At 35.2% G+C, this 534,911-nt stretch overlaps 53 protein-coding genes, 4 long non-coding RNA genes, 4 other non-coding genes and 1 pseudogene across 110 annotated transcripts; 32 read left to right on the forward strand and 30 right to left on the reverse strand.

Moving 5' to 3' along the window:
• Positions 1-5,012: 5,012 nt before the first annotated feature.
• LOC100263646 (actin-depolymerizing factor 1) lies at positions 5,013-7,602 on the forward strand. The gene is made up of 3 exons (XM_002273922.4): positions 5,013-5,261; positions 6,617-6,882; positions 7,022-7,602. The coding sequence occupies exons 1-3, from the start codon at positions 5,109-5,111 to the stop codon at positions 7,170-7,172; spliced, it is 570 nt and encodes a 189-aa protein (XP_002273958.2). The 5' UTR covers positions 5,013-5,108; the 3' UTR covers positions 7,173-7,602.
• A 1,038-nt stretch (positions 7,603-8,640) lies between these two features.
• On the forward strand, positions 8,641-11,745 carry LOC100256760 (pentatricopeptide repeat-containing protein At3g53700, chloroplastic). The gene has a single exon (XM_002272907.5). It carries the CDS (start codon positions 8,873-8,875, stop codon positions 11,189-11,191), a length of 2,319 nt encoding a protein of 772 aa, XP_002272943.1. The 5' UTR covers positions 8,641-8,872; the 3' UTR covers positions 11,192-11,745.
• Positions 11,746-16,194: 4,449 nt separating this feature from the next.
• Positions 16,195-16,926, forward strand: LOC104880080 (putative RING-H2 finger protein ATL53). Its single transcript, XM_010655406.2, has one exon. The coding sequence runs from the start codon at positions 16,222-16,224 to the stop codon at positions 16,924-16,926; it is 705 nt and encodes a 234-aa protein (XP_010653708.1). The 5' UTR covers positions 16,195-16,221.
• A 3,629-nt stretch (positions 16,927-20,555) lies between these two features.
• LOC100251654 (UNC93-like protein 3) lies at positions 20,556-26,904 on the forward strand. Its single transcript, XM_002273726.5, has 10 exons — positions 20,556-21,140; positions 21,616-21,779; positions 22,505-22,568; positions 22,672-22,785; positions 22,944-22,988; positions 24,679-24,929; positions 25,063-25,153; positions 25,704-25,816; positions 25,937-26,060; positions 26,629-26,904. The coding sequence occupies exons 1-10, from the start codon at positions 20,973-20,975 to the stop codon at positions 26,827-26,829; spliced, it is 1,335 nt and encodes a 444-aa protein (XP_002273762.2). The 5' UTR covers positions 20,556-20,972; the 3' UTR covers positions 26,830-26,904.
• A 1,937-nt stretch (positions 26,905-28,841) lies between these two features.
• LOC100241385 (uncharacterized) lies at positions 28,842-29,756 on the forward strand. Its single transcript, XM_002273783.4, has one exon. The coding sequence runs from the start codon at positions 29,102-29,104 to the stop codon at positions 29,462-29,464; it is 363 nt and encodes a 120-aa protein (XP_002273819.1). The 5' UTR covers positions 28,842-29,101; the 3' UTR covers positions 29,465-29,756.
• Positions 29,757-29,917: 161 nt separating this feature from the next.
• Positions 29,918-33,471, reverse strand: LOC100246509 (short-chain dehydrogenase TIC 32 B, chloroplastic). The gene is made up of 8 exons (XM_002273514.4): positions 33,077-33,471; positions 31,360-31,591; positions 31,170-31,249; positions 30,919-31,072; positions 30,736-30,814; positions 30,524-30,608; positions 30,380-30,426; positions 29,918-30,269 (listed from the first exon to the last, which is right to left on the reverse strand). Exons 1-8 carry the CDS (start codon positions 33,192-33,194, stop codon positions 30,090-30,092), a joined length of 975 nt encoding a protein of 324 aa, XP_002273550.1. The 5' UTR covers positions 33,195-33,471; the 3' UTR covers positions 29,918-30,089.
• A 50,994-nt stretch (positions 33,472-84,465) lies between these two features.
• LOC100251169 (ADP-ribosylation factor GTPase-activating protein AGD7) lies at positions 84,466-94,676 on the forward strand. Its single transcript, XM_002262570.5, has 3 exons — positions 84,466-85,694; positions 85,791-85,880; positions 93,927-94,676. Exons 1-3 carry the CDS (start codon positions 84,888-84,890, stop codon positions 94,425-94,427), a joined length of 1,398 nt encoding a protein of 465 aa, XP_002262606.1. The 5' UTR covers positions 84,466-84,887; the 3' UTR covers positions 94,428-94,676.
• Positions 94,677-95,092: 416 nt separating this feature from the next.
• On the reverse strand, positions 95,093-101,848 carry LOC100246026 (cation/H(+) antiporter 20). Of its 3 annotated transcripts, none has more exons than XM_019221698.2 (4): positions 101,543-101,848; positions 100,297-101,348; positions 95,720-96,616; positions 95,093-95,608 (listed from the first exon to the last, which is right to left on the reverse strand). In XM_019221698.2, the coding sequence occupies exons 1-4, from the start codon at positions 101,664-101,666 to the stop codon at positions 95,225-95,227; spliced, it is 2,457 nt and encodes an 818-aa protein (XP_019077243.1). In that variant the 5' UTR covers positions 101,667-101,848; the 3' UTR covers positions 95,093-95,224. The 3 variants fall into 3 exon arrangements, with proteins under 3 accessions (XP_019077243.1, XP_019077244.1, XP_002262680.2); XM_019221699.2 differs by having other exon boundaries at positions 100,297-101,353; positions 101,543-101,845; XM_002262644.5 differs by having other exon boundaries at positions 100,297-101,316; positions 101,415-101,842.
• A 10,897-nt stretch (positions 101,849-112,745) lies between these two features.
• On the reverse strand, positions 112,746-116,924 carry LOC100264818 (cation/H(+) antiporter 20). Its single transcript, XM_002269555.4, has 4 exons — positions 116,593-116,924; positions 115,466-116,488; positions 113,325-114,245; positions 112,746-113,228 (listed from the first exon to the last, which is right to left on the reverse strand). The coding sequence occupies exons 1-4, from the start codon at positions 116,770-116,772 to the stop codon at positions 112,833-112,835; spliced, it is 2,520 nt and encodes an 839-aa protein (XP_002269591.1). The 5' UTR covers positions 116,773-116,924; the 3' UTR covers positions 112,746-112,832.
• Positions 116,925-122,859: 5,935 nt separating this feature from the next.
• LOC100263191 (histone H4) lies at positions 122,860-123,439 on the reverse strand. Its single transcript, XM_002262809.4, has one exon. It carries the CDS (start codon positions 123,342-123,344, stop codon positions 123,033-123,035), a length of 312 nt encoding a protein of 103 aa, XP_002262845.1. The 5' UTR covers positions 123,345-123,439; the 3' UTR covers positions 122,860-123,032.
• A 12,283-nt stretch (positions 123,440-135,722) lies between these two features.
• On the reverse strand, positions 135,723-143,862 carry LOC100854566 (kinetochore-associated protein KNL-2 homolog). 11 transcript variants are annotated; one of them, XR_786522.3, is made up of 11 exons: positions 143,615-143,832; positions 143,374-143,459; positions 142,070-142,150; positions 141,815-141,959; positions 141,008-141,167; positions 140,128-140,828; positions 139,373-139,454; positions 138,494-138,552; positions 137,139-137,193; positions 136,449-136,542; positions 135,723-135,874 (listed from the first exon to the last, which is right to left on the reverse strand). XR_786522.3 is itself a non-coding variant. In XM_010656008.3 (10 exons), exons 1-9 carry the CDS (start codon positions 143,675-143,677, stop codon positions 137,151-137,153), a joined length of 1,449 nt encoding a protein of 482 aa, XP_010654310.1. In that variant the 5' UTR covers positions 143,678-143,834; the 3' UTR covers positions 135,723-136,542; positions 137,139-137,150. The 11 variants fall into 11 exon arrangements, 7 of the variants coding, with proteins under 7 accessions (XP_010654310.1, XP_010654311.1, XP_010654309.1 ...); XR_009466418.1 differs by lacking the exon at positions 142,070-142,150 and having other exon boundaries at positions 140,128-140,825; positions 143,615-143,862; XR_009466419.1 differs by lacking the exon at positions 142,070-142,150 and having other exon boundaries at positions 136,449-136,570; positions 140,128-140,825; positions 143,615-143,862.
• Positions 143,863-144,416: 554 nt separating this feature from the next.
• On the reverse strand, positions 144,417-149,520 carry LOC100252923 (5-oxoprolinase 1). 3 transcript variants are annotated; one of them, XM_010656004.3, is made up of 2 exons: positions 149,419-149,520; positions 144,417-148,579 (listed from the first exon to the last, which is right to left on the reverse strand). In XM_010656004.3, the coding sequence occupies exon 2, from the start codon at positions 148,481-148,483 to the stop codon at positions 144,674-144,676; it is 3,810 nt and encodes a 1,269-aa protein (XP_010654306.1). In that variant the 5' UTR covers positions 148,484-148,579; positions 149,419-149,520; the 3' UTR covers positions 144,417-144,673. The 3 variants fall into 3 exon arrangements, with proteins under 3 accessions (XP_010654306.1, XP_002262987.1, XP_010654305.1); XM_002262951.4 differs by having other exon boundaries at positions 149,275-149,508; XM_010656003.3 differs by having other exon boundaries at positions 149,237-149,507.
• Positions 149,521-151,402: 1,882 nt separating this feature from the next.
• LOC100254516 (organelle RRM domain-containing protein 2, mitochondrial) lies at positions 151,403-154,669 on the forward strand. The gene is made up of 4 exons (XM_002262985.4): positions 151,403-151,641; positions 151,988-152,056; positions 153,806-153,912; positions 154,124-154,669. The coding sequence occupies exons 1-4, from the start codon at positions 151,521-151,523 to the stop codon at positions 154,226-154,228; spliced, it is 402 nt and encodes a 133-aa protein (XP_002263021.1). The 5' UTR covers positions 151,403-151,520; the 3' UTR covers positions 154,229-154,669.
• Positions 152,909-153,001, forward strand: LOC132254228 (small nucleolar RNA snoR27). The gene has a single exon (XR_009466504.1). It is a non-coding gene; the product is annotated as a small nucleolar RNA snoR27 (small nucleolar RNA).
• A 2,027-nt stretch (positions 154,670-156,696) lies between the features above and the next one.
• LOC100247807 (uncharacterized) lies at positions 156,697-169,169 on the reverse strand. 2 transcript variants are annotated; one of them, XM_002263063.5, is made up of 5 exons: positions 168,473-169,169; positions 159,742-159,907; positions 159,392-159,603; positions 159,095-159,271; positions 156,697-156,995 (listed from the first exon to the last, which is right to left on the reverse strand). In XM_002263063.5, exons 1-5 carry the CDS (start codon positions 168,653-168,655, stop codon positions 156,909-156,911), a joined length of 825 nt encoding a protein of 274 aa, XP_002263099.2. In that variant the 5' UTR covers positions 168,656-169,169; the 3' UTR covers positions 156,697-156,908. The 2 variants fall into 2 exon arrangements, with proteins under 2 accessions (XP_002263099.2, XP_010654304.1); XM_010656002.3 differs by having other exon boundaries at positions 159,754-159,907; positions 168,473-169,124.
• Positions 169,170-175,300: 6,131 nt separating this feature from the next.
• LOC132254210 (secreted RxLR effector protein 161-like) lies at positions 175,301-175,999 on the forward strand. The gene is made up of 2 exons (XM_059739365.1): positions 175,301-175,733; positions 175,851-175,999. Exons 1-2 carry the CDS (start codon positions 175,301-175,303, stop codon positions 175,997-175,999), a joined length of 582 nt encoding a protein of 193 aa, XP_059595348.1.
• Positions 176,000-178,146: 2,147 nt separating this feature from the next.
• On the forward strand, positions 178,147-178,218 carry TRNAH-GUG (transfer RNA histidin (anticodon GUG)). Its single transcript has one exon. It is a non-coding gene; the product is annotated as a tRNA-His (tRNA).
• Positions 178,219-179,464: 1,246 nt separating this feature from the next.
• LOC132254175 (uncharacterized) lies at positions 179,465-180,164 on the forward strand. The gene is made up of 2 exons (XR_009466420.1): positions 179,465-179,764; positions 180,033-180,164. It is a non-coding gene; the product is annotated as an uncharacterized LOC132254175 (long non-coding RNA).
• A 3,396-nt stretch (positions 180,165-183,560) lies between these two features.
• On the reverse strand, positions 183,561-186,959 carry LOC100266589 (uncharacterized). Its single transcript, XM_002269775.4, has 3 exons — positions 186,392-186,959; positions 185,475-185,642; positions 183,561-185,365 (listed from the first exon to the last, which is right to left on the reverse strand). Exons 1-3 carry the CDS (start codon positions 186,941-186,943, stop codon positions 183,614-183,616), a joined length of 2,472 nt encoding a protein of 823 aa, XP_002269811.1. The 5' UTR covers positions 186,944-186,959; the 3' UTR covers positions 183,561-183,613.
• A 3,162-nt stretch (positions 186,960-190,121) lies between these two features.
• LOC100261386 (uncharacterized) lies at positions 190,122-198,006 on the reverse strand. Of its 2 annotated transcripts, none has more exons than XM_010656000.3 (5): positions 197,655-198,006; positions 196,827-197,008; positions 195,150-195,489; positions 191,734-192,678; positions 190,122-190,550 (listed from the first exon to the last, which is right to left on the reverse strand). In XM_010656000.3, the coding sequence occupies exons 1-5, from the start codon at positions 197,722-197,724 to the stop codon at positions 190,420-190,422; spliced, it is 1,668 nt and encodes a 555-aa protein (XP_010654302.1). In that variant the 5' UTR covers positions 197,725-198,006; the 3' UTR covers positions 190,122-190,419. The 2 variants fall into 2 exon arrangements, with proteins under 2 accessions (XP_010654302.1, XP_010654303.1); XM_010656001.3 differs by having other exon boundaries at positions 196,827-197,034; positions 197,655-197,951.
• An 8,739-nt stretch (positions 198,007-206,745) lies between these two features.
• LOC100264959 (ubiquitin-conjugating enzyme E2 13) lies at positions 206,746-214,217 on the reverse strand. 3 transcript variants are annotated; one of them, XR_786520.3, is made up of 7 exons: positions 213,673-214,217; positions 213,480-213,582; positions 212,542-212,639; positions 212,347-212,447; positions 208,389-208,466; positions 207,104-207,271; positions 206,746-206,945 (listed from the first exon to the last, which is right to left on the reverse strand). XR_786520.3 is itself a non-coding variant. In XM_002263467.4 (6 exons), exons 1-6 carry the CDS (start codon positions 213,719-213,721, stop codon positions 207,194-207,196), a joined length of 507 nt encoding a protein of 168 aa, XP_002263503.1. In that variant the 5' UTR covers positions 213,722-214,217; the 3' UTR covers positions 206,746-207,193. The 3 variants fall into 3 exon arrangements, 1 of the variants encoding a protein (XP_002263503.1); XR_786521.3 differs by having other exon boundaries at positions 207,078-207,271; XM_002263467.4 differs by having other exon boundaries at positions 206,746-207,271.
• A 309-nt stretch (positions 214,218-214,526) lies between these two features.
• Positions 214,527-217,883, forward strand: LOC100259551 (heat shock cognate 70 kDa protein 1-like). Its single transcript, XM_002263563.4, has 2 exons — positions 214,527-215,173; positions 215,962-217,883. The coding sequence occupies exons 1-2, from the start codon at positions 214,960-214,962 to the stop codon at positions 217,695-217,697; spliced, it is 1,950 nt and encodes a 649-aa protein (XP_002263599.1). The 5' UTR covers positions 214,527-214,959; the 3' UTR covers positions 217,698-217,883.
• A 1,087-nt stretch (positions 217,884-218,970) lies between these two features.
• Positions 218,971-222,359, reverse strand: LOC132254176 (uncharacterized). Its single transcript, XR_009466421.1, has 2 exons — positions 221,976-222,359; positions 218,971-219,317 (listed from the first exon to the last, which is right to left on the reverse strand). It is a non-coding gene; the product is annotated as an uncharacterized LOC132254176 (long non-coding RNA).
• Positions 219,683-221,977, reverse strand: LOC100254432 (uncharacterized). Its single transcript, XM_059739108.1, has one exon. The coding sequence runs from the start codon at positions 221,312-221,314 to the stop codon at positions 219,806-219,808; it is 1,509 nt and encodes a 502-aa protein (XP_059595091.1). The 5' UTR covers positions 221,315-221,977; the 3' UTR covers positions 219,683-219,805.
• Positions 222,360-226,058: 3,699 nt separating the features above from the next.
• LOC109123007 (uncharacterized) lies at positions 226,059-227,527 on the reverse strand. The gene is made up of 2 exons (XR_002030618.2): positions 226,685-227,527; positions 226,059-226,387 (listed from the first exon to the last, which is right to left on the reverse strand). It is a non-coding gene; the product is annotated as an uncharacterized LOC109123007 (long non-coding RNA).
• A 4,786-nt stretch (positions 227,528-232,313) lies between these two features.
• On the forward strand, positions 232,314-233,292 carry LOC100256289 (RING-H2 finger protein ATL33). Its single transcript, XM_010655997.3, has 2 exons — positions 232,314-232,537; positions 232,624-233,292. Exons 1-2 carry the CDS (start codon positions 232,535-232,537, stop codon positions 232,996-232,998), a joined length of 378 nt encoding a protein of 125 aa, XP_010654299.1. The 5' UTR covers positions 232,314-232,534; the 3' UTR covers positions 232,999-233,292.
• On the forward strand, positions 233,275-237,528 carry LOC100251133 (beta-glucuronosyltransferase GlcAT14C). Its single transcript, XM_010655998.3, has 5 exons — positions 233,275-233,385; positions 233,819-234,466; positions 235,250-235,325; positions 235,451-235,566; positions 236,891-237,528. Exons 1-5 carry the CDS (start codon positions 233,298-233,300, stop codon positions 237,403-237,405), a joined length of 1,443 nt encoding a protein of 480 aa, XP_010654300.2. The 5' UTR covers positions 233,275-233,297; the 3' UTR covers positions 237,406-237,528.
• A 247-nt stretch (positions 237,529-237,775) lies between these two features.
• Positions 237,776-244,786, forward strand: LOC100240899 (transcription factor-like protein DPA). 3 transcript variants are annotated; one of them, XM_059739111.1, is made up of 10 exons: positions 237,776-238,525; positions 240,355-240,613; positions 240,744-240,808; positions 241,003-241,046; positions 241,674-241,739; positions 241,828-241,968; positions 242,156-242,224; positions 243,502-243,600; positions 244,157-244,227; positions 244,353-244,439. In XM_059739111.1, exons 2-10 carry the CDS (start codon positions 240,432-240,434, stop codon positions 244,396-244,398), a joined length of 783 nt encoding a protein of 260 aa, XP_059595094.1. In that variant the 5' UTR covers positions 237,776-238,525; positions 240,355-240,431; the 3' UTR covers positions 244,399-244,439. The 3 variants fall into 3 exon arrangements, with proteins under 3 accessions (XP_059595094.1, XP_059595093.1, XP_059595092.1); XM_059739110.1 differs by having other exon boundaries at positions 237,777-238,525; positions 240,422-240,613; positions 244,427-244,786; XM_059739109.1 differs by having other exon boundaries at positions 237,778-238,525; positions 244,427-244,786.
• A 2,198-nt stretch (positions 244,787-246,984) lies between these two features.
• LOC100263156 (dof zinc finger protein DOF5.1) lies at positions 246,985-248,649 on the forward strand. The gene is made up of 2 exons (XM_002269995.4): positions 246,985-247,237; positions 247,395-248,649. The coding sequence occupies exons 1-2, from the start codon at positions 247,187-247,189 to the stop codon at positions 248,343-248,345; spliced, it is 1,002 nt and encodes a 333-aa protein (XP_002270031.1). The 5' UTR covers positions 246,985-247,186; the 3' UTR covers positions 248,346-248,649.
• Positions 248,650-257,120: 8,471 nt separating this feature from the next.
• Positions 257,121-260,311, reverse strand: LOC100258019 (H/ACA ribonucleoprotein complex subunit 4). Its single transcript, XM_002270037.5, has 2 exons — positions 258,346-260,311; positions 257,121-257,486 (listed from the first exon to the last, which is right to left on the reverse strand). The coding sequence occupies exon 1, from the start codon at positions 260,148-260,150 to the stop codon at positions 258,390-258,392; it is 1,761 nt and encodes a 586-aa protein (XP_002270073.1). The 5' UTR covers positions 260,151-260,311; the 3' UTR covers positions 257,121-257,486; positions 258,346-258,389.
• A 6,055-nt stretch (positions 260,312-266,366) lies between these two features.
• On the forward strand, positions 266,367-270,338 carry LOC100249322 (putative E3 ubiquitin-protein ligase XBAT31). The gene is made up of 8 exons (XM_002264398.5): positions 266,367-267,013; positions 267,118-267,177; positions 267,341-267,412; positions 267,512-267,633; positions 267,725-267,865; positions 267,948-268,055; positions 268,779-269,037; positions 269,688-270,338. The coding sequence occupies exons 1-8, from the start codon at positions 266,834-266,836 to the stop codon at positions 270,078-270,080; spliced, it is 1,335 nt and encodes a 444-aa protein (XP_002264434.1). The 5' UTR covers positions 266,367-266,833; the 3' UTR covers positions 270,081-270,338.
• Positions 270,339-270,752: 414 nt separating this feature from the next.
• LOC100247771 (uncharacterized) lies at positions 270,753-277,741 on the reverse strand. Of its 3 annotated transcripts, XM_059739113.1 has the most exons (8): positions 276,971-277,741; positions 275,686-275,743; positions 275,488-275,605; positions 275,250-275,367; positions 272,744-273,830; positions 272,418-272,563; positions 272,130-272,276; positions 270,753-271,385 (listed from the first exon to the last, which is right to left on the reverse strand). In XM_059739113.1, the coding sequence occupies exons 1-5, from the start codon at positions 277,499-277,501 to the stop codon at positions 273,777-273,779; spliced, it is 879 nt and encodes a 292-aa protein (XP_059595096.1). In that variant the 5' UTR covers positions 277,502-277,741; the 3' UTR covers positions 270,753-271,385; positions 272,130-272,276; positions 272,418-272,563; positions 272,744-273,776. The 3 variants fall into 3 exon arrangements, with proteins under 3 accessions (XP_059595096.1, XP_019077341.1, XP_059595095.1); XM_019221796.2 differs by having other exon boundaries at positions 272,418-273,830; XM_059739112.1 differs by having other exon boundaries at positions 272,359-273,830.
• Positions 277,742-279,030: 1,289 nt separating this feature from the next.
• On the reverse strand, positions 279,031-279,864 carry LOC104880171 (uncharacterized). Its single transcript, XM_010655990.3, has 2 exons — positions 279,755-279,864; positions 279,031-279,668 (listed from the first exon to the last, which is right to left on the reverse strand). Exons 1-2 carry the CDS (start codon positions 279,862-279,864, stop codon positions 279,374-279,376), a joined length of 405 nt encoding a protein of 134 aa, XP_010654292.1. The 3' UTR covers positions 279,031-279,373.
• LOC104880172 (uncharacterized) lies at positions 279,474-286,518 on the forward strand. 2 transcript variants are annotated; one of them, XR_786517.3, is made up of 7 exons: positions 279,474-279,583; positions 279,685-280,195; positions 280,365-280,464; positions 284,317-284,438; positions 284,547-284,703; positions 284,773-285,106; positions 285,429-286,518. It is a non-coding gene; the product is annotated as an uncharacterized LOC104880172 (long non-coding RNA). The 2 variants fall into 2 exon arrangements; XR_786518.3 differs by lacking the exon at positions 279,474-279,583 and having other exon boundaries at positions 280,089-280,195; positions 280,320-280,464.
• Positions 281,898-285,960, reverse strand: LOC100264924 (uncharacterized). The gene is made up of 7 exons (XM_002270170.4): positions 284,377-285,960; positions 283,925-284,015; positions 283,664-283,821; positions 283,204-283,255; positions 282,999-283,078; positions 282,795-282,888; positions 281,898-282,730 (listed from the first exon to the last, which is right to left on the reverse strand). Exons 1-7 carry the CDS (start codon positions 285,958-285,960, stop codon positions 282,051-282,053), a joined length of 2,739 nt encoding a protein of 912 aa, XP_002270206.1. The 3' UTR covers positions 281,898-282,050.
• A 2,926-nt stretch (positions 286,519-289,444) lies between the features above and the next one.
• On the reverse strand, positions 289,445-290,122 carry LOC132254178 (uncharacterized). The gene has a single exon (XM_059739114.1). It carries the CDS (start codon positions 289,993-289,995, stop codon positions 289,561-289,563), a length of 435 nt encoding a protein of 144 aa, XP_059595097.1. The 5' UTR covers positions 289,996-290,122; the 3' UTR covers positions 289,445-289,560.
• A 3,754-nt stretch (positions 290,123-293,876) lies between these two features.
• On the forward strand, positions 293,877-298,501 carry LOC100249516 (dol-P-Glc:Glc(2)Man(9)GlcNAc(2)-PP-Dol alpha-1,2-glucosyltransferase). 2 transcript variants are annotated; one of them, XM_002270286.4, is made up of 8 exons: positions 293,877-294,197; positions 294,294-294,382; positions 294,878-295,211; positions 295,963-296,236; positions 297,110-297,247; positions 297,350-297,554; positions 297,676-297,818; positions 297,900-298,501. In XM_002270286.4, the coding sequence occupies exons 1-8, from the start codon at positions 294,108-294,110 to the stop codon at positions 298,157-298,159; spliced, it is 1,533 nt and encodes a 510-aa protein (XP_002270322.1). In that variant the 5' UTR covers positions 293,877-294,107; the 3' UTR covers positions 298,160-298,501. The 2 variants fall into 2 exon arrangements, with proteins under 2 accessions (XP_002270322.1, XP_010654290.1); XM_010655988.3 differs by lacking the exon at positions 293,877-294,197 and having other exon boundaries at positions 294,293-294,382; positions 294,919-295,211.
• Positions 298,502-299,294: 793 nt separating this feature from the next.
• LOC100244164 (pectin acetylesterase 5) lies at positions 299,295-306,419 on the forward strand. Its single transcript, XM_010655987.3, has 12 exons — positions 299,295-299,646; positions 299,772-299,854; positions 300,964-301,093; positions 302,280-302,350; positions 302,469-302,558; positions 303,145-303,269; positions 303,529-303,589; positions 304,820-304,873; positions 304,969-305,046; positions 305,143-305,248; positions 305,410-305,555; positions 305,831-306,419. Exons 1-12 carry the CDS (start codon positions 299,463-299,465, stop codon positions 305,945-305,947), a joined length of 1,245 nt encoding a protein of 414 aa, XP_010654289.1. The 5' UTR covers positions 299,295-299,462; the 3' UTR covers positions 305,948-306,419.
• Positions 306,420-311,762: 5,343 nt separating this feature from the next.
• LOC100244361 (probable protein phosphatase 2C 23) lies at positions 311,763-314,627 on the reverse strand. The gene is made up of 4 exons (XM_010655986.3): positions 312,841-314,627; positions 312,629-312,742; positions 312,276-312,540; positions 311,763-312,180 (listed from the first exon to the last, which is right to left on the reverse strand). The coding sequence occupies exons 1-4, from the start codon at positions 314,434-314,436 to the stop codon at positions 312,065-312,067; spliced, it is 2,091 nt and encodes a 696-aa protein (XP_010654288.1). The 5' UTR covers positions 314,437-314,627; the 3' UTR covers positions 311,763-312,064.
• A 3,132-nt stretch (positions 314,628-317,759) lies between these two features.
• On the forward strand, positions 317,760-323,849 carry LOC104880169 (uncharacterized). Its single transcript, XM_010655985.3, has 5 exons — positions 317,760-317,911; positions 319,074-319,300; positions 320,167-320,252; positions 320,611-322,366; positions 322,929-323,849. Exons 2-5 carry the CDS (start codon positions 319,141-319,143, stop codon positions 323,609-323,611), a joined length of 2,685 nt encoding a protein of 894 aa, XP_010654287.1. The 5' UTR covers positions 317,760-317,911; positions 319,074-319,140; the 3' UTR covers positions 323,612-323,849.
• Positions 323,850-329,336: 5,487 nt separating this feature from the next.
• LOC100233051 (metallothionein-like protein type 2) lies at positions 329,337-330,561 on the forward strand. Its single transcript, XM_010655984.3, has 3 exons — positions 329,337-329,549; positions 329,942-330,025; positions 330,121-330,561. The coding sequence occupies exons 1-3, from the start codon at positions 329,485-329,487 to the stop codon at positions 330,209-330,211; spliced, it is 240 nt and encodes a 79-aa protein (XP_010654286.1). The 5' UTR covers positions 329,337-329,484; the 3' UTR covers positions 330,212-330,561.
• A 1,111-nt stretch (positions 330,562-331,672) lies between these two features.
• On the reverse strand, positions 331,673-336,261 carry LOC100261269 (kinesin-like protein KIN-10B). 2 transcript variants are annotated; one of them, XM_010655983.3, is made up of 13 exons: positions 335,942-336,261; positions 335,676-335,844; positions 334,293-334,686; positions 334,011-334,216; positions 333,606-333,916; positions 333,464-333,527; positions 333,085-333,202; positions 332,546-332,847; positions 332,413-332,459; positions 332,293-332,314; positions 332,139-332,201; positions 332,012-332,050; positions 331,673-331,913 (listed from the first exon to the last, which is right to left on the reverse strand). In XM_010655983.3, exons 1-13 carry the CDS (start codon positions 336,157-336,159, stop codon positions 331,869-331,871), a joined length of 1,998 nt encoding a protein of 665 aa, XP_010654285.1. In that variant the 5' UTR covers positions 336,160-336,261; the 3' UTR covers positions 331,673-331,868. The 2 variants fall into 2 exon arrangements, with proteins under 2 accessions (XP_010654285.1, XP_002270444.1); XM_002270408.4 differs by having other exon boundaries at positions 333,085-333,184; positions 335,942-336,259.
• Positions 336,262-336,450: 189 nt separating this feature from the next.
• Positions 336,451-342,371, forward strand: LOC100261305 (mitochondrial import inner membrane translocase subunit Tim9). Its single transcript, XM_002265526.5, has 2 exons — positions 336,451-336,737; positions 341,981-342,371. The coding sequence occupies exons 1-2, from the start codon at positions 336,643-336,645 to the stop codon at positions 342,165-342,167; spliced, it is 282 nt and encodes a 93-aa protein (XP_002265562.1). The 5' UTR covers positions 336,451-336,642; the 3' UTR covers positions 342,168-342,371.
• On the forward strand, positions 341,046-341,194 carry LOC132254232 (small nucleolar RNA snoR135). Its single transcript, XR_009466508.1, has one exon. It is a non-coding gene; the product is annotated as a small nucleolar RNA snoR135 (small nucleolar RNA).
• A 1,346-nt stretch (positions 342,372-343,717) lies between the features above and the next one.
• LOC100256181 (transcription factor MYB3R-3) lies at positions 343,718-360,751 on the forward strand. Its single transcript, XM_010655982.3, has 9 exons — positions 343,718-343,954; positions 344,307-344,474; positions 347,560-347,611; positions 347,806-347,863; positions 352,453-352,547; positions 352,639-352,742; positions 354,156-354,284; positions 355,293-356,389; positions 360,205-360,751. The coding sequence occupies exons 2-8, from the start codon at positions 344,323-344,325 to the stop codon at positions 356,377-356,379; spliced, it is 1,677 nt and encodes a 558-aa protein (XP_010654284.1). The 5' UTR covers positions 343,718-343,954; positions 344,307-344,322; the 3' UTR covers positions 356,380-356,389; positions 360,205-360,751.
• A 2,356-nt stretch (positions 360,752-363,107) lies between these two features.
• Positions 363,108-399,773, reverse strand: LOC100245881 (E3 ubiquitin-protein ligase PRT6). Of its 4 annotated transcripts, XM_059739118.1 has the most exons (19): positions 399,481-399,773; positions 397,684-398,796; positions 387,482-388,142; positions 386,974-387,376; positions 386,727-386,867; positions 383,167-383,410; positions 382,359-383,081; positions 381,793-381,993; positions 380,972-381,660; positions 380,423-380,474; positions 379,701-380,343; positions 378,731-378,939; positions 378,085-378,623; positions 377,888-377,992; positions 377,653-377,719; positions 377,425-377,502; positions 371,596-371,664; positions 371,172-371,275; positions 363,641-371,073 (listed from the first exon to the last, which is right to left on the reverse strand). In XM_059739118.1, the coding sequence occupies exons 1-18, from the start codon at positions 399,544-399,546 to the stop codon at positions 371,201-371,203; spliced, it is 6,078 nt and encodes a 2,025-aa protein (XP_059595101.1). In that variant the 5' UTR covers positions 399,547-399,773; the 3' UTR covers positions 363,641-371,073; positions 371,172-371,200. The 4 variants fall into 4 exon arrangements, with proteins under 4 accessions (XP_059595100.1, XP_059595101.1, XP_059595099.1 ...); XM_059739116.1 differs by having other exon boundaries at positions 363,641-363,692; positions 386,974-388,142; positions 399,481-399,768; XM_059739115.1 differs by having other exon boundaries at positions 386,974-388,142; positions 399,481-399,768.
• Positions 399,774-408,443: 8,670 nt separating this feature from the next.
• Positions 408,444-412,103, reverse strand: LOC100256209 (transcription factor AS1). Its single transcript, XM_002266391.4, has 2 exons — positions 411,545-412,103; positions 408,444-409,833 (listed from the first exon to the last, which is right to left on the reverse strand). Exon 2 carries the CDS (start codon positions 409,775-409,777, stop codon positions 408,701-408,703), a length of 1,077 nt encoding a protein of 358 aa, XP_002266427.1. The 5' UTR covers positions 409,778-409,833; positions 411,545-412,103; the 3' UTR covers positions 408,444-408,700.
• A 4,543-nt stretch (positions 412,104-416,646) lies between these two features.
• LOC100251053 (receptor-like cytoplasmic kinase 176) lies at positions 416,647-420,719 on the forward strand. 3 transcript variants are annotated; one of them, XM_002265996.5, is made up of 7 exons: positions 416,647-417,193; positions 417,306-417,495; positions 418,108-418,433; positions 418,798-418,933; positions 419,058-419,200; positions 419,316-419,439; positions 420,100-420,719. In XM_002265996.5, exons 2-7 carry the CDS (start codon positions 417,444-417,446, stop codon positions 420,534-420,536), a joined length of 1,218 nt encoding a protein of 405 aa, XP_002266032.1. In that variant the 5' UTR covers positions 416,647-417,193; positions 417,306-417,443; the 3' UTR covers positions 420,537-420,719. The 3 variants fall into 3 exon arrangements, with proteins under 3 accessions (XP_002266032.1, XP_010654281.1, XP_010654282.1); XM_010655979.3 differs by having other exon boundaries at positions 416,809-417,193; positions 417,311-417,495; XM_010655980.3 differs by having other exon boundaries at positions 416,809-417,193; positions 417,315-417,495.
• A 1,665-nt stretch (positions 420,720-422,384) lies between these two features.
• On the forward strand, positions 422,385-423,322 carry LOC100263049 (16 kDa phloem protein 1). The gene is made up of 4 exons (XM_002270572.4): positions 422,385-422,544; positions 422,641-422,706; positions 422,798-422,936; positions 423,030-423,322. The coding sequence occupies exons 1-4, from the start codon at positions 422,466-422,468 to the stop codon at positions 423,169-423,171; spliced, it is 426 nt and encodes a 141-aa protein (XP_002270608.2). The 5' UTR covers positions 422,385-422,465; the 3' UTR covers positions 423,172-423,322.
• A 596-nt stretch (positions 423,323-423,918) lies between these two features.
• TRNAK-UUU (transfer RNA lysine (anticodon UUU)) lies at positions 423,919-423,991 on the forward strand. Its single transcript has one exon. It is a non-coding gene; the product is annotated as a tRNA-Lys (tRNA).
• A 1,365-nt stretch (positions 423,992-425,356) lies between these two features.
• LOC100245911 (expansin-A6) lies at positions 425,357-427,500 on the reverse strand. Its single transcript, XM_002266589.5, has 3 exons — positions 427,265-427,500; positions 426,713-427,031; positions 425,357-426,103 (listed from the first exon to the last, which is right to left on the reverse strand). Exons 1-3 carry the CDS (start codon positions 427,410-427,412, stop codon positions 425,794-425,796), a joined length of 777 nt encoding a protein of 258 aa, XP_002266625.1. The 5' UTR covers positions 427,413-427,500; the 3' UTR covers positions 425,357-425,793.
• Positions 427,501-437,680: 10,180 nt separating this feature from the next.
• LOC100240818 (ribonuclease II, chloroplastic/mitochondrial) lies at positions 437,681-452,777 on the reverse strand. 3 transcript variants are annotated; one of them, XR_009466423.1, is made up of 15 exons: positions 451,871-452,777; positions 449,194-449,353; positions 448,840-448,953; positions 448,667-448,744; positions 448,466-448,597; positions 446,977-447,198; positions 446,550-446,732; positions 443,851-443,913; positions 443,604-443,710; positions 443,108-443,257; positions 442,252-442,411; positions 441,118-441,513; positions 440,238-440,462; positions 437,887-438,407; positions 437,681-437,829 (listed from the first exon to the last, which is right to left on the reverse strand). XR_009466423.1 is itself a non-coding variant. In XM_010655977.3 (15 exons), the coding sequence occupies exons 3-15, from the start codon at positions 449,350-449,352 to the stop codon at positions 438,288-438,290; spliced, it is 2,109 nt and encodes a 702-aa protein (XP_010654279.1). In that variant the 5' UTR covers position 449,353; positions 450,920-451,021; positions 451,871-452,777; the 3' UTR covers positions 437,681-438,287. The 3 variants fall into 3 exon arrangements, 2 of the variants coding, with proteins under 2 accessions (XP_010654279.1, XP_002266667.2); XM_010655977.3 differs by adding an exon at positions 450,920-451,021 and having other exon boundaries at positions 437,681-438,407; XM_002266631.4 differs by having other exon boundaries at positions 437,681-438,407.
• A 170-nt stretch (positions 452,778-452,947) lies between these two features.
• LOC100257915 (RHOMBOID-like protein 1) lies at positions 452,948-457,366 on the reverse strand. Its single transcript, XM_002270606.5, has 6 exons — positions 456,397-457,366; positions 455,869-456,032; positions 454,915-455,078; positions 454,563-454,819; positions 453,716-453,842; positions 452,948-453,264 (listed from the first exon to the last, which is right to left on the reverse strand). Exons 1-6 carry the CDS (start codon positions 456,726-456,728, stop codon positions 453,142-453,144), a joined length of 1,167 nt encoding a protein of 388 aa, XP_002270642.1. The 5' UTR covers positions 456,729-457,366; the 3' UTR covers positions 452,948-453,141.
• A 6,787-nt stretch (positions 457,367-464,153) lies between these two features.
• Positions 464,154-471,527, forward strand: LOC100263081 (oxysterol-binding protein-related protein 3A). The gene is made up of 10 exons (XM_010655976.3): positions 464,154-465,263; positions 465,442-465,535; positions 465,923-466,039; positions 466,141-466,213; positions 466,280-466,398; positions 466,677-466,798; positions 467,300-467,476; positions 467,835-467,979; positions 469,826-470,004; positions 471,131-471,527. The coding sequence occupies exons 1-10, from the start codon at positions 465,175-465,177 to the stop codon at positions 471,354-471,356; spliced, it is 1,341 nt and encodes a 446-aa protein (XP_010654278.1). The 5' UTR covers positions 464,154-465,174; the 3' UTR covers positions 471,357-471,527.
• An 802-nt stretch (positions 471,528-472,329) lies between these two features.
• Positions 472,330-475,599, forward strand: LOC100257947 (uncharacterized). The gene is made up of 3 exons (XM_002267208.5): positions 472,330-473,259; positions 474,202-474,499; positions 475,297-475,599. The coding sequence occupies exons 1-3, from the start codon at positions 472,612-472,614 to the stop codon at positions 475,365-475,367; spliced, it is 1,017 nt and encodes a 338-aa protein (XP_002267244.1). The 5' UTR covers positions 472,330-472,611; the 3' UTR covers positions 475,368-475,599.
• Positions 475,600-476,619: 1,020 nt separating this feature from the next.
• Positions 476,620-483,596, forward strand: LOC100247654 (telomere repeat-binding protein 5). 10 transcript variants are annotated; one of them, XM_010655965.3, is made up of 11 exons: positions 476,620-476,916; positions 477,155-477,251; positions 478,070-478,219; positions 478,318-479,101; positions 479,251-479,544; positions 479,662-479,724; positions 479,837-479,916; positions 481,418-481,659; positions 481,804-482,118; positions 482,206-482,269; positions 483,010-483,596. In XM_010655965.3, the coding sequence occupies exons 3-11, from the start codon at positions 478,139-478,141 to the stop codon at positions 483,166-483,168; spliced, it is 2,082 nt and encodes a 693-aa protein (XP_010654267.1). In that variant the 5' UTR covers positions 476,620-476,916; positions 477,155-477,251; positions 478,070-478,138; the 3' UTR covers positions 483,169-483,596. The 10 variants fall into 10 exon arrangements, with proteins under 10 accessions (XP_010654267.1, XP_010654276.1, XP_010654272.1 ...); XM_010655974.3 differs by having other exon boundaries at positions 483,017-483,596; XM_010655970.3 differs by having other exon boundaries at positions 483,028-483,596.
• Positions 483,597-484,760: 1,164 nt separating this feature from the next.
• LOC100252795 (scarecrow-like protein 9) lies at positions 484,761-488,001 on the forward strand. 3 transcript variants are annotated; one of them, XR_002030690.2, is made up of 3 exons: positions 484,761-484,916; positions 485,310-487,681; positions 487,816-488,001. XR_002030690.2 is itself a non-coding variant. In XM_059739121.1 (2 exons), exon 2 carries the CDS (start codon positions 485,368-485,370, stop codon positions 487,597-487,599), a length of 2,232 nt encoding a protein of 743 aa, XP_059595104.1. In that variant the 5' UTR covers positions 484,761-484,916; positions 485,310-485,367; the 3' UTR covers positions 487,600-488,001. The 3 variants fall into 3 exon arrangements, 1 of the variants encoding a protein (XP_059595104.1); XR_002030689.2 differs by having other exon boundaries at positions 484,763-484,998; XM_059739121.1 differs by having other exon boundaries at positions 485,310-488,001.
• Positions 488,002-489,750: 1,749 nt separating this feature from the next.
• LOC100264811 (UPF0161 protein At3g09310) lies at positions 489,751-493,439 on the reverse strand. Of its 7 annotated transcripts, none has more exons than XM_010655960.3 (5): positions 493,176-493,439; positions 493,037-493,096; positions 492,753-492,893; positions 492,514-492,605; positions 489,751-490,216 (listed from the first exon to the last, which is right to left on the reverse strand). In XM_010655960.3, exons 1-4 carry the CDS (start codon positions 493,345-493,347, stop codon positions 492,547-492,549), a joined length of 432 nt encoding a protein of 143 aa, XP_010654262.1. In that variant the 5' UTR covers positions 493,348-493,439; the 3' UTR covers positions 489,751-490,216; positions 492,514-492,546. The 7 variants fall into 7 exon arrangements, with proteins under 7 accessions (XP_010654262.1, XP_019076931.1, XP_059595103.1 ...); XM_019221386.2 differs by lacking the exon at positions 489,751-490,216 and adding an exon at positions 490,359-490,712; XM_059739120.1 differs by lacking the exon at positions 489,751-490,216 and adding an exon at positions 490,359-490,999.
• An 878-nt stretch (positions 493,440-494,317) lies between these two features.
• LOC100247687 (uncharacterized protein At5g02240) lies at positions 494,318-499,536 on the reverse strand. The gene is made up of 7 exons (XM_010655958.3): positions 498,624-499,536; positions 496,956-497,227; positions 496,827-496,863; positions 496,629-496,726; positions 495,694-495,755; positions 494,952-495,075; positions 494,318-494,791 (listed from the first exon to the last, which is right to left on the reverse strand). Exons 1-7 carry the CDS (start codon positions 498,898-498,900, stop codon positions 494,672-494,674), a joined length of 990 nt encoding a protein of 329 aa, XP_010654260.1. The 5' UTR covers positions 498,901-499,536; the 3' UTR covers positions 494,318-494,671.
• A 123-nt stretch (positions 499,537-499,659) lies between these two features.
• GRIP21 (ripening-related protein-like) lies at positions 499,660-502,656 on the reverse strand. The gene is made up of 9 exons (NM_001281217.1): positions 502,557-502,656; positions 501,387-501,453; positions 501,234-501,299; positions 501,039-501,136; positions 500,909-500,946; positions 500,692-500,779; positions 500,260-500,595; positions 500,087-500,152; positions 499,660-499,990 (listed from the first exon to the last, which is right to left on the reverse strand). Exons 2-9 carry the CDS (start codon positions 501,445-501,447, stop codon positions 499,838-499,840), a joined length of 906 nt encoding a protein of 301 aa, NP_001268146.1. The 5' UTR covers positions 501,448-501,453; positions 502,557-502,656; the 3' UTR covers positions 499,660-499,837.
• A 4,284-nt stretch (positions 502,657-506,940) lies between these two features.
• Positions 506,941-520,235, reverse strand: LOC100259629 (ATP-dependent zinc metalloprotease FTSH 3, mitochondrial-like; annotated as a pseudogene).
• Positions 520,236-520,295: 60 nt separating this feature from the next.
• On the reverse strand, positions 520,296-522,760 carry LOC100254510 (probable WRKY transcription factor 49). The gene is made up of 3 exons (XM_002270823.3): positions 522,323-522,760; positions 522,080-522,223; positions 520,296-521,176 (listed from the first exon to the last, which is right to left on the reverse strand). The coding sequence occupies exons 1-3, from the start codon at positions 522,571-522,573 to the stop codon at positions 520,672-520,674; spliced, it is 900 nt and encodes a 299-aa protein (XP_002270859.1). The 5' UTR covers positions 522,574-522,760; the 3' UTR covers positions 520,296-520,671.
• Positions 522,761-534,911: the final 12,151 nt, after the last annotated feature.

Consider the following 534,911-nt stretch of genomic DNA (forward strand, 5'->3'; position numbering starts at 1 on the left):
TCACCATTGCTTTATTATCTTTATCTCACGGTTGACGATCCATTATTTTTCTCTTATATTTTATTATCCCTTTCTATTCACCCTTCTTATTTTATGTTTTGATCAGATGAAAAATCTATAAAATAAGAAATTCAACTTAAGATCCAATTAAGATTTGAGCTTTTCTTTTATATATATATATATATATATCTTTTATATCCAATAGGTATAAAATCCTACAATACATATATCATATCTTATTTTATCTAGTTAGTTAAATGTATCTTAAGAGTGTAAACTAATAGGATCTGAAAATACACCCATGGTACCACCTAATTAATGGGTCTTTTGATACCTATTAAAAATATATATATATATATATTTTAGTTTATTTTAATAAGAGTTTTTACAAAATATTCCAAACTAAATAATAACACTCCAAATGAATTTCAAATTACTATGATTTTTAATTTTTAGAAATTTATGTTCTTAGATTCAATCATTCAATGTTTTAATCTAATTACTTGATATAAATTTAGAAAATATAATAAAAACAAAAATAAAATGCCTAATTAATTATTTTTAGAACTTCTAAAAATTAAATACGATTTACTCAAAATTCAAACTCGAAAATGACAAAAATATATATATATTAGATACTAACAAATCCTTACCATGAAAAGACAAAATGACTAATAAGAAAAAGTTTATTTTTATTTTTATGGTTAATACTCATCTAAAATCAAGAATCTGCCCTTTTTTTTTTTTACTTTTCACCCTTTGTCATATTTATTGCAAATCAAAATCAAATATTTTTCATGATTGATGTTATGGATTCTTCTGACCCATGATTCCTCACCCTTTGTTTCAAAAAATTCCATAATATTTTTATTTAGGAAGAAAAACATTTTAAATAATTTTAGAAACGAAATTTTGTTTCACAACTCAAATATGAAAAATAAAAATAAAAACAATTTTCCAACTTATAAGTCATGAACTTTTGGAATAATTTTAAAAAATAATTAAAAATATTTAATTTAATTTTTTTTAAAAAATACATTAAACATATTTTTAAATTTAAAATTATTTTTTGTTTTCCAGTTCCAAAAATTATTTTAAAATATGGTTACCAAACTTGCCATAGGTCTGTTGCAAATTTGCAATGGTCTGATTTTTTCGGTGCCAAACAAACACCCCTTTCAAAAAAAAAAAAAAAAGAAGTTTTTACAGATTCCATTTATTAGTAAAAGCTAACCGTACTGCTCCGTTCAGATTGACAGGGTACCGAATCTATACGCTGGGTTCAGAGGAACCCAGCACCTACCCACCATACCCAACAATACGGAACCCGGATAGGTGCACTGCACCAAACCGACCCAAACTTTAAAGCTCCACCTCCCACTCTCCACTGTCCAGAAAAGTTACACGCGCTCTCTTTAAGGGAATGCTCTGAGTTCCACGCGTCGTCAATGAAAACTGAAGCAGGACGACTAAAGATTGTCGACCCCGCGATTCAGAATCTCATTAATGCGATGATTTAAAATTCATGGGCTTTCACGCCTTTTTTTATTTTATTTTATTTATGTATATGTTGAAAATGAAAAAAATATGAGGGGGGAATCAAGGATGCGTGATCGCTCTCCTCGTTGCTTGGATGTGTTTGTTGTCCAAACAGCCCTTTCGAAGATTTCACCTTTGTCATTCAGTAAACGGTGAATGAACGAGGAAAACGGAATTAAAAGGCTGAAAATAGTTTAGAATTAGCATTCTTGGAGTACTTTTTTTTTTTTTTTTTTAAAGAATTTAAATAAATTCTTAATGAGGGACTTTCATATCTCTTCTTCAACTTCCTGTCATTTTGGGGATGTAAGTCCCACATGCTGTGAACGGATACAATGTATGAAGATCAATCTTAAAATAAAAGTGTTCAAACATTAACTAATAATACAAAATATTATATTTTGACTTGCACATGACTTCACACACAAGTTGACAGGCTATGGTTGCTTTAGGGTTTGGACTTCTATATGATTTGTGTTATTCAAATGTGATTTCTTTTTAAAATAAGTGGACCAGGGACATTTTTACGTTTAATTTGTTTCGCTGCCAAACACAGCCTTGGACTCCAAGGGCTATCCCGTAATTAGAAGATGGACGGGGTTTACTCCACCACTTCCAGATAAATATGTTATTTTATATATATCAATTGCATTGAATACTAGTTATGGCCTTACGGGATAGACCTCTCCCACTCACCTTTCAGTATAAAATGGGGTCAACCGTTCTCCTTTGTCGTCCCATACACACTCATACATTTTCCCTCTTATCGCTTCCTCCCCGTCTCAAGAAAGATGTCTCAGAAAGCAAGTCGCCACCAACGCAAGCCATCACAAAGCGTCTTCGTCTTTCCGGATAACCTCGACAATGTCGTCGACAAGATTGCTCCTTCAACCAACCAGGTTCTTCCACCTCCGGAGATCGCTGTCCCTCTTTCGCCGCTGGTGGCTCCGCCGCCGGCGTTGTCTCCGGAGAAAGTCGTCAGAGATGCAGGCATCGAGAAAGACAACGATGTGGCATCCAAGGAGTAGAGGCGTGCCTTTTCTTTTTATTTCGTTTCTGTTAGTTTAAGCTTTTTTCTTCTTTGGTTCATGAATGTCTCAAGAATTGAGCATTTAAGCTTCTTCGTATCAAAAAGGCAAAAATTAAAAAACGAAAACTTCAGTGAGAAGAAAATCGCCTCTCTTCAAATTTCATTGATCATTTTTTTGGCTTTTTTTTTAATAATTAATTTTTTTTGTGTGACGCATCCATTTAATTGAGCCTTTTGGTTTGAAATTGCTCAGACCAGGGATATTTTGGTAATTGCCCCAGTTCCCTCAAACAAGCCTTCAGAGATTGCACCTAAAGTATACTTACTCAAAGTGATCGCCGTGTCTTAATAGTAATTTAAGCCTTTTTTTTTAAATTTAATTGGCCTTCTGATAATAGCGATGAGAAAAGCAATTTGGACCGGGCCTACATCCATATCGGGCAACTATCACAGACACATAAAAAAAGTGAGCCCATTATGATATAAGTGGGCCCAATTATGGATAAGAAAAGTGGAACGTGTAAGCTGATGAAGATGTTTTGAGTCCAATCCAACTTGGATTGAATTGACGTCTTGGCCCATCTCGCTGGCCCAAAACCCGTGTGGATTGAATAATCCTCCTGCTCCTCCAAAATCCAGGCTGTGGAGTAATGATGATTACAGAGCAGTCTGCACCCTGTAGACGCATTCCATCTCTATCAATATCATCACTTACCATAATAATTAACGGGGAAGGGGAACTCAGTAAAGCATGTGGAAAACGAAGTGGGCCTTTGCATTCCCATTTCCCATAGCCCATCTGCCACCACCATGAGATAAAAAAAGAGAAAAGTAAAAAGTCGACTATACCCTCATCATTTTTAGATATTTACTTGATCGAAAGAACCAGTCAATAAATACAACATTGGATCACCATTGACGTTTTCACATTTGTGAATATTCTAATCTAAATTCGACCGTTTACTCTTTTTCATGTGCATAACATGTGGCGCACCCTTTGATTTTGACCAAAAGAAAAAAAGAAAAAAAAAGAAAAAAAAAGAAAAAAAAAAAAAAGGAACTTTGCACAAGGAATAGGTCTGGCCCCCAATTTTTCTGGGGGGAGAAATGTGCCTTTTATTGGTTGTACTGTTTTCAAACTTTAATGTAATGGAATTATTGGATACACTCGCGCCTCAAAGAAATAAAAAAAGAAGGGGGTACAGGGCATTAAAGGGAATAGATTCTATGTTATCCAGTTAATTTATTGAAAAAAAAAAATGAAAAATGTGAGAAAGGGATGGTAGCGTGGGATTGACGCAGAGAGAGTATCCTAGATGGACCCATCCCAAGTGTCATGACATTCCCATCTCTTTATAAAAGTAGTAACAAAAGAGAAAATATTAGAATTAGAAAATTTTTGAAGGGGAAACATCCAAATTTGCCACTATTGCCCTCGGGGACTCAACCACCAACAAATATCTCTACCACTCAACCCTCAACCCTCAACCCGACTTGTCAAAGCCAAGCCAAGCCAAGCCACCGACGTACCATGTGGCTTAATCGCTGCTTAATTCAAAACCATCCTGTCGCATTCTTTTACTATCAACATCCCCACGCAAGCAATTGAAATTAATGATTATAAATAATTTTGAATGATCCAAAAATCAAATATAAATATAAAATATTAAAAAGTGTAAAATTCAAATAATTTTAAAATTAATAATAATAATAAATAGTTTTTGTGTTTCCATTTTTTAAAAAAAATCCAAAATTCCATTAATTTGATCTATTTGAAAATTATTTTAAAAACTATAAAATAAAAATTATTTGGAATTCTAGGTATGTTAAAAAAAAATTATTTATACTAAAAATTTTATGAAATTTTATTAATTTAGTATTTTTATATTATTTTGCCTCACTTTTTATTTTTTATTTTTTTATTTGACATGATTCAAACTGAGCATAAAGACCGTTGAGACTTCTGTTATAAGTTTGTATTTATGCTTACTTAACAATTTTATTTTCTAAAAAAAAAAAATATCTTAGACAAATTTAGTTAGGTGGCATTAGAGAGTCATTCCAATATTAAATCAAGGTATAAATTTATTTTATCATCTCAAATTTACAAATATTTTGGAATGATTTTTAAAATATAAAATAAATTTATACTTTATTTACAAAAAAGAAAAAGAAAAAAGAATATTTATTTTATTTTATTTTCATTTATTTTCTGATTATCCAGCAAAATACAAAAAACCTTAACATGTTTTATATGAAATTAGAAGTTATTAGAGCATTTTCCAATTTGATCCGATAATAAACAAATATTTGTAATTTAGTTTAGGGAACAAACAAATTTCTATTTTAACAAAGCGCTGTCGTTTCAACATCACAATCTTGTTCAAATCATACTGGACCACCAAAGCTGACTCCAGTGAAGCCGACTCGTTAAAGAAATACTATTTCGACAGCCCCTCCCTTGCATCGTCAAAATCCATAAACGACGTGTCGTCATTTCATTGGTTGAGTACCGTCTCGGACGCTTCGTTTAAGTGCGATGAGTATCACCGTAACAATCCTCCCCCGTGTGGCACCGAATAAAAAGGCTTCCTCAGCTGAGTCCTCGTCATCGGAGGGGCTCTCTATATTGTCTACAAACGCTAGATCCTCTCAAGTCTCGGTCCTCGTCGTCGATCGTACAGCGAAAATGGTGAGGGGTTCACTTTATTTTGCTCCATTTCTGGATTTCTAGGGTTTTGATTTCACTCTCCATTTTTTGAACTTTGTTTGAATTCGTTTTTGATCTGCCACCGATCTATTATCTGATGCTAATTTTGACTGAAATTCTAGTGATGTTTTGTGGATTTCTACTGAATCAGTTGTTTGTCTATGCTTGATTGGCTAGCAGATCTGGTTCGGTTTTGATTTGATATCCATATCCTTGTGTGTCGGTTAAACTGATATGTGCGATGATCAAAGAAGATTGTCCTATCAATATTTTGAGAACATAGAGATACGATCGATTATGGATAAGAAAATTACAGATATCAGTATCCGAAAAATTGCAGAAATCAGTTTTGCAGACGTGAAAAACTTGGATTAAGATCTAAGGAAATATATATATAGCGTTGTGGATATCATGTATGTTGAAATATCCCATGATGATGATTTGTTCATTGATTCGCACTATTGTTGTCCATTGAATTTTCCTTAAGTTGGTTAGCATTTTCTTAATGGCAGTGTTGTGGATCTGTTGTCTCTAACCAGCCAACTGGCTGTAATCAGATATCCTCCAATCGTGATTTATTTATTCATTTATTCTTGAAATGTGCATTTGGATCTGATATTTGTAGTAGATGCTTTTCATAGGCAGGCGGATCTAGTTTCTTTGAGCTGTAAATATTTAGGATTCGTTTGTTTCTCTTGTAGAATGAGCTATGAAAAATTAAATGCCTAATAATAATTTCAGAAAAATAAAATGTGTATTACTATTTGTAAGTGTTTTTCTTTTCATTTCCTTTAGAAAAAGTTGGTTTTATTGGTTTTTCTGTGCCAAACTTTAGCATGCATTTTAAGTTTTTGTTTTTGCCCTTTCTTTGGGGGCTTAGGGGAGGACCGCTTGCATTCCTCTTTAAGCATTCCGGGTTGCAAATCTAATAGAATTTCAAGGATCTATCCTTTTTGGTTGTCTTTGTTTTGCATTAAAGTGCAATGGGAATAGTTTTGTCTTTTTGGATACCTTTGGATACCTTATTGTAAAGACAGGTGGGAACAGAAGAAACTTTGGAATCACTCGATTGATACTCCAATACAAGATAGAGCAATGATTTTCTACACCAAAACTTGTGATGATATTATCATCAATTTGCTCTCTGTCCTTTCTTTTTAAATTTCAAACCATGTGACCGTTCCTTTTTTCATGATCAAAATGCTTTGGCCACATTAATTGAAGGTTCCATTAAGTTTTCATTAGAGATTGGGTGGTTACTGTTTCACCTTAAATTTAGAGCATGCTTTTTTCTGCTTCATTTGGTTACAAATGTTCTCAATGTCATGATATAACAGGCCAATGCAGCATCAGGTATGGCTGTGCATGATGATTGCAAGTTAAAGTTCTTAGAACTGAAGGCAAAAAGAACTTACCGCTTCATAGTTTTCAAGATCGAGGAGAAGCAAAAGCAAGTTGTTGTTGAAAAGGTTGGTGAGCCAGCTCAAAGCTACGAAGATTTCACTGCAAGTCTTCCTGCTGATGAGTGTCGATATGCTGTCTATGATTTTGATTTTGTGACCGAAGAGAATTGCCAGAAAAGCAGGATTTTCTTCATTGCATGGTAACGTTAATTTTCCAGCCATATGTATAATCATCTGTGCCCTATTGATCAACTGCTTTTAGTGTAGTTATGCCTATGCACTTTTATGAAAATCTCTTGATTATTTATGTAGTTATACCTCATTTGTTTTTTTTATAAGGTGCCCTGATTCATCAAGGGTCAGAAGCAAGATGATTTATGCAAGCTCCAAAGACAGATTTAAGAGAGAGCTTGATGGGATTCAGGTGGAGTTGCAAGCAACCGATCCAACTGAGATGGGCCTTGATGTTATTAGAAGCCGTGCCTGCTGAATATGAACTGTAGTCATTGCGATGAAGCATCTCTCCAGGCAGTCTTCTTTTGAGTGAGAAATGTTTATAGTTTGTGGGATGGTGAACTTGGATAGACATGATATTGGTTTCCAAGTTCTACAGAATAGTCTCTTTTATTCATCTTGAACAACATCTGTGTTTTTCGGTATATCATGTGATTTCTTATTTGTAGAACCTATGCATCGAGTGTCTCCTTGTAGTCTGATGTCTACAAGCTAATATGTAACAGTTTGTGGGGGGTTAGACGACACCTTTAGTTTGTTTTCAAATTTTAAATTCATATTTGACCCTCTTTTATCTTTCTTGAGTGCTAAAAAATGGCATGCTGTTATGCCTTGCCAGTGGCTGGTTTGTTGCTGTGTTTGATGATCAGATAAATATATTGAGAGGACTAATATCCGTTCTTCCATTTCTTCCTGTTCTTTGTTAAGTGTTAATTTTCTCTTCCGAGTGTGGCGAAGGATGATTTGTTAAAAACTCTTCTTGTGTGCATTGTTTGGGTGAGAATGATGAGCAAAAGGACAGCAACAACCGTACTGAACTTGGGTGCTTTATTTTAGGGATAAAACGTGAACTGATGAATGAATTCTTGTGTTCTAATAAGAGCTTGCTCTGTGGACTTGATTCACCCAAATTTGTTGCAGGTGCATATTTTGAAGAGACAACCATCCCCAACAATCTTTAAAGCCAGGAACGGTTACATAACTCTTTGTTCTTGGCTGTCTCTTAGGCAGTCGGTCCTACTTGTTTGTGTTGCAATTATTCTGTGTTTCATAAAACTCATGGAGTGAAACCAAGTAGCTGAAAGTGGAGCCCTGTTGCGTCATTTAGTTTTAATTGACTTTATGTTGAGGTTTAAGGAGTGATTTTCCCTTTTTGATGGGTGAGGTTTAAGGATTGATCATCCGCTGTTTCAATGAGGGTCAAGAATATTTGACATGAGTTGCTTTGTTGTTTTTGGGGGTTTTGTCACTAGTTGGGCTCTCTTGTTGTCCTTGATGTTCATGGTGTAAATCTTCACCATGTGAACGAGATTCATTGTTTGAATTTTCTCAAAGTTATGCAAATTTTGCATTCATTGTTTGGTGTTAAGAGAGGAAGAGGAATTTTGCTTTTGGAGTAGAGCCAAGTTTGCCGATAAGACAATTTACTATAATTGTATATATAGGACTAATCAATTATTCAACGTTTGCATAGATTTTATTTATTTATTAAAGAATAAAAATTAAATTTGATTAGCTGTGATTTATAATTTGTTTTTAAGCACAAATTCTTAAAAGCTTAAAAATTTTATTTCATTCGTTTGTAAATTATTTCTTATAATTTTTATTAGATAATTAAAAAGGAATTTACATATTATTAGATCTATCATCTTACCGTCCACGCGCCTTTCACGTGTACCAAACCTAGTTTTGTTTAAATTTGGTTATAACTTCCAAATTTATTCATTTGACACATTTTAGGCAGAGGATTAAAAACCGGTGCGTTTTGATGGGAAGGACAAAACAGCGCAGAATCCAGAATCCTGCTTAAAACGGCGTCGTTGTGTTTTCCAGCGCCCTGTAAAAATATCCCAATCCATCCCTCACTTCCTCCTCCTCGAATTAGTCAGTTCCCACTTCCTGGTTGAGTAGCTCATGAAATTTTGTTGCATATCACATGTTTGATAAATTACCTCAATGGCTTTCTCCTCTTGTCTGAAATGGTACCCTTGGACTCCCCCACACACTCTAACCCAGCCACCGCCAACTCTATCCTCCGCCCACAACTGCAAGCCCTTTTCCAAGCTTATCTCTTTCACATCCACACACCACCATGACCAACAAGCTGTCTCACCTTCTTTCTCTACTCTCTCCCCTTCTCCAACTACACAGCTCCCCCAAAATTTCACCCCTAAACAACTTCGCGATGCTCTCCGCCGCCAATCTGACGAAGATTCCATCCTTGACCTGTTAGATTGGGCATCCAAGCAGCCCAATTTTGTGCCCAGTTCAGTGATATACGAGGAGGTTCTTCGTAAGCTTGGAAAAGACGGGAGTTTTGGCTCGATGAGGCGGGTCTTACAGGAGATGAAGCACACGGGTTGCGAGATTCGTAGAGGTACTTTCTTGATTTTGATTGAAAGTTACGCCAAGTTTGAGTTGTTTGATGAAGCTGTTGCTGTTGTTGATATTATGGAAGAAGAATTTGGATTGAAACTGGATGCATTTACTTATAATTTCTTGTTGAATGTACTTGTTGATGGAAACAAGCTAAAATTAGTTGAAATTGTCAATTCGAGAATGGTGAGTAGAGGGATTAAACCAGATGTGACGACCTTTAATATTTTGATAAAGGCCCTTTGTAGGGCACATCAAATTAGACCAGCAATTTTGATGATGGAGGAGATGGGTAGTTATGGTTTGTCACCAGATGAGAAAACCTTCACGACCTTAATGCAAGGGTTTATTGAGGAGGGTAACATGAATGGTGCATTGAGAATTAGAGAACAAATGGTGGCGGCAGGATGCCCGTCTAGCAATGTGACAGTTAATGTTTTGGTTCATGGGTATTGCAAAGAAGGGAGAATTGAGGAAGTGTTGTCATTCATAGATGAAATGTCGAACGAGGGATTCCGTCCTGATCGATTTACATTCAATTCTTTGGTGAATGGTTTGTGCAGGATTGGACATGTTAAGCATGCACTTGAAATTTTGGATGTAATGCTTCAGGAGGGATTTGATCCCGATATATTTACATATAATAGTTTGATCTTTGGACTGTGTAAATTAGGTGAAGTTGAAGAGGCCGTGGAAATTCTTAATCAGATGATTTTACGGGATTTTTCACCTAATACAGTCACTTATAACACTCTGATTAGCACCTTGTGTAAGGAGAATCAAGTTGAAGAAGCCACTGAACTTGCTCGTGTTCTTACAAGCAAGGGAATTTTACCTGATGTCTGTACTTTCAATTCTTTGATACAAGGTCTATGCTTGACTAATAACCATAGATTGGCAATGGAACTGTTTGAGGAGATGAAGACCAAAGGTTGCCATCCTGATGAATTTACTTACAATATGTTGATTGACAGCCTTTGTTCTAGAGGGAGACTAGAGGAAGCTTTGAGCCTACTGAAAGAAATGGAATCTAGTGGTTGTTCACGAAATGTGGTGACTTATAATACTTTGATTGATGGGTTCTGCAAAAACAAGAGAATTGAAGAAGCAGAAGAGATTTTTGATGAGATGGAACTCCAAGGTATTTCAAGAAATGTGGTGACTTATAATACCCTCATTGATGGTCTTTGTAAGAACAGGAGAGTGGAGGAGGCTGCTCAGCTCATGGACCAGATGCTAATGGAAGGATTAAAACCTGACAAGTTCACCTACAATTCTCTGCTCACATACTTCTGCAGGGCAGGAGATATAAAAAAGGCAGCAGATATTGTCCAAACCATGACTTCAAATGGTTGTGAACCGGACTCAGTCACCTATGGTACACTAATTTTGGGGCTGAGTAAGGCAGGCAGAGTGGAGCTTGCCAGTAGGCTTCTCAGAACTGTCCAGTTAAAAGGAATGGTTCTAGCGCCGCAGACTTATAATCCTGTAATTAAAGCATTATTTAGAGAAAAGAGGACAAGTGAAGCTGTGCGCCTTTTTAGGGAAATGATGGAGAAGGGTGATCCTCCTGATGCTGTCACATATAAAGTTGTCTTCCGTGGGCTTTGTTCTGGAGGAGGACCGATTGGAGAAGCTGTTGATTTTCTAGTTGAGATGACTGACAAAGGATTCCTTCCAGATTTCTCTTCCTTCTTAATGCTTGCTGAAGGGCTTTGTGCTTTATCCATGGAAGACACTCTGATTAAGCTTGTCAATAGGGTTATGAAGCAAGCGAATTTTTCAGACAGTGAGGTCTCCATGATAATGGGTTTCCTTAAAATCCGTAAGTTTCAAGATGCATTGGCCACCCTGGGCCGTATCTTGAGCAGCCGAGAGCCCAAAAAGGCTTTCTGGTGAAGATGAAATTTAAGGACTGATACCTGGTGAACTGCTGGAGAAGATAAAATCATACATGTTCTGCCTGCTTAAATGAGATAAAATTTAAAAACAAGAAGTGTCTGCTTTCCCCTATGATCCGGTTGTTGATGCAGTGTGGAAGGAATAAAGATTTTGAGGAATTAGCATATGTTCAACTGTTCTATGAGGTGGTTCAATACCTTGTAGCACTGTTGGTTTTTGGCTGGCCTTGCAGGGAAGATTCATTTTCCTGAATTTCATCCTTTTATCTGAAAAGAAAACTCAGGTACTTCTCTTGTACTATGCCAACATTTGTTTTATTTCTGTATGCATAGAACAAGCAAAATGGAATATGGCCATATGTTCTAGTTCTTATTCTTGATGCTTACGGAAAAAATCTTTCCTGGTGTGTAATTAGCATAGATCATTTGGCAAAACTGGTCAGGCGAGCACCTGGGTCAAGTTTAGATAAAATGTTGGTAGTTTTTTGCATCCTTCATGTGGTATAACATTGCAAGATCATTGCTGTTATAAGAAAAGCATTTTCTGGCACATTATTCTATGCTCATCCCAACCAGGTGCTGGACTTTGTATGTTTAACTGAAGCTGAGGCTTCACTAGTGATATATAATTATATATCTCGTGTGAAGGAGGGTTAACTTAGGGTTTCCCTTTAAGGACTTTTCAAGAATGAACTAATTGGAAACACAACAGCCTCTTTCATACCTTTGTTATTCTTATATTTAATTTATTTATTTTCAAATTTCATTGGTTTCTTTAATTTAAATATTAAAACTTTACGTTAAGATACTGATAAAAATATGAGAATTTCATTTTTTACTTAGGTTTAGATAGCTTTTCATTTTTCAAAAAAATCAAATTCTTTGATATTTTGTAGTTTAAAAATGTATTTACACAAACCTAACCTTTTAATTTAAAATTATTAAGAAATTAAATAGTTAATCTTCCGTTTGGATCAACCAATGTATGAGGATAAGGAGAAAGGAAAGAAGATAAGAGGGGCAAGAAAAAGGAAAAAAAAAAAGTTTTAAACAAAATAATTTTTTTTACCCTTTTTACATATTCATTTATATGTATTTTTCTCTTTAATTTGAAAACATTTTTTATATTTGATTTTTCTTTCTAATTCCAATTGCAAACCAAACAACATATTTTTAATTATAAGGGGAAAAAAAATGATGAATCCAATTTTTTAAGTAGGTTTGATAATATAAAATTTTAATTAACTAAAACATAGCAATTAAATTTTTGATTTCATATTTATCTTTTAGAAAAATAAAGATTTTTATTATTAAGTAATCTTATTAAAAATATTTCTTCTTTTATAAATAAAACTTGTTATTATTAGCTCCTTCTTGTAAAGAAATTTAAATTCTAAAAAAAAATATGTTTTAGATGATGAGTAGGAATTATATTAAATCAAATACTATTTCTAATTAATTTATGTTAAAATAAACTTTATTTTAAAATAAAATTTTTGTTTTTAGTTATTTAATGTAATAAAATTAGAATTCAAAATTATAAGAAATAATTTTTTATTAAAAGACTAAAACGTGAAATAGAAAATCATGATTATATTACTTTGAATGATTTTGAATTTTTTTTTTAAAAAAAGTAATACAGTATATTATGTAAAATTTTGTTCTCTTTTGTTGTAATTTTTATTCTATAATTTATTTTTATTGATTTTCTTATTATCTATTAATTAAAAGCACCGTATTTAATTATGAAAATTTGGAGCAAAATAAAAATAAAAAATATAACGAAAATGACGAATAAAAAATATTTATTTTTTACTTTTAAAAAATAAATAAAATAAGCTGCCAAAAATAATAAGATATGATATTTGATTTTAAAAATTATTTGATTTTATTCTATTAATATCCTAAAATATCATTCTTTATTATTTGATATAATATATTAGTTAATATAATATTTATGAATTATGATATTCATGTTGATTGTGAGGTACGTGGGTGGTTGTGACTTTGATCCAATTGCCTATGGGGTAGCATGCTTACAAATTAAGTTTTTTGAATTTATTTTTGTGCTTATTTATTAATTGGACTTCTTAGTTTTCAAGTCAAGGGTATAAAATCTTTTCTACTAATAAGATAGAGTTCTACTAGAAAACAACCTATATTTTCCTACTCCATCTCTAACTCTGACTTTCCTTTTACAACTACACAATCAAAAAAGTCAAACCAATATAAATATATACAACTCAAGACTCAAGTTCATTATTGTTTTTTCATTCCTTAGTGTCTTAATTTTTTTAATTTTTTATTTTTGCGTAGTCTTCATTACTTAGGAATTGTATGTATAAAGCTTTTCTAGGGAATGAAAGGGTAGTACATTCACATATGATCGCAGTTCATGTTTGGAGCATTAAGACATCGAAATACAGGGTTCAAGCGCAAGACAACAAAACAACACTTGTTGAGCAAACACGATCAATGTGCATCATGAGGAGTTAATTTTAGATAATTATCATGATTCAAAATCCTTTATCGAATACTTACATCACAAGGAGTCCCTTGTGAATACTCCCGCTTAATGATATACAAAGTTGCTAGATTGATTCGATCTATGATCATGCCTAATGTGAGGCCAATCTTCGTGGTCGTTAGGGATGTTATCACCTATATGAATAGACAAATCATAGAACCTGTAATTGAAGAGACTGATAATGAGATACTTGCCACCGCTATTAGAACATTAATGGAAGATGAAGTCGTTAAGATTGTGTCTGCAACTAAATCATCAATTGATATGTTGGAGAAGGTGAAGATTAAACTCAATGATCGTTGTTTGATATATTTGGAAGAGTTTATAGGTGAGGTGGACGAAGTTGCACGGATGTCATGCTGACATGTTTACCACACTCATTGCATAGTGGAGTAGTTAAAGTATAATTACTTGTATCCATTATGCCAATTTGAAATGCCAAAGTCGATTGATTGATTCATAGATAGTTTTCTTTTTCTTTTTGTTTCTAAACTACTTATTTTTAATCATTGTAACAACTTTTTTATAATTGTAATTGTTTGATATGAATGAGTATACTAAAAGAAGGGTGAGAATGCCTTATTAGTGAATTTGGATGATTGTAATAAAAGAAATTGAGTATATATTAAGATAAGATAACAAATCCAATTTATTGCTCGATTATATCTACAAATTTTTGTCATTTAAGTAATGTTAAGCATGATTATTAAAATAACTCCTCTACAATCTTTAAATCAAAATTTTTATTAGTAGCCCCTTCATGTAAACAAATTAAAATTTTGAAAAAAAGGAAAAAAAAAAAAACCATTTTAGTCCATGTCTAGGATTAAATGAAATCAAACACTAATTTTTAATTATTTTATGTTACAAATATTTTTTTGGTTATTTAATATAATAAAATTAGAATTCAAAATAAACTTTATTTAATTTATTTATAAGAACTAATCTTTCATTAAAAAGTAAATTAAAAAACTAAAAATTAGAATTATATTTCTTTAAGATCATGTTTATAACATGTAATAGGATAAGAGAGAGGATATTATATCATAGTTCATATTTGATTGATGATGTGATAAGTTATCTCATTACTTATCCTATCTTATATTCAATCAAACATGAGATATGATAAGTGATGAAATATATTATCCACTTTTCTTTAATTCCTCTTACATGGGATATATTAATCTTATGGTAATATATGAGATATACATATTTTATATATCAAAAATTTATTTCTTATGAATTTTTTATTTTTTTATATATACAATTTACAAAATAATTTTTTTATTATAAATTAAATTTATGATTAAAAAAAACTTAAAAAAATTTATAAAACATTTTTTATTTATAAAGTTTAAATATTTTAATCATGAATATTATTAAACATAACAAAATTTTCATCTTTTAAATAAAAAATATTTGAATGTGATATAATCTTTATTTTAAACTATGAAAATAATATATGTTTTTTATTTCATAAATTAAATATAAATATAATACAACATAGTATATTATATTGAATATACTACCTTAAAATTTTATGTATATCTAAAGATATCATATCCCATTAGAAAACATATTCTATTTAATGAGATATGATATATTTGGATATACATATCTTATCATATCATATCCTAGTGCTAATTTTTACTCTATAATTTATTTTTATTGATCTTTTTTATTATATATTGCCTAATTAATTATAAAAATTTAAAAATAAAAAAAAAAGAAGAAAAAATATGAGGAAAATTGTGAATAAAACTTCATTTATTTTTTTTACTTTTTGGGAGTCACACATTTTTTTTTCTTATTTTATTTTTCTTTTAAAAAAAAATCAAATAAGTAACTACTTCAGAAACAATAAAAAAATCTTTTTTCAAAATAGTAACTATTCCAAATAAGCAATTTTTTTTTCAAAATAGTAACTATTCCAAATAAACAAATCTTTTTCAAAATAGTAACTATCCCAAATAAGCAAATCCTTTTCAAAATAGTAACTATTCCAAATAAACAAATCTTTTTCAAAATAGTAACTATTCCAAATAAATAAATCTTTTTCAAAATAGTAAGTACTCCCAATAAACAAGTCTCTCCGGTGAAGGGGACACCTAGAAGATACGGGTCCATATTTCAATAATATTTTTTTTTAAAAAAATTATACCTAAATACTAAGTAATTCTCTTTAAAAAAAAAAAAAAATTTATACGGGTCCATAAATTTGATATAATATTTTAAAATGCTATATTGGAGTATGATGTGATTAGTTTATTTATTAATTGGATTTCTTAGTTAATGAACCAAGGGTATAGATTCTTTTTAACTAAGAAGTAGAGTACTATTAGGAAACAAAGTCTATTTCCTATTCCACGTCTAACTCCTACTTTCCTTCTATGACTACCCAAGAGTTAAACTACTATAAATATATACAACTCACAACTCAAGGTCATTATTGTTGTTTACATTCCATAGTGTCTTCCAATTTTTCTTCTACTTGATTGAAGATGTCGTGGTCCAGAGTTGGGTATCGGGTATGTAAAATTTTTCTGGGTGACAATGAAGAGGTTGTGCGTTGGAATGTGATTCCAGTTCATGTTTGGGGCACGGAGACATCGAGGCAGATGGATCGAGCACAAGACAATGATGGTGAGTTGACTGCAATTTTTAATAAAGAGCAGTACTTGTTGGGGAAACACACTGTAATTGTGCGTCATCAGGAGTTAATTTTAGATGATCCTCGTTATTCAATCATTTATCAGATGCTTAGATTAGAAAGGATCCCCCATGCATACTCCCAACTTCTGATATGCAAAGTCGCAAGTTTGGCTCGATCCATGATCATGCCCAATGTGAGGCCAATCTTTATAGTCATTATGAATGTTACCACCTACGTGAGTAGACCACTCGTGGAACTTATAATTGAGGAAATCGATAATGAGAGACTTGCCACCGTTGTTACAACATCAATGCAAGATGAAGCCATCAAGATAGTACCTGCAACCAAATCATCAATTGATAAGTTGGAAAAGGTAAAAATGAAACTCGATGATCGGTGTTCGATATGTTTGGAAGAGTTTATAAGTGAAATGGAAGAAGTTGTACGAATGCCATGCTCACATGTTTATCACACTCCTTGTATAGTGAAGTGGTTAGAGTATAATCACTTGTGTCCATTGTGTCGATTTGAAATGCCAAAGTCAGTTGCTTGATTCACGTGTAATTTTTTTCTAATTACTTGAATTTTAATCATTGTAACAATTCTCATTCGATTGTAATTATTTTATATGAATGTCTATAATAAAAGAAGGGTATATTAAGATAGGATATTGCTCCATTATATCTACAATTTTTTTATGGATGCTTAAAATACTCCTCCACAATCTAGCCTTCATTGAGTATTAAATATCTTAACAATATTGTTTCTTTGCAGTAATATTTTTCAAAAAATGTACAAGAATATTTTTTTTCCTCCATAAATTGGAGAAGAAAAATTATGTGAGTTTTCTTTATTCTCTGGCTCTATCACCACGCGCCGCCACTGCCCATCTCCATTACGCCTCCACAGTCCATGCACCGCCACCTTCCAAGCTGCTGCTCTCTCTCTCTTCCAGTTCACTGCATTCCACATTCACCCTCCACCATACCCATCTCATATCTTCCCCTCCATCGCCAGCCATGGCCCCATAGCCTACCGTAAAGACAATATCTTCTCACATGCAGCCGTCGGAGTTTAGGAAATATTTAAATTTCTTGCTTTTATCATATACAATTTTAAATATTTTATAAGAAATTTAAATATTTATGTGGAATTTCAAAATAAACCATATTTAAAAAATAATTATTACATTTTTTTTAAAATAAAAAATGATAATATTTTTAACCTTATATTACGTACAATGCTTATATTATTCAAATATATCATATGATCATCATAAAATTAAATAAAAATGAATCATTTTCACATTCAAATTACAATATCAACCTAAGTATTGGAATAGATAAATTTCTTTAATAATTGCAAAAAAAAAAAACAAAAATTGAATTGATCATAAGAATAAATATAAAGATAAGTTAGAAAAAGTAAATTTAATTTTATATATAGTAAAGATTTTTTATTCATCAAAATTTAGGTTTTAATTTTTTATTCTTGAGAAATCCATGGGATCTACTTTTCAACCCCTTAGAGCTATGTTACATGCATCATTCTAAATAAAAGAATCCATTTATTGGTTGATTTTTTAGGGTACGCATGATTCTTGGAAAATCTGATGAAAAATGTGAAGAAAAGTAAAAGGAAAGAAAATTAAAAAAGAAATTCAAAGTCAATAAATTATTTTTATATGTTTTTTCAAGTTTATTCACTTAATTTCCACTATTATATAAATATTAAATAATTTTAAAATGTATAAAATTTTAACTGATTTTAATTATATTTTATTTTCTTTTATATTTTTTTATCATAAAACCAAATATAAGAAAATCATTTTTTTTAATATTTTTTTTTCTTTCCTTACAACTTTCTAAAAACCAAACATAAATGTTTTGGATTTTTAATAATAGACATTTCGGTCTTAGAGATTTCAACAAATTAAAATTGAACTAGATTCACCAATTTGTTTTTTTTTTTCTTTTAATTTTTAAGAGAATAAGCATCTTTTTAAAAATAAAAAAAAAGAAATGAAAAATAACTTTTAAAAAAACTATAAAAAAAATTAAGTATGATATAGTATATTTTATTCTTTTGTTCTCATTTCATGGAAAAATATAAAAAAAAATTAAATATGTTTTCTTCTGTTTTTTTAAATGTTATTTAACTTCTGTAATTTTTTATTCCCATAATTTATTAAATTTTAAAAATAATTTAAAATTAAAAAACACATCTAATTAGCATTTGATCGTGGCATAACTCAAAATCAAATCAATTGACACTAAAAATTCACAAGACAAAATTGATTATGAGTGATTTTATTAATTCTTTCTTTATATACAATTATATATTTTTGAAAAATTTTCACTAAAAAATTAAACTCAAAAGCAACTAAAATTTCGTATATTTGATTCATTAATAAGTTTAATAATTTTTAAAAATATTTTAAAATTTAAATAATGAATTATAATATAAATTTATTGACAAAAATTGGTTAGAATAACTCTAAAGTTTATCTTCTTTAGGGATCATATTTTTCTAAATTTTTTTAAATAGACTCCAAATTAACAAGGTTAGATGCATTGGATTTGTTAAAAATCTATTGATTTTAAAACACATTAAATTTATTGATGAGTTTAATAATTTTTAAAATTAATTTCAAACTCACAAAATATTTTTAATCATTACCAAAAATAATAGACCACAATTAGTATATAATAAATAATGACTTTATTGTTTTTCTTGTCCACATACTATATTTTCAAAAAAATAAAAAATAAAAGATACTAGTTAAATAGACATTAAATCAAGTGAATTTTTAAATTTTAAAAAATTATTTAAAATGCAAAAAGCTAACTTAATTAATTGCAAACTAAATCAAAACTAGTTCAAAATAAAAATAATTTTTTTGTTTTTAAATTTAATATAAATAAGATATAATTAATTATTATTATTTATATAACAAAAATATCATTTTAAAGATATTAATATCCATATTTTTATAATATATAGTAAAATAATATTTTTAATAAAAAATATAAATTATAATTTTATCATAATATTAAGATTTCATATTTTATTAAAATTTATTTATTTATAATTGTAGGACGTAAGACACTACTAACTATCCTAAAAGTAATTATTGTTAGGAAAGGCGCATACCCTAACCTTATAATGTATTCATTCAAACGCCTACGACGAATACAAGAGGAGTTGATGGATACACTTAACCGTCCCATCTACCAACAATCTCCCCTCAACGATTAAAGTTACAATTTCATTAAAACACGAGTTTTATCAAAGATGTATGAAATGATATGTAAAACCTAAGTGCACACATCCATTCATCTTACATTTGTTTTCTATGATTAAAGATCTTCCAAACGATGAATTTTCAAATTAATACTTGAGATTATTTACAATTTAAACTAATTAGTAACTTAATCATTATTTGTTATCATCAAAACCTGATTAGAAGAACCCTTAGGCTAACAATAATTATAAAACTTCTTTTATTTTTAATAAGACCAACATTAAATATAAGTAATATTATATAAATTAAATTTATAATTTTTTTATAAAATTAAAATAAGAAAAATATTGAAAAAAAACTTTATTGAAACAAGTATTTTATTTTATGATTTTTAAAAATAATTTATAAAATACTTTTTATTTTTTTAAATGTCATATGTATCTAACTAATTGATGTGTTTAATATCTCCTTTTAAAAATAATAAAAACTTATTTTTTATTTTTAACTTAAGCAATAGCATGCTTGCTAACTGATTTTTAAAATAATTTTGAAAAATAATGTGTAACAATAAAAGTCTCTTTAAAAACCTAAATAATTTTAATATTTTAAAATATATTTTTAAAATAATTTTTATATTTATAGTTTTATTTTTAATCATAGTATATATTTGTATAATTATTTTTTAAAATAAATTTAAAAAATAATTGAAAATAATCGAAAACAATTAAAAAATGTTATATAAAAACGCTATTTTTTGTTATTGAAAAAAACAAAAAAACAAAAACGGTTTCTGGTTTGAAAAATAGAAAATTGTTGTCCAAAAGTGTTGCCAAATTGGCCCGACAACTTTCTTTTTAAATATTATAATAATTTTAAATAAAATTATTAGAAAAAAGCACTTTAAAAAGAAGGAAAAACATGGACCAGCGGCCCAAATGCACCCAACAACAACAATTATAATATGAGAGCCTCGCGGCCCAAATGCACCCAACAACAACAATTATGATATGAGAGCCTCGCCTTTCTCCTCCCCGATGCTTTCCATTGCCGTTGTCTTATTCTCAGATTCTTCCTAACTTGTGTTTGGTCACCGAGAAACCGTCGGAAGAAAAAAAAAGAAAAATCACAATCCTTGGACCTTCATTTCGTTTTCCCATTTTTTTCTCAACAACTAAATGGGCCTTAGGTTTTCATCGCCTAAATTATTCCAAGTTCTAACTCTTTCACACGTCTTCTAGCTCTCAAAGTTCTTGCCGGCGATACACTTTGTTTTGGTCATATGCTTTTGGACTTTACCCCAGAGGTCTAGGGTTTTATAGCGAGTCTGTGGTCAATTGAATTGATAACTCGAAGCTATGGATTCTGTGGATTCTCGCGACGAAGAATCACCACTCGTTGTTTCCGACTCGCAGAGTAAAACCCTACAGAACCATACTAGAGACGTTCATATTTTGAGTTGTTCCTTCTTATTGATCTTTCTTGCTTATGGAGCTACTCAGAATCTGGAGAGTTCCGTCAACACTGTGAGTTTCAATTATTTGAATTTAATTGTTTGGTTGTCAACGATCTGGTGGATAATATAATTAAAACCTTAGGTGCCACTTGGTTGTGGAAGAAAAAGGAGGAAAATTATGTAATTCAAATCTTAGTTTTCTTTTTCTTTTTGTTTTGTTTTGTTTTTTGTTTTTTGTTTTTTCTTTAAAGAAACGAAGAGAAGTTCAAATGAATGAATCAGTGGAGTTTTTTCAGTATTTGGGAACAAAAACAACAGAAAAATATAAGGATCAAAATTTTGTTTTCTTTTACTTTCCTCTTCTTTCTCAGTAACCAAATAAATGCTTATGTTCCCGGTTGTTTTAGTTCCTCCTCTTTTTTCTCTCATTTCCTTATGGATCAGGAAACTAAATTGATTCTCAGTAATTAAACAGAGTTTTCAATTACTTCATGTTTGCTTTATTTGGCCCATTTTGACTGTTTAGGATTTGATTTTCATTTCAGGACGAAGATTTGGGAACTATTGCGCTGGGGATATTGTATCTATCCTTCACCATTTTCTCTTTAATTGCTTCTTTGGTGGTACGGATGATGGGGTCAAAGAATGCTCTGATTCTTGGGACTACTGGTTACTGGTTATTCATGGCTGCAAATTTGAAACCAAGATGGTATTATTTTCTCAGCATTGATAGAATTAGATTATTGAGTTGAGTTTGTGTCTATCCTATCTTTGATTGCTGAGGAAAGGAATAGAATTAAAAATTTTCAGTCTCATGTTTCATGTAGTTTTGATTTCTATGAAGTGAAGATTTTACCTCAAGTAAACCAAAAGGATTTTGGGCCCAAGTACTGTAAGATTCCATATTTTCTCATTGACCAAACCGAGCCTTTTGATTTTTTTACTCCTGTCTTTACCTGTAATCTTTGTTTTCTGAGTTAGTCAATCAATCACTCAGTGGAACAGAATTTTTTGGGGTAAAGAAACATTCTAGAAGTGGGGCTTCTTTCATCTATTAGGGTTATTCTAGGGGTCTGTTTCATGCTGATCACATATTCACCCTTTTTCCCCTTTAAAAAAGTTGAATGTGAATATGTTGCTTATTCTTCTTTTCATTTCTTGTATGGGCTTCATTTCTGAGGTAGCTAGTTGTACATGCTATCATTGAGGATTTGAATCATGTATGTCAAATGGAATTTAAATCTATATAAAATGAATTTCATTCAAACCTTACTATTTATATTTTGAATCTTATGTAGCCTAGCAGATCCTGCAATTATTAGGAAACCTGGTCTTTTTTAGGGATTTTTGATATGATCTGGAGTCATTGTGTTGAAGTTCATGTTAATTTCTAACCAAAGACACTAAAAGAATATTGGATGATTCTTCTTGTAGGTCCACGATGGTTCCGGCTTCTGTATACCTTGGTTTTGCTGCTTCAGTGATATGGGTCGGACAGGTACAAGCCATATATTTTAAGTTTCCTTCAACTATTTGTTTTTTTAATGAAGTGACAGTAATTAATCTTTAAATTCTTTCTTCACCTTATTTTGTACTATCAGGGGACATATCTCACTGCCACTGCTCGTAGTCATGCAAATGACAATAACTTACATGAAGGAACAGTAATTGGTAACTTCAATGGGGAGTTTTGGGGAATGTTTGCCAGCCACCAGGTAAAGGGTCTGAACTTTTTCTGGACAGTTTGAACTGTATGCTAGTTCCATAAGACTGCATTCATTCTTGGTCAATTTGGACTTGATATGTGTATGCTTCAATTTGTAACACTTCTTTCCTTTTTTTTTTGTAATTTTTATTATTTTAAATTTTGCAGTTTGCTGGAAATCTTATCACACTTGCTCTATTGAAAGATGGAACGGTATGTGTTGTAATCACAATTCCAACTATTTGTTTGCATGGTCAAGATTTCTGGTTGTATTATTATTTTTTTTTGATAGGAAACCACACATGAATATATTGATAGAAAAAGAAGTACAATAGGAGGATGAGGAATCCTCCCGCCAAAGGTGAAACTAAACAACCCAAAAAGATAGCAAGACACTACACTATGTCAACCATGCACAAGCACCCTTGACTATACCGTCCCATTGGAACTACACACTGCTAGCCAATCTAGTTGTAATACATTAAGGGGAATGCCCTTAAAAACCGCGGAACAAAAAGCCCAAAGAGAAGCAAGGAAATGAATGGAGTCCCAAAGATTCTCTGAATTCCTATCTTTGTCCTCAAATATTCTAGCATTTCTTTCCCGCCACACAACCCAAATTAAAGCTATGCACGCGTTTTGCCAAAATTAATCATTACCTTTATTTTGCTTCCATCTGGCAGTCAGTGCACACAATGCATCTCTTATCCGATCTTAGTTATTAGGTAGTTTTGGATAGGGATTGCACTTGATTTATGTTCCTAATTGAAGAAAAATATTATTTTCCATCTCTTATGTATAGTTATTTAGTAGTTTTCAAAAATATAATAGTTTGAATTATTTGGATTAACATAGTCTAAGGACAAATGGTCTTTATGGCAAATTTTGTTGCATTGACATGCTTTGTTGAGTTTGATTAAAACATAGATCTTCTTGTGATTTAAGTCCAGTAGTATGACTATGAAGGTTCTACTTCTGGAAGGATAGAATTTCTCATTTTAGAACTGTAAGTTAGCATTTGATTATTGAAGAAAAATAATTATTTTCCACTTGATTTGGATTAACATAGTGTAAGGACAAATGGTCTTTATGACAAATTTTGTTGCACTGACATACTTTGTTGAGTTCAATTAAAACATAGATCTTCTTGTGATTTAAGTCCAGTAGTATGACTGTGAAGGTTCTACTTCTGGAAGGATAGAATTTCTCATTTTAGAACTGTAAGTTAGAATAGAATTTCTAAATTCAGTTCTAAGTTTGACAATCAGGAAAATAATCCACTATCGATCTTCTTATTTGTTATAACCTAGTTGCTTTTGGCAATGAAAATTTAGCCTATAAAAACTTTTTTTTTTTTTTTTACCAAAAGAATGAAATAAGGAAAATAAAGATAATCACTGTTGACTGAGGATGGATTTTGGTGGTGTTTATCATTAATTATGTTCTTGGGGCAGTAGGTTTTAGAGTCCATTCTTAGCAATGAGCCTCTGAGGCATGCATGCATTGATACATATGAACCAGTTCTATTAGGAGTTACAAAGTCTATGTGATAATAGGTTCTTTAATTCTGCATTGAGCTGATAGAGGTTGTCTGTTGGAATTTTCTTTTGAAGTGGTGCTTTTAGGGTAGACTTTCTGGGAGTCTTTTACCCACCTTAGAACCTTTTGGTCGAGAAGCAATTCTTTGCTCATACAAAATCATGATCAACTTCTTGCGCTTGAATACTATTTATTTGACAACTCAAAACCAAACAGTAGCTAGATTGACACCATCATATAGTTATGGTGTTTTTAAACCTCGACGTTTTTCCTATCACATGCATCACTTTGTTAGTTCAAAGTTTACAATTTGAAATTCTTTTGGAGCAATTCTTATGGTTTGGTTTCTTTTACATCACTGCAGAAGGGAAGTGCTGGAGGGACAACTTTATTATTCATTGTGTTCCTTTGTAGCATGACCTTAGGCACCATACTCATGTGGTTCTTACGCAGAAGGGATAATAAAGGAGAGGAGGGATCACTGGAACCTGCTGTTGGTTTCTACTCTTATGCAGTGTCTCTGTCGAAGTCAGTTATCACTCCATTGTTTGATGTCCGGATGCTGTTGATCATCCCCCTCTTTGTCTATTCGGGTTTACAACAAGCATTTGTATGGTAAATACTCATTCAAAGCATGATGAGCTGTACTAGCTTGTAGCCACTATATTTCACTTTGCATGGTTTTTTGCTCCTGTTTTCCCTTTTTCCATCTCTCTATTAAACATGGAACTTCTTTTCTTCCCTTTAGGGCTGAATTCACCAAATATATAGTAACTCCCGCACTTGGAGTGTCTGGTGTGGGTGGATCAATGGCAGTATTTGGCGCTTTTGATGCAATTGTAAGTATAGTAATGCAGATTGCTTGCCTTTGTTTTATTAACTGAAATAGCTGGCAAAACCAGTGAATGGGTTTGATTTGATAGGCATCAATTTTGGAAGAGGATCTTTTTCCTTATCCTAAATCTTATCAAAGTGTAAAAATAGGGGGGGTGAATGTTTAAACAAATTTCAGCTTTTGATGAAAGAGGAGGGAATACAAAGAAGAAACCTTTGATATTGCGGGGGCATCCTTTTCTATTTTTCTTCCTTGAGCAGTTATATTTGTGATGGGACATCTATCAACTTGATGGTATTAGTTGATGAATCTGGCAATAGGTAATTTAGCTCCTGTGTAATCCCATGCTTTCTTGGAGTGCAGAATAGTGAAAAAAGACCAATTTGGAATAATTTATTATTTACTTGAACAATTTCATATTTTTTAGGCTAAGCTTGTGGTTGGAACTTGTAGAAGTGCAGCAACCTGGAAATAACATTTTGGTACATTATTTTGTTGTTTGTCTCAATCTTTTTGGCTGTTCAGTCTCAACTTGTGTGTTTAACTTGTATCAGTGTTCACTGGCTGCTGGTCGACTCACGTCTGGTCTATTGTCAATCACTTGGATAGTTTCAGGCGGAGCTTTTGCTCAGGTTATTGTGCTGCTCTGGATTCTACTGAAATACAGGTGAGTTCTCTTGTGATATAATTGTACCAGTTTTATAGAACCTGAAGTTTTGATTCAAGGATCCAATCTGAAATTACCTTTGTACTTACAACTCCTTGTTTATACTGTGTGGTTTTACAGGGTAACTAGTGGAGTGCTTGGCACAATATACCCACTTCTCATGGCGGCCATATGGGGCATTGGTGATGGAGTCTTCAATACACAGATTAATGCTTTGATTGGGATTCTCTTCAAGAATGATACGGTAATAATATATTCTATTTATTGAAGCCTTTTTTGGTGTGACTTCCTTTGACGTCCTAACAACATTAATTGGTGTAATTGTAAAAACTTCAACTTGTGTGATATCAACCATGCTTCTCATAGTCTGAATGAAGGGACAATATTCTTGTATGAATCTTAACTGCCAATGAAGTTGATGGTGGGTGTATTTCCCAACTCTTTCTCTCTCCCTCTCTCAGGGAAAGAGCTCTTGTATTCTAATTACCAGTCCCAAATGTCGAGTTCCTGTCAGCTTCATAAATGGCATAAGCTGGGACCCCTTTTTGCATTAGATAGAAAATAATAGTGTTGGAGATATAGAGACAAACGGCCCAGAGTTTCCCCCTAGAGGTGATTGTTCTTTCTAGAGGAAGTGAAAGAATCGGTAGAAGTAGATGCTAACATGGATTAATTTAGGAGCATGAAGCCTATCATTTGGGGTTTGCGGAAGGTTTCACCCAGTGAAATGATCATAACCAATAATTTTATACTTCTTACCTTTTACATGATTGACAACTGGCATTTACTCTTTGTTATTCCATCTGAGACAGGAAGGAGCATTTGCACAATACAAGGTGTGGCAGAGTGCTTCAATTTCAGTTGTCTTTTTCCTCAGCCCATACATCTCACTGCAAGCCATGTTGGTGGTGATGCTTGCTTCACTCTTCACTGCATTCTCTGCCTTTCTCTTTTTAACTCATAAGGTAGAGAGAGCATTCTCCTCTTCTACTTCTCCACAGGTAGCAAGCTAATATGTAATGAATGTTACTTCCAAAGTGATGTATGCGCTTTTGTGTTATGCAAGGAGTGTGGCCTATTATTCTGTATCTCGTCTGGAAAATCCACCCCAAAGCAGTTTTGTGAGGCCTTTCAAGGTAAATTTAAAATTGAAAATTGAAAATTCACAAAATGCAAGTGGGAGATTGGTCTACCTACCCATGCCATCTCTGCACCTTTTTAGCTTGTAATAATTGTTATTGAGGGTGTTTCTGTGGGAAGAATTTATAACCCAAAAAATATAATAATAATAATAATAATGGAAACGCGTATGGGCTCTTTTAATAATTGAGGGGTACCATCCACTCTCAACATGCCTCAAGTTGACTACATTGGGGTGGAGTTGTCATCTCCATCTTTTGGGGCGGATTGTTATTCTCCTAGATGTTTAGATGTCTAGGAAACGGTGGGGTGCGAGATTAAGTCTAGTTGAGAAAAAACAAGGTGCATAATAAATGTTGGAATTTCCCGTAGGGCTACGGCTGCACACCATGGTATGCGTTATTGTGCAAGTTGCAACCACTTGAGAGCGGCTGTAAATAAGAAATAGGACAGATGGCAAGGAACCCCTTTGGACTCTATACATACTTCTTCATACCTTTGTTGCAGTTACTTTGTCTCGTAATACATGCATACATATGTGTATATATATATATATATATATTTCACAAGGGTCTACAAGTATGCTAGCCTAATAGAAGTTGAAGCCAATGCCTGAAAAGTGAGGAATTGGACCAAATCCTTTTGAAATGTGATGTTGGATGCCTGTTATCAATGGGGGAAGTTAGGAGGCTCGGATGACTAACATTGAAGTGGTCAACCAAGTTAAAGTCTAGCTAGTTGAAAGCCGACAACGTGCATGTTGAGACTTGATATTTTTCCAAACTTGGGATGACAAAGTTGGACACCTTGTAGTAACCTTATTGGTGGCTAATTAAAGTCAAGGAATCTTAATTGAATCGGCGACTAATTGGAGTCCAGAAAAATCTTAATTGATGACGAAAGTTCGATACATTCTATTTTTCTCGACCAGCCGACGAATAGGGCTTAACCTTTTGCAAGTTATCCCAAGTAATAGCTCTTTGGTTAGGTCCAGTGGGGATTCCATCTTGGCGAATGGGAGATCACTCTATACAAGACAAAACCTAGATTCACAAAATGCAAAGGGTGCCTTCAACTAACCGTTAGAAGGTGCTTTTTACGACGTATCAAGGGATGATGGAAATTATTGGTGACCAACCTTCGACCCGAAAATGTTATTGTGCAGCAATAAAAGGGACATATATTCGTGTAATGGAAGGTATGCTTAATTGTATAACCATTTAGTGACAAGGTGCAGCTTTAACTCCTATGCACATGATCGAGTTTATTTTTTTATTTTTTCATAATTTCTAAAATAAAAATTGCAAAAAATGGACTTGATTTCTTTTAAAATTATTCTTTATGAAAATTTAAATGTCTATTTTATAACATTTTTCCAAAACAATTATAAAAAATTAATTTTTTAGAATAGTTTTTGAATATATTATTGAATCTTTGTAAAATAAAAATCTGTTTGAAAACTTAAATTTTTTTAATATATTTTAAATATATTTCAAAAATAATTTTTATATATAATATTTTAATTTTAATTATCTTACATGAATAAAAAAAGAAAGTTAAATGATGTTATTTTAAAATATTTTATTTTATATTTTTAAGAAAAAAAAGAATAAAAAATAGTTTTTAGTTGTAAAATGTGTTTTTTTGTATTTTTTTTTGTTTTGAATAATAAAAAAATTATTTAAAAAAACAGTTGTTAAATAAACCTAAATCTATGTTGGAATCCAACCGAAACAAAAAAAAAAAAGACTGGAAATAAATTTAGGAAAAGAGAGAATGAAAATGGATTTTTTTATTTTTTCTGAATGAGAAAAATTATGAAGGAATTGGGAATTTTATGTTTTACATGTAAGTTATAACTGAAAAATGAGACCAAAAAAATGAAGAAAATTTGGACACACTCGTTAAAACTGCCTCTGAATAGACCGAACAACTTTGGTCTGGATACAGACACGTGTAACGCTTTCAACGCGTCCGTTCTCCAGTTGGTGAGTTGGCCAAGAGGAGTTGTTTTTTTCCTCCTACCCTTTCGTCTTTCTCCCCTCACTCAACTAAACTCAATTCATCACAGAAAAGTGGTTGAGATTAGGCTCATCTCCCTTCTTATAAACCCTAACCCTTTCAACTATTTTAACATTCTCAACGATGTCTCTCTCCTTCTTCGACTCCATACTCCGCCCTCTCACCTCTCGCTGGCCCTTGCTACTCTACGCTGCGGCATGGACCGCGCTCCTATCCGCCACGGTTGCAGTTGCTTCCTTCTTGCCGGAGGCTGCCTTTGTATGGGCGATATCTCCGTCTTCTTCCTTCTCCAGAGCATGCGACGCAGAAGGGTTCATTAGGGTTCCGATGGACCTTCCGGGGGAGGTTCTGTGTTTGCCGGCTCATTTGTTTGCCAAGTTTAGCATGGATTTATTGGTGCCTCCAGTTTTTGCGGCTGTTGTTGTGGCTGGTTCTGCATGTTTGGTTCGAGCCATGGGCTTGTGGGAGGACGACTTGCCTCGTTGAGTCCGCCCCAGATTCAGATGCGAAAATCCTTTGCATGTGTCTGGTTAAAACCAGGTGTAGTGCTCTGCGTTGGAACCGACGGTGTATTTGAGTCTATCACCGTTCTGATTTGTAAGCAGAGTTTATTCTAAAATGATTTTTTTTTCAAAGAAAAAAAAAAGGAAGGTGGGAGTCGGGAGGGCTTTCAATTTTGTGGACAACGGCTTCGTCTGGAAAAGAACCATAAAAGATAATGATTTGGTAGAGGCCCGTTTGGCTTCAATTATAACCGTTTTTGTTTGCCTTTGACAAAGTGATCGATTAGTTTGCTGATTTCTTTCTGATTTGTAATTTGGTTGAAAGATGTCAACCCAGATCAAACTCAAACACATTCATGACAATTCATTAAAAAAAAAAAGAGGAGAAGAAAATTGAATGCAAGTCAGAGGTCTTAGAAGGTGTGAAGACACAACGAAAGAAAATTCAAATGATATTAATATTACTATGAACAAGATGCAGGTTCTTTTGTCCAAAGAAACTAAACCCACAAACACGTAGTTACTCGCATATCACAAGTTAATATACCTGCTAGTGTTGTAAGTTGTAACAATTGCAATCTAGACACACAACCAAGAGGACACAACATCTAATTTGAAGTGGTTGGAGGTGAGTTAACCAACTTGTTGCTGAAGTCCCACAGTTTTTTCGCCAAGGTTTCGTCACTAGCATATGCGCTCGGGGCCATCTCATTGCAGTCCAGATAGTACTTCCCACTCACACCTTTCATACTTGGGTGTAGCGCAACGTAACATGTGGTGGCTGCTCCCTGAAAAGAAATTTAATTTTTTTCCTAAGTCATTCCCACTGAAATTCGACTGCCTGCTGTGATTTTTGGGCAAATGACTCTGGCTTTCATTGAGAGATGGGATGATTTACCTGCGGTACGTTCTTCCATAGGATGTACGAGAGCAATTGCAAAATTTCTGCAAGAAGAAGAAAATGAGAATTTGGGGAAAAAAAAATCCCTTTGTGCACAAACATTGTGTGTATAAATAAAAATTGGAGTCTTTTAAGGCATACTCATTAGAACGGCAGAATGTCGAAAGAGATTGGTCATTATCAACCCTGGGTGGACAGCATTGACGGAGATATTTGCACCCTCTTCCTGCATTCCAAGTTAGAAAATATGTGTGGTAAATTAGTCAGAAACCCAGAATATCTTAAAATAAGTGAACCGAAACATAAACGCAGTGGATCTTTTTGAAGAAGAATTAATTAAGCACTAGAATCACCTGCAAACGCCGCGAGAGCTCTTTGGCATGTAATATGTTTGCAAGCTTGGATTGGCCGTACGCCCTCTTGTCCGAGTAACTGATCTCAGAAAATGCAGTAGAAACACGCTATCATAAGAATGGATTTCTATGAAATCATAGACTAAATCAGAAAGAAAGAGGAGTTCTTTAAAAATAGCATACCTCTTCTCATCATTGATGCCATCAAATTTTATCCCATTTTCGTAAGTGTGTAGGTGGGCTATTGAAGACAGATTCACAATCCTGCCTTCAATACCTGTCGTCCTAGCCGTGCTCTTCATTTTGTCAAGCAGGAGGTTTGTTAAGAGGAAATGGCCTGATCATAAAGGTGAGAAAACCATTTGAATTGAGAATCAACAAAGTACTAGGCTATCCCTATACTTGATGAGAGACTCCTGCTCTTTTCTACTTACCAATATGATTTGTTGCAAATTGGGACTCTATCCCATCTTGTGAAAGTTGGAAGGGGCAAAACATAATACCCGCATTGTTTCTGAAAATTAAGGTGAATGGTTAGGGTTGGTGGAATTGAAGATCAAAAGTATCATGCTTGTACTAAGAATCAGAGAGAGAGAGAGAGAGAGAGAGAGAGAGAGAGATCACATCAAAAGGTTTAGGGGAAGATTGAGGGCATTAAAGTTATCCACAAATGCCCTAATGGACTTCATTGAGCAAAGGTCGAGTTTTAGAACATCAACATGAGCGGCTTCATTGTCTTTAAGAATTAGCTGTTTGGCTTCATTTGCAGCATCCATGTTCCTAGCTGCTATGACCACATGAGCTTTCCGCAGAGCCAAGACCCTTGCTGTCTCAAAACCGATCCCACTTGCTCCTCCTACAACAACATTTGCCTCTTCATTTTAAGTCAAGTATGAACAGAGAGAATACAAGGAAGACCAAGATCAAATATGAAATACGAATGAACAGCTCAAAAATCATATCCATATGCCACAATGAATCCTCCATTAAAAAAAAAAGAAAAAAAAAAAGAAGTCAATCCAAATCAAAGGACTAAATAAGTTTAGCAACAAGAGCATTGACAGAAAGCAACGGGAGATCGAGTACCATCCCCATCACCATCATCCTCCAAGCCAAATCCACAGCTGTCATGGGTCACCATGCACATAACTTTTTAAAAATACTTTGCTATATGGCACATGGCCATTCCATCACCAATTAATTTCTGCCTCATTTTATGACTTCATGGGACTGGTTCTTAAGGTTCAAGCAGATTACCTGTTAATTAATTGAGGTGAATTAAGATAAAACACTAAATTAGCTATTTTCTTTTCTCTCATTTTCGGGACCAAAGAAAGATAACCTAAAAAAGGTGGAAACAAGGTCCAAATTATTTCTAAGAGAAAGGACACTGAGGGGATAGATAGGAGGGGCCTCCTGACACAAGTTCAGAAAATAATGGCAGGCGGTGGGGGGGTTTGCTATTGAAACAGCTTATTGAAGAAGATTCAAAGCATTTGTTGAACAGTACGCTCTTCGCACGCCAGTAGGCTATGTTCGTTTTGAAAGTATTAAAAAAGGGGAAAATTAATAATAATTAAAATAATTTTTATATTGGAAGAGAAAATCAAATTTATAATGGGTTTCTAAAAATTCAAAAAATAAATAAATAATAAAAAAAGAGGGGAAGATCATTTTTTTTTTTTTTTGAAAAATTATAATATTTTTCTACTATATTAAACTTTTTTCTTTAATCATAAGTTTGATGAACAAATTGTCTAAGAAGTAGGCATAAAAAGTTTGATTGAGGTTTTAACATGGCAGAGATTAATTCAAACAGGGTCAAAGAGTCTTAAGGGATCAATACAGTGTTAGAAGAGGACATATGTTTCCGAATAAAAGAAGAGCAAATAAATTACAGAATCAATTTTCATTTTCAATGTCTTTTTGAATCAGGAAAAAATTCGAGAATTGCGGAATTTCTGTTTGGGTAGTTAGAAAAGAGAGGAAGAAAATGAAGGCAAAAGAAGAAAGGAAGGCGCTTTTGTTTTGACTGCTTCCACGGTGTTTCAGAGGAAGTTGTGGTCACCTTCTTTAGTAGCATCGCACTGTCACTGCACGCTAACAGCCCATGAAACCCTGCACAGAATGAGGAACAAAAACCAAGAAACAGGAAAAGGCGGAAAAGAAACCAAAACAACACAGAAAGACAGTGAATGCTGAGCCATGAAAAACAGGTACGAAGAAAATCCCAACTCAGAGATCATATAATTACACGCACAACATTGACCAAACAGTCCAAGAGATCGTGCACTTTGTGAGAAGAAAACAAAGCCCATGGAAAAGGAAAGGCAGAGCTGACCAGTGACGATCGCAGTGAGGTTGCTGGCATCAACTCCTTCTGTAACTTGTTCAGCAGTGGAAGCGGATCCAAAGCCACTGGGGCCTGGCCTCCCAGTAATCAATGAAAAGATTCCCATGAGAAGTTGTGTGTGTGTGTGTGAGAGAGAGAGAGAGAGATGGAGAAAGAGTTTCTTTTCTCAGAAAACAGGCGATAGTGAAGAATGCAGGGGGGAGAGACAGATAAAGGCAGAGAGATGTGGTTGGAAGCGGGATGAAGACATGGGAATTTATGAGTTGGGGCGGTGTAGGTAAGAGTCATTTGTGGGACTCGTTTTACATGTATCAGAATTCAATGCCCCGTCGGTGACCACAGACCACTGACCACCTCTAAGCGACTTCCCAACCATCCCCATCTTTCTCTTCTTCAATCTGGACAGCGCGGACAAAATCCTCTTTCAAAAACATACTGTCATATCCATTACTGGCTAATTAATGTTGCAAATTGCAATAGCCTCTCTGCAACCCCCCATAACTCTCTATTTAATATGCCGTACGCCTCTCATCTTTCCAATATGAGTTTTCTTTTTTAAAAAATAAAAAATCATATGAATTACCATTTTGATCATCAACCAAAAAGTCATCCATAACCATCCAACTTAATCCTTATCTAATAAGGGACAGAGTCATATGGTAGGTTAATAGGTTTGTACTATTATAAAAAATCAATTTGAACTTCATAGAATTTAAATCTTAGACTTGTATAAATCCACGTGTTGTCATGAGTTCTTCAAATTCATAAGAAAAAAACAAACCCCACGCCTAATTTCGTGAACAAATTGATGAAACGTTTGAAATCTTATTTTACTTTTGAAACCTCAACTGGGTCCTACGTTAGAATTTTTCAGAGTGAAAATTCGAGACCACGATCCCCATGCACCCGATGGGGATGTTAGGAATGGGGATGACGGTCTGTTCAAGTTGTCTATCATTTATATTGACTTTTGCCCACACGAGTCTGCTCCTCGGGGATTTTCTGTCTTCCTGTTTCACAATTTCAGGAAGGAAGAAAAATTTCCCGGAAATTTGCTGTTTTCCTGGAGAACTATAAACTCCTGTAGAAACAACTACCCGGTTAGTATTCAAAGTAATCATGAATTGGATGTGTTCAACGATTTTTCGCTGGTCTCTTTGAAGTTTGAACTCATAACAGTAAGTATCATTTTTCCATAGGGTACACTTCTTTTGTCCTCTTCGGTTAGGCGTGCGCCATGTCTCCTATAATTGTTTCACAGACGGATTTATTTTTGTTTTTATTTTTTAATTTAAATTTTGTTATAATTCTTCTCAAGCATACATGCAGTGATTAAAGTCGAAGTATGGACCGGCCTTCAACTGAAATAACAAAATGAAGAAGAAGAAAATTATGAGCATGTTATTTATAACATTTTCATAATGAGTCGGTTTCAAGAGTAATTATAGAATTAAAGAGGAAGCATATGCCAACTTCTTCGGTTCCATAATGATTTATTTCCTCAATAAATGCCCGTTTAAATTCATCACCTAATCTTAGGACTAGTGAGTTGTGATTCGTACTCTTTAGCCGTCAAAGAAGGTGTTCCAATGGAAAATTATGCAACCCATGATGCCATAATTGGTGGAATAATCGCATGTCGCCTCTCCTTTCTGACTTGTCTTCACTAGATGTCTTCCACTGAAGGAATGGAGATGGTAATAGAACCCTTTTCTAGGAAATGAGCCTGCTCTAAAGCTGAATTGTCAAGGGCTGGGTTAGGCAGATTTGGAGTATTTTGGGGCTAAAACTTATCTGAGAGACTGGGACAAGGCGTCCCAGAGAGCCCATTAGAGTACACACCCTAGAACAGAAATTCGCTGGCTGAATACAGGAGAAGACATCAACGATATTGGCACCTACAGAGTGGGATGTCTAAACGCAAATTCCTGAGGAGCCATGAATTGGGAAATGACAGCAAACGCCGTGGAACTGCTATTTAATTCTCAACGCATGGCACTTTAATAATTCATATGGGCCAGGCTCCACCACGGGATAAAACTACATAAACGTGAATACTTAACATCATGACATAGGAACAGACTGAACAGTAGCGGGACCAGAGGCCATTGGATTTTTCATTAAGTCAAGCTTTGCTTTCAATGAATGGAGCGTTCAGTTTTACAACCAACTTCATTAGTTGTGCATGAATGGCGAGCCACTTGCCCATCCCAACAGCAGTAGCGTCAGCGCTTACCGATGATATTCAATGTAGTCAACAGCTCTGCGCTCTGCTCCACGAGCAACTTCACATGAAGAAGGATGGTAGCTCAGTCTCTCTTACAACTGTACGAAGATTATCTTTTGTAGGGTGGAGGTTTTGATAACTGTTGCTCTTTCTAATATAGTCCCCCGCTACGGATTGTTTGCTTCACCACCTGCTCAATACATAAAGAATATATTTGATTAATTAGATATAGCATGCAATAAAATAAAATTTGATACCTAATTTGTTGAATATAATATATGATCATTTATTTATTTTATATTCTATAAAACACGAGATCGGACAAGTGATAGGATATATCATATACCATCCTTTTTTATATCAATTCCATGTAGGATATGTTAATTTTAAATTAAAATGTAAGATATTTATATATTTTATGTGTCATAAATTTTTTTTATCAATTTTTTATTTTGTTATATTACTTACTATACAAAATAAATTTTTTATTATAAAATTAAATTTGTTGTTAAAAAAGAAAAACTAAAAAATATTTATAAAATATATAGTAAAATAATATTAATATGCATTATTATATATAAGAAATTTAAAGAGAAGGAACCAAAAACTTGTTAGTTCATAAAACCGACCATGTAGGCGGTATAAAATGAAAACATAAACTTAAAAACAAAGCTTAATTAAAACCGACCATGTAGGCGGTACAAGAACATAAAATAAAATGAAAAACAAAACATAATTAAAAACCATCCATATAGGAGGTAATCAAAACATACTTATATATTACATAAGGAGAAATATCTTACAATGGATAAGGGAAGAAAGCTTGAAGAAAGCTTGAAGAGGTTACATGATGAGAGAGAGAGAAGAGAGAAGGAAGAGAGAGAAAGAAGAGAGAAGGGAGAGCTTCAGCTTAGGAGAGAAAAATGAAACGTGCTTACAAATGAGGCCCGAGCCTCCTTAAATAGGCAAAAAAAGGAATCTTGAACAGTAACCATGAATAGTAGACCCGTGCTTGAATAGTGAATAGTGAACAGTGAATAGTAAGATTCACTTTAATACCGAAATCCTCCGAAACAACCTTCTTCGGCTGAGAAGACATCTGGCAAGCTGCTTTAAACTGTGTAGACACATGCTTGCTGCTTTTGGAACAGAAACTGTAAAGCTTGTAAAATACTCTTGAAGGAAGACAAAAGGCTGATAATTACTTAGATCTTCTTATGGGAGGAAGGATTCCTTCACAGTCATCACCATTGTCTGGAAGGTAGCTTGTTGAATCGTCAGACTCTGCATAAGAATTTTCTTGGGAAAAGCTTGAGCTTCCTTCATCAAGGATTTTCTGAAACTCTTGAGGGGTCTTAGCTGCTGCGAGCATGGCTTGTAACTGCTGCTTTTTGAGGAGAAACTGAGACATATCATCACTGGCTGAGACTTGTGAGGGGTTCTTGAGGAAATACTGCTTGACTGCATCAGTAGATGCATCATTTTTCAATGCATCCCACCATTTAGTTTTAAAAGTCCTTCCCAGGGATGGAAAGGCTGCTGATTCGTCTGTAATAATAATATAGTCCCACTGGACTATCCAAGCCAGGCCAAAATTGCTGAAAAAGAATAGTAAAGGGGGAAAAGCTGAAAGTTCTCTGGGAATATTAAAAGAACTTCTGAATAGCTCAAAGCCATCCAGAATGGGCTTAGGAAGAATCTTAATATTTGGACCGTAATAAATCCACCAACTGTAGAACCAAAATGGGAAAGAGGAAAGCTGATTCTTAGATGGAAAATAGAACATCCATGAATGATGGAAGTCCCTATTCTGGATCAGAAAAGCATTAAACCATGCTCTCTGATAATCCCAATAATTAAAAAACCTTGGCTTAGATGGTTCAGAAAATTCCCTTGAAAGATTAGGATTTCCACCCCATTGCTTGACTGTAAGGATCTTATAGATATGGCAGGTGGAGAATGCCAAGCCTATATTGCTGAATTTATCAGCGTGATGCTTAATCTTAACAGAACCAGTTTCCATAAGGACTGCTTCATAAAACTCTCTTGTTTTTAAAATATCACCAGAGGGATAATGAAAATTTTCTTGAAATGCTTTTGCAGCAATCTCTCTGGGGTTTTCAGAGAAAAATTCTCTTTCAATAACTAAAAGAGATTGATTTAAATCATTTTGCCAATATCTTGATTTTGTTGAAAGAGGTGTGGGGTTGGCAGCCACCACAATTTGTTTGCTTGAAAAAGAAGAGCTTGTTGCTAATTCCTTTTGGGAGGGATTAGCCATAGTAACCTGCTTAAAGGTCTGAGACCCTGAGGTAGCTGGATATTGTGTTGCCTTAATAGGTTTAGAATGATCAGAATGATCATAGTATAAGGTTAACATTTTGTTAGGCATATGGCTGGATTCATGCATAGGTTTAGAAGAATGAAGCTTTGCCAAAAGTTGTGCTTCTTCCTCTTCAACTTGTTGACTCCAAAGCATTTTATGGGTAGAAGGAGATTGGTTAGTTTGACCGGATTGGGATTTTTGAGAGCTAGAAGCTTGGGTATTCTTTTTAGGGGCCATGATCTCATGAACCCTGCAAAATTCACGAGATAGTTGATTAGGGTTGAAATAATCTCCTTTAATAAAGTAACTTTGAAACTTAGATTTTAAAATAATATACCAGTGAATTAAATCATACATAAAAGTCATATTTTTAATTTTTTCAAAATCTTTGAAAATAATTCTTAATAAAAATTCTTGATTCAAAATCCCAATTTGAAATTTTGAAATGCATAAAAAAATGTCATTATGCATGAATTGGTTGCCTATTAGCTTACTTGGGACATCTAACCCAACAAGGTTAATTTCTTGGTTAAGAGGGGTGATGCATCCAATTGGATTAGTAAATTCAAAAAGAATTTCTTTATCAGAAAGCTTAGTTCTTATACCTTGGTTATCTACCCACAAGGGATAAATAGAGCTTAAGAAGGGTATTCCTAGAAGGGCTTTTTCCTTAAGGTTCTTAACAAGGATAAAGGTTTGCTTAATACAGATGTCATGGTTACGGATATGAACATCTGTTAACTTATACTTAATGGCAAGTCTTTGGCCATTGGCTCCAAATAGAGACTCACTAGTCTCTTCGCATAAAGGAATAGGAACCAAACTTTCTTGAAGGCAATTTTCAGCTGCTCCTGAATCAATCAAGGCAATAATATCAAAGACAAATTTATCTTTGACTACTATAGTAAGGGAGATTTCCCACCTCTGGAAGATAACCCTACTTACAGTATTCAAAAAAGTATTTGTCTCATTATCATTAACGTGAGAAGATTCTGGAATATCCGTATGGATTTCTTGGTTGCCAATTCTATTGATTTGATCTTGGAGATCAGAGAGACCTAGACTTATGAATTGTCTTAACTCCTTAATCTCCTTTTTATGCTGCTTAACTTCTTCATGAAGTTCCTTAATACTGACATCCTTGGGAGACTGCTGGTCGAACCTGTTTAAGATATCGTTAAGGTTATAAGGATTAACAGTCTTCTTGGCTTCTACCTTAACAACAGATTTCTTAAAAACTTCGTAAAGGTTTTGCTTAGTTTTTTCATCTTCAACTTTTCTTAAAGTATCTAGGATGAATTCCTGATCTTGGCTTATGACATTTATGGTTTTAGGACGACAATTACAATTACCCTTAATACAAACATCTTGGTCACTAGAAGATTGGCTAGAAACATCGCCACTGCTATCTAGTTGATTAATATCATCTTCATTATCTGAATCATTCCTTGATTCAGAGTCTGAGTTTAACATTACTTTACAAAGCATATTTTTTAGGTCATCTGAGACACTTAAGTTATTAATCTTTTGCTTAACTCTACAATCTTTCTTAAAATGGCCAACTTTGCCACACTTAAAACAGATAATTGGCTTGACGTCTAAAGGAGTTTCTACCCTTTTCTGGGTATCTTTGTTGACCCTTCTTTGGACGTGCCTTGAATGCTTAGTATCATTCATCCTATAGTTGTCATGGGTACCTCTCTTACTGTGGTAAAACTTATCTTTGCTAGGCTTCCTGCTTGGCTTTTGCTTAGAGGGAGGCATAGTTTCTTTTTGGCTGAAACCAAACTGGCTACAGAATGATCCAAATTCATTCTTGTAGATTTTTTGTTCATTTTTCATTTGTTGCTTAAGCTTGAAGTCATTGCACAACTTAATCCCTTCACCTGTGACAATGCTTATAATCTCACCATAGGTTAGCTTATCATAAGGGATTTGACCGTTATACTGTTCCCTTATCTTGATCCTAATTCTCTCAGAGAAAAGCTTGGGTAATCCTGAGATGAATTTTTCTTTCCAAAAAGACTGGTTACAGTCTGACCTTAGCATGACTTTGGTTAGGAAGACTTCCTTATACCATCTAAAATCATGAAGCTTGGGACACTTAAGGTTGGTTAAGAGATCTGCAGTTTTATCCTTAATTTTTGCAGGATCTCCAATGAAATGCTTGGATATTGAGTAGATTAGAGTAGCCACTGCATCCTCAATATCTTGGCCATCTTCGTCTTTAACAACTTCATTACTCTCATTGATCCTATAGGCTTTAAGGATACTATTCTTATCATCAGAGGTGAGATAATTATCCCACCAACCCTTAAGCTGACCTGTAAACCCAGCAACAATGGTCTGAGCTACAGCATGATCTGGCAGTCTATTGTTTAATTTATAGGCTGTACTAACCATGGTCATTTCTTGAAGCTTAGTGAGTATGTTATACTCGGTCATACCGTCTATGTTCCATTCATAGATAGTACCACTGGTGTATGAGGCTTGAGTATACTGATTTCTTTCCTCAAACTGCATGTCAGGAAAAGTAGGCCTAGGATAGTAATTCCTAGTCTTAAAGGTTTCCAAGTTGTTAATAATTTGATTATGGGGTTCCTCAAACATCTTAATTAGTTCATCAGCTTCTTCTTCTGAACTAATATCACCTTTAATCATGTTGATTCTCTTATCAGGCTGATCAGTCAAAGGAGTAATAAGATTATTCTTAATCTTCTGATTAATCCTATCGACAAAAGCTTGGTTGACTTGGGGATTTTCTTGGAAATCCTTAGAGAATACATATGGCTTATTTTCATTATTACTACTGATAACCTTTATACGCTTAAAGGGATAATCTGGATATTCCTCTTGTTTGAAGAGTTCAAACCAGATCCAAAACTTAATGTTTTTCTTTTCTTGTCTTAAGTAGGCATAGAATTCTTCTTGGTAAATGGTTCTAATGACCTTAGGGATAGTGCTAAAGAACCAATCATTTCTTTGCTTATTGACTTCAGAATAGAAGTCCTTTCTTAAGAGATCCTTGTTGATCTCAAAGTCCTCATCACTTAGACTTATTGTGTTAATCATCTGAGAATAGGTAGGAGACATAACAGGGGACTCATCCTGTTGGGATTCCTGAGTAGACTCATTTTCCTCAGAGTAAAATGGTCTAGCCACATTGGTGTAACTTCTAACACCTGTTAGCTTAACGTTCTTAGGATTTCCTGAGCTGGATCCTTCTTCTTCCCTAGTGGTTCTAACTGGGATGGAAGAGCTTGAAGCTCTAGAGGGTTCATAAACAGAAACTCTAGGGCTGCTGGAATGTCTGAAAGATTTGGAGAAGACCAGTTCTCCTCCTCCATCTGGATATTGAACAATTTGTTCAATACTTTCAGAACGCTGTGCTATGGCTGGAACAGCATTAGCAAAATGCCAATTTTCAGGGAAATCAACATCTTTCCACAAGATCTTCTTGGGGATGATGAAATCCGACTTATCAAGCATATCAGAGTGAAAGTAGGTGGTCTCACCTTTAGGACTGGTGCAAAGAGCCCCGGATCCTACACTTGTGTTCATGCTCTTATAAGCAAACCTGGTTATGATAGAAACAGGACTGTTTCCTGGTTTGATCTTAAAGCCATGAGTCTTAATATGCAGGACAACTGAATCTAAGATGTCTGCATCTCTTAATCTAACTGTGAAGTTAGGATAACACTGGAAATAAACTGGGCCATCATTCAGTCCAGCTTGGACTGCGCCTATAATAGAATCTCTATATTCGAGATGCCTATTATCCCTTAAACACATGACAATAGCGGTGTTTAAACCTAATCTTGTCAAAGGCTTAGCAGCTACTTGAATCATACCAAAGTGTATGAAATTATAGCCATCTTTCTTATGCTTTTCAACGGATCTGTTATCTAGAAGTCTTATGACTTGGTCGTCTTGTTCTAAACTGACTGTCATTTCAGAGGTCTTAATGGTATAATCTGTGAAGAACTTAAAGGTTCCTTTCTTATAAATTTCTTGATTAGACACCTTGGGTAATTTCCAATCATCTAAATCATTTTGAATCTTAGGATAATTGATCTCTTCACTGTTTACAACAGTATCTTGAGAATCACTGGATCTCCTAGACATGGTTCGGAAAATTGAACTCATTTTAGGGTTTTTGATCTAGAGCCTAATAGCAGATTGACAAACCTTATGAGACGTCACCCCAACCCTCTTACAGCCTAACAAACGCCTATCCACGGCTAACAACGGCTCAACCGGCAGGGCTCGCGCTCCCAGGCACACTGCTACCTATCCTAGGATAGTCCAAGAACACCCAAAACAAGGACCCAACTTCCCTCCCACATGGCTCTGATACCATAGACACCCAGGACAAGGTCATATGCAAATGAACAAATGAATTACGCCAGGGATTCAAAACAAAGAAGAGGGTTAGAAAATACAAAAGATATCCAACAAAGAAATTTAAAGAGAAGGAACCAAAAACTTGTTAGTTCATAAAACCGACCATGTAGGCGGTATAAAATGAAAACATAAACTTAAAAACAAAGCTTAATTAAAACCGACCATGTAGGCGGTACAAGAACATAAAATAAAATGAAAAACAAAACATAATTAAAAACCATCCATATAGGAGGTAATCAAAACATACTTATATATTACATAAGGAGAAATATCTTACAATGGATAAGGGAAGAAAGCTTGAAGAAAGCTTGAAGAGGTTACATGATGAGAGAGAGAGAAGAGAGAAGGAAGAGAGAGAAAGAAGAGAGAAGGGAGAGCTTCAGCTTAGGAGAGAAAAATGAAACGTGCTTACAACTGAGGACCGAGCCTCCTTAAATAGGCAAAAAAGGAATTTTGAACAGTAACCATGAACAGTAGACCCGTGCTTGAATAGTGAATAGTGAACAGTAAAGGGAACTGTAGCAATATTGACTTTTGACTCGGAAGCTTGCTTTCGGCTGGAATGACTGCTGATCAGTTTAATCAGGGAGGAATATATTCCGAGCGGTGATCCATTAGGAGTTGAGTATCTTGAATAGTGGATTTGAACGGTAAAGGATCAATCTTTTTGCTGCAAAATATCTGATGTAGGGAATCTGCAGCAATGAGATGCCCCATGTTATTTGGGTAGGCTTCAAAGTCTCTGCTGATGACTCTGGCTCTCCAATGCTTGATTTGCTTAATAATTGGTTCTCCGCAAATGTCGGATTGAACTAAGGGACTGGACAGAAGAGTAGGTCTTCTATTCTGGTAGTGAATATTAACATAGTGTTGTGCTGGAATAACATTGCCTCTAGAAATCCATTCAGGTGCTTTGCTAATAAAAATGGCATCAGTAAACTTCTTGTTTAGCTTAAAACCTTGGGTTAAGCTTAGATTAACCTTTCTGCCAAAATTGCTAGCTTGACTTGGATCAGAACAGATAAGTTGGTAAACTAAACCATAATCAAGAAGTTTTTCAGGAGTTAGGATTAAAACTTCCCCATTAAAGGCAAGGTTAATTGGCTGGTAGTACTGTAGATCAATGCAAGCTCTGCTGATAGTAAAATTCCTATTGCAGTTGCAAATTGGCTTGTTGTCTTGTTGGTGAAGAAGCGGTTCAGTACAACTTCTGCAAAGCTTTGAGCCATCAAATTCCATTTCCTTGGTTAAATTTAATCCTGGAACACTGAGACCAGGAATGGCTGAGAAATAAATGTGCAGATCCTGAAGATAAGCCGAAATAAAAATTTGTTTTTCTTCTGCACTGGACTTGGCCTTTTCACAAATTAGCTGATAAAGATCAGCTGGCTTAAGAGTAGACAAGAGCTCACTCCTTCGGTGAAACATTCTAAAGATAATGCACTCCTGCTCATCCTTACTTAATTTCTCATCCACCAGTGGGGTGAATGGTTTTTTCTCACCAATTTCCAGTGGGGAAAAAGGGGCTTGGCTTATATCTTTTTTGTGAAAATTAGCTATTTCTAGCTTTTTCTCAAGGGTCCTGCACCTATCCTGCAAATCACAAATACTTTTATGAACAGATAAGGGGTTAGTATCAAAAGTAGATAAGTTTAAGGGGATGGGTTCTTCCACCAAAGGTAGAGAACCAGAAATATTTCCTTCTTCCACAACAGGGGAGGAAGGATGCTTAAGAATAGGAGGATTAGGATCAGAAGTAGATCCCTGAGATCTCGAAGCAAAATCATAATACAAAGGCTTGAATTTTTCTGATAAGACTGAGTGAGGTTTCATGTAAGATGATGGTTTCTTAAAGGATTGCTTTTCTGTTTTGGGAGCCATGGTCTTGTGAATCCTGCAAAAATTCACGAGTTAGGAAATCAGGGATTGAGTTATTTTCTCCTTTAATATACTCAATTTGAAAATCAAAATTGCTTAAAATAGCTTGCCATCTAGCAAAAATATGTTTAGAAGCTATATTTTTAACATCTTTTTGTAAAACTGATTTTGCAGATTTGCAATCCACTCTTAATAAAAATTCCTGATTTAAAAGATCGTCTTGAAATTTTGAAATGCATAAAACAATGCTTAAAATTTCCTTTTTGATGGTGCTGTAGTTGAGTTGGACATGGTTCCAGGTTCCAGAAGTGAATCTAACCAACAATTCTTGGTTATTACTTCTTTGCTTAAGAATTCCACCAAAACCTATATCAGAAGCATCAGTCTCAACAATCTTAAAGGCTTTATGATCAGCTAAGGCGAGACATGGTAGAGTTTTGACTCTAGACTTTACTATTTTAACAATCTTGGTATGATCCTCATTCCAAGGAACTGGATTTTTCTTAAGTCTTTGTCTTAAAGGGGCACATAATTGGCTTAAATCTTGTATGAAATCTGACACATAATTAAGGCTTCCTAAGAAGGATATTGGCTTGAATCATACCACATAATTGGTGGATTCATTTGTTCATTTGCATATGACCTTGTCCTGGGTGTCTATGGTATCAGAGCCATGTGGGAGGGAAGTTGGGTCCTTGTTTTGGGTGTTCTTGGACTATCCTAGGATAGGTAGCAGTGTGCCTGGGAGCGCGAGCCCTGCCGGTTGAGCCGTTGTTAGCCGTGGATAGGCGTTTGTTAGGCTGTAAGTGGGTTGGGGTGACGTCTCATAAGGTTTGTCAATCTGCTATTAGGCTCTAGATCAAAAACCCTAAAATGAGTTCAATTTTCCGAACCATGTCTAGGAGATCCAGTGATTCTCAAGATACTGTTGTAAACAGTGAAGAGATCAATTATCCTAAGATTCAAAATGATTTAGATGATTGGAAATTACCCAAGGTGTCTAATCAAGAAATTTATAAGAAAGGAACCTTTAAGTTCTTCACAGATTATACCATTAAGACCTCTGAAATGACAGTCAGTTTAGAACAAGACGACCAAGTCATAAGACTTCTAGATAACAGATCCGTTGAAAAGCATAAGAAAGATGGCTATAATTTCATACACTTTGGTATGATTCAAGTAGCTGCTAAGCCTTTGACAAGATTAGGTTTAAACACCGCTATTGTCATGTGTTTAAGGGATAATAGGCATCTCGAATATAGAGATTCTATTATAGGCGCAGTCCAAGCTGGACTGAATGATGGCCCAGTTTATTTCCAGTGTTATCCTAACTTCACAGTTAGATTAAGAGATGCAGACATCTTAGATTCAGTTGTCCTGCATATTAAGACTCATGGCTTTAAGATCAAACCAGGAAACAGTCCTGTTTCTATCATAACCAGGTTTGCTTATAAGAGCATGAACACAAGCGTAGGATCCGGGGCTCTTTGCACCAGTCCTAAAGGTGAGACCACCTACTTTCACTCTGATATGCTTGATAAGTCGGATTTCATCATCCCCAAGAAGATCTTGTGGAAAGATGTTGATTTCCCTGAAAATTGGCATTTTGCTAATGCTGTTCCAGCCATTGCACAGCGTTCTGAAAGTATTGAACAAATTGTTCAATATCCAGATGGAGGAGGAGAACTGGTCTTCTCCAAATCTTTCAGACATTCCAGCAGCCCTAGAGTTTCTGTTTATGAACCCTCTAGAGCTTCAAGCTCTTCCATCCCAGTTAGAACCACTAGGGAAGAAGGAGGATCCAGCTCAGGAAACCCTAAGAACGTTAAGCTTACAGGTGTCAGAAGTTACACCAATGTGGCTAGACCATTTTACAGTGAAGAAAATGAGTCTACTCAGGAATCCCAACAGGATGAGTCCCCTGTTATGTCTCCTACCTATTCCCAGATGATTAACACTATAAGCCTAAGTGATGAGGACTTTGAGATCAACAAGGATCTCTTAAGAAAGGACTTCTATTCTGAAGTCAATAAGCAAAGAAATGATTGGTTCTTTAGCACTATCCCTAAGGTCATTAGAACCATTTACCAAGAAGAATTCTATGCTTACTTAAGACAAGAAAAGAAAAATATTAAGTTTTGGATTTGGTTTGAACTCTTCAAACAAGAGGAATATCCAGAATATCCTTGTAAGTATATCAACAACACCTCTACAAAAGCCAAGATATGGAAAACCAGTGACAACATTGTTATAGAATCCATTCATCCTCCTGAAGCTAAGATAGAAAAGAATATTAATGGAACCATAGTCACAGCTTCACCTTTTAAGACTAAGCCAGAGGATAAAGGAACTGCTAGTGCATCCGATATTAGAAGGATTATGGAACAAATCAATTATACTAATATGTTTCTCATAACCCTTGGAAATCAAGTTAATAGAGTTGAGGAGATTATTGAAATTCAGGATCACCTTAAGAAGCCTTTTGTTAAGAATGATAATAAGCCTTTGTTTAAGCCTTTTGAATTATCTAAGAAATTCCAGGAAAATCCTCAAATTGATCAAGCTTTCATTGATAAAATAAGCCAAAAAGTTAAAGATAATCTTGTTATCCCTGAAACACCTCAACCTTCCCATAGGAGAATCCTTTTGGTTAAAAGGAATATTAGTCCAAAAGCAAAGGATAATGGACTAATTAGGCTAACCAGAGAACCTTCTATCCAAAACCCTTTTAAGGATCATGAGGATAAACAAGAAAAAAGGATTATCCTTAATGCCCTGACTATTAAAGATCTTCAAGAAGAAATAGGGCAGTATAAGAAGGATATTGAGAATCTAAGACAACCTACAAGCTCAGAAATCCCTGTCCCTCAGGATTATATCAACAGGGTAGGTTTTTACCACAGTAGTACTAGAAAGGAAGACTTTGAAGAAGTTCTTGAATCTTCACAAGACAATAGTGATAAGATAAATGCATACTTAAATACTATTAGTAAAGTTATCTTCCAAAGGTGGGAAGTCTCCCTTACTATAGTAATTAAGAATAAATTTATCCTTGATATTATTGCTTTAATTGATTCAGGTGCAGCTTTGAATTGCCTACAAGAAGGTCTTGTACCGACCCAATTTTATGAGAAAACCAGGCAAGCCCTCTTTGGTGCTAATGGTAAAAAGCTTATTATCAAGTACAAGCTATCTAATGCCCATATTTGTAACCAAGGCATTTGCATTAAGCAAACCTTCATTCTTGTTAAAGATCTCAAGGAGAAAGTCCTCCTTGGTGTCCCTTTCTTAAGCTCCATCTTTCCTATGTGGGTAGATGATCAAGGTATAAAGACTAAACTTTTAGATAAGGAAATTCTGTTTGAATTTGCCAATCCACCTGGAGAAAGAAGTATAAACACCATAAAAGATCAGGTGATTAAGGCTAAGAAAAATCATATTAATCTCTTAAAACAAGAGATTGCTTTGGTTAGAATAGAAGATCAACTGAAGATTAAGAAAACCCAAGATGCTATAGAAAGCCTTAAGAATAAGATTATTAAGGAAGTCTGTTCTAACATTCCTAATGCTTTTTGGCACAGGAAGCAGCATGAGGTAGAATTACCCTATGAGCCTGATTTTAGTGAGAAAAATATTCCCACTAAAGCAAGACCAATCCAAATGAACAAGGATTTGTTAAGCTATTGTGAAAAAGAAATCCAGGATCTCATGGATAAGAAGTTGATAAGGAAGTCTAAATCCCCTTGGAGTTGTTCAGCTTTTTATGTTCAGAAACAAGCAGAACTTGAAAGAGGAACACCTAGACTAGTCATCAACTATAAGCCCCTCAATGATGTTTTAAGATGGATCAGGTATCCTATCCCAAATAAAAAAGACCTCCTTCAAAGATTAGGGAAGTCCAAAGTTTTCTCTAAGTTTGACATGAAATCAGGATTTTGGCAAATCCAGATTGAAGAAAAAGATAGGTACAAAACAGCCTTTGTGGTCCCATTTGGTCATTACGAGTGGAATGTAATGCCCTTTGGCCTTAAGAATGCACCTTCTGAGTTTCAAAACATAATGAATGAAATCTTTAACCAGTTTTCTGATTTCATTATTGTTTACATTGATGATGTTTTGATTTACTCAGATTCTGTTGAGCAGCATTGGAAACATCTCAATAGGTTTATTGAGACTGTTAAGAGCAATGGTTTAAGCTTGTCAGCCACTAAGATTAACCTCTTTCAAACTAAAGTAAGATTCCTAGGCCATCATATTCACCAAGGAACATTCACCCCCATTCAAAGGTCAATTGAGTTTGCTGATAAGTTCCCTGATGAAATTAAGGATAAGAAACAATTGCAACGTTTCTTAGGAAGCCTTAATTATGTGTCAGATTTCATACAAGATTTAAGCCAATTATGTGCCCCTTTAAGACAAAGACTTAAGAAAAATCCAGTTCCTTGGAATGAGGATCATACCAAGATTGTTAAAATAGTAAAGTCTAGAGTCAAAACTCTACCATGTCTCGCCTTAGCTGATCATAAAGCCTTTAAGATTGTTGAGACTGATGCTTCTGATATAGGTTTTGGTGGAATTCTTAAGCAAAGAAGTAATAACCAAGAATTGTTGGTTAGATTCACTTCTGGAACCTGGAACCATGCCCAACTCAACTACAGCACCATCAAAAAGGAAATTTTAAGCATTGTTTTATGCATTTCAAAATTTCAAGACGATCTTTTAAATCAGGAATTTTTATTAAGAGTGGATTGCAAATCTGCAAAATCAGTTTTACAAAAAGATGTTAAAAATATAGCTTCTAAACATATTTTTGCTAGATGGCAAGCTATTTTAAGCAATTTTGATTTTCAAATTGAGTATATTAAAGGAGAAAATAACTCAATCCCTGATTTCCTAACTCGTGAATTTTTGCAGGATTCACAAGACCATGGCTCCCAAAACAGAAAAGCAATCCTTTAAGAAACCATCATCTTACATGAAACCTCACTCAGTCTTATCAGAAAAATTCAAGCCTTTGTATTATGATTTTGCTTCGAGATCTCAGGGATCTACTTCTGATCCTAATCCTCCTATTCTTAAGCATCCTTCCTCCCCTGTTGTGGAAGAAGGAAATATTTCTGGTTCTCTACCTTTGGTGGAAGAACCCATCCCCTTAAACTTATCTACTTTTGATACTAACCCCTTATCTGTTCATAAAAGTATTTGTGATTTGCAGGATAGGTGCAGGACCCTTGAGAAAAAGCTAGAAATAGCTAATTTTCACAAAAAAGATATAAGCCAAGCCCCTTTTTCCCCACTGGAAATTGGTGAGAAAAAACCATTCACCCCACTGGTGGATGAGAAATTAAGTAAGGATGAGCAGGAGTGCATTATCTTTAGAATGTTTCACCGAAGGAGTGAGCTCTTGTCTACTCTTAAGCCAGCTGATCTTTATCAGCTAATTTGTGAAAAGGCCAAGTCCAGTGCAGAAGAAAAACAAATTTTTATTTCGGCTTATCTTCAGGATCTGCACATTTATTTCTCAGCCATTCCTGGTCTCAGTGTTCCAGGATTAAATTTAACCAAGGAAATGGAATTTGATGGCTCAAAGCTTTGCAGAAGTTGTACTGAACCGCTTCTTCACCAACAAGACAACAAGCCAATTTGCAACTGCAATAGGAATTTTACTATCAGCAGAGCTTGCATTGATCTACAGTACTACCAGCCAATTAACCTTGCCTTTAATGGGGAAGTTTTAATCCTAACTCCTGAAAAACTTCTTGATTATGGTTTGGTTTACCAACTTATCTGTTCTGATCCAAGTCAAGCTAGCAATTTTGGCAGAAAGGTTAATCTAAGCTTAACCCAAGGTTTTAAGCTAAACAAGAAGTTTACTGATGCCATTTTTATTAGCAAAGCACCTGAATGGATTTCTAGAGGCAATGTTATTCCAGCACAACACTATGTTAATATTCACTACCAGAATAGAAGACCTACTCTTCTGTCCAGTCCCTTAGTTCAATCCGACATTTGCGGAGAACCAATTATTAAGCAAATCAAGCATTGGAGAGCCAGAGTCATCAGCAGAGACTTTGAAGCCTACCCAAATAACATGGGGCATCTCATTGCTGCAGATTCCCTACATCAGATATTTTGCAGCAAAAAGATTGATCCTTTACCGTTCAAATCCACTATTCAAGATACTCAACTCCTAATGGATCACCGCTCGGAATATATTCCTCCCTGATTAAACTGATCAGCAGTCATTCCAGCCGAAAGCAAGCTTCCGAGTCAAAAGTCAATATTGCTACAGTTCCCTTTACTGTTCACTATTCACTATTCAAGCACGGGTCTACTGTTCATGGTTACTGTTCAAAATTCCTTTTTTGCCTATTTAAGGAGGCTCGGTCCTCAGTTGTAAGCACGTTTCATTTTTCTCTCCTAAGCTGAAGCTCTCCCTTCTCTCTTCTTTCTCTCTCTTCCTTCTCTCTTCTCTCTCTCTCATCATGTAACCTCTTCAAGCCTTCAAGCTTTCTTCAAGCTTTCTTCCCTTATCCATTGTAAGATATTTCTCCTTATGTAATATATAAGTATGTTTTGATTACCTCCTATATGGATGGTTTTTAATTATGTTTTGTTTTTCATTTTATTTTATGTTCTTGTACCGCCTACATGGTCGGTTTTAATTAAGCTTTGTTTTTAAGTTTATGTTTTCATTTTATACCGCCTACATGGTCGGTTTTATGAACTAACAAGTTTTTGGTTCCTTCTCTTTAAATTTCTTTGTTGGATATCTTTTGTATTTTCTAACCCTCTTCTTTGTTTTGAATCCCTGGCGTAATTCATTTGTTCATTTGCATATGACCTTGTCCTGGGTGTCTATGGTATCAGAGCCATGTGGGAGGGAAGTTGGGTCCTTGTTTTGGGTGTTCTTGGACTATCCTAGGATAGGTAGCAGTGTGCCTGGGAGCGCGAGCCCTGCCGGTTGAGCCGTTGTTAGCCGTGGATAGGCGTTTGTTAGGCTGTAAGTGGGTTGGGGTGACGTCTCATAAGGTTTGTCAATCTGCTATTAGGCTCTAGATCAAAAACCCTAAAATGAGTTCAATTTTCCGAACCATGTCTAGGAGATCCAGTGATTCTCAAGATACTGTTGTAAACAGTGAAGAGATCAATTATCCTAAGATTCAAAATGATTTAGATGATTGGAAATTACCCAAGGTGTCTAATCAAGAAATTTATAAGAAAGGAACCTTTAAGTTCTTCACAGATTATACCATTAAGACCTCTGAAATGACAGTCAGTTTAGAACAAGACGACCAAGTCATAAGACTTCTAGATAACAGATCCGTTGAAAAGCATAAGAAAGATGGCTATAATTTCATACACTTTGGTATGATTCAAGTAGCTGCTAAGCCTTTGACAAGATTAGGTTTAAACACCGCTATTGTCATGTGTTTAAGGGATAATAGGCATCTCGAATATAGAGATTCTATTATAGGCGCAGTCCAAGCTAGACTGAATGATGGCCCAGTTTATTTCCAGTGTTATCCTAACTTCACAGTTAGATTAAGAGATGCAGACATCTTAGATTCAGTTGTCCTGCATATTAAGACTCATGGCTTTAAGATCAAACCAGGAAACAGTCCTGTTTCTATCATAACCAGGTTTGCTTATAAGAGCATGAACACAAGTGTAGGATCCGGGGCTCTTTGCACCAGTCCTAAAGGTGAGACCACCTACTTTCACTCTGATATGCTTGATAAGTCGGATTTCATCATCCCCAAGAAGATCTTGTGGAAAGATGTTGATTTCCCTGAAAATTGGCATTTTGCTAATGCTGTTCCAGCCATAGCACAGCGTTCTGAAAGTATTGAACAAATTGTTCAATATCCAGATGGAGGAGGAGAACTGGTCTTCTCCAAATCTTTCAGACATTCCAGCAGCCCTAGAGTTTCTGTTTATGAACCCTCTAGAGCTTCAAGCTCTTCCATCCCAGTTAGAACCACTAGGGAAGAAGAAGGATCCAGCTCAGGAAATCCTAAGAACGTTAAGCTAACAGGTGTTAGAAGTTACACCAATGTGGCTAGACCATTTTACTCTGAGGAAAATGAGTCTACTCAGGAATCCCAACAGGATGAGTCCCCTGTTATGTCTCCTACCTATTCTCAGATGATTAACACAATAAGTCTAAGTGATGAGGACTTTGAGATCAACAAGGATCTCTTAAGAAAGGACTTCTATTCTGAAGTCAATAAGCAAAGAAATGATTGGTTCTTTAGCACTATCCCTAAGGTCATTAGAACCATTTACCAAGAAGAATTCTATGCCTACTTAAGACAAGAAAAGAAAAACATTAAGTTTTGGATCTGGTTTGAACTCTTCAAACAAGAGGAATATCCAGATTATCCCTTTAAGCGTATAAAGGTTATCAGTAGTAATAATGAAAATAAGCCATATGTATTCTCTAAGGATTTCCAAGAAAATCCCCAAGTCAACCAAGCTTTTGTCGATAGGATTAATCAGAAGATTAAGGATAATCTTATTACTCCTTTGACTGATCAGCCTGATAAGAGAATCAACATGATTAAAGGTGATATTAGTTCAGAAGAAGAAGCTGATGAACTAATTAAGATGTTTGAGGAACCCCATAATCAAATTATTAACAACTTGGAAACCTTTAAGACTAGGAATTACTATCCTAGGCCTACTTTTCCTGACATGCAGTTTGAGGAAAGAAATCAGTATACTCAAGCCTCATACACCAGTGGTACTATCTATGAATGGAACATAGACGGTATGACCGAGTATAACATACTCACTAAGCTTCAAGAAATGACCATGGTTAGTACAGCCTATAAATTAAACAATAGACTGCCAGATCATGCTGTAGCTCAGACCATTGTTGCTGGGTTTACAGGTCAGCTTAAGGGTTGGTGGGATAATTATCTCACCTCTGATGATAAGAATAGTATCCTTAAAGCCTATAGGATCAATGAGAGTAATGAAGTTGTTAAAGACGAAGATGGCCAAGATATTGAGGATGCAGTGGCTACTCTAATCTACTCAATATCCAAGCATTTCATTGGAGATCCTGCAAAAATTAAGGATAAAACTGCAGATCTCTTAACCAACCTTAAGTGTCCCAAGCTTCATGATTTTAGATGGTATAAGGAAGTCTTCCTAACCAAAGTCATGCTAAGGTCAGACTGTAACCAGTCTTTTTGGAAAGAAAAATTCATCTCAGGATTACCCAAGCTTTTCTCTGAGAGAATTAGGATCAAGATAAGGGAACAGTATAACGGTCAAATCCCTTATGATAAGCTAACCTATGGTGAGATTATAAGCATTGTCACAGGTGAAGGGATTAAGTTGTGCAATGACTTCAAGCTTAAGCAACAAATGAAAAATGAACAAAAAATCTACAAGAATGAATTTGGATCATTCTGTAGCCAGTTTGGTTTCAGCCAAAAAGAAACTATGCCTCCCTCTAAGCAAAAGCCAAGCAGGAAGCCTAGCAAAGATAAGTTTTACCACAGTAAGAGAGGTACCCATGACAACTATAGGATGAATGATACTAAGCATTCAAGGCACGTCCAAAGAAGGGTCAACAAAGATACCCAGAAAAGGGTAGAAACTCCTTTAGACATCAAGCCAATTATCTGTTTTAAGTGTGGCAAAGTTGGCCATTTTAAGAAAGATTGTAGAGTTAAGCAAAAGATTAATAACTTAAGTGTCTCAGATGACCTAAAAAATATGCTTTGTAAAGTAATGTTAAACTCAGACTCTGAATCAAGGAATGATTCAGATAATGAAGATGATATTAATCAACTAGATAGCAGTGGCGATGTTTCTAGCCAATCTTCTAGTGACCAAGATGTTTGTATTAAGGGTAATTGTAATTGTCGTCCTAAAACCATAAATGTCATAAGCCAAGATCAGGAATTCATCCTAGATACTTTAAGAAAAGTTGAAGATGAAAAAACTAAGCAAAACCTTTACGAAGTTTTTAAGAAATCTGTTGTTAAGGTAGAAGCCAAGAAGACTGTTAATCCTTATAACCTTAACGATATCTTAAACAGGTTCGACCAGCAGTCTCCCAAGGATGTCAGTATTAAGGAACTTCATGAAGAAGTTAAGCAGCATAAAAAGGAGATTAAGGAGTTAAGACAATTCATAAGTCTAGGTCTCTCTGATCTCCAAGATCAAATCAATAGAATTGGCAACCAAGAAATCCATACGGATATTCCAGAATCATCTCACGTTAATGATAATGAGACAAATACTTTTTTGAATACTGTAAGTAGGGTTATCTTCCAGAGGTGGGAAATCTCCCTTACTATAGTAGTCAAAGATAAATTTGTCTTTGATATTATTGCCTTGATTGATTCAGGAGCAGCTGAAAATTGCCTTCAAGAAAGTTTGGTTCCTATTCCTTTATGCGAAGAGACTAGTGAGTCTCTATTTGGAGCCAATGGCCAAAGACTTGCCATTAAGTATAAGTTAACAGATGTTCATATCCGTAACCATGACATCTGTATTAAGCAAACCTTTATCCTTGTTAAGAACCTTAAGGAAAAAGCCCTTCTAGGAATACCCTTCTTAAGCTCTATTTATCCCTTGTGGGTAGATAACCAAGGTATAAGAACTAAGCTTTTAGATAAGGAAATTCTTTTTGAATTTGCTAATCCAATTGGATGCATCACCCCTCTTAACCAAGAAATTAACCTTGTTGGGTTAGATGTCCCAAGTAAGATAATAAGCAACCAGTTCATGCATAATAACATTTTAAGCATTCCTTTATGCATTTCAAAATTTCAAACTGATATTTTGAATCAAGGAATTTTAAAAGTTGTTTTCACATCTGAGAAAACTATTAAGTATATAGCTTTCAAGTATAATTTAACTGATTGGATTATTTTAAAACCTAGTTTTCAAATTAAGTTTATTAAAGGAGAAAGTTTCATTCCTAATCACTCAATTCATGGAACTTGCAGGATTCACAAGAACATGGCCCCCAAGAAAGACAAACAACCTCTTAGGTCCATTAATTCTAAGGATTCCCATTCAGCTCTCTCTGAGAAATTCGCGCCTTTTTATGACCATTTTGAAATAGCAGATTCTTCCAGCCACTTCAATCATCACATTACTTCACCATCCACTAGTATGGATATAGACTCAAGCTCGGAATCTCTACCTTTTGTGGAAGATTCCTTACCCACAAATTCATCTTTTGATAATGCTAACACTTTGTCTGATTATGTCAATTGCATTTTTGAATGGCAGGGAAGGTATGAGACTCTTGAAAGAAAACTTGAGTCAGTCGACTTTCATAAGCTCATGTTAAACGCTCAAGCCTCATTTTCCCCACTGGAAAATGGTGAGAAAAACCCATTCACCCCACTGGTGAATGAGAAATTAAGTAAGGATGAGCAGGAGTGCATTATTTTTAGAATGTTTCACCAAAGGAATGAGATCCTGTCCACTCTTAAGCCAGATATTTATCATCTGATTTGTGAAAAAGCCAGGTCCAGTGCCGAAGAAAAACAAGTTTTCATTTCAGCATATCTTCAGGATCTGCATGTCCATCTCTCAGCTATTCCTGGTCTCTGTGTCCCAGGACTAAATTTAATCAAGGAAATGGAATTTGATGGTTCAAAGATTTGCAGAAATATTAACGAGCCGCTTCTGCATCAACATAATAACAAGCAATTGTGCAACTGCAATAGAAATTTCACCATCAGCAGAGTCTGCATTGATCTTCAGCATTATCAGCCTATTGACCTCGCTTTCAAAGAAGAAGTTATAACCCTAACTCCTGAAATGCTTCTTGAGTACGGGTTAGTCTACCAGCTTATTTGTTCAGATCCTAGTCAAGTAAGCAATTTTGGCAGAAAGATTAACTTAAGCTTAACCCAAGGCTTTAAGTTAAAAAAGAAATTTGCAGAAGCCATTTTCTTCAGCAAAGCTCCTGAATGGACTTCTAATGGCAATGTTCTTCCAGCCCAGCATTATGTTAATCTTCATTTTCAAAATAGAAGACCTACACTTTTGTTCACTCCCTTATTGCAAAATGAGATTTGCGCTGAACCAATTATTAAACAAATTAAGCATTGGAGGGCTAGAGTTATCAGTAGAGACTTTGAAGCCTACCCTAAAAATATGAGGCATCTCATTGCTGCGGATTCCCGTCATCAGATATTCTGCAGCAAAAAGATTGATTCTATATCATTCAAATCTACTATTCAAATTACTCAGCTCTTAATGGATTATCGTTCAGATTATATTCCCCCATGATCAGCATGCTCTTCCCAGTCTACAAGTCTACAGCAAGCCTTTCCAGCACAATTATCTACAGTTCAGCTTCCAAGCAACCTATCTTCTGTCCTCTCAGCCGAAAGCAAGCTTCCGGGTCAAAAGTCAATATTGCTACAGTTCCCTTTACTGTTCACTATTCACTATTCAAGCACGGGTATACTATTCATGGTTACTGTTCATGGTCGGTTACTATTCCTTTTTTGCCTATTTAAGGAGGCTCGGTCCTCATTTGTAAGCACGTTTCATTTTTCTCTCCTAAGCTGAAGTTCTCCCTTCTCTCTTCTTTCTCTCTCTTCCTTCTCTCTTCTCTCTCTCTCATCATGTAACCTCTTCAAGCCTTCAAGCTTTCTTCAAGCTTTCTTCCCTTATCCATTGTAAGATATTTCTCCTTATGTAATATATAAGTATGTTTTGATTACCTCCTATATGGATGGTTTTTAATTATGTTTTGTTTTTCATTTTATTTTATGTTCTTGTACCGCCTACATGGTCGGTTTTAATTAAGCTTTGTTTTTAAGTTTATGTTTTCATTTTATACCGCCTACATGGTCGGTTTTATGAACTAACAAGTTTTTGGTTCCTTCTCTTTAAATTTCTTTGTTGGATATCTTTTGTATTTTCTAACCCTCTTCTTTGTTTTGAATCCCTGGCGTAATTCATTTGTTCATTTGCATATGACCTTGTCCTGGGTGTCTATGGTATTAGAGCCATGTGGGAGGGAAGTTGGGTCCTTGTTTTGGGTGTTCTTGGACTATCCTAGGATAGGTAGCAGTGTGCCTGGGAGCGCGAGCCCTGCCGGTTGAGCCGTTGTTAGCCGTGGATAGGCGTTTGTTAGGCTGTAAGTGGGTTGGGGTGACGTCTCATAAGGTTTGTCAATCTGCTATTAGGCTCTAGATCAAAAACCCTAAAATGAGTTCAATTTTCCGAACCATGTCTAGGAGATCCAGTGATTCTCAAGATACTGTTGTAAACAGTGAAGAGATCAATTATCCTAAGATTCAAAATGATTTAGATGATTGGAAATTACCCAAGGTGTCTAATCAAGAAATTTATAAGAAAGGAACCTTTAAGTTCTTCACATATTATACCATTAAGACCTCTGAAATGACAGTCAGTTTAGAACAAGACGACCAAGTCATAAGACTTCTAGATAACAGATCCGTTGAAAAGCATAAGAAAGATGGCTATAATTTCATACACTTTGGTATGATTCAAGTAGCTGCTAAGCCTTTGACAAGATTAGGTTTAAACACCGCTATTGTCATGTGTTTAAGGGATAATAGGCATCTCGAATATAGAGATTCTATTATAGGCGCAGTCCAAGCTGGACTGAATGATGGCCCAGTTTATTTCCAGTGTTATCCTAACTTCACAGTTAGATTAAGAGATGCAGACATCTTAGATTCAGTTGTCCTGCATATTAAGACTCATGGCTTTAAGATCAAACCAGGAAACAGTCCTGTTTCTATCATAACCAGGTTTGCTTATAAGAGCATGAACACAAGTGTAGGATCCGGGGCTCTTTGCACCAGTCCTAAAGGTGAGACCACCTACTTTCACTCTGATATGCTTGATAAGTCGGATTTCATCATCCCCAAGAAGATCTTGTGGAAAGATGTTGATTTCCCTGAAAATTGGCATTTTGCTAATGCTGTTCCAGCCATAGCACAGCGTTCTGAAAGTATTGAACAAATTGTTCAATATCCAGATGGAGGAGGAGAACTGGTCTTCTCCAAATCTTTCAGACATTCCAGCAGCCCTAGAGTTTCTGTTTATGAACCCTCTAGAGCTTCAAGCTCTTCCATCCCAGTTAGAACCACTAGGGAAGAAGAAGGATCCAGCTCAGGAAATCCTAAGAACGTTAAGCTAACAGGTGTTAGAAGTTACACCAATGTGGCTAGACCATTTTACTCTGAGGAAAATGAGTCTACTCAGGAATCCCAACAGGATGAGTCCCCTGTTATGTCTCCTACCTATTCTCAGATGATTAACACAATAAGTCTAAGTGATGAGGACTTTGAGATCAACAAGGATCTCTTAAGAAAGGACTTCTATTCTGAAGTCAATAAGCAAAGAAATGATTGGTTCTTTAGCACTATCCCTAAGGTCATTAGAACCATTTACCAAGAAGAATTCTATGCCTACTTAAGACAAGAAAAGAAAAACATTAAGTTTTGGATCTGGTTTGAACTCTTCAAACAAGAGGAATATCCAGATTATCCCTTTAAGCGTATAAAGGTTATCAGTAGTAATAATGAAAATAAGCCATATGTATTCTCTAAGGATTTCCAAGAAAATCCCCAAGTCAACCAAGCTTTTGTCGATAGGATTAATCAGAAGATTAAGGATAATCTTATTACTCCTTTGACTGATCAGCCTGATAAGAGAATCAACATGATTAAAGGTGATATTAGTTCAGAAGAAGAAGCTGATGAACTAATTAAGATGTTTGAGGAACCCCATAATCAAATTATTAACAACTTGGAAACCTTTAAGACTAGGAATTACTATCCTAGGCCTACTTTTCCTGACATGCAGTTTGAGGAAAGAAATCAGTATACTCAAGCCTCATACACCAGTGGTACTATCTATGAATGGAACATAGACGGTATGACCGAGTATAACATACTCACTAAGCTTCAAGAAATGACCATGGTTAGTACAGCCTATAAATTAAACAATAGACTGCCAGATCATGCTGTAGCTCAGACCATTGTTGCTGGGTTTACAGGTCAGCTTAAGGGTTGGTGGGATAATTATCTCACCTCTGATGATAAGAATAGTATCCTTAAAGCCTATAGGATCAATGAGAGTAATGAAGTTGTTAAAGACGAAGATGGCCAAGATATTGAGGATGCAGTGGCTACTCTAATCTACTCAATATCCAAGCATTTCATTGGAGATCCTGCAAAAATTAAGGATAAAACTGCAGATCTCTTAACCAACCTTAAGTGTCCCAAGCTTCATGATTTTAGATGGTATAAGGAAGTCTTCCTAACCAAAGTCATGCTAAGGTCAGACTGTAACCAGTCTTTTTGGAAAGAAAAATTCATCTCAGGATTACCCAAGCTTTTCTCTGAGAGAATTAGGATCAAGATAAGGGAACAGTATAACGGTCAAATCCCTTATGATAAGCTAACCTATGGTGAGATTATAAGCATTGTCACAGGTGAAGGGATTAAGTTGTGCAATGACTTCAAGCTTAAGCAACAAATGAAAAATGAACAAAAAATCTACAAGAATGAATTTGGATCATTCTGTAGCCAGTTTGGTTTCAGCCAAAAAGAAACTATGCCTCCCTCTAAGCAAAAGCCAAGCAGGAAGCCTAGCAAAGATAAGTTTTACCACGGTAAGAGAGGTACCCATGACAACTATAGGATGAATGATACTAAGCATTCAAGGCACGTCCAAAGAAGGGTCAACAAAGATACCCAGAAAAGGGTAGAAACTCCTTTAGACGTCAAGCCAATTATCTGTTTTAAGTGTGGCAAAGTTGGCCATTTTAAGAAAGATTGTAGAGTTAAGCAAAAGATTAATAACTTAAGTGTCTCAGATGACCTAAAAAATATGCTTTGTAAAGTAATGTTAAACTCAGACTCTGAATCAAGGAATGATTCAGATAATGAAGATGATATTAATCAACTAGATAGCAGTGGCGATGTTTCTAGCCAATCTTCTAGTGACCAAGATGTTTGTATTAAGGGTAATTGTAATTGTCGTCCTAAAACCATAAATGTCATAAGCCAAGATCAGGAATTCATCCTAGATACTTTAAGAAAAGTTGAAGATGAAAAAACTAAGCAAAACCTTTACGAAGTTTTTAAGAAATCTGTTGTTAAGGTAGAAGCCAAGAAGACTGTTAATCCTTATAACCTTAACGATATCTTAAACAGGTTCGACCAGCAGTCTCCCAAGGATGTCAGTATTAAGGAACTTCATGAAGAAGTTAAGCAGCATAAAAAGGAGATTAAGGAGTTAAGACAATTCATAAGTCTAGGTCTCTCTGATCTCCAAGATCAAATCAATAGAATTGGCAACCAAGAAATCCATACGGATATTCCAGAATCATCTCACGTTAATGATAATGAGACAAATACTTTTTTGAATACTGTAAGTAGGGTTATCTTCCAGAGGTGGGAAATCTCCCTTACTATAGTAGTCAAAGATAAATTTGTCTTTGATATTATTGCCTTGATTGATTCAGGAGCAGCTGAAAATTGCCTTCAAGAAAGTTTGGTTCCTATTCCTTTATGCGAAGAGACTAGTGAGTCTCTATTTGGAGCCAATGGCCAAAGACTTGCCATTAAGTATAAGTTAACAGATGTTCATATCCGTAACCATGACATCTGTATTGAGCAAACCTTTATCCTTGTTAAGAACCTTAAGGAAAAAGCCCTTCTAGGAATACCCTTCTTAAGCTCTATTTATCCCTTGTGGGTAGATAACCAAGGTATAAGAACTAAGCTTTCTGATAAAGAAATTCTTTTTGAATTTACTAATCCAATTGGATGCATCACCCCTCTTAACCAAGAAATTAACCTTGTTGGGTTAGATGTCCCAAGTAAGCTAATAGGCAACCAATTCATGCATAATGACATTTTTTTATGCATTTCAAAATTTCAAATTGGGATTTTGAATCAAGAATTTTTATTAAGAATTATTTTCAAAGATTTTGAAAAAATTAAAAATATGACTTTTATGTATGATTTAATTCACTGGTATATTATTTTAAAATCTAAGTTTCAAAGTTACTTTATTAAAGGAGATTATTTCAACCCTAATCAACTATCTCGTGAATTTTGCAGGGTTCATGAGATCATGGCCCCTAAAAAGAATACCCAAGCTTCTAGCTCTCAAAAATCCCAATCCGGTCAAACTAACCAATCTCCTTCTACCCATAAAATGCTTTGGAGTCAACAAGTTGAAGAGGAAGAAGCACAACTTTTGGCAAAGCTTCATTCTTCTAAACCTATGCATGAATCCAGCCATATGCCTAACAAAATGTTAACCTTATACTATGATCATTCTGATCATTCTAAACCTATTAAGGCAACACAATATCCAGCTACCTCAGGGTCTCAGACCTTTAAGCAGGTTACTATGGCTAATCCCTCCCAAAAGGAATTAGCAACAAGCTCTTCTTTTTCAAGCAAACAAATTGTGGTGGCTGCCAACCCCACACCTCTTTCAACAAAATCAAGATATTGGCAAAATGATTTAAATCAATCTCTTTTAGTTATTGAAAGAGAATTTTTCTCTGAAAACCCCAGAGAGATTGCTGCAAAAGCATTTCAAGAAAATTTTCATTATCCCTCTGGTGATATTTTAAAAACAAGAGAGTTTTATGAAGCAGTCCTTATGGAAACTGGTTCTGTTAAGATTAAGCATCACGCTGATAAATTCAGCAATATAGGCTTGGCATTCTCCACCTGCCATATCTATAAGATCCTTACAGTCAAGCAATGGGGTGGAAATCCTAATCTTTCAAGGGAATTTTCTGAACCATCTAAGCCAAGGTTTTTTAATTATTGGGATTATCAGAGAGCATGGTTTAATGCTTTTCTGATCCAGAATAGAGACTTCCATCATTCATGGATGTTCTATTTTCCATCTAAGAATCAGCTTTCCTCTTTCCCATTTTGGTTCTACAGTTGGTGGATTTATTACGGTCCAAATATTAAGATTCTTCCTAAGCCCATTCTGGATGGCTTTGAGCTATTCAGAAGTTCTTTTAATATTCCCAGAGAACTTTCAGCTTTTCCCCCTTTACTATTCTTTTTCAGCAATTTTGGCCTGGCTTGGATAGTCCAGTGGGACTATATTATTATTACAGACGAATCAGCAGCCTTTCCATCCCTGGGAAGGACTTTTAAAACTAAATGGTGGGATGCATTGAAAAATGATGCATCTACTGATGCAGTCAAGCAGTATTTCCTCAAGAACCCCTCACAAGTCTCAGCCAGTGATGATATGTCTCAGTTTCTCCTCAAAAAGCAGCAGTTACAAGCCATGCTCGCAGCAGCTAAGACCCCTCAAGAGTTTCAGAAAATCCTTGATGAAGGAAGCTCAAGCTTTTCCCAAGAAAATTCTTATGCAGAGTCTGACGATTCAACAAGCTACCTTCCAGACAATGGTGATGACTGTGAAGGAATCCTTCCTCCCATAAGAAGATCTAAGTAATTATCAGCCTTTTGTCTTCCTTCAAGAGTATTTTACAAGCTTTACAGTTTCTGTTCCAAAAGCAGCAAGCATGTGTCTACACAGTTTATAGCAGCTTGCCAGATGTCTTCTCAGCCGAAGAAGGTTGTTTCGGAGGATTTCGGTATTAAAGTGAATCTTACTATTCACTGTTCACTATTCACTATTCAAGCACGGGTCTACTATTCATGGTTACTGTTCAAGATTCCTTTTTTTGCCTATTTAAGGAGGCTCGGGCCTCATTTGTAAGCACGTTTCATTTTTCTCTCCTAAGCTGAAGCTCTCCCTTCTCTCTTCTTTCTCTCTCTTCCTTCTCTCTTCTCTCTCTCTCATCATGTAACCTCTTCAAGCCTTCAAGCTTTCTTCAAGCTTTCTTCCCTTATCCATTGTAAGATATTTCTCCTTATGTAATATATAAGTATGTTTTGATTACCTCCTATATGGATGGTTTTTAATTATGTTTTGTTTTTCATTTTATTTTATGTTCTTGTACCGCCTACATGGTCGGTTTTAATTAAGCTTTGTTTTTAAGTTTATGTTTTCATTTTATACCGCCTACATGGTCGGTTTTATGAACTAACAAGTTTTTGGTTCCTTCTCTTTAAATTTCTTTGTTGGATATCTTTTGTATTTTCTAACCCTCTTCTTTGTTTTGAATCCCTGGCGTAATTCATTTGTTCATTTGCATATGACCTTGTCCTGGGTGTCTATGGTATCAGAGCCATGTGGGAGGGAAGTTGGGTCCTTGTTTTGGGTGTTCTTGGACTATCCTAGGATAGGTAGCAGTGTGCCTGGGAGCGCGAGCCCTGCCGGTTGAGCCGTTGTTAGCCGTGGATAGGCGTTTGTTAGGCTGTAAGAGGGTTGGGGTGACGTCTCATAAAGTTTGTCAATCTGCTATTAGGCTCTAGATCAAAAACCCTAAAATGAGTTCAATTTTCCGAACCATGTCTAGGAGATCGAGTGATTCTCAAGATACTGTTGTAAACAGTGAAGAGATCAATTATCCTAAGATTCAAAATGATTTAGATGATTGGAAATTACCCAAGGTGTCTAATCAAGAAATTTATAAGAAAGGAACCTTTAAGTTCTTCACAGATTATACCATTAAGACCTCTGAAATGACAGTCAGTTTAGAACAAGACGACCAAGTCATAAGACTTCTAGATAACAGATCCGTTGAAAAGCATAAGAAAGATGGCTATAATTTCATACACTTTGGTATGATTCAAGTAGCTGCTAAGCCTTTGACAAGATTAGGTTTAAACACCGCTATTGTCATGTGTTTAAGGGATAATAGGCATCTCGAATATAGAGATTCTATTATAGGCGCAGTCCAAGCTGGACTGAATGATGGCCCAGTTTATTTCCAGTGTTATCCTAACTTCACAGTTAGATTAAGAGATGCAGACATCTTAGATTCAGTTGTCCTGCATATTAAGACTCATGGCTTTAAGATCAAACCAGGAAACAGTCCTGTTTCTATCATAACCAGGTTTGCTTATAAGAGCATGAACACAAGTGTAGGATCCGGGGCTCTTTGCACCAGTCCTAAAGGTGAGACCACCTACTTTCACTCTGATATGCTTGATAAGTCGGATTTCATCATCCCCAAGAAGATCTTGTGGAAAGATGTTGATTTCCCTGAAAATTGGCATTTTGCTAATGCTGTTCCAGCCATAGCACAGCGTTCTGAAAGTATTGAACAAATTGTTCAATATCCAGATGGAGGAGGAGAACTGGTCTTCTCCAAATCTTTCAGACATTCCAGCAGCCCTAGAGTTTCTGTTTATGAACCCTCTAGAGCTTCAAGCTCTTCCATCCCAGTTAGAACCACTAGGGAAGAAGAAGGATCCAGCTCAGGAAATCCTAAGAACGTTAAGCTAACAGGTGTTAGAAGTTACACCAATGTGGCTAGACCATTTTACTCTGAGGAAAATGAGTCTACTCAGGAATCCCAACAGGATGAGTCCCCTGTTATGTCTCCTACCTATTCTCAGATGATTAACACAATAAGTCTAAGTGATGAGGACTTTGAGATCAACAAGGATCTCTTAAGAAAGGACTTCTATTCTGAAGTCAATAAGCAAAGAAATGATTGGTTCTTTAGCACTATCCCTAAGGTCATTAGAACCATTTACCAAGAAGAATTCTATGCCTACTTAAGACAAGAAAAGAAAAACATTAAGTTTTGGATCTGGTTTGAACTCTTCAAACAAGAGGAATATCCAGATTATCCCTTTAAGCGTATAAAGGTTATCAGTAGTAATAATGAAAATAAGCCATATGTATTCTCTAAGGATTTCCAAGAAAATCCCCAAGTCAACCAAGCTTTTGTCGATAGGATTAATCAGAAGATTAAGGATAATCTTATTACTCCTTTGACTGATCAGCCTGATAAGAGAATCAACATGATTAAAGGTGATATTAGTTCAGAAGAAGAAGCTGATGAACTAATTAAGATGTTTGAGGAACCCCATAATCAAATTATTAACAACTTGGAAACCTTTAAGACTAGGAATTACTATCCTAGGCCTACTTTTCCTGACATGCAGTTTGAGGAAAGAAATCAGTATACTCAAGCCTCATACACCAGTGGTACTATCTATGAATGGAACATAGACGGTATGACCGAGTATAACATACTCACTAAGCTTCAAGAAATGACCATGGTTAGTACAGCCTATAAATTAAACAATAGACTGCCAGATCATGCTGTAGCTCAGACCATTGTTGCTGGGTTTACAGGTCAGCTTAAGGGTTGGTGGGATAATTATCTCACCTCTGATGATAAGAATAGTATCCTTAAAGCCTATAGGATCAATGAGAGTAATGAAGTTGTTAAAGACGAAGATGGCCAAGATATTGAGGATGCAGTGGCTACTCTAATCTACTCAATATCCAAGCATTTCATTGGAGATCCTGCAAAAATTAAGGATAAAACTGCAGATCTCTTAACCAACCTTAAGTGTCCCAAGCTTCATGATTTTAGATGGTATAAGGAAGTCTTCCTAACCAAAGTCATGCTAAGGTCAGACTGTAACCAGTCTTTTTGGAAAGAAAAATTCATCTCAGGATTACCCAAGCTTTTCTCTGAGAGAATTAGGATCAAGATAAGGGAACAGTATAACGGTCAAATCCCTTATGATAAGCTAACCTATGGTGAGATTATAAGCATTGTCACAGGTGAAGGGATTAAGTTGTGCAATGACTTCAAGCTTAAGCAACAAATGAAAAATGAACAAAAAATCTACAAGAATGAATTTGGATCATTCTGTAGCCAGTTTGGTTTCAGCCAAAAAGAAACTATGCCTCCCTCTAAGCAAAAGCCAAGCAGGAAGCCTAGCAAAGATAAGTTTTACCACGGTAAGAGAGGTACCCATGACAACTATAGGATGAATGATACTAAGCATTCAAGGCACGTCCAAAGAAGGGTCAACAAAGATACCCAGAAAAGGGTAGAAACTCCTTTAGACGTCAAGCCAATTATCTGTTTTAAGTGTGGCAAAGTTGGCCATTTTAAGAAAGATTGTAGAGTTAAGCAAAAGATTAATAACTTAAGTGTCTCAGATGACCTAAAAAATATGCTTTGTAAAGTAATGTTAAACTCAGACTCTGAATCAAGGAATGATTCAGATAATGAAGATGATATTAATCAACTAGATAGCAGTGGCGATGTTTCTAGCCAATCTTCTAGTGACCAAGATGTTTGTATTAAGGGTAATTGTAATTGTCGTCCTAAAACCATAAATGTCATAAGCCAAGATCAGGAATTCATCCTAGATACTTTAAGAAAAGTTGAAGATGAAAAAACTAAGCAAAACCTTTACGAAGTTTTTAAGAAATCTGTTGTTAAGGTAGAAGCCAAGAAGACTGTTAATCCTTATAACCTTAACAATATCTTAAACAGGTTCGACCAGCAGTCTCCCAAGGATGTCAGTATTAAGGAACTTCATGAAGAAGTTAAGCAGCATAAAAAGGAGATTAAGGAGTTAAGACAATTCATAAGTCTAGGTCTCTCTGATCTCCAAGATCAAATCAATAGAATTGGCAACCAAGAAATCCATACGGATATTCCAGAATCATCTCACGTTAATGATAATGAGACAAATACTTTTTTGAATACTGTAAGTAGGGTTATCTTCCAGAGGTGGGAAATCTCCCTTACTATAGTAGTCAAAGATAAATTTGTCTTTGATATTATTGCCTTGATTGATTCAGGAGCAGCTGAAAATTGCCTTCAAGAAAGTTTGGTTCCTATTCCTTTATGCGAAGAGACTAGTGAGTCTCTATTTGGAGCCAATGGCCAAAGACTTGCCATTAAGTATAAGTTAACAGATGTTCATATCCGTAACCATGACATCTGTATTGAGCAAACCTTTATCCTTGTTAAGAACCTTAAGGAAAAAGCCCTTCTAGGAATACCCTTCTTAAGCTCTATTTATCCCTTGTGGGTAGATAACCAAGGTATAAGAACTAAGCTTTCTGATAAAGAAATTCTTTTTGAATTTACTAATCCAATTGGATGCATCACCCCTCTTAACCAAGAAATTAACCTTGTTGGGTTAGATGTCCCAAGTAAGCTAATAGGCAACCAATTCATGCATAATGACATTTTTTTATGCATTTCAAAATTTCAAATTGGGATTTTGAATCAAGAATTTTTATTAAGAATTATTTTCAAAGATTTTGAAAAAATTAAAAATATGACTTTTATGTATGATTTAATTCACTGGTATATTATTTTAAAATCTAAGTTTCAAAGTTACTTTATTAAAGGAGATTATTTCAACCCTAATCAACTATCTCGTGAATTTTGCAGGGTTCATGAGATCATGGCCCCTAAAAAGAATACCCAAGCTTCTAGCTCTCAAAAATCCCAATCCGGTCAAACTAACCAATCTCCTTCTACCCATAAAATGCTTTGGAGTCAACAAGTTGAAGAGGAAGAAGCACAACTTTTGGCAAAGCTTCATTCTTCTAAACCTATGCATGAATCCAGCCATATGCCTAACAAAATGTTAACCTTATACTATGATCATTCTGATCATTCTAAACCTATTAAGGCAACACAATATCCAGCTACCTCAGGGTCTCAGACCTTTAAGCAGGATACTATGGCTAATCCCTCCCAAAAGGAATTAGCAACAAGCTCTTCTTTTTCAAGCAAACAAATTGTGGTGGCTGCCAACCCCACACCTCTTTCAACAAAATCAAGATATTGGCAAAATGATTTAAATCAATCTCTTTTAGTTATTGAAAGAGAATTTTTCTCTGAAAACCCCAGAGAGATTGCTGCAAAAGCATTTCAAGAAAATTTTCATTATCCCTCTGGTGATATTTTAAAAACAAGAGAGTTTTATGAAGCAGTCCTTATGGAAACTGGTTCTGTTAAGATTAAGCATCACGCTGATAAATTCAGCAATATAGGCTTGGCATTCTCCACCTGCCATATCTATAAGATCCTTACAGTCAAGCAATGGGGTGGAAATCCTAATCTTTCAAGGGAATTTTCTGAACCATCTAAGCCAAGGTTTTTTAATTATTGGGATTATCAGAGAGCATGGTTTAATGCTTTTCTGATCCAGAATAGGGACTTCCATCATTCATGGATGTTCTATTTTCCATCTAAGAATCAGCTTTCCTCTTTCCCATTTTGGTTCTACAGTTGGTGGATTTATTACGGTCCAAATATTAAGATTCTTCCTAAGCCCATTCTGGATGGCTTTGAGCTATTCAGAAGTTCTTTTAATATTCCCAGAGAACTTTCAGCTTTTCCCCCTTTACTATTCTTTTTCAGCAATTTTGGCCTGGCTTGGATAGTCCAGTGGGACTATATTATTATTACAGACGAATCAGCAGCCTTTCCATCCCTGGGAAGGACTTTTAAAACTAAATGGTGGGATGCATTGAAAAATGATGCATCTACTGATGCAGTCAAGCAGTATTTCCTCAAGAACCCCTCACAAGTCTCAGCCAGTGATGATATGTCTCAGTTTCTCCTCAAAAAGCAGCAGTTACAAGCCATGCTCGCAGCAGCTAAGACCCCTCAAGAGTTTCAGAAAATCCTTGATGAAGGAAGCTCAAGCTTTTCCCAAGAAAATTCTTATGCAGAGTCTGACGATTCAACAAGCTACCTTCCAGACAATGGTGATGACTGTGAAGGAATCCTTCCTCCCATAAGAAGATCTAAGTAATTATCAGCCTTTTGTCTTCCTTCAAGAGTATTTTACAAGCTTTACAGTTTCTGTTCCAAAAGCAGCAAGCATGTGTCTACACAGTTTAAAGCAGCTTGCCAGATGTCTTCTCAGCCGAAGAAGGTTGTTTCGGAGGATTTCGGTATTAAAGTGAATCTTACTATTCACTGTTCACTATTCACTATTCAAGCACGGGTCTACTATTCATGGTTACTGTTCAAGATTCCTTTTTTTGCCTATTTAAGGAGGCTCGGGCCTCATTTGTAAGCACGTTTCATTTTTCTCTCCTAAGCTGAAGCTCTCCCTTCTCTCTTCTTTCTCTCTCTTCCTTCTCTCTTCTCTCTCTCTCATCATGTAACCTCTTCAAGCCTTCAAGCTTTCTTCAAGCTTTCTTCCCTTATCCATTGTAAGATATTTCTCCTTATGTAATATATAAGTATGTTTTGATTACCTCCTATATGGATGGTTTTTAATTATGTTTTGTTTTTCATTTTATTTTATGTTCTTGTACCGCCTACATGGTCGGTTTTAATTAAGCTTTGTTTTTAAGTTTATGTTTTCATTTTATACCGCCTACATGGTCGGTTTTATGAACTAACAAGTTTTTGGTTCCTTCTCTTTAAATTTCTTTGTTGGATATCTTTTGTATTTTCTAACCCTCTTCTTTGTTTTGAATCCCTGGCGTAATTCATTTGTATATATATATATATATATATATATATATATATATATATATATATATTATTTTTATAAATTGAATAATATAATATAAAAAAAATTCATTTATAAAATTTAAATATTTTAATCATGAATATAGTTAAATATAGGAGAAATTTCATTTTTTTAAACTAGAAAATATTAAGATGCAATATAATTTTTATTTTAAACATTAAAAAATAATATATATATATATATATATATATATATATATATATATTCATTTCACAAATTAAATATAAACATGATGATATGATATATTTTATTGCATATAATGCCTACATTAGACATAATATTTAAAAATATTATATCTCATTCAAAATGATATCTTATGATATACGTATCATATTCTATCATATCCCTAATAAAATATAATCTTAAGGTTATCCATTATTTAGAAAGAGAATGTGTATATGTAATGCAATTATAATGTAGTGCATAAATTGTAAAAATGTAGTCTTGATTGAAGTGGTTTGTTTAAATAAATTTATTATATTTTTTATAAGGTAAAAATATTTATAATATAATGGAAGGATAAAAGACCTTTGTACTTCTTTGGAAATAGTTTGTTGTTCTCCTGAACAAAAAAATATGAGAAATTTGTTTGACAATTAAAAACTATTTTATATTTTATATTATTAAAAACAAAAAACATGATGTTTTTTAGTTGTTTTCAATTGTATTCTGAAGACTATTTTAAAAAATAATTATACAAACATATAGAATGAGTAATAATAAAACATTATATATATAAAATTATTTTTATAACTTATTTAAAAAATATTAAAAACAGGTTAAAAATATTTTAGAATTCCCAACAGATTTTTGTTTTACAAAAATCATAAAACAATTATCAAAAATTATTTTTCAGAATTGTTTTTAAAAACAATTACTAAATAGACCTTTAATATAAAAGTAAAAAGAAAATGATAATATTAATATTTTCTTTAAAGTGCCAAATACTTGAATAAAATTAAAAATATTAAAATATATAATAAAACAAAAACTATATTAATTTCCCTTGTATAAAATGATAATAACTTCTTTAGCCCTTTACCTTTTTGTTTCCAACTACAATAACGTGAAATATGAAATAGGAATGCAAATATTAATTTTATTTATTAATGAGTTCAAATTATTTTTTAAAATGAGAATCCCAATGAAAAATCATTAATATAAAAACTAAACATCAGTCCCCCCTCTTTGTAAGATTTTGATTCCTCGTTTTTTTACATGTATGATAATTTACCTTTATTCTCATTTTATTTCCATTCTTATTTTCATGAATTAAAAGCAAGTTGATGTCATTAATATATGCTTAGATCAAAATTAAGCCAAACTTTTTGTAAATTTGTAATTTGTGGGTTGGTCCTATCCAACCTGATGTTTTAGAAAGTTTTAATAAGTGTATTTAATATTTTAGTTGAATTTAGGTTAAGTTTCTCTCGGATTGAGCTTGTATTAAGGGTTTGGCCAACCCAATCTTACATCAATCCCAATTTTATATCTATAATTTATATCATAATATATATCAATATTTCGGTTAATATTGTTTTAAATAGCTTTAAAAGAAAGAAATATTAAATTTAATTATATTATGTATTAATTTATTTTCTAGAAAGATCATCATAGTCTCAAAATTAGTTAATTTTAGTTGGATTAAATTACATCTATTGATTTTTTTTTTTTTTGCACTTCTCCTTTTTATAAATGTGGGACAATTCTCAACAGTACATAAAAAAGTAAAACAATTTGTTGGGTGTGATGTGTTGTATCAACTATCAATTCAAGTGGGCATGGACAAAAGTTAGTTATACTTAAGGCAATCTTTTTTTAATTTGCCTCTCAAAGTTTGGTTGAGAATTTAAATGGCAGTTATATTTGATAGATCATTTCGTCAATAACATTTGGACAATTCCTTAATAATGAAGATGAATTGTACCCATTTTTCAATGTCAACCATGTTTTGAACATTCAATAGAATTTATAAAATAAAAAAGGAAAAAAAAAAACATGTTTGACAATAATTTTAGAAAAGGTTTTTAGTCTAAAAAAATATTTTTGAAAAAAAAAATGAGGTATTTGGTAATTTTAAGAAATATTTTTAAAATTTTGAAAAATTACTTATAATGGTTTTTAGATAAATGCTTGATTGGTAATCCTCTTAAAAATGTTTTTTTTTAAAAAAAAAATATTTCTATTAAAAACATTTTAAATAAAAATACTATCATTTAAGGCTCCAAGATTGAGTACAACCACGACCATCGTTTATTATAATTTATACTAAGTAGCATTTTGCTCCTATATGGGAGCCATGTTTTGGACATTTCGATTAATTATTAAGCAAAACTTTTATTTCTTATATAATTTCTTAATTATGTAGATTTGATATCACAACAACCTAAAGCCATATTATAATTAAATTGGTTTGGTTTATCAGAAATTAGAATATCATTAATCAAGCATCACTTTTCCTTTTGAGAAAAATGATTTATTATTGGGGTTGTTTGTCTAAATATATTAAGTGATACCTATTTTTTTTTCATAAAATAAAAATATTTTATAATATAATGAAAGGCTATTTTTTTCTCATAAGTAAAAGTAAAAAAGATAATAATAAAAAAAATTCTCTTTTGAATGTCTAATACTTTTATTGAAATTTAAAAAGTTAAAATATATAATTAAAGAAAAACTATACTAATTTCCCAAAGGATAATCATAATTGCAAGAATTGCCCTCTATTTTATATATTACACTAACCTCCAAGATTATTCTAGTGTTTTTAATATTTACTCTACCCAATTATTTCCATTTTTTTGTCTCAACCTTCTATTTATTTGTTTCTTATTTGTTAATCAAACCACACACAAGCAAATATATATGTAAATTTTAACGTGGTTCAACGATTAATGTAATTATCCTTTGGGCAGTTTGACCCCAACATTCCGAGCAAAGTACAATAAAACTCATTCAGACTTTACAATTCAACATTCTTTACCTTCTCCTTTCTAAACTTAAGTTGTAAAAATATCCAAAGTCATCCATTTTTTAAGGTGAATCTCAATGATAGACAACACCGAGAGGATATTATTTAACCTTAGAATTTTTCACAATTTTTTTTCTTTAAATACTTTTCAATAGAGTAAAAATTACATGCAAATATAAATGCAACAACACTCTCCAAATAATTTGTTAAATGCAGGTTATATGCTAATATTTAAACACTCCCCAACACGATTCATAAGAATAATTTTTCATTAGAATCATTACCATAATTTTCAATTTTTATTGAATATCTATATCAAAATGAAAACTTATATCCAAAGAAGATCATATCTATTATTAGCTTATTGTTCTTCCATTCAACTTATATCTACAATAAATAAATGAAAACTAAATTTAAAATAAATCAAGGAGTAGAATAACAGAAAAAGAGACAGTGACACTAGAATTTACCTAAAAAACCTTTGAAGAAATAAAAAAAAAAACCACGAACATACCACTGATAAAAAAAAATTCCACTATGAAGAATAAATAATGTGTACAAAGATTTAACTAACTCAAGTCTTCTAATCCTTCATAGACTACTTGACTAGTACCTTTTTACTTCAACAATATGTCTTTATTTTCCTAAATATGCTTGGCATCCTCAACAAGTTTGACCTTAGCCTCTTCTTGAAGCTTACTTAAGAAGAAAATGGGTTTTCACCTAAACCCAATATAAATAAAAAATTAAGAGATGAATGAATAAAGAAATCAACCAATTTTTTCTCAAGAAAATCTATTAGTAAACCACTTGAATGAGATTTTCTTAGCAACCAAACACCTCAATTTGGCAAGACAAAAGAGTACTAGGAACAATCGTAAGTTTTTCTCTCTATTTTTGGAAGCTGTTTTTTTTTTCTTTTTTGGTAAGTTGAAAAAAACCCCTTCATCCAATGGATGAGATAACATCAAGAAAGTATAACCAGTATCGATTTTACCCAAAGCTAGATTGATCTTAGAATAGGCTAGTTAAACATTTAGTAAAAAAAAAAATGTTTCCCAAGTCTTCCTAACTCTTTAAAAATATATATATATATATACATTTAACAAAAAAAAAAAAAAAACAACAACATTTTAAAAGATATGGTTGATTCAATATCTTCTCGTTCCAACCTTAACTACATAAATTAGTCTTTTAGCAAATTTAACAACTTGATTTTCATTAAGCAAATAGGATGAAAAAGAATTTGGAAAAATCGAATTATAAGACACTTATGTATTTTGTCCATAGTTATTAACTTAACTAAACACTCACAATTTTAAAAGAAAAATTGGTTTAATTGACATTTTCAATTTATATTTAAATCAATATTAAATTGAGGTTCTTGTAATTAAAATAAATAAATCACATAGAATTTATTTTAAGCTATTTTGATTTTATTTAAATAGTTAGTTAGAAGTAAGTAAATTTAGGGCTTAAATGTAATTGATTTTTAAAATTTATATTAAACTTTAAATTTAAAGTTTAAAAAATTATTTTGACCATAACTCAACAACAATAAATTACACATCTACAACACATACATGCTAATAAATATAAAAAAGTGTATTATAAATTATAAGAAATACAAGTTCTAATAAGCTCAATTCGCCAGTCATCATATCAAATTCATTCACATCTCAATTCATTTGTTTATTACTCCATCAATGGTGGGATGAGTGCAAATAATGAATGTAAATGAGGGATAATTCTCTATAGTTGATAAAAAGATAAAACGGATACCCTTTTTGGGTGTATATGTTGTACCAATTCAAAGTGTGCATGGGCTGAGGTTGTCTAAACCATTCAATCTTTATTTTAATTACCTTGTCAAAGTTGTTTGGTTGAGAATTGAAATCAAGTCTATGAGCGTTTAATGGAAACTACATTTGATGTATGATTTTGTGGAACCATTCAATCTTTATTTAATTGCCTTACCAAAGTTGTTTGGTTGAGAATTGAAATCAAGTCTATGAGCATTTAATGGAAATTATAATTTTGTTTGACAATTCTGGAACACCAAAGAGCTATTGAGTTGGATTTTTGATAAGTGGATTTAATATTCAATATAAATCATAAAAAAAAAAAAAAAATCAATTAGTAGAAGAGTTGACCTTTTTTAAGGTTGTAACTTGGGCAATTGGAAGGTGTATAAGGTTAACTCACGCCGAATTTACATATCAATGTATCAAACTCATGTCAAACCTAATTTGAAGTTAGTTTAGAATTTCTAATTCATGTGAAACATGTGGGCAACTAGGATTCATTTGGGTCACTCCAAGTTATCAAATAAAAATAATTATTTTAGAACCTAAATGTAAATCATATTATGAAATATGAGATTAAAAGTTAGGGTCTTAAAGTCATATTATAAATCATTGAATTAGTTTATATAAATGACTACTTAGAAACTCAAGCTTTAACAATGAAGGATACTTCGATAATTAAAGAGAAAAGGAAATAGTTAGAATTCCTTTTTACCATTTTTGTATTTATTTTATATTTGAATAAAAAATTATAATACAATTCAAATAAATAAATAGTGTGCGGGTTAGGTTTTGGTATTGGTGGGGAATTCATAACTTCAACCTACACCAACACTAATATTTTCAAGTTAATATTTTTTGACCTAAACCTAACCCTAACCCCTTTAAACCACACCCATGTCAACTAAAACAATGAGTTGGACAATTGTTTGGACTTGTCCAAGTTGCAACTCTACTCTTTCTTGAGCTCGTTCTCCTTTCCCTGTTATCCTTTTTGTCTTAAAAATTCCAAATGTTCCTCTACAATCTAATCTTAGCCTCTTCTCTCTTTTGATCCCAGTCAAAAATTTCATTATACATTCCTAGTACGCATACTTAGAATCAATCCTCTCTTGGGCTCTTGTGATTTTAAAGATATTTGTAATTGAAAATATGTAGAAGAAATGGTAAGTGATTGAAGGTTATGAATAAGTGAAAAAAAAAAGACCTACTAAGTTTTAAATTATTATATTTTTATTTTAAAATAGTGTTGGAAGGTTAGGGGTGTCAATACCTTTGTTTTAATCTAATTGGCATGAATTTTGCTTTATCCCAATGAAGGTGTGATAAATCAATTGTTATCTAGAAAGCTTCAAATTGATATCAGATCAGTTGAGTATTGATTATAACATACAAATTTTTACCTTTTTAAAAATAGATTTAAGCCATTAAATTAGATTTGAGTCCTTACTATTTAAACTTATTTCCAAAATTAGAGATTTATTGGTGAAGAGAATTGGTTGTGCCTCCATTAACTTCAAATTTTTTGATGAATTAGAGAGTATTTGTTCTTAATGAAAATTTGCCGTTATTAGAACTAAAAATTTCATGAAAATCGCATTATTCAGTGTTGTTTAGCATCTACACTCATTTTCTTTATCTTGTTAAGTAAAAATTAAATTTCTTCCTATATATATTAAGAAAGGTCAAAATCATGTTTAAAGATGATATTTTAAAGGTGTTCTACATGAAGATTAAATATGATAATGCGATAGGTTTTTTCAAGTATCCGTCTCACCCCACCCCTAATTAGACTAGTTTAGAATTAAAGTAAACAAATTATGGATGGGTTTAAGTTTTTAATTTTTTTTTTTAATTCAAGACGGATTTGAGGAGGATTTGGTTTTAAACCAAGACATGTTAAGAGCAGGTTTAGGTATTATAATCAATTTTATTTTCCCCTGGCCAACTTATATATACAAATAATTTTTAAAATAATTTAATTTAATATTTTTTATTTTTCCATTTTTAACACATAAAAATAATTTTAAAAATTAATCTTTAATAAAATAAGTTATAAAAAATATAATATTTTCTTTATTTACAAAGCATATTTATTTTTAATGTAATTAAACTTTTTTAAATTATTTTTAAAATTTTTAAATTAAAAATAAATAAATAAACAAAGTAGAAATTATCATACTCATCCCATCATGTTTAATTATTTTATTAAGATGCGGATAAAAACTACTTTGTGTAAATGAGATGAGAACAACCTATCTTGAATCCATCCTATTGTCATCCGTAATAAAGATGATGGGTACTAAAGTTTTCTAAGGTATCACACAACCAGTCCCAAGATTAATGGCGGAGTTAGGAATGTGCCCCACAAAAGGCGCAAATAAAGGAATTATTTCAGGGGGCAAATAGAGGAATTTTTTCCTTTAAGTATAAGGTCAAGAGTTCATAACTCCTATTGCCATTTTATTTTTTAGGGGGGTGGGGGCCATGTGCCATTTCTTGGCCTTTGCGCTCAGCTAGAAACAAGATAATTAAAGGTTTTGAGGTAGGTAAAATCTTGTACATAATAATTTTTTCGATTGTAATTGACCTACACTTTACAAAAAAAATAAAAATAAAAATCCTCCCCAGAGATTTTCCCCCATTATATACTTGCATCAATTTGTCCAATTTCTCTAGACTCTTATTTCAAATTTTTGTTTTGATTCATCTTATAACTTAAATTTTATAGTAGTGGATAAAACTAATTTACCATATTGAGTCTTAATATCATTTTTTGCACGTATTTGTTTGTTTCTTTGAAAATTTGAGAAGTGAAACAAAGGGGAAGATTACATTTGGGTCACCCATGGAAACCTTGACCCATTGACTCTCCTTTTGACCCTCTTTAAAGAAAAAAATTGATTGAAATGACATGTTAACTTACATCAAAGTCAAATCATGTCGAAACTAAATCAAATCAAATTTGTTCAAAATTATGCTAGTTTGATTTAAATGCTAAATTAGAAGTCAACAAATTTAAGCGTTAAATCTAATTGATTTTTAAAAATCACTTAAAACATTAAGTTTAACGTTTAAAATACATTTTAAAATTCTAATTCAAAATATAATGAAATACTTAAAAATTAATTTCGCCATAACCTAAGAACAATGAATTACACTAGTAAAATCCACTCAATATACATGATAATGAATATAAATAAACTTATCCTAACATTAAATAATTATAATTTATAGAAAACCCAACCAATTAAAAATTGAATTAATTTAGTTGACTTTATTTAGATTAAATCAGCTATATGGACTTTTTATTTTTACTACTATCGTAATGATTATCGATAAATTTTACTTACCTTCTCTAAATTTTGAATAAAATACATTTAATCACCATTACTTTAAAATTTTGTCAAATATTTCATTTATTCGAGTCAAATGAAAAGTGAGTGAAAATAATAAATAAAAATTATAGAAAAAATATTTAACGAAATTTCAAATTGACAGTAATTAATTCAATTCTAAAAGAAGACGGGTGAAATTAATTTTAATAATCATTGTATCTTGATTCTTTTTTTTTTTTTCTTTTTTTTTTGTTTCTCCTTGTGGAAAGCTCAATTCACGGATCATCAAATCAACTTCATTCACAACTAAATTAGTGTGTTTCCACGTGATCTTGGATTTAAAATAAAATTAAATAAATAAACAAAACAAAACAAAATAGAGGTGATTTTTTTGGGTAGGAAGAACTCATAAAGTTTCATATTGGTGGTGGTAGCAAAGTGGTAAATAATAAATACAAAGGTGGGACAGTTCTCTACGGTTGGTAAAAATGCAAATGAGTTTGCTAGGTGTGATGTGTTGTATAGATTCAAAGTGGGCATGGGCAAAAGTTATCAACACTTGTCACTCTTTATTTAAGGGATTAAATGGCCGTTATATTTGGTGGATAATTTTAACAATAACAATATGGACAATTCTATAAGAATAAAGACGAATTGTAATGTCAACAGTTGGATTTTAACATGTAATATAAGTTATCAATAAAAGAACCTATTGATGAAAGAGTCAATTCTCTTCTTTGCAAAGTACCATTTAAAATATTTTAGTACAACAAGAACTTTTAAGAATGTTATAATGTAAGAATAAAAAAACATATAGAATGCAGAATGAGAAGAATTATAAGTAAAAACAACAAATATTTTTCATTTAAGTCTTGTTATTGAAATAAAGTAGGGTGTTTTGAATGATAAATCCTTTGTATTTACAGAAAAAGTTAAACAAAAAAAATTATAAACTAAAATTCTTAACAAATAGGCTATATTTGAAGAAACAATTATTTGAATTGAAGATGAATTAAGGAAATGGTATTCAAGATCATATAACTAAATTTAATAAGTGTGTCACCTAGTGCATTATATACTTATGTTACTTCTTCAATTTCTCTTAACTCTCTTTGCAAATTCATGTTTTGATTTTATAGATTGAATTTCACCTCGACGGAGAAGGCTTAATTTTCTATGGTGAGAGAAGGATGATATCATTTTCTTATGGCTTGCATCTATTGAATTGTTTGAAAGAGTGGTGTTGCATCATTTTTGTATGTGCTTTATTTGTTTCTTGAAGATTTGAGATGGGAAAAACAAGGCACCCATTGAAAATTTTGTAAGGCCCTATTCACTTTTCCTTTAGGTGCTAGCTCATATTAAGATTCACCTATATTCGGTATCATAACAAGTTTTACCACAAAATCATTTTTGGTTTTTGAATCTCAAGTATGGATCCTCATCAAGAGGTTTTTAATTGAAAGACCTTTTTGTTTAACTAACAAAGTGAAATAGTTTGGAATACCGTTGAATTTGGTTAGTTTGTACCTAAGTTGTAACATTTTTATGACCATTCTAAATCTTACTTAACTTGTATAAGATGAAGACATCATCATCTTAAAAATATATAACATTGAAATAAAGATTATTTTAAAAAATAACATTAATATTAATTTTTTTATTTTATCTTTTTGTATAAAAATATTGTGGTAATTAGTTTTATTTTAATTCCATTTTACATGCTTTAATAAAATTTCTAATTCTTATTTTCATTTTTTTCTTTTCCTTTTTTTTTTTTCAAATCAGTTGCTTTTCTGTTTTATTCTATTTTTCCAAAAGTTTAATATACATGTCAAAAAAGAAATAAACTTCGTTTTCATTCTCTTTCTTATTACATGTAAACACTTCAATCAATTTTTAATTTAGATTGAGCCTTTTTTTTTTTTTTTTTTAAGAATCAAATTCATTTTCATTCCATTTTCTAGTTATAAGTAAACGCTTCAATCAATTTTTTGATTTTGGCACCCTCCCCTTTACTTCTATTCTATCTCCTTTCATCCCAAATATCACTTTCTTTCTATTCCATCTCCTTTCAATGACACATTGAGTAAGTTGATTAGGTGAGCATAGAAATTATTATAGTTAAAGTTCTATACTTTAAAACTAGTTCAATAAATTAAGCAAATTTAAACATTAATTATAAAAGAGAATAAAATATATAATCTATCCAATTAAACCAAAAAAAAAAAAATTGGATTATATCAAAAGTTATTAACAAGTGGTAGGCTCTCCTTGCTTAGTTTGTATTCCGTTTTTATTTACAAAGAAAGAAAGATGAGAAAAAAAAAATGATGAAGAAAAGTTTGGACAGTTAGACTATGATAGGTAACTACTTTTGAAAATAATTTTTTATTCTCTAAAACTAAAAACAAGAAGCATATTTAGTATTAAAAGATAGAATACATTTAAAAAAAATAGAAAATAAAGTGTTCTCTTAGAAAATATTTAAATTGAATTAAGTTATTTTCAATTTTTTTTATGATCATTTTAAAAACAATTACAAATATGAAGAATGATTGAAAGTAAAATATTACATATAAAAGTCATTTAAAATAATATATTTAAAACATTTCAAATTTTCAAACAAAATTTTATTTTACAAAACATTATAGAACATTTTTCAAAGTGAATTATTTTTAAAAATATTTCCCAAATAGATCCCTATTTTTTGTTTCCATTTTGTAGAAAATCGAGTTCAGGAAATAGAAAAAGTGAAAACACTAATTTGGTGTTTTTAAAATTTTCTTAAGAAAAATGAAACAATTTTTAAAAAAGTAAAACACAAAAGAGGAAAAAATAATTTAAAACATAAAAGAAATAAGAATTTTTACCAATAATATCATAGTTTTCTTCAATATTTTTTTTACCAATAATATTATATTTTTATATTAAAATGTAATTCATTTTAATATATCAAAATATACACTATTGTTAAGTTCATTTTTTAATTATGGATATATTAAAAAAAATTATTACACTATTAAAATAAAAATTTCTACTACATTATTAAAATAACCAATAAAGCAAATAAAATTTAAAAAAAATAATAAACAAGTATAATTTATTTATTTATTTATTTTTATGTTAAAAATCAGTACTAAAAAATATAATAAAATTGGTCAGTTCTTTTGTTAATTATAGACATTTTATATTTTTATTATACTATTAAAATAATTAATATAAAAAATAAAAATAAAAGGGAATAATCAACCAATACAATTTGATCATCTTTCATGTAATTTTTTTTATACCAAAGAAGGTTTCCAAATTTCATTTTTTTAAAACAATATTAACTTTTTTTAATTGAATTTATTTTCAAGAAAAAAAAAACATAGAAAAATAAAATATTTTTAGAAAATTAAAATATAAAAAAAAATTCTAAATCAAGCATAGCCTAAGGCTCTATTTGGGAACTATTTTTTTAGAACAATTTCTTATTCTTCAAAATAAAAAATTATAGAAAACACACTTTAACAATAAAAAATTATTTTAATTTTTTTTGTTTTCATTTGTTTTTTTAATATTGTTTTAAAAAATAATTATATAAATATGTAAAATGATTAAAAATAAAATATTATACAAAAAAATATTTTTAAAACATATTAAAAATAGGTTAAAAACATTTTGAAATTCTCAAACAAACTTTTGTTTTATAAAATATCAAATAACAATTTTAAAAAACAGTTATAAAAAAAAGGCATACGTGTTTAGTTTTGAAATTTGAGAAAATGCCCGGCTAGCTCTTAATGACTCCATCATTGGTAGTGTTTGTTTTTTTGGCTTTCTGTTGAAAACAATTTGTTTTCAAAGTTTAGGTTGTTTATTTTTCTATTTTTTTATAACTTATTATAAATTTTTTACTAAATAAAAAAAGTCAAAATATGTAACTTTTTCTAAATAGAAAAAATAACATATTAATTTTTATTTATTTTTTAATATTTAATAGAAATAAAATACTATAAAAATAAATAACCTAATATTTAACACTATTAAATTTTAAGGTTCTATTTACAATTAAGTAAAAATACAAACATTACATAGTAACGAAAAAAAAACCCGCTTACATGGTTACACCTCGTGCTCCAACCGTGATAACAGTATTTGGACTAGATTCAGTTGGGCTAAAGCAGATTCAGACCGCCTGGCCCAAATAAGACAGCTCTGCCCATGTTTTTTTTTTACTTTAGATTTGAAGTTGAGACATGTCGGGTTAGGCCCAAAGGTATTCGTTTGAGCCCAACTTGAGGCTCCTGGCTTTATAAGGTATATTTTTTATGTTAATTTGAGCAAAATGCGTAGTTTACCGGATAATAGTAACTACACAATAATTTGTGATGTTATTGAATTTTAAGTCCGTAAAATAAATTTTAAAAATATTTTTATTGAAGAGTATGATAACTTTGATATTTTTGAATATTTTAATGAAACATTTTCTTTTTCAAAACAAAATATCTCACCCTAATTTTTAAAAGACAATTATTCATCTAGTTTATAAATTTTATTCAAATAATTTTAGAAATTATATTTGATTGAACTTTAAAATGGGAAAACTAAATAAATAAATAAATAAAAAAAGACATTTTGAAAGAAAGAGAACAAAAAGTACTTTAGGGCTTATTTGGTTACTAATTCTAAAAATAGTTTTTGAAAACAATTTTTAAAAATTATTCTTTAATATTTTGTAAAATAAAAGTTTGTTGAGAAATTTAAAATGTTTTTAACCTACTTTTTATATTTTTAAATATGCTTTAAAAATAATTTTTGTATTTAGTATTTTATTTTTAATTATAATTATTTTTTAAAACAATTCTTAGAAAAACAAGTAAAAACAATAAAAAACAACTAAAAGATGTTTTTTATAAACACCATATTTTCTATATTTGATAATGTAAAATAAAAAATAGTTTTCTAATTGTCAAACATGGTTTTCATGATTTTTAATTTCTAAACAAGGTCTTAAAATTTTTATATAAAATATTTTAGCCATTTAGCACCTTTTGCAAATTTGACTCTAAGTAAAAACGAAGAAGACATTTTCTTTACATTTTTTTTTGTCTTCTTCATAAACTATAAAAAAAATGAAAAATAATTTAAAATTTTGTAAGCAATGACTTCTAAGGGACATTGGCTTAATAACATGATAATAAAAATTGTTGAGAAGATTAACAAGGTCTTAAATGTTTTATAAAATTTTTCTTTTTTTTTGAAACTATAATGAATGTTTATACAATAGAAATTCAATTAAAAACTAAAATTTGTACTGTGATTTTAGTATAAGTTTTTTTTCAAGTACTTTTTTGAAAAATTACTTTTTTTTTTCTTTCAAAAAACATTACAAATTATTTTTCAAATTTTAAAAAATGTTTCCTAAATTTTGTTAAACATTTATATATATATTTTTAAATTAATTTTTAGATTAAAAATTGTTCCTTAAAATCTCTATCAAATATATCCTTATTTGACTATAATTCAAAATTAAAATTTCATATAAGTTAAAATGAATCTTTAGCAATAACTAGTATCTTTGACTGTTTTTATTATACCATTAAATGAAGCTATAGCAATAACTAACATCTTTGACTTGTTTTATTAGACTATAAACTATTTAAACAATAAAGTTCTTATTAAACTAAAAAAGGGCTTTAGGCCCTATTTGACCAAAAAAAGAAAAAAAAAAAACATAGAAAATATTTTTTTTTTAAGTAAAAAAATATATTTTTATTTTATTTATTTTATGAGTGTTGTTTTAAAAATAATTAAATAAAAAAAAATTATATATATATATATATATATATATATATATATATATATATATATATATATATATATATAATTTTTTAACAAAACACACAAGTTAAAAACATTTCAAATTTATAAATAAACTTTTGTTTTACAAAACATGATAAAATAAATTTTTAAAATTTCTTTTAAAAATACCTTAAAAATAGACTCTTAGTGCAATTGATAGTGATTTTAAGAAGTATTCCCATTAGAAATACTTCTTAAAATCATTGTCAAATGTTTTTAAAAAATTAATTCAAAGTTTGCATCACCAAAAAAAAAAAAATTTACATATGAGATAAAAAAAAAAAGGTTTATGAAAATTAAGACAGAAAAGGTAAAAAAAAATGAAGTTATTACTTATTACTATGTGTCAAACATTGGAACAACTTCAATCTTTATTCTCATAGTTTTCAAGGAAGATGGTAGAAAGAGTAAATAATTTTTTTCTGATTACCGGAGAGAATTTCATATAAAGCAATAATTATATTATTATTAATTTTAGATAATAATAGGAAAGTCCTTAAAAAAAAAATCACAATATAAAAATATAAAGAAAATAACACATATTATTTATAATAGTAAGCAAGTCTTTATAAGAATGTATAATAAAGAAAAAATAGAAAGAATAGATATGATATAAGATATTATTTCCTTTGTAATAAAAAATCCTTCAAAATAATATATCATAATAGAAAAATATAAATAAATTATTTGGTATATTGATTTAGGGTATTTTATTATAGAAAAAGTATATAATATGAATGTATTTTTTATATTTGGTATTTTGACTCAACTTACTTTTTAAAGCATGTTGTTAAATATATTGTAATCTATATATCTATGTGATTTAATATAAATATTTTTGTAGAAAAAATAACCTTATACCAAATATAAATATAAATATCTTCATCAATATATAAAAACGATTTGTGTAAGAAATTCCATGCTGTTGAAGATACTCGGATACCGGTGCGCGTACAGTCAGATCAGATAGACCGCACCTCGCATTCACCCAAAATAATAATAATAATAAAGCTTGGTGGGCACTCGGTAGTGGACTCCTCCTTTGAGTTGAACTTGAAAATAGGAATTAAATATTTAAAAAAGGCAAATATGCTAGAAAAAGAAAAAGGGCAAAAAAAAAAAGGAAAATTCCTGTCACAGACGATTCTCAACCGTGGGATCTGCATAACGCAGGTTACCATGATGGACGGTGAGTCTGATCTGGCGGACTGTGGTGGGCGTGGTGATGGCTGGACAAATAAGTAAATAGAAGGGAAAATAAGAAACGCGCAAAGAGAACACGCAAGGAGTTGAGGAGTGACGACAAAGCGCTTGCACAGAATTCGTAATCGAGGAAAGGCCCAAGCCCCAAATATTATCGGCGGTGTCGGTGATCCGTAGGAAGTCTTATGAGAAGAGAAAGGGTGTTCTCTGAGCCCCTCTTTCTCTCTCTCTAGAATTCCGACATACAATTCCTTTCCCATTTCCCAAATTTTCAACTCTATTCCACACCTCTTGTTTGGTAGATTTCTTGGGCTCCTCTGATTTCACCGATCCGTTATCAGATCCTCCGATCCACATTACTTGAATCGGAGTGGATCCAATGGCGGCATCGCGGCGGCTCCGGGACCTCCAATCGCAACCGGCGAACAAGATCTGCGTTGATTGCTCACAGAAAAATCCTCAGTGGGCATCGGTTTCGTATGGCATCTTCATGTGCTTGGAGTGCTCCGGCAAGCACCGCGGACTCGGTGTTCATATCAGCTTCGTCCGATCTGTGACCATGGACTCGTGGTCAGAGATCCAGGTCAAGAAGATGGAATCCGGCGGCAACGAACGGCTTAATTCGTTTCTCGCGCAGTACGGGATTAAAAAAGAGACGGATATCGTCACCAAGTATAACACCAAAGCTGCCAGCATTTATCGGGATCGAATCCAAGCCCTAGCGGAAGGGCGGCCATGGAGGGATCCTCCGGTTGTGAAGGAGACCATTGGCGCTGGCAAAAGCAAGCCTCCACTAGGGCAAAGTGCTGGTAATGGCGGTAGGGATGGTGGTTTTGGTGACAATGGGGGTTGGGATAGTTGGGACAATGACGATGGATTTAGATCCACGGACATGAGGCGAAATCAATCGACTGGTGATGTTAGGGGAGGAAGCGGAAGCGGCGGACGAGGCTTCCCGGCGAGGTCTCGGTCGACGGAGGATATGTATACGAGGACAGAATTGGAGGCTTCTGCGGCCAATAAAGGGGACTTTTTTGCGCGGAAGTTGGCCGAGAATGAATCTAGGCCAGAAGGAATACCCCCTTCGCAAGGAGGGAAATATGTAGGGTTCGGATCCACTCCGCCTCCGCCACAGATGAATGCGCAAGGGGACGTTCTCAAGGACACTGTGTCTGTTGTCTCTCAGGTGATTGTCGTGCTGTTTAAATGTCGTTGCTTTGATCTCATTTTTCTGTGTTTATCTAGGCATTTCATTGTTGGGCTGTGTACTCCTCTCATATAGGGGCTGGGTAGGTTAACTTTGGTTGCTACCTCTGCGGCACAGTCTGCTGCCAATGCTGTCCAAGCGGGCACAAAAGAGCTCAGTTCCAAGGTATGTGGCTTTTAATTTTAGTCGGACATATAATTATTTTTTAATTTTGTTTTGATGATCATTACTTTGCAATTTAATTTGAGTTTCTGAATAGATAAAATATTTAATCGATTAGCTACTCTTGAATTTTTATGATAAGTTTGATGTGTGAGAATATGGTAATTAAGTGTTGCAAAGGATAGCTATGAAGTTTATTGTAGGTTAGCAATGTGCGGTATTCTTGATTTGAGGTTCTCTAGGCATATATACTAAAGATCACTATGCACACCTGGATTTGTGAGGAGAAAACAAGGAAGAAATGGAGAAACTTTCACAACCCTTGTTGGGCCATACTGATCAAAAAAAAAAACCCTTGTTGGTCCATGCGGAAATTTTTTTCTCCATCTATGCGAGTTCAAATTTTTGGCATCTGCTATCTTAAATTAGTTTGCACATTTGATTGTCCTATGTAGGCATACTTTAAAGATGATGAATGATCACCAGGTGGTTTTTTGACCTCTAATTTATTGTTTTTCCCTACACTTTATTGCAATAATAAAAGGGAAAACCTATGCATATGTCAAATGTGATGCTTAGCAAGGTAGCCTAAAAGAGAAGGATTTTCAACACAAGTTCCTCAAACTTTAAAGTAGTAAGTTGAGGAGCTCCCCATCCTTGAAAATCTTTCTATTTTTTTGCCTTCTTTTGGTCAAAGCAATTTAGATCTTATAGCTTTCTCTGGAGTTACCTTCATGCATTGTATGTGGTTGAAGTTAAATGCTTGAACGTGGATCATTTGGTCAGTGGAAACTTTGTCATTCTTACTATGTATTATGGGTAAAATTGATGTTGATTTGTGGATTAATGTTTGATTTATATATTATATAAAATAAAAAATTATTATAAAAAATTAAAAATATATAAAATTACAAATTTGAATAATGTTTGATTTTTATATTTGGTATATTAAATTAAATGATAAAGTTTAATATTTTAAATTTTATTAAATAGAAATGTGTAATATTTAAGAATGAAGATGTATTTAAGATGAAAAAAATTTATATTTATTAATCTTATCTTTTTGTCTTTGTATTTTTACTATTTTATTTTTTTAAATTATTTTATTAATTAATTTATGTTATATTTTATAATTATTATTATAAAAATAAACAGGAATTTAAATAAAAACATTAATCTTAGATTCTTATTATATATATTTTTTAACAACATCATTTAATAAATATGGTGCAATGCTCAATGGTTCAAAGACTTTAAACTTTAATATTTAAGAGATCCGTGTGTCCAGCCCTCCAAGAAGCAATGTTTTGCTTTTAATCAGTCCCAGTCCCACATAAGAAGCATATGAATTTTATGTGCTCTAAGTGCTCTATAAATACCTTGCAACATCCCTTATAAGCTAAACTTGCCAACAAATTGGGCTAGAGGCATGGCTCAAATATAAGTTTTATAAGTATTTCTTGTCATTGGATTAGGCCTAGTGGCTTGGACCAAATATGGACTTATAATTAGTTAGTTTTAGTTTTAAAAGTATTGGGTGTGGAATGGGCCTGATGGATAATGGGCCTCTTAATAGTAAACAAATATTTGTACCAATTAAGGTTTGGCCGGTTTGTAAAAAATCGGATGGTTTGTTTGGTTTGGCGGTTCAACCGTCAGTTTGAACTGTTCAATGCCAGTTTGACCACAAAACGGTTCATTGAGATGGACCGAACTGGAAAGTTCACCTGTCGATGGTTCGACCAGTTGGACCGGTTGGTCCAGTTTTTAAAATAATGATGCTTTCTTTGGTCGGAGGTTAAGTTGTTTATAAATGATTGTCCTCAAAACACTAGTTAGTTTCTTTGATTGGTTGGGCTTTTGTTGAGGTTGTTGGAGCCTCTCTTGTTTTGTAGATCTTTCTCTTGTTTGAGCCTTTTATGTGGTGGGTGTATAGGTTTTGTATGTCTTGAGTCACTTTTTTGGTGCCTTTTTTAATATTTTTTTGTTTTACCTATAAAAAAATAAAAATAATGATACAATAATACATACACCTTTAGCTATCTTTCATAATTCTTAAGAAAAATCAAATTATTATTTTTTTTTTAAAAATTATTATATTAATTGTTTAAAATGTAAAATAAAGTTAGAAATTAATCATAAAAGTAAAGAAGAAAAAATAATCCCATATTAAAAGCTACATTCTTGTTATCAAAGGTCATGCTAGAAGTTAAGTAAGTTTATTCCTATTGTAAATATTGGGGAATTTTCATTTGAATGATTTGAATTTTAATGTTGAAAATGATAGTAATTGCTGAATAAAAACTTTAACTTAATATGTCAATTTTGCGAATATAAAAAGTTGAAACTTTGGAGATGACATATAAAGACATATATTAACAATAGATACAAGTACATATGTATAATAAAATTCAGAATTTAAAATTATATAAAAAAATTAAAAGTTTATTGATGTGAATTTTGTTATGAACTTGTACATGAATCTCATGTTATGTTAAATTGAAAGCTTTAAAACTCTAATATTTAATGTTTTCATATGGTATGATATGATTTAAAATCTTTTAATCCTTCTATTTTTCATGAAATTGGTTATATATTGTTTTATATTTCATGCTTTCAATATATATATGTTCATTTATGCATATTTTTTTAATTTAATTTTTTATTTGTATCGATACAAGATACAAAAAAATTGAAAAATGATGCAAGAAACGTTTTACAAGCTAACAACTATGGTTTCCACTTGAGGGTTGGTGAGTGTATGCTTCCTTGTGCTTTTTGTTTATGGGGCTTCTCGTGTATACTTCATGTATGCTTCGGTTTGCCTTCTTGCTCCCTTCTTTTAATATAATTATTCTGTGTTTATCTATAAAAAAAAAACAACTATGGTTTCCACAAATGGACAAAAATGCTCTTCACAATTTTTCCTTTTTAACAACCCTGAGGGATAGCTCAGTTGGTCTAGCCTTGGGTTTGCTCCCCAATGGTCACCAGTTCGAGTCCCCTCAGGGCCACTGGAGGTTTACCCGGTCATTAACTTCAGGGCCCCGTGGGATTAGTCGAGGTGTGCGTAAGCTGACCCGGACATCCACGGTTATAAAAAATAAAAAAATAAAAAAAATTCATTTTTAACATTCAATTTTTTTCTTTTTCTTTTTCTTTTTTTCTATTCTCCTTTCTATTTTTTTTTTCTCATATGTTGTTTATCTAGATTTAACTTCATCTATGAATGTAGATGCATCAACTTTCCTTCTCTTATTATTCGTGTTGCTTGTTCTCCTTTCTTATCTTTGTTTTGAAAAGGGTATAAAAACTTAATAGAAGGTTTTTTTTTTTTGTCCTAATGGGGTCATGCACATTCGGATTATGTGGTCAACATTAAGATAACCAGGTTCTTCACCATATCATTTATTTGATAGGCTTAAAGTCTCTCACCATACTGTAGCATGTGATTTTAATGAACTTTTGATGTTAATCTGTGATTCCTTTTCATCAAAGGAAATTGAACTTGTTTGTGTGTTATTACATATTTAGTCTCGTTGTGATGATATTGGAACCTTTAGAATAAAGTTGGTGTCTGTTGATTAGTAATGGAACTTTGTTGCTATGCTTGCATTTTGAATGCGTCTTAGCAACTTGAGAAATTCCTTGTAACTAATATGGCCATTATGATTAGAAAGAGCAATTTTTAATTTGAAAATCATATAGTTATTCCTGCTAGTAGTTTCTTGTGTGCCTTATCATCTTTATTGTTCATATCTATGTTTGGTGCAAAGGCTTCCCCTTGAGCCTTACCGCAAGGTGCAAACTAAGGTATTCACTTGGTTGAAGGAGTGCCTTAAAGCACATGTGCACATTTATAAAATTTGCTAAATTTAGACCTACTACTACATCTATGCTTTGTGGTATGCACTTGATTGAACTGAGGATCCGACATGAAGATTTTTGCCCATTTGGGCATTCAGGAAAAGAAAGATGTGAATTCCTTGACATGTATATTTATATGAAGTAATTAAGGGAGGCATATATAGGCATATACAACATTCTTGTTGGTTAGAAAAATGGTCAAAAAATGCTAAAACATGTTAGAGAAGATGTTTGAAAAGAGCAGTAGAGGATGATGTGTTTCAAATTGAAGAAAATGAAAATTTTTAGGGGATTGATATGAGGAGTGGCTCTGAATTTGCAATATTTTATATTTTACATGTGCCCTGGGTTGTGTCTTACACAGATCAGGAATGTGCATGTGCACCCGTGCTCCAGGAGACCTTTGCTCTTTTAGAACACAAGGGAGACTGCTGGGACTAATGTCTTGACTCTTGGGGTTCTTTGAATGAGTTTCAAGCATTTGGATGCTAATGATAAACTTTTGTTTTACCTCTCCAGTTTTGCTGTTTTGGTCCCTAAAAGGAGTAGTGAATAAAATAGTTGCACCAATCACTTTGTGCTCGTTCATACAAATTTTGAGGCTTGGTTCAAGTAGTAAGGTTTGGAGAAGGTTCCAGGTTTAATTTTGTGTAAAATAAAGTGTACCTATCTAAAAGAGTATTCTTGCCAATGCACTTACAAGTGTGATTGGAAAAGTGGTTTGGAAAATCTTGATTGCCTTTCTAGGGGACAGGACAACATTAGGTATTGGCTTTAGGTTGGATTGGTGAGTGGAGCTCTCATCAGCTATTTCCAATGGCTTCAGGCATGGGGATTAGATGTCCCCTTTCTTTTTGTTTGGCGGTGTTGATTTTCAGTTCTTGTATCTTAGGGTCATTTGGTTATGTTTGTCAAGTTTAAAGTTTGGCCTGTATAACAGCAAAATTATCGTGTTCAGAAACATAAATTTGGGATGTTTTGGCTTCTCCCTTTGGTTGTAAAGAGGGTGAGTTTCTGTTCCTTATTTTTTTATCTTTGGATGATTCATTCAAATCTACAGCAGTCTAGGATGTCTAGGATCTGGTGGTGGGACTCTTTTGCTTCATGTTAGAAACAAAATATATCCAAGTGAAGTGCGATTATCCCTATTAAAAGCATATTCTTTACCTTGCCTTTTTACTAATGTCCTCTTTGGCTACTCATTTCCTAGTCTGCAACAGATGAACTCCAGAGAGACTTCTTATGGCTGGGTAGGGCAGAGGATGAGAAGTTCAATTTGTTTCACAGATCAATAGCGTGTTTCTCTGAGGTGGTTTTTCTGTTTCAAAACTTGCTTGCTCTTAATAGGGCTTTGCTTGGTAAGAGTGACTTGAAGGTTCAATAAGTAAAATGATACATTTTGGTGGAAAGTGGTGTTACTCAAGTTTTGGATTCTACAGTAGGGAGTGGTGTGTTTAGAAGGCTTGGGATTGGGTCCCTATAAGAAAGGGGGTGCAGAGGGCTACTAAGATGGAGTGACATAGGATGGTTTTGTGTCTAACTTGCACCATTGTTGGGAACAACTAAAGAAACTAGATTCTGGCATAATGGAATGAGGAGGTGGCTTGGCTTTCAAGGATCAAAATTCTGGGTTTCTTCACCTTGGAATTCTGATAGGTAAGCCAAGGCTGTTGGCTATTGGTGTTTAGAAGGGGCATAAAGCACTGGGGTTTGTGTATAAATAGAAGCTTTTGTGTTGGGGAACTGGTAGTGGTGGTTTCTTTGTGGCACTTTATCAATAACTTTTGGATTTGGAAATATAAGGATCTTTTGTATTGGTTGTTGTCTAAAGAATTTGGTTAGATCTCTCTTCAAGGAGCTTTCTTGTAGGAAATCTCCTCCTTTTACAGTTTTGATCGGCCGGGTTCCTTGCATCAGGTCTTTGTTGTGTTTTTTCTGTGGGAGGCAGATTGGGGCAAGATTGTCACTATTGCTCAGTTTATGGTGATCAGCTGATAAGAAAGTTACGGAGTCTGCCAGCCCTATCCTGATCCATTATATAAGTGGCTAATACTCATAAGATATTATTTCTGAATTTCATTATTTGAATTCTTCTAAAATGCATAATCCCTGTTCATTTATAAGTTTAATCCTAAATAGGATCTTAAACTCTTGAAATTTTCAAGATAGCTAAAGTCTTGTGAGAGCTAAATTTTTATTCCAAGTGATCTTGAAATATCTTTTGAGTTACAAGTAAATTAATGAACTTTTTAAAAACTTCCTTTTTATTTTTTATTTACTTTGATGACCGAGGAACCTTTCATGGCCAAACCCTTAGAATCTCCATGGGGACCATATCCTCAGGGTATTGACCGTGCTTGCCACCAGGTAATTTTTTAAAAACTCCTAATTCAACCCAAGCTAATACTCCTAAAACATTGAGAACCTTTTCATCATAAGGACACAAATCCTTCCCAACCCTTTTACCACTTGAGCCAAGCCTCAAGCGTGAAATATTAAGAACTTGAAAAGGTATCTCATGTATTTTTAAGTATGATCTTCATATGGCTTCTGATGCATGACTGCATTTCTTTTAGGGGGAGAAGAACAAGAGTTTTACCTAGGTGCTCCATTCTTTTCAGGCAAAAAAGCTTTTACTTTTCCATGTAGGTTGTATGTGCTTATGTAAAACTGAAGTTGCTTATAAATGATGCATCTCATGTTTGGGGTAGAAATTTGTTAAAGTTTTTTGTATTAATATATTTAAACAACTTCATTAACCCTTTGTTTTATTCTTGAAAATATTGAGGAAAAATGCTAAGGAAAGAAACTAGAAAGGAAAAAAAGTGAAGGAAGAGAAAAAATAGATTTAAAGTTGATAATTTATATTTATGTGCTTCTTTAAACCCATTTCACATATTTTTCATCTTCTATATACAGACTAAATAATGTATAAATGCACGAGTTTCTAACTAATTTTAATCATATTTGATTTTCTTTCATATTTTCCATGGTAAATCAAACATGAGAAAATCAATTTACTTAGCTTTTTTGTTTCCTTTCTTTAGTACTTTCCTAGAACCAAACATGGGCTAAGGCTTTATTTCTTGAATGATTATTTTGTTACAAATGTATATTATTTATGATGGTTGTGTATCACTTTATTCAACCTAAGGTCAATAACCATCTTCTAATAATATACTATTGTTGCGTGAAGAATCATCATTCAATTATTAAGCTTAAACTAATATGTTCAAATAGATAAACTGTCAAAATTTTGTTTTATTAAAAATCTCTAAAGGCAAAGTTGTTCAAAAAGGGATAACACAAGACTCATGAAATGTATACGCAGATATGGCAAGGTATATAGGGTCAATTTTTGGGTTTAATAGCAGGGTGGTTTAGCTCTTCCTTGCATGCACATTTGGGTGAAGATCCTACCAATTGATCATTTACATGATTAGAATCAAACTATTTGGGACCTATATGCTTTTTTCGAACACAATTTTGAATTATCCCCTTACCCACTAATTCAATGCTTTCTCTTCCTTCATATTTGGTTGAGATTTATTTGCAGATTCAATATTTCAATGCCATGCCTCTTGAAGCTGTAAACGTGATATTGTTCTGTTACATCAAAAGTTAGGGTGCTTGAATTTAGTTGATGCAGTAGCATCTATCTGGAGTGTTGCCTCATTTGGATATTATAAAAAAAATTTGATCTTATGGTGAAAAGTTAAGCTAGTATGAGATAAGAGTACAAAACCGTTTACCATTGAAAAAATAATATTTGTTGGATCTGCATTTCATTCCAATGTGTTTCTAGATTTTTTTATTTATTTTTAATTAAGCTTGTTGCTTCAAATACATGTATATTTGTTTGGTCTTTCAATTAATTATTTAGTATTTTTTATTTTTGTATCTATTATATTATTTGAATTCTCTATTAAATTTTGGGTACATCCCAGTATGCAACATTATCTTGTGCTTTCATTATTGTTCAAATGTCTTGAGCTTCACTATTTAAGGAACTTTTCTCTAGCTTAAAGTCCATGAGCTTTATTAAAATTGAAACAGTGTTTCTCACAATCTTGAAGCCTATAAAAAAAACAAGAGTTCTCTGCAATCCCGTCCCCTTCTGTGATATTACCATATGAGCACTATGTCAAATTGTTAAATTTTAATTTGTAACCATTTTTACAGGTGAGGGATGGTGGTTATGATTATAAAGTGAACGAGACTGTCAATGTTGTTACCACAAAAACAACAGAGATTGGTCATAAAACATGGGGTATCATGAAGGGGGTCATGGCAATGGCTTCACAGAAGGTTGAGGAGTATGCTAAAGATGGAATGAAATGGAACAGTGATGGCTGGCAGCGGAATGATAATGAGAAAAATGGTTTCTATCAGGAGTTTGGTCAGCAATCCAAAGGATGGAACTCATCTTCTGAGGGAGGGCAGCCGTCATCCGGTGGGCACGTCAATTCTGTTAGCTCAAGCTCATGGGATGATTGGGACCAAAAAGACAATAAGAAGGAAGACTCCACAAAGGGGGCATCTCATAATGGAGACAACTGGGCTGGCTGGGACGACGCCAAAGATGATGGATATGAAAATTTCTACCAGAGTGCATCTGATAAGAAAGCTGTTGGTCGCAATGGGAAATCTGATACCATGTGGACAGAGGGAGGTTTTCTCTAAAGGTTAGTGTATTTTCTCTTTCCATTTCTTTCTTCTTATTTTATGTTTTCATTGCCTGGAGTTTTAATGTAACTTCTGGAAAGGGCTTGTGTTTCTTCGAAGTAGTTTATAAATGTACAACCGTCAACAATGAGGGCTAATTGCCCAATTAAAAGAGGAAACTTTGCTGCTTGTGTGAGGGATATTATTTGTGGTTTGAAATTTTTATAATTGCTTTGTAATTTTAATGACTGGGTCATTTTTCATTCATCCTTGATCTTACAGTTGTCATTTTGAGTTCTCAATAGGTCATGACGGTTTCTCAGTTTAGTCACTGTGATGGAAATTTTTTGCAAGGTTCTGTGGAACTGTCATATTTTTCACCAAAATGCTGTCCTTAAATGGCGGATAAGAATTTGTAACTCTTACCAAATGATGAGATAATGGGTTGCTGTAGGCTGCCTTTGTTGGCAGGTGGTTGTTGAACTTTCTCTCCATGCAGTTGGAGAATAACCCAACTTAAAAGGTAAAGGGTTAATCTCACTGCATAGGGATTTATGCCTATCCTTTTTGTCAATCAATTTTAATATTTACACCTGAGAATGGTTAAATTTTGAGCTCGGCCCTTGGATGGTGAGAGTGATGGGATGGTGGTACCTGAAGTTGGTATCTTCGGTTTCACGAAATTCCAAAATTATCAAGAATCCTTGATTCTTTGTTCTTTTAATTTTTTTGGCAAGCAGCAAAACCTGTTATCACGGTATTAAGACAAATGGATTGGATACACGAAGTTTCAGCTGCACACATGTTAAATAAGATCAGACTGTGGGTTCCTCAGCCGTGATGGTATCATCCATGTGATCATGGATTGGCATCAACAGTGGTTGGTGGTGTTCATGTGGTAAGGAGTGGTGCTGAATGACGAGCACAGAAGCCGTGATGCCTCGTCCTGAAGATGCCAACACGTCTCCAATGGGACCCAACTCAGCATGCTCTGGTTGGTGATCCGACAGTTGTGCTATTGCTACCATATTTGGTGGAAATCCACCCTTACCCACTACGATCAGCTCATACTCCCTGCACCGGCCTATTGCCAACAACACCTCTTCCAACACGTTGGTGGCCTCAACCTCCTTCTCCACGTGCTTTGCTGACCCTTCCCACCTACTCCTAAATTCTGCAACTGTTGCCTCATCCAGCTCCTGATTATACCACAATAGCATTAGTGAATTTATTTTCGCGTCAACGTTTTAGTTTCCCGTGGCGACGGAAAGTTGGAGGTTACAGGGAAGAACAATAAACTCAAAACTCACCTTCTCCTTCCCACAGTAGATAGGAGTAGTTGAGGAGGCACAACATACGTCTATACATCCATCCTGTGCCAGTCCCTGGGAACTGATGCTGTTAGAGTCAATCTTACCCTTTTCAACCAACCTCACTAGTGTCACTCTAACTGCCGAATGCTCAGCCATACTCCCGCCCAGTTTCAAAGCGTAGCGGTCATCTGGCCCGCCCAAGAACAATATGCACACCCTCCTTTCAACTCCACCAAATCCACGGTCCACAAGCACCCCCACCGGGCAGGGTGCATTTTTTAGTACCCTTTGATTCACTCCTCTCCATTCATGTCCCACATTCTCCACCGCCTCCTCTCCCTCTCCTCTCCACTGCTTGTGGAAGGACAAGACGATCATTCCAACCCGTTTCTTTTTGGCCGCATGGCAAATGTCCTCATGCATCGTGGACAAAGCCGAGATGGCCTTGGTTGGCCGAACAGTGACTCTCCCGAAATGAGCGTAGGGCTCAAATGCAGCACCCACTTGGTCCTTCAACTCCCCTCTCCGAAAGCCTTTGATGAATGGAAATCCATTCTTCCTGCCACGTTGAACCATAAGGATGGAGGAGGTGCGATCAGTGAGCTCCATCAGATGCATCACGTAAAGCTTGAGTGGGGATTTGTTAGCGTTACAAGTGGAGTCAATGAGGCTGATAAGTGAGGGTACATTTGCAGGACCATGCACACAAGCCAGGATCCGAAGCTTGTCCTGTGATGAGTTTTCAGCCACATTCGATTCCCGCTGTATTTGAGGCTGAGCCTGTGTGGCTATTCGTCGGATGGGTTTGTAAATGGCCATCACTGCTGGAGTTGTCATGAAGGTGGTGAAGAGTGCCATGAGCACCAAAATTGCAAACACCTCATCGTTAAGTACCTGTTCAACAATTTCAACCATACCCTATCTTTCTTAGATCATCAACATTAAAAAATTTTCATCATGAAATTACTTAATTATTTTCTCTCAAAAATTAATTTTGTTGCAATCAATGATTAATATAAAAATCTTCTGACACAAACAGCTTAAAAAACTTGAACAGGTCTTCGTAAATGGTTCAATTGTGATTTGTGATTTTACTTAAAAGGCCAAATTTCAGACGCAGACATACATTTAATCATGAATGCTGGTAACGAAGATGATGGTATGCCAAATTAAATTAGTGAACATTCAACAACTTAGAAGATAGTGACAAACAAGTTTCGATCAAATGCCTAGGAACAATTTGGCTAACATGACAACTAAGCGGATAAGCCTGATAAAAAACAAGTCAGATCTTGGATCTTGAGATAACTAATTTTATAGTAACGTGTTAATAAAGCTGAACTTTGCACCTGTACTAAGTGAATTGTTTAACAAATCCATTACTCTCCAGAATCTTCTTTGGGGAGAAGACACGATCTTGAGATAACCCTTGTTTTGACTTCCTCCAATGCCAGAGTGTGACGCCCTTATACCCCAAGGAGCCAATGCCTTTAGTATCCCATAGCCCTTGCTTGATCACTCATGAATGCAAAGTGTTGTATTATGCAACCCACTAATATGTGTATCGGTGGTCCCATATATGTCAAGCCCCTATTACCCCACATGTTTGTTGCAATGTAGCCTTTGAATGCTAAGCCCTTTTCTTAGCCTATATCCTACACTCGTGGTATTGTTAGCTCATGTGTACCAACTTTTTTTTTTTATGCCTTCCACCTAAGGTATGCATCACTTATGTTGTGTCCACAATCATGCCCCATGGTATTACTCATTTCGAGGAATATAAGAAACATGAAAGTATTGCTCTATATCTCACAAGTTCTCCAACTCCTTTGCATTTATACCCCGATGAGGGACTTGGACTTTGGAACTTGCATCTTTGTTGATGTTGTTTCTACAACACCCATTAAGCCTTGGAGTAGCCTTTTCTAACAAATGTGACTTCCCCTTCAAGGCATAGTATCTTGGCTTGGAACTCGTCTATCATAGTCTTGACATTATCCATGAGCCTAAGAACTATTTCCTTAATGAATTTGTTGTGCCTCTTCAGCATACTCCTCTAAACTTCAAGTCCATTGGTTGATTCCTCCACTCTAGCAAAGAGAGTGGTGTCAAAGTCACTAAGGTCCTCACCAACATACATCTTCATTTGAGTAACCCACTCTTACAATGCCTCTTCAGCACTACAACTAACCATATTTCCTCAATAATGAGGCTCCGATATCAACCGCACAAGTATGAAATTAACCCTCACATATTTCCCATTATGTGGTGCTTAAAAGCCCTCTAAGTGATTCTTTTCCAACTCTAATGAGATGATCAATATAAAAGTTCATAAGCGTACAATTTACAGGGAAAACCCCTCATATTAACTCTCAAGTAATTATAAGAAACAACCAAGGTTCTTTCTAAACAAGAAACAACCAAGACCCTTTCTAATTAACACTGAGAACTTTTCTTGTATAGTTCATGCAAAGAAGGTTTGACAAGAAACACTATATATAGGCACTAAGTACTACCCATCTTTTAAAAGTCATCCCACTAGCCTTACCCCTATCTATGTAGTGGTTCTTCTCATGGCTTCAATTATTGTCATCTGTCTAGTAGTTGTATTGCTTGTCTAAGCTTATACCACTTGTCACAATAGCTAAATTTTTTGCTTTTGTTCATGCTACCTATACCATGCTCAACAATCTACTTTCTTAGTCATGCCGCCTTTCTAGGTCTTAATTAGTGCACTATTACATGTTATCTACTCCATCCTTAAAAAGATTTGCTTAGCTAATGATATGTGTCTAGCAAGCGTCAACGTACCATTTATCACATGTTAGATGTCTTACAATATCTAAATATTAGGCGTCCTCTCCTTAATGTGCCAATAATCCCTTATTTGGGTTTTTCCCAATGTTAAGGGGTTGTGTACTCTTATACTTCTAGGTGTCATATTCTTAGTGTTCCATAACCCTTACTTGGTCTTTGATCAATGTCAAGTATTGTGTTATGCTGTGCTCACATGTGCCACCCAACCTATATATATATAGGTCCCATGTATGTCAAGCCTTCTCTTGGCCCACATGTCTATTATAATGTAGTCTTTGTATGTTAAGCACCCTTTTTTAGCCTATAGCCTACGTCTATATGTCAACCTTGTTGATTGCTTTCATTCCGAACAAGCATCACTCATGTGATGTGTCATAATCACGTGTCATGATATTGCACCTATGCATGTATGCTAGCAAAACTCACCATCACACCATGTTCATGTTTGAGGCTCCATGTTGTACCCTTGATATGACATAGTTGTTGTCACTCATGTTCCATCACTATCTTTGGAGAGTGTCCCTCTCCCCCATTGGAATCTCTTTCTCAAGGTATCCCTTTTGAAGAGAAATTCTCAATGCAAGGAAATTCTATACTTGAGTTTTTGTTGAATCAAGCCACCCATGTGGTGCCTTGGTTATGAACACCCCATGCTACCACCCTCAAGTCACCACCAAGTCATCGCCTAACACTCATCCCCTTGCACCAACATGCTACTCAACCTCGCAAACTTCCCCTTTTGTCATTTTTCTTAAACATGACCTGTATTGACACTTAAAGATATACGGTATCACCACATGCAACCTTGGTCCCGCATCAACATAGTTAAGGTCCTAACAGTTGCCTAGAAAAATAATCTCATTTGGTATCCAAATTTGCAAACCCTAAATGTTCTTTGAATTATTCTACAATGAAAACAGTAGTATATATTTTAAAATGCGAACCGGTTAAAGATTGTGTGAGGAAAAAAAACTAAGGAGAAAAACTAACATTCATGAAAGTGCTAAATCGAATAGCACAAGGTAGGAACACCTTAGATCATACCACTTCTGTAATGCAATTATGCTTTTGATTTATTATATCAAGGCTTATTTGGAATTGGTTTCTAAATTATTACAAAATATCCTTTTAAGTTCAATACAGTATCCTTTTGATAGTCTTTTGTTTTTTGTTTTTGCTTCAATTAAAATATAAATCTAAAATTAAACTCTTAAGTGTGATATTATTTCTCTAAAAGTTATTCTTTTTAAATGGAAAAAAGAAAAAGAAAAGAAGTCTTAAAGGAGTCAGAATTCGTGTCCTCTAAGTTAAGCATAACATGCAAGACGGGTCCCTCTATGGATCACAAAGGGTCGATCCTATCCTTGTTTCCATTTTGCTGGATGCCCATCTCGATGGGCGATTGAGACCTATTCTTTGTGACCTCCTTCTATCCTCTATCTGTCCTCACATAGTTTAGACAAGTGTTCAATTACCTTATGTCTCATTTCTTAAGGGTGTGAAGAAGTTATCTTGTGGGGACCATAAGTAGACACATCTACAAATGCTTTTCATCTCCCAAAGAGAATGAATTCACGTGTCAACACTCATTGGTTAACTATTGGTGATTAGCTTTAAACTAACACAATAAAGAAATCTGTTGGGTTGAAGAAGTGAAAAAGTTACCAAACAATGATTTAGAGAATGGCAGACAAAAGGAGAAGGTTAAAGGAAAGTAGAGGAGCAAAGATAAAGCTTAAATAGGGAGGAGAAGTCACCTTCTTCTCTTTGCCAATATTGAGAACTATAAGCTCCACCAGGCCTTTAGTATTCATCAGAACGCCCAACACCAAAGATTCCCTCACCGGCGTCATACACAGCATTGCCACTACAAACGTCCCCAGTACCTTCCCCGCGCACGCCGTCGATATCACCAACACCAACAGCCCCCACGCCTTCACTCCCTGTATTTTCGCCACGTCCGTCTTCAATCCGCTTGAAGCGAAGTAGAGCGGCAGAAGCAAGCCTGTAACGAAATCTTCTATCCTTTTTATTAATCTCTGTGCAAATTCTCCGCCTTTGGGAATGGTTAATCCGAACACGAACCCTCCAAATATGGCGTGTATTCCTATAAGGTCTGTCGTAAACCCGGATAGCATCACTCCCGCTAAGGTCAGACAGATATACGCTTCGTCCATGGAATCGTGCTTCCGCGAGCACTGGCGACCAACCCAATTCATTGCTGGGCGAATGATGGTTAGCATGAAGGCCACAAAAGCAACGCCTGAAATAAGGATCCATATGGAAGCTAATGGGCTGCTATGTGATCCCCCATTACCTGCTAGGGCTACGGCCGGGGCCAGCAAGATCCAGGCGGCCACGTCGTTGAAGGCGGCGGCGGCCATGGCGGTCTGGCCCACGTCGGTTGTTAGTAGCTTGAGTTCTGCTAAAATGCGCGCGAGAACGGGAAAGGCAGTGATGGAGAGGGAGACCCCAATGAACAAGATGCATTGACTGAAGCCCACTTTGTCCTCTCCATCAACAGCTTTCCGAAGGAGGAAGGTGATTCCAACTCCGAAGATAAAGGGGAGGGAGATTCCAGCAAGTGCTATTCCGAAAGCTCTTTTTCCGCTGCGGCGAATGGAACTTAAATCGAGTTCAAGACCAACAAGAAATAAAAAGAAGAGAAGACCAACACTTGCCACCGACTCCAGTATCGGAGTGCTCCACGGCGGAAAAACAAGGTGCAAGAAATCTTTGTTTCGGCCCAGAGCTGAAGGTCCGAGCAGAATTCCACCCTGAAACTCAAACAAAAACTCCATCATCATTTCTGGGCTACAGAAAGAAAAAAACGGAGCATATATAAGTAATTTGAAAGGACAGATTGTAAACGTACAATAATCTCGGCAATGACTCTGGGTTGATGGAAGGGTTTGAGGAGGAAGGCGAGAAAACGGCTGATGCTGAGGACTAAGGTGGTTTGAACAATGAGAAGTGGGAAGGCAAACCTCAGCGGATTATCACCTTGCCAAGCTCCATCAGATGATGTCTTAATGGACGTCATGTTGAACGCCATTGTTGTCTTATGATCAGCAAGACTGCCGGTCTTGGCCAAACCGCTGCTTAGAAAAATATGCAGACACTCCATGGATTTATAGAGGAGCTGGAGCCTGCAGGTGGTCCTCGCACGTGTTAATGTCGACTAAGGGCACATAGACTCCTCGATGCATCGAACAATTCTGGCCACACTACCTGTCGAACAATTCCGGCCACTACCTCACTTACGCACGTGTGATTCTTGGAAACCAGGCTAAATATTAAAATAAAATAAAAAAATCTGCATATGTGTCATGCTCCTGATTACTGGGAAGTAACCTATCGGTGAAGATCCTTACAGAATGAGGGACTTGGGAGATTGAGTTAAAGCTTCGGTGAGATAAGATTCGAATAATAATGGAAGTGCGTGGCATACCATCAATCAACTTCAGGCATGCCCTCAAGCATCTCGTGTCGGTAAATAGATCATTTCAGTACTTGAGACGTCACTGCACAAATATTAAGAAAGATTACGAATTCCCTCCGTCCGTCGTCAACGAAATATGCCAAAAACCGACGGGAAAATTATATAACCTCGAAGTGATAATGACCCGAAGGATCACTTGTTTTTGTGAATTCCAATAAAGGACAATATTTATAATTATTAGACAATTTTAACCTTTGAATGTGTTTTTTTCATCGTACATCAATATCTTTGTCTTAATGACATGGATCCTCGATTACTATGCATACATTATATTTTAATGTCAAAGATAAAAGACAATTTTTTTTTTATTTTACCCTGAATAATTTAATAAATTACGTATTATTAATTTAGTGTATTATTTTATATTTATATCATAAATTATTTAGTACTAATACGTCAATTTAGTATATTAATAAAGAATGATTTAATAAATTTTTCATTTTTCATTATTCTTTTGCTTATGAGGGGTTGAATAAAATAAAATAAAAATAAATAAAATACATGTATATAATGTTAGATTAATTTTTGTAATTAATCTATAATTTGGGCCACACATGTAAATAATTAAAATGTGTGTGCTATCATTTAATTAAGCCTAAATATAGTGATCTAATTAATAATTGATTAATTGGCTTAAGGGTATAATTGTCATAAGATTATTGTGTAGATACCATTAGACAATTATTATTTCTATGAGGGGCAGAAATATAATTGTGATAAAATTAAAACTGCCCTAGCAGTTTATAAATAGGGTTATGGTCCCCATTCTACCACAACGCATTCCAATTTCTGAAAATCCTCTCAGAGAGAAATTGACATAGAATCTAGTGGTTAGAATTGGAAGACCATCTCAAAGGGTTTTCTTCCTATAAGGTTTCTCCTTCAATGGATTCAGGTATGTTTCCGCTATTATTTTTCTACTCATTGTTTTTAATCAGGAGATTCCAGTATATATGAAATTAGGGTATTCACCTTGTTAAATATTCCAGTATATATGAAGTTAGGGTATTCACCTTGTTAAATATTCCAGTATATATGAAATTAGGGTATTCATCTTGGTTGATTTTAACAAGTTAAGTATAACATATAATCAAGAAAAATAGGTACAGGAAAAGATAATAATAAATTAAATTAAATAATTATATTTTTTATTTTATTATAAGAATCAAGTTATTTGTAGTATACCTATTTTCAATTTTTATTTTTTTTTTAAGTTTGAGATTTTTGTAGAGAACCCAGTAAGATAAAAAATATAATTTTTAATATTTTTTTATTAAATATCAAACTCAAAGGTTATTATGTCATTTTGTGCATGTAACAAATAAATTTTAACAATTATTCATGATCAAGTAAAAACTTCGTTACCCTAATAAAACATATAATTATTTTTTAGCTGCAATTCAATTGAATAACACTTAACTATTCACATGCATGCTAGTATAGTATGTAAAAAAATAAAAAAATAAAAAAATTAAATTATGTCATGATGTATCGTAATATTAATATATTTGTATCATAAATATAATATATTTACGTTATAACACATGATGGCAATATATTAATATTATTCATTCAATGGATCAAAATTGTTTAATCATTTTTATATATGTAGAAAAAAAAAAAAACCTGTAGTACATTGAAATTAGTGTTTTATTTGGTTTCAATGATGATTTGTAATATAAATATATCAGGGAATATAATATGATCATACAAAACTATCAATTTCATAAAAAAAATTCAAAATTTTTTCAATTAAGTTTTATTGTAATATATTAATTATAATATTGCACTGTATTTGTCTTTTATAACAAAAATAAATATATTCGAGATTTTTTTTGTATCCAATTGACTTCCAATACACCATACATAGATAACATTTTCCACTCAATGTATTAAAATATGTATATAAATTAAGAAAAAAAATAGTATGCAAAGGAATATATATATAAGAATCATGTAATTTTTTAAAATGATTTTATTATAAAAAAATAAAAATGATTCTTCATTATTTTCTAATTCTTTTAAATGACTAAAATAAAAAATTAAACATTATACATTCGTCATGCTCGATATAAAAACATGATTTATCAATTTAAAACTAAAAATATATATCATGAAAAAATCATCATTGTTATTACATAATTATGAAACCTATCTTTTTTTTAATAAAAATAAAAAATTATAGAAAAAATAGGAATGTGTTAAAAAAAAAAAGAAAAAAAAAAACACATTAGATATTATAATATTTCTTAGAAATATTTTAGTCCTAGATGCTATAATTATACATAACAATTTGTAATGGTTAAAAGCCCAAAATTTTGATTAAAAAATTTGAGTGTTAGTGATTACAGCTAATATGGCCACCTGCTTTAACTGTCTTTAAAAAATTAAAAAAAAAACATTAATTGCCTTGTATGGAATTTTAATTTATTATTTTACTAAATGACTTTTGAAAGGATTTTTTTCTCTTTAGCCCTACCCTGATTAGGAATGATAAAAATTAATAACCTTGTTGGGTAATTATCACCCATCTAATTTGCCCTTCTAATCCTCCTCCCCTCCTCCCTAATCATACTTTCATAACGACCAAGGATTATTGGTGAGCCCACCACCCTCTGGATTCTCTCAGCAAAACTACCATATATTGGACTCATTGGGCAGGGTTAAGAGGGATTAATTCTATGGTATGTGCCGAACCCTGATTTATTACCGTTGCATTTGTAGATTTAATCAATACTCTCGACATGGATACCAAAGAACAACAACCCATGAAAAATGTTACTTTGCAAGAAGATCGATAGTGTTCTGTCACAATATATCCTACCAGAATGTGGAGGATTTGGTCCGCGAATATTTGTCGAAAAAGTGGGAAAAATATTCTTCAATCAAAATGATTGCTAAGCACCACTTGAGTCTGATTAGACAGAATAATCTCCCTTCTCTCCTACCATGCCACGTGTCCTTCTTTAGAATCACAAACGACAGGTCGTGTCCACTTGTTCTTACCAAGTGCACGATTGCCTTCTCCACTTCAAACTTCAATAAAAAGAAATTCAATAAATGCTCAGACCACTTCAGAGTTCAAACACCACCTGCCTTATCCTAATTAAATAAATAAATAAAAAATAAAAAGAAATTCAATAAATGCTCCGAATCTTATCTACCGACAAATTTTCATGGGCTAAAATTCCCTCCGTGCATACAAGTTTTAATGCGTTTATTTTTTATCTTATCCTTCTATTTTATATATATATATATATAAACAATATAAAAGGGAATAACAAAAAAATACAAGGGTTTGTTTAGATGTTTAATCTTCAACTGAAAGCAATTGAGAATTGATTTATGAAGAACTTGGAGTAATTTTTGAAGAATTTCTTTGAATTTTCAAACTTTTTCTTGAAACTGTATTTTAATAGAATTTTTAAGTATTTTTATTGATTTTGAAGAATTTTCAAATTTGAAGTTCGAAGAGTTCTTGAAACTCACACGATCAAAACAAATACACTTGAATAGTTATTTGAAAAAATGATATTTAGGTAGATTTTTGAAATACATATGGAATAGTCTTGATTCTTCAAATATTATTATTTAATTAAATTTAATATTTAAAATATATGAAAAAGTATATTTAAATACTTTTTTTTTAATAAAAGTTGATACTTTTCTATAATTGTGTAGGCACTTTCCATTTTTTTTTTTTTTTTAAATACATTTCATCACCAACCTCTTCTCAATTCACATGAGTTATACATCTTGAAGATTACTCTCAAGTACTTACGTTGGATTAATACCATACAAGATAAACTTCAAACCCTTCATGATAGTAATACATGGGAGCTTATTCCTTAACCATATGGAATTAATGTTGTCTGCTTCAAATGGGTATATCATTTTAAGCAAAAAGAAGATGGTTCTATTTATCGTTTTAAGGCTCGTTTGGTTGCAAAAGGTTTCACATAAGTATAAAGAGTGGATTAGGATGAATCTTCAATCTTATGGTTAATTAAACCAACCACCATTCAACTTATTGTTGAGATATTATGAATATTGAGATATTAGGATATTAATTGTTATTTCCTTATGTCATTCTTTTCTTGTATCATTCTTTCCCATTCTTAGAATGACGATACCCTCTATATATACTCTGTACATGAACGAATGAAAAGATGAATGAAAAAACTATCATTTATCAATTTGAACATGGTATCAGAGCCATGAAACTGAAATCCTGGATATTTTGTCGCTATGGTAGTCCGACAGCGATCAACCATCCTCAGACAAGCCCTAATATTGATAAGTCAACCTTCAAATGCACTCACTGCAATGAGACTGATCCCACCAGTCTGGATATCCCACAATTTCAAAGCAATGACTCTTGATTTGATCAAGAAAAAAATGAGGAACCGAGGGTTTGAACCATGGACCTTTAAATCATGTTTAGGTTATCAACACTTTGTTGTTAATGATAATAATCGTGATCAACGGAAGAAGGATTCCAAGAAAACCTCGACTGCAACTATTGCCGAAATAAAAACAGAGGCTAATGTTGCTGAGAAAGCCTTTGCATTGGTAGCCGCTACAGATCATGGTGGTAAGTTTTTAAATACTTTTACACCTGTTATTAATAGTGCATGGATAATTAATTCTAGTGCTATAGAACATATGACTTTTGATTCTAGACAGGTTTCAACCTTTAGACCTTCTTCACAAAAAATTGTTTCCACAGCCAATGGTAACACAACCCCAGTCATTGGGGAAAGATCCTTAACTCTTACTGATACTTTGAATTTAGATTATATTTTAGTTGTTCCATCTTTAGATTACAATCTTTTGTCAGTTTCTCAAATCACTGCAGCCTTATCTTGTATTGTCATTTTTTGGCCTGAATTTTGTGTGATTAAGGACATCCAAACAAGACAGACGATTGGTTGTGGTATTAAGCGGGGAAAACTTTATTACTTGGACTTGTAGTCAAATGATTCAAATAAGTTGCAACAAACCTTGATGGCAGATGAATCTGAGGGAGAGAAGAAAAAATCTAAAATTTGGTTGTGGCATCGACGTTTGGGACATGCTTCCTTTGGTTATTTAAAAAAATTGTTTCCTAATTTTTTTGCAAAAAGTGATATTTTTGGTTTCCGTTGTGATATTTGTGAATTGGCTAAAAGTCATCGTGCTTCGTTTCCGTTAATTTTAAATAAAAGTTTGTTTCCTTTTATGGTTATACATTTTGATGTTTAGGGCCCATCCAAAGTCCCAACTTTGAGTGGCTCACGTTGGTTTGTTACTTTTATTGGTGATTGTATCAGAATGACATGGTTATGCTTGATGAAGACCAAAGATGAAGTGAACTTATTGTTTCAAAAATTTCATAAAGTGATTGAAACTCAGTACAATGCAAAGGTTCGGGTTCTACGTAGTGATAATGGTGAAGAATATCAAAGTTCTGATCTTTAAAAGTATTTGGAAGGACATGACATCATTCATCAAACTACTTGTTCCAATACACCCTAGCAAAATGGAGTCGCTGAACGAAAAAATCGGCACTTGTTAGAGGTTGTTCGTGCTTCCTTGATAACAGCAAAAACACCAATATCTTATTGGGGAGAAGCAATCACATCTGCCGCATACTTGATCAATCGAGTACCTTCTAGCTCAATTAACTTTCAAACACCACTCCAAGCTCTTACTAATGTCGTAGTTGCCCCAACCGTCCCAAATCTACCTCCTCGTGTTTTTGGTTGCGTGGCATTTGTGCATCTACACAAGCACCAACGCACCAAGTTAACTTCTCATGCATTACAATGTGTGTTTGTTGGATATGCATTGCACAAAAAGGGATATCGATGTTACCATCCTCCAACTCAACAAATGTATATTACAATGGATGTGGTGTTTCATGAAGATTCGATGTATTTTTCATCTGAGTCTGAACTTAAGGGGGAGTACCATAAGGAAATTCAGACTCTCGATTATGATTATCATATATCTGAGGAAGATGAATCTGGATAATTTGAACTAATGAATCAGGAAGTGGGTGAGTTGGATATGAGTGGTCAACAATTTGGGTCCGAAGATGTCTTCATTGAAATACCAAACCAATTGTCGTCTGTTGAGGGTGTTCTTAATTTGGAACCTGGTTCATTCATGAAACGGTTACCACACCGTCATAATAGAGGTATTCCTAAACCCACATATGAACCTGAATTGTCTACCAAAGTCAAATATCTCATGAGCAACTATGTGTCTAACCATCGTTTGTCTTAATCAAACAAGTCATTTGTAAATCAATTATCTATTGTAGCTATTCCTAACAGTGTGCAGGAAGCCTTAGCTAATCCAAGGTGGAAAGCAGTCATGAATGAAGAGATGAAATCATTGTAGAAGAATGGAACATGGGAACTCGTAGAATGTCCACCAGGAAAAAAGTCAGTTGGGTGTCGTTGGATCTATACTGTGAAGTACAAGACAAATGGTAGTATTGAACGATTTAAAGCAAGACTGGTAGCAAAAGGGTACACTCAAACTTATGGAATTAACTACACAGAGACATTTGCACTTGTAGCTAAGATCAACACAGTTCGAGTATTACTGTCTTTAACTGCAAGCCTAGATTGACCATTACAACAAATTGATGTGAAAAATGTCTTTCTGCATGGCGAGTTATCTAAAGAAGTATATATGGATCTTCCACCAGGATGCATGGTGTCAGAAAAACAATGTCAGAAGGTGTGCAAATTGAAGAAGTCATTGTATGGGGTTGAAGCAATCCCCGAGAGCATAGTTTGAAAGGTTCACAAAGTCAATGAGAGCTTTTGGCTATCGTCAAAGTAATTCAGATCACACTTTGTTCCTGAAAAAGCAACATGGTAAGATTACGGCACTCATCGTATATGTGGATGACATGGTAGTTATAGGAAATGATCCTGAAGAAAGAAAAGCTCTGCAAAATTATCTATCTAGAGAATTCGAAATGAAAGATCTAAGTCCTCTAAAATACTTTCTTGAGATTGAAGTTTCTCGATCAAGTGAAGGAATTTTTCTGTCTCAAAGAAAATATGCCTTAGATCTTTTATAGGAGACTGGAATGTCGGGATGTCAACCTGTTAATACACTAATAGAAGAAGGTCTGAAATTGTGTGTTGAGCCTAATCAAGTATCAACCGATAAGGGAAGATACCAGAGACTTGTGGGGATATTAATGTACTTAGCTCATACAAGACCAGATCTTGCTTATGCATTGAGTGTAGTGAGTTAATACATGCATAATCCTGGAGAGCAACATATGAATGCAGTCATGCGTATTTTGAAGTATTTGAAGAATGCTCTTGGGAAGGGAATTTTGTTCGCTAAAAATGTTGATCATCAAAATATAGAAGTATATATTGATGCTGATTGGGCCGATGCAGTGGATGATAGGCGATCTACATCTGGTTACTTTACCTTTGTAGGTGGTAATCTTGTAACATGGAAAAGTAAGAAGCAGAATGTCGTCGCTCGTTCAAGTGCAAAAGCGGAATTTAGAGGTATGACTCTAGGACTTTGTGAGGCATTATGGCTAAGACTCCTCTTACAGGATTTAGGTTACCTATCTAGGCAACCAATCCGATTGTTTTGTGACAATAAAGCCGCGTGTGACATTGCTCATAATCCAATACAACATGATTGTACAAAGCATGTCGAGGTGGATAGATTCTTCATTAAGGAAAAGTTGGATGATAAGATTGTGGAATTGCCTAAGATTCGATCAGAAGATCAATTGGCCGATATCCTTACCAAAGCTGTCTCAAGTCAAGTGTTCTCAAAATTTTTAGACAAGTTGGGCATGTGTGACATCTATGCACCAACTTGAGGGGGAGTGTTGAGATATTATGAATGCTTTCCTTATATCATTATTTCCTTATATCATTTAGTGTTGAGATATTAGGAAAGTTGAGATATTATGAATATTGAGATATTAGGAATATTGAAATATTAGGAAAGTTGAGATATTAGGATATTAATTGTTATTTCCTTATGTCATTCTTTCTTTGTATCATTCTTTCCCATTCTTAGAATGATGATACCCTCTATATATACTCGTACATGAACGAATGAAAAGATGAATGAAAAAACTATCATTTATCAATTTGAACATTTATCATAACTTTATCTTTCTCTTTAAATTAGAGCATGCATCAATTCAATGTAAAGGATGTGTTCTTGCATGAGCATCTAGAAGAAACATGGGCATCTAAAAGAGACTATCTACATGGAGCAGCCTCCAGGATTTATTGATTTTCTTTTTCTTGATTATGTGTGTTTATTAAATAAATCATTATATGGTTTAAAACAAACGTCTCATGCTTGGTTCGATTACCTCTCACAATTTTTGCTTCAACTTGATTTTTATTGCAGCAAAGCAAACTCATCATTCTTTATTTATCACACTTACAACATGACAACGATTCTCCTTATTTATGTAGATGATGTTCTTGTTGTAGGCAATGATAACCAATTTATTACAAATCTCCTTGCACAACTCATCCATGAATTTGTCATTATAGATCTTGGCCCCTTACATTATTTTCTTGATGTAGAGATTAAATATTTTGATGTAGGAGCCTAATCTCATTGCCATACTTCAAGTTCTTGCTAACAAGTCATCTTTTTCGGAAAATGTCTTAAGTGATGCTACTACTTTTTGAAATATTGTCAGAGTTTTCCAATACTTAACTTTCATGCAACTAGATATTACTCATGCAATATTGTGACTCACTTGATAGGTATAAAGCATATCTTAAGATACCTTAAGGGAACCTAACACTTTGGTTTAGGTTATCTATCAACCAATCCAATATCTCTTTATAGGTTTAATGATGCCAATTGGGCAGGTTCTCCCACTACAAGGAGGAGTACCATGAGTTATTGTGTTTTTCTTGAAACAAATTATATATCTTGGTGTTCAAAGAAATAACCATTGTTGCTTACTTGAGCATCGATGCCAAGTATCGCTATTTGGCCTTCTCCACAACCAAGGTTGGATTACTTATCTTTTATGAGATATTGGTGTGTCCCTCTCTAAACCACCATAATTATTTTGTAACAATGCTAGCGCTCTTTACATGTCCATTAATCCTATGTTTTGTGTTTGTTTTAAACATATTGAGTTTGATTATTATTTTATACGAGATAAGATAATTATGGGCACTCTTATCACTTGCTATGTTTCTACACATTCTCAACTTTGCTAATATTTTTACCAATTTGTCATATGATGTCTTTACCATGTTTTGAGACAAGCTAAGTATTCATATTCATTCCCACTAGCTTGCGGGAGCATGTTAAAGGAAATATTCAAAATCAAATGCATAAAAGGCAGCAAGTCACTCTCATAAATATTTTCATAAATTTGGAGAAATCAAAGAAATCAAACATTAACAATATTTTATTCTCACAAAATATAAAAATATTTTATTCTCATAATATTTGCAAATCTAATATTAACAATATTTGATCCTCTTCATTTTAGGATATTTTTCAATATGTTAGGAATATTATTTATTTCTTTCCTTCTATAATTCATCTATATTTTTATATAAAGTTCCAAAGGAAAAAATAAAAAATAAAAAATGTAGCTTGCATTGCCAAATTATCAAATTTTATGGTTTGAATCCATAAAAGTGGATAAATTTTGATTTTTCATTTTTTGGAAACTAATAAACAAAAGAAATTTATCAAAGTCTCTGAAAATTCAAAATACTTTTTTTTTTTCTTATAAAAATATATTTTTATTTATACAAATTTCCAATTAAAAACAATTCCTTTTGTATTTGAAAGAAAATGATTTTTTTTTTTTTCTAACTTGCTTTGCAATTAAATGTTTAAATGGCCAAAAAGTTTGAAGCCTCAACCTGAGGGGATTTCATAAGACTGGCAAACATGATTTGATTCTTATATACTCTCGATTTTGTTAGTAGGAAGAGCTATTTGGACATCTTTTTCTTGTATTATAATCTTTGTGAAAGTTCAATTGTTTGGGATATGCTGGTGAGTGCTTGTTCTAAAGTTATCTAACTCTATTCTTTCGTTATATCTTGCAAGCTTTGAGGATTCCTAATTATAAGGTTTAAGAATATTTTTTTCTTAATTAAAGACAATATTTAGTGAGAGCTTTAAGACATATTTGAATAATCTTAATCATTAAAATTTTATCCTTCAATTAAAATTAATATTTGGAACATTTGAAAAAAAATACTATTTATTAATTTTAATGAGAATTAATACTTTACTTTTTTAATTATCAATTTCACTATATATTTTTATTTTAATAATTATATCTAAATAACCAGAATTTTTTATTTCTTCATTTAATTTGAAGATACTCATCCTTGTCTTTTGTGAGACCCATCGCACAACTTCATTTGATAAAATTATTGGCACATGAAAAGTTTTATTTAGGGATCGGGTACCCGAAAAAATCCCTAGCCAAGCCCAAAAGACCATGGTTAGATAAACTTTAAGCTCCAGCCTACCTCGAGTTTCAACGTTGCACATGGCCCATGTTGAAGGTAAGCCCAAATGAAATTACCTAATATATTGTGGCCCATTTGGTAAGTCAGAATAGTTTTTGGGTTCGGCAATGCTAACATAGCCCAACCCACCCTTCCCAACCTGGGCTCATGAGATGAAGTAGGGAATGAAGTAGAAGTAAAGCCATGATTAATGATGAAATCATATTTATTACAGAAACAAAAATTTCTATTTCAAATATTACATTATTTTTACAAATAAGGGGCTGATCTTGGGTCACACACAGTCATTTGTGACTTCTCTCCTTTTAGAGGGTCCATCATCACCGTTGCTTGTAGCATCCTTACTGTTGACTACCTTAGACACCGGAACTTCCTCTGCATGAGCTATATCGTGTTGCTGAATCACAAGCACGGAGGACACAATCCCCTGTCCCGACGACGCCAATATGTCTCCAATCGGCCCTAACTCTGCGTGCTCCGCTTGCCGTTCCGCCAGTTCCGCTACCATTGTCGACGGGAATCGACCCTTGCCCACCACCACCAGATCGTAATCCCCACTCTTCCCTATTGCCAACACTCCCTCCACGACGTTGCTCGCCACCTTCTCTACGTACTCCACCAACCCTCCCCACCTGCTCTTGAACTCCGCCGTCGCAATCTCGTCCAACTCCTGGATTTGTTTCACCATGAAATTAACTACATCAGACACACAGGCAATTACTCTATTACTTAGGAAAGTCAATGAATATTGAGAGAGCTACCCCACCTTCTCCTTCTGGCGGTCCATGGCGGCGGTTGAGAAGCTATAGCTCTGCTCATCGCATTTTTCTGGAGAAGGCCGTAAAATAATGTCTTTACTGTCTGAACCGTCTTTTTCAACGAACCTTATTACGGTCACCTTAACCGCTGGGTGCTCAGCCATTCTTGCACCCAACTCCAAAGCCTCGCGGTCATCCGGCCCACCAAAGAACAATATACAAATCCGTTGAGTGACAGTAGAGGTGGGCCCACGTGTCTGCTGTGGCCCACTCCCAAATCCACGGTCCACAAGGACAGCCACCGAACAAGGCGAGTTCTTGAGGACCCTCTGATTAACCCCTCTCCAACCGTTACCCATGTTCTCCATCGACTCGTAGCCCTCTCCTTTCCACTGCTTGTGGAAGGGCAAGATAACCATGGTCGCCCTCTTTTCTTCAGCCACATGGCAAATGTCCTCGTGCATAGTGGATAATGATGAGATGGCCGTGGTTGGTCGCACTGAGACTCGACCCAATTGACCGTACGCTTCAAATGCAACCTCAACTCGGTCGTCTGACTGGCCCCGGCGGAAGCGGTTGATGAAGGGGAACCCATTCTTTCGGGCGCGTTGGACCATAATGATGGAGGAGGATCTCTCAGTGAGCTCAACCAGACGCATTACATATAGTTTGAGTTGAGATTTCTTAGCGCTCCGAGTAGCCTCTATGAGGCTGATGAGTGAAGGCACGTTTCCGGGCCCGTGGACGCAGGCCAGGATTCGGAGGTCGTATTTGGAGCTGTCAACGCTGGAGAAGTCGCGTAATCTCCGGTGAGTGCGAGCGGGGCCTCCACGTACCGGTTTGTAAATGGTCATCACTATCGGAGTTGTCATGAAGGTGGTGAATAATGCCATAAGGACTAGAATTGCAAAGATCTCGTCGTTGAGGACCTGTCCATCAATTTTGCACATTTAATCAGTCAAAGCCAAAAAAAAAAAACTGAAAAACACACAAAAGTCTTGGTCATAAGGTCATGAGGTCACATGCTCCACCTGGTCCCATTCAATTTGCAGATGAAGCCTAATCCCTCTTTTCTATCCATGTTATATACATAATAAAAAATTTGAATTTTTTGAAAAATCAAAAAGAAAAAAAGGTCATTGTCGGAAAACTATTGTCCGATAAAAGAAGACAAATTCAAAGCTATGATTGGGGCATTGGATTCAAATGAATTGGCATGTATGTATCCAAGGATCCAGCAAATCAGAAGCTATACTAAAAGTATTATTTTGGTCAAGATTTTTACCAAATCTCAATATAAAAATGGTTTTTATAGAGTGGGCCTAATACTTTATAAGATGCGTGATGTGGTAGAAAATCAAACTTTCTAGACGAAGATGACGAAAACAGTTTGCGGAATACGTTTATTTTTTTCATCTTAATTCATTTTAAAACCCAAAAGGAGAATGTGAAATATTTTGCTTTCTTGCTAAGCAATGACTTATTTATGTGGAATAATGTGTTTAGACTTTATTCAAATTTAAGAATGGGGAAGAAAAATAAATAGTTTATACCATGAAAGCTAAGAAGTGAAGAAATATGCGGTATTTCTATATTGAGATAAGTTTTTGTTACCTTAATTCAAGCCTAACCTTAAATTGCAAATTTAAATTATTTTTTCCTTCTAAGCTCTAAATATACTAAAACAGTAATAAAAAAAAAGGAAGAGCTTAAATATCTCTAAAATGGAATGAACGTCTCCTAAACAAAATAGATGAACCTAGAAATCTAGATTGTTCTTGTCATGAGTTGTAGTAAACCCTATGGCCCTAAGGAGTTTCATGGGAATCTATCAATCAACTCACCAAATATTTGAAAGCTTTCGAAGTCTTAGGCAAAAACACGGGCGCCATGCTCTCACCTAAGACCATATTTCTCCAAAAAAATAGTGCTAGTTCCGTGTCTTTCTTTTGCTAGTCTTGTTTACAATTGATATGAGGAATGGAAAAATAGAAAGACAGAAGAAAATTCTCCAATCCCCTGGTCCCACTCAGTGAAAAACAGATGACGTGAATGAGAATGGGAGAAAAAAGGGGGTAAAGCCAACAAAAAGGTACGTAGGAAAACAAAAGCGTAAAAGAAAGAATAGTAAAATGGGAAGAGAACTTGCCTTCTTCTCCTTTCCGATGTTGAGAACAATAAGCTCAACTAAGCCTTTGGTATTCATCAACACACCCAGCGTGAGGGATTCCCTTGCGGGAATCATACACATCATGGCCACCACGAAGGTTCCGACAATCTTGCCTGCACATGCCGTTGTGATCACCAGCACCAATAGTCCCCACGCCTCCAAACCCCGTATTTTAGCAACGTTCGTCTTTAACCCGCTCGACGCAAAGTATAGTGGAAGAAGTAACCCTGTTACAAAGTCTTCTATCCTCTCTATCAGTCTTTCTGAAAATCCTCCTCCTTTCGGAATGGTTAGTCCGAACACAAACGCGCCAAATATGGAGTGGATTCCTATCAGATCCGTCACAAATCCCGACACCATTACTCCCGCAAGGGTCAAGCATATATAGGCTTCGTCTACTGAGTGGCTGTCCGGCGAGCGCCGAGCTACCCAACTCATCGCCGGCTTTATCACTACCATCATGAAAATAACAAAAGCAACACCAGAGAGGAGGACCCACACTGATATTAATGGGCTCTTGTGTTCTCCACCTTCTCCGTCGCCGGCGAGAGCCACTGCCAGAGCCAGCAAAATCCACGCAACCACGTCGTTGAACGCAGCGGCGGCCATGGCGGTCTCACCCACCCGGGTGGTGAGTAGTTTGAGTTCAGCCAATATACGAGCGAGGACGGGGAAGGCGGTAATAGAAAGGGCCACTCCCATGAACACGAGGAAGGTACCATAACCGGCTTTGTCGGCTCCGTCAACACTTTTCCGAAGTACAAAGGCGACCCCTACGCCGCAGACAAAAGGAAGAGTAATTCCGACCGTCGCTATACTGAGGGCTTTTCTGCCGCTCCGACGAATGGAGCTGAGATCCAATTCGAGACCCACAAGGAAGAGAAAAAACAGAAGCCCTATACTTGCCACAGATTCCAGTATCGGAGTGCTCCAACTCGGAAAAATTCGGTGCAAGTAATTCTGGTTTCGCCCCAAAGCAGAGGGTCCAAGTAAAATCCCACCCTAGACATCAAAAGCACAAAATCATCAATTCTCATTCATAAAACAAAAAACCATGAGAAAAAAATCAAGTCATCCAAAGAAAATGAAACGATCAAACCGCGTACAATAATCTCTGCAATGACTTTGGGTTGACGGAGGGGTTTAAGAAGAAATGCAAGGAAGCGACTGAGGGCGAGGATCAAGGTAGTTTGAACTATTAACAACGGGAAGGCGAAATCCAAGGGATTATCACCTTGCCAGACTCCGTTGGACGATGTGCTAATCGAGGTTATGTTGACTGTCATGTCTGGTCACTGCTGCTGTTTCCTTCCTTTAGTCACAATAATACATGCCAAGTACCGTACACTTTATAGAGGAGTGAAGGCGGGCCCGTGCCTCTTTACACGCTATTCATGTACTGTGACTCCAACAATAAAGGCCATTTTTTGGGATGGTGCTACACTCAAATTTATATTGGTTCATTCTTAAAAGTGGAGTTATATTGGGCAAAAAAAATCTACCAAAAAGGTCGTAAACATACGATGGTTTTTTTGGGTTCAAAAAATGAGATTTTTAAAATCCATTGAATTATTTCATTTTGCGGTTCAACACGTCGCAGGTCAGAAGAACTACAGCTGTACCCAAAGTCGCCTGTGAGCTCCGAAATGTTGCCTTTCTAGCCAAACCCAAAACCATCCACACCCCGCACGCATTTATATTTTATACCACCATTCGGTCCATTCCTTATCTTATAGCAAAGCAACTCGTTTTCTCTCCTTTTATTTTAATCAGTAAGTAACACATTTGACATTTCTGCAGATAAATTTAAAATAATGAAAGTTTTTGTGGGAATTGATTTATGAGGAGAAGTTTGAGAATGGAACAAGAGTTGATAGGCGCATGAAATTTAAATTCCAATCACGTACGTAAGGCTGCTATTATTCCAAGACGTCTCTTGGCAGTCCGCGAAATTGAATGAACAAACTGACGAAAGAGCCCATCACAGAGACCGAGGAACATAGTCCCAATGTAACTATTTATTGCCTCTGAGCCGATTCGGAGGCCGTGTCAAAGTTTGCAGAGGACACGTTTCCACTTTCCCCCTCTTGCTTCATCAATCAACCGGTGGCTATTTTCACGGTTGACCGGTGGTGGTCGAAGGCATCACGTGACCTCACCAGACGGTAAGGCTTTTTCAAACGAAAAAGGATCACGGCGCTTCGGCTAAATATTGACTTTTAACTTCTTTTTTTTAGCCTTACTCGCACGAAGAGGTATGTCAAAATTTTATTGGAAAAAATGTCATTAGTATAATTAAAAAAATTCAAATGTCCACAGATTGAAAGTTGCTAATGCATTGGGATTAAGATTATAATAAATTAAATGAAATCTACAAATCCATAAGACTCATGAATTAAATTTGGTATGAATTCTTAATTAATTTCCAAACACAAACAGTGTTGAACCTGTGTGTTACACGAGGGGTCATAATGAGAAATGGATTTCCGCAGGCGCCCAAAATTGAAAATTCAAGAATGCGCCAATGTTGAACTGAGTTTGGCAAGTAGGCACTCCACATTCTACTTGCATTCAATGTTGAACTGAGTTTTAATAAGATTTTATGAAAATTTAATGCGGGCAAGGGATAAAATGGTCAAATTTACTATTTTGTGGATAGGATAAGAAATTAGAACCACAAACAATATCACAAATTCGGAAAGATATGGTTAATTTCATTTTACCTTTATCCAGAAAGCCAAGGGACCATTTAACATCCACGAGATCCCTGCAAAAGGGTCCGTGAGGGGCTAGACTTGTGAGCCATACAGACCCATTTTGAGCCTGCACCTCATAGCCATACTTTTGGGGGTATGTGCCACTTTAAATCATGAGAGGAAGAACAAATGACGAAAAAAGTTAGAGAAATAATGGGGATTTATGGTTAAATGAGGATAATAAAGGTGCTATAAAACAGCCACCACCACATACCATCACAATCCTACTAGGCCCCAGCTACCACCATGCCACTAACATCCAACAGCATCATTCATTCTTCGTCATCACCATGGCCACGACAACTACAGACCATGTGCTTCAACCCTAATGTTATTACAACACATTGCTGTCAAAAATGTTTGTTTTTGGTAATTTTCAAACTATAATGGAAGTTGAGGTAATTCCCCCTTGGACATACCGAAGAATTTCATGTGTGAAAACCAGCTTTTGATTCAAGGGCGTGCGGAGAAAAAGTTGGTGAAGCAGGGTGCGCGTGAGACGACTGGAAAAGGCTCATTCACGTGTTCCCATTGTCCCACTAGCGGCCGGGGATCAATTTTACACCATACATTAATGTTTCAAATTAAAGGCAGTAAATTTGTGATTTTAGCTTCGCTCCAATAAAAACAGCCAACACACGGGCCGCAATCATTAATTAAGATTCTTTTCCTGAGTACTGAGTTGGAGAAAAACGGTTAGTCCCGAATCATGGATTCCGCACCGAAAGAAGCCCAGGCCGCGTAGCCAAAGTGGGTGATTTGGCTTTTGAGGGCTCGGTTTGTTTTCCTACTTCTGTGGTGCAAGATGTTTGTGAGGACAAAGATTGAATCACAATCATCCGAGACCGAGTGCACACTTTTTCTTCATTTTTCTGCCGACTGACCTTTTGGCTCTTGTGGCGGTGGCCCGGGGTGCAGACACGAAGAGGCAACTGACTTTATTTTTTCTTTTCCAATTATGTATGATATTTACTAAAGTAAATACTTTATTATAAAACTTATGTTATTGCAGTCTAAAATTGAAATTTGGAGAATGAATATGACATTAGACAAACATAAAGAACATTTTAGGACATTCAATAATAGAGGATCAACTCCCTTTGATCCTCTATCTTGAACTTCCCATGGTCATAGACGCTTCGATTCACATCCATTCAACTCCCTTCGGTCAATTCTCATCATCGTAGTTTTGGTTTGTAATACCCTAAGCCCACAAGATTTTAATATTTAATTATGGGTTTGGGTTTAAAATAAGAAAATAAATAATTAATAATTAAAATAAAAATAAAGTAAATAATTAATTAAAATTTAAAATATAAATACTAGAGTCAAATTTTGAACAATTATTTTTAGACTCTCATGCAAAAAAATCTAGGGTTCTGGATTTAAGTGAAGAAAATGAGAATTTTGATCTTTTTGTTCTTCCACGAGAATTTCAGGGTAAGTGATACTTCTTAAAGATTTTTTTTAATTTTTTATTTTTTCTTAAAAATTTTAGTTTCTTGGTAAGATTCGGAAAGAATTAATGGAAAATAAGAAATTAAGATAATAAATTAAAAGTAATTAAATCTAGAATGAAAGAAAAATAATAATAACAATAGAAAGTTTGATACGTTATTAATGAAACCTAGAAGAAAATTCTGTACGAAACAACCGAGTTTATGTTTTTTTATGAATAAAAAAAATATAGGATTTTTGGGAGAAATATGTATGCATGTAAATAGAAATTCTTATGTGTAGAAGATAAGAATTGTATTTTAAAAAAAAATTAAGGCTAAAACCTAGAATTTTGTATCCTAAGATTCCAAGTATATAGGAAGTAGAATTATATGAAAGATTCTTTATTTAAAACAAATGGAATTTAGTGCACAGGAGGATTCCTTATTTGAAGGAAATAGAATTTGTTGGGAGATATATGGATTGGTGTAGCTGCATAGGGTGTAAATGCACAGTGACAGTGTATGAGAGAGAAACTTTTGATGAAGTGTTTGTACTGAAAATAGAGTTTAAAAAAAATAATAATAATCGGGATAAAAATTTAAGTAATATAATTGGAGACCTAAAATCTAATAATGTTAGGATTCCATAATGAAATAAATTTGTATAACTTAAATAAATTATATTAAATTAATGTAATTTAGATTAGATTAATTATAAGTTAAGGAATTTGAAAAGTTTAGGACAATAAATTCAAGACAGTTAAGAAATGGAAATATGATATTTTTTACGGATGAATGAATAATTTATATATGTGTTAAATATATATATATATATATATATTTAAAATATAATTATTATTATTAGAACATTAGTGTAAAGAACTCTTCTAATTTCTTAAGTGATTCGTAGATAATTCCATCACTTTGATCTTTAGAGTTTGAGTCTAGGTAAGAGGATTGACTAAAAATATTTCTTTTATGAATTATCAAGTATAATTTTGTTTTAAAAGTTTCAAAAAAAATTGAGAAACAATTTTGTTATATTGTATATGTTTGTTTACATGTGTGATGAATTTTTTTGTTTTAAAAGAAAAAAAATTAGGATTGGTAATTTGATCCTTGATAACAAGGAAAGTGTTTTAACTTTTTGATAGAAGTAACAATAATCTATAAACCTAATCAATGGGGGTAGTTACTAACCTATGGTGGTATACAATTAGATTGGTTCTAGTTTCACCCACTAAAGATCACATGAGGCTAGCCACTTCTATGAGTCCCATTACAATAGACATCTTTGTCAGTTTCAATTTGATGGACATTTTCTATAAAAAGCCAAAGTTGTACATTTAATATATATGTTTGTAAAATAATGTCACGCTTAAAGTATTCTAAAAATGACACATGAAATATTAGTTGTTTTGTTGTATTTAAAAGCTTAATACGAAGATTCTCTATTTCATTTTTGAAAACATGTATACTTTTGACATTTAAACCCCTTATTGGGTTTTAAACTCAATCCTTGAACTAAAATGTTTTCAAGTACATCTAATTTTGGCAAGGAGTGATTCGGGTAGGAGAGGTTCTTCAAATGTCCATTTAATTCTTAGTTTTAAGTTTAATATCATAGTGACACTTTGTTATTAGTAATTTAATTTACCACTACTATTTTAGATAATTTGTTATATTTGGATTATGGATGTTGTGCAAAAGAATAATTTCTTATTATTTCTTTTAAGATATATCATTATTTTTGGAGGTTTACTTGTAAAATGATCTTGGTGCTTAGGTTACGATCAGGGTCATTACATGGTTCCTTCTAAATCTCGCTCTCACTCACAATTTGATTTGGCATGGCTTCGAATCTATATTCGCTTTCCGGATTCGGGTCATCAGACTCTAAATTTGGGTGCTTTTTGTTTTCGATTTTTGGCTGAAAACAAAAATATTGTTAAGAGGGTGATCATTGTACTTATCCATGTGATAAAATTGTTACTTTTCAACCACAGTAATGTGGGCAAGGAATTGCCGCTCCGTGAACAGGTTCCTACTCTGGAGTCACTGAATGGTCGGTAAAATTCGAACATTGCTATCTTTAACTGCTTTCCATAAATGTGGGTAATGATCTTCCCTTGAACGTTCATCATTCAATTTCCCTGTCCTCTGTACAGACATATCTTAAATACTTGTCATCAACAGCCTTGTTTGTTAAATGCCCCCTTCTGTTGTGAAGGATTTCTTTTCGACACTATAGCATTTTTGGTTCCAGCATCTTATGTTATGGTCCATTGTTTTCAAAATAAGAGAAATCCTCATTCAAAACAATATTTTGTTTTGAATACGGAGAAGACAATTTCTTTTAATGCACGTGAAGATGAAAACAGGAACAGTAGAGCAGGAATCGTGTTTCCAAACAAAGAGAATTCCAATGGTCCACTTCCTCACAAGAGTGTGCTTTGATCACATTTTTACACTAATGCTAATGTTTAAAAATTTTCAAAGGCATCGCATATCGTTAACGTGGTTGAAAAGTTCAACCCTTCAACTGGTTTCGGAGAAATCTATCTTTCTACCGCCCCTTTCCTCTTCTACATAGCCACCTATGAACCTCTAAACATCATGACCGATTCTTAAAACTGCTTTGCTTCTGAATCATAATCTCTTCCATTTTTAATAATATGAAACTTACACTTCGCCAATAATGCTTGGTAACATAAATAGAAATGAATATAGTGATATAGAAGATAGTAAACAAAGATGTTGTATGACATAAGTGAAAACACGACAGTTGACAGCAATGGACATTTGGATAGCAGTCCTAACGGCCTCGATCCCACTTAATTTTGTCAGTAATTTAAGTTTCATTTACGCTAGGGCCAAGATTGCCAATCACATAAGGGCCTTTATTGCTTGAATTGCAAATCCATATCCGCCGGACCTACCCAATCCTTCATAAATTGAAAAGGTCGAAAAACCAAAGTGAAATCTTTTGAAAGAAAAGAAAATTCTTCGGAAATAAAATTATGAACCGCGTATATACCGAATTCAGATAGTAGCATTTGCCCCAATCATAATTCCCAAAATCTTATAATCTATTTGTTAAGCTCATCAACCAACGGAAAGATCGAATGTAATTAAAAATATACAGAACGAAATTAAATTGGAAGGAACACAAAAGAAATTCTAATCGAAAATGGCGATCTTTGCATCACAATTTCAAGGAAAATCAAACAGAAATCAGTAAACTAACACTAAAACCAACAACATCATTAGCCCTAAATTTGAACCCACTCTTTACAACTGCCTACATCTACCGCCCCAAACCCTAAAACACCAACCAATAGAACCAAGAAATCAACCACCGAAACCGTAGAGAGTCCTTCCCTGCCTTTTGAGGGCATAAACAACATCCATAGCGGTCACAGTCTTCCTTCTGGCGTGCTCAGTGTAGGTCACAGCATCGCGAATCACGTTCTCGAGGAAAATCTTGAGAACGCCTCTGGTCTCCTCATAAATGAGACCGCTGATCCTCTTCACGCCTCCTCTCCTCGCCAAACGACGAATAGCAGGCTTGGTGATACCCTGAATGTTATCCCGGAGCACCTTCCTGTGCCTCTTAGCTCCTCCTTTGCCCAACCCCTTTCCTCCCTTTCCACGACCCGACATTTTCACAGCTTTTGAATTTTCTAGGGTTTCAGAAAGGAAATCCCAGACGTGAGGTTGCAAAAAGGGCTCTTGAGTTTATAAAGAGTTTGAAATGAGAAAATAGAAGTGTGAGCCGTCGGATTGGGTTGTTAATCGACGTTCAAAGGTGGCGATCCGTGTGCTCTGGTTTCGTTGCTTTTGAAGCGTCCATTGTGCTCCAATGGACGGTGGAGAATCGTTGTTTTATGTTTGTGGATTCGGGTGTTTTTCTTGTGAGGTGCGGATTGCTGATGTGGCGTGTTTTTCCTTTTGAATGAGCCCGCGGCCTAACCAAGTGTATCCATGCTTCATGAGCATCTGAGAGTAGCTGAGAATATGTTTGAAGATAAACATTTAAATTCAAATGATGCAACATTATAACATATGAACTATGTACGGGGAGAACTTGGATCATAAATCTTATGATTGCTCATGTCATGATATAGCTCGTGTAACATATATTAGACACATGATACGTGCACATAAATCTTACAAATTAGGACATGAATGACCCATAATAAAATTAATAACAATAATGAAAAATAAAATATGCTAGTAATAAATATGATTTTGAAATGTTGAATATTGTTATCATGATAAAAATTATGTTTCATTAAATTTAATTACTAAAAATAGACATAAAAGATTTTTGGTGAATCAATGTAATGATTTCATAACTTAATTGAAGTCATTAAATAAATTGAACATATCCAATAAATAAATTAACATCATAATTTTAAATATTTAAATTAAAATAATTTATTTATTATGAATCTTAAATCTCTTTTGCCCTATTTATCCACGTCTAATTAATTCTTTTTGCAATACAGCTTGTTGAAAAAAAAAAAAAAACCGCAACACCTAAACTCAACAAGAAAAATAAAATAAAATGAAAAATAAAAAATATTTATATGGTTCAGGATAATCACACAAAATATTTATGTTGTTAAGTGACTATGAAAATCAAAGTTATTATAAACTTCCAAAAGGTATATTTCAAACTCTCTCAAACATTGTCCACCGAAAACTTCATACACTTTTCCTACACCTCTTCGCTATTTGCTCACTTTCTTTTCTCTCCCCCTCTATGTAAATCTATTATAGAAGCATGTATTCATAGTATTATAGATTGACTTTAAATCAATAATATTCTTATTTTAGAGTGTGTTTGATAGTGATTATAAAAAATGTTTTTAATATTTTTTTTAATACTTGAATAATAAAACTTTTCAAATGTTAAAAGAATTAAAAGTATTTCCTAAAATCACTGCTAAATGGGTTATTCGTTAAACTTAAAAAGGCAAGTTGTTAAAACACAAACTTTATAAATATTGATAGTCAAATCTCAACAATTTTATGTATGTGATACTTTTAATTTGTATGTTTAGCAAATTAAAATTTTTAATTAAGGTTAATAAAGATAGATATTAGTTAAATTTAATAATGGTAAATATTAGTTAAAATTGACGAAGATAAATATGTCAAAAAATAATTAATTTAATTTGATCAAATTACCTAATACCTGAAATAAAAATCATGTATTAATTTTTAAATAAACAATTCAAGAATAATTTAATTGAAATACAATAATTTAAAGCAATAAATATTAAAATATGTCAAACATCCTCAAGATTGTTATAATGATTTTTATGTCTATAATATACAAGTTGATGAAATTCGATATAAGATATAATATTATATTATTTGATATATAAAGTAACATTAATCAATATTAATCTTCTTATCATTTATTAAATGGTCTGTTTTTTCATTGGGACCTCCAAATAAATCAATGTCATATTATGTTAGGTTCAATCTATCACTATTGGTAAAGTTCATCTCTATCTCTTTTTGTTTTTGTTTTTATTGATGCTTAGTAAAGATCGACCAACTGTTTGGGCATATGACAAGTACGCGACCAATGCTCTTTCATACCACATCTATAATAATTATTCTCATGGTTCTTAGGAGGTTTATCTTGTAAACACTTCCCATTTTCTTGTTTTGTCTCGGTATTATTCCATTTCTGGTGGTGCAATGAGGTTTTTCTTTTCTAATATTTTGATGAATTATTACTATAAGAACCATGGTATCGAGGATTTCTTCTACAACCATGTCCTTGTCCTCGTCCTCATCCACATCCACAAGTTTGGGCCGATATTACATTCACTTCAGGGAATAGTTCAAATCCAGTTGGACGAGACTAGTGATTTCTCATCAAAAACTCATTATTTTGTTCAACAACAAGAAGACAAGATATTAATTCAAAATATTTTATAAATTTGCGCTCTCGATATTGCTGCAGCAGAAGCGCATTCGAGACATGTAACATCGTAAAAGTTTTCTCTAACATGTATTCTTCTGTGATTTTTCTCCGCACAGCTTTAATTGAGAGCTAATTTTGAAAAATGTGGAGTTATATTCACTAACAGTTTTAAAAGTCTGCAATCTATGGTGCATCCAATCATATCGAGCTTTTGGGAGAATCACAGTTTTCTGGTGGTCATATCTTTTCTTCAAATTACTTCATAGAGTAAAAAGGTCTTTTACCGTAAGATACTCATTTTTTAAACCTTCATGGAGGTGATGGTGAAGGAAAATTAGTGCTTTTGTGCGATCCTATAGGGATGCTTGATTTTCTTCTTTGATTGTAGCTTCACAATTCATTGCATCAAGATGTATTTCAGCATCAAGGATCCAAGATAAATAGTTCTTTCCCAAAATGTCAAGTGCCACAAATTCGAGTTTTGTGATATTTGACATTGTCAAATAACTTCATATATATGACAAAACAATATTATTAGAATCAGATATAATAAATTGATAGCATTGATATAACTTTTGATTATAAAAAAAACTAAATAATTTGCTTATAACTTTTAACAATGTGAAACCAAGGTTTAGTTAATCTTGATTTTGATTATAATAAAACAAGGTTTAGAACTAATGATCATATTTTAAGTGTGATTAGGTAAGACGACCTCCAAAGTGGCAATCCAAAGACAAATCAAGCCAAGGAGAAATCATGAAGAAGAAGACCACCTCAAAGAGAAGAGTTTTTCAAGACCAAAGCTTCTTAAGATCTCTTTGTAAGGTTGTTGGTGCACTAGGACTTTCATGCATTTCATTCTTTATTTATGCATCAAAATCATCCAAGAGTAATATTGTTTTAAATATCTTAAGAATTGAATGATTTCATGTTTTCAACTAAAACCTTGTGTTAAATGATTTTCAAACTTGTGTTAAAAGGTTTTAAGTTGAAAAAGGTTGAGTGTTGAGCCAAAAAAAATGGTTCAACCGGTTCAACCGGTCGAGGACTGGTTGAGGGAGGCCAAAAAGTTTCTCTCTCCCAGTGGCATTTTTTTCCCCGATCAAGGTTGAACCTCAATCGGTTGAGGTTCGGTTGAGGCCCAACGGTCACTTTTCCTAACAGCTAGTCAACTGGTCGAACCCTAACTCGACCAGTCGAACCCTAACTCGACCGGTCGAACCCTAACTCGACCGGTCGAACCCCCAACGGCTAGTATGACTTTTTTCTTATATAAAAAGGCTCTTAACTTCATTGGTTTCACAAGCAAAACCTTCCCAAATCTTTCTTAATTATATTTGAGCCTTGGAAGAGTATTTTTTAGTGCACCATTATTCCAAAACTTGCATATCTTTAGTGCACCATTCAATCATAGTTTTTCTTGTATCTTTGAACCTAAAGTTCTATTACTAGGATTTTGAGAGATCATTATTTGTATATCTTTGTGAGGAATTTTCTCAAGTGAGGGGTATCACTTGAAAGGTTGTTCAAGACAGTGATATCTCTTGAAGAAGTGTAAAGGGTGCTTGGAGCCAAAAGTCCAAGAGGGTGAATTGGAACCATAATCCAATTGTAAAGAGATTGGAAATTTTGTTGAAGCTTCAAGATAGTGGAACCCTCACTCAGTTAGGAGGTTGAGGAGAGTGGATGTAGGTAAGGAAGTGCCGAACCACTATAAACTCTCGTGTTTGCACTCTCTCTTCCCTAACTCTTTTAAATTATATGCAATTGCGTTTATTTTGATTATTATATATTTGCATATAATTGTCTCTTATTTTTGCATAGTTTAAATTTGTGACAAAGAGACCATCACCCTATTTACCCCCCCTCTAAGGTGATTACCATAGTTTGGATTAGTCTCAAATTCCTAACAAACAATATATGACAAAACAAAATCAACAATAACATAAATATGTAAAGTTTTATTCTATATAAACAACTTCAAGTTCAAGATACGAGAATTACCTTTAGAGCAATTCTTGCTAATAATATGTTGTAAAATAAGGATAAATGGAACATAAATAAAGTAGTAGAGATAAATTATATATTATTTTGATAATAATATATAATAGGGAAGAATAAATCACAAAAGAGAATTGAGAAAGTTGAAAGAATGAAAGACAAAGAGAATGAGAGAAAGTAAAAAATTTATTTATTGGTTAGAGAATGCATATTACAGAGGATGAGAAACATTTTTATCGGCTTTCTAAATTGTTTCCATTAATATTTATATTAATGAATATTAATAGAAGTCATAAATAATATTTAATTAATATTTATTATAATTAATGTGGTGGCATTCATTATTTGTTATAACAAAATTTGGTTAATTTGTTAATTTTGAAAATCTTCATAGTGGAGTTAATGGTGGGAAAACTACAGGTCTCTTGAGAACCTAGTTGTCACGTATGGGAAAGCTAAAGGTCTTTTGGAATGTTTTCGGAAATTGTTCTCAAAATATAATTGTAGACCCTCATTTAAGGCTCATTTTCATGCAGGTTATTTTACCAGGTGTCACAATCCTGGAAGGCCACATGTCGATTCCCAATTGATCTTTATGGAATCACAATAGTGGTTAGAGAGTGCAATAAGGAGGAAACACATGTGAGGAAAATCAGGAGGAACATGTTTTCGGTTATAAATAGCAGGTTTTATTGCTTGAGGAGGAGGGGATTCTGTTGCTGACGGAGATTTTTGAGGAAAGGCCTTTCTTGGAGGGCAAGTTTTTATAAAGTGGAAAACATACTAGTTTTCTTGGGGGTCTTTTGGAAAGCAAGCAAGGGTTAGAGAGAGATAAAAAAAACCAGAGAGGAAGTAGCTTGAGAGAAGACAAGAGAGGTTTGAAAAGATCAGTTGAGGAGTGAAACGATTTTGCTAAGAGAAATAGAGAAACCGAATTCTTGCTTGAAGAAGGGGAACATCAACTTTGGGCAAATCAACCAAGCATAACAAGAGCTTCAAGTGCACTAGTTGGGATTCAGGGGGGGCAACGGTTTCTCTCACCAACCAAAGTCTGTACAGGAAACAACACTCATTGCATGGCCACCTTTGGGCCACGTGTCATCTCTCACTCAAACATCCTTGATTTTTTAAAATAATTTCCCAAATTCTTTTCTCCAAACATTTTTCCAGATTTTATTTTTGTTTTTATTTTTCTAAATAAATCCACTCTTCAACTTTTTCATCCTTAGTAAAAATCCCATTTTAAATAAAATTTGCGGCCATTTTCTTCGGCAAGCAATCTTCACATCATCCATGATTTTTAAAATATTTTAAAATAAGCATAAATTTAATTTCGTAATTCCAAGTGATGGAATTTACGGAATTGATTCATGCAAAAATAAAATGGGCTTTGGTGGGGGCCCAACATCGGTGATTGTTTCCTCATAAAATGAACTTGATTGAACTGTGATATCTGATGATTTATTACTCGGTTTAGTGACATGTGTGCTATATTTTATGTTCATTATTATGCACTAACCTCATCTCCTAATTAGCGCATTGTCGTTTGTTGCCAAGGTACGCACCTGCTCTCATTCTGACTATTCCACATGCATGTTTTAGCTTTCAGTGTGTGATTATGTTTATATCCATTGATTTCCTTACCAATTGTCATGATTGCTTCATTTCATCAGTAAAGACCAGTTTTTAGGGACTTAGAGAGATGTTACGGTCTTTACGTACCTTCTTGATAAGTAACCTAACCCTCGAGCCCACATTTGATTTTTCACATATCACCTTTTCCAAAATAAAGAGTCACACTTAGAGTTTTATTTTTTATTTTGTTTGCCCTTTCAAAATAAAACAAAAATAAGTGACGACTCCAAGTCATTTTCAAATAAATAAATCATTTTTTCAAATAAAAAACAAGTTTGCCATCGAGTGGGAGCGTATGAGCAGAAATACGGGTCCACAATAATTTTTGAAAAGGGTTTTGATGTTGGTTGAGTTGTAAATTTTAAAATTTTCCACGGTAGAAATGGAATTAATGGCATGTCACCTAGTTATGAAAAAACTAAAGGTCAATTGGGAATGTAGTTCTGAGAAAGCTAGAAGTCTATGGGGGAAACATAATTATGGGAAAGTTAAAGGTCTATTGGGAACGTAGTTATGGAAAAGCTAAACGTATGTTGGAACATTTTCAAAAATTGTCATAACGCATAATTATTGAAAATAATTTTCAAAAATAGCTTTACATGTTTCCTAAAAACAAAAGTTAAAAAAAAAATATATATTTCACAAAATATAAATATTTACTCCCTTTTAAAAAAATTTAAAATTAAAGCACTAAAAAATACCTTAATTTTTTTAAAATAATATATTTTTTAATTTAAGTTTCTAAATTTTATTATATTTTATATAAAAATTATTGAATTAATGTTAAATTCCATTTCATCCTTGTGTTTTAAAAGAAAATGATTTTGATCATACTCAAAATGGAAAATACGATTTTGACCATTCATTTGATCATGTGTTCATGCACCAATTGGGAGAATCCATATCCAAAAGGGGTATATTAGTATCCCTCTCATGGTTTATCCAAGCAAGGTATTCTGATAATACGAGACAAATAAGACCCTGCAGCCAAACACTCCACATTTTGAGTTACGCGATGTGGACATTGGAAAAAACCTTATTTAAGGGTAAAGCGTGGCCTCGGCAGTCAGCGAGAGAGAGCAAGAGGGAAGAGATTTAGAGAGCATCGTCGAATCAGAGAAATGGCGAAATTCGATCCCTGGCCGGTGTTTTTCAGGAGAGAATGGAACCGTAACTGGCCATTCTTGGTTGGATTCGCCATAACTGGCACCATCATCACCAAGTTCTCTCTTGGCCTCACTGGTAATCTCTTTCTTCATTCATTTCTTTTCCTTTGATACCTGATAAGACTCATTCGCTGATTCGATTTCAACTATTTGTCAGAGGAGGATGCCAAGAACTCTCCCTTCGTGCAGAGGCACAAGAGGTGCGTCTCCGATTTTTGCCCTATTTTTCAGATCTGTATATAATTAGGGTTTTTTTTTCTCTATTTTGAAATCGATTGTTGGTTTAAGAAATTGATTACTTAAAATTGATATGATCAGGCTGTTTAGGGGGTTGAAATATTACGACAGGGAAAATATTCTACGATGCAAAACGTTTTTAGTGAAAATAAACGAACCCAAGTCTTTGGTTATAATTCAGCTTGTAGCTAAATTTGTGGAAAACGAAGCATGTGCCTTTGGGATTTTACCTTCCATGTTGTGGATTCCCCATCTCGATGGGGTATTTGGTTGCCTAAACACACATTGTAGTGTACTGAGGCTTTTATTTCAATCTTAGAAACTGCCAGAGAATGGGGGGAAAGAAGAGAAAAAGGAAATAAAGAAAAAAGAGAACATTAACAGTTTATTTTGTTAATTGCGATGATAAAAATGAAGCAATGAATATAATGATATATTGAATTTTTTACTCTTTTAAGGTCTTCATTTTTTTTTTAAAAAAGTCTGAATAAAGTTAGGGAAAGAGTGGGATGAAACAATACACTAAGAGTACGTTTGATAGTGATTCTAGAAAACATTTTTAGTATTTTTTATACTTAAAAGATAAAAATTTTCAAGTGTTAGAAATGTTAAAAACATTTTTTAAAATCATTGCCAAACACACTAAGTATCTTCCCCTATTATTTCCTATACATGGTTTTTAGATCCATACAGTGCCTTAAGAAGTAGAAAAGCATGCATGACAGGGGTGTTCTTGTGCTGCCCCTTTTTTCCTTCTGATTTGTTACCTTGGCTGACAACACCAATACTACAGTTTCCATAATAATAACAATTGCTTCATCCATCTCCACAATCAATTCTTTGATATCAAAACAGTGTATTTCCAAACGAATGGATGTTGAATTCCTCTAGTTTCGTATTCCTTGTGCGATTCCAAGAGTACCCTCTAAATACACTCTCCGTTTATTGGCTAGGAATGGTGTTTGATATTTATCTTTATTTTTCACTGGAAGGAATCCTTTGTACTATGAGTCTGTCCATATCCCTCTTTTTTCTGGAAGAATCCATATACTGCGTTGTTATGCTAGTATTCCTAGAATATTTAAACAATTTGTTGGCATCTGGTCTTGTTTTCTTTTCTTCTTTTTTTCTTTTCTTTCTCTTCATAATTAGCAGTTTACTTGAATGTTTTTCCTATAGCTTTTAAATTGGCAGCTTACAGCCATAATTGTTTAGTTGATAACTATCTATTTGACATGTTATAGTTTATATTAATATATTGTTGTCAATCTTCCTAGATTGCCATATGTTTATTGATTCTTCACTTGTTGCCTATATTTTATGCATTAAATTTGTCAATGTGACAGTTAACTTGGTTTTGCTTATGTAAAAAAGACATTACCCTATTGATTATAGGGTATGCAAAATTTCTAGATTTTGAAGCGTTGGGTTCCTTGCAGGTGAATTCCCAAATGCCTATGCAGCATTGAATCAGCAATATGCCTCTTCCCATGGAGAGGACAGTTAATATGTTTCTGCAGTCATGTTATCCAATAATAACAGAATGCCTTCAAGACTAGTTCTGAATTAATTTTGTAATTCATCACTTCTCCCATTCCTCTCCCTTTTTCTTTCATGGATTTATTAGTCTTGAAGTTTATGATCATTGATCAACTGGGCAGCCTTGGTGGGCAAGTAATGGGATATTTGACAGTGAGCTTTCTTTTATGTGCATGATGCAATTACATAGATTGCGTTAGAATTTGAATCTGCTGAAATCAATTTGGGAGGTTGCTTTTTCCCCTAAAAAATGTTAATTGGTTGTTGGTGTGAATGCTATGTGTTTTCAATAACCTAATGTTGAAGGGCCATCGGGACTTTATTCTTTTTTTTTTTTTTTGTCTGTTACTTAAAAGTTTAGGAGGCAGTCCATGTAAATTTGTTTTTTGTAGATGCATTCCCATATCTCTAGTTGGTTTAGAAAGTAAATGGGCATAATGATAAAGAAAAACAAGATAAAAAAACAAAAAAAACAAAAAAACAAAATTAGTACGAGATGATTCAAAAGTTATAATAAATTGCAAACAAACACATGATATAAATCAGTTTAAATAGTTTAGTCATAAGGTAAGATGAGATACTCATAATTTAAAACCTATGACTTATATTTTCATTAGTACAAGTGAACATGAAAATAAAAAAATCATGGTTTATGTTATAACTTGTTGATGAAATGATTTTAATGTTTTTTGTCTTAATCTTTCTATGTTGATTTTCAGTTGAACAAATCGGAAGAATAGCTATAATTCTTTAATTTATAACTTTTTGTCACATGTTCAATAACTTTATCCTCTCAGACTCCATTTCTTCCTTCATATTACACTCAACATTACTTTCTACACTTAGAGGGCCTTATTGGGTATCGTCTTTTCTAATCTCTTTCATTTTATTCTTATTTTCAATTGCATTAGCATCTTTCTTCATCTGTTTTAACTCCTTGCCCTTTATTTTGCTATATTTTGGACATGCTTTGGGTATTGTGGCGATTGACCTCGTAGTACGATTTGCACCCTTAAAGTAGGATGATTTTGATTTCGACTTTTATTTGAATTGAGATCATGATTTGGGGTTGACTTCAAAATCTTGTAATATGAAGAAATCATAAGTCAACCCCAAATCACTACCTCAATCCAAGTCATAGTTGAATTAAAATCGTCTTATTCTAAGGATATTCTACTATGAAGTCAATCACTTAAATGCCCAAAAAATACCCTAAACAGAGCAAAGTAGAAGGTAAGGAGTTAAAGCGGGTGAAAAAGGAGATTGAAGCAAATGGAAATAAGAATGGGAAGGCGAGTGGAAAGTATGAGATGCCTAAAAAGGCTTTTTAAATGAAAAAAAGTAATGTTGAGTGTGATGTGAAGGAAAAAATGGGGTGTGAGAGAGTAAAGTTGTTGAAGATGTGAAAGAAGTTAAAAATTGAGGAATTATAGTTATTCTTGTGGTTTGTTAAGTTGGAAATTAAGATGGGAAGATTGAGACAAAAAACATTAAAATCATCTCATTGACAGGTTATAGCGTAAATCATGATTTTTTTGGTTTTTATGTTCACTTAATTTAATAGATTTTAAATTATAAGGAATATGTCATCTTATCTCATGAATATAATCTGTGTAAATTGATTTATTTTATGTCTGTAGTGATTTTTTATATTTTTGCATAAGCTTTATTTTTTAGATCATGTCTATTACGTTCTAATTGTGGAAATGCTTCGACAGGAAATGAACTCCTTAAACTTGATTTTGATTCACTCACATGGGTGCCAAGCTTTGCACATATATCTAACATTTTTGAGATCGTGAAATGGGTTCTTTCAATTTAAAGTTGTTATTAGTCATGGTTTTATTTTCTTTAGCTTTCATTTGGTTAAGAGAAAAATAAATAAAACAATTTCCTTTGGTTGAACATTTTTCGAACCGGTTAATAAGTTTTGTGGGTTATTTATTTTGAATTTACTACTCCTGCCATTCTAGAATATTCATGGTGGAGTCTATTTCTGATCAAACAATATTACTCTTTTACTATTATGATAGGTAAAGATCATATTAAAAGCACTAAGGGATAAAGAGAAAATTTCCCCACCGCACTAGTGCGCAATCGATCAATGAAGCCCAACATGGAAAAAGAGCTATCACCTGTACACTCTTGTCCGACTCCCAACATATGGATAAATGATTGTTTGGTACTTGATATGGATAGCTTGGTATCTTTTTTAAATATTCGCAAAAGTTGTCGAGTGTTTTTCTTTCCAATTGGTTTAAAATGAGCACAAATGAGCTATCTTTCATGTTTTCATTATTTTCTTCTTGACAAGAGATCCCATTATTTTTCTTCTAGACAAAAGGTACATGTTATAATCAATTGTTTTTCTTCTCTCTTGTACAAATAGCATCAATTTGAGATTCCATTCTCCTCTCCTTATCTTGTCTAAATCTTAATCATGTATGTGTCCTCAATAATTTGGGGTTCCAACACCCTTAAGCCCATTATTCTTCCACATTTTCAAGCATCTTTAATGATGACTATTGAGAATAAGATAGAGAAGACTACATCCACACCACCTAATTCGAGACTTCACCCTCAACCCATTTCTCACCCTAAAATGTCATAAAGTTTTCTCGCCTCCTTTTAAATAACATAATATAAAAGTTTTCTATTTAAAAAATTTAAATATTTTAACCATAAATATTATTAAAAATAAAATAAAAAATTATGATTTTAAATAAAAAATATTGATATATGATATAATTTTTATTTTAAACATTAAATTAATATATATTTTATATTATTTTTTAATCATTTCATAAATTAAATATAAGCATAATATAACACAACATATTACATTAGATATGCTCCTTTAGAACATCATGTCTATAAGATATATCCATTCATATTATAGCTACCAACTAACCAAACGTAGCTATAATATGTTTTTAATAATAATAATAATTATTATTATTATTAAAAACATATTATTGCAAAATAGTTAGGGAAAAGCAACTACCCGTACAGCATAAATTGGTATGTTTTGCTGGAATTAGGACATTCAAATTTCGCTAAGAACTTTGGAGGTCCAGCGCAAGGAAAATGTACAATATGGATTAAGGAATATTGACGGATTTGGCTGAGGCTTGAGGAATTTATCATGAAAACAGAGGCATCCCTCCTCCCCTTTCCTACCTCAATCTGATGGCAACCGTCAAGAAATGACCTGTTTCCAAGTCCAGGTATTGCACGAATATTCGTTAGGTGCTGATTGGTTACCATTTTTTAAGGGCTTCACGCTTTCAGCCACCTTCAAAAATCCCGTAAAACCAACGTACATCAAATCAAAACACACAGCTTACTCACCGCACAAGGACGACTTCAGAAATAAACCAACACGCAATTCTCACAGCTATACAAGGGCAACATAAAATAGAAGCGTTGTTCATGCCACAATTTGTCAAAAGGCATTGGGACTGAAAGCTGTAGCAAAGATTGAAGAGCATCCATTTGACAAGGGCCAAGGCATTAGCTAATTTTACCCTCTTTTTTCTACTACCACTTTAAACAAAATTCGGATAAAGAGTTGACATATACATTACAAATACACAGAAGCAAACCCAGACTTTGAATCCGTTGCTTTTACATTTTGGCGGCACATGCCGACACAATGATGTAACCTGTGGAGAATAGATGGAAAAGAGTTAAGAAAGAAATGATGAGGAAGCACAAATACAGTCCCTATTGCATGTTGGTCATTATTAAGAACACATAAATTACAAGCCAATGGACATAAACAAAATCATTCCAACAGATTCTAAATAGCCTATAGTCTTCCCTTTCTGTTCATAATTTCCCATTTACAGATCATACAGATGCATCTCCTTGTGCCTTGTTGAGAAACTTGTCCAATTCAGCCAGTAGAATATTGCTCCAAATAGGAAAATTCTATAGTATCTTCGAAGCTACAATACCTCCAAAATCTCAACTGTCTGGAGGCATCATACGTCAATTGTAGTGTTGAATGACCCTCCAGCAGAAAGCCATGAATAAGTGTCTAGCAGAAATGCCTTACAACTGGAGGTTCACTCATTTCCTTGAAAGAACAGGGAAAATGAATTCCAGAATACATTGCATGTTGAGGTAGCTTTTCTTAAACAGGACTTTTAATACCCAAGCAGACCACATTTTCTGGATCTTCAGCCATCTTATTAACAATTTGATCCAGACATTGCTTTAAATTTGTGAATTTACCTTTATGAGATTACTCTATTTCAACAGCGGATTGGGAGAAGCCCCAGAGTTCATTTGAGTGGCCTCTGCTTTCCCTGAGGCTCAGATCTACTCCCTACCAACAAGGTGAAGAGGCCTATTAGCTGCAGGTATATTCAAGATTTTTAGATGAGTTGAACACAAGAAGACCTGGCTAACTTAAAATGCAAACCACCCGTTACCACCTGAGCCATGCCCCAGGGGCAGGTTAATCCACTTAAACAGCTTAAAATAACAATTGTCAATCAAAGAGGTAAACCAGCTGTAGAAGGAGAGCTAGAATCTCATGCTTTTAACAAAAATATGACTTCAAGGGCAAAATAGTGGAGCAAGGGAGGCAGTGCCTCCAAATAATAGGATAAATTATTACATGGACAAGTGGTGATTCAATACATAATTCATGCACAGCAGAATAGGTATTTTGTTGTTTGCTTTTCTTTATTGAGCCTTGTAACTTCTAAGGATGTAAAAACATTCATGAGTTGGGACCCATCATCACTGCAATTAAAATCCAGGTGTACCTACTTAACATCTCATTTTTTTTTTCTTTACAGTTTTCAGCATTGTGTTCATTTCTACATTACTACCATTGTAAGACATTCACCTTAGTTTTCTTTCTAAGTGGCAACAGAAGTACCAGATTTCAGTCATAAGTGTGTTAACTACACAAACCTCTAGATGGTTCTACCACATGCAGGACTTCCTGAATTCCAGTAATTCTCCGATCCTGAAAATGAACAAAATCATAATGTTTTCATTCTTGCATAAAAAAAAACAGAAACATAACTGAAACATGCATTTTCTAATGCTGGATAACTAATAGAGTTGAAGTATAAGTACAAGTAAATTTGGAGGGCTCATATTCCAAATGATTACATACGGAAACACTAAAGGGATGTTTGATAAGAATATTAAGTAATTCAGAGACCAAACACATCAAGCAAAATTACATGTGTTTCAAAATGTAAATGATGTAGCACTTAAAAGGTAGATTCTACTAAAAGATTACCTAAAATATTAAGTCAAAGAGACCTAACTGAACCCTTAAAGCATAACACCTTAAGGGTTTTTAAAAATTTATGACTTTTGACCAGATCTTTTACCCTCTCTTTTTTATGCCAAATTCCTATTTAGTTTAGAATTCTTTTGCAATGAATTTTAATCACAAAGAAATTATGTCAATCCTGATTTCTTTCTACTTTTCCATTTTGTTTATGAAAATATTTTAATTTATTGAAAATGAGTTCTTATTTAAAGAACCAAAGACACAAAAGTGTTAGGTCGAATGAAAAATAAATAAATTATATCATGAGCTTTTTAGAATCTGTAAACAATAAAAAGGCATGTCACATTAATATGTCAAATGTTAGACCAAAAGGAAAGCTCATATCGACAGATTTGCATTTCCAATTTTTTAACTATAGGGAAACATTTGAGTTTGTATACAATATTCTTCAATAGCCTACAAAAGACCAATGTTCCTATATGTTGTATAATCCAACATGTGGTTAGCCACAAACACTTTAGTAATGGCATGTTGACAAATCTGTAATGAATCTAATTATATTCAACATCTAAATTTAAATTGAAACCAATAATTCACTTCTACAATACACTACCTAATCTTTTAGCACTTTGATTCAGCACTACAGTTTTCAAAACTTTATTTTTAGTTGGATGAAACACGCTCCCTTACATAGTCAAGCAAAAAAAGGGAAAGTACTAAAGGAAGATAATGTGCATTTGGCACTATGCTAAAATAGAAAGACGAGGAAAATGGAAGGAAATTATCTAGTAGCTTTCAATAAGGGAAAATTAAAACAATTAGGGTCATCAGGCAGAAAATTTTATGGACAAAACCAACAAACACTACACCACACCCAAACCAAACCCACAACTCACCATGCACCCACCCCAAACATGTGTGTGTGTGTGTAAACAGTTTAAGATATGCATTCATGTGTCTGCTGAACAGATACAAAAGTCAAGATAAGAAACCATGTATGAGGCAGGAAGATATCACGAACCGCATCATAAACTGCCTTTTGGTTGCGCCAGAAATCTAGGGAAGGTAAAAGTAGTCTTCCTGCAAAAAATTAAACTTGATAAACAGAAAAGCTAACACAAATGTGGAAAGCAACAGATGAGTATACATAGAAGAGGAAAGAACATTTTTTGGTTTATAAAGGGTGTATCCAAACATCCCATGGAGATAAAATCATTCATTACCAAATTTCATAGCATAGCAAGGCAAAAGGTTCATGCTTAAAAGATTTCAAGAAATTATATCATTTAGATTTTCTACTACCTTTTTTGGCAGAAGTTCAAAATTGATCCTACATGAAATATCAGACTTTTGGCTATGGGAATAGCTTCTTATTTAAACCCCTTTGTGGGGGATTTTTTTCACTTGAGTTTGTTACTTTTGCTTTGGTTATCCTTATCCATGTCTTGGTTTGTTGTTATTTTTTTCTCAATAATAATTAATCCTTCTTGTCGTGTTATACTCATTTTCTGTTAAATGAATTGGTTTGTTTTCAATTAACAACTAATAATTTGTAATATATTAGACTCAGTACAAGCAATATAATAAACAAAATGAAAACATCCAAATGTGATGCAAAATGTAATACAATGACTTCTTCCCTTCAGAACTACCATCTTCTTCCACCACCCCAGCCCCCACAGGGGACATTAATTTAACCAATAACGAGTATAATTTGTAGCAACAAATTTATTGTGAAGTAAAATAATAACACTATTGAGGAGTTCGCCAAAGATAGGTTACAATTAAAAAACATACAGAAAATAAATGCATGAGAGGATGAAAAACAAGTAGGTCAATGCTCTTTTATTTTAGCTATTACATAAACAGGACACCAGGGGAGGGATTGCTACAAATTTACCTGATCTGGATCGTTTCAAACTCAATAATTCTGGAGAAACAATTGACACTTCTGTTCTCTCTTTGATGCTAGGATGCGTTACCTAAATAAAACACATTAAGAAGGAAAGAAAAAGAGATATAGAATAAAGTTAAGAAACAATAAAACAGATAAATAAAAACAAACCCAGATAAATTAAAACAAATAGGCAACAAAACTGCAGATAGAAACATGCTGAGAACATCAGAAAGTTACATCAACCAACCAACAATAATAGCTGCGTCCTATCCCATCTCATGAACCCCCAATTTCCAAGTTACAGTAATCATGAGTAAGAACTAACTCAGGGTTAAATGCTATTTCAAGCACCAAGGTTGTTAAGGTACCTAGATGATAACATTTCATCTGCTATCTACGTAAATGTTACAGGAAACCCAAATGCTAACATATCTCAGTTAGCAGCACCATTATATACAAGACTTATCATATTGCATCAGATTGTTATATTAGAATAAGAATTGTCCCATCAATTCCTTCACTTAGAAAATAATTCCTAACTAGAGATTTTAATCACCTTCAATCTCATAATCACTATATAAATTGAGAAACTGTTGAGAATATATCTGGTTGATCATAATGGAAATGTCAGTCAGTAAATAGCCATCAAATTGTAAATCAATATGTTTGATGAACAGCCAGGTTCTTATAATTAATGCACATAAGTTAAAGGAAAAGTAAAATAGACTTTATACAGAGAAGTCCTGAGAACAACTGACCTGTATATTGTAATCTAATTTCCTCTTAGTCTTCTTTCCAGAACTGCTTGCTCTCTCCCCAACTGGGGTTTTCAGGTCGATTTTTTGGTTTGCCTGACCGGGCCTAGTGGAAGGTCTGACTGATTCATTTGTGTTCTTACTCTGTATTTTGGCTTGAATCATAATGTTTTCATGGTTTTGTTTGCATTTTGCATTAGTATAAGCAGGAGGGAACTCAGAATTCTTCTGAGAACCATCTTTTAAACACTCATCATCTAGTTTTTCTACTGTTATATTATGATGCTCTTGAGGTCCAACATCAGACAAATTCGAGATACTTTCTCCTCCTATTTCACGGCTAATATTTCCTACAGTGTTGTTTACATGATCAAAACCCACTGGAACGGAAATGAAGCTTTTTCTTTTAGTTTTCAACCCAATTTCAGCCTTTTGTCCTTCCTGCCATTTTCTGTTTGACTTCCTTGACTGACATTTTGATACTTGGCCCTCTGATTGACAGGGAATATCCTCCGAGATGTCCATTTTTTTCCCAGATTGAGCACTTGCAGTCAATGAACTTCTGTTCAAATTCCCTACATCTTGGTTCTCACAGGCTTCAAATGGAGAACTCCGCTCATTATTTTTACGCTTCATTTCCACAACATCTTCACTGTTTTCATGTCTTGCTTCATTAATGGCCTTCTTGCACTGGTTTGTTTCTTCTTGCAAAAAAAGAAAGAACATTAGTTGGACAATGATTTTCTTGCCACCTACCACTCCCAATTCACATAAGAAAAAGAAAAAATGGAAAACTTAACATAGTTTAAGCAGAATTCTTGAGATTGGACAAGAAAATTCATAATGGAATATGACTCGAATGAAATGATGCTACATATATTACTTTCTGAGTCCATCATTAACTTGTCTAGGTCATGGGTACTTATTGAAACAACGCCAGGGTTACTTCTTGAAACAAACCCACTGGTAGAGCCTCCCTCAAAGCACTTTTCAGCATATTCCTCCCAGTGAGGAGGAAAACCAAACAAGAAATGATTGAACACCTGTCTACAGGAAAAGGAAAACATAAACTTCAATTTGGAATGGAAACAGCTATACAAACTTGAGCTATTTTCCATGAACATGGCAAAGCTATCACCTGACATCAATACAAGTAAACATAGTTTGGCAATGACAGAATTAGTTGCATATCATGTCTCCAAATTAAACTTTTCCTTAATGCTTGTAAAATTAGAAATTTATATTATATATGGTTTTACGTTTGATTTGTTCCTTTTGCTATTGCTCATACCATTGATATGTCTAGATCAACATATCATCAGTATGTCAAAGTAAAGGGAAAATCATATAATGAGTATGTGTGTTTAAATCCTATGTTAGGGGTCTTTCAAATGCCCATATCCAATAAGCTGTGAATATGTCTAATGCAGATCCTTGTTGTCCTACATCAATGTTAGACTGAAACATTTTACCAGTACAAAACAGGACTCTGAATCGAGACTTGATACAAAAGTAAATAGATAATTCTCCATAGATATCAACTAGATCTTGAATTAAGTTTTATTGCCTTTTTTTTTTTCCCTGATAGGCACTGTTGCAAAAATTAATTAAGAAAATGACCTTTAATTAAATTTTGTTAATAGAAATCATTCTTTCTAAAAGAGATTGGGAGAAGCAAAAATCTACCTACCTCAGAGGGAAACCCATTTTCATTTGTACGTAACTTGTTTATGAAGCCCTTGATAATGACAGTTATTCCATCAGCAGTCTCAAGAGTGAATACATCATATCTCTTGATAATTGGTGCAGATGAAAACACTCGCACAGCTCGTTGCCTGCAGCATAAAAAGGAATATCCTTAAATGGCTAAAGTACCAGTACCTCCAGGTCCCCTGGAATTATTACGGATCAAAAAATGAAAACATGCAGGAATATGAAATTAAACCTAACTAGTGACTCGGCTGCATGTGATGTGCATGTTTGAGTCTTTGAGATGATCCAATTCAGCAAATCAACTACACAGGCCCTGTACAATTTGATGATATGAACATCTATCTAATTCCATGGACCAGCACAAAACTCTAGGAATGTTGACTAGTTTGTCAAATTAATATGATTAAAATTTAAAGTCCAACAGCTCAAGGCATTTCTTGTACTATATTTCCATAAAATTGGAGCCCTCAGTCTGTTTGTTTTTCTACATCATTCTATCTTCCCCCCATCCCCCATTCCCCCTCTCTCTCTCATTTTTCTATTTTGATATAGCATGCTGGAAGTGGTTCATGTCTTGTAAGCATCTCTAACATCAAGTTCCACAACAACTATTTCAACACCATTACAAGGACATGGGAAAGTGAGGGAGAGAATTGTCTTGGAGGTAATACTCCAACCACCATTTTGAACACTGTTAGATTACTAAATTAATATTGATGTACTCCTTAACTTCTAATATTTAGCCTAATTCCTTCTTTTTTACTTTTGGGTTGGGCAAAGGTGGTCAAAATTGATGTTTGAGGAAATGGTTATGATGGTTTTTAGTTCCTAGTATAGATGAAAATCGAAGAAGTAAAAAGGACAGCATAACAAGATAAGTCCACTGCAGAAAGGAGCAAAGTGAATAGCATTATATTAGAAAACAAGAAATGATAGCCTTTCTTCCAGTAAAAATGTACCAAGTACATCACCCATGGAGCAAAACTGCAAAACATCAACCAAACGACCAAATAGTAAAATTAAGTTTTTAACAACTGAATTAACCAACAAATAAGCCATAGTATAGCTTTTTTTATGACTCTACACTCAAGATCAACTTAGATACTTTACAATGACTATTGTAACACCCACGTCTACACAGTCAAGAGCTTCTCTCCTCACAATTACCCCATGCAACTATGACATCCTAGTCTGTGTCACATGAGATTGCAAGGCCAGATGGACAGACACTCTTTGAGGGCCAGACAAAAGACTCCCATACCATCTGTAATGCCCCACTCTGTCCCATTCAGATTTTGTCCACTCCTAGCTAGGTCCTCAGTTTTGAACGCGTTTTCAAGGGTCCAATAGAAGGAAAATCCAAAAATTCTTCAACACAAACAATAATTTAGAAAGAAAAGAAAAGAAAAATAGAGGTTGACGACTTCTTCTGAGATTACAATTTCAACTACATATTTATATTTGATTTCATTATTTTATACTACTCAAATGGACATGTAATAAAAAAGAAATCCTTAACAACGAAAAGGATCTTACTCCTTTGAGGACAACCCCGCAACCGCTAGTCGTTTCCCTTCGAAGCCCTTCTTGGACTTGATCAGCCACCAATCTTGCAAACAAACCTTGGAAAAGAAGAAATGCATTGTTTATTTGCCGAGCAATGAGAGGAAAATAAAGTTTCTATTCCTTACTGATGATTTCCCGCCATACAGAATCAAAACCGAAAAATTGAAATGCAAGAAAGGTTTTGTGAGGAGGAAGTGAAGAAAGCACTTACTGTTTGTTGAAAATAAGATGATGAATCGTTGCTGTTGATGCTTGGATCAGAGTCCGAAGCCATGGAAGTAACCGATTGAAGGAGACGATTTCAGACTCGAGGCGATCCTAGGGTTTTGAGGTTTTGAAAGGGCTTACTAAGAGGCCCATGGGCCCAAAACGCGGGCAAACCGAAACCTCTCTCACTCTACCATCTTCGCCGAAAATCCTAGGTACCAAATATCGATGACTATTTTATGGAGGAAAATTCTAGATACCGATTATGAATATGGTTGTAAGTATATAATAAAATTTAGAAATATTTGGTTAAAAATGATGAAATAATCTCTAAATCGGAAATTTAACTCAACTTATTTTTTTTTTTAAAGTAACTCATTTTTTATATAAATACCATTTTCTATTTAAAGTATTTACATGTTAGTTTTAAAAGAAATAGTTATTTTTATAAGAATATAATAAGGATATTTTTGTCCAAATGATGTCAAAAAATGGTGAAAGGTTAAATTTCAAAAATTGAGTTTTGAGTGGCCCTTTTAATCAAACAACCCTAAAATTTAAATCAGGTAAGTATTAAGTATATAAAAGCAAGTTATAGGAAGAATGATATGAAAAAATAATGCTCAACTTAGGCACATAGTATATATATATATATATATAATATTTTTGTTTTATAATTAAATAAATTTAAAAACATTTTCTATTATGTTTCTGAATAGGGGAGGTAACTTACATACAAAAAGAAGTGAATTGAACCTACTAACCAATCTCTATATATATACACTCAGTTTTGATGCTCACTAATCTATCAAAAGTCATTTGATATTAACAGATGCAATATGTCCAACCAAATAAAACAACTGCATTTTGCCTTTTATTTTGTTTAATATAATGAAAACATTCTACATGTAAGAATTTATTAGTCATTCTCATGGAAGTTGGAACCATGTGCTTCACACATCGTAGAATTCGGTTTCCTGTCAACACTCGAGGCGTTCCAGAAAATATGATAATATTTCCAATGTGATGACCAAGCCTAACAGTGCGAAAGTGGGGAGGAGAATCAAAAGAGAGAACCCCATCCTCCACCTCCCGGAGTTAAAATCCGAAGAATTTCCCCTGCCTGTACCGCCACAGTGTTTTTACCTCCGAGATACACTTCTCGTTTATCTTTTGTAATGAGGTAATTAGCTCCACGAGCCCCATCTTTTCCTCCCTTCAACCCTCTTGGTGCATGAACACGCCTCTCTGAAAGAATGCTCACCACAACTGGTCGCCTAAACTCAATCTCCCTCACAAGCCCATCACCACCTCGGTGAAGCCCTGCTCCTCCGCTGTTCTCTCTCAATCCAAACGTATGCAAAATGACTGGATATCTCTGCTCAAAGATTTCTGGGTCAGTCATTCGGGTATTGGTCATATGGCATTGGACCCCACTGGTGCCATCCCAGCTGGGACCAGCGCCACAACCACCTCCTATTGTTTCATAATAACCAAAAGTATCATCCCCAAAAGTGAGATTATTCATGCAACCCTGTGAACAGGCACAGGCCTGAAATGCAGTCAGTACAACATCAGTAACTCTCTGGGATGTGAGAACATTACCTCCCACCACAGCAGCCTTATCACTTGGAGAGAGGAATGAACCTAGGGGAATATGGATTTTAACTGGAGCCAAACAACCTTGATTGAGAGGGATATCAACATCAACCAAACATCGGATGCAGTATATGACTGCAGCAGCTGTGACTGCTTCTGGTGCATTCCAGTTCCCGTAAACTTCTGGACTGGTCCCAGAAAAATCAAAATTTGCTTCCCCTTTATGAGGATCGATGGTAAGTTTCAGATGAATAACAGAACCATCATCCATGTAATCCTCTTCTTCAATGGTTACAGAATCTCCTGCTCCAAATTTAGGTGACTGAGATGTAACCCTAGCAGCAACTGACTTGAGCATTTCTCTCACTGCTCCTTCTGCATTGATTTGCACGTAGGTCATGTAGGCCTGAACAGTGTCCAAACCATACTGCTCAATAAGCTCTTTGATAAGGGTAATTCCTCTCCGGTTTGCAGCCACCTGTGCTTGAAGATCTGATAAATTATCTTGAAGCCTGCGAGTTCCTGGGATGTTATGAGCTGATTCATCAGAATTAGGGAACTGGAGAAGTTTGATGATTCCTTCTTCTTGAAAAATTCCCTTGTCCACAAGCTTGAATGCTTTTATGGCAGCACCTTCTTCCCATATGGACTTCGAGAAGGGAGGCATACTTCCAGGAGTGATACCCCCAATCTCTGCATGATGACCTCTACTTGCCACAAAAAATACCAGTTTCCCATTATTGAAAACAGGTGTGACAACAGTTATATCTGGAAGATGACTACCTCCAGCACAAGGATGATTTGTGACCAAAACATCACCTTCATTCAAATTGTTACCCCAGTACTTCAGCTGCCATCGAACTGTACTGGACATAGCTCCTAGATGCACAGGTACATGGGGGGCATTGGCAACCAGCCCACCATCTGGTCCAAAGAGAGCACAAGAGAAATCAAGCCGCTCCTTGATATTGGTTGATATAGAAGTTCTCTGAAGAGTCCGTCCCATCTGCTCAGCTATTCCCATAAATCTGTGATTGAAGATTGAGAGCTGCACCACGTCTGCAACTTTTTCTGCTACCTTCACAGTGCCTAAATTCGACTGAATTTCAATTTTAATGTTGCCATATTTGGTTATTACTGCTTTACAATTGGGTTCTACTATCACAGTACTATTTCCATTCATGATGATGGCAGGACCAGGCATGACATGCCCGTACCCTAAATTTTCAAGCTTGAATAGGGGTGTATGGTGCCATCCATTCACAAAGTAAACCTTGTAGTGGCCTTCAACTTTAGGTGTACCTGAAGCAGGTTCTAGGGCCCTCGGCTTCAAAATATTAGTGACTCCTATACCACGAACTCTTACATCACAAATTAGGATATTCCTGTTCTGCAGTTTGAATCCATACTCTTGCTGGAATAGCTTGACAAATTCAATAGCGTAGTCACATCCTACCCCATCTTCATTTAATTGTCTCTTTACCATGATGGCAGTATCTGTACCCTCATACCTCAAATTTAAATATGTTTCAGTTGTAATGTTTTCCTCTCTAAACCCTTGCATTTGCAGTTTTTGTCTCACCAGCTTTACTAAAATCACTTCTCTTCGAGTAGCCTCCAGGAGAGATTCAGGACCATAAACAGCAGAGTACGGTTCCTGAGCTTCTTCGATGACATCTGCCAATCCCATCCCATATGCACTTAAGATCCCACAGAACCTGTGAATTAGAACCTCTTTCATACCCAGAGACCTTGCAATGGCACAGGCATGCTGTGGCCCAGCACCACCAAAACAAGCAAGGGCATGGTTCCTTGTCTCATGGCCCTTCATCTCCGTTAACTGTCGTATTGGACGGCACATTGTTTCATTAGCAACATTCACAAACCCCAGAGCAATTTCCTCCACCATCATGTCCTTTGCTGAAGGATCCTGGCTCTTCCTATAGGAGTTTATTTGTTTTGCAAGCTTCTCGAATTCTTCCCTTGTTGCCTTGACATCTAAAGGCTGGTCCTCGTTGGGTCCAAATATTGATGGGAAATAATCAGGAATAACAAATCCTAGAATCAGATTCGCATCCGTAACTGCCAACTCCCCTCCTTTTCGGTAACACACAGGACCTGGGTGTGCACCAACTGATTCTGGTCCCACCCGGAAAGCTCCAAATTGGAACTTTAATTTTGATCCACCGCCAGCAGCAACGGTGTTTATGTCAAGCTGAGGTGCCTGAATTATGGCACCAGCAATCTGGGTTTCTAGAACTTGTTCATAACTTCCTGCATAACGGCTTACATCTGTAGATGTACCACCCATGTCAAACCCAATGAGAGGCTTTTCTGTTTCAAGCCCAAAAAGAGTCTGTGAATAACCAACAACCCCACCTGCAGGACCAGACAAAACTGCTTTGTGGCCTGAAAATCTACTTTCTGGTGCAAGTCCTCCATCTGACTGCATGAACAAAACATTCACCTTTCCCAGCCCTTCATCAAATCTGGATATGAACCCTGACAAATACTCTTTAATAACAGGGGTCAGGTATGCATCCACACTAGCTGTTAAACCCCGAGGAACAGCTCGAACCATAGGAGACAAAGCTGAAGATAAGGAAACATGCTTAAAACCCAAACTCACAGCTAACTTTTCTACTGATATTTCGTGCTCTGGGTAAGTGTAGGAATGCATTAATACAACTGCTAGACAGTTAATCCCTTTCTCCAATAGACCTTTCAGTAAAGGCTTTAGAGCTTCTTCATTGAGTGGCTTCACAACCCTGAGAAGCTCACCTGAAACCCCTTTAACTAATGATGCAGAAGAATCCTGGTTTTCTTCCTCCGTATTAGGAACAAGCTCAATTCTCTCTTCAACCTCGATAACCTCCTCATAGAGATTAGATGGTTTTGATACAGTGAGGTCAAAGATGCGAGGGCGAGCCTGGTTACCAATTTGCAGCAGATCCTTGAAACCCTGAGTCACACACAGTGCAATCCTCTCCCCTTTTCTCTCTAAAAGTGCATTTGTTGCCACCGTGGTACCCATCCTTATCCATTCTATCCTGTCTGTTGGGATTTTTGAAGTCCGGGGAATGCTCTCCCCTGTAAATTCTTCAAGAATCCTTCGAATTCCTTCAATTGGAGCATCATCATAGTTTGAGGGGTCAACAGACAAAAGTTTCATAACACGGCCATCAGACTGCCCTGGTATTTCAGCATAAACATCAGTGAAGGTGCCCCCTCTGTCAATACAAAATCTGAGTTTCTCTTGGTTCACACCATCCATATCTATCCTCGGATCCTTAGATCAAAATCTTATGCCAGTCCTTAATTTCAAGAAGCAGCTACTGCTTTTGTTAAGAAGTGATCCAGATCTAGAGGCCTGGACAAAGAAACAAAAAATCAATTTCCATAATCTAAGGGCATAATGACCCAATATCGTGTATTTAGTATAGATAGGGCATGCAATCCATGGTAGAAAGTGGGTCAGCATTTGGTTGTACAGAATTGAATTTTATTTGGAATTTCCATTTTTACGGACTTGGAAAATATTGAATTCCTTTTGTGGATTTGGGCTGTATGGGATTTGACACAATTTCAAATCCGTTGGTTTACAGATAAACCAAATAGTGGAATTAAAATGGAGGCCTTCAATTCCAGATCCTAAATCCCATCAAAACAAGTGCAACCTCAGTGCCCATAAATACTATTCATTCTTAAAAAAAAAAAAAAAATACATATCAAAAGATGGTCCTGGAGTCAGCCTAAGTAAATCAATATCCACAAGAATGACGAAATGGGAACCGAAACGTTTGTCCAAGAATCAACTCTTCCCCTACAACAAATGAAGAACACCCTAAAATAAACTTCAACAAATTATTAGGGCTTATGGCCATTTCAATGCAAATCCAAACTGATAGCTCAACAATAAGATCACACAGAAACAAACACTCAAAATAATTAATTAAACTACAAAAACAGCATAAGCACACAGTTGCTAAACTTCATATGCTCGAATTCAGTAAATTTACATACGAACCGTACAAACCACCGATCATAAAACGTTGAAGAGCATACCCTGGATTGAACAATCTATATTTTTCCAGTAGAGAGATGCATGTGAATAAAGCTGGAAACCTGATAGGATTTGAGTTTTGACTAAACAAGAGTGATTTTCAGTAATTGTGGGCACCGATGGAAATGATAAGGAACTCAGTGAACCTGGACGAGATGTGCGATGGTGTGGGAGTTTATGTGAGGCAAAAGCGTTGAGGCAGAGTCTACGGGGGCGCCGCCGATTCGCTGGTGTTTGCTTTATCGTCTAACTTATATATTTACAAATAATTTAATATTTATATAAAAGAGAAAAAATAATTGAAATAAGTTTTTAAAATATAAATAAAAATTATTTACTAATTATTTTAATTTTTTTTTATATTTCCTTTTGTTTTTTCTCACTATTTTCCATTCTTCGATAACTATGATTGAGATACTAATTATTTTCCATCACAATTTGAGGAACCCATTCTCAAATTTAACGAATCAAAATTTGAAAATAAATTGCCTCAAATATAATAGAATATTTATTATGTGACTAATATTTTTTATTAATAAAAAATAAATTAAATAAATATCAATTTTATAAATAAAAGGATATTTTATCTAAAAAATTTGTAATAAATTCAAGAAATAAGTTTCATTGTATGCTCAATAGTCTAACATTTTCCTCTTAACAATCATATGTATCCAATAAAATAGATCAAATTTATATGTATAATAAAATAAATAGAAAATTTGTTCTTAAAATAAATTTAATTAAATAACATCATAAAAGAAAAATACCACAAATTTTAATAAATGAATTTTATCTCTATAATGATAAATAAATATAAAAGTTCATTTCCTACAACTAACCACTTCAAAGTAGGAGTGTAACTCGGATAGGTTGAATCAATCCAACTCGACATTTGGACAGGTTTAAACAATTATTTTTAATACTCTGAATGGGTTCGGATTAGGGCTTTTCAACCCAAATTCGATATGGGTTAAGCTCGGACCAAGTTTCAAATAATTAGAATTAAATCTAAACTTAATCTAGTGTTTTCATAATATTTATGATGTAGATTATCATATATGTTAGTATTCTTATTTTTATATATTTTGAAGAAAAAAAATCAAATTATACTATATTATATATTTTTTCAAAATTTAAAAAATATATATAAATTTATGTTTTTTTTTAGCTATTTTGATGTCTTATTTACCATTTAAAATTTGCATATATATATATATATAGAAAAAAAGTTATTTTAAAGATATTATAAATGAATTTTGAATTATGTAATCCTATCAACCTGATTAATTTAAATTCAACCTAAGTCTAACTTTAACAACTTGAATTAAACCTGAGTTTAAAAAAATAAAGTTGTGTTGGGCTTAGGTTGAATATATCAAGTTAGAAATCGAATTAGGTTGAACTCAAATTGATTGTTTCTTGTTTCAGGTTGGTCTTGGGTTTACCATCAACCTAATCAATTTGCTCATGTTACTTCAAATAATCAATTTTATGAATTAAATTTACTTTCAATATATTTTTTAATGGTTTTATAAATCATTTTTTGTCATGATTTTTTTTCTTTTTCTAAATTTTGTTTATAGATGATGCATAAGAGAATTTTCGAGTAAATATTAAGGTGATAAGTTTATCATTTTTAAAAAATCTATGACCCTATCTAGCAACTATTTTTGAAAATAGGTTTTTTTTTATTTATAAAAATACATTTCATAATAAAAAAACATAAAATGACTTTTTACTTTTTAAAACACAAAATATTACATATTTTATAACAAAGAAACCAAAAAAATAACTTTTTGCTTTAAAAAAAATATATATATAGTATTTTCATAAAACATATTTTAGTTATTTTTTAATTATTTTTTACTTGTTTTTAGAAGATTATTTTAAAAAATAATTATATAAATATGAATAATAACTAAATATAAAGCACTACATATAAAAATATATTTAAAAATATAAAAAATATATTAAAAACATTTCAAATCTTAAACATGTTTTTATTATACAAAAACATTATTTTAAAAAACAGTGTAGATAGTTTCAAAAATATTAAAAAATGCAAATTAAATGTTCTATATAAAGTAATATATGAAATAAATTACAATTATGACACTTTGGTTACCACATGCAGTAATAGAATGAATCATTTAACATTTAACGTCATTTAGGGGTTTAGGGTTAGGGTTAGGGTTTTTCATCTTGCACAGTTGCACTCCGCTGTCTGCGTGGAAACAGAGGACGGAGAATGGCGACGAGAGCAGGGCTTTTGAAGCGATTTTTTTCAACGTCAATGTTCTCTTCGCAAACCACGGCTGCTGCTAATGCTAAACCTGCACCTATTCCTTCAACCACCCTCTTCATCTCTGGTAATCACTGCTCCATCAAATCCATCTTCATAATCATCCATTTATGTTCACTCATAGGATCAAGACGTTCATTTTTCTTAGCATTTTTTGTTATTTTCTTAGCACTTTCTAGGAGCCAAACATAAGCACTTGAGAAATGGCATGTTCAATTGAAATCTGAGATGGTTTTAAAAGTTTGCAAATCTTGCCTGTAACCAACCAAGCCTTAGCTTTTGATCCGAGCCACAAGTGTTCAACTGCTTGTGGTGATTATTTTCCTATTGCTTTTTCGCCAATTTTTTGGAGAAGGATCAATGCAATACTCAACTTTACAGCATAATTCTGATTTCTGAATATGTGGTTTCAGGGCTCAACAAGAGAACTACATCTGAGAAACTGAATGAAGAGGCCTCCAAATTTGGTGAAGTCGTTCATGGTAATTGTGTTTTCCTTCCTAGAATACTTCTTGTTGGTTTGTGTTTGTTGGCAACTGCCTTTATGCGTGTGCAACTACACACTACAGACTCTTGTCTTCTAGATTTCCAGGTGCTTTGCTTTGCAGCTTTCAGCTAGATTAATCTGTCTGGTAATCACGGACTGAATGATGCTAACTTTCTCTGTTATTCCCTCTCCCATGATAACATCTTAGACCCATAGAATACAACCTTATCTGTCCATCAATTGGTTGAAAATGCAGACGAGGGGGTGGTTTGCTCTCCACAAAATTTGCTTTATAAAATCACCTATAAAAATTATTTTTAAGTATTTAAAAATAATTTAGTTGATTTTATTTTTAATGAAACAAAATTTCAATAACCATTATAGTAAGAGTAAAATTTATTAATCTTGTTGATCATCCCCTTTTTCTTATTTTCTTAATGTGTTTTGTAAAGTATTAGATTGAGATTACCCGGGGTGCCACTGTGGACTGGGATCCAACTGCCCAGGTGAATGGGGTTATGATCCATACGGATGAACTGGGTGAGTGGGTACCCAACTACTCTTAATGGTTTCTGTCAGTGGGCATCAGGGCAAATCCACCCAACTCAACCATGCATCATATAAATGGAAGAAATGCAAAGCAATTATTCAGAAAGCACGGCCTGTTTAAATCATTTTGGTCCTACTGTTACTGCTCAAATACCTTGTTTACTCCTCTGTTAGTTTTCTTGTATATGGATTGCCATTGAAGAGAAATTTACGAATGGACTTTTTTCTCTGATGAATTTTCAAAAGTTAATTGTATTTTTTCTTAGATTTTTTATTTTTTAATGTGTTGAGATGTATCTATGGATCAATGATGTTACTATGAAACTGCGCTATCTATCTGAAACATCTTAATAGAATTTGAAGATAACGGAATAACATCGTGAAATCCAATTTTGTTCTTGTTTTTGGTTGCCTTTTGTGTTTCTTTTTCTAATGTTAAAGACGAGCCATAGTCATAGCACTGAGGAACTCTATAATTGTTTGTGTTATGAACAGTTAATGTTGCTGAAGTGCAATTTTCTTCCTTTCATTTTAAATCATATCTTTTGGTTTACCAAACTTTGTCTGGCAAACAATTTTATTTTATTTTTAAATATAATTGAACAATTCTCAGAAGCAACATTGTCAAGATGGATGTTTTCTGTCCCTCTCATCTATGTTAATGTTTTGCACAATTTATTTTGTTGTAGCTCTTACATTCTTTCGTTTCTTATGGCTGTGTGAATTCTTTCTTTATGTGGAAGATTAGACCAAGCTATATTGGGCTTCGTTTGCTCTGTCAGTATAAATAAGAAGCGCTTTTTTTTTTTTTGTGAAAAAATAAAATGTTGTGGATGATGCATATGGCATTTGTATGCTTAACAAAAATGTAATCCTTGGTACAACAGAATTGTTGATCATGATTACTAAAGGCAAATTCAAATAGTTAGGATGAGACTTTGGTTTGGCCAACTTGAAGATAAGTGTGGGCAACCCCAATTTCATTTTTCAGCTCACTGTGTCATTCTTTGATTTTCCAAATGCCCTTGGTGAAGGAAAATATTAATGAAGGTCCTTGATCTGATGTTTAAGATCTTGCTTGCTTCAAATCTTAATCTTTGCAATGTCAGGACTCAATTCAACTTTGTTAGCATCAGTCTTAGTAATAAATGAGTAAAATGTTTATGAAATTGATAACTTTTTGCTTATGTCTCAGCCAGGGTTGTGACAGACCGTTCCTCTGGATATTCAAAAGGTTTTGGATTTGTGAAATATGCCACTATAGCTCAAGCAGAGCAAGGAATAAAGGGATTGGATGCTCAGGTTAGATCATCTTCCAACCTGGTTAAATGATAGAAAGCTTGCCTAGAATATTGCAATTTGTATGTATTTTTCATAAGTTTATTCATTGACCAAACCTTGGTGGCAACAGGTAAAGTTACCACTATGTGATATGAATTAATCTGGTCAAATATCATTTGAATCTCTTCAAAGTAGTGTACTTGTGAGTAACTGTATTTGTGATGGTGTGCAGTTTCTTGATGGATGGGTAATTTTTGCTGAATTCGCGCGTTCAAGAACTCCCCCAGGATACTTGGCATCCACAGAAAAGAACACCCATCAGGCTGAAATGGATTGAACCAATGGATTTACCTAGCAAATTGGTGGGAGCTACAAAAAGGAGAAATTGTTATTGTTATCACGAGATATATTTGGCTTTACACAGGTGATAGATGCAAGTAGTATTGCGGAAGCGGGGTGCTTGAGCTGTTCGTCATTTGCAAGTTCGATAATCCAGTGCCTGAATTTTGGTGTCTTGAGTCCTTTGTATCAGCATATTCCCATAATTATGAACCAGTATACAATCCTCTACTGACAACCATTAAGACCTAAGTAAATATACTCACCGTCTGCTTACTGTCATAATTACGACCATAAACCCAGTTGAGAAATCAATATGTCGGTTTCTCTGTTTATATTCCTTCAATCTTTTCTGCTTTTATTTTGCTTCCTCTGATTAGTGTAGGAAGAAGACAGGCCAACTTTGTATTCAGTCTTGCATTACACATTTGTTTTGTCATTTTATCTTGGGGATGGAGTGGGTTTGGCTTGTAACTACACAAAACGAAAAAGCAAAATAATTTGAGACCTTTTATTTGCACTAAGCATGGCAGCAGTCTTCATAAATGAGTAAAGGATGTATAAGATTTGGTAGGTGTTTGGTAAACAACCGTAATAATTTAATAGTGATTTAATAGTTTAATTTAAGTTATTAAGTAAATAATTTAATAATATGATTTAAAATAAAAATTAATTGTATGTAATAAGTAAAAATAATTAATTTATTATTAAGTTTATATTTTTATTTTATCTTTTTATCCTAATTTATTTTAATTATCTGATGATTTTTGTTTTTTTGTTCTACCATTTTCACCATTATTTAGTATTATTTGTTCTAATATAATTTATGAGGATAAATATATTTATTTAATAATTTAAAATATATTTTAAATTAAAAATTAAATAATCTTAATGCCTAAAGTAAAAAAATTAAATAATAAGTTTTAAATTAATAATTTAAATATAATTTAATTTAAAGTCAATTTAAATCATTAAATTTTATTAAACAACTTCTTAGATAGTAACTTGTCTGGTTAGTGGGGAAGGCAGAATTCACATTTTTGATCGATTGTATTCGTCAGCCAATATGGTTTCCTTTGATCTTCAGTCGATGTTTTATACGGTAAGTACCTTGTGCCCTGCGTTTCCAGCACATGGACCTGATAAATAGATCCCGTAGCCACAGGGGAACGTCTTCAATAGCTTTCAAGAGGAAAGTATCGGTACTGAAGCAACTTAATTACCCTTCACTGTCAACAAGCTAGCTACTCAATTGACTAAATTTTTTTGAAAAAATTAATTTTCGAAATGCAGCTTTTAATTAATTTTATTTAAAAATTTAATTATGAAAAATACATTTTTTTCTAACTTATTAATGGTGGAGGCAGTGTATTTCAGTTCGAAATATGTTTCATATTTTAAATTGTTTATTAAAACATTATATAAAAAATATCTGAAAACCTCTTATGTTTAAATTAGATTTCACTGGAGCCTCCAAATCTCCGACTTCATTGTTTTATCAAAGTTGCAGTTGCAGTTGCAATTCGTTTTACTTATTTTTGGAATCCCATAGAAATTGAAACAAGTTGATATAATGCCAAAAACAGCCTTGATGAGCACCGACATCTGAATTGAATCTCAAACAGTCGGTATTCTTATTCAAGGACATCTCAACATCTTGCCTGTCAAATTACAATTTTGAGGATGTCATTTCCACGGTTAATTTTGCAACTTATACAAAGTTTCCATTATTTCATATGCTTGTGGCTGTTGCCGCATTGGCAACCACGACAAAGTTTTCTTCACTCTACTTTTGATCATGAGCTTAGTGTCACAAAATGCTTTCTAACCAAGCAAGTGAGCTTCCAAGCACTTGAGAGCTTCCTTGAGTTAATAAGAGCTTCTATTCTTTAAAGAGTTGTCCACTAAGCTTCTCAAGCTTCAAAGTCGTGAGTATCTTAACCTAGCAAGCTAAGCATTGGAGGAAGGCTGACTTAGCAAGATCAAGCGTCTTGACTTGCCTAAGTGCCGCACGAGCTTAGCGAACGACTAAGTCCGTGACATCAGGCTGCAACATCAATTTCTGTGATCCCAAAAATGGGGGCAATGGAAAGACGATGCCAGACGAGCATCTTTATTTGGGTTAAGGACTTGAAGAGTATAGCCATTGGCTACTAGCCTACAAGTCCTGAATCTCAGGCTTCTGAGCCAAGTTTTTCTTTCAGGAATTGTATACATACCAATTCAAAAAATCCTCTTAACAGATGAAAGTGCTGACAACTAATTAAATCAACATATCCAGTTTTACATCAGAGATCAAATCAACATATCCAATTTTACATCATAAATTATATTTAAGAAGCTGAAATTAAGCCCAATTGTGCACTTGAAATAAAATTTTTAAAAAATAAAAAATAGAATAAAAAGAGAGAGAACATCTACTAACTAAAAATGTACAACATGCTACCTATAATTCAATCATGGAACTTTCACACAAGCTGCCAATATGTATTTGTCTCAACTTATATGGGTATCCAGCAAATTTAGTACAACAACTTTGTATTAACTATTTTTTTTTTTTTTTAACAGGCAACAACTTTGTACTAACCTTGATTCAGGTTGTTACCTCTTTGTGATGTAAATAAGTAAATAGTAAATATTGGGAAACAACAAATGAAGCAAGAAACACAAATCAACCTTTAGAATATATCTGGGTGAAATTGGCCAGGAATTGAGCTACTTCCTTGGGCCCTCTGCAGATGAAGCTTTAATGTATAGTTGTTAAGCTGCACCAAAACAAAAAAGTAATGTAACTATTTGCACAAGTACCCAGCTTTGGTCTTTCATCATTTAGTTATATTTCAATGTTAGTATTTTTGGGATCATGGAACTTTGGCAATGTGCTAGCTTTGGCCACTAAAGACCAAACCAGTATTCACCTCCAATAGAAGGAATTATGCAGTTGAACGGGTGCATCCATGCCCCCCATGCAAAATACATCAGGTGACAATTTACAATGAGGTCTTAATCATGTATCACCGACATTTTATCAATTTCTGTTACATGGTGCTTAATTATGTATCTGACTACTTTCCTTCCATGGTGGACAAAGAAAGACAGCCTAATTTACAATGAGGTCTTTCCAGCTCTCCAGTTAAATGTCAATTCATGCAGTTCTAGAATATGTAGTTACATGGTTGGCAAATATTTTATAAACCCATCCATAAGTTCTCTAACACCCAGTAACTATATACCGAACTTGTATTAGATATTTTACTTTACTATGCAGGTAAAGTTCACTTACGCATGAAGCTGCCTCCTTATTCTAATATCCTTCAGGATCCTGATTTTCCCCACAACATAACAGCTCCTATCAAACCCAAAACAGAAGACAACAGGAATAGCTCCAGAGGGGAAACTGTTCTTTTCAATTCCAATGCATCAAAGTTTGTGCAAAGGCCAATCATAAAGAATTAGAGATGACAAAGTTTGATACAATTCACCAACATGACTTGAACTCAACCTTCTTTTCGCACTTTTGATTGAGTGTAATCATGTTTGGATTAAATTTGTGTTGACCTACATAGCTTGTTAAATAAATAGGTAATTTTTAAGTCAACTTGCATAACATGAATTTGACCTTAATTGATTCATTTAATAATCATAATGATTAACCTAATAATAACTCTAAACTATTTAACATATATTTAACTCAATTTAAATGTGTTGAATAAATAGGTTAATTGAATCGTAAACATATCTAGTAGGGATATTAATCATATAGACTTATAAAAACCTAACTTGATTATTAAATATACTTTGTCTTTGATAGATTTTGTAGATTGGCTAGCCACCAAGTAAGGGTCATGTTTGTTTTGTCCCTTTGTTTTTTGCTTCTTTGTCTTTGGTATACTCCGTGTATACCTTTTCTCTAGCCTTTGGCTCTTAATGAAATCTATTTACTTATCAAAAAAAAAAAAAAAATTAAACCTAATAATAACTCTAAACTATTTAACATATATTTAACTCAATTTAAATGTGCTTTTGAATAAATAGGTTAATTGAATTGTAAACATATCTAGTAGGGATATTAATCATATATAGACTTATAAAAACCTAACTTGATTATTAAATATACTTTGTCTTTGATAGATTTTGTAGACTGGCTAGCCACTAAGTAAGGGTCATGTTTGTTTTGTCCCTTTATTTTTTGCTTCTTTGTCTTTGGTATACTCCATGTATACCTTTTCTCTAGCCTTTGGCTCTTAATGAAATCTATTTACCTATCAAAAAAAAAAAAAATTAAATATGATGATTTGATCATAAAATGGGTTAATGGGTTACATGACATGTTACTTGTTTAATAATTATGTCGCATGTGGGCTTATGTTTTTAACCTGATTATAATTCGTGTCACTTTTGGGTTGACCTATTTAATAGAATGTCTAAACTTTTATACGACACAAGCATGATCCACCAACACAAATTGTTACCCCTATTAAGTATGATCTAACCTTTTCTTTTGGCCTCTATAATAAAGATTAACCTTCACCCTCAGTCTTACAGGATCTTTTTCAAATCTGATCAATCAATTTCTATCTGAAAAATGAACCACTGATCACTCAAAAGAATGGAACATCTCAACAAATGACACAGCACAAAAGCCTGTTTCAACTGAAAATGCAAGTGAACAGCACAACACAAAAAGGTTATCTTGGTAAAGTTACCAGAAAAATACCTACTCAGACATGACTGACAAGAAAAATACAGAGAAAATAGATCAAGACAAACCAATGTGCCATATCTAGATCAAATTAGTGTTGGAAGAAGGACAAGGAATATAAATACCATATCAAATGTAGAATAACTAAGTAAAGGTAGATACCTCTAAAGCTCGAACTTGTTCTTGGTACTGTCTTATCACATCCTTTAATTGTTGCACTTCCCTAGCCCTCTCTTCTTGCTCTAAGTTGCGATCATGCTGGATGGCAACCGCTCTCTTTAAAATTTGGTTATCTCTTAAGAAGTTCTGAAGATGTTCCTTCAGAGATGCATGCTCCAGCTGCACCATGGAGACAGAAAAACACATTAACAGAACCATAGCAATGAAAATCAAATTCAGGTTCCATCTTGGTAACTATTCAGCCAAAGAATATGAAGTGAAAATTTAAATTTTAACTACCTCCTTTAATTCCATTGAGTGGGAAACAACATTTTTTTCAAAAGCCTCTAAAATCCTGGCTGCTCGTGCCCTAGCATCACTAAGATCAGTTGCGTTCATCATCTCATGGACAAAAAGATCCACCCATTTGGACCCATCCATTGCATTTCCAAATTCAAACATCGATTTGAGGTCCTGCACATCTTCAACCTTCTGCTCCGTCGTCTGACCATCTGGTTTTTACAGATTAAAACAAAAACAAAAACAAAAAAGAGCTGTCTAAGCCAAAGACATAAATTTTGAATGCTAAAGAAAAAGAGCTATTTTTGTTAAAAGTAATCAAGGAAATGAAAGAATAAAAAACAGCATACATTCATGCTCACTCTGAGCAGGACCAGTGTCATTGTTTCCCATCATCGCAGAATCGAGTCCTTGTGATTCATTTCTTGCAATAGTATCACCAAGGGAAAGTGCATGAAGACTCTCAATTGCATCTTCAATTTTATTATTATGAGTTCTAAGAACAGTTTCCACCATCTATATGGAAAAAGAAAACGAGATAATTAGAAGGTAGAAGCACAAGGGGTGAAAATGAATTAACTAATGATACAATATTATTTTTGGTTTTTCACCCCAACTTTCCTGCCTTTTGCACAATGAGCATCATTATTCATTACTGCATGCTCTTAATAGTTGTTGGTTTTTTTTTTATACACAAAAGTATAAAAGATGAATCAATAGGCATCTAACAAAAATGGGGGTGCTACTCTGGTACCCTACGACACAGGAAGAAGTGTACTTCTTTTAGACAACTATTAATATACTCTTTAACAGTTGTCTTAAAGAAGCACAATTGACCCTGAACATGATTTGTGTCTCCCTGTATTTTGCCAAAGCCCACTCCAAGGTCAGTGACCCAGATTGCCTGTTGGGAAACCAACAGGGTCATTAGCTATCTTATCACTAGATAAGAATGGCTCATTCTTAAGAAACTTACCCTCATGTTATAGTCACAAGGACTGAAAATAGAAGGCATTCCGGTTTCAACACCAACAAAAAAATAGAAGGCACTCTAATTTCAACACCAACAAAACAAAGCATCATCAAGTTTCTTTATTGACCTATATATTTAAATTGGATATTGGAAAGCTTATATCAAAATCCAATTTAATTTCCAAATAACATCATATTATATTCATTAGGCACTGGTTTTGAACCAAACTGTCATGTATAAAATCTATAAACCATAAGAGAGTGCACAAGAATTGCTAAATTATGGTTTACAGAACATTTAAATTAAAACATCAAACGTCCACCATGGAAGTTAGGACTATAGTATTAAAATGAAAAATGTCATGGCCTAAGTGAGGTATCCATTGTTGATATCTGGTAACTCTGTAACCATTCAGTTAACTACAATACATTCTAGCTTGGCAGATGGAAGTCAACCTGGTACAGCAGAGAAGCCAACAACTTTCCTTACTATTCCTCCAGGTGCCCCCCTCCCCCCCATGTCACAATCCAATAGGAATGTCAAGTGTGAAAGATTGAAACTACTAGATAAAGATGACATGTCCCCCATATAGAGAACATTTATGAACAACCCCTACATTCTTGTAACAGCTTGTATTGTGATGTATATAAAGGAAATTTAAAAGCAAAAGATAATTGACAGTATTTTTTTAATTTTGGAATTATTGTCTTCTACAATTTAGCAACAATTATGGGAAAATGAATGTCACACCAAGCAGATCTAGCAGGAGGAGCTGGAAGTACTGAACTAAACAGAGGGAAAAATATTTTAAGGGATTCTTGTGCGCAACTGGAACAACAGGAAGACCAGTTTAACCAAAAGTTGCAGTCTTTAATCCAGCAGAAAGAAATCCTGGCTTGAGACAATGAGGAACTAAGACAACAGTCACATGCTCAACGATCTCCATCTCTACCATTAACTATGATGACTTATCTTTCAGCACTGTGATCTTTGTGTGGGGATTCTTTTCCTTCCCCGGAAGAGGGGAAATTGGTTTGAAATGGGAAGGCTAGGTCTCACAAAGAACGAGGTATCCTGGAGATCCAACTTACTGAGTTGAAAGGTGGAGTAGATTCTATGAGAGGAAGGACTTCCTACCACCTGATCAATAAAACAGTCCAAATGTTGTCAAGCTCCCCGTTTTCTCCCATAATCATAGATGTTGAGGTACCCATCAGATTTATTTTCCCTAAATTTCAAGCTTATGATGGGTTAGGGTACTCAATGGATCACCTTATGCATTATTGTCGATTGACCCACATTAATGTGCAAGGTTTTCCCCACAAATTTTCAAGGACCCACATTAATTTAGTTTCACAATCTCCCCAGTAGGCCCATTTCAACTTTTTAAAAACTCAGCATTGTATTTGTTTCTCAGTACATGTGTTCCTCAGGCCAACAACGTGATGTGGACTCGCTCTTCAATATTAAGATGAATGAGGGAGAAACTTTGAGTGAATATGTGCAGCACTTCTCAGCCACATTAGTACAAGCAAATGCCTATGATGACGTGATGACTGAAATTGCCTTTCAGTGTGGTTTGCTTCCTAACTCCAATTTGCACATGCCACTGCACAAGAAGAAACCTGAAAGTATGGAAGAGTCCTCAACCCTTGAGGAGGCTTGGATTAAGTAGTAAAGGGTTGGTGAGGGTTTGTGGGAGGTTCCAAGTTCAATTCCTAATGAGGGCAAAAATTTACCTATCAAAGAGGAAAAAAAAAGAAGGATGCCAAGAAAACATCGCAGCCTCTCACCCTAAGGTCATAATAGCTGCCAACTCTAAAGAAAAAGGTAGTCAACGGAGTTGGTAACACCATAATGAGGCAAACGGCACATACAAAGAGAGCAGCTGGAGGGAGGTGCATATTTAGATCAACAAAGAGAAATGCAGACTTCATGTTCACCAAGTTAAATGCTCCCTATACCAAGTATGCTAGGAATAGTGCAAACTTTAGGACTTTCAATTTTCATCTTAGCCTAAAGGAGATCTTTTGAAGTGAGACAGGAATCAATATATTGCTATCACAGGGTGCATAGAAATATCACTAAAGAGTGTAGAAGTTTGAAGTAAGTGATAAAGATGTAGCTGAAAAGGGGTGTGTCGGGTCAGTTCCTTTCCACCTCTTGTGAAGGAGTTCAAGAAGCCTGCCAACTTGACAATCCCCCTAATGAAATGGTGATGGAGGGTTGCGGTGAATCATTTCAGTCATCCATGGCAGATATCCACCAACTCAGACAGGAAACTTGTAGCAAGTTAACCAAGTTGGTGTCAACATCTAACCCATCAGAATTGATTTAGATTGTAGCAATGATTTGGTTTTTGTGCAAGTGAGTTGTGACGAGATGTCACGACAACATGATGATACTTTGTTGATGAATTTGTTGGTAGCAAATTGAGAATTATAGCATATTTAAGTGGACACAAACAGTTCAACCAATATTTTATTCAAGACCACCAATACAAAAATGGGGTTGCCTTTCAACCAGTTGACATCTACAAGTTCCCTTGTCAAGTTTAATAGAGATTTTGTCAGTCTAATAGGCGAAGTGATGCTGCCAATCAGCCGTTGGGCCAATGACTATTACAGTTAAGTTCCTAACACTGGAATGATGACTATTATGGTGAAGTTCCTTGTGGTAGATGTTATCTCTCCTTATAATGTTATTTTGAGGTAGAGTTGGATTTATCATATGAAGCTTGTTCCATTGACTTTGCACCAAAAATATCATTTCTGACTAGCTAGGGAGTGATGGAGATAGCAGGTGATCAAGCTTCACTAGGAAATGTAATTGTGTAGCTTTGAAGGGAGCTTTTAAGATGTTACACATTGGTTACAGGGAATTATAACAACAACAGGTGGCAAGAAGGAAAGGGCACCACTTCTCTAACATTGAAGTAGGAAAAGTTAACTTGGCCAAATACTCTTTTGTCTGAGAAGTATGACTAGGCTAGAGCCTTTTGAGAGGATGGAGTTGATTAAATTGTTGAAAGATTATGTGGAAGTTTTTGCCTAGGATATCTGGTGTGTGCCAGGAATAGACTCCTTGGTGGCAATCCATCATCCCAATGTAGATCCAAAAGATGCTAGATGAGGGAGGTTGGGTTTATAAAGGAAGTGCAGTATCCCAGATGGTCAGTCGATGCAGTCGATGTCTTGAAGAAGAATGGAACACGCCGATCTTGTGTCTATTGCACTGACCAGTACAAGGCCTGCCTAAAGGACTGAGTTCCATTGCCTTGAATTGATCAATTGGTGGATGCTACAACAAATTGTAACAAGTTGTCATTTATAGGTGCCTATTTTGGATACAAACAAATCAAAAAAGATCCCACCAACATAGTTGTTAACTCGTAAAATGTATTGTGTATCGTTTTTCTATTTTTCTATATCATGATAGTATCATGTATCATAAGTTTTTTTATACAGTGAAAAATAAATAGGAAAAAAATATGCATATGTGTGCATATCCATTGAAAGCATGAAGTATAGAGTAATATATAATCAATTTTATGGAAGATAGTAGGATCTATATAGTTAAACTATATCGTATCATATGAAAACACTGAATATTAAAGTTTTGACAAGTTCAAATTAACAAAATATGACTTTAATATATAAATTCATCACATAATCCACAAAAACAAACTTCTTCAATTTTTAGCTATGATTTTTTGTTGGACATCCTAACTAGGCATATGTACTTATTGTGTTGTTGATTGATATATATATATATATATATATATACCTTTATATGTCTCTTCAAAGTTCCATATTAAGTAAAAGTTTTTATTCACTAATCACCATCATTTTCATTGTCAACATTCAAATCATTCAAATGAAAATTCTCCAATATTCATTGTAAAAATAAATTTACTTGACTTCTAATACAACATTTGACAACAACAATGTAGTTTTTCTTATAAGATTATTTTACCTATTTCTCATTTTTATGATCAATTTTTAATCTTTTAGTATATTTTAAACATTTGATATAGTAAATTTTTTTAACAAAAAAAATGATAATAATAATTTGATTTTTTTTTAATTATAGAAAATAGTTGAAGATGTATGGATCGTTGTATCATTATATCATGTATTGTATTGTGTATTGTATATGTATTGTAAGCTACGTTTTAAAATAAGATACGGATTGTGATACATATCAATTTCCATAAAAAAATGTATCATATCGTGTATTGTAAGTTTTTAACAACTATGCCCACCGATGCAAAGAAAATTACTTTCATTAAGAAGAAGGGCAACTTCTCTTATCAAGTAATACCCTTTGGGCTTAAAGAACATGAGTGTCAAATTTACTTATCAAAAAAAAAAAAAAAAACATGAGTGTAATATATTAATGACTTGTTTTGAAGATGTTTTTTCTGTTTGTTTTTTTTTTTTATATATAGGTTATTTTGAAGATGTTTTTTTATTTGATCAACAAGACCATGAAGACTTTATATAGGTGACATATTAATCAAGACTAAAGACTCGCCTATTAAAAAAAATTAATCAAGACTAGAGACTCAATGCACTAACTTGCAAGAGAGCTTTAAATATAAGGTTAAAGTTTGGGATGCGATTGAACTCTAACAAGTGTGTTGTATACCCCAAAATTGGTCCTAGGGTCTTTTATCCAAAGTTTTAGGCCCATTTTTATTCATAGATTTTAAGTCTATTGGATTATAAATTTTAGGCCCTCTTAATCTTAGCCCATACACTTTTATTTGTATTATTATATCTTGTTTTATTTTATATTATTTATTTTGGAGGAAAAAAATAGAATTAGAAAAGGGAAAAATAAGAACTATTTTTAAGGGAAAATAAGAATTTTTAGGATGAAATAGGAATTTTTTAAGGAAATAAGTAAGGATATTGTTTAGGAAACATAAAAAAAATCTTTTTAAAAAGTTCTCTCTTTTTCTTCAGCGAGGCTTCTCTTTGCCTCTTCTTCTTTATTTCTTCTCAATCATCCCCTTTTCCCCACGCACAACTGCCACCCACTTTAACTTCCCAATTCTTCCTTTTCCTCCCTCTTCTTCTTCTGCCTTCTTTCTTTTCTTTTCTTTCCTCTCTCTCATCTCTGCCATCTACCATGGCCATCAACATCCAAGCACTGCTACCGCCAACCTTCATGGGCACCATCAATCCACCAAACCCACAATTGTGGCCCACTTTAGCTCTCTCTACCATCTTATTCTTCTTCTTCTACTTTATGTTTCACTCACTTTTGACATCATGCTAGCAAATATAGCAATGATCTACAAGTATTAGCCATCTAATTACCATGTTATGCACATATTAAAACTAAAAAGAAAAATTTTTGCAACGAATCTCAAGTCAATGACAATTACCATGTTGGTTGCTCTCTGAAAGTTTGTGATCACGGTTGACAAGGCAACATTTTTCAATCTTTCTCGGTCTTCTACTAAGAAAATGGGTCTTGAAACTTACTTTGGAAAGGATGATCCAAGGATAGCTTTGAGCAAATCCACCAAACTTGAATTGCAAATTGGGGGAGCTATCTTCAATCCTAGCTCTCTATAAGGAAGGTGGCATAGTTGACAAAAATTTATCAACAATTTCTATTAGGTTGGCAACAAAAGATATAGGAATGACTTTATTTGAGATTCCAACTAATTCCATCTCTCGAGGCCATTTTTCACCAAGCACATGATTGCTCAGTTGCCCATTTGAACTCCCCACAAGCCTTTTCTAGCTTCTAGGCATGTTCTTGGCCTTTTTTCTGTCATAAGTGGTAGAAAAAAAATTCCATTCCAAGTCAATCTCTTCTAGTGGAGCTATGTGATCTAATGATTCAAGAACTTTAAACTTTGGTAAGCGTTGTTTTCTATGACGTGGAGGCTCTTAGATTTCAAATTTTGCAAAGTTGGAGGAAGGAAAGTGATCAAGAGCTCTATTAGCATTGATCAACTTCCTTTAAAGAAATAAGCCTTCTTTTCTTCCTGGCTTCTACAAGTACTTTTACATGCTCATTATTAATCCAATAGCAAAAGCACCCATGCTACCTTGCATATTCACCAAGTTTGTTGGCATAGAAAATTTAAAAGGATAAATGGAAGAAAGCTAAGTACTTGATGGACAAGAAACACCTAACTAGTCGGTCAAATGTTCTTAGAACATCCCACAACTTCTCTTCCCTTGAGTCAAATTCCTAGTCCTCGGATGCTTCAACTTAACCATTCTCCCAAACTTTGTTATGGCCAAGGAGATTGAAAACGAAAGAGTGTGACCTCTTTACAGGAGAGAGCAAGTAGGCGCTTTCCTTTTCCATCTTCTTCAAAACATATATAAACAATATCTCCCCCAACCCAACATCTAGGTTATGCTGATGATTTGAGTATTAGGCACCCAACCAACAGCCTCATAACATTGGGGTGGATTTGGCAAATATGAAGTTAGAAGAAGTGAAGGAAGTGACCAATAAGAGCCTGAAATGGTAACCTTGCCTAGAAGTGGGAGTAGTACAGGGCTATTTTGCTATGATTTTCTGTTTGAAAGTTGGGATCTTCTGAATGGGGAAGTAGACGAATATGGACTCTCTTGTTGATATTGTAAAGAAAACAGAACATGGCCTCTAGGGTATCTAGATTGCAGGGAGTTGCCATCTCACAAGACAAAGTTAACAAAAAGATAAAAGGAGGATGAAAAAGGTGGAAGGGAACATAGATGTTGCATGGTGAAGTGCTAAGAGATATATAGACAACAATAAAGAGAACCAGGAACCACCTAGGAGCTAAATAGAATGACCGATCAACAGATGCAAAAACAAAAAGGAACCATATATATATATATAAGGAGAAGACGAGAAAAAAAAAAAGGATAAAATCAGTAGCATAACTAATAAAGACAGGCAGTGGTGGAAGGTTAGAAGGATAATGAAGGTACATTGGAGCTAAAAATATAAGTAACATGAGAAAAGGGGAGTTTCAAAAGAAGAGAAAAAGAAAGGATAAAGATTATATGTTATGCCAATAACCCTAGATCAATGATGAAGAATGTGAACAGGGTTAGCAATAGAAACAAAGGTAGTGGGGAAAAAAGTCTGTGCTACCAATGGAGCCCCCTTTTATAGCCTTCTTGGTGACAGTTCACCATCAGCACACCAGTTCATTAGCCTCTAATGATGCAAAATATAAGGGAGAGATTTTGGAAATTGTTTAAAATTTTAAAAGGAGGCCACCTTGAAAAGGGCATAGCCCCAGAAGTTGTGGCAGCCTAATGATGGGTGTGGGACACATGTGCTCACCAGGAGAGTGCGAAAATGCTAGACTTGCCTCTATGCAATTGACATCATCCAACTGCAAGGGGGAATGGTATGGCATCCACCGATGATATCTGACAACTCCATATCCATTCCATTAACTGCAATTTATTTGAGTTTGATAAATGGAAGTCAACCCAGCACAACAAAGAAACCAACAACTAGCCCCACTATTCCCTTCAGGTGAGCCTCATGTCACCACCAAATAGGAATGTCAAGTGTGTAACTACTAGAAAAAGGATGGCATGTACCCCATTAAGAGAACATTTAGTAACAAACCCTAGCTCTCTTGTAATGGGCTAATGGCTTGTCTTGTGATCGATAACAAGGAAATTCAAATAGAGATTGACATTATTTTTTGTGCTCTTGGGATTATTGTCTCCTACAATATGATTTGCAAAATTTTAGATTACCTGTTCATGAAATTAAATCAACAAACTGCACTTTTCTACAATGTTCATCAAATTGAATACACCAAAAATTACAAATAAATACTAAGTGAAAACAATAATGTGATTAATTAACCCAGTACATAGAGAAATTCATATTAAAATGAATATAAAACATGAAATAAATACAGATTAAAAAGTAGATAAAACATGAAATAAATAGAGAAATTCAGATTAAAATGTAAATAAGACATGAAATTCCTATTTTAACGATCTGAATTTTTTATCATCAAAAAATACATAATAAACAAGAAGCAGTTCTTCAGATCAAACCTTCATGAAACTAAAATTCAAGAATCGAATAGAAGGTAATGACAAAACATGGAAGCACACCTCACGGTCCAAGTTAGGGAACATTTGGAGCAAGACAGAAACCGAATCGTCAGATCCGGATCCGAAATCGGACGATCGGACCGGAGATCCGAAAGTGGAGCACCTGGACCTCTTCGACGAAGTCGAAGAAGATCCGAAGATTTCTTCGAAACCCACCCGCTTCCCACAGACTCCTGCAGACATCGCCTCGTAAACCCTAGGGTTTTTTTTCTTTCCCGGTTCTCACTTCTCAGACAACCCTTACCAAAAATTGGGGGGAAACCCTAAAATAGAAATCTATTTTAAAAGAAAAACAACAGTGTGGATCTGAAACTACAGCATCGAAACAATGGCTTCCATTTCGCCTTTATATTTATAACTTGTTTCCTAAAAAAATATATAATAATTATTATTATTATAATTATTATGACGTATCATTGGAGTTATGCTCTGAGGGTAGGGTTTGGTGAGAAGGAGCTTGAGAAGATGTTTATGCGTGGGGTTTTGGAATCTTGAGAGTCTTCTACCATTCAAAGTTTACAGTCTCGGTAGAAGCAAGAAAGGTACCATCGTAAACAGAGGCAACCTCTCCTCCTTTCGCCTTGATTCCCTACATCTCAGCCTACTCATCTGAACTGCAGATGGTGGGACCGTTTATCGGCCGTTGTCAGTTGCTTTGATTCTATTTTCCTTATTTGCTTATTTATTATATGTCTTCTTGGATTTTTTCGATGAAGATAATCTAATTTTATTATTATTTAAATGAAAAATAATGCTGACGCGATCCGAAAATTGTAAGAACACCTTTGTTAAATTTTGGTTTGTGATGTACAAATATTATAATTGTTTTGAAACTTATGCCTCACGTTTTAGGTTTATTAGAAGAGCAATAAGTTTTCATGAGGATGTCTTAAAAATTTTGGGATTTAACATTTTTATATTTTAATTATTTTTTTATTTTTTATATTTAATTTTTTGGAATTTTTTTATAAATAATTATATAAATATAAGGAATGGTTGAAAATAAAATATTATACATAAAAATAAATTTTTAAATATTTGAAAGTATAAAAAATATATTAAAAATATACCAAATTCTTAAAAATATTAAAAATTGTTATCAAAACGCATTTCTTTAAAAAATATTTTCAAAATCATTCCCCAGCACTAACATTTATTTTCCATTCTAAAGAGTTCCTTGAGTGTTTATAAGTATGTTTGGGTGACTTGGTCATCTGGTTGCAAATATTGTTATCGCATAATAAAAGATGTTGTCATTTTTCATCTACAAACTTTATACAAAATATATTATGTATGTATGAGGAAAAAAAAAATTATGATATAATTAAATGTACGTATACATTTATTTGACTTTATGATATTGTGTTTTAATAATTTAAATCATGTCAAATCTACGTCTATTTTAGATTTAAAATGATATTTTAATATTTTTAAATTATTAAATTATAACACACTATTTAATTAAAAAATAATTATCACCATTAGTTTAAAGATGATCATGTTACAAAAGAATACATTAAAACAATATTTATGTATTATCCATAAAATAGATAAAATATTCAAATAATTGTCTATAACTTTAAAAATATTTATATAAAAAATAGCTTTTATATATACATATATAGTAGATAAAAAAGAATAATAATATTTTTTAAGGAGTTTACAAAATATTTATTATATATTTTGTAAGTTTGAAAAAAAAAATTATATAAGGTGTTTAAAAAATATTTACTTAAAAAATGTAATAATAATCATTTTTAACCATTCATTTATAATATTCAATTTATCAAACATTGTTTTTGAGAGAAAAATAATTGGTGGAAATAGTGAGCTCCCTAACTATGAATTAATTTACATGATCTTGCCAATTAACATGTGAGAATAAGGTAAGATGAATGAAAAGAGAGATAGTGAGAAAGAGAAAAATGAGAAAGAAGTGGGAAATTGGTTGTTTTTTTTATTTCTTTTTTACTGTCAAAAGCATTTCATAAATTTTTAAAAGTTAATGTCTTTCAATTCAATTTTCACTCGTTTATTAAGTTTTAGACTCGATTATAATGGATGTGAAGATTTTGGGCCAATTTTCAAACCCAATATAAATTACAATTCTCCCATAAATTAAAGATTAACTTCAAAACAAGATCTAAAAGATTAGCAGAGAATACCTCCAAAGCCACGACAACTTTGCATCATCTTAAACAAGGTATTGGCTAAGTTGGAGTTGTTAGATTAATTTTTGTAATTAATCTATAATTTGGGCCACACATGTAAATAATTAAAATGTGTGTGCTATCATTTAATTAAGCCTAAATATAGTAATCTAATTAATAATTGATTAATTGGCTTAAGGGTATAATTGTCATGAGATTATTGTGTAGATACCATTAGACAATTATTATTTCTATGAGGGGCAGAAATATAATTGTGATAAAATTAAAACTGCTCTAGCGGTTTATAAATAGGGTTATGGTCCCCATTCTACGACTACGCATTCCAATTTCTGAAAATCCTCTCAGAGAGAAATTGACACAGAATCTAGTGGTTAGAATTGGAAGACCATCTCAAAGGGTTTTCTTCCTATAAGGTTTCTCCTTCAATGGATTCAGGTATGCTTCCGCTATTATTTTTTTTACTCATTGTTTTTAATCAAGAGATTCCAGTATATATGAAATTAGGGTATTCTCCTTGTTAAATATTCCAGTATATATGAAGTTAGGGTATTCACCTTATTAAATATTCCAGTATATATGAAGTTAGGGTATTCACCTTGCTAAATATTCCAGTATATATAAATTAGGGTATTTATCTTGGTTGAGTTATAACAATGATCTTGGTTGGATTCTAACAAGTGGTATCAGAGCCTACTCCTTGATTAATTCTTTGAGTTATTATTTTTAATATATGTCAATGGATTAAGATTTATGAAATATTGAGTTGATAAATTTTTTATTTATTTATTACTATTATTATTATTATTATTTAATAGCATTTTATGATATTAATATTTAAGTTATTGATCTAGCATTTTAAATAGGTTAATTAAAGCGGAAAATCACCAAAGTGACATCTTCCGTGTAGATTAGTCTGTTCGGGGTGTTAGATATTTGTGTGTATGTGATTCATGCGGGTATTGACTGGCCCAAAAGAAAGTTAATATTTGGTCAAATTGCATACATACTTGTGGTGATAAATATGTGATGATTATAAATGTAACTTAATGTGAATAATAAATCAATCCAAAGATAGATTTATTATTTGACATAACTTATCATCAATGTTTGATCACTACAACAAGAGTACCACTTACAGTTAATATTACTGTCCAAAGACTTGATATTAATGTTGTGCTAGGTATCTTGAAATGTCATAATTTGCTTTTAAATTTAAAGATTATGTGTTTAATTGCTTATTTTATGTGAGCATGATGGTTTATTTGATTCATTTTATTTTGTTCTCGATTCAGCTTTTATATCAACTACTTCTATATCTGCCAACATCAATAATGTCCCTATGTTAAATGGGACTAATTTTAAGGACTGGAAAGAGAATATGATGATTCTCTTAGGCTGCATGGATATAGACTTGGCCTTGAGAATGCCCAAACCTGATGAACTCAATGAGCAAAGTACTCAAGAGGATGAGGTTTATTGGGGTAAGTGGGAACGTTCAAATAGGCTAAGTCTTATGATCATGAAGCGCGGCATTCCAGAAGCTTTCAGGGGTGCGGTAACCGATGAGGTTACTAATGCCAGTGACTTCCTTGCGGAAATTCAGAAACGTTTTGCCAAAAACGATAAGGCTGAAACGAGCACGCTTTTAGCAAGCTTGATTTCAATGAAGTATAAAGGCAAAGGTAATGTTCGGGAGTACATCATGGAGATGTCTCATCTTGCTTCAAAACTTAAGGCTTTGAAACTCGAGTTATCTGATGATTTACTCGTGCATTTGGTTCTCATCTCTCTTCCTACACAATTTAATCAATTCAAGGTCAGTTATAACTGTCAAAAGGATAAATGGACTCTTAATGAACTCATTTCATTTTGTGTGCAAAAGGAAGAGAGATTGAAGCAAGACAAGACCGAAAGTGCTCATCTGGCTAGCACTTCTAAGGATAAGGGCAAACGAAAGAATAAGGATAATAAGGTTACTGCTTCTAATGGTTCAGAACAAAAGAAACAGAAAGTTGAGGTAACATGTTTCTTCTGTAATAAGCCTAGACATACTAAGAAGGAATGTACCAAGTATGCTGCTTGGCGTGTTAAGAAAGGTATGTTTCTTACTTTGGTCTGTTCTGATGTTAATTTAGCTTCAGTATCTAGAAACACATGGTGGTTAGATTCTGGTGCTACTACTCACATTTGTGTTTCTATGCAGGGTTGCCTGAGTTACCGAAAACCAAGTGATGCTAAAAGATGCATCTATGTCAGAGACGGTCAGTCGGTAGAAGTAGAGGCAATACGGCACTTTAGATTATTATTGAAATCTGGTTATTTTTTGGATTTAATAGATACTTTTATTGTACCGTCTTTCAGACGGAATTTAATTTTAGTTTCTGTTTTGGACAAATCAGGTTATTGTTGTTCATTTGGAAACAATAAATTTACATTATCTATTAATTCAAATGTTGTAGGAACCGGTTTACTTAATGTTTATGATAATCTATATTTGTTGGAAACTGTTCCGTCCTATAATGAAACCTTGCATGTGGAAACACGAGGTACAAAATGTAAATTGAATAAAGATAATTTGGCCTCATTGTGGCACAAACGCCTAGGTCATATCTCTAAATCTAGAGTTGAGCGACTTGTGTCCGATGGGATTTTGGATTCACTTAACTTTTCAGATTTTGATATTTGTGTTGAGTGTATTAAAGGAAAACAGACCAAAACAAAGAAATTAGGTGCCAATAGAGCTACAGACGTCTTAGAATTAATTCATACAGATATCTGTGGACCATACCCTACGGCATCTTGGAATGGTCAACAGTACTTTATAACATTCATAGATGACTACTCAAGATATGGCTACCTATTTCTTATACATGAGAAATCACAATCATTGGACGTGTTCAAAACATTTAAAGCAGAAGTTGAGTTACAACTCAACAAAAGAATAAAGAGCGTCAGATCTGACCGTGGTGGTGAATACTATGGTAGATATGACGGATCAGGTGAACAACATCCAGGACCATTTGCTAAATACCTAGAGGAATGTGGGATCGTCCCTCAATACACCATGCCAGGATCACCTAGCATGAATGGTGTAGCAGAAAGACGAAACCTAACCCTTAAGGACATGGTAAGGAGTATGATTAGTCATTCTACTTTACCCGAAAAACTCTGGGGTGAAGCACTCAAAACGGCAGTTTATATCCTCAATCGGGTGCCAACTAAAGCGGCTGCTAAAACGCCTTATGAGCTTTGGACGGGTCGAAAGCCCAGTTTAAAGCATTTTCATATTTGGGGATGTCCAGCTGAAGCGAGACCTTATAAGCCTCATGAAAAGAAATTGGACTCTAAAACAGTTAGCAGCTACTTTATTGGCTATGCAGAGCGATCAAGGGGTTTTAAATTTTATGATCCTGCTATTAGGTCAATTTTTGAGACGGGAACTGCAACATTTTTTGAGGATGTTGAGTTTGGGGGGAGAAATCAGGCTAGGAATATTGTCTTTGAGGAGGAAGAGGGATCTACTATTGCTTTTGATAATGTACAGGTTTCACTACCTATCATTGATCAAGAAGTAAATTTGGATCCTCAACCAACAGACAATATTGTTCAACCCTTAATTGCAAATGAGGACATTGCTCCTGAAGAACAAACTCAACAACCTCAAGAAAATATGCCATTAAGGAGATCCACTAGAGAGAGGAGAAATGCAATTTCGGACGATTATATCGTATATCTCCAGGAACGTGAGGTAGAAAGTGGAATGATGGAAGATGATCCAATCAACTTCCAGCAAGCCATGAAAAGTTCCAACTCTCAGAAATGGATTGAAGCCATGAATGAAGAGTATAAATCTATGCAAGACAATAAAGTTTGGGAACTTGTCCCATTACCAGTTGGTACGAAACCCATTGGTTGTAAATGGATATTTAAAACCAAACGGGATTCAAATGGTAATGTAGAAAGATATAAAGCACGTCTTGTAGCTAAAGGCTTTACTCAAAAAGAAGGAATTGACTTCAAAGAGACCTTCTCTCCAGTTTCTACGAAGGACTCTTTCAGGATAATCATGGCACTAGTTGCACATTATGATCTTGAGTTACATCAAATGGATGTTAAAACAGCGTTTCTCAATGGTGACATTGATGAAACAATTTATATGGTACAACTAGAAAATTTTGTGTCCGAAGACTCAAAGAATATGGTTTGTAAATTGACTAAATCCATTTATGGGCTCAAGCAAGCTTCTCGTCAGTGGTACTTCAAGTTTCATCAAATTATTGTCTCATATGGTTTTGAGGCAAATCTTATGGATGAATGTGTGTATCACAAATTCAGTGGGAGTAAGTATATTTTCCTGGTTTTATATGTCGATGACATATTGCTAGCCACAAATGATATTAGCATATTGCACGACACCAAGAGATTTTTATCAAAACATTTTGAGATGAAAGATCTTGGTGATGCCTCCTTTGTCTTAGGAATCCAGATACACCGAGATCGTTCTAGGTGTATTTTAGGATTGTCACAAATGACCTATATTGATAAAGTCCTCCAAAGGTATGACATGCAAAATAGCAAACCAGGTGATACCCCTGTCGCTAAAGGAGACAAATTCAGTCTTAATCAATGCCCTAAAAATAGTTTAGAAAGTCAAGAAATGCAGAAGATTCCTTACGCTTCGGCTGTGGGGAGTCTAATGTATGCTCAGGTATGTACACGTCCGGATATTGCGTACATTGTTGGCATGTTAGGCAGATATCTAAGTAACCCTGGAATGGATCATTGGAGAGCAGCCAAGAGGGTTATGAGATATTTACAGAGAACAAAAGAGTACATGCTTACATATAGGAGATTGGATCAGTTAGAGTTGATTGGGTATTCCGACTCCGACTTTGCTGGATGCCAAGACAGCAGAAGATCCACATCAGGCTATATTTATTTGTTGGCTGGTGGAGCAATTTCATGGAGGTCTGCCAAACAGACACTCGTAACTTCATCCACCATGGAAGCAGAGTTTGTAGCATGTTATGAGGCATCCAATCAAGGAATATGGCTACGAAATTTTGTCACTGGGCTGCGTGTTCTGGATGGTATTGAAAGACCACTGAAGATATTTTGTGACAATAAATCAGCAGTTTTATATTCCAATAACAACAGGAGTTCTACAAAATCAAAATACATTGATATCAAGTTCCTTGTTGTAAAAGAAAAGGTACAGAGTGGACAGATATCCATAGAGCATATTGGAACAAACTCCATGATAGCGGATCCGCTTACAAAGGGATTACCACCCAAGGTCTTTCATGAGCACACTGCTCATATGGGTGTTGTCTCATTTGAGGATATCCAAATTTAGTGGGAGTTTGTATTATTCATTGTATATTGCTCTATGTTATGTTTAGACTTTATCTATACATTTGGATTGTGTTCTGCAGAAATAAAGTATTCATTTTATTGCACTCTGTTAAATTATGCTAAAGATTTGATCTCAATAAAGTTAAGTTGGACCAGTTGGAAATAGGCATGAATAGATCACATTGCATGTAATTTCCATGCTATGCACTCATGATTGATCTATGTCATTTAGCTGTGCAGATATATGTGACCATTGATTGGTCTAGTAACGATTGATGTAACAAAGGCCACCTTGATCCTATGTCAGTATAGTTAATGGACGAGATTGTTCGGATATACCCTAAGGACATGATAGCAAATTTTGAGCTCATAAGGTTAAGCACATTTATTTGATTACATATGCATGTGGGCCAGTGGGAGATTGTTAGATTAATTTTTGTAATTAATCTATAATTTGGGCCACACATGTAAATAATTAAAATGTGTATGCTATCATTTAATTAAGCCTAAATATAGTGATCTAATTAATAATTGATTAATTGGCTTAAGGGTATAATTGTCATGAGATTATTGTGTAGATACCATTAGACAATTATTATTTCTATGAGGGGCAGAAATATAATTGTGATAAAATTAAAACTGCCCTAGCGGTTTATAAATAGGGTTATGGTCCCCATTCTACGACTACGCATTCCAATTTCTGAAAATCCTCTCAGAGAGAAATTGACACAGAATCTAGTGGCTAGAATTGGAAGACCATCTCAAAGGGTTTTCTTCCTATAAGGTTTCTCCTTCAATGGATTCAGGTATGCTTCCGCTATTATTTTTTTTACTCATTGTTTTTAATCAGGAGATTCCAGTATATATGAAATTAGGGTATTCTCCTTATTAAATATTCCAGTATATATGAAGTTAGGGTATTCACCTTATTAAATATTCCAGTATATATGAAGTTAGGGTATTCACCTTGCTAAATATTCCAGTATATATAAATTAGGGTATTTATCTTGGTTGAGTTATAACAAGGATCTTGGTTGGATTCTAACAGGAGTAGCACCTATACAAAATTTCGCAATAAGACTACATGGTAGAAGGCATCTCTAGAGCCCATCTATAAAAGAGAGCCTACGCATAAAAGATGTTTTACCAATTGTAGAATCATAATAACGAAAGGTTTCTTCTATTATTTTATTTTAATCTCACTACAAATCCTATCACATCACATTTATTTTAATTATAACAAATGTCCAAAATTGTTTTTTTAATATATATATATATATATATATATGTATAAGTGTTGTATAAAAAATAATATTGATTCGTTTAATCATTATAAAATTAGAATGTCATGCCGCGTTAATTAATTTTGATTATTTAAATTTGTGGAGGATCTTATTATGTGATTTATAATGTGTAAAGGACTAGTAACTGATGTTGAGGACATAAAAGCTCCGTTATCACTTATTTTGTTATTTATAATATTTTTTATTATATAGTAAAAAAATTATTACACATTCATGGATGTACATATAATTGATCATTAAAACCTCATATATTATTATATAAATTATTTTATTTTTGTATTATTGAAATATTCTTACACATTCGTAGATGTGCGTATAATTGATTAAACCATATTAAAAACTCGTATATCATCGTGTTGATTATTATTGAATTAACATTGTTCATATTAAAGTTTTCGTTGACTCAATAAATTAGTATTACAACTTCTGATACATAATAACGAAAAATAAAATAAAATAAAACATAGAAAACAAATTATGTATGCAATTCAGAACCTTCAAAACTGCACAAACTCTCCCAACTCAAGTTAAATCTCAACAAATTTTATGTTAATTAAGAGAAAATATATTTTAACATTTTGAACTAAGATTTTCATTCACTTTTAAATAATTTTAAGTCATTTAAAAAAAATCGTTTTGCAAAAAAAAAATTGTATATTTTTTGCTATTATTTAATTTATATGTATCAACAGTGCATTTAATTTTTAATTATGTCAATTAATGAATTTTCAATGCCCAAATAACAATTCTGTATGTCGATATACCTGATTATTGATATATATTAATTATGATGTCTTCGAAGATCTCTGTTAATATTTATCTTTTTCTCGATTTAAGCTCAAATGTGGCTGTAGTTTAGTGGTAAGAATTCCACGTTGTGGCCGTGGAGACCTGGGCTCGAATCCCAGCAGCCACAGTTTTCAAATTCTTTTGATTTTTACTAGTTCTAATACAACGAAACTATCTATATACGTTAAATAATTTACCTGTACTCACTTTCCATGTCCTCATACAAAACTTCTTGTGCTTCTTAGCGGATTTCTCAAAGCCTTGTCAAAGTTACATAATAAAATTTCCGAACTTTGTCTAGTCGAAAGTTACTCTAAAAAAAGTTTTTTAAAGTTTTAAAGTTTGATAATCAAACTTTTTAAAAATAACTATGCTTTCTTAAGGTTTTTAAAACTCCACCATCTTTTAAATAAAATATTTATATTTATAAAACCTATTTTAGAATTATAGAGAGTTTCTTAATTATAAAATATTTATAAAAAAAAATACCAATTTAGAGATAAACACGATTTTAAAACTTACTAAAAAATATTTTAAAAATTATTTTTTAGAATTAAACACAAATCTAGGGGTAAACATAATTTTAAAACTTACAATTTGTTGAATTAAAAATATAGTAAAAATCAAATTATGAAATATATAAAATATTTTATTTCTAATTTTTTGTATTATTAATATTTTTTGAATCCGAATTTGATGAAATCTAAAATTATTTTAAGATAAAATAAGACATAAGAAAGTAAGTTGCATTTAATTAGTAAAAAATTAACAAAATTATCAACTAGATAAAATATACCAATAAATAATATTATAATACCATTTTTAAAAATTCTAATTTTTAAAATTAAGAGAGAAAACATTAAACATTAATGTTTATTTTTTAATTAAATGAGACCATTCTTCTCAAATTTTGATTTTTTAAAAATAAGAAGGCGAGAATGTTAAACATTGATCTTTAATTTTGAATAGATAAGAAAAAGGATTTTGAATGCTACTTAGTTTATAATATTTTTTGGTGATTTGATTTTTTTAATTCTCATTTTTATTTTGCATTAATGAAATATTATGATCACATTTATTATTAAATTTTGTTTTTTAAAGATAAGAAGAGTATTATAAATGCATTCAATATGACACCGGATGACCAACATCTTCTTCGTCCGATGACTAACCAGGTGGACGGATGAGGGAACGACTTTATAGTTTGGGACCCACAATAATGATATTTTGTTCGACGAGATTATGTTTCAACTTCTTGGCTAAAATCCTTATCATGCCCCATAACATAGATTGATGATTTCTTCACGTAATTAGGTTTGTCCTTTGATGTAACAAAATCGATCCAAAGCCAACACCATTGTTAGCACCTCAGCTACATGTTCCATGGATGCAACAAAACAAAGGACTCGTATTCATATTCTAATTTGTTAAATGGAGCGGGATCTTTGTGCTTCAATGCGTGAAGTATAAATTAAATGTAAATAGAAGGAATTAAATTTTTATTCAGTATTACACTTATTTTTCAACAAAACGACGTCGTTATACTGAAAATTTGCCAACATATGTACGCTCACTGGGAAGGTCCAGATTATTCTAGGAAAGCGATTCTTGACGTCCCCAGTAGTTACGAGTCCGTCCTCCGTTTGGCGGCTGAGAAAACAAGCCCGAGGAAGGTACGAGAATTTCCGTTATTTGTATTATATTATTGTTGGATTGGCTCAAGTAGAAAAAAAAAAAAAAAAAAAAAAAAAACAAAAAGCCCTTAGCTAAATAATCTCACTAGGTACTGTTAGGTTTTTGTTTTCTTGATTTCTGTCTTTTTCTTCTCTCTGCCAAAAAATGGAGCACTAAACTCAATTTATGCGAATTTTTTTTCTTGTAAATTTTCTTGTTCTGGAGTAGTAGCTCATTGGCGCTTCACTGGTTTGAGAATAACTGCAGGTTTTGGTGAGGTTCGAAATGGCAACGGAACCTAAGGCAGCGGCTGAGAATGTGAAAATTGACCTACTCGAAGATGATGATGAGTTTGAAATCAATGAAGGTGTGCAACACATTTATTCAATTTCAGTTTTGATTTGCGAAATTGCGATTTATGATTGATTCACGGTTAATTTTTTAATACCTTATTAATCTTTATCATGTTTGGTTAGTTGAATATAGTATAAAATATGATAAAAAAAAATTATATATATAACATGTTTGATTGATGGTGAAATAAGATAAGTTATTTTATCACTTATTTTATTTAATTATATGTTCAACTAAATATAAAATATGATAAGTGGTGAGATATATTATATCATCCATAATTTTTTATTTTTTATTTTATCATATAGAATTTATAAGATATAAGATATGAATATCTCATGTATTTATTTTAATTTTTTATATATTTATATTTCAAAATATTTTTTTTATAAATTAAATTTATGATTAAAAAAAAAATTAAAAAATTATATTTATAAAATCACTACCAAACTCACTCTTAATATTTAAAAAAAAGAATAACAAATTAATATATTTTTTAATTTCCTAAAGTATCAGAATTTATCATAATAATATAAATTTTTATACCGATTAAATGTATAATTTGTAGAAATTTGGTAATTGAATAATAATTATAATTTTAATTGTGAAAAAAACATTAGAAATTTCTAAGTTAATACTTGTTTTTAAAAAAAATCTTTAATTTAGAAAAAAAAAAAAAAATCTTAACTTTTTATTTTTTAAAATTATTTTAAATCGTGATTCTCACGGATAAATAAGACGAATGTGAAGTTTATACTTTATGATCGTTAGAACCGACAATTGGTATTTTATTTTGGTTTTGTTGGTGCCAATATGTTGAATAATGGCATTATAGTAATTCTAGTAAAATCAAGGTCTAATTACTAAGTCCCGATTGATTTCTGACGTTTTGGTTTTCCGGGTTCCGAGTAGAATAAAGCCCAAATTCCTCTAGGGTGGGTGAGAGTGAGAGAGAAGATATCGTGATTGTTCACCGGGTTGAAGCACCGAATTGAATAATCTACTGCGCAGCACTGTAAGATTCACTATCCTCTTGGTTCTTTAAGTCGTGTTTGTGCTCCTTTTGTTTTCTGAATGATGCGATCGCATATTCTACAATTGCTAGTGTTCGTTCTAGGGTTTCTAGATCTTTGAATCATTTCCATCCTTTTTGTTGTAAGATTTTGATATTTCCTTCGATTTCTTAGAAAAGGTTGGAAAATTAAAATTAATTAAGATATTGAATCTTGGATTTGTTTTTATTTCCTTAAGCGACCTCAGCAAGAGGGTTAAAGTTTTTGTTTATAGATCAAATCTTATATTTTGATGATCGAGGGCAGTTGAAGATTTGTGTTGAAACTGTCGTTTGGAAGATTCAATTGCATCTTTGGTTACATTCGATGCACTTTGCACCATGTGTAATTTTACCTAGTAATTCTTTCATTTGCATTGTGCTACCTCTTCTTTCATAATTGATTATATCTAGACTTCGGATATTCAGTGTCCAAAACTACCCTGGTTTGCGCCTTTCAATTAAGTCAACATCAGAGCTTTAGCACTGTTTAGTTTTACCGCCTATGGCATCAGGAAGTTTCTTGGCGCCTTTTCACTTGAGGATTGGAACTAGTGAAAATCAATAAAGCACACTTTCCTGCATCTTTCTACTGTCAAGGAGCTGCTGAACTTCCGGTTTGAACATTGTACTTTCTTATCAAGATGGAACTTCTATCAGGTTTTTGAAATGCAAATAGGCTTGGCAGCACATCCTATTTGTTTGACCAGCCATGGAAAAGCTGTTTAATACTCATGCCTGTTATTGTTTGACCCAACAAATCTGACCAACACACTTGTCTAACTTAGTTTTACTCAGGAATCTGGACTGGTGGTGCTGAAATCCTTGTCTGGTTTTGGATTTCAAACATGAAAAATGGATTTTTTGCTCGACATGAACTCTATTAATCTGAAACCAACTTGGGTTGCAGGGTTTTATGGTTTCAACAATTTAGATGATTGTACTCGTTTGTTTTTTTTATTTGTTCCAGTGTTGTTTGGATTGACTTTTTGGAAGCCAAAAACAGTTTTTTTTTAAGCTAAATAAGAACTTCTAATTGTGTTTAGTAATTTTAATAAAAATGCTCTTATCTTCAGAAAGAACTTAATGCACAAGTAAGGACCCGGTTGGTTTTTGTGGAAGCTTTGTTTATCTATTTAGCTTACGCAAGAAGCTGTGTATGTTCAATGAAACTTTCATTACATTAAAATTGCTCTTTGAAGTAATAACTTAAAGTTTGGCTTCTGGCTAAAAGCAGTTGCAAAAAGCTATAACAAACGATGGTTTAGTATTTTTCCCCCTTTTCTCTTCCTCCCCAAAACAATCCCTTATTATATAGTTAGATTATCTTTTTAATAGAAACAAATGATGTGATAATCTGAACTTTGGTGCTAATATATTTTGCTATTCTTGCATTTGATATTTCAGATGTTTGACGATCAGGACCTGGGCTTTTTTGCCAATTTTCTTGGTATCTTTATATTTGTGCTGGTAATTGCTTACCATTACGTGATGGCCGACCCCAAATATGAAGGCAATTGAGGATTTCATTTTTGTTTGTGTGCATAGAGATTGCATGTCACTTTTATTGGCATGGGCCTTTTTTCACAAATGGAAGTAATATGCAGTTAGGGATGTACGTGGGATCATGAATATCATCTGACTGCTCTTATTTATGCAGACTCATTTAAGACCCTTTAACCAATTTATTTTATTTTATTTTCTTTTTATAATTATGTTTTCTGTAACAGCGCTCCTATCACTTTATTTATTTTATTTTTTGATAAGTAAACAAGATATGCATTAGAAAAGGCTAAAAACCACAAAGCATATAGGGAGTATACAAGGCGGCTACAGCCTCAAAAAAGAAACAGGACCAAAAAAAGACTACCTCCCCTTAAAATGCTCCTATCACTTTATATGACACAACTGCCTCAATTGGATTAAGATTTAGTGGTGGCAGTCTGCTGTGATGATGGTGTCCATGTTGTGGTCTAGGCAAATCCTAATGCCTCTCCAGCATAGAGATGATGTTGTCATATGGAGTTCAAGCTTATTTTCTCAGTTCCCCAATAGAGTTATTATCTAATTCCTTCTCCAGCACTGTGATTCTGCTTAGAGAGTATGTTAAAGTCCTCTTTAGAACTTTCTCTGCCAAGTTCCTTAATCCTAACACCAACGGCACTTCCCAACCTTGGTAGTTGACTAGTTGGATGTATCGACAACTGGTCCATTCTTATTTTGTGGTTGATAATTAGGTTAAGTGCTTTGTTTGACCTCTAGTGACATGTATGTCTTGCTATTGCTTGTGGAGCACAGTCTCACCTTAAATTGAAAGAGGAAATCCTTTTGCTGTTGGTCATGGAAATTTCTAAGTGTCTCAGTTAATGCATAAAGTTGTACATGATTATTATGAACAAGTTCACCACTCTGTTGTCAATCAGAGGGACATGGTGCTAGGTTACTATACATACAGGGCATTGATCTTACAGGAAATTTCAGAAAAATCTATGTAGCTTGAGGGATTCTCCCATTGAACTAGTTCTTGTATCCCTTTCTCAATCTTTCTTGTTTCCCTCATCAAACTACCCATGCAAAACCCTAGGGCACCCAAAGAAAGAACCATCTGGCTCTTGAGCTCCTCCTTATCTTTGTTAGTGTGGATTTCATTGATTATCTCCTCTGAATGCTGAAGAAAAGAAGCGAGAATTTTTTCTATCTCCTCATCATCTGTACTCCAAACCCAGTGTGCATTTGGTGGTCTCCCCAGTTCAAGGTCATGGGCAATTATCTTCTTCTGCAGTTCCTTCTCAAGTAATGTAAGTGACTCAATGGAAGTGATCTTTACAAGATATTTGAGTGAAGAAGCCACTGTTTCCTTGAAAAGTTCTAGATCACTGTGGATATTTTTTTGGATCTCTTTCCAAGACACTTCAAATTTCTGTGATGCTTGTAAGAGGAAATCAATATTGTGGGCCACAAAAAGCAAGAGATCCTCCACCTTTGATAAAGATTCCCAAAGCTTCGAATAACAAGCACCTTGGAAAGGCAAGAACCAGAAATTGGGCTCCAACTTGGCCTCTCCAATGAACTTGTTCAATTCATTGACATTCATTTTCAGCTTGTTTTGCTTTTCTCTCATTGCTGGAAGAACAAAATGTGGACTGTCTGTCTGACCTACACACACGACCATTTCTTTGATGCACTCTTGAAGGGTGGCCAAGCTTTGTGAGAGTTGAATTTTTGCCAGAGTAGCTGCTCTCCTGGGTCGTAAGAGAATCTCTACCATGATGAAACAAGATAATCCAATGAAAGCCTCTGTGATTCTAGCAATTGCAAATTCACTTGGGCTGCCATAGTTCTTCCTACCCAATATTAACAGTGCACCTATAACTGCTGAAATCCCACCAGCTTGGCCATACATCCGACTATGCATTAGAAAACTAGCGAAAATTATCCAAGGGAGAAGAAGTAGAAACCTAATTACCATGGAACTTTGAAAAACAAAGCAACCCAAGATTCCAAAGACTGATCCCATTGCTGTACCCTGTGCTCGAGCATTTGCAACTGTGAACATCGCTTGCCTCCCTGTTGCAAAGCTGATGGCAATGGTGAGTCCAGACCAATATGCATTTTCTTTGTTATACATTAAACCGAACAGCACAGCCAGCCCTAGGGAAAGTGAACATTTGAATGCAAAAACCAGTCTTCCACTGGCTAGGCTCATGTTCCAACTGCTCCACATCATTTTGAAGCTGTATGTAACTGGTTTCTTTGAATTCCTTGATTCTTCGGTGTTTGACTTGTGACCTATGTTCGATATGGGCTCAGGATTTTGAGGGGAGGGCAAGCCATCTTGGAGGAGTTGCATACAGGACAAGAAAAAGAAAGCTGAAGGAGCAGCGTGGGCTGGGGAAATGGTTTTAAGGGCCTGAAGGGGTTTGTCTAAAAACTTTCCCGTCGAGTTAGGAACTGTTGTTGAAGCAAGAGGTTGGGAGCATTTAGCTTGCTCAAGTCTTAGGCTGGTATTCAGAGTCACTCGTTGTAAAGCATCTCCGAGCTCGTCATCAGCAATGGCAGTGGGCAAGGAAGTGAAAGAAGATAAAGCAATCTCCATCCCTCGTAATGGTATTTCGATGGCTTGCAATCTATCACCTGGGTCGAAGCAATGGGGTTTGAAGAATCTTGTCCAAGGTCTCTCCCACAGAATGCCATCCTATTCAGAATGAAATATGACTTATCTTAATAAAAGGAATTAAAAGTAACATATGTATTTAGCAATATGCATCTGCACAGAAATGAATAAAGAGTGTATGCCAGCTTACCTCCACGAGTCTAATGGTTTGAAGAAGCTTGTCTCCCCTTTCAGAAAAGAACTTGGCCTGAGAAATTGAGTCTAATGCTGCGGAATTGTCTGGGGCGGAGAATGCCTCCAAAAACAGATTCAACCTCTCTGAAGCATTTTCTGCGTAGGACTTCCATATTTCATTTACCTGAGTTAGGGTACGAGCGTTAACAAATCTTACCAATCCCGGAAAAACCGTACAAGATGGTAACTGTTTTAACATCATTTTCCTGTTACCCTTCATCGTAGCTAGTGCTGGACAACAACTGTACTCGGATAATTCCATGAAGGAAAAAGAAGTGCTTAGAATCATCAGAGACCAGACTTGCAGAGAGGCATTAAATGGAATTTATTTGACACATATTCACTGCATGATCTAGATTTTCATTGTTTTTTGAGGATGTGTGATTAGACTAGTGCAGTGAACTCCGAATCTGTTATACATGGTGACAACAAGAATAGGGCATAGCCAACTTGCCCTGGATATTCGGTGGCCAATAGTACATCGTACAGACCTCTTCCTGAATGGTTCGTCAAACGGAATAAGCAAAGTTAATCATGGGTAGCCCTGAATTGGATGCTATTCGTCGGAAAGTTGAAATTAAGCAGATTAATGCCAAAGATGCCATGTTTTTATCACCTAATTACGCAAATTAAAAAAAAAAAAGGAGAAATTTATTCTCTGCAAAAAACATGATCTAACATAAAAATATTAAAAATGAATTTAATAAAAATAATTAGCTGCATATAATCAGAAATTTAATTGATTTTAATGAAGATTAATTAAGCATTCAAATAATGAGTTTTGTTATTGTTTTTTTTCATGGAACTAACGAGGTAGAGGGCTGTGTTTTAAACTTTGTATGCGTGTATGTGGGTGAGGAGAGTAGGAGTTACCTCGCTGGACGCTAGGCGAGGGTAGGGCAACAAGAGAGCGAGGACAGAAGCCAAGGCTCCAAGTGCCGTACTAGATGCCACGTGGAGGAGGTGCATGAAGGCTCCTGCTCCCTCCTCGTGAATGATAGAAGCACCCACGTACACGATCACAATCTGCCCAAACGCAATCCTCTTCGCCATCAGATGTGTCCACTCCGGCAACCCTACCACAAACACGCTCAGCGCCACCACCGCCGCCGCCAATCCGGTGCTCAACTGCCCCGCTCCGATCAGCCACAGGCTCAACATGGCAGGAACCACCACCTGCACTGTGGCGCACAGCACGTGCCAGCATCCCCTTAACGTGTCCCCGAGCCTCGCGTCGGACACGATCAGCACGGCCGTCACGTAAGAGAATGCCGGGAAGGCTAACAGGCGCTGGAGTGGAGGTGGGCCGAAGAGGGTGGTGCAGCCCACTATGGAGCATGCGAGGACTGTCCGTAGCGCAGAGCCTAGCCGGCAAAGCCACACCGCATGGGTCGGGCCCCTTGCTACAGCGGCGAGCGACAGCATTATAAAGAAACGGGGAGTAGCCCAAGGCGGGAGAGTTAGGACCTTGGCTTACAGAGGCAAGCAGCATGAAAGCTTGGTGAGAAGGGATGGGAGGAGCATTTTCAGGTGAGGAAAATGACAGTGGACCCACAGGATGATAGTCAAAGCAATATGGAATCCTCACTCCTCTCGGAAAGGTGGCCGTCCGTATCCTACGTCCAGGGTTCTTCTACTCAATTACTAAAAAGAGAAAGGTGTCCTATTATATTCCAGCGTAGCCCGTAAGACTCAAGCCAACGGAGTTTTCTACACTGCTTTTAATGGGCGTCTTTTTTTTTTTCCATCATCATTATTTTCCGCAATAAATACAGTGGCATGGTATCTGTTCTTTTACCAGCACACACAATTGTTCCAGAATCTATGTAAAGAATAGGAACCTTCGGAAGCAGAACATGTTGGAGGAAAAAAAAAGGTGATTAAACGGATTAATTATTCTGTTTCCAATTGATTAAGTTTGAACCATGAAAAAGTTTCTGACCATTGTAATTTACATATGTACTTCTAAAATTTTTCATCAGGACATTTCTTACTTTCAATTTAGTTCTCTATCTTTCCATTGTCTTTTACTTTTATCTCCAATTAGTATTCAAATAAATTTATATCGCTTGCATTCATCAACTTTGATCTCCAAAATTCGATTCCAATGTTGTAGCATTGATGCCAATTAAGTTTTATCTTTTGGTCCAAACATGTGTTAAAAATATTTGTTAAGTCAAGTTCACTTTATTCTATAGTAATGGGGAGAAAAGAGTCATTTACTTTCCTTGAATTCTCAATACTTATGTCTCGTTTGAAACCTGAATTTACATCCCATTTATTTTTTAGGAAATTCATTCTTTCAAAATAAAAAATAGATGAAATAACTTGAATATGTAATAATAATTTTTTTTTAAAAAAATCCACTCCTCACTCTCTTTCGGGAATTAATATTTGACGGGATGTCATTTTTTTGTCCTTTCTGGTTTTATCCATTTCAAGGCAATTGGAAAAATTGTGTATTCAAAAACTCGAATAAAAAAACCATAAAATAGAAACTCAAATTTATAAAATACAAAATTTAAAAAATATGTAAAAATAATTAATATTTTATTCACTTTTTGATAAAATGTATTATCTTTGACCCTTCAGAAATACTATTTTTGACTGACGAAAATATGAAATTTGAATTATTTTTAAAGAAATTTTATTTTATAATTATTGTTATATGAACATATGAAAACACACTTTTCATACAAGAGGGTCATTTTTTACCTACATTGATAAATGTGAAAAAAAAATTATATAAAAATCTTATAATAAAATTATATATTTCATTCTTATTTCTTCTTATTGAACATTTCGAGAAAAACGTTTTATTCTTATTCCTTTTCCTAATAACTTTATAAATGTTTTAATATAATTTTTTTATTTTATATTCTTTTTCTTTAAAATCTGATTTTCCTTCCTTCGATTCCTTTTCTTGAAAAGCTTAATAAGCATATTATCAAAGTCATGTTTGCTATACTAGAATAAAAAAATGAGAATGAAAAATCAGTTCTCTTATGTTTCATTAATGGCATGGATTGTTTTCAGAACGAGAATAGAAATAAAAAATTTATTACCATGAAAACCAAATCTTACCTTTGCTAGTATCTTAATTCCTCTCTGTAAGTTATCATGATTCATCTCCATTCTCATCCTTAGATTTCTAAATTGGAATGGGAAACCAGAGTGGGGTTTGGAATCACAGCTGATTCAAATTTCAATCAAAATTATTGGGTCAGTTGGGGGAGAATGAAGGAGCAGTTGCCTCCGGAATCAATTCCAATTCTTCCAAATCGCTATCTGGTGCCCTGGCAAAGCTTGGGGAGTAGAGAAACCGAATAGAGGTGGCAGGAACCCAAAGTCACCTCCCCCATCTCTTAGGTCCCCTTTCAGTGGTCTACTCTGAATCATGTCTTTCTCTTATTATTACACCAAAACAAATCCTGAAAAGGGTGACACATTTGAATGGGATATCCACTGTAAGTGTACTTATTCTCTATTACATGATGGTGGTGTAGACTGTAGAGCACTTGGATAACACCAGAATAATTTTAGTTAGTTCATCATTTTGATGCTCTTTTCCTTGCTACCTGAAGTTGGGAGAAGTTCAAATTATTGGACAAGCTGACATTTATCTGGTGAGTTCTGATAATAAGTCCAAAAAAGAAAGAAAATAAAATAAAAAAAATTCCCACCATCATACGTTAGCTAGAAGGTATCAAATTGGAACTCCACTAATATTAGTGGCCTAAATTTGAAAATTACTAAGAAATCCTAACTTTGAATGTCCAGTGGTGCTTATCCCTCCCTGCCCAACTTGCTCTACCCCAAACAAGATGGACCCAAATAAAGAAACAAAAATGCTACAAGGAAAAGAAAAAGAAGGATGAATTCATGCTTATGGTCAGGCTTCACCATTGGTTTTAAGTCCTGACTCCTAAGCCAAAATTGCATTTCATGTACGCTATTGGGCTCACATGCCATATTGCATTAGTGGTTACTGGTACATTTTTCAGTCACCAAACAGGCAGTGTACCACTAATTGAATTCTACACTCTATTAGCGGCTTTTCAAATTAGGCTGCAATAAGTCCAGGTTTTCCTTAATAGCCTGCTTGCTCTGCTGATTTTTCAATTTTAAGTAGAAGATAATCTCTTAATGGTCATGGGATCAACTCTAGGTGGATTTTCCCAGGAGTGTCGAAGTTTATAACCTGTAAAATCCCAGTAAAATTTAACCATTCCAATGAGTAAACCAAGGAATGCTTTCATCATCAATTCCATCTTTTTTGAATCCTAAAATGACCTCAGTTTAATTCTAGACCAGGTTCATATACCATCAAAGAAAAATACACTAATTTTGAACTGTGAATAAATGGAATGATTCCCAGAAAAGTCTCGGTCTTCCAGTTGGTTTCTGAAGTGTGACAGGCACAAACCCATTCTTTCAGGCTGAGTCCTGGAATCCTTACTAAGAAGGAAAGGAATGAAATGAAATAAAAAATGGGCCATCTGCACAACCCATGCTTTTACTTCTTCCTACAAACATTTTCCATTCCCTCGGAAGACCTCCATCTTTCAATACACACTAGAACAGACAGTAGAAGAAAACAATGGAAGATTGCAAGGCTAAGGAGAGCCCTCTTAGTCTTTCTATTCAATATTCACAGCATACCCGCTAAAAGAGATATTGTTGCAAGGCCAAAGAGGTCCCATTAATCTTTCTATTAAGTATTCTTATAATGTACCTCCAAATAGAGATACTGTCATGATCCCATATGCATGCATATAACACCTTGTTTGAGGAGTTTAATCTATAGTCTTGATTTTCTTTCTCACCTCAGATCAAAGAAAGCAAGGTATTATCAAAAGTGAAGAGACCATGAATTTACCAGTTTATACCTCCCTAACATGCTAACACTTGTTTGCTGAACGAGTTCGAGGGAGAAATCTAAGTCGAGGAGAGAATCGCAGCTCTTGCTTCTTTGAGGAAGTTGATTTGCTCTTCTGGCTTTCACTATTTCCACCATTTCTTGAAACTTTGCCTGAAACATGATATTGCATTTTAAATCTTGGTAAAACTTAAAAGCCAAATTGCTTTAAAATAAACAACAACAATAATAACGATAAACAATTAATTTGGCTGTCGAAAAATTGCACAGAAATAGCCAACAAGATACACCACCTATCACCCATGGTTGGATGTCATTCCTTAACCTTTATGATTGGGATTATTAGATGATTGATACAACCCAAGACATATTGAACTATGAAATTTGATGGGAGCAGCTAAGTACATTGCAATCAGCTGAACTTTGCTTAAATCCATTGGGAGGAACCAAAAACTAGTGGGGCCTAGGCCCCTACATGTTTTAATGCTTATGGCCATATCAGTTGTAGAACCAAACATTACACACACTTTGATTGATTAAAGAGATTTGGCATATACTGTCTGCCAGCTTGATGCAACCCTATTGCAGTATATTAAAACAACAAACTAGTAGGATGTGTAGCAAAAACTAAGATCAAGAAAAATAAAAATCAGGGTGAGGGAATTTTCAGCATGAGTCAAAATTTGTGATTACTGAATTGACTGGGACCATATCATGAAAAAACTAGGAAAGCTAGTGGTGACAGCACAACTCAAACAAACAATATGCAATAAGTAGGAAAAATAAAGCCAAGAACAGAATTCAGTGGGAGGAAACACAAATTTGAAAATTTTTATTCAGGAAAATTCAGAATCAAACAAGAGATTTTGCAGATAATTCTGGAATAACTGGCCAACTTTAGAGACTTCCTCAATACACATGAAAAAAATGGTAGAAGTTTCAAGCATCACAATATTCTGTCAAAGTGGATAGGGATCATGATAAGAAAATCCAAAATCAGAAACGAGAACCTCAAGAGAAACTTAAGAATAAAAGCTTAGTCTGTGGAACAAGATATAGATCTACTAAGGTATAAATATGAGTATGGAAAACCAGAAATAGCACCAAAGGAGGCCTTTGGCAGAGGTCGGGGGCGATAATATGGGCTTTTCTTTCTCTTTATTGAGGTTAACCAAACTGAAGAAAATATATTTGAAATATGAAGCAATGTAGAACAGGACTTGCAGAGGATGCCATAAAACTGGGTTGGAGGTTGGATGATATAAATTATCACACTCAAATATGATTCTAGGGGATGAGTCTAATAATGAAGAAGATTTTTGAGTTTGTTTTAAACCTTCAGTCTTTGAGGCAGTCTCAACAGCACTGGGCATCTTTCGCTTCTTGTTTCTCTCCTCAGTGACTGGTGAACTCTGAGCAGCAGGTGGTAAAGATACTGGTTTCTTCTTTTTTGGTGCCTTTCTATCAGGGATTGTGACATTTCCTTCAGAAGAATTTGATTCTATATCTTGAGCTGAATTATTTACTTCTGACCTTTGCTTAACCTCCATGGCTAGATTTTCTTCTTGTTTATGAACTGCTGATCGAGTCAACCTTTTGTTAGTTAAAGCCACTGATTTTATTTCTTCAGCATGGGTTTTCATCTCAGCATTGCTAGTTGAACTTACAGCATGTTTTTGAATTGCCGAGCTTGTAAATCTAGACTCTTTAGCAGGCTGTCTTAACTCCCTCTCTTCTATCAAGCCTGATAAACTTGGGCTGGCATCATTTTGGCTCTTTGGGTTTGCTATTTCAGAAGAAGCTTCCACAAGCAGAGGCCTTCTGGAAGCACCCTTTTCTGTTGTGATGAGTGATTTAAAGATTTCAGCAGGTATGAAAGCAGCTTCTATTTCTGAGGAAAGCTTATCCTTCACTGGTTTAGTACCATTTAATAAATCCATAGTGACATGCTTATTAGTAATATTGTCTGGTGCACAGGCAAAGCCATTTTCTTCCTCATGGTAGATTGAGAATTCAAGCTTTTGTGGCAGGTTTGACATTATTGAGGCAAGAGCTGCACGAGAGGCTAGAGGACTGAGATAAGCCCTGTTTTCTGAAAGCTCCTTTTGAATAGATGAATCAGGGGGTAGTGGATCCTTGACTTCCATGTTCACTCGTAATTTGCTTGAAGAACGAGTAGATCTCTTGAAGTGATTCTCCTGCTCATGAGGAACTTGAAAATGTGAACTGGTTATTTTCGATTCAGCAACTGGGCTGCAATCCATCTGTTCCTTTATATCAGCTGCATTCAGAAATCAGAGGCAGAATAAATATGTGGAGCAATACAACATATGTTAAGATTTTTTTGTCATGTTAACCTTGGATTTCAGTACCTAAACCTCTTTAAGTTTGCTATGAAGTGACAAAAATTATGGATGGATTAGCTAGCAGTTACTCATTTTTAAGTTATTGATAGGACAAGAAGTTTCCAGTAATGGCCTAACAGGATTTATTTATTTATTTTTTGATAAATAACAAGAAATTTTATAGATTAAAAAAAAGAAAAATTATACACCAAGGTACACAAGACATATACAATGGAAACAAAAAGCTTTGCCACGGAGAGATAACACAAAAAACCACTTTCCCTTGGTCAGATTCACCCAATCTACAAAATCAATTAAAGGAATTTGACCTTCTTCTATAAACATACTAACCCATAACAATAGACTTCTAAGGAAAGAGCACTTAAGCGATTGAATCGGATGCTCCTCACTTTTGAATGTTCTTCGATTACTTTTCTTCCAAATTGTCCAAAAAAAATACACACAATGCCACAAAAGAGCAAAGCCAGCCTAACAGAGTCCCCTTAACCATGGAAGGAAGTATCTATACAATGCCAAATAAAGAGAACTACATATGCCATTGTACCCTTACTTTGAAACAGTGTGGAAGGATGTGATTAATAGGTTCTTCTTTGCTTTGGCAAGGGAGACATCAATCCACCAACAGCCACCCTATTTTCTTAAGCAGATCTAAAATTAACAACTTTCCCCAGTAAGTTACATGGGACCCTCATAGATTCCAAATAATGCCCTCTGGGAAAAGAAAAGGTTGTCCAGTTCCAAGGTGGAATATAAAGATTTGATAGAGAAAACATTTTTCCTTGAGGTCTTACAAACCACCTTATCATTCTCTTCCCTCTTCATAGACCTTCCTTGCAACCTAGATAAAAAAGCTTTTGCATTGTCGAGCTCCCAATTATTAAAATGTCTAAAGAAATACAGATTCTAGTGGCTCCCCTAGCCTAGGTCGCCCCAAACATCTGCCATGTAATCCTCTTTTGACACTGCTAAAGCATATAAAGAGGGAAAAGATGCATAGAAAGGTTCATCGCACAACACCTATCTTTACAAAACTTCACCTTTCTCCCATTACCCACCTCAAAGGATGTTCTACTACTAAACATGTCCCATCCCTTTTAGATATTTTCCCATAACTACATGCCCTTCTCTCACTTTGCAAGAACCACAACCCCTTCTTCCTCATTGTACTTCACTTGAATAAACTATTTCCAAAACACTTCTCCTTCAATAACAAATCTCCAACACCACTATTCTAGGAGAGCCTTGTTAAACAAAAGAAGGCATCTATGCCTGAAACTCCCTTCCTCTTTTTCTACAAACAATCAATTATTTCACTAAATGCATCTTTTTCTCCAAAGCCTTGCTTCCCCATAGAAATTCTCTTTGAAACTTCTCAAGCCTCAATCGGGCATGCTAAACAAGGAGGTCAAATACATAAGCAAATTGGATCAGGTGCTTCTAATTAGAGTAAGTCTCCCCTTTTTTGGAATATATTGCCTTTTCCACATCACCAATCTTTGTCAAAATCTCTCCTCTTGGCTATCTCACATTGACTTTACTTTGAAGAGAGCTCTTAGGGGTAACACCAAATGGGTACACAAAAGCTCCCCTACCAAGTATCCCAATTCTAAGGCCAATGCCTCCACATTATCCACCCTCCCTATTGGGATCAACTCACTTTTCTTTATATTTATCTTTAGTTCCAAAATGGCTTCAAACTACATAAACAACTAGTTTATATGAACCATTTCACTTTGTGAAGCCTCACAAAAAACAAGGGTGCCATCAACAAACAACAAATGGGACATGTCCTGTGCTTGCCCCCACCCCCCTCCTCTCCCCTTATCATAAATCCCCATAAAAAGCCACTCTTCCTGGCCCTCTCCAATAGACAATTGAGTGCTTCTATCACCAGTACAAAAAAATAGGAGGAAGAGGGTCCATTGTCTAACATAAATATATCTAAAATAAATAGAGGTGTAGGGAAAAAAAAACCTATTGTATTTCTGGTCATTAAGAATGAAACCAAATTCTTTGTAGACAGATCCAAGTGCATAATCACAAGGTATTCAGTAAATAAATCAGTAAGGAAAATACTGAAAGCCTTTTTGAATCATTATAGAAGTGAAGGACATCTATTGGAAGGTTCTAAACTATTATATAAGTGCCACATTCCTATCACTATGCTTGAGAACTTTTTTTGAGTGTAGATGCAAGACATTCTCCTTTTACAAATAACTGCTCCAACAGTCTTTTTTTCCCTTTTCTTTCTATGGGTTACCAACACTTTCTGCACTGAACACACTCACAGCTAATACAAAAGAACTAACACATCACATAAATAGAAAAAAAGGAACCAATAAAGTAGTACTCATGAAACTGATAAAGTTGTGGTCTTGTTACCTACCTTTAATCCCAAAAAGGATGTCTTCCGAAATTTCCTTCTTGGATGCATCAGCTAAATTGCTGATTTCTTCTATTTGCTTTTCTAGCAATTTATGAAGGTCAACTTCACAATCCACATCTTCAAAAACAGTTGAAAAAGAAGGGGCAGCAGAGCAATTCAAGGTTTTTATTGGTTTCAAGAATGCGGCAACCATTGGATGGACAGTGATGCTTTGTGTTGCCAGTTTCATTATTGAACTAGATGGAACAATTGATGTTGCTCCTTTGAGGTCTTGGTGAAGCCACTTGATCACAAAAGTACATCTACAGCTAATCCTCGTCGAGTGTCTTACTCTTAGTGCCTGCTAAGTATGAATACTGGGAAGTGACTGAACAATCAGGAGTACACCTTTTACATAACAAAATAAGAATCACAATACATAATTCTTGCCATCTTAAAAACATCTCATATAACATGAATGTCAAGCAACTAGAGGACTGGAGTATGATATGATACTGTGAGACAAAATAGCTGGGTTTTTCTCATCAGTAATCATAAGAAACCTTGATAATATCTATGCCCTTGAAGACTTGGATAGGATCCTCAAAGAAAATCTCGGTAAAACCTTTTTTTCTGAGGAAGTTAGGAGCCAAAAAAGTGTTTTCAGGAAAGTTAAATAAGAGTGAGTATGAATAATGCATATAATCACATACAAAATACTGTACAGCTAAAAACCTCCCTGCATCTCCAATGAGATAGGACAACGCAATCAGATCCAACAGCGCATTCAGCTATACTAATCTACTCCCCAGGTTTCCAAAACGATCCATTGAATTGTAGAGTTCTAAGTATTAGGAAAGTTGATTATAAGTTTACCAACAAAGTATTCATGATGCATATACCATGTCAAGCTTGTAGCCTTGTACCATCAGTAACTCTTTAGACTTCCAACTATAATAGCATATTACACATTCATTTTTCATATGAAACTCTTACAATGAATGTTGATGTAATTTTCAACATTTTATGGTCCAATTAAAAGACATGCAAATTGCAATACCTAAAGCTTAGATACATTTAGATATGTCTAGCAACTTATCTTAAAAGATGTGATTGGTTAAATGATATGCACAAAATTTGTATAGCGAGTTTAAGAAACATATTGTATTAAGCTACAAGGTCTCCAAACGTACAGGTTCTCATCAACAGTTAGTCCTTGTTTTGAATTAGGCCTATTAGCAGTTATGTAGTGAAGTTTAAAAACATGAAGAAGCAAACAAACAAAAAAAACACTGATGAGAGTGTGTCCTAAAGTTTCTGAAACTGATTTTGAGGATTCCAGACATGTCCAAATGCTGAAAATGGAATCAAAGTTGCAGAACAAGTATGTCCTGGTAATGTGCTATTGATTCCCAGCTTTCATTCCCATTTACAAAATGTTATTATTTCACATTAATAATATCATTTCTTCTCGTGACATACTACCACATTCACCATGATGCCCCAATCTATAAGATCACATTCAATGTGAAATTCATGGGACATTTCCTGCACATACCATGGCACTATTAATACAACTAACCATATCCATTTTTAGCAATTCCGCGCATCAATGATGTCACTTTGTGGGAATCATTAAGATTCCTTAGATTAATCAGTATGCCTTCCAATTAAAAAATTCAGGGAGAGAGACAATACCTTTTCCACCATAGCATCAAAGGAGAGGGTCTTAAAATGTGACTTATGGGTCGCAAGAACACGCTCACCTTCTTCTATGAGCGAGCAGTCCTCACCTTGAAGAGGAACTGAGCGAATGCGAAGACGAGCAAGTGCTTCTTCCTCATTTGATATTATGTCTTCTAAGTCTTGGCTCCCAAAGTCTACAATAAGGCCAAATCCAGTGGAGCTGTACACAATCAGAAGCCAGACTCAATCATTTTAACTGGTTTTCTTACTATCAATAAACCTCATCAAAGCTAACAAATGCTTTGTTTGGCTGCTGAGAAACCACAGGAAAAAAAAAAGAAGGGAAAATTGAAAGCTCAGAAAGAGGGGAAAAAAAAAACCAAAAATCGATTTCGTACAGTTTTGTTAATTGATTTAAGCTCATCGTTTTACCTGAAAACCAAACAGACAACTTCAAATTTTCCTTCCCTTCTTACTCCTCAGCTTACTCCATAACCAAACAGTAGGAAAGTGAAAAATAAATAAACAAGGACCTACGATACCATGAATGCTATTCATTTTGAGCCAACCAAGGAAAGAAATGCAATGCTAGTATAATTAATTTTAAATTAACTCATATGTGTTCATTAATTTAAAGCATAAGGACCAAAAAAAGGAAAAAACGGTCCTGTAGCTGACATGGAAATCATCTCATCACCTGCTATCTCAAATACATTTTGATTGAAAACCCCTAATTATTTCTTGGAGTAAACATAGAAAAATCGAAATTTCCAACAGAATGGTGTGAGATGAGAAACCCCATTAGTCGTTCAGGTAAGAAGATGGAAAGAGAGGATTCACCTGAGGGAGACTCGACATGGGTGCCAGGAGGAGTCGTCTTTGCGCATGGCTTCCAGCTCCACGGTAGCATCACCAGTGCCCGTGCCCATTGAACATACGAGCTTGTATGGGAAAGTAGAAGCGATCAATAGCAAGGACCAAAGCTTTGATTGAAACTTTTCTATGAGGAAAGAGACTCTTGGATGGTGGAGTGGTAAAACTGATGCAGGAATAATGTTAATAGAGGGGGAGCTGTAGAGCACTTTTTGGATTTTACTTTTTCCTTTGTGATTTCTCACTTCTCTTAATTTATGTCCCTTAAGCTTCTTCGTTAAATATAGGATAATTTTTCTGTAACGCAAGGGTTTGATTCGTACCAAAACCAAAATCAAAAGGATTTTTCCATAAAGGTGATCTTTAATATACCCACTTTTTATCTTTTCATATCCGCCTTTTCCTTAATAAAGTTTTGGTTATTTGATTAAAAAAAAAAATCCAAATTTGTGAATCTAAATCTTCACATATTTTACCTTAAAAAATAACGATTTTTACAAAAATACACTTCACCTTTTCTTGTAAAAATAACTTTTTCCTTCATATGAAAATATACAAATATTAAAAATTCAACTCTATTATTTAGATTGAGAGAAATATATGAATCTAGTAAAACTCAAAACCAAAATAATTTGGTAATTAGTTATTAGATGATTCACAAATCATCTATTTAAATTCGATCTATGAATTGGATAAATTATTTACTGATAAAAAAAATGAAATATCTAACTAATAGGAGAAACCATATCTAATGCTAGTAAATGATGGAAGGTATAAGTTTGTAATGTGCATTTTAATCTCCCTCTCAACATGCTCATTGAACTTAGGGATATCTATAAATTGTCATCTAGTACGTCACCCTTTAAAATATCAAGCATAGGGGTGTGCTCATTCTCTTGCTATCTTTGATATCCTCTAAGGGTTGATGTGTGTTAACTTTGTTGAAATGTGTGCAAACAACTAGGCTACAACTTGAAAACTTAGTAGATTGATAAACGCTTGAGTTTTTTCCCTTGAAAAATCAATTAGCAATTCCTTTAATTACTTTTTCATGAGTATATTGTATGTTTTGAGCTAGTGTGTCAATCAAGCATACCTCTTCATATTCAAACTCTTCATGATTAATTGGTTGCTTGCATAGGTGAAACACATTCAACTCCAAGGTCATGTTTCCAAATGATAGTTGCATAACCTCATTTAGACAATTGATGAGTACATTGACAATGGCTAAGAATGGTCATCTCAATTTTGTTATTAGTTAAGCTATTCAAAGGTCTGTGACCTTCTTATTAACATGATGATTACAAAGCCCCATGCTTATGTCCTTATTGTGATTAGTCAAGTCTTGCACCATATGATTAGCTACATTTTCATTCCTTAAGGTGGAAATTAGGATGAGGTTTCCCACTATGAGACATTTTTTATTGACTCCATCTTGACTCGTAGGAGGATCAATCTTGGTTTAGTCATCCTACAACATATGATGCGGTGTTGTGAGAGAAAATCTAAGGTCCTTTCATATGGATGTTTTTTAACAAGGATTTTTTGTTAGGATAAAACCCTTAAAATCATGACATGATGCAATAAACTTTTAAATTTTATTATTTATTAATAAATTTTCAATTCACTTTTATCTATTCTAATTCCATGCATTATACTTTATAAGCATTCTGATTTGCATCTTTTATATCATACATGACTTGAGTGCATTAAAAGTTGTACGAAAGATCCAAGTCATAGGTTCTTTACTAATAAATAACTAGTTCACAACTAGTTCATGGGCTTAGGCAAATCCATTAGAGGTTGTAGTGCATTACCTCCTAATTGGAAAGATGACTGGTCTTAGCCATTGGAATGGTTTCCCATGATATTTGTACTAGTGTATATGGTTACACATTGGACAAGACCGTAAGTTATGACTTAAGGTTGTCAAGTAGTCGTGACATTACTAAGCTGTTTCATTGTGTTGTTTCTCAACCTTAAGAGAATATCAAACTTATGTTAAAGTTAATAGTGATTTTGACTTATGGGTCAGATCGTAAGTTGATTATATATTCCATATGAGTTGGGTCATTATTGATGGAAGCATATAACAATAGTTATTCTTAATAGAGACACCATGACATCTCATAAGATTGCGATAAAGACGACTCACTTAAAAATCATGTCGGGTTGGGCTAGCCCATGCAAACTAAATAGGTGCCCGACACGACCCATAAGTCCATGGGCTAATTGTGCTATATCGTGTCATGCTAATGGGTTGTGCCAATGGGCTGTACTAGGTTTAATTTAATTTTTTAGGTTATTTTGCCTTAATTGTTTTCATTATTAAATGAAAATTATTTTTGTTACTTTAAATATTTTTAATAATTATATTTGTTATTTTTTATATTTATATTTATCAAGTTTGTAATTTTAAAATTTATAAAAATGTTAATTTTTTGTTTTTAAAATTAGTAAAAAAAATCATATTTGAATTTTTTTTATATATATCAAAATAACAATAAATTTAAAATATTGGAATATAAAAGGAAATAAGGAGAAAAATAATATAGTTATTTAACATGAAAAATAAAAAATGGCTATTGATTCACTTTTTTCTGTTATATATTGTTGAAAATAGTATTATAGACATTTAACATATAATAAAAAAAAAGTAAAAAAAATAAAAGTAATATTTGAACAGGGGTCGACACAATGGCACAAAGGGACATCTCTTTAGTCCTAACATGATGACCGAAATTTCTCTATTGTACCAAAATACTTAGCCTTTTTACGTAGTAACTGTGGTCAAGAAAAACTAGAGAAAGAGTCACTACGGCTTTTGTAGTATTCCGGGTATCGTTCTCAATGACTGACTTATGAAAATTGTCAATACTAGAATAAATGAATTGTTTTTGTTTAAATCCTTCAGTGAAAAACAATATGTGAATAATGTGAAACTAAGTAAAAGAAATTAAATTAATAAGAGAAGATGAATATTGATTTTAAATTCAATTGATTCAAGTTTGGGGTTTTCCACAATCCAACCTAGGGTATAGAAATTATAGAAAACAAGGGTATTTTAAGTAATATGATCTTAGGGTTTTGGGATCCTTGGCCACTCGCGATCAAGTTGAGTTCTATAACTCAAAATTGCATCCGAAACCTAATTTTTCATTTTTAAAATAGATTCCTAAAACCATCAAATGAATGAGATTGATTATCAATTTAAGATTTGGCTTTTTAACTATTCCTACTCCTTATAGCTTTGTTTAGGGGCAAATAACGGTAGGTAAGATGAGGATAACTAATGATCAAGAATTACCAAGAATCACTAGTATCAAGTAATAACCTACCGTATCATTCCCTAAACGAACTCACAAGGATAGGATAAAAAAAATTGATAAATTGTCACTCAACCAATAATTAATCTCATTGTTATAATAATTCACCCATTGTTCCTATAGGTTTCCTAACCCTTAGGTTTTCATGCTTCAAGCCCCAAGTTGGATCTTAGCCTCTCACGGGGGTGATGTCACATTCACAATCCATAGTAGGGTAAAAATCCATAATTTGAGTCAAAAGAAACTAAAAACGATATATTCAATAAAGAAGAAAAAGAAAACAAATCAAAGTTCTCGTCTTCTTCCTCCTTCAATGTCAAAAACTCTAGAAAAAAAATCCAAGATCCCTAAAACCTAGAATTGAGAGAGTTTATATAATATCCTCAATTACCTAACATGTGGCACAATCTCATTGGCCACTTATTACAAAAAAAATTTCCTAAAAATGATTAAAAAATAATAAAATGGTGATTTCCAGTCGTGTGGGGTCCACCTAGGGCGGATGGAGTGCTTTAGATGCAATTCCCGAGGTAGAGGAAGTGGAACATCAAAGTGGCAGTGGGTGAATTCGAAATTGGTGTCATTTCGAAGTGGATTTCGAATTCATAAGTTGAATTTCGAAATCATTTCGAAATGACCCTCCAGCTTGGTACAGTTGTCTTAAAATGGCCATAACTTCTTCATTTCAGCTCCGATTTGCAAACTGTTTGAAGTTTTGGACTCCTGACTTCCCGAGCTTCGAAACAATATATAGTATGTATATAATGGACTCCAAAAAGTGCTCCAAATTTGTCCTCAAAGTCAGAGTATATAATGCCATCAGATTTTTGAGTTCTAAATTTCCATGCAGCTAAATCTTGCTTCATGCCTCATTTCCCATGCTTTCTTGCCTTCTTTCTTACTCCATAATGGTCATTAATCATCCTCCAACCTCATGATATCCTTGTTTTGCCTTTCCTTACGTTCAATGAGTCTTGACTCACTTATTTCCTCATTTAGCCCTTTCTTGATCTTTCAAAATCGAAAGTCATTCAATTTGCACAATTTTCTTCTCTTGAACCTGAGATAAATCTCCAAAGTATAGATTAAACTCATGGCTAGGGCCTTAGCATTGATTTAGGTCAAGTTGGGTGATTTGAATGTCCGTTGGTGCACAAATCATATCGAATATGTGCCATTAGAGCACATGTTTTGGCTCCAATCACCTGACTTGCTCATTTGGGGCATGCCAGCCTTGCTCACTATAGTAATTGGGTTGTGTCGATCCAGCTTGGCCTTTTGGCATGTCGGACTACTGGCCAAAATAGGCGGCCTAGTCCATTGGACACCTCTAGATTGAGATAGAATGTTCCATTAGGTCATGATCCTAAGGAGTTATGTTCATGTAAACTATGGTCATAGTAGTTCTTTAAATGAAACTTGATATAGACTCGTTAAGAATTAAAACATATCAGTTGAATGCACAATAAGAGGATCTGTAACTCAATGATAGCAGTGGTAGTATTGAAATGTTGATAGTTTCTACCTTATTATATTATAAACATCAGTTCATAAGGAGACTAAACACAATGGATAACATGTCATGAACTCGAGCACATAGTGTTCTGTTATTATTTACATATAGTATTGGAGTGTAGTTGATTATTTGTAGTGGAGTATTAAATCAACTTCATAATTGGATTTTGAGAAAGTCAATACTATCATATAGGTCAAGTGGTCCCCGCTCTGAGCTCATATGCCTTGTTTTGTTAATACAATCTATGAGGGTCAGATTGACTCTACGTTCACTTTTATGTATAAGGGAGTTTTGGTAATTATGTAAGATTGCACAAGGGTAAGTGAACAAGGTCTCTGGATTAGGCAAATTGATTCATTAATAAGCCTTATTGTGTTAATTAATTAATTAGGACTCATTTTTGGATAGAGTAAATGACTCAAGCCCTTAGTGGGACCTAACAAGGAAGCCTATAAATACCCACTTAGGAGTTAGGGTTTCCATAGAGTTGTCTTCCACCTCCAGAGAGTAAGAGAGTCACAACCTTCACCCTCTTTTCCCCCCATCATAAGTGTGTTAGGATGAAGAGAGAGCCATGAGGTGAGAGATCATGGGTTTACGAGACTTTTTATGACTCTACATATACTCTTCATCAAAATGAATCAATTTAGGAATATCTAAATCGAATGTAATGTTTTCTAACACTGATATCTAAATCTATTTTGTTTAAAATTATATTTGTTTTCCTTGTGTATAAGATTTAGAAAGTTTAGGAAAGTTTTTATAGGCACCTTACCTAATCTGGGTATAGGGTATGGAAAGATTCAGGTATCCCTACATTTTCAACGTGTTCAATATAGACCTAAAGACTAAAAAGAATGTTTGACTTCCTACCATGTATGACACCTATAATGCAAAGTCTATGGATCAAATGCATTTCAAGAAACTTCTTGATGGGTCTTACATTCACAAGTGGGATGGATAGGAGGTTTCTAAGAAGAGGGTTAAGGAAAAGGATGAGATTAAAGGTATGAACGGTGGAGAGTTCCCTTAAGGTCATGTGATAGAGGAAATGCAGATCGAGGAGCCCTTTTGTATTGAGCATCCATATGAGGTAGTTTAGATCTCCCACCATGAATGAAACATGCCTACTGAGGAAACCTTCTCCACTAAGTCAAATTTTTCTAAGATGTCTCTATCTCTTGCTATTGAGCTCATCGCTCCATACTCATCTCCATAGGTTGATTAGTATTAGATAGATCTCACATCTCAAATTAGCTCTTGGTACATAGATGGAGAAGCAAGCTATGATCAGCGATTGCTACTTCTACTTTATTGAGGATCACATGGATCAGTATTAGCTAGCTTTCACAACTCAACTTGATCAATACCAAGCAGCTTTCATTGCTTAGCTTTAGATTCAACAAGAGGAGATGATGACATACCTTTATTCCATTTTTCCACTTTCACCTCCCCCAATCTTGAGTTTGATCTATAGTATTTTCCCCCATGATTTTAATGTTGCCAAATGGGAAAGATATAAACTCTTCATAGGCTTGTCTACGGGGTTTAAGAGTTATTTTAAAGTTATTTTGGATATATATTTGGTTTGGAAATGTTTTAATACTCCACTTATGTTGGTTACTTTGTTGTGGATATGCTTTTAGACATGTTTTATTCCACTATGGATAGCTCCTTTACCAGTCTATTTAGATTTTCTGGATATTATGGATATAACTTTAGACTTCATGGTTATTTATTTCCAATACACTTCATGTTATTCATATCATTTGTTACATATCCTTCGGGACATTGATCTTTTTGGTTTGATGATTGTTAGATGGATGATTGTACATTTATGCATATTTTTTTTAATCTTCTATTTACTTGTATCTTTGAGCTTTATTTTCTTGATTTGTTTTATACATTTGTCGAATGAGAGTCTTTTCTCTGGATAGCATAGTTTTGTCATCATTAAAAAAAGGAAGATTGTTAGCTTAAGGGTTTCCCTAATCGGATTTTGATGATAATAAAATGAGGTTAATAATGCTAATGGTTCAAATTAAGTTAAGTTTTTCTAGTTTGTTTGTTAAAATTCATAGAAAGCTCAAGCAATTATAGAAGAAGATTAATTTTTTTGAAGATTTGTGATATTTGAAGAAGTAACATGGGATTGTAAGATGGTATTTGTTGGTGCACTTAAGTCTAAATTATTTCTCATACACTTCAAGTTTATTTTCATCTTTACCTAAGCTTAAATCAATTATTTTTATAAAAGATTTGGATGAATGCTTGTTTTCGAATAAAACCGTTTTTTAAAACACTTCCCAATCAAAACCTAAGGCCTCGATTGGTAACTTCTTTTGAAAGCAATTTTTGTTCTCAATAACAAAAAAACAGGAAACCATGTTTGACAAACTAAAAATATGACGTTTTTAGAGAATATTTTTTAGTTATTTTCATTTAGGTTTTAGGTGCTATTTTAAAAAATAAGTATACTAATGGATAATGATTAAAAATAAAGCATTACTTACAAAAGTTATTTCTAAAACATGTTTAAAAAATATAAAAAATGGGTTAAAAACATTTCGAGTCTCTAACAGATTTTCGTTTTACAAAACATCAATGAACAATTTTCAGAAACCGCTCAAATTATTTTTCAAAACTGGTTTTGAAAACTTCTGAAATATTGACTAAGGAAGACTACTCATGAGAATATGCATTTCCAGCAAAGTTTCCACAACAACTACAAAACTACATTCGTAATTTCATTTCATGAGATGAAAGAACCCGTTTTGACAATATCCTTGCAAAACACTTCCAACATATAAAGTGTTTTTGAAGTAAAAATCAAGTGTTCAATAAAATCTAGAAAGCATTTTTAAAAAATTGAAAAACTACCTATAATGCATCTTGCAGAAATGTTTGGTAACAATTTTTTTGAACACTTTTTTTGTTCCCCATAAAAAGAAAGAGAAAAACAAAAATAATTTTTATTTTAAAAAAATAATTATTCCAAAAATATAGAATATGATTGAAAATAAAATATTAAATATAAAAATTACTTTTAAAACATATTTAAAAACTTATAAAATAGATTAAATATATTTTAGGTTTCCAATAAATGTTCATTTTACAAAACATTAAAAAACAATTTAAAAAATGATTGTTTCAAATCATCTTCGAAAGCACTTTCCAAACAAAGTCCATATGTTTTTAACCTATTTTCTATATTTTAAATATTTTTTTAAAAATAATTTGTATTTATAATGTTCTATTTTCAACCATTCTCCATCTTCATACAATATTTTAAAAACAATCATAAAATAAAAAAAGAAAAAAAGAAAAGGAGAAAAAAGAGAACAGGTAAAAATAATTAAAAAATAATTTTTAAAAAACATCCCATTTTCTATAATCAGATCATCAAACACATTTTCCTTAGCTTTTGTCCCGGAGAACCGCTGTAAATAACAATTTTTAAACAAGACCTTGGCCCCTGTGTTCCGATATCGTGGCTATCCACAAGCCGAGGCGGTCCTAACTAATTAATCTCACCCATCCCAACCGATCCCCACCCTAGCTACTACAACCCCTACTCATATTACATTCGCGGCCTACACCAACTATGGGGAAAAACAATCCAATAAACAAGGGTCTATGATCATGCGTGATAATAATCAGCAACCAGAAACGGCATTCTGAAAGTTCTCTCCTAGATGGAACCAGATGATCAGTCCATAATCCAACTACGAACCATGTTTTTCATCACAGGTTTCAACAAGAGAAACCAGCGTTCCAATCAACTCATGCAATCACACACCCTGTGCTGCCACAAGACTAATTCATCCTTATCAACAATTGCCCAATTATAGACAGTAGCCACATCTTTCACTATTGCAGAAATTTGTGTCGGTAAGAGTCTCAGGGCAATATGATGAAACCATAAAAGGGTCATTGCAGATCATTTCCCGTGCCAATGGACCCCTGGTTGGACTCATCAGCCTATATTTGAGGAAAAGCATAAGTGAATGGGGGCAGTTTCCATGACCGATCTATGCATCTTTGTAGACTAATAATCTGGTTTTCATTTTTTCATTTTTGTTCTGCAATGCAATGGTTGTCATCACTCCTCAGTGATTAAGCAACAGAGGTGATTTGGATGTCAACAGAGGATGGCGAAACAAAAAAAAAAAAAAAAAAAGACAAATCAGATGCTTAGAACGATGAAGAGTCCATAGAAAGAAAAAACAAAGGCGTATTCATTGATACCAAACATGCAGTGTAAATATGTAAATCAGCTCGGCATAGCATTTCTTAAATAGAAAAGCGGGTGAAATCCCAAACTTGACCCAAGCAACAAAAAAGAGAAATCACAAGTTTCAGAAACCAGATTGTGAACCCAAGAAGTCAGCCAGTTTGCCCAAATGCTAATGAAACCTGTTTCAATACAGCCAGCACAAGTTATGACTAATAGATAACTCTGCTGATAAAAAAAAGGATATAATAGTTGCTACAACTTGATGTATCCATTGACAAGCAAAAGAGGAGGGTGAGAGATGGGTATATAACCTCAAACTCTGAACATTGTGCATCACCTGATGACTAGGCAGACCTCCCTTGCTACAACTATGAAAATTCCCACGAACAAGGAGGTTACCGGCACTAGCAGAGACAGTAGTGATGAATCATAACATCTCTTGTGACTTCCTCACACAACGGCTGACTTTCTTCTTGAATTCGTCTCTCTTCTCTCTCCATTCTTTCTGCAATTGTACAAATAGAAGCACGCCATTATCATTTAGAATATTAGTCAAGGTTCTGTGTTATAATCCAAAGAGATGCTCTACAGAGCCACACAAAGATTCTGAGTATATAATTTAAATTGCCTTCAGTTTAAGATGGCCTGCTATGCTCATTTTTGTTGCCAGTTTACATATTTGAGTATTAAAACCATGGCCATTTTTATCACTTGAAATTCATCTCATGGCAGAAACCATCAGAGATCAGAGTTTAAATGGTATATATCCCTGTCGAGACTGAATAAACCTCCCCTTGGTCCTGACTTGCAACTTTAAATTCACATTCAAATATTGGCATTTGGCAACGTGAAAGATATGAAGAATGACATTTGACAAATTGCTACAGTTGTCATATTCCACCGACTAATAAGCAAGGGGTAATCCAAACTGACCACAGATACACACACAGTAATTTCAAAAGTATAGCTCTTTGCAGCAGAAAAATGTGCATGGCAAGTTATTGACAAATTACAACTACTGTCTATTCTACATACAAATAAATGCACACAGAAAACTAAAGATTAATACAAAAAATAGAGCCAATTGCAATGATTTTCCATTATATAAACTAACAGATGGGAGACATGTAAACTAATGAAAGAGAAATAAATTTAAAAGAAAATACATTTTTTCACAGGAAAAAATTTAGGACATTTACTTCAGAAAATGCAAACAATATTGTCACTAATTGGTCTCTGTTTATCAAAACTAACCATTAATTACACATTGCTTGCTTGGTTGGTTATACCATGGAGAGATTTAAAGAAAAATTTTTCTACCCAAATAGAAGTTTCCATAAATTTGAGTAATCTCCCTGCACACCATGTTAATTACCACATGAAATTTACCGATATATTGGAAAAATAAAATGTATTCTTCTGAGTTGTCTAAACATTGTCTAGCTCAGCTAAGGAGATTCAATCACTCAACTAAGAATCCAGGCAAAAATATATACTGTATTCCAATTTGTAGTTGTGTGTGTACATGTGGAGAGCAAAATTAATGTTAGATTAATGTTAATAAGAAGAATGGAATCCCCAAACTAATACTAGATGAGGTAACGAGTCAGAATTTAACTTACAGCAGCTTCAATATTTGCAGGAGATTCATCATTTGGACTTGAAAGCATTGATATGATACTCAAAACTATGCTTTCAACCTGCATGTGAAACCATCCCAGTAATAAAAGTCAAAAAGCAAATACCAAAAGGGAATCAAAAGTGATGTCAGTATGCCAAATAATATACAGTATCTTTTTCTGATATGCCAACTATCTATATTTTATTGGAAGATATTTTATTCTTTCTCTTATATGGTGTTAATCTCATACTCTGAACCTTTAATCACCACAGAACTATGACCTCCATGCTAACTACTACCTCCATCTTGGTATGACATGAACATACATACTATTAGAAACAATAATTGACTGAGCAGCATGCATCAAAACTATAACTCCTACCTCCAAGGTCTCTTTCTTTCTCTCTACCTTTTACATTTTTTATATTTTATTTTTTGTCTTCTAAACAAAGACATTTTATTCTCTTAGATGGTGTTAATTTCACATTCTCAACTTTTACTCACTCTTACCACCAAAATTATTAACCCCACGCCCCAACCCCAAACCAGAAACCAACCTGCCCCCTGCTCCCCTCCCCTTCTTCCTGCGTTCTCTTCTTTTGGCTTTTGATTTTTATTATGTTTTTTAAGGAAGACATTTTCTTCTATTAAATGGAGTTAATCTCCCATTCTCAACTTTAATTCACCACCAAAATTATGACCTCTGTGCTAATTCCTGCTTCCCATCTTGGTGTGAAATGAACATACTATTAGAAACAATGATTGACTTGGCAGCTTCCCCTAATGCTAAATATGTGTTGCATGCAAGTTGGACAAGTTGACATTCCTATGCCTTTTGTAGTTTAATTTTGTCAAATTTGATTAAAAAGGAAAAAGAATTCTTTTTCAGAAAAGGGATAAAGGTTACCTAGAGGGAACCTTCTTTCAATAAAACTAAATGGAGTAAACTTCTTTGATTTCAGGAACACTTAATTATCAAACTTAATGGGTGTTTGATAAACCAACTTAAAAACTTAAAATAACTTAATAACTTAATTTAAGTCATTAAATAAATTAAGTATGCTTGGTAAAATAATTTAATGATATGACTTAAAGTAAAAACCAACTTTAAGTAATAAGTAAAATTAACTTATTCTTAAGTCCATATTTTCATTTTATTTTTTTACCCTTTTACCTTAGTTACATCCACAATCTCTTTTGCTACTCCATGACCTTTATTGTTACTTAACCTCCCTTGCTCTAGTAATAATTTATGAGGATAAATATGTCAATTTGATGATTTAGAATAAATTTTAAGTTAATTTTATCAAACAACCTCAACACTTAAAGTAACAATTAAGTACCAAATTTTAATTCAACAACTTAAGTATATTTTAATTAAAAGTCAACTTTAGTCATTAAGTAATAAGTATTAAGATTTACCAAACACCCCCTTAGAGAGTGTTCGGTAAACTGACTTAATGACTTCATATGATTGGATAACTCAATTTAAGTTATTAAGTAAATTAAGTATATTTGGTAAAATAACTTAATGTCATACCTTAAACTTAAAAATAACTTTAAACATTAAGAGGATTAAGCATGTTTTGTGTCATCAAGTAGCTTTGTTTGACCTTTTGACACCTTTGTATACAATATGCACACTTTTGCATGCCTTTTTGTTAAGCGCTATAAATATACTCTATCTTTGTCTATAACAATGAATAAATAAATATTAAGTAAAATAATTTACTTATTCTAAATCGTAAATCCTTTTTGCCCTATTTGCATACATCTAGTGAAAGTCTCTTTCACATCTATGATTCCACTTTTTATAGTGAATATTTTATAATTATTTTGTGTGTATAATACTTTTAATATGAATGTTTAACAAACAAATTTATTACTTAATATTAATGAAGGTAAATATTAATTAAAATTAATGAAAGTAAATATTAGTTAAAATTAATGAGGGTAAATATGTCAATTTGATAATTTAGAAAAAAAAAAAAAAGAGTAAATTTTACCAAATAACCTAAATATTTAAAATACAAATTAATTAATGAATTTTAAGTCAAAAGCTTATGAATAATTTAACTCAAAGTCGACTTAACTCATTAAGTAATAAGTATTAAATTTTACCAAATTCCACCTTATGCTAATAAATTTTAAAATAATGTCACTCCTAAAAGATAGCAAACTAACCAACCAAAACTAATCAACCGACCACTCTTAAAACATATGATCTAGATAATTTGAAAATTATCATCGACAGTATCCATAACAATTCTCCACTCTAAAATTTGTCTACTTTAAAATTAAAAAAAAAACTTGATGGCAATAGGCAAATCTTCCAAAACCACTCCTTTTTGCACCACATCAACATTCTTTCACACTGCAATAAAGTATCTTACCTCTTCTCTCCCTTGATTCATCTAGTCAACTTATTACTATTTGGTATAGGGCTTTGATTTTTCATGTAGAGGCTCTCTATTAGGTAAGATAGTTATCTCCTCCATGTTTGTTGTGTTTGATTGAGGAACTGATATGGCCATACTTCTCTTCAATATCTTGTCCTACTCGGACGCTTGAGATCTTCTTTTTGTCTCAACCCAAAAAATGCATGGGTCTTTCATGTCTAGCCCTAATACCAAGTTGTTATGTGCAACTTAGATAAGTTGATCATCTTATGCCCTTTGTGAGCCAATTCTGTCAAATTTACCAAAATAGGAAATTATAGAAAAAAAATAATAACCGTTACTTTGAGGGAACCTTCCTCCAATAGAATTAAAAGGAATAAGCTTCTATGATCATTCATTTTATTAAAATTTAAGTTAAGAATAACTTATTTCTAAATGAATTAATAGATATAACTTATTTTTAAGTTTGTGATAATACATCCTAAATGATAACAACTGACCAACCAACACTAATCATTTTATCACTCCTAAAATGTACCAATTAAATAATTTGAAAAACTGAAACGGTCTTACATTATTAATAACAATATAGCATACTCTATACCACCGCATGATGATACCTCATCTTTAATACTTTTTTTGGGAGAAACATGAGCAACATTTTGAAAACCCAATATTTTCAACTGTTGGACATTCACCAACAAAGTGGGCTAAACGGAAGGATTTTGAGAAACCAACCTTTTCGGCTGTTGGAAATTCACCAACACAGTTAGCCAAACCTTATCCATCCAAACCTTTTCGGCTGTTGGAAGTTCAGCTACAATTGAAAAGCACTTTCCTTTTGCAGCTTTCTCAAAAACAATATGATTAACTAAAAAAATACACAAAAATAACTCTTAAATTTTCACTCCAAGACTGCTTTAAAAATAAAGTCTAATCAACCCAAGGAAATTAAAGACATGCAATGATATTCCCAAGTACTTGTGGTATTATGTGACACTAACTTAAATAAGGGATCATGCAAATGAACTAAAATTGGGAGAGACTTTTACAATTGAAACAAAAGATAAACCTTTGCAAGTAACTTCGCTACCTCATGAGTATGTTGTTATTGAATGACAATAATCTCACAACTTATCACAAAATCTCCCTAATTCTTTACTTTGATGTGTTTGGGTAATTCTAGGAAGATTTATCACATTTTTTTCATGTAAAGACACCTCATCCAAATAGCAACTCATCATGGCTGTTGAAGCTTTCATAACATCAAGACAAACATATTAGAATTAGAATGTATTGTTCTCTCACCCATCATGAATGGCTTATCATGTTATAACATGGTAACCAAATAAATGGTTATCTCATAAAATAGGGCAACCGTCATTGTGACAGAAGCAATAAGTTATCCCCTGCAGTCAATGCTATAGCAATGGAGTGCAAGAAAGAGGAAGAGTAAATTAAGAAGCATGTACAACAGATTGATCGACCCCAAGGCAGTGAATATAAATGCTCACAGAGGAGCAAGAAATAGTCATTGAAGGAAGTTCAGATTGTATGTACCGTGTGGACAGGTGTCCAACGCTCACTTGCAAGCTCATAGCCATTTGGGTCCTCACCAGGAGGATGTAAAATTGATATGCAAACTCGTCCATCAGGATAAACTGCAGTTTAAGAAGTAGGTACAATTAGCATCAGAGAGTGCTCCAATGAGAAATTCATATATATATATGTATATGAGAGGCATAAGAAGTTAACCATTAGGATGCCACATATCCGAGGTAAACCTCACTGATGGAGGACTGTTGGGATAATTGGGTGGAAAACTCATAATAGCATTGAAAAAGCCCCCATCGCTGCAAGTAGACAATTTGTCAGTACAAAAGAGAGCAACAATGGCACATTTGGCATTAATAGGAGCATCAATTTTGTGAAAACAGCAATCTCATGTAAAATGTAAATCACCCCAGTATCTACAAATCAGATACAGCTTCTTATCCAACACTGCTGAAGAATTTAACAGATAAATCATGGAATTGAGGAAAACATAGATTCAGAAATCATCCCTGCATTAAGCAAATGAAAGGAAAAGGCAGTGACTGTGACAGAAAATGAACAAAATAAACACACCAAAGACACATGCACGCACTCGGCTTTGACAAAACAATAGTCTCGTAATTGTGGATGCCCACTGCCTCCTTACCACCTTGGCAGCAAGAAATGATCACAGCCCATCATATAATGATTTTCATCTAGAATATCAAGTTGAAATGAGCCCGGTTAGTGTGCAATTATTTCAAAGATTTGAGCAAAATCAAATGATTAAAATCATCCAAATCTAGATTATTGAAGGTCACATGGGACTATTGTTATTCATCTCTTCTTAGAGCAGACATGGAAAGATTAGAGGGGTACTGGTCAGGCCAGACAGCAATATCACTTGAGAGGAACCAACCTACGACCCAACAAAAAGAAACGCACAAGCACACATATGAATCATGATAAAAGCTACAAAACCCCAAGCCAACAACAAACACAGACCCAGTAAATCAAAACCAAAGAGAAGGAACAGCAATCGGGACCAACGCAATCTCAAAGACAGAAAAGAGTAAATGAATCCCAACGCAGAATCATCATGCATACAAGATGTTAGAAAAAGATCCAAACTTTAAAACCAAATCGGAAAGCAGACTCACTAAAGGGTATCAGGAGGTCCAATAATGGAGACGCTCCATTCAAACACATTGCTCTCATCAACCAGCCCTGCCGAGAAGCCGTCCACCGGTCTTTTGCAAAGATCTGAATCACATAAACAACCAAACATCAGACAAACCAAACCCGACAAAAAAACGAAAAAGAAAGAAGTAAGAAAATCAATTAAGATCAAACCTCTGAGCTGCTTTTGAAGGAGAAGGCATGCTTGGGTGGTTGAGGCCATAGCAGAGGAGAGAGAGCACTCGCCTCAGATAGGAGGCCGAGAGACGAGGTTAGGGTGCAGAATGCTTAGCGAGCGCAGAGAGACAGAGAAAGGGTGGAGGGTGAGGTGGGTCGCGCCTTTTGTAGCCGACTGCGGTTCGCATCTGGACTCCAGGTGGCAGCATCGAGACCCGCGCGTTTGGATACTGTATCCACTCCCACAAGATTGACCCGATCCGAAACATCATACACAGACGAAAAAAACTAAAAAGAAAGAAAAAATCATAATTGGGTGGAGAGGTGGATTCGGGGCGGGTAGACTCGGTGAGAGCAGCGAGGGCCCAGTGGGCACATGCGATGATGGTGGTCAGGAGCGACTTTATCGTCAATCGCCATGTATGAATATGAGGGAGGGCGATGGGCCCACTAACATGGATGCCATTGACTGTCTTCTTCGATTGGATGAGGCGCTGGTCACACCCGCATCCACATTGGGTAGGGGTCGGCCCTTTAAGTCGGCTGCAATCCTCAACTTTTCAACGCACACCTTCAAATATTTTCCCATCTTTACTACTAATTTTCAAATATTTGAAAAATCATAAGCTACATTTTGAAAATATAGAATAGGAAGGTATACCAAACGTTACAAAATGAGCTTTCACTGCATTAAAATTGGGAAAATAATTGTAGATGTGGTCAAAGATAATGCTAATTCTAGTAAAATCTTTAGATGATATGATTCTAAGAAGTAATTGGGAAGAAATTTATTATTAGAATCTTCTGCAACGACTATAAAGTTTGTATCGACGACAGAATCCTTGTAGGGTGTATCATGTGTGAAGAAACGAATAAAAACTCCGCCTGCTTTTAGAATATTCTCGGCGTTGGTTTTTCAGATGGCTGATGGACGGTCTAGATTAATCGATCACTGTAAAGAAAGTATAGGAAGCATACACAGTATTTTTTCTACAACCGTATGGAAATTTCTCGAAACGACGAGAAGCGGGAAAAGAACCGCAAAAGCAAGGTCTTGTGTGAAAATATAGAAACAATTCTGCGCCGTCCATTTTCCAAAATCGGACGGCTGCGAATCTTTGAATTCGAACATTCTCGAACGCCACAACCAATGATATATACTCTCTCTCTCTTTTCCTTCATCCATGAACAATTTTCTAAACCCTAGCGCTGCAGAGTCTGTGTTTTTGAGATCTTAGAATTTCTATTTGGCGTTTATTCTGACACCATTGTATAAAGGCAGTAATGGCTGGAAAAGGTGAGGGTCCGGCGATCGGAATCGATCTCGGCACGACCTACTCGTGCGTGGGAGTGTGGCAACATGATCGTGTTGAGATCATTGCGAACGATCAAGGAAACAGGACGACGCCGTCTTATGTTGCGTTCACTGATACCGAGAGGTTGGTCGGTGATGCAGCTAAGAACCAGGTCGCCATGAACCCCATTAACACCGTCTTTGGTAAGATCCTACTTCTCTCATTCGGAATTATGGTTTTCACTTTTGAATCTGTAATGCAGCTCTAAATTTGTTTCTGATTGTGATCATGTTTTTATAGTTTAGATCCACGATTATGTTTTTGGAATTGGATTTTTTTTTTTTTAATTTGAGTTCTTATTTAAGTCGGTTTCATTGAAATGCGTATTTTGCTTGATAATCGTGTTGCTGTGGATGTCTACATGTGATTTGTTAGGTTTCAATTGAATTTCAGATGGATCTGTTTGTTTTAATGAAAAATAGTTTGTTGGGAAAAGTTTCCTTTTCTTTCCTTCCACTACCATTTCTAGACGAGCGATTTGGGTTTAAAAAAATATGATGCATTTTGCTTAAAAAATTCGAACGTGGTTGATTAGAGTGGACATAAATTGAATTTTGACCTCTGGTTCGGAGGTAAACTTCGGGCCAAAATCTGTATAAATCCTCTCTGTTTCTGGTGAAAATACCCTATATGAAAAGGTTCCACGAGCTTCCTGATGGGCCTTAATGATTTTTGCATGAGTTATTAGTAAACCCTTTGTAATATGCTTGGAGAGTGAAATATGTTATTGCTGTTGAAATTTATTTGCTAATGTTTTTGAGAGAACTCACCGGAGACTATTCATTTGTTATATAATTTTTTGTTATACGACCCATCAGCGTGAACAACTCTTGATTGAATTGGAATTGTTAGTGAGTTTACATGTTTGGATCTTAGCATGCTGTATTTATTAATTGGGCTTTGTTTTTATTCTTGTATTGCTCTTATGCAGACGCAAAGAGGTTGATTGGTAGAAGATTCAGTGATGCGACTGTCCAGAGTGACATCAAGTTGTGGCCATTCAAGGTTGTTGCTGGACCGGGTGACAAGCCCATGATTGTAGTTAACTACAAGGGCGAGGAGAAGCAGTTTGCTGCAGAGGAAATTTCTTCCATGGTTCTAATGAAGATGCGTGAGATTGCTGAGGCCTACTTGGGTTCTGCTGTGAAAAATGCTGTGGTCACTGTCCCTGCCTATTTCAATGATTCTCAGCGTCAAGCTACCAAGGATGCTGGTGTCATTGCTGGTCTCAATGTGATGCGTATCATCAATGAGCCCACTGCTGCTGCCATTGCCTATGGTCTTGACAAGAAGGCCACCAGTGTTGGTGAGAAGAATGTCTTGATCTTTGATCTTGGCGGGGGTACTTTTGATGTCTCTCTTCTCACCATTGAGGAGGGTATCTTTGAAGTGAAAGCTACAGCAGGAGACACCCACCTTGGAGGTGAAGATTTTGATAACAGAATGGTCAACCACTTTGTTCAGGAGTTCAAGAGGAAGCACAAGAAGGACATTAGTGGCAACCCCAGGGCTCTCAGGAGATTGAGAACTGCATGCGAGAGAGCTAAGAGGACCCTCTCATCCACTGCCCAGACCACCATTGAAATTGATTCTTTGTATGAAGGCGTTGATTTCTACACCACCATTACCCGTGCCAGATTCGAGGAGCTTAACATGGACCTCTTCAGGAAATGTATGGAGCCCGTTGAGAAGTGTCTAAGGGATGCAAAAATGGACAAGAGCAGTGTTCATGACGTTGTCCTAGTCGGTGGGTCTACCAGAATTCCCAAAGTCCAGCAGCTTTTACAGGACTTCTTCAATGGGAAGGAACTTTGCAAGAGCATCAACCCTGATGAGGCTGTTGCCTATGGTGCTGCCGTCCAAGCTGCCATTTTAAGTGGTGAGGGCAATGATAAGGTTCAGGACCTTCTGCTGCTGGATGTTACCCCTCTCTCCCTTGGGTTGGAAACTGCTGGCGGTGTCATGACTGTGCTGATTCCCAGGAACACTACCATTCCCACAAAGAAAGAGCAAGTCTTCTCCACTTTCTCTGACAACCAGCCTGGTGTATTGATCCAAGTGTATGAAGGAGAGAGAACGAGGACCAGAGACAACAACTTGCTTGGTAAGTTTGAGCTCTCTGGCATTCCTCCAGCTCCCAGGGGTGTTCCTCAGATCACAGTCTGCTTTGATATTGATGCCAATGGTATCCTGAATGTATCTGCTGAGGACAAAACCACTGGTCAGAAGAACAAGATCACTATTACCAATGACAAGGGAAGACTGTCGAAGGAGGAGATTGAGAAGATGGTACAAGAGGCTGAGAAGTATAAGTCAGAGGATGAAGAGCACAAGAAGAAGGTGGATGCTAAAAATGCTTTGGAAAATTATGCTTACAACATGAGGAACACAGTGAAGGATGAGAAGATTGGAGCCAAGCTCCCCCCAGCTGATAAGAAGAAGATTGAGGATGCCATTGAGCAAGCCATCCAGTGGCTGGATAACAACCAGCTGGCGGAGGCGGATGAATTTGAGGACAAGATGAAGGAGCTGGAAAGCATCTGCAACCCCATCATAGCAAAGATGTACCAGGGTGCTGGAGGACCTGACATGGGCGGGGGAATGGATGAAGATGGTCCCTCAGCTGGCGGAAGTGGTGCTGGTCCCAAGATTGAGGAAGTGGATTAAACTTTTGGATTGTGGCCCCCTTTTTTTTCTCTTTTGATTTATTTTTAAATTTCAAGCTTATATTGTCATTTTTGGCTATGAAGTTATTACAAATTTCTTTAATAGCCAGACCAAAGTGTGTCATGTTCTCAGTAGTGTCCTCTCCAACACATTGTAATGTAATATGGATTTGCAGCTCTTTTTTAAGCCTTCTTCTGACCCTATCTCTTGAATGAAGCGGGAATATGGATTTTAAGAAGATTACAGGGAAGGACATTCCATGAAATAAGCCCCTTGGATGCAATGCATCGTTTTATGACAATGCAATTAGGCTTTATTAGCAGGAAATCATGATGCAGTCCCCCAATTAGCTAGGAAAACACGTAGATACCAGGTGTGCATGTTTAGTCATAATTTTTCTGTTGCTAAGAAAGATACGCTGTAGTCCATTTGCTAAGCAAGCAAGCCCCAGCTCGTTGCCAGAAAGCTGTACTCAGCGGCTTTGGTCAGATCTTTGAATTGTTAACTGGTAGAGACTGGAGAAAGTGCTCACTTGGGCTTCCAAATGCAAAACCAGTAAGGCCATGGAGGCTGAATAACCAATAATGTTCACCAGTTTTGGGGGTTTTATGCAAACGCTGATATAATGAACAAGTAGGAAAATTGACCATTTTTCATCCTCTTGAGCGGTTGCCTTCCTGGGATCTTACCTCAACCTCACCCACTGTCTTTGACGAAAATTACATCTCTTGTTCCCTCAGACATTCATCTCTCAAACCCTTCTGCCCTTGAAATTTACGTTGATTTTCTTCGTAGCAGTTGAATTGAACTGCACAAATCTAATCTGTAAGGGCAGGGATATCCTACAGGCATTTTCAGAGCCAACAAAAAGCATCTAAGAATAGGGAACATACTTGAAGATTTCCAAGTTTGCCAGTGTATTACTAATACCAATCTTTTTCGCTAGACCTACAACAAAACCAGAAGGGCCCCATAATTTTCCGTCTCCGCAAGTGATGATAGATACTCTTAGCTTCTCTCATCTCTCCGTGTGCACTGCAGTGGTTAGTTAGGCGTCAAACATTTTAAAAATAATAATAATAAAAGGTGAGATCAGTTCCACACAAAAGAAAGGGAAAACCAGTCAACCAGACGCCATCCTTGACACATTATCATAAAAGTTGCCGACCTAGAATGGGGGCCTCTCAAGTCTCAAGTCTCACCGCACCCACTTGCACTCCACAAAAGACAAACCTTGACTCAGCCTCCAGTTCCACGCTAGAAAAATAGGAAATGAAAAAGCGAAATGCTTATATAGCTCTTTTCAGTCTAAATATCATCCAACAGTCCCTTCAGATAACGTTTCAAAGCGGCTAATGCCGTTGGCTCAAATAGGTTGTGGGCACGCCTGCTGAGAGACATATCATGGTTCAGGAATAAAATAAGATAACGCATACATATGTCGGATGGTGCTTTGTCTCAACATGTCAAATCACTTTTCACCCAACTTTTTCTCTTCAGGATCATGTGATGGAGCTGCTCACTACTTGTTCCCTCCTGCAACCACAACATTTTGATCACCTATGGATCCACTCTTGGCAGCTTTCCCTCTCATAGCATAGGAGAACCAACACTGTACGGCTTAAAAATGAATAACCTGTTCTCAGTTAAGAATTAAGATATTCCCATTGAGAATTGAAGAAGCTGGTAGCTTCTATACACGCATGAAACCCAAGGCCAGATACTGGGAAATAGGAACAATTTCGATATACAGTATCAACAAATATAAGAGAAAAACAGTTGCACATACTCCCATAAAACATGAGACCCCACATCCATAAGAGGCTCAATTCAAAATATAAACTACAGCCCTGAACTCAAAACAGCTAAACATAAGCCAGTAGAATAAATAATAAGTTCAAAAAAAAAAAAAAATTCATTACAGGAAAAACCTAAGTGTATGCATGGGAGCAAAAACCATAGCAATTGCTGAGCAAAAATTACAGTAAGATAAAAATGTGAGACACACATTTCATTTCATAGATTACATAGTACGATACAAGGTTAGTAAACAAAAGCACCAACCTTGGCACCACCACCCGTACAATTTCCTAATTAATGCCCCTTCCTCAAGTCAGCATCAGCTCATTGGCAGCAAGGTGAGGACGAAGGCAAACACGAACCTCATGTTCTTCTGGCCCCACACGGAGTTTTGGCACCAAAATCTCAAGCGTTGTTCCAGGCCCATCATAATATGCTTCAATGTTAGCATCTTCGGGAATTCGGGTTGAGAGTGGGATTTCTCTGATGAACTCCCCTGGAGGGCAATGCTCGGATGATGGATCTGTAAGCTTGAAAGTTCTGTCATGTCTCTTGATAAATGGCCTGCGAGATGTGCTCACACAAGACACTTTTATGATACCATGGGTGAGAGTATTCCTCCAAGATACTTTCACCCTCTGAAGATCCACAAAGGGCAAGCTGATAATGATCAAATAACCCTCTACATCCTCATAAATTGTTTTTGCAGCTGTGACAGGCCCATAAACATTCCTCATAACCCCACTAAAATCATTCAACCAGGGTGGCTCATTCGGGTGAATCTCCATATCTTGAACTCGATCAGAAGGAGGATTAACAGCCAAATAACAATCATCATCGTTCCCGTGCGGGAAGAAGTCCTTCCTCCTCTTGCTGCTAACAGGTGATAAGTCCATTCCATCACCATTGCTGTGGTTGGATGGCTGTGTTGACAAATTCAGCCCAGACCCATTCAACAATTTCTTTGAATGGGAATTCGAGTTACTCTTCACCGGAGGAGGTGGCCTTTCAAGCTCAAAGTCTGTGTTGGGAAGGTTCCTCCATGAACTGAAATCACTAGCCTCAGGTGGGATTGAAAAGTTCATATCCCTGCCTGTGAGTTCCATCCACCTTTTCCTCTCTTCTTCATCAACACCAATGAGATTTGGAGATGGAACAACTTCGATCCCATGAACACACTGAGGATTAGATAATCCCCTATAATGCTTGCGTTGCATCCTATGAGACCGAACAAACCCCTTATCAACACTAAAAGGAAACAACCGCTCTCCTTGGCGAGAATGCCCATTCATGTAACTCCTCAGCTGCATCTTACCCAATGCATTCTCAGGCCTTTCCTTGAAAACCCACATGTACATGTTCTCCATATCATGCTGAACCATAAAAACTTCAAGCTTGAGATCGGATTTATCAAACCCAGACACTCCATTGCTGTCCCTAATAATCTTTGCCTTGGACTTCTCATTCAAAGCAGGCTTAAAGTAGAAACTGAAGAAAAACCAAGCACCCCATATGCAATCTACCCGTTTGGCACATTTCCTACCGGCCTTAGGGATAGTAAGGAAGCTCTCAGTCTCATAAATTTGAGGCGCAAGCCCCACTTCTAAAATGTCACACTGGTCAGAATTCCACGGCGGTGGGGGCGGGCTGCGCTCTGCCGACAGAGGTAAATTAATATCGGGTGGGCGAGTAAGTATGATTTGTCGATTCATCTCTAAATCCAGGTCTTCGTGCGATGAAGCACTTGAATCCATGGATAAGAGTGTGGATGGATGATGATTCTCCATTGAAAGGGCAGTGAGAAGTGAATCTCCCATTTCACCTCATCTCCTTTGTGATTGGGGTTACTATTTCTGGGGGGTTTGGAATTTTCATCCAAAAGAATTCAACAAAACAACCTATATAACCAACTTCTTCAAATCAATCCCCACAATAACCCCACTCCATCAAAACCCTAGCTTTCTATATCAAATTTGAATATGCCCCCACACCCACATTAAGATCAAATAAACAAGTCAAGATTCAAGACCCACAAAATCACCAGACCAATATAACCTAAAACTTTGATGAGAGATATTTGTAAGTCAAATCATTAAATATCTTTGATTTTTACCTATATATAGAGAAAATTAAAATCAACAAAAATCCAACCCTATCTTAATTAGAAAAAGGAAAAAAAATAAATTTGTGGATAAAACCCTAAACAAAAAAATAAAAATAAAATAAGGGGAAAAAAATCTCTTCAATCTCTACCTACGGAGAGAGAGAAAGAGACGTAAGAAAACGCTAAAGGAAGACTATATCCAACCCCAGGCCCTGGAATCCTCCAAACACAGGTGGAAAACACAGAATCAGAACCATCAAATCCATCAAAATTACAAATTTCTCGAGAAAACAAAAAGGAAAAAAAAAAAACCAATCCTCAAAACCCCGACCCTAGAAGAAGAACCAAATCAAAGGGATCTTCAAAGGGAGTACCTTTTGGGAGAAGCTAGTTGGAATCCCCAAGAGGAGGGATGTGCAGAGGGCGTAATAATCCTCATCTTCACCATCGCCTTTTTTCCTCTCTGTGTGGTTTCCGTCAAACCAAACAAACAGAGCAGTGGAGTTGGGTGTTTTGTGTGTGGGAGAAAAACAGAGAGGTAGGGGAGTGCCGTTTAAAACCAGACCACCATAGAAGAGCCCTGCACCAGATAAAAACGTCCCTCCCACCACCAAAGTGGGGTTGCCGTCACTTAACGGTAACGGTGCAGTCAATGAAAGTGCCGCCACTGTATTGTCCTATCCTCTCCCCACTTCTTAATTCTAATAATCTGATCACACCTTTATCAGCTGATCTATCACTCTCCCTATTACTCCTTCTCCTCCAATCATATCACTCCCTTTTTAGTTTTTATTACCAAATATCCATAATTTTTTATTTTATTGGGTATTATTTTTCTTAATTATTCAACGTTCAACAAGTCTCTCTTTCAATAAATATGAATATTCAATATAGAGAAAGAAAAAATAAATTCAAATGGATTTGGTAGTATTCTCAATCACTCACAAAAGATTGATTTGGAGAAATATTGGGTTGGTGGGGCATGTTTTTCTAAGGATAGTTTTAAAAATAAGTTTCACTTTTCTTTTGCTTTTAAAAATCAATAAAAAAAAAAAAACAAATCTTACTTAATTTTAAACATTTTTGTTTATTTTGTTTTATTTTTAAAATTTATTTTCAGATAATAAAAATCAAATAATATTAAACCATATTTTAAATAATTTTTTATTTTTTAAATAAAAATTATTTTTAAATCATACTATGAAACAAGTTCATAAAGTATCAAAAACAAAATATTTTAAAAAAAATTATTGAAAATAAAATATTATAAGTAAAAGTTTTTTTTAATTTATATAAATATGAAAAATAATTAAAAATAAAATATTATAGATGAAAAATATTTAAAAATATAGAAAATTATTTTAAAACATTCTAATTTTCAAATAGACTTTTATTATAAAAAAAATATCATAAGTTTTGAAAACCATTCATCTTTTTATTATTTACTATTTGAAACAACTTGAATAACTTGTTATTACTTTGAAACAACGTGAATAACTTGTGGGAGAGGTTAGGCACATCTTTATTCAATGTGTCACTTTCTTCACTAACAAAATCCAGAGTGTCAAATGCTAAAAAAGTCTGCCAAAAAAATAAGGAAAAAAAAACTAGAGGGTAGTTATTGATGGTGCAATGAATCTCGAAAAGATAACAAGATATTTTATTATTTTAATTTTATATTTTTGTATTTTATTATTATTAATTTTATTTTTCATTTTTGTTTAAACAGAATTAATTATTGCGTGCATGAACTGTTGTATGTCTTTGGTGCACAAACCTCCTGAATGGTCGAATGATGGAGGAGTTTACCCTGCTCAACATCTCATTTTACTCAAAACCAATCAGTTGTTTGGTACAGAGGACCCTTGGCCCTGTACTAAATCCAGTCTCAAAAAACAAATCAGATATTGGAGATCAAGAATGATTGCAAGAGACCTTGATTTATTATTAAATATTAAATTTAATGATATGATATTATAAGGTAATATATTTGATAAGATATTATTATATTTTGTTTATATTTAATTTTTAAAATAAATAAAAAATAAATTAAAATATTTAATATGCTTCAATATTTAAAATAAAAATTATATTGAATTCTAATATTTTTTATATATATTAATATTATTTGGCAATATTTTTTTAAAAAAATTAATCATAATTTAATTTTATAATAAAAAATTTATTTTGAAGAATAAGTAACATAAATAAATAAATAAATTTATGATATACAGTGTTTCATCTTATTTAGAAATGATATATTTTATAAAAAAAAAAAGATAAAAATAAAAATAAAAATCCAATAATATATCTCGTATCCTATCTTAGGAATCACAATTCATCATTAGGACATGTTATTTTCTTTTTTATCGTATTTCATACCATATCTGATAAATCATAAATTATGAGTTTATTTAATGTTATATTTATGAAATTGGGAGTACTTGCATAAAGTATATCGATTTGGTCGAAACATTTGTATAAGTGGACTGTTTGGGGAAATCTTATTCTTTCTTTTCGAATAAAATATCATTTATTGTTCTTTTTCCTCCACACCAATTTTAAAATAATTAAAAATCGTGGGAAAGAGCTCCCTCACAACTCCAAAAGAGGAAAAAAAAAAAGGAAAAGTGCTACCCCCAGTTGACGTCCCATGGGTGGTGGGTGGTGGGTGTGGAAACTATTACTCCTATCATCAAAGGGGCCTTACCAACACTGAACACACCCTAAAAATCCCTAATATAATGAAAAGTGGGCTTACTTTTTATAGTGTGGTGATGGGTAATCGATTCTTGAACCTGTGTTTTGGATACATGTAAGCAAAGATCTCGATTTTCCCCTACTAAAATATTGCTGCATCTAGATCAAGGCCAGCATGCCAAGGAATAAGGTTGCTTCAATTATCAGCATATTAAATGAGATAATTCTTACTTTTTGCTAGTACACTTAACCTTACTGCTTACTCATAATGGGGTCTTATTTTATTGACCTAATTCAGTCATGGCTTCCTTGGTTTTGCTGATGTAATCATGGCTTCATAGTTGATCATGATCGGAATAGATAATACTCACGTGATGTATAAGATGAATTCTCTATATTTAAAAGTCATACAACATTAAAAAAAAAAAAACAATTTTTTAATAAATATAAGATTTATATATATAATGGAAATATGGTATTCTATGATACGAAATCAAATAGATAAGCACTCCTTATAAGATCAGAATAAATTATGATATTATTTATAACAATCCACTGTCTTTCATGTAAACATTATCTATTCTCAACCAATGAATTCTCATGGTTTAGATCCACTTGACCAAGATGAATACATTACATATATACTAAAAGTTTATTAAGAATTAATTAGACAGAAGGGTAAAAAACCGAACAAGGGTAAGGCTCAATGCAGGATCTATCTTTTAGTAAAGTGCATGATAGGCTTTGCTTTAACTTTATAAAAAAGAAACAAGTTTAGCTACAAATCCCCATCTCTCAGCAATCAGCAAGGTAAAAGTGCAGTCTTACTAGGATAAACACTTACCCGACACTTGCTACATTATGTATGAGTAGAAAACTTGAAGGCAAAAGTTGGGCTATTGAAATTTTCTTTAATGGTTAGAAACACTCATTTGTATCTCAAATCAGATCATTTTTGGCTTTCCCTTAATGGGCTACGTCACTCAGGAATCACCTCCAGGCGTTTCTGTGACTGAAGATTATTAGTTTCTTCAAAGACATTTTCCAAGTAGTTTCTTTCTTAGGTGGACATTGGTGGGAGGCGGGCGGTGGGAAGGGGACCGCGTTAAGTAGTCCTTTTTATCATTATTGAGAATTGAATATTGGCTTGGCCTTGGATTCATGTGTCTCCTCAGTCCGCACATATATGTGTATACATATATATATACCTATGATGGATTGGGTAATATATTTTTTAATTGTTGAGTCCAGTGGGACAATACCTGATACCTCCCTGGTTTGCGTCCAAAAATCCAACAGAAGCTACCTCCCTTGCTAACTTACATGGACGGGAAGCTTCCTTGCTGCTCCCTCATCGGTCAAGACTGGTGGAGGTTGCCTCTGGTTTTTGTACGATCAGAGAAATACAGGATCAGGATAAGCATAGAGGAGAAAATAGAAATAGAATTTTTTTTTTTTTAAGACAGATTCATTTATCTTGAAAACAAAAGTAGAAATGAAAAAGCGCTTATACTTTTTTTTATAGGAGTTTGAATGAGATTCATAATTAAAAAGTCAATAAAAGCAGGGAAGAGGGGAGAATTTTCTGGGTTTCAACTCAATAATTCAACCAACCCACATACAGCCTTGATTGAGATCGCTGCCATTTGCGAATACAGCCTTGATTGAGATCGCTGCCATTTGCGATCCTACTCGTATCACAGAGTAAATAAAAAAAAGATTAAAAGAAAGGGGGAGGGGGGAAAAAGGAGGAAAAGTGAAAGCAACATCTCATGTTGAAAGCTAAGTCCGAGTAGGAATCAAATCTCACATAACAAAGATTTTTGGAAGCATAGTCGAGATTAATTAGTGCGGGCTTCTGTGCTTAACAAGTCAATATTTGGAGATAAAAATGGGAAATTTATACACATGACCATTGCGGTACTCGACAACGTAAGAAGGCATATGATCTGATCAAAAGTGGTGTTGGTCTGGGTGCAGAATGCCGCCGGTTCTTTTTCTGCCACGTTGCCATAGAAAGTTGAAAACTAGTGGTGGCTGCTATTGTTTTCTGGATCTGCCGGGATTGTCGGATGGTGTTGTTTGCCTTTAAGGAAAAAAGAAAAACAGTATTATTAAGTGAAAGTAAATAAAACATGTGTATACCGTATACGCAAGTGATATGATATTGATGAGGCGAATATGCGGGAAAAAGAGGAATTAAGTAAAGGGGTGGTGACTGGTGAGGTGAGTGCGGGCGTCGGGTCCGAGCCACCTGGATGTGGGTGACACTATGATTATTGAAGATTCATAATTCATCCTGGTCGCACCGCATGCTCCCTCCAATTAAAAATGAAATGAGATTCGACACCGGGGAAGAAAGTGGTCAGTGGTCGCCACTCACCACACCCAACATTAACAATAAAGCTACTACTCCTACGGCCCTAGCCTCGTCTTGGGTGGAAGCTCGTGGCTCATGCTTTTCAATTTTCACTCACTTTCGTCGGTGCTTGTCACATCACCCCTGCCCTCCAATTTCAGATTCCTTGCTTCATACCCTACATACATAAATCGTTCCCTTATTTCTTATTTTGTGGAATTGGATCAAATCAACCCACTTAGAGCGGAAATCCAACTCCAATTTTGCATTTTTTTCAATTCCGCACCGGCTCTACATACATTTAATAATGTGGGTATGATTGGCCACTTAACTCCATCGTGCCTACTCTATTGAGTGGAGAAGATGGATTGTAATTCCTAAGCACGAAAACAAGTGGAACAAGTAACAGGTGGAGACTTTGTCGTGGGTAATAGGCAACGTGGCCGACCACCGACAGGGTCTAAAGTTTAGTAGTCCATTATTTAAGGAAATCAGGGCCTTTGGATCCTCTAACAGAACAGAAGGGAAGATCAGCTGTTGCAGCCGATACTGTTAATTGCCGATGCAGAGTTTGTTTGTGTGCATATGTCACTGCTCTGAATAAATAAATCTGTAGCTTGACCTCCGATTTAGCAGGATTTTGTGCCCCCGTGCTAAACCTGGCCAATATATTACAAGGATTGAATATTTTCGTGGGGGCGTTCACTTTATGACTACGTATGCACTTGTATTTGTTCTTGGCATCCTTTGGAAGATCGTGGAGCCAAGGAAGAACATTTTTTTTTATACAATGTTTGAATAATTAATTTTCCCAAAAAGCCAAATTTATAGGATTTGATGTCATGCTTTTCAACAAAAAGTAATATTAAACATCCTTTAATAATATTAAAATAAAAAATTAATCATAACCAATATAAAATCTTTAATTTTAATCTATAGTATTATGTGTAATAAATTTATCATGTATGGGATGAGTTATTGCCATTTGTCAATTTATTTAGAGGGGTTAAAACTCATCTTCCTTTACTTAGTGATGTGCCATAGTTATTTCTTAGGCTAAAATCATTTAATGATTAAAAACCTAATTAACCGGTGTGTGGATCTCCAATTTTTCATTATGCGTTTCCATGGTAAACTCGCTTTTTATTTGATGAAAAATGTGATTTTTTTTTATTATAAAATACTTGGAGTTCGTCACTTACTTTTATTTTATTTTTAAAGGTAAAACAAAATAATAAAAAAAAAAATCTAAATGTGATTCCTTATTTGGAAAAAAAAACATGTTTACAAAAATCGAGTTTGATTTCAAGGGTCAGATTAGCTATTGGGAAGATATGATAAAATATTGTAATACCCCTATAAGTCCCTAAAAATAGGTCTTTACTAAATAAAGCGAGGCAAATGTGACGATTAACAAATAAATCAATTAATACCAATAAATAATCATACACGCAAGTCAATTATACATGGAAAATAAATAAACAAAGTACAAGCGAGAGCGTACCTTAGCAGCGAATAATAACGTGCAAGCAATGCTCTCCTTAAGTAGGAGTTTGTTTGACTTCAAGCTAACTTCCTCTACTCAACTCAACCTCTTTGAATCTTCTTCTTTGAAACGCGCCTCACTCAGCTCACCACCTTCTTTTCTCTCACTGTTCTCTTTGTTTTACTCTTCGTCTCTCCCTCTACCTTGTTCCTCACCACCCCGTCACTCTCTCGAATCACTCTCTTATATCATCCAATTCACCCCTTTGTTCTTGCTTCCCGTCCAAGCCTCCACCAACTCTACTCCTCCCCGTTCAAAGACGTCTCCATCCTAACCACCACCATGCCAAGGTGGCAACGTCCTTTGCTACGCGTCCCATGCAACTTGCTCACTTGTAGAGGTCGTCCCCCAGTCCCCCAAATGAAAATATCTAGCTTACCCCCATAGTCATCAAGCGGTGGCAAAAAAGTCAAGATAATGCCCCATAAAATGCAATAAATAATAGTAAGTAGAAAACAAATGTCCTTGGTAAAAAAAAAAGAGTCTACTCAGTGTTTGGTGTTTTTTTTTTTTACTAAATAGAAGTAGTTAAAATATTTGACCTTTTTTATTAACTTAAAAGTAATTTGTTAATATCAATTAATATAATTAAAATAAATTGATTATCAATAAGTTCTATTTAATTATATTGATTAGTATCAAAAAGTTATTTTTAACTAAATTAATAAAGTAAAATATATTAACTTTTTTTATATTTAACAAAAAAAAAACAAACAAACACCGTTATTATTTAGTGACTTAAGTGAAATTGTTTTTAAATTATTGCTTAAAACTTATTACTTATTTTTTTTTTAAGTGTTAATATTGTTTAGTAACATTAACTTAAAATTTATTTTAAATCATTAAATTATTATATTTACCCTTTTTAAATTTTAACTAATATAATGTCATTGATTTTAACTCAAATTTTTATATTAATTTTAAATAATAAATTTATTCATAAAATATCTACATTTAAAGTATTTTAGCTATATAGGACAAATTTAAAATATTTCTTATAAAAAATGAATAATATATATGGGGTCATGATTGTTAAATATATTTCATTATACGTAGATAAATAAAATAAAAAAATAGAATTAAGAATAAATGAATTATTTTGACTTAATACTTATAGTCATTTTTAATTTTAAGTTATCATATTAAATTATTTTACTAAACATACTTAATTTACTTAATAAGTTCAGTTTTATTAAGTCACTTTAATTATTGAGTTGATTTACTAAACACCCTAAGGATCAAAACCCAATGATATAAATGATAATCTCTAAACCCAATTTTTTTCCTAAACTTTTTGTGGGGGCATGACACTTGGGCTTAGGTCCTGGGCTTGGGCTAACAGGCTGAGCGGCCCAACTCATCCAACCAGTATGTACCGATCCCAAGTTTGGATTTCGATAATCCATGAAACTCGAATTCATATTAATCATTTATTTATTAACGTTGTTTTTAAATTTTGAATTTAAAAAGTAGGCGTTATAGGAAGGCTTCGAAATAATATTTTCCAGCTGAAAAATCATTTCTCACCCACTTAGGTAGTATGAATTATTACCTTAGAATATATCATTTTCACCTTTTAAGGAATCTATTTGTATCTTAAGAATAAGATTAGTCCCCATTTTTAGTATATCAATCATTTCTAAATACATTTTTTTTTAATTATTAAAATATTTCAACCAACAAAAGTATGAATTATCACTTCCAAAATTTGATCATCAAATCATGAAAATATTTTTCTCTTCCGGGAAGAAAATTATAAATGCATTTCCATAATTCTACATACTCATTTTATTTTTATTTGTGTTTAATAGTCTTTGAAAAAAATGTATTTCCACACACATGTAAAAATAATTATAAAATACAAACTCTCTAAAAATAATTCAAATTTTATACATTAACTTATCAAATATTAAAAGATAATACGTGAATTATTAAAGATAATACTTTTGACAAAAAATATATGAAATGCTAATTGTTTTTACATAATGGTTTGAAATTTGCATTTTATAAACTTGAGTTTCTATTTTATGATTTTTTTTCCTATAAATTTAAAGAAACTAAAACCCCATTTTAATGTCAATTCATCGAATATAACCGATATAGGATTTTCGTTGTTTATTATTGGTAAATTTGAAAAGTAGTGAATGATATCATTTGATATATTTGTTTAAGTTTTGGTTAAATATATTTAATTTTTATTAAATATATGTATTCAACTCAAAATAAGAGAAGTATTTGATAAAATTTCAAACTATTAAGAAAACTTAGAAGAGATAAGTAAAATTAACCAATTTGATAAAATAAATAAGTTTTATACATTAATTATTTTACACGAGAAATAATGACAAAAAAACCCTAATATTTTACAATAAAAAATAAAAAATAAAAGGACATGTAAAAAAAAAAAAAGTTGACAATAAAAATTTCAATAAATTTGACAATTTTCTTAAGAATATTATTTTTATAAGAATTATCAAAATTTCAAATTTGGAAAACCTTAGGGAAGATAAGTAAAATTAATCATTTGACAAAATAAATAAGTTTTAGAACTTAATTATAAAAATACCAAAAATATTGACAAAAAACCCTAAGATTTTACAAAAAAGAAGAAGAAGAAGTAAAAATATAAAAAATATAGAAAAAAAACTTCACCTTTTATAAATTAGTTTTATCTCCACTTATTTAAAAATATTTTAAATTATATACACATTTTCACAACTCAAAATAATCATTTATTGAAATGATCCTTTTAAGGACACCCATTGACAATTTCTTTTTACTATGAGAACTAATTTAAGATTAATAAAATATAACAATTAAATATTAACTTTTATTTAATTAAGACAATAATGGAAAATATAGATATAGATGGAAATATAGTGGGAGAAAGTGTATATATTTTTTAATTTTAAAGTTTTTTTTGTTTTTTATTGTAATTAATATTTATGTATTTTATTTTAAATTATATTTTTTATTTTTAAAATTTATTTATTTTATTATTGATATCAACTAACAAAAATTTTATTCAATTTTATTAAAAAAATATGAGAAGATAAAGAGAATTTATATAATGTCAGATCTAAAATCATTATTAATAAGACGATTAAAAAGATTTTATTTATTTGAGAATCTTAAAAAAAAATTTCATAATAATTTGTATATCATATTATATAATAAAATTTTATAATATATTTATATGTAAAACATTTTTATCAAATTAAAATGATAAATTAATTATGAATAATTTTATTTAGTATTATATGGTAAAATGATATTTTAGGAAATAATTATTTGACTTATGAAAAAATATATGCATTTTAAAATATTTTTAAATAAATTAAAATAAAATTAATTTATAAAAGTTGATTTTTTTCTATATTTTTTTAAATTAGCGAATTAAAACCCATTTTTCTTTTATATAATTTAATTACAAATCAATTATTATTTGACTAAATCTACAAAGGAAAAAAAAAAAAAGAATTTCGAAGAGAATATGCCTTTAAAATATTATTTAGTAAAATATTAAATACAAAATTTCCATAACTAAACGTAGTAAAAAAATGGGCACTGGATTTTCTACCTTCCAAAGAAGCTCTGGATTAGAAAACCCCAGATTTGGGCAGGTCAGACACGTCGATTTTGACTCTATTAAATATTTTTACTTCCTTCGATCAAAAACTATTTTAATATTAATTTGTTGGATTAGACTATTTAATCCTCGTCTTATTTACACGTGTCTTTTTATTTGAAAGCCAAAGTGGAAATGAGTAGATTCACTGTTCACGTCATCCCTCTATGCACGAAACCACGGTCAAAACGTTGAAACGCAGCTGAAGACGGAAGTATTCCTCGCCTCGATTTATTCTTCTCTTTATGAACTATGAGATGGCCATCCTAACAACCGTGACACAACATGGCCATATTATGAGATGAATATAAGACTTGGTATATAAATAATCTGTCAGGAGTGGAAAATTGAAGGCCCACATGGGACCATGTGATCCATGCAGGCCACTATTTTGCAGAGGACCACAAGTGTCCATGTAACGTGCCCAAGACCGAAAAAACTATGGCATTCGAAGTCTTAGAGTAAGTGACAAACTTGTAGCTTTCATGACACTGTGTGGTGTTTTGTTTTGCAATTTCACAGTTTCCTTCAATTATTATTCAGACCAAGGCTTCTTACTTCTTCCTCTAAAACCAGTCTTTCCTTTCCTGGTTCTTGGAGGCTTACTATCCAAACGCATCCTTTGATATGGATAATAGCCCCGCACTCCTCAGCCCAAGTCCTCCCTTCCCGCCTCCTCCCAGCCGGAGCTCCGAATCCGATGGTTGGTCCGCACTTGAATATATAGTGTCGTTTCTGGCTCTAGTCACCATACCCACCTTGATTTACACGTTCTTTTTTTTCTTGAAGTGCCCTCCGATCCCGTCCCGGCGACACCACCGGCGATCAGAGGCATTCCTCGAGGAATTGAGCAGCGGCGGCGGTGGGAATACCGATAATGCGGAGGTGATTTCTGATATCAAGTACCGAAAGGATACCCACGTGATAGACATCGGAAGCGAGTGTCCGGTGTGTCTGTCGGAGTTCAACGACGGCGAAGAAGTCCGGCAGCTGATGTCGTGCAAGCACTTTTTCCACGCTCCTTGTATCGATTTATGGCTGCACTCCCACTCCAATTGTCCGATTTGCCGCGCTTCGGTTCCTCTCAAGCCCTCTAAAGTCTCGATACCTTCCCGCGAGGAAGATCGCCGGGAGGCTTCGCCGGATTCAGCCAGATTGCCGTAACGGAAAACTGGTTCCGGCTTCTTCCCCCTCCTCTTCTTTTTCTTTTTGCTCCTTGTTTGGGAGTTGGGTCTGGGGCTGTTGAAGAGTGAGGAAATCAGGCCCAAGTTGCCTGATGCTTTGGCCCAAAGTGAGTTACAATTGAAATGGGCCCCATCTATAGTTTGGAGCTTTTACTTTAACACACATATATGTACACGGTCTGTTTCATGCGGTGTGAGTTGAGTGGTACTTTTAATTTCTATTTGCCTTGTACTGTCAATTTGCTAATAATTTTGGCGCATTAGATCTACTGCATATTGATGAGTATAACGCCACCGGCGGAGGTTGCGGAGATGGAAAAAGGTTTTCCAGGAGCATTTTATTTTGATATTTGGAAAAACCAAAATAGTAAGCCATTTTGAATCTTTAGAATGTTTTTTATTTTATTTTAATATTAAAATCATAAATAATCTGCTTTACAGAAAATGTTTTTTAAAATTATTACTAAAAGTACTTTTTATAATATGTTTTTCAAAATTAAAATATAGCTTTCATCCAGGGTGGGCAGTATGGTACTACTGGCCATTTAGAAAAGTACTTTTGTACTTTTGGGGATATCAATTCCCACCTAAAAATATATGAAATTCCAGTTTATAGCATTTCAGTTTACTGATTTACTAAACAGTCCCCACATGTCATGATGTGGCGTATGGTGATTGGAATATCAACGAATTAGGTTGAAGGCCAACGTCAACGGGTGCACCAGATAATAACCGACAATTTTTGAATTAAAAGATTTCCATCTTTCATTTCATTTTTCTCTCTGCAACCACTTCTACAGGACAGGGCATTCAGCTTCACATTCCAGGTTTTCCAGCTAGGGTTTTGTCGTTGCATCCCAAGGCATTGATCCAAAACCCTAGTCCTAGTTTACCAATGAAACGAACTCAACCTCGCATTTGTTTTGATCGGAAATGGTTCCCGCCTTTGATCTTCGGCTCCGTACTCTCTCTGATTCTACTCCTCTCAGTCTCTCTAGGCCGCGTCAAATCTTCCTCAAGCACTGATTTTTCAAGATTCGATCCGAAATCAACAGTTTATGAGTCGAATTTCGGTTCTGAGAGTCGGTCGGGGCTTCCCAAGCTGCCGAGGTTCGCTTACATGATATCGGGCACGAAAGGTGATGGTGCGCGTCTCCGGCGAGTTCTTCAGGCGGTGTATCACCCGAGGAATTACTATTTGTTGCATTTGGACCTCGAAGCTTCCGATGCTGAGCGGCTTGAACTTGCTAAGTATGCGAAGTCGGAGGCTGTGATTAAGGAATTCAAGAACGTGATGGTGGTTGGTAAGGCGAATTTGGTCACGTATAAAGGTCCGACGATGATTGCATCTACGCTTCACGCCATATCCATTTTCTTGAAGCAGGCAAAGGATTGGGACTGGTTTATAAATCTCAGCGCTTCAGATTATCCTCTCATGTCCCAGGATGGTTCGTTTTTTCTTCATATATATGTAGCTAGAATTATATTGTTCTTTGGGTTATTCTCTTTTGCTATCAATTTTGCTGGGGCTTCCACATTGTGGTGATTCAGTATTATATAGGATTTAATTATTGTACTGTTTGTATGAAAAATAATGTGGTTTTGATTGTGGGGTTTTCATAGTCCAATCCTATAGGGGTTAAGAAAAATGCTTCTCTTTCTGAGAACTTGTACAGAGAACTCATACTAACTGATGCAGATTTTTCATGTGGCTGCTCAAGAAAGTGGAAGGTTTTATTTACGCTATTCTGATATATCAAGTTTAACATGATATGAATAGTGGAAGTTCTATTACAGTAGGCAAAACATTTTAGTTTCTTATAGCTTGGATGGCACCATGCCAGGTCGAGGTTCTGTCATAATAAAATTTCTATTTGTGACACAAGTCTTTCAATCTTTAATGCATGAAGAGCAGAATGGTTTTGGAGTGAAGAAATCATTTAATATAGTAAATTGCTGCAACTTATGTCAGAACCTGAATAGATGCTCAAAACTTATTAGTTTTCTTTTTAGATCCTTTGAAAATGGTATAACAGTTTTTCTTTTGCTTGGAGAGATTCTAGGAAGCTATATTTCCCAATTACAGATGAACTTATAGATTTCCCATATGCATGTCCATGTATATGGCTTGGCTAGCTCTACAATTTTTAAAATTGCTGTATTTCACCACATAAAGCATATTGGTTTGGCTAACCTTTCTATGTATCTTCTTCTTTTTCTCTTTATTCCAGATCTCCTGCACATTTTCTCATACTTGCCTAGGGATCTGAACTTCCTTGAGCACACAAGTAATATTGGTTGGAAAGAGTGAGGATGCAATTCATGCCATTGAACCTGTCTTCATACTGTTACCTCTTGTGTTTCTGGTTTCTTTATCTGCCTATACATCTGTAAACTTGTTATCAAATTTTCTTCTTACTGTATGTTTGCAGGTATCAAAGAGCAAGGCCTATCATTATAGATCCAGGTTTGTACCATTCAAAGAAATCTGGTGTATTTTGGGCTAAAGAGAAAAGGGTTATGCCTGCTTCTTTCAAGTTATTCATGGGTAATGTCTTCTCATTTGTTTTAGATTGCCAATTTGCTTTCTGTTAATTTTTTTTTGTTTTCATTTGGTGGATTATTTCAGTGTTTTTATGCATCGTTTCATTACCCTTTCATATATGCTTTCCAATTGAATTTGTGAACTCTTGAACCAAATATAGTGATTGATAATTGAATAATTGTTGGAATTTGCTCATCATTATGGGAAGTTGAACAAGGGAAGTGATTGCAGAGTTATTCTGCTTTAGTTTTGGGGCAGAAGGTTGACAACATGATAACAGATTCCATTTTTATCCACAATGAAGGAAAACAATTAAAAAATGGTTTCAGAAAATACCATGTATTCAGAACAATTTTCAAAAACCTATTTTGGGAACAAATGACAACCAAATGTGTTTTTATGTTTTTTTATCTCCAAAATAGTTATTGAGAACAGTCCCCAAACATAGTCTTTGCTTTCCAATATTTTACGATAACTTCAATCATTTGTGGCTGTTCTAATTATGACTTAAGACCCTTGATAACCAAGTAAGTTGGAAGACTATAATGGCTGTAAGTTTATGGTACTGATCTTGAAAAGTGGAAATGCAAAGTGATCATTAGCAAGTTATGGTGCAGGAGTTTTTTCTTGCCTTGGCATAATACAACATAACTTGTTTGTCTCTCTTCAGTAGACAATGCAAGTTCAAGATATCCTTCAATAGCTGAATAAATACTGAAGGATGGGCAAATGAATTTTTTATTGTGAAGCTTAGTTTATGAAGACCAGTCAGGATTTTCTGTTGTAGATATTCGGGGTCATAAAGTAACATATGGTGCTACAGATTGTTTCTAAAAGAGAGATAAAGATATTAGGTTCTTCAAGCTTGTAGCCTCTTTCTTTGAGTTCACTTACATGTCAATCTAGCTTTTTAAATTTGATGCTTGGTGTTATTCAATGTCATCTGGTGTAAAAAGCTGCTGGTTTACAAATTGGTCAAGCTGCTTCTTGTTGGGTCCATCCCTTGATCATAAGTGATGGCCCTTCTAGTCCTCCCAGAAAACCTGATGCTTGTGGCGTGTCAGTCACTGCACCCAATAACATAGAAATTCAACCTTATCTAAAGTATGTTCTGTGGTTCTGTTCGCTTATTACCACAAAAATTTACCTTTGGTTTAGAGCAGGAAGGGCCATTTGGAGATGATGGACATGGAGTAGGTTGAATTACTTGGCTATCACTTTATAATGAAACTGTGTTGCCTAAGCTTTTGCTTATTATTATTATACTGATGCTTTAAGTCCTTTCTGATACTGGATTTAATTTGAACTGTAAATTATTCATCTCCAGGTTCTGCTTGGGTGGTGCTGACAAAATCATTCCTTGAATTCTGTGTTTGGGGCTGGGATAATCTCCCCCGTACTCTCCTCATGTACTACACGAATGTCCTGTCATCACCTGAGGGCTACTTTCACACTGTTATCTGCAACCATAAAGATTACCAGAACACCACAGTCAACCATGACTTGCATTATATAAGGTGGGATAACCCTCCAAAGCAACACCCTATTACTCTAACAGTGGAGCATTTCAACGATATGGTCAATAGTGGTGCCCCTTTTGCTCGTAAGTTTGCCAAGGATGACCCTGTTCTCAATAAGATTGATAAGGAGCTCTTGAAGAGATTGGATGGGCAATTTACTCCTGGGGGTTGGTGTGTTGGAAATTCTGCTAGTGTAAAAGATCCTTGTGTGGTTTATGGAAGTCCAAATTCCATTAAACCAACTATAAATTCAAGGAGGCTTGAGAAACTGATAGTTAAGCTCCTTGATTTTGAAAATTTTAGGTCTAAACAGTGTAAATAGTTCTGTAATGCCCCAAATTGTGCCAAAAAATTTCGTGCAATCATCCCTGGAACATGGTCCAGGCACCAACTCATGTAAAATCCACGGTTTCAAGAACATTCATGGTATAGCTGCATTTGTAAAGCCTTCAGTTATGGGTTGAGATGATGTAGGAGTTAAACAACAGGGTGATCTACCATCATGTCACTGATAAACCTTCAATCAGAAATTTAAAAACAGGAATGCTAGTCTCTCCATCGGTTTTATTTTGGCATGTTTACATGAGAAATACTGATTGTCACTTGTCATGTAAGCTGCTAGTAAGTTAGATAGCAAGCTGATGAAGCTAGTAGTGAAAACATTGTGATAAAAGAGGTGGGAAGAATGATAATAGTCCTTTAAAAATGCCGAGCTCTTGCCAGGGATGAACACCCTGCCGCAAGAAAGTAGCTCATGGGCTTGTGCGCAAGCGAACTCTGCAAGGGAGGGCAACCATGGGAAAGAGAATAAGAATCCGATTAAAGGGCCTTAAACTTATCCCAGGCGGCATCCACCGAGCTTTCAGCTTTATTAGCATCTGACAGGCAAAGCAAAGACACAGAGTGAGGGTCTGAAAGAAGAAGACAAGGCAAACCGAAGAAAGAGACGGAGCCAGTGAGAGTGTGGATCAGAAAGAAGCAGCATGAGAAAGTTCGCAGTAACTGCACCCACACCATGGATACTTATGTCCCTAAGCTCCAATGGTAATGCATGCTATGAAAGGCCACTTCATCCATTTTCCATTCACTAAAAAACAGCCTCAAATTGCTCCTGACCCTGACTCCAGTCTTTTTGAGTGCTCAAGAACTGCATTGTACATAACAGGAGAAAGCTTGTGGTTAGCTGATGGCCAATGGGCTTGGGCTGGACTTAGACATCAGTTTCTTCCAGAAAGTTTAACACGTGGTCCAAACATGAAACTCAAGAGGAAATAAACAATAAAGGTAGGGGCGATTTCGTCTTTTAATCATAAGACCTCGGCTAGATCCGTTCGTATTTGGTAGATAGCGGGAACATCAAAATTGGTTGTTGTTCATTCGAAAACTCGCTCTTTCCCATTTTGAAGTTTCTTACAAATTATCAGCAACTTATTGTTCTTCAGGTTTGTAACTCATCTCGTCTTCTTCCTCTTTCTTGTCCTCTTCATCATGATTGATTTTAAAATTGTGTCTAATTTTTATATATAATCCTCTGTCTCTGCCATTTTATTTTCTTTCTTCCTTTTGTATTGATCTAGAGTGTCAGGGTTCCTCTTTCGACGTCCTAGAGTCTCCATTTGGAGTCTCTAAGGTCTAGAATTTTTGTGACATGCTGTAATTTCTGTTCACTGAATGGAAAAATTAACCCTTTTTCTTTAGCATTTATCCGTTTGTGGGCTTTTTGGTCAGGATTTGTTTATATCTTTATTTATTTGTGTTTTACTTTTAATCGTTTCGTTTCTCGAGCAATTTTGATTAGGTTAATTTGTTGGGCTACTAATTGAGGTCTGGAAAATTAGAACGAATGCAGAGGTACTTAAGCTTGAGACTGCAAGCTAGGATGAATCACCTCTTCCATTAAATTGGGGTTTAAGATGTAGAAGCCTTTTGTGTTGTGTAGCAGATGGGTCAAAATGGGTTAGTAATCACAAGAAATATATATTGGTTGACTAAATTGCTTTTAGCGGTAATGAGTTAATTGATATTGACCATTTTGCTACAAATTAATGGTGTTGCTTGATTGGACCTTTATACATAAAGTTTATGGCAATGAAGAGTGTTGATTCACATGGGGAAACAAGCTTGGGTTGTGAACATGTCTGGTTTCAGGCATCTTAGGTGCATAAATGATTAGATGCTTCTATATTGGGAGTTAACGTAACTATTCTGCAATTCAAGTTCAGAAGACTTCTTTACAGTTCTGTTAGGTCACAAAGAAATATGCAAGTTGCTCCGGTTGAGCTGATGCTGTCTTTTCTTACTGTAGACATTTAAAATTCGACTTTAGAAGACCAGTTACAGGTATCTTTTCTTTTGTTAATGAGTGGATCTCTCACATGTTTCCTCTGGTTTCCTTTCTGTGCAAGGATACTCTTCATTTTTTTGGGTGCTGTGAGTGATTGTGTCTTTGTTGGTCTTATGCTTCTCCTTTCTTTGCAAGGGTACTTTCCATTTGTTCGGATGCTGTGAGAGATTGTATCTGTGTTGGTTTTATGCTTCTACTTTCTTTGAAAGGGTGCTCTCCATTTGTTCTAGTGCTTTGTATGTTTGTGCTTTTGTTCGTTTTATGTTTCTATTACTTTTTATTGTTATTGTGATCTGTCCATGTGAGATTTTTCTATGGTTAACAGAGAGAGGCCCATTCGTTCCCACTAAAGGGGTACCAAAGTGCCGGGTTGATATACTAAAAGTTTAACTAAAAGAAGAAATAATTGCAAACAGTTTTAGGGATGTTGGTGGGCCGAACAGCTATTTTATTATTTAGGAGGTCGTACTGGTTGACTACATTAAGTTAAGGATCACTAAACCAGCAAAGAGGGCATGTGGAAATATGCAGGAAGTAAAATCAACACATCTGCCCTATAAAAGGGGGGAAAACTTAGACTAAGATCCCTTTCTAAGAAGGGAAGGACCAGTACTTGGAAGGAATATGCTAATCAACAAAAAACTGATGCAATTATCCCTCTCAACCCAAATTTAGCTGGAGAATAAGTGCTGTTGATGTGTTATGGTCAATACTTTTGTTCACTTTTGGAACATAAGCCTCACTTTATATTATGAAGTTTTGCAGTTTAACTGAATTCTCATTGCTTGAGTCCTTGTTCTGTAACTTTGTCCACTCTGTCTCAGCCTCTAAATTAAGAATAAAAAGGAAGGAATTTTCTTTTTACTGGTGTATGTTTCCCTTTTAGCTAATATAAATATTAGTTGATTTAAGTAATACTTGATTTAGGAATACTCAGCTGTTGGGAAAATCAAAGTTTAAAGTTTACTTCTCCTTTTTGGCGTGCGGAAAGTAGCTACTGGAACATGATGAGTGATAGACACCTGGGAGATATTCTTGGGGGCTTTGATCATAACCATACAGGCAAACAGAGCCCTTTCTCAGTTTCATCAAGCTACGACCATACTGCAACTGCTAGTGAGAATACACCAGGAGTGAACCATTTGGCTACTGATCATGAGAATAACAGCACTCCTCTATATGACAGGTGAACACAACTTGCTAATATGTTCTCTTTTCCATTTCTGATTAGAAGTGGCCAATCTGTAATGGTTAAGTCTATTATTAATTTTATTTTTTCCCTAAGCTAAATACTTTTTTCTTTTCCCAAAAAATAGTGCAGCAAAGAAAAAGAGAGTATCAAGAATCATCGGTGGGGGGCTGCGGCAGTTCAGTATCATAGGTTGAATATCCTTTTATATAAATTAGATTTATTGGTAGTGCTATCCGCATATGTGATATTGATGACATTAAGGCATTAGTATTACTATCTTTTTTCAGTTTCTCATGTGCTTCTATTGTACTTTTCCAATAGTACCATCACTAGGTCTTCCTTGCTTGGTAAACATCTAATTTTAGTCTAATTTTCTTTGTCAGTTTGTAAGAAGGTGGAGAACAAGAGGACAACCACATATAGTGAGGTATTTGTTTTATTATTAGTAACTATGAGGCTTGTTTTGCTGAAGGAAAAAAAAAGAATGTTAGGTGAAAGACCCAATAGATTTATTGTGTTCTAAATGTTTCCTCTAGAGATATTATTTCTACTTGAATGTCATTTCTGGATATTTGATTTGAAGAACGGTGTAAAAGAGTTGTTGAGTCAAGGTGATAAATGTATTTCAAATGCTATATGTGAAAGTACAGATTCATGGTGTTATATTATCTAATTAGTGAGACTGTAACTGAAGGCATGCCTTTGAGCAGTCTAGAATGATTCGACATGCTTTTTGTTTTGACCTCGAGTTGTTGGGTGGAGGAATTGTGAATGATAATCACTTTGTGTTTCTTTTTTACCCCCTCTTTTTAGTGTTTCCTTTTTTTTTAATTTTTTGTGCAAGGGTTTCAACATTGGTTCCTCTGTAGATCATGTGATTCCATTTCTTCAGAGGAAATGTGTTTTTCTCTGTTCCAACTCTCCCCAAAATACAGCTAGATGATATTGGTCATTTATTATCATTAAGTTTATATTGATAGTATAACTAGGATCTTAATCATGCTTTTTTGGTTTTCATGTGCCTGAGATTCATAATCTGGTTCACTTGGTCCAGGTTGCAGATGAAATTATAGCAGAGTTTGCTGCAGCACACAGTAAAACAGCAGTATCTCTGGATGAGGTTTTGATCCAAATTTAAATTTTTAACTATTTATATTGTAATTAAATAGTGAAAGCTTCTTGAATATGTTTAAGAATGAATATGTCAGTTTGATGAGAAGAATATCCGGCGACGGGTTTATGATGCATTGAATGTCCTTATGGCACTGGATATCATCACTAGAGACAAAAAGGAAATCAGGTGGAAGGGACTTCCAACTGCAGATTGGAAGGATATAGAAGAGGTCAAGGTGTGTACCCTTGCTTAGTATTTACATTTTAATTAAAAACCATATTTTATTGTTTGACCTCTCTCTCTCTCTCTCTCCACACATCAGCACACACATTATGTGTCTATCCATGTATAAATTCTCACGCTGATGAAGCTAAGAAAATGGCTCTAACCTGATTATGGTTTCTTGTTTATTATGCTTGCAGGCACTACGTGTGAAGCTTATGACTAGGATGGAAAAGAAAACTGCCTACTTGAAAGATTTAGAAGATCAAGTAATATCATTTATCTTATTTCATATAGAATTGTTTATATAAAATATCATAAGGTGATCATGTGGGTAATTCTTGGAGTCCAATTGTGCAGTAGTGTAGGAAATCAAAAGTTTTTCCACTTAAGAGTTATACTTGAAGGTTTTTTCCTTTACAGACTTAGTATAAGTTTTTTACTAAAGTAACTTGCATGATATTTTTTTTATAAGAATTAGTTGCATGGAACGTTGAATCAACAAATCCAAAAAGCTATCAAAACAGATGGTTTTCAGTGTTATGTTTTATGGTATTGGATATAGGTATTGGGTATGGAACCTGTAGATATGTCCAATTTATTTACTTATTCTTTAATGTTGGCAAACATTTATCCCAACTATTGGCAAAGCAAATCCTGGGTGACATGGGTTTGCCCCTTTACCCTACTCCACTTAAATATTGGGAAGGCTCGAACTCAAGACTTTTGGTTTATTGCCAGATGACACTACCACTGAGTTACACTGCAAGGGCAAAATCCATAAAAACTGGGATATATGAATGTAGACAAGTATTCTTTTCACAAGATAATCTATCAGTTTAAAAAAATTAAGACATTTAACTATAAATTGATGATATTGTTGTAATAAGGTTGAAATATGACATGAAGGAAGTCCACATACTTCACAGTAAATATGTACATGCCAAAGTGTCATATATTGTGTTTTCATAAATTTAAATGGCAAATGCACCATAGAATATGTTGTGTTAAGACAGGAGCATTGCACCTTATTATCTTTGAGTCTGCTGTCAGTTAACTTTATATATACTTAGCATTTGACTTTGTCAGGGTTCATCTGTGTTGTATGGATTCAAATATCTGGGTTCTGATGTGGGTATGTCCTAATAGTTGGTTTATTTCACCTCTTTGTCTTAAGGAATAGACCATGCATGGATATTTTCACATTTATGATTCACTAAAAATAAAAATATAATCTTCATAAAATGCTAGCCATATTCAGATTCCATTTTCCCTTGCAAATAATGACAGATTTAGATATGAGAAAAAAATTATTAAGACCCAAACCAATAATACAAAAGTCCATGCACCTCATGGTTACAATAACATGCATACCATGGCTCAGTCCATCAGAAAGAAAAAAAAAAATCAGGGAAAAAAAAAATTAGTTAGCATGACATGCATCCATTGTTAGTCATTGATAATTTGACATTTATCTATTTTCTTTTTAAAGAAGTGATTTTAATTGGTTTGTTTTTATTTTTCTAACTTTTTACTTTGAAAACAGATTGTAGGTCTCCAGAATCTGATGCTACGAAACCAGCAGTTGCTTAAGTCTGGAAATGTTCCTTCAGAAGGATTTCCTTTGCCATTTATATTGGTTCAAGTATTTATATCTTTTTCTCATCTGAAATGCATTTTATATGCTTTGCTTTGTTTTCTATTAGTTGGAAACAATTACAGTTTCATTTTTGTGTTCTCTTCATATTCTATTTTATAATGCATATGAAGACCCAACCAATCTGTTTGATAATTTTATAATGCAACTCATTCAATTTTATTTTTACCAAATTTAATTTACATTCTATCTTGGATAATCATTTTTTCTTCTAGCTCATAAACCAGTTTTAGGGTCCTAATATGTACTTTTTCATCACAAGTTCTTTTCTGATTCTCTTACACTTTTTTTTCCCTCCCTTTTTGGTGTAATCTTATCATCAATATATAGTCATATTCTTAGTACCAAGTTGTATTGGGCTGACTTGCGGATTGCCAAAACTAATATCCATGTTTCAAACATGTATACTAAAAAAATAATTCTGTGGTGATATGACATGGAATTGTACTGGTGTTTTACAATTACAAATTTTGTACAGATTCTGTCATTTGGGCTGTAGTGTACTTGTATAGTATTAACATTTTTTCGCTCTCTCTGTCTTTAGACAAGTCCTCATGCTACAGTTGAGATTGAGATTTCTGAGGACATGCAGCTGGTGCACTTTGACTTCAACAGGTAAGGCATAAGGATACTCATTTGGTTGTTATAAAAAAACATTTATAGGGTACACTTTGAGTTAGGTTATTGATATATATATATACACATATGTCGCTGCAATTGAGGAGATCTTTATATTGCAGTAAAAGTTATGACCACTTCATACTTAGTGCTGTGGAGATTCCCTAATACAATATGGCTATCATCTTATTGGCAGTACACCCTTTTCCTTGCATGATGATGCTTACATTCTTAAGTTAATGCGGTGCTACCAACTGCCAGCTGAGAGTAGACATGTTTCTCAGAGTTCTTCAGTTCACTCAACTTCAAGCTCCGACATTGCATCTGGAAGCACCAAGCCCTTCTACTGGAACTCTGAGATGGACACACTGAAATGAGCATATTTTAGAATGTATAATTGGAACTGTGGTATAGGCTTATAGCTAGCTACAAAATTAATACATAGAAAATACATGTATCTATGGTAACTTGTATATCAGTATATGATTATACATCCTTCTATTGTTTAAATGGATCGGCTTTTCAGCAATAATTGATAACTTAATCACTTTGTAACTTCGCTGATTCTGCCCTTTTAATCAATTGGTGGTCCAATTCAAGGTTGTCTAACTAGAAGTTAGAATACAGGTGTGGACTGAGTAAATTAATGGGCAGTTCTGATTCTTTCGAAGATACCAGTGGAATTGAAGACTAGATTATAAATAATACAGATAAAAACCATCAATAGCCGGAGTTTTTATAAGGGTTCTAATTATAATAATGTTGATCGTTTAATCAGTGTAAGGGATGATTTGGGTTATAGAGATTCTAATGATGAGGTGATAAGTGGTTTTTCAGATTACTTTGTGGTTCTAGCACTTCTGTTTATATTATCAAAAAGTAATAAATAACAAAAAAAATCAAAAAGTAATAAATAACAGAAAAAAAAAAATTATGTTTGATTATTAAAAATTATAGAAAAAAATATATATTAAAATTATCTTGGGTTCTTGGAAGTACAAAAGAAAAAGAAAATGTAAAGAATTATGGATTTCTTATGTTTGGTTTTAAGAATATAAAAAGGAAATAAAATATAATTAAAATTTATTAAAAATCAATATACTTTTAAATTATTTTATCTTTATATAATAGAAGAAAATAATTAAAACGAGTATGAAAAAGGATATAAAATAATTTATTAAGTTTAAACTTATTTTTCATTTTCTTTATTTTTTTTCTTCATATTTTTTCTTAAATTTTTTAGGAACCAAACATTGTCTAAAGGAAAATGATTTTCTAATATTTGATTTTATTATAAAAAAAAATATGAAAAAAAATTAAAAATAATTAAAACTAGTTAAAAGTTTATATATTTTAAAACTAATAATGGGAACGCATCGAAAAATAAACGAGTTTCGTCATTGAATGGAAACGCATCGAACGAAGATCCACACTAATCTTTATATAAAAGAAACAAAGGAAATAAAATGAGTTATAACATGTAAAAATAAATTATCAATTTTAAGTAGATTTTTTATTTTCTCTCAATTTTATTTTTCTGTCGTAAGATTAACGTTAGTTTCAAATCCTTTGTAAATTCCAATGATTTCTACCCCTGTAACATATTTTCTTTCCATACGTGGAGATGGTTTGTGATGTAGGAAAAACTGGAATGGTACAACTAAAGCAAGTAATTTCAAAAGGATTCTCTCTAACTTCATTGTGGTAGTTATAAAGTCTAGGTGAATAGGAATATTGTGGAAGTAAGGTCCAATAGGTGCACACAATACTGATGTAGCAAGTTAAAAAAGCAAATTGACTAAAAATAATTAAAGCCATGGATATGAGACATGAGCTGCCTTTTCCTCTATTTCTTTTGGAAAAGTTGAAAAAATAAATAAATAATAAAAACAGTGAATTTATTTTCCATATCGACTTTGGTATTCAAATATTTGGAAGAGTGTTATGATTGATTGTTTTTCAAGAGTGTAAGCAAGTAAAGTCAAAAAAATTTTGGGGTGGCGTCATTGACCAACCAAACTAGCCCATTATTAGCAGCAAATAAGCCAAGGAGGACAGAGAAGGTTCACTTTTATCAGCACTAGGTTGTCACATATCAAATTAATTAGTGGCGGCAATTCCTTTTGTTAAGTGAATTATTTTATAAAAATTAATCAAGGAGTGAATGGGGTTTGGGTCCCATATCAAGATAGGGAGTGTTAACATCACGCGCTTGATGGGAGGAGCAAGATAATTTGAAATATATATATATATATATATATATTATACATACATATATATATTCCCATGCATGCAAAATATATATAAAAAAAATAGAAAAGGAAAGAGAGTGAGGGTGTGGGGGGATGATAAGAGATGAAGCTAGCCATGGAGGAGGAAAAAGGTTCATTCGGTCGGGACACTTACGACTATTGTACACCACTAAAGCACCCACAACAGTCTTTTACTTTTAAAAATCAGGCTTTGTTTAATGATCATGTTTTAATTAGCAATTAAGAAACTGGGGAGTCCTCTCTTTCTCTCTCTCTCTCTCTCTCTCTCTCTCTCCATAAAATGCACATAAAAACTTTAATTCATGCAAGAGGAGAGCCACTCATGTGCTTGTTTGCGGGGCAGTGCACACAGCGTCATAAAGAAGCTTACAGGCTAAGAAACATCGCCTTCACAAAACCCTAAAAAGCAATAAAACAAAAATAGATGGAGAGTGAGAGCCAACACCACCACCCCTTAATATATATAAATAAATAAAGCACCCCCCTACCTCCTTTATTTTTGCTCCACATTTCTCTTCTTTCTTTCTCTCCTTTCTCCTCCCCCATCTCTATCTCTCTCTCTATCTTTCTCTCTCTCTCTCTCTCTGCAACAAGCTAGCACTCTCTCTTGTACATGTGATTCTCCACCATATCTCCAAAAACAAACCCCATCAACCTTTACAAAAGAGAAAGGATCCATTATCATGGTTTTTTCTTCCATGCCATCCTATCTTGATCCAGCCAACTGGCAACAGGTTAGGGTTTCTTCAGTTTTGTGTCCATGGCTTCTTTGTCAATAAAGCTAAATATTTCAAAAGATAAATATTCCTATTACTTTTCCTATCTCTTGTTGAATATACCAGATATTTGATTTCTTTCTTTAATTTTTTTTGGCTTTTTAATGTTTTACAGCCACACAATCATGAAGCTGGAAGTAGCGGTCTTCCAAACCAGCCGCCCCCTCCTCCACCTCCGCCTCCACAACCTCATGGAGGTGGCGGCACTGGCTCCATCAGGCCAGGTTCTATGGCTGACCGAGCCCGTCTCGCCAATATACCGTTGCCCGAAGCTGCTTTGAAGTGCCCAAGATGTGAATCAACAAACACAAAATTTTGCTACTTCAACAACTACAGTCTCTCCCAGCCTCGACACTTCTGCAAGACCTGTAGAAGGTACTGGACTAGAGGTGGTGCTCTGAGAAATGTTCCAGTGGGAGGAGGTTGCCGGAGAAACAAAAGAAGCAAAGGAAGTAGCTCAAAATCTCCTGTCAGCGGAGATCGCCAGGCGGGTTCTAGTTCAACAGGTGCAATCCACTCCAATTGTAGCACTGCTGAAATCCTAGGCCTCGCACCCCAGATTCCACCCATGCGTTTCATGGCCCCTTTACACCATCTCGCTGACTATGGCGCCGGCGATATAGGCTTAAACTACAGTGGAATTCCTACAGCAGTCGGGGGCACAGGTGACATGAATTTTCAGATAGGAAGTCATCTAGGTGGTGGCAGTAGCGGCGGAGCTGGAGGTGTTGGTGGTTCATTTTTATCGGTTGGAGGTTTAGAGCAGTGGCGATTGCAGCAAACACAGCAATTCCCCTTCTTAGGTGGGTTGGATCCGCCACCAGGGTTATACCCATTAGAGGGTGGTGTTGAGCCATCCAATTATGTTGGGGGAAGCAGTCAGGTTCGGCCGAAGCTAACTGGGTCTGGGTTAAGTCAGGTGGCTTCCGTGAAGATGGAAGATAATCATGAGATGAATGTGGCAAGGCAGTTCTTGGGAATTCCAGGAAATGATCAGTATTGGGGTGGTAATGCATGGACAGATCTAGCTAGTTTTAGCTCTTCTTCCACTAGTCACCCCTTATAAAACGGATCACTGGCCAAAACCTCATCATGAAGCTTTAATTTTTTTTTCCTTGAGTAGAGCTTCAACTAAAGAAAACCCAATCCAAAAATGAAGTTTCAGTCAAACTCCATATCACAAAAGTTGGCCTTTGTCTCTTCAAGAGTGACTAAAAACCCTAGAAATTGTAGGCTTCTTGTTTTTCATTTTCTTTCTTTCTTTCTTTTTAATTTAGTTTTATAATGTAATGTGTGAACTGTTTACTGAAGTGCGTGTACGAGTTCATGGAGTTTTATATCAGACATGTTGATCAAAAGTGTTAGGCTGATGACTGGTTTCTTTGTTATGGACTGACAAAGTCCCACATATCATCTTCTTTCCATGCTTTGCTACTGTTGCATTTCAGTGGGATTACCTAATCTCAGAAATCAAGTAGTATCTTTCGAACAACACGTCCACCATTTGTAGTAGACCTCGTCTAGATAACGGAATGAAAAAAAAACAACACTGTACACATATATTTACTGATTGATTGATTCAATGTTGTGGGGCTTTACAATCAAAATCAGGGTTTATTTCATTGAAAATTGAAATGTCTTCTTCCTTGAAATGACATTCTTCTGATGCTGTGATTCTTAGAATTTTCTTTTTGTTCTTATGTTTTTTATGTCATACGTACTAAGTTGGGATTCATAGTGTGTTCAAGAAATCATAGTGACTGCTAACTTCATTAGCTAGCTAGTCCTAGGTCTGAGCATGCAGTACAAATGTGATTGTTTTGTCTTCAAGAATTAGAGTTTCAGTTAATTTTCTGCCGCAGAATTAAGCATCTAAGGCTCTTTGTTCATTTGGATAATATCCTTTTTCTGCTTACGTTTCAGACTTTTGGGTACTTAGCTTGCAACATGGAAGCCATTTTACTGGAAAAAATTTCCAGGAATGTCGAATGTACAACATTTCTTAGGAAATTTTGAATGACAAGATCGATCAGTTTCCAGCATTGAGAGAAGCAAATATATTAATTCTCTTACAACATATTTTTGTGTGTAGATCGACTCCATCATGACAACTTCAACTCAGGCCATCGCCTCACAATGGTCATGTGTGAAAATCCTGGTCCTTTTTCCTATGAAACGAACAAAGCCTTGAAGATTGTTAATTTCTTGAAGCCACTTAACCAAAGAATGAGCTCTAGTGGATTAGAAGACTTGTTTCTAATTGCATATTCACAATCTTTGAGAAGGGAAATGAAGTTGAAACAGCCCATTTTTACCTCCTGAAAATAGCCAATTATTCTAAACTTTTCTCCCACGAAGATGGTTTCAAGTTCCAATGGAAGTCCATTGAAAATATGGTATACACCACCGCTTTTTTGATCCATCATGTGGCCTTCCCCTCTGTGTCTAGCTGTCTAGCAAGTTCATTCAAGTCACTGAATCTCAGCTGAGTACAAAAGGGCATATGGTCATTCATTTGCAAAATCATCATCAAAAGAGTTCAAATTTAAAAATGTTTGATGAAATACATCTTTGGCTGACACCTGGTTTTGCCCCACCCGATGAGAAAGAGAGGAGAGGGTTTCTACCAGTTGTCTTGAGGACAGAGAGGGATCTAATATCCAGTCTAAACACAAAAAGTCATTTTATATCCTTGGCATCATCATATCAAGCTTGTATCCTTTCTATGCTGGCCTTGCATTGAAAATATTTCCCGCCCCCTCCCACTCCCTTTCCACATGGAAAATTCCAAACCCATATTTTATTTTTCGTCCATCATTTTCTCGAGAAGAAGACAAGAAAATCCACTTAGAGATTAGTAACTTTCAACTGCCCAAGAAATCTATGGTTCAACAATGCAAAATTGTTTTTCTTTTCTTTATTTTTGCATGAGAAAGGATAGAATGTACATGTGATCTTCTGCATTGATGTTGTAATAAATGATTGATGGTAATGATAGGCAAGGTACATGTTTGTTGGGCAAGGGTTTGAAAGAGGGGGGGAAGAGTAGGGTTTCTAGGATAAGACAAGTGTCTCAAAAGACTCCAAAAAAAAAAAAAAAAATTCCCATAAAAAATGTAAATAAATAAATTAAAGCTTCAATAGGTAAAGTGAGTGAGCTAAGACTAAGAGAAGTTGAATTGGGTCGAGGAAGAAGCATAACGTAAAGACTGCAGCAGAGAGTCAAAGACAAGTCTGAGAATGCTGAAGCCTTCCGCATTTGACGCGCGTGAAGTACGTGCTTCTGCCACCACACAGCAAGCAGACAAACGTACTTCTGTCAGTATTCATCCCTGACTCTTTAACACTCTCCCCAAGTGATTCGATCTTACATTGCACGCGCCTCCATGCGGCGTCATTTTTCTCTTTCCTTCTTTCTTTTCTAAATATACCACGCTGTTTTTCTTTCAACACGTACAGAAAATCATGACTTCCCATTCTTTTTCTTTCCACACGTACAGAAAAAACCATGACCTCCATTCATCCTCTTACCCAATTATTAATATTATTCATTTTCCAGATAGCTATAACCATCTTCGCCCCATCATTCAGAGTCGAGAGCGATTCCTTGTGTGCAAGAATGAAGCTTTTAAAACTCTTTGTTCTCTTGGGTAAAGAGGAAATAGTTGGATATAGTCCTGAAGTTGGGCCATACTTCACCATGATTTGTTGAAGAAGTTAGCAGAAACTAGTGGGGTGGGAAGGAATAGAAAGCTGCAACTGACCATGTAAGCAAGAGGAATGTCTTGTCATTTGCCGTCTCATAAGGCGGCAATCCATTATAGTTGGTTATGGAGTACATGTCTCTTTCAATTATAACATCTACCAAAAAGAAAAGTAGCACGTTTCCAGGTTGTTCCTCCCCAATTTAGAATGTAACGTTCTCTATTTGAATTCTTCCTAGATAAAAAATGTGACATATATATAGTTGATCATCCGTTCTAACTAAAGGGTTTTGGATTGAGAGTCACGATGTAATCCCACTAGGATTCTTTGGTTAATTACCACTTAAATGATCCCATGATCATGTGCCAGAAGTTCTACTTATGTATGAGAAAGATCGATCATAGAGGCAAAATAAAAATAAAATTCATTTGGGTTTATTAAAAAAAAAAAGAATGAAAAAAAGGAAAGTTGGCCCACAAAATTGGAAATTAGAACCAAGTATGAAGGATCCACAAGATGGGGTGGATGGGGTGGACGGGGGGTGGACGGGGTGGACTAACCCTTGAAATAATAAAAGAAAAACGGCTACTGAGAGCCCGCAAGGAAATCTTGTGTACAGAGTAGCGAAGAAAAGGATTAAAATAATGGAGGATTCAAAATGGGATTGGTCATGTTGAAAGAAAAGAATCTGGGTGTTCGGATTTGCTTTTGCAAGGACCAAGGCTGCATACCAAGAAGGAATAAAGCAAAAAAAAAAAAAAAAATTGAAAACCAGTAAAACGCACCGTCAAAAAGGTCAGTCGCCTCACACAGTCAGTCTGCAACAGTGGGATGCAGATGATGTATGGTGGGTGGGTCATCTTCGTCTTGGGTATCCAGTAATCAGCGGTGTTATAGTGATCCCGAAATTGTCGATAATGAGATGGGGTATCCCAAAAAGAAGCCCACCTCCCCAACATTTGTTACTACTTGTACGTACGAAGTGGAGCTATCCAAGGATGGAAGGGCTCGGAAATCCAAGCTATAAAAATCTATGTCTCTTCGTCTCTTCCATCATCACCCATCATCATCATCATATGTTAGATGCCCCCACATGGATAAGCGTGAGAGATGCCTTCTCTCTCTCTCTCTCTTTCTCTCTCTCACTCTCATATATATGTTTCTACCCACTGCAGCTTTCGCTTTTGAAATGTCCTTGTAATAACAACTCACTCTCACTCTCACTCTCTCTCTTTCTCTTTCTCTTTCTCTCTCAACATATCCATTAACAGGTGGAGAAGGAAAGTGGGAGACTGAGATTCCAAACTCGCCTCAGTCCTCACGTTCTCCCACATGTACTCAATCATACACATGTCTCAGATTCCTGAGTCAGTTCTCTCACAAAATTCCCCTAACCCACTTCTCCAAATCACCTCATTTGCTGCTAATTGCTTTTACTAGTCTTCTCCAGACTCCACCCTCCAAGGGCCCCCCACCACTTGTGCTGAATTGGAGCCATCAAATCGGTTGACACATTTCTTTTTATGTGAGAAGCATCCTATGTTTTCACGCTTTTCATTGTTGGAAGAGCCTTGGAAGTCTCCATTTCTCCACGACGTCTCCTGCTGCTCTACGTGGCTTCCTATTGGACGTCGGATTAGAATTAAAACATCCCCACTGATTGACTGCCAATTCAAAGGCCGTCTTCTTTAGAGAAATGCCCATGCATTTCCACATCTTATAATGTGATGCTTTGATAATTCTAGAATATAATACTTTTGGGTTTAATTTAAAAGATGGTGTTGGTGTCCTTCCTACCAATATTCAATCATCAAGCCATTTTTTGACATAAAATTTCCCTAAGTATGAGATATGATCAGCTCACGTGATGAATTTATGTACTGCCTTATCCCATTCTATCAAGCACTAGCTTGGGTTGAAACCCACGATTACATGTTTATAATCATCAAGTTTGTTTGAAAGTGATTTTAAGAGGATTAAAATAGAAAATAGAATTAAGTTCTTATATAAAAAATAAATATTTATTTTATATCTTTAAAAATTATTTTTAAAATTTGAGATAATACAAAAAAAAATTACTATTTCAATTTTTTTAAATTATTAAAAAATTAATAAATAAAATCTCAAATAAAGATGACAATAGGATGAGGTTTTAGAGTATCCAAGTTTGTCTCACCTTGCCGTACATATAATATTAAATAAAAATATTTTCATAAAAATGAATTATAAAAATATGGGAACACCGCTTTTAAAGATGGGGTGAACCCTTCCATCCGACCTTAAAGAATTTTTATATTTTATATATAAGGTAATATGATTTTTTAAAACATATAAAAATATTAATAAAAAATAGAAATTTATATACCCACAAGGAGAAAATTACCAATTTCATTGTTTCACTCCCTTCATCCCATTAATTGGTTCATCATATATATATTGGGAAATGATGTAGATGGCCTAAGGCTTTGCAAGTGGGGTGTCTTGGTTTTTTATGGAAAGCAAATATTTGTAGATTGAATTTTGTCATTTTGCAAATAATGAAATCCATGATTGATTTACCGGACACGAACATGTGTGTGTTTTGATTGATGGGTATGAGTTTTCCACTTTCCCTGCTTTATTTTTGCAAGGATGTTGGGCAGCCCACGTAGCTGATTAACCCATCCACTAATAATAATGAGCGTGGGCCTACTAGCCCATAGGCCCAATTTGGAGAAATTTGTTTTGGGTTTTTTTGGTGAAGGCCCAGTGCTTTTAGAAAGCATCAATCCAGCATTTGATAAATTGATCTAATAATTATCTTCTATGAGCAACCAAAAAAGCATCGAAGGAAATGACAAATAATTATATAAATTTTACTATACTAGGCCTTCAATTATTTTTTGACACGTGTAGGAACAATTATAAAAACCTAATTATAATCAAAATTAAACTCCTAATATAATTAGGAAATGATAAAAAAAAAAATTAAATTCAAATATTAATAATTTTAATATACTAAGAAACGTGATCTTAGTTTAGTTAGGGCTCTCCATCTTCGACTGAATTTCGATCATTTCTAAAGCATTCATCATTTTAGTGCACGTCTCAAATTCATAAGCTTTACCTTGGACACACGATTTCTATTCTCTTCTCTTATACTTTTGAGGCTATCTTTATTTCCTACACTTTTTCAGGCCATCAACCGTCCACCGTCGATAACGATACTTGAACCACCGCAGACGGTAGCCAACTCACTGGTTTGATTGGGGTGAGCACTATAATGACTTACCTCAAATTATTTTTGTGAGAAGCATTAGAAGCATTTGTTGGGAGAGTGAGTGTTTTACTTTTTTTTTATCTATAATTTTGTTTTCTTTTATTATGTCTTTTTTAGATAGTATCTTACTCTTTATTTTTAGATAATAACTTACTCTTCGTTAAAGATTTAATGTTATTTTTTATTCAATCGGATTGTTACGGCTAAGTTTGAAAAAGTTTGTTAGTGGCAAGTTAGTTTTTTTTAATAAGGTAGGTTGGATTGAAAGTTTTAAAACTGAGATAAAATGTTTTAATTAATTTTGACAACTTTGATATTTTATTTTTTAAGACAATTATTTTTTTAATTAATTTTTGGAAAGTTGATATCTTATTTTAAGAAAATTATATTCTTAATTAACTTTTAGAAAGTTGATATTTTATTTTTTAAGAAAAGCATTTTCTTAATTAATTTTTGGAAATTTGATATTTTGTTTTTTTAAGAAATTTATTTTCTTAATTTATTTTTAGAAAGTTGGTATTTTATTCTATTTCTAACTCTCTAGATTGTTTAGCCTATATATATATATCTTACCTAACTATGTGTTTTAGAAGGTTCAACGAAATCAAACCTTAACTTGTCCTAACTACCTCCTCACAAAGGTCGGAGGTACTATGTCGCGAATGTGCTAGAGAGTAAAGCGATCACGTAAGTCCATATATTTTGATCTTAAATAGTGAATTGTAAATTAGTGGTCTTAGATCTCATGATTTTTTATCTCTACAATTAGTATGAGAGTTTTCTACATAAAAATTTCATGTGTCGGAATTTTTATTTGAATATTCTTAATATTTCCAGATTTTGATTTGGGTTAATTTATTCTACATTTATATTATAATCTTTAAAAACATCCATTCACCCATCTTTGGGTGTTACTCTATCAGACTACGATTTTTTCAGTATTGATCATACTTCAGGCAGAGCTGTAGAGTTGAAGTGTCCTAGTGCATTTTCTATAGAGTTAAAGTGTCCCTGTGCATTTTCTTAAATAGGCTTAACTTTTCTTGGGATTCGTAACTTTAGAGAATAAATTTGTGATATTTTACATTGGCTAGGAAAAAAAATTACTAACAAAAAAAATTACTAGTACTATATATATATATATATATATATGTATATGGACACACACTAACACACCACTTTCTTCTCTTGTGGGGATATTGTCCTTTCTAAGTTTAATGGACTCACAACTTCAAAATTGTGCTTATAAGAGAAGCCTACTATAAATATAATATCATAAATTTCTTCTCTTAATGAATGTGTACTATTATAATCGCACCTCAAATGTAAACACAATGTCATCATTGTGTTTCATGGAATTACATAACCATACAAGAAGACACCCATTATGAAACCAAAGAATTTCACACTAAGGTCAAAGTTGAATTTGTACATTATAAAAAGATAGCGTCAAAAAACTATTTCCCTTAATTAATGTGTGATATCATAATCACTCTCATAGAAATACAATATTTTTATTATATCTTATGGGATTGTAGAACCCGACAAACAAATACCTCTTATAATTAGATGAAAAAACTCCTAATACTATATATGTAGTGAACTCCTCTTACCTGTAAAATTCATTTTAAAGCTATGAAGATTCAATAAGCCTAGAACCAACAATATTTATGTAAAACAAAGTCATTACAATATGCGAAGTGAACTTCTCTAAACCATGTAGATATTTTTTAAATTGTGAGGAGTCATTAGACATATAAAACAAATAATATCTATGCAAGAGACAATAAGTTATTAGAAGTGGAATCAGAGTTGATCGCCAACATTAACGTAAAATTTTATTTGTCAAGAAGAGGGTTGAGTGTAATGAGGGAGAGAAGCTCCAACAATGAAGAGGACTAGCCCTTTGAACTCGACGAAATCACTACCAATGAATCATAAAGGGTGTCTATCTGACTCTACAATCTTATGGAACATTATAATGATGCCACCTATGTATGAGAGTGATTAAGAATATCTTATACCCTTTAAAAGAAGTTTTCAACATTAAACATAATGAGCTACACCTAAAGCAAATTCTTAATAATAGTATCAAGCCAATATCTAATTCACACCGATTCTAACCTAAAGGAAATTTCTAGCCTCCTCGAGAGGGAACCCCCGAGGATTGAATCGAGTAATCATAGGTTTATTTATCAAGGTAAGCCTTATGATTGATTCCTGCAACCTCCGAGTTATTAAAAAGGTGCGCCATGCCCTCAATTTGATCAAATGCATCTATGGTGATTAGAAATCATTTTAACTTTGAATCTGCAAAGTTAAACAAAGGGCTGCTTGTAATCATCAAATAGAAGATTAAACAGCCCAACTTCAGGGATTTAATTGTCATCGAGCCCATTCACCACGTTCAGGGAGCCATAGATCCACCACATATGACATACCTCCTCAAGGACGGACCAGGTTACTTGAAAAGGTCCAACACCTTCTTCACACTTCCAGAATCAAAATATCAGGACCCTAGTAAAAAGCTAGCACAACTAAAACAATAAATCATATCCTGTGCAAGTTTGAAGCACATTATTACTACTTTGCAAGTCCCCTGTAAACCATCAATTATGGTAATATATGTCTCTGCTAAGACATGCACACCATCCAGAAAGAATGATTCAGGTGGACTATCAAAATATACAAGATAAAATCCTGATCACAGACTAAGTATCTTCCACAGCTTGCCTTAGGTTTATACGAGTTACCATTACAATTGCTCTTCTTTGCACTTCCCTGCTTAGCTCCCTTCTCCTATCTTATTTTTCCCACCAAAAAGTAAAATTTATACTACAATAGAATAATAGCCAGCACAGAATCGCTATTCAAGGATCACTCAAAAAAGAACAAGTTATTTAATTTGAGTTACAATGTGGCATAACATGAAAACCCAAGTAAACATGCTGAACAACTGAAGTGTTAAAGACATCTCAAACTAAGCTTTTTAATTTGCTAAAAATCTAATAACAGGGCAACATTCCACAATGTCAAATGTTGATCCTTTGAATGCCTTAAGTCATTTCTCGAACCATAGTCCAAATAGATATTGCAGGAGCCAGATCACATCTTACCAGAAACTATGCAACAGAAACAGCAATAGTCTATGATTTCTTAAGTGCCAAAATTACCCAGTAAGGTATTACTTAAATCCATAATCCAATGCAGTGTTCCACCATTGCTTCTCGCACTCCAGCAGATCTGCACATGAATAAACACCAACACCAAACATTGTTCCTTAGTAAACATTATAAACACGTCCATCAACACCCATCTAAATTAGTCAGTAGAAACAGTGACAGTAAATTGATAACAGTTTAAAATTCAAGCTGAATTGGCTTTAATACACGAGGGAATGGTTGCGCAGGGATGAACTACAGTTGAAGACCAATTTCTCCACTGGCCAAGTTCTCCCAGGGTTGAATTGGGCAGGTTAATCAGGCAAATCATAAAGGAACTATTTTGTCGGGTTTTGATAGGTAACTTTGAGCCCAAATGAGCTTGGAATTTGTTCATGTTCAATTCTTTTTCAACTAGGCATTTAAGTACCTACATAGGTGAACATGCCTAACAAGGAAGTCATATACAAAGTGAGAGACTGCTTTATATGGATTTAAACAAGAGAAAATATGAACGAATATATAGAATATGAGGAGCACTATAAATTACCCAGCACAGCATAACATTAAAGCCTAACTGAGAGCACTTATTTGGGCTTCTTTTACCTAAGGTCTTGGATGAAATAGATGCCCAATTAAGAGGAATTCATCATACAATAAACTCACAGAAAAACCACCAAATTACTTTATAATCATTAATCACTTTAGTATTACATAAAAAAATACAACATCCAGAAAGTTAAAATTGCAACAGACATTATGCACACACTGAAAGTTCAGGCGTGAATAACACTAATTCAAAACCTAAACAAATTATTAAAAAAAAAAATTAAAAATTGATGATGTAGCTGAAGAAAGTAGATCTATTGTGAAAATGTGCAGCAAATAAATGCAAATATTAAAAATTGTTGCAGATTGAGATGAGAAATAGATGAGCATACATTCAAGAGTTTGGTGAAGTGAAGAAAGAGAATCTCATTTTCATTTAGTCCTCTTCTTCTGCATCTTTATTCTTTTTCTTCTTCTTCTTTTTCTTCTCACTCTTATCAGCCTCAGCATCACCCCCACTAATGCCCATAGGTGATCCAGAGGCGGTGCCATCCTCAGCCTCCTTGTTCTTCTTCTTCTTTTTCTTCTTCTCAGACTTCTCCTTATCAACTGTGACAGCTTCATCCTTATCTTCATCCTCCTCTATCTTCACCTTCACAGCTTTCTCTTCATCAGATAAGGCAGCATCACCATTCTCCTTCTCCTTCTTCTTCTTTTTCTTCTTCTCTTTCTTTTCAGTTTCGACGAACTCTGACACCTCTTCAATCTCCTTCTTAATCTTCTTAGCAGGAACTGTAACAGGATCATCAGTACTTTCATTCAATTTTCGTTTGCGTTGCTCCCCATCAATCTCTTCCTTCACATCAGTCTCTGCCTTCACAGTGGGTTCCACAGCAGCTGCAAGACTTGCAACCATAGAATCCCCTCCTGTAGGCAGAACCACATTCCTTAACCATTCTGAAGGAGTATTCTCATTTGGCTTCCCATGTTTATTTAATTTTCCCTCAGTAATCAGTTTCTTCTTCATGGCTGCCCTTGGTCCCAAGCCCCATTTCCTTGGGTAAGTATCCCGATCCATGACCACCCTCTTAATTCTTGCCACAACACCATGATCACAAGTTGCCATTACAGCAGTTGTCATCTCTGCAATGCCCAATGCAATTGCCTCTCCTTTGGTAGTCATAAGGACAACTTCCTCACCATTCTCAATTTCATTTTCAAATCTCAACAACCCTGGAATCATCAATTTTGCACCATAACAAATCGCATTCACAGCAGAATCCTTCACAACCAATCTCTTATAACTAGTTAAGACCACTTCAAGTGGCATAATAACCCGTCTCAAATAACTCTCATCCCTGTAATTATCATAAACCCATTGAGCATCCATAACATCGTGCATTGTAACCATGTTATCTTTCTCACCCAAAATCCCAGACCGCACCCTACGAAGCTCCTGCATATGCCCTCCCACGCCAAGAATCAGGCCCAAATGCACACATAATGTCCTTACATAAGTTCCCGCCTCGCAAGAAATCCAAAAAACAACTAAATGCCTATCTGGGTCGTACTCAAGAAGCTTACTCTCATAAATCGTCCTAATCCTAAGTTGCCTTTTTACAGCAGAAATCAAAGGTGGCCTCTGGAACACCGCTCCAGTTAGGGTTTCAAGCGCCCGAGCCACCTTGGCAACATCGGGCACTGAAGAGTGTAAACGGGCAACACAGACATATTCTTTTCCAGCGCCTTGCTGGGATTTCACAAGGCGGGTGGCTCGATCGATACACACTATGAGATTTCCAGTCACTTTAGGATCGAGGGTACCGCTGTGACCGGTTTTTTCAACTCGGAGAATGCGCTTAATCCAAGCGACAACCTCGTGAGAAGATGGGTTAGCGGGTTTATCAAGATTGAGAATGCCGTACCTGATGTACTCAGCCAGAGGACGCTTGAGGGGGGAATAACCGGAGGGAAGAGGAGTGTAGTGCCCTGTGCGTACATTGAGACGGTCGTAGTTCTTGAGAAGGATTGGCCACTGAGAGGTGTCTAACGAAGGAGTGAAGCTCTGGGGTTTGATTAGGAACTCACCGTCCTTCTGAGTAGGATCGGAACCGAATTCGACAACATCAAGGGCTTCTGTACGGCTCTTATTCTTCTTCTTTTTCTTCTCGGAACGCGAAAGCTCGAGCTCAGACATGGCTCACTGTGTTGTGATTGTCGTTGTTATTAGGGTTTTGGAGGTGGCTAGAGGAGGGAAGAGGGTTTTAGAGGAAATGAAGATTTTATAGGGTTTTTTGGGTTTAGGGCATCAGAAGTTCAGAACCATCTACAATCACGGGCAGAGTCTCGGGTCGAGCCACTATAAACTAGAAGGCGGTGCTATTTGCTGGGTTTGGACTTGGGCCCAATTTTGGGCTGGGCTAGGTGGCAACAAGTTTCCAAAGAATGAACCGTGGACGAATTTTGAGCCCCTTGAGCATTTGGCCCATTAAGCATTTCAATCCAACAATGGATCCACTTTTGAACTGAGGGAGCCATAATGATTAATGACCTTGCATTGCCAATACTTCCACCTCAAATTGAAAAATGTTTTCTTACCAAATTATTTCATCCAAATATTAAGTGGTGGCTTGCATATATTTCTTATTTTTTTTGTTTTTAAAACAAAATTGGGTAATAACTTCAACATAAAATATATAAATTCTTATGACAACAATTTTTAATGGCGATTTCTAAGAATAACCTATATTTATATACAATTTTAAAAATAATCACTCACATGAAGTGATGACATCCTCATCGTGTCTCACATGATTATACTCCTAACATACACCCCTTACAACCCCATGCAAATATGATGCCCCTTACCATAATTGGGATGACAACAAGATGAGTTTTGGACAAGTAACATCCTTCAAGATTAAAATAAGGATGATAACAAGATGAGTTTTGGACGGAGTTTCCCATGTTCACCTTGCACTACGCCTTCCCTTATCTTTCTCTTTACTTTATCATATATCTCTTGTTCTTCCTCACATTCCTGTCTATCTCTTATTGTATGTATAAACTTATTTTCCCATCATCACCTAAAATATTTATAAATAAATATTTCTAATAATTTTTTTATTATACAAGAAAATCTAATATTATAATAATATATCAACTTAAAAATTATTTTATATAATATTTTTTTATAAAAAAAGAATCTATTTTATACAATATTATTTTATAAAAAAGAATCTTTGTTGGTTAGGAAGTCGAGACACTTTTCAATCATACCAAATTTCATTAAGTCAATTTTCCATCCTCCATGATACATTCTTTTTGTATCACATTATGAGGATATAGAACAATTGACCAAAAAAAATTAAAATTAAAAAAAAAAAAAAAAAACTCTTGAAATAAAATTTTAAAAATTTAATTATGTTAAAATAGATATATTTTATAAATAATTAAAATATTATGATTCTTATGAATTATTTTTAGAAAATTAATTTTTTTAAATATTTTATTTGCATTAAAAATTAGTAAATAAAAAAATTAATTAAACTTTCTTTAAAATTTATATAAGGCAATATTTGAATCTACCTTGAATCATCAAAGGTTTTAAAAAAGTCTCAAACTCATTTAGTTTAATATTAAACCTATCTTATTAGGGGTAAGATGAATATCTAGAAAAACTCATCTCATTGTTATTCTTGATTAAACAAACAAATTCCGACATCTAGAAGGTTCTCGTGACTTTTATAACTTACAAAATTTGTATAACGTATAGCAAAAAAAATTTATTTTTTTTAGCATAAAGCAACTGAAGTTTGATTTATGTAAACATATGCCATCTTTGTGAATAACCTTTTACACTATGACTGAAACAAAGGAATTTGGACGAAAAGAAGCAAAAAATAGCTCAGGCGAGAAAAGGAAAGAAATGATTTTATAAAACATAATTGAATGCTTCTTAGAATAAATAGCATGAACGTTTGACAAAGTCTTATACGGTATTTGTTTTTATATCGCTTTCTTTTGAAACAAAAACACGGTCAATTTAATACGTTTTGATACGAAAACTGGGGAGACCGTTTTTGTTTTTGTAAAATATTTTTTTTAATTGGAAAACGCTTTCATTTTCATATTCTCTATAGCAATGGCGTTCGGATTCAATGTCAAATCAAGCCGCGTACGCCTGCACTTCGGAAAAAATAAACAAAATTGAAAAGAATGGTCACGTGGGGGATTGCTGAGTTAATTTATTTGGTCATGGAGGTCAGGAGTTGGTTGGAGATGAGTTGAAGCTTCCTCGTTCCTTGTTGAGCCATCTAACCGCGGGTCCACCGGGCAGACAATCAAACAGTCTCCTCCAATGACTAGGACTGAACCCCGATTTTGTACTCTACATATACCCCAAAATTCCTCCCACATCCCCATTTTATCTTATTCTGTATTCACGGGATAAGATAGATAGGAAAATATATTATCTACTGTTTTTTTTATATTTATTCTATATGAAATATGTTAATTCTAAACTAAGATATATGGAACCAAAAATTAATTTTTTTCAATAATTATTTTTATTTTTTTTATATTACTTATTTTTTAGAACAAAAAATTTTGATTAAAAAAAATTAAATTCATGATTAAAAAATAATTAAAAATTTTATACAATATATTATAAAATAATACTAATATATATATATATATATATATATATATATATATATATATATTGAGTAATATCATATAAATTTTTTATGCGTAAATTGTAAATATTTTAATCAATAATATTGTTAATAAGTCAAAAAATATATTTCCTAAATTTTAAGTTATTGAACAATTTCTAAATAATACTAAATGTAAGAATTTTTTTGATTTTTTAATGTAAAATATTAAAATTTGATATAATTTTAACTTTGAACAAATATATAACTTTGAAAAATAATATATATTTCATTTTAGTTTTTTTTATTCATTTTGAAAACTAAATGTAAATATGACATAACATATTAAATTCCATTTGATATATATACAAAGACATCATATCGCATTGAAAATGATATCGTAAAATATATATTATCTAATGAGATATGATATGTCAATTTCATTTTATCTTGTCCCATCAACCAAATGTAGCGACATATTCGATGGACTTGACATAGTATGAAATAAAACAAGAAAATATAACATATCATACATATTTCATGTTTGATAGATAACATATCATATCTCATATTTGATAGGTAATGGAATAAGATCACTTATCTTGTCCTCTATTTAACTAAACATGAAATAAGAGAAGTTCTCTAATCACTTATTTTATCAAATGTTTAACTGAATATAAGTAATAAAATCTATTATCCAATATCTTTTTTATATCTCTTCTATATATGATACAATTAATTTCAAGTTGAGATATAAGATATAATATTCCATATATCATTAATTAATTTATTTTTAATCATTTATAATTTTTTTAATTAACTATTTTTTTTAAATTATTCTTTTTAATTAAAAACTTAAATTCGTGGTTAAAAAAAAGAGCTACAAATATATTTATAAAACATATTAAAAAAATAATATTAATATATGTATTATTTAATACACATAAATTATATTTTTATATTTTGAATAATATTTATATATATTTTACAAACTAAAATATAAGCATAACTATTTATTCGTTAACTTAAATAACATATCCTAAATATCGTGCATTACATATACTACCTTACCGTATCATGTCGATAAATATTCAAGGAAATTATATCTTATATAATCTTACAAAATACATTTCAAATCCAATGAGATGTGATAATATACGTATTATATCATATGTTATCTTTGTCAACCAAATATAGGTTTAGTGATTAAATATCATTACACATCATAACTAGGTTTTCATAGGAGTAATATTTACATATATGATTGAAAATAGAACATTCATGAATGAGGAAAGTTCTTATTCTGAATGAGATAATATTAAATCATTGTTAACTTACGTTTTTATCATGTATCCTCACTCAAACGATGAGGTTAAAAAAGGAAAAAATAGGACATTCTTAGAGATATACAACCATGTTATTTAATAATCCCAATAGTAAAAAAAAAAAAAAAATGTTTGAAAAATTCATCGGATGGTTAAGATTAAACCGTGACAATATTAAGGATATAATAAGTGGATTATTCAAGTACCAAATTATTGAATTTATTTAAATAATGTTTAATTTTAATAAAATTATAAGAAATAGTTGAAAAAGATAATGGAGTGGAATTCAAGTAAGGTAGAAAAAGTCGTCATTTTCAACTTAAATATACAAAAGTCGAAAAAGGAAGTTAATTTTATTTAGGAGATGTAGTTTCAATTTGTATTTAGAAACCATATTTAGAATATGTAACAAAAATAAATTTACTATTTTTAAAATACGGTTGAACAAAAAAACCCCAATATCACATCTTCATGCTCGTAAGATAGCTAAAATGAACAAATATGTGAAATAATTCTCAAATTTGAAACTATTTGAACAAAAAAACTATCATTTTGATCAAAATTTCAAATATTTTTATTTGCATTTCTATCTGATCAAGTATCATAGGATCCAGCTGTGTGAACACCTATTAGCCAGAGTCATTATCAGCTGCAACCCTAAGTCAATCATAATGGGGTTAAACTTTATACATCACTAATCATAGGCCAGCCGTACGAGTGGAGGCATCATCCCAAACTCTACCATCTAAAACAATTTCTCTAAGCTTTATTAAAAGTCACTAGGAGCCTTAATTAGAATTTCGAGGAACTTTATTACAAATCAGGAACAGTGAAATTTTGTGCTAATTAAAAAAATTGACCCACTGACTCGAGAAAATCAACCATGCACGCCTTCCGTATGAATTTGAGAATTGACAATCGTACAAGGCAAGCCACCTTCAAATCTTTCTCCACTGGTAAAAATTGCTCTAAGATTGCTTTGCAGAATCCCAAAAGGATGGTTTACGCATCCCCAAATGACTCCATTCAAGGCACCCCGACTAAAAGCATTTTACTCAAAAGGATTTTTAGGACAAGCATTTGATAATTTATTTTTAATATTTTAAAAAATATTTTTTCATATATAATATTTTATTTTTAATGATTTTATACATTTATATAATTATTTTTTAAAATAATCCTTAAAAAATAATTAAAAATAGTAAAAGACAATATCCCCTTAAAACATCTCATTCTTTGTTTTCTAAAACAAAAAATATAAAATAATTTTTTATTATCAAATTTACTTTTATGATTTTTATTTAAAAAAATAAAAAATTGTTCTCGAAAATAATTATTACATAGGTCTCATATTTAGTATAAATATGTTTTTTTTACTCATGATGTTTTTATAAAATATTTTTAATTATTTTCTACCATTTTTTTAGAATTATTTTTAAAAATGATTACATGTCTATATATTAAAAATAAAACCCTAAATATTAAAATTATTTTAAAATTACATTTAAAAACATTAAAAAAAAAATATCTTAAGTTTTTAAATAGATTTTTATTTTATAAAAATTAAACAACAAATTAAAAAAATTATTATCCAAAACTGTTTTTGAAAACGAAATAAACCCGATTTTCTAACACGTAACATTTTCAATTTAATGGCACGTTTCTCGGGGGAGAAATTGGAGGGTGACTAGAAGGCATTTGAATCATATGATGCGTAGATGTGACTTTTTAAATATGAATTTTTATCTTGTAGCTGTATGTTATTGACCAGTATAGGAAAAAGAATAGAAAAAGCGAAGCCAGGTGGAAGGCTTACATGAGGAGGAAGTCAAAAAGAGGAAACGTCGGCAATTAAAGGATATTTGTCATGAGAAAGCTGTAGTTTTCACGTTTGTTCTTTTCTCCCCTTTTTATTTTTGGCTTAAATAATTGTTGTAATTTTAATTTTAAATAATTTAGAAAAGAGAATTCTACCGTGCCTTCCGGAGGTATTATGTCTTGATTTTTTTCACTTATTTATAAAATATTAAAAAGCATATTAAGTTTGATTTTGCTTACTAATATGTGATAATGCTTAATTATTCGACTTTTGAAAAGAAGAAAAAGTTAGGAAACATAATGAAAACTCTTTGAATATTATTTATTCCTCGGATGAAATTAAAAGTTATTCCAAAATAGTTCATTATCAATTTAAGAATTTTAAGAAAAAAATGGAAAATTTTATATTTTTTGTTATGATTTTCTTTATAATTTTTGGAAATCAAGAAATCAAATTAGTAAAATTACTAGACAGCAATTTTTTCTTAAATTGAAAAAATGAAATCAATTTTTAAAATTTTTTATTTATAAAAATTTAATTTTCATTATTTAAAATGTAAAATATAAGATAAAGATTAAAGACAAACAAGTGGAACGAAAAGTCCAAATTGACATAAAATAAAAAATTTGGAAATTGAAAACCAGGGAGCAGGGATGCAGAGTCCGACACTGTAACCGGCAGAGATGCCATCGGACGGCTGAGAGGGAGAGCGGCGGGAATGGAAGGCTGAGATGAACCCGGGAAAAGCGCGTCAAAAAATCCGTGTGATTTATTGAAAGAGACGTGGAGGAGAAAAGAGCAGATGTGTGTATAAGTGAAAAATGAATCTGAAAAAAAATTGATCGAAAAAATATCTGACAACATTAAACAGTGGCTCAAACACACGCGGTCAGTTGCCCGAAATCTCGGCGGGCAGGTCCAGACTCCGAGGCCACTCTCATTACTTAGATTGCATTGGCCTTCAACTCAGCCGCGCCACCAGCATCAGCCCCACCCGCCCATGACCTCCGTGGACGGTGGCGCGTGACGACGGGCGCGGGCGGCCTGGGGACTTATATGCTGAAGGGGAAGATAGGAGGAGATGGGTCAGGGATTGAGTTGTGGTGAAGGCGCTGATTACAGGTTTTTGGGTGCCGTTGAGGATGGGGACGTGGATTTGGTGGAAGCTATGCTGGAGGAGGAACCTAGTCTTTTGGAACAGAGGGGTGGCAATGGGAGGCTCCCTGCGCTTCATTTGGCAGCTGCCAAAGGTCGGATCGAGGTGGGTTTGTGTTTTTCTTGATTGATTTCTTGATGGGTTTTGGTTTTCTTTGGAAAATTTTTTGATGGGTGTTTATCTGTGGTGCATGGTGTGGTGATGGATAGGTGCTTTCTTTGATTTTGGCTCGGTCTGTCAATCCGGATGTCTTGAATGGGCAGAAACAGGTGATATTTTGTTCTTGATCAGTGTTTGTTTCGACATGGAACTCTCATTTTTCCTTTTTTGCTTCTGATCGGGAATGCTTTCACTTCTGTTTTGGTTTTTTGTTTTTTCCTCTCTTCTCCACCTCTTCTGTGGATTGATTTCTTCTGTTTGGAATTGATTTAGACGCCTCTTATGTTGGCTGCAATGCATGGAAAGATATATTGCGTGCAAAAGCTTCTTGAAGCAGGAGCGAATGTATGTTTCTTCATATGAGCTCTGATGGTCTTTTTTGAATTTGGCATTTGAACTGTAATAGAGAAATTGATGTTGGGTTATAATTGAAACTTCTTTCAGATTTTGATGTTTGATTCTCGTCATGGAAGAACCTGCTTGCATTATGCTGCTTACTATGGCCATTCTGATTGCCTCCAAGCTATTCTTTCTGCTGCCCATTCCACCCCTATTGCAGTTTCTTGGTAAGGTTTTATTTTTCCCCTTCCTTCCCTGTTTCTCTCTTTCAATTATCAATCATCTGATTTATATTGTCTGGTATGGATTGGAGAGCAGGGGATTTTCAAGATTTGTGAATATAAGAGATGGAAAGGGAGCAACTCCGTTACATTTAGCAGCCCGCCAAAGGAGGTCTGATTGTGTTCATATCCTCCTAAGCCGTGGCGCATTAGTCTGTGCTTCAACCAGTGGATACTGGTAATTTATTTTAGTCTCTGCATTCTGCTCAATTGTTAGGTGTCATATTTGCCCTTCTAATTCATGGAGGTTATAACTGCAGCTACCCGGGAAGTACACCCCTTCATTTGGCAGCTCGTGGAGGGTCCTTAGATACTGTTCGGGAATTGCTTGCATGGGGAGCAGATCGACTTCACCGAGATTCATCTGGGTAAACCTCAATAATCATATCTTGACAGGCATTTTTTTTTGGTTCATTTACTCTGTTTCTGAAGTATATAATGCAGTCTCCCAGCAACTAAGGTAACTAAATTTAGCTTGCACTTGGTGGACTCTTTTTTTGATGCTCAACCCCTTTAGACAATCTGAAAATTGCCTTCTCCATTAAAGAGCTACTTGGAAATAATTGAAGATGGGAATTTAAACTTTAATTATAAAACAGAAGGAGAAAGTCGTCTTCACAAATCTGCATTTGATATCACAGGAAAGATCCAAGAACTCATTTTAGAAAACTTCAACTCCCATGTGCATGCATTAACTGTTGCACAAAGGAATGCATTCGTGCTTACCTACTTATATTTGAATTTGTGGGTATGAACTCTTGAAACTGCATTAGAATGCTAAAAAAGTACTAAAAAAGAATGTAGGGAAATGACTTTTTGGGCAACATCATTTTCATTTTATGGAAAATAGCTGCCTTTTTATGCCTCTTTGTGTTCATACTATGCCATTTGCAGTAAGAAATCTTTAGTATGTTCACATGCCTCAGGCAAAAGAATTCCTACTCCACTTCTCCTGAGAGCATTGCTGCATCCCTATCCCCATAGTCCTAATATTGTACGAGTTCTGCTTCATTATTTGATGGCTAGAGTCTAGTTAAAAGTTTCTGAAGGTCTGCTTTTGGAACTTACCATTAAGGGATGCGTTTCTACAGGAGAATACCATATACAGTTGCCATGAAACACAAGCATGGAGCATGTGCAGCCTTGCTGAACCCTTCAGCAGCAGGGCCCCTTGTCTGGCCATCACCTTTGAAGTTCATCAGCACACTTAACCCAGAGGCAAAAGCCCTGTTAGAGAGGGCCCTAATAGAGGCAAACAAGGAGAGGGAGAAGGCCATATTGAAGGGAACAATCTACTATCTTCCATCCCCTTTGCATTCTGATGGTGGGCTTGATGATGATGCCTCTGAGGTAACACACTTCCTCTTCATTGAGATGCATACTTTTCATTTCATACCCTTACATTTATATCATGCCCCAGTTGAATTTTAAAATCCGTCAGCAAAAGAAGTTGTGTGCTTAAAGATCTATCTAATGATCCTGGAAACAAATTGGAATTGTTTTCTTTCTATGTCCTGTCCAACAACCTCCTGCAGATATTCTTATTTCCGTATTTTATTTTATTTACCCAATCAGTGAGATCAATTTTAGGTTTATATACAAAGCCCAGCTATGTCTTTACAATTTGGAGATGATCAACAAAATGGCCGGGAATTCTCTTCTAGGAAATCCAACTTCTGGCTTGAATTTCAAATATGTTGCATATCCAAACAGTTCAATCTTATAAGATCTGGAACTCAAAAATTTTTTAGCAAAGAAGACAATGCTGTGAGTGTTCAGATGCAGCAAAAACAAGTTTTTACTTGAGTGAGCTCCCTTTATATTTTTTGTTTCATGTTTATTAAGGTAGGCATGAATCAAACATCCATCATCCAGAGAAGCATTAGTATATAATATCACCATATTTGCTTCGCTATTTGGAATCATCATTCGGTTGTGCCCATTACTAAAAATCGATGACAATTGCTTTTCTTATTTTCTGGGAAATTCTTCTCAAACAGGCCAGCGAAGCCGAGCTATGCTGCATATGCTTTGACCAAGTCTGTACGATTGAAGTCCAAGAATGTGGTCACCAGATGTGTGCCCATTGCACCCTGGCGCTATGTTGCCACAACAAGCCCAATCCTACAACGGCCTGTCATACAGTTCCAGTTTGTTGCCCCTTCTGCCGAAGTGTCATTACCAGATTAGTTGTGGCCCAGATCAAGACCAACGATGACACAGAATTGGAAATTAGTCCCACAAAGCCAAGAAAATCGAGAGAAGGTCGAAATTTCAGCGAAGGAAGCAGCAGCTTCAAGAGTTTATCTGCAATGGGCTCATTTGGGAAGATGGGTGGGCGCAATCCAAGAAAGGTTGCCACCGAATGCAGCGAGGAAGTTGATAAGCCTTGATCAGTTCACTTCCAAGCCTGGACCTCATTAGGTGTGTAGCTCGAGCTCCAGTTTCTTCTATACAAATTTTGATAATAATTAAGGTCATTGAGAAGTATAAGAGCTCAAGCAAGATGTATTTTTTGTAATGGGTTTGGTTTTGTTGGATCTTCTTGTAATACCCTGCTCCACTCTAGTTTACAGATGCAGCAATGCCTTCAATGTTTGGTTGTGTAATACCACATGTTTTGATTATAAGAAAAGGCCAAGATTCTTAAACTGCTGCTCAACCATTGTGGATATTTTCAATTTCGTTTCCAAGCCAGTGTTAATCCACTCTTTTTCAGTCTCTTGTGGAAGAATGGAAAATTTTGTTTATTACCTTAGATTTTTGCTTGGGCCACCTCTCTCTTTCTTCACTGTAAAACAAAGCTGCTCCTAGAAATGATCACATGGATAACATCGAATTTTCTGATGAAATGATGACAGCGCCGATCGCTGTTGAGAAACCCAATCAATATAGTAAGGGATAAGGGTAAAAGCACTGTAAGAATATTTTGAAAGGCACGGCTTTAAATGAAAGAGAGAGTCCTAATATTGTATTAGGCCTTAAAAGACTACACTAATCAATAAAATGAAATTGGAGTAGTCTTAACAAGGCTGGTTCCTGAGTCCTGACAGACACCCTGCAAATCAATAAAAAAGACCCTCCTCAGGTGAGTTGGGAATTTACTATTCAAGGAGGAGAGAGCCATCTCTTGAAATAATGCAATTTGAAATTGAATTCATGATCATGAACATGAGATCCAAACCCCAAGAAGAAAAGAAACATAAAAAATAGTTCAGCCAAGCTAATCATTTAAGTAGTTGTCCGCACAGACATGGAAACAATACTCCATACCCATTATCATGCTCCAACAAGTCTCTGTTGGATTGTCCTCCATCCTCCGAACCCAGGGGGGTACTAGACCGAGGAGCAACTTGGTCACCAATGAACAGAGAGTTTGTATCAGGAACAGGCAGTGCATTTGAGAAATCATCAGGCCCTGGAATTGTTGGGCTCTGATTTCTCCTGTAGCCCGTGGCAGCTCTCCTCTCTGCCTCAAGAAAATGACCGAGGGATGGTGTATCTTTCATGCAAACTGCGTCGGTGTTTAGCCTTGAGCACAGAGAAAATAACCAAGTTTTGGACTTGTAGTTCTTTTTGTCTTTGAGGGTTTCTGACATTCTTCCCCTTGTTGATCTTCTTGAGAGGTCTAGAATGCTCGACAGACCTATGAGGCTCCCGAGAGTGATGCTCTTGTCATGGAAGAATGAACCAGTGGACTGAAATCCATCATAATTAAAATTCAGAGACAACAAAAATCGAAACAAAATCATGGACTCTTTAATCATGTTGAAATTGATTCACGTATGCAGTTCTCTATTCTTGATAATGAAAAAGCACATCCTCCAGAGGTTGATCCGGTGTCATATTCCTATAGAATCTAGCTTACCCTGCCTCTGAACTCAATTGCCCATGCCAGTTCTCTTCTGGTATTGAGCATTAAAAGCAGCATATGATATCAAGTCTAGAAAAAGATGAATTTATTAAAGGCTCCATGGAAACAAATAAAAGAGACGACACTTCCTGAAATGCCATCATATCATACAAAATCATGTGGAGAAAGTAAAGTGATTTGGGCTTATAATCAGCCGGACCCAGAAAATAAAATGACATTAAAAACTGCTGGTACAGAGGGTAGATGTGAAGCTTGAGAGAAATGATGTTCTGTTAGCTGGTATTTAAATGTAAGAATCAATAGACCTAAAAGATTAAATGGGTATGACTCTGTTAGGTGCTCTGTGTATCTACATTGAAAACCTGAACAATTTCACAGGCTTTGTCATATTTCAATACTTTCCCTGTTCTCCGGAGCACGAATGAAAAAAGGAAACACGGGTATAGTCAAACAGATATTCCTATAATGTCTATCAAAGAACTATTCACTGTAGTCTAGACTCTAGAATCAAACAGAGCCCTAAAACTAAATAAATAAAAATAAAAATAATAATAAATATACTGCTGACCTCTGTGTCAAGATCTGAAGAAGAGTCAGTGTTGGTGGGAGAAGCAGTGAGCAGAGTGCTGAAGGAGACTGATCCAGAAAGATTACGATTTCTCACCAAGCCAACTCTCAAATTTACTGGCTGCAATCCAAGCGGCCATCCATCCTCCTGCCGTCAAAAAATGAATCAAATTAACCAAATGGGATCAGGTCAAATACCCATAAAACCTCCAGTGAATCTAGAGCGGCACCTATGATAACACCAAAACACCATTAGAGAGAGAGAGGGAGAGACAGGACAAATGGGTACCTGTTGAGCCATATCCCCTATTTCAGCAGGTACCGGGAAGAAATGGGACTGATTGATGATAATGTAAAATACTAACAGAAGCCCGGTGAGGTGACCTCAGAGAAAGAAAAGGACTGTCATTTCCGCCACTATTGACTATAGTAATGCTACAAATAAAACAAAAGCAGGAAAAAAAAATGCCAAGGAGACAGTAATGATGTATAAGTGTTGACAGGAAAGGGTGAATAAGAATAGAGAAATCCTAAAGCAACATAGGAGGTGGAGTGGTGTGTGAGAAGAATGAGTGATAGAGAAGAGGGGCTGAGAGAGAGTGAATGACGTCTTACCATTCCTCTGAACACCGCCTTGGAGGCAGTATTTGATGGTGGAAGTTGAGAGAGAGTGGCTGAATCAATAATTTTGTACACGACTCTCTAGCCTGAGTAGCCTCTTACCAGGCTGCCACTGTGAAAAAGGAAACTCACTCTGCCACCCACGCACTGCACCTCCCCACTCACTACTGCGATGAGGGGCATTTCTGGAATTTAACGTTACAGGTCGAATCACCCAATTTTTGGATTCATATGTAGAAGAGATATTAAAAATCATAATATGAGAGAATTTTAATTTACATAATAATAAATTACTTTTATTCCTGTATCTCTCAATCCTGCAGTGTTGCCATGAATTTCATGCAAAGATTAGGATTGAAAAGCTTTTAAGAAAATACATTCAGAAGCAAATCATCCTCAGATGCTATTTTTCTTTGGACATAGGAGATTCCCATTAAAGGACTGAAATGTTGAAAAGGGCAGGATTGTGCTTTTGGTGTACATCAACTCTTTCGTCCTGTCTGCTGTCACTGAGCTCGACCTTTTTCTTTTTGGTCCACAAGTTGTTCTTGTAATCCAGTCATGGACAAGCTAATGATCGAGTGATGCACAGCAGCACCAAACATTTGGTGTCTTTTCCCACATCCACCATTGGATCGATGTTCTACATTGATCATACAATATTACCAATGACACACACACACCCTCCTCATACATTTTAATCTCTCCTCAAAGAAAATGTGCCACATTTGGGGCCTTGAAAAAAATCTATGGTTGATAAGCAATCACAGCTTTAAGGTGTGGCTGCACAAAAGGCCTCCTTGAGACAATAGGTAAAACCAGGAGGAGCTGCGCTGTATCACTTATTCTGGTCTTTGTTCCTGGAATGGATTTCTCTCTTTCTATTTTCAAAGTCAAATTGAATCAAATGGTACAAGTTACAGAGTGCTTTCAAATAGTACAGGGTTACTGTGGGGTCTCAAGAGAATTTCCTTCTCTTCATTTTTCATTCCTCATTTCTCAGTATCCTACAATTGTGATAATTTCTTTATCTTTGGCCATGGTTCCCTCCAGGTCGATACTCTCCTATTCCTAGCAGGTCCTGCGAATTCACAGTTATAGATAGATTAGCGGAAATTGGGACTTACAGTGTGTCATATAAAACATGGAACAACAGTTAGTTGATAACATTATACTGTAAGAGGTAAACTTCTTGCAGGCATTGGGACTAGCAATCAGAGAGAATAAATCAATGGAATTCAAAGAAAAGAAAAATTGGAAATGAGCATTGGCATAAATGGGAATTGGGAAATGGAACAATGCGCTCAAGTTTATCTCCAAACTTTAATTAATGTAATGGTGGTGATACATTACAACCTAGCCTATTGAGACATTCAGTCGATAACCAAGGAGCCTCTGAAGCATGAAAGCATGTTAACAGATAAGGCATGGTTGCAGCACTTCCAAACTAATCTAATTCAGCTATTGTCTCTGGGTTCTCAAATGTAGTTCAAATCCTATACTTGTATTTTGTTTATGTAGTCTATAGAATGGAAGGTCTCATATTCTCTTTTTCATTGCATTAAAGATGCCCACCAACTAATGAAGCGCATTCAAAATTTGGATTCCAAATTTTGTATTCAATGTTTTCTTGTTTCTTCCATTAATTTTTCCCTCGGTTTCACAATGCTATCAATCATCACTATTTTGCATGACAAAAAGTAAGCTTCAAGAAACTATGAGAAAATAGTTGATACAAATAGTGCAGTCCGAGATGGAATGCTAGCTCAGTGAAGTTTGAACCTCAGACCAGATATAATGTATTGGCACATTGTTTCACTATTCTTTCCACATTCTTTGTGCTTCTTTCAAATGTTCATTATCCAATTGGTTTGTTGAAGTTATAAGTAAAACAATTGTTTTACTTGGGCAAATAATAATAATAAATGACTTCATGGAGGTTCAAAGAAAAGGAAGAAGAATTTTCAAATCAATGTAATGGGGTTAAAGACCAGTATGGCAGATTGAAAATTTGTCATGACAAACTACAGAGTTATATTTGCAGATCTTTAAGGTTTCATTGTTCCCAAATCCAGCTAGTCATTCACTATTAGATGTTACAATGCCTTGTGGCACAAAGTTGAGCAACTGTAAAACCAACATGCCATAAAGTGACCACTTAGAATGAGGGAAATAAAATGAATCCTTTATAAGGTAAGAAATGAGGATAGATTCACAAATGAATGCTCTTGTGGGACATCAGAGGCCTAACCTATTGAGAACAAGATTAATTCAGCCAAGATGGTTGGTAATGTTCAACAAAAAATGAGGCATAATCTATATTGAGAACAAGGTTAATTTGGCTAAGATGGCTGGTCACATTCAAAAAAACCGTTTTTACATTTCACCATCCTTATCTTGGGAAGTGGTTAGGGAACCAGCTTGAATGAGATAGTGAAAGGAACAAGTCATATATAACAAATAGTACATTTCTGTGAGCCTGCAGGGAAAAATGAACTACCTGGCATGCTTTATTTTTGGCTCGGGTTTCTGCTGTGCTAGGAATATCATGATTTGGCTTTAAAAACCTCTTCTCACGCCGTTCACATGAGCCCCATCCATCTGAGAATCTCCCACCCCTAGAAACAAAGATAAAGTATAGAACAGTGATAAAGATGCGACAAAAATATTCATGACACTGGATTTCAATTTTATGACTTTGTTCACAAAATCCAATAAAAAAAAGGGGAAAAACATACTGCATGTATGCCCGAACAACAAATTCAGCACGCTGAACATTACGATTTTCATCAAATTCAATGGTCTTATCCTTGATTTCATAAGAGAGATTAAAGTAACATGACATCTTCCTCCAACCTATAAAACAAATAAGCTCCATGACAAATCCATCAATAATTTTGAGAAAAAAAAGGGCACAGTACTACCTTTATCTTTACCTGATTTTTTAATAAAAGGGTTTCCAGAAATCATAGTGTAATCAGTTTTCTCCAGAATCTGTCCATTGAAATAATACAAACACATTATTTGTTTAAAACCAGACAGATCGAGCAAGCAAATTTGAGGATGGTGGAGGGACAGAAACCTCCAGACGGTTATCAAAGAAACTACATAGTGATGTCCTTAGAAGGCAGGTGCTTGCACAGAGGTGTTTGCGCATGAGCATTAAAGACTATCGGTATAAAGCATCTACACAACTTTGTGCATGAACAGCCATGTCGTTCAGTGTGTTGAACTTTCAAAACCTTGAATTAAATAAGTATGCAAACATGCCTGTGGGTGAAGTAACCATGGATAGAAGTGCAATCAGATTTCAGAAGCTGCCATCTCAATGCCTCCATTAGTATAAGTTGACAGAGAAACATTCTCAGTTCAATTAAACCTGAATCTTAGACTAAATATTGCCCTTGTCTGAGAATCGATATTAGAAACTTGTGAGCTCTATGTATACAGTATACTAACAAGCTAATCATGGGGCCAAGTCTGCAAAACTCATATGATGAGCAGATGAAAGACAAAACAGATGGACAAAGTCCAACACCAAACAGAAACATGATATCCTGCATGCCGAGCAAAATAATAGAGATGAGATGAATAAGACAGATGTTTTGTGTAAGAGCACTCACCCCAAACAATGCTTAAAAACACCTAATAGCATCCAGGGAAAGGAACACAAAAGACTTATGCTGCTTTGAATCCAACTTCTAACTATAATCCTAGCTCAAGTCAAATGAAATGAAAACAATAAAATGATAAAAGAGGAAAATGAAAAACTAAGATTTACCATCTAATCTAATTAGAAATTTAAGACTATTGATCGTGGGTTAAAGCTTAATTGTTAGTGTCACTGCTTGACTTAACACCAAATTTCTGAAGAATGGCTGGTAAGGTTCCTGCTCACAAGGAATTTTCCCACTCTTTTCTCAGGGTAAGCAATGCAAATTTTAACGGATAACCTGCAATAATAATGCTAAAAGGCGACTTGTACAAGCCCAATAGCCCAACAGACTGAACAATTTCTTACAATTAATTCTCTAGCTTTAACAGTTTATAATCTCACATCAGTAGTAGTAAATTTGGGTTTCATCATACAAACACAATCGGAAGCTCATAAACACAGCGTTTAACAGAAAGAAAAAAAAAAAAGGAAACAAGAAAAAGGGGGCCAAGTAAAATCGCAATTGAAATGAAGACAAGAGGAAAAGGGATGACGTAATTAATTACCGCCATAGCTGCATTCTGGTATTCTTTGAACAATGACACAGTAGGAAACTTGCCAAGCAAGCTATGTCCCACATTCTCCTTATCCTCGACCTGCCAACGATTCATCTCCGAACCAAGACTGAACTCCGTCACAGAAAACATTCCGGTCTCCGGGGACGACGACGACGAATACGCGGGCGTCTTCGGCGTGCGCTGCACGTGCTTGACCACAGACAGAGGACTAGTCTCGCTCAATTCCGAAATGCAAGTCCTCGCAATTTTCTGAGGGCGGTGGTGAATCCACGGTTCATGTAAGACCTCGCCCTGGGGCGAAAACCTAATATCTTTTTCTCCGGAGTGATGGTTTCTAGGGTTTTTGGAGAATCTTGGCGGTGGTGATGGATTTGGAGTTTGGTGATTGGCGCATTTGATTGTCAGTGTTTTTCGAGATTTGGAAGTGGAGTGCGAGGCTGCAGCGGAGTCGATTACAGCCCACAATGCGGCGTCATCAAGATCTTTGTCGTCGACGGGGTAGGGGATCGGCGACGCCATTTTTTTCCGGGCGGAGTCTGAATTGGAGTATTGAGGAGCTGGGAACTAGGGTTTTAAGGAGAGGGTTAGCTACAGAGAAGTGACATGGGGTTCCATTGCAGATGTACTGCAGCATCCAGATACACCGTCTCGCTCAAGGGACTGTCCGCGCCCGAAGTCCTTCTTGAATTCAAATTCAAGGACATGGCTTCCTCGAACGGCGTCGTTTTGAGTGGTTTCACATTTTTGTAGCTTTCCCTACCATTCAGGAATCAAGATTTTAAGAGAGTTGAAAATGGAAAAAGAAGTGTTTTTTTTATTAGTTTATACCAATGTTTTCATAGTCGGCTCGAAAAAGTTACCCACTAGTTGGACCGTAGTGACTAATTTATATATTATTTAAAATTAAAAATAATTATAAAAAATTTAAATATATATGAATAAAATAAAAATCAATAATATTATATTTATATATTTGATATTATCAATTTAAATTATATTAATATTTTAAATTTTATTAAATGAAATATGTATAATATTTAAATGTAAATATATTAAAAATGAAAGAAAATTCAATTATTTAATTTTAACTAATTTAATTTTATTTATTTAATATTATAATTTTTTTTAAATCCAATATATATTGCTTTGTTTGGCATATTAGATATCAAAAGGCTTGTAGCCTATTGGTGTCATAGGTTGGTTAAAACTCTCTTGGGTGGATTTTTTAATTGTCTTGTGGGCTCGGAACTCAGCCCACAAAATGGTTAGGGTGGGTGTGGGCTTTGTCATAAAATAACAAGCCTAGTGATGAGATTTTGCCAAAAATTTATATACAGTGGAGCCTTCTATGCTTACAAAAAGAGGGGGTGACTTGAACCGTTTTAGAATTGTTTGACTCCACCGAGTCACTGGTCCGACCGCTGGTTTATGCGGTTCGTGACCGATCCAATGCTTAAACGGTTTAATAGAGTAAATTGGAGCGAAAATACGACCAGTTGATGATTGGACCGATTGGTTCGATCCGATTTTCAAAATAGTGGTTTATACAACTAGAGTCACCGTTCTACGTACAAAAGTTGATTTTATAAAAGAAAGAGGTGTTTGGAGAGTCAAAAACCAGGATTTTAATAAAAATACACCACTTTAAAAAAAAAATGTTTTTACTAATATAATAATTTTTAAAAACATTTTCAAAACTGTAATAGTTAGTGAATCCAAAAAATTACAGAGACAAATTTAAAAAAATTATAGGAACAATTTTAGGGAAGTTGCAAGAATATATCTTTTAAAATTTATATTCAATATGGTCTATTTTCCATAAAACCACAATTATTAATTGAAGTTCCGATTCAAAAATAAAGTCTCAACTAAAGTTTCAGTTTTTAGGTAAAACCTCAATTGACAATTGAAGTTTTGAATAAAAAAATAAAATGATCCAACTTTTACGTGACAATAAAATGAATGTTTTGAATATAAATTTGGTAAAATGATTAAATTTAAATTTTTTCCATAAAAGGATATTTTGACCCAAAACTCAGCTAACTTGCTAAAGTAAATGCAGGTATCGAAGATTTTCACTCCATATGGACAAGGCCATGAGCCACTTGGTCACAAAAATCGTGCCCAAATTGTCTCGATTCATTTGTCTAAACCTTTGCTTATACTGGAGTCCACTATTTCATTCTACCTGCTGCTGCCATTCAATCTTACGTACTTCCTACGCATACCGCGCAACCTATAATTCTTCAATCCTAAACGAAATGCTGAATGTGCTTCCCTATACTCGGCGTACGTTATCACGATGATTCTTTCAAATCTGATCCTTCACCCACTCGTCTTATGACTCTTATCCTAGGCCCTCCCAAGTCCTAGCAGGTTCAACACCCGTCTTCAATCAATCCCATTATCGTCCTTGAGATCTACGACTTCGTCACTGCTCCAATCCATCGTCTTCTCCATCCTCGAATCGTTCACGAAAACTTTCAATTCATCAACTGGCCACTGGAACTTCTGAATCTCTCTCTTCAGCTTCTTCATCTCCCCGTCCTTCTTTTGCCGACCTATTTTTGAAGAAACCGCAGAGAGAAGAGCCGGATCCAAGTAATCTTCGAGCTTCTTGTTCTCCATTTCTCTCACTTTGGCTTCTTTCTTCGTCTGCAAATCCTCACGGCTTCTTACATCGTTCCTGTGAGAAACCGCAGGATTAAACAACGGCAACTGCGAATTGAAAATTGCAGCTGAATTGGATGAGATGTAAATAGAGTAGAGGACCGAAATGAGGTAAGTGGCGGAGAGAGAAGATACGAAGGTCGGATGAGGCGCCGTTGGATCTCTTCTACGGTTGCCAGAGGACTCCAAGCTTCTCCTCTGCTTCGTTCCATTCAAGAGAGTCCCTCTCACAAGTCACAACAGCTCCCCAGTTCCCCAGATTTGTGTGGTTCCCTGGGCGGATGAGTTTACCAACCCAAGTAGATTTGGATTGGGCTTGGTTTTTATTACCACCAAACTGGGCCGATCGAAATACCTCCAGGGGAATGGGCTGGGCTCACCCAACTTCAAAGGAGCCCAAATCCCTCTGCTGCATCCCAACTGAAACTCCCTGATCGTTGAAGGAAAATGAATTTGAGAATCGCTCACATGAAGCCAGACAGTCGCAGTATTTTCTCGAAGCCGTGGAGAAACATCAACTGTGTCCTTGAGCTCAGTGATTAGGTAAATTCCTTTCTTAATTTTACTCTCTATTTGGTTGCTCAGAAAAAAGAGGAAGAGAAGGGAAAAAAATAAGTTTTGAGTTTCCTTCAGATGGTTTGGGTTGATGTCAAATTGAATTACCCAGATGGAGCGTACCAAATCTCATCTAGGTTCTTGTTCGATATTGCAGCTGAAATCTATCTGCGGTCATGTTTTTATAACGCAAACGATTGTTGGGGTCTGTTTTCCTGGTGGCGGTTCTTATAATGACTAATTGGGTCTTCGCGAGGGTAACTATTAATTGTTGTTTTGCTTACATGCATGAACTCCACTTTTAACTGATAAGATGTTGTTGCTATTGTGATCTCAATATTGTTGAAGGTCATCATCGTACTAGTCTAACTCAAGAGAAAATTAGGTATTCTTGCCCTTCTTTTTTTCATTAATCTGCTAAGTCTGCAGTCTTATAATGCATTTAAAGAGTGATAGGGATGCTTTTGTATGATCAGTCCTCGATTTTCTTGTTTGATGAGTGCTTTTAAATGTTCAATAGTTCCTAGGAATATTTTTAGGGTATTTTAGATATCTTAGTTATCTTTTGCATTCACTTCCCTGACAACTCATATAGAAAATACCAAGTATTTTCTGTTTTAAAAATAGAAAGAGTTCGTTTGGTAGTAATTCTAGAAAACGTTTTTAACCTTTCTAACTTGAAATTTTTTATTTTTCAAGTATTAGAAATATTAGAAACACTTCCGATAATCACTACCAAATGCACTCAAAGTAGTAGTAAATGTAATACATCATATATAAAATTCGGGAAGTCTTAGGGGATTACTTTAAAATTTTAAAACATAATAGGTTTTAAAAACTATTTAAAAAATTGAGGTGTTAAAATTTTTTTACTATTTAAAAATTTAAAAATTTTGAAAGTATTTTCAAAGAATGTATGATAAGTTGATATTTTTTATCCTATATTTTATGTGAGTTATTACTACTTCCTGTTTTTTGGAAACAAAAAAAGGAAGTGTATCCAAACTGATACTGTGGTTATTGCCACTTCGGAGATTGATTCTCATTTCTTCTTCTTCTTTTTATATATTTAAATCTGAGTCATAAGCTTTACCCATTGGGGTTGCAAGTGCCCAAACTTGAGTAGGTTTGACAAAAAATATTGAAAAACTCTTTCTTATTTGTGTCATTTTAATCATTCTATTACCGTAGAGGTGCATCTGAGAAATTATAAGTCCTTTTCTTTATTTAGATTTCACTGGCCAAGTGAAATTACTAATAAATATGACTTTGGAGTTAGGAGTTGTTTGAATGGTTGCTAGAAAAAGCAAGATTTGCATGCATGGCACTGTGTGCAAATACACAAATATTAAGAAAAAGCTCCAACAATGATCCTTTTCACTGTTCAAATGCAGTATGGCCCATTTTATTAGCCCATTATCTGAATGCTCTTACATTAGATTAAGGTGTGGAATCGTGTATATGTAAATGGCCTAAACTAATCCTCAGCTCTAATTCTGTGTGTTTTACAGTGAAATTGGGTAGATCATACTGAATTTTCTTGGTGATCTGATATTCAGTTGAAATACCCAACCACCTATGCTTTTGAAGAAAAAATGAATCAGCATTAATCATGTGATAATAAAATAGTTATTATAATTTATAGTATACAAAGAATATGATGAGAAAATTGGGCTTTTAAAATATGAGATTACGCTAAAAGAAACTCCTGGTTTTCCATTTTATAGTTCCAAGGTTCAACCCTCACTCGTGAGAACTAAACTTTTTACAGAATTAATGTTCTAGGCAGAACCTTTGTTGAGAAAAACAAATTATGTTCCCATCTTTACTAATGTGGCAGCATTTAGGTGAGATCCCTGAAGAGGGTGGTCTGGCGACCGATCCTAAGTGGCACCCCAAAATTTTGATAAGCCCTAATTTCACCTCCCACCCCTGCGGTCACAACTACCAAGCCCCATGCTGTTGCTTGGACAGTATGGCTCCCATGGCTACTACCATCAAACCAAGACCATGAGGGAGACCAAGATGGCAATGAATTGCCTGAACTGGAAATAGAAGGTGAGTCACCATAGCTAATTGAAGCTGAGGATGATGAGAATGATTCACTGCTTCCAATTCCAGGGTCCAAACAGGATGTCATCTCCTCTTCTGGGCAAGTTGGCATTCTGTCTAATGAACTATTTTTCTTGGGAAGAGGTGGCAACTGTGCCTTATTGCTTCCATCGGTAGAGCTATCTTCTTGGCTTGTAGATCCAGAGCGTTTAGAGTGCCTTTTGGAGTGCACTGGTACAACCGGTGGTTCACCTTTTACGCTACCAGGCCATGGGATTGCAACTGAAACATCTCTACTCTGGAAGTGTTCATGAGATCGGGTAGTGACCAGACTTTTACCTTTTCCTGCACCAATATGCCTGACCTCATCACGCCTCCAAACATATACTTGAGAATCTTCACTTGCAGATATCACATATTTCCCATCCTGACTAAACGAAGCTGAAATTTGACTGCTTGTATTTCGGAAACCTGTTACCCAACAACATAGCCATTATTTAGTGAACAAGTAGATGGTGGCGTTTTGGGAAGATACCTCTGAACTTATGAATTATGTCTGAACCATCAAAAATTCGAATTCGGGAGTCAGCAGAAGTAATAAGCACTTCAGATGGATTTCCTGGGGCAAACTGTTCAAATACATATGTAATTAGATTGGCTTTGGTCCAGCAAATTAGTAATGTGACTAACTGGTGAAACGTAAGTTTGAGAAGGAACTGGACATGAAAAATAGGATTACCTGGAAACCAGTAATCTTTTTTGTTTGAGACTTCTTTTTGTTCTGGATATCAATCTGACCTGTTTGATTTAGTTTTCCATCTGAATCAACAGATAAGATAACAGTAAAATACATGTATGAGTAGAGTAAAATGTAAGTTTTAACAGTACAGGCAATGAAAATTTATTGATATCCATAAAGTAGAATCTAGCAGAGTAGCTCATACCATCTATGCTGTACATGCGACAACTTCCCTGATGCAAACCAATTAATGCACCCTACAAGAGTAAAACATAAACCCTCACTAAATATATAAAAACATTTGTTTTATTCAGAATAATTAATGATCATGAAATTTGGTGAGATGATTCAACTTTATTGAAAATTTGGTTGAGCAACTTAAGCTTTCTCCTAGAAGCCAATGGCTTGATTCAGTAGTATGGAAAACAATTGCATTTGATTTCAACATATCATGTGCTTCAAAGAAGTTGTGGTCATAGACCAAGATACATTTAGAACTTGTTTCACTACTTCACCTGGTACTTTTTTTATAATCAGATTGATGTCAAACCTCAGGTATGCTTAAGCAAGAAGCACCCAAGCCTTTGGTAAATTCAGTCTCTATGCAAAGTACTTAACCAAGCTTTCATAGCAAAAACTAGACAGAAAAATCAACACAACTAGACCTGGCCATCAGGTGTGTAAGATGCAGCTGTAACCATTTCATGAAGATCTGTCCAGTCCACAACTTGGCGATCAGGGATGCTCCATATTCGAACCTTTGCATCGAGTGAGCCACTGATGAAATATTTGTCATCCATTGGATTGAACTGTATACAAGTTACTACAAGAACAAAATCACATCAAAATAGAACCATATTAGGAAACATCACACTTAGTTCTTAGTTCTGAATCGAATGCACTAGCGACATGGTAAGGCATCTGACCATAATCATTGTGTGCAAATAACTTTAAACAGCTCTTGGTTTCCATGTCCCATAGCCTGACTGTCTTGTCCATTGATGATGAAAGCAGTAGCTGCAAATTCACAGAAATTGGTTGATATTATCAAATCTGTATGCAAAGAATTACAGTGAGATTTCTTCATTATCAATATGTGTAGCTGCTTCTTCCTTTTTATTTTCCTTCAGAAATTCCAGTTGCAAGGTAGATATGCCCAAACAGCTCATTGTATATACAGGGCTGGGGCGACTTATGGAATATGAATGGCAGCTTCTGATTACAAAGAAACAATAGAATTCTCCTGACTGCTAGGATTAAAAAAAAGTTTACTTTTTGCTTCAAGAAATAACAGCTTGTCTTTGTATGTTTCCCACAGACTACCTACAGTTCTTCATCTGTACCTACTTGCAGTAACAAGGATTAGTGAGAAGCTGACCTGAGATCCAGACCAAGAAAGGTCCAAGACATCATCCAGATGGCCTTTGAAAGAACAAACTGGTATCTCCAACAGTGAGAAAACAGTTTCTGGCATGTGGATGTAGTCGGGAATTGAATGGCCTTTTCTACTGCTAGATGACATCTTCCCCTTTTTCTTCCTCTCTGCAGATATTGGAGTCTCTGGTAGAGGAGGCCGATCTGAGGACCCCAACGCCATTGGGTGAAGTGGGGTGGAATTCAATTCATCTGGTGGTTTCCATGGTGTGGCTTCACATTCTTGTACTTCCCACACATGAATTATCCTATCTTCCCCTGCACTTGCAAGGTAACGTCCATCTGAACTGAATCTAATAGTCCAAATTGAGCCCTCATGGGCCTGAATTTCTTGACACAGATGCAAAGCTGTGAGCTCTTTATATGATTTGCCATGCTGCCGAACTTTTATCCACTCAGAGGAAGAATTCTTGCTTGATTTGGCCTCCTGCAAAGATGGAATCTCTCTTTCTCTCTCACTGATAAAGCTATTCGCGACACCCTTTATGTTCTTCAACAAAGCAACTCCCCTTCTCTTGCTGAATCTAAAACTCTTGGTAATATATGAGTTCATGCTGGGTTTCCTCTCACTACCACCAATGCCAATGCCATCAGTAATGCGAACAACATTCTGCCGACGCATAAGCTCCTTGACAACAGGGGAATAGCCAACACTTTTCTCAAATTCTTCCATGGTGAGTTGCTTTCCTGTCTGGAGATCGCTGAGCCTATTCCACATTCCATCTTCATCAAACTCTTTAACAATAAACTCCTTGCCTGTGTCCAAATTCTTTATCAAAAAGAAAGCACCAAATCGGCTTTTGGACACCATAGTGGACAATGGATCCCCACTACGAACTGAACATCCACCTTCAGCTTCTTTTTCAGATACGGTAATAGAATTGTCGTATTGACCTATTCGAGGACATGGGGTGGACAATGAGGAAGATGTTCTAGTGAGACACAGTTTTTTGATCTCACCTAGTAACTGCTTTTTCCTGTGTTTGGTGTTTGCAGAAAATGCTTCCATGTCTCCATCTGACCGAGAACGTACATGCACAACCGGTACCAATTGTGGCTTTGCTTCCTCTTCAGTAGAACATGTATCGACTGCTATGGGGGTTACCTCACAATTTCCAACTTTTGTGGAGGCTGCTCTCTTGAAGCCAACACTGGCGAGCCTGATAAACTCCTTCTCAGATGTTAAACCCATGCCTTGTAGGAGACGCTTGCGACGTTCCTGAATCGATCCCGGTTCTGCCATCCACATCCCATAGTCGTCTGAAGATGATGTTTCTGAGGCGGGAGGAGCGGCAGTAGCAGCAGCTGCAGCTGCAGCTGCAAAGGCCCGGAACTCCTGGGTGGGAACAGAAGATATAGCGGAGGCAAAGGACATGCGGGTATCGTCAAATTCATCGTCATCATCATCAGATGATGCCAAGTCAAGAGGGACAGCAGAGGAAATTCTATCAAAAGATTCGAAGAAGTGGTCATCGTCCTCATCCTCTTCTAAACCATACCAGTTGACGGTGAGGGTCCTGTCTGCCATTCTGGCACATTTCAATTAGATGAAAGCAGAGAAACCATGAAAACGCGGGAAGTGAAGATGTGTGATTGTTTCAGGAGAAAAGGGAATGGAACAGTGGAAGAGAGAAAAACAAGGGGGGGTTTGGGGCTTATGTTAGCGTTTTAGTTTCCTTTGGTTGGTTAGGACTCAGGAGAATAGAAACGGTCAACGGTGCCTCTCCCCACGTCTCACGTCTGTACACGCATCACCCCCAATTGGACAGCTTTCATATACGAAGATGTGCGTCCCTCGTCTTACTTTCCAGTGGAAGTTTTGTCAACTCAGTTTGACCCCTCGCTTCTTGTTTTTTCCTCCTCTTTACTCCCAATCCACAGCAGGAAGCTGACAATTTCTAGGTTCTGAATTTCAGCAGTAGAAGTTTTGCAATCTCTAGTCCTGAATTGAATTAAGATTAACATCTGTTCATAAATCCCTTGCAACAGATCAAACAGTGAACTGGCAGTTTTACAATTGCATGGATTTAAATCTAATTCAGAGCATTTAAACCTGTAGGAGATTTGAATCTCCCTTGCTGCCTCACCATCTTCTTCGCTGAATTCTATCAAGTTTGAGGCCTGCAAACCATAAGTTCCCTTCCATTTACAACTTCCAAAGAACAAGAAATTCTTCAAATGGTTCAATATGGTTGACTGGAAAGAACTTATATTCCAAGGAAGGATGGATCAGGGAGAGAAAAATCAAGTACACTTCTAAAAACCAACCTTTTTTTCCTCAACTTAAAACTGGTTGACTTAACAAATTTAATCACATGCCTTAAGAAAAATCTTGACATCTCATCATTGACAAGCAACCCTCGTGCAAATTATAAATCTACGTTACTGTTCTAATTCAAACATCATGATTTTATTTTAAGTAAACCACTTCAATCCATTCAAATAACTCGATAGTTGAAGAGTCGAGGCAATTAAGAAGAGATGAGGACAGAAGATTTTTATGTGGAAAATTTCTGTATGAATTTAAAATCGGATTTACAGAGTCCAGGCACCTTAGTTCACTCCAAGAAGGCTTGTCTGACACACTTCAATCCTCAGCTTCACACCATCTTCTTGTGGAGAACACCTGGGGCCAGCACTAAGCAAGATCAAAGCTAGCCCTTGATACCAAACGAAGGAGAAACAATTAGGCTTTTCTCATTGAATAGTTGTAGAATTTGAACCAACTCATTTTTTTTATGAGAAAATCAAGCACTGAACACAATTTTCTGCTCAAGAATTCAAGGATTTTCTGATCCAACAAACACTCCTAATCTGATGGGAAAATAGAAGGTCAATTGGAGGCTCTTGTCACCCATCCCTAACTTGGAAAGCTTGCTTTTATGTAAAGGGTCCTTAGGCAATCATAACAACTTAGCAGTCAGCACCCAGGAGTAACCATCGATCGGTCATTCAATTATATATTTCCAAATTGATCGATTAATTGATGGGCCCCTCCAGTGTCACAGGTGTCAATTGTGTAACGGGTGGATGGATCCTACAGATCAGCAAGGCTGAGCAAATAATATATATGCCAAAGTCTGAAGTTTGAACAAAACATATTGCTTGCAACTTAAACCCCCCTCGGTTGTTCAAAATTTAAGCATCCACACTCCATAGACCATTTTCACCTTTTAAGCCACTTTGTAGACCCACATTGAACCTCCTAAAGATAACCAGTCCGTGAGTGGTATAGGAATAGGAGTTTAGGGGAACTACCGGCAACCATGGGATAAAACCTAAATTCGGTTCAAAAATTTTGCTCCTAAAAAAATATATATTTATATATACATATCATGTAGTATAAATTTATTACTTTCATCAATTTCTTGTTTTTTATATTACTTATTTTGCAAAACAAAAAAAAATTGATTAAGAAAATAAAATTGTAATTATAAAAAAAAGAAATAAAAAATATGTATAAAATATATTATAAAACAACACTATTATACGTATTATTTAATATATACAAATTATTTTTATATGTTGAACTAATACATTTTTTTTATAAATTTGAAATATTTTAATTATGAATATTATTAATAAATAAATTTTAATTTTAAGTTATTGAACAAGTTCTAAATAATACTAACATGAGAGAGAGTTTATATTTATTTAATAACAAATATTAATATATTTTTCATTTCATTTATTTTACAAAACAAATATAAATATAACATATTTTAATATAGATACTTAAGATATCATGTCAACGAGATATAATATCCAAAGATATCATATTATATTACAATGATATTTTAAAATATGCATATCTTATTAAGTTTTAGTATAAATTTAGAAATCATATTTTGAAACTGTAATATTATTATATGTTTTAAAATTATGATTTCTAATTTCTATAAAAGTTATATTTTCAAAATATAAATTAATAAAAAAAAATTAAATTAGTTTGAACATTCAAAATCTATAAACTCAAAAGAACAATCACATCCCATAGTGATCTCACCCATCCTCATAGTGATCTCACCCATCCTCATACAGGGTTGACATTAAGACTCACCAAAATCAGCCTAATACACGTTGATACAACCTCTGCAATCATGTCTCAACAAAAACATGGTTAGTAACACCTGCACCCCAGAGAGTATGAAGGAAGAGTAGATTGAAACGTCACCATGGAAAATGAGTTTTAAATTTTTAACAACCACAACAACTAGCCAGGAAAACAACACATTAAAGCAAAACCTAGAGACTTTGGCATAGGAGGGAGGCATACACATGTATTACCTTTCATGGGCAGCAAAGAACCAGCAGTTGCCATAAATATTCATTTATTATTAATATATTTGGCCGTTTAAAGGGGTTCATGCATCATGGGGCATGTTTGCCTCTCTTGGAAAACTAAGATTCAGATTTAATCCAAATCTAAGAGAAATTCTATGGAGGACAAAAGGGGGGACAGTACATTTGGGAATGCCCCCCATCTTCACAGATGAAGAAGGCCTTCTGCCCTAATAATTAAAGGCACTGATGAAAAGTTAATACTGCCCCTTCATTCCCCAAAACCAAATGCTTTTCTAGCATGGATGGTTGGTTGTCTTTCACACCCGGCCAAGAGCCACCTTCCAAAGAATAATAACAAGACCGTAGATCTTCTGCTAGAAATTAAGAAGAGAAGAACACATATACTGATAAAGGAATCCAAATGTAAAATGTAAAAGACAAAAAAGAGAGAATAAAACTTGAAGATTGATGTTTATTGAATCTCTGAGATCGAATCAATTCCATTCTTGAAGATGGCATAACACCTTGATCACAAAAGAACCTAGGTGCAGCAAAGTTGGAATTGTACAACCGCCTCTTTTTTCTCGGTCTGTACTTGGTTGATTATCTTTCTTTCATCGCTTGCAACTTTAACTTTACAGCATCATCAAGGTCTCTTGGACCATTTTCCCTACAAACAAACATCTCAACCACAAAAGAAACAAAGAATGTAACAGCAGCCAAACCTAAATTAACTTATAACAAATCTGCAGTACTCCAGGCTTCAGCTAGCTAGCATCACCATTACCGGCTTCATGGTTTGAAGCCTCACCATTCTGGATATAGTATAGATGATCAAGAAGATTCACTTTCTTTCGTCCCTGGAAGGTTTCACGAGCCTTGAAAGCAAACTAGCAAGAATTTTAGGAGGAATCAGCACCTCAAACTCTTCAAATTGGAGTCTTCTGGGGACCTTCGATATCCTCCGCTTCATTGGGATTGCTCGTGTGGCTGTTGGCTTTCTTGGTGCAGGTGGGCATTCTGTGATGGCTGGGATTTTATGTTCCATGGATGTCGGGGTTCTGAAGCCTTCGTTTTCCTCGTCCACTGCACTCAATTCTCCTAATGATGGCCTCCCCGGTTCCTGAGAAGGAACCGGGTCGTCGACGTGATTGTCTCCTCCTTTTTCTTGTATCAGCTCTGGATCATGGATATTGCCTTGTGCTTCTTGTTCTTGTTCTTGTTCTTGAAGATGATGATCAGTACTGGGCTGATCTTGAAACTGTGACATTTTTGTCATCAACAATTCAGCTACCTCGATCTTTTCTTTTAGCTTCTGATCAGCATATGCTGGAAGGAGAGAAAAAGAGAGAGAGCAATGAGGAAGCTTGGAAGAGAGAAAGCAGGTACGTTACAAGACCCCAGATGAATTCTCCCCTCGCATATACAATCATGAAAATGAAAACACCGTGATCTTTTCTGTTGCTTGAGCGATCTTCTTTGGTTGGTTTCTCTGCGCCTTTTCTAGAGAGAGAAACAGACTGAGGGACAGAGTGAGAGCAGGTGGTGAAGGTGGAACCTTTCAAACCCACCCTCGGCGAAGGATCCAATGCACATCCACACACAGACACTGATCGGTGATCTCTCCCCTCTCAATCACTCCCTTTATACGCCGAGTTGAAAGGGGTTTCCTCCGTTTCCTCCTCTCGCTCTCTCCCTCGGTCCCTTTCTCTCCAGAATTTAGGAAGATAAAATGTAGCTATCAGGGAGAGAGTTGGCTTTTCTTTTCCTTTCTTTTCCTTTTCTTTTTTCCTCCTCTGATCTCACTACGAACTTTGATGCATTCATCCACGTGGTTTGCTAAGTCGGGGACCATCTCTTTTCACACATACATATCTGATATATATACACCTTCCACCCTCAAACTACTCTACTACTCCATCTCCTTCACTCCCCATTTCTCATCATTCGCTCTCTCAGATGCCTTGTTTATCTTGCAAGTCAGCATTTCTCAAGTATACTTCACCTTTTTCTTTTTTCTCTCCTCTTTCCTTCCCCTTTTTCCATCTCATTAATTAATTTATTTGTTTCTTGATTACTATTAATTACATTAATTTCTCATTATGGAATTTTAATTAAAGCATAGTTCTAAATTTTTTATACATGCTCTCAGCCATTAGGAAATATTATTGCAATTTGTGTTGAAGTGGAGGAGGGGTAAAGAATGTTTTAAATGCTTCTTCAAGGTTTGGTTTTGAATGATAATGCCTAGGAAATAGGTTAAAACAAAAACAAAAAAAACAAATTAACTTTTGCGTAATTAATTTTTAGACTCGAAATTAGTTTTGGTAATTTTTTTTACTTTTTTTTAAAAAATAATTATGTGAACGGAATGATTGAAAATAAAATATCATAATTAAAAATTATTTTTTAAAAGCACAAAAAATGGAACGAGAACATTCTTCAAATAGTTTTTGCAAAATCTCAAAAAAAAAAAAATTGGGAAAAATGTTTTCAAAACTACCCTTATTTTTGTTTTAAAAAATAAAAATATATTTTTAAAAATATTTTTTAGATAGACCGGATATCTCACAAAAAGAAAAAAAAAAATGCTTATTGAGGTAAGGTGTCACATAATTCCATTCATCAAGATCGTGATACAATCGCGACATGATAAATTGACGACACACATAAAAATCATGGTTGAGTATAAAGAGGGGAACCGGCGTTGGAGTGCATGGTTTTCATCATCAATTAGACGTTAGAACTACGCCATGAACGCCACCCCCAAGCACTTACAATGCGCGTGCATGCACCCCACCAACCACCCCACGCCCCCTCTAACTCATTAACCCGCCCAGACATCCGTTCCGCGGCGCGTGAAAATCAACCCATTTTCTAAACTTCGGGAAGTGATAATTAATTAATTAAGCAATAGATTAACGAAGGATTAGTAATAAAATAGCGAGGAAAACAGAGAAATTAAGTTATAAAAAAAGAAAAAAAGAAAGAAATGAAGGAAGTTAAGCACGCACTCTGATGCGGCATCCATGATTGCATGCGATGCTCATGCCTCATGATTCTGCTCCCATCGCCAACCATCATGTCCCATGCCTCTCCCGATTTCAACCCTCCCCCAGTCCCACAAATCTCCACTTTCCGACTTCTCCCTTTTCCCATAAGGCTGCTGATCTTATGCCCATTTTCGACCCGATTGCCCACATCCCGGGGCACCGACAAACCCGAGGAAACCCAAAGGGAGATAGAAAATTTCGTGGGTCCATGCCCCATGGCTTGTTCCAGGGGAGGGGAAATTATTGGAGTCGCCGTCCCAACAGTCCCCAATACACACATAGCAAAGTAAGGTCCATAGTCGATTGATTGAGTTGCACATCGTTCATAATCTTTCTTTCACAAAAAGTAAGTAAATAAAGAAATGAAATATGGGTTCGGGGGTCTAGCGAGAGTGTGAAGAAGGATGATTCCCCAACTTTTGAGTTCTGAGGATGTAAAGGGGTGGAAAACTTTTCTTGGAGTCGAAGGTCATGTTCTCCACCATGTTGTGTCTCTAGTTAGTGACTTGGTACGTCAGGATCCCACATCCTCTTTTATTCATTATCATATATGCATTCCGCAACTTCTGAAAGTTTGAAACCATCATTACACTGCCCCCATCCCCCAGATGAGGTGGGTTCGCTTCCTTTTCAATTCGCCTACCCGAGTAAATTGGGCAGTGGGTCGAAGAATATAAGCCCAGCAACTCTCAGTCGGTGGCCCAGGCCCAATTTCAATCCCTAAGGAGTACTGGATAGAGGCGTAGAGCATTGCCAAAAGGAAAGTGATTTTTAAATTAAAAATTCCTTTTATTTTGGTCAATTGTAGTAGCCTGGTAGGGACGTGAATTGGATTGTGTTTGAAATTTGCAACAGACTGTCAGCAAAAGAATCATTTCAGCATTTATTGCAGTTGTTTCCAAGAAACCCAATGTCAAATTTGGTGCCACGCTTTTTTTTAGACTGTTGGCAAGGTGCTTTCTAGTTTCTAACTTTCTACTAATTCTGTTTAGTGGAATCATGATGGACGAACTGAACTATCGCGATTAATGGTAAAGATGCGATCCCTGATCAAAACAAAATGAGGTGCAGTCTATTCTAAAAGACGAAATTATCATTAATATGTAATTTATATTTTATTAAAATAAATTTTTTTAATGTATAAACAAATTTAAAATTAATAATATTTATTTTTCAAGTTTATATTCTTAAATTAAATAGTATATATTAAAAATAAAAAGAAAAATATATTATTTAATTTTATTTAACTATTGCACATCAAATTTTTTTATAATAGGTTATTTTACTTGTATTATTTTCATATTTATTATGACGTGATAAATTTAGCTAATGGTGCAATTGGCCTAGTGGTTGCATCATCCCTTCAGCCTTCGGACAAAGGTTTCTAAGAGTCCATGTTGAAGCCCAAAAGCATTGACCATGCCCGTTTGTGCCCAAATCCAAAGTTTGAAATAGAACGGGAGTCGATTGAAACGGTTCATCGGTTTGGCCACTGAACCGCCTGTTATTTTGGCTGAACCTCGGTTAAAAGGATTTCCAATTCAATGTGTGAATTGAGTCGGGCGACAGATCCATTTTTTAAATATTGTTTTTAAGTTAGAATTAATCGGTTAAAAGAGATGAAATAATTATCATATTTATGATTAATATCTTTCGTATTTTTACTTTAATAATAATTCATTTTTAATATAAATGCTTCGACTATTTAAACATAGCTTAAAAAAAAGTTATTTTTATAAGAAAAAACTAAAGATATTTTCCTCAAAATGTGATAGAAAATAATAAAGGATTAAATTTTTAAAATTGAATTTTTAATGATTCTTTTAATCAAATAACTCTTTTAACAATAAGATTTTATTTATAAATTTAAATATGATATTATTATTTTTTATTTGTGAAGGTAACTATTTCTTATTTATAATGTTAAAAAAAAATTTATTTTTGGTTTTCTTTATAAAAGGTTCTTCACTAATTTTTTTAAAAAGGGCTTAAATTTTTTTTAGGTGGGTTCTCGAAAAATTTGAGAGAAAACGCGAAGGAAAAAAAATTGAAAAGGGAAAGTAAAAAAAATAAAAAAATGAAAAAGTGGGCCCTTTAGTATTTTGAATGAGAAATTGGTGTGTGCTTCCATCTCCAAGATTTCACCCTAGGTTGGGAACTCCGCATGCCACCTTAATCTGGCTTGCAATTTCAACCCCACGACGTCGTTTCAGTGTCACAGTCCCACCTTCAATTGCCGCGGAGGAAAAGAAGTGGGTCGCCGACGGTGGTCTCCCCATGGGCGACGTCGTTTTCTCTGCTATTCCCTAATCGCCCACCAATCTCATGCCCTAGCACCATGGGTAGAATAACTGTTGCAGTACTGGTGGGCTTATGGGTCATTCCCATCTCTATCATTGTCAACCGCATTGTTCCTCATCCTTACATGGTATGCAACTATTGACTCCGACGTCTGAGCGCTCTCTGTGTCCTTTTTTGTGTATGAATTGATGATAATATAAGAAAACCCTTGGCGATTTTGCAGGATGAGATTTTCCACATTCCACAGGCTCAAGAGTACTGCAGAGCAAATTTCAGAAGTTGGGATCCCATGATCACCACTCCCCCTGGCCTGTCAGTTTTTATCAATCTCCGCAATTCTTTTTGTTTCTATGAATTTTGATCTGACTTGAAATAGTGTTTGTTAAAACTAGGGACTTGACTATGCTTTTGTTTCAAGAGTATCTTCTGCTGTACTTGAGGCTTAGGAAAAAGAAACAAAGAAAAAATCAAAGGGAAGTCTCTAATGTGTGAGACCTCTTTCTATGAGGCTGTGAAATTTGTTTGATAAAATTGATCTCATATTTCCTATTTAACAAACATTTTTAAATGGGGTCTGTTTTGTATGCATATGGAATACAAGCACATGCTGTTTCCGGTTTTTATGTAGTGAAAAAATTGTTTGAATCTTAGCAGGTTGAGCAATTGAGCGAATTAATCATTTGAATGATAGAAATATATGACATTCTTGTTTGTTGTAAAAAGAAAGAATGTAAATCTTCAAACTGCATGAATCTAGAAAAAATGTTAAAAGTTTGAAGTTGATTTATGCATTTAAAACTTTTGCAGGTACTATCTTTCACTTGCCCATGTTGCTTCTTTGTTTCCAGGCATGTACTGTGTACAGGCAGCTTCATCGTTTTCTCATGTTTGTTCAACTGCAATTCTCCGCTCTGTCAATGGTGTGTTGGCAGTAATTTGCAGTGTACTTGTGTATGAGATAATCACCCACTTGAGACCCACTCTTGATGAACGAAAAGCAACTCTTTATGCAGTTGTTCTAGCATTGTACCCCCTCCATTGGTTTTTCACTTTTCTTTACTACACGGATGTGGCATCTCTTACCGTAGTGCTTGCCATGTATCTTGCTTGTCTGAAGAAGAAATACCTGTTCAGTGCTTTGGTAAAGCATTTGGTTCAAGCTTTTCTCATATGTCATTAGTACATTATAAAATTGCAAAGATGATTATCATATTATATGGCAGATATTTAAATTTCATGATCTCACTTTTTGATTTGTGCTATTGTGCTCTCTTGTGGCATGGTTATTTTCTTTGTACATACATTCTCAACCTCAAGTTACGGAATCCTATCCAGAAAGAAAACATAAAACCAGTAAATGGAGGTGCCTCTTTTAAGTTCTTGTCCTGTGCAAACAACTGTTTAGTGACATTCAGCATAGATTCCATTGAAGGTCATCCATATGGAGGTGGAAGTTTTAAGTTTTTTTCTTGATAAGTAGCTTGTACATGGAGATTTTCTTGTTATTGGTCCTTTCTTTCCAAGAACCTTAAGAAGGCAAATAGTCTTTTACATGGTGTACCTTGGGTGCTAGGTCTCTACAATTTGTTGTGCACAGGCTCCACTGTAGATTGACAACTTCAAGAAAACCATTTTGGACCACTATTGAGAAAATCATGAAATGAAGACCTGTAAGGTGGAAAATATATTTTCTGCGATACAATTAAAATAATGTGTTTTTTGGCTGCAAGTGTTTTGAAAAGCAAGCATTTCCACATATGGATAAGAGTTTTCTATGCAACAAGTTCCTACAAATTAGATCAAATTTATCTCAATTTTCCATGATAACATTGATGGAACATTATTATTTTTCTCATGCAAGTGGTAACTTATTTTGATTTTCTTTATTGCAGTTTGGGGCTTTGTCAGTAGTTGTTCGACAAACAAATATTATATGGATGCTTTTTGTTGCGTGCACTGGGGTTATAGATATTACTCTGGCCCATCAAAGAGATAACAAGAAAGCAGATGATTTTGATGAATCAATTAGGAAAAGTGGTCAGCCAAGTCCCAACATAAGCATCACAGGTGAATCAAAATTGAGAAAGCGAAAGTTTGGCACTGGTGTGGAAACTGACAACGATTCTACACCCAGTAGAAGTGTCTCTTCAACAGCCCACATGTCAGGTCTTATTTGTCATCTGAATTGAATCTTGATTATCTTTTATTCAGTGAAAACATTTAAATTCCTGTTGTCTTTACCTAGACCGACTTCCTATTTTAGCATTTGTTCTGTCAGTTCCATCAATACTTGGTTGAATAAAGAATTTATCAAATCTGTGTTATCAGATTCCCTTTCATTAGAAAGAAAGAGTTTCAATTACTATTACTCTTAAAAAATGAGTATTTTTTTAATCATAATGTCCTAATATTTGTTTTTCTGGTAAAAGAAATCATTATTCATAGAATTTATTTCTCTCTGTCTATTACTATTACTCTTGAAAAATGAGTATTTTTTAGAATCAAAATGTACTAATATTTGGTTTTTTTTTTTGTTTTTTTTGTTTTTTTTAATAACAGAAATCATTATCAATAGTATCTCTCTCTCTAACATTTGGATGCATTGCTAGTGATTCTCTGTTTCCTTTGACTTTCAGTCCTTTCCTAAGAGTTACTTTTCTGAAGAGGTTTTTTTATTCCAATTTGTTAGTAGACACTATACATTCAATATCCAGTTGGATGAAAATTTTGGTTGTGCAGTCTAAATATTATAAGTGAATGATATCATGGTGAAGTTTTGGTCAGACAAATAATTTGCTTTTAGTTGGTTAACTTTTTATCTTGTTTATCAATGTTTTGGAATTTACCATATTCAATCCAGGAAGATGATCTTAACATTTGTTATATCAAACATTCACAACTTTGCCACATTTTGGTGGAATACATTTGTTCTATGTTGGATTTTGGGATTGTCAATTGTCAAATGATTGGTCCTGTCTCATCATGTATAACTTTGGTTCCAAAAGGCTGATAGTTCATCTTGTTTTCATTACATTGCAGGTTTACTTGATGAGTTTCAGACTCTCCTGTTGACATCTTGGCATTTGAAGTGGGAGCTTTTGTCTTCATTTTGCCCTTTCTTTATAGTGTTGGTGGCCTTTGCTGCTTTTGTCCGTTGGAATGGGAGTGTGGTTCTTGGTACCTCAGCTATTCTCCTCTCTCTGATAGGCAATCGTCTTCCTTTTTTTAATTTAGTAGTTATGAAATGTCTGCCTCTCACCCCATCTCTTGATATTTCAGGTGCAAAGGAAGCTCATGCAGTTTCTCCACATTTTGCACAAATAATGTATTTTAGTCTGGTTGCTGCTCTAGCTATGGCTCCTTGGCACTTCAGTTCAGGTCAGGCTGCAGACATGTTCTGGTCATTCTGGAAGAACCAGCCCCTTAGTTTTTTTCAAGGCTTTATGGCTCTTACTGGTGGCTTTCTTTCCGTGCACTTTTTCAGGTAACATCAAACAACCAATTTGGCATACTGAGCAAATTGTGATAGAGATTTCATAGTCTGCCTACAACTAATTTCTACTTCAATTGGACCAATTCATCACATGGTTAATTGTCTTTTACAGCATAGCTCATCCTTATCTTCTTGCTGACAATCGGCACTATCCCTTTTATCTCTGGAGAAAGGTCATCAACGCTCATTGGTCAATGAAGTACCTTCTGGTCCCACTTTATGTTTATTCATGGTTTTCCATCTTCAGTATTTTGGGTCAGTACTAAGCTCAAGTTATTGTATAATTTTTTGTTTATTTCAACTCCACTGAGGGCTTGTTTGTGTTTTCATTGCCAGGAAAGGTTCAAAGGAAGATCTGGGTGCTGGCATATTTTTTGGCTTCTGCTGTAGCTCTCATTCCTGCACCATTGATTGAGTTTAGATACTACACCATACCATTTTTTTTGTTGATGCTTCATTCTCACACTAACAATGCTAGAAGTTGGCTCCTCATTGGGATTGTGTATATAGCCATCAATGCCTTCACTATGATGATGTTCTTGTATCGGCCATTCCATTGGGAACACGAGCCTGGGATCCAGAGGTTTATATGGTAAATAAATTCCTAAGAAATGCCAAATACTTCTTGAGATCATGACACCTCTGCTTCTCAGCAAACAACTTGAGTTTTGAAATTTTGCGCCTCACAAATCTCATTTCCGGGCCAATAATGTTAGAACAAGAATCGTATCCTGCCCTTAGGTATTGGTGGATCACAGGATGCTGACTTCCAGATTTTTGGATTGCTATTCAATTGTAATTGCTGAACATTATATGTATTTATGTCCAGTACAACTGTGCAAGTAAAGAAATGTGTTATTTGTTCTGCACTTACTGAACTCTTCAAGAATCAAGAATTAAAAAGCCCAGTACCATGTGACTTGCGAGTTTGTCTTCTACTCTTCTTTTGGATGTTGGAACCTTGCTGCATCGGCCATGTGGTTCTTGGTCATCTTTGTGTTCATCTCTATTGGATCTTTGTCAATTTACAGGGTCATTTTTCTTTCTTGATCATCCCAAATATTGTTTGAAGCTCATCTTGCTTTTGTAATCTTATGCAAAATAAATGTGGGTATGCATGTAGCATTATATTCCTCTAAGAATTTGTTTGATAGTGTTTGTTCTTGAAGTGTTTTCTCTAAAAATTGTTTTTAGAATAATCACGTTTTTAAAAAAAATACTTTAAGTGATTTTATAGATTTTTAAAAGTGTTTTCTAAAATTATTAACAAAACGCATTCTAAAGTTTAAGATGGATTTAGGGATTTAGTGTAGTTTGGATCAATATTTAGGTATTGTAGACTTTTCCTATTTATTATCATTGAATTGAAAATGTCAATGGATTGGATGACAATTGAATTTGTGGTGTTAAAATGACTTCTTAAATATATAAGAAATTAAATAAATGGATTCATATTTTTTAAAATTTTATTAAATAAAAAAATTATAAAACAGAATTATTATTTAATTTTGTCCATATTTATAATTTTATAATTTTAAAAATTTCTTAAAAATAAATGTGAGAGCGGGAATTATAAATAGTGTATGGTTAAATATTTATATTTATTTAGAGGTTTTAAAAGATGAAATATGGTTAAAATAATAAAATGTTGTTTAATGAAGAGTGGAGCCGTCCAGTACCCCCTTGAATGTATTGTATTTTATATGGATGTAGTCTCTGTCTTTGTATTTGAGATGCTACAAACTACCAAGTACCAACTACGTCTGAGCCACTTACGAAACGACGTCGTTTCTACCTCCATGGCCGGGTCAAAGCAGAGTGTAGCTGAAGAGTTGCTGCGTCTCTGTCGTCCCGTGCTGTGATTAGGCTCAGTCTAGTTGATGCCTTTGTCCATCCCAAATGGCGAACCCTAGGCTTCGACTTCTCCTTCCTTGGAGGAAATTCTCCAAAAGAGACTGGGCAATCGCAGCCTTCGGATTCACCATCTTCTTCTTCGCTCTCTCTTTCACCTCCACCAAAACCATCGCACCCCTGGATTTGGTTGACTTGACGTTGGTGCGCCATGCCAAGGATAAAGGCGCCGGTATAGTTTCCGATCTCTCTGACTTTACTCAATTCAGTAGTACGTTTTGTGGATGACATTAAGTCTATGATTTGATGTGTAATTTGTGTATCTCTGGTCTTTGTCTTTTCGTTTTTACTCCACAGTTTGTTTAGATGGTAGTGCCCCTGGATATCATTTTCGAAGTGGTTTTGGATCTGGCTCTAACAATTGGGTTCTTCATATAGAGGTTTAGCTCTTTTCTCAATTCGCATTTTGGTTTCTATCTATTTTTGGCTCATTGAAAATTGGATTGCTTTAGGCTTCGAGGGCTAATAAAACTAGTCAGTTAGAGCCATGAATCTGAATTTGGAATAGTTGTAACGGTACCTGGAAAAACAGAATGATACGGTAACACGGGCCATTAGAAATGCCAAATTGAACACCATGATTAAGATGCCAGCAACAAATTCATGGTCTTTTAATCTGTGTTAATGCTATAACCTTCTGTTATTCCAAGTCTTGTGCCCTCCTGGTCGAACTAATTCCTCATTATCTTGGAATTCAAAATCTTGTTCTACAACATCATAGTCAGTTAAATCTGATTCTTGTTACAAACCTGAATATCTCTCCCGGTATGCACCATGGAACTTGTCACAAGTTATTGCTAGGCTGCTTTGATGCTTTCATGGTCATTTAAAGCATTTGATTGAACAATGCCGCTTGAAACATTATGGGGGCAACAAAGAAAGCTTTGGCAATAAGCAATTGACATAGCTTAGCACATCAAGCTTGCTATAATTTTCAGACTTATCTCATGAAACCGCAGAGCTGTCCAGCTTCAGCAGAAGAAAATTTGTGAATCTTGCCCGTATAAAGGCTTCCTCAGGGATTAGATTGGACAAATATTTCTCAAGTCCTGAATGTATTGCTATCTCTATGCGTCCATGCTTGTCTTGCTTACTACAAGGTCATAGGGCATCGAGCAGTGTAAAATGTAAATCATAATATTCTCGATTATCTCATGTTTGTTATCTGATTTCTTGCTTAGCCATGTTATAAAGGAATTTCTTTGCCAGGCTTGCGGTGGAACCGTCAGGAAACAACGTTTCCACCTCTTCCCCCCATCTTTCAGTGGTGCCTGTAATTAGACTGGTTGAGCCATATAGTCAACCCTTAATTAAAATTACTAAGCTTCCTCTTAATGGTTTTTTTTTTTCCTTTTTTGGTTTGTTCTTAGGAGTGCATATTCTACTCTGTTCTTAGCATTTATCTGTAGGATGGGCACATTTATGCGATCTTGTTGGATGTTTTGCTGTAATTACCCATTACCAGTTGTTTTTTACTGTTACATTTTAGGGTGGAGGCTGGTGTAATACTGTAGCATCTTGTTTAATTCGTAAAACAACTGCACTAGGTTCTTCAAACTACATGGAACGTCAAGTTCGCTTTTCCGGAATTTTAAGCCATGACTCATCACAGAATCCTGGTAAATTTTATCCAGCTACTATGCATGGCTTATTCTTCAGTTCTATTTCTCATGTATTATTCTGTAATTTCCACATTAATAAACTTTTCTATATTTTTTTTAGAGACTGAGGAATTCTTCATATGAATACATAGACATGTGTAATTATCCATCTTTTTGGTGCATAGGGCTAGCAAATAAGCACATTGAAATGCAATAAAAATAGATCCCATCTTAAATAAAATATATTAATAAAATATTTGTGATCATTGTTTGATGGTTCATTGATTTTTACCATGTTAATTTGGATGATTTTCTCCTTTCTTTGTTTTTTTATATCTTTTATTTCCTTTTCCTGCAAGGGAAAGCATTGAAAAGGTATTGTAATCAAATGCCCTAAATCTCTGTTCATATTGTTTTTTAGTGGCTTGGTATAGAATTAAGCAGTTCCTGTTTCTCTGGTAAACTTATTAACCATGTATCATATTCTTAAAAAACTATTTTTGGGCCATGAGGCTAGTGTTCCAGACTTCTTTTTGCTCTTTCCTATCTGCAAACTCTCATCTGGACCCTTCTCCCCAGTCCTGCTTGGTTCTAATGAGTATGAATGGGACCATCGATTTTAAGAACCTGATTACAACCCAGTTATCAATTTTAATTCCATTTGAGAATTTATAATTTTTTTGATGATATAAATATTTTTAACTCCTTTTTAAACTTGTTCATGTCATGGATTTTCTAGTTAAAGAAGCAAAGCAAAAATAAAACAGCTGTGCTAAAGGCCAAGTATGGTCACATCAAAGCCAGCAGTAAATTAGTGGAAATGATTCAGTGAGAAAAGCAATTACAAAAGTGCATTTAAATGTGGAACAGATACAGGCAATAATGATTATGTCAAATAAGATGAATTAATGTCAGCTAAGCATGGGGCTTGGAAACCCAATACCGTTCATTCCACAATATGAATGCTTTGAAACACATACATGTGCTTTAGTCAGAAATGTGCTGTCAACTCATTTTATTCCTTATAATCTTCATTTCTGATGTATGTTAATATTTCATCCTTTGTTGTGATACCATACTAACACTGGTGCTGTGAATATTTATTCAGGTATCAAGGGTTCTTGCGTTGGTTTAGTCCAACGAATTTAATTTTCATATTTAATCAGTGGAGGCCTTATGATTTAACATTTTGGACATTCTGCAGATTTCTTTGACTGGAATAAAGTCAAGCTGCGGTATTGTGATGGTGCTTCTTTTGCTGGAAACTCTCAAAAGGTTTCTGTCTTGTTTGATGTTTAAGTAACTCTTTTTATAAACAATTGTGCATGCCTCTACATCACACCTAATTAAATAAATAATAAATAATTATGTTGTCTGTTAATTTCTGTGATAGAATGAAACACAACTCTTCTTCAGAGGTCAGCGCATCTGGGAAGCAGTTATGGATGAACTCTTATCAATAGGACTGTCTAATGCTAAACAGGTATCTTTCTTGATGTAACAAATTTTCTTGTAGTTTCCTTCAAAGATTAAAAGTTGAAGATATTTTGTATGCAAGAACTCTGGGACACCTAGATAATTTTATGCATATTACTGTCCACCCTTCAAAAATAGAAGTAGGATGGAAGTTAATCATCCTTCTTCTCCTTTCACTATCATTATGAGTTGATTTCATCTTGACTAATCAATTTTTCTATTTCAATGATATGGTGACATAAAATACTTCTAGGTAGGGTAGGAACTGAATTTGTGGCCACCCAAAAATGTCCTGAAAGCTCCAAAGGCTTTTGGTTCATCCAGACTCTGAAAAATGAATCTAATTTTCAACATTCCAATCAATGAAACTCTGTTGTGCTTTTCCCCTCAATTTTTTCCAGCAATATATGGAATGGAGATTGAGTGGTGGCATGCCACCTCAGCTCTGAGGATATGCCTTAGCTGTAATATCTCTTTTGAACATTCCATGAAGCATTTGGCTTTCTAAGGCAATCTTCTCTCAACAAATTTTTTCTTTTTATGGTTCATGGAAAGTGTTTTTAGTCTTACTGATCTATTTGATAACTTCACAGGTTCTTCTTTCAGGGTGCTCTGCTGGAGGATTGGCAACTCTCATACACTGTGATGACTTCCGGGGGATTTTGCCAAAGGATGCCACTGTCAAATGCCTTGCTGATGCAGGTTTTTTCCTTGATGAGTATGTTTTTGTACACATTTTACTGCCTTCTGTATAATATTTTTTATTTGAATTGTATATCTATTTTGTCTAGTTACCCTAGGTTTATCCTGTAGAAGTGCATATATAACTGGAGGATGTATAGTGGTGCAGTAAATTGCTGCCAGGATGTCAAAACTCTTTTGTACTTGAGTTCAGCTTCTGATTTTTTTGTGACTTGTACAATGCTTGACTTTTGAAGCTTGAAATATAATTTGCCTTATGTTTTCCTTCATTTCAGGAAAGATGTTACTGGAAATCGCAGAATAAGGTCTTTCTATAGTGATGTTGTCCACCTTCAGGTAGTGCCTTTTGTCTTTAATTTGCTATATATTACATACGTCATGTTTTTTATTTTCCTTCTATACTAGCTTTGTTTATTTATTTATTTTAACATAAGTTCTTGTTACTCGTCTAATTTTATTTTTCAACCATTGATCATTGTACCAGATGGCCCCAGCACTGCTTTCTTTCTGCCAATGCTTGTGATGTGCAAAGATAATTTAAAAAAACAAAAGTAAAAAAAAAGGTTAATTATTTGGTAACATTAACTGGAACAAATTATTAATGTGTTACAAGTTGGTCTACCATGCTAAGTATTGGATGATATCAATTACCATTGGTGACATATTTGTAGCTTATGAAACCTTATCTGTGAATATCAATTTTTACTGAGTTTGTTTATTGGACAATGATGGAAACTGTTTAGATCGGTTAATGTAGGCTACATGCTCCATTATCAGTCTATACTTACGATTCTCGAACGACCTTTTAAAGATAAAAGTAAAAAACAAAATAAAATAAATCCCATTTCTCTGTGTACTTTATATCACAAACCATCTGGTCTGCCCAAGCAACCAGATCAGTGTCCAACTAGTCCAATTGGAAGACCAAAATGGATTCTAAAATGTTGCTAAAAACAATAATGTATGTCTAAACTAGAATGAGCGCAGCAAAGAGGACTACACCCAGTACCCCAAGCATGCTTTGATGGCAAGACAGAACCTGAAGAGTTGAGAATTTGAGAATTGGAATCCAATGCAATCTATCTAGCATATTTCATCTTCTTCTGTTACCCTTCTTTCATGCATACCCCACTGTCTTTTCATTTGCTTTTTTACAAATGGTTCAATGGTAATTTTGAAATAATATAATACGCTTGAACTTTTATGCACTACATTCAGGCTGGGTCTAATATAGCGTTGGGTTCTTACAGCTTCAAATCTAACAGACTAATGAAAGGTCCTGATGTGCCTCAATAGGATCAGGCCCAGGACCAATCCATAAGTCATAGAAGGGTAGAGGAAAAAACTCGGCAAATGAGTGGGATGTTTGTTTCTTTAGGTACTGGTTGTCTAACTATGACTGATTTTTTTCCTTTTCTCCTGCCAATTTTGTTTTAGCCTTAAGTTTTATTGTTACTCTGTTGACTCTATTTACAAATTTATATCTGGTTAGAATACTTTTCCTTGGTTTGTGCTTCCTGAAATTTGTTCCTAGGAACTGTTGTTCATTACCCTTCATTCTGTCAGGGTGTAGCAAACAGTTTGGATAAGGATTGTGTTGGAAGAATGGAACCATCCCAGGCAGGTTTTCTTCTCATTGCTGATGTCTGAAGTGTTTCCTCTTTTGCTGCTCAGCCATTGTCTAATGTAGAATCACTTATTCATTTGAATGTCAGTGTTTCTTTCCTCAAGAATTTATCAAGAACATAAAAACCCCAGTTTTCCTTGTCAACCCAGCTTATGATTTTTGGCAGGTAAGTAATCTTTAAATACATGCTTCATGTGTTCTTTACAGGATAGGAATTATCCAAGCATCATATATGTTCCCCTACTGATTATATGATTTTCAGATTCAATATGTTTTGATACCAGCTGAATCAGATCCTTCTGGCAAATGGGCAAAATGCAGACTGAGCATTCAGAAGTGTAGTCCTGCCCAGATTGAAATTCTACATGGTAATGGACTTTTTGATATGAATCTACAGCGTATAATTTTTTAACAGTCCTAGCATAACACGTGCTAATGAGCATTATCCCTCAAACTCATTCCTTCCAACATGATTGCGATATGAGCAGTATTTAATTTTTTTTTCTTCTGCTTTAAATTTTTTGTGCAGGTTTCCGAAATTCTATGCTAAAGACACTGAGTGAGTTCCAACAAAACAAGGATGGAGGCATGTTTATAAACTCTTGCTTTAGTCACTGCCAAACATTGATGACTGAGACATGGCATTCTCCTTATTCTCCCAGGATCAACAATAAGGTAAGTATCATTTATATAAATCTATTATAAAAATACATGAATCATGTTATTCAACTAAAGAGGATTGGTGGGCTGTGATTTTATGGATAATCACACAAATTTGGCTGTCTTATCTTTATGAATCCTTGCTTCTGTTAAATGCTGAAACTCAGACATCCTAAAATTTTGCAGCATCATATGGCACTGAAACATGTTCCCTTAATTGGGGATTTATTTTATGTATAATTAATGTATACGGTGGAGTGACTATTGGTTTTTTACTGGTCTTTGAACAGACCATTGCAGAATCTGTAGGTGACTGGTACTTCAACCGAAAATTAGTGAAGCAAATTGATTGCCCTTATCCATGTAATCCTACTTGTTCTAACATGGACTTTACTTGGCATCGATGAAGCTCAATGTGTCATCAATTTTGTTGCTGATATCCTAAAGATGGACTTTACCGAGGTTGATGAACCTCCAGATGTCTTGAGGCTGCTTCTCTATCCCCACTCGTTAGCCTGGAGGAAATTCTTCCCCCGTATCCAGGGCAAGATCCAGCCATTGAATATGGTGTGATTTTATCATTGACATCATCCCTTTCCAGCCATGAAAAACACATTATTGTATAATTTGCTGTTTTTTTACAGATTGAAATCTTTGTCTACCCTTCTTGATGAAGTCATTAGTGCTTTCATGGGAGAAGTTATGATATTTAAACCCACATTGATTTTTTCTTTTTTTTCCTGTCCTGCATCTTATTGTACTCTGGAGTTTATCAGTCACTTATATATGGTGTTTTGTTCCTAGTTAACTTTGCAGAACTGTGTTCTTTTTGAATCAAGAAGCTTGTTTGTTAATACAAATGTGTATTTGTTGTATTGATATACTTGATCTGCCTTTGGTTTATTGTTGTCCATCTGTGATCGAGAAGATATGAATCATATATCTCATACATGAAGCCTGTGAACTGGACATGGCTCTAAGTTGAATTTCAGGAACGAAGCCCAAGCCCGTCTCTAACCTGAAGCTACTTCAAACCGTGACTGGGGCTTCAAGACAGACGCTAAAAATCTTTCGGAAAATTTTTGTCATGATAACTGAATAGGGTTAAAATCGTCCAATCCCGTATACCGCCTCATTTAAAAAACTGTTAATACCCGCCATTTGTGAATGGCTGTCTTATGCCAGTATCTGTCCTAAAATGGTGGCCCTAGCTCATGCAACATATGCTCTAATTTCCCGTCATTCTTGAACTTTCAATCTGTCCAATTGACAAAGGTTGATGCAATTCGTTAAGATCACTCAAGGCAAACACACTTCTTGTGGGTTTGGATTGAGGTAAATAACTTGTTTAATAAATAGGTAGTTTTTGGGTTAACCCGTATAATATGAATTTGATTTGAATTAGCCCTTCTAATAATCATGTTTATTAATCTAAATATAATTTAAAATTATTCAATCACTTATTTTAATTTAAAAAATAAAATAAACATATCAATTAAACAATAAACATATTTTATTGAGACATTAATCATATAAATATATAAAAATTAACTAAATCTAATTACTAAATAAGATAGTCTGATTATTAAATGGATACGCAACATGTTATTTGTTTAATAATTAAGTAGTATTTTTTAACATGATTATTATTCGTATCGGGTTTGAGTTGCCCTATGTAAAATGCCTAACTTTTAACACAACACAAACACAATCTACCAACATAAATTGCTACCCCTAATTCTCCCTGCTTTATTCAAAAGTTCAATCTAATTGTAGAATACAACATCAAATGAATTGGAATTAAATTCATTAATCACTATAATAGGCAAGGAAGGAAATAAACCAAGCATTCAATGAAAAATCGGTATACTTGTGAAGGTGTACACTAATCATTCGAATGGTGAAGTTAAGATGATCATTCTACCGTGGAGCCCATCTCTATAAAGAAGCACTTAAGAGGATAATAAAATTGAATAATTTCTTATTGCAATACAAGAGTGTCACACACCATAGCTTGCTTCTAAATTACAAAAAATTAAAGTTAAGATTTAAGTCAACATCAATTTTAAAAAGAAACAAACAACACTCAACACATACGCATTTTATAGAGACCTCACAGAAGATTATATGGATGTAGTTGCATGTTGGGAAATTATTAATTTATATAGTAAGTAGGTTTACATGAAACTCCACAGATTTTTCTATAGTGTATTATATTGTAAATTTATTGAATTATTAAGCTAGCAAGTTGGTCCCAAGTTGAGATTGACAAAAACATTATTTAATCGTGGTTATGAATTTATCAAGGTCTTATTGCATCTTGATCATATTTGTTTGTACCTTTATTTAACGATCTAGATTTTATCATATATGCCAAACAACCTAGATGAAAAGTTCAATAGATATTGGAAGTTAGTATTTTCCAAAAAAAACCACAATAATTTATTTTTAGTTATTTTGATTTTTAAGCATTAGAAAACATTATTAACACTATCAAATAAGTTTTTTTAAGTTCATTTTAGTTATTTTTTTAATTAAATGAAGAGTATGGGTTTGAAGTTTGAAAGATAATGGCTGTGAGTTTTTTCAAATACTTTAATAAGACAAATTTGAAAAAATGTTAAGTGAGTTGGGATGGAGTAGAGATTTTTCTTTTTATCTTTTAAACTTGAGTCGAGTTTTAATATTGTCTTGTCCCACCTTATCTTGTCTCGTCCTCTTTAAATATATAATTAATAAAAAAAAATTGCTCTAATTTATTTATTGTCATTCTTCCCTTTTCTTAACACATACAAAAGAATATTTCTCATTAAAATAAATTTAAAAAAATTAAAATATTTATTTATAAATTATATTTACTTTTTATATAATTAAATTTCTTTTTATAAAAAAATTTTAAAAATATAAACAGGTTATGTTGTTTATTTATTTATTCTTGGTTACCCCAACTCAAACTCATCTTGTTGTGTGGTTTTGAATCTATTATCCTCATTTTTTGTAAATATAATTAATTTTGTTATGAGAAAGACATATATACTATGTTTGGTTCTGGGAAAAATTTTGGGAAAAATTTAAGAATAAATACAAGGGAAAGAAAATAAAGTAAAAAAGTAGAAAGAAAGGTAAAAAAATATAAAACAAAAAATATATATATAAAAAAAATTTATATATTATATTAAACTTATTTCAATTTTTTTTTCTTTTATATAAAAATTTAATAATTTAAAAATATATAAATTTCTAATTAATTTTAATTATATTTTATTTTTTTTTATAGAAAAATCAAATAAAAAATTTATTATTTTTTAATATATTTCATTTAATACTTTCGAGAAACAAACATAACCTTCAATTGTTAACCTGGAATAAACATAATTATCCGTCACCCTCCATTTATTTAGAAAAGGTGAGATAGAATTAGACAAGTCTTTTGAATGCCCCAACCACGGCTCCTTCGCCCTGGAATATGAATGGTGTCATGAGTCATGACTCATCATCACTCAAATGGGTCTGGGTGGACGCAGTTTGACATTCAGTATACACCCATAATCTGAAGCAAATTAGTATTAATTAGTAAGAAGATATGGTGTCTTCCACCACTGAAAAGACTTGTCGGCAATACAGTTGGGACCCTCTTGAGTCTCAACTTGCTAGGATCTTGGATTTGTCCTTCTTTTCATTATGAACTTATTTTCGGATTGTGAGGCTTCTGGTTTGCCCAAGAGTCAAGTTGGAGCTCAGAATGCCCTCATTTCCCATGCATAGTGAATCATTGCTGGTGTTTATGAACAGTAACTCATAAATAGCCTTTATGAAGGAAAAATACCAAGGTATTGATTATGTGCCCATTGAACTTACACTCAAGGCTCATTCAAAGAGTAAAATAATAAAATTTAGACTATTAAATGAGATTATAATAAATAAGGAAGATTAAATATAAATAAATGAGATTAAAATAAATAAAAAATAAGACCATAGAATAAAGGAATCTGACATAGATGAGCGATAAGGCAAAAAAACTATACGTATACGACACGTTACGATTAATCTTATTTTAATCATAAATCATAGTTATGAATTACGGTTAGCAATAAAAAGTAGTAGTTTTTTTTATATAAAAAAAGGTCAAGATCCATATAAAAGGAATTATGTAGACATGCATCATGTATAAAATATGGATGAATTTGTAACCCAAGAAAACCACTTTTATGGGGAATGTATTTTAGGAAAAATAATTCTCATTTCATACCCCATTCTACTTGCCCTTTGGTGTAAAACCATTTTTCCATTTTGATTTTTTTTTTCAAAAATAATTTTATCTTTTTTACCCTATTTTTTAAAATCTATTTAATTAAAAAGGCAAAATTTATTTTTTAAAAGTATAATTCATTTATTCATTAAATTTTTATTTTGACATCATGTGTAATTAATGCATTGAAACAAATTAGTTTTTAATATAAAAATATATTCACCTATAATAATTAATAATTTAATAAATAAATAATATCATTTTGAATAATATTGATTTCAAATATATATATATATATATATATATATATATATATATATATATATATATATATATATATATATATAATATTTTATTTTATTTTGTATTCATAATATTTTTATATTTATAATATTTGTGATCTTCATATTATAGATTTCATTTTTTATATTTTTTATGTTTAAAATTTTTATAGAATATTAAACCTATATTTGAAAAAATAAAAATATAAAAACACTATTGTTTGAAACTAAATTTTTTGTTTCTTCAAAATAAAAATAGAAAAGTAATATAAAAAAAATTAACTTATCTTTAATTTTATTAAACAAAAAAATTAGTAATGATCATCCTTTAACACTATTTAATTTTAAAAGTAATATTCGTAGGTAAAATTAAAATTTTATTTTGAAAGTAAATTCACAATTCCCATCATAAAACATTGATATTTAAAAAGGAAAAAATATATTTTTTTATTAAATATGTTTTTAAAAAAAGTACATTTTTGTTTGTTTAAACTATTAAAATTGTTTTTATTTTTAATAAATATTTAAAAAAAAACAGTAGTTGTGTATTTTTATTTTGGTATGTTATTCAAGAATCATTACCAATCTCATAATAACTAAATAGGTCAATAGATAATGCTATCTACAATGTTCTTTTAGTTACTAATATTATTATTTTTAAATAAAAATAATATTATTATCTAATATTTGAGAATTATTTTCTCGAAAAGACAGTGCACCTTTACATGATTTTTTTATTATTATTATTATTTTAAAATTGTTATGATAAAATCATAATGGGTGATTGTTTTTATAACAGGAGACAAAAAATAATAAAATAGTTTCTTGAATATTTAAAATATATATATATATTATAGATTTTGAATTTTTTTTGAGAAAATATTACTATTAGTTAGTGTTGTAGCAAACCCAACCTTGTAAGTTGTAAGTGGTCCGGGTGCAAAGCGTGTTTTCAACGTATGAGTTCTATGTAATCGATGGGGACGTGACAGCCCAAATTCAAAACCAACTTACTCGATGCTAATTAATCGATGGTGACTCGCAAAATGTCAAAGAGACCAAACACCACAAGTAACTCCCAAAAAACAAAGGGAAAAAATAAGGAAAATGTGCAGATAAATGATATTGTTCCCCCCTAACAAGCTCATTTGAGCCTCAACCCACGCAGCCCACGCCTGACTTTTTGTCTCTTACTCCTTGGTCAACTATTTGATGCTTGCACATTTTGAAGAAGCTGGCCTTAGCTCAGCAGTAGGCAGTAAATGATACTCGGCTGCTGGTTTCAAATTTGAATTTTCTAGATGTGCCCAAAGTCATAATTGGCCGACTTTTATATTTGTCCAAAAAGCTTGAGCCCGAAATCTTTCATATAGAAAACGGAATGGTTGGGTGGGGGTTGTGTAGATTTGTAACTGTAGACGCGTAGAGGATCAATGCCAATTGATGGGTTTGATTGACTATCTCCATCTTCTTCCCCATGTATTTTCTATCCATTTTCATGAATGGGATTTGAACTTTTCCCCATCAGATATGGAGACTTGACCCAAGTGGATAGCCTTCACACTCTTTCCCAACTGCACTCCAATTTTTATGCATTTCATAACATGTACGCATGCAAACCCCAATCCCTTCAACATTTGGACTATCCCTTAATCTCCTGTAAATTCATAATGTTGATTTGCATAGGAAAAATGAAAGAATATAGACCAATTGGTCATTGTTTCATTAATCTGTATAATATACATATTACCCTATAGTTGCAGATACAATGTTCTATCATAGGTAATAAGGGGGAAAAGGACGAGTTCCCCCCATCTTTACAGTCCCAAAACCTAATTTAACAGAAGTATGTGTCTCTTCCTTGAGAATAATTTGTATATGCAAAAAAAGAAGAAGAAAAAAACTAAGGGTGAAGTCTGAGGATGGCCATGGCCGTGCACAAAAATGTGGGATAGTCTCTGTGAATGTCTTCAGTGGAAAACTCTACTTAGTATTTACACAGATGAACGCCATATCCTTCCTTCCAGAGAAATAACGATGATGGACAAGTCATCGTGGTACCGACGTCGATCTCCCTGTGGGATGTCTAGCAACTCATGAAAGTCCATACCTGCAATATTCCAAACCATGGACATTAGATTTGTTTTGTGGAACCCTTTTTTTTTTTTGAACTCATTTAATTTGTTGCTTGGATAGAGGTCTTACTAGCTTTCTTTGCTGCTCGGAACAGCACTTCTTCAATGAGATGTTGCGCAGGATCTCCTTCAGGAGATGAAGCAAGGAACATCTCAACTTGGGAAACAGCTTCTTGATTGGTGAAGTACTGGTAGAGTCCATCGGAAGACAATATCAAGAACCTATCCTTTAGGCCGAGTCTGTGGTGGTAGAGTGATGGAGAACATGAGAGGTAAGGGGAGGTTCCCACATACTCTATTTTGAACATTTCCAGTAGTGCATTATTCCATTTTGGCTGTAAGAAGAGCACAAAAACTTAGCCCAAGAGATCGGGATGTGTAATCAACACATGAAAACCCCTGGTTGAGGTGAATTGAAATTACCTGTTTGAGAAAGCCAGCCCCAAAAGCACGAGTGACCTTCAAGGAACCTTTGACCCGGTCATTTATCACTGCAGAATCATCATCTGGATGTTCATTCTTAATTCTTTCGAATTCCTGAAATTGGGAAAACCAAAAACCACATCTCTATAAAACTTAAAATCCTTAAATGGCAGAAACCCAAAGAAATATGAGAAGAAGAATTAGGGCTTTACCTCTTTCACATTTGTGCTGTGATCCATGGTGAGCTGAAGGGAAGCTAAACTGGGTAATCCGTAAGATTGGTCACCATCGAATGATTCAAGATCATGCAAGGTTTCTTCATTGATTCGTTCCAAGTCCTGGTGAGCCTTCCTGAGCCAAAGGTGAGGTTCAGATTTGTGAGCTAGAACTGCTCGACTGTCACCCACATTCATCAAGTAAACATCTTCTCCTTTCATCAACATCACCAAAACACATGAACCCATTAGACATAACTCAGGATTCTCCATTACCATCTTGTCCGCAATGTCCAAATAAGACTCCTCCGTCTTTTTCAATGCCCGGGACAGTGCTTTCAACACCTCTGAATGGTTAATAGCAGCTGCCCCATCTGGGTCGGAAGGGTTGGACTGTTGCTTTAATCTCCTATCAAGCTCTGATCTTTCCCTGTCCCATTCACACTTCCATCTCCTCTGGTTCTCCTCCCATTTTTTAGCTGTCCCTCTAATTCTATTCTTCTTGTTCTTACCCTGCTTTTTGATTGAGTTAGAGTCCACCTCCAAGTTCATGTTCCTATTTCCACATGGGTGATTCTCCTTACCGAAATACTGTAAACGAGCATCAAACATCTGAGCGTTTGCCCAGGATGGATCAATGTCCTCATCTAAATTCAGATGAGCGGAGACTGGCTCTGCAGATTCGAACTTATCGTTCCATAGTAACCCCTTGAGTTCCTTATGCACAGCAGAGTAAAGATTAGATAACAAGAAATCAGTAGCATCAGGACCATTGAATCCATCATAAATCCCCACAAAAACCCAACCATGTTCCTCCGATATCAACACTTGTACTCGATCCTCCCCTGCTTTTCCTTGTGCCCATTGAAGATTCTGACTGTCGAAAGACTCATTATCTTCATCAACATCATCGCTATTCAGCAGAGGACCACTCACCGTCACCTTAAATTTCTCATTATTCTTCTCAACCCAATCAGATTCTTTCCCTTTAATCGGCGCAACAGCAGCCGTACGTCCCCGAGATAATTTACTCGCAATCGCTTTACGAAAATTTCTCATCAAACCTCGCTTCTTGGATTTGGATTTGAACCCAAATTCACTATTTGAGAAACTTCTCTGCAACTGACCACTGTTCTCCATCGGACCCGAATACAAACCTCGCTCAATCGGGCCTGATAAGAACCCTCTTTCAATCGGCCCCGAAGACGGTACTCCCCCGGTATTTCGGGGTGGCGTACCGGAGCGCGGAACCGGTTGTAGAGGGATTGAAGCGAAGGAGGTGGAGCTCTCAAACGCGGAGGCTCGATCGAGGTTGCAGTTGTAGGAATACGGATCAAGAAGAGCTGTAGAGAGAGGAGTGGCAGTGTTGGCGCTGACAGAAGCGCCGGAGATGGAGCAAAACGTCGTCGTTTGGAAATACTCGGTGTGGACTTGGGAGGAAGAGATGCGACATGGGTGAGGTCGTATGTAGCAGAAAGAGTGACCCAGCCCTTCGTCCAGAGACTCCGACAGAATCATATCGATGTCGTGGCGCCGGGAAACTTCTCCGGCACCGGCGAAGCAGATGCCGACCTTTCCGAATCCGTTGCCCATGGAGCTTCCAGATGGAGAAAATCAACAGAAAAAAGCAGAGCTCTTGTCTCAGGCGTAGAGTTGGCTCTTCATAGGCGGTGCGTTTGATTCCCCGGAAAGAGGAGAGGGATGATGAAGCTGAAGAGAAAGATAAAGAGAGAGGAGTTGACTTTGGAGATCGGATTTTATTCTTTGTTAAACATTGAATATGACTTTATCGGGATAATGGGAAGCGTTGACAAGCGGCGGCATTGTGTAAAAGGCGTGTGTAGTTGAGGAAATTCAAATCGAAATAAATATCAGACTCCGAAAAGTCAACGGTTCAATTGCCGATGGATCAAGTAACGCCACAGTAACCATCTCCCTTCATTTTAAGAATCCCATAACTTCCCGTTCCGTTTCTCTCTTACAAATTCATTCAGCTTTTTTGTGATTAAATAAAGCCCTTTTGAAAATAAATATTCATTAATGTCATTTTCTTTTGACATTTTTGAATTGATTTGTTTAGGGTTCTGAACTGGTCAAACCGAAACCAAAGAAGTTTCTATTAACGGGAGTGTCCTTTTCAAAAGATTTATTCACGGTCAATGCAACAAAACATTAACTTCCATGAATAGAAAAGAAATCATGTCAATTCTCCACGCATTCAAGCAAAAAAATGCATGTAACAGGGGTTTTTAATCTTAAGGGGGCCAATGTAAAATCCAGATTCAAGTTCCCACTACCCACTTCCCACCGCATTCCAAATTTCAAAACTGCCGGCACTGAATGAATCTACCAGGACTCTCTCTTTTTGACTTCTTCTCTTTCCATTGATATGAACATTGGAATTTTTGTTTGATCTGGTCCGGTCGTAGAGGCCTTTCTTCTGGGCCCGTGTCAAAGTATGACGATCGGGAATTGACGGGAGTGAGGTATAAGCATAACTACAACCCTTAGTTTCCTTTGCCGGAGGGATAGCCCCCACACGCTAAGGTGGGCAGCGTGATGAACATCTCTGTCGCCAGCACATGTACACAAAAGCGCAACCATATGCAGTTCAGCAGTTACGGGGTGTGTACATACTTTGAATGTGTAGGCAGCCCACGCGGCCCATCCCATCCTCTGTTTTCCAACCACGCAACCTCGGCCTCGTTCTTTCACGAGCTCAAATTAAAGCCAGATGGTTCTGAAGTGGATTTCATGTTATGGTTATGATTGTATCTTATCTAGCCCCATCCCCTATTTTATATGTACTAGGTTTCACCCACGTGCAAGGCACGTGAACCAGACCTAATAGTGTATTGTATTTAAATTTAAATTTAATTATTAGATAAAAAAATTATATAAAAAAAATTAATTTTCATATATTTTATGATTGTATTTAAATATGTCTATTTTTAAAACATTTATATTTATTAAATAATTATATTAATAGGTAAAATAATATAAGAGAAAATGAGATTAACTTTTATTCATTGTTTAGAATATTTTAAATTATAATTTAATGATGTACATCTATATTAGAATTGGAAATAAGTTTTATAAAATATTAATGAATTATTTATTTTTATTAATATTTAATTTTATTCAAAATTGAAATTGAGTCTTATAATAATTTAATAAATTTATTATTTATTCTTATTAATTTTTTTCTTTTTTTCTAATTAGTAAATTTAAACATCAATTAAAAATATTGAAATTAGAAGGATTATGACATATATTTTGAATACAAAATTTAGATATTAAATAAAATTTAATTATTATGTTTTTATTAAATTAATTAATCATAATGAATATAATTATATTTAATGTAATTTATTCTTTATTATTTAATAAAATAAGCATATTTTATTATTTGTTAAATTTTGAAAACTAAAATAATAATAGATATATAACTTTTATAAAACTAAAACAAAAAGAAAGTATACTTTAATCATAATTTTTTTCCATAACCTATCAAAGCTAAGTATGAAAGTGAAAACATTTTATAAATATTGAAAATACAAAAGAGGAATATCTTCCGGTTGAAGTAAGAGAATTATATATATTTTTTTCCTAAAAAGTATAACAAATTCTTTATATTTTTTCTATTCTTTAATTTTATAAATGGGGAAATTTTCTTTTAAAATAAAAATATCAATTACCAAAAGTTTATATCTTAGTTTTATATATTTGGTAAATATTAATTTTACTACTATTAATATTTGTTGTGATGAATTATTTTTACTTTTACTAAAAATAAAAATGGAAAAAAGGATGTGATTGAGATTTTCCTTTTAAAAAAAAATAAATAAATAAGTGTAATTATTTTTATACCATATAATTTCTTTATCTTCCACTCTTCAAAAAGAAAACGATAATTTTGAGAAAAAAAAATTGATTTTTTATGTGAATTTTATAATCATTCACAATGGTAAAAAAAAAATTAAAATTAAAAATGATTATCTAAGCATTCTTTTATCTATAATCCTATATAAGTAAAGAAATTATTTACAGAGAAAGAAAAAGGAGGAAAGGATGGATAAAATTTCATAATCTTGTTGTACTGTGTGTAAGATAATAAAAAAAAATACAAAAAAGTAAAATTTATGTATATTTTTTATTTTAAAAAATATCTTAGAAGAATATATATATATTATTATTTTTTATGTGTGTTTTTTAAATAAAAATAAATTAAGAAAATGTTTATATTTCAATCTCATATATTTGATAAATATTAATTTGCATTAATAGAAAGAATGGTAAATATTTGAAAAAACAACATTTGTCTATATTGTATCTCAAAAATTTGAAGTTTCCAAAAACATTTTATCTAACAATACCAAATTTTGTGCATAAATACTAAATTTAGCGCATAAATCATTTATAAACAATGTTTTGCATTCAATGAAATTCTCAGGTAGGACAAAATTTTGAAAGATGAAAAAGAAGAAAGGTTTAAAGCACTCAAAAAACCTTCTTAAAAATAATGAATCTAAAGTAATATATAAAAATAAATTATTAAATTTAAATTTATTTTTAATTTTTAGTTTTTTCACTTGTTTTTCTTCTATTATTTTTTTTCTCTTTATATAAATATTATTTATATTTTCGATTAAATTTCCAAGAAACCAAACATGCCCTACCAAAATTATTATCAACTTGCAATTTCGTTTCTAGTGAGATGAATGAGTACAGAAATTTGAGCGCACGTGACTTTATTTTATTTGTTTCATTTATTTAATTATTTTTAAGTAATTTTATTTAAAATTCATAATTCGCAAGTGCATTTTCCTAACGTTCCCACATTCAAGATTTCAATGTATATTCAAGTAATTATTAATTAAGAAAGAGACAGGCAATGTTGATTCTATTATTAGAATGACAAAACCAACGATAAGCTGCTGCTTCTTCTTCTTCCTTTGGTGGTTGCCACCCTTCACGCTAATGGATTTTTCTTATCTCTAAAACTCCGGGGCTCTTCCCTTACCTGTTCACAAGCCAAACGACCCAGAATCTGATTCTCCTCTCGGAGGTATGATTATGGCTCTGCTCCTTTACATTTTTTTTTTGGTCTTCCCGAGTTATGGGTCCTTTTCTAGACGATTTTGTTATTTTTGAAAAATGGGTGTGGATAATATGGAAGAATATTTGGGTGCTTGATTCTTTTGTCTTGTGTCGCTGTTAGGATTCTGGGAATTTGCTGAGAAAAGAACTGAGAAATTTTTTAGATTCTTATGATTTATGTTGTCTTGGTTCACGAAAATGAAATGCTGAACTCAACGAAGCGAAATTTTTGTACAGGATTCTTTGAATGAAGATTTTTGTGTTATTATTATTTTTTAATTTATGGTTTTATCAAGGGTTTGTAACTCCGAGACAATTTGAGATTCAAAACTTTTGTTTGCTTTCGCTGCATTATCACGATGACCAAACAAACCCTGGTTTCTGGTGTTTTATAATGTACATGAGAGTGAGATAAAGATCAGCCGTATGTTGCAGAATTCCAGAGTTTAATGGGCGTGACTTTGCTGATTACTTGATGTTTCTGTGGATTTTCTCTTAATTGTCGCCTCAAGCTATCTAAATTTTGAAATTGAAGCCCATTTACTTAGTCCTCTCTCCCCAGCCTTTTGATTTTAAGTTGTACTTGTTTAAAGGTTTCAAGCATTAAGTAATTTGAGCAAACCATTTCTCTACATTGCCTGGTAATCAATCCCATACACTTTCTCCTATGTAGTGAAACAACTGTGTAATGCACAATTAATATGCTCAATTATCCCTTTACCATGGTGCATTGCCATCTGAAATCAAGACATTGGAATTGGCCAATTTATGCCTAATTGCTCTGCATATGGTTCTTTTAGCATTCTGCTATCCTCAAACATAAATTAAGAATTTTTTCAACCCCATTTTTCCTTGTTAACTATCTTGAATCAGCCATATTATTAAATGTCTAAATTCCTTAATATTCTTCCTCCACCACATCTTTTTTCAGAATGTTGAAAGAAATATCTAGAAGCTTTTGGCACATGTAATAGCTCAATGGGTAGTTTTTGAATTTGGTATTTTAGTAAGCTTTTTGCATGGTATTACATTGGAAAACTGCTGTAAGTTCTAATACAATTGAAAAAAAAAAGGGTTAAACTCTTTCTGGTTTTGTGGTATATGATTTTTCTTGTTGTAATTTGGATCAGGTTTGACAACACTGTAGATGAAGCCATTTGTCAATCAAGTAGGTTCAATAGGTGCTGCTTGTCATATATGGGAAAGCACATGCAACGTGATCACTCTGGCATTGCCTTTAAGAGTAATGATCCAGGATGCATGTGGGGCATACTTCAAATGCTTGACCACAGTCACTGGCATAATTTCAAAAAACGACTACCATATAAAAGGCACTGTGGTGGAAGACATGCCATGGGTAAGCAAACTTGATTCACTTTGACTGTCAATCGTCTCCTCCCAACATTTTCACGAAGCTATTTTTGGATCTTGCTTCTTTGGCTGCATTTGCAAAATATATTAGTATGTTTGTGCTGTGTTTAACCTAGGTTGAGTTTCTGGACTTTCATTGAAGGTTTCTTTAATGTTTTACATGTTTATTTAATTTAGACTATTATGCTCACCTTTTTGTTGTGTGTTGATTTTTGAGTGACATTTACTGAAATTTGGCATACAAGGCTGGCAAACAATGTGATTTCATGGGCAGCGACTGCAACCTATGGTACCATCCATGGGCAGTGACTGCAACCTGTGGCTCCTTCAGTAGTTGCTGAGATATTGTAGGAAGGAGAGGAAAAGAAAACTTGGAATCTTACAATAGCCAATTCAACACCAGCCCATTATAAGATTTTAAGTTTTTGTTTCTTTTCCAGTGATTTATCTGAAGCAAATGAGCTAAAGGAAAAGGTCCGGTGTTCGGCAATTTCTCTCAAACAAATGAAAAGCTATTAGAGAGATTGGTGTTCACCTGGCCACTTTATTTCCTTTTCTCTGCATAGGCCTTTTCTCTCCTTTCCTTTCCTTTCCTTCCTTTTTGTATTCTCACCAAGCATCTCATACATTAACTGGCTTATGTCTTTTACTTTTACTGGTGTTCAATGGTTTATCTGATTGGCTGCTTACTTGCCATTGCATATTCAAACAGACCTTAACATTCAAAACAACCCACAAGATTTTTATTGCTTTTCCAATAGGTTCTTTTTGGTCCTTATTGCCTCTAATGAAATGTAAATAGGTTTCATTTTCCCGTTTCTGCATGCTAATAAACTTTTTCCTTTCTTGTAGGGGTTGCAAATCCAGGGAAAAATATAAACATATCCAATGCTGATGAAGTACAAGAATGCATTGTTGCTGAAATGGACAAGTCTCAGGTAAATTCATGAAAAGATTTTCCTTTTTATTATAATTTGTTGCATGCTGAATTCATGAAAAATACAAACTTTTGTTGCATGGTAAATTTCTGGAAAGAACATTTTTCTTTTATTATAACTTTGTTGCTTGGTTATATTGTCTGACAAAAGAGAACTTGTAATACATGTATCAACTATAGATTGAAAGAGATGCAGGTTAGATTAATGGTCTTTCTTCACATGTGTTTTTTTCATTAGAAATATTGATCTTTGGATGGAATAAATGCTTCACTAAGATTTAACTTTTTTCTTGTCTTCATGCCATTAAAGTGGGTTAATGCAAACAGATGGTAATAGTTTCTAATTTGGAATCTATCAGATTGAAAAACAGATGATGAAATCCAGTCAGACAACAAAAAGCTCTGGGAAAGCTCGAATAAAAGCATTGATTGCTAAAGATGTGTCTAAAAGAAAGGGCCAACATCACCGAAATTCGACCCACCCAACACGCTCACAGTTGCTGAGAACCGAATCTATCCATCGTTTAGAATATGCAGATCGGGATCCCCTTGCTGATATAATCTTAAATGATGAGAGTCCAAGTTCACACCAAAACAATGAAAATTCTTCTGATACTAGCACAACAAATGTAATGCAGGCGAGTGATCCTGAGGAGCCAATTCCTAGCAACAAAAATTGCGAGGCATGTAGCACCACAGGTACTTTGAATTACTTGGGGCATGGAAAGATTGATAATCATGGAAAGAAACTAGTTGATAACCAAACATTTCTTGAGGAGTCATCAGACAAACCAACACAAGCTTTGTCAGCACAGAAATTGTTGTATGCAACAGAGCCCTCTGGAGTCCCTCCGTCAAAGGAGTTTCTGGATGCTCTTTGTATAATCAACATGAACAGGGAGTTCTTCCTCAAAATTGTACAGGACCCTGAGTCTCCTTGGGCATATCATTTCCATCATCAATGGGCAAGAGGTGTGAAGTCTGGATTATCCAAGTCTGGGTCATTTCCTGTGCCTGGGCCATCAGGTGGAAGGGATTTTGGGCCAATTGAACTTAAGTACAATCAGAATGAGATCACTTCCCATGCAAGATCAGAAAGCAAGTTGCAAGCTGGTGGTCAAACCCAAAATTTGGCTGAGTTTGAGTCTACAGAAGATGTCAGTGAACAGTCAAAGTTTGGAATCACTGATGATTCTTCTCTAGGTTTGCCCCATCACTTCAAGCGCTGGAGTGAGAATCAAGTGGCCATCAGGCGTTTCAAGGATCTTAAACAGAAGATAAAACATGCTATCAGACAGAGCAAAAAGGAGCGCCACCGGATCATTATGGATGCAATCTTTCACAAAGTTCCTCATGGCCATAGGTTTTCCAAAGATGCAAAGAAGCAGATTGCTGATCAATGGAAGGAACCTGCAACCAGTAGAAACAGTGAAGACAGCCCTGGAAGCAGTTATGGATGGGGTCATTCTGAACCTGCCCTCAGCAAGCAGACTTCATTTCCCAGCAAATCCCTAGAAAAATATACTCAGTTGTTTGAGTCTAGTTTCAACAAAGAAGCCAAATACCAGATCTCTGAAAGATTAAAGGTGAGAACAGAAGATGTGGGTTTGCCTTGTGGAAGTGACCCAAAATCCCTGAGAAGGATTCTTTCGTTACCTGATTTTAAATCCTATTTTGGTCTTCAGAGTGAGGACTCTGGTGATAATTATTTGTCAGAAATGGCAGTCAATACTGTAAGAATACAAAGTGATTATGATGAACAGAAGTCTCTAGAACTTCCTCTAGGTTCTGAAAATCATGTACAGTTTGATGCCATTGGAGAAAGTAAAAAACACTTGGTAGAAGCTAGTGAAACATATCCAGTTAAACAAGATCAGGTGAGACCAACATCAGCCACAGATGCTGAAGTGAATGCAGCGGATTGGACTAATGATGATTTAGGTGATGTAACAAAGCAGGATACTACATTTTACCAAGGACAAGGAATCAGGACCACAAAAAAATTTAATGCAAATCTGTCAGAACCAAGCCCAATCTCTGTGCTTGACTCCAATGTGCGAGAGGACTTAAAGTTTCAAGATATAGTCAGTCCGGGAAAGCTCCCCATATCAGAAGGTGCATTCCTTTTCCAATTGTTTCTTCCTCTTGTTTACTCATATTCATTGCACATGATATCATTTCCATGTTTGCATTCTCATGATCTTTAGAGAGGAGGGAGGGAGAGAGAAAGGATGAAAAGGAAGAGAGAGAGAGAACATAGTCGTAACATAAAAGTAAATAGGAAAGCAGATTTTGAAGGATATTTCAGTATCTATTTAAAAAAAAAAAAAAAAAAAAAAACTGCTTTTATTGGATTGCATAATGAAGGAGCAATCAGTCTTCTTGCTCTCAACTGTTTTTGGAGTTCAAGAAACTTCTGACCTTTGAACTGTATATTGTGGTAGAAAATTGCTGATATTATGCTGAACAGTTTTTACTGATTTTAGCATTCAAACCATCAAGTAAAAAACTTTCTTTTGTAAAGACAAAACAATATCTAGTAATTGAGTCATATTTGCTAATTTGATTCAGCATCTTTAATCTATGATTTGCTGAGAATTCCTTTCATTTTTTCTTCATCAATCTTCACGTTTATGGCTGAATATGAATGTTGTGGATTTTCATTAAATGTAACCAGATTCAGAATTAGAATCAAGACGGCCCCTTTATGAAGGACCGGATTCTGCAGTCAATCAGCAACATGAATCCAGCATGGATTCTCCTACAGTTGTTGAAAGCAGATTTGATGTTGAGAAAGTAGATCTCAGGAAGCACTTAGACAGCGACTTTTTTCCTGTTCAAGTGGATATAAAAAACAAAGCTGAATTCAACTATGTTAGAGATGTGCTAGAGTTGTCGGGGATTATCAGGAATGAATTGCTTGAGACATGGCATTCCATTGACAAGCTAGTGGATCCTTCAGTGTTTGAGGAAGTGGAAGGCTGCTTGCCCCTTGAACCTGAGTGTTCAGGAAATGAAGAAGATGGAAGTTGCAGCCATCTGCTTCTGTTTGATTTAATCAATGAGGTGCTAATGGAGATTTATGAGAGATCATTGACCTACTGCCCCAGGCACCTGTCTTCCCTTTCCCACATCCGTCCAATGCCTGTGGGATATCATGTTCTTGAGGAGGTCTGGGCAAATATAAGCTGGTACTTCAGCTGGGAACCTGATCCTGACCAAACGCTGGATTATGTGGTGAGTAGGGATCTAGCAAAAGGTGATGGGTGGATGAACCTTCAATTCGAGGCCGAGTGCTTGGGGCTTGAGCTGGAGGACTGGATATTTGATGATCTTCTGGATGAACTTCTTTGCACCTGAACTTCTTTCGGCTGGATCTGTTTTTCTTCCTAAGGTGCCTTCACCTTTCTCATACTTGAAACTTTTTTCTTCTATTGATTGTGTAATTATTTATTTATTTTTTAAAACTCAAACTTCATGAAAGAAATAGGGAAATTTCGATGACGAATCGTATACATACCGTACAGTTGGTAAAGAGAAAATTACTTCATTCTTTTGAAGTTGTGGCAAATAAAAGAATATTGCAATTTGTTAGATAGCCTGAATGCATTTTACATTGCCAATGGAGCTTCTTGCTGTGTTGCTTGAAAGTGTTTCATGTTGGCTTTTGAAGAAAGGACTGACTCGGATGATTTATGTACACCTTCATAAGTCAATAGATTTTTCATTGAATGCTTGGTTTATTTCCTTCCATTCCTATTCCAGTGATTAATGGATTTAATTCCTTATCAAGAATTCTGCATCCTTTTTGGACCATGTAGAAACAAATGGCGGGCACTAACCGTTTTTTAAAATGAGGCGGTATAAAGGATTGGACAATTTTAACCCTATTCGGTTATCATTAGTCATGACAAAAACTTTACCCGAAGACCAACCTTGAGCCCGAGGCCCAGTAGCTTCAGGCTAGTGATGCGCTTGGGAGTTGGGCTTCAAATTTAACCTGGAAAAAGTCCATCGCTGCATACATGGGGATATGGTTCATATCTTAATACAAAGTTTTGCTCAACATTTAGGTTATGTTTGGTTATTGGAAAATATTAAGGAAATAAAAAAAATATTAAGGAAAATAATTTTCTTCTGTTTGATTTCATTATGAAAAATATAAAAGAAATTCAAATATAATTAAAATTAATTATAAATTTATGTATTTTAAAATCATTTAATCTTTATATAATTGATAAAAATAAGTAAAATGAGTTTAAAGAAACATATAAAAATAATTTATTGATTTTGAATCTAATTTTTATTTTTTTTTTTCTTTTTCTTTCCTTTCACTTTTCCTCCTTATTTTCTTTTCCTTACATTTTCCTTCAAATTTTTCAGGAACCAAATATAACCTTAAGCTAATATTATAATTTTATAGAATTTTTGTTTTTAAGTTTATTTTTTAATAAAAAAATATTTTATTTGGAGTTTTCCCGGTTTCACTTTTTCTTCATTTTTTTTTAAATGATCATAACTTGAGTTTTACTCGTATTTTAATTATTTTTTATTTTATACTTTTAGTTTTAGTCGTATTTTTATTCATTTTTATTTTTAATTTAATCCTCTAGTTTTTATTCAATTTTTTTTAATGGAAAGATATAAGAAATTAGGTATTTTTATAAGAAATATTAGATAGTTAAAATACTAGGTATTGAGAGGATCAGAGAAGATTTTTTTTTCTACTTAAGGTAATTCATGCCAATTTCAATTATAATCATAATATAAACACAATAATATATAAAAAAAAAATTAAATATATTTTTTATTTTCTTTCCTGCTCAATGTTGGATATTCAAAATTATGAATGAAAATAGACTAAAGACAAATCACAGACGAAAATGAAAATGAAAATCAATTTTTATAATAATAAATTATTTATTTGTAAACTCCTTCTAGAAAATAATAAAAATATATTATTCATAAACATTTTATCATTTAATCTAGCTTTTTAGGCATAAATTTAAAGCTTTTTGAAGTCATTTAGTAATTAGATTGGTTGAATATATTTAATTTTTAATAGATAATTTATTTTAATTAAAACCATTTAAACAAAATTAAATAAAAAAGTTTGTTATGATAAAAAGGAAATGGTATAAGGAAAGAAACTTTTTGGAATCCTCAAAGTTCTCTGCTACTCTAAAATTGTCTAAAATATCTTATACAAAAGTGAAGCAATGTAGAAGGTATATACAAGAGTTCTTGTGAACTCTTTAGCATATTTCACATTATTCTACCATCTGCCATCCATCTCTGGAGATGTTTTAAATCTTCCTGATGCTTCTCCTTATCTCCTATCTATTTGATATTTTAGATAATTTTTTTTTATATTTCGAAAAATATTTTAATTAAAATGAAAAATGATTTTTTTAGTTTTATTGAAAGCAAGTTTTTTTTTTTACAAAAATGTTTCAACCAATCTTATTTACAATTTTTATTACAAGTTTAAAATATAAATTTTGGATTAAAAAAAATTAAATCTACCTTATCACTTGCCACATAAATACCATACAAGAATGACAATGTCAAATATGGCTAGTAAATTGATAATTGAAATATGACTAAATCCCAAGAGAGAATGACAAGTTGTAATGATAGTGACCCGTCCACTTGTTAGAGATACATTTCTAGCATTTTCAATGGTTAGAGTTACATGTCTAGTATGTTCATAATTGAAATATGAGTTAATTTATAATTTCTTTTTAAGTCACTATATTTAAATTAAAAATGTATGAAAAAATTTTAAAAAGAAAAATTATAACCTCTTACACAATGTTCACTTTTACATCATGGTGTTGTTTGTTTATTTAATTTTAAGAAAAATCGAATGAGGTAAGTTTTTTTTTTTCAATACCTAGGATTCCTATTTTTCCATTTTTCCGTTTATTTTATTTTATTTTTATTATTTTTAATTACCATTCTAGGTTTTTTTTTTTTTTTTTTATGGTTATTTTGAAAATAGAGTTCATTGCAAGTTCTGAGCATCATTCCTTTCCATTTTATTTGTCATTAAGAATGGGAAGATATTTGGGCCAACATCTATTAGCTACAAAAGGAGTCATTAATGACGTATGCAAAAAGCGGTACATGTAAAGATGTAGCAGGGCAAAATATGGATGTTGGTGCAACTCAGCAAAGTCTTGCTGGATGTTAGAGCAATGGCCTATTGGGTTCAGCTTTTGTGGGAATTTGCACCACCGCCCATTAATGATTCTAGAAAAACTTGTAGTTAGCCAAGATAACCCCTCCGCGTCCCGCTGATCCTCACTAGGATTCTTCTGGGACTAGATAAGTTCCCGGGTCAAATCATAGCCCAGCCTCTGAAGTCCCATTCACTCATGCATAGTGAATAGTTATTAATGTAGGTCCTTGATCTTTTTCTAATTAATATCACCTTGATTGATTGCTCACATACTCGTATCATCCGCAAAGTCTTGAATTTTCCTGTTCCTGAATTCGATGAACGAGACGTGCACTACTCGTTCTGACAAGACCATTCTCCTGTTCCATGTGCCATTTGTCATTAGGGTTCAAAGTATCCGCGAACTCGTATCCAACTCAACACCTACCGCGATTAGACCTATACAATATAATGTACGAATTCGATTGGGAATCGATTAGACTAGACTCGACTGATCCATATGAGTTTTTGAGTTAACTTGATTAGGTTACAGAGATTGTCATTTCAAAAGCAAACATCTATTCTAAAATTTTAAACCAATTTGAAAATAAGTGGAGAAGAATGAGGACATGATTTAAGATTTATTTACTTGCTTTTCCTCAAAATCGAGCATTATCGGAGAATGGAGCTTTGGTGTTGGCGGTTTTACATGGAGAATTGAGTCCCCAATTTACATGAAAAATACCTTTCATATAAACATTTTAATATGATTTAATAATAACATTAGGAGAATCGAGTACCCGATTTGGTAAAGTAAAATGATATAAAAGGTATAGATGAGGTTTAATGATAAATTAAAGTGTTTATATGGTAAAGTGAGAATTAAATTGTCAATTTTTAATATTATTACAAATAACTTTGAGGTAAATGTGAAAAAAAATTATTAAAAATTTTCAGCTTATTTAATTATATTTATTTTATTTTTTTAATTTATACAATATTTTTATAATTTTTTGAAAATTTTAATTATTTTATTTTACGTACCGCCCAATATCGAACCGAGACACGAAGATCAATATGTCTCGCGACCCTCTCATCGATACCGTGACTTTGAACCATGTTTGTCATGAAATTTGACTCTAGTACTTAGGATCCTTGAGCGATGCATCAAAGTTTTTTAACACGGGTGAAACTTTTCAAATCAGAAAGCCCTGAAATCCTTTAGATGGTATTATTTCGTATGTGTCAAGACTGGAGCAAGTGTTGCTCTAAGAAAATGACTGGCCTTATTGCCCACATGCAAAAGAACTACAAATCCACAGCAACCAGACGAATTTCATTTAGGGCCCTCCACAAATCGATGCTTGGTAGGGCTAGCTGTTTTCTGGCGCTCGCGGGATGCGTCCCTTCAAGGGCTCAAAGACGATTTTAATAAGAAGAGCAGTGTTTGGACCTCAACAGTACCTGCACCCATGTGATGCAGGGCGAGAATATCTTGGACTTAACGTAAGAGTGCGGGGGAACCTCCATGCACCCTCTCTATCAAAGTGTCTGGACTCTGAAACAAGCCTTGACGTGAACCATGATCCTGTTTACTTAATAATTAGAATTTGATTTGCCTGGAATTTACCATTTATTATTCCTGATATTCTTCTCGTGATACCTACATTCTCTTAATAGTAAAATATTATCTTTCCTGCCAGCGGAAAACGAATCCAAATGCCCAAACAACCGTGGAAGTGTTTTCCGTCGGGCAAATCTCACCTTTTGATAACCTGTGAATAACATGCCAATAACCCCATAATCAAACAAAATATGGTAGTACATTTGCCTACTATTCACTCCTCTTCAATAATTATTGTACTTCCTTTGTGGTACAATGATATATGCAGTACAAGATTCTTTCACACCGTTAATAATTGGTCGAGGGAGATATTATAGAAAGGAAAAGGGTAAACGGGGTACTAAATAAAATACCTTCTCGATGCCCTACCATAAGGAAAGCTGCAACCTTCCACAGGATACTAAAACCTCCACTGAAATATTTACTCCTTGGGGGTTGGGTTGGTAAAGAGTCACTCTCGCCTGTTGGATCGACGGAGCGGTTGATGTTCACTTTCCTCTTTTGCAACTTTGTAGTTTTATCTTTTTACCCCTTGTTGGGATACTTTTCTGGCCAAGCAGTCAACAAAAAGAACGTTTTCCTTCGGCGAGACTGATACGAAGGAGAAAATCTGCGTCCACACCTGTCATGAATCATGATAGAGAGTTTAAATGTTATCCACACGCGCCTCGGGCGCGGATGCGTGTGATCCGGCCGTGTACTACACACGCGTTTGGGGCGAGTGGGGAGTGAGGCCACGTCAGACCACGAAACTCGTTACTAGTGATAAATGTATATTCCACGTATCCCTTCATCAAAAAATAGTTGGATTGTGGTTTTGGAAGGGGCATGGAGTTGGGATCAAATTACAGCTATGCCATTGTTGAGTTGTGTTGCATTAATGGTAGTTTGGTAAATATTAAATAAATAAAAATTACAACAATGCATCCGACTTTTATAGTCTAAAGAAATGAGACGTAGAATTTCTGTATTTGCAGCAAAGAAAATTAGTATGTATTCACATAAATTACCATAAAATTTAATTGTAACAAATTAATTTTGGTGCCCGTGAATGTGATGAGACCGATATAAATGCTGGTTTGAAGTGTGCAGTTTGAGTGGGGAGCAATAGCAGAATGCGACAGAGGTGCACTCCTTTCAAAATCATCAACCGTCCATTAAATCGTCATACACGTAAAAGTAACGTATGGTATTATTGGTATAGTTGGAGAAAATTCCACAAGTCACAGGGAAGATGAACACGCGCGTGCAAGGAGGCAGATACAATTATAGACCGACGCTTAAGTGATCGGCATGATGCGGGGTTTCTGACAGGTGGACGGTGGATAGACAACGTTCTCTCTCCTCCACTGCATTATATAGTGGGGGCTAAGGCCTCCCCTTAGACTCGCACTACCGGAGTTTTAGGTGACTGATCATTTTCTCCATTTCCATCCATCTCTGAAAATGTCTTGCTGCGGAGGAAACTGCGGTTGTGGGTCTGGCTGCACCTGCGGCAGCGGCTGTGGAGGGTAATTGTTCACTGTCATTTAGATTTGTTTGCTTGTGGTTTTCAGAGAGAAAAGCTTTTGATGGATGGAAAAAAGGTTGGCGAGATTAAAGATCTTTCACTATCTTAAGCCATCCTTGTAAAAATTCTGAAACTTTTCACACTCGGTTTTGCCGTCCTCTTTCTCGGAGAGAAAAAGAAAATGCCGTGCTTTACACTTTCCCTGGAAAACAAAGGGGCCTTGGGGTCTCTTAGCATCTTCATTTTTTTTATTTAAATCAGGTGGTGGGTTATTGTAAGAAATTTTTGGTTCCAGGACTGTGTTGGGTGTGTTCTTGATGGGCATTTATGGTGGTTTTTTTTGAAGATATCTATCTGTTTTACTTATTTGTATAATTTTCTTCGATGATGCAGATGCAAGATGTACCCGGACTTGAGTTTCTCTGAGGGCGCCACCACCACTGAGACCATCATTGCTGGTGTTGCACCAGTGAAGACGTATGTGTTTTCATAACCTATAGTCAATGATTGAATAAACCAATATGTTATCATGATTTTTGATAGAAGATAATGGATTGAATTATAATTTGCAGGCACTTTGAGGGATCTGAGATGGGCGTGGGAGCTGAGAACGGATGCAAGTGTGGATCCAACTGCTCGTGTGATCCTTGCACTTGCAAATGAGAAACCACTCCCTTACCACCACCAGAGTAGAGACCACCGTAGAAGAAGGAATAATAGCATATGACGACCCTACGTGTTTGTGTCTTGAGTCCTGTATGATCAAGGTGTTTTTAGGAGTCTTCTAAAATAAGGTAGTCATGGCTAGGCTTCTGTTCTAGCAAATCATCAGTCTCTGGTTTGTTATGGTTTCTACCATGGCTGCTTAGTATTTGGTCAGTGTAATAATAATTAAAAAAAAAAAAAAGTACTGATAGTATGATGAAGGTCTCTGCTGGTTTTTCTTGATTTTCATGTCTGTGTTGGAAGAGTGAGAGTTTGAAGCAATGAATGACAACTCCTATCTTCTATAACTTCCTGGCTCAACCTCTTCTTCTCTTTCCGGGTGTCATTTGAATTATAGCAAAAATAAAGAAGAAATGAAATTGAAAAGAAAGGCAACAGTGGAGAGATGAAATGGGTGGTTGAAGAAGAAGAAACAAAGCATGGTTGGCCGATGTTGAGACAGTGAAAAAATGAAGTACTCGAATCAATATTTTTTTTTTGGCATATTCGTCCTTTCACGTTAGTCTTTATCAAAAGCAAAAAGCCGTCTTAATCAAAAGCAAAAAGCCATCAACTGCCTCCACCACTCCTACAGATGATATTAATAGGATTTTGGTCAAAATCCCAGCTTTCTGAGGCGCCCGATGGCCACGGCACAAACCATAATTAGGAAGAGATTTCCTTGTTTTTACCTTCTTTTTGTGCTCCACAGGACCACAACCAACTTTTTAATATTAAGAGAAAAGGGAAATAATCAACTATTGAAAAGGGGATCCCCTTGGGTCTTCCCCACTCTGTGGTGGGACCATTGCCGCCATCTATTTCAAACCTAGTTTGTCATCTTGATGAGATGATAAGAAGAACTTCAAGTCGAGTTTGTCATCTTGATGAAGTGATAAGAAGAAAAAGTGAAATAAATATATATATTTGGAAGCACTAAAACGTTACTTTAAAAAGGGTATGGTTGATATATATTTTCTTTTTGCAAATGCCTCGATGCATGAGTATTGGCTATAGAAATTTACAACTCCAAGAAATGATATATTTGTACATAAAAAGATGAATTGATTAATCTTTAACATCAAATATGATTTTAAAATAATGATAGAATCTTGGGCTAGTTCCCATAAAATTTGAGGGAAAAAAAATATAAAAGAAAAGTAAAAGGAAAGAAAAAAGTAAAAGAAAATAAAAAATAGATTAAAAGTCGATAAATTATTTTTTTTGTTACTTCAAACTCATTTTATTTATTTTTACTCATCAATATAAAGATTAAATAATATAAAAATATATAAGTTTTTAATTAGTTTTAATTATATTTAATTTTCTTTTTCTTTGCATTTTTTTTATTTTCTTAGTATTTTCAGAGAACCAAACATAACCTTAAGAAAAAAAAAGATATTCTTAGCTTTATCAAGATATCATCAATAGAAGATCATTAGAATTTAATAAAAGTTGGAATTTTAAGACCCATCATCCCATCTTGAATGGAAGCAAATACGTGCCTAAAAGTCAAATGATTCCAAGCATGCTACAAAGATTACAACATCGCAAGTAATCCGCGAACAAGGGATTTCGCCTACAAATGTGAGTGAATGAGCTTTGCTTTCCCTGGTCAATCAAATATTCCTTTAGCAGTTCTACCAAATACGTTATAGACCTGTGGATGGTTTTTGAGCAAAGTAGTCTTGTGTTAAAATCTTGTTATGGCTGAATCTTTAAGCAGCTTAAGAAAGAACAACTGCTAAACATTATTACCTGTTTGGATGAGAGGCCAATCTTCTCCAAATCACTCAACTGGACCAATAAAAGCTATACTCATTAGCATTACTTGATTAATTGAATGAACTTAAAAGCTCAAATCAGCAACAGATGGGCTTCTTACCATTTTTAGTGGACTTGCTTCTCTGAGTTCAAGTATGTACTCTGCCCTTTTCTGTCCAATCCCCTGGATGACGATAGCAAGGATGAGAAAAGATGTCAGTTATATGAAAAAGATGATAAATTTGGGGTGTTGCTGTTGATATATTTAAGTATACCTTTAACTCCAACAGCTCCTCTCTGTAGTGAAATTGGCCAATAATGAGCTATAGTTAGTCCTCTTGCATAGAAAAAACCAAAGAAAAATGAAGGAATTTAATAGAGAAACTCTCACTCACATGCTGGCAGTATTCAAGAAGTCGATATATTCTTGAATGAGGGAGCTCTGTGTGTTAGATATTAATACAAATCAGTACTACAGGTAGAGAAGACTGGGGAGGAAGAAAAACAGTATGATGTGCTTCTACATACCTTTAAATTAGAAGTTCGCACATTAAATTTATCAAGGGGTGTGTCAACCATTTGGAAGTTGTCATTTGCACAGGTCATGTTAGTGGGTGTTTTGGGAGTCTTTGGCTCAAAGGGTACTGAGCATACTTGGCCTTTGGATGAGAGATCCTCGAGAGGTTTTCTGCTATCATCGGAGTTGACAGGGGAGAGAACTTTTCTTAGAGAACCCTGAAGAGCTTTAAATTTCTCACTAATTGGTGGTGATCCAATAGAGTTGGCAGATTTCATGGTTGTCATCTTCTTGTCATTTGCCAATGCATCATCTATGGAAAAGTAAAACAATTTTTAAAGCTTTAGAGAGAAATTCAAGCAGCCTTGCTAGAGACCTTTTGCAGCTTCCATGGAAAATTCAAGCAGCCTATAGATAGCTACACAAGCTAAGCAAGTGGAAGCAACAAAAACAGTTTTGGAATATTTTGATCTTATAATCAATTTTGATTTCCTTGAATTGTCTTAAGCAACAGATCAAGTGTGATAAATCTCAGATAGAAGCAAAATACCAGGTAAAATTGTATTTGTTTCTGAGGCACTCCCATCCCCACCAGCCTTGAACTCATCTTCTGTATTGTTGGTATTGTTCTCAGCAGCAAAGTTGAAACTCTGCAATGAAACTTCAATCTGTGAATATGAAAGACTAAAATGTTTTATGAAGGCCAAAAAAATCTACAAATAGGAAACAATAAGATGTTTTATAACTGCATTTTCTACTTACAGGTTGAATGAAAAGAAAACAAGCATTACATGAGTTGAGTCAAGAAACTCATCAGGTGAAACTAAGAAAGTGTTAATTTTCCATCATTGAAACAGTCAGGCATTAACTTGTCATATAAATAGCATATAAAATTTCCATGAAATGTTTTACCAAATTCTAGAACTTACCTCCGTGCCAGAATCAACTGAACCTCTATTGTTGAATAAATTTCTGTGCTGCACAGAAAGAACCCTGCAAATAAAAAATAAAATGTCTTGATTGGAACTAATGTGTCATGTATTATCACAAAAAATTCATGTGTAGTCTTACCTTTCTTTAGCATTAGAAGCACCTTGGTTTGTAATAGCCTTTGCTTTTGTGGAGCTGTGACATGGATAGGGCTTCTTCAAAGAGCTCAAAGAACTAGGAGCTTTGCTCATAAGAGGAGAACCAAATGCCCTCATTCTTTGTGCACTCTTTGTCTTTCCTTTTGATTCAAGCCAGGCACGCAATTTCGCCTCCATGTCAACTTTAACATTTGGAGTATCTTGTTTTTGAGCTGATGGAACAGAGTTAGATATGTGGCGCGACCGTGCAGCCAAGCTGACCGTATGAACAGATTCTTGGTACTCTCCTGGATTCTGTTGGTACCAAAAATGGAATTACTATTAGCATCCAATAGTACCAAAAATGGGAAAATCAGTCCTGGGAATGTTCATGATAACAATTTCTTACCAGACAAGCAACCATCAATGCACGGCTGGTTCCTCCAAGGGAATCTTGCAGTATCCGGGTCAGTTTGCTTTCTCTGTATGGTACTCGGGGCTTGTTATTGTTAAGGGCATAAATCACATTTGATAAGGCAAATAGGGACTGGTTGATCTTAGCACTCTCTTGGAGACGTATCCCTTCATTGCAGGTTCTTCTGTTGTCTTCATTACCTGATCAAATCAAATCTACAGTTCAGAAAGCTTGATATAAACCAATAATTGAGTTGATCAAGGGGTAGTGCAAAACCTGCTAAATCGATGAGGTTCAACTTCCCAGTAACAACAGCACCGAAGCCATCATCACAAGGAGTGGAAACAGATATCACAAGGACTCCATGGCTTCTGCTAGAGACATCATTAAGCCCTGTGTGTGCAACTTTTCTGCGCTGAATTCCATGAGAGAAGACCTCATAAAATTCAGACATGGAACTTATTGGGACACGAGATAAGCCCTTTAGATGAATCTGCCCATCTTTGTCATCCAATATTGCAATTTCCTTTGCTTTGACTTCCAACAGATCATAACATCTGTCCATATAGACCTCATAATATGACATCTCTGCAGTGCTGGCTGTGCTCCAGCACATAGTTAGAACTGCTGACATGGTAAGTGGCATTAGACCTGGAAGCTCATCAGTGCCCTGCATCATCAATGATGTCTTGGATTTTCACCATGAAGATAATAAGAAGACAGAAATAAAAGAAGCTGAAATTCTGTTTGGAGAATGTTCTGAAAAACAATTTTCCATTCTCTAAACAAAGACAGTTTTCCAACTTCAAAAAACATGTTTGACAAATTTTGGATTGAAAATAGTTTTCTAGGAATTTATTATGAAAACAAGATGATTTTTGAGATCATACTTGAATTGTACATAAGTGCACAATGCCTTTAAAAGAATCAACAGAGAAAACTGTTTTTCATATTTGAATTCCTAAACAAAATTTTGTTCTGAAAAAACAGGCTTTTCTTAAAAATCAGTGGTCAAACAAACTCTAATTCTTTATTTACTTGATGATAAATTAAAATTGGAGCCTCGAACTTATTCTTATTGGGACTAAAAGAAACAAAACCCTCCATTCAACTGATCCCAATTCAACTATTTAACTGAGGTGGGAATTTTCTTTTCATATCTCCCCAACCAGAACCACATTAAAAATATGATTGAAAAAAGGAGAAACTTGTCCTATATAAAGAATAACTTTGTTTTCCTCAATTTTCTGGGAAAATAAACAGCGGTTCATAGAAATTAGCACTAGGAAACAAAAATTGGGTTCTTTATCCATTTGCCTGATTGAGGATGACTCTCATTTTTTCCAAAACTAAATACCAAAAAAAAAAAAAAAAACCAATATATATCAAATTCAAAATTTTATTCACCTCTCTTAATTGTCCAAAGATTTTTGGGGAAACAAACGGAAGGTAACTGGAAATAAACAAGTCCCAGAAATAGAAATTGGTTACTTGGTTTTCCAAAGCCCAAACAACATAAAAGCATCCAAAAATAAACAATAAAAAATCATTTACTCTTCTTTACCATCCTCGGTTTTCTGGGCAAGCAAACAGAAGGCAACAAGAAGTAAACTAGGCCTAGAAATAGAAACTGGGTTGTGGGTTTCTCTTGATACGGACCTGCATGGTGTAGGTTTTTCCACTGCCAGTTGCCCCATAAGCGAAGACAGTGGCATTGCAGCCATGAAAGATACCTGGAATCAAAGGGCTTACTTCTCTGTAAAAAATCAGACTCACATTGTTGTCATGTGGGCCAAGAAAAGAGTCCAACTTGTAGCACTCCCTGCGACTACACCCAGAAACAACACAACCCAGAAGCCGAATCAGTGACAAACACCCAGAGATCAAGGGCTCAAGATCTAAACCAAAAGCATGAAAATTTTCACCTGGTTTCTTGATCATTAAGATGAACAACAACTTCTTCACCAGATTCACAGTCTTGATCAAGGACCGAGGCGCACGAAATCGGGTTGCCGTTTTTGGCAGCGGCGATTTCGTGGGGAAGAAAGGGGCGCACCCTCACGATGACCCTGACCTTGGAGATGGAGGTGGATTGCAATTGCATAGTGTTTGCCTTTTTGGGGGTGATGAGTGAGGTTGCCATAGAGGAAGAGAAGATTCGATTTGCAGAGAGTGTGGAGAGACAAAGGCGGTGCTCATGAAAAATGACCGTTGAAAGGCCGGGCTTGGGTTTTAAACTTTGGAGCTGCGGTTTCTGTTTGAATTTGAGTGGGCCAATGTGGCTGCTGCGCTCTTTTTTGGCTTCTTTCCATTTTCACGTGCCACGTCATCAATTCATGTATGCCACGTGCTCATCAATTTTTGCTAATTGTTATGATGAGGTCATCTCCCAAATTCATATAAATTAAATAAAATCCATATATCCCAAATTGGGTAATTTTAATTAAAAAAATAATGATGAGTCCCGATGGGCAACGATTTCGTTGAGAGTTGGCTTGTGTATATGAAGAAGCATGGCCTGGTAGTTGGTTGGACTGTTGTAAGTCAGTAGGGTTTTAGGGTTTGGGGTTTTGGGAAAGAGGAGGAGGAGGAGTCCAAAACCTCATTGTTCCATAAGGCGGTGAAGATGGATAAAAGCATGCTAGGAGACTTGGACTCTCTTCCCGAGGAAGCTAAGCTCCGAATGTCTGCTATGATCGACCAGCTCCAGATCCGCGACAGGTTCTCTCTCTAAATGTCTCGGTTAATTGAATTGGATGGTGTTCTAATATTTGTTTTCTGTATTTGTTTCAATTTGTATGCATGGTGCTATTCTGTGGAGGTGTGCTGATTGTAAAAAGCAATATGTATTTTGTATGAATGAGCAATGTGGTGAAATTTATTAATTATTTCCCTTCTGATAGTGATGTGATGAGGTAGAGATTGCATGAATTTGATGTAATTTGGGGGAAATTAGCAGTTTTAGGTATTATTTGAGTTTCGTGCTTATTTGTGTTGAATGTGGTGTGGGGATAAATCCTTAAGAGGAAGCCTTCTCAGATCCCTATGTTTGGGAACTGGGGAATAGAGGGCTGTGATGGTGTTGGGAAGGATTGCGGGTAAGTGTCTTTTTTATCTGAATTTTGTTAGATATTTTAAGAATCGGGAGTTCTAAGAGGCAGACCATGTCATGAGTTTATTATATGAGGGGACGAATGGGAAGGGTGGGTTGAGAATAGCTTGACATGGACCCATCTCAGGATGGGAAATTTTCTGTGAAATCTTCTCACCACATGTGGGTTGTTACAACCAGGGGGAGTGCCTTCCCTCAGGAAGTATGGCGAAGCAGAGCCTGAATGGAGGTTAAGTTTAGCCTGATGGCCTTTTTAGGCATCATTTTGACCATTTGATATTTTGGTGAGGAGAGGAATATTTTCCCTAATTGCCGGTGCAGGATCAAGGGGCAAGAGACAGTGGACCTCTTGCTTATGCATTCTCTCATAGCTTTGAAGCTATGGATTCCTCTATTCAGATTTATAGAGGTGTGCTAATGCTGCTTAGATCTTTTAAAGTGATGTTTGATGGTTGGTATGGGAGCTTAGATATTTTAAAGAGATGTTTGATGGTTGGCATGGGAGAATTGTGCAAATAGCAAGGTCATCATGTGGAGAACTGCTCTCTTATGCTTAGGTGGATGTTATGGAAGAAAGAAACATTTGAAAGTTGGAAGAAATGGAAGAGCCATTGCCAGAGCTGAAGTACTTGTTCTTTCTTGGATGCCTATTTTATTGGGTTGTCGTTGGTAAAGGGAGTAGGACTCTCTCTCTCACCTATGAGATTTTGTGATTTATTTAATAGCCTGTGTTCAACTTGTTGTTCCTTCTCATTTTCATTTGGATTTGGCTTTTTGGTAAGCATATTCTTTCAGGCCATTTGAACTTTCTCTTACTATTAAACTAATAGTGACCGTTGTATTTGAGATGATTTGGATTTAGCACAAAGTTGATTTATAGAAGCATAGTGTCACAGACTTAGTTTTTTCCTAACCTCGTGCGGCACTTAGACAAGTCAAGGCCCTTGATCTTGTTAAGTCAGCCTTACTCCCGATGCTTAGCTTGCTAGGCTAAGACACACTCGACTTGGAAGCTTTAGAGGGCATAGTAGGCAACACTTAAAGAATGGAAGCTTTACAAGTGCTTTGGAACTCACTTGCTTGGTTAGGAATTGATTTTAGGTGGTGCCTTGGCCAAATGAGGCATTTACCTATTTATAGGCACCTTAGGAAGTATATAGAACCTTTGAAAGTTCCTTACAAATAAAAAATCATCTAGAAGCTCCTACATTAGTCTATTTACAACGCTATGTACAAGATGCCTTTGGAAGACTCTAGAACACCCCATACTATTCCAATGCTCTCCTAGCCAAGTGTAGAGATGTGTGGGCATCTCTAGCCCTCTCTAGAAGCTTCCATACTCTTCTACTTTGTAGCTAAGTGTATATATCTCCAGGGGTCTCTAGAAGCTTCCTACCTCCTATATAAGCCTATGGGGAGGGTCATTTGAAGCATATTGTGACACTCTCCTCCACCCATGCCGTTGACGTCCCAGTTGTTGCTTCCTCTTGAAACCTCTTGATGTGTTTCCAAAACTTTCTCAAGGCATCCACATGTTATTAGCTTGTCTGCCTCTTAGGTGGTCCTTTCCATCGGACCAGATTCTCTATCATAGGAGGGACCCCTTGTCTCCTGGTGACCCGTTCAATCAAGATATTCTTCACCTTCTTCTCCCATGAGGCCTTGGATGGATGCAAACACCTGCACTTTCAATGTTTGGAGTGTTGCTTCCTCTTGCCCATCGAGTTCACCTTTCTCTTGGTGACCTTGTCCATGTGTGTGTGGGTTACCTTAGCTCGCTCTCCTTTTGCCTTCTTTACTTGCACCCCTGATAGTAAGGAGGTCTTAGGTGTACTAGGCTTTGGGTTGACTTAGAGGACACCTAGTAGCTGCATCGAGCCCATATGTGCTTCGTCTTCCTATTTTCTCTCCTCAATCATGTCACGGGCGCCTTCTTTTTTGGACAATCCCGTGCCCAATGTGGATCGTCACACAGGAAGCATTTGATTTTAGGCATAAACTCCTTACTTTCTGCCTTACCTTTTCCTTCCCGGATGTTAGGCGTCTTGTCTGATCCCATTTTAGGAGCATTGTGGTCCCTTGAAACCTCGTCTCCCCCACTCGTGGTGTGGCTATCCTCCAAAGACTCAACCTTGGAGGAGTCTTCCCTCTTATAATCCGTTAAATACTTTGCTATTGTCATAGTAGTGGCTAAGTCTTGAACACCTCAGCGCCTTAATTCTTGCTCGGTCCACCCTTGCAGGTTATCCATGAAGTTGAATAACAATTCCTTCTCAGTCATATTAGGAATCTCAAGCATGAGCAAAGAGAACTCCTTGACATAGTCACCAATCAAGCTTGTGTGCTTGAGGCGCCTCATGTTTTTCCTAGCTAAGTAAGCCACATCTTCGGGGTAGAACTGCCTCTTGATCTCCCTCTTGATCTCCATATCGTCAAACCTCCGACACCACGATAAAGTAGTTGTGTCAGTAAGGTAGAGGGTTGTAGTTCTTACCTTAGTCGCCTTATTAGTTAGTGCGATAGCATCGAAATACCTCTCTATGCACCACAAGAAGTTGTCCAACTCCTTGGCATCTCGTTTGCCACTGAACATGTGTGGCTTGGGCACCTCCAGCCTTGGTGCCTTATGAGTGGCCATGGCTCATGCTGATACGACAATCTTGTAGATGGCCAGCTCTTGTCGAACCTCCTGATCTAGGGATTCCATGCGTGTAGCCAAGGCCTCCACTCTTGACTTCATGTTAGCAAACATGTTCATGACCTTGTCTTGGAAGGACAAGAACTCCTCATGTGACACCGACTGAACTTGTGAGCCTAGCATCCCCTCACGAAGGTCTTGGATATGCTCCCTTAGATCTTCTAAGCCCTTCTCCATGCCTTGCTCAATCAAGTCCACCCTCTCCTGGGTGTCTGCCATGGCTAGCTCCATCTTGGCTAGCCTTGCCTTCATGTTGGCTAAGTCATCATGAAATTTATCCTTCCTGTCCTTACCTCATGCAGCAGGCTTGGTCTCCCTTCCACGGGTTTACTCACTAGTCTCATCCATATTGGAGCCCAACATATCCGCTTCGTACCCATGCTCTGATATCAATTGTCACGGACTTGGTCTTTTCCTAAACTCGTGCGGCACTTAGACAAGTCAACTCCTTGATCTTGCTAAGTTAGCCTTACTCCTGATGCTGAGCTTGCTAGGCTAAGACGCACCCAACTTAAAAGTTTTAGAGGGCGTAGTAGGCAACACTTAAAAAATGAAAGCTTTATTACTCAAAGGAAGCATTACAAGTGCTTTGGAATTCGCTTGTTTGGTTAGGAAGTGATTTTGGGTGGTGTCTTGGCCAAATGAGGCATTTACCTATTTATAGGCACCTTAGGAAGTCTCTAGAACCTTGGAAGGTTCCTTACAAATCAAGAATAATCTAGAAGTTTCTACATTAGTCTATGTACAAGATGTCTTTGGAAGACTTTAGAACACCCCACATTATTTCAATGCTCTCCTAGCTAAGTGTAGAGATGTGTGGACATCTCTAGTCCTCTTTAAAAGCTTCCATACTCTTTCACTTTGTAACTAAGTGTAGATGTCTTCAAGGGTCTCTAGAAGCTTCCTACCTCCTATATAAGCCTATGGGAAGGGTTATTTGAAGCATCTTGTGACAATAAGCTGTTGACTGCGGGTTCAGATCAGGCTGAGCGTCTGTTCTTTGACTCAGCCTGCAGTTGACAGTCCTTCCACATAGATGAAACCAATGTTACTGAATGTAACTCATGTTGAATTCAGTAGTGGTTGTTTCGGTGAACCTATATATATGATATTGTGATCTGGGTTTGTTTTTATAAGTGAGCAGGAATTGTGTACTGGCGTTGTGTTACAATTAGATTATAATTAGGCTACTCTGTTCACTTGGGTTTGTTTTCATGAATGAGCAAGGATTGGTTTATTGGCATTGTGCTACAGTCAAGGCACTCTTTTATGCCAAACATTCCTTGCAACACTGGCCCAGTAAAGATGGGCAGTCTTTTATTTCATTCCAAACATCAAAAACTCCGACAAATCATCTTCCCAAAGTGATAACATTTTATTATATGTATAATAATCTGACCTCTACTGTATTATAAGCTTGTTGAAGTGTATGCTAGTCTCCATAATCTGTGGAAAAATATCATATCATGTTTGTTAAAGCTAGTAATAACATAATGATGGAACATTTAAACCTAGCTCAAAATGATGCACCAAATGGTTCGCTAGGGCCTGATGATGATGAAACATATGCATGCATAGAAAATTCAAGATTTTGTATTCTTCTTGGATGAGAGATTTCCATGTTCATGGTTAATTAATTCCCATCTGATGGATGACTCTGTTCTAAAGTCTTCATTTTTTATACCTTCCAAAGTTGCATATGGAGTGGAAGGTTTTCTTTTGCTTTTACTTTTATAGTATTAATCACTGGAAAAAGTAGCTTGTGATGTTTATATTAAATAGGATCTTAGCATATTATCATTTCTATTGCAATAGCTTATAGTAGCCACAAAAAGGCTTTAAATGTTAAAATACGAAAATCTGGGATTGGTTAAACAAATATGAGGGATGCAGATGAATTGTGAATGCTAATGGTCTGTGGATCTGTCATTCCTGGTCATTGTACAAAAAAAAAATGTGGACAATTTGACATACTATTTTCACCATGTATCACGATTTTCAATTTTCTGTATTATAATTCTACTGTGTCTATCGTTGCTTCACGGTTGTGGGATTTTTGGGTTAAGAAGGAAAAAATACTGCTCAACATATTAAGATACTGCAATGCTAAAGATTGTGTTTTATTTTGTTTTCCTTGTCAAAACAACATTGCAGTCTAAGGATGTACAATTCATTGGTGGAGAGATGTTTCACCGATTGTGTTGATAGCTTCCCGCGGAAATCCCTAGACAAGCAGGAAGAAACATGTGTTCGCAGGTGTGCTGAGAAGTTCCTGAAGCACTCAATGCGTGTTGGCATGAGATTTGCAGAGCTTAACCAAGGAACAGCTACACAGGATTAAGTGTTAGCTCATCAACTTTTTGCAATGGAAAACCAATCGGAAAATGTTGAAATGGTTTATCATTGGAGTATGGGTTTAGGATGGGTTTTGTTATTTTGTTATACGTCTGCATTTGTGATTAAATCTGATAACCTTGTTTAAGGTAGCATTATATACTGGGACGGAAATGAATTAAAAACTTCATTTTGAGTGTCTTGTTTCTCATTGAAAGGATTAGGGAGACTTGTTGTCATGATTAATTTGTCATGACTTATGAATCTTGATAGATGTTGTAGAAACATCATGGTTAGCCATTTTTTGTAATGGAGACGAGGCAGAATATGGGGCAAGTTGAGAATGTCATGAGTTGGGGCAATACCATTTTGAGTGGTTTTTTTGGTGGCTAATAGCTATTACTTGCATGGCCATACAGACTTGGACCAGGTTTACTTCGTCTTGCTGGCCACCCCTGTGTTGATTCTGTTTTTCTATAAGCTGGGCTTAAGATTATTTAGATAATATTCATCCATCATAATCCGTCTGTGTTGGTCCCGAATTAATGGCCTTATTGGATTTAGCTTTCGCTTTAGATAATTCGGTTGATTTTTCTAAAACAGGGAAATCACTTTGCGTGTTTTGAGCAGTCGCCTAGTGCATAAGTCCATCGTAACCTGTAAAAACTAAAAAAAATAAAAAATAAGATGTGATTACTAGTAGGATTAGAAAGTTAATGGTAAAAATCTCAGTCGTTGACTTGGGTAGCTGCTATACTGTCCATAGATATTGCTCACACTGCCCCCTGCTCTCCAATCAGCAGCAAAGAAGCGGTCAATTCTGATTTCTGACAAAATTGGGCATCACCATCACTACCCGATTCTTCCCGTGTTCATTCTACGACATTATCATTCTTGATATTTTACCGCAATGGCACGATTCCTTGTCGTTGATTTATCCGCTTCCCTTTTTCCCCTTTTCGACAATCCCCAATCCCCTTCATTTTCACTTTGGGACAGCTAAAACATCTCGTCCTTCATTCTTTCCCTTGAAGCAAATGGGGATTTGAAATCCATGCAAGAGGAAAACAATTCATATTAATTTAGGATTTCATAAAAAAATACTTCTTTTATTTTGAGTTAATGAAATTGACAGAAGAGTTTCCATGGATTTGTTACCGCCTTAATTAATTACCAAAAGTTTTTATTTATTTTAAGAAAAGATCCGATGTTTCTCATGTGCATCAAGTTCCATGGAAATCGTCCTATCATTAAATACGTGGCATTTTCAAGGCAGGTTCGGAAGATTCAACGGTCGCCTGTTAAAAAAGCAAGGATGGTTTGATGTAATTCCAATACCTCCCCCAATTTAGTTAAAACGTATCTTTCAGATCAAGCTTCGATCATTTCGGTTCCAATCCAACGGTCCGAAATTACCCGGGAAGCATCCACAGCTCCGAAACATGCTCGACCTTTAACGCGGTGGCCATCACGGAAGAGTGCCGTTTGAGGTTCAAACTTTTGCCCTTAACGTTTGGGGCAGCCGTCAATAGCCGTTACCCTGATATCCCCTTAATATCTCACAAGTTTCCTCGCTTTTCATAACGGCATGTCACGACGACGTCGGTGCTGCGATTCATTATTATTTTTATAATTCCTTGTTTATTCATTTTTCGCCCCTTGTTGCTTCTCTCTCATTCAACGGGCGAGGTTTTTTCGAAAGCTCTCTATCACAGAAGGGTTTCTTGGGCTCCGAAAGGCCTCCAACCCTATTGCTCTCTCTCGATGAGCTTCACCACTTCTCAATAAGCGGAGGTCAGTTTACTTTGAGATTTTTCTAGATTGGCTTTTTCCAAATAGTTTCATGTGTTGTAACTGTCTTGATCATGTAACCCTGTTTTCTTCAATTCAACTGCCTCTGATTCATATAAGATTCATGGGAATTTCGCCTTTCTGAATTGTAAACCCTAGAATTGTCTCTCTTTCAGGTAAATTTGGTTTTGTTTTTATCTGTTTTGATCTGACTCCTGTTTCCAAGATCTGCGTTTTGTTTGTTTTTTATTATTGGGCGGTGGGAATTTGGGAATTCTGGTGGTGAGTAGGGTTTGTAGTAATTAGGGTTTTGTTTTATTTGGTTTTTTGTTAATTAGGATGTTGGTTTTTGAAGGTGACGATAGAAGGCGATGGCTGATGTGAAACTGGAAGAGGAGGAGTGCTGTGTTGAGAATAAGCAACTGGTGACCGCATCAAGCTCCTCTCTTTCTGAAGGCAGTGGTAGTGTTACTGTCAAGTCCCCAGGCATATGCAGTCCAGCTACGACCTCGCCATCACATAGGTATTGTTTGCTCTTCTACTTTGTCCATTTTTTTTTTCTTTTTGTTTTCAGTTGCAGTTATGGTGTTAAATCTTATGAATAGTAAATCATCAACTTAATTGAGTGAACTGTGGTTGGGAGTGCGCTAGAAACTTCTAGACATTAAATTATTTTGTTTGATTTACAGCAGTTGTTTTGACTATGTGAATTGCATATATGGCGCTATAGCTTGTAGATATTTGTTTGGTGTCTCAGGATGTTAAATTTTTGGAAATTGCATTTCAAAACCATTTTTAATTATTACCGGTTTCTGTGGCAGCACAACAATAGAGATTCCTCACTGATAAAAAGTCTTACAGTTCTTTAAAAGAAAAGCCAAAATGTTAAAATCAGAAAGAGGATTACTTATATCCTAGCATAAAATAGGTAACAAGATTTTGTGCCCATTAAATTGGCAAGAATAGAAGACACTATTACTCGAAAACAGGACCTTAGAATGGTGTGAAAGATTTTATCGCTTATGGTATATGGCATCTTCAAGATCTTTGTATGAACTAAATTAGTCAGAAAAGTATTGATGAAGACAATGTTTGAGCCTAACATGCTCAAACGTAGGACCTTGGGATGATGCTGAAGACTCTTCCATATAAGCCAAAGGAAAATTTCTTAGAACTTAGTAACAGCTTCATTCAGCTTATGTTGTGGAAATTTCGTTAATACTCCAAGATAAGCATATCATTTTCTTGATTACATCTGCAGTATTTCCAGTTGTTTCAACAATTTTGTTTATTTTTTATTTCAATTTCCCATTGAAACAAACTGAGCCTAAAAGTGGGTCTAATATGTGAGATATGAGAATTATAATTTGTGAGAGGATGAGATATTGGTATCTTCTTGGTCTCAGATGCTTAAAATTCTTCCATCCTCAGAAAGCCTTATGTTTTATTTGGGTCTTGGAAAGTACTAGTGAAAGAGGGGGGAAAAAATGGAAGAAGAAATTTCAAATTCTCTTGTTTGGTTTGCATGGAAAATTCAAAGGAAAATGAAGACTAATGAAAGGTTTTAAAAACTTGTTCATCTTCATTCTCTAAAATGGGAATGAAATTGAAAAAGGATTGGAGTAAAAAATCGATTTAGCTCAAACCTATTTTGTTATTTTCCTCACTTTTTTTTCCTTCCCTTTTCTTTTTCCCTCACACTTTCCATGATTCAAATGAAGGCTTAGAATAAGTAAGAGAAGTGACCTTGAATAGCTAAATAAAGGTGTATTTGTTGAATGGTTTGACCTTCTGTTTTTGACAATCAATTTTTCCACTTTGAGAAACAGAAGCGTCTTGATAAAATATTTCAGAATGGACCAAAGGAGAGCACTTTCTAAATATTTGAGGTACTTAATGAATCGTCCCTTTAGATTCAAAGATAAGGTCAAATAATTATGAACAGAATCACCCATAAAAAAGAAGGATTAAATTCTTGCACATCAATACACCAATAGTAATGTAGAATTATGAAAGTGAATAGTTGTCTGCAACCTTCAATGTAAGTTTATGAATACTTTGTTCAAAACCTTTTTAAATGAGAAGCTAACTTTGTAATAATAATGATTCTTTAGAAAGACAATGAAAACACATATGTTATGTCGGGAGAAGTACATAAAGGTACATTCCCCTTTTTATAGGAAAATGAGAATTATGAGGCATATAAAACTTATATTCAAATTTTGACACATCTGTTTTTTGAATTTTGCATCCAAACATTGTCTGCCCTTTTAAGTAGTGTGACATAAGGAACTCAAATTTTGTCTCGTCTTTTGGTGACTCATGTATATTCCTTCTATGCTTCGGGTTGCCTTTGAAGCACCCTTTTTCTAATATATCTTCTGTGGGTTTATCTATCAAAAAAAAAAAAGGGAACTCAAATTTTGACACATCCGTTTGTTGAACTTCACATCAAAACATTGTCTTCCCTTTTAAGCAATGTGAAATAAGGAACTCATGGAAACTCTTTTGGTTGGAAAAAACTTGTGGAAACTTTATTAATATCTTTTTAAAAAATTAAGGTAGATTCCAAATATGATAGACATTAAAAGGTAATATAAAAGGTGGGTTTGTTCTTGGGATGGTGAAACAATTTTTCTGGTTCTGTTGTGACTCGAAGCATTTGGAAGAGTTACAGTCTTAGCAAGGTCATAACTACTATCTTCAAGAGTGGTAACATCCGAATTCCCAATTATTATTTTTTTGGTAAGAAACAGCGATTTCATTGCATTGAAATTCCAGATTAATTTTTACCATGTCAGAACCACTGAAAGGATTAGTGGTTTGCATTTTCTCGATGGAAGCAGATACAAAGACTTGTTTCATTTTGTAGAATAACAAACCTGACCAAATTTTATTAAGTAAAAACAATAGTTATCTATTTTAATTAGTTTTTTTCTTGGTTTGGGCTTTCAGATGTTTCATAATAGACCATTCAGTTTGATATCCTGTCCAAGTTCCTTATCTTGTCGAGTACTTATTGGTTATCAATATGTAAAAGTAATTTTTGCTAGATGGTAGATCTTTGATCCTATTTACCTGTGGGCTTGGTGTCTGATCTATTAAATGGAAAGGGTTCCTGCTCCTGCTTCATGCATTTTTCTCTCTGAACAACTCTGCAACACTGGATCTATTTTCATATTTGGTTTGGACAAGTTGGGACTTGGCACCAATCAAATCTAACATATTCAATACCACAGTAAAAGAACATGAAACTGTTCATGTTCCAGACATGGTATTTTGAAAAAAAAATTACCAGACATGGTATTTTGAAATTTGATGCTCCCAATCTTGTCCTTACTACTGGTGCTGCATCTTCTTCATGATTTGGACACTTGGGTTTTAAATTTTATTGCTCACTGTTCAGTGTGTGCTTGTCCTATTCTTATTTGCATCTTTTTACACTTCCCAATGAAGCTTTAAATTGCTTTTCAAGTTAGATTTTGATCCCTACATATTAAGAAATCTAGATGCTGGTAAAAATTACTCTGAGAACGATTTAGTGTGCTTAGGATTTTACAGAAATAGTCTTGCATTTGGGGATTAATTATGTGATTTTCAATTTGTAGGAGGACGACTGGCCCTATTAGGCGAGCAAAGGGCGGTTGGACTCCACAGGAGGTAGGCAGTTCTCTTATCTAGAATCTTTTTGTTGTATCATTTATGTTTGCTAGCTCATTAAAGGCTGAGGATAGGACATGTAAGCCATTTATCACCCATGTTCATCTGTCTTATGCTATAATGCTGCTTGGGTTTTCATTATTCTTTTTGGAATCATTATTTTGGTTACTAACAACCTCTTTGATTTGCAACAGGATGATACATTAAGAACTGCTGTAGCATACTTCAAGGGGAAGAGTTGGAAGAAAATAGGTTTGATTCACTCCTCCCTGTTGTTTCTGGTATTTCTGTTTAGTGTAAAGCTGCTTTAGTAGCCTTGAGAGTAGATACAATCACACAATGTCCCTGTTTGAGAGTACCACAGTTTTATGTATGTTTGCTGTCATGCATTGCTCCATGCTGTGCACTGGCATGTACCCTTCAAGATTTGGCTGATTGTGTTATGCTCTTCTTGGATTTAATATAATTCATATTCCAGTTCAAACAACTTATTGCTTGTGGGATGACTAGGACAGGCTTCAAATATAAACCCTGTGAATTTGGTGAAAACATTAATGATTTCAATTAATTACACTAATGTTGACTTTGAAATATTATCCAGACCCACATTGTGGTGTGAGAGTTATGTCAATATCTTTATTTTATTGCTTATTTATTTTTTCATCTCGATGTAAAATATTCTGAACAATCTTGCTTTTCTTGTGTCCACCTTAAGATAATTAAGTTGGTCGGCCCAAAGCTTTGTTTGGAAAAAGATCCCATAGTTTTTTTTGGATGTGGGCCTCTCTATAATCGATTTATATTTTTCCTTTATTATTTATTATATTACCAAAAACCAACCAACACTGAAATGGGATTCAATGCTTGTTCTCATTTGGATGCAGGCTACATTAGATTATTATTATTATTATTTTATTTTTATTTATTTTTGGTTTCTTTTCTTATATAATCTATCATATAATCTATTAACAATTACCAACCATATAATGCTGTGATGATTATTTAAAGCTTGTGATTACTAACAAGATGTTTGGTCTTCCATCCGTCTCTGTCACTTCTTTTTCAAACTCTCACACTTCTAACTCCTTTCTTTCTTCTTTGCCTCATGTATCCTGAACTTCAATAAAAATGCACAGTTCTAACTTTTCCTTGATTATATAATGTATCACCAAATACCTACCATATAATGGCTTGATGGGATTAAAATTTATGGTAACTGATAAGATATTTCTTCTTTTAATTGTTGGTTCTTCCTCATTATCATGATGATCGCTATCCTTATCTTCTTCTTCTTTTTTGCCTTTTCTCCTTTTCCCACACACATAAATGCCTCATTTTTTTGGAAACTTCTAACTAGAGTATTATGATCTTGGAATGAGAGAGGAATGTGAAAACAATATGCAGTTACAGATGCAAAAAAATGGAAACAAGTATGATGTATTAGATCAATTCAGATGATGTGTTCCTTCAGCTAATTGAGAAATATTTAATGGTGGAGATTTTTTTTTCTTTTGATAGACAAATAAGAATATATTAAAGTTCCAATTAAAAAGCGCCAGTGCATAGGAAGTATACAAAGGGGCCTAAAAAGAAAAAAGAAATACAACCAACAGCCACAGCCACAGCCACAACCACAGCCACATTCTAACTACTTAGAACACAATCTCCCAATGAAGTCTAGCAAGGATGGAAAACCAATTTGAAAACCATCATGAAGAAATCATTAAGACCACTGGTATAAGTTGCAAATAAGGAAATCCTTTAGAAATTTGATCTGAGCATTTCACCCTTTTAAAGGATCTTTGATCACCCTCCTGCCAAATTGTATAGAATAGACAAAGAGGACCTGTTCTCCATGCCTTTCTTCTCTTTTTACCACAAAACTTCCATGTCAAACTGTTAGCAACTCTTCCACCAGGGAAGGAGAGCCCAATAGATGCTAAATAAAGAGAAAAAAACATGCTACATTCGAGGAGGAGATGGTCTATTGATACAAGTGCATTTTTACATAAATAGCAATAACTTGGCAAAAACAAGCATCTTCTTTTCAGCTGATCCAGGGTTAGGATTCTTCACCATGCAACCTTGCACACAAAGAAACCCATTTTAGTGGGAGCCTAAGAACCTACCTTTGAGGGGAAAGACACTTCTCCATCTAGCTTGAAAGCCTAATAGAAAGACTTCACTTGGAATTTCCCATTCTGCCAAGCATTCCAAACCATTCTATCCACCTCCACACTACACCTTCCTAACACATATGGCTTATGTAGCATCTCCTTAACATTATCCATCTCCCAATCTTGGAAATGTCCTAGGAAACACAAGTTTCACAATACCTTCCCACTTTCTACCACTTGAAAATCATCCACCCAAGCCTCCTTGAAAACTACAAAAGAGAATAGAAAGGGAAAAAAGGCCTTCAAAGGAACATCACCACATAGTGGTGGAGAACTTAGTAAACCGAAAAACCATTAAGACTGACCCAACAAAACTTTAACAAATGGATTTTTACAAATCCAGGAGAACCCAAATTGTAAGTATGTTTTTATGAAATGAAAAAAAAAAAAACTTGGATATTAATAATTTAATAATGAGGAACCTTAGTACATTTAAGGTCAATGTTTAAAAGGCTATTGAGGCTAGCCTCAATGCGAGGCACTATGCATTAGTCTTGATGCTTTATAGCTTTAGCAGAGAATTACTCTTGAATTAATCTTAAGCCTTACTTTGTTGAGGCTTACAACCTTGATGCTGTAACCTTGAGGTTGTTGAGAGCTAAGCCTCAACTATTCAATGGGTTTTATTGTGTTTTGGGCTTTTATGGGATTTTTCTACTTAGATATTATAAGTGGCTTAAACATTGGGTTTTTTGGCATCTAACTTATATGTGTTAGGTTTGGTGTCTAGATCTTGGGATAAACCCCTTTAAAAAGGAAAAATGAGGGGAAATAGAAATTGCGAAAAAAAAGGTGGAGTTGTTGGTCACTGTACTGGTTGGGTCATATATAATTATTATCTTATTATTGATGGATAAAGGAGGGAAACCACTCCAATTGGTTGATGAAAAAGAAGAATGATTGGATGTCACCATTGATGGGGAAGTTGATAATGCAATTATATATATATATATATATATATATATATATATGTTATTTGACTTGATAATGCAATTAGATATGATGATAATTCTTTGGATGCCTTTACTAGTGATGGTGATGGTGTTGTTGAAGACTATTTGATGGAGCCAAGAGAATTGGACTTTGGGAGAGAAAAAGAGGAACTAAATGAGAAATTATTAAAGTGACAAACAATTAATTCTATGATTTGATTTTGTTAGTATTTTTCTAAACTTTTTAGGGTTTTTTTTATTTTTATTTATTCATAAAGATTGAGGCTTACAGCGCACCTCACTACAACTAATTTGTAATAAAATTTCTCATTTTCCTTCTTCTTGGGTTTCTGCAAGAGTGTGGAGGCTGAACCGCATGATGCTATATATATATGTTATTTGACTTGATAATGCAATTAGATATGATGATAATTCTTTGGATGCCTTTACTAGTGATGGTGATGGTGTTGTTGAAGACTATTTGATGGAGCCAAGAGAATTGGACTTTGGGAGAGAAAAAGAGGAACTAAATGAGAAATTATTAAAGTGACAAACAATTAATTCTATGATTTGATTTTGTTAGTATTTTTCTAAATTTTTTAGGGTTTGTTTTTTTTTTTTTATTCATAAAGATTGAGGCTTACAGCGCACCTCACTACAACTAATTTGTAATAAAATTTCTCATTTTCCTTCTTCTTGGGTTTCTGCAAGAGTGTGGAGGCTGAACCGCATGATGCTACAATAATCTGTTGTAGGAGACTATGCTAATGTTCTGAAACCATAGGAGAACTTGGAAGAAGATTATCACTATCAAATAAGTTAGAAACAGGATTGATGTGGACAGAACCCTAAAATGTTGAGTAGATGGACCAACTAGAAGCTAAAATAAATACAAGATGATAAACAGTGTACTATTGCAAATTAAAGAGTTTGATGGGAGAAAAAGCTAGTTGTTTTGTTCTTAACGAAGATGAGGAAGTTACTTGATACAAGTTAGGGAACTCACTCAAATATCCTGATTGAAGGATGAATCGTGAAGGCAATCGGAAAAGTTGCTTACTTATAAGGTGCTGGCTTTTTTGGACTTTAATTTAATAATGTTCTTTATGTTGTCTGACATGACATGGGTTTTATATTTGTTATGTTGTAGCTTTGTCTGTGCTATGAATTGCAAAAATTCTCTATTTGGATTTGCATTAACATAGACCTGCAAGATAGTATAAACAATAATACATGCATGCTATGTTGCATTGCATGAACACTTCAAAGTATGTGAAGCACCCATGCCAGACATGACACAGCAAAGTTTTCGGTAATGGGATATGTGTCTGACTTTATATGCCACAGGTGTGATCAAATAAGAAAAGAAAAGAAAAAAAAAATCATAGTTCATTATTAATGACCTTAGATTTGCATTGGAATTTCTATCTTATTTATACAATTAAATTTAGAAATTCTATCTTATTTAGACACTTCAATTAAGCCTAGGAATATTGAGCGAAAAAAATAAATTTGGAAGTCAGGTTATTTAGTCATTTAGTCCTTTTTGACTCCTAGACACACATCAACACTCTAAACTTGTACTGGAGGCCATTTAACATGGTATAAATGGATAGATGCATTACTTAGCTTTGTAGCATCTAGTGTTTACTATTTACTGTAAAAAGAACCTGTTGTCATTTGTTCTCAAAATGGAAGGTAGTTCCATAATTGGATTTCATTGTGTATGCAGCTGAGTTTTTTCCTGATCGATCAGAAGTGCAATGTCTGCACCGATGGCAAAAGGTTCTTAATCCAGAGCTTGTTAAAGGACCATGGACTCAAGAGGTTGGCACCTGGCCTGCTTCCTCTTTTAGTATTATCTGTTCTTGCAATTGTGATTGAAATATTCAGCACTCTTTGCTTGTTTGGTTCATAGGAGGATGATAAAATCACAGAACTGGTATCAAAATATGGGCCCACAAAATGGTCTGTCATAGCAAAGTCTTTGCCAGGTCGCATAGGGAAACAATGCCGAGAGCGGTAAGTTTTATGATATCTGGTTGTTTTTGTTTCAAAATGCCATTTTATATTTTAGGCTTGATTAATTATTTGTTTTTTATTATTGACTATATGGTCCCTTCTAAGTTTAAGGTAGTCTCTTAATTTCTGAATGTTGCACTGCCTATCTTCTGTCTCATACACTTAAAGTGATTGATTATATTTTACTAATAATTAGCTTCTTTATTTAATTTAATTGTTGTGTTGGCAAAGTCGAACTTCTTAGATCTTGGATCCTAACTTTTACTGTGAGGAGATGAGGATGATGAAGACTTATAGATTTTTGTCATCATCTATTCTAACCAATGTTTTCAGAATTGGATTGGTCATTGAATTAAAAAAGTTATCAGTTCATGGTTCATTGGTCGAATTGGTAGTTGAAACGCCTTTGAACTAGTGGAATTATAAATATATAATTTAAATTTTATTAAAAATAAAATAATTATAAAAATTAAACATATATAAATAATTAAAAATTTTAAATATATTTCTTCATTTATCTTTAATATTAATAGATTAAATCATGATAAGAATAAAATTTATTAATCTATTGATATTTCTAATTCTATTAAATAATAAATATATAACCTTTAATGGTTAACATGAAATAAAATTTTATTATTTAAATATATTTACATTTTAATAATTATATATTTTATTATTTCTTATCTTAAAAATTATTAATTGTTTATATATATTTCTTATCTTGAAATTAAGTATAGATAAATATAAATATTTATTTGTAATTTTGGTGGGTTAGATTTTAATTTTTCCCATAAAATTTCATACTTGTTTAATAAATTTACATACTTATTCAGGAGATTTAATCTTATACCCATTTAATATGTTACATTACTTAATTGCCACCATCGATCTCATATCTTTTCAGAAAAACCCTAAAAACCCCTAGAGACCCACCTCCACTGCCACTCTTCCTCTCTTTCTTATTCCCCTCTTTTTTTGTCCACACCCACCACCTCTCTGTTTTCCTGTAAATCTTCCTCCCTCTTTTGTATTGAACCATGACCGCTATCCTCCTCATCAGAAAATGCTTCCACACCACCATCCTCCACATGTCCTTCATCTCTTAATTTTTGGGTTAAAAAAATAGACTGGTTCTTACAAAAGTGGCTGAGTGGTCCTGTTTAGTGGTTGAACTACTGAGTTGCACAGTTCAATGCCAGTTTAACACTTTGCCCGGTCCAAATGATGAAACGGTTGAACTGGCCGGTCTGGTCCAGTTTTTAAAACATTGATTTTGACATGTTGATCTTATTAAATTTTATGGTTTTCAGGAAAAGAAAATTGCCTATGAAAAAATGATTCTAAGGAAAAGAAGAAATGGTTTGTTTTATGATTTGTTTTTTAAATTTTTTTTTTTTTTAATATTTTCAGGTGGCACAACCATTTAAATCCAGATATAAAAAAGGATGCTTGGACATTGGACGAAGAACTGGCACTCATGAATGCCCATAGTAAGCATGGGAATAAATGGGCTGAAATAGCAAAGGTTTTACCTGGAAGGTACTGATGCTCGTATGATACACTATTGTTATAACAGGAAGTTAAGGTACCAGTCTGGTGGATCATAGGGGGACAGTGGTTTTTAGAACCTAGGGAAGAAATGTTTATAAGGCTTTCTGTTTGGTAGGTTTGAACTTTTGAAAGATATCTCTTTCTTAATTCAAGACCTTTTGATGCCACAAATATCACACGGCACATTTTCATTTGGAAGTTAGAAAAATGCGGGCAGCTGATCCCAGGAAAGTTTGTGGTAAATTTGATCAACCTCATGATATAGTCTGATATGAAGTGGCAATATGTCCCTCATTAATGAGGCTAAACAAAGAAACATAACAAATTGTAAATTTTCTTCCATTCCACTTTCATATGCCTCTTTGTATGCCTACACACACACATACACATTCCTGAAACAAAGTACTGAGACCATTAAGTGAAGCCACACAGCCAATGCATGTTGTTGCATGGACAACTGTCTAGTTGATTGTATCCAGAATTCCTGAATCATGAGTTGTTATGATGGTTTAAGTCATGGGGGCTAGATGGATGCTATGCAAAAAGTGAAATCATTTCATTCTTTTACCAGCATTTGAAGGTTACAAAAATGGCTTTCTCTAAATGGTGGGAATTCCAATAAAATCAAAGTCATAGCAGACGAATTGCTGGAACAAAGTGAAATTATGTCATGCCTTGAAATCCCAAAAGAGATGATCTGCATTATAGCACAGCTGCAAAGGTGTTGGAGTCACTTTGCTCAACCTTATGAGAGGCAAGGGGGACCAGTAGAAGAACCCTTTTTTTTTCTTTTTGTCTGAGCCTCTAAGGTCTAACCATTCATATTCTGTTGTCAAGGGGTACAACTGCTTCATTAAAGCAATAAACTGCTTAAGGTTCATTTCATATTCTATCCAAATGCTTTGCAAAACAAACAAAATTGATTTAGACTGCCAGAGGCATATATTGTTTTATTTGGAGTTAAATCTCTTAAATGACTTAAGCTTTGTTATGCAGGACTGACAACTCAATAAAGAATCATTGGAATAGTTCCTTAAAGAAAAAGTTAGATTTCTACTTGGCTACTGGGAAACTTCCACCAGTTGTAAAGAGTGGTTTCCAAAATGGTGCAAAAGACACAAACAGAACCAATGCACCTGGAAAACTGCTTGGTTGTTCAAATAAAGGATCAGAATCTACAGCACAAACTTCATCAGGAACTACAGACTTATGTAAACTAGAAGAAGACAGCAAGGATCAGTTAGAGTCCTCAGCCCCATTACAAGATGCGGGTGTTTCTTTGAGTGTTCCTCCAAATGAGTCTGCTGATTCTGAAGATGCACAGTGCAAGCCATATTTATCCAAAATAGATTGTAGCTGTGGCAATTCAGAGTCAATATTAAGGTTTGAGAAGTGCAGGATCAATGGTAATATCGATGAAAGTAAAGTTGTTGGAACACCCTTGCAGCTTGGAATTCCAACCTATGATTCTTTGTACTATGAACCACCAAGACTAGAGAGTTGTGTTCCATTAGATTCAGATCTCATAAGCAAGTGTTGGATGCAGTATGAATGTGACACAAGTCCTTTTATGTCACCTATTAGTTTCTTCACTCCACCTTGTGTGAAGGGTAGTAGTTTGTCTATGCAAAGTCCACAATCAATCTTGAAAAATGCTGCCAGGACCTTTCCCAATACTCCTTCCATATTAAGAAAGAGAAAGACGGAGGCTCAAACACCTCTGCTCCCTACAAAAATTGGGAAAGCAGATCAGGAAGCAGTCAATGATAGTTTTCATGCATCTGATGAACAAGAAAGAACTGGGAATAGTTTAGAGAAGTCCGTGTCTCGAGATGGAAGTTCATGTGATAGTCCTGCTTGTCATGGTGATAACAGCATTGGTCTATGCAATGGTAAGGCTTTTAATGCATCTCCTCCATACCGATTAAGATCCAAACGAACTGCCGTTTTCAAGTCTGTGGAGAAACAACTTGAGTTTGCATTTGACCGAGAGAAGTGTGATGGGAATACCAAATCTACAGAGAAGGGGAATTCTCCTGTTGCTGAAGACTGCTTGCGTGCAACAAAGATGGGGGTTACCTAGGACATAAAGTGTAAGTGCATTCTTGAATTATAAATTTGCTAATGGTTATGCTCTAAATCTATTTGGTTCATTTTGTTTGTTTGTTTGTTTCCTTTTTTCCAAAAGTACAAGTTTTGAGAATTTATTTTACTTTTTATTTTTACTATGATATTTCTTCATTCAGATTTGTTGCTTGATAATTAAATTTAGACCCTGCAAGGGATTTTCATCTTTGTATCAATTAAAGACATTTTTGAACTTGATCACTACTCAGATACTTTTGCATAAAATGAATAATCCTTTGTATGGTATTATGTGTGCTATGTTGTCTTAACATTATATCCATGGTCATGTCTATAGTTGCAGCATTGTGAAGCATACAACACACACAACAAATAATCTCACTAGTCCAACAGATGCAAGATATGAACAAGGAGTACTAAGTAGAAGTTTAAATCATTGAAAAATGAAACAAATTTGTTATTGTATCATTTATAGTTTTTAGTACTTAAGTTTAATTAGCTCATTGAAGGAAAAACAGAAACGTTTAGTTCATCTAAGTCCCTACTCTACACTTTCATTTATTTTAGGGAAAATTACACCTCCTCCTAAAGGTTGGTGGATAAATGGTATCCTTCCGTAATATTAGATAAGGGACACAGCCTGCCATCGAGATTTGATGAAGATACAATGACCTCCCTTCTGTCCGATTTAAGGTTGCCAAAACTCTGATATCATGTCTCAAATACTCTGCAAATATTTTTTAGGTTTACTGAAACAAATAATTAACAAGAAGACCAGATTAAGCCTCCAAAGAGTAGCTGAGAGTCTCTTTTGAATGGAGTATTTGATGTGTTTAGTAACTTTTTAGGGAGCAAACAAATAATATTATTATTATTATTGTTGTTGTTGTTATTCTGATAAGTAAAATTTTTTACAAAGAGCACAAAAACAACCCAAGTACAATTGTATACAAACACCAAGATGACAAAAGAAAAAGAAATGAAAAAGACACTTCACCACTTAAGTCCCATCAAAAACATCAATGAAATACATCAATAAATGATCATTCTCCTTATGGTGACAGTTTTTAGGAAGATAAAAATTGTTAAACAGCTTCCTTCCTGGGGACTGCTCCCCATCATGTCTAATTCGATTTCTCTCATAGAGGCTTGGAAGGCATCCTGTTGACAGCCCTTTACTATCCTCTTTCTTCGCTCTTTATTTTTCACTATTTCTTATTTTTATGAATCCTCGTGGAAGAAGCTACATCCAGTAGAAGTAAGCAGCTGACTTCCTCAACTCACTTGAAGTGGTGAAGTTGATCAACATAGATATAAACCATTTTGGCTACATCTGAGGTAGAGTAGATATGAGTATTGAATCTCCAGCTTCACTAAATATAGCTGCTGTAATCTTTTTGGTTTGGGATATGCCAGGAGGTCAAACTTTGGAGAAAGCACATAGAATTTCATTTTTTGTTTTTTCTTTCTTCATTTAAATCACATTTCAGTGTCTAATAGGTTCCTATTGGTCTTCTATGTTTATTATATTGATAGTGATTCTTTACAACAGTTCTAATATTCTTTACAATGGTTCTAATATGATATTTCATATCCTATTAAATTCAGTAGGGCTGGGCTTTATCATATCCTTTAGTTGCACCTACAACCTAAATATCTAATATAAAAGTGAAGATAGCAATGCATGCTAGGAAGTTCCTGAATCAATAAATGGGACCTCCATATCTCCAACAAAGTGGTGCAGTAGATTGGCTTCAATGTGAACAGATATAGTTAGCTTGCGCAGGAAAGCGATTGACCTCTTTAGCTCCCTTGAAGTAGTGGTGAAGCAAATTTTATCCATCCATGGTTCAAAGTTGGTGTATCAATTGCCATCTTGGGAGGTCCCAAAATAGTCACCTATGTTAGATCTATATTATACCATATGTACAAACCTATCAATATATATATCATACCATATGTACAATGCTTTAGTTAAAAGGCTAAAAAAATTCTAAAAAAATAAATTAGTCATATCCTATGTTAGATCTAATATCAGGTCCTATCTTAATAAATTAAATAAAATATCTGCCACATTTGACGTTATTTAAATAATTGTAAAGCATATGTTGGAATTAGTATATGATAATATTAAGAATAAAAAATCTACTATTTTTAGTACAATTATTTTTCTACCAGAGAACACATAATGCAACGGTCAATTTCAAATTAAATGATGTGGAGGCTTGAAGTAATCGTTGTTAGTCCTATGATGAGTACTGTTCGATCAATACTTTGAACCTTGGATCTAGCATTGAGCATGTGAGGTTGAGGTTTTTGATGGCATTCCATGGCATGTGTTTTTCCCTCTTCTTAGTTTTATTTGTTAAATAACAGTTCCTCTTCTTTTATTTTTGTTAGTTTGGGACATGAATGCAAATATAGTTTTATTTGTTAAATAGGAATCCTCATGATCAAGATTTGCAGGATGTGTCAACATGTCTTTTGAATCAACATGATTTCCAAGTCAAGTAGTTCTTGTCAGTATTTTGTTTCTAGTAACAGGGGTGACCCTCATTCCCCAATTGCTTATCAGGCACAAGGGGCTAGCCCAAACCCCAGATACACAAAATCACTTAAACCATGCATATGGGATAATTCTTGGTGTTTGATGCCTGTTGGAGTTATTGTTTGCCCAGGCTCACCCCTTTACCATTGGGTTGGTCACCTTTGCAGGTTTCCTGTTGGCCTGTTGAAGTTTGACATGCATCCAAGATTTATTGTTAATTTTCTTGCTGTAATATAAATCCCGTCAGTTGTTTGCAATCTCATTCTTTCCATAGTTTAATTCGTTTTCTCAACTATTTTATTCATGAGAGTTAAAGGACATGTGCTATGTGCAACATGAGCAGTTTTCAATCTGTGTTGGGCATTATTGGTCCATATTTTGCTGTCCTACAATTAAACTACAGATGAAATGAAACTTCCTTGGTTTTTGCGCCAAATTATTGGGATCTCTTCAGAGTTGAGATGTTCGTTTTCTTGGTTTCTCACTTTGGCAATCATGTGGCGGATGTGTTAGCAAATCATAGAGCTAAACATTTGGTTTCTTTTGTAAGAGGTTTTATATATCTATGAATTGTGTCTTGTGTTGCCCTAATTATTTTAATGTATGAAGATAGATTTACCTTCTTAAACTACCATACTATCATTCGCCTTTTTTATCAAACTTTGTATAGAGAATTTTATATTTCTTGCAAGGGTTTCTCATCTTACTTTGTAATTACTATTTCAGTGGAATGAAATGATTGTTTTATATTAAAGAAAAAAAATAAAGAACTCTGTTAGTGGGCCATACTGAGGCTTTATTTGTTAGAAAGCATAATGATAAGTGCAGCAATCATTCAAATAACCTGGGAATGGTAGTAATGGCAGGATGTTTGTGAGTTATTCATGTACTTTGGGTTTATATGGTTCATGAAAAAGGTGAAGGGTGATTGAGATTTTATTTCTTAGCTTGCACAACATTGCAGGTTTAAAAAACTGTATCAAACCTCAAATAAAGGCAATAAAGGCGAAGAATGTTTCATTTTCATGGCAATTTTTTATATAAATTTTTTAGTAAATTTTTAATAAATTATGGTCTTTCATAGATATCTGTCTTGCCATTTAAGCATTGCTTCTATTTTCATTCCCTATTAAGGTTTTGCTATATATTGTGCATTAGATTTAAAGTTTTCCATTTGTGTTTTATTTTTTCTGAGCTATACTTAGTTTAGCCATTAAGGATACTGATAAATAATTTGTTTGAAAATTTGATTTCTCCCTTTTTGTATTAATTTAGGGAGGAAGATTGGGGATACTCTTGAAGCTAGCTAACAAAACTTCCTGGAATGGGGACCAAAAGTTTCCAGTGTTTCCAAAGTGGAAAGATATGACCAGATGCTCAAAATTGTTGCTTCTTCTGTGCTGCCCATTGATCGTCTCGCAGATACATTTACCCTACTTGTCATGAGGTACATGCAGATTATTTTCTTCATCATACATCATGAACAAAATTCATGGGCAGTAGGTTTCTTGTTGAATTTCTATATCTAGAATTAGGTATGGCAGTCCCAAATTACTTGTGAAAGAAGCTGCAATGGGTTTGTACAGGAACCCCTCTTAAGAGGAACGAAAGGACTTGAAATTTTCTACATCAAAAGTGTAGTTTCTGTTCTAATGTCTCATTTATCTCATTGTTTTCTCACCAAAAGCGATGAGCAGGGTCTCAGTTGTATCATCTTGACTACCAGTATTTTAAGAAATTTGGTAGGTTCATCTTCATAACAACTTTTTCGCTGATGTATTCTCCCTTCTACTTTGGTAAATAGCATCAACTTTTCCAATCATTCATCCAAATCCTCTCTGAGATTTGAGTTTCTATTTGTATTCCTATGTATGTGTATATGGATGTAAGCGGATGGAGAATGGGAAATGTCTTGCTTGTTTGGTGGAGTTGTTGCAAATTTCAACCCTGAAGTAAAGAAGGATCAAAATATACCGTATTGGTGAACTATTTGGCACTCTTGCTTTCAGCCTTACCTTCGTTCATTTTCTACATACCATGTGAATTGAGTCATTCCATATTTTACATCATTCCTTGATCTTGCCTCTAAAATAAATAAATAAATAAAAGGCAAAGAACTTGAGTTTGGTCCGGTTGATACATGACATCATCTCTTGAGATGAACAGGGTATTAGGATTATTGTTATTATTCTTCTATTTTAGGCCATTCATGTCCTTCAATGCTGAAGGGATGAAACAGAGACTATTTCAAGATGTCAAATGGAGAAAATAGAAAATGTCAGCAACTTGAAAGTCACAATGAGAAGTTCATGTCAGGGCTAGAGCAATCAATTCATTATGAACTCTAGTAGATGATATGGAAAGAAGAGGGAAATAGAGCAGGTTGTAGTTTTAAGAGGTTGGTTAGTCCAATTTTTTTATCTGGTTCTTTTTGTCAAATACACCCAGGAAATTGAGCGCTGTAAACTATTTCTGTTTTCAAGTACAACAGTGCACCCTTCATGGAATGCCTTTGCTGGTGAATCACATCTCTATGCATGACTTGATGGCTGGAGAAGAAAATCATTATAATTAGGGGTGGTGGCGGATCAAACTTTGCAATTTCCAAGGATTTTAAATTTATGACTTGGTTTTCGTAACATTTGAATAATCCAGTAGAGATGATTACAGTGGCATCCAGTGAACGCAGGCAGATACTGGGATGGATGTTCTGCTTTGCTCTTGTTTGTAACTTTGATGTGTTGAAAGAGGACCAATTTCTGATAAAAATAAATAAGAAGGATTGGAAAATAAATAAAAAAGCGATTGATTTTGGAACTCCAAATGATGTCATCTAAATTTCTAGCAAAGATGATGAGATCTCATAGAAACCTAAGCACTATTCCTCCCATTCTTGAAAGGAGCTTGAATTCGCTTTGATCTTCAAAGCTACTTAAAAAGGGCCTTCTGAAACTGTAAAAAGGGTAAGGGAAAATTTAAACACAGCCATCAGATTTCTCTCCACATCTTGCTAGTATTTTACTCTTTTTCATATATAAATAATTGTAAGAAGGTTAATTACTTCTAGTCTTCAAGACCTTACAACCATCAAACCTTAACCTTTCCTCTCGCCCTTCCCTTTTTTTCTCTTATATTTTCTACTTTCATTTTCAATTCCCTTCCCTCCCTCCTTTTCTCCCGTCTTCATATATTTTTTCTTTATTTTTATTTTCTTAGATTTCATAGAAATTTTTAATGTTAAAAATGAATTATAAAATCGATAAAGCTTGTCAAGATGAAAAAGAAAATGAAAATGATACAAAAATGTAACCCAAAAAAAAAAGGCCGCAATGTTCATGGTTCAATGCCGGACACCATCCATGGTGCCCTACTCTCCATAAGCCCTTCATGGCGTCTAGACTTCAAGTTTTTTTCTTTTCTATTTTCTCACCCTCCATTCTCCTATTTTTTTATTCATTCAATTTTTTCATCTTTTCCTGCTTTATTAATTGCGAACTAAATTTAGCATTAAAATATCTATGAAATTTACGAAATGACGTACAGAAATGAAAATTTGATAAAGAAAGAATACAAGGAAGAGTTAAGATTATGATTTGACGGACGTAGAATTCATAAAGCATAAAATTTCCAAAACTTCATCTTCAATTTTCTCAGTTGGACACAGTCCCGACAGGCCGTAGAACACTTTACGAAATTATGTAACATACTATAAAGGTAAAATCGCCACACATTGATTTTTAACAGAATTCCAAACATGTAGCTTTGAAAAAGATAAAGACAAGTCAGCTAATGCCAGGACGATAAAAAATTTGAAGACCGTTTGAGAAAAAGTTGAAATCCAAGCTCCAGAGATCTGGATTCAAAGGCTCTGAAGACGGCTAAGCTTTTGACAGAATGAGCGACTCGTATTCTCACTAGATCATTCCACACACATTGTTGTACCAAAGCCAAAACAAAAGGTAATAATAATTGCCAGATCCACTGGGACTTATACAATATTGTGTTATTTCATTTTATTAATTTTGTAGGCATTGTCCAATGGCTGAAACTAAAGACTGACAAGAGGACCATCCTAATACACCCAATAGGAATTTGATTATGGAGCTGTAACCGCTTTACGGTTGCAATATTCGAGAAATTGTAGTTTGCAAAACCACGGATGGAAGGATGGGCCCATGTCAGGATATATATGAAAAATGGATTAAGAAAAAGCTCAATTTACAGAATATGCATGAGAAAACCCACGTAAAATCTAACCCACAAATAATGGGAATGGGTCCTCACCCAACAAACTTAACCCGAAACTGATACAGGTGGGTGGATAGGTAGAGATGCCTAGGGGCGTAAGACAACTCTCTTTAAGGAACTCGCCAAAATACCCCCCCACACAACCACGCAGATGGGAAAAATATGCCAAGAGCTCACTACCCTCCACCAATGCTACCCACACTTCCTACTATCAGCCTGATCATCATTGTAACGGGAAAAGAAAATGAACTGCTAAGTACCAAAATGACGGCACATTTTAATAGCTTCTGACCATTTATATGATGGTAATCGTAAATCTACAAGTCCATCAGTTTCATGAAAGATTCTATGGTCCAGTGGGGATGATTGGAACACAACTGCAGCTCCTGTGTTTCTGTGTACTTTTTAAGTATGATAAGAACTGTACAGATGGAGGACGAGCGTGACAGAACTGGCTGGCATACAAATCCATCATTATGACCAAAATTTCAACCCAGAGGAAGAATACATGATATCTGCCAAAATAAAAACTGGGTGAGAGATGAATAAGATTTGTAAGAAACCAATACAAGCCAAGAATGAGCAATGTTACAAAAAACACACAAGGATGATCAAAAAAGGAGGGAGAATTACCTAAAAAGAGCAACAATATAGCTATACAATTCAAGGATAAAACAAGAACATATCTGAGGGAAAAAAAAAACCCTACCCACAAAATTAAGAAGAAATAGAAAAAACACCAGATCATCACACAATGATTTGCAGCCCAAAAAAGAAGTGGAAAAATTCAACTCCATATTTAATGCACATGCAATTTGCTTAGATATAAAGGTTATGATTGGTTTTTAGAAAGAATGTAAGGGAAAAAAAATGTTAAGGAAAATGATTTTCTTATGTTTGATTGTAATATGTAAACTACAAAAGAAAATCAAATATAATTCAATTTAGTTAGAAATTTATGCATTTTCAAATTGTTTAATTTTTATATCAAAAAATTAAAATAAGTTAAATGAGTTTGAAATAACATATAAATATAATTTATTGATTTTAAATCTATTTTTTATTTTCCTTCATTTTTCTACTTTTTCACTCTATTTTCTTTCCCTCAAATTTTCCAGAAACCAAACATAGCCAAAAGGGTTCCAATTGCAAGGGTGGGTGGGGTTTGTGGGGGATTGTGGTTGGGGGAATCCACAAGAATCAAAGAACAAGGGAGAGTGCCTGCCAAAAAAACTCCAAAATCGACTACAATTATGGATCACCTGGGTCCAGCTGATTATATCAGCCACCAACGGAAAAAGGGGGAAAATACCATCCTTAAAAGATCCAAAGCATCTTAAAACCTTTGCAAAGAAAATAACACACAGGGAAAAACAACATAAGTGTGATGACAAAGAAGAAACAATTAGAACCCTTTCTCCATGTCATTCATTTGATACCTAAGTGCACTTCATCTGAATATTTGATCTTAGATCTAGTATCCACATCCGTAATTAAGCCCTACAGACAAATGCTATGAAAACCCTCTAAATGACACAAAAGAAATAACATTGACATTCAAAAGACTAATGGCGACAACTGCAATAGAACCCCATCAGTTCCATTTCCTTTTGAGTAATAAAATCTAGGGTCCAACTTTAGCAAAACAGTACGAATTTAAGTTAGAAAATCTGGTTGAACCTTGAAGTCTTTCTAAACCTTCAGAGTAACATCCATGGGGATAGATTCAATCTTCTCTAAATTGAATTTGAGGCCAAACAACACCTCAAAACAAATAAAAATCCATTTCAAAAACATTAGCTGATTCTAGTGATATCACAAAAAAGAAGTTACGAATTAGCAAAAAACTTAATGTTGATCCAACCCCCTCTCTCTCCACTACCTTAAACTACTAATGAGGCCTATAATCAATACCCTAGATGAAACAACTTAAGGCTACCATGAGATGTACAAACAAATAAAGGGAAGGTAGTTAAGCTTCTTGAAATATAAAAAATTCGATTGGAGTTAGATTACCAGAATAAAAAATCCAATTGGTGTCGAAAAAACAAGGGAAGTGTGGAAGTTGTTCTTTACTCTATTTGGAGTGAATTGGGTGTTTCCTTCCTCAGTTAGGGAAATCCTCTAGGGGTGGAAAGGGGCTTTTGTGGGTAAGAAGCATATGGTGGTTTGGAATGAGCGGGGTATGATCCTGGTAGCTCTTCAGTCACGGTGTCACCTTCTATTCCAAGAACCAGAGGTAAAGACATCATTTTGGGAGGAAATTGTGAAGTTCCGGGAGTGGAAAGCTTGGAGGTAAGTCAGCCTTTTTCTTCTCAGCCACCCGAGCCTTATTCCTCCCCGTCCTGTAATCTGGCAATGAATCTTCCGTGTCCCTCCGGTCCTCATCTCCCATATTCAGAAATTCTTTCCCAGTCTCCTTCGGTAAATCAAGGTAAATTCAAAATTTTTCCCGAAATAGGCGATGGTGGCCCATTAAATTTTGTTGGCATCCCTGTCCATGTTGAGGAGGAGAATCAGAAAGCTGTTTTTAACCAGATGTCCGAGAGTTCCACCCCTGGGAAGTCTTCTAACCTGATGCCAGGCAGTCCGGGGGTTAATGAGGCATCCCCGCCGGAAGACTTTCTTATAGATGGCCTGTCCCCCAGGAAAATGGCTAAAGTACGTGAGGTCCTAAGCTCTCTGGACATTAAGGTGTACTCTAGGAGGAAGAATAGAGGTCCATAGGCGTTTGAATTCAGGTGGATTTGGTTTGGAGGGTTAGGGCCTGCGTGTTTTTCCATGAAAATCATCAGTTGGAATGTTAGGGGTTTGGGTTCAAGTAATAAGCGAAGAGTGATTAAAGATTTCCTTAGGTTAGAGAAGCCGGATGTTGTGATGATTCAGGAAACAAAAAAGGAGAAGTGCGACAGAAGGCTAGTGGGCAGTGTATGGACGGTCAGAAATAAGGATTGGGTTTTTCTCCCGGCGTGTGGGGCTTCTGGTGGGATTTTGTTCATTTGGGACTCAAAAAAGTTGAGCAAGGAGGAGGTGGTATTAGGCTCTTTCTCGATATCGGTCAAATTCGCCTTGGAGGGATGTGGACCTCTTTGGATTTCTGCAGTTTATGGTCCAAATAGTCCCTCTCTTAGGAAGGATTTTTGGGTGGAACTTTATGACATTTGTGGTCTAACTTTGCCGTTGTGGTGTGTGGGCGGTGATTTTAATGTCATAAGGAGAAGTTCAGAAAAATTGGGGGGCTCTAGGCTAACTTCAAGCATGAGGGACTTTGATAGTTTTATTAGTGAAAGTGAATTACTTGATCCACCTCTTAGGAACGCATCTTTCACTTGGTCAAATATGCAAGAGTCTCCCGTGTGCAAGAGATTAGACCGTTTTCTTTACTCAAATGAGTGGGGGCAACTATTTCCCCAAGGCATTCAAGAAACCCTTATCAGAAGGACCTCGGATCATTGGCCAATTGCTTTGGATACCAATCCGTTCACGTGGGGCCCAACTCCTTTTAGATTTGAGAACATGTGGCTGCAACATCCTAGTTTCAAGGAGAACTTTAGAAATTGGTGGAGGGGTTTTCAAGGAAACGGATGGGAAGGCCACAAGTTCATGAGGAGATTACAATTTGTTAAAGCCAAAGCGAAGGAATGGAATAAGCTTTCTTTTGGAGTGCTTAATGAAAAGAAAAAAAGTATCCTCAAGGATTTAGCTAACCTAGACGCCATCGAGCAGGATGGGGGTCTCACCTCTGAATTGTTGGGTCAAAGAGCCTTAAGAAAAGGGGAGCTAGAGGATTTAATTTTGAGGGAGGAAATCCATTGGAGACAAAAAGCTAGGGTGAAATGGGTTAAGGAAGGGGATTGCAATTCTAAGTTTTTTCATAAAGTGGCTAATGGTAGGCGAAATAGGAAGTATATCAAGTCATTGGAAAATGAAACGGGCTTAGTGTTGAATAATGCCGCGAGCATCACAGAGGAGATCTTACTCTACTTTGAAAAACTCTACGCGAATCCTATAGGAGAGTCTTGGAGTATTGAAGGTTTAGATTGGTCTCCTATTTCGGAAGAAAGTGCAATAAGTTTGGTTGCCCCTTTTACAGAAGAAGAGATTTCTAAGGCCATATTTCAAATGGATAGGGACAAGGCTCCGGGGCCTGATGGCTTTACTATTGCAGTATTCCAAGACTGCTGGGATGTGATTAAGGAGGATTTAGTGAGAGTGTTTGCAGAGTTTCATAGGAGCGGAGTTATCAATCAAAGCACTAATGCCTCTTTCATTGTTCTTTTGCCCAAAAAGAGTACGACAAAGAAAATCTCAGACTTTAGACCCATTAGTTTGATCACTAGTCTCTATAAGATAATAGCCAAAGTGCTCTCAGGGCGTCTAAGAGGGGTCTTACATGAAACCATCCATTCTACTCAAGGAGCTTTTGTTCAAGGGAGACAAATAATGGATGGCAAATGAGATAGTGGATGAGAGAAGACGATCAGGGGAGGAAGGAGTCGTCTTTAAAATTGATTTTGAAAAGGCTTACGATCACGTAAGGTGGGATTTTTTAGATCAAGTGTTGGAGAAGAAGGGGTTTAGTCCTAAATGGAGGAAATGGATGAATGGATGCTTGTCCTCGGTATCTTATGCAGTATTGGTGAATGGTAGCGCTAAAGGTTGGGTTAAGGCATCGAGAGGATTAAGACAAGGAGACCCTTTATCCCCCTTTTTGTTTACTTTAGTAGCAGATGTATTGAGTAGGATGCTTGTGAGAGCAGAGGAGAGAAATATGTTGGAGGGTTTCAGGGTGGGTAGAAATAGAACTAGGGTATCTCATTTGCAATTTGCCGATGACACCATCTTCTTTTCTAACACTAGGGAGGAAGACTTGCAGACTCTCAAGAGTCTTTTGTTAGCATTTGGGCATATTTCTGGACTTAAGGTCAATTTAGACAAGAGTAATATTTATGGCATCAATTTGGATCATGCTCATATTTCAAGATTGGCTGAGACACTTGGATGCAAGGCTTCTGGCTGGCCTATACTATATCTGGGTCTTCCTTTGGGCGGGAACCCCAGGGCAGGTGGTTTTTGGGATCCTGTGATTGAGAGAATTTCAAGAAGATTAGATGGTTGGCAAAAGGCATACCTATCCTTCGGCGGGAGGATAACTCTCATCCAATCTTGCCTTACCCATATACCCTGTTACTATCTTTCTTTATTTAAGTTACCCGCTTCAGTTGCTGGAAAAATCGAGAGGTTGCAGAGGGATTTTTTATGGTCAGGGATTGGGGAAGGTAAAAAGGATCATTTAGTCAGGTGGGATGTCGTGTGTAAACCGAAGGAAATAGGGGGTTTGGGTTTTGGGAATATATCTCTAAGAAATCTCGCTCTTTTAAGGAAATGGTTGTGGAGGTACCCTAGAGAGGGTTCAGCTCTATGGCATCAAGTCATACTAAGCATCTATGGTTCACACTCCAATGGTTGGGATGCTAACACAATAGTCAGATGGTCACAACGTTGTCCTTGGAAGGCTATTTCTCAAGTCTTTCAAGAGTTTTCCTCGTTTACTCGATTTGTGGTAGGAAATGGGGAAAGAATTCGCTTCTGGGAAGATTTGTGGTGGGGGGACCAACCTTTGGGATCCCAATATCCAAGTCTATTTAGAGTAGTCTTGGATAAAAACATACCTATTTCTTCAGTTCTTGGTCCTACTCGTCCTTTCTCTTGGAATTTAAATTTCCGTCGTAACTTGTCAGATTCTGAGATTGAGGACTTAGAAGGCCTCATGCGCTCTCTTGATGGAGTGCATTTATCTCCTTCGGTTCCAGATACCATATTGTGGCCCTTGTCTTCTTCAGGGCTTTTTTCAGTTAAATCTTTCTTTCTAGCTTTATCCCAATTTTTTGGTCCTCCTCAGGTTTTTCCTTCTAAATTCGTTTGGAATTCTCAAATTCCTTTCAAAGTGCAGTCCTTCATCTGGTTAGTGGCACACAAGAAGGTGAATACTAATGACATGCTACAAGTGAGAAGACCCTACAAAGCCCTTAGTCCGGATATTTGTATTCTGTGCATGAAGCATGGGGAATCAGCTGATCATATTTTTCTTCATTGCTCCTTGACGATTGGGTTATGGCACAGGTTATTTCAGTTAGCTAAGATGGATTGGGTTCCCCCGAGAAGCATCCTTGACATGATGTACACCAAATTCAATGGATTTGGTTCGTCTAAGAGGGGGATAGCCTTGTGGCAAGCTGCAAACATCGCTCTTATTCGGATTGTGTGGAGGGAAAGGAATGCGAGGATTTTTGAGGATAAAGCAAGGAATTCAGAGGCTCTATGGGACTCTATTGTTTTCCTTGCTTCTCTTTGGGCCTATTGTTCCAAGGTTTTTAAGGGGACTCCCCTTAATGCGTTACTTCTTGATTGGATAGCTGTATGTACTCCATAAGAAGTGGTATTTTTAGAGCGTTTGCTCGTTTTTCAGTGTATTTTTCTATAGTTTAGCTGTCTTTGGCAGGAGGATTCCTCATCCTTCTTTTGTACTTTTTTTTCTATCAATAAATCTTTGTGCCGTTTCCAATAAAAAAAAAAAAATGAGGGCCCTTTATGCTAGTTTTGGTTAGTTTGGAAGACAAGAAACAAGATTGTCTTTGATGATGCTGTGTTGTCCTTGCAAAAGCTAAAAGCCCTTTTTGTATATTTGCTTTGGTCGGAGTCTAAATTGTTTATAAAAATGGTCCTTTGACGCTAATTTATTTCATTGATTGGGTGGGTTTCCGGTGAGAGAGGGGTTGTTTTTTGAATATCTTGTCTGGCCGGTTTTTGTTTAAGCTATAAGGGGTGAGTCTCTCTTTCTTGTACATTTTAAGTTCATATTTTAGTGCCTTGTTCATAATACATTACTCTCACTTATCAAAAAAAACAAAAACACCAGCAATGAAAACCTTAGCATAGAGAGCTAAGTTTGTTCCATCATGTTCAACATGCATGCTGCCTTGCTCTTAAGGGGATTCCCTTCTTGAAGTAATAGGTTCATTCAGAATAAGAGCTGCCATCTAAGTGGTCTCCTTCCCATAAAACCATTATGTAATCCACTTGCCCAAATTTTCTCCCATAGTTTATATAAGCCTCTAATCGCACTAATAACTCTTAAACCCATAATATCCTTTACCCCTCCTTGTATAGGAACCAAACTAGAAAGTTCAAGTTTAGGCTCTTGTTAAAAGTAACAAACTCATTGATGTCAAGAAGAAAAACCCATAAGTTGTTCTTGATAGTATGTATCTAAACAACTCTTCCTAAAAGCCGAAGTAAAATCATCTAAACCTTGAAACTTTACCAACCCCACACCCTTAACCCAAGGCTTAGCCCTTGCACTTACAACCCCATACATAGAATTTCTACTTATCAAATCCAAGAAACTATCATGCCATCAACAAAGAACCCAATAATTAGACAAAATGGATAAGGACTCAAATAGGTGATTTTCATGGGTACATAAGTCTATCTTTATTGCCTAAGGTTGATTCTTAGTTGTGCAGATCTATGATCTAGCTCCTACTGCACAGCTAATTTTGGAGCATTTCTAGTCCCTGCTCTACCACATCACTTAAGAAAAACATTTTTAATAAAAAGGAACATAAAAAAAAATGAATCATTCATTTTGGCATAATAATATAGAATAAAACTAACAGAAACAAATGAAAACCAAAAAATAAATAAATACAATATAATATCATAAAACTGACCTGAAATGACTGTACATCCAACCATATAGCATGGAAACTAAATCCAAGATCCTTAGGTTATTGCCACAACTTAAATGATAAAAAGAAAAAAAAAATGGCAATTTCAACATTGGGGCACACTATCATCCATCATGTATCAATATTATTTGAACATTTCTGCTGCCTGAGAATCCAGATGGAATGTATTATCAAATTAAATGTCAGACTAAATAAGAACAAGCAAGTAAAATGTAGTAGCTTTCTGTGAAGTAGAAGACTGACCTCCACAAAAGTTTTATGCAATTGCTTTACTAAATGAGGAAAAAAGCAGCAATGGTTGTTTCACCAAGAACTTTAGAACTTCGGTCAAGGCCATGAGAAGCCACCTACCAGGCAGAATGACAGATCATGGACATAATGATGCAAATGGGAAAGAAAGAAAAGAAGGATAAACTGTAAAGAGAAGTCAGTAGCTTTTAGTAACTAGGGGCAGTGTGCATGAATTGCAACATATATTTTGGTCAAAACATGTTGAAATGTGTCCAAGTGCTTTGAGAAATCAAGAAACGTGACAAAAAGGGTCTCTTAGGATAGTGGTTTGTTTATAACTTCAATGGCCCAGTAATAAAAAGTGCCAAAGTTAGATATTAATACCATTGTAGAAAATCAGAAACAGAAAGGAGGAAGTAAAAGATTCATTTGTTACCATATGACTTAAAGCTGCATATCTCTCTTTATTCAAATACAGTGGCTTCCCCCTATGCATTTCAATATCCTGCAACAGTACAAATTTGCAAAAATCACACATAAATAGCATATACAACATACATTTCTTTGACTTAGAATCATGAAGGGAAAGAAAAAAAGAATCAACCCCAAAATATATGTTAAGGCAACTTAACAGAAGCTTGCATCCGATCAAACACCACTTTCCCCAGGAAAAAGGTTACATGATTTGATAGCTGAGGAATCTCTCCCAATCCTAAGTCTCAAATTTTTTTTTTAGTGATCTCAAACACTTATAATTTTTACTAGTTTAGTGATGTCCCATGCAACTGGCAGTTTATTGATGAACCGGAAGAACTTTTCAGCTCTTATTTATTGCAAGCATTAAGTAGTAAGACTTAAAGAAATATCATCCTGGAAACAACACCAAACCAAACCAGAAGCTGTATATTGTTGTAGATTATTGCATATTTTGTACATGTTATTGTTTCATTCTTGATTAGTACAGCCATCTTGCTACTCTTGTTAGGGTTTTTTTTTTTTCCCCCTTTTTTTGATCATCTCTTGTATTTTTAAGTTTTTTTATCCTTCATTTGTACTTAAATTCATATCAATAAACAGTTTGTTTCTGATAAAAATTAAAAATAAGTAAAATAAAAAAATAAAACAACAACAAACCAAACCCAATGCCTGAAAAAACATGGACAAGAGTTATAGCTCCTGGCCCGTAATATGATTGAATTGGATTTATGTGGTTGGTTTCAAATACATGTGGTAAGATATTCTTAACAACATTGTTTGAGGAGCAAATGGTGCTATTATGCATCATTGTTTTGTCAACTTTTTTCTACAAATAGTTGCAGAGTTAATTGAATTAAACATATACATAAAATAGTAGCTAAAAAAATAGCCAAAAGGTATCAGAATAATTCTAAGCATGGATCCAAAACAGCTCCTAAAATTTTTTGTCTGTTAGCAGATATACTATAAAAATTACTAATAGAGAAATGATTGTAAATGCCTGTAGCAAATTAAAATAGATTTAAGAAGTCCCAAAAAAGAAGCAATAAAGACTAAAAAAATTATTGTAAGACACATTAGGGCCACATGATGTTTCTAAAGCACATGTAAACTCACAACCTACCATATAAAATAGAAATGGACGATCGTGCTAATCACTTTATTTTTGGCATCTAACACTCTATATCTGGCATCTAATTGATTCCAAAAGTAGGTTATATTTTGAATATTTATAAGTTGAACTTCATCAAAAATCAATTACATATTCTTCCTAAATATTCTAAATAGAATTATAATATTTTGTAAAAGTTCAAATTTTCTCTTAGCCTCATCAAAGAGTTGAATCAAATGTACGGATTAGAAGGCCCTTAACGAAGATAAAGATGTTAAATTATGCACTTAGGTATAAATTTCAGAAGTGATATTGTTTATATTTTGTTGTTTATTTTTTAGGTTTAATAATTATTATTTAGTAATAGAGTTCTATTATAGTTAGGATTCTTTATAGAGAAAGCCAGAATGTTATGGCTTCTAATCTTCTCCCTTTTTGGGGTGCATTGGGTGATGCACTCCTCTGTGAAAAGAAACCTCTTGGGTTGGCATGGTTCTTTTGTGGGCAAAAAAAGGGAGAAAGCCTGGAGAGCTGCCCCCCTCTGCCTGATGTAGACCATTTGGAAAGAAAGGAATAAAAGGGCCTTCGATGATATTGAGAGGAACGATCAAGATATTAAATCCATTTTTTTGTACACTTTTGTGAATTGGATTAGGGTATACATAGAGGAACACACTTTGTCGTTAATAGATTTTGTTGACTGGTTAGCCACCAAGTAAGGGTCAGGCTTGTTTGTTCTTTTGTTTTTTGCTTCCTTGTATATGGTATACTCCGTGTATACCCTTTCTCTTGCCTTTTGGCTCTTAATGAATTTTCTTTACCTATCAAAAAAAAAAATAGTTAGGATTCTTTATATTATTATTAGAACCAGTTTCCTACTAGAGTTAGGTTGCCTATCTATACATAAGCCCCAAACTTTACTTTAATAATATTCATAATTCTAATAGAATTTCTCTTTTACTTCTATTTTGCTCCTCTATATTCTTTTCTATTGATTATTCTACATCATCCCATTGTATCATTAGTTTGAGCCATAAAGAATATAAATATTCATAGTATTTGGAACTAAGCACGGTACAGCAAGTGAATTACTCTAGGTATGATAGGATTTGACTACTAGAAACATGACATTTTATAAGAAAAGACTAAGCAAAAATCTTCTGAAAAAAAAATTAAAAACATAAATGCCTAATGTACATAAGAGCAATGTAGGATATGAGATATCCATAAATATCCAGAGTCAATTTTTCTAGGCCAATACCAACTTCTGAATGTTCTTTTACAATGTTATGAACAGATTTGATTTTAGAGACATAAGCATGCAACTTTTTTTGAATTACAGAAAAGGCTAGTACATGCTTGTTCTGTATTCTGAAAATGGTTCTACTCTCCAAAAGAAAACCAAAAATAATAGAAAAACAGAAAAACAAAACTAAACAAAAACCATTTAAAGTAGTAAGACTGTTTTTTGTTTTCAGAAAACTCAGTGAAAAGAGAAGGAAAAATAAAAAAGGTTCTTTTAGAGAGCAATGAATTAGCATTCTCTGTTGTTTTCAAGGACTGTTCACAAAGTTATTGAAAACACATAAAAAAAAAATGAACATACAGAAAACAATCTGTGGGTTGACAAAATTTGTAACATGTAGCAATTCTATGTAAGCAACTTCTCCATTTATGATATCCCTCCTACAGCCATCTGAAGTTAGAGCTTGCGAGAGGAGTTTTTAAACCATTAAAAGCTTAGTTTAATAAGACAAGACTACGCAAAAAAAAAAATGATTTTTAAAAAACAAAATTAAACAGATGAATGTTTTAGCATGCATATGAGCAAATATAGGATATTATAATGTCCACTTATAATGTTATAAACTTGTATGATCTTAGAGACATAAGCAAGCAACTTTGTTTGAATGACAAAAGAAGCTAATGCATTCTTGGTTCTATTTTTCAAAACTAGTTCTACTTTTGAAAACAAAAAAACAAAACAAAACAAAAACCACTTAAACAAGTAAGATTGTTTTTGTTTTCAGATAACTAAGCTAAAAAATCAAGGTTCTTTTAGTTATGTTTGGTTCCCAGAAAAACTAAAGATAAGAAAAAAAAAATGCTAAGAAAAATGATTTTTTTTATGTTTGATTGTATTATGAGAAATACGAAAGAAAATCAAATATAATTAAAATAAGTTAGACACTTATGCACTTTCAAACTATTTAACCTATATTGAGGAGCCAAAATAAGTAAATTGAGTTTGAAATGGTATATAAAAATAATTTATTGACTTTAAATTTTTTTTTTTTTTTCTTTATGTTTTCTTTTCCTTTATTTTCTTTCTCTGACATTTTCCTTCAAATTTTCTAGGAACAAAACATAGCATTAGGGCGTAATGAATTGGTGTTCTCTGTTGTTTTCTTGAATTGTTCTCGAAGTTATACAAAAACACAAAGAACATAAAATAGAAGTACAAAAAACAACCAGAGTGTTGACAACGTTTATAACATGTGGTAGTACTAGGTAAGCAAGTTCTCTGTGTATAAAATGTCTCCAATATTCATCAGAACAGGTTAGATATAAATTTGGATTTGGTTTGGAAATCAATTCTATTATCATTTACTTTTACATTTCAATACCTGTAGTTTGTTTGATGTTTGTGGTGATATCTTTTTAAGCATAGGTTTAGATTGAAGCAAAGCCTATATTCTTCAGTTGAAAAGTTTATCTCCTTTGACCTTGCTAATGATCGGTTAGATTTAAAAAGACATGCGGCCAATATGCATTTCTATTTAAGTACAAAATTGTTCATGCCTAGTGGCCAACATTCAGCATTTCTTTATGGTCATCTATGAACCAAAATTATTTCAAAGTAAAGAGCAAAGATGACTCGAGAAATCTGTGCATGTCAAAAGGCAAACATAAGAGAATGAGATGATTTACTAACTTAAGCCTAAACTTCAAAGAGTTGATAATAATGTTGATTCCAGAGTAATTTTTACCTCTAAACTCTGAGGCCCATGACAAGAAACTCTTAAAAATAATATCCCAATATCAAATTTTATGAGAAAACCAATTAGATGAACATAGACGATGTTTTAGACAGCATTACCTTTCTAATTGGCAAAACATTTTCGAGAGAGAATCTTGATGATAATTGAAAACTTATATGTTTTGAAGAATTTTCCAGCTTCTTAAATAACTAGAATCCCAAAAGTTAATTTCCTCAAAACCGTTTGTCCTTCAACAAATTCCAGTTTTCTCTTTTTTCCTATTTTTGTTTATCATACATTTGGTTCAAAGTTCATAGCCCAAGCACCTGGAATCAAATTTGAAAAATGATTAGCCAACTAAAGAATAACAAACTGTAAGAAAATTGATACTAGCTTTGAAAGACAAACAAATAATTTTTTCTTTTCGTTATTTTTTAAGAACTCTTTTGATGAGGATGAATCTTGAAGATATATATCAAGAAAGAGAATTAGTATTAGTTGTAATTAAAGTAGGATTAATATTACTTGAAATTAAATTAGGATTAATATTTGTTGGAATCAAATTAGGATTAGCTAGTTAAGTTATAATATAATTAGAATTTGAGTCATAATAGGTTATTAGAGTCCTAGTAGACTTTGGATTTCTTAGATAAACCTATGAATAAGTTAATCAATGTAAATTAGAGGGATGAATTGATATTAATAATATTATATTTTCTTTCATTGCAAAGTTGCAACCCTCAATGGTGAGACTTCATTGATTTTCTTCTAGGTGAGACTCCTAAAAGGTCTTAGTGAGAATCTAAGGTTTTTCATCTTTTCTTTATTGTTTTTTTCTTTCTCTCTATTTCTTATCTTATATTTTTCTCTACCATAAAATTTATTCCTTGTTCCTCTCCTTACACCCTAAAAATAAAACCTTAGCCCACCTACCCTTGAGTGTAGGCAACCATCCTAGGGTTGTCCTGCATCATCTTCTCAATTTGTGTAAACAAATAATTTTTTACAGTTTTCAGCTCTATGAAAAGTGCTGTTTGGAAAATGTTCTTAAAAATATTTTCTGCTTTTTAGAATATAAAACAATTTCCTAACATGAAAAACACGTTTGACCTACTTCTAAAAGAAAACAATTTTTTAAGAATTTGTTTTAGTAACTGTTTTGTGGAACAAATTTAAGGAGTTCAGTTATTTTTTATAAAGTATAATAAACAACAATTGAGAATATGGAGAATTCTAGAGGAACTTTGCATTGTATATAAGTGTACAATGCCTTCATGGAGAATAAGCCAAGAAAATTGTTTTTCATATTTCAGTTCCTCAACAAAATATTATCCTTAAAACAATTGAAAACTTTTTTAAGAATAGTTTTCAACAATTGTTTTTTGAGAACTGTTTCTGCAAAACATTGCCAAACATACCCCTAGCTTTTAGTTATAGGTTTTTTTTTTTTCTAATATATTTTTGTAACCAAAATTGTGGGGTAGTATCTAGGCTTTAAATATAGGACTTACTACCATCTTGCTTACAAATGAATGAACAAAAGGATAAGTGTACATTTTACAAGAAAAAAAATAGTCGCATGGAACAGCATGATCTGACAGATAATAAAATATGTTCCCACTGTGATCGTGAGTAATTAGAGGGGCCTATAAATGTTATGTAACTGCTTGCTGTTGTACAAAAATTAATAATTTACCTCTTCACCAAATGCATCCAAGTAGAGAGAAGGCCAAGGTGCCTGACGTGCGGATCTTTGAAGCAGGATTGTGGTTTTCTATCATAAAAACTAGCATACATCATCTCCACAAACAGGCAACTAACAAAAGGTGAATGAAAGACATACAAGTAGTAAAACAAATAAATAAAAAAGAAAGAAACTGAAAATTGGATAGTGGTGCTCAAGTAGGGTGAATATAAAGCATACTTTGATCAACAGGGATACTCCAGTACCAGCACCACAGGTCATTGCATGAGCTTGGCATCCATTTTCCCTAAAAGTGAAATTTACTAAATGTCAAAGTTGAAATTTATCTAAGGTGCCAAAGATGATTTAACAAACTACAAAATCCACATGAGTATATACGTGGATATGTGTATATGTGTATATGCTTTTGTAAAGCAAAGAATCAAACAATGATTGGGGCAAATGATAAATAAACCTGCAGCATGGCTTCCAGCTTGGAGAGCACAATCTACCACATAACAGGCACAATACAGGATCATTCAGAACAGTTTTACAGTCAGGGCATTGCTGCTTTATATACCTGAGGAAGTACAAATCTTTTCTCAATAAATTGTGAGTTTAGAAAGGGAAGGAAAAGGGATGGCACTTCTAAAAGGAAGATTTGAAACAGACCTCTGCAAGAGATCCTCATAAACATGAGGAAGTTGCATTAACTTAAATGGAACTGCTGGAGTGGAGTATAAAACGCTTGGAAGACTACAAACTTCAAATGCCTTGGAAAAATGATGGAACCAAGTCTGAACTAAAGAACGAAGTGCTTCATCCTTGAGAACATCATCCAGTTGGGGAATCTTAAACATGTTCTCCAGCTGCTCAACATGGATGAGATCCAACAAAGCACCATTTGTACAATCCATCATATCATCAATGGCATTGAATGGTCTATCAAACACAAGAGGTCTATCACAGAATGGTGCAGTGATAGAAGAGTTCAGTAGTTTCCAGAGCAATGCACATCTTCGCAAATAAGGGAAACTCAAGCTACGAATTACATCCTTAATATTACAAGAAGGGTCAATATAGCTGGAAACAAAATACAGCGGAGCAAACCCAGATTTTCCCACAATATTGGAGATGTCAGTAATCAGGCAATCTTGGAAACCTAATCCATTTATCTTACATTGCTGCTTCCCACAGTAAGTAATTATAGCCTGCCAAAATTATATATATATATAGATATATTTAAAACCACAATTAGGATATTAGGCTTGTGATGAAAAATTGGAATCAACTAAAAGGATGGAGCTCAGTAACACACCTGTACTACAGAGACAGCATAATAGAGATGCACAAGAGAAAAGAAAACCTCCTTGCATAACAAAAAGGGGTATGGTAGACAAAAAAGAACCCATATCAATGATGAAAAAGGATCATGAGCAAGGACAGGATCAGAAGCTCTTTTCCAGAATTGGATGTCAGGATATGATACTTCTGTTTCAATGTGTTCCAAGATACTTAACATATTACCTGTCAAGCAAATAGCATTTATGAGGCAACAAAAGAAATATAGAATATAAAAAAATTACTTGTCTATGCATGGATCTTTGATGCACATAAAGTAAAGTACATGCTGCAGATTCAATATGATTAACTAATTTAGAACAAAAATACCTTTCATAGCAGCTGTGACACCATTTGTTCTAACAGAAAAAGAGCTAACAGTATATATTACCATCTTAAGAACTTACATTGTTTGAAAGTGAGATCTACCAACTTCCGAAAGCAATTTGCATCTTTGGATTGGTTTCAACAAGCAGAGTAACTTGTATTAATTTCAGTCGCTCCATGTATGATTCAAAATAAGGACACTCTCATCCTCACCATGATTAATCACACAATTTGCTTATAAATTGTTTGTCCTCTTTGCAAATTTTGTGAATAACATACCATCAGGCCATTCACATGAGTGTTGCACTTTGATACAGACATGAGGTGTAGACATTACTTCCCAAATATAAGCACACCCTCATAGGACATAGCTATATATGGGTGTTGGACTTGTATATTATATTTTTAAAGTATGCATTTTTTTTATGAGCATCAGTTTGCTTAAAACAAAAAACTAAATACTCTCAGACCTTAAACATTTATAGTGTGCATGTTCAATAGAGATTGAAAAACAAATGATCAATGAATAAAAAGAGGGATAAACCAAGAGTACCACTTAAAAGACAAAAGCAATGATACAAGAAGAATACTCAAGGGAACAGAAAGAAAAGAAATTCCACCTCCTTGTGTAGAAGCAGTACTGGGAAATTCATCTACAGAAATGCCATGGCAAACAGACCCTGCAAAGAGCTGAATACCTCTAAATCTTAAAAGCACATGATGAGGGTTCTCATTCCGCATACTTTGGACAATGCTTAGCAACAAGGTCAAAATAAACCCAGTGGATGAATTGAGTTCCTTATATAAGGAATCGACACAATAAGTTGGTGTGGTAGAAGTCCTTCCACAACGAGAAGCAATTTCTGTTGATATGAGAGAGTACTTGAGAATGTCCCACATAATTATAAACTGGCTTACCCTTGTAGATCCTGAAACCTTATCATACTTTCCAGGAAAATACATTCGACAGATCATGCGAAGGAAAGGTTCAATAGTTGGTGCTATTCTTCCAATTCCTTCCATGGGAATGGTTTTCAATATTTCACCTTTCCCAACCACATTGCAAGCACTTTGCAACAGAGACAAGGCTTGCTGAATGCAAAGGGAATTGATTTCATCATTCAATGTGGTTAAGGAGCCAGCTGCATCTGGGGAACCAGCACTAGAAATTGTCAGTTTTTTCCAGCCCTTTTGAGAATCTCCAGGTAATGCAGGCAAGACAGAGTTTGCAAGTTGACGGCAAACAGGACAAAGGAACTCCCCCTGCCAAAAGAAATGAGTAAATTGACAATAAAAGACAGTTCCAAACAACAAAAAAACAAGGTAGAAAAGATATTTGTACTTGATCAGGATCCACAATATGCCCTCCTTCGAAAACCATTCTTCTGTTATATCTATGGACATTGTAAGCGCAAGTGTTAGGCAAGTCAAGACAACAAACCCAAAGTTATAAATTGTATTTGCAATTAAGTGATGCTTTTCTATTAGGATCCTCATTCCATGGTTCTCATTCAGAAGTAGTCGATTTGTGATTCTCATGTCTTAAAATGAGTTATAGTGTTAATATTTATTCAATAAGGGCTCATGTCATCCAGAAATGAATAAAAAGTTCAAGACATAACTGTTTCTATGGAGAACAACAAAATTTCTTCAAATATGCACTAATTCAAAGAGTTAAAGTGAGACACAAGACTTCTGTTGATTCTGTTGCCATAAGAAAGTTTAAAGCAAATGGTTGCAATCTTATAAATTCAATTTCTTATCTATTTAACACAAGAAATCCAAATTTAAAACATTAGAAAGGCCATAATGCCCCCTAAATGATTGAAAGGAGGCATGAAATTAGTAAAATAAAGAAATTTCTTGATCATAGCCAAATAAAATGATTTACCTTTCCTTCAGTGAGGATAGATAACGATCAAGGCAACCCTGATGCACCGCATGCCCACATGAAGAAAGATGAATTCCATCACAATCTGAGGGGCCAAGTCCATCATATGCAGGAACCAGTGTGGTAGATTCTGACATTGCCCTATCATTATGAGATTGAGCATTCCCAGAAGCAGAAGGATTTTCTTTTGCTGCTCTTGAAAGAGTGGCTATATATTTTCCAAGCAAGACTTCTCCAGCATTCACACCCCTTTTAGGACCCCCTTCAGCAGCTGAAAATTTCTCATCAGTTACCAAATTTGAATGCGTCAAGAGATTACACATCTCTTTCTGAATACACAAGTACATATCTTCTTCCAACGTGTCAAAGTTGTATGAAGTCCTCTCCCCTGTATCATTAGAAGTGCAGGTCAGTTGAAGATTCCCAACTGATGGAAACCGGGTCTTGATGAATTCTAGAAAAGCATCAACTTCCCCAGAACGACCATCAGAGGCTAACTCATTCACTGCATTCTGGAACAACTGCACTAACTGAGGAGATGAAATCCTTTCTGAAATGCATGAGGTAGTGTTTGTTCTGCGTTTTCCTGTGACCTCATTTTTAGAATTAGAAACGCAATCCTTGTCTGACAGAGGAACTTGTTCCCATGATGGGGGACCTTTGTCAACGAAACTCTTAAGCCTAGATTTCTTGTTCCAATAAGTGACATAAAAGATCAGTTCATTTGGTAAATCCTTATCAGAAAATTAGTAAACAATACATAAGTGAAAATAACCTAGCAATCAACCCAATAACATCATTCATACCGACTACTTATTTACCTGAAGAAGAATCAAGTAAGATACAGGACTTTCTGAATAGGGATCACGGCAAAGTGAGCAAACATCCTGTGAAAACTCTGCCGAATAATGTCCAACAACAGAGTCTGATACTCCTTGTTTGGATTGTAATTTACTCGACCCGTTTTCCATATCGGAACCGAGGCTCTTCAAAAATTTGGACTGCTCTGCTCTCATTTTTGCCTGCATAACAAACCAAATAATCCTGAGAATGTCTATTCAAACTGGGGCAACTTGGTTTGGAGCAACTACAGAACAGACTGATCTGTTAATATCAGAGGAGTACTTAGAGGAACAGACTAGAGGGTTTAGATAGAACACTATAACAATTGGAACCAGCCTGATAAACTGCATGTTTTACACCTAGGGGAACTAGCCATATAAAGCCAAAGTAAAGAGAAGGAATTGTTCCTACTACACATCCAGCAACACCTTTTTTTTCAGTACCTTCCTTTTGGAATGTTGGGGGGGTAGGAGGAGAGTGGTCCATCTATGGAGATTGACCATCTATGAGGGAAGTGTATTTAAAGAACATCATGAGATCTCACCATTATAGCAGCCTGTCTCTCTCTAGCTTTTGCCTTGCGTTTCTCACCATCAGAAGCTGACCCCAATGCATTTGTATCACCATTTGGATTGGACTGTAACAAATGATTGACCACTTCGGGTGCAAGTTTTTGCAGTTTGGCCATGCAGTTGGAATCCATCTCAGCAAACTTCTTCAATAAGCTTTCTATCCAAGAAGAAAGGTTGCAATTGATAGCTTCGATGAAGTTGTCTGGATTTTCTCTCTTATGCTTCCCCATCAATAAAACAAGAAGTGACAACAAACTATGTTCACCAAATCTGTTATGTACTCCCACGAAAATTTCTTCACCAGCAAAAGCTAGCATAGGAATTGAATCCTCATTGTGGCATGACCTATTGCTGGCTTCTTTCTGCAAAAAACAGATGTCTAATGCCAAAGAGAGTAAGTGCAATGCCGTCAGAAGAACCCCATCAGGAGCTCGTGATGCAGCAACTTTATCTGTGAAAACAGCATAAAACAAGACTGCACGGACAATCTGAAGGACAACTTTGCAAGTAGCTATCCTGGCTATTCCATTGAGCGGCTGATAAATCTTTGTCCACTTGGGAAGCTGAGTGGTCAATGCAGAAACATTACAGAAGCGTGAATATCTTTCTTCTGCAAACTGCAAATCCCTAGGGTTCCAACGAGGATGATACAAATCAAGTTCTTTCCAATATGCCTGTCGCAGTGAATACATCCCCTGGGATACAAAGGAATATCAAAATAAGTATTCAAATGCAAGTCAATTCAGAAAATCAAAGATATTTTTAGACCACAAACAGAACCTGATTCACGCCAGATGGTTCGGAGTACAATGCAATGGTATCCAAAATTTCCTGAAGTTGATCAATTTTAGAAAGGTCCCGAGGAAGAGATTTTACCAACTGACTATGAGTAGCATTTCCAATGGCCAACTTATAGATCAACTCTCTTTTCAAACTCTCAGTAGTTGTTAGTCCACAAAATCGCCTCTCTTTAACTAGTTGTATGATAAGAGTGAGCATTTCCTGCACTAGAACTGGTTCATACCTGACAACATTACGTTCTTCAGCAGAACCTCTATAGCAGATTGATGCAACTACTAATGAAAAATGCATGCAATAACATAGTTGGCATGTGAATAACGCATGCATGTGTGAGGTCAACGTAGGTATGGTAATGAAATATGTGACATGATTCATCAGAGGCTAAAGAAGTGCAAGCAGACAAGCAAGAAACTTTTCTGGAGTGGATTCAGTGATCAATGGAAGAATAACTCCTAGGGATAAGTATTATAACCAATAAAACAATCCTGAAAATTATTTTTTAATAGCCAAAGGATAAAATTTATCACTAGGAGCCTAACGAAAAAGGAGGCACTACCCTAGTATATATGAGGTACACAAGGCGCACTAAGGCCAAAGAAACAGCCAAAAACAACACCTATGACTGCTTCATGCACAAACCATCTACAATATCAAGTCAGGAATGGTTTGTTTCCATCCCACAACATCTCAAACCAAGCAAGCAAACACTTTAAAAAAGAGCCCTTAACAGCAAAGATCGCTTCATGTCTTTCCAAATACTTCAGAACATGCATAAAATGGTCATCTTCCAAACCAACTACCTTTTTTTGTCCCCCACATCTATTGTGTCATCAACATCACAAACTTTCTTTGGAAGGAATCAAGTCACCCCAAAAATAGAAAACATGAAAGACCAAATCTTGATGACCAATCACAATGAATTAGAACATGATCTACCAATTCTTCTTCTTGCTTACAAAGACAACTAATTCATCAAAGTTCACCATCTTTTCATAAGATGGTCAAAGTTCACCATCAAAGACAACTTGATAGGCTCAGCTTGTGCAGCTCATACATACATTGAGAGTGAGATTGAAAAAGAGTGCTTAAGGCAACAAACTTTAAATAGCAAGGAGAAGAGAACCATTTTCTCCTGTAAAGGGCATGACAAAAGTATCACAACCTCTTGTTGCAAGACATGGAACAACAAGTGGAAATGAAATGTTGTCATACATTCCTGCTACTCATATCATAATGAGTTCAAAAGGGGAAGCATATGGCTGAATTTGTGCCTAGTTTAAACCATTCTTGACAGCTGATGGACCTAGTCTTGAAAAACAAAAAAGTAAATAAAATAAAATTCTTTAAAAATATATATTTGGTTGATCCTATTCAAGCCATAAAGCATTAAGCAACTCACCTTATTGTAATAAGAAAAAAGTTTAAAGAAAGTTAAGATAAGTGGCTCTAAATCCCATCAAACAATATAATAAAACAAATTTTAAACGAAAAATAAAGTTTAATGGAATATAATAAAATTTCATTGTGATACTTTTTTTTATAAGCAAACAAAAAAAGATATATTAAAAAGAGCGCACCTAAGTACACAAGCAATGTCCTACCCCAAGTTGCCTCCCAAACAAAATATCTCGTTTTTGCTGGCAACCTATTACAAACAATATCTTTCGAAAAGAGTATAAGGACTTTAATGAAAACATTCCACACTTCAATTCCAACCAGGCCACCCTATCTCATCATTCTCATTTACCACTTTTATTTGCAAACTTAAGAGAAATTCCCCCATTCTTTCATGCTCCTTGTCATGCAATGCTATGAAAGGGGATCGTATGGGTCACCAAGGCCACCAGGCAAGGTGAGGCAAATAAAATTCACCTCTTGAATAACCAGGCAAGACAACTTTCAAGAGGTGATGTCTAGGCAGTTGCCTTGGGATAAGGCTCAAGTTGTAAAGGCGATCGCCTTTGACCATGGGTTAAGATTAAACACACTCAAATTCTAATTTAATTCGATTTAAGATTAGATTAAAACAAGGCATAAGATGAAACATTCTATTATGAATCATAGTGATGTTGGGATAAAGTGTTATCAATCTACTCTTGATGAAGGGGATCACAATTAGTTTCAATAATGACAGTGATGATGATGCCTAAAGCTTCTCTAGGACATTCATTCTCTTATTTTGTTTTTTATCTTGATTTTTGAATGTTTAGAAAATTGGAGTATATATTTGGATAAGATGAATTTCTCTAAACAATATAATGTTTCTTATAACGTGGGATATAGCATTTAACACTTTGAATATTATGGGTGCCGTAGAGCTTCCCATAGAATATCAAGATCAGTGTCAAAACAATGATTAAGAAGAGAGGGATTAGAAGGATTAGATATACCTAATTCTAGAGTTGATGACTGGTCGTGTGTAAGAGAGATTGGATCTTGCTCTGGCATTGGTAGCCTTGCCTTCCTAAGAGTAAACCATCAAGTCTAAATCAGCATTTTCTGTTACTATTGGTTTTATGATGTCAGTTTCTTTTCTTGTTGTTGGTTGTATGTTGTCTACCTCCTCTACACCACCATGTTCAGTAGCATTTTCTGCTACTGCTGGTTTAATGACGTCAGTTTCTTTTCATGCTGCCAGTTGTATGTTGTCTACCTCCTTTTTCTATATTTCCTTTTATTTGATAAGCTTGAATCTTTCCTTGCTACTCAATAACCAAGTAATAGAGACCCTCTCTCTCTTTAGCACTACCAATCATCTTCCCCGTAGTTAGGTCCTAAAACACACAATTAGTGGGAAAGAAAGTTACACAACAATTTTGAGATTTTGTTAATTTACTAATAGACAATAAGTTACAAGACATTTGAGACATGCAAAACAGATGAAAGAGTGATATTGGGAGTGACTGAAACATTATCTTTACCACTAATAGAAGTCAAAGATCCATTAGCAATTTGTACTAGAACATGGAATGTAGGATAGAAAAACATTAGACTCTTTAGTCATGTGATCAGTTGCCCCTGAATCAATAATCAAAGTGTTAAGAATGAAGAATACTAGAAGTCAATAGAAGGTTGATGGCAATAACTAAGGGTTGATGGCAATAGAAGGTTGTGAATATGATAGACAAAGCTTGGCAATGAAGGCCATGAAGAAAAAAAAAACCTACCAGAAACCTTTTTTCAGCTATAATACCATGTTGGAAAATAAAATCATTTTATATTTCTTTGAAAAATTAGTACAAATACATATACAACCTTCAAACTTGTACAATAAATGGAAATAGAATAAGACAGCTGACCTATCCCTAAAATTTTTCCTACAAATCTTCTAAATTACAACTTCCCTAATTTACATAGTCAACTAATCTAAATATGCACAAAATATGCAAAAAAAATCAGGAATAAATCAAATAAACACCAATAGTAATCTTAAAAAGCATACTCACAATGTTCTAGGGGATGGACTGGTAAACACATCATATGACTATAAGATTATCTAAATGTTATTGGAGAAGAAGTTAACAAGATTAGTTACATACTCACTAGACTGTTCAAGATTCAAAGAAAGGTACTCTGACAACCCAAAGCGATCTAGAATTCTATTAACATAAAGATCAGCTGGAGCCAATGCAGCACAGCACTGCAGCAGAAACAGATCAAGCTCTAAACCCTGTTCGGACCTGTAGAAAAGAACCAAAATAAAAAGAAGAGAGGCTCAGAACCTTTGCATAAGTGTAAAATGGGGACCCAGATTTTTTTTTTCACAGGCAAGAATAGTTTACTTACCAGCGAACTGAACGATACCACTCACATGATAATAGAGCAGCATCCCCATTCCTCCGCCACATTCCAGCATGAACCTCAGCACAAAATACCCTAATCCGCAGAGGATGCTCCATAATGAAGGCAGAAAACCCATAAGGATGGCAACCTCCTAGAACATGCCCAAAGAAATCGCTATAAACATCTGGAAGTGGATTAGCAGCACTGGCACTGATCATATATGGCTCAGTAGCTTCACCGTAACATCTATTCAATGCTTTTTGTAAAAGCAAAGAAAGCAATCGATGTAAAGGAATATGAACAGATATATCCTGTGAACTAACATCATAGAGTATATCTGGCCAATCTGATAGACTCAGAACCCGTAGGGCATCTAATTCTCCTTCCATGGTAATATCATCAAAACCTGCAGGGTAACAGGCATTATCTGAATCAGTTTTACCAGTCATGATTGATATTCTGTCTTGCCCTATGGGTTGTGCAGTTTTATCAAGTGACAGACTTTGCCTACCTTGAGCTTCATTTGAACTGGTAAATTTACTGAAAATATATTTGCCCTTCCTGATCTTAGATAATGTTTTCTTCAAAGCTAAGAAATTGCTAGCACAGACACTGCTGGTATTTGGAGATAACACATTAAAAAGAGATCCAGATGCATTATCTACTCCCAACCAATTCTCAATAGACCTTAAGCACTCAAATATCAACCATGTAACGGAGGCAGGAATTAGAAGTTGGCAATCAGATTTTGCTTCATTGAATTTTGTACCACAAACAGAGGTTTCCCGGGAAAGCCGTCCTACTTTTGAATGTCTTAGGCTTTCTTCATCATCCAAATCTTGCTTTTGTGCGTTGAAAAGTATCTCAATATCAGTCTCTTCAGATTTGGAACCAGAAAATGCACCCGCCACCAAGAGAGAGTGAATATTTGCAATAGAGTGACCTAAAACAAAAGGATAATGCATGTTCTCATTTTCTTCTTCTATGTGGAGACCTGTTTCTCTCTTTTGAGGGTTCATCCCTTGCACAAAAGCCAAGAGTTTCATCCAAGTTCTAGGGACATCTCGCTGGTCATGGGTTATATATTCAGGTACAGCAACATGACTTGTAACAAACCTAATATCTTCAACTACACGAAGAGTGGTTTCATACAAATTTCCCCACTTGGTAACCTGTGAAAGCAAAATAACCAACAATTCTACTCTTAACTCAAAAATGAAGAGAGAAAAACACAAAACAGAGGAAAGAGAGAGGAGGGGAACTTTAATCCCAACTACTTTTTTTTTTATAGGCAAAAACACAGAAAAGAGTATATTAATAAATAAATAAAAGGGCACCCAACGGCTAACCCAAAGCATACAGGAGGTATACAACAGATGCTTATAGGCAAAAAACAAAAGGAACATAATGAGCAAACATAATCCCAACTACTTGAGATAGGTAAAAATGGGAAACAAACATAATGAGCAACTAAAACTACAGATTAGAAAGGCATCGAGAAGATTAAAGTAAAATCCTAGAGGGGAGAAATATGTGAAACAAACAAAAGCAATTTATAACATTCTCAATCAAAGAACATCAACTCAATTGAAATGGATCATCCAGGAGAGGAAAAACAGACTGGGGATTTAACTCGGTTACTTAATCATAAAGGTTCTATTTCTGATGGAAAATAGTTATTTTACATTGGATATCAAGCTTTGGGATGCTTTTCTCGTTGGCTGCATGGAAAAAAAAAATACTTTTTAAAAAGATGGAGTCACTTCATCAAAAAATTTTACATTAAAATTAACTTCAAGTTAAGTCTTCAACCTAAAAGTCACATCCCCTGCTCAAAGAAGGTATAGGGGGGAGCTGCACAAAGATCATAGCAAAAGGAAGTTGCACCTAGACTCAATTCTGGACCCAAAATCAAGTCCAAGCTGTACAGGCCCAACCTTGGTCTTATTCCTTCTTTTTTTTTTTTTTTTTGCACACATAGGACACAGGAAGTATGCATCTAAAAAAAAAACAACAACAACAACTGCAACCATAGTTTTAAAAGCGCACTTTAAGCATGCCTAGGTTCAAGGTGCAACCACTCCTTAGTTATAGCACCTTTCTTGCTAAGACATGCACCTCATTGAAGAGGAGCACCTTGTTGACTTTACTCTTTTTTTTTAACACTTTTATTCTTGAAATTTCTAATTATTGAAATTTACATAATTTCATCACTCAATTGTTATCTCTTGGGTGGCTCAAAGGAAAAGAAAACCTCAGAAATCGGAAGCTTGAATTCATAAGATTTAGCTACCAAAACAAGTACCCCCTTGGTGATAGTTTCTTGTTAGGGATTTTCCTCCCTTCCAACTTTTGTGTTTCTTAGTGTATATTATTGGCTGGTTGTTGCATATGGAGAGGTGTTGGTTTGCAGTGGAATCCAAGTCCTTTGACATCTCTATTGAGGAGCTTGAATTGCAGTGTGCTAGGATCCTAGTGAGGTTGAATGGGAGAAGTCTACCCGCTTCATTGCAGCTAGTTGTTGGGTCTTCGAGCTATTCGATCCAATTGTGGTGGGAAGTCCCCCTAAAATTTTCCATGGTTGTTCCGAGAAGTTGCAGCAATGAGCCGCTAGAATTGGAGGTCAAGGGTGACAAGGGTGCTGGATCACACACGGGTATAGCTGTGGAGAAAGACTTATTTCTGTTGCAAACTGGTAGGGAAGGCGTGTCGAACTCTGGAGGGAAGAGTGGCCATTTTGGTGAAAGTTCGAACTGTTGTGTTCAAAAAGTTGTTGTAGATGGAGAAGATTTTGGTGGCGGTGGCAGGGGGAATTCAGTTGGCAGGAGAGACTGTTTGGAGGAGATCGTGGGCTTAGAGAGGGGAAATGGGCCGATGTGGGAAGGCCCATCTTTGTTGCAAAAGGCCCAGAGGGTGAGTGGGTTTGCTGTTGGAGAAGATGGTGAGTTGGGCTGGGCCCAAGGGTGTGGCCCTTCTTTTATTAGGGAGAAGGTTAGTGGGAGGGTGGTTAACCCTTTAGGGCTTCTCGTCTGGGGCGATAGAGCAACAGAGACTGTCCCGACGGAGTTGATCAAGTCGCCTTCGACTTGGATTTCAGGCACCGATGAGGCTCTCCAAGCTGAAGCGACAAGGTACTCCTCTCATTCCTTTCCTTTGGTGCTTCGGGGAGGTACGGGGTTTCTCTTCTTTTTCTCCTTCTTGTCAGAAAAAGGCTGCGAAAGGGGACTGCAGTCATGTTTGTGGCTTGGGGGCAGAGGCGGTTGAAATGGATGTGAGTATTTGTCCTCTTGAGTGTAGTTTTGGCTGACGGGAGTGCTGCGTCGACCTCTTCTGGGTACAAAAGGGCTTTGGTTGTGGTAGGTGAGACAAACCCTGAGGAAAGCAACTTCAAGAGGCGGCTTGAGTGTGCAGAGTCAACTGAGGAGTGGAAATCGCCTTGCCTTGCTCAGTTTAGTGACTTTCTAGGCATGCCAACCACGAGATTTGAGGAGGAAATTCTAGCTTTGCTCAAGAAATGGATTTTGAGGAAAGAACAAAAGAACCAGTGGTTTGGGTCTAAAAGGGTTAAGGTTGAATCCTCAAGGTCTGAAAGGGAACTTAGAAGGTTGGAGTGTTCTATTAATCTTAAAAGTTCAGGAAGTGAAAAAGCTCTCTCCTAAGAAAGAGGGGGGTTCAGTTTCCGAGGGTAAATGAAGTTAAGAATCCTCTCTTGGAACGTGAGAGGGGCAAATGATAGCTATAAAAGAAGGATCATCAAATCTATAGTCAAGGCTCAGAAAATGGATTTGGTTTGTCTTCAGGAAACCAAAATCCAAAGTCTGTCGTGTAGTTTGGTTCCGTCGTTGGGGGTAGGCACCTGGAGTGGGGCGCTCTTAATTCTTAGGGTATGGCAGAGGGGGTATTAGTCTTTTGGGATAGTAGGGTTTTAGAGCTGACTGGAATGGAAATTGACTATTTTTCAGTTTCTTGTCGGTTTAAGAATGTGGAGGATGGCTTTTGTTGTGTTTTTACAGGGGTGTATGGCCCTTCTGTTGGGAGGCTTAGGGAAGATTTCTGGGAAGAGTTGGGGACTATCAGGGGTTTGTGGCAAGATCTATGGTGCATACAAGGAGATTTTAATGTTATTAGATTTGTGAGAGAGATGAACAATGTTTTAAGAGTGTCTTCAGCAATGAGAAGATTCTCGGAGGTCATTGAGGATTTGGAATTATGGGATCTCCCTTTACAGTGGGGGTCTTTCACATGGGGGGGCGGTTTGAATAATCAATTACAGTCAAGGTTGGATAGATTTCTAGTTTCTGAGGATTAGGAGTGTTATTTCAGTGGGGCAGTTCAAAGTCTTTTTCCTAGACCTGTTTTTAACCATTGTCCAATCTTGTTGGACGGCGGAGGAGCGAGAAAAAGGTCATTTCCCTTTCAGATTCGAAAATATGTGGCTAAAGGAAGACGGTTTTAAGGATTTGTTAAGGAGTTGGTGAATGAGTTTCCAGTTCAGAGGGTCTTTCAGTTTCACCCTGTCGGAAAAACTTAAAGCGCTTAAGGCTAGCTTGAAGACTTGGAACATAGAAGTGTTTGGAAATATCACTGCTAGAAAAGAATCAGCCTTAATATGATGGTGTTTAGGGATTATGTAGAAGGGGACAGGGAGTTGCTTGCAAAAGAGCAAAATCTCATAAAGCGGGCTTTGGAGGAGTATAAAAAGTGGGTGATAATGGAAAAGACCTCTTGGAGGCAAAAGTCTAGAAAGTTATGGCTGAGAGAGAGAGAGACAAAAATATTGGTTTTTTCCACAAAATGGCCAATGCACATAAGAGGGTCAACTTTTTGGTGAAGATCAAGATAAATGGGACTTGGGTAACGGAAGAGCGTGTCATCAAAGATGGAGTGGTTCAGGTTTTCCACTCTTTTTTGTTAGAAATAGAGGAGTAGAGGCCCAGGTGTAATGAGCTGCAGGTTGGGGTCCTTGAAAGGGAAGATGCAGCAATGCTAGAGGCTCCCTTCTATGAGGAAGAGGTTTTTGGTGCTTTCTCGGACCTCCATGGAGATAAAGCTCCTAGTCCTAATGGTTTCTCAATGGCGTTTTGGCAATTCAGTTGGAGTTTTCTGAAGGAGGAAGTTATGGGGTTCTTTAAGGATTTTCATGATCAGGGCAGGTTTGTCAAGAGCATTAATACCTTTTTTCTGGTTTTAATTCCTAAGATAGGGGGAGTTGAAGATCTCAAGGACTTTAAGCCTATAAGCTTGGTGGGCAGTTTTTACAAGTTGTTAGCAAAGGTGCTAGCTAATAGGCTTAAAAAGGTGATAGGTAAAATAGTTTCCCAGTCCCAAAATGCTTTTATGGAGGGAAGGCAAATCTTGGATGCCTTGTTGATTGTGAATGAGGCTATTGATTCGTTGCAGAAAAGTGGGGGTGGTGGCATCCTTTGTAAGCTGAATATTGAGAAGGTGTACGACCATGTAAATTGGAGTTTTCTTATTTAGTTGTTGGAAAGAATGGGTTTTGGAGCTAAGTAGATTAGTTAGATCCAGTGGTGTATTGGTATGTCAGCTTCTCCGTCCTTTCTAATGGAACCCTCTCTGGTTTCTTCCCAAGTTCTCGGGGCTTGAGACTGGGGGATCCTTTATCTCCTTACCTTTTCATAATTGTCATGGAGGCTCTCAGTTGCTTGTTGAAGAGAGCGAGGAAGGGAGGATTTTAGCCAAGGTGGCGGTTTAGTGGTAGAGGAGGTGCGGGAACGGAGATCTCTCACTTGTTGTTCGCAGATGACACTTTAGTATTATGTGAGCCTTCTCTTGATTAGGTGTCCTACTTGAGTTGGCTTCTTATGTGGTTCGAAGCCATGTCAGGGTTGAAGGTGAATTTGGACAAAAGTGAGATCATTCCGGTGGGGAGAGTGAAGAATGTAGAGGATTTGGCTCTTGAGTTTGGTTGCAAGGTTAGCACGTTTCCATCTTCTTACTTGGGTCTTCCTTTGGGTGCTTGTTTCAAGGAGGTGGCAATTTGGGACAGGGTTGAGGAAAGGCTGAGGAAGAGACTTTCCATTTGGAAAAGGCAGTATATCTCCAAAAAGGTTAGACTAAATTTGATCCGGAGCACTTTATCCAGTATGTCTATCTACTGTATGTCCCTATTTTATATGCCAAGTGTGAGGTTGATGAGATTGGAGCGGATCCAAAAGGGTTTTCTTTGGGGTAGTGGGGCCCTGGAGAAGAAAGCCTCATTTAGTAGATTGGTCTATTGTTTGCTCAGATAAACAAAAGGGTGGTTTGGGTGTGAGGAATTTGACGTTGTTGAATAAGGCTCTCTTATGTAAGTGGAGATGGCGTTTTGCGGTGGAGAGGAAGGCTTTGTGAAAGCAAGTTATTTATGGGAAGTATGGGGAAGAAGAGGGCGGATGGCGGTCATGTGTTGTGAGAGGTAGTTTTGGGGTTGGTCTATGGAAAGCGATTAGGAGAGTTTAGGATGTGATAGGCGACAATATGGTTTATTCTATGGGGAATGGTAGGAGAGTTAGATTTTGGAAAGACAAGTGATGTGGAGACGATCCTTTGTGTATTTCTTTTCCCTCCTTATTTGCTATATCCTTGGCTAAAGAAGCTTGGGTGGAGGATGTGTGGAGCCATTCTGGAGGGGGAGAGTGGGCTCCTAGGTTCTCTAAGCGACTTAATCATTGGGAATTGGGAAGTGTTCGAGGTGGAGCGATTTCTCTTAAGGCTACAAGGGAGGAGGGTTTATAGTGATGTGGAAGATCAAGTAGTTTGGACAAAGGCAAAAAACGGAAGTTTTTCTATCACGTCTCTCTACAAGGCTTTGGAATCGGAAAGACTAGGGGATTTTCCTACAAGAGTTATTTGGAACTCTTTGGTGCCTCCAAGGGTGAGTTTTTTTGCTTAGAAGGCTACGTGGAAATAGGTCTTAACCTTGGATCGTATTCAGAGGAAAGGGTTCTCTTTGGCTAATAGATGTTATTTGTGCCTTTCAGAGAAAACGTCTATTGATCACATCCTCTTGCATTGTGAGCTAGCAAGAAGTTTATAGAACTTACTTTTTTCCCTTTTTGGGGTTTCATGGGTGGCCCCTTATTCAGTTAGAGAGGTGTTATTGGGGTGGCTTGGGCCGTGTGTGGAAAAGGAGAGGAAGAAAATGTGATTTTCAGCTCCTTTGTGTCTTTTTTAGATTGTTTGGAAGGAAAGAAACATTAGGGTTTTTGAAAATAAGGGTCATTTGATTCAAGGGTGTAAATCGTTTTTCCTTTCTAACCTTTGGGCGTGGACTAAGGGGTTTTTTTTTACTCTGGCCCCCCTTCCTTTGTGGATTTTGTGAATTGGTTAGGCTCTGTTTAAGGGGTTCCTTTTTCTTTCTCTTGTATACTATCTGTATATTTTGGGGCGTGTCCTTGATGTGCCTTTTTCTTTTTAATATATTGTTTTTTATTCATCAAAAAAACATAATTTCATCACTCTTCTATTGAATACTTTTTGTAAATGTTTGGAATCTTAAATTTTTTATTGATTTGATTAGATTTTGAATCATACTTTGCAAAATTGATATGCATCTCAAGTCACGTTTCACTTCATTCAAGCACATGTCTTCTGTTTTTTTTTGTTTTTTTTGATAGATAAACCCACAAAAAAATATATTAGATAAAGGGTGTTTAAAAGGCAACCCAAAGCATAGGGATGTCTTCTGTTGTACCTTACACCTAAGCTGTAATAAGAGAATTTTGCCCCTTAGGTGCGCCTTGCGCCTTTTAAAACTATGACCACAACCACGTTCTAATTACTTAAGCACAACCACTCAATGAAGTCTATCAAGGATGGAGAACCAGTTTGAACACCACCTTGCAGAAACCCTCGAGATGACTAGTATAGGTTACAAACAAGGGAATCCTTAAATGATTGGTCTGAGTACAGCTTTGAAAATTGAACTGGCATGCATACATTACCACCCACAACCACGTTCAAAACTGAACTTTTCTTTTATTCTTTTTCATAGGCAAAAAGACTTCATTATAAGAGCCTAACAAAGGAGGCCTGCACAAGTACACTGGATGTATAAAAAGATTTCTTTAATTCTATTTAAAGACACTAGAGAATGTACAAGTGGCTGCCTCACTTCAATGAACAGAAATTTCTTATAAGTTCAACAATTACAAGAAGCTAATTTGTTGGCAATAGTAATGGTGTGTAAAAACACAATAACAACATTGTCATTAGAGCAAGGTTAACACCCTTGTGTCAATTGACATAAGCAATGCAAAATTTAAATAGGTTTGACAAACTTCATTAGACAAGAGGAAACTCTAGGCAGCCTGAAAATATCGGTCGTTCACATCTATCAAGTACCATACCATAGGTGCACAAATCAGATCGTGACCATGACTTTTTATTTTTATTTTTATTTTTAAAAAAAAGGTGAACAAGGCACCACTATAATATTTTCCTATTCATAATGCTGCCAACTCTCAAATTTTGCAACCATTAAGAAGTTCTTATGTAACAAGGGAGAGAATAATATTTTAACATTAAAATTAATGTAGAAGAGACGTTTTTGCAATTGTCAAATGACATCAAAAAGCTGAACATCAAAAATTAAATTTGAAAAAACAGCTCCTTGGTAGGTTCCAAAAAAAATTCATGTTGTTAGACGAAAACAATAAAATACTGGGAATAAAAATTACAAACAACAGAGTTTGGGCCAGCTTGACCCAGCTCTAAATCAAGGAGATCAGGTGGTAGGTACTCATTTAAGCCCAATGGCATGGGCTGACTTCTTGAAACACAGTGCTGTTAAAAAAAAAAATGGTTGTGCACCATCCCAGGTGGCTGAGGGTTTTGTCAAGTCTGGCAACCAACTGCCAAGAATGGCAAAACCTGAGAATATCATCTGCAGGGTGATCTTTTATTCCATAGCTCCCTATCATAAGATAATTCTAAACAAACACAGTAGGAGAGACAATCACAAATATGGTAGACTGAACCCCACAATGAATTATATTCAGTTTAAATAAACAAAACAAAATTGAACACACAGGACATTTTAATTTATCATTTTCCTACATAACTCCAGAAAGGATGACGAATTAGAAGAGTAATAATAGGTTGTTCCCTCCCTCTTCTCTGTAATGAAGTTGAAAATATTAAGAATCTGGAAATATAAATTAAGCTGTTACTAGAAGATAATTGAGCAACTAGTCAACTAGTCAAAGAACAACTTCTCAACTTGTTCACAATTTCCAAATCTTCATAGAATTATCACTTTCTTCTTCTTTGTCTCGGAACATCAACTTTTGTCACAACCTCATGGATTTGGAAATTGAGTATCTTGAAAGACTTAGGTCTTCACTCACCCTAGTGCACTTGTCTCATTTTGTCCTAGATACAGGGACTTGGTTTATTTCCTATTCAGGTCTATTTTCAGTAAAATCTTTCTTTTTGGCCTTGTCCAAGTTATCAAATCCAAGTCCTTTCTTTCTAACCAATTTTGTTTGGAAATCAGAAGTCCCATCTAAGGTCACAGCTTTCGCATGGATAGTGGCGCATAAGAAGGTGAGCATCAATGACATGTTACAATTGAGAAGACCTTACAAATCCATTAGCCCTAATTGGTACATCTTATGTATAGGGAATGGAGAATTGACTAATTATCTTTTTTTACATTGCTCAACAACTCTGGGGTTACAGCACAAGTCATTCAACATAACCAAGATGGTTTGGGTTCCACCCAATAGCATTCGCAATATCTTGCCCATCACTTTAAGAGGATTTGGGAGTTCCACTAGAGGCAAGACCCTTTAGCCAATTGCTTGCCTCACTTTGCCTTGGATTGTGAGGCAAGAGAAATGCTAGGATTTTTTAAAAAAAGTGGAGGATGGTAGAGACTTTGTGGGATCTACGTTACTTTTATTCCTCCTTATGGACTTCTTGTACCACTGTGTTTAAAAGAATTCCTCTCAATGCTATTCAACTTAATTGGCATTTGGTTTATAATTAAAAAGGGGTAGACAACAATGAGAGGAGCTTGTTCAGTCTTGATTTATAGTCATAATTGGACTAATTTTTGTATAGGTTTCCATGTATGGTGGAGGAGTTTGAGTCATATTCTGATTAGATCTTGTATTTTGTGGGGAGGATCTCTCATCCTTCTCTTGATCTATTTATCAATGTACAATATATCTCTGTTTCTGATAAAATAAATAAATAAACTTAGTAGCCTGGAAAACCACTTCACCAATGGCAATCACCTTATAGAGGCTAGAGTTGCTAGAAGTAAAATCTAGAGTAGATTGACACCAAACAATGTTCAAAGAAAATCTAGAATATTCACCACAAGAAGTCATTATATTGGATCAAAGTCTTGCCTTGGGACTTTTCACTATTTCTGGTTTTTTTTTTTTTTTATGAGTTCAGATCTTTATCACTATCCTAAGCAGCCTCATGAAATGTTATAATGAGGAAACAAGTATAGCACATGATTAAAAATATACAGCTCCACATAATCATGAGAAGCTGCATATTTGTACAGGAATCACAGAAGATAAATACAAATACAATATATTCAAACTGACCCAAAATGACCCAAAACACTCTTTTCGAGATTTAATAGAAATCAAGAAATACAGTAAGCTGAACAAGTTAAGGATCCCAGATTGATGTTACTTCAACGTATAACGGTCTAGAACTGGTAAAAGGAAATAAAAATCAATGCATTACCTGTAATCGACCATCCTCTCCAGCACAAGAACAGAAAATGTCTCCTAAACATCCCATCAGCAAAGCCAGCAGATTCATTTCCTTCACAAGACGTGGAGTTAGAGTTGGCACTGTGAAAATCTGCACGGAAAATGTAGATAGTAGTGGATAATTCTTGAAAACAGAATCACTGCACCCTTTTATGGCTTCATTTACAAGAATCGGGTAATAACTCAGAAATACTTTTGCAAATTCATATTTAAATACAGGTTCCCCCAGCAATTTCAGAAGCAGTTCATGGAGTTTCCTTGTGACTCTTTTACTCAAGAACCTCTCCGCCCTCACCAGACTATCTAATAAACCATCTGATATAAACACCCTTTTTGAAATAAAACTGAGCAAACTTTCACTGTACTGACAGAACTCTGTAAGCATCTCAACCACCACAAATGTTAGCTCATTTGCAACCTTCTTGAATTCCCCAATGCGATCACTCCCTTTATGGTATTCCTGACATGCATTTTCTGCAAACAATAGTTTGTTTTTCCAACAAACAAGTAGCGCATCCAAAACAGGTCCTACAGATTTAGCAAACTCCTCTGGCAGGGGCTGTATCTGTTCTGCACCTTTATGCTTTGAACAGAAGCCCTCACGTTTCCATGCAGTCACATCCCCACAATCACAACAGCCACCACCCGTATATATAACAGAATAATCATGGTCCTTGTGGTTTCCATTCTGGAAACAAGGGACACAAATTGCACATGTTGGGTCATGTTCACATGTTCGGCAGCGGTATGCTATATCATTATGGCCCCAAACAGACCCACAAACACCACGTTGACCAGTACTTATTTTGGCAAGTTTATTTAAGGCACTCAGTGGTTCACCATAGAACATCAACCACTGTAACAAACGCATACTTTCACGGAATTGTTCTGTCATGGTTGGGCTCACCAAGTCTTCTTTAGAACTTGCTTTACATTCTTTATACGCCTCCAACACTTCCTCCTCAGTGGGTAAGATGGCAGATACCAGCTCTGGTACCCGAAATTTGTTCTCCTTGACATAAGCAACTAAACCAGGCTCAAGCCGCTCAAGATGCTCCTCAGGAACTCCTTGGAGACTAAGCCTCTGGAATAGAATTAAAATGCCTCATGTGAAGATCTACTTCCACAAATAACCCAGAGTTTATCATATAACAAGACAATTAGACGACGGACTACATAATTCTCAGAACATAAAGATGCAACCATTGTTTAAAAACTGAAATCCAATGCACTGGGCTTTTAAAAAAAACAAGAGACAATTTCTATGCATAATGTTGCAGAGGCCCCTCTTAAGTTTTCTGAGTTAAAAATCCTTTTTAGCTTCTGCCTGTTTTTGGTGGAAATTTGTTCTAGGGAAAGATTTCCTCATTTCGTAGGTAAACAGAGACTTGTGTTTCAAATAAACTAAGAGACCCCACAAACTCATAACAAGCTTCACAATAAAATCTTCATACCAAAAAAGGGGGAAAATAGAGTCCCCTTAGTTTAAAAAAAATAAAAAAAAAATCATGCAATTGGATAGGACAGAAAAGCAATGTAAACTGCAAATAGGAGCTGCAGAAAAACCAGTTTATATTTCACAATCTTGAGTTGGACTGCGACAACCATATTCAGAAACCAAATTACGATCTAACACTTGCTGAAACCCCAAAATAGAACACCAACCCCGCTGTATAAAGGCTAATTCAAGTAGAAGTTTCCCAATCTCATAAAAAAAAAATGGATGATTTTGTAGCGTAAAGGATAAAAGGGAGAATAGAAAGTGAACCTGTACAATACGATAGCGAGGGGGGAGGGAATTGGATTCAGCAGGCGAATCAATGTCCATATCCATGCCGGACAAGTAACAGAGCAGCCAATCGGCGCAACAACAGTACCTGTATCCACGGCTTTCACTCCCCAGGTTTGCACTCTCAGATTTCACAAACCCTAGTAGATCTTCTTCGACTCCCTCGTCACTTCTAATTAATATCTTTTCCGCTGTCTCCCTACCATCATACACCCTCCCTCTCTCTCTCTCTCTCTCTCTCTCCTTGAGGCGGTTCGCCTACATTTATAGGTGGGATATATCACTTGCCGCTTCTGTGTCAATGTTTTTATTTTTATTTTTTTAATAATAATAAGAATTTGAAAGTTTAGTCATTATAATTTATAAATGAATTTTCCATTTTTTGATAAACATTAAATGTGTGGTGCATTTTGGTGGGCTGGGCAGAGGCCCACTCCGACTCATCAGCCGGATCAAACCAAAGACTAAAATGGCTGCGGATGAACCTAGTCCGGAATTTGATCAATGACAGGGCCTTGTCAATGAGAGAGATACTGCATTCTGGGTGATTGTGAAATTACGATCGAGAATTGCATTATGGAAATTGACTACTGGATATCTTACATTTATTTCAGATGAAAATGGTCACGATGCACCGACATCGACTTCTACTCTCATGTGCACTTTGTTGCATTGCATTAATTTCTTCTTCTACAACCGTCGCGCATCTTCATTGTAAGTGCATGCATCCATTTAGTTTGCAAAAACTAGCGATAATCTTGAATCTTGGAGTAATGGAAGACCCGACCCAAGCCCAACTCAATTCTATATTATTTATATATATCAAATTGTCCCAGCCAATGTTTTATATTCTAAAACACTGACTATACGTCATCATAAACTTCTCAAAATTCCTACCTTTGCCTACACTTCTCAAAATTCTTAACTTTGACATTAGATTATGATATATTTAGATCAAAATATTCTCCACTGGAAAAAGTAACCCCATATGTTATGTTGGAAATAATAAATATGACCTCAGGATCAAAATGGTATTCTTCTTGTTTTGCAAAAATAAAAGGTTATTTTTACAAAATGGGATGTCTCACCCGTGTTGTGTAACAACTGCACAATTCTAAAAAATAATTTTTAAAAATTATTTTATGATGCTTCATATAATAAAATTTTATTTATAAATTAAAATATTTTTAGTACTTTTAAATATATTTAAAAAATAATTTTTTATATCTAATATTTTATTTTTAATTATTCTATATGTCCATATAATTATTTTTAAAAATAATCTTAAAAACCAATTTCTCTAAAGTTTTTTTTTTATGAAAAACAAAAAGTTATTATCAAAAACGGTTGCCATATATCTAAATTGAACCCTGTTTCAACATATGTATTTTAAAATCCACTGATGGATCCATGACCGTAAAATAAAATTTCACAATTATGCCTTTATGTCAGCCCTTTGAGAGCAAAGAAAAAATGTTTGGAACGTTATTGCCTCGTTGGCATCTTTCCCTGAAGCACATCTTGGTTATGCATTTGACATTTAATCATTATGATTAACCTTATTTTAGGATTTAAGCAGTCCTAGGAGAAACTTCACCCATTTTCTAATCATTACGTCCAATACCTAGAATCGGAGGACATTGCCATCCTATTTTGTACGAAAAAAAAAATTCATAAATTCCGATAACAAAAAAGTTTCATTTACATAGAAATTTCAGTCGCTGCACCTTAGAATGAAGCCTATTTCCAAGTTCGAAAGAATTTGTTTCCAATTCTGAACACTTCACTGTTTACTGCAGTAGAAACACTCTTAAAAAAGACTAGCATGTTAGATTTCATAATCCATTATCACCCAAAACACATGCAGGATATATACGCATATATCAATTCTAAAAGCATGCTATGATCTCTAGATAGGGAATGAACAAACCTGAATCCATTTTGACGCTTTTGATGAAGACGGTATGGATCTTCTAAGGCTGATGGAGGGCACCACCTTTCTCTGAATTCTCTCAGGCAATGGGAGCGGGAGAGAGAGCGGTTTTGTTCTTTCAAAAGGATGTGATTCTTTCAAAAGACACAAGCCAAATCCTTTTTATACCCTCCTGCCTTAGGGACCATACCCATTGGTTATTGGGCCTCACGGGCCTTAGGCCCATCATCTAAAGTCCGTGATGGTATTGGGCTCTACACATTAGGTGGCCCATACTCAAGATTAAATCATACATTGCATGCGAAAAGATAGATTAATCCTGGACAATGTTTAATATATTGTCGGTCCACATTTATTCTATCAATCTCCCACTTGGACCACATATATATTACAAACAATGTTCATGATAGTACTTTATTGAGCTCATCTTTGCTATCTTATTCAAAATATCCTTAAACAATCCGGTCTACTAATTATGCTAACATAGGATTAAAGCGGCCTTCGTTAATCATAATTATAACTTGACCTATCATCAATCACAACATTAACCAAATTAGCAACATGGATCAAGTATGGATGTGTAGCATGGAAATTACATAGAATATGATCTTTAATATGTCTATTTCCAATTGGTCCTATTTTATGACTAAAAGATAGTCAAATAACACTTTCAACACTTGATGCTAAACTGCTTCTGAAAGTCATCATTTCAATTCAGAGTGTTCAAATACAATAGTCTTTAAAATCAAGGTCTGTACAGATAACACAACATAATATCACATCAAGAGAATAAACACAAAATCTAAATACAAACTCCCACTATTCTGACACATCATCAATGTGTACAACACCCATATGTGTGACGTGCTCATGATATACTTTGGGTGGCAAACCCTTAGTGAGTGGATCAGCAATCATGGAGTTTGTACTTATGTGTTCAATCGATACTTGAAGACTCTGAACTCTCTCTTTCACAACCAAGAACTTGATGTCAATGTGTTTGGACTTTGACGAACTTCGGTTGTTCTTAGAATATAATTCTGCGGCCTTATTATCACAGTTGATTCTCAATGGTTTCTCAATCCCATCAACTATTCGTAACTGAGTGACAAAATTTCGTAGCCATATCCCATGGTTTGATGCTTCGTAACAGGCTATGAATTCTGCCTCCATGGTAGAAGAAGCAACAAGTGTTTGTTTAACACTTTTCCATGAAACTGCTCCTCCAGCTAACATGAAGATGTAGCCTGAAGTGGATCTCCTACTATCAAGACATCCCGCGAAATCGGAATCCGAATATCCCACGATCTCTAAGTGACTTGATCTACGGTATGTGAGCATGTAATCTTTAGTTCTTTGTAAATACCGCATAACCCGTTTTGCCTTTTTCCAATGATCCATACCTGGGTTACTTAAATATCTGCCTAACATTCCAACAATGTACGCAATATCCGGACGCGTACAAACTTGTGCATACATGAGACTTCCTACTGCCGAGGCATAGGGAAATCTCTCCATATCTTTCTTCTCAAGTTCATTTTTCGGACATTGGTGCAAACTAAACTTATCGCCTTTTGCTACAGGCGTGTCTCCTGGTGCACAATTGCTCATGCCAAATCTACTCAACACTTTATCGATGTAGGCCTTTTGTGATAACCCAAGTATACCTCTTGAACGATCCCTATGGATCTGTATACCCAGCACAAAAGATGCATTACCAAGATCCTTCATGTCAAATTTACTAGACAGAAATCGCTTGGTTTCATGCAAAAGTCCCACATCACTGCTTGCAAGTAGAATATCATCAACATATAACACCAAGATAATGAATTTGCTCCCACTGAACTTAAGGTATATGCATTGATCAACAGTGTTCTCTTTAAAACCAAATGAAGTAATCACTTGATCAAACTTTCGGTACCATTGTCGGGATGCTTGCTTTAAACCATATATGGACCTTTTTAATCTGCATACAAGTTGCTTTGAATCTTTAGACTCAAAGTTCTCCGGTTGCACCATGTATATTGTCTCATCAATGTTGCCATTAAGAAACGCAGTTTTAACGTCCATTTGATGTAGCTCTAAATCATAATGAGCTACAAGTGCCATGATGATTCTAAAGGAGTCCTTTGATGAAACTGGTGAAAATGTCTCCTTATAATCAATGTCTTCCTTTTGAGTGAAACCTTTTGCAACTAGGCGTGCCTTATACCTAACAATATTGCCTTTTGAATCCCGCTTGGTTTTAAAAATCCATTTACAACCAATCGGTTTTACACCTTTAGGCAACTCTACTAGGTCCCAAACACCATTGTCTTTCATTGATTTCATCTCATCCTTCATGGCTTCTATCCACTTTTCAGAATTAGAACTTTGTTTGACTTGACTTACTGAAATTGGATCGTCTTCCAGACCCATGTCAAACTCATGTTCTTGGAGATATACAACATAATCATCTGAAATTGTACTTCTCCTTTCTCTAGTGGATCTCCTTAGTGGCACTTGTACATGAGGTTCTTGAGGTTGTTGAGTTACCTCTTGATGAACTTGAATCGGTTCTATAACTTGAGTAGGAGGAATCTCAGGTGTGTCTTGAATCCCTGTTATCGACTGTACATTCTGAATAGTGTCATTAAACATAATATGACCATGTCCAGTCGTAATAATAGGAATATTAACAAATTCCTCTTCAAAGACCACCTTTCTTAATGGCTCTCTCCCACTTAACTCAACATCCTCAATGAACTTAGCATTGCCCGTTTCAAAGAAGGATCTAGTTGAGGGATCATAAAATTTGAAACCTCTTGACCTTTCAGAATACCCTACAAAGTAGCAGCTCACTGTTCTGGAGTCCAATTTCTTTTTATTTGGCTTGTAAGGCCTAGCTTCAGCTGGACAACCCCAGACATGCAAGTGCCTAATACTAGGTTTCTTGCTAGTCCATAACTCATATGGGGTTTTGGCTACTGCTTTGCTTGGTACTCTATTCAAAATATAAACTGCAGTTTTTATGGCTTCGCCCCAAAGTGATTCTGGTAAGGTGGAATGACTAATCATACTTCTTACCATATCCTTAAGAGTACGGTTTCGCCTCTCTGCTACACCATTTTGGCTCGGAGTCCCTGGCATGGTGTATTGAGGAACGATACCACACTCCATTAAATATTTGGCGAATGGCCCTGGACGTTGTTCTCCGGATCCGTCATATCTACCATAATATTCACCTCCACGGTCAGATCTGACGGCTTTTATTTTCTTGCTTAGTTGGTTCTCAACTTCAGCTTTGAAATTCTTGAACACATCCAATGACTGAGACTTTTCATGAATCAAATAAAGATAGCCATAACGCGAGTAATCGTCAATGAAAGTGATAAAATATTGTTGTCCATTCCATAAAGGGGTAGGAAATGGACCACAAATGTCTGTATGTATCAATTCCAAGACGTCACTGCACCTATTGGCATTCTTTTTCCTCATATTTGTTTGTTTTCCCTTAATGCACTCTATACAGACTTGAAAGTCTGAGAAATCAAGTGGATCAAGAATTCCTTCTGACACAAGCCTTTGAATTCGTTGATTTGAAATATGACACAAACGCTTGTGCCATAACATTGATGAATTCTCATTCATTAATTTTCGCTTAATGCCATAATTACTTGAATGCAAGGTTTCATTTCCATTAGTGGCCTTTATGTTCAATTTATATAGTTTGTCTGTTAGACTACCTGTACCAATAATATTTGAATTTAGATAAAGACTAACCATTCCATTTCCAAATGAACAACAATATCCAAATTTGTCCAAACATGAAACAGAAATTAAATTTCGTCTAAACGACGGTACTACAAAAATCTCTTCCAAATCCAATGTACATCCAGAGTCTAACTGTAATCTGAAAAGACCAATAGCCTTGACTGCAGCCTTGTTGCCATTTCCCACATAGATGTATCTTTCACCATCAGTTGGCATTCGGCTCCTTAGGCAACCCTGCATAGTGACACTTATGTGAGTAGTTGCACCCGTATCTATCCACCAAGTGTCAGTAGGCACTACAGCTAAATTAATTTCTGAACAAACAAAGTTGAGAAGTGTACCTTTCTTTTCACGCCAAGCAGCGTATTTGGTACATGTCTTCTTCATATGACCAGCCTTCTTGCAAAAGAAACAAGTGATCTCCTTATCTTGTTTCTTTTGCTCCTTTTGCTCCTTTTGCTTTGATGTCCCAGAAACTGCAGTTTGTTTTCCTTTATTGTCCCTCTTTCTTTTCTTGTTGGTACCAAATCCCTGAGATGTGGAAGCCAAGTGAGCACTTTCTATCTTTTCTTGCTTCAATCTCTCTTCCTCTTGCACACATTGAGCAATAAGCTCATTCAAAGTCCATTTTTCTTTTTGTGTATTATAACTGATTTTGAATGGACTGAATTGTGTAGGCAGAGAGATCAAGACCAAGTGCACGAGTATGTCTTCTGACAACTCTAACTTTAGTGCCTTGAGTCTCGTCACAAGATTAGACATTTCCATAATGTACTCCCTGATATTCTCTTTCCCTTTATACCGCATAGAGACAAGCTTACTAAGAATAGTGCTTGTCTCAACCTTTTCGTTTGCAGCGAATCGGTTTGCTATTTGGTCCAAGAATGCCTTGGCTTGTGTTTCCTCAGGTATTGCACCCCTTATTGCTTCTGGAATTGAGTGCTTCATAATCATTAGACTCATGCGATTGGATCGCTCCCATTTTTCCATAGTAGACCTTTGCTCAGCAGTGCTGGCACTAGTAAGATCTGAAGGGCGATCCTCCCTTAATGCAAAGTCTAAATCCATGCACCCGAGCACAATTATAACGTGCTCTTTCCATTTCTTGAAGTTTGTGCCATTAAGCACAGGAATGTTATTAACATTTGCAGATATAGAAGATGCTGAATTCATAATAATAAAGCTCACAATTAGTCACATAAGCATCATACATACATGAATAAATATACATCATACAAGATACCTAGCACAAACATTAATATTCAGTCTTTGGACAAAAATATTAACTTGTAATTGATATCCTCATACAAAATTAATTCATAAATATTGACAATAAAACTGAAAAACAATATGTTTGTCTTTGGACTAACATATCGAATGCAAGATAAACATTATATGTCATATATTTATGATTTCTTTATTTATTATCATATAAAAAATAATCTTCCTTTGGGCCAATTATTTTATACAATAATACCATGTTTCATACTTCAAAATGAATAAAATTGTGTAATATAAGTCACTTTGGCAACAAATATATAGATAATCTATTCAATTTGAAGCATTAAACATAAACGCAACAAGAAATAATAAATTCTAGAAAAAGAATACAAAAAATTCATCAAAACTATAGTTATATAATAGTACAAAATTCAAAAAGAACATAAAAGGTCTCATAGCCTAGTTGGTCAAGCACAAGGTTGAAAACCTTGTGGCTGTGGGTTCGAGACCCACTGGTGTCCTTTTTTTTTTTTTTTTTTTTTTTTTTTTTTTTTTTTTTTTTTTAAACAAAAAACGCCATTCATGGCGTTGGCCTCCAACAGCAGTGCGCCCTAAATGGCGGTGGAGACGATGCTGGAAGTGGAGCCTCAGAGTACGACCCCGGAACGGCGTCAGAGGCCACCCCTGCAGCGCACCTGAATGGCGCACCACCAGCGCCTGAATGGCGCACCACCAGCGCCTGAAGCGCCCCCCCCGGAACGGAGTCGGAGGCCGCGCCTGCAGCGCGCACGCAGCGCGCACCCAGCGCGCACAATGGCTCCCAATGGCGCCCTTCGCCGGAGACAGCGCCTGAAGGTGCGCCTCCAGCGTGCCACCAGCGTTGCAGCGGATCTGGCGACGCCTCCAACAGCGCTGCAGATAGCGCTTGAACGCTGCATCAAAGAGTGCCTGAACGGCGCTCCTAATGGCGCCTGAACGGCGTCAGGAATGACACCGAAGTAGCGCCCTGAACGGTGCCTGCAGCGTGCCTCCAAGGTGCATGAACAGCGCCTTCAATGTTCAAATTATTATTATTATTTTGTTTAGGATCCATTAAAGGGTCCTGGATCTGTTTGATTCCCGTTTTGAAAACTTGAATATGGTTTTGGGGAAAATGGAACCTGAATCCATTTTGACGCTTTTGATGAAGACGGTATGGATCTTCTAAGGCTGATGGAGGGCACCACCTTTCTCTGAATTCTCTCAGGCAATGGGAGCGGAAGAGAGAGCGGTTTTGTTCTTTCAAAAGGATGTGATTCTTTCAAAAGACACAAGCCAAATCCTTTTTATACCCTCCTGCCTTAGGGACCATACCCATTGGTTATTGGGCCTCACGGGCCTTAGGCCCATCATCTAAAGTCCGTGATGGTATTGGGCTCTACACATTAGGTGGCCCATACTCAAGATTAAATCATACATTGCATGCGAAAAGATAGATTAATCCTGGACAATGTTTAATATATTGTCGGTCCACATTTATTCTATCATAGCATACCGCAGCTCGAGCTTTCCACATAACCCAAATGACCCTAGAAATTCCTTTTCAACATTGGGCCCAATGGATGAAGCTTGCACCTTCTTTTTATGGAAAAAGTCGGGGGCAGGGACTATAAAACATATTTGTGGAAACATGAATTTTGTCAACGAAATGTTTTGTGTTTCAAATGGATGGGTTTTTCTATTGGACTTTGAGGTTGAAAAAGGAAAGCAGATACTATGGAAGATGCAAAATTTACACAGGCTAGAACTAGAACTTCAGTGCTCTAGAAAGATCAGGTTCTTCACATCCCTCCATTCGAAGCTGCAGCAGCTTTCATTCAACTCTGTTATTTTTTCATGTAGCAGCTAAATGATAAATACAAGCATTCCAACACTACAAAATCCATAGCTTTCCCAATACTAGTATTTGCCAGTTCTGGTAATAACCGTTCACCCATGGATTATATAACCAGCATACCGACCCTTCCACCAACTCCAAAGCAGCAGGTCAAGAGGGTTGCCATAAAAAATTGGGACGTAATTATCATCATGCTAAGAGGAGAGTGGAAAATTAGAACAGGACTAGATAATGCTACCCCAACATTCAGTCAGTCCAGGGGATAGTAACTATTACTCGACAACTATAATAGATTATCAGAGGAGAATGAACAAGTAACAAAGAGAAAGGCAGAGCAAAATGTAAAAGAAACAAGAGCAGCTGATCCAAACTAAGAGGATAGATTTGATGTGCTAACTGTGGACAACACACCTTCCTCACCGGCCATTTGGCTCGGCAAGCCTGGGTCTGCATCCCATCTGCTCAATAAATCTGGTAAGGCGCAAGTGCTTTGCACTCCACTGCTCAGCCAACTTCTGCTCCTTGGATTCTGCATCCCTCCTTAGTCCTGCTAACTGTTCCCTGTATTCAGCCTCAATCCTATCCAGTGTAGCCTTCTGTTCTTCCCTAAGAGCCTTCACCTTTGATTCTATCTCTTCCATTTTTTCCCTCCTTCGGCATGCTTTCTCCGATTCCAGTTGCAGCTCAACCCTTCTTAACCTCCAGGCTGCCTCCTTCTTATGTGCTGCCCAAGCTCGGTGCCCTTCTTCCAACTCCCTGCAGCACTCCACTAGCTCTGAAATCAGTAAGTTCTCTCCAGACGTGGGGACTGCCCCATGGGGTGGCAAGTTGCCCAAAACAAGCGGGGTGGCGTCTGGCCCTCTCTCTGGCTGCAGCCATGGAATTGTCGGTGAGGTTGCAACTGTTGAGGGACAGAGACTTAAGGTGACAGAAGGGGAGGGTGGCCTAACAGTGGAGGTGCAGTTGGAATTGGAAAGCCAAGGAGGAAGTAGAGTTGGTGGGGGAGGAGCAGGTGGATCAGGATGAAGAAAGTTTCCGTTTGAAGTAGCCATCAGAAATGCTGGGGCAGGACGCTCTTTCACTAACTTCTCTGCAAAAGTCTCTAGAATCCGATCGTACTTGCCCTCCTCAATGGGGTCCACAACCTTGTTGTTCTCTTTCTGCTCTCTCTGCTGCTTCTCTTTGAACACTTCCCACCACTTCCCCAATCTCTTAGCAGTACGTCCAGGGACTTCAGCTGCAATTTTCTTCCATTTGTTGCCGTGTTTGGCCTGAAGACGAATTACAAGACGTTGCTCCTCTTCAGTGAGGGATCCTTTCTTAATTCCAGGTCTGAGGTAATTCTTCCACCTTTCTAGGCAAGATTTGGCATCCCTACCAAGGGGCGTGTTCATACGCTGTGACACAAGGTTCCATTCCCTCGGGCCATATTGTCTCACATAAGCACGTAATAGAGCGTCCTCTTCAGCCCTCCAACGCTGCCTCTCCTTCATTTCCAGATGCAAATGCCACTGCCCATTGCCTCAATTTCAAACTCTTCATAATGTATCTGAAAATTTTACAAGGGAGTAAGATATTAATCTGCTCAAATTGTGAAAAGCTAATATTGTTAATTATAAATTATCCAAAGGGTTGACACTTTACTAGCATGGAAACGAAACACATAAAGCAGTGGAAAATATCAAATGGCAGGGGAAGCTTAAATGGTAATGATAAAGCTAAAACCCAACTAAACTGCACAGAAAAATGAACATCTTTTCAAGAATAAGGTAAAAGACAACTAAAACTCAAAAACCTTCACCAGCAGCATCTCGTGTTACCCTAGCTCAACCAGCCTCAAAATCATCTTTTCATATATAGACACAAATTAAAAAAAACTGTCTTATCAGGAGGAATACGTTGGGGTTACAGATTATTCTTGTAATAGAGGAATTCGGACAGTTTTAAGCAATTCTATAGATTTCTAGTCATTTCAATATTTCCTCCAGCATAACTAACACTGAACAAGAAAAAAAAAGGCAGGTGATCACCTACTGTACCACAACTGAGGTGGTACCCAAGTATGACAATGAATAGGGGATTTAACAACTCAACTGCTAAGTGTGATTGGATTTTATCAAATGCTATCAATAAATTCGGTATAGACTAAAGAAAGGACTCTGATTTTAGAAGTCAGCAAAATTCATTACCCACGAGAGAAAATGCCACTTCTTTAGTTTTAACTGACAATCCAATACCACTACTATTGAATCCGCATCAAAACCCAGTAAACCAAAATTAGAGTGCACAAAATGGTTTAAAGTATAAAACAACCAACAAATCAAAATTAGAGTGCATACAACGGTTTTAAATATAAACTTGCCATGATACAGGCACTATAAGTCAGAAACTAGGACAATTGGGCACTATTTACGATATACGCAGCCTGTTACACTGCACATAAAAATAAATTTTTTTTGAAAAAAAAGGCCCGGAAATAAGAAACCAACATAGAGCAGACATTTAATGGCTGAATAAGACACCACAGTTAGATTGTGCTATGCACCAGTAAGCGGTGCATTAGCAATCAATAGGATGCTCCCGAATTGGGTGACAACAATACACATTACTAAGTACTAACAATAAGATATCATCTAGCACTCAGAAATTTTGTATGTATTAGATCTGTACCAACTCAACCTGGCCATGAGACCCATGGAGACTGACCAAAGTGCCCACCAGAAACTCCAATAGCATGTTTAAAACAAAACTTGATACATAAACGGGCAATTTTTTCTCCAAGAGCAAGATTCAATAACTATTATTTCAGTTTTATTAGTTCCAGCATCTGTTGTATTAAAATGGGGATATATTTTTACAAAAGTTGATCATTTTTGCACGGTTAGGTTGCCGACAGAACAGGCAAAACTAAAACAAAAACAAAAGAAAATTTTTGAGGCCTATATTTTCTGCTTCTTGAACTCAACTCAACTGAACCACAAAGTATAACAAATCTTAGTGAACCGAGTTTCGCTTTCACAGTTGCTATACTAAGGACTAAGGAGACATAGCTTCAAAGCGTCAATTTATTTTCTTTTCCTACATTCTTTTTCAGCTACCAATCGAAGCATCAGGACAACAAGACCGATGATTGAAACCGCAGTAAGGCCAAAACAAAATCTAAAAAAATCGTAGATTGCAAAATTAAACTCTTCAGTGACACATTGTTTAGTATGCAAAATCGAAATCAGTTCAAAACCAATTGAAAAAGAAGTACGAACCGAAGATCAGAGAGAGAGGGCTAGACAGCGGAGGTTCTTCTTCGACGCATCTCCTGCTTCAGTAGGCCGAAATCAAAGGGAATCAGAATCAAAAGGACAATGGGTGAAGAATGAAACCCTAGAGCGAGAGAGAGAGAAGGGAGAAGCTAGTTAGAGAGAGGAGGGGAAATGTGAGAGCTTCAAAAAGAAGAAAAGAATGGAGATTAGACTAGAGAGAGGGAGGTGACAGGGGCGAAAAAGGAGGGCACGCGAATGGGAGGAGAAAAGGCAGGTCGAGATTCAAGGTCCGTGATGACGTATTTTAGGGAATGTGCTATCGTAAGCTCCCCTTCTGCTTCCAGCTCGCAAGCCCTTTTACCGAGTGCGGGAAAGAAAGAGGGAGAGAGAAACCGCACCAGCAGAATGGCAGCACAGGAAGAGAGAGAGGAGGAGGAGGAGAGACAAGGAGAGTGTCTTTACATTAATGGGAAATGGCGTACGCTCGATTTCAGCGCTTAAAATGCGCCACCTTCCGTCATTTCGCGGTTTCAGTTGGCCCTTTTACTCTCTCAGAGTATCGCGGGCGTGAGTAAATATACACTCGACTAACTCCGTTGCTTGGAACATCTACAATCAAATGGCTGTGACTTTGGGCAAACGACGGTCGAATCTCGTCCACGAGTGAATCCGAAATACAACCGTTCAAAGTTTGATTGTTTGGATGTAGGTGTGGGCGCGTCATTTAAGCGCTTTATTTGATGCCGCCGGGGTAATGAGATGAGTCCTGCACGTGGCAGTACTGGGTTAGCCAGTTCTGAGTCTTCTGACAATAGTTGAGACCACCGTGGTCCCCTAGACCTCTTCGCATCGGAGTTAAAATGTTGAGGTACATGGACCACCACAATCGCATACAAGTTTAAATTAAATTACTTTTTAAATTCTCAGATAAAATTAATTTGGTCACAATCTAAAAATTCATTTTCAAAATCAAAGCCGGCCAACTTTCGAAAGATTCAAATAATTGGAGCTTTTCTGGAATGGTTAGACAAATGATCGTACGGGCAATTTGATTACGGTTTATAAAGCCAACAAATATAACGGTATAATTTAAATTATTTTATAATAATTTACTAGATGCCGCAAAACAGAGGGAGGCATGGGCTGATGGGAAGAAGTGGATGAAAAGATATGGTGGGTGGCTGACTGGTGACTGGTGGGGTGTTTTAGAAATGAGAAGCTGCTGTTTGGTCAACCGGCGAAATTGAGGCGTCCATTAGCATAAACCTTGAAAGTTGAAACTTTGATCGACTGGGCAAAATGATATATCACTGCGCTTTTCCTCTTTCTCCAACTTTTTTGTATTATTAAGAAAAGGAAAGGGAATTGAGCCAAAACTCCCTCTACAACTGTGTCGACGTGACTAGAGAGAGAAGTGGAGATCACATAGATGGTATGGCAGAGCAGTGCAGTACAGTGCAGTGTGCAATTTTCTTTCTGGGAATGGGAAGTATCTAACCGTCCGTTATAAAAAGTTGTTTGGACTGTGTCGATCATATGCTTAGCTGCTCTTCCGTCTATGCGACTCATACCGTAGTCACCTCACCTGGAGTAGTGCTCAATTGGAGGTGAGAATTATAAAGTGGGCCCACGGGGTGGGTGTGAAAGGGATCTTCTAGGGCCGGTGATGATTAGGAAGGGCGGTTCCCGAGAGGCAAGGATCGCCACGTGGATGTGGACCCAGTTTAGGACTGCCATGGGAGGGATGGGGGGGACTGTAGTCCGGGTTTCGCGGCACAATGAGACGAGTCCGATAGAGACGTTTCCTTCTGATGCCTGTCTCAGATTGTCAGCGATACGTTACGTCGGTTTTTCCTTTCCTCTCTTTTTTGCCTTTTTTTTCTTTTACTACCTCTTATTTTGGTAGGCCCTCTCTTTAATTCTAGGCTCCAAAAGTACAGCAAAAACCCCCCATCAGTCCACTCCCACTTGAACGACTTCTCTCTCCTGTACCCGTACACACCCTCTTATTTGCTTATTATTTACTTTATCAGGTTCCTTAATGTGCTTTCCTTTGTGAGCCCCATCTATCCTTTTAGTATAAACCGTAAATAAAAAAAGAGGGGGAAGGCGATAATGAAATAGAGAGGGGAGAACTGACAGACAATGAGGAAGGGGAGAAGGGCATCTTTGGAATGTGGGAAAACTGATTTGACATATCGAACATATTGTAAAATTGAGGGAGATCCGCCCTAATCTCCAGTGTGACCCCACTTCTGAAAAAGCAAAGGTGTTGTGGGTAGGGAAGGGAGGGGAATTGCAGGCACACTGTTTTCCTATGCGGTACATCCACCTCATTATTTAACGCCAATAGATGGTTGGGAAATGGCAAATAATAAATAAAAAAAGAGTGGAGGGCGTCGAAGCAGCGCGAGTAAAGGCATGGGCTGTAGAATTATGATTTGGTTTCCTTTAGGCTTTTTGGTTTGGGGTGGGGGAGTCATTATTTTGAACAGGAAAAGACAGTACGACGAAAGGCTGCAGATCTTATTGGGATCGGTGAGAGAAATGTGGGGAGTGGGTTTGAGCTTGAGGGAAGGTGCGGTGGTGGGGGTGGAAATCGAAATCAAAAATCCCACACCGCCTTCTCCATTCTCCACCAGCCTCTCTTGTCTCAGTCTGACCTTGTTCGCCCAAAAGGAAACCTCTTTCCTAAAATTCCTTCCTTGTTAACGCAACTGGATTTCCCCTGCCTCCTCAAAGTATCAACTTCACCTCCATTTGGATTCACAACGTCACCCTTTTTTTTTTTCGTTTCTCTTTTTTTTTTTTAAACGCTTTAAAGATATTTCCAGCTGGTTTGATTAAAAAATGGTTTTTTGTTTTTCAAAATAACAACTATTTTAAACTTTTATCATTATTTATCGATTATTTTCTATAAAAAAAAATTAATAAAGTGGAATTTTTAAAAAATAAGTAAAATTTATTTTCATATGTTGGCAAAAACTTAACCATTACAAAGTATGAAAATAATAATAATTTTAAATATAAAAACTAAATAAAATAAAACACAACCATTTTCTTCCATTCAAATTTTTCAAATATGATTTGTCTTTTAATTACACTATTCTTATAAAAAAATTAATTTATTTTAAATTTTTCATTAATCATAGACTTGATTTACTAATTTTAAAAAATAATTTAAACTACATCACTCATTCAATTTAGTATTAGAAATTAAAAAATCATAAAAAATTTCATGATTAAATATGTGTATTCAATAAAAAAAATGACTTATTTACATTTTAAAAAAATCTCCTTGTTTTTAACTCATTTAAATGAATTATTGTTTTTAATTAAAATCACTTTTTATTTTTTATAATATTTTAATTAAATTTAAATGATATTAATTAATTGAATTTAAATTTTTTATATGGTATCAAAATAGAATAACTAATTTTAAAATGACTCAAATTTATTCATTTAAATATCTTTTTATACTAATAAGTGTTTTTTAAAACATATTGACAAATTCTGTTATTTTTATAAATTTTTAGAAAATGTCAAAAAAATAAAATTTATTATTTAACTTTAAAATAATATTTAAAAAATAAAAAATAGAGTACATGTCTATCTTGCATTCCCACTCATTTTTCTTGCACTCGTTTTATTTATTTATTTATTTTTATATCTATGGAAGTGTTTATGTTTTCAAACACAAAAACTGTTTAAATAAAATTTGAAATCTTGATATTCAATATACCATTTAAGATAAATTATAAAGAGCATTAATATTTTCACCTGCATTCCTATTTATCCCTTGTGTAGTGATTATGAGTTTTCATTCAAATAAATATTAATTTTGTAATAAAATAGTCATGTAATATATACACACACGTGCGCGCTTTTGTTTTTATATATTTTAATATTTAAAAAATAAATCAGAAAAACAAAGGGAGAAGAATAAGGGAAATGAAGAAAATAAAAAGGGAGGAGAAAAAAAAACATTAGGTTTCGAGAAGGAGATAATGGGATTCAAAATGGAGGTATTTTAGATATTATATATATACATAATTTCAAAAACAAGTAAATTTCATTGATATTATTTTATGTTTAAATTAAATATATTTTAGTAGATATTTGATAAATCAACTTAATAACTTAATTTAAGTCATTCAATAAATTAAGTATAATTAGTGAAATAATTCAATAATATGATTTAAAATAAAAAATAATTTTAAGTAATAAGTATAAATAATTAATTTATTCTTAAGTTCATGTATTTATTTTATTTTTTTATATTAATTTGCCTTAATTATTTATATGATCTATTTTGATACTTCATAATTTATATTGTTATTTGTTACCCTTTACCCATATTATAATTTACGATGATAAATATATCAATTTAATTATTTAAAATAAAATTTAAAATAATTTTATCAAATAATCTTAATATTTAAAATAATAAATGTAAAATCAATTATTCAAATATAATTTAACTTATAATAAACTTAAATCATTAAGTAATAAATATTCAATTTTACCAAATATCTATTTAGTCATTATCTATTTGAAATTTTATTTATTTTTATTTTTTAAAGGTCGATGAAAATGATAAATAAGAAGAAAAGAGAAGGTATTTGATAAAATTTAAAATTAAAGATGGTTAAACCAAACCTCGACCAAGGTAACCTTTTAAAAAAGTTACTTATTAGTGTAAACATATATTTGATGAAAGTGTTATAAATTTGTCATCCCACAAATCCTGAAATCAAGGAAGATGTAAATTGAAAGCTACAATGGGTGAGAAGGGACTGGATCTGCTTCGGACCTGGGCCTAACAATGTGACGCTCAATTGGGCCCTTCTGCACATTGCAAAACCCATACGGACTTAGTCATGAGAAAGTGTTACGTGAAAGGGACAAACGCACGGTGGAGACCATCCCAACACCACAAACCCGGGATTGGAAACCAAAAGCTACTGGCTACATGGACAAAATCCTAACACCACAAATATCCTTTCGGGGAATTTTTTAATTTTTTAATTTTTTTTTTATATAAGATTGTTTAATGAAACTTCCTTTATTAGTAAAATTATTCTTCTGAGATCGTGAATTATTCTAATCAAAACAAGAGTCACACCTTTTAAATGGCGCCTAAATATTCCCATTACCGTTGCCAACATTCTCTTTCTTTTCTTTTTAAATCTTCTTGCACGTTGGATTATTGTTTTAAAAAACCAGCTAAAATAAGTAGGACTGTGGAGGAAAATAGAAGGTGGGGGAGTGCTGGAATTGAAAGAGAAGTAGAGGAAAAAGTGACACACGGTAACAGTGGGGAAGGGTGTGCCGAGACCATTTCAACGGCCAAGAAACACAGCAACCAAAATTGACACCCTCAAACACGAGGCACACTGAGTTGGGTTGTTGAAGCTTATCCCGTTAAACATTTAATTCAACCAAAAATAACACCAAACTTTCAATACACACACCCCAACACCACCCCACCCCACCCCCAAAAAAAAAAAAAAAAAAAAAAAAACAAGGAAGCTGGAAAAGCAAGTCAACGCTCAACAAAGTCCTTCTCTTGTACCCCTTCTCGCAATCTTCAACAAGATCATCCAAAATATCAATACCCCCAATCATCCATACTAAAGTTGCAGTTGCCAGGTAATCTGATTTTCAATTTGTTTTTGTTTTTTTTTAATTAAAATATTTAAAATTTATGCCTGAGTTGGTTTTCCCGGCAAGTTGTGGATTGACACCCGGTTCTTTTACGCAGGAAAGAAAGGTAGGATTCTCTTTTTGATACCGGATCTGGGTTGTTCTCTCGAAGAACCTTGTTGGGTTGTGTCGAAGTTTTGTCATTCTGGAGTTCTCTGAATCTGAAAGCTTAGGATTTTGTGGGCTGTTGAGGGAGATGGGGGCTTGCTGCAGCAATCGAATCAAGGCTGAGAGTCCAGTTCATACAGGTTCTTTTCCTTATTTATTTGTTCATTTAATGTTCATTTGATCATTAATGGTTAAATTTAATTTTCCGATAATCTTCTATCTTCAGAGCTTAGCTGGATTTCATTTTGATTTGGCATTTTTTTTTGGGCTTTTTAGATATAATATGATCATCTTCCCTGTTTGGAGTTTTATGACTGCCCTTGTGAGAGTTTGAGCACAATTTTTTGGAACCGAACTTTTATTGGTAGTTTTGATTACTTGCAAGACAGTATACCTCTGGTAGATATTATTGCCTTTTTGTACCAATTCAGGCATTTTTTTTCTGTCCTATTGTAATTTGATTTGGTGAAATTTACCTTTTGAGGTTCTGGGTTCTTAGGAAAACTTCTGTAAATCCGAAGAAAGGTTTTGTGGGATATTTTATGCAATATCCCCTCAAATGTTAGCTAAACAGTAACTTTTATGAGCATTGATGTGATATTGCAATAGTATATTTGTTTGGAAATATAATTGGATCATTTTGAGGCTGTAGACATTTTGTATTTGAATTGAGCTTAGTTATGAACCATTGGAAGTCCTCCAAACAAAAGATATTCAAATTAATTAGAAATGTCCTGGATTGGTTTGTGTAGGGGCGAGCTCGAAAAATGTCAGCAAAGATGAGAATGATCTGAGTAGGTCAAGTAGCAAGTTCTCATCCACTTCCATTCCCCAAACTCCACGTACTGAGGGCGAGATATTGCAGGCCTCCAATTTAAAGAGCTTTGGTTTCAGTGAGCTCAGAACAGCGACTAGAAACTTCCGTCCTGATAGTGTATTAGGAGAAGGTGGTTTTGGTTCTGTTTTTAAGGGGTGGATTGACGAGAATTCGCTCATGGCTACAAGACCTGGGGCAGGCATGGTGGTTGCTGTGAAGAGGCTTAACCAAGAAGGGTTTCAGGGTCACAGGGAATGGTTGGTCAGTATATAATTTGACATCCTTTGAAATTCTATTCCATTTGGGTGTTTCATTCATTTTCCTGCTTTGAGATATTGTATGTTTAATCCTTGTAGATCACAATTGCAAATCTCTCTGTAGAGTAGGTGGAGTTGTGCTTACAATAATATCTTATGAAGTGGGTATTTTTATTTGACATTTAATATTGCCTTCCAATGGTTGAACTTGTGTGGGCAGCTAATACGGTTGATGTTGCTTATGCTGTTTATAACTTTGTATGTAAATTGTTAGTATTGGCAAACTTACTACTTCTAGAGGGCAATAGGGCATACATCATTTTTTGAGGAGCAAATGGTTAATTCCTATTGTATGTTTTGACATACAGGCAGAAATAAACTATCTCGGGCAGTTGCAGCATCCTAATCTTGTGAAATTAATTGGTTACTGTTTAGAAGATGATCACCGGCTTTTGGTATATGAGTTCATGCCCAAGGGTAGCATGGAGAATCATTTATTCAGGAGTGAGTTCCTATACTCTTTTATTGGTTACTATTTTGAATTTTGAAATTGGAAGGGAAGCATTTTACAATCCTCATTCTCATCAGCTCTATTTTGTAACTGAGGCATAGTTTACTGTCGAATCAGGAGGATCTTATTTCCAGCCGCTTTCTTGGAGTGTTCGAATGGAAGTTGCCATTGGTGCTGCAAGGGGGCTTGCCTTTCTTCACAATGCTGAAACACAAGTCATCTATCGGGACTTCAAGACTTCTAATATACTGCTTGACTCGGTATTTACCTCCTGCAGCCTATTTTGATTATCTGTAGTATGGTCAAATTTGATGAGCTTTAAATTTCATGCAAACTTATTGGTTATCCCACTCGCTTCTTACTTAAAATCCACAGAACTACAATGCAAAACTTTCTGATTTTGGGTTGGCCAGGGATGGGCCAACTGGAGATAAGAGCCATGTCTCGACCAGAGTTATGGGGACCTATGGATATGCTGCTCCGGAGTACCTATCTACAGGTATTGTCACCACATGCTTTCCTCACAAAAACCCTTGATCTAAATGAATCTGTTAGGCAGCAACTTAATGGCTTTTTCTTCTTCATTTCTTTCATATAAACCAAATATGGTAATCTTAGCATATTGGTAATGCTAATTGTACATTTAATGATGCCTAACACTATACCAAAACTGCATTATTACGGTTAAGTTTATCTGAGCTTAGTCATCTTGATGGTAGAAATCAGGACTTTTGATTGGCTATCAACCATTATCAAAAGTTCATATAGACCTTTAACTGACCATATTATCTTTAGCTGTTGATGCTAAATATCCAACCTCTTATTCCTATATTAAAGTTTTCCATGAAAAGCGGAAAAAGGAAATGGTCACCAAACTCACAATTCTATTCATACTGGGTTCATGACCATGGTGATCTCTAGTAAATTGTTTAAAACTTGCTGATGGGTCTTCTCATGACCATGGGGAGACAAAACATCAGCTCTCATCATTGCATGTTATCTTTGTTTGGTTAATTATCTAATGTCATTGCTTGAAAAGAGAGACGGCAAAAAAGAAAAAAAGAAAAGGTGATTCATCAAATGTATTATTATTTATTGATTTGTATCTTACAAAAGGGTAGTATCAGATTCTAATCTTTAGCTGTATCTTTTGGTGAAGGTCATCTAACAACCAAGAGTGATGTATATAGTTTTGGAGTAGTTCTTCTAGAAATGTTATCTGGTCGCCGAGCAGTAGACAAGAATAGGCCATCTGGAGAGCACAACCTGGTGGAGTGGGCAAAACCTTACCTGACTAGCAAGCGTAAAATTTTTCGTGTTATTGATACCCGTCTTGAAGGTCAATACTCGCTAGATCGGGCCCAAAAGGCAGCTATGCTTGCACTTCAATGCCTATTAACAGAGCCCAGGGCCAGACCAAACATGGATGAGGTGGTAACAGCCTTGGAACAGATTTGCGAACCAAAAGACAAGTTGAGAAGTACTACAAAAGAGCAGCATTCGAATCATCAGAGCCGACCCAATGATCGACCTAGATATCACAGAAGAAGTGCGGATGCAAGTTCTTATCCCAAGCCTTCTGTTGCCATACTTTAGACTTACAAGTGAAATTTTTTTTATTTTTATGTTGCAGTATCTTCTTTTTCTGATCTGAATGATTCTCAGCACCAGCCGAACAGGGTTTCTGCAGCTGGGACATGCATGTAGTATACTTATGTTAGTTTGAGCATTGTATAGTTGGTGTTTTGGCTAATGTATTTAAAATCAACCTTCTCAGTTTCTGGGGTTTGTGGAGAGCTTATAATGGTCGGCAAGAGTTTGGGAAATGATGATTTTGCCCATTTTCCCCCTTCTGTCAATCTTTAGATTTGTTTCATTCATGAACCCAAATGCATATGAGTAGGTTCACCGTTCACAGAAAGGCTCCTCATGATACTATTTTCCTTGGAAATCAAACGTGAGAGTATAAAATTCTCTAATTTTCCCAACTGCGTAAACCTTGCCCTGCCATTGTCTCCATTTGCGTCATCTTGCCCTTCCATTCTCTATACTTAGGCCCTCTTTTTAGTATAATTCTGTTGTCTCTTAGAAACATCCTGCTGTTTTGCCCATTCACCCTTAAGGGTAAAGAGCCACCCTCATCTTCAAAATTCAAAACCAGAAATTAATTTCCAATGCTTAAGGTTGGGAAGAAAAGGAATTGAGCCTAACAAGATTCAACATGACAAAGCTTCTGACCTGTCTAGGAATTTAGGGAGAGAATTCAAAGATAATTAAGAAAGGATATGCCAAATTCAAGATCTACATTAGCCAATGGAGTTGGAGTAATGTAAGTTCAGACATTAATTTTTACTTGTGAGAATTTACAAGTATGGGTTGTTTTACTACCATATTATCTTGTTAATGAGAATTCACAATATTTCAACAAACACCAAAATTTTTCTATCATTTCTTTGTGCAAAATTAAAAAGGTAATAACAATTAGCAGCAATAAGTAAATAAACTCATAAAACAAAAAAATAAATCAAACACCATAATTTTTACGTGGAAAACCCCCAAAGGGAAAAATAAGGGGACTTTGTTCGGTTCAAATTTTCACTATCAATAATAATGTGTTACACCTATCTTCTCCAAAATAATCTTTGGAGGTTACCAAATATATCAGAAGCACATGTAGCCTTGGATTATACAATTTCTTTTGGCAAAAGAAACAAAGAAAAATTAGAGAAAGTATACCCCAAAAACGCTTTTACTCTTCATGAGTAGAAAAACGCTTTTACTGTTCACGGATAGTAACATTAGTTCCCGAGCTCAAAATCTGATCTCCACAGTTCAGATTGTAGCTACTCGAGTTTCAAACCTCTCCTCCAAATTTGAACTCAATCGGATCAACTTGTTGATGAAATCTGATACATTTTTTTCCCTATCTCTTCTTTCTCTGTTTTTTTTTTTTTTTTTGTTTAACGTAACCGACTTGGCCTCCAAGCATTTGGGGCCCACTCCGTCAATTACGAGGGAGCCCAACAATTATCATATGCATGATGGAACATTTCTTCTCTTGGAAGTTTCTAGACGAGTTGACAGACATCAAGGTTGCACCAGTCAATAGCATTTTAAGCATTTAGTATGGCATTCTTAGATATTGATCATGAATATCAAAACGTGTTTATATAATTTTTTTAAATGGATATGAAGGCACCTCTTATATTGTTTTTATTTCTTCATACGAAATTATATGACTGTTTCCTGAATTGCAACCATGACTTCCAAAAAAGGGGATTTCGTGTCAAATTATCCTACAATTTCCGTCTCATTGAGACAGCCAACGCAGAGTTGCCCATTGCGTAGACGACTTTTGCCGTGGGAACGGTTTTACAGAAATGAAGGATATTACAAAAACTATTCAAACCCCACTAGGGGAGGGGCCATGACCTCGTCCCAAGTTAGAAGCTTCCATTACGGATTAGCACCATAAAAAGTCGTCTGCCACATATTTTCATCTCTTCCTGTGAAGGAGACAGAGAGATGGAGGGGGAGATGGCAAATGGCACATTGGAGGTCCTGCTGATCAATGCCCGACGCCTCAAGGACAAGAATTTTCTTGGTAAATTTGTTACTTCTACCTTTTTTTTTCCAATTTGAATCTCTGGGTAACTGGGATTGCTCAAACTTTCAAGCTTATCAATGGAAGCTTTTGCAGTTAAGATGGATCCGTACGTTTTGATCCAATACGGAAACCAAGTAAGGTGGAGCGGCGTTGCTAAAGGTCAGCCATTACGGTGAACATAAATAATGGCCGTTGTAATGGATGATTTTATTTATTTTGAGGCTTCTAACAAGTATATTGCTGGGAACAGGAAGAAACCCAGAATGGAACGAGAAATTTACATTCAATGCGGAGTACCCGGGCGGCGAACACCACAAGTATAAGCTCATCCTCCGAATCATGGACAAGCACAAGCTCTCTTGCATCGACGACTTCATCGGCCAGACTACGTAAAACCTTAACCAAAACCACTCTTCTTTACCACGAATTAATTTTTAATCTTGTAGTTAAAGTTTTAGTATGAATGTTTTCATGTGAAACAGGATCTACGTAAAGGATTTGGTGTCAATGGGGGTGGAGATGGGACAGGCCCACCTTCGACCCACTAAATACAGGGTTGTTCTTCCCAACCAGAGCTATGCCGGAGAGATTTCCGTTGCTGTTGCTTTCACCCTTGATGTATAGCACGCATTACACCATCTACACCATAATAATTCTGTGGAGAGAAAATTTTATTTGTATGTAATGTATCTAAAGCATTTATATTATGCTTGTGTTTTAGTTTTTAAATTCAGATGAAATGAAATGAAAATTGTCATGTCAATTTGTTTGACTAGTTGTGATGTCCCACGTTGAAAACAATCTTCTTTAGTGCATTGTTTTCTTTTTTAGTACTTTCCAAAAATAGAACATAGCATTAATTTTTTTAAAAATTAAACATGAGTGTGACAATTATAAAAATAATTCGATGTTAAGATTTTCTAACATTTTAAAATATTAAAACTAGGATAAATGAGTGTACAAAATTTTAATTTTTTCGATTGAAGGGCAAATTATAACCTATGAAGCAAAAATAACATGATAACAAAGCATATTTTTTTTTGCTGCCTTATGCTACCTCGATGTTATATATATATATAATTAAATTAAAATTTTATTTTTATATTTTTTCATACATATAAATAAAAAATTAATTCTCATAATAATAAGCTATAAAACGTTATAACAATTACAAATTATATTTATTTATAATATAATTAATTTTTTAAGAAATGGCGCGGGCAGTATTGCTACAAACTGGGCTCATTACTAGCCTGCACTGGCCCGGGTCTACAACTTACAAAGACAATTGGGCTTCGACTCAGGAAATAGTAGGCCCAGATTCATTGATTTTAGTTATTATTTAACTTATGTGTCCACCTTATTTCAACAGCCGTCTTAGCTCAGCCGGTAGAGCGCGTGGCTTTTAACCACGTGGTCGTGGGTTCGATTCCCACAGACGGCGTTTTTCATTTATTTATTTCCAATTTTTTAAAAACCTCTTCCTTTTGCGTTTTTATTTTTATTTTTTTAGTTTTTTTATTTTTCCCCTTCATTTGTTGACATATTCTTTTTGCCTTTTAATTTATTCGTTAAAATTCCAAAGTCAAATATGCTCTTTTGCCAATTCTACCCCGGACTCAAATCAGTGAAAGTAGGACGATAAAAATTAAAAACACACAGAACATCAAGAATTCAGCTGCAAATTGACGAAAGGGTAGTCCGTTGGGTTAGATTCCCACAAATTATGATAGACCCAGTGTGGATCAAACGTTTCAACACATACACACTCTTCAAAAGCATCCCCCATTTGCTTAGATTCCCAAATTCAACAAATAAACTACTGTTGGTATATATGCAAATTCCGTTACCCTCTCATCCTCTAAGCCTCACCAAACCCATTTGCAAAAAGGCACTACCAGTCACCAGTCCTTGCCAAAGAAGATATTGAGGATAACCTAAGAATGACCTTTACTTTTACTTTTACTTTTACTTTTACTTCATGTAGGATAAATAAACCGACCAACCCAAAAGCAGGGCTTGGACATCACAAAAACTAAATGGTAGCATCCTCATTTATATGCCATCGGTCTTTTATTCAATTCTCAAGTGGACCATTCCTTTTCATACCCAAAGGTTTTTTTGTTCATAACATATAGTTATGATAAGGGTATCAATGCTATTCCTTCTTTAGAAATATTACCTACACACCGCCCCTGTTATTTTACCTTTTGACACAAGACCGTCCGGTCAATTTCGAATCAACAACCAAGTGTCAACATGTATATGATTCTTGATCAAAAGTGATGCCAGTGGTGGAGATTTTGTTTTGGTTTGTAATGTTGGTACAAATTCTGAAGCTTTTTGGCTCTGGTGCCAAAGCGACCCAGAGTGGTCTCCCTAGGATTCGAACTTGGGTCCTATAGGCCTTAAGGCTTAGGACGTTGTCCTCTTGATACCATCTGAACTACTAGCCCAATCAAATTACTTGATTTGATTTGGGCGGTTTTGCCGTTTGGATCCCAGCAAAAGTGGCACTCGAAGCTGGTGACCAACTATGCAAACCAGACTAGCTAGCCTTTTTCTTTTTTGGATCCACCCAAAACGCAGGCCTATCATGTAAGAAATAGGTGTCAAGTTTCAACGAGCCCAAGATTGCCCTGTGGAGAGAAGGATGAAAGCTATTATATCGGGCATATATGCATCACCCACTTGAGAATGAATTGTGTTTTCTGAGGGAATGATGTCTTACGAGGCTTTACAAGTGGTAGTTCATATGCCCATTAACAAGATATCAGCCACCATCCTTCAATAGAATACAAACGTATGATTGATTCAAATAACACAAACATATATTTATAATTCATAGTGATTTAGAGATACATAAATATTATCGAAGCTGCGGGCTACATGTTTTTGCTTTGCAGCCACTTCAGCCCCAACGCTTTGCCTTTTTTTTTGTTTTTTTTTTTTGCCGGTTTTCACTTTCACCCGAAACAGCCCCACTGACAACAGACCATCAAAGTCAAAAAGGAAATAAAATTATAAAAGTGAAAAAAGAAAAGAACAAAGAAAACAGTTACAACTTAGCACACACTCACTTCACTTAGTCACTTTCCTACCCTATCATTTTCCTTGGTCTTTTGCGCTAATCCTACCAAAACCCAAACCCCAATTATGCTTTTACCAACCCGCTACGTTCAATTTTCCCGGGAAAATAAAGGAAAACTGAAGGCGGGAATTTCTTTTAAAATGTCGGAGCAAGACTTAGATCCGGAAGTTCCTGCCGGAGAAAGTTTGACCGAACTGCCAGTTAGCGGGGGCGACGTTCCAGGAGGTGGAGGTGCGGCGGTCACTTCCGGTGACTCTGAAGGAGAGTGATTGGCCCACCAGAACGGCGTTGGACTGCCAGTTCTGTCCCCAGTTGCGGCTCATGCTCATCCACCCGGTTTTGGATCCTTTGATGCTCACCCGCACGATATCCCCTGCACCCGCGACGTTGGTGACCAGAACCAGGTTGAAGTAGCGGAAACCGTTGACGGTGAATCTGATTCCTCCACTCTTTCGGCAGGATACCCTGAGTACAATATAAAAAATTATCATCATAAGGATGAAGGTAGGCATTCCCGGTATTTATGGTAGGCGGGGTCATCAGAAAATGGACTTTTCACATTGATGGATATGAGGCCCGGGGCATGGGACAACGTGTGAGCTGTGTTTCTATCAGGCCAGTCCTGAGTTCGAAGACAAAGTGGACCACCCGTAATTACTAAACCACCCCCCACTTCATGCTCTGTGAAATCAAACGAATTTACAGTGTTGCCCCTTTGGTCTGCTCAGATTAGGCCCATTAGGGGTGAATTACGTAATATCCTGGTTTGTCCTACGGTCGAAACTGTTTGCTCAGTATCAGGTAGACGGATTCTCAACAAACACTCGAGGGGTTCTGTTAGTTAGGTTCACTTTGATTCCCGAGAAAGCTGAAGGTAAGATGCAAGGGAATCTGATAATTTCACTTTTTTCTCTGGCGAACCTAACGGAGGTGTAAAATGTAATTAAGACAACAGAGAGGGGCATTTGAGTCCAGGGAAAAAACAATAGTAGCTGAGATGTGACTAACCACTGAGGGAAGTGAGACGCGCATCAGAAAGACAGAGCGGGAAAAGAAAGCGAGAGGGACACTCACCGACGGAAAGCAACGGGGACAATTCCGGCGCGGTACTCGGCGATCTTGAGAAACATGGGCATGGCAAGGTCGAAGTGGGGACGAGGAGGGTTACACCAGCCGCCATTGTCGCTGGGAAGAGCGTAGTTAGGTGGGCAGAAGTTGGTGGCGGTGACGAAGATGGAGGGGCTGCCGGAGTGGCACCACTTGGGGTCGTTGGCGCACTTGATCTCAAAGCAAGCGCCACAGCTGAGCCCGCTGTTGAACAGTGCGGTGCTCAGTGCTGCCGTGTTGACTCCGTAGCCCTGGCTGTAGAGATTCCCATACCCACAAGCACCCCCTGCACACACAAAGCCATTAGCCATCCATACTCGTTTAAAACCCGCTTGCTCTGTTTTTGCTGCAAAAACAGAGCTCCACCATGGTCTCCGGAAAAATGCAGGCCATGGGTCGAGGAATGTGATGCAGCAGAATTGGAATGCCTCGTCATAGGTTAGCAGCAGAATAAGTGAGTAAAGCGTAGAATCCTAAAGCATATACAGATCAGTTGTAGATTAGGAAGAGACTACGTACCCATAGTACCGGAGGCATCGCTGCCACCGTAGAATGTGGCATGAGCACTCTCCCACGGCCCACTGGTGTAAACGCCGGGGATTCGAGCATGAACCAGGGTAAGAAAGGAGAGGAGTGAAGCAAGGGAAAGAAGAGTGAGAAGAGCCATTGAGAGAGAGAGAGAGAGAGAGAGATGGGCTTTGGGTTGGGAGTGTGGGGGTGAAAGGAAATGGGGAGGAAGGTGGGGTACTTATGGTATCACAAATCAAAGGGGTGGGCCTGTGAAATTATTACCCTCTCATTAATGCTCTTTCCCACTCTCTTACTCAGATCTATTCTCTTCCGATTAACCATTTAACCCCCCTCCCCTCCCCTCCGCTCTCTTATTTCCCTTTAAGCTTGACTTGAGTAGGGTACACGTGCCCCACCTCCAACCACAGTGACTTACTTCCCTCACACCTGCAGCTTAAACGTTTCAATCCCCTCTTTATCATTCTTTAAACATATTTAAATCTCCATTATTTTTCTCTATCTCTTTCTCATTACAATCAGGTTAGCAGTCAATGAAATTCTGATGTTTTATATTACAAATGATTGGTTGAAGGTGAATTTGGATGGGACCACAAGCCATGGGAAGTTGGGAACACCCCAAGTCTAACAAAAAAAGGCACGCTACTCGGAAGCAAGGTAAAGCCGCTTTGCTTTACTTGCAAGCTGAGGCTGCGGTTGTGTTTTTCACTGCGCTCCTCACTTTCCTAATTTTATTTGGCCCGAAATTAAATTCCAAAAGAAAATGAAAATAGACCAGGAAGAATCCGAAGCCGCAGGGGGCAGCGCCTGTGAGTACGTGACATATTATGGATGTAAAATAATTAAATAAATAAAGAGAAGATGACAATAAAAAAGGAAAAGAAAAAGTGGGAGAAATGCGCGTAGAAGGTGGGACCAATGTCTCCAAATGGGGTATTGGCGGTACATGGGACCGCTCTCGAGCCCCACCCTCACTCCTCTTACATTTCTCCACTCCACAGCCCACAGGGCGTAGAAGCGTGTGCGTGTGGGTGACTCCCTGTCTTTTGCCCCTCTTCCTCCCCCTCTGGCTGCTACCTATCACATTTCCTCTCCTCTTTTCACTAAAGACAATTCATTCATCATCCTATACCTAATCTAGGGATTTTATAACCGTTCCGTTTTTTTCCTCTTCCTCATTATGGGTGCATCACACCCTCAATATATCATTGCAAAAACTTGTAGGGGCCATTCCCTAGGAACAGAAAATTCAGAAGAAAAGGGTCTGTTTGTCAGGACAAGGGCTTTTTATTTTTATTTTTAGTATTTCAAAATCACTCGCAGATACATGAACTGAATTGAATAAATACATGAATTGGAGTCTACACTATGGTATCCTCTTCTGACCATATATTTATGCCATGTTTCTCCATCTGTGACTTTTGTTGATGGTTTTTGACCACACTATAAAGACCAGAGAAAGGGAAGAAGACGATTAAGATAAAGGAAGCAACGTATAAATAGGAATATGGCAAATCAATTTTGAGTTGATACTTGATATAATTAATTTCTTTATAAGTAGCAGTAAATACTAAATAGCAAGTGTTGTAGACATAGTAAGGCCACCGTCGTATGCATAGCAACGTCACATCAATGGCCTTTCGAGCCATGTGGGCATCACCCCCATGGCTACGAGGGGAAGGAGGGACTTTCATGCTTCAAGAACTCCAGTCCACCCAAAAAAGCCCAACTCCCATGTGAACCGAATAATTGATTTGGTTGCTTCTTTCTTCATCCATAGTCCATACTAACCCACCGCCATGTGCCTTCACTAATTGCCTCCTTTTTCTCCCTACTCCTTTTCTCTCAAAGTTCCCTTTTTCCTTCTCCATCTTCTAATACACAAAATTTCTATGACTTATCTTATGTTTCATGTTCAAATATGTGACAAGGAATTAGTTTCCATACAGGGCCCTTTTCTTTTTCTAATAAACTTAATGCCTACTATTTCCTCTCTTTCTCAATCAAAATTTTTGGTGTCATCCACGGGTGGTGCGCGTCTTTATATAACCCTTGTACTCATGCTGAATATGATGAAAAATGTAGGCATAGAAATATTACAGACTTGATGTGTGGGCGCTTAATACAGTTATGTGCATCAGTGATGAGTCTTTTATGTTGCTTCTCCATTAATCAAAGGTGGGGTTATACGGTTAGAGCGAGCCTGGTACGTGAAGGTGCAGATTAAGCAGTGAGGAAAAGGGAGTGAAATATAAAGTCAGAAAAGTGCATGTCCCACTCATCCACCGACCAACCAGATCTGGGAGATCAGCCACGTCTACGAGTATTCAAGTGTTATTCAACAACACAGCACCAACCATGGCAAGACATGTGAACGTGCCACCAAGATCCCTCCAACCCCTCCCCTACCCCCCCCACCTCCACGCTCTACCTCCACCTTTGTGTTTGCATGTGATTATGTGATTTTCTCCTTTTATCCGCTTCAAGCCCTCCATCCCTCACCTCATCACCCCCACATGAAACCCCACCATTTTTCACCTACGCCCTACGTCAAATGAGATATGTAAAGGAACGCATTTCTGTAAGTGTTATAATCATATTCTGTAAACAAGAGTCTCAATCTCAAGCCAACCTAAACCATGAGCTGGATATTAATTAAACTTATGTTTATTACATGTAATTTCAACCGTTTCTAACAACCATAATAATAACCATTGTAAGAATTGTTTCAATACGCTATTTAAAGCAGCAGATTGGGCCATAACTCCTGCATGAAGACCCTCACAACAACCAAAATTCGTGATAAATAACATGGCACAAAACCCTTTTCAATAAAGTACTTTCATTCAGCTCTAACAGCTAGCCTGGATGGTGAGAGATTCACTTTTAAGGGTTTTAACTTTGTGATGCATATGTACGGGGAGTACACGGTTCTTGGGAACTAACCTCACATGCCTTCTATGATCATCTTTTGTTGTAGTGTCTCGAGCAATTTTCTTATGGTTTGGATAGAGGGTTTTCGAGGATGTACCATGAGACCTCAACTAATGTATTCAATTTTATATCCAAAACGTGGATGCTTCTCATACATAATTATAATATATACTCACAAATTGTGTAATGTAACAAAGGTCGGTTGGGGTTGCAATTTAATAAAGCTAGGGTTTTATTCATGATGCTTATTTAAATGGCTTAGGGCCACGAAAAATGTTCTACTATAATGTATATCATGATAATAGTCTTTGTTTCATCGTCGAATCAGTAATGAGAAGTACTTAGATTGATTATTTTCTAAGCAATAGGCGATTTCTTAGATTCCATGTGTTTCATACTGCTACGTGATTAGCATTGGGTTTCTGGTGGCATTGCATATAACCTAGATCATAGGTCATTTGGCCGCTGAATTTGAGCTTCATTTCTTTAACTGTTCGTCACTCATTATGTGGTTCGATTTGACTTTGTGATTTTTTATTAAATTAGAAGGCAGGAGGGGTGAATTTGTTCAATCTGAAGTTGCTGTTAAGAAACTATGATATATACCACAAGGGAACACAATGAGAAAGCATGATGGCCCATGATTTAAATAAACAAATGATTTAGTTTGCAAATGATCAAATCTCTCTCTTGAGTGTGTTCCGGATAAGGATGTCCCAATTTGAAGCATTCAACTCAAATTCCCTAAGATTCAAATGGGACCTTTCTTATGTTTTTTCTTTTTTCGTTAAATGTGTTTGTCTTATCCATACTGAGGGATTTTATCTATGGATTTGGTTTTGTTTCAGGCTCTGTCTCCGTCCCTGTCACGGCTAAGAGCTAATATCTACTTTGTACAAATCTTGAACAGCCAATTGGAGTGGTGGAATGGAAGGTGTTTGGAAGCCACATATATAGGAGACAGGGGGAGAGACAGAGGTTTCAATGAGAAGTAGGAACAAAGGGTATGGGGGCTTGACAAAAGCACAACACAAGCATGTGGGTTGGATGTTGGTAAAGGGGACAGCAAAACCAAATGTGGGTTCATATTTTTCTGACCCATACACTAGGCACCATCCACCACATTGCTTTTGAATCCTTTTCTCCCATGGGTATTTCTCCATTTCTGTGCACCACTTGGAAATTTGTTAAATTTTTTGTGAGTGTTTGGGCCCCCATCTCAACCCCATGATCCAAATGGGAAAGCGTTTATCATCACTGCCAAATTATTTTGACAGGTAGATAGATGGTTTATATCTCATTCAACTGTATGCCTTCAATGGCCGCATTTCCAATTTGCTAACCATTACTACCACATTTCTAAAAGAAGAGACACATTCTGGCAATTCTCAAAAGTGCTCAGCTTTGGGTTAGGTTCCTTTAATCAATACCCCCCACCCCAACAAAAAAAAAAAGGAAAAAAAATCTTACCCTTGACCTCAATGCAATCCAACTCAAAAGTTTGCCGACTAGTAACAAGTAGCAGCTTTAGCAATTACTAAGACACCATGGAATACCCGGAGCCACAGGCATGAACATGCTTTAAATGAGCTCAGATCAAGCTTCTATGTGGTCCTCAACAAATGTGCATTTACTGAAGGTTTGGCCATCGACCACCACTGTTGGTTCTTTAAATGGGTAAGTTCATTTTCAGGTGCACGTGTTACTAATGCTTAGGTACCCCAATTTTACTCCTTCAATCTTATTATTTCTATGGCCCAATCGAGAGCCTTTCTACTGCCTTATTTTGTTAACCTGATATAAGCCTTGTAGTGATTAGGTACCCAAACACTATGGCAAGAGGAACAAGTTTACTGTGGACCATGGAGCAAGGTACACATAATCATTGAGTTTGATGGACAGGGGACCAAATGCTAAATGCTGCATCTGGCTTTTGATGTGATCCACATAAATGGATGTAAGGTGCTTAAGAGACCTGGGAGTGGACATACATGCACACCAATTTGGTTCCAATTGAATGGATTGATTGAAAATTCAACATCATGTTTTTTTACCATCTCTGCTGAAAATTCATCCATCCTTAGAATTCAGGCGTTTGAATTATTCCAAGGAAAAATGAAAATAAAAGAAAAGAAACACACGCCATAATGCGAAGGGCTAGCATGGTGGGACACCAAAGCTGAATTCAATGGTAGGCTGATGGGGCGCAGTTCCTAGCGACATGGTGCATGTGCTGCCTGTTCGTGTATGGCATTCTTTTGTTTTGTGTTGGGGAGATAAGGAAAGAATGTTAGTTCGTTGAGCAAGGCAATTCGGTGAAGGTGAAATCTGATGTGGAATCAATACTTCATTGCACCTTTCTAGTTTTCTCTTTCTTTTCGGTCCTTGCTGAAAAAGCCAACTGCTGAGGGGATGTTCCGAGGACCATGAGGCATGAGGGATAACCAAGGAGTGGGGGTGGGGGGGTCCACCCTCTGAGAGCACTCTCCCAGTAGGTAGCTACTCGAGAGTCGAGACTAATAAGCAACTACCACAACAACCGGCCTAACTAACTTTAAACGATTCCCACGAGGACCCAAACAGGTAGCCTCACAAGCAAGGTACGGTGTCAAGTGGCCATTGGGGGTCATGTTTGTACACTAATTGCTAGAAATAATTGCAAGCACACACCGCAAGGCACCACGCGTGATGAAGACAAACCCCTAACACCCCCATACCATCTATTGTACCTTCCAACATTTGGAGCCTAAATCATGTGAAACCCCCGGAGACTCTCACTAGATTTGTCTCTCATGCAGGAACTTGTCTCTTCTGTGAGGTGAAGAGTAGTGAATCGAGATTTGCAATTTTCTGGTGTCATTTCCCCGGTCCTATAGTCTAACCATCACCATTCCGCCCCAATCCCTATTTCTCACTCCCTCACACATGGACAGACTATGTGTTTTAAGAGAGAATGAAACCGGTCGATGTTCACACATTCAAAGTTTATTTGTTTAAATACAAGAAAAAAAAAGCGTCAGGTGAGGCTGGCAAATATTATTAGTCAGGGAAGAGATAACATGTGCAACCGAGTTCCCTGTCCAAGCCCAGAAAAAATGGATTAAGCCAAACATGTGCAGGCCTCTTTACACCAGAATTTACCACCTTCAGTCAAAAAACCTGTCAAGTCCCCTCACCATTAATTGTCATACCAGCATTGGATACAGACATTTGTGGTTTCATTTCCACAAAAGAATAGGGAATTTCCTTCCAACATGTCCTGTCGTGAGCCTTTTTGTTTGACCTAACTGTTTGTTCCTTGAGTAGAAAAAAGGGTAGGGTCCATCGTAGTTGACAGGAACAGCTGAATGTCATAGGATGCTTAAAATGACCCTCCCCATGGGCTTATATAGGAGGTGAGAAGCTTCTAGAGACCCTTGGAGACATCCACACTTAGCCACTAGTGGGAAGAGTGTGGAAGGTTCTAGAAATGCCTAGAGAAGTCCACACAACTCTACACTATGGTAGAAGGCATGAGAAGGGTCCAAAGCTTTCTAGAGAAATCTAGAAGTCTCTTGAATATTCTAGAATAGTGTAGGACATTCTAGAAGTCTCTTGAATATTCTAGAATAGTGTAGGACATTCTAGAAGTCTCTTGAATATTCTAGAATAGTGTAGGACATTCTAGAATATTCATGAATTGTAAGGAACCCTCCAAGGTTCTAGAGAGTTCCATTGGTGTCTATAAATAGGTGAGGGCCTCATTTGGCCAAGGCACCAAGCAAGTGAGCATCCAAGCACTTGTAAAGGCTTTCTTGAGATAATAAAGCTTCCATTCTTTAAGGAGTTGCCTACTAAGCTCTTTAGCTTTCGAGTCGCGAGCGTCTTAGCCGAGCAAGCTAAGCATTGGGGATCAAGGCTGACTTAGCAAGATCAAGCGTCTTGACTTGCCTAAGTGCCGCACGAGCTTAGTGAACGACTAAGTCCGTGACAAGTGGTATCAGAGCGCGGTTACGAGGTGGGCATAGCAAAGGAAGCATGTCGGGTTCCAACGTGGAGGAGACTAGCGAGCAAACCCGTGGGAGGGAGACCGAGCCTACTGCACGGGGCAGGGGCAGAGGTAAGAAGGATACATCTCGTGATGTTGTTGCCAACATGGAGGCAAGGTTAGCCAAGGTGGAGCTAGCCATGGCAGACACCCGGGAAGGGGTGGACTTGATCGAGCAAGGCATGGAGAAAGGCTTAGAGGATCTAAGGGAGCAGATCCAAGACCTTCGCGAGGGGGTGCTGGTCTCGCAAGTTCAGCCGGTGTCACACGAGGAGTTCATGTCCTTCCAAGACAAGGTCATGAGCATGTTCGCTAGTGTGGAGTCAAGGATGGAGGCCTTGACTGCACGAGTGGAGGCCCGAGACCAAGAGATTCGACAAGAGTTGGCCATCTATAAGACCGCTGTATCAGCTCGGTTCATGGCCACACAGGAGGCATCTAGGGTGGAGGTGCCGAAGCCACATGGGTTTAGTGGCAAGCGGGATGCCAAGGAGTTGGATAACTTCTTATGGCATATGGAGCGATACTTCGAAGCTATTGCATTGACGGATGAGGCGGCTAAGGTGAGAACTGCGACCCTCTACCTTACTGACACAGCTACTCTATGGTGGCGTCGAAGGTTTGCCGATATGGAGAAAGGCATTTGCACCATAGAGACGTGGGAGGACTTCAGGAGGGAGATCAAGAGGCAGTTCTACCCGGAGGACGTGGCTTACCTGGCTAGGAAAAACATGCGGCGTCTTAAGCACACAGGCTCAATACGCGACTATGTCAAGGAATTCTCTTCGCTCATGCTTGAGATTCCTAACATGACTCAGGAGGAGTTGCTATTCAACTTCATGGATAACCTGCAAGGGTGGGCCGAGCAGGAATTAAGGCGCCGGGGCGTTCAAGACTTAGCCACTGCTATGGCAATAGCAGAATCTTTAGCGGATTATAAGAGGGGAGACTCCTCCAAGATTGAGTCTTTGGAGGATAGCCACGTCATGGGTGGGGGAGACGAGGATCTAATGGACCACAATGCTCCTAAAAAGGGATCAAGCAAGACGCCTAATGTCCAAGAAAGAAGGGGTAAGGCGGCAAGGAAGGAGTTCACGCCTAAAATCAAATGCTTCCTATGTGACGGACCACATTGGGCACGGGATTGTCCAAAGAGGAAGGCGCTTAGTGCCATGATCGAGGAGAGGGAGCAGGAGGACGAAGCACATATGGGCTCAATGCAGCTACTAGGTGCCCTCCAATTCAACCCGAAGCCTAGTACGCCTGAGACCTCCTTACTAGCAGGGGTACAAGTAAAGGAGGAAAAAGGGGAGCGAGCTGAGGTAGGCCGCACACGCATGGAAGAAGTCACCAAGGGAAAGGTGAACTCAATGGGTAAAAGGAAGCAGCACTCTAAGCATCGAAAGCGCATGGGTCTGCATCCATCTGAGGCCTCACGGGAGAAGGAGGTGAAGAATATCCTAGCTGAACGGGTCACTAGGAGACAAGGGGTCCCTCCTGTGATAGGGTATCTAGTCCGATGGAAAGGACTACCTAAGAGGCCGGTAAGCTGGGAACATGCGGATGCCTTGAGAAAATTCTGGAAACACATCGAGAGGTTTCAGAATGAGGCAACGATGAGGACGTCGACGGCATCGGTGGGGGAGAGTGTCACAGGATGCTTAAAATGACCCTCCCCATGGGCTTATATAGGAGGTGAGAAGCTTCTAGAGACCCTTGGAGACATCCACACTTAGCCACTAGTGGGAAGAGTGTGGAAGGTTCTAGAAATGCCTAGAGAAGTCCACACAACTCTACACTATGGTAGAAGGCATGAGAAGGGTCCAAAGCTTTCTAGAGAAATCTAGAAGTCTCTTGAATATTCTAGAATAGTGTAGGACATTCTAGAAGTCTCTTGAATATTCTAGAATAGTGTAGGACATTCTAGAAGTCTCTTGAATATTCTAGAATAGTGTAGGACATTCTAGAAGTCTCTTGAATATTCTAGAATGGTGTAGGACATTCTAGAAGTCTCTTGAATATTCTAGAATAGTGTAGGACATTCTAGAATATTCATGAATTGTAAGGAACCCTCCAAGGTTCTAGAGAGTTCCATTGGTGCCTATAAATAGGTGAGGGCCTCATTTGGCCAAGGCACCAAGCAAGTGAGCATCCAAGCACTTGTAAAGGCTTTCTTGAGATAATAAAGCTTCCATTCTTTAAGGAGTTGCCTACTAAGCTCTTTAGCTTTCGAGTCGCGAGCGTCTTAGCCGAGCAAGCTAAGCATTGGGGATCAAGGCTGACTTAGCAAGATCAAGCGTCTTGACTTGCCTAAGTGCCGCACGAGCTTAGTGAACGACTAAGTCCGTGACATGAAGCTGCAGCTTCCATCAGCGTAAACATATCTCCTCTTACCAGTATTGTTTCTACTCCAAATCGTTCATGCAATAAGGACAAATAAAAAGTGGGGTGAAAATTTGTTTCAGACTTTAAATGATTTGTTTATAATTTTTTTTTTTATTATTTATTTCTTCAATTTTTTTATTGAATAAAAAAACTAAAATATTTAATTTTAAATATTAAAAATAACTTTTTTAAAACAATCAAAATAAAATGGGATCCTCATCTTATTAATACTAAATAATTAATAAATAAATTAACATTTAATACTATTAAATTATATTTAAAATTAAATTAAATTCAAATAAAAAAACAAACACCACCTTCATATTCACAACAGCATCCAAGAAGACATTCAGTAAATGAAGAAAATTCACCATCGTAAGTTCTTAAACCAAGACAACATGATAGCCAAACCTTCCCACCAAAATGACATTTTTTTTAAGATGTGGATGCTGGTCTTATCCTCCCCTGAAAACTCACCACCCATGTGGAAATTTCAAGCTTCATAGCCTCCTCCAAAACCTCTATCACTATGTCCCATCAAATTACAGACTCTGATTTATTGGCTTAGCATCTCACTTCTAAACCACACATATTATCACTCCAGTACTCAAATCATCATATCAACTATTTGAAGTTGACTTCCGTTTTTTTAACAAGTAAATCTTTTGTTTCCATTAATCTAGAAGGATTACTTGAAGTTCACCACTTGGATTCCTTTTTAACACTCAGCTCCTCTTATGGGTTATTCCCTGTAAGATCGAAGACCATATGTTCCCACATTCTATTTTGCAATGCCTTCAACTTGGATCAAAATATCCTTCACTTGTAAAGCATATTTTCCACCACCTATTTATGCTAAACCCCTTAGCTTGTAAAGCATGTCACAATTACGCATTATTAATCATGATTTTACTAATTGTACAACTATGAAAAACCAAATATTACAAAGCATTTCACATCATATTCCACGCCATTAGCAGTCGAATTAACCAACATATACCATGAGGCTATTCAAACATGCCCAGTCAGTTCATCTTACAAGAGAAACATACTCAGATCCCTGATGAAAGCCATTTTGTGATGGGAAGACGAATAAACATTAAATAGAAAAAATATATATAATTTCACTACAATAAATTATTTGTCAAGTAACATAGATCCACTATAAACGATATACATGAGACCCAGAGAATGATACCTCCTAGAACGACTGATAATGAAGGAAGAAGAAGAAATGAGGTACAAGAAGACAGGTCCAAAAGAATGCCTGATAATGAAGATGACCATTAACCACATTAACAAAATTGAGCAAGCCCTAAAACCAACTCCTGCTAGTGAGACTTCCATTTTTACAAAGGCTGCTTTGGAAAATGGTGATGTTTGTAAAGATTCTCCTCGTGCAATTGTACTCGTCTGTTTTGAAGTATTTATTCCTTCAGGCCTTGAAAGGTTGCTCTAGTTGTGATGCTTTAAAATATTTTCTCAAACACTTGATCTAGGATCGTGTCAATGAGAATTCACTTCCCCAAGATCACAAATAAGTCACAGGCTAATTTTGGGTCAGTTGACTTGGAAATAGAATGCTTTATGATTACCCATTGAATAAATCATAGCAGCATCCACGCAGAATGTGTGTGATAAACTCCTTTAAAAGATCCTGATTATATCTCAAGTAACCTCTTTAAGAGAAAGAACATCATCACGCGGATGGGCTTCTTCCACCTTAACTTCAACTTCATCTCCAATCTGTTTTCCCAGAGACACCCACGCAGAAGCCTGAAGTCCCACCTGCAAAATTTGAAGTACAGACTTGTCACTTCAATGGCTGCACAATAATCCAGCAATAACCTCAGCAATGACAGATAAAAAAGCTCCAAATTCAAAATAAAGGAAAGAGATAGAAGGATATATCAAATAAGAATACTAGGAATATAAGACTTGATACAGATTACCCATTACGTGTCCAACTAATAGGATAGAGCTTTTAAAAACATAACATGATATAATAAACTTTTAGATTTTATTATTTATTAATAAAGTTCCAATTCACTTTTATACATCCCATTTCCATTCATTATACCCTGTAAGCATTCTAGTCTGCATATTTTGCATTGTACGTAACTTAGGTGCATTAGAAGTTGCATAAATTATCCAAGTCATAGGTTCTTTGCAAGTAGATGACTTGTTTACAGTTAGTTCATGGACCTAGGCAACCCATTAGAGGTTATAGTGCACTATCTCCTAATTGGAGTAATGATTAGTCTTGGCCATCGGGATAGTTTTCCTATAGTGAATGCATCGGTTTATATGGTTACACATTAGATATGACGTATAGTGAGTCATAACATAAGACTATCAAGTAATCATGACTTCACTAAGCCGCTTCATTATGTAATCTCTCAATCTTGAAAAAATATTGAGCTTGTACTAAAGTTAGCAGTGACTTTGACCTACAGATGAGATTATAAGCTGATCATATATTCCTTATGAATTGGGTCACTGTTGATGGAAGTAGATAGTGAAAGGTATTCTTAATAGAGACACCATAATATCTTATGAAATTGAAATAAAGTGTCCATTGGGTGATTTTAAATGTATTCAAATAAACTATGGTCATAATAGTTCCTTAAATGAAATTTGACATAAGCTCTTGAAAAGTTAAGATATATTAGTTTAACACATAATAGGGGGATCTATAACTCAAGGATAGTAGAGGTAGTCTTGAAAGGCTGATAGTTTTCACCTTGTTAGACTACGAACGCCAATTCATGAGGAGATTGAACTCAATGGATGGTAAGTCATGGACCTAAGCACTTACTGTCTCGTTGTTATTTACATAGGGTACTAGAGTGCAATTGATTCTCCGTAGTGAGATATAGAATCAACTTTGGAATTGGATTTTGAGCGAGCCAGTATTGTCCAATGAGTCATAGTGGTCCCCACTTGAGCTCATATATCTTTGATGACATGGTGTATGAGGTTGGATGGACTCTAAGTTCACTTTTATACACAAGGGCATTTTAATAATTACGCAAGGTTGCATAGGGGTTAGTAAACAAAGTCTCTGGATTGGGCTAATTGATTGATTAAAAGGTCCTATAGGATTAAATAATCATTTAGGCCATTTTAGGCTAGATTAAGTAACTTAAGCCCTTGATGAGCTCAAATCACTTAAGTCCAATTAGGAAACCCTATAAATACTCCCTTAGGGGGTAGGATTTTAAGTTAGTCAACTTCCACTATTTAGAGAGAAGAGTGTCATAACCTCCATGCTCCCATACCTCCCTACCAGTTGTGTGCCAAGATTGAGTTAGACTTATTGGATGGAAGAACTTGGGTGTACATTTTCTATTACACTTTAATCTAGATCTGTATTGTTTAAAAATGTATGGTTTGCTTCCGTTGTTTAGGATCTACAGGCCTAGAAATTTTTGCATGCACCTAACCTGATTCTGTAATAAGGAATAGAGAGATCTGGGTTTCCCAACACTACCATCACATGCTAGAAAAATATTATAGGTCATATAGCATCATTGGAAAAAAATTCAAAGCAGCATCATTTTAGGAGTATAGAAATCACAGCCAACATCATTTGCAATGTAATCATCAAACCCTTACCTCCATCAGTAGCAAGGCTGCAATCCGATCTTTAATAAATCTAAGGACTAGGGCACGAAACTTTTTCTCTTTTGGTTGCCTTCTAATAAATTCTAATATCCAATACCGAAGACTGCTGCTACAGAGCCTCTTGGCTAATCTAGCATGCATATTCACACTTGCTGCCATCCCTTCCATCTGACCAGCAGAGAAAGGAGGAGAATCACCTCTAAGAAATGCTTTTACCTGCATAAACATATCAATATTAAAAAATGTTTAAGAACAATAGCAGATGATATTTTATCTTTTTTTTTTTTGTTCTTTCCATTGTTTTTTTTGGGAGGGTGGGGGGCGACAGCTAGATAGTATATTACGGCCCATGCTCATAATGACATGTCAAGCAATCAGTGATATAGCATGTTCAATTTATAAAAACCAGCTAAGGAACAAGGAAGGTGTATTGCTCCAATGGCAAACTAAAACCATGAGAAGTATATGTATGAAATATACATAATTTTCCAATCCACAGTGACCTACAAAAAGGGGAAAAAGATAAAGGAAAAAAGGTTTTCACTGACCCAATGCTACACTACACGAGTGACCAAGCTAAATTGCATGTGAATAATGTAACCGTTGCACGATATGAAAGACGACCTTTATTCCTTTTGCCCCAAGGAAAGCCCCATTATGCTTTGCCTGATTATGCGACTTGTCTGGTGGCAACAGGCACAGATACTAACCACACATAGTGGCATTGTTTGCAGCACAATTTTCATTTGCTTTGTTAATTTGGAAACCAGTTAATTGAATTGTGGATAGTGAAGTTCTCAGATAACATTCAAAAACACATTGATATGTAATCTATTACCCTATCATATCAGCATGGCCAGAAGAAACTCACCTGATAATGAGCAAGAAGATCCATATATCTACGGATGGGAGATGTAAACTGAACATAACCAGGCAGTCCTAAAACCCCATGGCGTATAGGCTTCCTAAAATCCATTTCAGCAGCACGCAATATTTTAACAAGAGCAGAGCTCCTAACAGGTCCTTCTGGAAGATGTGCAAATGCGGATGTGTCGACATTTGATTGGGGCTGTCCTCTGTAGGGTAAAGGAATGTTATTGCAAGAACCATAAGTGGCTACAGCTTCCCCACAGAGTATCATCATCTCAGTGACAAGTCGCATTGCAGGATCAGCCTGGTCTTCAACATAAAGATTTATTGATGGCTCTGGATCATCTGGATTAGCCACCTTGATACGTGTTTCTAATGTGGATGTGTCAATTGCACCCTAGGAATGTATAAATAGTTCATTTCACAAAGTGTTCGTGGCTAACAGATAAATCATGTCTTACAATATTAAACTTAACTAGAGATGAGAGATCTAACCTGACATGTATATACAGACACAAGCACACATAAGTGCGCACAATAAATAAAGAAAATTCAAAATTTACCGAATCTAATATCAACTCAATTAAGCATATTTGAGCAGCTAGTTAATATCACACCATGATGCCTGATACATGTCCATTTTGGTGGACTAATATCCTATATACCATGCATGCTAAACTGTTTCTAGCAAAAAAGTTGGTAAACTTGATGAGATTTTTGGACACATGGCAAGCCTATATATATCACCAACCTTTTAATGATATAAAGCAGCTTATATGGTACATGGTTAAGTTGGTTTTGCCATTATTTCATGATTTAGCACATTTCTAAGTAAAGCTTATCAATGTCATTCTAAGCCATAACAATGTTTGTTTCACTTTTTATTTTTTGTGAAGTTTTGGAATTTTTAGTAGTTGCGTATTTTTAGCCAAAATCATAACACAGCACCACTAGCTGATCTCATCAAGATCTACTGACATCATTTTTCAAATCATGAGAAAAGGATGTCCATAAAAGATTAATCACAGGTCCAGGAAGATATAAAACCATGGGCAATAAGGCAAAATTTGCTAACTAGACCTAAACACATTTGAAAATCTAAAATGTGTTACCATTTGATTAGGTTAAGCCAAACCTGATTTCGACGCCATCGCAACCGGAGAGCTGCAGCCTCAGATAGAATTTTCAGTTCAACCTCCTCTTCCAAGTTCAAATGAAGAAGTTCAGATGCACTCTCATATGTCAGCATATAGGTTGGTTTGATGATGGAGTTATCTACTGTGCATTCTGCAATGCTATATATAGTACCCATATAGGGTATAAAATTGTTGTTAAGAGAATATTCTGTTCATGAACCTTGTAACAAGCTCCAGTATATAAGTAAATCTATAGTCTGACTAGCATTAAAAGATAGGGTGCCTTTGTGCATACTAGAATGGTCTAATAAACAAATCATGACGAACCACAAGCGATGGCACTAGGAAGGAATATTGTATGTCCAAATTCAAAATGATGAAATGATGTTGCCCTATGCTTGTCACATTTATATACCATGTTGCACATGTCTGAAATAATAAAAAGAAACTCTAAGGGGTGTAGTTGGTGTTTGGATGTTGAAAATCATATTAGTCATTGAGTCCATTTTGTCCTAATTGGCATTCTAACCCCAAAATAAAAATGTATAGCTTCTTTAAATTTCTAAAATGACCTTGTATGAGCAAGTGCTAGTTTACAAAAAGATTCATCAAGTGCTATCAAAAACTAAAGTTGACTCATTTCAGAGTCTACATACAACACAAAAAGCCATTTCAATTTCTATGGATCTCATATGCCGCATAAATTACTCCGACAAGAAGATCTCTAGGTGAGAATCAGTTGCCCACAGATCAGAATTTCCTTCCCCAAATCCTAAAGTTCCATTAAGGAACTTAATTTTTAACGCAATGATCTTAAATCTCACAAAAAATACAAACAATAGATTTCCATGTTACCTGCCATCAGAATGCAGTACAACAGATACAGTAACAGCATTGCAAAGCTCTCCTTGTTTCAAGCTCATTCCCTCCATGGCAAGTTTCTCAGGGAACATAGGATAAGTGGCAGTAGGCAAGAAAATAGAAGTTCCTCTTTTCATTGCTTCCCTATACAGCATAAAACTATGTAAAAAATGCTGGAGATGGCAAACCCATTTTACTATATCTCACACAAAATTATGTACGTTGAAGGCTTCAAACATACTTTTTGATTAGCTCATTGTATTTTTGGAAGGATTCCTCATCCTTCTTTTGTATTTCTTTTTTTGATAACAAGGAACCTTCCATTGTCAAGTCCTAAGGACCTCCATGGGGACCCAAACCTTGGGGTGCTGATTGCGCCCACAACAACCAGCATCAGGTACTTCTTTTGTATTTCTTTATCCTTAATTTAATACATTTGTTACCTATGATTAAAAAAAAAAAAAATCTCCCATGGAATTTCAAAAATTACCTGTCTACTATGCTTCCAGGTTGAATGAGGCTAGTTGGATCTGCTACATGTATCCAAACTTTAATCCGCCCATCTAGCAACCTTGTTGCACTCAGGGCGTCATCAAGCTGTGCATATTCTTGATCAATTAGAAATTCAAGAGTGAACGCTCCCAAAGCAAATGAATAAAAACTACAAGGTCATTGAAGAATTTCAAGCAGCATGACTTTCCAAATAATTGCATATGAGTGTCAAAAGTCAAATTTACCTCATCAGCCTCATCAACATCTATGGCATAAACCTTCAAGTGAGTAAGATCCTTTCTGTCAACCTAGATACAAGGAAGGATGAAAATAATAGTTTTTATAGATATATCGGTAATTAGATTTCACAGGTTTATAAGGATATATCAACAGAAATTTTGACAAAAAATATTGATAAGACAAAAATTGATGAAGACTCATAATATTGGGAAAATTTCAAAGAAAATGATAGAAGAAACAATAATACACATATGAAAGTTGTTTTGTGGAAAAAAAATAATACATGTATAATTTTTGTGATATTCAAAAATAATGTATAGAACTTTAAAACATATTCTATTGAGGTCTATCTAATTTGGATGTATTAAAAAATATAAAGGAAATTATTATAATTGTATGATTTTTTAAAAATATTTATAATTTTATTTTCAAATTTATATTTTTTTTATTTAATTAATGTATGAAAGAAATAAAAAAAGACTTATTAAAAAAATTATGATCTTGGTTTTTATATTTCAATAACTAGTGAAAAAGAGATTTGAATATAAGATAATTAAAATTAAATTATTATTAAAATTTTATTTTAATATTTTTTATTTTGTAGGAATGTATTAAAGAGTATATTCAGTTCTAGAGAATCTTTTTTATTAGAGAATACAACTTTAGTATATATAAAATGTTAGCAAGTATGTTACCAAATGAAAAGCTAGCCCATCTGATATATGTTGTTTTTGTTAGCCTTGAGGTAAAGCACTCGAGTCCTAACAATGTTTTGGGAAATTTTTGAAGTTCGATCATCATTGACCAACCAAAAAATCGAAAATCAGGGAAAATTCCAAAATATCGGGAAGATGAATAAAAATCAACAAAATAGATATTTCCATTTGAAATATCTATCAGTCCCCAACAAGTAATAACAATAAACACATAGCAATAACAGTTCCAAAAGAAGTAATAAAAATTATCACAAATATCAAGTGTGTAAATTTTCATTTCCATTCTTTAGGAGGAAAAGGGATCGTGGCTAGAAGGAGAGCAAATATCCTAAGTCCAAGCCCCCTACATAGGTCATGTGAGCAAACATATCCCTCTACATTAAAACAATAATCTGTAATAAACAGATCATTTCCCACATGAATTATATCCATTGAACCCGTGTTTGATTTCTACTGATACTAACATGCCGAACACTGAAAACAATCAGAAAATGAAGCTGAGTTTTAGTGCATGTGGATATGTTTATACAGACTCTTGCTTTTGGTTTGAGAAAGAAAAATCTGAAAGGAAATTGGAGAAGTATCCCAGTGAAAATAGAAAATCAACTGGATGAAGAACTATTTCCAAACAAAAAAGGAAGCCAAAACCTAATAAAAAACCAGCATCACCTGTGTCCTAGACTCCTAGTTGAAATCAGCATCCTTAGATATCTCTATGAGGGAATATGCTGAAATATATATATATATATATTCCATTTTTCCTCTTGTTCTTCAAGAAAATATAGGTCTAAAATTTTTTCATGAATTATTACTAAAAAACTAAATAACAACATAAAAATAACTTAATGTGGATAAAAAATTAATCTAAAATAAATCCACAAAATTCCAAAATCAAAACCAAAATTCTACCATGTGCAACCAATATTTTTATCTCATGATTCATCTAATTCTCAGCAAAATTCAATTTCATGAATTTTTGTAGATTCCTCATTAAAACTGAAAATAAGCAACACTAAAAATCATAAAACTTAGATTATAAATAAATTTACAAGTAGTTTTCAAAATTCAACCTCTTACCCTACAACAAACCAAAATAAACTAATAGTCATCAATTCCAATGGAATTTTTTTGAATTAGCAAAAAATAATTTACACTCTTCTAAACATCCACTAGAATCAGTAATTTTAATTAATTTTAAAAAATAAAAAGTTAAAATTTGATACTCTTTCCCTAATAAAAATCTGAAAATAAATTAATTAATTCAACAATATAACACATATTTCAATCATAAATCCATAACTCTGAAAAAACATCACATAAAAACAAGCATTACTTAGAAAATTTCAAACATTTTCTTAACAACCAAGCATAATTAAAAATCCTAATTATTATTCAAATATCAATTCCTACTAATTACATAATTAATCATTATAAGTTTTTTATTATGGTAATAAATTCTTATATATTTTGAGATATTTAGAACTACATTAAATTATTATTTTTTAAAAATTATTGTTTTCAAGTTAAAATAAGAAATAACAATTAATTTTATAGATGTTTTTAATTTGTAAAAATAAATAGATTTTAACACTTAAAAATACTCAGACGTTAATAAAGAGTTAAAAACAAACAATTTAACACTTAACAGCATTTAGATTCTAATAAAAAACAAACAACCTAAACGCTCACCTAACACTTAATGACATTCAACTTTATTCAGATTTTCTACCACAAAGAAAAAGACAAACACTGCCTACATATACAACACACACAGCAATATAAAAATACTAAGTTGAAATCTAAGTAAGAAGCTTATGATTATTATTTTCCTTTTTCAGTGTGTTGGGGTAGGGGCACCCCAAGCATCAGAACTTCTTCCAGATTATTTTGTATAAAATATCTTTTATGATAAGTAATCAACCAAAACTTCCATCTTTTAATGCCTTGCAAAAAAAATCAAGACTTTTCACTAAGAAAAGTAGGCTTACCTCATCTGGGTCAAAGGGCTCAGACAGAAGATTTTCAGCAGCTGATATAACCTCATCTGGATAATCAACCCGGATGTTGAACTTTAACAGATCGAGATTGACATGTACAGGAAAATACCCAACATCTATGAGGAGATTTAATGCTGAAGATGCTGTTTTGACCAGTCCCATTGCCCTAAGAATCTGATAAGAAGAAAATATATATTATATAGAAAGTAACAAACTGATTAAGCAGTTGGACACACACACAAGGATCATGCAACTATCATCATAAGGTCATTTCTCCACCCCACCCAAAACCCCAAAAAGGAAAAGAAAGCCTTCTAGATCAATTTGTCAAAAACTGATTTCTAACAGCCCCCAGTTTAGGTTAGAATTATATCCAACACCAAAAAAAACGTTAGTCAAGTTGGATTCGACAACTTACCATCCCAGCTGTTTTCTTTTGGTCATCATTTGTGCATGCATCAATGGCATAAGCTTCAAGTGACTCAATTTTATGCTGGATTTTCTCTTCTGCCTTCCAGGAAGACTTGGGGGGTTTAGCATGTGAAGGCATCAACTTTGCAGATTTCAGTAACTGTACAAACTCCTGAAGTTCCCTTTCTGCAGCCTCCTTTGCAAGCTTCCTGCGTAGAAGTTCTTCTACCTAAGTTTTCCAAGCAAATGGAATTCCAACTTAAATATCATTAAAAGAAAGAAATGAAGTTTACCAAACAAAATTGCATAAACAGTATCATCTCATACCTAAAGAAATAAAAACAGGATATACTTTAAAGAATCACTAATGTTTTTCTATAAGCAATAAAGCAGCATTAACTTGATATAAAAAACAGTATAGACATTAAAGAATCACTAATGTTTTTCTTTAGCAGTAAATGATCATTAACTTGATACAGAAACAAAAACAAAAACAAGACAAGTGGCATATTTAAAGCATCACAAGCTTTTTTCTGATAAACAATAAAGTATCACTAAGAAGATCCCACCACATACTGAGCAAGTTAGTCAGAACTCAGAATTGAATAACTAATACTTTATTTTCTGCGAAAAATAAGTGAGTGTTTTAAAAATCTCAACCTGATAAGTATATTCTTAATTATGTTTAAACCTTACTTTGAATGGTTTTTAACATTTCAGATATTTTTCAAAACCTGAACCAATTCTAACACAGCCAAACCCTCACCCATCTATAGAAACATGGCCTGATCTTTTCAAACTAAAACAATCTTGATGGAAGAAGTGTTCCAAATCTGCCAGCAAAATAATAACACACAGCTAAAATCCAGTATGGTCAACCCAGTGGTATAAGGAATTGAAATTTTTTTACTTTAAACCCCAACTTAACAAGGCCCAACATTTTTCTTTTGACTGCTCTGAATGACCACCATAAGACAGCCTCAATTCTTCATTATACGAAGCATGATTATATATTATTCTTTATGGACTAGGCAGCCTCAAGGGCACGCTTAAGATTCCAGCTTCCCCTTATTTTATTGATCATATACACTGGAAGCTATTATAAAAATCATCTGTTAAAATAAAAGATCTTAGCCAGGGAAGTCTTTGGCATCTTTGGAACAACAACCATTCTTCGTAGAAAAACAAAGTTGTTCAACTAACCTACCTTCTGAATTACCATCATACCATTACAATCCACATATTCTAAAAATTCCTGTATATCTTAATGCTATAAACACCATCTAAATAGAACACCAAATCACCTAGCATATGAAACAAGACCATACTCCTTCTCAGGGAAAATCTGAGCATCTAGACTAACAGATTCACAGTATTAGTCCATTGCTCCAACGAACTCAAGATAATGGTGAAGAAACCAAATAATCTACTTTCTTGCTCAACAAAGTCAGCACCATAGATATTCATATCATTAGTTATATGTTTCTACCACAAACCTGCACAGTAGATCGAGGCCCATAAACAGAACGGCAACCTTTCGTCTCCAACACTGTGAAGTAAATTTCATCTTTTGAGAGCAAGAGATGGGCACAATAGCTCTCAAGAGGTTCCGCACAACCAAAAATCATCTGCAGAATTAGCTAAGCTTGTTATAGAATCAATGAGGCAAAAAGCATGACACTTGGAGAGAATAGTACCTCTGCTAATTCTTCTGCAGTTACTGACTTGTTCGTTTCGAGAAGCTCGTTCCAAGCAAACTCAAGCAGTGTTGGGTCCTACACCAAATTCAAAAATCACTGACTTTGAGAAACTACCAAACATAAAAACCAAACACTTGTCACTATACATTATTCAAGTAAGAAGAACTAACCAAGTTATCTTGAGCTTTCTGTATAAAGTTGGAAATCTCTGTCTGGTCAAAATTATCAATACCCGGAACAATATAAGTAACTTGTTGTGGTTTAATGGAGGATGTGACTCCATTCTGAATCAGGAAAACCAAGAGAACAGTCAAGAGCAGACAAAACTTGCAAAATCTTAACCCCTCTTTGTTCATAAGAAATAAATTTATCAAACCATAAAATAAGGGAAAATACAAGGACGAGATGTCCTGCAAACCTAAAAAGCAAGAACACAAATTCTTAAGCATTGCAGGAATAAAAAATGCGAGTTCCAACACCTAGTGACCTATTCAACATGCCACATTAGTTGTTTCTACTAGAACCTGATCGAACACCATCCAGTTCTTTTTGCCATCAGCTTTCTGAGCGACTGCCAGCAATACCCTTTCAGAATCTTTCCTGAACTCCAGAAGCAAACCTTTTTGTAGTACTTGATTTTTCAGCTTATCTTCAAGAAGCTGTCCACTGCTAGTTAATCCCATTCTGAAAAGTAAAATTAGTTACATTAAAAACTAAACCCAAAAATTGACAAAATAATTCTTAGAATTATGATCTTCTGGTGAATGCTTAGACATCAAACTTGGAAAATTAGTTTGATATGTAGGATCCTATCCCCAATTAGAGTCCATCTACTCCCCCCATCCTCTCTCTGTTTGACCATGTTTTAATGGTTTTTTGGGAAATTAGCTACAATGGCAAATCAGTGATAGGAGGAGGTTTTCAAACAAGTATTGGTATCAGCAACTATATCAGTATGCCTGTGTATGATCTGGTCAGCAATACACAATGGTATCAGCTAACATACTATGAAACTCAATGCCTAAAAAAATAAAAAACAAATAAACATTTAAACATGAATTGAAATAATCAAGTTGCAAAATGTACTGTTTACATTTTCTCCATAAAGTCCTACTACAAATCTCTGTGCAAAAAAGTTGCTTTGTGTTTTCCAGCAAAAGAATTTTGGGCTCCTGAGCTGTCCTCCAGGTTAATTTGTTAGTTTTGGAGGTGATATGGGAGAAAGTTCTCATGATTGATCATCTAATTACAAAAGCTTGGACTAGTGTAAATGGGTGTTTTCATTGTAAGCAAGCAAGAAGATATGGGCCAAACATATTCTCAAACAAATTGTGAGGAGGCATCCAATATATGGTTTTTAGCAGTTTCTTTTCTTGGGATAGCTTGGGATCTTCCTAAAGAGGTTAGAGACATTTAGTTTAGATGGCAAGAGAGTTTTGTGGGTTAAATGAGAAAGGTAGTTTGGAAGATGACCCTCTTATGCTTGTTTAAGACTATTTGCAAGGAGAGAGGTAAAAAGTTCTTTTAGGGGTCAGACTGTACGATATTGGCAGTGAAAGATCTATTCTTGGGGGATCCTAATCACTCCTTGCTGGATTTTGTTGAGAGTCTGTGTATCAGGTAGGCAAGGGTGGGATTGTTTAGCTCTTTCTTGTTTTCCTGTTGGCCTTGATGTGCCTTATATACTTCCTGTGCACTAGGGTTGTGGCCCATTTTTGTTAGAAACTTCTATTCTATGTATCAAAAATATATATATGTGCAATATGATGAAAAATCCACAGGTATGATACTTCTGGTTCCATTGGCTCAAGTGGTAAAGGGTTGTAGGGTTTGTGGGAGGTTCTAGGTTCAAATCCCAATGGGGACAAAAATGTACCTATAAAAAAAGGCCTTTTGGTTCCATGAAATTCAAATAAGATTCAGATATTATATATCTGATAGTATGCCAAAAGCATCCACCACCAGTATAAGAAATCACAAATTTGCTTTCTCCTTCACTATTAATTGATAGTATGTTCATTAAAATCAACTTGCATATATATTTCAAGAGAATAATAGCAAGAAAATAATTAATGTTTTCATAAAGAGATTAGAATCAAATAATTATTGGATTCAGAAAATCAATCATATCTCCATGTGCTACTTTGTCAAAACTTTTCATGGATTTATGTATCAACTAATGGTAGGGCTATTATAGTCAATATATGTGTAGGGGTATCATATTTATGCCAATTGATGCATCATGCTTACCAATGTATATCAGTAGTACATCACTGACTGATAACTGAACCATGGTGGTTTCTCTTGATAACAGAAAAAGAGGAATTCTCCCTCAAACTTGGGCTTATTGAGCTGTGGAAAATAGAGAAGAAGAATAAGGTTTATCCACTCATTCCATCTCACTACTTTTAAAGGAATTTAGTACTTCAGGTCACTCTATCTCACTACTTTTAAAGGAATTTAGTACTTCACGTGGAAGGCATTTTATTTACACATTTGTGAAAGTTATGCTATTGGGAGCAAATTGTACTTGGGCTCTTCTAATAGTATTAGAACCTCAAGGAAGGTGAAAATATAAAGGAGTATCACAGCTATCTTGTGTTGACTAATGGACTTTGTTGATGTCTCTTAAATTTTCACCTTCCAAAGAAAAATTTTCTGCATAAACTGGTAAGTGTTATGGTAGCTTTTCTCATGGTTTAGCTGTGGGGCATTTATGTTGTTTATTTCTTTTAAGTTTTATTGTTCTCATGACAGATTCATGTTGTTTATTTCCTTTCACTGAGTTCTATCCTTCTTGGAGATTTGTGTTGTTTATTTCTCAGTTTTATCCATGTCCCAAGTTATTCAAGACCTTTACTTTTCTGAGATTATCAATTGGATTGCTGCATACATGATACATGATGGTATAGGATGTAGGCAAATGCACAGACACGAAGATGCCAAGGCAAAACAAAGGCCCAAATGATAAAAATTTCAGTTTCTTTCTTCTTTTTTTTAGATTTTTCTAATAGCAATAGTGTATTTTTTTCTGAGTGTTGCGTCTTCTTCTTTCTTTAGTGTCTCTTGTACGACTTGTCTACGTAGGATGGTGCGCCCCTTTTGTTAGGCGGTTTATATATACGAATTTCTGTTTGCCAATCAAAGAAAATAGTATACACTAATTTCTACGAAAGAAGCATTAAAGATGACAAAACCTACTTGGTGGAAGCATAAATTCTCTTTCGTTTGCGTGAGGCGTGGAGCTCCTCCATAACGCTTTCGACGAGACTGTAAACGGAACAGCTTTGGACACCGCCATGACTGAGAAAAACTCGATCGGTGCGACATATCGGAAAATGAAGCCCTAAATTGGGGTAACTCTTACACTGAAAGGCCCCGAAATGGTGTAGACGACATCGGAAGGGATAGAGAGGAGGGGACGAAGTAGAGCGAAAGATGGAGCAGGTATTTACGGCTCGAACCGCCATCGCCATCTACAAGAGGACGTGAAGGAAAGTTGCAGACCTCATGCAGTGAGAAGAAACCCTAAAATGATGTTGATTGAGAGTGAAGAGTATGGAAGATAGGAGAAAACTGATATGATGATTTGAGGCAGTGCGGGAGGAAGATTGTGGCACTGTGGCTCAGAGTTACCCAAAATGCCTCCATCGGTGTGACGTGGATTCCCAGCCCAGCAAATCAAAAAAAAATTCGGATGAGGCGCCCCGCCCCGCATTTACTGAAATATTTGTGTTTATATTTGATCGAACTTCCGAAGGTAAGGAAAAAAATTAAAACTGCCATCTTCTTTTTGGTGTGATTTAAAAAAATAAATAAAAATGTTTTAAAAAATCAAAAAATTACTTTTAAAAATGTATGGTATTATTCTATAGTTGTTTTTTGAAAATATTTTATTAATAAGGTGGGTATTCTTTCTAATGAGGATGAACTATATTTTCTTTGTACCAATAATAAATTAATTATTCAATTGCTAAAATTTTACAAATTACAAAATCTCTCTCGCCCTTTTTAAAAATAAAAGAACCTTGATTTTAAAATTAGAAACAATATGTTTCTTTTAAACATGCTTTAATATTTTGTACCAAATAAAATGCTGCCCAATAACACTGCTAGACCCACCACCCAATCCCAGTTTTCACACGAGCCTCATAGACCAATAGGTTCACAAACAGGGTCAGTTTAAAGTAGGATGATTGAAAGTAGTTTTCTCATGAATGTTCATCTGTGTTTTAAGGCACAAATATATTCTCAAATTCCCAAATAGACCCAGAAAAATGTCTATTAAGTAGATCCCAAAGTGGAGATGCATATCAAATAAATATTGTTTCCATGGTCAATTTACAGAATATTTTTTCACAAACCGTGTAGATTGAAAGGCAACAATATAACAACATTGTAAAATGTTCCACACTGATGAAGCCGTATGATCCTAGCAGTCCATACCATCTTCCATCTGTCTCTCGTCCAAATCAATTACAGAGCTGAGAACATAGCCCCTGGATCTGGGAACTGGTTGGATCTGCCAATAGATATATACTGGACTTACCATTGCTCGAGCATGTCAGGTTGAGTTGGTTGCCTATCTGGTTGGACTGCAACAGGGCAATCAGTTCATGCACATTAAATTCATGGATGTAACACCATATATAATACATGTCAAAGATGCATTGGTTAAAAGCCTAAAAACATGTTCAATAAATGAATAAATCTTGATTATTGGTAATGTCGATCCATTCAACAATGAATTGAACTCATGGAACTTTTCCTATCTGATTAAAGTCCAAAAAGAGCCTCAGCTAAACACATGCTTCTACTCCCTTGATTATGCGATGCCCTGTCTTCTAGCCGGCAAGTATTGCATATTTTTTCTTTAGCTAATATAGTGCAGGATGGTTTGGATGGTCAAACCATTCAATCATAAGCAAATTTCTTACTTGGTCAACAGGCTATCCAGGTTTAAAAATATCGGTTTAGCTTTGAAAGGAGGGGACTAACATCTTGACATGTACATGAAGGAAAAAAGGAAGTGTCAGCATTAGTTACCAGACAGTATGCAGGCTCTGTCTTGCAGCTCCATTTTGAAGTAGGGACGCAGGACAAATAATGGCACCAAGAACAGCGATCATTTGCATCAACCCCTCGCAGGAGCATAACCAGACCTAGGGTAAGCCTGTAAAATTAGATTAGCTCAAATCAAACAGCATCCACATTCAATTGTGCTAAATACATGATTGAAGCTCATGATTTAAAGGAAAAACAAAGAAAAATGATAATCCAGATGCAAATTTGCTGATCATGATCCTACATTTTACATGCTATAGATATCCAGTATTTATCTCTTGGTGCAATGGCGAAGCTTCAAAAGCATCTATATTACTTCATCAGTGGGATTTGATCATATTCTCTGCATTTGAGTGACATATTTGGTCAAAACAACCTCAGTCCATTCAGGAAGCCATTGTACACAAATAGGAACCAACTCTCTACCAGTGTTTCCAGGCAGAATAAAAAAAGGAGAGTCTATTGTTCCACCATTTGAACGTAAACATGATTTGAGCAAGACTTGGACAGGAAAGCAGCAGAGATCAAAGCTTCAAAAGAGTCGCAGATCTTGCCAAATGGAGAAAACAGGAAACCATCTAGAGGTAAAAGTGGCTACTGGAGGATCTTAGTTACCATGATCAAGTAAACAAGGGCATGGGCATTTCATTTGTATGAGCTTGTGGAATTGTGTGAAGAAAATTACTTTTGGTTTCTCGTGCCACTTTTAGTCAGTTTTCAGTCATCAATTTCAGTACTGTTTTAAATTTGGTTTTTTTCTGAAGTGGTATCTATTATCTAATCAGAGAAAGGGGGTCAGATTGCACAAAAACAGATTTCAGAGGCTCACCCAATGATTAGAAGGATCACAGAAGCCACCCATAGTATGCATTGATATGTCTTGAATTTAGGTTTGGGTGAAGTTGAATGCTCGGGAGAAGCATATATTTGGCTAACCCAACCAAACTGGGGCCGGATTAGAAACACAAATCCAAGAAGAAAACCTGACAGAAATCCTCCAATATGAGCAAAGTTGTCCACATGTGGAAGGATTCCCACTGCTAAGTTGATTGCAATGATGATCACGAGGGTCAAGAATGCTGCCAGCTGAACACACTCAATAAATTGTAAGATAAACGGGTTCAAAAATAAAACTAGCTAGAGATTCACGATTAAGTCATCTGAGAACCACTCATAAGTACCTTATTAGCATATATTGACCAATTAGTAATGAGCTCAGAAAGCATGCCTCCAAGTAATCCAAAGAGTGCACCGGAGGCACCAACAGAGATGTTCTCCTGGATGAAAAGGCCTGACAACAGACTACCACCAAATCCAGAGATGACATAGAGCAATCCAACCTTTACTGTAAGACAACCACACAAAAATTGGGAAGGGATTATAAGCTAAAACAACTCAAATATCAGCAGAAACAAATAATGAAGCCTTTGTATGTGCAAACAGATTTCCAACCAAAATAAATAATAGTTCTTAAATATCATCCTGGACCCATCAAGCATGACATAAAGGAAACTTAGGGCAACTGCAATGAATCCAACTGTTTCAAATGATTTCAAGATTTTTCAGTCTGTGACCTTGAAACTCGTATTGGAATTGAACAAGATCTGAAAATTTGATACAAGCATCAATTCAATACGACAAAGAAGAACCGTAGAAAAACTTAAAACACCCCCAATGAGGGGAATCAAAATGAAACCATCTGAACTCCAATTAAGCCCATGAAGTATTTAGCTCTCAAGAAAAGAAAAGAATACAGGTTTGATTTTACAAAAAAAACAAAAAACAGAAAGAAGTAAAAGAATTAAGGCATATTGATAATGAGATTTTGTTCATCCTCCACCATACACTTTCATAAAGCCACATCAATTCCAGAGGATAGCTCCCATTACTTCTGCAGCATCATGATGCCGGTCCAGTTATTGCATTTTTTTTTTTCTAATGTTCTTGCATTATGCCAGGGGTCTTTGGGAGGTAATCACTAAAAATGTTTGGATGCACATTTCAATCTTTTGAACATGAGATCCATAGCCTCCATTAAGAACATTCGATGCTAATGCTTAAAATCAGGAGTAGATTTTCAGAATGTGTTGAGATCAATACTCAAATTGATGATAGTATGAGTTTTGAATACATACCAAAACCAAATTCTTGCTCAAGCCGAATCCCAATAACCAAAAGACTCAACATATTGGCCAGTAAATGGAAAACTCCACCATGTAACCAAATGCAAGTGATAAGGCGCCATCCCTGGTGTCTGTCAACCACTCTACTTACGTCTAGGGCGCCCATCTTCTGTAGCCTAAAGAAATCGCATTTTCTCAGATAAATACAACCAGTCCGTATCAATATTCACTGTCTATGGAAAAGGAAAATCGCAGGTCACAGGCTCACAGCTTAATTGATTAAGTGACACAGAATTTCAAATTAATCCTAATTTTAGTGTCAAAGACTCCATCAGCTAAATCCCATTTAATTAGGATTGCCCATCAAAAATTAAAAGGTGTGAATATCTCGTTCGAGTTTCTGCCCCTTTCATTTCCCTAATTTTTCCCAGAAACCAAACAGAGGGTAATAATTAAAAGAGCCCAGAAGACCATACTGAAGCATTTAGAGAAGGAAAAAAATAAAATCAGATTAAATCTAAACAAGTCAACAAAACTCACGTCGATGATGAAGGCCCAAGAAGAGGGTTCTCCTTAAACGGTTGAAAGGAGAACCTGCCCAAGAAATCGGCAATGCAGGAAATGGAGTTCTTGGGACAATTGTTGACGTACATGGTGATTCCAAACATAATAATATTGGCCACAACAAATGAAGGTATCAACCATGGAACCCATTTCTTGAAATGCTTGATTTCTCTGTAGACCACCGGCACCGGCCCTGGACTCGGAGATGGCAATAGTGGAGGTGTGTCAACTTCAACCGGGTGGATCACATTACTGCCCCGCTTTGAAAGAACCCGAATTTCAATGCTTGATGAAGGATCTCTCGCCATTGCAAACAACTTGCAGAAGTTGGGATTAATGGGATTCAAGGTTTATACAAATCATAGGTATCAGACAAAGTCAAAACATTTTACCAGCTCAGTAGGCGGATGACGGCTGCCTATCGCCAGACGTTACTTTTCCTTGTTTTTTGCCTTGGTTTTTTTCATGTGGGCCAAATGATGACGGCGGGACGGTCAGTTTGGTGGCCCTCCGTCGCTGAATACGGTTAAGGTTAGGTTAAGCTGACAAGCTCTTCCATGTCTTAATTGTGAAATTTTTATTAACAGTTTAAAATACTCCAAGTATGGATTAGTTGATCTGATCAATCCAATTCATTCACATATTAGAAAAATGTAAAAGAAAAAAACATAAGGGTTGAATTTTTCATAGCCATGGCCCTATTTCTTAGATTTCACGACGCAAATCCTATAGACTTTGGCCACCTGCCCACATGGGAAAATTATAATAAGGAGAATCTCAATTCAAAGGCACATGCCCAGCAGATTAAGTCAAAGTTCGCACGCTCATTACTCATGGGTTCAATCAGGATTGGCCATGCCTTCAGTGGAGCAAGGGAAAAGGGTAGAATTTAAGTCACATTTATCTTACCCGACCAACAAAAAAATGCTTCCGGAGTGACGAGGAAGAGGGGCACACCCGCAGCCTCGGCTTGTGGCCCTTTTAGTGGTAAGTAATAATTGTTGCTTGTTAGGGAATGAAACCCAGACTCCAGAGTAGAGCGACAGGCAAACCACATCGTTGACTTCGGCATGCTCAATGGCCCACCATGCTAGTATGCTACAAAAGAGAAAGACAGTTGTTAAACGCCCTATCTAAAAAATTTATGGACCATTTTTTAAAATTTGAAAAACTACTTGTAAGGTGAAACATCGCTTATAATGATTTCCAAACAAATTTTTGATAGATAATTCTTCCACAAGCATTTACAAATAAATCATTTTTATTATAAATACTTCAAGTAAAATTTTTATTAACGTACTCTTAATAAAATCATTAATCTCATTAAATAATAAATTAATAAATTATTAATTAAAATATTAATTTTAATTAATTTTAGGAGTTGTTTGATTGCTCAAATATAACATATGATAGGATAACATATCTCATATTTGTAGGATAATGTCATTGGATAAGTGAAGCTCGTATATTCAATAACATAATATAATTTTTTTTATTTATAAATTTAAAATATTTCAATAATAAATATGTTAATAAATCAAAATATATATTTATTAAATTTTGAATTATTGAACAATTTCTAAATCATAGTAAACATAAGATAAGTTTTATATCTTTTAATAGCAAATATTGTAATACAATGTATTTTTTATTTTAAATAGGTACAAAAAAAATAATATGTATTTCATTTTTTTTATTTTACAAATTAAATAAAAATATGACATAAACATGTCCCATTATAACATATTTTATTATATATAATATCTTAAGATATTATATTTATTGAATATGATATCCAATAATATCATTTATTATTAGAAATTATATTATCGAATATTAATAAGAAATGATATCCTTGAATATTAATACTATGATATCATAAAATACAGATATCGGATTTTGATCTCAACCACCAAGGATAGCCGAAGAGTATTATTTTATAAAAGTTTTATTATACCCATACACCAATAATTATTCATCTTAAAAGTTGTTAATATTGCACCTTTTAAACACCATTAGTATGATATTCTACCTAAGGATGCCTCGAGGATTTATAACGGTTCCAATAAATTTGTTTCAAAGTTAAAATATTTAATAAATTTAAAAATCAAAAGACATAATTTTTTTTTTCAAATCTAAAACTTGTAATAAATAAAAATTTAAAAAATAAATTTAAAATTATTTAAATTATAAATTTTAAGTATTATATGTATATATATAACTCCTATAATGACTTGCGAAACCACTCATATAAATCAAGTTTCATGATACTATGAATCAAATAGAATCTCATAGTTAGTAATTCTTTTTTATTATTCATAAGTGTAAAGACTCCTCTCCCTGATGACACGTGGCGCGCCTTGCTATCCAGAGCGACTCCATCCGGACTCCCCAAAGAGGGACACGTGGCGCGCTCCCCTATCCGGACTTCCTCAGGGAGAAGCACACGACCCTCACAAACATCACATCCGGACGATAGCATATCCTATCCGAATATGTTGTCTGGATCGTTGACTAAAGTGAGCAAGTCTTACTACGTCGTTCCGACAGCCTGCCACAACCCACATTCTGCCACCTACAAAGCGAAAGGACAGAAATAATGACAAGTCACCTCCCACGATCTTTGACAGCCGCCCGTAGGGTGATGATGGCCCTGCCACCACCTAGAGGCATTATGACGAGCCAAAAAGTCTCCCTACCATTAAAGAGGAAGGCAGAGTTTCTAATAGTATATATAAGGACCTTCACACAATGAGGAAGGTAAGCTTGCTATACCTAGAAAAAGGCCAACTGCTTAATCTCTTTAACCATGGCTAACAAAACCATCGGAGGGTGTGTCCGGACACCTTGTCCGGACATCTTTTACAGGGACAACTAAACCAGAACTCAATCTTGATTGAAAACGTGCGTCCACTTGGCAGCTATGTGGATCATCAGGACGCAAGGCCTCAACAATAAGGACTTGCAATTTTGAAGTGTGTGCATATATAATGTGAATATGACATGTCACACATGAAGTTTCTAACATTGTACAACATGTAGTATAGTTTATTTTAGCTATATAAACAATACAGACAATAGTTGTATGCGATGAAGCTACATGTGATATATTTCTTTTAACTATATAAACAACACAAACAATATCAACGTGGGATGAAGTGAGTGGTTCCCATCCATCCTCACCGCTCGACGCATTCACACCTCCTCACTATATGACACATGCACACCCATCACACCGCCACAATTGTTTACCTTTTGTTTTTTGAAATTTTCCACATTTACAAACATTTTTTCAAACCCAAATCACTTCTCGTAGTTTAATAAGATGATTAAAGTGTAGGCATACCAAATACTTTGTAAAACATGTATAAAAACCCTTCAAAAATAATTCAAAATTTACGTATTATGGATTTAAAAATATTATATAAGATGATCAAAGTATCTATATTATTAAAAAGTACAACCTTGATGATAAAAAATAGTAGTTTTAACCCAAAAATATTTGTCATTTTAGTTATTTTTAGATACTCGTATAAATATATGTATCAAAACATGTTTTTTTTTCAATTGCTTTTATGGCTTTTTCTATTTGAGAAAAATATATATATATATAATTTATAAAAATAAATATGAAGGGAAAGGGAAAAATAAAAAAAGTGACAATCGTATTATCCACAAACTCCCTATTCACCGAACCCGTTGCATTTTGAGTAATTCGAAGGATTAAAATTGGAAATATTATTTTGGAATGGAAAAAAATGTTTTTAATTGAACTTTTGGAGAATTAAAGTCACAAGTGACTTTTTTAAATATTGTCAAATGGACTTTTAATTGAAATGAAAGTTTGAGAAACCCTTGAAATGTAAATAATGTTTTTTTTTCGAAGTTTTCTTAATAAAAATGTTTTATTTTAAAAGTTTTTTATAAGGTTGAAATTGTTTGTTGTTTATAAGGTTAAGTACTTATGTACAATATGAGATATCACAAATATCCTCTATAGAAACACAATATCCTTGTTGTGTCTCATAGGATTGTGAGGTCAAATAGATAAATATTCCTTACAAGACAAAACAAGCCTATTTTGATATTATTTGTAATGATTTGTATTCAATCGTGTAGGTATTACCTACTTTTAGACCAAATGAACAAATGAAAATTGAGCTTTTAGAGAAAGAAAATCAAAAAACCTTTTAAAAGCTATCATAAAATAGGTTTAGATTGATAGTTATCTAATGTTGATGTTCTATATTTTGTTCTAATTTTCAAGAAACTATCCAATGAAAAAATGTTAGAAAAATTATTTTATATGTTTGATTTTATTATGAAACACATAAAAAAAAAAAAACAATTATAAGTAGTTAAAAATTTATATATTTTTATTCAATAGTTAAAATAAATAAAATATATTTAAAGTAATATATAAAAATTATTTTTTTAAAACCTATTTTTCTTTACATTTTCTTTTTTCTATTTTTTATTCTTTCTCCGCAATTTTTTTATAACCAAACATAATATTAAAAAAAATCATTAGACTTATAAAATATTTCTAATTTATATAAAGTTTTTTTAAAAATGATTTTATAAAATATTTCTAATTTTTCTAATTTTTAATTTTTAAAATAAAAATAAATAAATATTAAAAAATTAAAGGGATAACGATTAAAAAGGATAAAATTCTTTCAATATTGCAAAACTAACCCCCCACTTTTAATAGCCTAAAAAATTACCTAACTCGAACACAAATACCCTTCAACTATTTCAGTCCCCTTTTCCTTCTTATTCTAATTTTATTTCACTCTCTTCATATTTTTTTATTCTTTCTTTTATCACAAATACTCGTATATCTTCCTCGTCAAGCCAAACCATTACTTGACACTTGAGACCACCACCAGATTCTTTCTAGGCCATATAGAACATAGCATGGGGTTCATCACTTCTCTCTTGATTTCCAATTTGGTACAATGCACTTCTTCTTTTCTTGTTAAGTCTTTTTCCTTTTTTTATTTCATTAGATTCACTTTGTTTGCTAAGAAACCATACGTCTTCTCTTTTTTTGGCGTTCAAATCAAATTAAAAAATGCAACACCTAGAGTTGATTTTATGTTCTTTTCCTTAGTTTTTTGGGCAACCAAACAAAGCGTTGATGTTGCAATAGTAGAAGATGGGGCCAAATTGTCATTATATGTGCCAAGAAACAAGGAGATCTTGAGTTTTTCCTCTTGTGTCAATATTAGAAACTTCTCATGTTGTTTTGGTGAAAATGAGGTTCAAGTAGTTGATTTTGCTTTTTCAAGTATCTCTAGGAATACTACTCAAAATTTGGTCGCATGCGTTTGTTCATGTAAATTAAGAGCCAAATCTTACTTGATCATAATAACATGAAGCAAAATCTTGGTGAGTCTGTGCTTTAATATTGAAATCGATGATTGAATGGATTAGTGTCTCTGTAAATTTGATATAAAGCCATTGTTGTTCACTAACAGAAAAAAGTATGAGAGTTTTGAGATTCCATTAAAGTCTACATATATTGGGGCCTATCTTTGGCAAAATTCAAATATGGGCATGAGTCATCAGAAGGCTTTTACTTAGCAATAGTGCTTAATGGAGAAATGGTTCTACTTCTCAGGGATATGAGGAAATAAGCATTTAAAAAAAGACTAATGTCACCTTTGGTTTTTACAATGTCATATTCATTACAAAGAAAATACACATTTTTGGAAAAAAAAAAGTTGCATGACACTAAGGCTCAATTTCAGGACAATGGCCAAAATCATAATCTATCAATTGAGTATGACACAATCGGTGTAGACAACCTCTTTCTCGCCATCCGCATAGATAGTAAGATGGTAATACAGGTGAAGCACTTCCGATGGAAGTTTTTGGGAAATCAAACCATTTTGATTGATAGGCTCCTGGTATAAGTTTTATGAGATGTCCATAATTGGTCGTTTGGTCTAACTATTGGAATGCAATTTTCATATTCCAAACCTGTTCCTCAACTGATAAATTGTTTGACATTTTGTTATCGATTTTAATTTTTTGTAATAATGAATCTCATGGTCTTGGTTATTTATTCATGCATGTTAATTGTATTCTTTGTGGCAAGATGGATTAAACATGATGGGAAATTGAACCAATTTAAATTACCAAAGAATGACATTTTTATTAATTATGCTAATGTAGTTGGACATTGTGATATATATAGTTAGACATGTTGACATATGTAGTTAACTTGGACAATTTGATATATGTCAATATAAATTTAAATGTAGCTTCATGATTGTAGATTTCTAATTGAATGACAAGGTTATTACAAAGTTATTAATAATATTACTATGGACTTTCTAGGCAACATTATTTGTGGACACACTTGAAAGAAGTTGTGTCTATTTTAAATTTATCAAACTTAATATGGATTTAACAGGTATCAAGTTGATTTTGTATAAAATTATTGGAAGTTATGTCCACGACCGACAATTTAAACTTAACTTAATTTTCATCAAGTAATTTTGTGCACAAACTCGAAGGTAATTAAGTTTATACTATTTACAAAATACTTGAATGTAACTACCATCTAATTAACTATGAACAAACTTAAAAATTGTTAAGTCTAAGTCTATTATAGAGTATCATATTTAATTTGGACTTAACAATTATCAAGTTGATTTTATATAGACTTATACGAAGTTATGTATGCAATTAACATTTTAATTTGAACTTAATTATTGTCAAGTTGTTTTGTGTACAAATTTGAAAATAGTTAAGTTCATAGTCTTCACAGAACACCTAAACATAATTACTATTGAGTTAACTGTGAACAAACTTGAAATATGTTAAATTCAAGTTTATTACACAGTTATCATATTGAATCTTAACTTAATAGGTATCAAGTTCATTTTGTATAAATGCATTGGTATCGAGTTTATTTGAACGTTTCCTTCTTTTAACTAATTTTTTCATAGCTGTAAATGATATTAAAAAATTAAAACAATTTCAAACTTATTTAAATATTTATTACATATCGTTAAAGGTTTGAAAATATTCAATAAATAAGAAAATAAAAGAAAAATATATGAAAAAAATAAACATATACTATTTATCCAATTATAACTTTAAACACTTTAAATTGAAAATTTTTGAAGAGAATCTATGTAAAATTTGAAAAAAAACATGCTAAAAAAAAAGAAAAATTGGACTAATCAAAGAAATTGGGTTGAAATAATAGTTGAAGGAAAAATGTGTTAAAAAAAGTACACTTTTTAATTTAAATTTGAAAGAATCGATCTCCTTTGAATTTTATATTAAACTTTTGATATATGAGTCAAAGTACTAATCCAAGGAAATATAATATTAAAAAAATAAAGAAAGCCCTGAAACAACTTGTAGCATGGATCTAGCTCTTTGTAATATTTTGAATCATTCATGAACATCACGACAAATATGAATAAAATATTTATAGATCTAATCGGAGAAAATGTGTTAAACAAGAATAAAAAAAGGTAAATGGGGGAAAGTAATAATAGAAGGGAAAATGGATCGGACCAAGGGTATTCTTGTCTTAAATAGGTTACTTTTGAGACTATTAAAAGAGAGAGATTACTTTTACAATTATAAGAAAATTTTGTCCCTCCTAAACATTATCCCAAAATTAGAACGCTTTCTAAGCTCCTATCAAATCTATTCTATCGTTCTAAGTTCTAAGTTCTAACACAACGCGTGGAAGCAATCGTTCTTGACTCTTCTCCGTCAACCTTTCATTCTGATTTTCCAATTTCTTCTCGGAGACCGTTTTGGAGATTATTTGGACCAGCATCTTCTAGATCTTAGTTTGAAGAATGGTGTGGAAGTAGTAGATTGCATATGGAAATAGAATTTCTTCTCCTCCGTTTTGCTTTTTCCCTTTTTCAATTCAATGACCATTCAAAGCCGCTGTAAAGGGTGTTTTCTCCGCCTGTTCTCATGAACCAGGAGGATTTCTCCTCCCACCGCGCCTTTTCCGCGCGTGACGTTTCAACAAGAATATTTATCAAATAGAAAATATAAAAAATTGGAGTTTCATTTTTCAAGAGACATAAAAAAAAAGGAAAATCATGAAAAATAGTAAAGAATTTATTTTAGTTAAAAAAAACATGAAAAATAATTTTTAAGAAAATAAAGAGAATAAAATAGATGAATAAATATAGATAAGATGTTTTAAAAAGTAATATTGAATTAATATGATGCGTAAAATTATAATTATAATTTGAAGATAGGAAGGATTTTTCCATTTAAGATGATAGAACATATGAAATTACCTTATATATTTTAATTTTTTTTGAAATTTAAATTATTATTTTTAAAAATATATATAATCCATTGGGTTTTTTTCTTTTTTCTTTTAAACAGAAAATGATTTAAGAAAAAAAAAAAAGAGTTGACCCAAAACCAAACTCATGATAATTCAAAATTGAAAACAATTGAAATAGAATTTGTTGAGTGCTACGCAGATTACTAATATTCCACTGCCTCCGGCAGACGCGTGGCGTGGATCTATGAATCCAATCAAAAGAAATATCGAATATCATCAGAAATTGTCTTCAAACGAGAGGAGCGCCAACCAGCCTCCAGCCTTGCTGCTCTTCTGCCTATAAAGATTTCTAAATCATTCCTTTCCCACTCGATCATCGTCTTCAATTCTTCCATCAACGCCCATCTCTGCGATTTCCGACCTTTTAATTTGTTCAATAGTTTTCCTGAGAAGCTAGAGTGTCTGAGATGGCTCCCAAGGATGATAAGAAGCAAGGCGGTGGATTCTTGGCCTCCATCGTTTCGAGCTTTGCGAATTTGGGCAATGTTGTCAATGGGTACGACGGTTTGGGTCTGCTTTTGATTTCCATACCTTTCTAATCGTTCTAACTTCATTCACTGTTGAAATTAGTGGTGATGTTTCCTGAGGAAAAATTTGTTTTGTATGCCTGATTTGTCGAATTATGTGCTGCTGAACAAATTGTTAATGGGTTCCATGGTGTTTTTCTTGTTCAGTTTGATGGGTTACGAAGGGCTGGAAGTAGTAAACCCCGAAGGAGGCACTGAAGATGCTGAAGCGGAAGCCCAGAGAGGAAGGTGGAGACAGGAGGTGCATTTCTCTTTACCCACCTCTTTTCTGTCATTTCTAATATGATCTTTTACCCTTATACTAATATATTTATATAGTTAAACAAAATTTTACCAAATTCAATCATGCAAATTGTTCCTAAAATTCAGCCTTTAGGGTTTTGGTGATGCTACCAAGACCTATGATGGAAATTTCTATTTTGATGCATCTTCTTTCTGAAATGTTGGAAGACGAATTTAACCTGTAAAAGTTTATTGATTTATTCCCTTAGTTAAAACTTAACTACCCGAAGGAGCTTGTGCAGTGTGATGGAGTGATAAATTGGGGGAAAAAGAAAAGAAGGCTTCTCTGTATATTTTTACATATGGTTATTGATGCTCATTTTTTGGGTTAATTTTTTTTTTCCAGGACCGGGACAGTTACTGGAAGATGATGCACAAGTATATAGGCTCTGATGTCACATCAATGGTGACACTTCCTGTTATGATTTTTGAGCCGTTGACTATACTGCAGAGAATGGCAGAGGTTTTTTCATTTTTGTGTTTAAACTGTATTGCAGTAATGTTAGGGCTGCTCAAGGCAGTTCAGCTGATTGAATGTTACTAACTGTATGATACCTGTTACAGTTGATGGAATACTCCCACTTGTTAGACCTGGCAGATGAATGCGAGGATCCCTACCTGCGATTGGTGTATACTTGTAAGCGTTCCCCTTCTATCTCTCTATTGAATTATCCGTTCTGGACCTCACACTTGTCTGTTGCAGCATCATGGGCTATATCAATGTATTACGCCTGTCAACGTACCTGGAAGCCTTTTAATCCAATTCTTGGTGAGACTTATGAATTGACCAATCATGGTGGCATTAAATTTATAGCAGAGCAGGTGAGCTTTTAAGGACCTTGTTTTCATTTGGGTCTTATTTTTTTTTTTCTGTTCTTCCTTGTCCCTTTTGATGATGCTTTTGACTGTAATTGAGAAGCAACTATTCTTTCTCCAGTTGCATTTCATATTAGTTTAATTTAAATTTTAAGTGGTACTTATACAATCAGCCTTTGGAACTGTAATATCCAGTATATCTGTATGATTTTTCAGTATCCAATCACACTTCTACATAGTAGTACCTAATTCTGCAATCCTTCACAAATTCCTGCTCCTTTCAGATTAGTCATCACCCTCCAATCAGTGCTGCACATGCTGAAAATGAGCATTTCGCTTATGATATCACATCAAAGTTGAAGACCAAATTTTTAGGAAACTCGCTTGACGTTTATCCTCTCGGAAGGTAAAACATTTATTTATCTTGGTTTGTCAGTTTAAATGGCTTCATTTTGTTTCCTCACCAAACTCAAGTGATTGCTGAGATTCACATGGGAACATATGCTTCTAATTTTTGAGGGATAGCGAAGTAAGCAATCAAAGGGCTGACAGTAATAAGCTAATAGGCTAGCTAATTTGCACATTATGCACTTTTCATGCAGTCAGAGATGGTATCCATGTTCATACTTTATTTAGAACTCGAAAGGTTTTCCCAGTTTTTAATTGCCATGAAGCTGAAAATGTGGATCTTGTTGTGTGAAATAGTAGCTTTAAAAAACCTTTTAATAACTTCTATTTCTACTTTTCGCTAGGAAATAGCTTTTTGAGTGCTTTGACATACCATACTTGGTAGCTGGTTCTATGACTCGGATCTCAGTTTGTTGCTTGTTCTCTTATTGTTTTAGTTCATAGACAATTTTAGAAACTACGTGCTGTCTTATTTCCTTTTTAATGAATCCATATGCAGGACACGTGTGACGCTCAAAAGAGATGGTGTAGTCCTAGATTTGGTGCCCCCTGCTACAAAAGTTAACAACCTCATATTTGGACGTACTTGGGTTGATTCACCAGGGGAGATGATCATGACAAACTTGACCACTGGGGACAAAGTCGTATTATATTTTCAACCATGTGGCTGGTTCGGGTATGGGCTTCTTTTATTTTTGGTGGTGTTAATTGCTGTGGCTAGTGCATGAGCAAATTACATGCCTTTCATTCCTGATGGGCACAATCTTTTTTGTGGCATTTTGGTCGTTTAAACAAGGCATTAGATGTAGAAATGAGCCTTATTTGTCATGTCTAAACTACCCACCTGCCAACCTCATAGGACTAATGATGGGGTTATGGGACGATGGTCCTAAGAAATTATTGTCAAGAAGTTCTTCTTTGCCAAGAGATATCTTGTTGACTTTTCTTTCAGTATCTGTTGCCTGTATATAGTTTCAATATATATATATATATATTCTACTTAAGCTTATGTATGCATTGGTATTTTACTGCAGAGCTGGTCGTTATGAAGTGGATGGATATGTATATAATGCTGCTGAGGAACCCAAAATTTTGATAACTGGGAAATGGAATGAGTCAATGAATTATCAACCTTGTGACTTGGAAGGAGAGCCCCTTCCTGGCAGTGAACAAAAGGAGGTTAGTCTTTGCATTCATCATGGCTATTGCATCTTTTTAGCTGCTGATATGGGCCCCTGGTTTTGATATATAGCACACACCTTTCAGTGCATTATTTCTTGACAAGAATGCAGAAACTATTTTTCACTTTCAAAGCTCCCGTAGTTTTATAGAGACATAGGCATCTTTGGCTTCTCCTTTCTGTTATGAAGGATTAAAACAGGGTTTCAGCAAATCTGTGTCATCTTGTCTTTGAAATGAAGAATGAAAAAGGATCAGTGATCTTTGAGCAATGTTTACAAAATTAAAATTTCATTTTACATTGCTTATTGATTTTAGGGAATTTGGTTTGCACCTATAATTTCATATGTAAATATATGTGTGTGTGTGTAGGGGTGGCAATGCGTGTGTATGTGTAGGGGTGGCAATTTGTGTTGATGGGTCGTGTTTGTGTTGTGTCAAAGCTTAGGTATTCTATTACATAAGTCAACCTAAACCCAACACGAATGATAATCGTGTCAAAAACATAAACCTAAATACTACCAAGTTATTAAACAGGTAATAAGTCGTGTAACCCATTTAACCTATTTAATAATCAAGTCCTCTTATTTAATAATTAGGTTGAGTTAGGTCTTGTATAAGTTTATATGATTAATGTCTCAACCAAATATGTTATGACTCAATTGACCTATTTATTTAAAAAAAAATTTAAAATGAGTCAAATATATGTTAAATAGTTTAAAGTTATAATCAGGTCAATCAACGGAATTATTAAATAGGTTAATTTGGGTCAAATTTGTGTTATGCAAGTTGACCCAAATTTGACCCAAACCCAATTATACTCAACCCAAACCTGCGAAAGCGAGTTATGTAGGCGAATCGTATCAAACTTTGCCACCCCTATGTGTGTGTTGATAGGCAACTTATATAACAAATGCTGCCAATGAGACAGGAAAAACAAATGTACACAGGAGTGTACAAAGCATGGTCAAGGCATTGAGACTTAAGAACGAGAAAAAAGAAACAAACAATAGGTGTGCACACCATAATCCCTCCTCAAGCTATCTATGAAAATGAGATAGGAGTTTTTTATTTTATTTTATTTTATTTATTAATTTTTATCTCTTATAGGACCTTAGGACATCCAAATGACTAGAATTTTTATGAATTAGACATCCCTGGCAATGGGATATCATTTTACTCCTTTAAAGAAATTCAGCATGGATTCCCCTCGTTGGCAGAAGAATTGAATTTTTTACAGAAAATTCATGTTGAAAAATTTGGTTGGAAGATGATGCTTATGTTGCATTTCTTACATTTACCATTTTTTTGGAGGACATGGAGAGGCTCCTATTGCCTCTTTACATTTGAAAATGTTGTCTATATGAACCTGGCATGGGAACCATGAAACAAAATTTAGATCTTGCATCAAGAGTTAATGCATGTTGTAAAGCCTTTAAAAAGTATTCTCTATGCATAAAAACAATTACTTCTCGCCTGGTCTAATATGAAAATCTATTGCCCTAAAGCAATGAATAACTTAAATTTCCAGAACTCACGAGATATCCTTTCATCCATGCCATTATTCTTAATTGGGGCAAATCATTATTAGTTTTAACTTTCTGGCATGTTGTAGGACCTATATCCCTTCAAGAACCTTGTACTCTTTACATTGATGCAAATAGAATAATTTCCTCAGGGGTTAGGATTTAGAACATGAACATTTTATGATGCCACTATGTAAGAAGACCTGCAAGATGATTATGATTTCTAGCTTTATAATGCCTTGCAGTTTTAATCCAGGCATCTGATAATTCCAATATAAACTAAACTGATTGGAACTTATTCTGTTTTGGCCATCCTTCAGGTTTGGAAAGTTGCTGATGTTCCGGAAAATGATAAATTCCAGTTCACATATTTTGCACACAAGATAAACAGCTTTGAAACTGCTCCCAGGAAGTTGTTGGCATCAGATTCTCGTTTGCGTCCTGATAGATATGCACTTGAGAAGGGTGATCTATCCAAATCTAGTTCTGAAAAGAGCAGGTTTCTTCTCTCTCTCTCTCTCTCTCTCTATACACACACACACACACACGCACACACACACACACACACACACATATACGTATACATATACATATATATGTATATGCATATGCATGTGTGTGTTTGTGTGGAGTACAATTCATAATTGGTGACATGAAGATTAGGACTAGTGAATGTGAAGGATCTATCATGGCTTGTGCCACATTCATGATGCATGGTGCATTTTTGGGTGCTGTTATCAATTGTTTCACCTACATTAACTTTAGCATAAATAGCTCTGTTTGCTTCCCTCAAAACATGCCTAGTTTTCATCCCGTGAAATGTGAAGTTTTCTAACATTTTGAACCAACATCCACAATATTCAATCACATCTGCTTTCCCCTAATGCTGTCAATGTTTCTAATATTTTGAATAATGTCCATCGTATTTAAGGACATCTGTTTTCTCCCTATGCTGTCAATGATTCATTGACTACTTCAGATTTTATTCTCTGCTGGTGTCTGGCCTAGGTGTATGGACAGACTGAAACTTGCTAGTCCTTTCTAGTATTTTTGCATATCGTGTGATCTTTGATTTTCTTCTGCTGGTGCACCTAACCTGATGTCTTTCAGCCTTTTTTTTATGTGCTACTGAATTTAATAGCTGGGTGAGGGATGTAGGTATCCAAGTAGATTTGATTTTCCTAAAGGTTTGGTAAGTCATGACCAGTCCAATCTCTTTTTTTTTTATATGGGAAGCTCAGATTTTCATCTATGCATAAAAATTTGGTTGTGCCTATCCTAACCTCATTATGAGAATGATCTAGTTGAAAAGGACAGACTACAAATGCTGCTTTACACAAACAACTCTGAATTGATTTTTTTAAGACATAACTGTCCCCCCTAAGATTACAAAAATGTCATACAATTTGAATCTGGGAAACAAGTTCTAGTAACCATAAAATAGAAATAATATCAGCTTGCTTAAAGACATAACTGCCCAAAGCTTGGGTTTTCTTTCAGGAAATGGCATCCATGATGTCTTTGTCGTTGAGTTGAATTTATTATGTATCATATCAAGTGCCTTTTGTATCATGCAACTGGGGAGATAGATAATGACTTTTAACATATCTGCCTTGTGATTCTAGACTGGAGGAGAAGCAGAGAGCTGAAAAGAGAAACCGAGAGGCTCAAGGCCATCAATTTACTCCTAGATGGTTTGACATAACCAGTGAGATTTCTCCAACGCCTTGGGGTGACTTGGAAGTATGTCGCTACAATGGAAAATACTCTGAATATCGAGCTTCTGTAGATAGCTCAGACAGCATTGAAGAAGTCGATGTCAGCTCAACAGAGTTCAACCCCTGGCAGTAAATTCGGTTTCTGAATAAGGCATATCACATATGTTTATACATTTATATGCTTTCTCTTAATCATTGTGGCATTGTACTCTGTTATTTTGTTAGCTTTACATATAATTTTATGTACACAAATTTTTGCCCTTTTATTGCTTTTATCAGATCCAGTATTGGAGTTAAAATTTAATTTGATCCTTTGATCACCATTATAGGAGGAAGAAATACATAGACCTAAATCATACATGGCAAAATGACAATATACTATTTGCACAGGAGTTGAGTTGAGAGGTAGACTTTAGAATGTAAAATTTTCAGACATATCGTAATTTCAGACTTCAGAAATTTTAGTCTCTAGAAGTATTCTTGTAAAAAGGTTTTAATTAATGGAAGTTGTAGATGTGTCATGAAGAGGCCATGTTACAGTTTGAGATGAGTTATGAATGGACCTTCCTGTTTGAAGAGGGGCAAATTTTCGTTTGCCTAGTTATGAAGTTGGATAAAGAAAACAACATGAATTTCGCCAAATTGTTGTAGCTTATGTTGGAATTGCCAAAGCATGCCATTGTGTAGTATGGAGCTGTTAATTGTGAAAACAAGTTAAAACAATCTTGGGTAAGTAGTGAATTGGGAACCCGGTTTTTTTGGGTACCCGCCTTGTCATTCTCCTATTGGGAAATAAATAGGTTAGGGGTAGATTTGACTTTTTTAAAAAAAAAAACTTGTGACGGGGTCGGGTATTAACTTTGCTTTGCTTTGCTTTTCTCCTATTTTTTTTGGAAGAGATTAACTCAATTTAAAAACAAATTGAATGGGTTTTTGAATCATTAGATGCTTTTACAAATATTTTCATGCGGTTAGTACATCTAAATCTAACAACATTTTGATAAAAGAAATTCATCTTTAGTCATGATGGATCCTCCATGATGCACGATCTATCAAATCCACCAAAAGAATATGAAATATCTTGGGGAGTTGAACTTCATTGTATAACCATACCTATTCAATCTTTCTAACTTAATTTCACCATTGAAACGGTGACGTTTCAGAGGGAAATTTTCATCGAATGGACTGGGCTAAGTGCTTCAGCCTCAAAATTGGGCCGATCCGGGCCCAATTCAAGATTTTGCCCTGCAACACCCTTTCTCCGTCCACCAATCACCCTACACCTCTCCCTAAACCCCACTAGAACCCTTTCTCTCCTGTTTTTGGGGTTTCTGAATCTTCTTCCTCTTCATCAAGGGATTAACACGCTGACTTGAGAGGGGGGCAAGATGAGTATTGTAGCAGGGTCATATGAGAAATTCATATGGGGATTCAAACTCAAAAGCCTAAAGAAATCCCAAACCCTAACCTTAACCCCACTCTTCTCCTACCCCTCCCACCTCTCCCCCATCAAGTCTGTTGCTGTTGCTGGACCCGTTGCGGCCTCCGGCGGCACTGATGACTCCGTTAAGGTCTACGACCTCTCCTCCTGCTCCGAGATCGGAACCCTAACCGATCACTCTGGCGCTGTCACCTCCCTCTCCTTCTTTTCTCCCTCCTCTCTCTCCTTTCCCCGCAACCTCCTGTCCGCCTCCGATGACGGCTCCGTTTGCATCTACGACGCCGACCCCTTCGTCCACCTCAAGACCATCGCCGCCCACAAGAAGGGGGTGAACGACCTCTCCATCCACCCCTCGGGCAAGTTAGCCTTGACTGTGGGGAGGGACTCGTGCTTGGCCATGTTGAATCTCGTGAGAGGGAGGAGGAGTTTTTACTGCAGATTGGGTAAGGAGGCGAGTTTGGTGAAATTTGATTTGAGCGGTGACAAGTTCTATATGGTTATGGAGGAGAAGGTGTGTGTTCATGAGGCAGAGGATGCGAAATTGGTCTTCGAAATGGAGAACCCGAAACGGGTTCTTTGTGCAGCACCTGGCTCGGTTAGTTCGTTTTCTTTGCCCACTAGTTGGTTTTAATTTTGGGTGTTTTGACTGACAATGCATACGTTGTTGCTGTTTGAATACTTCGGAAAAGGAACCTGTAATTTCAACGTTTTATTGGGTTGGGTATGAAGTAGTTCTGGCAAGCTTGAAAGTTTTCTTTTGTCTTATCATGAATAAGTGACAATCACAACAGAGCATGAAAATATAACCTTTTTTTTTTCCAAGATTTATTTGGTTCTTATTAACTTTGATGTTTTTGGGCAACTCACTTGAAGAAAAGATGTTTTTTTTTTTTTTTCACTTACATGTCTTATGAAGGATGCTTAACAGGCTATTTTTGGGGATGGAAGTTTGAACTCAATGGATTCAATTATCATATAACACTAAGCATTGCCTACAGGATTAAGTGTTCTTTTTGTACATAATATAATTCTGAGATGTGCTGCCATTTGGACAGTGAACTTTTTATGTTGAAAATGATGAACTTACCTTATCAAAAAAATGGATGGATGTATGAATCTTTGACACCAGAGTATTTAATGGGAATTGTTTGATGTAAGTGAAAAGGTTTCTTATGGGATTTATTTCCATGTGGAAAGATATATGCAATTTTTTGAGGATAATTGTATTTGATCAAGCACCTAACAAAAAGGGGGTCCAACCTGTGTACACACAACAGAAAAGAAACTAACCAACCTTTAGCATTAACAAGCTAACCAATCCTCATATATCAACAAAGTCTGAGAAGGGCCAAGTAGTTAAGCCCAAACCTATGGCATGTAAAAGATTAATCCTAATGAATTTTTTGCTTGTTTGAATTATAAATCGATACGAGCATAAGGCACCCTTGTTTCTTCCTAGGCGGACAGATGCCAAGCTATCCAAACTTTTGGTTTCTTTTGTAATTTTATTCTTACTATTGATCTTGAATGATGACAGAATGGACTTCTATTTACTGGTGGTGAGGACCGGAATATTACTGCATGGGACACAGCTAGTGGGAAGGTTGCATACTGTATCGAGGATGCACATTCAGCCCGTGTGAAAGGTATTGTTGTGCTGTCTAGGAATGATAGTGGCACTGCTGATGATGATCCGTACATGGTGGCATCTGCATCATCAGACGGGGTTATTCGTGTTTGGGATATTCGCATGGCCAACAGGGAGAAGCCGAATCCACTAGCAGAGGCTAATACGAAATCAAGGCTGACTTGTCTTGCTGGATCCTCCCTAAAATGTGAGTGTGGTGTTTGCTTGATTTAAAATTTTCTTCTTAGTACACCTCAATGCATGTTGTTCCATCATTTGACTTCTTTTCTGATCGATGTAATTGTTGAGTTAGCTGTTTTTTTTCTTTTGGTTGGGGTCTTGCTGTGTCTTGATGAATTAGTTGTGGCTATTATTGGATGTGGGTTTTTCATTTCATACATATGCTTGTCAGGGGCACATACATTTTTGAAAATGATGGAAATATTTTGTCTTCACTCTTTGAATTTGTTGATATGGGATTTTCATTAAAATCCATCTTTTGGATGTTGTTGGCCTGATTGGGTTGGAATATGTATGCATGGGCCTGTATTCTTATATAGGTGTGCATGTGTATGTGTGTGTAACATGTGGCCTTCAACCTGGTTTATATACCCAAATCAGACCTGTTAAGCTCCTACTGGATTCTTAAGACCTGAACACCAGAACTCCCCTAGTTGATATGCAACAATATGTTAGTGGGCTTTGGTGGGCTGGTATAGATTGAAGTCTCTTTTATTAGGATGAATGAAAGTTAAAATTAGGAAATGCATAATTGCATAGTTAAGGTTTTAGGGAAACACCACCAACTCTCTGATTTAATGTTACAAAGAGCTGCATTATAGAAATTTGCTTTGTCTTTCAATTTTCATTGCTTTATATTTTTGTTTGCATCATCACTATTGAGCTTCACTTGTGGATGTGGTCTTCATCTCAACTAATCTTGCTCCACTGTCCTCTATAAATGTGATTAAATTTTGCTATTTTTTTTGTCCCCTTCCCCCTCAGCTTTCAAAGGGCCACAGGTTGTGAGCAATGCCCCAAAAAAAGAGCAGGATGCAGTGATGGAAGGTTCATGATATATCCATGTAATGCTGATGGAGGAAGCTCCCGCATAAGCTTATTGCAGTCAGCTGTTGTGCACGTGTCTCTAGGGGTTGCTGAGAAACTCACCGCTTTGGCCCAGTTGGGTCAACAGTTCAATTTTGACATTCTGAAGTTGTGTTCATATGTGATTTCTAGGTTATATAAAAGTGCATCATTTGATTTACGGCCGTACTTTATTAAAGATTATGGTTGATTATGACTTCATCACTCTACTCGCCAAATTTCCTGTATTTATGTATGAAAACTTCCATCAATTGGCTTTGACAAACCGTTCGTGAAATTGTTATGAATGGAAGAATGGAAATGAGGAGAGGAGTACAGGTGTGGGAAGGGGAAGGTGGTTTAGAGTGTTACTGGCAAACCGACTTCCTAGACAAAACAAACGCCTTATGACGGGTTAACGGCTTTGCACTTCTCATCTGCCACCTGCCACCTGCCACCTGGGGGTCGCCTTCCTGGGTCCTGTCCTGTTCTCAGTCCTCCCTCTTTTGACGCCTTCAAATTAACCGCTTTCATCGGCCTTTATCCCTATGTTCATGCCTGCTCCTCCCTTTCCCACCTCTTCAACTCTCTGCCTCGTGACACTCCTCTTTTTCTGAATTTAACCCTGCAACGCTCATTTTTTTTATTTCCCAAAATATTAATTTAGGGTTACTTGATTGGAAGGGGAGAAATAATCCCTCAGTCGCAAATTTAATCCTTTATTTTTTCCGTTAATTTTAAAAATACCTATTTTTAATAAAAATTTTATTATTATTTTTAAAGAAATTTATATATAAATAATTAAAATATTGAAGGATATTTATGATAAAAATGAGTTATTCTTCACTTAATAAATTTATAAATTTATTAATTAATTCATTAATTTATGACTCTTCATAATTCCTCATTTTTCATACCAAAAATCAAATCCAATTACACTGACAATGCGAATGAAGTTGTATATATAGCTCATAGTTAAACTACCTCTTCATTTAGTTTACATTCTGAATCGACTCATTTTATTGGTTTGTGACCTTTCCACCCTTCAGTATTTTCAGACGAAGTAACTCAAATACCCTCCGTGGCTGCCCTGAATTGTACTTTCGCAGACACAGGTTGAGAAAACAGATAAGATAAAACCACATGGGGGTAATAACGAGGGTTCCACGTGGCGAAGAAGGAAGTGAGAGGGAGAGACCCCAAACGGAGGAAGTGGTCCAAGTAGTTTGGGGGTGACCGGCTGCAGCGGGTAAACTACTGTAATATTACCGGTTGGTCCAGTTATAACAGATGGGTCAAAAGCCTCAAAGGTATAAGACTTGTTGGGTGGAGGGGAGGTTTAAGGGAGAATGAGAGAGAAGAGGGAGAGAAAGAGGGTGGTCTTTCGGGTGGGGGGTTTTGATGATCAGATGACATGCTGCTCTGTCTTTTCATTTGTCATGTTTGCTTTCCTTGACACTCTTTCTTCAAACACATGCACGCTGGGATGAATTATATTTGACAATTCTCCCCCAACAAAAATTTTCACCACTCCTGCAGGTTCATTTCTTTAATTTCCCTGCATTTTTTCATTTTCATCCTTTTAATTTTTTTCATAATTGTTCTCCATTCCATTTGAATTGTATCGCTTCTTTGTCTTCTGTTTAAGAGACATTCTAGTCTCTTCCTCTATGCATACTTGAGATGATCCGTCGAGGTTTTTTTTTTTGTTTTTTTGTTTTGTATGTAGAGAAGATATTCTTCTTCTTCTTCTTATTATTTTGGTCGGAATTCACAGAGTCTGAAGACAGATGCTTTAGATTCATCTATTCTTGAATTTTTCGCCATTTATGGGGTGAATGCCCAGGGTAGAGTTCCTACTTGCCCATTTCAATGTGAGTGCCCTTGTCGTGAAGTATTTTTCCCATTATTGTTGCTTTCTGGACCTCTTAGTGAGACGAGTTTATATATTTGTGCACTTTTATTCTTTAGTGAAATTTTGTTTGCTTTTGAGTAAGAATTCTGTCAAATTCAAATTTTGGGTTTTTGGGGACTTTTTTTCTGTCAACTTGAGGTTCATCCAATTTAATTCCATTCCAATTCCTTTCTTATTATATTATATCATGCAACATCAAACTGCGAATTTGAAAATGTTGCCTTAGTACCAACTCAAGGCCTTAATTCTATGCAATGTACCGCAGTGGTAAGGGTTTTAACCAAAACCTATAGAGTTGGTGGTAGGCTGATCCATTGTTTAATGTTCAAAAAAAGGGGAAAAATAAAAACAAGGGTTTTGTAAATGTGACTTGGGTTTTGAATGTTTTCTATATTTTAATCCTTTTCTTGAGCATGATGCAAAAATATTTGGTTTGGCTTTTGAAATTCAAACTGAGAAAATCAGCGGTGTCTGTGCCTGTAGTTTATTTCCTATAAAAGTGATGTTGAAAATGTTGTTCTTGCTGAAGTTCCAAATCCTGAATGTTATTCATTGACTAGTTCCAGTGCTTTTGCTTCTTCGAAAACAAAAATGCATATAAGGACATGCTTGTTTACCAATTCCTGCTATGTTTTTAACTCCATAAACAGTCATCTGTTATTTTGAGTGGGTAGAAAATTTAAGCCATCGTTCTTATGCAAATATGCCATTGTGTGGGATTTAATATACATATTGCCTTTAATCTGGTCATCATCCCTGATCTTTGTTTGTTGACAGGCTCATCCTCTTGGGATATGTAAACTCAAGAAAGCTGTTTTATGTCTTCTTACTATGAATGTCTGAGATATGGTGTTGCAGAAGAGGTTAGATTATGGATTCAGTGGCTACCAGGTCCCCTGGGTCCCTCGGGCTTCTAGATCACCTAGGGTAAATAAATGCTTCCATTTCTTTATTGCCTATTGAAATATTTTTTTTCCTTGTAAAGGAATACTCTTCCAATCTGTAATTCTTATTGCTGGTTTTAGGGGAGGGGGTCCTCCAAGAAGAAACTTGAGGATGATCGGATATATGCATTTGAAGTTTTGGCTTCTCTAGCTGGAAAATTATTACAGGAAAGAGAAACTTCTGCTTCAATCAGTGATGCTAGCAGAAAAAATCAGCATACTGTTGTTAAATGTGAGACCCATGACAAAGGACATCAGATAAAACTGGAACCCCGTGATGAGAATACCTTAGCTTATGTTCCTCATGCAAATGATGATTTGAGCTTGAAAATAAGTTCAACGATTAATTCTGATCTGCCAGAGAATGTATGCTTTTCTGATAAGTTGGATGTTGACTGTAGGCAAAAAGCACGTGGAAGCTCTCCCAGCAAAGTAGCAGGAGATTTCCCTTGCTGTGGGATATTTTTTGAAGGAAATGTAGACAGTGTAATTGAAAAAAATTTGGAAGTAGAGCCACAGGAAATTAGAGGCATGGTTAGCAAAACGCATCCTAAGAAAGGAAGTTCAAAAGATCTAGGAGAGTTGGACAGGGCAACTCTTGCACCCGTCCATTTAGACAACAATGCAAAGGCATCTTTGTTTAGTGATCACATGAATTGTGGTCCTTCTCCTAGGTGTCAAGAAAATATGGAAGTAGTTAGTGGGGATGATGACGAAAACTCTTCGGGGTGCTCTCAACCTGGCACCATAATGAAAACCTATACACCAAGACGACATATTGGAAATCAAAGAATAAGGAAATTATCAGCTTCCAGATGTTGGGGAGGAACTCCAAATCTGAAGGATGGAGGATTTTTAAACACTGGTAAATGTGTATTTTATGGTTTGGTAATTGTTGGTCTTGTGCCCTTTTGTGCATGTCATTTTTCATATCAGGAATTAGATTGTTGAATTCCACTACTGTGCATCATCTATTTGGTTAAGTTGAAGGTTTAATCTTCCAATTGATTGTAGATCGAAAAAGAAAGCCAGTTTACTGGACCTGGAAAACTTGTTACCCACGTCGAAGATCTCAGAGGATCTCTCCTTTTAAGAGGAGGAAGTTGCTTGATCAAAACCCAGAATCTACATCTGACAGAGGGTTGAGAAGGAAGTTGCTTGATCAAAACCCAGAATCTACATCTGACAGAGGGTTGAGGAGGAAGTTGCACAATCAAAACCTAGAATCTGCATTTGACAGAGGGTTCAGCTGTGCAGGCATGTATAATTCCCATAATAAGGGAAAAAAGAGTGAGAACAGTAGTGCAGGTGCAACATCTTGAGGTTTCCTGCTTCCATTTTTCTTTTCTTCTTCTTGTTGTTTTTTTTTTTGGTTTATATTAGTGTTTAAGGATAAATTCAATTTACGCTGACTCTTACAAGCAGCAGGTGGAGCATCATCTTCAGTAGCAGGCCAACAAGCACCTTCCCACTCCCGGGATTGTAATGGTAGGAAAACCTTTGATGAGATGATGTGTATATTCTGATTCTACTTGAACTTTTCTTTATTTTAATTTATTTTTTGGGGAGATTCTTATGCATGGTTCTTTTCATTACTCAGTAAAGCTTAGCATCAAGTCCTTCAGGGTGCCAGAGCTGTTTGTGGAGATTCCTGCAACTGCAACTGTTGGTTCACTGAAGGTATTTGATTTTTTCTTCTTTCCTATTGTTTTTAGTCAAAAAAGTAAAATAAAGTTAGAAGGTGGGATGGTTGAAGGAAAGTATAGGCATACCTTCTAAAAATCCACGTGAACGTTAAGCGGAGTTTGTTAAATAAAATAGTAGCAGTGAAGCTGCTATTTAGCTCTTTTGGTCTATATCTTGGACATTGTAAGTGTAAAAAAACATGTTATTGATGATAAAGTGATAGTATTTTTATTTTTTGGATGTAACCAGGTAGTTAAATGGTATGTTCTATGTATTCTGGTTAATATTTTTGCTCAGCTCATGCATCTCTATGAGAGCCCATTTGGGAGTGATTTTGAGAGGGCTAGAAATACTTTGTAATGATTGGAAGCTTTTCCTTATAAAAATTATGTGTTTGACAAACTTTTGAAAATCATTCTTAAAAATCTAGAGGATCGCTAGAAGTCATTCCTGGACAGTCACTTCCTTAGTGGTTCTTCCAAAAATAACTTTTTTTTTTGTTATCTACCAAAAACATTATTAAAGCAGCTTTTTTGTTTATATCCAAACATTTAGTGCTTATCATTTAAAGCATTTCTAATGGAAGTGCTGCTAAAAGAAGTTACAAACTAAAAGGGCCTTACTCAGAATCATTACCAAATGGGCTCTATATCCTTTTTGTAGTGAATGTCTTTGTGATGTAGGACGATGGAAGCACCTTTTTAATATAGAAGAGAAATTGGGATAAGAAAGAAATTAGATGAGAGGAAAGACAAATTGGACGAGAAATTATGAGAGAACAAGGAAAGAAAGAAAGATGCAAATTTTCTAAACATTACTCAAAATAATAGTAATTCTAATCCTAGTTAAAATACTAAGCTAAAGTGATAAAAATTGGAACTAAATTAAGAAGCTAACTTTAATAAGAATAGAAATCCTAATTTTAAGGCAAATAGGAATCTAATTTGAGTACAAACAGGAATCTTTATCATCCTCTATGACTTGTCTTCATCACCATCACTTCGGTTGTATTTACATTTTTTTTTTCTTTGAGGCAAATGTTCTTTGTAATTTATAGTTGCAAAATTGAACTGGACAAACAAGCCTAATCTTTTTTAACCTAACTTACTTTGACATGTGTTTTTTTCTCCCCTATTTTATGTATTGCTTATAAATTTTGTTTGGTATTGGGAAAAAGTAGATCCAGGACTGTTGCCTTGTTGATAAACAAAGTTAAAATTTTTATAGCATACTGACATTAAAATCATAATGCTACTTATGTTGTATAAGAGCATTGATGCATTCTTTATCCCTGATTTCATTTTCTGTTGAAAAATGGAGCTTTGGTTTCTTTTACAATTTTTAGGACTACCATTAGTGACAAATGACTATTCTCTTTAGTAATTTGAGGAATTCTTCGGATTTTGGAAAACTAGTAGTTTCACTTGGTCCTTATAAACATTCTAGATCTATGGTTGTGCATTATGGTGATTTTTGGTTCTTATAAACATTCTAGAGGACAGTTATGGAGGCAGTGACCGCTGTACTTGGAGGTGGACTACATGTTGGCATACTTCTTCAGGGAAAGAAGGTTGGAGATGACAGTAAAACTCTACTTCAGAGTGGAATTTCTCAAGGTGACAAGCTTCGTACTTTGGGTTTTATGTTGGAACCTAGATGCACACAAATTCCACCATCTCTGTGTGCTGAAGACCCGGCTGTTTTCCTTCATGGCTGCACACCTCAACATTTAACTAGGTACATATTGTAACTGCTATTTGTCAAATAGAGTCTTGTTTTTTCTTCTGGTGTCTCTGAGCCCCACTTTTCTGTTCTCCGAGCTCTATTTGGGAGTGTGGATGTGTTAATTCAATGACCTTATACCAGTTTTTCTGTTACTAGTTTTTCTACAACCCCCACTTCAGGGCCAGGGACCTCCAAAATTTCCCCAGATCCTCCTGTTACAAATTTGAGCAAGTGTGTCCAAAGAAACCATGATACAGCTCCTTCTCATACTGACATTTCAACTGACAAAACCATACCAGAGTCCAGAGCTCTGCTTGCAGTCCCTAGTGTAAGCTTGAAGCCACTGGCTATGGTTCCCTTTCATCAGAAATCTAGGCGTCCTGAGTTTGTACAGCGCCGAATCAGGAGACCTTTCTCTGTTTCAGAAGTAGAAGCACTGGTTCAGGCCGTTGAGAATCTCGGAACTGGCAGGTCTGTTCAGTGGTTCCGCTTTCTTCTTTGGTTTGTGGAATTTCAAAGTTGCAGCATTTGTAATGTCAGTGTTTTGCTGATTTGCAGGTGGCGTGATGTTAAACTCTGTGCTTTTGATGGTGCAAAGCATCGAACTTACGTGGACTTGAAGGTAAAAGTTTATTTTCTAGTTCCTCTTTCTGTCATGTCCTATTGTTTTTTATGCTGGAGAGAATTTTCTTAACTTGTGGGGTTCTCCAAACTGTTGACATTCTTTTCACCTATCCTTTATTTTCTGCATTGCATTTTTTGGCCCCAATTCTGTCACTTTATGAGGTTTTATTCATTCATTTTGGGACTCTCTGATTCACCTACAGTTTCTTGTGATGGGGGAAAGAAATTTTTATTGTTGACACACAAGAGGACGTCGTGTGATTAACTTCAGTCTCTGTTATGCAGAATTAACATTTTCTTTTATTTTATTTTTGTTTGCTTTTAATGAAGCTTAATCCAAATGAGTCCTAAGAATTTGTGGTTGTTATGATTATGGGCTGCAAGTAGGGATTGTTCTTTTCCTTTCTGTTGGGCACATATACAATAATATCACAAATTCAACCATGACCTTACTCCCAGCCCTTTGTCACCTGGGCCAAATCCCAGGAGTTTGAGGTGAGTAAAATGCCTATTTCTTAATGCTACCCCCATCCATTCCCCCCCTTTTTCTATGTCAAATGGCAATGTTTTCCAGAGTGATATATGCATGGTACCATGTATATAGTTCTTGACTTTTAAGCATCATGTAGGTCTGAATATGCCATCTGGCCTTTTTATGCAAAATGACTATCTTAGTCTGTCTAAATATTACACAGGCTGTGTTGACATTGATGAGTTAACATGTTATTGGCGTAATAGTCAACAGGAATGGTGCAGGATAAATGGAAGACATTGGTGCACACAGCAAAAATCTCCCCTCAGCAAAGGAGGGGGGAGCCTGTCCCTCAGGAGCTTCTAGACAGGGTTCTAGCTGCCCATGCCTACTGGTCTCAACAGCAGGTAAAAGTAGAGGTCTGAGGCTTTCCCTCCTCTGTGAAAAAATACAGGGGAGGTAGAGATGTAAGGCCCAAGCGTGGATTCTCTATGATGTATCATGTAAATTGGTGAAAGAAGGGAGAAATTATGTAAGAATTTTTTTCATGTATTATGCACATACTCATCTTCACTCATATAGCCCGGCACCTTCATTCCTCATGAGGAGTTGGGTGATCCACAACCTATTGATTCAAAGAAGAGCAGCATACTGACAGAATCACTCAATCCGGTGCCGAATTTCAACAACTTGTTGTCTTTACTCCTGACAAAGAAAACTAACATGTAGTCCAATAGGTTTAAGTGTATTAGTCTCTAATTTATTTCCATGTTATTGTTTATGTAATTATTCTTGTAATTTCGAAGGAGATATATTATCAGTTGTGGGGAAGGGAGCTGCATATTTTGATTTACTTTCTTTGATAAATTCCAATAGCATATTATGATACATGGATACCTAAGTTTTATTGGAGGAAATAGTGCCCCAAAGATGGAACAATTTATCCAAGAATATGATAACAACGCATATTGTGCAGAGATTGATATGCATCTGGGTGATGTTGCTTCCTTTTCACAAGTATGGTGGATTTAAGAAAGTGGGCATGGCATGACAGCGCAGGGGCGTCCAAAGCATGAGGCGCTACTGGGTTTCCCCAAGTCAAAAGCGCATTTCATGGAAAGGGTCTCCATTACTACCCCGCAGCTACAAGAACAGGGTTACCCACGTGAAAACACAAAGGGTAAAGAAAAAAAGGTAGTACGTGCTCCTCCTACCGACATACCAATGAATGTCATGGTCAAATATTTAAAATAACAAGTACATAAGTTTAATATGATTTTCTGCCATGGAAGTCGAATTCATATTTATGTTTTAATTTTCTTCATATCCTTTGTTTTATTTTTCACATATTTTTTGATAAAATAAGAAAAAATTTAGAAGAATTGTTCACAAGTAAACGTGTTGAAATGTTGATAAGAATAGATGCTACCCAATAGAAAACGGCAATGATCGTTATGCCAAGATAAGGAAGAGAATCTATGGGAAAGGCTTATTATTGAACAGCCCAAGTCACTGAGTGGTGGCCATGCGGTGCCTAAAACTGTTGTTGGTGTTGGGCGTCCTTTGGGAAAAAGGTCCATAACCAAAGAATAGTTTCACAGCACGATAGCATTATGTAATATGAATGTAAAGACCACCACGGAAGTCCAGGTTCCATGCTCAGCTCCATAGTGGGTCTTCTTCCTCATTATGGGCACAATTTGGCTGGACCTTTCCACAATATGACAGGAATTTGGAAGGGCAGTGGCAAAAACCAAGGCATCGGCAGTCAACCCAAGTCTAAAACGGGGACTGGGACCAGGACTAGGATGTGTCCGATGACTGTCGGAATCAGAAATTCGTCTTCGCCCTCCATGTCTTTACGCGCTTTCAGGATAGTGGGCCACGCCCTCCACCACCACCTGCACCACATGCGTCGACACTGGGACGGACTACTGAGAGGGGGCGTTTTCACTTTTCAGTGACAAAAAAATATTATTTATTAATTATCAAAAGCCTATCCGCGTGGCGTCCTGTCCATCCGTCCGTCATAGGCTAGGTCTTAATTTAGAGGAAGACAATTTTCATCGGTTCCATCCACTCCCTTGAACAATTGAAACCAACCCACTTGGGTAAAATCAACGGTTCTCACTGCTTCACCCTCAATGGAGGCACTTCTCCAGTTTTAAGAGTGGTATCTCTCACCAGCTTTTTCACGCTCATTTCACTTCCTCTCTTTATCTCTCTCTCTCTCTCTCTCCTAGGGTTTCCCTCAGGTACGCCTCTCTTCATTCATCGCACAAGTTCATCATTCTCTAGGGTTCTTCAAGTGATTAAACCACAATTTTCATCTTTATTTTTAGTTTATGGTTGAATTGACAAATCTGGTGGAAGCCAGTTGTAACTTGTAATAGCATCTGCTGATTCCTTTTCTTTATTATGATATTCATATATTAACGCAACTGTGAAAATCGTTATTATTTATATGTAATTGAGTGGCTCTAGAGTTTCGAGCAAGCTTCATTTGTTGAACACAAAAAAAATTAATATTCCAAGTCAAACCCCATCTGACTTTCAAATCCTGTAGGTTGAGGTTTCAATTGAGGCATTCTGTTCCAGCTTTGATAGCGGTAATTGCGGAGTAGATGATAATGGATCCCAGTCGTAGAGGATTCTCCAGTTCCGTCAATGGAATTCAATTGGGAAATCGACCTTTCTCCATTCTTTCGGATCACAACCTAGTTGCGGGAGCCAAATTTGAGAACTCATTGTTTGATCGCAGTTTTAGGGAGGTTCGCTACCTTAAGCCAGATCCAGCTTCTGCTAATACGGCCTCAGATGGTTTGAGCGTGAGCCCAGAGGAAGATGACTGTGATTTCTCTGATGAGGTTTTGAAGTACATAAACCAGATGCTTATGGAGGAAGACATGGAGGACCAGACTTATATGCTTCAGCAGTCATTGGATCTTCAAGCTGCTGAGAAATCCTTCTATGAAGTCCTCGGCAAGAAGTATCCTCCGTCCCCTGACCACAACCTCAGTTTTGCTGATCAAAGTTACGAGAGCCCTGATGATAATTTCCCTGGAAATAACAGTAATTATATCAGCAGTAGCGGTACCAGTAGTGGCAACTTAGCTGATAATTGCTGGATTCAGAGTCCAAGCGATTGTAATACCTCTCAGGTACAAGCATCGCCTTTTAGCTCTTCAAATAGTGTGGTTAGTACCATGGATGGGTTAGTGGACTCTCCAAATAGTACTCTTCAACTTCCTGATTTATACAATGAGAGCCAATCCGTGTGGCAGTTCCAAAAGGGGGTTGAGGAGGCTAGTAAGTTCCTTCCCTCTGGTAATGAATTGTTTTTTAATTTGGAGGTGAAAGCATCGTTACCTCAGGGGCTGAAGGGAGGGAATAACGAGGTGGTGGTCAAGTCGGAGCTAAAGGATGAGGAAGAGCACTCACCCAGTGGGTCAAGAGTGAGGAAGAATCCTCAAAGGGAGGATATCGGATTGGAAGAGGAGAGGAGTACTAAGCAGGCAGCTGTTTATACTGAATCCACTTTGAGGTCAGAAATGTTTGACATGGTGTTGCTATGTAATAGGAATAATTGCAAGCCCCATTCGTCCACACCCCATGAAGCCTTGCAAAATGAAACAAGCAGTAATTTGCAGCAGCAAAATGGGCAAGTGAAAGGATCCAATGGTGGAAAGGGCCGGGGTAAAAAACAAAGTGGGAAAAAGGAAGTGGTGGATTTGAGAACTCTTTTGATTCAGTGTGCACAAGCTGTTGCAGCGGATGATAGGAGGAGTGCAAATGAATTGCTCAAGCAGGTCAGGCAGCATTCTTCTCCTTTTGGGGATGGGAATCAAAGACTGGCTCATTGTTTTGCTGATGGTCTTGAGGCACGCTTGGCTGGTACCGGTAGCCAGATTTATAAAGGCCTTATAAGCAAGGGGAGATCTGCTGCCGATATTTTGAAAGCCTACCATCTATATGTTTCTGTATGCCCATTCAGGAAGATGTCAAATTTCTTCTCAAACAGATCAATTATGATACGAGCAGAGAAAGCAACAAGACTCCACATCATAGATTTTGGTATCCTCTATGGTTTCCAATGGCCCACCTTTATCCAACGCCTCTCATCAAGACCTGGTGGACCCCCAAAGCTGCGTATTACTGGCATAGAATTCCCCCAGCCTGGATTCCGGCCAGCAGAACGAATTGAGGAGACAGGGCGCCGCCTAGCGAATTACGCTGCAAGTTTCAATGTGCCATTTGAATACAATGCCATAGCAAAGAAATGGGAAACCATTCAACTTGAGGAACTCCAGATCGACAGGGATGAGCTGCTTGTTGTCAACTGTTTGTATCGGTTTGAGACCTTGCTTGATGAGACTGTAGCAGTGGACAGTCCAAGAAATATTGTTCTTAACATGATAAAGAAGATAAGGCCAGATATTTTCATTCAGGGGATTGTTAATGGGTCCTATAATGCCCCTTTTTTTGTTACCAGGTTTCGAGAGGCTCTGTTCCACTTCTCTGCCCAGTTTGATATGCTTGAGACTACTGTACTCCGTGAGAATTGGGAGAGGATGCTGATTGAGAGAGAGATTTTTGGGAGGGAGGCCTTGAATGTCATAGCTTGTGAAGGCTGGGAGAGAGTTGAGAGGCCAGAAACATACAAGCAGTGGCAACTCCGAAACCTAAGGGCTGGGTTTGTGCAGCTGCCTTTGAATCGGGAGACGATGAAAAGGGCAACAGAAAGGGTGACAACAAACTACCACAAAGATTTTGTGATTGATGAAGATAGCCAGTGGATGTTGCAAGGATGGAAGGGGCGAATCATCTATGCTCTTTCTGCTTGGAAACCTGCATAGAGAAGTTGAAATGCATGCTATGCTCATCAGTACCCTGGTCTGTCAGCAGATCTCTTAGGCATCCAACAGCCCAGGATCCAGGGTGAGAGGTTTTTGCCTTGCTTTCTAACAGCACCCCAACCACTGGGTGTGGTTGTGAAAAGTGTCCATATAATTTTGTTCCCTCTTCTATCAAAGTTACTAATTTTCTAACTCAGCAGATGAATTTGGGTGCAGGTTTTTATGGTGAAATCGCTTACGGGTCATCCTAAGGAAAGGGCAATGCCATATTCAGGGTAGTGTTGGTCCAGTAGATGTTTTGATAGGTCATCTTATGCTCACGATCTTGTCTTAGATCTAACATGTAAAGGAAGAAACTGTGCAACACAATCTAATGTTAATTACAATTCCCACTGTTTCTTATGTTGCCTGCATCTCTCGCCACTTGTGCCCGCATTAACTTGCCTTTGTATTATGTTCACCATGCCCCATTCTTTCCAAGTAGAAAGAGCTGGCCACGAGATATGGAATGGAGGCTTTTGCTTCTTGTTTCATCTGCGTTTCCTCTTAAGTTCCAATACTCGCCAAGGAACGTTATAACAGCCATGGGCCACCCCATGTGGTTCCAAGTTTATTCAAAGGTTAATGAACATGAGCCAATTGTGAATATTGATGACAATCAAATGTAGCATTTGAGAATGTTACATGAGAGCATTGTTCACTGCTCCATTTGATGCTCTACTAGTCTTACAGATTAATTGCTCCCCCCACACCGGGACCCAAAGAATAAAGGTAAAAAAAGGAACCAACATGGGTTGGCTATATTTCTTGAATTGGATATGGATGTTCTTTAAAGTTTTGACAACCATATTCTTATGCGCTGCTGCCCAAGGATGGGATCAGGAACTTGCTCCTTCAGCATTTTATATTACGCAGAGATGTGTTATGATTTTATCTTTTCAATTTTGAAGCAAGCAAGATATTTTATATTTACACAACAATGTGGAAAGAGAGGAGCCAATAGCGTATCATACAACCACGAGAGAGTGCTCAGTGGGGATAGGGATGGCAATAGGGCGGGTTCGGGATGGATCGTCCTCATCCCAAGTCCTGTCCCATTTATTCAAAATAATTTCTATTATCATCTCATTTAAAAAAATTAACCGGACAAAATAGGTATGAGATTTTTTTATACCCATCTCATTTATTTATTTTTTTTGTGAAATTTTTTAAATTTTTTCTAAAACAATTACTTCAAATTTTTTTAATTACATTAAAATAAATATATTTTATAAATAATTAAATTATTATATTTTTTATAACTTATTTTATTAAAAAATATTTTATTATTATTTATATATTAAATATAGTAAAATAAAATTTAAATTAATTTTAAAAATAAATTTTATATATAATTGGGATGGGATGGGGTGAGACAAGGTAATACCCGAACCCGTCCCGGGTTTTAAAAAAATTCCCAAACCCGTTTTAAACCGTTTAGTTAAAATTAAACCCCGTAGGCGCCACTAATAAAATTTTGCAACAGCACATTTCTGGAACTTTTACTTTCATTAACTTGGGAATACAATATTTGAAACTGTTGCAAAACCAATCACTTAATGCTTAAAGTGCCTCAAGTATTGCAACTATCATCCCACCAAACGGCTACCCAGGAAATATAGATTTGTTTTATTGTTTAATAATAGTTTTCTCTCCAAAAGTGCTCATCCTTTCCGGTTTCGGAGGCATATGGAAGTGGTGGTCCTTGATGGACACGTCACTTGTATTGAGGTGAACTCCCACCATATCTTGAATCGATGAGTAGGGTAAAGAAGACCAATGATACAGGCGTAGGCTAAGGTGCTTTTTCCATGGGGACCGCAACAAGCAATCCGATTTTTTTTCAGTTACGCTGATGCGATTGGTTCTTTCTTAAAAGATAGCGCCAAAAGCATAAAATAAAATCTGATGCTCTACTGCGCAAGATCGAGTTTCCCCAATAAATTTTGTATTGAGAAAGCTATGTTCATGAAAATGATGCGTCTTTATGTTTTCTTTTTCAATTTTTAGTTAGAATGTGCTTCCAACCGTGGCTTTTTTTAAAGAGGGGCCAAGATTTAAAAAAAAGAACAAAAGAAAAAAGGAAAAACCCAACTCTTGAACAAATATGGATAGACCAGCCAAAAGGGGCTGCATTTAATTATGGAAAGCACATCGTATTTGATTGAATAATACAAAAGTTAAAAATACAATATGTTACATGGTTTTCTAATGTCCCCATGATGCCTAATCCCATGTTCGGACAACGGTCCTCATTCCCCTTCAAAAAGAGAAAAGAGAACGGATGACAATGCCCTCCACTTTAACATATGCATATCATGGCAACTAAAACCCACATGGAAGGTCAGTAGGCATTTGGAAAAATCAAGATATGATGACAGGGCCTCCATGAATTCAGACGGTGATGTGCCACTCAACTAATGGTTCTTAAAATGGGCCAAGAGATGTGATGTTGAATGTCATAATCAATTTAACCTACTCTTATTGAACACCAATCGATTTTGAGATAAGATAGCTGAAGTCCATTCCAAGCTTCCCTTGGTGGTTGGGCCTAATTCTTAATTGAATGCACATCCGACTGCAGCAATGGAAGTTTCGAAAAATGTCAAAGAATTAAAAAATGAATAAAGAAAAAAAAAAGAAGGAAAAAAAGAACCATTGGATGAGCGCTCTCAGGACTAAGATGTTAATCGGCTTGAGAACTAGTGCGGACCACAACGTGAATTTTAAAGTGATTTAACTCAGATATAAAAAGAGGGCTTCGACCATCCACTTGCACAGCTTCAGACTTCTAATTTGATCAAAACTTGATTACATGCTCATCAACACCTCCTTTCCCATCTCTTCAACAATAAGAAAAAACTTGATTTCATGATCGATGTCTGTAAACCTTGCCTACTTTTCCTCAGATACAGATCATAGAACACGCATGTTACAACTTACATGACTGACCAACAACCTATGACTTGGAAAATATCAGTGGGGTGTCTTAGAGGACCTCATGTTCAATACTTCAGGAGGGGTTGGGATAGGGATTGGGCATGTTTCCTGATGAAATTATAATGCCCTTGTGCCTGGAAAAGAATGCAATGGTTAAAAAACAGAGGACCCTTAGTTCCTTGGGGCAAGAGCAGAGTCCTAAAAGTGTGAGATTCAAAATTTATTTCACTCATCAATCAAAGGTTATGTTGCCTGCTTGGGACTTCTCATAAAACAGCTCCAATTGACTTGCAATCAGAATCTACTGTCATGTTGTTGATGTCTTATCTTCTTGATATAAGCATAATTAGAATCTGCGTTGCTAACTATTTTAAGGAGATTAATTCATTTGCCGGTGTGCACCAGAACCACATGTCCTGACCTAGATCATACATAAATAATTACAAAGCAATCGATATCAGGACCCTGTGGTCCTTTTAGCTTTTCAATTTCAACTGAAATAAGAAAAAAAAATTCATGTTTCAATATCCAATAGAAAATAAAGAAACAACATATCCTTAATCACGTCTGTAAGGTTTCTTATTTAATTGTCATAATTATAGTAGCACAAACTGCTAAATGTTACCCAGTCAGCCACAAATCATCAGAAGGCAGTGGCAGTGGCAGTATTAGAAACTTACAATAAGATAACGACAGTTCCTGCAGAAACATGACAGATATTCTTCACTTTGATCTTCCAAATAATAATTCACTACATTTTATTTAGCAACAATTTTTCTCTCGTTAGCCTCCTCATCCTCGGCATGTTGATCTTATGCCAGCCTACCTTAATAACATATGGCCTATGTACAAGGTTCTTTGGAACCAACATCTCACCTAATGTGCTCCAATTACATATCTATTTAGGGAATTGCAACAGCCAAGAAGTCATCAACTTCCTTCCATCCCTTTTCCTTAAAACCTCTAGTCAATACCAGCTTCATATAAGTCCTCCATTAGAGCTATACATGTATTTTAACAATTCACCTCTCTCAGCCTGAAATTGCACAAGCGGAATTCTTTTTTGTGATCCAGTCAAAAGATCAAAACATCAATGCATTCTGATCTCCTTGACCAAACCTGGAAAATATATTGGAAACGCTATCCTCACCAAACCGGGGTGAAATTGTACATGAGCATCAAGTTTTTCAGTCTCATGCTCCTGTTGAAGAAATTGAATATTGTGATGCCAATTGTTAGGGATACTTGGTGTTCAATACCTACGCTATTCACTCCCAGGTTCCATCTGCTTCCAAATTCGGCATCTGAAAACAGTCTGGCACTTCTGCTTATCAAAATCATGAAGCAACCACTGCAATATTCTTATCTTCTACTGGACGTCAAAGATGTTCTAAAAATAAGATCACATTTGTGGGAAGAATTTGAATTTCTTTGGGAGCTAGTAACATTCCTTCAAAATTTTCAATGAACCAGGACATCACTCCTGGGGTCCATCATGCTAGTGATATCAATCAATGTATGAATAGGATTCAGTAAGAAAGAAGGTGGCCCTATTCTCATGCGATGTCTGTTCCATTGTGTTTCATATAAACTAATGCACAAATTCATCATCTTAAATTAGTCTATTGAAAAAATAACAGACATCCAACAACACAACTGGCAGTTGAAATTTGAATAATGGAATTTGAGGAGATTCTAAGACTGATCCTGTACCCTCACTTTGGTGATTGCTCAAATTATCTTTATTGTCTTCATTTCAATACAATGCATCTGTATCATCAAGTCATATTCAATGAATTGGAACCATTCATTTCCCAGAGGACAACTACTTTATCCTGGTATCCATATATCATTCAGCTAAAGAAACAAATATTATATTATAGGATATAAAATATTTAGATGAATCAGTAACCACCAAAAACAACAAAAGTTTACCTATTACTTTTGCAGCCACCCCATTGACGTGTCTCATTTTTCTGGTGGAGGCCCCTCATCAAACCATCGTGGAGGGTCAAATCCAGACCCACCTGGAAAAGAATATAATTGGCTTCATATTTACAGATGCCCATGAGGTGAAATATACTCTTAAGACCGAAAACATACCATAACTAGGTCAGAAAAGAGCACAGAATTTTGTATGGTATTCAAGATTGCAAAAAGAGTAGAAATTGTACCAAGGGGATTACAGCGGCAGAGACGCCAAGTGGTCAAGACGGTGCCCTTTACAACTCCATATTTCTTATAGGCTTCCATGGAATACTCACTACATGTGGGAACGTATCTACAACTATTTGGCAGAAGAGGTGATATCTCCCCTGCTCAAGACCATAAACCATAATTATTTCCAATAATAAAGGCAAAATTTATCCCTAAACCGAAGAAAGATTGAATTAGAAAGACACCCATTTTCTGCATAAAAGTATTAGTATTGTGGGGGAGGAAAATGGGAGAGACTTACTTTTATAGAATCTGAGCATAGACAATGCAGCTTTTACCCCAATATTGTCCACCTCGCTGTCTAAATTCGGAAAATTTTCAGATGAGCAAGATTGGAATAAACGAATTGTATAAATAAATAAATATAAATATAAATATACCTTGAGGAGTAGAGTTGTGGTGGGAGTGTTTGTCGAGGGAGAAACGGGTAGAGCGAGGTAGGGTTTTGAAAGGAGGAGACAAGGTGAGGCTATGCTTTTGAGGGAGTGAATTGAAACTTGGGCTTTGAGGGAAGAAGGGTGTGTGGGAGTTCAGGGAAATCATAATTGCCATATCCTTCTCAATATCCTCCTCAGGGTCACCGGCTCTGACAGAGAGGGTGGGAGCGGGGTGGGTTCTTCTTTCTCGTTCTTATTTTTTATTCCAATAATAACTTATTTATAGGTTCAGAAAAAATAATCATTTTAAAAATTAAGAAGCGCTTTATAAAAATAATCCTCAAAAATAGTTTTTAAAACTTGTTATCTGATTTTTATAGAATAAAAATTTGTTTCAAAACCTAAAATATTTTTAATATTTTTAAATATATTTTAAAAATAATTTTTATATCTAATATTCTATTTTTAATCATTTTACATATTTGTATAATTATTTATTAAAACAGTTTTTTAAAAAACAACTAAAAATAATTAAAAAAACAATTAAAATATATTATTTAAAAATACTCTTTTTTTTATTATAAAAATCAGAAAACAGATTTTAATTATTAAATATGTTTTCTATATTTTTTATTTTGGATAATAGAAAAGAGTTCTAAAAAATAGTTTACCAACGGCTACTTAGTAATTATCAGGTATGAGAAAGAAGTGCCATTCTGCCTCCAATCATAAATCTGTCTTTCAGAATTCAAAACTAATGAAAAATAGTTTTAAAATCCTCAATAATATAAATACTAACAAAATTAGAACATAGCATATGTATGTTGGAATCTCCAAGTCCCCAAGTCCCATGTTATTCCTTGTTGGCGGTGGGAAGCAACATCCAGAAATCTCTCCCTACCAAAAGTTCAAAAACACCACCAGCCCAAGGAATTTCTTTGACGGCAAGCAAACTACTTTTAAGAGTAAAATCGAATGGCTTGGAGAGGGAGAGATTTGTGAGCCTGGATCCATTTGATCCAATTACTCACAGGCCATTGCTGTTGGACATGTTACGAAATTAGATTTAAATGATAACTTTACTTTCATTTTGCAATTACTATTTTGCTCCAACTAGTTACAGGCGTCTAAAAAGACCATATACATTTAAGAATCCAGGTCATATTCTTTGATTCATAAATCACATAAGATAATGGATACATACTGCAAGTCTGCCAGTCGCACTGACTCTTATCTCAAGCATCAATATAACACATACAATTGAAGATAAGTTCATCAATAAGATTTTCAGAGGCATCTGATTATGATATGCTAATTGATAGCACTCAACTTATTCTTGATAAATGCATTGGCTCAAGGCCCATGCACATTCAGATAACTTCTTAGTTCTGCTTCTTGTGTTTCTTTCCTCAAAGCAATATGTGTCTGTTACAGTCCAAAGGTGAATCACAGTCTTAAATTCAAAATGGTCCTCCATTTATAATTATGGCAATTGTTGATTAAAATCGAGTACTGATCTGGGAAAAAAGTGCCTTGAAATCCTTCGTTGGTGTACCAACTCTCTCAGGATTTGAGGCCAGATCAAATGCCTTGAATTTGGCTTCCTCAAACTGGAGTGCCTGGTTAGAGAACATGTAATTTGCAACTCAGTCAAGATGGGGCACAACCAAGAAATCTAACGTTATGTATGAATATATAATGGTAAGCAGAGAAGAACAAGCAAGAATTGAAACAGAAAAAATGCATAATGAACATGCACAAGCCCTTGTAAACTATTACCTGAATGCAAACTTCTGCAACATCATTCCTAGTAATGGTCCTTGTTTCTGTCTTAAGAAGCTCATCATCCTTGCCAACAAGTAATTCCCGGATGCCACCTTCTCTATCTTGTAAGCCTCCAGCCCTGTTTCCGCCATAGAAGTACATGTCATTTGGCTAGTTACAACTTACTAGTTAAACAATGTAGATAAAAATTGATAAATTCATTTAAAATCACTCCTCATTGAAACAAAATAGATAATTATCATAGAATCACGAAAGGTATTAGGGGAAACTCCAGAAAAAGTTCAAGGAATTTGAACCTGAGAAAACCAACTATTGTTACAAAAATTTCATTATTTAAGAAATAGTTATTGGGACAATTTCAGGTAACTAAGGAATTGAATAAATAGAATGGTACAGTTGGAATTGCGTAAGCTTGACAAAATGGTCAGGAACAAAATTTGTAAATATCATTAAATAAAATTATACTTTTGTCACATTGTGTTGTAAAAGGGTGAGAAATTAAAGAGCATAAATGTGTTGCTAGTTGTTCCTACTCCCAGACAGGAATGAGGAGATCATTTTTCTCATGCACCAGCTAGGCTTTAAAGAAGATAGGTTGTCTGTATTTTAAAAGTTATTTTAATGGTTTTTGGGTAAAAGAATATGTTATCCACATAATAACCTAGAGAAAAGTCAACCATGTTGTATCAAGTAACTAACAGTTATTGAGAAACTGGAAATATTAAGTTAGATGTACCTTATAATTGTGTAAGGTATTCCAGAGTCTGCTAAATACTGTTCAGCTTTTCTCTTCCAAACCTGTAAAATGGAATACATAATTTCAAAGAAAATGCCTTGCAATACATTTCCTTGATCAGAATAAATTCACAACACAGGAGGAAAAAACAAAGAAAAGACCTACAATAAGAACATAGGGCACCAAAAATAAAAAACAATGTGAAGAACAACCTGGAAGCTGGAAAATATTTTGTGAAGAGATGTAAACCAGTTACTCATAAGATTCATTTAAGTAACTCACTTGTCATTTAGGTAATTCTTCTCACTTTCCAAATCTAATGCAATCGACCATTTAGACTGGTAAAGAGTTGATGATCCAGATAACAGACAAGGAGTGTAGGGTGTCACTGACCTATTAGAATTGCAAGTAAATGGAGCTTTTGAAAGAAATCATATTTAATCCCTTTCAAGACAGCATCTGAAACATGTATGTTTTTCTTAACACAAGTCATTCCAAGAAATGATCTTTTAGCCATTGTTTACTTTTCTTTGTCTATCAAAATTTTTGTTTTGTATGAATCCATTTCAGATCATAGAACTGTGGCCCTACCATGGCAGGAAAAAATAAAATTGAATCATTTCTTTAGAACGATAATTCCAAGTGCCCTGTATGTAGATTCTTTACCTATTTGAACAATGAAAATAGACCTTTGACCTTTCCATGTTGTCTCAAGTATGAGAGTTTTATGAGCTCATTAAGCTTTCCAGGCTAGTAATAATTCCATGGTGATAAGCCATAGGAACACCAATTTAAGCTTTTAAGAATAACCAAGACAAGGATAATGCAAATAAAAAGCATTCATAAAAATGAGAACTCATTTTCACAAACATGACACCCAAATTGTTAAAGAGAGTAAGTAATTTTCTGAACAAAAATAAAAAAGAATCACAAACCAGGATATTCCCATTTCCCAAGCTGTTCAAGGGATGGTTTAGGTCTGTTCCTCCCATAGACCCAACCAACACAATATGCTTCACTCCTGCAGTTTTTGCTGTAAATATGGATAATATGATTCAGGCCATTCAATACCAAAGCGAACATATTGAAAATAAATACATAACCTGATTAATATGACAGAAAGAAAATCTCACCAACATCTATTTGATTCTTTTGCCCAATCCAGTCAACCTAACATAAAAAAGAAAACTTTCAACATAAGGCAAAAGAAACATGGACAACAGAAATTCTATAATCCTAAAATCAGATAACTAAGTAGTTACCTGCTCAGGAAAGGCTCCTTCTTCAAAATAAAACTCTGGCCTTTGACCTTTAGTTGGATCAAACCCAGGTTTCATCCTAGGCACAGCACTTGTGAGAATTATGAGAGCATCAACACCTTGGATTGCAGGAACAATGCTATCAGCATTCCTTATATCTCCAACCAAAACATCATCGGCTCCTCCAATTTTCTCCTTGCTCTCCTCTGTTCTGACCAAACCTCTGGCAACAAACTGGTCTGCCCTCTCCTTCAATTTCTTATAAACTATTTGGCCTGAAAATTTTAACCGATAAATATCAACCAAATTAAAAAATTCTTGGTCAAAGAGAGAAGGGTAAGATATTTCCCACCCATTTGCACTTACAAAGAGAGTAAACACAAGTCAGGAAATTACTGGCATCTGTCCTAGTTCATATAGAGCAACACAAAGACATTGCATGAAATATTTTCAGGATCTAACAATCAAATCGGTGAAATTCCAAAAGGGCAACACAATAATCAAGAGATCACAATTTCAATGGTAATGTCTTCAGCAGCACAATTGTGATCCTCATGCTGTTTTGGGGAAAGATCCTAACTGTAGATATTTTAATGAAGATGAATTGGACAATGGTAAACAAATGCACTGCCTGTAAAGATGGTGGAAAATCAACTGATCATATCTTGATTTACTGTGAAAACTCAAGAGTGCTATGGACCCTTCTTAGCAGTTTTTGGCTTGAATTGTGTGTTTCCAGCTTTGGTGAGAAATTTCCTCTTTGAATGAAAATTTAAGGGAGTAGATAAGAAGAGAAGAACAGTCTAGCTCTGACTCTCCTTTGTTAGTTTGTTTGTTTTGATGTATGTGGAAAGAATGTAACTGGAGGATTGTCAATGAAAAATAGCTCTCAGATCAAAGGTTGAAAGAGGTCTTCATTAAATTCCTTTTTGGAATGGTCCCATGCTTCTTTGGAAATGGAGAGATTCTCCATGATGGATCTTAGATACCCTTTCCTGTGGATCGTGTGGTGTTTTACAGGCTTTTCCTATTTACTATGCCTTTTTCTGTTTTGGTTGTGCTGTTTTGTGTATGCTTCATGCATAAATTGCGTGCCCCCCTCATTAATAGATGCTCTTTTTGTCTGTCAGGAAACAAAGCCCACCGAAACTATCCTTGGACCCTTGTGGAAATTTAGCTTGATTACATAGACGTCTTCTTTAGATTTTCAATTGGGTTTCTCTATTGTAAATCAGTATTTCTCTTTTATCTGACAAAAAAAAAAGTAGAAATATTTACCAAAAGACAAAAACTATTCTAGGGAAAATCTATGTGTTGTTTCAATAGAAATATCTACTTCCCGAACCACGGATCGCCAATCAAACAGCCTCCGACCATTATAAAATTTGGGTGTTACGAGACGCTCGGACTACAACCCAGAACACAATACAACTGATATGAAATTAAATATGAGTTTTTCCAATTTCACAAACCAAAAGATTTACAATCAATGAAACCCTTATGGGAAAAAGATTCAAACATCACATGCCCAAATTCCCACTGATTCGCCCAAACAATTCCCTAAACCTCCCACCCACCCTACATACAAAGTGGAAATCCCCATAGCCACGTCAAAAACCATTATATTCTTCAGCATACATGCTTGAAAAGAGAAAATTTGGACCGGTGTACCTGTTCTACCGCCGGCACCGGTAACAAGAACTGTGGGCAAATCCGCCATTGCTGCTGAAACTACAACTCCAAGTCTTCTGAAACCCCTCCTGTTAGTTGTTGCAAGAAATGAGGATGAAGAAGAAGAAGAAGAATAACAGAGGGATTTATTAAAGAGCCTGTAACTGCCTGGCTGTCGTCTTAATGGGAATGAAGACTCCACCCAATTCGATTGATGGCAATGTCGGAGTCTTGAAGAGGTGGTTGAGACCAATGGGACACGTGTCGCCGTTGCCATATTTATCCACCACTAGTAGGACGGATCTCTGTCCATTCGGCCGTGGTTAATACCTCCCAGTTCGCGAACCACCCAGAAATGTTCTCCCTTGTCGCCAAAGTAGTCGTTACCTTATCTAACTACGTACAATTGCTAACCCAGTGCGCCTTCTACCACGCGCCGCTCGACGCTCCATCCACACGGTAGTATGGAACCCACGTCTCCCCACCTGAGTAAGCGCGTGGAGAGGGCCGAGTCGACTTCGCTCTTTGATTGCATTTTAGGCCCATGAACTGGGGCTTGGCTTGTACGGGCATATAGGCCAAGATCTTGGAAATGAGCTTTAACAAGGCCGAACAGGAAGAAGCCCAATAAAGCATGTTGGGCCCCCACCGCGTCTCTGCTTTTTTGTTTTTGTTTTTTTTTTTTTAATTTTTCCCCTCCATTTATTTCCCTTTTTCTTTCTTTTGTATTCAACTTTTTGGTAACATCAACTCCGTGGGATTTTGTAATGCAAAATTTCACACAACTGACACATAGACCAATCAAATCCTTTCTCATCATCATAATTGGGCTAAAGATAAGGATATGACGATTGGGTTGAATGAGGTAGCACAAGCTAGGCTTCAATTCCTAATAATGTCTTCTTGGTATGTTTAAAATATAAAATATTCTAATCATGCATGTATATAAAATACCTCATATGATTGGCATGGCCTTCTTTCTTTTGAATCTTTGATGATTAGGACTTGAGTGAGACCAGAAATGAACGAAAGAATTCCAAGGGAGGAAATTTCTGCTTTTATTATAATACTAAACAGAGGACATTTTAACAATAATCACAACAAAACATCTACATCATTTGAACAAGGGGATAGGAATGAGAATGACAAGATCTTGAAAACTCGATTCCTTTCCTTTCCTTTCCTTCCACAGGTAGAGGGTGATGACATAAAATCTAGGCTGTCACAGGTGTCTCCACTGCAACCTGGCCAGCGTAACCAACTTCTGATTTCTTGTCCCCCTCCCACAGCTCTGGTAATGCTTCCCTCATGTTGTGGATGCTCTCTAATGCAAAATCCGCCCCTTTAATTCTCTGAGAGGTGCCAACCTGGGTAGGACGTATAATGAAGAGAGCAAATTATTAGCTATCAGATTACTAGATTGGACCATTTTGCCAGTGGTACAAAGATTGTCAATGACCTACCAGAACTGTGTGGAGTCCCACACGTTTTCCAGACTGTATGTTGCGAGCACTGTCTTCAAAGAACAGCTGAAAGAGTAACAAGTTCCAACAAACACAAAAGCATGAGTACTGAATTAAAATGGGAATTCACAGACAAGACCAGACACCCAAATCATAAAAAGGGATCATCTTACTGTTCTCTGAGGGTTGATGTTGGCTATCCTGAGGGCCCGTTCAATTGCAGCTTCTGATGGTTTGCAGACAATTGGTGTCTTTGGCAAAGCTGTACCCGCATTAGGTTGAGAAAAGTGCCCAATGATATCAAAGATTTCAGTGCTACTAGTAGTTGTAGTAGCAGTAGCGGTATTAGCAGTTAATCTCACAAAGGCAATATCATCCTCATCATCGGACACAGTGCTCTTGTGACTGGGATTCAGGGTCTCAAAGCAGATGACTCCTTCGAAACAGTCTTCTAATCCAAGTCTGCTGAGAGCTTTAGCCGCATGAACTTTGTCTGCATTGGTGAAGATCTAATTTTACAGAGAAAAGAGAGAGATTGTAAAAAAAAAGGCAGCTTCAAACCCATACCCTATACTACAGCATGGTTTTCAGGAGCAGATACTTACAACTTTCCGAATGGGCAAGCTTAGCAAAAGGCTCCTCAAGACAGGGTCTGGTTTTAGATTCTCATAGGGTAGTCTCCCATGGACAAAACTGCAAAACAGGAAAATTAAAAGGTTAAAAACTTTTATCGGATGCAACCCAGCACAGTGAAAGATTGTTATCCTTCTCAAATCAATAGGGGGTTTAAAAAGAGAGAGAGAAAGAGGGCCCCTTCCCTACCTGTGATATTCATCATAGTCAAAATCATATCCAATTGCCTGCAAATAAGAAACCCCATGGACCCAAGTTCATGAATAGGATGTTGTATTAATAATAAAGAAGATACTAAAAAGAAGAATCCAGAATATACCCTGAGACCGGCCATTGTTGTCCCATAATTCTTGTACAGTAGGTTGCCCAAGTCAGCGATTTTGTTCTTCTCTATGCCAAGCTTTTCAACCATATAGTCTAGAAAAAAGCATCATAATAAAGTCAGATACTCGAAAATCCCAAAAAACAAATAGGAGAAGACCAAGGAATAAATAACAACCATGCATATATATACCTTCAATATTGTTGCGGCACGCTTTTGCCAAGCCAGAGCTAAGAGGATACAGGGTATCATCTAGATCTGCAAGTTCAAAGAAATAGTTATTTGCTAATTCCTTTTGAGGATAATCCACTTTGACAACCAGATGTTCTGAAAAGAAAAGCATACCGAACAAAAGGCAATCGTATTTGTTCCTCTGAGCCTGCAGATAGATGTCTCCATACTCCATTTTAATCTAAAAAAACTCAAATAGGCAATGAAAAGATGTGAGAACTAGGCACCAGGACAAATCAAACCCACCCAATTCCATACCAACACGCATTCTAGTTCTCAATCTATATTTCATTCCTTTAAAATGATTAAATCCTTAAACCTCACGGCTTCTTGACTCATATTACAATCATAACAATAGAATAAAAAAAGGGGTCTAGACAGTGGACAATTTGTGGCCAATCCCACGTAGTCGGATTAGATTAGATCGAGGACAGGTGGACCAGTGGATTGAAGGGATTCAAAACATAGCTGTAAATTCTTAAAATATACTACTCAGAAATAAAAAGGTTCTGTTTTAATTAAGAAAATTAGTTGTCCACAAAATAAACAGGAAAGACAGAGAAAAGGCCATGACAACATTGCTTATACAAGGCTCATGTAAGAGACGAGGTCTTTTCCAGGGAGTACCACGACTTTAAATAACCAAAATACAACTCATACAACATATAAGCAAGTCAAAGAAGCAACAAAGAAATAGAAAATCAGGACCTAAATCGAGATGATGCTTGAATAGAGAATACACCATTCCAAAGGATGAAACCCCATGGATTTCTTAGCGTGGAGTTGATTATAGGAAAAGCCTAAAAATAATAGTTGAAAACAAAACAAAAAAGAAAGAATTTAGATTAAAAGGGCCCTCTTCTGTGCCGGCGGAAACAGAATGCGTATTCTGGCCTTAAAACAGCCAATTGACAGACTTTGATTCAACTCTCCAAAAGAGTTAAATATCAAGTCTAAATGAACGAACAAAGTTCAAGTTTAGAGCCACAAATCAAAATTTAAACCCAGAAATTTAGCATTAGATCCGAAAAACAGAACAAAAGCCCCCAAATGCTTTAGCTCCCACCAACGGATCAGGCCATGGTTCAGAGACCCCACTTGTCATATTGTCGAAAGCATAAAAATTTGGATCTAACCAGAGTTTCATCAACATCCATAGGTATGGGATTAGGAGGACCAATCAAGCATAGAGATTTTGCATTTAGTTTACTTAAAAACCAATTGAAACTGCAAACACAGCCAAATGCAAGAAAACTCGAAGGGACTTCAAGAAACAGAACGTACCAGGCTCAAATGGCGAATACGAAGGGGAGAAAGGTTTAGAGAGAGAGAGAGAGAAGGAGAGAGAGGGATAAGAGTAATGATATGGGAATGAATGAAGCAGTGGTGAGCGAGGAGGAAGCGCTGAAGCCAGCGCCTGGGTTTAAATAGACGAAGAACCGTTGCTTCCTTCTCATTTTTAAATTCAATTATTAATTATTTAATTAATTTAACCCACGTTTATTATTCTAAAAAATCAGTCTAAATACTTGAGTTCACACGTTTGGGCTCTCTATTCCAGAGAAATTTCCAGATTGCCACGCTTCCGAACTTTAATGGTCTAATATGTCGCTTCTATTTGACCACGTGGCGCCATGGCAGGCATTATTGAAGAGGCAATTTTAAAATCACAGTCATACCCTTGGGCGATGTGAAGTATGCCAATTGAATTGTAAATCGTAAATTGTAAAGGGGGCTGGCACATGGGCGTTTTGGTCATTAAAATAAGAAAGACATTAGCCACGAGACGTGAGGGTTTGGCTTGGAGATGGAGTATACGGTGGAGCCTCTTCTTCACCATCCATGGGAAAAAGGTCCCATGATTAGAAATTTAGAACTTAGAGAGGAGTAGAGGCCATGTAAAGATTGGATCAATCTGTGAATAACCGTCGTTTTCCATTTCTCCTTTTTTTAAACCTTTTTCATGAAAGAGATCAGACCTCCACTTTCCACGTATTTAAGCTAAAAGGTATAGATCTCTGTGATTGTCAATGTTACCCAAACTTCACTCTACACGTTTATTTGTTTATTTATTTATTTATCTTTGTGATATCCATGTTGGTAAATAATAAATAATTGTTTTTAATTTTATAAATGTGTTTTAAAGTGGTTCGAATATTTTAAATTCGGACCGAGCATATATGTATATAAAAAGAGTGGACTATTAAATTTGTAGTTGAAAATGAAGACAGCTCAAAATGATGCTCGGGTCAAGATCCAGGGCTTTGGCCTCATATAACAGGGGCTGCTATGCTTTTCAAGGATGGGGGAAAATAGCATTTTCAAAGCAGAAACAGAGATGGGAGGATTCGTGAAGAAATTGTATTTGCTTTCATTAAAGTGGGTGCCAACTGCCCTCGTTTGTTTCGAACATTTTAGGGGTTTCTCCATAGCATGTGTAAGTTCCTTGAAATTAACATTTGGGAGTGAAAAGGGAAAAAGACAAAGAAAAAGAAAGGAAACAGTGGAGAGTTGAAGGATTGGGGGATGGGTTCCACCAAGTAGAATATATGATGCATGACAACACTGGATGTTTTGCGAAGATGGGGTTGTTATAGCAAATAATAAACAAATGAGAAGAAGATCTATATAATTGAAGCCTGTGCCGCCACTCATATAAATTGAAAATGACCAACCTTTTTTACGCAGTGTAGACCATGACACAACTCCATAGCCTTTGTTTAATGGAGGGAGGAAATTATTGGACCCCTAGTTTACAAACCTGGGAAAAGTACAAAAAAAGTAGATGAAAAAGGCCTAAAAGAAAAAGAATGGGGGAGTCTTGTTTAGTCATTCTTTCCACTTCAAAATTGCTTAAAGTAAACGTCGTTACGTATTTGAAAAGAACATCGCAGTGGTGGTGTATGAAAATGACCATTTTTAACTCTTTCAATTGAACGCTTCCTTGCCTCAATTATTTCAACTCCCTGGGCTGGCCATGACTATGACCTTTTATTTATTTACTTATAATTGTTTATTAATGCTGTTAATATAATTATTATAATTATTATTTTTATTATTATGATTAGGAGGTTCATAGCTTCCGGTAGGTAAGGTGGGTTGAGTAGGAAAGGTATAGCAATAGAGATCATAAACTATTCTATGACAGTAATCGGATGATTATAAATTATAACATAAGAAAATCTCTTACTATAATGGGTTCATCTACGGACAATGAAATATACTTTTTTTCGATAAGTACCAAAAAGATATCACTAATTAGGAGATCATAAACCATTTTGTGATAGCAATTGAATGATTTTAACATAAGAAGATCTCTCGTTGTAATAGATTCACCTACGATATCGAAATATATTAATTTTTTAATTACGTCTTGAAAAGACATCACCAATTATGCGATGTCATAAATACTTTTTAAAATCTCATTTTTTATACTTTAATCTTATTTATTTATATTATTTTACATCAGTTTCATTTATTTGTATTCAGGTATGAACATGCCTTGGATGGGGTTTTAACATTTTCTAGTCTTACCAATATTTCATTTTTGCCTTGCCAATAAGCTCGGTAGGTGCATCCAGCTATTAGATTCTTGGGTTTTGCTCCCCTTTTTATAATTTGTACTGACTTGGAGAAGCTTTACAGATCAGGTCATACCCATCTCAGTGCCAAGGTAATTGGAAATATGTGGGGAAGCCTAAAGCCCAAAACGTTTTAAAATTTGAGAATAAGGCAGGAATCATGAGATAGGCCCGGTGGTTGAAGTGAATTTTGGAATTATGAGCCCAATAATTGCGTTCCTAAGATATTTTAGTGTTTTTATTTTTTAGTTTTGGTCCTTGGTCAAACAAAATTATTGAAGGTTTTGAAGGGTTGGCTCCACGAGGACACTTCTATAATTATGAATTCAATATCATAATTTTTGTCATTACTAAATGTGTAGGCATGGGCATCCATATGGAGAAGCTTCGCAAGCCAGGACAACAAGTTCAAAGCTTTTACGCTTCTAAATTGGAGTTCCACAAATCTGCTTTTTTACATTAAAAACAAGAGCGTATGTGACATGTGATCCTGCTTACACCAATATTTTTTCTTTTGAACCTTAAGGGTTATCGTTTTGGGCCGTCTAAAATATTTATATTGCGGATGTACAGACTGTACTTGGTGCTTTATACATGAAAGGCATGTCAAAGGAGAAGATACTGATTAAATTAATCTGCAAATCATCAAATCAGGGTTAAGAGAAGAGAGTGGGTGAGTGTTAAACAATATATTCAATTGTATTATTGTTTACTACTAGTGCAGCAGCACAATTTTGTGAAGCGCCGCAATGTGGAGCTGCTAGCGAAGGAGGATCACATCCTTCTAGATTCCAGACCAAAGCTATTATTTGATAAGAACGAAACTTCACTGTTCCCAGGAACTCCACAGATGATTGGGTATGAATTATTTTTCCATGGAGTCGACTTTTGCTTTCCAACAAGGAGGGCATTCATGAATGATGACTATCCCTTTTATCCTCCAAAAGCAACAATGCTTTGTCCAGTATGAAATGCAAGTAGCGCACTTGCTACCATTATCGATCCACAAGCAGATGAAAATGGAGTCCCACCACGGAGAATGAGTCCAAAATGAAGGCCAATCCAATCCCATCAGTGCTCCTCCTATACAAAACACACCATTACTCGGTTCGTCTCCAAGCATATCTAACATTTCCAGTGGAATTCTTCATCAAAAGCCACACGCCCTTCTGTCCCGGGTAAATCTACAGTTTCGGACAACTTACTAGTGTGACTTCCGTCAGAACATCATGTGCCCTGGTGATGTGGGATTTCTAAGACGTCAATTTCTGTGGCGAAGCATCCTGTTTATAATGGTTTCAACTTACATGCGCAACATAACATCACTCAAAAGCCTCTGGTCCATGCTGCCACTACTGCATGACACTTGGCGAAACACTTCCATTTTTTCAAAATGTAATTTGTTTCCACCAAATTTTGAGACCATGAGAGAGAATTGAGGTTGAATGGAAATTTTGAGACCATGAGATAGAATTGAGGTTGAGAGTCCATTCAGATTGCCTTTTGTTTGTACTCCCAGGATTTAAAACAAGAGGTTCCATCATCTTAGAAATCCTTATCTAGGAACGTGACCACGAGCACCACGTATCTTTTGTTTTTATGAGGCCTCCCCTTCCATTGGTCTAGTGCAAAAGCACTGTGAGCGTACAGGCCACCACTTTGGGGGGGGGTCATCCAATGCACTGTCCCCATCCGTCCGGTCTTATCACATAAGCCAAGATCTGAGCTGATGTGGCAAGATCTGAACAATGTACTGGACATCCATAACTGGAGAGGAGCCAAGTTCCTAATTTATGAGCTGTGGAGAGAAATCAGCATCATAGATATGTCTGCAATGGTGAAATATGATCGCAAAGGAACAAACGAGTGGCGGGCAACATTCATCGGCTCGCAACAAGTCCAAAAACTAGAATCATGGCGGATTCAATCATAAAGATGCTTGAAAAGGACTCCGTTAATAAGTTTAAAATATCATCACCGCCCAATTGCTATCACCACAAGGTATCGATTTGGTTTTTAGCAAACATTTCTTCAGAGACTGATATGGCATTAAAAAATACTGGAAAAAAGAAAAACTAAAAAGAAGGTACAAAACCCATGCTGCAATAAAATAGTTTTACGTGCCAATGAAACCCCAAATTTCACAGAGAGTAGTTTGATTGAAAATTCCTGAAAGAGCAGTACAAAAATTTCCACCCATGCTCTTAATAAGAATTCCTCATTTTTTTTTCTAATCCTAAAAGAATGATAAAAGGCATCTAGTATAAGAATTTGATCAGGACATCAACCCAAGAAAATACACAATAAAGAGTAGAGTTGCATAGATAATATTTATTTGTACATGTGATAATTTTTACAGCCTCTTCAACAACTATGTAGGCATTACCTCAGGCTTGAAAGTTGATGACCTGCCAATCTCCACACACTCACTCTCTGTGACCTCTCTATTCTTCTTGTCTCCGTCTTGAAACCATTGCTTAAACCTATCATAATTTGTGGGCTCACTTGTCTTAAATGGGCGCTCACCCAATACTCGAACCAAGTCATCTTGATGAAGAACTTTCTCGAGCGACAGCTCTGCAATCATAGCTACTGGCTCTTTGTGCTCTTCTATCAGCTTTACCGTGCGGTCATATGCCTTAGCCACCCATTCTCTTACTTCATTGTCAATAACTGCACTGGTCTTGCTACTGTAGGGCTTGGTCATCTCAAATGCATCATCCCTTTGAGGGAAAGAAAGAAGTCCTACCTTCTCACTGAAACCATAGACTGCTACTTGGGCATAGATCATCTTTGTCACTTTCTCCAAGTCATTCTGGGCTCCAGTTGAGATCTTCCCCAATAATACCTACTTCCAGATTTTCATTTGAACACCAAATGGATTACGATAGATTCTAATTGCTTTTCTGTTTTCATAACAGATTATTTGTCCAAAATCACATCAAAAGTGAACCTATCTTATCTTCCTAACTGTTAAAAGTTGTGTTGAACTATCACTTCCACCCAAAAGCTTAAACAATTAGAGAAAAGAACAATGTATATCAGGTTAATGCCCTCCCTTGCTGGTTCCTAAACTGCAACCCCACAAAGAAATGGGGGAAAACAGCCATAGAGGTTTAAATCCAAAGCTCTAAGAACCAGAGTTCTAATGCCACCTTAAACTATTAGTTGCCCCTAAAGCTTAAAATTATAGAGGAGGATAAACAATATATATTAGGCTAGAACCTTCCCCACACATAGCACAACTAACTGCTTAAAAGAAAGGTCGCCAATTATAGGAAACAAATTGGGGAAACAAAAAAGAGGTCTGAAATCCAAGACCTTAGAAACCTAAAGCTTTTGAGATAGCTGTCTGATAGATTAACATGATAGCAAAGTATTGGTTTCTTTAAAACCTTTGTCTTTGTCTCTTCACTATTTGTTTGTCTATATTATTGCTTGTTCCTTCACATACAGGTTTGCCTTGCATATGAGGAATGTTATTAGCATAATATACCTGTTGGTTCATTCCCTAATAACTTAAGGTTTCGGAGCAAGTGGTAGTTTAACAATGAGAAACACGAGTTCCTTTTAATAACGCCAAAAGTGATTAATAACTTGGGAGTATTATGCATGTTAGACTGGAATACATTATGAGCTCATATCCAAACATTGTAAGCTTTTTTGCCAAAAATTGGATGCTTAATTTGGTATCAGGGCTATGATCAACTAGAGATCTGTGGTTCATGCATTTCTTCCTGTTTACTCCCCATCTATTTATTTATTATCTCTCTGTGTGCAAATATCAAGGCACACGTGAGGGAGGCTATTATCCTGGCATACATTGTGGCTCCACGTCTTAAGAACTTAGCCATGTGAGGGAGAGTGATAGCCTAGTATACATTTTGAGCCCATAAGCTTTTAGAAAAGTCGGTACCTTAATGACACACCAATTTTCGAGTCTTTAAGAAAGCAATATTCAAGAAGAAAATGTATCATGTTAAGAAACATTTCTGTAATAAAACCTGCCATATTTGGATTTTGTCTATGGATTTTGTTTACTGGTTGGGTTCAAAGTAGAAGAGGGAAGGTTCTTCTTTCTCTAATCTTTTTGCTTGGTGCCCTTTGTCTACTCCATGTATACTCTGGTGCATCTTTGTTGTAGCTCTTTTTGCACACTAATAAAAAAAATAAAAAAATAAAAACTGTGATGTTCTTCTGTTCTTTTATTTAATGCTTTAGCATTTGGAGCATTTGTCTGAGGAAGGGCCCTTTTTCACTAATGTTTCCATTCATCTCACGATTGAAAATTATAGTTGTGTGTATTCATTAATAATTCCATCATGATGTTGAGGGAGAAAAAAAGATGGCATGGGAGGGGTTAGCAGCCATAACTGAAATGGATAACAAGCTAAATTGCAGGCCAGCAGCCTCAAATACCTTTAATATTTAAAAAGAAATCCATTTATGCTCCACCTAATTACCAAGAATGTCAAAAAATGAAAGGGGAACTTGGAACCTTACTAGTGTTAACACTTAACAGCCACTTCAAATCAAACCTATCACAAGATTTCAAGATTCTAAGATCTTGTTTCTTGTCCTATATTTATTATTTACTATGCAATCAAGTAGAGTTTCAGTCCAATGCTACTCTGACACTTTCTGCATTCTACATATGTCAAAAATAAGAGCTGAAGTTTTACTAAGAGACGCATGTAAGAATGTGAAAATTTGGTGAAAAAGGAAATGAAAAAAAGATCAATTTGTAAGAACAATGTTTTGATTAATCATGCAAGTGCCCAAGACACGAGAAATTATAGTGCATAGTAGAGGAGCTAGGAAACTATTCCAAGGGGCCAAAGTGTAAAAGATTTATTTTCTTGAGGGGAGGGGTGTTTTTGGCAAGCACGGGCAAAATTAGAGAGAATAAAAACTTTAGCTTAGTGGCAATGTCATTTTACCATTGTATAAAAGGTAATGTTTTCAAACTTGGACCTAGCCAACCAGCTGAACCGGTTCAACCGTTTGTTCTGCCTTTTTTCAATTCAAGGAATTAACCAATTTAGTGGTAAAACCAGCCGGTTTGGAAAACTCTCCCCTAAAAAGGAATAATAGGGTAACCTGGCAGCCACTAGGCTACACTCAACTTTTATCATATAGATGACTTAGAATAGTTATATAGAGCAATGGTACTTATTTTAATTTTTCACCATTTTGATTATCTAAAAACTTCAAAGTCAATAAAAATATTTACCCTAAATGAGAAACAAGAAAATGCTATAGGTAAATGAACATATTAAATTTTAAAATAATAGAATGATGAAATGTATAGCAATTGAAATGTCAGGAAAGTTCAATAATAAAATTTTCTTTCACTTTTAAATAGATCCTTTAAGCAGTTAAATGTTATACAAGCATTATCTAAGCCAAAGATTAAGAACTCATTTAAGGCATATAAAGAAAGAGACAGTTAAAGTAAGATTTTTATGAGAACTGCCCAACATATAAAACCAAGGCAAAAGTTAATAGGATTATAAGATAGACAGCTATAGATCTCATACTTTAAATAGGAGATACTTTGGGAGATTCCATTAATGCCGCAAAATTGCTGTTTTGAATATAACAAATAAGAAAAAATCACAATTTGCAAGCTCTAGGTGCTTACTTGTATACACTAAGGAGCCTCCACAAACGGGAGTGGTTATGGGGTATTCATAGTAATTTAAATGAGAAGGGTCCAATTATTTCCATGATTATTTTTAGAACACCTCCATTTCTTATATTATAAATCAATAAATCTGACAAACAATATATTTCTTACACCATATTTTTTTTTTGATAAGTAAACACGGAATATATTAACACTCTTACACTCCATATCAATGCATCCAATGAACAATATATGTGAAATAGAGGTACAAAATCACTTTTCACTGAAGGAAAAGGAGTTACAAACAACATACTTTGTAGCTGAAAGTAAACAAAAAGAATATGCAGTATGTGAGAAAAATAAATACTGAAAGTAAACAAAAAGAATATGCAGTATGTGAGAAAAATAAATACTGAAAGAAAATAAAAGGAAGATGCAGTATGAGAGAAAAATAAATACCCTGTTCTTCTTCTCCAGACCACCTATGATCCTGTCTATAGCTGCCTCAAAATGTTCCATCTTCACCTGTGTACTCTCATTCCTTGCGGAAATTAAGGCAGTTTCATTACAAACATGTGCAATGCTGCTCCAGCAAATCCAGGAGTGAGAGCAGCAAGCCTCTGAGAGTAATATGATGGCTCACAATCAAGTTTTATCTTATTCAGATAGATCAGAAATATCTGGTCACGGCCTTTAATATCAGGTTTGTCAATGGTAATTTGACGGTCAAACCGACCAGGTCTCAATAAGGCCTTTGTCTAAAGTATCAGGCCTATTTGTACCAGCAAGTACAACTACTCCAGAAGTTGTTCCAAATCCATCCATTTCCACAAGCAACTGATTGAGAGTACTTTCACGCTCATCATTACCACGTAAAAGGCCTCCATGCCTCCTTGCTCAACCAATTGCATCTATCTCATCAATAAAAATTATGCTAGGTGCACAATGTCTTGCCTCTTGAAACAAATTTATGACCCTGGATGGTCCAACTCCAGCAAACATTTCCATAAAATCTGATCCAGATATAGATAGGAAAAGCACATCAGATTTGCCTGCAGTTGCTTTTGCAAGAAGTGTCTTCCCTGTGCCAGGAGGGCCTACAAGAAGAGCACCTTTTGGAATTTTTGCTCCCAACTCCTCATATTTCTTTGGCTTCTTGAGGAAGTGCACAAACTCCATGATTTCTTGCTTTGCCTCATCACAGCCAGCCAGCTACATCCTTGAAATATACCTGGATTGCCACATAAAAATTCAAAAGCAATTATCCTTGCTGAAGAACTTAGTTTGAATACCATTTCTTTCTTCATAGACCAAAATCTGTGAGATAATCTGAAGTAAATGAAATGCCATGGCTGACCTTGTTTTTAGAGTTCTTATCCAATTTGGCAATATGTGCTTTTCCAATGTTGAATATTCCACGGCCCCTTCCACCAGTACCACCAACACCAAGTCCACCCTGCTGGATTCTTTGCCTCATGTACCAGAGGGATCCTACCAGTAAGGCTAATGGCACAAGCTTAAACAACTCTTGGAACCAATTCATTTCAGATACATATGTTACAGGAACATAATTATGGGGGTCTATTCCTAATGTTTCCTGAGCTTCCTCCAGCTTTTCCTCAAAAGACTCAACACTTCCAATATTAAAATAGTATCTATACTGGCCCATATTTCCTCTAGCAAGGGTTCCATGATTAGGATCCTGAACAGCATCATCATCATCGTGGGTATGATTTGTAATTAGTGATGAGTCCTTGACATACACTTTTGCAACTAATTTATTTGCAACCACAATATAATCCACTAGACGAGGTTCAAGTAGCTTCTTTTTGAACTCTTGGAAACTAATAGGCAGAATCTAAGCAGCTTAGCCCCCTCCCCAGGAGAAAAAAAAGAAGAAAGAATTGGAAAGTAAAATCCAAAAAACAAGCCATCACAAATTGAAGTAGACTCTATTCATATTTGAAAAAGAAAACTCATAAAATGTCAATTTTCAGAACATATAGCCAATGCAAGCCTTGAATTTATGTCTTAGATAGGCATTATTGCAAGTACAATACACAAAAGCAAGGAAAAATGATTCACTGCAATGAAATCTAGCTAAAATGCAGATTACATAATATGAAGAAATTTATGGTGGTGGAATGAGGAGGTTCAGAAAATAGTAGGTGCAAAAGGAGCATGTCACAAATGTTTGGTGTGCATCCAGGAACAAGGGCAGCTTTCAGTAACATAATTTAGCCAATTTAGAAGGTTCGTTATATGATAATCCCAACTTTCCTACAATCCCTAAAACATGACCTACATTGCCTGATGACTTTTTTTTATATACCTTTTTCATTGTGTTTAGAAGGCTTCTTTTAGACATATACAAAAAGAACATCAGGAGACACTCAAATCTAGCCAACCCCATCTTACTCCACCCCTTACCTTAGAGCTCTGACCTGGGGCATTATATGTTTAGAAGAATTTACCAAGAAAATACAGACTTCACATTGAGTAACTACTATAATAACAATTTGTCAATACTTGTTTCCAAATACAGCACTTTTACATATGCTTCTTAGCCAAAGCCACAAAACTCATGAAGCTTCATGTTGGGTAGCATCATCATATCAAGGCCAAAAATAGGCCAGCAAAGTATCTTCAGCTACTACAAGAATGAACACAGGGTATTGAAATCTTAAGTATTGTTTAGTAAAAGAAAATCAAAGTAAGAGAAAGAATGCATATTACTAGACCAATCTATCTCAAATACAGAAAGTCACTAAATGTGGTGACTTACAAGCACCTTAATTGTCTAGCATTAACCAGCAAACCAAGTATTGAAAGTATAGTGAAAGGAATGCCGACCTGCTTATGCTCATAAGAACCTAAAAGATTTGATGAAAGCAAAAACTCAAAGAACACTAAAGAAATGATTATATTGAGAAACTGCTTCATGAAGTTCTCCTGAGAATTCCCATGATCACTTGTACTTGAGTTCTCTAGAGAAGTTAAAAAAGAATTGAAAACCATGAACTCTGACACGAATATTTAGCACAAAAAATAAAACTGAATTCAAAACGAGCAATATATTGTATTAAAAGAAATGACCAGTAAACCATATGACAACATTAAGGCATTTGGATGGTGGAAAGTTTGAGAAAGTGAAGAAAATAAAATAACAAGGAAAACAGAAAGGAAGGAAAAAGTGGAAGAAAATAAACAATAAGTCTATTCAATTAAATAAATATTTTCTCCATCACTTCCAATTGTATTAATCTATTACATAGAGAATTAACAAATTGAAGATGAGGAAGTTTAGTTTTTTTAAATAATTTTCATTTATTTTATTTTATATTTTATGGAAAACCAAATAGCAGAATTTGATATTCCTTCCTTCTGTTTGTTCTGTTTTGTGTAATTGCTCCTTTTTTCAATGAATACTTCCCCTGCAAATGAAATGACAAACGCATTTCTCAAATCGCACTTTTCCAGATAATTTACAAAAGAAACACCAGTCACCCTAATAACATTGTCAGGCACCTCTAGACTTTGATTTCCGATATTTTCCTATGTTTTTCTTACTTCACTTCTTTGGCACTCTGCTAGAAAAAAGACGCCGAAACTTAGGGTTTGCAAGATCGGAGTTGGACTCAGAAGAGTATGTAATAGAAACCAGCTGCTTTCCATGTCCAACAGATGTCATATAACCTATCACAAACCCTAACCCACCATCCACGCGTGCATTGCACGCATTGCCCTGTACCTTCCAGGATTCATTCGATAACAAAGACCTTACGCCATGATTACCGGGAATCACATTCTGTAACCAGAGAATACAAATAAATTAACAACAAAAATAATTCAAATTCAAATATTAATAACAATGACAATAAATTAGAATTAAAAGTTACTTTTTGGAGCGTAGAGCGAACCAAGCGAGAAAGAGAGCGTCCGATTCGCTTGAAAAACATAACTTGGACAATGCGAACATGAATAGTCTGGCGACTGGAAAACCTGGACAGACTCTAGGAATCTGTATGGTCCGATAGAGCGCGAGATGCAAAATTTAGTAGGGTTGTGAGTGGCTGATGTAAAATTTGAGGGAAGGAGGATGGAAAAGGCCGGCAAATGAATGCGGAAAAGACCGAGATGTTGGTTTTCCGGAGTAGAAAACCGCCTAGTGTTGATTTGAAATTCCTTTTGTGTCCTTCAGAATTGGGATTTTTGTGTCTGAATGTATATGCAGTTGGGATGTTCAAGTGGGTTAGTTTTGTCATTACGAAAATTTACCAGATTTAACAAAATAGTTTTTAAAAATAAAATGAAATAAACAACCAATTTAAAAAGAACAAATCTAAGTTATTTTTACTAGTTTTAAAAAATCAAGAGGAAAACATAGAAAATTTTTAAAATAAAAAAATTTAAATTAAATTAAATATAATATTACTCTGTTTCTCTCTTCACGAATTTAAAACATGATCTTCCTTAAAAGAAAAACTTGACTTATTAATATGTTTAAAAAATTAAACTTTACTCATTATTCATTTTAAATAAAATATTATTTTAAATTGTTGTTATTCATTTTCAACAAAAAAAAATTACAAAGATTTTGATATGTGTATGTTTCTAGCATATATTAAAATAATATTTTTTTTATAAAAAAATATCATTTATAATTTTTTTATAATATTATTATTCATGTTTTACTAAAAATTATTTATTTTTAAATTTATTTACAATTACAAAACTATTTCCATTTTTTATAAGACTTTAATTTAATTTAATTTATCTTATCTAAATTGAATTTGCAATGTTTTCACAAAACCAAAACAAAAAAATTATTTTTAAAAACGACTTATCCCAACAAGTTTTTTGTTTTTTTTTTAAATTATTTTTAAAAACAACTTGTCAAACAATCTTATTTTTTTGTTATTTAATTTAAAAACAAGTTTAAGAAAATATATCCAAATAGACCCTAAATTTTTGTGTTGACTATCACTGAGTTTTGAGTTACCAAAATGATTACCCAAGTAACTATGATCTTGAATTTTTTTTCTTCTAGAATATAAAATCATAGTTGATAATATGGTTTTGATTTGTTTAAAAAACATTCAAAACCGTAATGACCAACTATAGTTGTGTGACATGGATATTGTTAGTTTGTATGAAAAACATTAGTTTGAAAATTATTTTGGAAAGATATCTATTTTATGAAATTTCCCTTTTTCAAATAAATTATTATTGTTCAAAACTCAATTATCGCTTGTCTATTAGAGAGAAAAATAAGTCACAATGATATCATAACATCTATATAAACAATATTATTTTAAATAGTAGATGCAACACATGTTTTTCAAATAAATTATTTTTACTCAAAACTTGACTATCGATTATCTAATCTATTATAAGGAGAATATACGATACAAAACATTATCATGTTTGTATAAACAATTTCATTTTAAAACATAGGAACAACACATGCTAGATGTATGTAACATAACATTTGTGTAAAAAATAAATAAATAAATAAATAAAAATGTCATGCTGTAAAATTTGTTATTATTACTGGACATCATGCCATAGTAATTTTTCAATAATAAAAATAAAATTAATATTTAAATATTTAATTCAGAAGTGGGCTTTTGCATCTATTCACCAATGGATTTGAGGAAACAAAGAAAAATCCCCTATGGTGGAACAACTTCAAATTCGAGTAGTCCACACATACCCTCTTTTTATTATTCTTCCTAGGGTAACGATCATATTCATTAAGATATTGAATTTCTTTAATAAATTTGGCTTTAAGATATGGAATTTCTTTGATAAACTTGATTTCTAGGAGCCTCATTATCCCTTGGTTCAAAATCTTTAGCTTGTCTAAAATAGATTTTTATTTTTATTTTTATAACAAGAATATCATATTTATCCACATTCGGTCTATGTGTAGCGGTTTTACAATCTTTTATCGGTATGTTGTTCATGTAAATATATAATGAAACTTCTTTAAAAAGGCAATTAACTCACATTATTTGGACTTGATTAAACTTTTATCTACATGAAAAGTCAAATCTTTATTTCTACCCATTATGTTATTTGCCACATTAACAACTTCAATCTTAAGGACACTTGAGAAATAATCATCTCACTTTCTTGCTATTTCATAGAATTGCTACAATTCTTGACATCTTATTTCCAATTTCTTAATGCTCCTTTTAAAGTTGCAATAACGTTTCCTTAAATTAAGGTGATCATCCAATGTTTCCATGACCCCCCACTTTGTAGAAAAAAGTAGTTTCTAGTGATATGTTGAAGAAACCACTCCCGATTAATGGATCTAGGTTCTTCCAAGTATCATCCATTGTCTACTACAAAAACAGTGACCATTATTGTTCCTTACTCTATGCTAATGGACAATGTTAATGCATATAAAGTATTTATTTATTGATCTATTTCTAAATTCAATGAATACGTTCCTACTAATCCCTATATGTAGTGAGGGCATTCCCTGCCTGTTTAAAGAGGTTAGGAACAATATGTTAGTTGAACTTCTGAAATTAATTAAGATTCTCTTTACTTCATAATTTGACATTGATAACATCACTATCAAAACATTATTGTGTGGTTGGATGATACTATTACTTTGAGCCACATAGAAAAGTAAGAGTGCGTCCCGAAATTAATTAAAATTCTCTTTATCTCATAATTTGAAATTGATAGCTTCACTATCAAACCATTATTGTGTGGTTGGATGATACCATTATCTTGAGCCATATAGAAAATCAAAAGTGTGTTTGATAATATTTTTACTTGAAATATTTTTAATGTAAGTATTTTAATTAAAAGTACTTTAAAAAGAATTATCTATCAAATATTTTTTCAAAAAAATATTATAAGTGATTTTTCAACGTTATAAGTGTTTCTTAAATTTTATCAAATACCTAATTTTTTTTATTTTCAAAAACACTTCTTAAAATAACTGTTAACATACTTTAAATCCTATACCTCAAGTTTAACAATTCCCATAAGGATTGCATTTTTAATGGTACTAATTAATTCGTTGCAAGTCACTCATCCTTCGAGATCTTTGATGAGACCCCAAAAAGAGTGTTCGACAGCTTATCTCCTTGAATGATTGAAATAACCCCATGTTGCACTTCCACAAACAATGCCCATCTCCTTGAATGATTGAAATAACCTCATGTTGCACTTCCAAAAGCAATGCTCTGGACCGATGATACGCATAGTACTTGGTAGGTTACATTTCAATAGGATCTCCCTTTAGGCATCAGGGCTATTAGAAATCTAGCAACTGTGGCAATTCCTTGAAGACTTGTGCATAAGTCACTTTCAATTTGGTATAGATTGTATTTAATTCTTGAGTTTGTGACTTTGTCCTTTTATCGAGGTTTAATGAACTCTTTCATGCATTGTCATTTTCCTCTTTGAAGTCTTCCTCAAGAAAAATACGAAAAGAAAAAAACATGTTAAAAAAAAACAGTTTTTTATTGTCGCATGAAAAATATAATTTTTTTTTAAATATTATTAAAATTTAATTAAATTTTTATATTTTTAAAAATTATTTAATTAAAATAAATAAAATGGGTTTAAAGTGATAAATAAAAATATTTATTGATTTTAAAATAATTTTTTATTTTTACTTTCTATCTATTTTTTTCTCTTTTTTTGTGCATCAAACAATATTGTCCCATTTTTCAAAAAGCCCCCATTAATAACATATTTTGGTTGTGGGATCATCGTAAATTTCAATCTATCTAAACCATTGCTACACTATAAGGTTCCACGTACTCTCGTGTATTCTCTCCCCATCATTTAAACTTGAGAGAGAGAGAGAGAGAGTTTATATCCCTTTGGCATGAAAACACATGTATTGAGAAATTAAAAGAATGCACAACTTTTAGAATGATGAAATGCATCACTTGCAGGTTATGAAACAAAACCAAGGCTAATTTGATAAGAGGTTGTATGATAAAGTAATTTAATGATTTAAAGTGATTTAATAATTTAATTTTAGTTATTAAGTAGATTAAACATGTTTAGTAAAATAACTTAATCTTACAAATTAAAAGTTAAAATGACTTTAACTAGCAAATCAAAATAATTAATTTATTTTTAATCCTTTTTTTTTATCTTATTTACCCACATTTAACAAATATATTTAACAATCATGACTTCATATTCATATTTTATAATAAATATTTTAAAGTTATCTTATAAATATATAATGTTTTAAACATGAATGTTTAATAAACAAATTTATTGTTTGAAATTAATAAAATAAATATTAATTAAATTTTTTATTAATAAACATTAATTACAACTAATGAGGGTAAAGTAGTCAATTTAATACCTTAAAATAAATATTAAATTAATTTTAGTAAACAACTTTAATACTTAAAATAAAGAATAAGTAATAAATTTTAAGTTAACAATTTAAGAATAATAAGTATTAAATTTTACCAAATACATAATAAATCGGTAGAAATATTACATTAGTTAGGGGTTATTTGATAAAACTTAAAACTATACTTAATAACTTAAGTGAACTTCAAGTTAAATTATATTTAAGTTGTTGGCTTAAAATTTATAACTTAATTTTTACCTTGTTTGATAAAATTAACTTAAAATTTATTTTAAATCATCAAATTAATATATTTATCTTCATAAATTATAATTAGAGTAAATGGGGTTGAGTAACAATTGGAGGTCGTGAAGTAGCAAAAGAAATCACGGAGGTAACTAGGAGGGCGTTTGTCTTTTTAGCTTTTTGTTGAAAATAATTTGTTTTTAGATTTTAAGTTGTTTGTTTTTTTTACTTTTTCATGACTTATTATAAATTTTTTTATTGAATAGATAAAGCCAAAATATTTGACTTTTTTTAAATAGAAAAAGTAATATGTTGGTTTTTCTTTTTAATATTTAATAGAAATAAACTATTAAAAATAACAAACAACATTATACTTAATACTATTAAACATTAAAGTTTTATTTAGAATTAAGTAAAAAAACGAATACCACCTAATATAAAATGATGATAAAAAGGTAGAATGAAAATGTAAACTTAAGAATAAGTTAATTATTTTTACTTATTACTTAAAGTTATTTTTAAAATCATAAAATTATTTTACTAAACATACTTAATTTATTTAATAACTTAAATTAAGTTATTATGTCACTTTTAAGTTGTTAAATTGATTTTCAAACACTCGCTTAGTCAACTAAAAGATCATGAATTGATACAAATATTACATTAGATAGTCAGCTTCATTCCCTATCATCTAGCACACTTGGAATTTCAAAAAAATAAATTTGGTTGGGATGTCAGCATCTAGTATATCACTAAGAAATGGATTGTTTACCAGACCCTGAACAATTTGACTTATAAAATAAGGGACTATTTTCCTCTTTATTAATTACATCAACCATGGTTTTCAAATCATCCAACTGCTCTTGCGGTGCACCTTTCTTCTTAAGTTGTCTTTGCAATTGATGCATTGCATGTAATTTTCCTTTTTGGACATCAATAACCATATATCATCTACCAAATTCAGTGGTTAAAAAAGGTAAAAATCAGTTGATCATAATGATTTCAAAGAATCAAAATCTCTAACAATAAATCCATAAATTTTAAGAGGTTGCAGCCCATCACTTGTACGCCACCCGGTAAAGATGCTTCACAGCCAGGTCAAGAACAGGCTCAGTGAACTCAAGCCTGAAGGAGACCCGTGAATGTAGGTTTGCGGACATTTTCACGAGTTTCACGCACACGGTAAAGCATACATATTGCGCAGGAGCATGGAAGAGGGAGAAAAAAATGGAAGTCAAAGAAGAGAGGTTCCTTTGCTTCCCCCTTATATATTCTAGCAAACTCATGCTCAAGAGCAAGTTTTTACAATTTTTGTTCAGGTCAGAAACTCCAGATTAACAAAGACTACTAGTACATATATATAAAACATCCTTCATCTCATGAGCTAAGAGGTGTCGTTTACCTCCAACCAGACAACTTCAGGCCAGGGTCTGGATTCTGGAATGGTAAAACTGATCGATATTAAAATGTACAACAATCTATGACATAATATCTAGCATTATTATTACACCATATCTTATATTTATCTATGTCATTCAGATTAAAGGGGAACCCACTGGGGTTTATTGGGTTTTATACCCCACTGAATGGATTTATTCACCTAATGCTATAGCGTTTACTAATATCGAAGTAGGAAGGAGAATAGCCCAGCGAGCAAGAAGGAGAAGAAGGTGAGTTTGGAGGAGAAGGGTAAGAAGAGGAGGAAGACGTGGAGGAAGTGATGTTGTTTGCTGGATTTCGAATCATGAGAGGCACCATATCTTCCAGCAACCCTTGTGGACCCATTTTCTCGGCGGCGTCCTCCTCCTGGACGTGGGTGAACATGGTTGGGAACGAGCCGTGATCAGCCGTGGGTGGGCTGCCCTGGGTTTCTTGTATTTGTGGGGCGTCGTGGACTTGGTCTTGGCCTTCTTGTAAGCCGATCCTTTTGGGCTTCTTGGATGGTGAAGGGACATTCTGAGGTGGGCTGATAAGGAAGAAAGGGTAGGCGAAGTGGAGGTGGAGCCCTTCATAGGTGATGATCAAGGTGTCCGGGTCCTCACTCGACTTCTCCACCTGTTTTTTGGCGCTGCACCTAGGGTTCGTGCACCTGTAATAGCTCCTGTCACCCAAACAAATGAATTAAGATATTATTTTTCAATTTCAAAACTAAAAAATATGTTACGATTTGGAGAATATAATATAGTAATATAGAGTGGAAACTTTATTGTAATTTCTCTGTCATACAATTACCACTTGTACTTGCAAATTGTGAAGCAATAAAATTAGTGGGGAATGGGATAAGACGGGTTCGACAAGGAAGTAGTTAGGGAAACTGACCTCTTAAATGCAAAGTTGAATGGATTTGGTCCTAATAAACAATGGACTATACCAATTTGTACCAGCTCCTTGAAGCCTAAATAATTTATTAATTATACCAATGACCCCTAGCCTTCTATCTAGTTTCGTTCATTTCCATTTTTCTGTCGGGGTCTTCTCAGACTGATTAGGAATTTCCACACTATGGAGACAAAGTCATCGGTGCCCTCTGCCATCGAGATATTATGTTAGGAACTTGAGAGAAGTAGCATTAATTGGATAAAGAAAATGACCCCATAAATTAAGCTCTGACCCCGAAGTTTCTCGGACCAGTGAAATTGAATGGGGAAGGGTACTTTTGGCAGTTAAAACAGTAATGACTTGGGATGATTTTTCCTCGTGGAAGGAGAACAGGAGACCGTTACCGTTGTCCACTTGTCCAGTAACTTGATTTTGTGGCAAAAATGCCTTTACTAAACAGAACTCCGTTGCCTTTATGGGCTGTACAGGAAAGAATGCGCCTACCATGGTTGGTAATGAAAACCTCTGCAACTTAATTCCAAGCAAAGTTGGAAGGAGGAGAGTAATAACCATGTCATTTTCAGAGGTTTTTTTTTGTAAAGGTAACGTCGTTTATTCATGGGAGAAACTGGATTGACGACCACAAAGAAAAAAGAAAAAGCAAAGAATTTGGAAAAAAATTCACCTTGGATTTGGGCTATTCTTAATGGATTTCTGCCCATACTTCCTCCATTTATAACCATCATCAGCCATCCCATTGCCGCAGCTTTTAATTTTCAGGGTATACTTGTTCTCAATCTTACTTAAATCCCTTTCATGTATTGAGGTTCTGCCACCACAGAAAAGAAATAAATGCATTAAAATAAGCTAGGTCATCATATGTATACACACACACATAACAAGATTTGTATCAAAAGTGAGTCCGAACCTGGCTTGTGAATTCTCTTCTGATTGGCATTTCCCGGTTGTCAGAGATAAAGCACTCTCTATATCTTCAATTGTTGGCCCAGTGTAGGCAGTGGATACCAGCCGACTAATAGCCTGTTCACTTGACGAACTCATCAGTTTGGATTCAACCGTCTCCTGCGGCACCACCAAGAAAGGAGATTCATCATCAAGAAGCTCTCTCACCAGTTCATCTTCCGATCCTTCTGTCCAGGCAGCCATTAGTTCATCCATCACTGACCTCCCTAAGACACAGCAGAATTCAACTGCACATTAATTAGAACTTAGACGAAGATAAGAAGATGAAAGATGAAAATACGATGAGAACTGGGAGTCAGAAGCCCTATGGCAACAAAGGAAAGGAAAGGAAAGGAGAGCCGAGCAGATGAAGAGGGAATTGAGATGTTTACGTGTTTGCCCTCTAATTTAAAAGCAAGAGTTACAGTGAATTAAATTAATAGCAGGGATACTTTGACTTTTAAAGAATTCCATGCAGGTAAACGTCTTCGTTTTGGGAAAATTCCACAATGGAGTCGCCACCTCATTACTCTGGTGGGGCTTCACTCTTTTTACATACCGGGTTAATTGATTGCGTCTAAGCAGCTGCAAACCCAATTCCAAGTAAAAGTATGATGCCTTTGGGGTGCTGTATCGCTGTCAAAACATGGGTTTTTAATCAATTTAAAAGTTCTTCTGTTCCATGGATTATTCATCATGATCCAAGTCTGATTCTAGCTGTAGTACCATTGAGGGCTTAGATGGGTGGATTCGCATCATTCGCCATATGAAGCCGTTACATTTTTCTAGCTAGTAGTACAGTATCCCCTCTCCCATTTTTTGTTGCATTCTCTGGCTTTTCATTAAGTGTTTCTTTTGTCTTGCTATACTGTTTTGATGGGATAGATGCATCAAGGTGGACCATAGCTACCTGAACCATGATCCAAGACCAACCCAAACCCAAAGTCAACCACTAGGGAAAAACAACAATATAAAATTTAGATTTTTAGAGTGGTGGTGTTCTAAATTTTGTGGTGTTAGGAGGAGGTGGAATTCTGAATGGCTGTTAATTAATCAGCATGCATTATTTGATAGGTAATAGCATTAAATCGAAGCCTACCACAATTTTGATGATTTAAATGACCCCATTTGACTACGAAATGGACATGGAAAATGTCATAATCGTTCCCATAGAGAGGACTTTTAGTTTCTGAGGAGACTGTTAGGCCACACGGCAAGAACTCAGGCTAATGGAATATTTTACATCAATTTTGTAGATGAGAAAGGAGGAATGGAAATATGGATCGAGCATAAACTTGGACGTTTTTGTACTTTCTTCTTCATCTCATTAATTAATAGCCATCACGGTGGGATTTTCCATGGTTTCAATAACCTTAAACACCTTGTTTGTCAGCAGCAAGTGATGGATAAAGTCACTTTGCTGGCTCCAATTTCTGGAATGGAAAGAGCTTTAGCTGTCATATAAGATGTATATTTAGCATATTTACTCAAAACAAAAGAGGAAATTAACTTATGAGGCAAAGGACGTGGATGGCAACACAGAATATATGGCTCTAGTGGTGAAGATCTTAGATGATTATTAAAAAAACACAAGCCAATAAGGGAACAACAGACGGGTGATTCCAGTAGCCGGAAATGGACAACAAATAAATTGTCCTCTTAATTGAGGTATCTACCCTAAAATTATGCAACCACCACGGGTGGTGTGGATGGATTGGGTCCTTGGGAGGGCAGTTGCATAAACAACACAAAGTGGTTGCTTCAAAGTGAGGGAAGGTTTGTTCTCATGTGGGTTTGACTTGTGAAATGCGAGTCCTAGAAAACAAGCGCATGCATCAGATGGGTGACCTTACATAAGGACAGAGCGGGGGTTGACTGTCAGAGTGGGGGGTTTAGGTCTTAGCTACCGATGGAGGAGGGAGTGGGCGCAGGTTGAGCTGGAGAGTGAATCTTGGAGGTTTTCCATACAAGTCAACGCCCCCTTCTAGATGTGGGGGCCAAGACTGTGATACATGTTTCCAAGATCACATGTGGAGAAGGGAGCGGTTCGAGCTGTCCCACTCCTCCCCACAAATGGACACCCTAGCAAACCCATCATCCATTCTTCCCCTCCACCCTAGACAATTTCCTACAGCTGAGATGTGGGTCTCTCTTGCCTACGTGGTCGCCTAATCATCCATTCATTCTTCTCCCCTTCCACTGCATGATTGCCTTCCTCATCTCCTGCTCAACCCTATCATCAATCCATCACCCCTTATTCTCTTCTGCTCATGAGACCCGGATCTCCGTGAAGCCACATGCAAAATTATGTCGTATATTTTACTCGTTGGTCAAACGGTATTAATTGATGAGTGAATAATTTGGTTCTTATCTTTCTCATAAATTTAGTCTCGTATGAAAAACATTATAAACAATTATATTTTATTTTAATAATAAACCCACAATAAATTATTCAACCACCAAGTCCCCACAAACAGCCAGCATTTTTCTTGTATTGATTGATTGATTGATATTTTAAGGCTACTTCTTTTTTTGGAAAATACTAACAAAAGAAAAAAAAATGATAAAAAAATAGTTTTTTATGTTTATTTTCATAATGAAAAATATAAAAAAAAATCAAATATAATTAAAATTTGTTAAAAAAATTATATATTTTAAAATTATTTAATTTTTATATAATATAAGAAAATAAGTAAAATAAATTTAAAAATATATATAAAAATAATTTATTGAATTTAAATTTATTTTTTTATTTTTTATTACTTTTTCTTTATATTTTTCCTCAAAATTTTCAAAAACCAAACATATTAATCAAAGCTAGATATTAGCTTTGATTATTGAAATGGAGCTCCTCTATTGAAATGTAAAGCTTGTGTCCCCAAGGCTATAAACCAGGAAAAAACTAATCGACCCATAACGACCATAGTCTCATTGGGAAAGCTGCAGAACGATATGCAAGAACTTGCGAGTATCATTGGAGACATCCGACAGCGTTCACAGCAATCAGATGAATTTAAAATTGTGAGGCAGAAGGCACGTGGGTTGACTTTTGGTATTGCTTGGAAAAACAGAGAGTCAGTTTTCATCCATAATATTCAAGCGAATAGAGACAAACAATTGACTCGGCCGCTGGAGAGAGATTACATGAATGGAAGGCGCAGTGGCTGCAATTAAGTATGATGGGCCACGATGCCCAGGCCCACACCACATGCGTGATTCAAATCCCATCCCTATCAGACTGCCTTGTCGTGTTATAAAGCTATTCAAATATAACATGAACTCTCCATTTTGTTTTCTGGCAATGGAAGCTGTTTTATGCGATGAATAACCCTCAAATTGATCCTCCTTTTTGAGTTTGGTGGCTTTGTAATTTGATGGGCCTAGTTTTTTCCTCCTTGCCCAAAGAGTCATAAGGTGGGCTGCAATCTCCGAAATTGGGCATGGGCCTGTGCACTAGTACCATTGGGCCTGCGTTACGTTTAGTGAGCCATGAAGATAGGGTAGGCCTATTAGATAGATGGACCTATATGTTCCCTGAAGGCCAAGGCATGACTATGGGCTTCAACTACCACTGTTTGGATAGCATGGCCATAATAGTTTCCCTTATTTTGAACCTCTACTCTTCAAGTTACAAGGCCACCTCACTTACCACACAGTTATGCAATTGTTTTTTACTCTTTTTTGCCTCCCCTAAAAATAAATTATTGTTCTTGTCCCCACTCAACTTATTTTCTAACTCCGCCACCGCCTATGCTCCAATATTCATCTTCTCATTTAGACTAATTTTGTGTTTAAGAAAATAATGAATAAATTTAGACTAATAAAGATGAGAGTGTAAGCATCTATGACATTCTTTCAATATATAATCCATTGTCTGATCTCCCAAGTTGATTTTGGTATAAAAGTATAATCACATAATCTTGAATCAAATGTTCTTGAATCAAGTACAATCAAGGAATGGTCGAACTTGAACTCAACTTTATTACAAGTTTGATCTTATCCTATAAAAATTGGGGAATAAAACTTGTTTACTTGATGTTTTGATCTTCTTTCATAGGTTGGTAAAGACAATTGAAACTTGTGAGGAATACTTCAACTTGTTGTAAATCATGTATAACTCTAGCCTCTTCCCTCTTTGAAGTAGAAGAAAAGCTTCTCTAAAGGAAAATTTGTATTTGATATTTTGAAAAAAAAAATTGAATATTTCCATGGTAAGCCTTCTCTCAATGCCAATATACATCACCTAAATAATACATATTGAGATGATTTGGACACATCAAATTTCTTTGCTCACAAGTATCAATATTTCAAGTCCTAACTTCAACATGTGCTTGTTGAAGGTGGGAGTGGAAGATTTTCCATTTTTCTTTTTTAACATGAATAGGAAAACTTCATGTCAAATAAGCTTTTGAAGAAACTTCATTGATTTCTATTAAGATTTTTCTATATTTTCTTTCTTATAGAATCCAAGAAGAAGGTTACATCCAAAAAAATTCTCTCCATTTAAAGTTGGATGTTTTTTTCCCCATATTTGAGACAATATAATTTTTTTCCTTCCTATAGAGGCTTTCTCATGGCTTTTAAACATGGAAGCTTTTTCACCTTCTTTCAAGCTTCCAATAAGAGGTATATCTACTTCTCTCTCACTCCCATTCTCTCTCTATCTCTCTCACTCCCTGTCTTATGTATTAGACAAAAAGAAAAACTTCGCTTTTCTTTGAACATTTTTTTTTCTTTCTTTCCCCATTCCTTTAGACATAGATGGGAAAGAAATAGAAAACAATAATTTTTTTTTAATTAATTCTTCTTTAGATATAGATGACAAAACTTTGGCATAATATCTAGAACTTGATATATACATGATTATGATTGGGACTTTGTTCCTAACTTGACAATTACATGCTTGTGATCGAGAATTAATTGGAATTCATTAGTAAAATATTAATGTTCATTGAATATTAAGATTTAAACAATGTAAATTTAAGTGCTTCACTATAATGATAAAGTCAATTCATTGAAAATCAAACTTACATTTATAAACTTGTAATTGAGACTTTAGTGGGGATCAAATATCAATATTTGTGACCCAAGTAGACTTACCTTGATCCTTAAGTAGAGTGGAAATTTCAATAGTTAATACAAAATGAATTGAATCCGGGTGCAAAATTTGATATCCAATCAATTGACATGACTATGTTGTAGAGGGTGCTAAAATTTTGGTGCTTGATAGAAATTGAGGTGCTAAATTCAACTCCTAACATATTTGTCATGACTCTTGAAGGATGGTGATGTTATAACTTTAGCATTTGATGCACATCTGAATGCATTTGAGTGGTAAATTTGGCATTTAATCGATTAGACATGACCCTGATGTAAAGTGTTATTGAGATTTTAGCATTCCTAAAAATGGGGTGTTACCCTTACTTCTCATCATAGGTTGGTATAATATTTTATAGATATGATATCATGACTTTGACATTATATTGATTTTTTTTTATTTTGCATTTCTATACATTTTTTTTCCAAATATTTTGTTTTTTGTTTTTTTTATTATATATATTTGAGAGAAGACCATACCATTATTGATGATGTAGACAATGAATTTGGTACTCACACAAAATAACATGATGTTGATATAAAACGTTTTCATAGTGCTGAAATCAACATCAAAATAGATTGTCATTTCACTAGTAGGCAACATGCATTTTGGCACCCATGTAGAGTATTTTGGTGTTAATATAGAGTAATGTCAATGGTTTATCACTAATCGTAGAATGGCTCCCCTCCTAATCAATGGGAACTTAGATCTAAAGTTAGAATCAACAAAAGATGAACTTGGCTTTTAACAAAGACTAGTATCGAATTTTAGCATTTATTCCAAATTAGTATTGAAATTGACAACTAACAAGTCTAGAAATATGTTATTCTTTCTTCTAGGGGTCAGTAGATTGTTACAAGCACCTCCATTATTGAAATAAAATTTGATTAGTGCAATATGCTTATTCCGCTAAGTTAGTTCTAGAGAGATAGTCATCATCAATGGTAATCATATCTTAGCTTATAAAGTCACTATGTTCTAAGAGTGTAAGACAAATCACATTTGATGATTTTGGATTGACTTAATTACTCTTGAGGTTAGATAAGATGTCTTAAGGAATAAACAATAAATGAAACCAGTTATGACTTTATTGTGAAATGTAATAAACAATTCATCCATATATAGGATGGAATCTCACATTTAAGGAAGGAATAAGTCTTCATTATCCAAACCCTTGTATTTATTAATGTTGATACCAAGACCTTGGTGACTCTTTGGAATATTTTAGAGATCTAATGCGATGAGCTTGCATGTTTTTCATAGACATGATGGGCATGGGCTTATTAGCTAATGTGATCAATAAATGAAGATCTCATTTGATGTACCTGCAAATAATCTTATTACATTTATCATTTATAGGTGAGAATGAAAATTACTTCAACTACTTTAAAACACTGCATTTTTATGCAGTTTCAAAGATTAAGAATCCACCTATTAAATATTAACTAATTGCAAGAAAACAATGTTCAAAAGTTTTTTAAAATCTAGGTATCAACGGTTTCTTTCTTTCTTTTTTATTTTATTTTATAATAATCTAAGCATTATTTATTACAAGAAAAAGAAAAACCAGATATGAAAGGGTGCTCTCCAAATTATTAGGTATTTATAAAAAAACAACAAAATTCAGAACTTTCTAAGCTGCGATGGAATATTCATTCTCTTGTATTTTCTAATTGACTCTAATATTAGATTTTTTTCTCTTAATAAGACAATAATGTCCTTTTACAGATCTGACCCGGGTGATCAAGGATTTAATCACTATTTATTTACCAAAAAAAAAAAAAAATCTGAAAGTTCTCTTAAATATATGATTAAATATTTATTTGCTTATTCTTTGACGTGGTTGAACTAAAAATTTAATAACCTCTTTTAAAATTTAAAGTGCATTTAGTACTGATTTTAAAAAATGTTTTTCATATTTTTAACACTTGAATTTTTATTTTTATTTTTTAAATATTAAAAACACTTCCTAAAATCATTATCAAACATATTATTAGAATAAAATATTATAGTGTTTTAAAATTATATATTATAATGTTTTTTTTTGTAAACCCAATTAAAAAAATCTAAAAGATTTTCTAAAAATCTAGGATTGAATATTCATTCTCTCTCAACTTTCTATTAGTTAATATAAGAATAATTTCCTTTTCTGCATGTCCCAATTTTTATGATAAAAATTCTAATTATCGATTTTTACAAGAAGATAACATTCAAAACTTTTTTAGAGATGGGTTGTATAAAAGACTAATAAGGATGAATTGACTTTGAGCTTAAATCCGAGTTAAAGGTAAATGATGAGAACTTAAGAATGGTAAGGATCCATGTATGAGGACTGTGTTAAAATATGGACGCACATATATGTAACATATTTCCTGATTATGCTATTCACCTTTTTCAGTATTTGTTTTGTATCAATTTTGTAACATATCACCTTATGTGTAGAGCCCAGTGTCATAATGGGTCTTAGATGATGAGCCTAAGATTCGCGAGACCCAATAGTCTAAAGGGTATAGCCCTTAAGATATAGAGGGCATATATAAAAGGCTAAGTGTATGTTCCTTGGTATCACATCTTTTGAATAAAAACAGAACTCGTTGTCTCTCGCTCCTATTGTCAGAGAGATTACAAATCAATTGTGATAATAAGGTCGCAGAATTGTATTCTAAAAACAACCGAAGTTCATCAAAGTCCAAACATATCGACATTAAGTTCTTGGTTGTGAAAGAAAGAGTTCAGAGTCTTCAAATATCAATTGAACATATAAGCACAAACTCCATGATTGTGGATCCGCTCACTAAAGGTTTGCTACCCAAAGTATATCATGAGCATGTCACACATATGAGTGTTATACACATTGATGATGTGCTAGTATAGTGGGAGTTTGTATTTAGATTTTGTGTTTGTTTTCTTGATGTGATATTATGTTGTGTCATTTGTACAAACCTTGATTTTAAAGACTATTGTATTTGAATACTCTGAATTGAAATGATGACTTTCAGAAACAGTTTAGCATCAAGAGTTGAAAGTGGAATTTGACTATTTTTAGTCATTAAGTAGGACCAATTGGAGATAAACATATTAAATATCACATTTTATGTAATTTCCATGCTACACATCCATATTTGATCCATGATGCTAATTTTGTTAATGTTGTGATCATTGATGGGTCTAGTTATAATTATAATTAACGAAGGTCGCTTTAATCATGTGTTAACATAATTAGTAGACCGGATTGTTTAAGGATATTAAGATAGAAAAGCAAGATAAACTCAATAAAGTATTATCATGAACATTGTTTTGTAATATATGTGGTCCAAATGGGAGATTGTTAAAATATGGATGCACATATATGTAACATATTTCTTGATTATGCTATTCGTCTTTTCTGTATTTGTTATGTATCGGTTTTGTAGAGTATGGGCCACCTTATGTGTAGAGCCTAATGCCATAACGAGTCTTAGATGATGGACCTAAGACTCGCGAGACCTAATAATCCAAAGGGTATGGTCTCTCAGGCATAGAGGGCATATATAAAAGATTAAGTGTCTGTTCCTTGGTATTACATCTTTTGAATAAGAACAGAACTCGTTCTCTCCCACTCACATTGTTAGAGAGATTTTAAAACAATGAATAATTCTCTATAGCTTTAAAAGATCTGTACCTCTTCAACAAAAACAAAATAGATTCAGGTTCATTCCTATACGATGATCAAGGCATGTTGTTGAATATATCTGAATCTGTGTTTGGATGAGAATGGAGAATAAAATATTACAGAATGGTCTTGGCCTCTAGGTGAACTTAAGAGTTGATGGTCTTCATTCAACTTTAATTGCATAGGATGCCACATCTAACTCATTATTAATGGCTCAGCTTTAGGTTAGGTGATCGTCAACTGACAATTGAGAATATTTGCTTTTGATGAGACGTGTGTGTGGTCATGTACGTCTTATTACACTGAGTTATGTAAGTTGGTTTTGACAAATGGAGACTAGTGAGACTTTCGACTTATGGAGGCGTCCACGTTTCATCCTCGCTATAATCCTTGCGAAATTCGTCTCTATTGGGTTGTTGCGTATCAATGGATGATGTCGTGCTTAGGGCTAACCACTCAGCTCGAATACAGTGTTGGATAAGATAGGCGGGCGGTGTGACCTTTGGAGTCCAGGTGGTTTTGTCTGGAAACCGGGCTATGGTGTGTCGGGCCAAATCGAGTTACCGACGTCCGTTTAGTCCGGCCCGGATCGTACTATACGCGGTCCCTCCAGAAATGATGACAGACATTTCAGTAATCAGCAGTTCAGGGAAGAGGATTGCTCCCCTGTAAAATTCATTATTCCAATTATGATAAGTTGGGCCCACTCGGGGGACAGCCATTTCACAAATGGATACACTCTCATTACATCCGTATCTAATCCTTTTGCTCACAGCCCAATCTCCACCGTCACATCGATTAAAGGGACCCACCTCAGATGATCTGGAGCAATTAAAGGACCATCGGGTGGCCCAGATTCAAACGAAAATGGATTCCCGCGCAAATGCCGACCGAGGGAGGAGCCGCCGCTTCGTCTGAAAAGAATGAAAAAAACGCGGATGGAATGAAGGCCACGTGTACACACACGTGGATTAAGCGATGGCGAATATAGCGGTGGGTGACAGCACTTGCTTAGTTGTAATGCATTCTGACCGCACGATCAAATGGGGTTGAGCCATACTTGGGCGGAACAACCCATGTTCCCCTGCTCACTTTCCTCACCCCCTTCGCCGGATTTCGAATTTCAAAAATAAAATTAAAAATTAAAAATTCCTAATTTTTATATATAATATACCCACCCCTGTCCGCTATTCTCATTTCATTTTCAGAATTTTTATATACTCTACGATTTCGTCAAGGGACGCGACCTTCAGCGAATAATGGGCGCCAAGGCTGAGACTCTGTTGGTAGAGAAGGAAGAATGTACGACACCCAAGAGCTCCGAAAGCCGAATACTGCCGCCGACTGTGTGCCCGCCACCGCCGAAGAAGCAGCGGGTGGCGTCCAAGAGGAATCTACCCAAGGAGTACTTCCGCCCACCTGAGCTTGAATCTTTCTTCGCCATGAGCACTCCCAGCAGAAAAGCTTGTGCCTAGACCCCTCCCTCCTTTACTATTTGTTTCGAGTCCATGTTTAAGTTAAATGGAAAGGGGGGTTGTGTTCTGTGAATATCGTTGAGTCCCGTTGGCGGCCCTCCGTCATTAATCTTAGGAATTTTTCTTTTCAGTTTTGGAGTTTGTAATTCTGTAGTTTCTGATTCTCGCGTTCTGCGTTCTACATATGTTGTATTTAGGTCGACAAAGGATATAATATTTCCGTGATCGAGTATGCAATTCTACACAGTGATTATGGTGGCTCTTCACTGATATTTCATTATGAATGATGGTGGGATCCAATGAAGATGGTTTGTGGAATAAGTTGGTAGAATATCAATACGAATGTGACGATATCGTGTGGGGACACTGGCTAGCTACACGGAGTCGTAGTCACCAGTGAGGGTGGCCAAAAAAACCCAGCAATGGAGTTCCGTATGAGTCCCCAGGTGACGTGACAAAGCACAGATCTCGATCAAGGGGCCCTTTTTCAGCAACGTAGGTGGGCTCAGGTGGACACTGTTCTTAGTTCTTTTACGTTTGGGGAGTGGGTGGTGGTGGTGTGTGGACTCTGTCCTGTTTCATTTTTTACTGTTCCATTGCCTGAGCTTGGTGTTGGGATAATGCTTATCCTTTTAGCCTCTTTATTAGTCTGCATGTCAGAGAAACTAACTTAATCACCAAATTGCAAAAATGTTGTCCACACTTGATTACCATGTTTATGCTTGTAATTTAGATGAATTTGCTGGCATAATTTAATTTAATTTACTTTCATGATAAGTATGAAAATATCAAATTTAGGTAGAGGAAAAAAAGGAAGAAAGAAAATAGTACAAAAGTAGAGGTGTGTCCCATGTAACACTTCCTTCTAAAGGTAAATTCAAACACAGGATCGAGACTTGTCTTGGCGTAGCAGGTAGATGACAGGAGGCAACAATCTATCTCTTGACAACGGCCAAGGCTTTTCTTTGAGAGGATGGAAGATGGATGGAGAATAGCCTACAAGGCTACACAGAGAACATCTTAAAAAAGTTGCTTGCTACATAAAGGTGGTTGGTATTTTTTTTTGGGTCTAATAAATCAATAATCCATCAAAAGGATGGAACTTGCCTACTTTTCAGTTCGTGATAATTAGTTGGTTTAACCTCGATTTTGAGTGGAATCTCCTCGATTTGATTCGGAGAAAACACTTGATCCCCTTCAGTACGACTGCAGCTTTTAGCAAAATATTTATTTGAAAAGATTATTGTAATGATGGGGCTTTTATTTAATTATGAAGTATTTTATTTTAATAATAAAGAATAGTGTGGAAAAAATAAAATCACCTTTAATTTGGAGAACCCATACATTACTAAACACGGAGTATAAAATTCTTCAGACTTTAACATGAGATACGTCTTCTGGCTCGAGTTTTCTTGAAAGAGAATCTTATCTATGAATAGATATGAAACTCAACCTATAAAAAGGATCGTAAATGTATTTTTTTTATACATGACAAGTTTTGTTTGGAACTTTGTTTACTGCTGTCGGTAGGCTAAACCTACAGCAGTGTTCTTCAAGTAGTTATCGTCCGCCATCTCTGTATTTTTGGCAGTGGAACTCACTGCCCCAACCCCAACTTCCATTACTTCGTCTTCATAAAACCAAAGGGCGCCTAGTATCAAATGCCACGTACCCAACGGGGTAGAAAGACTTGTTAACTTGTTGCCGAATATGCGTGTCATGTAGACTTGTTTTTTTTTTTTTTCCCTTTTTATCTTTTTGTGTTAAATTGTTGATTGAATTGCTCTGTTACTTATCTGTCTAGCACTTATAGACTGAGGGCGTACAGCTCCGCGGCGATAGCGGTGGGATGACACCTAGATTTGAGTAAGCAAAGGTTGCTTTTCCTTGTGCCAAATGATGTCATTGGAATTTTTAATGATCTGCTTCCCCGTTTGCCTCATTTTCATCTTTTAATGAGTACTTATTGTTTAGTGGTGGACATTATGCTAAACGATCTTTGGTTGATAGGGGTCTAAATTCGTCTCATAATTTTGACCAACTTTTCGGCTTTGACCACACTTTTAGCTTTTTTTTTTTTTTTTTTCATTGCTAATTGATGATATATATATCATGAATCTATGATAAAAGTGAAATAGGCACTAACTCTCATGATACAGATTACTTAAGCTCATGTTAGAAAGTGTTTTGAAAGGTGTTAACTCCCTTTCTACTATCAACACAATTAGGCGCCAGCACTCAATTAGTAGCTTGACATGTCACTTGGCTCCTGTAAGACAATTAAACATACCTCTTTTATTAGAATCATGGTCACATCTTTAAATCTTCT

Source organism: Vitis vinifera, chromosome 8 (genome assembly GCF_030704535.1).
Source record: "Vitis vinifera cultivar Pinot Noir 40024 chromosome 8, ASM3070453v1".
Classification (NCBI taxonomy): domain Eukaryota; kingdom Viridiplantae; phylum Streptophyta; class Magnoliopsida; order Vitales; family Vitaceae; genus Vitis; species Vitis vinifera.

Bases quoted from the DNA above. Each gene is read 5' to 3' on its own strand.
- LOC100263646 (XM_002273922.4), top strand. From the start codon at position 5,109: ATGAGTATCACCGTAACAATCCTCCCCCGTGTGGCACCGAATAAAAAG. The intron at 5,262-6,616 runs GTGAGGGGTTCA...ATGATATAACAG, and splicing joins TCGATCGTACAGCGAAAATG to GCCAATGCAGCATCAGGTAT. The intron at 6,883-7,021 runs GTAACGTTAATT...TTTTTTTATAAG, and splicing joins AGGATTTTCTTCATTGCATG to GTGCCCTGATTCATCAAGGG.
- LOC100256760 (XM_002272907.5), top strand. From the start codon at position 8,873: ATGGCTTTCTCCTCTTGTCTGAAATGGTACCCTTGGACTCCCCCACAC.
- LOC104880080 (XM_010655406.2), top strand. From the start codon at position 16,222: ATGTCGTGGTCCAGAGTTGGGTATCGGGTATGTAAAATTTTTCTGGGT.
- LOC100251654 (XM_002273726.5), top strand. From the start codon at position 20,973: ATGGATTCTGTGGATTCTCGCGACGAAGAATCACCACTCGTTGTTTCC. The intron at 24,930-25,062 runs GTAAATACTCAT...TCTTCCCTTTAG, and splicing joins TTACAACAAGCATTTGTATG to GGCTGAATTCACCAAATATA. The intron at 25,154-25,703 runs GTAAGTATAGTA...AACTTGTATCAG, and splicing joins TTGGCGCTTTTGATGCAATT to TGTTCACTGGCTGCTGGTCG.
- LOC100241385 (XM_002273783.4), top strand. From the start codon at position 29,102: ATGTCTCTCTCCTTCTTCGACTCCATACTCCGCCCTCTCACCTCTCGC.
- LOC100246509 (XM_002273514.4), bottom strand. From the start codon at position 33,194: ATGGGAATCTTTTCATTGATTACTGGGAGGCCAGGCCCCAGTGGCTTT. The intron at 31,592-33,076 runs GTCAGCTCTGCC...ATGTTGTTGTAG, and splicing joins CCTCACTGCGATCGTCACTG to GAGGAGCAAGTGGGATCGGT. The intron at 30,609-30,735 runs GTGATTCTAGTG...CTTGGAATGCAG, and splicing joins AGCTCTCGCGGCGTTTGCAG to GAAGAGGGTGCAAATATCTC.
- LOC100251169 (XM_002262570.5), top strand. From the start codon at position 84,888: ATGGCGGCATCGCGGCGGCTCCGGGACCTCCAATCGCAACCGGCGAAC. The intron at 85,695-85,790 runs GTGATTGTCGTG...CCTCTCATATAG, and splicing joins CTGTGTCTGTTGTCTCTCAG to GGGCTGGGTAGGTTAACTTT. The intron at 85,881-93,926 runs GTATGTGGCTTT...CCATTTTTACAG, and splicing joins CAAAAGAGCTCAGTTCCAAG to GTGAGGGATGGTGGTTATGA.
- LOC100246026 (XM_002262644.5), bottom strand. From the start codon at position 101,666: ATGGAGTGTCTGCATATTTTTCTAAGCAGCGGTTTGGCCAAGACCGGC. The intron at 96,617-100,296 runs GTGACTTCTCCT...ATTGTTGAACAG, and splicing joins ATATTGGCAAAGAGAAGAAG to GTACTTAACGATGAGGTGTT. The intron at 95,609-95,719 runs GTGAGTTTTGAG...TGGTATAATCAG, and splicing joins TCTACTGTGGGAAGGAGAAG to GAGCTGGATGAGGCAACAGT.
- LOC100264818 (XM_002269555.4), bottom strand. From the start codon at position 116,772: ATGACAGTCAACATAACCTCGATTAGCACATCGTCCAACGGAGTCTGG. The intron at 114,246-115,465 runs GCAAGTTCTCTT...ATTGATGGACAG, and splicing joins ACATCGGAAAGGAGAAGAAG to GTCCTCAACGACGAGATCTT. The intron at 113,229-113,324 runs GTGGGGTAGCTC...AAACAAATCCAG, and splicing joins TGGACCGCCAGAAGGAGAAG to GAGTTGGACGAGATTGCGAC.
- LOC100263191 (XM_002262809.4), bottom strand. From the start codon at position 123,344: ATGTCGGGTCGTGGAAAGGGAGGAAAGGGGTTGGGCAAAGGAGGAGCT.
- LOC100854566 (XM_010656005.3), bottom strand. From the start codon at position 143,677: ATGGCTTCGGACTCTGATCCAAGCATCAACAGCAACGATTCATCATCT. The intron at 142,151-143,373 runs GTAAGATCCTTT...CAAATTGTACAG, and splicing joins GCGGGGTTGTCCTCAAAGGA to GGCCTGTGTAGTTGATTTGC. The intron at 139,455-140,127 runs GTCAGTTGTTCT...TGTTTTATTTAG, and splicing joins AATTAGATTACAATATACAG to GTAACGCATCCTAGCATCAA.
- LOC100252923 (XM_010656004.3), bottom strand. From the start codon at position 148,483: ATGGATGGTGTGAACCAAGAGAAACTCAGATTTTGTATTGACAGAGGG.
- LOC100254516 (XM_002262985.4), top strand. From the start codon at position 151,521: ATGGCGACGAGAGCAGGGCTTTTGAAGCGATTTTTTTCAACGTCAATG. The intron at 151,642-151,987 runs GTAATCACTGCT...ATGTGGTTTCAG, and splicing joins AACCACCCTCTTCATCTCTG to GGCTCAACAAGAGAACTACA. The intron at 153,913-154,123 runs GTTAGATCATCT...GATGGTGTGCAG, and splicing joins TAAAGGGATTGGATGCTCAG to TTTCTTGATGGATGGGTAAT.
- LOC100247807 (XM_002263063.5), bottom strand. From the start codon at position 168,655: ATGTCTGCAGGAGTCTGTGGGAAGCGGGTGGGTTTCGAAGAAATCTTC. The intron at 159,908-168,472 runs GTGTGCTTCCAT...TTTTCCATATAG, and splicing joins TCCCTAACTTGGACCGTGAG to ATGGTGGAAACTGTTCTTAG. The intron at 156,996-159,094 runs GTATCTACCTTT...GTTTTGGTGCAG, and splicing joins AACAAGTTCGAGCTTTAGAG to CTTAACAACTATACATTAAA.
- LOC132254210 (XM_059739365.1), top strand. From the start codon at position 175,301: ATGCAGAAGATTCCTTACGCTTCGGCTGTGGGGAGTCTAATGTATGCT. The intron at 175,734-175,850 runs GTATTGAAAGAC...TTGTTGTAAAAG, and splicing joins TGGGCTGCGTGTTCTGGATG to AAAAGGTACAGAGTGGACAG.
- LOC100266589 (XM_002269775.4), bottom strand. From the start codon at position 186,943: ATGCTGTCGCTCGCCGCTGTAGCAAGGGGCCCGACCCATGCGGTGTGG. The intron at 185,643-186,391 runs GTAACTCCTACT...ACCCTAACTCAG, and splicing joins CTCGCCTAGCGTCCAGCGAG to GTAAATGAAATATGGAAGTC. The intron at 185,366-185,474 runs GTAAGCTGGCAT...CATTCTGAATAG, and splicing joins AAACCATTAGACTCGTGGAG to GATGGCATTCTGTGGGAGAG.
- LOC100261386 (XM_010656001.3), bottom strand. From the start codon at position 197,743: ATGGGCACGGGCACTGGTGATGCTACCGTGGAGCTGGAAGCCATGCGC. The intron at 195,490-196,826 runs GTATTGTCTCTC...CATACTTAGCAG, and splicing joins TTGATGCTATGGTGGAAAAG to GCACTAAGAGTAAGACACTC. The intron at 190,551-191,733 runs GTTTAAAACAAA...ATCATGTTTCAG, and splicing joins GACTGCCTCAAAGACTGAAG to GCAAAGTTTCAAGAAATGGT.
- LOC100264959 (XM_002263467.4), bottom strand. From the start codon at position 213,721: ATGGCCTCAACCACCCAAGCATGCCTTCTCCTTCAAAAGCAGCTCAGA. The intron at 213,583-213,672 runs GTTTGATCTTAA...TATGTGATTCAG, and splicing joins CCTTCAAAAGCAGCTCAGAG to ATCTTTGCAAAAGACCGGTG. The intron at 212,448-212,541 runs GTTAACTTCTTA...CTTAAACTGCAG, and splicing joins GGATATGTGGCATCCTAATG to TTTATCCTGATGGACGAGTT.
- LOC100259551 (XM_002263563.4), top strand. From the start codon at position 214,960: ATGGCTGGAAAAGGTGAGGGTCCGGCGATCGGAATCGATCTCGGCACG. The intron at 215,174-215,961 runs GTAAGATCCTAC...GCTCTTATGCAG, and splicing joins CCCCATTAACACCGTCTTTG to ACGCAAAGAGGTTGATTGGT.
- LOC100254432 (XM_059739108.1), bottom strand. From the start codon at position 221,314: ATGGGAGATTCACTTCTCACTGCCCTTTCAATGGAGAATCATCATCCA.
- LOC100251133 (XM_010655998.3), top strand. From the start codon at position 233,298: ATGAGTATAACGCCACCGGCGGAGGTTGCGGAGATGGAAAAAGGTTTT. The intron at 233,386-233,818 runs GTAAGCCATTTT...CCACTTCTACAG, and splicing joins TATTTGGAAAAACCAAAATA to GACAGGGCATTCAGCTTCAC. The intron at 234,467-235,249 runs GTTCGTTTTTTC...TCTTTATTCCAG, and splicing joins TCCTCTCATGTCCCAGGATG to ATCTCCTGCACATTTTCTCA.
- LOC100240899 (XM_059739110.1), top strand. From the start codon at position 240,432: ATGATGAGTGATAGACACCTGGGAGATATTCTTGGGGGCTTTGATCAT. The intron at 240,809-241,002 runs GTTGAATATCCT...TTTCTTTGTCAG, and splicing joins GCGGCAGTTCAGTATCATAG to TTTGTAAGAAGGTGGAGAAC. The intron at 241,740-241,827 runs GTTTTGATCCAA...TGAATATGTCAG, and splicing joins CAGCAGTATCTCTGGATGAG to TTTGATGAGAAGAATATCCG.
- LOC100263156 (XM_002269995.4), top strand. From the start codon at position 247,187: ATGGTTTTTTCTTCCATGCCATCCTATCTTGATCCAGCCAACTGGCAA. The intron at 247,238-247,394 runs GTTAGGGTTTCT...AATGTTTTACAG, and splicing joins ATCCAGCCAACTGGCAACAG to CCACACAATCATGAAGCTGG.
- LOC100258019 (XM_002270037.5), bottom strand. From the start codon at position 260,150: ATGTCTGAGCTCGAGCTTTCGCGTTCCGAGAAGAAAAAGAAGAAGAAT.
- LOC100249322 (XM_002264398.5), top strand. From the start codon at position 266,834: ATGGGTCAGGGATTGAGTTGTGGTGAAGGCGCTGATTACAGGTTTTTG. The intron at 267,178-267,340 runs GTGATATTTTGT...GAATTGATTTAG, and splicing joins TCTTGAATGGGCAGAAACAG to ACGCCTCTTATGTTGGCTGC. The intron at 267,634-267,724 runs GTAAGGTTTTAT...ATTGGAGAGCAG, and splicing joins ACCCCTATTGCAGTTTCTTG to GGGATTTTCAAGATTTGTGA.
- LOC100247771 (XM_059739113.1), bottom strand. From the start codon at position 277,501: ATGGCGTCGCCGATCCCCTACCCCGTCGACGACAAAGATCTTGATGAC. The intron at 275,744-276,970 runs GTAATTAATTAC...TTCAATGGACAG, and splicing joins ACCAGAATGCAGCTATGGCG to ATTCTGGAGAAAACTGATTA. The intron at 273,831-275,249 runs GTAGTTCATTTT...GTGAATTCGCAG, and splicing joins CCAAAAATAAAGCATGCCAG to GACCTGCTAGGAATAGGAGA.
- LOC104880171 (XM_010655990.3), bottom strand. From the start codon at position 279,864: ATGGAACGAAGCAGAGGAGAAGCTTGGAGTCCTCTGGCAACCGTAGAA. The intron at 279,669-279,754 runs GTCCTCTACTCT...GGTTTCTCACAG, and splicing joins CCGCCACTTACCTCATTTCG to GAACGATGTAAGAAGCCGTG.
- LOC100264924 (XM_002270170.4), bottom strand. From the start codon at position 285,960: ATGGCAGACAGGACCCTCACCGTCAACTGGTATGGTTTAGAAGAGGAT. The intron at 284,016-284,376 runs GTCAGCTTCTCA...GTGAATTTGCAG, and splicing joins TTTCTTGGTCTGGATCTCAG to CTACTGCTTTCATCATCAAT. The intron at 283,256-283,663 runs GTCTAGTTGTGT...TTACTCTTGTAG, and splicing joins CTTACACACCTGATGGCCAG to GGTGCATTAATTGGTTTGCA.
- LOC132254178 (XM_059739114.1), bottom strand. From the start codon at position 289,995: ATGACAAAAATGTCACAGTTTCAAGATCAGCCCAGTACTGATCATCAT.
- LOC100249516 (XM_002270286.4), top strand. From the start codon at position 294,108: ATGGGTAGAATAACTGTTGCAGTACTGGTGGGCTTATGGGTCATTCCC. The intron at 294,383-294,877 runs GTCAGTTTTTAT...AAACTTTTGCAG, and splicing joins ATCACCACTCCCCCTGGCCT to GTACTATCTTTCACTTGCCC. The intron at 297,248-297,349 runs GTACCTCAGCTA...TTGATATTTCAG, and splicing joins GAATGGGAGTGTGGTTCTTG to GTGCAAAGGAAGCTCATGCA.
- LOC100244164 (XM_010655987.3), top strand. From the start codon at position 299,463: ATGGCGAACCCTAGGCTTCGACTTCTCCTTCCTTGGAGGAAATTCTCC. The intron at 299,647-299,771 runs GTATAGTTTCCG...TTTACTCCACAG, and splicing joins TGCCAAGGATAAAGGCGCCG to TTTGTTTAGATGGTAGTGCC. The intron at 302,351-302,468 runs GTTTCTGTCTTG...TTTCTGTGATAG, and splicing joins TTGCTGGAAACTCTCAAAAG to AATGAAACACAACTCTTCTT.
- LOC100244361 (XM_010655986.3), bottom strand. From the start codon at position 314,436: ATGGGCAACGGATTCGGAAAGGTCGGCATCTGCTTCGCCGGTGCCGGA. The intron at 312,541-312,628 runs GTAATTTCAATT...CTCTTCTTACAG, and splicing joins GGGCTGGCTTTCTCAAACAG to CCAAAATGGAATAATGCACT. The intron at 312,181-312,275 runs GTAAGACCTCTA...GGAATATTGCAG, and splicing joins CCGAGCAGCAAAGAAAGCTA to GTATGGACTTTCATGAGTTG.
- LOC104880169 (XM_010655985.3), top strand. From the start codon at position 319,141: ATGGGAAAGCACATGCAACGTGATCACTCTGGCATTGCCTTTAAGAGT. The intron at 319,301-320,166 runs GTAAGCAAACTT...CCTTTCTTGTAG, and splicing joins TGGTGGAAGACATGCCATGG to GGGTTGCAAATCCAGGGAAA. The intron at 322,367-322,928 runs GTGCATTCCTTT...AAATGTAACCAG, and splicing joins AAAGCTCCCCATATCAGAAG to ATTCAGAATTAGAATCAAGA.
- LOC100233051 (XM_010655984.3), top strand. From the start codon at position 329,485: ATGTCTTGCTGCGGAGGAAACTGCGGTTGTGGGTCTGGCTGCACCTGC. The intron at 329,550-329,941 runs GTAATTGTTCAC...TCGATGATGCAG, and splicing joins TGCGGCAGCGGCTGTGGAGG to ATGCAAGATGTACCCGGACT. The intron at 330,026-330,120 runs GTATGTGTTTTC...TATAATTTGCAG, and splicing joins GGTGTTGCACCAGTGAAGAC to GCACTTTGAGGGATCTGAGA.
- LOC100261269 (XM_010655983.3), bottom strand. From the start codon at position 336,159: ATGGCAACCTCACTCATCACCCCCAAAAAGGCAAACACTATGCAATTG. The intron at 335,845-335,941 runs GTGAAAATTTTC...TTCTGGGTGTAG, and splicing joins CTTAATGATCAAGAAACCAG to TCGCAGGGAGTGCTACAAGT. The intron at 331,914-332,011 runs GTAATAATGTTT...AACCATCCACAG, and splicing joins TTGGCCTCTCATCCAAACAG to GTCTATAACGTATTTGGTAG.
- LOC100261305 (XM_002265526.5), top strand. From the start codon at position 336,643: ATGGATAAAAGCATGCTAGGAGACTTGGACTCTCTTCCCGAGGAAGCT. The intron at 336,738-341,980 runs GTTCTCTCTCTA...ACAACATTGCAG, and splicing joins CAGCTCCAGATCCGCGACAG to TCTAAGGATGTACAATTCAT.
- LOC100256181 (XM_010655982.3), top strand. From the start codon at position 344,323: ATGGCTGATGTGAAACTGGAAGAGGAGGAGTGCTGTGTTGAGAATAAG. The intron at 347,612-347,805 runs GTAGGCAGTTCT...GATTTGCAACAG, and splicing joins GCGGTTGGACTCCACAGGAG to GATGATACATTAAGAACTGC. The intron at 354,285-355,292 runs GTACTGATGCTC...TTTGTTATGCAG, and splicing joins GCAAAGGTTTTACCTGGAAG to GACTGACAACTCAATAAAGA.
- LOC100245881 (XM_059739116.1), bottom strand. From the start codon at position 399,546: ATGGATATGGACATTGATTCGCCTGCTGAATCCAATTCCCTCCCCCCT. The intron at 381,994-382,358 runs GTGAGATCTCAT...TTTGTTATGCAG, and splicing joins AGAGACAGGCTGCTATAATG to GCAAAAATGAGAGCAGAGCA. The intron at 381,661-381,792 runs GTAAATAAGTAG...TATTGGAACAAG, and splicing joins CTTACTTGATTCTTCTTCAG to AAATCTAGGCTTAAGAGTTT.
- LOC100256209 (XM_002266391.4), bottom strand. From the start codon at position 409,777: ATGAAGGAGAGGCAGCGTTGGAGGGCTGAAGAGGACGCTCTATTACGT.
- LOC100251053 (XM_002265996.5), top strand. From the start codon at position 417,444: ATGGGGGCTTGCTGCAGCAATCGAATCAAGGCTGAGAGTCCAGTTCAT. The intron at 418,934-419,057 runs GTGAGTTCCTAT...CTGTCGAATCAG, and splicing joins GGAGAATCATTTATTCAGGA to GAGGATCTTATTTCCAGCCG. The intron at 419,440-420,099 runs GTATTGTCACCA...CTTTTGGTGAAG, and splicing joins TCCGGAGTACCTATCTACAG to GTCATCTAACAACCAAGAGT.
- LOC100263049 (XM_002270572.4), top strand. From the start codon at position 422,466: ATGGAGGGGGAGATGGCAAATGGCACATTGGAGGTCCTGCTGATCAAT. The intron at 422,545-422,640 runs GTAAATTTGTTA...AAGCTTTTGCAG, and splicing joins CAAGGACAAGAATTTTCTTG to TTAAGATGGATCCGTACGTT. The intron at 422,707-422,797 runs GTCAGCCATTAC...TGCTGGGAACAG, and splicing joins GTGGAGCGGCGTTGCTAAAG to GAAGAAACCCAGAATGGAAC.
- LOC100245911 (XM_002266589.5), bottom strand. From the start codon at position 427,412: ATGGCTCTTCTCACTCTTCTTTCCCTTGCTTCACTCCTCTCCTTTCTT. The intron at 427,032-427,264 runs GTACGTAGTCTC...TTGTGTGTGCAG, and splicing joins CGATGCCTCCGGTACTATGG to GGGGTGCTTGTGGGTATGGG. The intron at 426,104-426,712 runs GTGAGTGTCCCT...TATTGTACTCAG, and splicing joins GTCCCCGTTGCTTTCCGTCG to GGTATCCTGCCGAAAGAGTG.
- LOC100240818 (XM_002266631.4), bottom strand. From the start codon at position 452,145: ATGGCGATGGCGGTTCGAGCCGTAAATACCTGCTCCATCTTTCGCTCT. The intron at 448,954-449,193 runs GTTCTAGTAGAA...TTCCTGATTCAG, and splicing joins ACTGGATGGTGTTCGATCAG to AATGGAGTCACATCCTCCAT. The intron at 442,412-443,107 runs GTAACATGGAAA...TACTATATATAG, and splicing joins GTACTGCATTCTGATGGCAG to CATTGCAGAATGCACAGTAG.
- LOC100257915 (XM_002270606.5), bottom strand. From the start codon at position 456,728: ATGGCGAGAGATCCTTCATCAAGCATTGAAATTCGGGTTCTTTCAAAG. The intron at 455,079-455,868 runs GTATGTATTCAA...GTTGTCTTACAG, and splicing joins TGAGCAAGAATTTGGTTTTG to TAAAGGTTGGATTGCTCTAT. The intron at 454,820-454,914 runs GTACTTATGAGT...GAGTGTGTTCAG, and splicing joins GGTCAATATATGCTAATAAG to CTGGCAGCATTCTTGACCCT.
- LOC100263081 (XM_010655976.3), top strand. From the start codon at position 465,175: ATGGCTCCCAAGGATGATAAGAAGCAAGGCGGTGGATTCTTGGCCTCC. The intron at 467,477-467,834 runs GTATGGGCTTCT...ATTTTACTGCAG, and splicing joins CAACCATGTGGCTGGTTCGG to AGCTGGTCGTTATGAAGTGG. The intron at 470,005-471,130 runs GTTTCTTCTCTC...TTGTGATTCTAG, and splicing joins TCTAGTTCTGAAAAGAGCAG to ACTGGAGGAGAAGCAGAGAG.
- LOC100257947 (XM_002267208.5), top strand. From the start codon at position 472,612: ATGAGTATTGTAGCAGGGTCATATGAGAAATTCATATGGGGATTCAAA. The intron at 473,260-474,201 runs GTTAGTTCGTTT...GAATGATGACAG, and splicing joins TTTGTGCAGCACCTGGCTCG to AATGGACTTCTATTTACTGG. The intron at 474,500-475,296 runs GTGAGTGTGGTG...CTTCCCCCTCAG, and splicing joins TGCTGGATCCTCCCTAAAAT to CTTTCAAAGGGCCACAGGTT.
- LOC100247654 (XM_010655965.3), top strand. From the start codon at position 478,139: ATGGTGTTGCAGAAGAGGTTAGATTATGGATTCAGTGGCTACCAGGTC. The intron at 479,545-479,661 runs GTGCAACATCTT...TCTTACAAGCAG, and splicing joins GAGTGAGAACAGTAGTGCAG to CAGGTGGAGCATCATCTTCA. The intron at 479,917-481,417 runs GTATTTGATTTT...TAAACATTCTAG, and splicing joins CAACTGTTGGTTCACTGAAG to AGGACAGTTATGGAGGCAGT.
- LOC100252795 (XM_059739121.1), top strand. From the start codon at position 485,368: ATGATAATGGATCCCAGTCGTAGAGGATTCTCCAGTTCCGTCAATGGA.
- LOC100264811 (XM_010655960.3), bottom strand. From the start codon at position 493,347: ATGGCAATTATGATTTCCCTGAACTCCCACACACCCTTCTTCCCTCAA. The intron at 492,894-493,036 runs GTAAGTCTCTCC...GGTCTTGAGCAG, and splicing joins TATGCTCAGATTCTATAAAA to GGGAGATATCACCTCTTCTG. The intron at 492,606-492,752 runs GTACAATTTCTA...ATTCTTTTCCAG, and splicing joins CTGCCGCTGTAATCCCCTTG to GTGGGTCTGGATTTGACCCT.
- LOC100247687 (XM_010655958.3), bottom strand. From the start codon at position 498,900: ATGGCAACGGCGACACGTGTCCCATTGGTCTCAACCACCTCTTCAAGA. The intron at 497,228-498,623 runs GTACACCGGTCC...TAAAATTTTCAG, and splicing joins CGGTGCCGGCGGTAGAACAG to GCCAAATAGTTTATAAGAAA. The intron at 496,727-496,826 runs GTGAGATTTTCT...CCATATTTACAG, and splicing joins AAAGAATCAAATAGATGTTG to CAAAAACTGCAGGAGTGAAG.
- GRIP21 (NM_001281217.1), bottom strand. From the start codon at position 501,447: ATGGAGTATGGAGACATCTATCTGCAGGCTCAGAGGAACAAATACGAT. The intron at 501,137-501,233 runs GTATATATATGC...GCTTTTTTCTAG, and splicing joins GTGCCGCAACAATATTGAAG to ACTATATGGTTGAAAAGCTT. The intron at 500,596-500,691 runs GTAAGTATCTGC...CTGTAAAATTAG, and splicing joins GCTTGCCCATTCGGAAAGTT to ATCTTCACCAATGCAGACAA.
- LOC100254510 (XM_002270823.3), bottom strand. From the start codon at position 522,573: ATGGATGAACTAATGGCTGCCTGGACAGAAGGATCGGAAGATGAACTG. The intron at 522,224-522,322 runs GTTCGGACTCAC...CTGTGGTGGCAG, and splicing joins GAAGAGAATTCACAAGCCAG to AACCTCAATACATGAAAGGG. The intron at 521,177-522,079 runs GTGAATTTTTTT...TTTGGGTGACAG, and splicing joins AAGAATAGCCCAAATCCAAG to GAGCTATTACAGGTGCACGA.